Here is a 576,716-nt window from a genome sequence, read left to right on the forward strand (position 1 = left end):
ATGAGACAAAAAGTTCAAGAAAGTGGTCAGCAATTAAAACCCATGGCCTCAAAGCCTCTGTGCAAATATATAAAGTAAAAGTAATAAGCAAGGTGAATTACAGATCATAATGCAAGGTGTAATAAGGGACTATTTTGAATGGTAATTGATAACTACAGATCAGGCTTTCCCAATTTCTCTCTTCCACAAAGGAAGTAATTTAATTTTCACAAGGAATTGAGGAGATAACATAGTTAGTTGGAATATGGCCCAGGAAGGAAATGCCTCATTCAAAAAGTCTTTGCTTAGCTTACTACAATCTGTATGGTGTGAGCACTTTCTCCAGGCATACAGATCACAAACTCTTGTCTTCCTCATGTTCTTGAGTCTATGGCCTCCCATAAGCTCTTCAGAAGGGGTTCATTCATACAATATGCTAGTTGCTTGTCCCTAAATCTCCATACACACAAACACAAATCTTTTGATATTGTATGGATTTCAATGGAGTCCACACACAAACTATCCATTGTACCAACAGATTGTTCTTATCCTTTAAGAGAATAGTGTCAGTTGAGCAATGGGGTCAGAAGCCAGGATAAAGAAAAATAAGGACAAAAAGGGGACCTTTAAAGCTATATTGATTCAGAATGATGAGTTGATGGATTTCTATAAGACCTGGAAAGACCTACATGAACTGATGTGCAGTGAAATGAGCAGAATCAGAAGATCATTATGCACAGAGACTATAACATTGTGGGATGACAGATGATCGATTTTGCTACTAGCAGCAATGCAATGATCTAAGACAACTCTGAGGGACTTATGAGAAAGAATGCTATCCACATCTAAAGAAAGAACTGTGGGAGAAGAAATCCAGAAGAAAACATGTGATTTATCACTTGTTAATATGGGTACCTGATTTAGGGTTTTGATTTTAAAGGATTACTCTTTTACAAGAATGAATAATATGGAAACAGTTTAGTTTTTCCAATTTTTTTTGCCACCATAAAGAGTGCAGCTATGAATACTCTTGTATATATCTTTTTCCTTATTATCTCTTGGGGTATAAACCAGCAGTGCTATGGCTGGATCAAAGGGCAGACAGTCTTTTAGCGCCCTTTGGGTATAGTTCCAAATTGCCTTCCAGAATGGTTGGATCAATTCACAACTCCACCAGCAGTGCATTAATGTCCCAACTTTGCCACATCTGCTCCAACATTCATTATTTTCCTTTGCTGTCATGTTAGCCAATCTGCTAGGTGTGAGGTGATACCTCAGAGTTTTTTTGATTTTCATCTCTCTGATTATAAGAGATTTAGAACACTTTTTCATGTGCTTATTAATAGTTTTTATTTCTTTAACAGAAAATTGCCTATTCATGTCCCTTGCCCATTTATTAATTGGAGAATGGCTTGATTTTTTAAGCAATTGACTTAGCTCTTTACAATTTTGAGTTAATAGACTTTTGTCAGAGGTTTTTGTTATGAAGATTGTTTCTCAATTTATTGCTTCCATTCTAATTTTGGTTGCATTGGTTTTGTTTGCACAAAAACTTTTTAATTTGATGTAATCAAAATTATTTATTTTACATTTTGTGATTTTTCCTAACTCTTGGTGTTAAAGTCTTTCCTTTCTCAAAGATCTGACATGTATACTATTCTGTGTTCATCTAATTTGCTTATAGTTTCCTTCTTTATATTCAGGTCATTCACCCATTCTGAGTTTATCTTGGTGTAGGGTGTGAGGTGTTGATCCAAACCTAATCTCTCCCACACTGTCTTCCAATTTTCCCAGCAGTTTTTATCAAATAGTGGATTTTGGTCCCCAAAGCTGGGATCTTTGGGCTTATCATAGATTGTCTTGCTGAAGTCACTTACCCCAAATCTATTCCACTGATCTTCCTTTCTGTCTCTTAGCCAGTACCATATTGTTTTGATGACCACTGCTTTATAGTATAGTTTGAGATCTGGGACTGCAAATCCTCCTTCCTTTGCATTTTTTTTTTGTGATTCCCTGGATATCCTTGATCTTTTGTTCTTCCAAATGAACTTTGTTATGGTTTTTTCTAATTCAGTAAAAAAGCTTTTTGGTAGTTCAATGGGTATGGCACTAAATAAGTAAATCAATTTGGGTAGGATTGTCATTTTTATTATGTTAGCTTGTCCTACCCATGAGCAATCAATGTTTTTCCAATTGTTTAGATCTAGTTTTAATTGTGTGGAGAGTTTTGTAGTTGTGTTCATATAGTTCCTGTGTTTGTCTCAGCAGATAAATTCCTAAGTATTTCATATTGTCTAGGGTGATTTTAAATGAAATTTCTCTTTCTAATTGTTGCTGCCGAGATTGGTTGGAGATGTATAGAAATGCTGATGACTTATGTGGGTTTATTTTGTATCCTGCAACTTTGATAAAGTTGTTGATTATTTCGATTAGCTTTATAGGATTCTTTATGTAGACCATCATATCATGCACAAAGAGTGACAATTTGGTCTCCTCATTGCCAATTTTAATACCTTCAATTTCTTTTTCGTCTCTAATTGCTACAGCTAGTGTTTCTAGTACAATGTTAAATAATAGAGGTGTTAATGGGAATCCTTCTTTCATTCCTTATCTTATTGGGAAGGCTTCTAGTTTATCCCCATTGCAGATGATGTTTGCTGATGCTTTTAGATATATACTGTTTATGATGTTTAGGAAAGGCCCTTTTATTCCTATGCATTCTAGTGTTTTCAATAGGAATGAATGTTGTATTTTTGTCAAAGACTTTTTCTGCATCTATTGAGATAATCATGTGATTTTTGTTGGTTTGCTTGTTAATTGGAGTCTTTTTTTTAAAGCTATATTGAAGAAGAGAGGCAGATCAAATAAGGAAAAGGACTACTTCTTATGATGGATGGGACTAAAGATAGAGGGAGATAGAAGCACTGTCTGAGAAGATGACATCATGGATATTAATAGGAATAGGGAAGTGCAGAATGGGTAGGGGTTTTGAGGAAAAAGAAATGACCTCTCTGGGGGCATATTGTGGAGTGATTTTCTCTGAGGTATAGATTAGATGGCCTTAGAGATTTCTTCCAATTCGACATATCTCAGATTTAGTAATATCTTCCAGAACTAAAAATGAGGAAGATTTTTTAATGAAAATATAATTAAGATTCCAGATACCAAGGGTAAGGATCTCAGATTCAGCTTAATACAGAAGGAAATAATAAAGGTATCAAGATCAAGATCAATTTTTACTAACTTTTGCAGGCAGATGTAATACACCTTTAGTATCATAGCACAAGAAGAATTTTATGAAAAGCCCCAAACAAAGCAATGTGGCATACAGGTTGCAATGTTAGAGTAGGAAGACACTTCATGTACTGGCCTCCAACTGTGACCTCTGTTCTGTTGCTGCCCAGGGTTCTGGTATGGCAGAAGAGCTTTATTGATCTTCCTTGGTTTCATATCATGTTTAGAGAAGACAGAGTCATCTCTCTTCATGCTATGTCTATCTGTTTTTTTTTTTAACTCTTACCTTCCGTCTTATAATTCCAAGGCAGAAGAGCAGTAAGGGCTAAGTGATAGGGGTTAAGTGACTTGACCAGGGTCACATAGCTGGGAAGTGTCTGAGACCAGATTTGAACCTAGGACCTCCCATCTCTCGGCCTGGCTCTCAATCCACTGAGCTATCCAGCTGTCCCCTATGTCTATCTCTATCATGGAAAAAGAATGAATCTCCCATTAGAAATTTCTCCTAAAAGTCTCTAGAGTTAGTTCTACTTGTCTTGCCTCTGATATATATTAGATATATGACTTTGGGGAAGTTGCCCTTTCTGATCCTTGATTTTCTTATCTGTTAAGTGAGAACAATAGTACCTAAAGATACCGTAAAGTTAGTTGTGAGGTCAGTTTCAGATAATGTATGAAAAGGGCACAAAACAAATTATGCTATCAATATATTATTATCATTAGGTCCTTGAGTTGTACTTTCTGGTGCAGAGTTCTGGTGCCTCGTATTGATTATCCTGATTGTCTTCAACTGATGTCTGGCCTCTACTTTCTATCCTATGGTCTGATTTGCTTTAAGTCCTGACTTCTATCACTTGTGACCTCTGCTTTATTGCTATCCATGGTTCTGGTCTGAGGAGCTTTATTGTTCTTCCTTGTGGTACCTCCTTGGTTTCATCCAGCTTAGCTAATGCATCTCTCTTCCCGTTATGCTCATCTCGATCATGAGAAAAAAATAAACCTCTCATTAGGAATTTCTCCTATATTTCTCTGGCTCTACTTAATTGCATCCCAACATTTCTACTCATCATTTGATTTTGAGGAATGTTCCTTCTTTTCCATGTTGATTTCAAGAAGCTGTGGATTACTCAGGATCCTGACTTTATTGTATCTGTTTATCTCTGTGCCAGTAGAACTGGATGGAGAGTGATCTCCCCTTCCACTTCTCCCAGTGGCTGTAACAGTTTCACCAAAAGGGTCAATCACAAATCAGTCTATTGAATACTTCAGGCAAAAGGTTTGTTGGGAGACGAGGTAATAGGGTCATGGGGTTTACAACTGGAAGCGTAGAAGTCATCTAGGAATTCATGGAATCATAGATCTCGAGAGGGCAAGGTTCTCAAAAGTCCTCTAGCCCAATCCCTTTGGTTTACTAAAGAAGGAAATGAGACCCAGAGAAATGAGGCTGCTTGTTCAAGTTCATATATGCAATGATTAGCAGAGCTTGGGTTTAAACGAAGGCCTATTGACTTAAAATCACAGAATCTCAGATTAGGCCATCTAAGTCCAACTTGTTCTTGACTGAGAAGTATTGTTTTCTTTCCATCATATCATGACGGTTGACACCATGGATAAAAGTATGTTTAGGGGTAAAAAAGTTGGCATAGGATCTTAAGCATTTTTTTCTTTAGTATTTTAAAGTGCAGAAGATATAAATAAGGATCATCTTTAAAATATAGATATGTAGGGGAAAATTCCCAATAGGAGTATTTTAAGGGAATGGGATAGCCTAGAGTGGGAGAAAAGGCAAGAGACCCCCAGTTCTGCTAGGTGGGTGGCAGCTGCCAAAAGGACTGGGTTGTAAGGGACTCTAGCTTTTAGAGAAACCATAGAAAATGGAAGGGAGAAACAGGAAAATATAGCTGGTCACCAGGCCTTGAAAAAAAGCTGAGATGGAGGATGCTGAATTGAATTGATGATGGGTGTGAAGATAGGGGCTGAGGAATAGCCCCACTATCAGGGGTGGGGAACAGAAAGAAGATAAAGAACTTTATTATAAAGCACCAGAAAGACAGAAGTCAGATGGCATCTCAAAGTAGGACTGGAAGGTGTACTCAAAAAAGCATAATTTAAAGGTCACACCCTAGAGGAAAGACCTTCCGACTAATTTTGTTTTTTAAACTTGAGTTATCTATCGTTGGAAGTGATGGCATTTTGTAACTAAATCATATTAAATTGGAGCTCAGGAGTTGATAGCAGATAAAGGATCTTAGATTTTGAGACTGAAGAGACCTTAGAAGCCATCTAGTTTGGCACACTTACTTTACAGAGTAGGAAAATGAGATTCAGAGAGCTTCTGTGATCGTCCCAAAGTCACACAGATGCCAAATCCAGGATTCAAACTTAGGTCTTTTGACTATAAAGTCAGTGCTGTACACTATACTAAAATGTATTTTGTATTTTGAGATTCCCTAAAGCTGAAGTAAAATTTAGCTGTATGTCCAAACTATGTTTTATATTCTTCTTAATAATTTGGCAGAAATATTCCCTTCCTTCCACCTGTGCTTTTCCCATTTATCTTAAAAGTTGTCTGCAGTTAATTGCAATGAAAATCCTTAAGAAACCAAAAAGGATTCTTACTTAAGGGACATTAGGGAATGGGAATGGGGCTAGTTAACCAGAAATTGGTTTAGATACACAAAAGGGGAAGGGGGACAAATGCCTAGTCCAGAGATGACACCAAAAAAAAAAAAAAGAGGGGAAATGGACTCTCCCTTGAAATAAGAATAAATTATAAGGGCTACAGTAATTGGTTAAGGACTAAAGGAGTCCAAGATTGTGCTACTGGAAAGAATGTCCCCAAAGCACTATATTACTTTGCTGCATGATGTAGTGCAAAGACCTTTAGAATTGGGAATCAGAAGACCTTTGATTATAGCTCTACCAACATAATAGTTGTGTGACCTTGGGCAAGTCAGTCTCTTTGAATCCAAGTCTCCTTATCTACACAAGTGGGAATAATTCATGCACTACCTTCCCCCCTTGGTTGTTATAGAGATCAAATGATAGTATCTGCATAAAATGCCTTGAAATACTAAGGTGTCTTATAAAGGTCAGTTATTTCTTATTATTTTGCTGTTTTCATACTGTATTATTAGAATATATACTCAGATGTATATTATATGATGTCACAGATACAGATGTACCATGTGCCACCTCCCTTCCTTTACAAATGCTATTATACTATCATCCAAATGCATTAAATTATTTAAGGACATATTATGGCAAGGTATGGTTGCCCTCCATGATATCCATTTTCAAAAATTAGGGACATGCTCCTAATATCCCTAGACTCATTCATTCTCACTCTCTCTCTCTCTCTCTCTCTCTCTCTCTCTCTCTCTCTCTCTCTCTCTCTCTCTCTCTCACCTTCCATCTTAGAATCAGTACTATGTATTGGTTCCAAAGCAGAAGATTGTGAAGGCTAAGCAATGGGGGTTAAATGACTTGCCCAGGGTCACACAGCTAGAAGTATCTGAGACCAGAAATGAACCCAGGACCTCCTGTCTTTGGTCCTGGCTCTTAATCAACTGAGCCACCTAGTTGCCCCCCACTAGCCTTGCTTAATAATTCAATGTGGACATTAACCATGCTTCCTGAACCTATTTCTGTTTCCAGCCTGGGACACTTAGGAGTATCATGGGGTTAGTAGTCTTACTTGCTGTACATACTGGCAAACCTGCCTTTTTAAAGTTTTAAGGGGTCCCCATCCCTTTCAATTCACATTCATATACTTTAAGCTTTGGTGTGTAAGACATTTACATCCTTTTTGTCTGTTATTCTATACCAGATTGTGCAGCAAACAGGACCTAAAGACATAAGACCAAAATTCAAATCTGGCCTGTCACTTCTTAGTTGTGTGAAACTGAGCAAGTCACTTCACCTCTACTGCCTTGGTTTTCTCAACTGTAAAATGCAGATAATACCTCGCAGAGTTGTCGTGAGGAACAAATGAGATAATATTTGTCAAAAGCATGTAGCATGTTCCTCAGCCCATGAGTATTATATAAATGCTTTTATCCTCTTCTCTTTCCTTCTGTCCCCTCTCAAGCCAAAATTTTGTAAATGAATAAGTTTTACCAAAAGGCAGAGAAAAGTTCCTTCTCAGCCCATAGCCTTGACGCTCAAGGGATTTAACTGAATGAGGAGGGTAGCCCATTTTAGTAGAAGGAATGCTGGTCTGGCCCTGAGGAGACCCAAGTTGGGTTTGCTGTCTTCCTTGGCTTCAGTTTCCTTCTCTTTAAAAAGGGAGTAGATGAACTCTCAGATCCTTTCCAGTGTTAAGATTCTACAAATTGACACAGCCATCAAAAGTGATTATAAAACTCTGTTCGGGTTTAGGATTAGCCCCTGATGAGCCACCAAGCTCTCAGTTGCAGGAACAAAATTGGCTCACCAATCCTCTCCTTTAGAACAGTTCTTTGGCTAGAAAACAATGTCAATACCAATTTGGCCAAGGAAAAAACCAGTCTAATTTCATTTCAAATGCAACAAATTTACTGTCCTGGTTTTCATTAGCTACTGTCAAGGAGTAAGCAGACAGACAAAATAAATTATGAAAAAAATTATTTTTTTTAATGTACAAAAAGAGTTATTTACAAGTTGAGTGTGTCATTTCAATTTGTAGGATGTAGAAAACAGCTAAAAATGTTTCTGAGATATAAATCTGACCCAACATTCACCTACAGGATTTTTAGTAATGGTGTCTTCTATACAGAATATATACAAGTCAGGGATGGTTATCATAATACTATCTCAGTAAATGAGTGAACACCATTAGGAAGCCACAGACTCTTCGGGCCCTTCGGGACATCCAAGATTTGTGCATTTAGAGCTGACCTTTGAAAAGCAACAGAGTTCAGGGTACCGTATTCTAGTGAATCCCAGGACTGAGCATTGGGACCTCTGTCCACTGAACCCCCTCAGCATCAAGAGACATAAAAGGCCTAAGTCATGTGGGATGCTGGGAGAATATCTCCAATCACTGATAACAGCGGAGTAGCGGGTTTGATTTTGACTGCTGCAAACTCCATTACAAAAGGGGGGGGAACCAGAGTTACCCCTTGAAATTCGAGCTCCAAATGCATTCTTCATATTCCAGGTTGGGCCAAAGCTCTCTGAGCAGGAGAATTTAGTGAGAGTCCCTCACGGCTCAGAAGGGCTGGTCCGGCCCAGCCCCTCAGCTGGCATACCATGCAATACTCATCATTCCTTTATGAATGAATGGGAGAAGGGAGGAGGAAGGGGTATCCTGGAGACACTGCAGGTACGGCCCATTTGTAACTCAGCTGAGAGTAACGAGCACTGTCAGAGGACGGGACACTATCGTTCTGCCGGGAAAATAAGTGCCCTTCAGAGACCTGGGGGGAAGGGCTGGGACAGAGCTCTGTAGCATTTTTCATAGCAAAGCAAGAGAATAATGTATTAGAAAACATAGAAGCTTTTGGTAAATGCATATTTCTCTCTTTCCTGACTTCAGACTTTTAAGTAGGCTCCTGCTATTCTGCTTGAGGAGGTGGGCAATCTGAGGAAGGAAAAAGAATGGGTCTCAACCAATGGTGGGTGTCAGTGCCCCTACCTTTGGCAAGTACAGTCTCAATGTTTAGACCAAGCTTGGTCTGTCCTCCATGTAGAGGGTCACCATTGCCCTAGAGGTATATAAAAATGAGCGCTCTTCTTCGGGATGGGGTGCATTTTAAATACAACGTCAACCACACTGTAAACACGATCTGGATACAAGGGGGCCATCATTCTGGACTCTGCCCATGTAGGTGTCGTTCTAAGAACACTGCCATATTTTATTTATTAATGTACACATATCTTACAGAGATTGCAGGCCCTATGTTTTGATGCCTTCCCTGCTGAACACCACAGCACAGTAAGGCACTTTTTGAGTGGCTGGATGGAACTGATGGTTTCTCCTCTGTGGCAGGGTCCTTAGGGTTCTACTACAATATTCTTAAAGAAGGATTGAGGAAGGGAATGGGGAGTGGGGAGGGACTGCTTTCCCTCATTGGCACCATAAGGAAAATATAATCTCATAGGAGCTGTACGTGCATGATGGCTTTCGAATTCAGACCCAAATGCAAGTCCCCTTCCTCCTCCCCAAATTTACTTGGAAAGCAGGTTAGGGAAAAGCTTTTGGCTCATGAGAAGTTTTCATTCGCCAAATGACACAAGGGAGGCAGCCAGAGTATAGTTGTGCTATTTACACGGAAGGCTTGAAACTGCTTGTAGGAGTTTCCCCGCTTTCCCTCCCTCTTCTCTTTTGTAACATTTCTCAGTGCTCTGTAAAATAAGCCAAAAGATGACTAGAGACACACCACAGAGGTACAAAAAAAGATGCCTCTCTAGAGTTCATGAAGTCTGTACAGATAATTTGTTAAAATCCCTTTCATGTATTTAATACTTGTTGGAAAAAAAAAATCTCCATTCTCTAGGAAGTGATTATTTTTTAAAAGCACATTCATCAGATTGCTTGGCAAACAGCCCCTCCCTCCATGCCTCCTTGTGCTTTGTGTTAAGACATCATGTTCAGGAACTTGCTCTCTTCTGCTAATGTCGTTAGCATGGAGCTCATGTCCCCAATAGCCATATTGCTGATCCCTGCTGGGATGGAGGGCAGGGTCAAGGAGTTCCGTGGAGTTGTGAGGCGGGAGGAGTTCTGGGAGAGATTCTGCAGAATGCTGGGGCTCAGGGTTCCCGACATTAGGCTCGAATGGTCACCATCATCCATTATGGCATCAAAATCGATCTGGGGGTGCTCCAGGAGCTGGGAATCCACAGTGCTCGATACCTGATTGGCCCCTGGAGAGGCCATGGCATGTGGCTTGATGCTGTTCAATGGACACTGCTGCTGCTGCTGTTGTTGCTGTTGTTGCTGTTGCTGCTGTTGCTGTTGCTGCTGCTGCTGCTGCTGCTGCTGCATTACCCGGCAGTCCACATGGTTCTCAAAGTTTCCATTCTGTTCATACATGTGGATCTGCCCATAATAGTACATCATGCTGTTATCCCGGGGCCCGTTGGCATTCTGTTGCTGCAGTTGTTGCTGCTGCTGCTGCTGTGGTGAGACCATGTCATTTATTGATTTGGGAATAGCCTCCCCAGTCTCCTGGCCAGCTGTGCCAGTGGCCATAGGGTATGCGGTGGCCCTCATGTAGCCCAGCTGTTGGGAAGAGCGGACCCCACGGTGTCTGCTGGCTGGGCTTGGCTCCGGGGGTGGACGTGGCTGTACCAGGCCCGGTCCAAAGTTCTGTCCCACTGACCCTATCATGTTCTGCTGAGGGTCAACAAAATTGGGTTGGTGGGAAGTGAGAAGAGATGGGGACTGGTGGTAGCCCTCCTGGCTCATGGAGGGTGGCAGGTGATGGTTCTGCTGTGAGTAGTTCTGCGGGGTCACCATGTGCATGGCTGGATTGGGCAGTGGGTGCTCCCTCCGGTTATTTACCATCAGGGAAGGGTCAGAGGCAACATCCATTTGCTGAGGGAGCCCCAGATGGCCTGTCTTGACTCCCAGATTGCTACAGGAGGGGGAAAGCTGGTTCATGTCCCCACCCATTGTGTTTGGGCTCAGCATGGGATGAGGCTGGCTGTATGCTGTGTCAGGGCTTAAGTCCGGGTTCATGTTGGGGCAGGGATTAGCCTGGAGTGGTTGCCGGACCTGCATGTAATTGACCCTTGGCCCAGGAACGATCCCATTTCTTGGAAGGAGGTTGGACTGAGTGCTATCCAGATCATTGGGGCTTGTCTGCATGGCCTGCTGGTTGTAGCTCTGGTATTGCCCAAAGGTCTGCTTCTGTTGTACCACAGCTAAGTTGCCCTGAGGAAATTGTTTGGCCTGCTGGTTGGAAAGAACATCTACGGAGCCTGAGCTTACCTCATTCCACTGTACAGGCATATTGTTTTTGTTCAGGTTCGTGGGGGTACCATAGCCAAGCTGGCAATCAGCCAACATGGGTGCTGGCTGGCTCCCATTAGAGTTGGACGCTGCCATCCTGCGTGGGCCGTGGAGGCCTGGGCTGGGCAGCTTCAGGCTCCCGGGGAAACCTGGGGCTTCTCCATGGTATGCCAGGGAATTACTCTCTTCGGTGGCACCAGTGCTTTGTGATTTGATATACTGTACCACGTCGTCCGGCAGCATGATGTCATCCTCCCCACTGGGGCCATCCCCCTCGACCACCATTGTTTCCATAGCAACATTCTCACTGATGCTTGGAGGGCGGGGAGAATAGACGTGGCGGGCCAAGGTGCCATCTGAGCGGGTGTAATTCTGGAGGCTGAAGTTCCTCCGCTCTGCACAGGGTGGCAGATGGGGTGGGTTCATGCTGTTGGTGCTATTGAACCGTTGTACCCGTGGGAGAGACAAAGGGTCGGCAGCCAGCCTCCTTACGGGGTCACTTGCTCGTCTCGTACCATTGCCCGTTACTTCGTGGGGGAAGGTAGGGGCCACACCGTATCCATATGACGGCCCATCGCTCCCTCGCCTGGGCCCCAGTGGACGCTGGAAAGGGGGCAGCAGAGAGGACTCGGGAGGATCCAGTAGAGACATCTTATTCTTCAGGCTCATCCTTTCCATGTTTGGGAGGGGAGTTGGCGGGGGACCCCCGGTGGCTGCGGCGTACTTGGCCTTCAGGCTGTACTGCTGGGCTGGGGTGAGGTTCAGCAGCCCCGGGGCCCCGCTGCACTGGCTGGCCTCACTGGAGCGGCGGGAGGCGTCGGTGGAGATGGGGTCGTAGGAGTCTGCGGAGCTGACATTGTTGGGGCGGCTCCCGAATGGAGAAGCCTCGCTGGAACGGCGGCTGGAGAAGTACGGGGAGATGCCGGAGGAACGGCGGCTGACGGTGTAGGCAGAGCTGACGGTGCTGGTTGTGCTGTCCCTTCGCTCGTTCAGTTGGTTTAGCATGGTCACCTCATTCACTGACAGCTCCATGATCCGAGGGTTGGGCAGGGGCGCTGTGGGTCCACTGAAGTTTTCCATGATAGAGCCTAGGGGAAGGAGAACATAAAGAATCAACAATCCAGCTGGTAACATCTGCTGTTCAGCACAGTGAATGTGGCAGAAAGAGATCGGGAAAGCAGGGCCCTCGTTTTGATCTGGTTATGAATTTGTTGTGGGATCTTGAGAATGTCACCTGAGCTCTCTTTTCTTTACTTTAATCATCTGTCAGTCTAGGCAATACCTGCCCCACCTGCCTCACAGGCTTTTTTATGAGATTCTGATGAGAAGGAGGTGTCCATCATCAGAAGTCTTCAAACAGAGGCTGGATGATTAGCAATCAGGGATGAGGTAGAGAGTATTTTTATTTGGGTACGAACCACATTAGAACATTTTCTAATTCGGAGGTCCTAGGATAGTAAATTAAAATTTCTCTCAGAAGCTAAGGAATTCTTATATCAGAAGAACCTGACAGTATGAAAGAATTCACGAGAGCTTACGCTCTCCAGAAAGTGAATGGGAGAGGAGGCAGCCGACAGCCTCAATGACTAATGTCAACAAGTTAACTAGCTTTTATTAAGTGTCTACATGTAGCAAGCACTTAGGTGGCAAGTCACGTAACCCCCACTGCCTAGCCCTTAGCGCTCTTCTGCCTTGGAACCAATTCGTAGTATCAATTCTAAGATAGAAGACAAGGATTTCAAAAAATAAAGTGTCTACCAGGGATACAAAGAAAAAAATAGTCTGCTTTCAAGGAGCTCACAGTCTAATGAAGATGGTAATAGGAAAACGGTTACTTAGAAGTAAGAAATATAAAGGATAATTTGGAGGTAACTTCAGAGGGAAGCACTAAAATGAGGGGGCTGAGAGAGGTCTCTCGGGGAAGGTGAGCTTTTTAACTAGAACTCAAAGGCTGCCAGGAGGTAGAGATAAGGAGTGAGAGTGTTCCAGGCATGGAGGTCAGTCAGTGAAAATGGCCAGAGTCAGGGAGATTGAGTATCTGATATAAATAACATCAAAGAGGCCAGTGTCACTGGATTTCAGATTACATGGAAGGGAGTAAGGTAAGCAGAAAGACTGTTGTTGGGCTGTTTCAGTTGTGTCCAGTTTTTCATGACCCAATTTGGAGTTTTCTTGGCAAAGATTCTAGAGTGGCTTGCCATTTCCTTCGCCAGCTCATTTTACAAATAAGCAAACTGAGGCAAATGGGTTTAAGTTATGTGCCCAAGGGTCACACAGCTAGGAAGTGTCTGAGACCAGATTTGAAATAAGGAAGATGAGTCTTCTTGACTCCAGATCCAGTGCTTTATCCATTGTATCACCTAGCTGCTCATAAATAGAAAAGTAGGATGTACATATTAAAGGACCTTAAAGATTATTTGATATAATCTCTCATTTGAGTAATGATGGAGGAATATATGAATCCCCATGAGATGGAAAGCCCAGAGACAGAGCAAGATTGGAACCTTGATTTCCTGACTCCTATTCCTGTGATTGTTTGTCTCTATCATGATGTCCTTTCCTAAGGTACAAGCCATGCTTTGGTTGACAGCTTACCGTTTCCCGGAATAGGAGGCAGCTTGGTGTTTCGGACTTGAGGAGCTGGGTTTGCCCATGAACAGGAATCCTTGACTGTCTTAAGCTTCTCTTTCTTGAGCTGTTCAAGCCTTTGCATGGTTGTCATGTGTTTGCGCAGCTGCAGGCTGACTGCTGATGTGCCAGAGGGGACGGTCGAGTCAGCGACAGGAGCGTTGTCGTCCAATGTCGTCAGGTCTCCCAGGCTACCCCCGCTGTGCATGGTCATCTCTACTCCACTGTCATTGTTGTTGGCGCTGCCGAGGGGTGAGGGCTCGCTGCTGCAGGATGACTGGCCCCCGGGGCTGGACTGATACAACTGAGGGAAAACCGACCAGAAAATTGTGAGCTAGTTAATCAAGGATCAGTCCTGGACTGCTAAAAACCAGAGGTGAACTCTTCTACCAGGATGCCTATTGGCTCACAAGTATACATATGGGCATACTCCCAGGAGCACTTGCTGAAGGCAGAGAGAGCTGTGATCTTTTTCTTCTAAAGCTTATTATCTACATATAATCTAGCTATTGGTTGTACATTTTGTCTTTTATAAGTGTTACATCTCTATTAGTTTTTTGAAATTTAGATTTACCCCGCTAACTCCTTTCCTACCCCCCCCCCCATTAGAGAAGGCATCATTTGACAAAAAGATACAGGTATATACACAACTCTATCTTACTTATTTCCATTTATCAGTTCTTTCTCTGGAGGTGGACATATACAAGTCATTCTTCAAATAAGTTCTCTATTTGTTTTATTCCTCTAACCAACTGGCCACTTGTTATCCTATCAAGTCTAAGTAATGTTTACTAAGAACCTCAGTACGTACTTACTACATATCTCCTTGGCTGACTGGTAGCTGCTATTGATCTCTTGGAACACTAGCTCCCCTCTCTTCCTGACTTCCCTGCTGTGGCACTGATGGATGTTGAATAGAGGGAATGAACTGGCTTGTGGTTTGGGGTCACACTGGACTTTGTTTTTCCTTTCCCTGCTCCTATGGGAGGGATGCTGTGATTACTGAGCTGAAGCTGGCACTCTCTGTGGTAGAAGGCATCCTATACCAGAAAAGCCAGCTCAGCTACATTCTGCACATTTGGCTTCCTATTGCCCACTTCATGCTCCAGAGTGCCTGAACTAAAAGGGCAAGGTCTCTGAGTCCACTGAACAGAGACTACAATAATTAGTGCGGATCAACAGCATCTCTTATGATTGTTTATGAATCAGCAGTTACAGATACAGCTCCTTCCTCTGCTGATCAATCAACTGACAAAAATGCACTATGACGTGTCAGGCAAGGTACTAAAAAGACAAATGCTAAAAATTTTCTGCCCTGAAGGGGTTCATATACTGTTAAGAGAAATAAATAGGCATATTGGAAATATGCTGAAAAAATAGATAGAAGATGATTTTGAAAGGGAGATCAGGAAAGGCGTCAAGGAGAAGAAACTTCTACTTTTTGAGCTAAGTCATAAAGGAGATGAAGGACTCAGAGGCACCAATGAGGAGGATTATGATAGCATGCCTGTGGAGCAGCCAGGGCAAAGGCATGGAGGCAGAGAATGGAGTCTGGTGTATGGGAAACGATGAGAAGGTTGGCATGGAGAGGTGAGGAGGAATAATCCATGTTTTTATGAGGGAAGGGGAAATTCTCTTAAAGGGTTACCCAAATAAAGAGAATAAGAATTTAACTTATGTTCCCCTCTGCTGCCTCTAATTTCAAGGCCTCAAATAGGCTAATAAAATAATCCTTTGAGATACACCCCCCCCACACACACACATACACACATTCTACCAACTTCCAGGACATCACATCTAAGGAACAGACAGCACTCATTCCAGAGCCTAACACAAAGGGATTCTCTGCTCACCTTAGTACCGACTATCCTTAGAGAGGTATAGTAAGGAAAAGAAGAGGAGACAAAGAACAAGTGGTTAGAATTAAGGAGTCACTGTTGGAAGTTAATTATGCAACAAATGGAAAAAGAGCAGATACAAAGCTCCTACAATATTCAAAACAAGAGGGAGGGAGCTATCTCTAGGTGTTTTGGCTCATCTCTCTCTGTTACACCCACATGGTCTTCTCAGGCTACTTGCCTGGCCAGGGAAATATAGCAGTTGGTTTTGCTTGTTTTTGTTTTTTGATTAATTGGGTCCATTGTCCCCGAAAGCGATGATCCATCGGCTTCTTATGGCCCAGGTCTCCATCATCTGGAGATTTGGTGTTGAGACTTCCCAATTGGTTTTATAAGTCAAAGTTGTAAAAAGAGAAGAAATGGGGCTTGTTGGTGAGTGAGGGGATGGATCACAATCTGGAATTAACCTAGAGTGATCTCTGGCAGGTTTTTAACCAAAACTCATAGGTTTCAGACTGGTCTATGATAGCTGAGGACAGAACTTTCCTGAATCATGTTGCTTAGCTTTGTGATCTGGCTAGGCAGAGGGAAAAGCACAGAGGAGCTGAGGATAGTAGGCTGAAAGGACTACGCTGATACTTACCACTGAGTTCTCTGTCTTAATGGCCTTGACATGCAGGCAGTCCTCCACTGCCTGGTTAGTGCTGTTTGCTTCGGTATTTTCCTCCAGCTCCCCTCTGCCCTGTTTGGCACTTGCTTCATTATCGCCATTCTCCTTGAGTGGGGGTGCTCTTGGGTGGACATCATTGCGCTGCTTCTTGGTGACATGGGCGTCGGGACCATGTACTGTCTTCACATGTTTCCTGAGAGAGCTGGGGTCTGTGTATCGCTTTGTACAACCAGGGATCTTGCAGATGTAGGGTTTCTGGGGAGGGGGAGAGGGAAAGGAATCTGCTATTAATGAAACCGGAGATTATTATATTCTAGTGGTGTTTTATTGAGGGTGGACTTTCCTACATGCATGCTTATTCCCAACAATATTGTGGTTGTTTTCCACAAGTGGAATATTCTCCCATCACTTTTCTGGATTCAGGCCATTCTCCATGAGATAATCACTCATGACTCTGTTTCTTGTCCTTTCTGAATGTGTTATAGTACTTAAGGTCTAAACCGCACAACTATGATATATAATGTCTTATATGTTTTCTTGTTTCACATATGTATAACTTGTCATGCCAACTATGGTGTCATTCTTCAACAAGAACAGTATCTTTTGCTTCTTTACTACTGTCCTCTAGTGCCACTGTGTCCCCTCGCCCCCCAGAAAATATTGCAGCTTTGCAAACAAAGAAGACAATGAACAAATAGCTGGATAGAAGAAAAGAGGGAATTTGAATGCTCATGAAGAAATATTCCACATATTCCCCTAATGTACAGATGACCAGGATTACAGCAACAATCATGTAATCAATCAACAAGAATTCCATGTCTATTGTGTCTTAAGTCCTGGGCTGGGAACTGGAGATACAAAGACAAAAATGAAATCATCCTTGTCCTCTACAGACAGTCAAAGCCTAAGCTTCAAACCACCAGGTCTTATAACTTGCCAGATTTGGTCATACTATACCCCCAAAGGCAAAGCATGTATTTCCTCTAATCCTACCAACCTCTTCATTTTACAGATGAGGAAATTTCAGCCAAGTGACTGGTTTGGGATCATACATCAAACGAGTGACAGAACTATGTCTGGGATCCAGCCTAGACCCAGGCGCTAGCCTAGTGAGCTTTTCATTGTTCCAAGGTCTAGACCTGCTACATTTATCCTCTACTACAGCAATACCTTTTCTCTTTCTCAAATTTTTCATGACATTTGATGATTTAGTAGTTTTTGTAAGTAATAATACTATATTTGTTTAGTGGTAGAAATGCTAAAACTCATGAATGGTTCACCCACCAAAATCTGTCAAGTGGTCATTTCTAGGAAAGGTGTCCAAATCATGGCCACAAGTCATCAAACTCTGGAATATGGTCTCAACTAGATTAAAATCTAAGGGAAACATTTAACAAAAATAAGTAAAAACATAATACAACATAGATATGGTTCATTTGTGTTTTTCTAAGTCAATATTAATTTCTTTAAAAAAACCCTTTACCTTCTCTTAGAATTGATATTAAGTATATATTCTAAAGCAGAAGAGTGGTAAGGGGAAAGGAAATTAGGGTTAAGTGACTTGTCCAGGGTCACACAGCTAAGAGGTATCTGAAGCCAGATTTGAACTAAGACTTCCCGTCTCTAGGCGTGGTGCTCTATCCACTGAGCCACCTAGCTACCTCCCAATATTCATTTCTGTTTGACTTTGACCTTACTCTTCTAGGGTACCAACTTATGAAAATTTTAAATTAGAATATAAGCTTTCTGAATGTACAAATGACAAGGTATTTATTAAATACTTTTTAATGTGTCAGGCACAATGTTGTGAATGCACATAGTAAAATAAGAGACCATCTTTACACTTAAGGAATTGACATTCTAATAGGGAAAGCCAACCCTCTAGGGAAGTATGTTTTGTTCTCAGGAAGTAGAAAGCTGGAGTGGGGAACATGAGGGTGGCAATCAGATGGTCAGATGTCCTGGAGGGATGGCTAAATGTGATGTGAAATTAGCTCATGGTCTGCTGTCTAGGACTAGCCAGTTGATAGTGTGGCCTAAGTTGCCCTTGCTTACATGTATTCCCTGAGGGAAGAGACACTTTCATTTTTGCCTCAATAGTACCTGGATCATATTTTCACCTTACCTGAAAGAGTAAGATTTCCTTAAAGAGAATTCCAAATGAGGAGACCAGGTAGTTCAGTATCAAGTTGGCAACTCAGAATTTTAAAGAGTTTGGGATATGGCAAAATTGGGACACTAATACACTGCTGGTGGAATTGTGAATTGACCCAACCATTCTGGAAGGCAATTTGGAATTACACCCAAAGGACTTTAAAAGAATGCATGCCCTTTGATCCAGCAATATCACTTCTAGATTTGTACCTCAAAGAGATAATAAAAAAGGGTTGTACCAAAATATTCATAGCTGCACTCTTTGTGGTGGTAGAAAATTGAAAAATGAAGGGGTGTCCATCGATTGGGGAATGACTGAACAAATTGTGGCATATGATGGTGATGGGATACTATTGTGCAGTAAGGAATGATGAACTGGAAGATTTCTATAAGAACTGGAATGACCTACATGAACTGATGCAGAATGAAATAAGCAGAACCAGGAGAACACTGTACACAGAAAGTGAACCATTGTGGAACGATCAAATGTAATGGACTTTGCTACTAGTAGCAATACAATGATCCAGGACAATTCTGAGGGACCTATGAGAAAGAATGCTATCCACATCTAGAGAAAGAATAATTGGAGAAGAAATGTAGAAGAAAAACATATATCACTTGTTTATATGGGTACATGATTTGGGGTTTTGGTTTCAAAAGATTGCTCTACTACAAAAATGAATATGGAAACAGGTATCAAGTGATAACATTTGTATAACCCAGGAGAATTGATTGTCAGCTCTGGGATGGGGGAGGAAAAAGGGGAAGGAGAGAAAATGAATCATGTAACCATGGAAAAATATTTTTAAAAATAAAATAATAATAAACAAAAAAAGAGCTTGCCTGGGGGCCCTGGAAAATTAAGTGACTTGTTCATGGCCACACAATATGTGCCCTAGGGAAATCTCAACCTAGGTTCTTACTTCTGAGGCCAACTACCACTATTTATTGAAGCACTCTGTGCACATAGTAGGTACTTAATAAATGTTTGCTGAATTGAATGAATTCCTAACCTAGACTTTCCTTGGGGGGAAAAATGACCTTTTAAGCTCTTCCACAATAGGTTTCACATGATCATATCAAATGTTTTTCCTCATTATTTCTTCCAAATATGACTTCTGGGATCCATGAACATAACAGACATAATGAAGTCACAGGTCTTGAAGGATGGGTAGTATTTATGCTATAGAGAGTAAGGGAAAGGGCAGTCTAGGGATAGAGAAGGGCATGATAAAAAAAAGCAAATGTAGGAATGTGCATGGCATATATGGGAAACCATGAACATTTTATAATATTTCTTTCTGCTACAGAACCTCGGCAGATACTCTAGGATGGTTAATGGAGGGAGTAGTTGGAGACTAGGCTGGAAAATTCAGGTTGGAGAGTTAGTCCAATGTACAAGCAAGAAAGCTAAGGTTCTCATTTGACATGAGAAGAAAAAGAGAGAAAGAGGTGTCTGGGGCTTGGTAGATGTCAAGAGCTATTCTTAATACAGTTGGTCTCATAGAAGGCGATCATTCACGTTGGTATTTATGATGTGTGGGTTTTGGTTAATTGAGAAATTCCATTGCTGTTGCCAGATCTTTTCATTAAAAGTAAAAAATTCAGGTAATGAGCACATCGGAACTTCTTAGGGGAGTCATTAAAATATTCCAGGGGAGAAAATGGTGACATGTGGATTCTCTGAAAAGAGGAAACATTTTCAGGACTGATCACTCCTCTGATTTCTAATTCTTGCTAAAGCTTTGGCTCTTTCTGGTAGAGGCTTAATTAACTCAGCCTGCTGGGCATATTCATACAGTAACCTAAGTGTCTTGACATGTTCACAGACAACTGAAAGGAGAGCTTTAGACCTAAAACATGAGCACCCAGGATGAGCTCAGTAACCTAATCCTTGAGAGTAAAGATCTAAACCCAAACAACTATGATATTAATGCCACATGGCCACCTGTGGCTGACATTCTTTGTATCTGTCTGCCAAGTGCTTCCATTTTCTTGGTCCCTTTCTTTTTCTCTTGTAGAAAAATAATAACAATGCTCTGAAGTTGTCTTATCTTTTAATGTTTCCAAATACATTATTTCCTTTGACTTTCACAACAATCTTCTAAAGTAGGCAAGGCAAATATTATTATACTCATTTCATAGATAAGAAAACTCAAACCCAAGGAGAGGAAAGGATTTGCTTTATTTTATCCAAATAATTAGGGTATGGAAAGTTGGCCTCAGAATTGGGAAGATCTAGGTTAAGGATTCCTCCTGACTGATAGAAATGATAATAATGATTACTGACATTAATATTACACTTGTGCCAGGCACTACACTAAGCATTTTATAATTATTAACTCATTTGACCCACACAACAATCCTATAAAATAAGTGCTATTATTATCCCCATTTTACAGATGAGAAAACTGAGGCAAACAGAGGAGTTAAGTGACCCAGGATCATATAATTTCTAAATGTCTGAGCCTGGATTTGAATCCAAGTCTTTCTGAGTTCACATATATTGGATATATGACCTAGGGCAAAAGTAACTCATTAACTCTCAGTGTGTGAGGCAAATCTCTGATCATAAGCCCCCTAAAGGTGCTGATCTGTATTGGTAGAAGGGGATGCTTCACCCTAGGATTGCCTATCCCAATGACATCACAGTCCAGATTCCATTCCCTATAACTGTAAAACACACAAATCAAACCTCTATCACAATTTACAAAAAGCTTTCCCAGCTATTACTGTAATACTTTACCTGAGCCTTCTGGTTCCTAGTCCAGGCCTTCTATCAAAGCATCCTAAGTGGATTTATATTCTACATACATGCCATCTTCCAACTGTGATGCCTCATCCTAGCATGGGAGTCTCAACTGGTAAGCCAGCAGAGGAATACCTATCTACGGTAAGCTCTGCAAACCAGAAAAGGCTTGAAATGGGCCACAATATCTACTGTTTCTAAGGATTAGCTTAGCTAAGGGCAGTAAAGCTTTTCACAACAGGGCTGTCACTCCAGTGAAGAATTCTTTTGCCCATAGCAAGTCGTGAAGGCTTAGTTCTCTTGCCTGACTTATTTAAACTGTGGGCAGAGACCAAGACTCCAAATCTGGAGCCTCTCTCTGCCCCTCTCTGCCCTGCCCTCTCTCTGCCCCCCCTTCTTTCACTTGTTCACCTCATCACCTATGAGGCGTTTACTTATGATTTCTATGAAAATGATTCCCAGATGTGTATATCTGGTCATATTCTTTCTTTTTCACTTTAGTCCAATATAACAAACTGCCTATTGGGCATTTCACACTGGCTATCTCATAGACATCACAAGCTCGATATGTTCAAAACACCTTAGCACTAACTCAGCCTTCTGACTAGCTTCCTTTCCCATTTCAGTGGAGGGCAGCACCATCATTCTAGCCATCTAGGTTTGCAACCTCGGCATTATGAGCCCTTTCCTTCATCGGTTGTCATATCTTGTCCTTTCTACTTCCACATCTCTTGTATCTATCGTCTTTTTTCTACACCACCAGCACTGTCCTTACTCTAAATCAGGCCCTCAACGTACCTCTCCTAGACTACTGGAATAGTCCTCAAATTGTCCTTTCTGCCTCCCCTCCCCTAACTCTAATCCATGCTTCAATCAGCTGATAAAAATAATTTTCCTAAAGAGTAGATCTAATCATGCAATTACCACAAAAAGCAAAACAAAGCCTCAATGCCTCCCAATTGCCTCTCTGATCAAATGTAAATTCTGTCCACCATTGCAAACCTTTTACAACCTGCCCCCAACCTACCTTTCCAATCTAGTATTATACAATACTTCCCTCCCTACATGGGATGTTCCTCATGATCCTTCTCCTAACTCCATGCCTTTGTCCTGGGCATCCCTCACATCAGGGATGTTCTCACTCTTTACCTGTAACACTTAGAATCCTTTGTTTCTTTAAAAACTCAGCTTAAGCCCCCAATTTTTTCACACAAGGCCTTATTTTGTCCTTCCAAACAATAGTATACCCATCCTCTTCCTTTGACCATTACCTTGTATTTAGTTTGCATATTCTCATATATGTACATATTGTCTCCCCCAACAGAATTCTGTTGTTATGTGTCCGATTCTTGGTGAAGATATTGGAGAAGTTTGCCATTTCCTTCTCCAGCTCATTTGACAGATGAAGAAACTGAGACCAACATAGTTAAGTGACTTGCTCAGGGCTCCCCAGCTAGTGTCTGAGGGTAGATTTGGACTCAGGAAGAGAGTTCAAGCCCAATATTCTATCTACTGTGCCATCTAGCTGCCCCACCTTTCCCCCCGGAACATAAACTCCTTATAGGCAAGGAAAGTTTCATTTTTGTGTTGTAACCCTAGGATCTAGCAGAGTGTTCAGTACATAGTAGGTGCTTAATAAATGCTTGTTGATTGATTAACCATCTACTAAGATATGATTGAGTTTGTAATCTCTACTGAAAGAAAGCAGACACAACATTGCTATATACATATCACATACAAGCATCCCACACAAAGCTATGTAGCATCACATTCGTATTAATTTTAATTGCTATAATTTAAGTGGAAATGCTTAAATGATGATTACCTGTTATATATTAGTCATAGCAAATTCTCTAGGTGGCCAAAAATGTTACTAAACTAGGAGATTTTCTTTTCTTTAGTCTGTTAGTCTAATAGCAACATAAAATCCAATCCACAGGTATTAGCTTGTTGCAGCAGACCATCACATGCATTATAATAAAGCCAATTTCCTGGATTCCCCAAGTACTGGTAGTGGGCTTAAATTAGCTGGAATTAATAAAGCATGCACTGTGCTTTCATCAATTTACATCAAAAGGCTAAGGCATGATTTTCTTTGGTAGAGCATCACCACCAGGTGCAGAAAGGTCCCACTGGGAAGTTCAGATTGCCTTCTCCCATGCAAAGTTAAATCATTATGACAATCATTTTCCTATGATGTAACAATTTGGATCACACCTTCACTGGATAAGCTTATGGTAGGTCTGGTGGTACACAGTAGCATACATCTGCAGAGTGTTTTAAAATCCATCTTTACCATGGCCTTGTGAGATAGCTTCTGTGAACCCCATTTTACAGATGAGAAAATTAAGAGTGGAAGTCATTTATTTAAGGCCATACAGGGAGTCAACAGCAACAGGCTAGTAATGATCTGAAGTCCAGGGACTCTAAGCAAAGTATTTTTTTCTGTGATGCCATAACGCTTCACTTCATTAGTCTGTGTTTCTTCTGACACCATCCCTTCCCCTCCTTTTAGGAACAGACAGTGGAATTAACGACTCTTGGCCTTAAAACCTCAGGAATCTATTTGGAGAGGCTGATTTTTTTTTTTATTAAGTGCAACCTCTGTGCTTTCTGTATTCTGACCCTGCCCACCTTCCTAGATACTTTCCCGAACCGGAATTTTAAAAAAGTACCTCATTGGAATGAGTTCGGTTCTGGTGCTTGGCCCTGTCAGAAGCATTGGAGAAAGCTTTATTGCATCCCTCATGCTCACACACGTAAGGTTTTTCACCCGTGTGGGACCTCAGATGTGTCTTTAGGTTCTCCAGACGGGAATAGGCTTTTGAGCATCCTTCAAACTGAAATGAAAAAAAAAAAGAAACGAATGATGAAGAAACCAATTAACCCACAAAATGAAGCTAAGCCTAAAAACGAGGGTCGTGTTTAAAGCGAGGCAGGTAGCAAGCTGTATCTGAAGGAGTTGGAAGTCTTGGGTTTTAGCTCTGACTTCATACTATCAAAAGTGTTCCCTTCTGGGTCTGTTCTTATGTTAAATGAGATTGGATGGACCTGTATGGGTCCTAATAGCACCAATGTTTTAGGGTTCTAACTGAGAATGTTTTCCCTATCCCTTTCCTTAATGCTTCTCTTTTTCAAACCTTTTTTAAGGTTATATTGCATTGCAAGTTGCCTTTGAGGCTCTCTTTTGCCCCCCCCCCCCCCACTGTGAATCCTTGATTCCTTTACTGATAGATCCAGGGAGAATAAATAACTTACCCAAACAGGTCAAGCTAGATAGTTCAGAGTCAAAGCTAAAACAGGGCTTCAAGTCAATTCCAAAGGACTCAGGATAAAAAAAGAAAATGCTATTCATCTCCAAAGAACTGATGAACTCCGAGTGCAAATTGACCTGTAATTCCCACCTCCTTTTTTCTTTCTTCTTCTTTTTTTTAAATATGGCTAATATGGAAACATGTTTTCAGGATGATTTCAATTGCATAATTGATATATTGCTTGTCTTCTCAGTCGAGGCACAGGGAGAGAGAATTTGGAACCCGAAATTTAAATGAAAAGAATATAAAAATAATAATGAAATTAAAATATAACCATTCTTAGAGTGAGAACTCTTGTCACTTAGTAAAACTTCAATGTGAATTATTCTGTGACATACTTTTCCTAATGATACCTAAGAGATCACAGTCCTGAGCAAGTGGAAATTTTGATAGGGAGAAGAGGAAAAATCAATTTGGAATATGAGTCAGTCTCAAGAGAGACAGGTCTTTGGCAGCTAGAGGGGAAGGTGGTGTGATTTCTCTGGACAGCTGGAAGGGCAAGACAGCAGGAGGAGGCTGAGCAAACTGGTGGTAGGGGAAATGTGAGAAAGGGGAAGGGGGCAGAGAGAAGAAGGGTGTCTGGGGCAGACTGACAACTTCATTCTTGCTCAGCTTCAGATCTATCTCTAAGGAGAAGATGTTGGGGCTCTAAGGACTACCTTGAATGTTTGAGAAGAAGGTGACAATCAGGCTAAGATATCTCACACAAGGGCTTAGATTGATAGGCTTTGTTGAAAACTCACCAAATAAGCTGCATAGCTGGTGCTGGTTATTCTGCCTCTTTGAGAAGGTAAAGGGCTATCCAGAGAACCCTAGTTGGGATCTTTCTTTTTTTTCACTTAGAGCAAAAACAATGAAGGGGAAAGAATTTCAGTGGCACAGATAAACCTGTGAAGGAGCACTCCAGCCCTCTCTATCACTAGACAGGAGGGCGGAAGGTGAGCCTTGGGAGGGAATCTTGGGAAGGTGGTTGTGCTACATGATAGTGTGAGACTAATGAACAACATGAAGTGAGTTGTGGGGTTGGGTGATATGGGGGGGGGGGTTTGCTACAAAGAGGAAGCATATCACGCATGCTATCAGTCATTTTCTCTTCCCACCGCCTTCCAACATCATCACTTTGGGGCAAAGCCTTATTTATCCCTCATTAGTTTCAATGGTTGTGCTATGCTGGTAGGGAGGCCTATGGGTTTATAATTATTGTTGATCTAAGGTATAATGTCTCCATATCTTTTGGAACAGAGAATTCCAACTTGGGTGCATTTTTAAAAAATTTGCCTGGTCTATATTTTTCTGAAGGATATCGTGAAGTCCTCTTAAAAAGTGGTACAGCCAGGCCCATCTCATAAGTTGATGATGGCATCAAACAAGCAGCCATCTCCTGGCTGTCCCTTGTGCAATCTGCTTCTTCTTTCCTCATTTTTTTTGATACTAGGCATGCCATGTTTCCAAGAGAATGACACTACTAAATGTAAAATGGGGATAATAATATCATTTACTCTCTAGGGTTGTTATGAGGATCAAATAGTTCTAAGTAATGTAGTAGGCACTTAACAAGTCCTCTTTTCTTCCCTCCCTCATTCTCTCCCTTTCTTTCTTCTTTATTCCCTTCCTTTTTTGATCATTTTTATAAAGATTCTACAGAGAAGATCTTGGCTAGTAGCTGATAGAAGTAGAAGACTCAATATTGGAAAGAATTCATTTTATAGCAGTTGATGGCCTCAATTGTGCTGCTTTCTTTTAAAATGCTACTAATGATTTCTTTTATTAGTAGGTAGTTTCCCCTTCTTTGAGACTGTTTGCAAATTGATCTTTCAATGCTTCCAAAACATATAGGGCATATTTCTTGTATATACTTTTCTCACCCTGATATCATCTCCTTAATCAACATGTCTAGTTCTCATGTAGCACAACAGAGACTGAAAAGTTTCAAGCATTCATTTTTTAAACAAATTTTGAGTTCCAAGTTCTCCATCTCTCTTGGCTCTCTCCCATACACTGACAAGGAAAATAATATGATGAATCTAAATGTGATGGTTTCCCTGGCATAGGCATGGTCACTGGCAAATGTGCTCCATTTTTCATGGATTAGCTGCACTGATACACCATCCATTAGATATCCTTAAGAGATTAGGATGAGTAACAGGTTCAGTGAGTTCATGGATTGTTGAATAGGAGGAACAAGTGGATGATTTGAGCAGTCTCATGGGAAGACTTAACAGAAATGACTCAGTGAGGTGGCAGACAGAATGGGATGATCAGGGAAACTACAATGGACTTCTAAGAAAAAGGTCTGGAAAACAGATTTTTCAAAACATAGAAGCATCCTTCATTTCAGTTAGTTCCATTTTTTTAGAAGCTCAAAATATCTTGTGTAGATAATTTCTAGTGACATATATTTACAATATTCTAGTGGGGTAAGAAGTCTGAATAGTTTAGGACATCTTAGTTCCACTGTATGAGAGCAGAATGAAAAACTTGTCTCCTAGGAAAATCCATTTTCTTACCGTGCATTTGTGGGGCTTCTCCCCGGTGTGTCTACGCATGTGAACCACTAACATGTACTGAGCCTTGAACGGCTTCTGCTCCCGGGTGCAGTCCTGCCAGCGGCAAACAAACTCCTTCTTCTCCCCATGAATGTGGTCATTGTTAATGTGCTGCAAGAAACAAGGAACATGAAAAGATGATTTAAATCCATTCCAATCAAATTTTTTTTTGACAATTTAGAATGATGGGCTGACTAATAAGATGAAATTAAATAGGAATAAATTTAAAGTCCTACACTTGTGTTTAAAACAACTTGTTAAGGTGGCTCAGTGGATTGAAAGCCAGGCCTAGAGATGGGAGGTCCTGGGTTCAAATCTGTCCTTAGATACTTCCTGTGTGACCCTGGGCAAGTCACTTAACCCCCCATTTCCTAGCCCTTACTGCTCTTCTGCCTTAGAACCAATACACAGTGTTGCTTCTAAGACAGAAGGTAAGGATTTAGAAAAAAACAACAACACCTCATTAGTTGCATTTGTTAAACATGTCAGTTCATGGGGAAAAGAGTCAGGTATTTTAAAGCTCTGGAAACTCAAGATGAATCAACTGTGCAATATTGCACCTAAAAAAAGGATAGTAGTATTGATCTCAAACTAAATTAGAAGCAGCACACCCCCAAAACAAAACAACACAAAAAACAAGAGAGTTAAAAGTTTCACTGTCTTCTGCCTTGATGAGGACATATAAGAAGAAGGAAGGGCATTGATAAACTGGCACACATGTGGGAGGAGGTGACTACGACAGCTGGAGCACTTAAGACTGTGTCATACAAAGTTTAATGGAAACGGAGATGTTTATTGCATGAAGAAAAGAAGACTTGGGGAAATGATAGCTATCTTTACCAGTAGATATGTAGCAAAGGGATTTGACTTGTTCTGCTTAGCCCCAAAGGGCAGAACAAAGAGCAGTGAGTAAAAGTTACAGGGAAACAGATTTAGGTTTGATATAAGAGACAATAAAGAATACCCAAAGCGGAATGGACTCCTTCTGTAGGCAATGAGGTCACCATTACTACAGATATTTAAGGGGAAGTTATATTATTACTTATTGAAGATGTCAGGAAGGGGACTCTGAGGTCCCCTTCAACTTGGATATTGTGTGATTCAGAGACAAACATAAAAACTCATTGAATCAATTGATTAAACCTTTACAGTGGTCATGACACCGTTCATGCAGTTATTGGTGTAGCCTTTGTCAATGTCTTTGTAGGGGGAAAAGTTCCCTCTCACTCAGTATCTGGGTTATGGACTAGGAAAATATTTTCACTCCACAAACTCCTATACTTGCTGATCGCTATACATGTCAATTTCAGAGTTTCCTTTCATTGTCTTAAGTCTTTTATCCCTTTTCAAATATTCACTTCACTTCTTTTGGACTCAGTTCCTTCATCTATAAAATGAAGGAGTTAGACTAGAAGATCTCAGATCCAAGCTTTAATGTGTTCAACAGTCATTTCAAAGCCAATTTTATCCTTAGCAGGCAAACCATGAAACACATGAGTATCTACCCATGTTTCTTTGGTTTACTTCCTTTTTTCACTGTGTGTTGAAAGGAAAACTAGACTGGAATCTCATCCCACTTCTGGTCTTCACTCTGTATGAATGGACAAATCACTTAAATTCTCCGAGTCTGAATTTCAAGATCTGTAAAATGAAAGGGTTGGATTTGATTTCCTGAGTTCCCTTTAGCTCTAAACTCTAGATTCTGTCAGCCTTGAGCATCTCTTTTTTTGTCGCCATGTTATTCAACATGTCCCATTATAACATGTGCAAGAGTATCTTGAAGTTGAGGCTCAAGTCTGTCAATGGCAAGGGAGAGAACTAATTGAAGACTGATAACCCTACTGCCTCTACTCTAATGATTTAAGGGGTGGTCACTGTCTTTAAAGCATGGGGTGCTGTTATGGCATTAATGCTTAGGGTGTACTTCCTCAAGTTGAACAGACATGGCTTTTAGAGAACACTGTCTTTCTATACTCGCAATAGCTAAGAAAGATGTTCAATGAATAGGCCATCTTGCTGAGAAAAGATAAGATGTGTATATAACCTATACACAATCCAAATTAAGAGAGTTGCTAAAGGAATCATTCATTCCAATCAGTATTTTGTTCCAAAATTATGTGGTAAGTTAAGTCTGACTTTTAATATGAAACAGAATATGATACTGGAAAGAGCCACAAACATAGTCAGAAGGTTGACTAAAGTTTTGCCTCCAGAGATAACTTGCTCAAGGGCCATGGGAAATTCAATCCACCATTTTTTTTAATCCTTGCCTTCTATCTTAGAATCAATGCAATATTGGTTTCAAGGCAGAAGAGTGGCAATGGGAGTTAAGTGATTTGCCCAGGATCACACAACTAGGAAGTATCTGAGGTCAAATTTGAACCCTGAACCTCCCTTCTGTAGGCCTGGTTCTCAATTTACTGAGTCACCTAGTTGCACCCAATTCAATTCACTTTTATGGACCTGTTTCCTCTTTGTCCAAAAGGGATAATGATGCTTGTCTGCCTTTTAGAATGATAAGGAAACGAAATAAGATGAGATCTGTGAAAGCAATTTTTAAAAAGAAAGAACTATATAAAATGAAGGTATTATTATGGTATCTCTCTTCCTCTCTTCTTCTAGGTGGTATTATTTTAGGGAGGCTTAATCCAAGTCCCCCCCCCCAAAAAAAACCCTTTCCTAATCTTTTGAAATTCTGCCATTCTAGAGTAATTGTTTTCTTTGTTTCCTGATCAAATATAAATCCCATTGGGTGTTCCATTGCCCATGAGTGGTTAGTGTAGATGAGCTTGTGCTTTGATCAGAGCAGGTAGGGTGAAGGATAGAGGAAGGAAAGGAAGAGAGCATGAGGAAGGGCCCTGAAGGCTTGAGTGGGCTACTTTGAGGTGGTGATATAGGGAAGGGTAAGGATGCAGAATAAGGAGCCTGGGACACTGAAGACAGATTCAGCCAGCCTCATAATTTTGCCACAGACTTATGTAATGGAGGAGATGTAAGAAAAGAAGGATGGTTGCTGGCACTGTTGTGCCTCTTTCAACAACATTCAGGGATCACCCTTCCTTGGTGGTAATAGTGGTGACTAATTGCCAAACCACATTCCTTCTGATAACCCTATTCCCACTCAGTCTTCAATCTATACATACCACCAGGAGTTTCACACTGAAAGTTTATCCTCCACAAAATAAATAAGTTTTCCTTATTCTCATTTTGGATTTGGATTAAGAATTCCTTTAACATAGTAATTCTGGCAAGTTTTGGAATTATGCAAATAAAGTGATCTATATCCTTTGATTGGAGATTCTGTTATTAGCAATGAAGCTGGAGGAGGTTGTTGATAAAAAGAAAGCTCTAATATAATAAAATATACAGCATTTATAGCAGCTCTTTGTGTGACTCCCAAAAAGCAGATGCAAACTAATTGGAAATGAATGACTAAACTAAAGTATGCAAATATGATGGCACATTATTATCCTAGAAGTAAGCACAAATATGATGAGTACAGAGAAAGAAGCAAGGAAAGATATGAATACATACAAGGTGAAGTAAGCAGTCAATAAAACGATATACACAAGAACAGCAATGTATATTGAAAGAGCAACAAACACAAGCAGTGAATGTTATGAAATTTCAAAGAATAAGCCGTTGTCCCAAATAAGAAGACCCCAGTCCTTTGCTGAGGCTTGGGGGTGAGGTGGGGGAGGGGGCTGAAGTTCACAGGTGTGGAACACTGCATATATTATCAGATTTTGTGGATGCATTGCCATTTTGTTTTTTATTTTCCCCTTATTTGTATTCAAGGTGGCCCACAAGGAAAGGGGGAAGGTTTGGGGGGAAATTTAGGCAATTTAACAACAAAATACATTTAAAATGGAGTTTTTCTTCACCAAGATGGGGCTTCAGTTGTCTACTAGATAATGTCTGGATGATAATACTAATAGCTAACATTTATATACAGCATTAAGGTTTGCAAAGTGCTTCATATATTATCTAATTATTTTGGCTTGAAATGAAGGAACACTGAATTATTAGCTTTCTCGATTCCCTTCTCTCTCATTCTTCTCTTTCCTGCCTCTTTGCCTTAGTTTCTTCTGCCTGTCCCTGGTATTCCCCTCCCCCTCTTCTTCTCCCTTCCTTTTCTTTCCTCTTTCTGCCTTCCCCCCCTGCAACAACTTCTATAACTTTGCAACCCTAAGGATGAATGGGGACCTACCCACACTCAGAGCTCCATTATTACCCAGCTGAAAGCATAGGCATTGAGAAGTATTATGGCCTCAGTGAAGAGAAGGAAAAAAAAAGCAATGAAAAGCAGCCTTGCTTTCTATGGTATAGGACTGAACTTCATGAATATGAATATGGGCATCCATGGCAAGTGAAACCTACAATGCTTTGAACTATGGCAGATAATCTCATCATATTAGCCCCACTTTCCATTTTTAAAGCCTTTCAAATGATAAAAATGCTTCTTGACAACTTTAAACATTTTTTTCTTACTGGTTTACTTAGAAACAAATTGTTAATAATCTGCCCAGCGCCCACGCCTGTGGGCCATGCTCCCACTCTGAGCTAAATCATCATCTATTTTCGAAGGCAAAGAAAAATGCAGCTTTGCAAATGGGCTACCATGTTAGCATGGGAAGGGCAATCCTTGCCCATTAGGAAGCCCTGGGGACTTCCAGAGGTCTTGTCAACTATCAGGAAAGATAGTTCTCCCTTCCTTCTTTTCTTCCCTGCCATACAAAAGCTCCCTGGGGAAGGATTTCTCATATGGGGAGCTAACCATCTAATTCTGACATCCAGGCTTTCTACTATCTCACACTATCCTACATTTTCATCTTTATCAATTCATCAATAAACATTTATTAAGCACCTACTATGAGCCAGACATTTGGTGAGGCACTGAGATTACATGGAGAAAAGTAATCCCTAGAGGCAAACACTTTCTTGTAGCCATGCTGATTTCTCTCTCTTCTCAATTCACCTGGCATTTTCTCACCACTACACCTTGGCTGTTTGATCACATGGAATTTATATCTGCCTGTCCCTTCTATTTATCCAAATCTGCCCAGCCTTTAAAACTGACTAGAAATGATACCTTTTCCAGAAGGCCCTGCCTACTACTCTAGTCAATAGTCTTTTCTCTTTTCTTCTATTATCTATACTTCTCACTGGGTGCTTATCCTATGCTGTCTTTTACTGCTAATCAACTTCTCAGGTGCTTTATTTCTCCAGCCATATTTTAAGCATCCAGAGGGTTGAGCCAGAATTTTATACTTCTCTGTTTTCCATAGCACCTGATACATTGCCTTATGTGGGGCAGGAGCTCACTAAATATTTGTTGAACTATTAACCAAGTTCATTTTCTATTCTCTCTATAAATGGACCCATTTCTGAAGCATAATTGGTATGTCTATATGGCAATAACACCAAGCTAAGGGGAAAAAATACAACTAAAACATTTTAAAACCTCAAATTATTTCCCACATCCTCCTAGGCCATTTCCTTGGGGGTATGTCCCTCACTTGGATTTGTCTGCTGACTTTAGTAATTTTAAAGATTGCTTATTTCATTATTGTGGATGCTTCTTCCCCCAACGTAGATTGTATCCTTTCCACATTTTAGGAGAGAGTCCTATAGGAATTGCTATGACTCAAAAAAATCATTAGCTAATGGCCTTCAAATTTGGCTAGATTTATCTGTGGATGATAGACATGGCTTATCACTGAGTCTCTCCTCAATTAAATATAACTGTACTGATTAAACACAAAAAAGGCTGTGGTCAGACATGGTGCCTTTAGAAGACCTTTAAGGCTGTATCTCTGAACTTCAAGCCTAGACAGAGGGAGAAGGCAAGCAGGTTCTACAAATCGAGACTGTAAGCTCAAAATTGGGGGCAACCTTAGAGAATGTATTTTAGGCAAAGAATAGGAAATCTTACTTTATATAGTAGATAGGAAATCTATTACTCTAAAGTATGGGATAAACCCAAAATAAATTTTCAAAGGTTTTGATATAATTCTTAGGTGCTCGATCCATAATGAGTTAAACTTTCCTATCTCTCTCAGGAACAAATAAAATGTCTTTACTGAGAATTCCGGTCTTCTTGGCCAAGGTTTTAGGGATGTAAAGAAACTGTAAACAAGCTTAAGAGTTTTCATGAGAAGAGAAAGGATAAAAAGCAAAGAGAATAGATAATCTTATAAAATTAGGAAAAGTTAGCTTTAAATTAAGAGCCAAGAAATTATTAAGTCTTCTGGAAGTGGTCTAGGGAGAAAGAACAGCTGACTTTCTTCTATGAGTTAAAAGACAATTTCTGAGTGAGTATTTCATTAGTAAGGGTCACTTTAGCATAGGGTTCTTCAAAACCACCCTGGTCTGAGATTCCAGGGGTGGACCCAAGATGGAAGAGTAATTAGGGCAGCAGCTCACTGTTTCACCACAAAAATCCTCTCTGATCAAGAGTAAAATATTGCCACAAAACAAATACAGTAGTGAAAGAACCAACAAAGAGACAGAAGGAAACAATCTTCACAAAAAAAAGAAAAACCCAAAAGGCAGGCAGAGATGATCTGGGGAACTGAGGTAAGAGAGGAGTGGAGCTAACAGGAGGCATAGCAACCAATGAATAACAAGCCAAGAGCAAACCACCCCTACCCCCCATCTGCTCTCACAGGTTCTGAACTTAAGTCTAAGCTAAGTTGGATCATGAGATCCCACTGGGCAAAAAGAGGTCCAAGCCAACTAACACCCCTTGAAGTTGCAAACCTGTGGAGAAGTCCAGAGTCCCAGCCCAAGACAGTCTGGGCTGAAGGGGGAATTCCAGTCTGGGTTTGGGGTGAGATCACAGTTTTCAGGGGAAGCCTCCCCATGATCTTTTTGCCTAAAATTAGGGGTGGAGCTAGAGGACAGGGAAATCGAGTGTTCTTGATTATATCAAGAACATCTTGAGACCAAAAAAAAACAAAAAACAAAAAACCAAAGGCCTAAGCCTGGGGCTACAATCAGATCAGCACCTGACCTGATCAAGTTCAGACTGAGATCAAAAGCTTACACCTAAGGCTAGGGAAAGTCTTTAAGTATCAGCATCTCAAGGGTCATTTGAATCAGCAGGGGGAGGGGACTCTCAGAGCTGTCAGCCCTCAGACCATCTGGTAAACAAGTAACAATCCAGAAAATAAGCCAAAAATAACATCAAGGAAGGACTGAAATTTAAGAGGGTATCCCAACTTCCCAGAAAACAGAGCCTAACTATAATTAGATGGGAAAAATGAGCAAACAATCAACAAAAAGCACCTCACTCTAAAGACTTTTTATGGAGGCAAAGAGCAAGGTGCAGACACAGAAAGGGACAGCAAAAGCAAAGGAAATATACCCAAAGTCCAAAAGAAAAATATGGATTGGACCCAGATTCTGGAAGAGCTCAAAAAAGACTTCAAAACCCAATTATTAGAGAAAGAGGAAAAGGGCCCAGAGCTGGGAGTAAATTACTTAGTGCTTAAGTTAGCTATTTTACCCTGTCTTCTTTCTGATTTTCTTACTTCACTCACTCTTTCTACATTTTGTAAATGAATTGTAAATAAATCTCTTTGGAATAAATTAAATTCCTGGCAATGACACTCTTAAATAATCCAGCCCAACCCTTTTAAAAATAACACTCTTTCCCCCCTTACATACCACTCTCTGCAGATGATATGATGGTATACTCAAAGAACCCCAGAAAAATCAACTAAAAGGCTAGTGGCAATAATTAACAGCTTTAGTAAAGTTGCAGGGTACAAAAAATCATCAGCATTTCCATATATTTCCAACAAAACTCAGCAGCAGGAGTTAGAAAGAGAAACTCTATTTAAAATCACTCTAGACAATATAAAATATTTAGGAATCTATCTTCCAAGACAAACACAGGAATTATATGACCACAACTACAAAATACTTTTTACACAATTAAAACTAGATCTAAATTGGAAAAACATTAATTGCTCATGGGTAGGACAAGCTAATATAATAAAAATGACAATCCTACCCAAATTAATCTGCTTACTCAGTGCCATACCTATCAAACTACCAAAAAACTTTTTTATAGAATTAGAAAAAAATTATAACAAAGTTCATCTGGAAGAACAAAAGATCAAGAATATCAAGGGAAATAATGAAATAATGGGACAAAAACTCACTATTTGACAAAAACTGCTGGGAAAATTAGAAAACAGTATGGGGAAAATTAGGTTTAGATCAACATCTGACACCCTAGACCAAGATAAATTCAAAATGGGTAAATATAAATATAAATAAAAAAATATTTATTTATACATATAAATATAAAAATAAATATAAAGAGAGAAATCATAAATAAATTAGGTGAACATAGATTAGTATACCTTTCAGATCTGTGGGAAAGGAAGGAACTTAAGACCAAGCAAGAGAAAGAGAACATTGCAAAATGTAAAATGAATGACTTTGATTATATCAAATTAAAAAAGTTTTGTACAAAACAAAACCAATACACCAAAATTAGAAGGAAAGCAACAAACTGGAAGAACATTTTTAAAACCAACACTCTCTGACAAAGGTTTCATTTCCCAAATATATAAGGAACTAAGTCAAATTTACAAAAAATCAAGCCATTCCCCAATCGAGAAATGGTCAAGGGACATGAACAGGCAGTTTTCACATGATGAAATCAAAACTATCAATAAGCACATGAAAAAGTGTTCTAAATCCCTCCTGATTAGAGAAATGCAAATTAAAGCAACTCTGAGGTATCACCTCACAGTTATCAGATTGGCCAATATGACAGCAAAGGCAAGTGATAAATGGAGGGGATATAGCAAATTGGGACACTAGTACACTGCTAGTGGAGTTGTGAATTGGTCCAACCATTCTGGAGGGCAGTATGGAATTATGTGCAAAGGGCTTTAAATGAATGTCATAACCCCCTGGGCTTATACCCCAAAGGGTTTGTACCCCTAAACCATAACTGCTGGGTTTGTACCCCCAAAGAGATAATAAGGAAAGACTTACACAAAAATATTCATAGCTGCGCTCTTTGTGGTGGCAAAAATTTGGAAAATAAGGGGGTGTCCCTCAAATGGGGAATGGCTGAACAAATTGTGGTATCTGATGGTGATGGAATATTATTGTGCTGCAAGGAATAATGAACTGGAGGAATTTCATGTGAACTGTAAAGACCTTCAGGAATTGATGCAGAGCAAAAGGAATAGAACCAGGAGAACATTGTACACAGAGACTGATACACTGTGGCACAGTTGAATGTAACAGACTTTTCCAGAGGAACTTATGAGAAAGATCGCTATCTACATCCAGACAAAGAACTGTGGAACCAGAAATGCATTAGAAAAATATATGCTTGATCACCTAGTGCGATAGGAATGTGATTAGGGTTTTGATGTTTAAAGATCACTCTACTGCAAATATGAATAATATAGAAATAGGCTTTGAACAATGATACATGTATAACCCAGTGGAACTGCTTGTTGGCTTTGAGAGGGGGGAAGAGAAAGCAGGGGAGGGGGAATTATGAATCGTGTATCCATGGAAAAATATTCTAAATAAAATTTTAAAAAAATTTAAAAAGAAATTAAAAAAATCACCCTGGCCTAATAATGATGGCCACTTTCATTTCAAGAGGAATGGTTATTCAAGAGACTTATTGAGGTATCAGTGGTGGGGGCTAGTATTGCTAAACATGGTGCCAGTTGGACTTCTATTCAGAAGAGCACCATTCCCACAGTATCTCACCAGACTGGAAAATCAGTAAGGAAGGGGAAGACATTTGGGGTCTGATGCCCATCCATCCCCAGAGCACTCCTATGGAGAAGGTCAGACAATCAAACAGGAGGCCAGGTGCTGAATCCTTCCATCATCTCGTGACCTTCCAGGGATGCTCAGCAGTGTCAGGTGACTCAATTTTCTAAAAGCATGTCCTTTCCCAGGGGTAGGGCAGCCCCTCTCCCTGTTCCAATTATTCTGATACAGACATCTGTACATGTGGGTACATGTTCATGAAGGTAGTTCTGGCCCAGCTTGTCACTGAAAAGTGGCTAAGAGCATGAAATATGAATGTATCAATGTCTCCCCTCTGCAGACAAGTTCATCCCTGCTATGTCACACTGCCTCCATGACATAATTCTTTCTCTCTCTTTTTTTTTTTTGCATATTTTGAAGTCCCCGGCCCAGACTGGTGCTCTCTGGAGCCTTCTGACAAAGGGATGGCCGGCTGTGGCCGTGTTGATTTATGCTGAGGGTCTCTCCTTGCCATCACTTACATGGACGAGTTGCTCCTGGGTGTCGTATTCCTTGGCGCAGCCTTCCCAGTGACAGTTGGTCTCATAAATAACCTCAGGCTCTTGTTTGCATTCATCTTTATCCAAGTCCTCTTTGAGGTCTGTCAGATGCTCCTGGGGGAGGAGGAGAAAGAGTGTATAGTGCGCTTGTTTTACCTGGAGACATGAATGGGTTTGGGGAGATGACTTCATCAAGACTAGACAGTCACCCTTGGTCTAGAGCAGGAAAAGGGAGTCTATTTCCCCTTCCCATTTGGTTTGGCATATGAGGGTAAATGAGTGGAAAGATAGGTGATACATTCTAGGGAGTCAGTGACTTACAGAAGAGCCTTTCCACTTTCTTTTCACTGTCTCTGACCCTTACCCCCATTTCCACTTCAGATTAGTTTTATACATTAACACAGAAAGACAAGCAAAACATTAGAGTAGTTAAGTTATGGAGCTGGCCTTGGAGGCAAGAATATCTGGGCTTAAGTCATGTTCTGACCTAAGCTACCTAAGCTGCAGTACGTGGGCTAAATATCCCAATTCCTCAGTGTTCCTGGTCATTGTATTGCAGGAATAATACTGTTACCCCTTATAGGTAAGAAAACCAAACTAAACTAACCCCCCAGGGTCCATAACTTTTTTAAACATTGTTTTGAAATTTCATTTCTTTTTACTTAAACCCTCAGGATCAGTTCCAAAACAGAAGAGCAGCAAGGGGGAGGCAATCAGGGTTAAGTGACTTGCTTAAGGTAACATAGCTAGGAAGTATCTGAGGCCATATTTGAACCCAAGTCCTTCTAGACCTGGAGCTCTATCCATTGTGTTCCCTAGCTGCCTCTGGAATTACATTTTAATATAATTGTTTTCCCTTATAATCCTATGTTTTTAAAAATATTATTCTAGGGGGCAGCTAGATGACTCAGTGGATTGAGAGCCAGACTCAGAGACAGGAGGTCTGGGTTCAAAACTGACCTCAGACACTTCCCAGCTGTGTGACCCTGGGCAAGCCATTAAACCCTCATTGCCTAGCCCTGAAATGATGTTCTGCCTTGGAACCAATACACAGTATTGTCTCTAAGATGAAGGTAAGGGTTTTTAACAGATAAAAATAAAAATATTACTCTTAGAAGAGATCTATATTCTTTACCAGATTGCCAAAAGAGTCCACAACCAAAAAGAAAAATTAAGAACTCCTGATCTAACACTACAAGTTACTTGGTCCAAGTTGCTATAAATTATCATATACATTGGTAGAGGGACTTCCCATATTGGAAGTCTCCAACCCTGATCATGTAACAGGGCTACCCTCCATCAAAGTATTACATACCTACGCAAGCCTCTGTCACACTTATACCTCTCTTCAACTGCAGGTAAATGCCCACCACACACATATTATTCCCAGGGCTCTGGAACATTAAAAAAGATCCAGTATGGTGAGGCTATATACATGTCTGTTCTGGCAAAGGCTCATTTAAATGGGTCAAAAACAAGAGTCACCATAATAGTTTAGCCTGTGGTTAGATGTGTTGTAACTTGATCATTCTTTTTAACCATTTATGAGTTAGGGAATCTGGGGCAAGAAAAAAATGGAGAGATACTGGGCTAACTTCAAATGCTCTTGGCAGGCACAATACCATAGTTTTCTTGGCTTTCCATGCATAACCTTGTAGATTAGATGGAATTGTGGACAGAGCCTGGAGCCTGGAAGTCTGGAAGACAGGAGTTCAAGTTTGACCTCAGACATTTACTAGCTGTGTGAACCCTGGGCAGGTCACTTAACCTCTACCTCAGTTTCTTCACTTATAAAATGGGGATAATAATAGCACCTACCTCTCATGGTTGTGAGAATCAAATGACAAAGTATTTGTGAAGCCTTTAGCAAACCTAAAAGTGCTACTGTTAATCACAGACTGAGAGATGGAAGGAAGGAAGGGTCCTCCAAGGTCTTATGGTCTAACTTCCACATTTTACAGATGAGAAACTATTCACCCATTAAGGTAATGAGCTTATTATGCAGAGTTGTCTAGAGTCTGATTAAATATCAGGCTTCATTTCGCCTTTGTCGGGACAAGTTTGGTCAAGATTAGGGATTCGGCTTTGTTTCCATCTAACTACAGAGGTAAGAAATGTAATGGTTTTGATGGAGTTACCAACTCTTATGTTTGGTTAAGTCCTGTGACTTAAATGGCAGGTACCATACCAATGGTTCTGGATTATGAACAAGCATAGAGAAGCCAAGATGCTTGCCGAAAGCCAGTAAACAAGTTGAAATGAGGAGTTTTTCTCATCATAGAGGACAAATTGGACTTTTCTTGGTAGAAAATGCTAATTATTTAGAAAAGAAGGGGAAGATAAGACTGACAGGGATATAAAGTGGACTATGCTCTTTAAAACTCTTAAAAATGAATGTGTCATCACTAAAATAGAGAAAATAAATTTATATATTTTGAGAAAATATAATGTGAAATATGTTCTACAGAACCTCACAAGTATAATGGATTCCATACATCGCTTACCTTCTCCATGGGTAGGGATGGAACTGGAGCAAGAGAGAGATTTTGGAACTCAACATTTTTTAAGATGAATGTTAAAAATGAATGAATGAATAAAGAAAGAAAAAGCATTGCACATCCTGGGAAAGGAAGGGCCCCATTAAGCCTACTGACCATCTAATGGCCATAAGTCAGACCCCAGGATTATATACTTAAAGGCAGACAAGTGACTCAGTGAAGAATCACTTAGAAGAAACCTTAATTTTTATCTAGTGAGAGTATTAATTTTATAGTTGAGGAAACCGAAGCCCAAAGATGGGAAATAGCTTGCTCAAGGACAAATATAGTCAGTGATTGAAACATCATTCTTCTGGCTCCAGGTGGGCTCTCTTTCTATGCTGGTTCTGCACGATGGTAAGTACGGAATCCTTTTTGTTAACGGAGTTGATAAATACTTCAAATTGATGAATGGTATTTGGGTTTTCTAATTTAGCCAGAGGAGCAAAAGAGCATGGCATAGAGGTGCTGAGAATTTAGACAAGGGTAGGGACAGGCAAGCTTGCTGACATTTTGGAGTCAGTGAAGCTGAGCTGTCCACTGTTCAGTCTTGTGGCCTAAAGCTATATTAGGTTCTAGTCAAGGTAAGGCTACTTCTTGGTGTGTGTATATATATATATATTATATACACACACACACACATGTATATGTATAAGGCCTTGGAGGTCCCTTCCATCTCTAAGTGTGTGATGTTATGATTAAAATTATCCCAAGGGGGCAGCTGAGTGACTCAGTGGATTGAGAGCCAAGCCTAGAGATGGGAGGTCCTGGGTTCAAATTTGGCCTCAGACACTTCCTAGCTGGGTGATCCTGGGCAAGTCACTTAGCCCCCATTGCCTAGCCCTTACCATTCTTCTGCCTTATAACCAATATGTAATATTTATTCTAAGACGGAAGGTAAGGGTTATTTAAAAAAAATATATCTCGAGAGATTTTTGGGTAAGAATATCAGTTTATTAGTTAGGCCAGCATCATAACCAATAAAGTGACATAGGTCTCTCTGGTCCCCTTGAATACCAAAACAAAAAATAAACACTCCCACCCCCCAGTAATTGGTATAGCACTTTCAATTTTGCTAAGTGCTTTATGAATACTATCTCTCACAGTGACCCTGGGAAGTAGATGCTATTATTATCCCTGTTTTATATATGAAGAAATTGAGGCAAACAGAAGTTGTGTTTTACAGGCACCCACTGGGACAACAGGTCTCATATCTAGCTCCTCTGGCAAAGATTAAGAAAAAAGAGAGGAACTAGTAGGTTTCCTATTCTGTGAGAATGATTCACTATCAATTGCAAGACCATCTAAGTCAAGAAAACTTTGAATGTTTGGGGGAACCAAGTAGTCTGAGGGGTAGAGATCATTTTATACAAATTGGGAGTAGGAAATTGGGGTAGCTAGGTGACTCAATGAATAGAGTCAGGTCCAGAGACAAGAGAGACCCTGGGTTCAAATCTTACCTCAGACACTTCCTAATTGTGTGACACTGCTTAACTCCAATTGCCTAGCCCTTACTACTCTTCTCCCTTAGAATTAATATCTAGTATTGATTCCAAGATGGAAGAAAAGGGTTAGGGAAAAAAAGAAAGAAAGAATTAGTCATGACAAATGAAGAACAAACAAAAAATTGTAATGGAATCAAAAGATGGGGGCAGAAAAGGAAATGTGTTCCCTCAGCTTCTCCCGACCCCCAAATTATATTAAACTTGATATTAATATTTCAATATTATAGTCAATTGTGTCTGGACTTGTCACTTCAATTGTATAAGGAAGTTCCAGTAAGGGTACTTCCTCGCCTATTGGAAACTCTCAACTGTTCTGCTATTTACAATCCTGAATGGTTGTTTCGGACACTTAAAGGATAAGTTCTTTGCTCAAGGTCACAAATGCAGGCTATGTCAAAAGTGGGACTTGAGGGTCTGGCTCTTTCAGACTCTTTATTCACTATGCCACACTGCCTCTCCTATAAAAATTAATATTAGCCCCCAGTGACTCGAAGGCTCAAGGTGTTTAAAAAAGACAAGCCGTCTACATCTTCCCCATTCCTACTCCTGCCAAAACTTGGTGAAGTAAATGGACTGGGTTCTGTGATGCAGATACAGAAGAAAAAGTGTTGCTGTTCTTTTTTAGAATGGAGAAAAGGTTGAGATAGAACATTTAATGAAAATTCCTTCACCAGACAAATTTAAATTGGCCGACATACGACAGCTGAAAGACTCTAATAAGCACCGGGTAATAATCGATGAGACAAGAGGTGTCTACTGAGGTGACCCAGGGGTTGGGGGATAGGTCTGCTTCCTCTTATCCTTCTAATTAATGCTATGTGGACTGGGGTCAGGTGGAAGGTTGCAAATAATATGTTAATGAAATCTGCAGATGATGCAACTCTGACTGATGTAGAAAAGGACAGACAAAAGCAATCCTTCTGATCAAGAGGGCAGAGACCCAGACGGGAGAAAAAGGCCCTTAGCAAAGGAGAATCTTTTGGGTGTTGGAACTATGGAAAAGTTCAGTGGAAACAAATCTAAAAGGGATGATGAGAAGCAAATTAAATGCAAAGGTGAAATATGTGTGCACATGGGAGAAATCTAGCAGCCTGCAAAAAGAAATCAATAATTTCCTTCTCCATGGTCTAGGTCTGCTTACTCGTCACTGATAGATAATAGGTTAACCATAAAAGAGCTGTCTGGAAAGAAATGGAAGAGCTGAAGGGAATAAAACAGGCCAAGCCATCCCCAAGCCATATCTCCTGGGAAGGGAGGAAGGGAGGGAGTTTGTTTATTTGTTTTTGATTTTTAAAGCAGAATCCAGGAAGGCCAAATATTACTGAGGAATGGGAGGCAAAGAAGGTAGAAGAGAGATCGTTGGAGAAAGAAGTCAACTGTGGGTTTCAGCATATAACTGTTCACTTTTGCTCAAGCCATCTTTTCCTCCTAAAATGTTATCTCCAACTTGGGTCTTCTAAGGCAAGAACTCCAAGGTCTCATTCGAGTGTCACCTTTTCCATGAAGTCTTCCTTAATCACTCCAGCCCATTGTGATCTCTCCCCTTTCAGACCTCTGTCTGTAGCACTGCATCTGGTATTTAACATATTGCTTTCTACTGCTACTATTCCAAACAGATTAGATAAGCAAGCTCTTCCAGGCCAGAAGCCATGCTTTGCATTTATTCTGCCATCCCCCATAGCAAATACTCACAAGAGCCTCTGGCATAGCAGACACTAAATAAATATTTGGTAATTTAACTTAACACAGACACACAGAGTAATGAATTTGCTTTTTTTCAGTCACAGTAATACTATCTGGCATTGAGGGCTCTAAGCTTTGCAAAAAAACTCTGCATGTATCATTGTGACTATACTTGGGAACAAGCAAGTATCTTTTTGCTACAGATAAAGTATCTTTGTACTCTTTCCCCAAATTCCCCCTTTATCTATATTCCACCCATCCATCCATTCATCCATCATCTATCACTATTCTTTTGCTTTTCTCTCTTTTTTTAAAACCCTCATTTTCCATCTTCGAATCAATATGACATATTGGTTCTAAGGAAGAAGAACAGTAAGGGATAGACAATAGCAGTTGTAACTTGACCAGGATCACACAGATAAGAAGTGTCTGAGGCCAAATTTAAACCTAGGACCCCCTTCTCTAGGCCTAGCTTTCAATCCACTGAGCCATCTTGCTGCCCCTCTCCTTTTTCCACTGATGCATCCTCCCTTTGGGTCAAATTTAAAAGTAAAGACACTGGAAATCCTTTTTGGCAGATCTCCCTTGAGCCATATAGCTGTGACTCCTTTCTAAGAGTCAACTGTAAATCATATATATATCTAATCATGGGACCATCCTGGGACCTACTGCTCCCTTTTAATGTCTAGTTGTTATCATCAAAGCTCTTTTGAAGATGATCTTTGTTCACTTGTTTGAAGAAATAGCTAGTAAGTGAAGAAGGAAGCTATGCCCACTTGACTCTGTGTTTTCTTATATGATACCTGGTTTGAAATGTTATTTTGGATTTATCTGTAGTGCTAAAGTTGTGTTCTGGGACTTCTTGCTGGTCGTGAGGATGCAGAAATGAAGATGATCCTAAACTTCTTCTCTGGTTTCAGAACTGCTACTATGAATGTTGTTATAAGGGCTTTCCCCCAGACAGTCTTTCCCTCACAACACAGGCAGGGTATGCAGTAATATAGGGGTGGGGTGGGGGTAGGGAGTCAAAGGATCTCAGATGTAGAGGGAACTTTGAATCTGTCTTACAACATCCCCAACAAGTGGTCATTCCTACTTTGAGAACCTCTAGTCAAGGCAAGGCGTTGGAGGAACAGAAGGGCAAAAGAGATCTTACAACCGAATGAATTCTCCAGTCTTGTCAAGGCAGTACTCTGACGTCAGTGATTAAAACAGAAGAGGGTACTGCTGGTTACTGGGATCTAAACTAGCCTCTTGCCTCCACTTACTTGAGGCAAGTTACAGAAAGATGTTCAGGACGACAGAGACCGGGTATCTCCTTACCCACAGGAACAGATGTTCTCCCTGTCTTTTAGACTTGTGTGATATTGTATCTTTCTTGGAACCTGCTTCTTAGGGTCTCTGTAGAGAGAACTGTGAGGATTCTTCTGTAGTAGAAGAGAGTAGGGATACTGTGTAGGAGACTTGCTTATTCGTCTCTCTCTGAGAATAGGAAAAATCTAGGGAATCTATTTGTTAGATTAGATGGAGAAGAGTCATCATTGATAAGAATCAGTCTCAATGTTAAAGAAGGTCCTTGTCATCACCTTGTCACATCCTCCCCATCCCAACACATTGACCACTTATTCACTGATGTTTGAAAAATTTTAAGAGGGGACAAAGCCTTCCACATTCATGGAGGAGTTGAATAAGAAAAGAGATCTAGTCCAATTCCTTATTTGGCAGATGAAGTATAGAAAATGGTATATTGGGCTGGGAGTTTAGGAGGTTTGGGTTCTAATCTTGCACTGCCACTACTAATGAGTTAAATCATTACTCCTCTTTGGGTCTTACCCCCTTCTCTGAAAAAAAGATAGGGTTGGCCTAGATTGTGAAAGTTCCTCCTGGTTCTATTGTTCTAAGATATTAATTAGAAAGGAAGCTGAAAATTCAAACACCCCAATACTCTTGGGAGAGTAAACACAGTGACTTAAATGTACACTCATGTGTAATATCAGAACCTCTCCTAGACACATGTTTTGAAGAGGACAAGTGGAAGAGCAGATAAGGCCACTGAGTGGCTAAAAGTGGAGGGAGCAAGGAAAACTCACCAAATGGAGAAAAAAGGCAGTTCTCTGGAGGGCTGGGCCTGCTTTTTTCACTCAAGTGAAGTGTACTAGCTAGTCTCTGTCCGGAGCACAGCACGGAGTTACCTCCTGCTCTCCAGGGACAGATGTTTAAAAAGCTTGCATTAAACTTAAAATCATCTGAAGATGACAACCAGAAAATGTTTTGCTTTTGGAATAGCCCCCTGGGAGAAGTATTTGAGGTTTAAGAGGACAACTCCCAAATGAGATTAAATCCATAACTCCCACTGATTCCACTGGGACTGACATTGGAAGTTGAAGGCAGGATCTGACCACCCAGGATCTTACTTTGCCAGAGTTCATTGGCTCACTTCTAATGTTAAGTTTCTGCCTCCAAGTGGAGAGGATATTGGAATTAGGGTCTCTTAGTGACTGTTGATTTTAAACAGGGGGACAGAGAAAACCAGATCTTCGGAGAAGTATTTTTGCTTAGTTCTCAGAAAACAGCCTGTTTTAATTAATTTATTCTTTCTAACATTATTCTAAAGACAAATGCTGATACATTCCAAAAAACAAAAACAGAATAACTCCCAGGGAAGTACAAAGTAGTGGGGTACTCATATTAAACAGGGTAACTGATGACAGCAGTAAGCTCCAGGATCTTCTTACTTCAAGGTCTCTGGAAATGGGATCAACGCCCATTTATTTAGGATGACTTTAAGTACATGCTGACTGAGACACAGACAAGATGACCTCTCAAAGTCTTCTGCAGACCTAGTCTTATGGCTTTCCAAGAAAATTGCAAATAACTTTAATTACATTTTTAAAAAAATTCTGAATGGATATGAAGCAGTTTACAGATTAAAACATAGTTTCAGGAAAAGATAAAAGTGTCCATTTAAAGAGAGCAGAGGAAAGAGGTCCACTCAGGCACATGAGTTGATTTTTCTTAATGTGTCAGGGTTAAAATTGGCCCATTGTTTGTTTGTTTTTTTTTGCTAGCTAAGAGGGGGGAAAAGGAGAAATTTTTCCTTTACCTCTTTTTTTCTCTTTAAGCAAAAAGAAAACAAATTTGTCTTCAGAAGCAAAAATTTACTTGGAACTGAACTCAGGCAAGAATTTGTCATATGGGTTATTGATAAATGTCTTCAAATTAAAAGTGACCATTCCTTCTGAGTCTCAGTATTTAGGAGGCTCCATGTCAGAGGGTTCGAGCCTCATTTTGATTTTGTTTGCTTGGGAGGGTCTGAGACTGGTAAGGAAAGGTCCTGGGGTAAGGGTGGGTCCCAAATTGGCGGGATGAATTTGTCAGGTTGTATGGTTTCCCGTGTGCCATGAGCCTCTTCCCTCAGGAGATTTGCCTCCTTCCCCTAATCGCGCTGACTCTAGCAGGTTTATCTTTCACTGATACGCTATCTTCATCAATTTTACCAGCCCTTCGATGATGGCCAGCCTCACCGCACCCATGCATCATGCTGAGACCCACTTTAGATTCCATGCGGGAAGAGGAATTTGTCATAAACACCTCTGTTCGTCTGACAATAACACAGCCCAATATTTCATGAAAATGAAGTGCCCAGAGCACGCCTGATAGTTTACAGTTGTGATAAAGGATGGTCCAATGGATGCAATTGGCAGCAGGGCAGCTCTCTGTGGTAAAGCAGGGGAAAGAAAGCAGAGGCCTGAGGGGCCTTCTTGGTGTCAAATGTTGTGTCCTTTCTGCAAAGGATGGTGTGACAAATAATCTCATACTGAGCTGTGAAAGAGCCCTGACTAAGAGCTTGGGACCCATGTTTCCTTTCCTCCATGATCTATGTCTGATCAGAGACACAAGGACTGCTAGCTCTGCAGTCTTGGAAAGTCAAGTCAAGTAGTATAATTTCTGAGGTTACCCACATAAATGTCCCATCCCTCTTCATTCCTGGGCCACACATCAGGCATCCAAATTCCCAAAGAAATAACATTTCACTTAATGGATGGAAGTGGGTAAGAGCCTTTGACCAGCATGCTTGTCTGTTATCCCCGCTGGGAACCCGAGCTCTCTTGAAATCAATCTGAAAACCAACCCACCGAGATGGGAGGGCCATTGTACGTGGGGTGGGGGTGCCTTGTTATCAGCAAAATCTCTATCGTTCTGCTCCGACCTCAGAAATCTCTGTGTGTGGTGGTGGTGGGGAGGTGGGGGAGTCAGGAAAAGGGCATTGTAGCCTGGGAAGAAGGGGTTACCTGTGTCAGTGGGGATGCTGGTCTCAGCCCCTCAGTTTCAGTCTTGACCTTGCTGCGCTTGTTAATTACAGGATTGACCGTGCTGCTCACTGCTGACTCACTGCTTTGCTTGTTCTGGAGAGATCAGAGGAGAACCCATGTCAGGGTCAAGCTCTGGATTGGTTGGCTGCAAGAGGTGACTCTCAGCAGTGGATAGAGGGGGGTGGATGGGAAAAGGGACAAAGTGGGTTTGTGGGCAGAATCAAGTTAATGGTGAGGGAGGCATCATCATCATAGTTTATTTCTGAGTAGGGTTTTCGGGGCTACAATGTACTTTCTGAACAACATCATGTAATAGGAAGTACATATATTATCATCATTCCCATTTTACAGATGAATAAGCTGAAACTCAGACTGACTTGCTCAGGGTCACATAGATCCTAAGTATCAGAGATAAGATTAAAGATAATTCTAAGCCTCTCTGCCATGAAATTGGAGAGAAGGCCCTTTGAACTCATAGGTAAGAGTTTGGGATTGTCCCTTTCATCACTCTGTGTGTGTGTGTGAGTGTGTGTGAGTGTGTGTGTGTGTGTGTGTGTGTGTGCATGTTTGTTCAAGTATGCCCATGAGAGGGGGGAAGTATAGAGGTATCAGGAAATCAGAGGACAGGTGACAAAAAGCCATTTTGTTTTTTGATATACTACATTAGCCTAGAAAGGACCTCAGAGGTCACCTAGACAATCCAGATATGAGCAGAAATCTCTACTACTGACATTCTCAGAAAGGATTATCCAGTGTTTGTTTTAAGATATCTGGTGAGTGGGAACTCATCACCTTTCAAGGCAGCCCACTCAATTTTTGAACCCCTCTGATTATTAAGAATGTGCTTTTTGTTTTTGTTGTTAAATTAAATCAAGAAATAATCTGCCTCAGTAACTTCCACCCACTGCTCTTAGTTCTGCCCTTGGGGGACCAGACTGAACAAAGTGAATCCTTCTTCCATATAGTAGCATTTTAGTATTTGAAGAGTGTGATCAAGTTTTCCCTCATTCTTATCTGCCCAAAGTCAAAGTCCTGGGTTCTTTTAACCAATTCCCATGCCATGGTGTTCCTATATCTCACCATCCTGATTACCTTTCCTCTGATGAACATATTCCACCATTCACATCAGTTTACAGAAGAGAAAATTAAGGTAAATCTCCCCCGTTGTTCCCCTCTTTCTTGCCCCTGACTATGGGCATTAAAATCACTAGTTAATAGATAAGCTGCGGAGGAATGACAGTCAGCATGGCTCTTTGCAGATATCTTAGCAATTTTCAGAGTTTCTGGAGCAATCCTGAAAGCCAGAGAATAGTCCATCCTGGTCTTCTTTACTCACTACTGTCATTTTCTGCAAGAATCATGGCTTTGGCCATGGCAGAGATAGGTTAGTAGGATTGACCATGGGTCCACCTCCTTCTCCTTAGGTGGCATTCTTAATTAGTCAAATCTGGCCTCAGACACTTCCCAGCTGTGTGACCCTGGGCAAGTCACTTAACCCCTATTGCCTAGCCTTTACCACTCTTCTGCCTTGGAACCAATACACAGTATTGATTGCAAGATGGAAGAAAAGGGTTAAAAAAAAAGTCTTAATTAGTCTGGAGTCTGGATTGAGAAGGTGAGCAAAATTTTCCTCACTGATTTGATTTCCCAAAATTTTTAGTGCGATCAGTTATTTTGTTTTTCAGTCATTTCAGTCATGTCTGACTTCTTGATTCCATCTGTGATTTTCTTGGCAAAGGTGTTTTGCCAACTGAGGTATTTTGCCATTCCTTTTCTGCTCATTTTACAAATGAGAAATGGAGGCAAATAGGGTTACCTGACTTTTCTGGGGCCACACAACTAGTAAATGAGGCCAAATTTGAACTCAGAAGATGAGTCTTCCTGAGGTCGGGTTGGATACTTTACACTATGGTGCTCCCTAGCTGCCCCTCAGACTCTATAGGTTCCCATTATCCAAAGGATCCCTCACCAGTCCATTGACAAGCTTCACTAGGTTGATCCTTAGGCCCACAGACAGGATGACAGATTTAGAGTTGAAAAGGACCTTAGAGACTACCAAGTCCAACACTGATTTTATAGAGAAGGAAATGGAGGCTGAGAGAGGGAGAGAATAAGCATATATGAAGCACCTGTGTTGTGCCAGGTGCTCTGCCAAGTGCTTTACAAATATTATTTCTTTTGAGAATGAAGTTAAACGACTTGCACAGGGTCACATAACTAGCAAGTATCTGTGGTGGTATTTGAACTCACATCTTCTTGGCTTCAAGCCCAGCCTCTTATTCAAAGTGCACCTAGCTGCCCTTTCAAAGCCCCTGCCCGCTCACCCCCATGGTTTTCCACCAGTCATTAATTCTACCACCTCATTGACTTAAATATCAGTATTCTCCCACTTCTTCCCTTCCCCACATTGATTTGAACTGTCAAAATATCTTTCCTCCTTTCTTTTCCTTCTCCATAACAGATTTAGAACTGGGAAGGACTTTAGGTGCCATAAAGAAAATAAGATTTAGAGCTGGAAGAGATCTAGAAAGAAACATCATCTTGACCTACTTATTTTTATATTTATTTTCTTTTTTAATTATATCTTAGAATTATATCTTCCTTATTTTTTTAAACCCTTACCTTCCATCTTGGAATCAATACTGTGTATTAGTTCTAAGGCAGAAGAGTGGTAGGGGCTAGGCAATGGGGGTCAAGTGACTTGCCCAGGGTCACACAGCTGGGAAGTGTCTGAGGACAGATTTGAACCTAGGACCTCCCGTCTCTAGGCTTGGCTCTCAATCCACTGAGCTACCCAGTTGCCTCCTTCCTTATTTTTTAAATAAGGAAATGGGGGCTCATAGAGAGGAAGTAAGTTGGTCAAAGCCACACAGCAAAATTAGTGGGAAAGCTGGAATCAGTGTCTCAGCCCTTGACTTTTAGCCTAATGACCTTGATTCTTCATACTGTTGCCAAGCCTTTTGTCCTCCCAAGGATCTTAAGGGGGATCTCAAGGGGGAAAGAGGGAAAGAAAAAGTTTAGCCTCTCCAGGAAAAATCTTGGGGATCCTTCTCAACTCAGTGGGATCTGATTTTCCTGTAGTTCAGGTCCCATGTGGTTAACCACAAAGCTGTGGGCAACCCTTGGTCTGAAATGAAGAAGATGGGCGTAACTGAGCCTAGTGAGTACTACCAGACTCTATGGGAAAGTGGTTCAAGAAAGTGGAGGACTTTTCCCCTTAAGAATGTATCGAAATGGTAACAGTTAGGGGCAGACTGGCTTATACATTGGGGGATACAATTTAGAATATTATAAAAATCCTTTCTAGCTCTCACAAGAATTCCTTACAAATATACAATGTATGCTTTATCCATTCCAAAGTGTTTTCACATCGTAATTTTCTTTCATCCCCACCATCCTATAATGAGTTAGTTAGACGAGGCAGGAATGATTTTTATCACCATTACACAGCTGAGGACACTGAGTCCGTGAGGAAACATGACTTCCCTGGGAGGAGCAGGAGCACAGTTCAGTTCTGATGTTCCTTCCACAGTTTTAGCCTACACAAAGAGCCCATGCCCAGAAATTCTAAACAAGTGGCTCAGAACCAGAAGGCTTGGCTGCACAGCAAGCACTTGGCTCTGTGAGCCTCTTTCTTCTTCAGGTGAAAAGGGACAAAACATCATTTTTGCCTTTTTGCCACCATGTGGCCCTTCCCCCTGCCCAACCACCTACCTGGTTAGAGTCCGCTATGCAGTGGTTGCTGTTGCTCAGCTGTGTTGGGGTGGGGTTGACTGAGATGACCGCCATGTGCTGCCGGGAGGGGAAGGTGGGAGAGGGCTGGATTAAGGGCGGGGTGTGTCCAAAGGCTGAGCTCAGGCCCCTTTGCTGGCTCAGGATCTGCTGGTAGGCCACTGGATTGATGGGATGGGGGAAAGTGAAGGCGGGGCTGCAACAAAAACACAGGAATCAATCAAAGGCTAGTATCCCCAGGTTTTCTTTTTCAAAAAAGGCTAGGAAAATGAACATAAGCAGGACAATAGCTTTGGGGCTAGAAGGGACCTTAGTGGCCACCTAATCCAACCTCTTTATTTTACAGATTAGGAAACTGAGAACTAGATATCAATGACCAAATCCATCATCAAGTATTTACTAAATTCCTACTATAAGCCAGGCATTCTCTGTCCTAGGCGCTGGGGATACAAAATAGGAAACAGTTCTTGCCCTCAAAGAGGGAGACAACATATACATATTTAAGTATATGCCAAATGAACACATAATTCCAAGATAATTTTGGAGGAGAAAAAGACACTATTATTTAGAAACATCCAGAAAGGTCTCACATAAAAGGTGATGCTTAAGCTTGAAAAAATTAGGGACTCTAAGAGGAAGTGGTGAATAGGGAGTGCATGTTGATGAGAAATTACCATTTTGGAAATAAACCTATAGCTGATATCATGGCATCCAGGTTAAGACAGAGACATTTCCCTAATGGGAATAATCCAAGAGGCCTATAAAACACTAAAAACTTGTTTCATTTTCAGATCAAGAACCTGCCATAGCTCCTTATTGCCCATTCAATCAAAGCCCTAGTTCCTTTGCTTGACTTTCAGGGAACTTTACAGTCTGTTGCTCTTCCTTTCAGTTTCCAAAACACACTCCTGGCAACTGGTTTCCACAACGTATCTTGCTTATGCCATTATACCTTTAGTTCTTCTGCTCTCATGTTCCCTCATCTGGAATATCCTATCTCCTACCATCTTCTTTTCTTAAGGCTCAACTCAAGTCTTAACTACTCCATTAAGCCTTCCCCTCTCTACCAGTTTTGTCCATACCAATTCTTTCCTTTCCTAAATCTCATTTTTAAAAGTTCATTGCTTTTTGCTAGCCAATTATTTCCTCAAATGTGGATTTCATCTCCCTACTCTATTATAAATGCCTTGACAACACAGGATCATAGTATCAAAGACTTTGAGCTGGAAAGGACCTTAAAAATGGAGCCTAAACCCCTCATTTTACAGATAAGGACACTGAAGGCCAGAGGGTAAATGACTCGCCCAAAGTTACACAGATCATAAGTTCCATGCTTTACAACCTCTTGGATTATAACACATGCTGGACATATGGTTGAGGATAAATAAATACTTGTCGGGTGGTTGGCTGACTGAAGAAGCAATTAGTCTCCGTATTTATCAGGTAGACACACTGTTGAAATGCCAACCTATAAAAATCACTTTGGAAATAGAGACTTTTATTTGTCCAGGGGTTGAGGGGGTTCTTTTTTTGCATGTATGTATGTGAACTATTACAAGTAACAGAATGATTCCATGTGTTATAGATGGGCATTGAGTTTGATAGAATTATGATATAAAATAAATAAACAAACACAACATTAAAATGATCCTACTCATAAGTGAATCTTTCATCAATGAAGACACATCCCTTGATGTCTTAGAACTATCACTCTGAGCATCTGTTATCTTTGAATGGTATTGTAGAAGTAGAATTGTAGACGAGGAGGCTGAATCTGTATTGACTCTAATACCCCCCAAAAGTGGCTTTTTTATGTGAACCTTTGATATTAGTTTAATTACATGTTATTTGCTTTTTCAGAAAAGTCTAGTACAAAAAACATCACCAGGATAATAGCCTTAGGGCTAGAAGGGACCTTAGTAGCCACCTAATCCAACCTCCTCATTTTACAGATTAGGAAACTGAGACCTAGAAAGATTAAGTGAATTGTATAACATCACATACCTAGTATAAAGCAATTTTAAAAATTCTCAAACATTTGTTTTTGTTTTAATTTTTTAGCTGCTTGGATATCAAATAATATCAGGTAGTTCTTCATGCCTGACTTTATTTCTTTAAAAATATTTTTAAAAATAGAATTTATGTCCAGGTATCTCAGTCCCTCCTTCCTTTTCCAACATCATTGAAGGTATCAGATGACAAACAAATATATAGATCATCTCTTTTGCATTTCCATTTCTTAGTTCATTCTCTGAAGATGAACATTCACAAGTTATTCTTCAAATATTAAATCTATAGCTGTATATAAGGTTCTCTTGGTTCTAATCATTTTATCCTCCATTATCTCATGCAGTTCTTTCCAAGTTTAAAAAACATTAATCTGCTCACACAATCATATACCACAAATTGTATCACTATTCCTCAGCTGATAGACCTCCCCTCAGCCTCTAGTTCTTTGCCACCACAAAGAAAGCTGTTATAAATATTTTGGAATATATAGGTTTTTTTGCTTCCCACTGATCTCCTTGGGACACACAGTTTTATAGCTCTCTGGGAGTAATTCCAAATTGCTTTCCAAAATGGCTGGATCAGTTCATAGTTCTATCAACAGTGTCTTACTTCCCTATTTTTCCACATTCTGGCTTTATTTAAAATTTTTAAAAAATATTTTTCCCAGATTACATATAGACTTTTTTTTTAAACCCTTTCCTTCCCATTTATAATCAATAGTAAGTATTGCCTCCACAGCAGAAGAGTAGTAAGGGCTAGGTATTTGGGGTTAAGTAACTTCCCAAGGTCATAGAGCTAGGAAGAATCTGAGGTCAAATTTGAACCCAGGATCTCCTGTTTCTAGGGCTGGCTCTCTATTCACCGAGCCACCTAGCTTCCTGTAATAATTGTTTTCTGGCATTTTATGATCCATGTTCTCTTCTCCCTCCCCCTATCCCTGCCCAGCTTTAAATTGTTGGTGCCATAGGTGGATGCAAGCATGAAACTTAGCTCACAGTATAATTAAAAAAAATACAAAACCCAAAATGAAACACTGCCCCCCCTTCCCCAACAAACAAATAACAACAAAAAGATCTCTTAATATATTGCAAAATCTGTCTGGCCCCTCCAAACGTCACTTCTTTCTATGGTTTCAGGTCTTCGAGGGAAGGGTGCACAAAGATTTGCTAACTTTTTCTCACAGACTCAAACTTTCGTGGAGCCAAACAACAAAGGAATAAAGAGGGAAGGGAGGACGTATTCATTTAGCCTTCTCTGCCTGGTCTAATAAGCTTCACTGCCTCATTTTCGTCAGGCTCTACCACCTGTTTTCTTTTTTGCCCTGAATCATAGGGTCAGAGCTGGGTTGGAGGACATGAAGATGTGGGAACAGAGGATACCATCTCCCATCAGCTCCTACTTCTGAGCTCTCACTAATCTGAGCCAGTCCCTGCTATATGAAGCTGATGCACCCATTGCTCTTCCGCTTGTAAATCATTAGGTGAGGCCAATAGACATTCTGTGGGGGAGAACAGAAAGAGAGGCTTCCAGCTATTTTAGCCACTACCAGTGAGATTCTCATATTACCAGATGAACATGGTGGATGGAGATTCTGACTTATACTAGCACCGCTGGTACCATTTATGATAGCTGATCTGGGCCCCCAGGAATAACCGGTGATAGCTTACCAACATTTTCATCTTCAGGTCAAAGAGCAGAAGCCCATTTAAAGCTTTGCAGCATGTCTTACTGTCTGGCCGTTCTTCAGGTTATGAAGAATAATTTGTATTTTTTTTTCTGGCTAATACATCACAGAGTCAGATCCTTAAAAAAGAGAATGGCCAAGGACTGCATAGACAGGAAGGGAGGGAAGGAAGGTGGATTCTTCATAGGATTTTGTCAACAGGATTTACACAGGTATTTTGTTATATAATACAATGGGATATTTGTTATTGGGATAGAGAATTCCTTAGTGTAAATGCTGTGGTTACGGTCCAAGAGGCAACCTGGCAGCTTAATGACCCAGTTAATATTTGGTGGCAATTAAAACGCCCACCTGGGGTGTGTCCCTGATTTCATGATTGTATCTCTTGTCAAGGATGGACCTGGCCAATTTCATCATTCACATCGGAAGGGAGGGGTAGAGATTCAAAGGCAGATGTCCCTACCCCCCAAGAAGTCAGAACTGAAGATGAATCCCATAGACGGGAACCCGGCCTCTTTATCATTAGTCTTTAAGAAACACACAGCATTAATGGGAAAAGTTACTTTTATGCTGATCCATAAAAGCATTTGCTGCCCATCTCCACAGATCAAAGAACCAATTAAATACCACACTCCCGAATTCCCCCAGACCAAAGCTTCTGATCTCCCAGGTCTGTACAGCGCTTGGCCTCCCTGAATTAGGCTGGCACCTGAGAACCTGCTGCACTGACACCGAGATTCCCAAGCTCAAGAGGGCCTTGTGGTCAATCCTTACAAAGATCAAGCATGCGCCATTCTTTCTTTTTTACCTGATTGCCCCTGCGGACAGATGCCCGTAGGAACCACTAGCTGCTGAACTGCTTCGGGAGTTATTAATATAAGCCACCAGAGAGTTGGGAGAGGTCCTAATCATTGTCTGAAGATCAATGCTGGCATCTGAAAGCGGGGAGATCGACAGAGCCCGCTTACGGCTTAACCTTGGGGTCACCCGGGGGCTGGAGAATCTGGACACTGTGGGAGAAAGAGCAGAGACAGCTTGTTAGTTTGCAATGTTTTCTGTGGGGATGAAAGAAGGACATTTAAAACAAACTACCCAGGCAATTCACTTAGATTCCACAAACTCTAAGGGCTTGTTCCACGCTGGGCACTGGGTTCAGTGCAGGGGATATAAAGACAAAAGTGAAGGAGCCTTGACCTTAGGGAGATTATCTTTATCCAAGAAGGCATAAGACACCGTCTCTGCCAAGCAGCGTAGACTTGAACGGAAAGAGTTCACGGCAAGAGATTGTTTCTGTCCTGCTTAAAGGTTTGCAAAGCATTTATGAATATTATTTAATTTGAGGCTCACAACAACCCCGGGAGATAGGCGCCATGATTATCCCCATTTTACAAATGAGGAAACTGAAGGGATTTGCCCAGGGTTCCCATACAGCTATTAAGTGTCTGGGGCTGCATTTGAACTTATTTCCCTGCCTCCAACTACCGTGCTTTAGGTATTGCTTCACCTATCTTGAGTGTACTGGAGCCCATACAAGCCTGAAACATACTCATATTTTATTTATTATTTTTCTACAATACATACCAATATATGGTATAATAATTGCTTCTATTTCCCTAATGTTTAAGGTTCACAAACTGCTTTTCTTTCTCACAGCAGCCCTGTGAGGTAGGTACAACCAAATATTTATAGCATCAGTGGCTACTAAGACTTGGTCGCCTTAGTAGAATTTAAGTGCTTTCCTATAGGTCAATCAGGAAATAGCCAACCTCAGATGGCACAGTGGGAAATAGACAGCAATCCTGGGAACTGTTACATATAGAAGAAAAATTTTTTTTGAGACAAATATAGGGGAATTGTAATAGCAAACTACAAACAAAAACGTTAGGCTTTGCATGGAATTAGAAAAAGGGGATATGCTGGGTTCAAATCTGGCCTCAGATACTTCCTAGCTGTGTGACCCTGAATGAGTCACTTGACCCCCATTGCCCAGCCCTTACCACTCTTCTACCTTGGAATTAATATACAGTATTGATTCTAAGATGGAAGGTAAGGGTTTATTTAAAAAGAAAAAGGAGATACAAATAGTAAGAATTTCTCACAGTTAATCCATCACTGCTCTAAAGAGTATATATATGCATATACACACACACACATGCATACATATGGCACATACTGTAGTCCACTGACATATACTGGAAATCTGTTTAGCAGGTCTGCTTAGAGGAAGAGGCAGGCTTACCTAGTCACACTCTTGGTTTGTTTGCCATATTTCTTATCATTATCCAGCTCTCCTGGTTCTGGCTCTGTGGTCCCTAAGCCACCTTCTGATCTCAGTTTACCAAACAGGTTTCTCTCTTTAAACAATGGGCTCATACATACCAAGGTAAATGGAACCTTAGAGATACTCAGGTCCAATTCCCCTCTTCTTCAAAAAGAGGTCATTGAGAGGCTCAATTTAAGTGACTTGTCCAAGGGCACACAGGCTGGATGTGAACCTAGGTCTTCTTACTCCACTGTCTGGTGGCCTCTGGGAATATGGTTGACTGCCTCAAGAATTGTACTGCCCATGATAGCAGCATCATTTTCCCTAATAAGTTAATAAATTGGCATTCTGGGTGACAAATCCAGTTTATGCAAATATTGTTACCATAGATCGATTTCCCAGAGCCTACTTACCCTTAGATGAACTAATAATATTTAGTTTTTAAATCGGCTCTTTACTCATAGTGACCTTACTCATACAATTATTCCAGAAACTCTTCTCCTTTGCTGGCTGTATCCAGTGCCCTTTCTCTCCTCATCTCCTCCTGGCTTTCTTTAAGACTCACTTAAAACCCCACCTTCCATTAAGAGTCTTTCCCGGCCCCCTTTCATATCTTCCCTCCACTTATCTTGCATATAGATCTTATTTTGACATAGTTGTCCACATGTTGTCTCTTCCACTAGAATGTGTGTTCCTTGAGAAGCGGGAAGTTTCTTTTCTTTTTAAACCCTTACCTTCTATCTTGGAATCGATACTAAAAATTGCTTCCAAGATAGAAGAGCATTCAGGGCAACTGGGGGTAAGTGACTTGCTAGGAAGTTTCTGAAGTCAGATTTTCTTTTCTTTCTTTCCTTTGTATCTCCATGGCTTTGCACAGTGTCTGGTATATAGTAGGTATTTAATCAGTGTCTGTTGACTCAATTTGACTTTTTTATCTAATCATATCCTACCAGGGGACTATAATTCTGTATGGTTAGTTAAAATATACTTGTGGGGTAATATGTATCACCATAGGAGCCAAAGCAAATAGGAAACTTGGAGAGCAGGTGGCTGGATCCCCTCATATTACAGATAAAGAAAATTAAGCCCAGAGAGGAAAATTTTACCCAAGGTTAAAAGGGAAGTAAGATTTACAGCTGATATTCAAATTCCAGTTTTAGGACTCAAAACTTACTTCTACTACATGATGTTTCGAGGCCTGTTTCATACCCCACTACTCGATTATAAACTCCCTGAAGGCAGGCATATTTTAATTATCTTTATTTTTGTAATTCCCCCTGGGCACTTAGCAGAATGTTTTGCCCACAAACAGGGGACTTAATAAATTATTCCTTAATGAAGGAATGATCAGGGCCACTTGAGTGCCAAGCTAAGATTATCCTATGAAGAGAGGCTTTTTCCTTAGCTTGTTGCCCCCACCTCCTGAAATAAAAGTGGGGACACAGGGCACTCAGGGACAGCAGATGTCACATGGCTCCTAGCATGGGTTCCATTGTTCAAAGCACCCGCCAACCAAGAGCCTTGGCAGGCCTCCCATTTCAACAGGAGTGAAGATTGGGTGAATGGTTGAGTTTTTATCTCCCAAACACTGCCTGTTCTTTAGTGATGCCCAGAGAACTCAGAAGGACAACAAAAGGCCTTTCCATTGATTGTGAATGAGAGGTTGGGAAGGGAAGGCAGCTTCCCCGCTGCCTTTGGGACTTGCAGAAGGCTTACGCGAGGCCATGTGGGAGGAACAGAAAGGGAAGGAAGTCCTTGCACTGCGCTGAGTAGCCAATTCATGAGAATGATGAGACACTGGGAATTTGGAAGCAAAGGATATTTAAACACACAATCTGACAGCTCAGAGTTCAGGCTCTCGTATCTCACCAGCTGCAGTCTGCGGCTTCAGACCAACAGCTTCACAGTCCAAAGAGGCTGCTGACCCTGCCTGGTTTTTTTCTTTTTCTCCTCTTCCCTTCCCTTGCCTCTGCCGTGCCTCCCATCATGTCACACGTCAGCCCTTTTAACATCTCCTGTGGATCCTGTTCCTGCTACTCTCATTTGGGCAGCTAAGCAACCTTGAAATAATTTGTCAGAATCATTTTGACCTCCCCAAGGTTCTATTTGGCCCACCAGATGGATTGTCTTTGTTGTTCTCCCTTTTCCCCTCTCCACCCACAGCCCTCTTATACCTCTCCTCCCTCCCCCAATTTCCTGTCTACTTTCCACCTCCTTCTGTTTCTCCCATGATTCCCAGGCTCAAAGGAAAAGTGGCTGCCATGCCAATACTGGTACCTCCTACCAAACCCTAAGGATGCACTCCATTACAATTAGAATGAAGTCCTCCACTTCTTCCCACCTTTGTACTATTGATGCACACACACACACACACACAACTCTCGTCTCTGGGATTGTTCCTTAGTGCCTGCCTTCCCAAGTACTCTGTAAATTACCAGATGACATGAACTGTGTTTCTGAGGCAGTTTGGTGGTACAGTGGATAGAGCACTGGGTTTGGAGTGGGAAGATCTGATTTAAAATCTAATGTAAGACTCTTCCTAGCTATATGACCTTGGGCAAGTCATTTCATCCCAGTTGCTAGCCCTTGCTACTCTTCTGTCTTAGAATTGATAATAAGACTAAAAGTAAAGGTTTAAAAACAAACAAACAAAAAACCCAAGTATTTATTGAGCTCTTACTATGTGTCAAGCACAGTATAAGTATAAGCCAGAGAGAAATACAACAAAAGGCAAAACCATTGTTCTTGACCTCAAGGAGGTTGTTGGGGAGACAACACAACCATATGTATTAGATGTATACAATGTATGAATGGAAGGGTTCCTCAGAAAGAAGGCATTTGTAGGAAGTGGGATTTGAACTGTCTTCCTTTTTAAACACTCATCTTCCATCTTAGAATCCATACTAAGTATTGGTTCCAAGGCAATAGAGTAGTAAAGGCTAGGTAATGTGAGTTAAGTGACTTGCCCAGAGTCACACAGCTAGGGAGTGTCTGAGGTCACATTTGAACCCAGGACCTGAGCCTGGCTCTCTATACACTGAGCTACCCAGCTGCCCCCATAGTAGTTTTTTTGTTGTGCCGGAGAATAGGAATCTGAGAAGTTGGTTATCCATCATTTGGGGAATGACTGAATAAGTATTGTGGAATACCGTGGTGCTGTGAGAAATCTTTTAAGGAAGGTTTCAGAAAAAACTAAGAAGACTTGTATGAATTGGTACAAGCTGAAGTGAGCAGAACAAGGAGAATGATTTATACAATAACAGCATCATTGTAAAGACAAGCAAATTTTGAAAGTTTTAGGAACTCTGATTAACACAATGACAAATCATGATTCCAGAGGTGACATGATGAGATATATTAAGCACATCCAGCTAGGGATGTGATGGGCTAAGAGTGCAGACTGGTATAGATATAATCACACATACGTACATACATACGCACAGATAGATAGATATTGATCTAGCCAGTATGAGAATTTATTTAGCTGGATAATACGCGTTTGTAACAGAAGTTTTGTTTTTCTTTCCTTTATTAATGGGTGAGGGAATGTGGAAGGGAGGAGAGATTTTTTTCTTCCTGATTGAGTAATAAAAAAAGCAAATCCTCCCTACATTTATACTATTTTTATACTTTCCTCCTCTCCACATACTCTACTATCTAGTGCCACTGGCCTTTTTGCTACGCCTCACATAAGATACTCTATGACCTACTTCTGTCCCAGATCTTTTCATTGGTTGTCTCACATGCCTTGTATATTCTCTCTCCTCCCGATTATCTCCTGGCTTCCTAGCTTTCAAGATTCAGTTCAAATATCCTTTTATAAAAGAGTCTTTTGCAAGTGCTTTCATTAGTAGCTTAGTGCCTTTCCTCTGAGACGTAACTACTATTTACTATCGTTATCTCTATCTACCTACTTCTATGTATGTATGTATATATGTGTCTCTCCATCCATCTGCCTGTCTATCCATCTACACACATCTGTCTGTCTATCTGTCTGTCTGTCTGTCTGTCTGTCTGTCTGTATCTATCTATCTATCTATCTATCTATCTATCTATCTATCTATCTATCATCTATCAACCTGTCTGCCCATCTATTTATTTTATCTATCTATATCTATCTATTTATCCATCCATTTAGCCACCCTCCTACCCATGCATGCATGCATGCGTGCATCCAGTCATCCATTTATGCAGGTCTCTCCATTTGTCTGTTTCTATCTATTTATCTTGTATATAGGTAGTTGTTTTCAGGCTGTCTCCTCCACTAGATGTGAGCTCCTTGAGAGCTGGGATGGTTTTTATGCCTTTCTTTGTATTACTAGATCTTAACACAGTGCCTGGTGTGTAGTAGTAAATGCTGAATAATTGTTTGCTGATTGACTAACTGCCATTTAGACAGGAAGAAAACAGCAGGGAGGTCAGACATGACAAGGGGCTGGTGCACAACATAGTGGGATAAAACTCGAGGGGTGATGGTAGACCGATATAGGAAATGTTCTGGGGACAATAAATAAACTGTCTTAGCTAGAGTGGGGGCATTCAGTTAAGGTAGCAATAGAAGAGAAGACTGGGCAGATAGGCTGGGTGAGATCAGACTATTTGCTGTTTCATTCATCCGTCCATTCAACAAATATTTGAGTGCCAAACTAAACTACCGTCATTGAGCAATTTCTAAAATTTGAGAAAATGCCCCCCAATAACTTCTATTAACCTTTAATTACCAATTTGCTGAGAGATAATATGGAAAAGGAGAATGACTGGCATGCTCCTGCTCATTCCCCATTCCATGGCTGGGCATATTTAAGAAATAAGCACATTTTAAAATCCAAAGACTATTTAGATTTTGTTCCTTGGTTTGGATCCCCACAGCCTCGTACTCCTTTAACTGGGGGAAACAGGCCAGATCTGACAGTGATATTTATCTCTGTTACTCCCACACCTCAAGGGAAATATGTTTATTAATGTGCCACTTCCCTTGATAAATTACTAAATAGAAAGAAAAGCCTTGTACTCATTTCTCGCTGCTTCTCTCATGATTTATGTCCCCAGGGCTGGCTCAGCCATTGGTCCCTATTAATTTGTGGAGGGAAACCATTCCTAATACCCAGCAGCAGCAGCCTGGGTTTTATTGGCGCAACCTGACAGTTCTTTTTTTCCACTTGGTCCTGGGCTGGAAGAGCCCGGACTCCCTGAAAATACTGAGTAATATGTATTTTAGTAGCACCTTAATTCAAAAGTGGGTTGTCAGCTCACAATTATATACTCTTTAAGGTTTATCAGAGACTTTCCTGAAAGCAATCCTGTGAGATAGGTAGTATATTTTTATTTTACAGTTGGGGAAACTGAGGCTCAGAGAAATTAAGTGACTTGCCCCAGACTTGTATTCTTTTTAAATGGAAAAAAAAAGAGTCCATGAAAACCTCTAGATTCCAAGCTTGTACTTTTAAAAATCACATCACTGTTAAGAATTAAGAAAAAACAAGTTGGGAAGCTAGGAGTTGACCACAAAGTCAATCAATAAACAGTTATGGACCCCATGTTCTGAACCCCTAGATCAGGGGCAGCTAAGTGGCTCCATGAATAGAGAGCCAGACTTAGAATCCAGGAGGTCCTGGGTTTAAATCTGATCTCAGGTACTTCCTAGGCAAGTCTCTTAACACCTATTGCCTGACTCTTATCACTCTTCTCCCCCCCCCCCCTTAAGAAAACAAACTCTTACCTTCCATCTTAGAATCAATACTGTGCATTGGTTCTAAGGCAGAAGAGCAGTAAAGGGTAGGCAGTGGGGGTTAAGTGACTTGCTCAAGGTAATCCAGCTAGAAAGTGTCTGAGACCAGATTTGAACCTAGGACCTTTAGGCCTGGCTCTCATTCCACTGAGCCACCCAGCTGCCCCCCTCTTACCACTCTTCTGTCTTGGAACCACTATTCAGTATTTTACTAAGATGGGAGGTAAGGGTTTAAGAAAAAAGAGACTCCTGGATTAGATGATCCTTAAGATCCTTTAGTCATAAAACAATATAATTCCAAGTTTAAAGAGTTTTTAAAGTGCTAATTAAAGTTCTTTACCATGCCTCTGAGCCAGGTATAATGATTCCCATTTTCCAAATGGAGAATTTGAGTCAGATAGTTTGGTCAGACCTATGAAAGACGAAGCATCAGGATCAGGTATTTAAATGGATGGCTCTACATGAATGCTAGGAGTGAAATCCCCTGGAACCTCATACGCTCTCTCCTGGGCCAAAGTCTGGCCTTCCAGGGAATGGGAACAGATTCCAGCCTGAGACAGACCTCCTGGCAAGAAGATATCCACCCCAGCAGAGCTGCCTTGGAGCCCCGAGGAGTCCTTCCCTACTCACTTGTTAGTTATGCCCACTCTAAATATACGATGCTTCCAGAAATATGTCTTTATTTATTAAATGACCAGAAGAGCAGTTCAGGATGTACACCCAGGATATCCCTTTGGCTAACGCTCTGGGCTCCAACCCAGGTAGTGTCTGTAGGCATTCTGCCAAGCTGGCACCCTGAGCTGCTGTTCAATATAGATCCCAACTTGCTCCCCCCCAAAAAACCCTTACTTTCTGTCTCAGTAACAACTCTAAAACTGTCTAGGCAAATGAAGTTAAGAGATCTGTGCAGAGTCACAAGCCTGGAAATATCTGAGGCACGTTTGGAACCCAGGACCCTCCCCCCCCCATCTCTAGATATGGCTCTCCTCCCACTGTGCCACCTAGCTGCCCCCGACTTACTCTCTTGCTGTTCTCTTTCTCGTCCCCCAAAAGATGGTGACAACTGCCAAATGCTAGTTAACTGAGCATCCTGATTAGCTGGGCTCTGGTTAATCATAGCTGCCTTAAGTCCAGTCATTCAGTGACTACTTATTAGCCACTTGACTACTTTCTAGGAACTGTGCTGGGTTGGGAATTCAAAGAAAGGCAAACATCTGTCCCTGCCCTCAATCACATTCAACTGGGGGGAGCCACGAGCAAATAACGATGTGTAGACAAGTTGCACCCAGAGAGAAGGGAAGGCAATCTCCTGAGGGAGCTCTGACTGCCAGAAGTGAGGGAGGAACCTTTGATCCCATCTAGTGTCACTCTGGCATCTCATCCATGAGGAATCCAAGTCCCTAATCACCTAGTAACTTGCCTAGCACCACAAGGCTAGTCAGCTACAGCAGTTTCATTCTATTGGCCAGTTCGCTTGCCCCCTGTTAAATATTTTCCCAGGCACACACTGCAGACTCACCTGGGCATATAATCTGAAAAATCACTCACTCACCCTCTTTGAATTGGCCCCATCACCACATTTACTATCCCAGGACCTGTCCTATAAATACTCATTCTACCCTATGGTTCTCCATTCAATGGCCTGAGCTAATAAAACACCCCAAAGATACTTAGCATGTTCCATCTGCAGCCAATCTCGATACTGAGGGAAAAGGAAAACAGTGAACGAGGGCACAGAAAAATGAATTTGGATTGAAAGGAGGTGAGTTCACATCCTGCTCTGCTACGGACTACTTATATAACTTTGGACCAATTACCTTTCTCTGCCTCAGTTTCTTTTTCTCTCCAAAGAGACAGATTATGTGATCTTCCTCAAGTCCCTTCAGTTCTAGGTTTCATATTCTCTTCCATATCTACAACCTAGAATCTTTTATTATCTTATCTTATGATTTAGTATCAACTTCTGAGATAGAAGAGCAGCAAGGGCTAAATTAATCAAGGTTATGTGACTTGCCCAGGATTCCTCAGCTAGGAAGTGTCTGAGGCTAGATTTGATCCCAGGTCATGTTGAGAGACCCCAGATCTAGCTCTCTATCCACTGAGTCACCTCATTGCTCCTAGCTATGATCTTAGGCAACTTATTTTTTAACTCTCTGATCCCCTGATTTCCTTTAGATGTGTCTTCGAACGCCAGAGTCATAAAACATTACAGAGAGGAAGAACCTTAGAACTCTTCTGATGCACACTCCTCATTTTCCTACTGAAGATGAAGGAATTCCGGTGACTTGCTGAAGTTATAAAGGGAGCTTAGCTTCCTTTCAGCCAAGGCTAGCTTGATTTACCTGGCTGCAGTGGGGTACCTGGGTAGCCACTTTCTCTGGCTGTGCAATGCCTTTCTCTACAGTGTGATCAATGTAATTGGTTTCTGAAAAATCCCCTGGAACAGCATGCCAAATAAAGAACCATATTAGTATTGATGTGACATCCTGAGTCGAATTAGTGTCAATATGACAATGAAATATATGACTCGGAGGAAATATGGGATGTAAACAGACAACATTTCAAATGGAAACATTTCAATCTTATGGATTGGTGGGGGTGGAGAAGTGCTGCCGTGCTTGTTAAAACACCAATATTCAACAGCATAATATAAGGAAATTCCATTTTAGGGCCCTGATGACAAACTGCAAATACTCTGTTCTCCAGAGAACCACTCGGTGGAATTATCACCTTGGATTACCTGTCTGATTATCTATTACCTTTATAATGTAGCTTTACTCATAGTCTTCTTACCATAAATCATGACCTTTTACCGCATGGAGAACATTTGCCTTATCCAGCTACCGAAAGACTAGAGGTACTAGGAGAAAGGTTAGCTTTCAATGAAATTACTGTAAATAACCTTTATTATTACACAACTAAAAATGGGTATACAACTAAAATCCTGCCTTCCATGCCCTAAGGAAGAATTAGGGGGTTTGCTTATGGAATTTCATGACAGATTTTTCCATTGGTCTCCCCCACCATCCCACCTTCCCTCCACTCTGCTTTCACTATATTATACCTCTGCTCAAGAACATACAGTGACTCTCTACTGCTCATCAGAAAAAAAATCCAAACTCTACAGAATCAAGGCTTTCTATAATTTAGGTCCAGGCATTACATTATTTCTCACTAATAACCGTTTAAAGAAGAAGCCTTTAATAAGCACTCACTCTATGCCAGACATCGAGACTAGAAAGACAGGAAGTAAAAAGACCGTACCCTTAAAGCAGTTTCCATTCTATAGGTTGTCGTTCAATCATTTCAGTCATGTCTGACCCTTTGTAATCCCATTGGAGGTTTTCCTGGCAAAGATACTGGAGTAGTTTGCCATTTTTTCTCCAGTTCATTTCACAGGATGGAAAACTGAGGCAAACAGGGCAAAGTGACTAGCCCAGAGTTTCACAGCTCCAAATTTGAACTCAGGTCTTTTTGACACCAAGCCTGGCACTCTATCCATGAGTCACATCACTGCCCCTAGCTATGATCATAGGCAACTTATTTTTAACTCTCTGATCTTCAGTTCTTTCATCTTTAAAAGGGGAATTACAATCATAGCACTACCTACATTTGAGGATTATCATCACTATGCTACATAAATATGACATTCTTAATATGGTTCTTACAGACTCAGCCTTTGGAGCTAGAAGAGACTTTGAATATCATCTAATCCAGGGTTTTTAACCTTTTCTGTGTCACAGACCCCTTAATGTTTTTAAATACATAAAAGAGAACATATTGGATTGCAAAGTGTGCAGGTGGAAAATCTGCCACACCTGAGCTACATTTGCAGCATCCTTTAAAGTTCCATCCTCATTTTCCATACAGAGGCTTGGGAGATAAATTTGGCTGAGACCTACGTGGGGCTCTTTTGGAGCTTGGGTTTTTTGGTAAAGCATGGCAGGTGTGGGTCTCTGGCTCTGTGCTCTGCTCACTTGGCTGAATTAACCCCTTTCTTACTCACTTTATTATTATTAAATCCTATGTAATAAATATTTTTGAGTATTTATTCATTTTTAATCTCATAAAAGGAAACCAATTATATTGCAATAGTTATTGAAATAATTAAAAAAACCAAGTTCATGGATTCCAGGTTAAGAACTTCTGGTTTAATACAATCACTCTAAGTTATAGATCTGAAGAGTCTGGACCAGAGATGCTTAGTGATTTGTTCAATGTCACACAGCTAGCAAGTGTCAGAGCTGAGGTCTTAATTGCCATCTTCCCTTCTATTAGCTTTTTCTTAAAAAAAAAAAAAAAACCCTTACTTTCTGCTTCAGCATCAAACAAATATCAATTCTAAGGCAAAAGAGCTGTAAAGGTTAGGCAAATGGGGTTAAATGACTTGCTCAGGGCCACACGACTGGGAAGTGTCTGAGGCTAGATTTGAAGTCAGGATGTCCCATCTCTAGACCTTGGTGCGCTATCCACTGAGTCACCTAACTGCCCCCTATTAACTTCTTAAGGTCAGGAACCCCATCTTATAGTTCTCTTAGTGAACAACACAGGTCTGGGCACACAAAGGGTGCTTAAGAAAAATATGTTAAATTTTACTGAACTTGTTTTCTCATTTTATAGCTCTGGGTTTTTCTTAATTCACATTGCTCACCCAAATACTTTTCCATATCATGTCTCTGTGACAGCTTATATTATTTTCACTTTGTAAGGTTTCAGGAAAAATTGACTCAGTGGAAAAAAACAGTTCATTTCCTTTAAGTAAGCAGGAATAAAATTTCCAAGGAGAGAACACCCACAGAGCAGTACAGTTGTGACTAGCAAATAGGACCGAGGAACACAGGACTATAGAACATTAAGAGTTGGATTCTAAATTCTCTAAATCACCTAGACTAAATGCTTCAGTTTAAAGATGAGGAAAATGAGCCCCAGACAGGACAGGTGTTTGAAGGGCTGTCTGAAATCATCTGGGCAGCTCTACAGGACCAAATGGATCCCAATTCATGCTTAGAAGTTACAGGAAGGAAGAGGTAGACTCAAAATAAGCAAGTTCAAAACTCGAGATGTTTATGTTGTCTGTTGATGAATTTCTTGTTGACAGAAATATTCAAGCAAAGTTGCTATAGACGGGATCTCTATTTAGGGTATGAATTTGGAGTCGATGACTTTGGGTTCTTTTTTCCAATTTGAAGATTCTGTGACTAAGACTCCCAGATAAAGTGACTTGTCTAAGGTAACTAGAAGAGGCCTAGAACCAGAATCCAAGTCTCCTTTTTCCCAGGCTCCTGCTTTGTCTCCTCTTCCCTACATATGTCAGTGTCTTAGTTTCAGGTTTTTTTAGTTGTTTTTGCATATATTCATGAATAATATATAAATGTGCAAATAAAACAAAAAAATGTAGCATTTATTTTTTTAAAGCGGAAGAAAATGTCCTGATCACAATTTCAATTGTAAAAATTTATGTTCTCATTAGGACAGATGCCTCTATTGCTTATTTTTCTGACTCAACAACAACTAAAGGAAAAGGTTTTGTTTATGAACAATGAAAGAGTTACAGCCTTTCAATGAAATGGCTAGAAAAAACTAGTCAATTTCTTAATCTTTGCAAATATGCAATAGCCCCACACTGAAATTTAATGAGATTTCATAATACTTCAACGAGTTAATTTAGCAGTGGCATAGAGATGGGGGGTGAGGAAGGGGCATAAGGCTAAAACAAACCAAAGAGCCATTGTAAGGTAACATGGTATAGTGGATAGAGAGATGGACCAGAAGTTAGGAAGACCTGAGTTCAAGTCCTGTCTCTGACCATACTGGCTTTGGGACTATGGACAAGACACTCAGGGATCAAGGAGGGGCCCTCTAAAGTTTTAAATTCCAAAGAAGATTGCCTACATTGCCAGAGGAAATTTCTTCATCTGGGACTTTCCTCTGCCATTGAAAACACAGGTCTAGCTTCTATTCCTGTCCCTTAAATGAGAAAGGAGGGCTGCCCATAATTGGGTAAAAAGGAAGGGAGTAGACATTGTCCTTTCCTGCATCTTCTGTCTTTGAAATAATGGCATTGCCAAAAGCATTTCTACTCTTGCCTAACAGGTCTCTGAATCATTATTAGTCCCATTCTAGACCCATCCCAAGCTGACATCTGCTTTTTTTTTGGCACCATTTTCTTTCTATTTTTCACCATGACAGGGTCTTTTTCTCTTGTGTTGTATGATTCTTATAATAAATCATGTGGCCAGTTTATCATCATCATCATCATCATCATTATAGTTATTATTATCATCTGCAAAATGGGAATAATCATAGCTTTGCCTCCTAGGGTTTTTCTGAGGATCAAATGAGATAATGATTGTAAAGTACTTAGCATAGTACGCTCCATATAAAGTAGTAGTAGCAGTAGTAGCAGCAGCAGTGGTAGTAGTAATAGTAGGTAGTAGTAATAGTAGGTAGTGGTGGTGGTGGTGGTAGTAGTAGTAGTAGTAGTAATAGTGGTAGTAGCAGTGGTAGTAGCAGTGGTAGCAGTAATAATAGTAATACTAGTAGTAGTAGTGGTAGGTAGTGGTAGATAATGGTAGTAGTAGTAGCAGTAGTGGTAGACAGTGGTTGCAGTAGCAGCAGTGGTAGTAATGGTGATAGTAGTAGTAGTAGTAGCAGCAGCAATGGTAGTGGTAGTAGTAGTAACAGTGGTAGTAATAGTGGTGGTAGCAGTGGTAGTTGTAGTAGCAGCAGTAGTGGCAGGATAGTAGTAGTAGTGGCAGTGGTAGTAATGGGAGTGGGAGTGGTAATAGTAGCAGCAGTAGTAGTAGTAGTGGCAGAGGTCGTGTTAACAGTAATAATAGTAGGAGTAATAATATTAGTAGTAGTGGTAGTGGTAGCTGTTGGGATGATCAAAATGAGCTAATGATTATAAAGTACTTTGCACAGTGCCTGGTTCATACTTTCAGAGCCAGTTTATCACCATCACCATCACCATCACCACCACCATCACCATCACCATCACCATCATCATCATCATCATCATCATCATCATCATCATCACTGTTTTTGGCTCTGGGACTGGAGCTACAACCCCCAGACTATGCTTCTCCTCTCCTCTGGATTCAAGGAACACTCCCTAAGTGAGACTTGCCTGGGCTCAGGTCCCACCTCTGAAGGGTCCTGCAGGCCTCTGGGACCTCTGGGGCAATGGTTTGACTCTCTGTGCCCCCGTCAGGTCTTCAGGAGCCAGTGCTGACCATGCCTTGGGGCAGGCTTAGCTGAAGAGCTCCCACTGATGACTGGACAGAAAGAACGTGCTAAAGCCCACGTGAGGGTATAGTTCATCCTGGCATGGAAGCTTGCTGATTTTCCTAGCTGGACACTCATGAGCCGTCCATTGGCTGACTCTCTCCCGGCTATTGCTGTCAGAAACTACAGTGAGCTGGTTGCGCCTGGGTCCTGACCTTAGCAGCTAAGCACCACTGTCTAGGATGGAGAACTTCTAGAAGCTGGGGAGGAATACATGCAATTTGCATAAGCCTGGTTCCTAAGGGCGCTGCAATTGATGGGGAGGCTTAGGGGAGAAGGCACGAGGAGAAAGTTTCATCATAAAACAAGTTTTCCAAAAGGGAAATAGTAAGTTCTTATATAGAACCTACTATGTGCCAGGCCCTGTACTAAGTTATCTCACTTGATCCTCACAAAAGTGCTAGTTTTATCTCTATTTTATAGTTGAAGAAACTGATGCAGATAGAGATCGAACAACTTGCTCAGGATCTCACAGCAAATAGGTGTCTGAGGTTGGATTTAAACTTAACAAAAGTAAAAATGACTGCTTCAGGGAGAAGGGAGGTGGTTCAGTGGATTGACAGTCAGTCAAGGAGACAAGAGGTCCTGAGTTCAAATGTGACCTTGGACACTTCCTAGCTGCGTGATCCTGGACAAGTCACATAACCCCCACTGCCCAGCCCTTACTGCTCTCCCACCTTGGAACCAACACAGAATATTGATTCTAAGACAAAAGGTGAGGGTTAAAAAAGGAAGTGATTATATATTTTATGCTATAATAGAAATGTAATATTATGATGAATTATTAAAGATGTCAGATATGGATTAGGGTAGCTAGGTGGCATAGTAGATAGAGTGCTAAAACTAGAATCAGCAAGACTCCTCTTCTTGAGCTCAGATCTAGCCTCTGAGAAAAGTTGTGTCACACTGGGCAAGTTACTTAACCCTGGTTGCCTCAATTTCCTCATCTACAAAATGAACTAGAAAAGAAAATGGCTAACTATTCTAGTGTCTTTGCCAAGAAAACCCAAATGGGGTAATGAAGAGTCAGACAAGACAGAAAAAATGACAAAACAATAAAAAGGAAAGGATGCATTCTAACCATGGAATAGAATTAGTGATAGATTTTGTGTGTAGAAGACCTGGATTCAGGTTCAAATCCCACCATGGATGGGTCCTTATTGAGGGCTGTTGACCTTAGGGAAAAATTAATCAAGTGCCACAATTGATGTGTCCATTTTTGATAAATGTGTTGCTATGTGAGAGCAATTACAAATCCCTAATTCTTGGGACCTCAGTTTCCTATCTGTTTAACCAAGTGGCTGGACTAGAGAACTTCCAGTCCTAAATCTATGATCATCCCTTATCACTCTACCTTTCAGGGATGCTCCACTGTAATATATTTGTGACACCCACAGATTGAGTAGTCTCAAAGATCAAGTGTTAGGACACTAGAAGCAGGATCCCTGAATTTAGAATCTGTTACTGACTTTGTAACTTTGAGCAAGTAATTTCCATCATTAAGCACCCACTGTGTGCCAGGTGCTGAGTAGGAGCTGCAGATACAAAGATAAAAGTGAGCCAGTCTCTGAATTCTAGAGGGGGATGCATGTTCGATGATGAGTGAACAGGAGATATATTCAAGATAACTGCCAACACGAACACTATATACGGCAACGGAAATATTGTTTGAAGAATGACTTGTGTATGTCTACCTCTAGAGAAAGAACCGATAAATAGAAATAAGTAAGACATAGTTTTATGCAAACATCTAGGGTTTTTTTTTGTTTTGTTGTTGTTGAATGATGCCTTCTCTAATGGGAAAAGGAAAGGGAAGGAGTTACCTGGGTATTTTAATGCAACAAACAACAAATGAATTTAAATTGAAAAGGATAACTGCCAAGTCATTAGGTGGTAGTGGTGATAATAACTACTGGGGAATGAAAGGCTTCTCTGGGTCTCAATTTTCCCATTTCTAAAATGGAAATAATACACTATCTACATCCTAAGGCTACCCAGTATTGGCTCAAAACACTATATAATGTCAATGATGAGATATTATAGAACTGAAAAAATAATACCAAGGACTCCATTTATATAATGCTTGAAGTTTGGCAAAGAGCTTTACATGAATTGCCCATTTTAGTTTTCTGATGCCAATGTGGATAGAGTGTTATATTTATTGAATAAAATTTTATGTTCTATGATCTTAAGTTTAAAAATAGGTGAGTTGAACATTTTATTTGATGGGGAGTATGCACACAAATATATGCTCAGATATAAATATATATATCAAACTGCCTTTTATGTGTAGCACTAATTTTCCCCCAAGGTCTACAGTCCTCAATAAGATAAAGGCTTTTCATTCTTTTACTGAATCTTGAACCCCACACAGATCTTTGGCGACTTGGATTCCTTAGATCCAACTTCTTATTTGACAGATGATGGGCTCATTTGCCTTCCTGGGACCCCAGACAAGTCTCACAAAGCTATAACCTTCAGTGTCACAAAACCAAATGGTAACCGAAAGAGGCTCTTTAATGAATTCTGGTGTCACATGGAGCAACGAAAGGATTTGATTTCTTGGGAATTTGTGCAGAGATTAAGTGCTAAGGAAAATAAATGCTTTGTTGGGTCTGGCCAACACCAGATCTCTCCTCTGAGTGATTTTTATCACTTTCTGTGCGAGATCAGAAACCAGAGCAACATTGCTAATAAGTTTTCTTATTTTCTTCTGGGGAGAATCAAGGCATTTTCATTCTTTAGCATGAGATCAGAGACACAGAAATCTAGTCCAGTTGAAAACAAACCTGGAGGAATCAATGAAGGGGCTGCTGAATACAAATCTCTTTGGCTGATCTGTGAACAATATCCTCCAGGCACGGTAAAAGCAGGCACTGTGTGTGTGAAACCAATTAGGAAGGAAACTTTCAGTAGGTCCTTGTCCAAGCAACTGGAATTCAACTTGTTGATAATAGGATAATTTGTGGGAAAGAACGCATGGATTTATATGACAGAATCTAAAGGCTAGAGAGTCCCTCTAAAGGCCTTGTTGGTCAGGTTCATATCCTGCCTCTGAGCTGGAGGACTATATTTCAACCATTTCATCCCAAGTTCTATCTAATTTATCCTAAGCATCATCAACCTCTTTCAATGGCCTTATTCCAGTGTTTGACTCCTAAGAATCTCTTACAGACATCTAACCTGAACCCTTGATCATTTCTCTATCATTCCAAACTATATCAACTGACTCTATTTCTGTGAAAACAGGGGAGGAGAGGGACATAAAAACACTGGTCTATTAACAGGATTATAGTATCTACATCTCTTTCCCTCATTTTAGAGTTGTTAATGTTTTGGGCTACTAAAATCTGAGGACACTGGCAATTGACAATCAGTCAATCAAAATCTATTTATTAAGCACCTACTATGAGCTGGACGCTGTGCTAAGCACTAGGGAAACAGAGAAATATAAAAGACAGTTCATGTTCATGTTCCTGCTGCGAGGATGAGATGATATATTTTCTGATAATTGAATCCCTGAGATAAAAAAAAGGCCTGACATCCCACTTCCTCATTCACAGTGTGTTATGATCAGTGATTATAAAGCTTTAGCTCAAATCTGATTCCTTCATGGGGAACTCCTTCCACAAGGGATGCTAGTCTCCAATATTTTTCCCTTTTAGAAATTCCTTTAGGTTTTACTGTCTCTCTACTTTTGAATGAATGAATAAATATTATATGAAACAATTAATCAATAAATGCTTATTAAACACCTATGGCTTAATTAATTCAATTATTGCAAAAAGGTGGCTGCCCCCAAGCCTCACCCCTTCATATTAGAATTGCCATTTATAGCTACATTCTTTGTGGTGGCAAAAACTTGGAAAATGAAGGGGTGTCCCTCGATTGGGGAATGGCTGAATAAATTGTGGTATCTGATGATGATGGAATATTATTGTGCTGAAAGGAATAATGAACTGGAGGAATTCCACATTAACTGGAAAGACCTCCAGAAATTGATGCAGAGTGAAAGGAGCAGAACCAGGAGAACATTGTACACAGAGACTGATACACTGTGGCACAATCAAATGTAATGGACTTCTCTACTAGCAGCAATGCAATGACCCAGGACAATCCAAAGGAACTCATGAGAAAGAACATTATCCATGTCGAGAGAAAGAACTGTGGGAGTAGAAATGCAGAAGAAAACCATACAATTGACCACGTGGTTCAAGTGGGATATGATTGGGGTTTTGATGTTAAAGGATTTCTCTACTGCAAATATGAATAACATGGAAATAGGTTTTGAACAATGATACATGTATAAACCCAGTGGAATTGCTTGTCAGCTCCAGGAGTAGGGAGGGAAAAATCATGAATCATGTAACCATGTAAAATATTCTAAATAATTATTTTAATTTAAAAAGAATTGCCAGCTTCCTTTAAGGCTCAGTTTAGATATCACCTCTTACTTGAAGCTTTCTTGATTTCCCCAATTGTTAGTGCTTTCTCCTCCCTCCTGAAATTACCTTGCTTTTTCCTCCAGTAAAATGTGTAAGCTCTGTAGGGGCAGGAAATGATTTATTTTTATCTCTGTATCCCTAGAACCTAGTACATAGTTGTGGAATTGAATCACAATATTCAAATCCGGAAAGGACCTTAGATAATCAAGTCCAAATTATTTATTTTATTGATGAGGAAAATGAAGTTCAGGGAGAAGTGACCTTCTCGAAGTCCCATAATAGTCAACAAATATTTCTTAAATGCCTCCTATGTGCCAGGCACTGTACTGAATGCTTGAGATAAACTACAAAGAAAAACAAGCCCAATCCCTGCTCTCAAGGATACTTATATTCTAGGGCTAATTAAATAAAGCTAATTAGTGGGAAAACAGAACTGAACCAAGGTCCTGACTCCTAATCCATGGTTCTTTCTTCTATGCCACATAATGTACCTTATTAAGACAAATGAAGAAAACCAGCAAATCTTCAAACAATTCTGACCTTGGCCTTTGTTTACAATATGGCTGAGAGGATGGGTCTCAACTCCTATCTTCTGCTTGAAGCTTTTCCTAGTCCCCCCAGTTGCTACAACCTTCCCCTCTAAGTTACTTTCCATCTTTTCAGTATGTTTCATTTATTTGTTTGTAACATTTCAAATATTAAGATACTCAGCTAACTCCCTCCTACTTTCCCCCATTAAAAAAGGCATTATTTGACAAAGGGATATCTACATATATAAAACTATTTCTTACTTATTTCTATTCATCAGTTTTCTATGGAACGTGCAACTTGAATGTAACTATTTGTATATACGTTCCCTCCATTAGAAAGTAAGTTTCAGGAAGGCAGGGACTGCTTTTATCTTTCTTTGCAACTTTTATACTTAGTACGGTGCCTGGCAAATAGGAAGCCCTTAGTAACTCAGAAGTTCTTACCTGAGGGTGTCTATGAACTTGTTTCTGTAATATTTTGATTATTCTATTTCAATATCATTGTTTCCCACAAAATCCCTTGATATTTTATTTTATACATTTAAAAACATAATTCTGAAAAGGAGTCCCTGGGTTTCTCCAGACAGTCACAAGGTCCACGAAACCAGAAAAGCGAAGAATCTCTGCAATACATATTTGCCGAATAATTGATTGCTAATCAGAGAGCATCATGAGACAGTGTACAAGAAAGGAGATTATGTGGTACAGACTCTGAGGGTTACAGAAACATCCGAAACGGAGGACATCAGTGAGAGCTGGAGGGAGAAGGCATTCAGTTTCATAGAAGGACCTGAGAAAAGAATGGAGAGAGGAACAGAAAAGGCATGTGCAAGGGGGCAGTGAGTAGAAGTCTGGCTACCAAAGGGATCACACAAGGCTTCATTGCCCAGAAAGCCGTTGGTCAGGACCTCCTGCCTTGGTCCCTGGCTCTTGACCTGGCCACTGCTCAGAAACATGTGTACAGCACGGAGGAAGCCCAGATTCCCTTGCGAGATTTGTTTCGCTGCCAGTCCCCACATCTGCCCCAGTTGTGGTGCCAAGCAGGGGATCCCGGGGAGCCAAATGTCTTGGGTTTGATGGCAGGCTAGATCTGATAGGGAAAAGCCTGCATTTTGCATTGCCCTTGTCTGTCCTGCATCAGGGAGGCTGCCTGACAGGATTTCAGGCAGCTTCCTCCCTCCTTCTGCTTCTGTGCACCATTTTGCCAACCTGACTGCTAGGGATGTCACCGTTCTAGAGTCTTTAGATAAAGGGGGAGGAAACATTCCACTGCAAGGGCAGAGTGTGCCAAAAAGCATGCTCAACGAAGAAGGCAAAACATTTGGGGTTTAAAACACCAACTTCATTACTCACTGGTGGGGAAGCAGCATTTTTTCAATTCGAAAATATGTGGAATGTAAAAGGAGCCCTAATTTCCTCTTTCAAGACTCTATTGCTGGATGGTTTGAGGGCTCACCTCAACAAGCTGAGAGAATCTCAGATTAACATTATCAGTGCTGTATCACATTTTTATTCATTTGGTTACGCACTTCCCAATTACATTTTAACCTGCTCCCACAGCACTCAGTTTTGCAGGCCCCTAGGGGCTGGTGTTCATTGGGTTTGACACCTCTGCCCTAGACCATCTCAAGGCCCTTCCTTTGCTCTTTTTTAACCCCTTGTTTTCTGTCTTAGTAACAAGTCTAAGACAGAAGGGCAAGAAGGGCAAGGGCCAGGCAAATAGGGTTAAGTGTCTTGCCCAGGGTCATACAGTTAGGAAGTATCTGAGGCCAAATTTGAACTCAGGTCCTCCCAACTCCAGGCCCAGGGCTCTATCTACTGTGCTACCCAGCTTCCCCTACAACCCTCATTTTTTATCCCTATCCACCCCAAGTAGTAGGGTCATTTCTCCTTCCATTTGCAAGATGAGAAAAAACAGCGCCTTTAATTTTTAAGATTCCAAAGCTTACTATGATATTTCAGAAACCCTGATGGCAAATGTGCCCATTCCTAGGATTATTCCTTTAATAAAGTAAATGGTCATCCTTTAACTAATCCATCATATAAAAAAATATTGGGGCAACTAGGTGGTGAAGTGGATAGAGTGCTGGGCCTAGAGCCAGGAAGACTTAGCTTCCCAAGTTAGTTTCCAGCCTTAGACACTTACTAGCTGTGTGACCTTGGGCAAGTCCCTTAGCCTTGTTGGCCTTAATTCCTCATCTGTAAAATGAGCTGGACAAAGAAATGGCAAACTACTCCAATATTTGCAAAGAAAATCCCCAATGGGTTCATAAAAGTTGGACACAGATGAAAAAAGACTGCTAAATCATTAATAAATTGATTCATCAGTAGGTGAGGTGGTGGACAAAACAGGTGACAAGGTTTAGCAATGCCTGAGAATATAGAGTAGTGGTAAACTGAGTAAGGCAGGGCAAAAGCTCATCTTTCAGAGACCAAGGTTCCAGGGGTAGGTGTCTAAGTTCTGGTGGGAGGAAGAGGGTTGGAGTACAGGTGGCATGATGAGGAGATAGCTAGGCAGGGGCTGTCTCCCAAAATAAGGCAGTGCCTTGTAAACAGAAACCACATAATAAATATTTGTGTAATGAATAACTGGATAAATATAAAGTTTAGATCCATTAAATTTTTATGTGACTTTGAACAAATAGCACTTTTTCTCCTCAGTTTCTTTATTTGAAATATGTGGGGTTTGAGCTAGCACTCAGTCACCAGCAAAAGCCATGAGTGAAACCAAAGGAGAGCAAAATTGAGAAAGGCTTAATGAAACAAATAAAAATACAATACAACATAGATAATGTTCAGTTGTGGTTTTCTTAGTTACTATGCTGCCCACAGGGATCTATTTCTATTTGAATTGAGTCTCATTTGATTAGATGATCTCTAACGTTCCTCCCAGCTCTAGTAGTCAGTGGTTTTAGTCTTTTTTTTTTTTAAAGCACCAGCTGTCAGAGCTGGCTACTTCCTTCGCCAAAGGTTAGGTCCCCAAATTATTGCTCATTCACCAGGAGCAGAGGACTTCCAAAACAGGATCAGATGTTTGCCAAAACCACAGAAGCCGCTTTTCCTCATCTGGAATTCTCATGCATGGGAAGTTGAACAAGTTTTTGTCATCATGTTTAAAAAAAGAAGAGGGCCACAGTAGATTTGCCATTCCAAGGAAATGGGTTTTTTCCCTGATACTACTAGAGAGAAGTAGTTGTGGTGATACAGATTTTCAGGCAGAAAGACCGAGTTCAAATTCCACCTCTGCCAGTTATTATGTGGCATTGCTTAAGTAGCCTTAACTCTTGAATTCTCTGTTTTTCTCAATCATAAAATAGGTATTAGAATACTTGCTTTATGTACCTCATGAAATAATATATATACATTATTACACCAAAGTCAGTTATTATTATTAGTCATTGAATGATACAAGTTATCTCAAGAGGATTCTCTCCTACAGAAATAAGAAATTAGGAGAATTTCTGATAACATTTCCATATTTACATGGTTAAATATTTCTTTTGGCTTCTGTTTTATGATTGCTCATCAGTATATTCCATGCATCGCCTAAGTAAACCACAAAGGGAAAGGTGAGATCTCAAAGATCTGAACCCCAGTCTGGAGATCAGAAATTCCCAGGACTAGATCCTTTATTATGGGACAGCTAGGGACACAGTGCATCAAACAGTGGATCTGGAGTCAGGAAGACTTATCTTCCTGAGTTCAAGTCCAGTCTCAGAAACTTTGTAGCTGTGTGACCCTGGGCAAGTCACTTCATCCTCTTTACCTCAGTTTCTTCATCTGTAAAATGAGCTGGAGAAGGAAATGGCAAACCAGTTCATTATCTCTGCCAAGAACATGCCAAGTGGGGGTCACAAAGAGTTAGACACAACTGAAAAATGACTGAACAACAATGATCCTATATCATGTGACCAAAAGAAAGCCCTCCTGTGGTCTCATTTTTTTCATCTGTGAAAAGGAAAGAATGTTCTGAGTCCCTAATCCATGTGATGGGATGATAAAAATGGAAGGATCAGATGTGGTCAATGATTTATGCTCTGCTCCATACTTTGAGATTTAACTGGAGGTACCAAGTCTGATCCAATTAGAAGACATTCAGTAAGATTGCCTTTTATGGATTGTTTACAAGGGGCTTACACAATTTATTAATAGCCTTGATGTTTACATCTCTCCATTGGCTGATCTATTGGGTTCTCTTAACAAGAAGGGAAAAATCCCTTTTTTTCCTTCTAAGGAAAGCCATAAGGGGAACTAAAGGCACAGGAAGCCTTTATGAACACATTCTAAGGAATAATTGGTAACAACTAGCCCAGATTCCTCTCAACACAATTATGTTCAGGGGGCAAAAGAATAAGGCAAGAGACTAAGCTCTCATCTTTAGCTAAAAATTAGTGCAACTCACTTAAAACTCTTTGGGTTTCTGTTTCCTCACCTAAGAAGCAAAGGGACTGAGTTGGAATTCTATATAGGCTGGAGCTGGATAGGACCTTAGAGATCATCTAATCCAATCTCCAAATTTTACAGATGAGGGCAAGGAATCAGGAGATATTAAGTGACTTGCTTTAGGTCCCTTTGCTGGCTGAGGGGAGTCCCCACCAAACGATTCTTTAAAGGTCCTTCCATCTCTAGTATCCAATAATTCTATGGGTCCATAGAATCAACTGGGAATAGATAGTCTCTGAATTAGCACAGAATAGTCCGCATGAAGGAAATTCCAGAATAACTCCAAACTCTCCTAAGGTTCATTTCCAGCTAACCATCATGGTATATACAATAAGGCAACCAGGCTCAAATAGTCAAGAACTCAATGACTGAGGCTCTTCAGGCCTAGAGTCAATGTCAACATTAGGCCAATAACTCTTTCCTAGATAGTTTAGATCTTCCTCTGCCTGGAAGCAGGGGGCTGGACTGGATGACCTCATAGAGGTACTGTCCAACTCCAACATCCTGTGAATGGATCCAGGAGGTCACTAATATGGTTTTTTAAAGTGTGTCCCCAGTACTAAATGGAACTATTCATTGTCAATGGAAGGGTCTCTAAAGATCACGTTCTCTAAACTGAGCTAGGCAAAGGGGGCCAAACTTTGTCAAACATTGTAAATACTGAATTTAGTTTTCCAAGCAAGATAATTCTCTGCATCTTATATTTTCTTCTTCAAAATGGACATCACCAGGTTCCAACTTCATAGAGATGTCATGGGTAAACAACCAAACAGAGCCATCTATAAGTTTTATTTTTTAAAAGCAGATTAGCATGTATTCTTAAAAAATCAACAAAAATAGTGATTATAATTTGAATCAACAATGATAATCATGCTTCAAGCCCTTCTCTGGGATAACCAAAGAAGATATCTTTCCCACCTTTCCCACATCCAGGATATTGTCCTGGACTCAGTACTTACCATCCACTGGATTGAGGTAGTCATGGAGGTGGGGGGCACCTGTGGCTCCTCCGCCTTGCATCAAGAGGTCCCCATAAGGGCCTGGGTGGCTCGCCATGAGTGTCATCTGATGATAATAATCTGAAGGGTTTGCCCCTGGAGGGGGAAGGCCAAAGAGGCCTCTCTCTTTAAGGTGCTCGTGGGCCACTAGGGAAAGGAAGAAAGGAGGAAAGAGAGAAAACCAATCAGAATCTGACACTAATCTTATTTTTTTTCCCTCGAGTAGGGAAAAAAATGTCCACAGGGACTCAGTAGTCTCTATTCATTTCCTCCTCTCCATCCTATGCCTCCCTTTGAACTCTCTCAGCACTGTCCTCCCCCTCTCAAGCATCCAGTTCCCTGCTCTGCTGACGTTCCATATGGGGTGTGTTTCTGTCGATAAAGGAGATGGGGCCTGGGCCTCCACATTCCTCCATTTCCTCAAATTCATAAACAGTCTCTTGTTTGCTCCCTGCTCTCCCCACCCTCAGCCAACCAAGACTCCTGTAGAAACTGGGAGTTAGAGGGCTGTCAACATCAACATCCCAGCTGATTTGATTTTTAAAGAAAAAAGAAGAGGGAAAAAGAAGGCGCCGTGGAAGCCAGACGATTGTAGCCTGGTCAACGATAGCTATGTCTGAAAATGCAAGTAGAGACCTAATGCCGAGCGCTCGTTAAGTTTCTGGCTAGATAAAACCTTTCGCCTGCCAAAACTCATTATGGCCTCCTTCTCCACAGCTGAAGTTTTTCATTCCTGCTTTCCCTAGATCCTACAGTTCCTGGCTGACTAGGGATTGGGAGAAAAGGGCAAAGCCCTGTTTATCACGGCAGAATGATGGAATTTATATTAAAAAATATGGAGCCCAGCCTACCATTCTAACATTCTCTTCTGTGACTCCCCTAAACAACCTTCCACTCTAGCCAAGATTACACCAGATTCATCATTTTCTCCTCTTCTTCCTCATCATCATTATCAATACCATCATCATCAAAAAAGCATTTATTAAACACCAGCTGTGTGCCGAGCATCGTGCTAACCACCAGATAAACAAAGGCGGACAAAAGCATGGTCCTTGCCCTGAAGGAGCTATATTCTGATGGAGCAGGACAACATGCATCAAGTATGTAAACACAAGATACAACCAGATTCATGCAAAGTTGTCTCAGAGAAAAGGTACTAGCAAGGAAGGGCGAATAGGAAAGGCTTCCAGCAGAAGGTGGGATTTCAGTTGAGTGCTGAAGGAGTCTGGGGAACCTGGTGGTGATTGAAAAAGGGAGAGAATTCCAGGGGTGGGAGAAAGCCAGTGAGAATGCTTGGAGTCATGTGGGTGATTGTCTGAGGAATAGCAAGAGGGTCAATGTTGGGGGCTTTCAAGATGTAAGAGGACTCTAAAGATAGTGTTCTTGTTCAGTCAATTTCAGTCATGTCCAACTCTTCCTGATCCCATTTGGAGCTTTCTTGGCAGAGATACTGGAATGGTTTACCATTTCTTTCTCCAGCTCATTTTACAGATGAGGAAACTGAGGCAAAGAGGATGAAGTGACTTGCCCAGGCTCACACAGCTAGTTTGCCATTTTATTTTCTAGCTTATTTTACAGATGAGGAAACTCAGATAAATAGGATGAAGTGTCTTGCCCATTAGCACACCGTGCCTAAGGCCAGCTTTGAACTCAGGAAGAAGAATCTTCCTGACTCTATCTATCCACCAACCTGCTGACCAGTTACTATAAAAGTCTAGAGGAGGAGAGAGGAAAGCATGAATGCGAATGCTGGCACTGTAGGAGTGGAAAGAAAGAGTTGGTTGTGAGAAATTTTGTAGAGACTGAAACTGAAAGATATAGCCACAGACTAAACATAGGCAATGACTATCTAGCCATGTATAGATGGAATAAGGACAAAGACAGGGACTTGTGCTTTCAGTGATGCAGGGCGCTCCCACATTAGGATATTCTGTAGACTCCCACATTAGAATAATCTAATTATGCTAAGGAAAAGGACCCAGAACAGAGCCTTGGATATAACCTTGCACAGGAAGAGGTATGGTATAGATGGAGAACTATCAAAGGGGGCTGAGAAGGATGGACTAGGCAGGTAAGAAGAGAACCAGGAGAGAGAAGTGTCATGAAAGCTCAGGGAAAATATAGAAGGAGTAGGTAGGTGGTTCAGTGGATAGAGAACCAGGCCTAGAGATAGGGGGGACTTGGGTTCAAATCAGGCTTCAGACACTTCCTGGGCAAGTCATTTAAGCCCCCCTGATTAACCCTTACCACTCTTCTGCCTTGAAATCAATATACAGTATTGATTCCAAGACAGAAGGGAAGGGTTTAAAAACAAAAGGGAAGTCATTGGTGAGAGTAGTTTAATCAAATGATGAGACTGGATGACACATTGGAAAAGGCTGAGAAGTGAGTGCGAGGGAAGAAGGTTGAGGCAACAATTACAGCCAGCTTCTTTGAGGAGTCAAAGGAGAAATGATTTGAGGGGATGGCAGGCTATTGGAATAGACAACCATGTACACCAGAAAATGCAGTAGATTTTGGAGTCAGGGAACCTTGGGTGGAATTCCATTGAATCAATCAATCAGTAAGAATTTATTCATTGCCTACTGTGTGCTAGTTCTGGCGCATGCTACCTATGTGATTCTGGGCAAATCAATTAATATTTCAAGGCTTCTGTTTCTATAGCTATAAAATAAAAGAGTTGAAATAAAAAGTCTTAGGCTCTTTCAAGCTATAAATAGAATTAATTTAGAATATTCCTTCATCATAGTCAGAAGAAAAGTCAGTCTAGGTCCTATCTGTGTCTAAACTGACCATGAATTGTGAATTAGGAAGCAAACTGTTCATTGTCAATTGAAAAGGAAAAAAAGTGATTGGGCTACTAATATTCTTCCTACCCCAGAAGGAAATTATGATGATTCTGTTCCTCCCCCCAGAATTTAGCCTCACTACTCACCCTCAGCTGGGCTGAGGCCTCGCGCTGCTGAAATCATAGACAAGGTAGGACTGCTGTGCATGGAGCGGAGGTAGTGTTCCATGTGAGGGTTCACGTATGGGTGAGGGGGGTTGAAAGGCGACTCTCCAGGACCTGCCGGATGCGGTGAAAGCCGGATGAGGGAGATATCAGAGATGACCGGGCTGCCGCTCAGAGTAGGAGGCCTGTAGGAAGACAAGACAAAAAAAGAAAATGTGTAAGAAAGTACTGTCTAGGAATATGGGGGGGCTGAGGAAAGAGATAGGTGTCCCCCCACTATGAGAAGACCTGAGGTAGAGCCATCCAATGTCACAAAACTTGTGGTTCAAAGGCTGATTATTTTCTCTTAAAAAGGATGATGGGATCATTGATTTAGAGTTAGAAGGAACCTTAAAAGTCACTGAGATTCACTTTACAAAGGAGGTAACTGAGGCCCAAAGACACTGATTAACTCACCCAGGGTCAAACAATTAGTAGGTTTCTGATGTAAGGTTCCAGTCTTGGTCTTCCTTACCCCACATCCAGCGGACTATCTACTACTCTAGGCTGCTCTCAGTATATGCCATGATTCTTCCTGGCTCTGAATGTGAGAGGTGAGCAAACGCGAGAGCTGCATCTCTACTTTACAAGGACTTTGCTAAAGGGTTCCAGTAAATAATACTGATGTTTCCCTTCACCTCTGTCCACCATTAGTAGCCCAGGTCCAGTGAGCTGCTTCTCCAGTAGAGGGGATGAGCTTCAATGAGCATCCACATTTATTTGCCAGTTCCTCTTAATGAGAAAACCACCAGGATGAGACATTCCAGACTTTGTCCATTCGAGTTTTGAAGTTGCAATTATTGTATCCTTCATAACAAATGCTAAAAGCTCTCTTAGTGCTTTCAAGTGTTAGCTTATAGATCAAACTAATAGATGTTCCACTGGAAGGTGAAGAAGCTTCAAGTTTCAAATGCTAGGAGCCTTTCTTTACTGAAGACTTTAAGAAATGATTGAGGGTGGCTGGGTAGTACAGTGGATAGAGAGCCAGGCCTGGAGAGGGGAGGTCCTGGGTTCAAATTTGGCCTCAGATACTTTGTAACTGTATGACACTAGGCAACATATGACACAACCCCAATTGTCTAGCCATTGCTGCTCTTCTGTCTTGGAATCGATACTTAGTATCAATTCTAAGATAAGTGGGAAGGAAGGAAGGAAGGAAGGAAGGAAGGAAGGAAGGAAGGAAGGAAGGAAGGAAGGAAGGAAGGAAGGAAGGAAGGAAGGAAGAAAAAATGGAAGGAAGGAAGAAAGGAAGGAAGGAAGGATCTCTGAAGGATCTCTGGAACTCTAATGTGAAGACAATGGAAAGAATTTTTGATTTTGAAAAATTCAACTTGCATATATATCTTTTCTCTAGGAAGCAGTCTAGGTACCATAATTAATAATGATGAAGATGATGATAATGATGATGATAATAATAATAACTAGCCTTTATATCATCCTTTATGGTTTACAAAGTATGAATATTTTATCCCCAAATCACCCCTGGGTAAGTTTGCTATTATTATCTCTATTTTACAGATGAGGAAATTGAAGCAGAGAGGTTAATTCTTTGCCCATGATCACAAAGTCAAGGGACCATTCAAACTTGAACTCAAGTCTTCCTGACTAGGTACCCCTCGCTGCCTCTAATTCATGGCCTTTTATCTCACACATACACATACACACACACACACACACACACACACACACACACACACACACACACACACACACCTTAGTGAAAAGAGTGATGGCTTTAGCCCTGGGTTTGAATACCTGGTTCTGACATTACTAGTTGTGTGGGTCTGTCTGGTCAAGACACTTAAACTCTTTAAGCTTCAAGGATCATCATAGGTAGACTATCTGCTTCCCATGGCTATCTGTGAACTCAACGCAATTGAATGTAAATAGGGGTTATCACTAGTACTCTGTAAGCCTTATATGTCACAGGCACACATGAAAAAAAGTCCTCCCCACAACTTCGTGCTCAATATGGGCTACGTATTTGAAGGTCGAAACATGCCATAGTGAGGGAGGAGGAGGGAAGAACTAGGGACTAGATGAGGATCAGCAGTGATAACAATAACTGGTTTAAGTCATGGCATTTAGCAGTTATTATCTAAATTCAATACTGAACAAACTAGGCTTGTCATTCACTGAAAACCAGTACCCCAGGGAAAGATATGCAGGTGTGAAGTGCTCTGGTTCATCTAAAATTCCTCTCCAAGAATGCAATAATCTGTGGATGGTCTCGGTGACCAGACCACACAGATACGTTCTTTCATAGTATATACAAAGATATTGACCTTTCAAGTAGGCAGAATGACAGGTGACAGGGAAGAGTTGATACCATTAAAATTTGGATTGTAACCTATGGAGGTTCACCATTGGTTATTCATTCCCTTGGATTCTTCTCATATACTTTTTCTCTTATAAAGTGGGGCCAACATATTCCTTGTTTCTTTTTTCTTTTCTTTTTTTTTAAATTTTATTAAAAAAAAAACCCTTACCTTCCTTCTTGGAATCAATACTGTGTATTGGTTCCAAGGTAGAAGAGCGATAAGGGCTAGGCAATGGGGGTCAAGTGACTTGCCCAGGGTCACACAGCTAGGGAGTGTCTGAGGCCAGATTTGAACCCAGGATCTCCCATCTCTAGGCCTGGTTCTCAATCCACTGAGCTACCCAGCTGCCCATATTCCTTGTTTCTCAGGCCACTTCCAAACTATGTTCCACCACTATCACTAAATACTACTCTCTTGCTTCCTATTCCTGTCATTTGCAAACCTTCTCATTTATCTCCCCATTCACTCCTTGATTTTTAACCCTCACTCTCCATCTTAGAAACAACTCTAAAACAGAAGGGCAAGGACTAGGCAAACAGGATTAAGTGACCTGTACAGGGTCACACAGGTAGGACATGTCTGAGGCCAAATCTGAACCCAGGCCCCCTCGATCCACTGTGCCATGTAACTTTTTCCTTGTTTTTATTTTTTGCACTGGGCTTAACATTTTATTTGACAGTCTTTACCCTGCCATTATCCTCAGAGACACCAATACCCAAATAGATGATGCTTCTAATATCACATCATCCTATTGTCTTGAATTCCTCAGCTTCTATGACTTCCACTTCCACTCAGCTTTCAGCTACCAACCAGGAAAGTCCCATCTTAGACCTCTTCTCTTGGAACTTTTCTTTCTCCAAGATCCCCAAACTCTAAATTCCCTTTGATCCCAAGATCTAGTTCATATTTCTAATGGATGAATATTTCTACCTACATGGTAAACTCATAAAACTGTATATGTAAAATTGAACTCATCTTTTCCACTAAACTCACCCCTTCTATGACTATTTTTCTCCCTCTCTTAATCATATCTCTATCATCCCCAGGTTCCAGGCTTATAACCTTGAAGTTCTATTTGACTGGGTACCTGATAAAGAAAAGGAAGGGCATAAAAACGGAAAGAGGAATTGGTGAAAACAAAACGTACTTGATATACTTTTTTTTTTTTGGCTGAAGGTGGCACCCTCTTTCTGGGATTTGCTGAAGAAGATGATATTAACACTTTTCAGTAGCATGTTTATTTTGAGAAAACTTAAAGGAGAAATAATGGCTGCTATCATGTAGAAGGGAAAACAGAATTATTTTGTGTGATTTCTGAAGGCAGAATCACAAAGGCTTGAAGGCAGATCTCAATGGATTAAGGTGGTCTTCAGCTCAATCTAAAAAGGGGGAAAGTAGGAACAGGAAGTGGATCTACACTTTCATTGGAATAAGGAATTCCTGGATGAGAAAATAGTTGTAGAACTAATGTACTGGCATCATATCTTTAATTTATAGTCTTAGAGAGTACCTAAAGCATAAAACACATGGGCTCTACATGGCCCATGACACTCTTAAGTGCAACCAGAACTAGAAAAAATGTATAAGAGATCCTATCTGATTTTAATGTGTTGAGGTATTAATTATAAAAAAGAAGTACATAAACATGTGGTTTTCTAAGTCAATATGTGGTCTTCAGGGATCCTTATGTACAGTTTAGTGGCTCCTCCTTCCTCCTAGCCCCTTTTTATATTTTGAGTTTGACACCACTGACCTAGAGCACTGAAAAGTTAAAGAGATTTGCTCAGGGCCCCAGAGCCAGTGTCAGAGATGGGATCTGAACCCGGGTCCTCCTGGCTTAAAGACCACCACACATCACTATCCTTCTCTTAAGATAACAAATTAGAGATATCAAAAATGAGACTGTTATGGCTCATGAGAAAATAAATTCCCTATCTCTAGAGGTTTTCAAGTAAAGACTAGATGGTCAACTAACTACCAGAGGTGTTATAAAGAAGATTCCTGCAAGGTGTGGGAGTGTGGAGTAGATCACCTTTATTTAAGATCTTCCAACTCTATGGTTCTACGAGTTCTTTCGCCAGTATTGGGAGAGGGTTGGCATTGATCAATTCACAATCTCCTCGTTTTCCTTGTGACCATGGTCCTGTGTTTGTGAGATAGTTGGCTGGGATCTGGGGTGCAATCTGTGGCTATGGAACAGAGCAGAACTAAGTGGGCCACACAAGAATCAAACCCATGAATGTTGGTCTCTTTAGCCCAGGGCTCTAACCAATAGCACTCACCAACCACAGAAGAGCTTTCGCATGACAAGCTGATGATTACATGGTGATTTAAAGCCACCTAACCTCAGTCTGTGTTACTCTAAAGCCCTGGAATTTCATAGATGACTCAGGCCCTTCCCAGATGACCCATTTTAAAATGGGATGGCCTGGAATGGAGTGAAGTGAGTTCATGGCACCACCCTGACTGTAGTGAGGATCCCAGGGATAGAGCCTGCCACTGACAGCACAACCAGAGACCAGACTTCCTGAAGCTGTTTGCCTCTGGGCCTCTGACAAGGCAGTATGGAAAGCCATCAATTCATGAGGCCAAGGGGAAGAGGCAGGGAGGGAGTCAGAGTCTACATTATGGACTGGTTGGGGATTTTGTTTCTCCATCAACACAACTCCATGTGGAAAAAATGAAGTTGGCTCTTTTCTCTTCCTCTTGCCTCCTCTCCAATGCTGTCATTAAGAAAACAGTTAGCTAATTTTTCTCCTAATGAAGACTTTGTAGAAATGCTTTTCTTTCATGGAGCTCCTTAGTCTCAAGCCTGCTTGGTCTAGGAGTCTGTTGTCAGAGCTGGCTTTGTGCCTAGAATCACAAGATCAAAAGATCTCAGAACTGAAGTCATCTAGTCCAGCCCCCTATCCAAAATGTGAATGTGCTGTAATCGAGACATTGAAGATGGGACCTGGAAATTGGGAAGATCTGAGTTTGAATTCCACTTTATCCTTTTACTTGCTCTAGGGTCCCTGAGCAAGTCACTTAAATGTTCTAAGACTCAGTTTCCTTTCTCTGTAAAATAGGGATAATAACAGAACTTGATATGGTTGTTATAAGTTTGAAATGACATAAGATGGCTTTCAAAGTTCCTCGGTTCCTTTATAAGTGCTACATAATGTTAGCTACTGTTATAGCATCCCTAATAAATAGTCATTAACTTGCACAGATAGATAAAATCAGAGATGTCAAACTCATCGTTCTTGGGATACAGCCTTGTAAAACGCCTGAATGCTGCCTTAGCCAGATTAGAATATCACTGGGAACTGTTTAACAAAATAAGTAAGAATAGAATGCAATCTAGATAATGTAAGTTGGGGTTTTCTAAGGCAAACACCACCAATAGGGTATTGTTTAATTTGGAGACAAGCTGTAGGTACATACAAACTATGGAGAGAAAAATGCATTTCCGTGTGTTTCTGAAGATTCTAGTAATAACTAAAATCTATGTGGACACAAGAAATCAGTTTATCTTCATCTCAGAGACACAACCATATGTAGCTTGAGGCGTCACACAATCATAGTGTCAGAAGGGACCTCAGATGTCATCTGGTCTAACTCAGCCCTGAGCAGGAAGTTCAGGGTTGAAGCATCTTTAGCAAGATGGCCCTGCAACTTCCACTTGAATACTTCCAGTAGCAGAATGTTCCCCACTTACCGAGGCAGCCCATTCCTGTGTCTGGTGATTCTGTTAGGGAAGTGTGCCATCGTTTTGGGACCAAATCTGCTTCTCTTACTACCCACTCACTAGCATCCGCTCTGTCCTCTGAGGTCAAGTAGAATAGGTCCAACACACACTAAACAAATATTAGCCATTGTTATTGCCCAAGACCACATGTTTACTCTCCACGTTAATCATGGACTATGAAATGTTATTTGAAAGGAGAGAAGTATGACAAGGAACAAAAAATGAAGGAGAGGGGGGCAGCTGGGTAGCTCAGTGGATTGAGAGCCAGGCCTAGAGACGGGAGGTCCTAGGTTCAAATCTGGCCTCAGACACTTCCCAGCTGTGTGACCTTGGGCAAGTCACTTGACCCCCACTGCCTAGCCCTTACCACTCTTCTGCTTTGGAGCCAATACACAGTATTGACTCCAAGATGGAAGGTAAGGGTTTAAAAAAAAAAAGAAAAAAAAGAAAGGAGATATGAAAAAGTAGAGGGGAATTCTAACTTATTTTAGGAGGTTGAAAATAGGAGAAATGTCACAAGTCAAGGAAGAGAATAAGGAGAAAAGGGCCCCTGGACAATTATAGATAAGTAATGAGTATGAAAGGTGGGTGGATGGCCACTTACTCCCTGTATGACCTTGGATAAATCACTTACATTCTTCAGGCCTCAATTTCTTCACATGTAAAATGAGAAGGGTTGGATATTCTTCCCCTTAAGTTCCTTTAAGCCCTTAATCTATATTTCTATAAAGTATAAAAATTAAAATATATGGTCACACTATACACATCATTGATGGCAAGGAAGGGGAGGTATTACTATTGGCTGGTGTTTCAAAGATACCTTCTTGGAGACATTAGGACTTGAGGTAGTCCTTTAAGATGGATGGATAAGGGGGCAGCTAGGTGAATCAATGAATTGAGAACTAGTTCTAGAGATGGGAGGTCCTGGGTTCAAATATGGTCTCAGACAATTCCCAGCTGTGTGATCTTGGGCAAGTCATTTAAAGCCTATTGTGTAGCCCTTACTTATCTTCTGCCTTAGAACCAATACACAGTATTGATTCTAAGATGGAAGATAAGAATTAAAAAAAAAAGATGGATGGATAGGATTCTTAGCAGGCAGAGAAAAGAGGAAGAAAACAAACTAAGATATGGAACCAGGAATGAACATGGAGGAGGAAGGGAGAGGGAGGAAGGAAGAGACAGACAGACAGACAGACAGACAGACAGAGACAGAGAGAAGGCAGAGTCCCTTTTTGAAGGAAATGCCAATATCAAGTGAAATAACCAGGATGGTGAGATTGAGAGGTAGAATAGAGAAGAGGCAAAGACATTTTTAAAAGTCTATAGAACTCCCAATTTTGCTAACTGGTTGTAGAATACACAAAATGTTGGTTACAGAACATGACGAAGTTCAAGAAGATGTTGCTTTATACCATGAAGGGAGTTTTGGAGATGGAGTTAAGTGGTTATACTTGGGGTTTATGGTTCATTTGCCTAAGATTCCACAGTGATTTAGTGGCAATACTGGAATGAGAATCCAAGGCTAGAGAATCCCAGCCCCAGTGTTTCTCCCAGTGTTTTACAGAACTCTTTTCTCTCCTGAACTCCTAAAACATTGACTATATTATTCATTGGCATATATTTACTGTTTTATATTTTTAGGTTTTTTCTTCTTTTTTAACAGAGATATTTCTGTATCATCTTAACTAGATTATAAGCTCCTCAAGGGCAGGGAATCTGCATTATGTCCCACACTGCACCTATTGGGGTTCTTTAGTTAACTGAAGTCTTTATCTGCGGGATCTAAGAAGGTTAGACAGCTGTGATGGGATACTTAAGGGGATAACAGCCAGGAATCAGGAAAAATGTTGCCCATGGTTCCCATTAGAACTGATGCTAAGTTCTAGGATGCCATAAGATACTTACTTCCCTTTAATTAAGAACCAACAATCAGATCCTCATATGCAGGGTCAAGATTGCCTGAACTAGCTCTAAAAATGGCAGTTGTTATTAATAGTTGTTCACTATTAATCAATCAATCCTTAGATTTAGAGTTTTCAGGGATGTGGAACTAAACATGCATGGATAGGATGAGGCAGAAGAGCACGAACAAAGGCAGAGTTTGGGGATTCAGCATGACAGTCTCAGGTCAGTGAGAAGATCAGTTTAGCTGGAATGGAATTATGCTATTTATAGTTTCATGGAATTTTAGATTTGGAAGGGACCTTACAGATCATCAACTCTGACCTCTAACTGACTTATGCATATAGTTTATTCACATGGAGGAAACTTAATTCTGGGAGACTTTTCTTCAGACACAGACAAGAGGAAGAACAGGATGGCAATGCCATTCTATTAGATGCTTGCTGGAACTGCCTGCCCTTCTATTCTACTTCCCAGAGGAAAACCAATAATGTATTAAAGTTGATTTGCTTCTCAACAGATTCCAGGAGACTCCAGAAAAAATATAACACAGCTGGAATTCCTCTAGCTGGAGCAATCCATACATTTTAGGACAAATGCAGTGATGTTCTCTTTCTCTTCCCTGTGGACTCCTTTGGAATCAGGTGATATTTATGAGATCTCAATTCTTGTACAATTGATCCCTGAGTCAACAGGATTTCCCTGGTCCATAGTTCATGTGGAGCTTTAATGGGGAGAGAGACAATCATTGATCTGAAGTCACTCCCAAAGCTTGAGAAGCCAGTGAAACAAGAAAAACAAGCCTCAAAGAAACTCATGGCACCAACAACCCTTTGTCAATTGTCCTCTTAAAGGTAACATTAAACTATAGTACAATAAGGCACATTAGACTGGGAGTCAGAAAACCAAATTTTTGGCTTGTCCTGGCTCTGCTTCTGACTAGTTATGTGACCTTGGGGAAGATACTTCATTTCCCAAACCCTCAGTTTTCTCATCTGTAAAATGAAGGAGGTGGACAGTATGATCTTTCAGGCCCATTTTAGTTCTATCATTCTATCTCCAATCCTCTAATCTGTCCTGGTACCCAGGGTTGAATATTACTCATCAGCAGACAGCAAGATGGGTCATGGAGCCTAGGCATTATCATAATAATTAGAGAATATCCAAAGTCAGAGAATCCTAGTATAAATGATTTCAGTGGAAATTTGGAGGGTACTAGAAGGGGAGGCAGAGTGGGGAAGGGGGGAAAAGAGAGTCAGGATTAGAGAAAGGAGGTTCTGGGTTCAAATCTGGCCCCAGAAGCTCCTAGCTATGTGCCCCTGGGCAAGTTACTTAACCCCCATTCCCTAGCCCTTACACAATCTTCTGCCTTAGAACCAATACACAGTATTGTTTCTAAGATGGAAGGCAAGAGTTTTAAAGAAGAAAAGAAAAGCTAGTCTTTTTCCTTTGGATCTTCCTTTCTGTGAGGTTCTAGACTGGCTCTCACCAACAGCTCTCAGATTTGTCTCTTCCCACTGCTGCCACTCTAGAACACATCATTATTATCATAGATTTCATTTCCCCATCCTATTTAATTTCTCATGCATGAAACCTAGGGAGTGTTGCTCTCCAGGAATCAACAACTCCTAGGCCACCGTTTCCCAATGACTGTACTCTTGGATGCAGAGTGGTTGTGTTATGAGGCAAGGAATCTTACTGTGGGGAGCCAGAAGAGAGGGGGTTTAAAAGGTGATTGCCAGGCCAAGGATCTGTCAGCAAAGTCAGAGAAAAAAATCAGAGATGAAACTGGAAAGGGGAGTTGGATGAGGATGACAGATCCTTGGCTGAGCCAGGACCAGGAGATCCTGATAGAATCCTGATGATCCCAGAGCACACGAGAAACCCTTCTATAGATTTCTACCTGCCAGGAGCCAGAAACAGAGAATAACTAACCCCCATGAGAGTTCCATATATCTTCAAGAGGCAAAGAGAACTAAAACCATGCTTGTTACGCCAGGCATGAGCCAGAGGTAGCTGTGTCCATCCCTTAACAAGCTGTGGGATTAATGAAGACTAAAGAAAGATCAAGGTATAATTCCTTGGATGATAGATAGAGTTGCAGTCATTTATGAATGAGGTAGGATAAAGAATGACTCAATTCCCAATTATTTCCTCTTGTTATTTACCTCAATTAAATGTTTTAACTACAGGAAATATGGCTCCTGCTTCTTCACGAGTATAACATATAATGGGGTAAGGGTTTGAACTATAAACTGGAGAGTAAAAATTGCTGCAAATGCACTGACACTGGGGTAGCAAGAGTGTTCAGGGTTGAACACTGTCATTACAATTAGCCTATTCCCACTTCTCCAAATTAAGGCAAAGGCCTTATCCCCTTTCTCACATATTCTTTGAACTCATCCCCTTAAATCCTGTGTTTGGTGCTCATTTTAATTTTATAAAAAGAATCATGAAAAAAATTAAATTAAATTAAAAACATCATGCAGAGACACAGAGGTGGAAACAGAGACAAAAAAACCAGAGAGACAGAGACAGAAAGAGACAGATAGACAAAGAGAGAAAGAGAGAGATGGAGAAAACAGAATATAACTTGTTCTGGACTTTGCTATATGCTACAGACGACTCTTGTTTCCTAGCCCCATTAGGTATGGCCCAAATTTTAACTTCTGACCATACAGTTCTAGCTGTAGCTTTCTTGGACTTCCATTCATATAGTCTTCCATGTTTGAAAACTTTTTTGTTATATAAAACTGTTTTTCTTTCTTCTCCCTCTATAACACCCTTTACTACGATTTTCCTTATCTATTAAGATCGCTCCTTAACAGATCTTACCAACTCTGTTGTCTCCCCACTCTTTTCTTCCCCTGCCCTTTATACTGTTACCAAACTCATCATTCCTATACATAGATCTCATATAGCTCCTTTTCTTAAATAATATTTTATTTTCCCCAATTATCCAGAAGAACAATTTTTAACATTTGTTTTCTAACATTTTGAGTTCCAAACTCTCTCCTTCTCTTCTTGAGAAAGTGATTTGATATAAGTTCTACATGTGTGATCATGCAAAACATATTTCCATAGTAGTTTCATTTTCTTGAAAAAAGTTTCAGTGGTTCCTTCTTGCCTATTGGATGAAGTTCAAATATCTCCCTCTCTCTGCCATTCAATTCCAGTGTGACCCTATCTTTTCAAACGTGTTTCAAACTCTTTCCCATCATGCATTCAATGTGCCAGCCAATACATCACTCACTGTCTCCTGATCATAACCTGGGTTTCCTGCTTCCATGCCTTTGCTTCTTGTTTCCTCTGCCACCACTGTCTTCTTCCTTCCTTCTTCTTGGTGAGTTAGTAGACAGACAAAAGGTTTTAAGGTCTAGCTCAGCTGCTATTTTCCTTTCCTAAGTTTTCTCTTGTATTCTGACAGTCCTGACTTTCTCTCTCAGACTTCACATAGCACCTTGTTTCACAACTCTCTAAACTACTTATCTAGTATTATTAATTCTAGTTTTTTAAATGGAATATTTCATGAATTTGTGGGTCATCCTTGTGCAAAGTTCATGCTAATCTATTCTGTATCGTCCCAATTTTAGTGTATGTGTTGCCTAAGCAAGCTCTATCTATTATAAGTTTTTAATGAGTTTCTTGTATGACTATAAGCTTCAAGAGTACAAGTATACATTTCTTATATAAACTTTATATCCTTTCAGCTCCTCCCCAAGTTCATTGGACATAGTGAATTAACACAAGTTTTGGGAATTGAACTATACTGACAAATCACCTTTTTAACCTTTCTTCACCTGATTTGGAAACAAAGGGGAGATAGGGGCAAGGAAACAAGAATTTATTAATGCTTATTAATTAATTATGTGCAATTAGTATGGGGCATCTAGGCGGTATAGTGGATAGAACACCAGAGCTGGAGTCAGAAAGATCTGAGTTCAAATCCAATCTCTAACATTTGGAGCTGTGTGATCCTCAGTGAATCATCTAACCCCTATTTACCTCCATTCCTCATCATAAAATAGGGCCACGCTGGAGTAGGAAATGACAGACCACTCCAGTATCTAACTAAACCCTATATGCTTTACAAATATCATCTCATCAGATCCCAGGGCTGCAAAGACTGGGTCCAGTGAAGACACTGGTGCCATTGCCTCATGGACAGGGCACAACCAGGAGATCTAGGTCAGAGAGGGTAGCATTCTGATTAATTGAGATCTCAAAACTTTTGCTCCCTTGCTCCTATAAAGAATGAGATGTGTCTAGCCAACATGACTGGGCTCTGAGTGTGTGTGTATCTGTGTGTGTGTGTTAATAGACTGATGGCAACCACTCTGGGAAGATGCCCAACTTTCCTAGGAGTTGTTTATCTATGACCTGGGAGCCTGGACGTCAGAGTCTGCAGTCTGTTCTGTCCTGCGTGTAAGGTCTCAGCTCCTTCTGCAGGGGCAGGAGGCAGCGGGAGGTATCAGGAAAATGGGCTCAGTTCAGGGAACCCAGCACCCTCTATTTCTTCTGTTTGCTTCTTTTCAAATGCCTCTGAAGAGGACAGTTCACCAATTCAACCCCAGTGTGCATGGGAGGGTGTCTGTATGGAAGATGAGACCCTAGCTTAGAGGGACCCTCTGAGGCTAAGAGAAGAAGAGTCTAAAACTCATCCAAGAGCAAACAAAGGTTCCCCATCTCTCACATGGAGGCACAGTCACTATTAAATACTATTTAATGGGAATTATTATCTATTCATCTTTGTATCTCTCCCCACCCCCCTCCCTCACCCCCGCCAATGCAGGTACTAAATAATAACTGTTGAATGAAAGATTATCAGAAGAAAGAATTAATTAAGCACTTAGCTGAATATAGAGCTATATTAGACTTTCATGAAAGAAAATTAACCCTAACACAATTCCTGCTTTTTTTTTAAAACCCTTACCTTCTATCTTAGAATCAATACCACGTTTTAGTTCCAAGGCAGTAAAGTGGTAAGTGCTAAGCAACTGGGGGTAAGTGACTTGCCCAAGGTCACACAGCTAGGAAGTATCTGGGGCTAGATTGGAACCCAGGACCTCCCATTTCTAGGTCTGGGTCTATGTACTGGCTGTCCCACAATCTTTGTTTTTTTTAGGAATTCTAACTTAAATACAGAACCACAGATAATCAAATATATGTGTATAGTGAAATAAAAGCAGTCTGCAAATAATAAAGTAAATCCAACATACGCAATATCACAATATCACACAGATATATGTATGTATGCACATGCATATATATATGTATGTACATATATATATATATATATATATATGAGAGAATAAACTTTTACATAGTGCCTATGACATGCCAGGTTCTACACTAAGTACTTTCACAAATATTATCTCATTTGATCCTGACAATAATCGTGAGATAGAAGATACTATTATCTTTATTTTACAGTTGAGGAAACAAGGTAAACTGGTTAAAGGACTTGTCCTGGGTTACACACTAGCGTGTCTGAAGCCATATTTGAACTCAGGTCTTCCTGACTCCAGCTCCAGCGCTCTATCCACCATGCCTCAGCAGGGATAGGCAGTGTGTTATAGTAGAAAGATTTTCAAGCTAAGAGTCTGGGAAGTTAGGTTCAAGTCTTGGCTCAGTCCCTATTAAGCCAATGCTCTCTGTGCCTCAGTTTCCTCTCTTGTAAAATGATCTCCCCAGTCCCTTTCAGCTCAAACATTCTATGATACTAAGTATGTTTTGAGATTTGCTTGGAAAGGTCTAAGGATAACAGCAAAATTGTTGAGGTGAGGTTGGGAAGAAGACTTTGTGAATTCCATATTCAGACAACGTGCTAGAGAAGTTGTGGACTTTATGGAAAAGAGGAGACCTCAGGAACTCATTGATGCGAGCTGGGTTGGTGTTTCTAACCAGGGATATGATAAGAGTTTAAAAGAAGATGGAAAGTGGAAATGTGCAGGAAATACAGAGACGTGTTTGCTAAGGTCCCAAACCCCAGAAGCAGGCACAATGAAGACAAAACTGGGACTTTCCGTACAGTGGTTAAAAGATGAGATGAAAAGAGCTAAGTGACCAGCAAACAACCCAGCAGGGTCCCATTCAGGTGAAATCTAAGCCAAAGAAAGTGTGTTCCCTTTCACTGGGGCTGGGTAACTGACTGCTCCACCTGCTTCTTCTGCTGATTGATGTCATCCTTCTGAAAGCAAGGGATGAAGAGTGGATACTGACAGCCTCTAAATTCCTTAGCATTAAAGATCTCTCAACATACATGGAATTTAGAGCCATCTGTGCAATCCTAGGTGACCTAGATTTTGGCCTGAGACATCAGGTTTATGGAGTGTTCTATAAAAGGCACTGAACTTGGTTTGGAGAGACGTGGGTCATCAACCTGTCACTAACTAGTTGAAGTAACAAGTCATTTCATTTCTTTGTACCCATAACAATGAAAACAGATTTTAAAAAATTAGGAACTTCAGACTATTTGTGGACCACACTCTTTCTTTGGGCTTAGTTTCCTCATTTAAAATCAGAGCATTGAACGATAGAATCTCTACGATCACTTCCATCTCAAACAACACAAGTTATTCTAGATAACCAGTACAGAAAGAATCTGTGGTTTCAGTTTAGAGAACGCCTTCTACCCCCATTAAAGCAAGAGGATAAAGTCTTAGAGAGATGCCTAAAGCATTCTGAGTTTAAGTCACTTGGCATCCCACATAGCTAGTAAGCATTAGATGTGAGCTTTGAACTTCAAGATTCCTGACGCCAAGCCCAGCATTCTAACCACTACACCACACTACCCCTAAGGGCAATGTAAGTCAGTATATGACAAAGCGAAAGGCTTTGTGGGGCAGAATAGAAATGATACCACTGTTCAAAGAAGGGAAGAGATTAGCAGGGGTTTAAACACCCAGGGAAAGTTTCAAGGAGGAAGGGGGTAAGTCTCAATTTCCTGATCTGTAAAATAAGAAGGGCAAACTAGATGGCCTCTAAATGCCCTTCCTATTCTAAAAGCCACAGTACTGAGATCCAATAAATTTGGGTCCTGAAAGATTATTTACATAAATATTACATATAAGATTAGGATTTGTGAGAAGGGGAGGGGAAGGCATTCCATTAAAAGGGATGAGCAAAGCAGAAGAATGAAAAGAATATTTCATGATCCAAGGATCCCTTTTAACCCATTGAAACAAAGGCTAGACTTCAATGAAAATGGATGGAGTCCAAGGTAGATTTTTTTTTTCTCGTGGGTGAAAATATTTGTAGATCTGAAGACTTTTCAAGACTCCCATCCTAACTACTGGAATAACAATTCAAAGTACATGCCCAAGGTACATTGAAGTTGGGTCTGGCAGGTCACCAGATTGTTACACATAAATAAAGGAAGGTACATTATCATTAAGATTTTGTTCTGGGATTTCTTGGGTGGAGGTAAAGGACCTTGAAAGTTCTCACTGATTTTATCTACATCCCTGTGAAAGAAAGGAATAGAAGGAGGGTTTCTTATCCCCAGATGAGTGTTGGTAACTGGTTAACAATTGGCTGAAGGGTAGGGGAGTGAGGGATCATGAACACATGACACCCTTTAATTTTAACTTACATTCACTTTCTTAAGTCTAGATAATCAAGAAACAAATAAATCAAGCCTTGATTGGTAGCATTTGCTTATTTCCAAGGGCAAATACTCACACTGAAATTTTAATTATTGGCTTTTGTGAGCCAGTTTGAGCTGGTTCTAGTACACTCTTGCTTGTGCCCATTTTATAGATGAAGCTCCACAGATTTTTTTAAGTGACCTAACCAATAATATGTTAGAGGACAATAAAAAGGGCTGAAAAAATATTGTATAATCCATGTCTATTAAGTCTGATTCAGCAAGTAGAGTGCCCATTACGTGCAAGATTCTGAGTCAGATCTCCTGGGAAGAAAACTATGACTGTTCTAGGAGACTAAAAGCACACTAAGGATTACAAAGCATTTTCCCTCAATAATCCTGTGAGGTAGGCAGTGTTAAGTATCATTAGCCTCACTTTACAAATAAGAGAATAGAATCATTTATAGTCACACAACTAGTGTCTGGGCTGGGATTTGAACTCTGCCTCCAAGCCTGGCACTCTTTCCACTACACAACGATATACTCAGGTACAGAGAACTTGGGTAACTAAAACCACAAAGCAAAACTCAGGGTGAAACATGAGAGAAAAAAATTTTGTCTTCTACATAGTACATTAAGCAAAGGATCTCTCTTAATTGTGAAACAGAGATGGCAACTTTAAAAATATTATCTCCTTACATCATCAGAGAAAATGGGGAGGACTCCATAAGCAGAAGAAGTTTAGATTAAATAATTAGGAATCATTGTGGAAGCTGCCATGTCACCCTGTTGACTCTGGTCTTGTCTGGATGTCTACCATATGTGTGTTTTGGTTTTGGGATTCAGATAGTATTCTCTCTCTAGATGTCTTTCCAGAAAGTGGATAACTGTCAATATGGGAGGGGATCCCTGTGGATCCATTGAAGGCAGCAGGGAGGATAAAATGATGTTTGATGGTTCCTAGTAGTGTGCTAGCAAAGATAGTTAGATGGTTCAGTGTATAAAATACTACACCTGGAATGAGGAAGATCTGAATTCAAATCTGGCTTCAGACACTAAGTAACAGTGTAAACCAAGGCTAGCCTCCTAACCTCTATTTCCCTTACCCCATTGGAGAAGGAAATGGCAAACCATTCTACAATCTTTGCCAAGTAAACCCTATAGACAGTATGGTCCACGGGGTCACAAAGAGTTGGACATGCATGAACAATAATCTTCCCCCCAAATGTACTCAGGGCACACTCTTAAATTTAATCTGTATTATTACTTTTCCTTTTTTTCTCCTTCACTTTCTCAAGTCAAGACAATCAACAAAACCAAAAAGGAAGCGTTAATTTATAGCATTTGCTGATTTCTGCGGTGTAAAATGTTCACTCTGAACATTTAATAACCAGGACTGTAAGATATTGGGGGAATGTCTTGACTAAATCTTCTAACTTGTCTGATCTGTCCAATTAAGCAAAATGTTCATGGTTACAGGGAAAAATAGTTTGTTGATCCTTCTTCATCTCCTAGCACTCACACATGCACATGTGCTTTCCCACCCACTCCTGGATTACATGGTCCATGACTTTACATAGAATTGAAGCCATGCTATGGATGACGGCTCTGGCTTAAGAATTTCTCCTATCCCAGTGCCAGGAGATTACTTACTAAGGGAGTGTTTTCTCTACCTTCAGGCAAGATGCCTGCCTCCCACAAGGATCACAGGACCTGGAGAATGTTTACTGGGGCAGGTCGTGGGATGGGATATGAGGAGCCAATCACCTGGCATAAACCCAAGTAGAAATTAATTCATCAATCTGAAAATATGATGTTCTTTCTTTTCAAAAATGCTGCCACTGAAGGTCTTACTATCATTGCATTTGAATGGTGGCAATAGGGCTAAAAGTACATGAGAGTAGTAAACCTGGTCTGGTCCCAACTCCATTATTAACTAGCTTTTTGTCATTTGAAACAAGTCACTTGATGGCTCTAGGCCTTGGTTTCCCAATCTGTACTATGGAGCATTTAACAGCATCTATCAAACCTATTTCACAGAGTTATTGGGAGAATGGAAATAGGTAGCATCACAAATAAAACTCATTGCTCTCACCACAGCACAGTTGAGTAGACACTGAACTCATAATGTCTCCTTTTAAGCTTCCTTATTTTTACCAATGGCAAAACTATGTTCCTAGTCATCTCATCTATAACCTTTAGAGTCATCCTTGACTCCATCTCCTCTTGCCTTCATTCTCTATAATTACCCAATGACCCAACACTGTTCATTCTTTATTTGGAACTATCTCTTATATTTGTCCATTATTCACCACTTGGGTATGGCGAGGTTTTGGAAAAGTGACCTGGTCTTAAAATAGAAGTCAACCTGGAGGTACATAATGTTCGGGAAGGATAATGCAGAATCATAAAGCAAGGAAGCAGAATGAGCTGTCTCCAATCAGTGAGAATGGTAGAGATGGGAATGAATCTAGGCAGGTTCTTGGGAGAGTTCAGAAGGGCAAGACAAAGGGTTCTTGGATTAGTGTTGTGCCTACTGCCTTTTACACACCTGCCTATATTAAGATCTTTACTTCTTAAAGTGCCCTGGTGTCATTTTGGCAGCTGGGTACATAAACATTCCCATTGCCACCACTGGTCCAGGTGCTCATCACTGCAAATCTAAATTTCTAAAACAAAAACACAAAAACAACTACTCCTCAGAACGTGAACCATTTGCATCTGAGCCTTCCTGATCTAGCCTACTCTAGACCATCTACTTCCTCAACTACTAGATCCATATCATCACTTTCCTATTCAGATTTTCATTCGATCAGTCAACAAACATTTAACAAGCATGCTTAGGCACTATGCTACGTACTTTACAAATAGTTGAACCTCACAACAACTCTGGGAGATAGGCGCTATTCTTCTTCATTTTATAGGTGAGGAATCTGAGGCAAAAAGAATTAAGTGACTTGCCCAGTCATACAACTAGTAAATATCAAAGGGAGAATTTGAAATCGCATCTTCCTGAGCCCTAGCTGTGTTGTGAGGAAAACATTATGTGAATTAAAAAGTGCAATGAGGATGAGTTACTGTAATTCCTTTCCAACTAATTTATGTGACTCTCTCATCTTATAAACCAGACCCCAGATTTTTTTCTTTTTGGGTACAGAAATTATATCTAGCACAACCCAATGCATATATATTCACAGATTCTCATAGAATGAATTCAAGACAACTTTTTGGCTACCTAAGATTTGGGACCACGGCTGAAATGGTTCGCAGCTTTGTCTTGTAGCCTCATAGATCTCAGAGGCTTCCAAAACCAGTCAAGAATTTGAGGGTGATAAACAAAGGGCCATTTCACTACAAGAGGTTTATTTTTCAGGATCACCAATCTATGATTTGTACATCCAAACCTTGTAGACTTTTATTGTTAAAATGCTTCCAAAAAAGGCATCCAGGCGTGCAAAGATTTATGGGACTTGATTTAAATAAATTCAACATATGGTCACTAATTTTGTAAGAGTTTTCATCATTGTATTTCTTTAAATAGAAAGCTAGGAGGCAGCTGGGTGGCTCAGTGGATTGAGAGCCAGGCCCAGAGACAGGAGGTCCTGGGTTCAAATCAAACACTTCCTAGCTGTGTGACCCTGAGAAAGTCTCTTAACCCCCATTGCCATTACCACTCTTCTGCTTTGGAACTAATTCCCAGTATTGATTCTAAGACAGAAGGGAAGGAAGGAAGGAAGGAAGGAAGGAAGGAAGGAAGGAAGGAAGGAAGGAAGGAAGGAAGGAAGGAAGGAAGGAAGGAAGGAAGGAAGGAAGGAAGGAAGGAAGGAAGGAAGGAAGGAAGGAAGGAAGGAAGGAAGGAAGGAAGGAAGGAAGGAAGGAAGGAAGGAAGGAAGGAAGGAAGGAAGGAAGGAAGGAAGGAAGGAAGGAAGGAAGGAAGGAAGGAAAGAAAGAAAGAAAGAAAGAAAGAAAGAAAGAAAGAAAGAAAGAGCAAGCTACTTAAATGTAGCTTGGCATATTGAATTTTTTGTTCATGACTATCTGATTTTCTTTAAAAACAAAATTAAAACAAAACGGAATAAAATTTTCACACAAAGCACCTAATCTAAAAACTAGACAGGTAGCAAAATCAATTCAATGTATTTGTAGGTCCTAAGCAAATTTAAAACTGTTTACCTTTTGTATAATACGGTCTACAGAAATATTTGAGCCTTCACTAAAATATACATAACTGACTTTTCACAAAACAAATACCTAAGAATGAAATATGGGGGCATTAAGAATATGGAAACTTAAAAGAAAAACAATATCAAAGGGTCTCTCTCATTTCAGTATCCCTGGGATGTTGTTCCCAAGACAGAGGCCTACCTTGTCTGCTCTCACTCTCTGCTCTGATGGAGACATATTTAAGACATAGAGGGAAGATTTAGCAAATTCGGGGTAGAGGTGAAGAAAAATGAAAGGATACATTAGAGGGACTTGATGAGATGCAGTGATTACTAAATTTGGGGGCAACTGAGTACTTAAATGAAATTAGAAATCACAAATGCTGGTCATATGTCGTTGATGCAGGAAGAGGTGGTAACTATTGTTTGGGTTCACAGAGTCCTCTTTTTGTCTTAGAGTGATGGTCAAAATGGTGGCCTCATTGGTGTTCCATGTCTGAGAGAGCTTCCAGGCCATTTCTCTGCCTGCTCACCTCCCCTCTCGAGCCCCCTGCTAGTCAAACAACTCTGGAGCCCCTTTCTCTTATCTAATGTGTCTATTCCTTATGCAGACACATTTTGGTATACAAATCCAATTATACTTGACCCCCAGTTCACCCTGTTTCCATTACAACCCTGTAGACTCAACCAGACTTGCTGTCATTCCCTGCTCAGTGCAGTAATAAAGAAATCACTGTTTTCAGCTGACAAAGAGCAGATTTCTTACTAAGTAAACACTGATGTTTTGGTAGGAAAATTAAGTTATAAAATTGTGCCTACAAAGGAGGCCATACAGATGGACTCTGTTAAACTTCCGCAATATAGTCAACAGTGGTTAATTCAATTGCCCACTACTGATGGGGGGCACAGGAGGGGAGAGGAAAGGGAGGCAAGGATTTACCAAGCTTTGTGCAAATGGGAAACAAAAGAGGGTGCAGAAGTCAAGGTGTCTCTTGATATCCAAGTGAAGCCTTTTTTTGTGGGACACGCGGGAAGCCTGGATTTTAACATCAGATTTTAATCAATTTCTCCCAAGAAGGCTGGAATGTAGAACAGTTTGGTGCAAGTAGTTTTAATGGAATGCTCAGAAGGGCTGAAACCTGCTCCTGATTTTGCTTTTCTGCTGTGACCCTAGTTTAGCTAGTTGACCTTCTCTTGCCTCCGGGGTCCCACCTGTGCAGGCTGCATCACCCCAGTTGCGGTACTCAACTCTTTCCCAAGTATGAATGAGCACGGGTCTGCAGAAGGTGCCAGAGACTTTGAGTGGAAAAGCAATACCCACACAAAGAAAAACATGGCGCGTGTTGTCAAGAACAGGATCATGGGGTGAGGAGGGAAAATGAAGGGAATTGGCATCTTGGGAGATGGGAGAAGCCTGAGAGGAAATGAAATGAATGCAGAATGTTTTTAATATCCTGGTGAAGGATGAATTGCTCTTCTCAAAGTCTGGACTCGACATCTAAAAGGAGTCAACGGTGAGCAAAGATTGCAGAAGGAAGGTGTGTTAGATGTAAGGGAAACATCAACACTGAGGGTTGTGAAATAATAGGAATTGCCAAAGCAGTTTATGGAAACTTGTCTTCCCTAGAAGGCTTTCAAAATCATGGTGCCCATGGAATAGTTTAGAAACAGAATTTCTCACCCTTCCTATTTAGATCTACTTTTTTGTTTGTTTAGTTTTTAGTTTTAAAAGGTGAGGAGGAATCAAAGTATTTTTCCTGATTGTCATTCATCTCTTCCTCGACTCCTTTCTTCCCCATAAAACAAACAACTAACAAAAAAACAAACCCAAATAAACAGAGAAATAGAGACCTTTTACTTAAGATTTAGAAGTATTCCAAAATGAGATGAGACCAGGACCACAGAACTTCCACAACCTATTTGACAGCAATAGACTCCAATTTTCTCAGCTGTCTTATTGTTCCATCCATCCCACCTTTTCAGATATTTTATAATGATGAAAGAATATTTTTGAGCATAACCTTAACCTCAGAACACTGTGTATAAACACCACAGAGGAGGACTACCATACATTGCCCTCAAGTGTCTCTCTCATCCTTAATTTTTAAGGCAGAATGTTTGGCTGAACAAATCCCAGGTCTGAACCACTGAGGCATTTTTGATGTTCTTAACAGGAAGAATAATGACTTATTTGTGTTCATTTCAAAATAACTATATTATATGTTATAGAATTATATAACATCATAGAAATTATATATAATGTCATCTATAATAAATATAAATTATATGTAATGTATGAAAATATAAATAATAATAAATAATTATATAACATAATATAAAATATATATTATATAGTGTTTCACATGCATTATTTCATGAGAGGCAGTATAGTGTGGATTGAGTGCAGAATGTAGGGTTAGGAAGTCCTGAAGTCAAACATGGCTTTATCCATTACTAGTTCTGAGCCCCTGGACAAGCTGCCCGACCTCTGTCTGTCTCAGTTTTCTAACCTGTATAATGGAGCTAATAATAGCACCTTTCTTTCAGGGTTCTTGTGAGAATCAAATGAAATATCTGTTAAATGATTTGGTAAATGGTTGCCAAGTGATCGCTTTTAGAATCTTGGGCAGTAAGCAGTGCAGGTATTTCCTCTTTTAAATATGAGAAAAGTAATCTCGGAGAGGTTAAGTTACTGTCATCTCTTTTTGTGTGGGAGCAATATCTTCCTAACTAGTCTGTCTTCCTATAGACAGTCTCCCGTCCACTCCATTTTTCATGCCACCTGGGCTGGTTCATTAATTTTGTTCCAGTCCACATTTGAACTCAGATCCTCCTTATCCACTGCACCAAGTTGCCTAGTGGTTGATTAATTTTTTTGAATGCACACAATGATCACAGTCTTCCTCTGTTTCAAAACAAAACAAAACAAAACAGTAGTTCTCCATGGTCTGTTGAATAAAACTATAAACTCCCAATCCTGGTATTTCAAAGCCCTCCACATTTAGCTCCAACCTACCATGCTAGAATGATCTCTCATGACTGCTTCTCACATTCTCTGACTATAGATTAGATTCCTCTTAATTCCCCACTCTTCTCCTGTCTTCTCCAGTCTCTTTAGCTTAGTCCATCATCATCAACTCCCATTTCTAGACTGTTTTAGTTCCATGTTTCCTTAAAGTCCCTAAATACTACTATAATATACCAAATACTACTTCCCCCATTAAGTCTTCTTCTTATAAAGTATGAAAATTTAATACCAGCTTGCACCCCATTTTTCTTGGTACCCTAAGATTTGTCTTAGAGTTTTAAAAGGAAAGTTTAATATTGAATTTGAAAACCCATTCTCTGGTGAATTGGGTTTTGGTTCAGCCCCCACCCCTTGAATGGATTAAGAATAAGGTCTGTGGCTTACCTATATATGGGGGGGGGCATGAGCATTCTGGGAAGATGCCAGAAATTTCCCAGTGGCTCCCTGGCACACGGAAGATGCTTGCCCCTTGTCCGGCATAATTCCCAGTGCTTACCATAATGCCTGACCTGTCAAGTGCTTAACAAATGCTTGCTATCTCCCTAGGGGTACAAGTGAGCACTTCTCAAAATTCTCCAAGGACTTTGGCAGGACCTCCCTTTGGCACTTCATTATACTTTAAAGACGTAGCATCCTTATTGGGGCACAGACCTTTCCCTTTGCTGTTAGACTGTACATTCATCAACAGGATGGTCCGTGTGGTACCTTTTTTTCTCCTTGTTATATACCCTTACACACAGAATATTGTGATAATGCCTAGAACTGTGATTTCCCTGGTATAGGGAACTCCCATGTGAGGACACATGGACTCCCAGCGCAAGTTAGTGCCTTCTCTTAGTTGTCTAGAACACTGAGTAACGGGACTTGTCTGGTGGCACATAAGACTACTTATGGCAGAAGAAAGGAAGTAAGCATTAAGTGTATGCCTTTTCATTCATCCATTCATCAGAAATTCAATGTTCTGTTAAGCTACACTTAGACTTAGAGAAAATTTGGACAGATTTTTCAGAAGACACTAAACTCATCATTGGATTTCCCAATGGCTTTCTGAATATCAGGGAGATGTTATTTGTTAGGAACATTTATATAGTAATAGTCATCTTTGCCAATAACTCGTTATTTGGTCCTGGGCAATGCACTTTTTTTTGGTTCTGTTTCTTTATCCGTGCAAGGCCAATACTAATTTATACTGTACTTCCTTCACAAGGTGAAGGTCAGGAACAAACTAAACAATAAATGAAAAATGTTATGCAAAGCTTTAAGTCCTAAATAAAGAACAGTTATTTTTGTTATTATTATTGAGGCTTTCAGGCAGATTTTGGACTTTCATATTTTTAGAACAAGTGTAATGGAAAGAACACTGGATTTGGAGACAGAAAACTTAAGTCAGAATCTTTCAACCCTGCCTCCTTTGCTTATTCTCAAATATATTCTTGGGCAAGCCATTTTCCTTCCTTAGACCTCAGTTTCCTTATCTATAAGATGAAAAAGTGAGACTAGCTAATGCCTCAGATCCATTCCAACTATAAACCCTATGATTCTGGGGTGTCAACTTTATGATCTTAGATGTCATGAACTCTATCAGATTTTTACTCTTCTCCCAATCTAGTCCCCTCTGCATACATGAAAATGTCCAGACAAATTTTCTTTCTTCACGCCTTTATTCTTTCTATTTTTATCCAGATTCCCTTCATATGAAGGCCTAGCCTAGTGCTTCTCTGCTGTTTCTGCCCAGGACCATCATTCAGCAAGAGCTAAGGTGGCCTGCAAAGATCAAAGACTAGATTGTCTTATCAAACATATCCCACATTAAACTTTCAAAGATCCAATTCCATTATAAATGGTGCTCCGGGCTACTGCAGATAAACATGCTATGCTTTCCACACAAGGAGGCTGCTGCCCCATGGCCATTAGCAAGGCATGCACTATATAAACTCGGGATCATGAGATTTGGAATGAGAAAGGACCATAGATATCTGAGGTGATAATGGCAAAGGTCTATTCACTATGTTGACTAGTTATTAAAGGCAGCTGAGTGTCACAGTGGATAGAATGTTGAGCCTAGAGTCAGGAAGACCCAAGTTCAAATCCAACCTTAGGATGCTTACTAGTTGTGTGATCCGGTGCAAATCACTTCATCTCTGCTAACTGTAAAATGGGGAAAATAATTGCACCTACCTTGCAGGGTTGTTGTTAGGATCAAATGAGATAATATTTTAAGTGCCTAATGCTATGCCAGCATGGAAGAGGCTATATAAAGGCTTATTCCATTCCCCTTTTTCTTGGTTCCAAAATTAGAGTGACTGCTTTAGCACACATTCATCCCTTTACCTCAAAAATGTGTACACGTGGTTAGAAATGAGCATAAATGGGTTGGCTATAAAACAAGGTATTTGTATTTTTACAGAAGAGGAAAATAAGTCCTACAGGGATAACATGACTTACCCAAGATCATAGAAAATTAGTGGTAGAGTTATTTGGTTCAATTTAGTGGTTTTGGGCCAGGCTTATGCTAGTCATCTTGTTTAGATCCCATTAGAACCAAGGGCATGCATTTTTTTAAAATTAATCTGGAAATCTTTATTTAATTAATTAATTTAGAATATTTTTCCATGGTTACATGACTCATGTTCTTTCCCTCCCCTTCCCCCACCTCCTCCTGTAGCTGATGTGCAATTCCACTGGGTTTTATGTTTGTCATCAATCAAGACCTATGTCTATATTATTGATATTTGCACTAGGATGATCCTTTAGAGTCTACATTCCCAATCATGTCCCCATCAACCCATGTGATCAAGCAGTTGTTTTTCCTCTGTGTTTCTACTCTCACAGTTCTTCCTCTGGATGTGGATAGTGTTCTTTCTCATAAGGCCCTCAGAATTGTCCTGGGTCTTTGCATTGATGCTAGTAGAGAAGTTCATTACATTCAATTGTACCACAGTGTATTAGTCTCTGTGTACAATGTTTTCCTGCTTCTGCTACTCTCGTTCTGCATCACTTGCTGGAGGTTGTTCCAGTCTCCATGGAATTCCTCCACTTAATTATTCCTTTTAGCACAATAATATTCCATCACCAACATATACCACAATTTATTCAGCCATTCCCCAATTGAAGGGCATCCCCTCATTTTCCAATTTTTGGCCACCACAAAGAGCGCAGCTATGAATATTCTTGTACAAGTCTTTTTCCTTATTATCTCTTTGGGGTACAAACCCAGCAGTGCTATGGCTGGATCAAAGGGCAGACAGTCTTTTATCGCCCTTTGGGCATAGTTCCAAATTGCCCTCCAGAATGGTTGGATCAATTCACAACTCCACCAGCAAAGCATTAATGTCTTAATTTTGCCACATTCCCTCTAACGCTTATTTATTACTTTCCTTTGCTGTCATGTTAGCCAATCTGCTAGGTGTGAGGTGGTTCCTCAGAGTTGTTTTGATTTGCATCTCTCTGATTATAAGAGATTTAGAACACTTTTTCATGTGTTTATTAAAAGTTTTCATTTCTTTATCTGAAAAATTAGGGCATACATTTTTTGAGGTGGTGGATTAGGGCTGAGACTGGGGAAAAAATTCTGTCATTCTAAAACAGAGGGAATCCAAGTAGGCTGTGTGGTGTCCAAACCCTTCACCTTAATCAAATAATCACTAAACTCTAGCCGTTTGGGCTCTTTGGCTCATACTATTACCCTAGGCATAACTGGTTTCTCTCAAGTCTCTTCCCATGAGCATTCATTTTGGCTATTAATTAGGGTGGGATTTTACAGAGCTCAATATAAAACTGAAAACCTAGGTTGAAGCCCATGGAAGGTAACTCAAAGTTGAAATTATCTCCCTTTTGATATCCTCATAATGTGATCTTGGCACCCACTTTTCCCTCAAATAGTCACAGTCTGAAGCTTCTAAAGGCAATGTTGCAAAAAGAACCTTCAGATTTAATTGGGAAATAAATAAGCAAGATGCAAGTCTGTAAGTATTATTGCTATAATCATATTATAAAGTTCCTTGGGATTAGAGTTTATGTCCTTCCATGACTTCTTCATCCTCCTTGATCATTTTTCAGTTTGTGATATTGTGGACCATCCCCTCCTCTCAGATTTCTCTTCCCCTCATTTTTTTCTCTTGATTTCCATGAGGTTACTCACTCCTGGTCCTTCTACTTATCTGACCCCTGACCAATCCCTTTTGCTAGGTCATCATTTATTTACTGCCCTCCTATGAATGAAAAAAAAAATCATTTCTTAGGCCCTTAATATGGGTTGAGTGCTGGCATTACAAAGAGAAAAACAAGGTAGTGCCTGCTCTCAGGAAGCTTATACTCTTTGAATTGAAAGAGACAACGAAGTCCTACAATAGGAAAAATGGAAAGGTCTGCAAGTTCTAAGCTTTATAGCTTCAGTGTCCAGAGGGCATAACAGCAGGTAAATGATAAATTGTTAGTTAATTCTAGGAAACAGTGGTAAGGAAGATGGTATAATCTAATAATCCTCTAGCTTACCAGATGTTATTAGACATGTCCCATATGCCAGGCTAGAGGAACCTAGTCTATAACTATTTGAGGTTCAGTGGCTTGAAGGTCCAAGTGGAGCAGAAATCTTCTTTAGGAAGAGGGATGGAAGGGTTCAATGTCAAGACAAGAGGGAGAAAAAGAAAAAGGGGACTTGCAAGAAGGTTGGGGGAGAAGGGTACCCCTACTGCTCTTGTTCCACAAGACCCCATCTGGTTCCCTGACTGGGTCTGAGCAATCACAGTGAAGGCAGAGAGATTGTTCTCTCTCTCTCTCTCTCTCTCTCTCTCTCTCTCTCTCTCTCTCTCTCTCTCTCTCTCTCTCTCTCTCCCCCCCCATAGGGATTTATTTTAATAGTTTACTGGATGACCCTAAGTGTGTTTATTTCCCCGGTCCTTTCTTTTACTTTCTTTCTCTTGAAAATCTCATCTGCTAGCATGAGTTTAGTTATTGTTGTTTCACCTGTTTTGTTGGTATAACTAACTCAACACATGCAAAATGGAACTTTTTATCATCCTCCCATCTGTAGCTCCTCCAAGTTTTCCCATTTCTATCAAGGACAGCATCCCGGGATTATAGGATCCTAATCAATCAGTTTTAAACCTTAGAGTTTTAAAACTCTAAATTATTGTTATTCAGTTGTCTTTCAGTCACATACAACTCCTAGTGACTCCATTTGTTTTTTGTTTTTGTTTTTTGCAAATATGCTAGAGTGGTTCACCATTTCTTTCTTCAATTCTTTTTAGAGATGAGGAAACTTAGTAAAATAGGTTAACTGACTTGCACAGGGTTGCACAATTAGTAATTGTCTGAGGCTAGATTTGAACTCAGGAAGATCCTGATTCCAGGACCAGCACTCTATCAACTGCACCACCAAGTCTATCTATTAAGATTTTTGACTCCATCTCAACTCTTCCCTCTCCCTCAGCCTCTATCTCTAGTGAGTTGTCAAATTTTGTTGATTCAACCTCCATAATATTTCTTTGGTATGTCTATTTTTCTCTAATCCACAGTTATCATTTCTGTAAAGGCCCTCATCGTCTGGCAGCTAAATTACTGTAAAAGCCTTCCTTGCTTTCATTCTCTTGAGGTCTCCACTCCATACTCCACACAGCTGCCAAAATAGTGGGGCCTTATCACTCTCAAGCACTGGTACCCTACAGGATCATAGATTTAAAGAAGCAGCAGAGATCAGAGACTACAAGGGGCCCCAAAGGTCATCTAGTCCAGCCCCTTCAGTTTACAAATGAGGAAACTGAAGCCATGTATTAAGTGGCCAAGCTAAGATTTGAACCCAAGCCTTCTGATTCCAAATCAATGCTCTTTTCACTGCACCACATACTTCTTCTAGGCTTCCAGGATTAAAAAAACAAAATCCATAGCCTAGTATTTAAAGTCCTCTATTAATCTGGTTCTAGTTTACCTTTCTAACATTATTTCATACCCTAGTCCTTTGTTAATTTTACATATCAGCCAAAATGGACTCTTCACTGTTCCCTGACCTCAGTTTGGCATCTGTCTCTGTGCTTTCACAGAATCCATCGCCCTTCTATGCCTGGAATGCTGCCTCCTCACCTTCACATCTCAGAATTCTTGTCTTCCTTGAAGCTTTAACTCAGTTGCCACTTCCTATGGGAAATCTTTCCATCTTCCCTTCCCCTACCCACTGTTAGTAATATCTCCCAGCTAAAATGTCCTTATACTTATTCATCTCTATTGTTTCCCATCATAGAATTAAGCTCCTTGAGTTGAGGACCGGTTTGTTTTATCACTGTCTTATCGGTGCCTAGCAGTGTTTCAAACACAGCAGATATTAAACAAATGTCCATTGAGGCAGGGGGAAACGGTGCTCAATAGATAATTACTGGTTGCTCTGTTGATTCTTAAATTCTGGATTTTCTGCTTCTCAGAAGTCCTCCTGGATCTGGAGGGTTGATGTGTCTTATTTGGGGCCTTAGGGACTTCAGATGCTGCTTGCATGATAACTGTGATTATAGCTATTATAATTCAGGTATAAATAAAATAGGGGACATTTCTGAAGTTCCTTTCAAGAAAAATACTACATCAAGAACTGGACAAGGTCTCCCCCCCCCCCCAGATAACCAGAAGAGAAAGGGCATTCCAGCTAAGGTGAGTGCATCACCCTAAGCATGGAACCCATCCTGTAAGAAACATGCAGGCTGGTGTGGCATATTGCCTGATAGTAAACAGTCATTTAACCACACTGAGCCTCAGTTTTTTCATCTATTAAGGGGGGATAATAATCCTTGAGCTATTTACCTTGGAGAATTGTTTATAAGTATCAAATAAGATAATATAAAATTATTAACAAGCTTTAAAGCTAAAAATAAACTTTATATTTATTATATAAAATATTACATCATACATATGTATATGTTAATATATGCTACCTATGTGTACATGTTAACACATGCATCATGTTAACAAATATTATATGTTAACGTGATGTTTTCTATAATATATAATAATATATTGTTATATATGTTATATATGTCATCTGGCATCATTGTAATCTTTACTTTTAAATCCTTGCCTTCTGTCATATAATTGATACTAAGTATCGGTTCCAAGGCAGAGGAACAATAAGGGTTAGGCAAATGAAGTTAAATGACTTGTCCAGGGTCATACGGCTAGAAAATCATTATAATTTTTAGAAGCAGCCTTGGAAATTGATTGTAGAACACTGAGGAGCTCAGTGCCCGACCCTGAGTAGGTACTTAGTAAATTCATGTTGATTGATCTGTGCCATGAAACTTGAAGAGTTAGAAGATCACAGTTCAAACCAGCCTCTTCCATCTGTCAAATGATGGGGTTGCATTCGCTGTTCCCTGTGTGTCAGCTCAAATCCCATGACCCTTCCTTCTTTCAGGGCTGAGGCATGGATGACATGAACTCCTGGAGTCAGACCACGGATTCTACTTCTTTATAAAATGCTTGTGTGCTAAAGGAGGGGGAAAAGCTTCAAAAACTTTTTTTTTAATGCAAAAAACAAACAAAACCAATCCCTTAAGAAGAGTCTTGACCCCATGTGCCAGTACCAGGAACAAAACAAAAAAGAAAGAGAAAAGAAAACATCCTAAGTTCTTTCTGCTCTGCGTGCTGATTGGCTCAGGGCAGGGTGGTTAGGAGTAGTGAGAACAATGCTCGTGAATCACGGGCTAAGCATCTTAATATGTTTATTAATCTCACGACTTACTGCTGGAGTCTTTATGGTACACTGACCTTGAAATGAGCTGCTTTCAAATCCCCTCAGACTCAAAAGTTTATGCGCTTAGCCCCGAAAGCTCCGAGAAACTACCTCCTTGAGTTAAGGGACACAAATGTTTGGGGTAAAATGGCTCCATTAATATGCAGCCGGGAAGGCGAGGCAGGAAATCTGGACGTTATTAATAGCTCTCTAAAGGGGAGTCGGGTAATTTGCACACCCTGACAAGGTGCAGAGTACGTGCTGATGATAGCCTAGGTGAGGAGTCCCTTATGTCCACCAGCTGGAGTGCTGACAGCTCTCTTTAAACTACCTGGGCTACTTTTCCATAGATTACATTTATAGCTTAGACCAACAACCATCTGGCCTTAGCAGGAATCCCTTCCCCCAGTGCTATCTCTCACTGTGGGATTGTGGGTGGTAGAGGACAGGTAGAAATAGGGAAGCGATCGATCAGGGAAGTTGATCAGAGGAAGGAAGGGACACTTTGGCCTCTGATTTCCTTAGATGACCCAAGGATTGTCTGATCTCCCATAGACCTGTCCCCAGCCCCTTTGAAGCCTGCCAGTATGAATGAGTTTGGAGAGAAACTAGACAATTACATCTGGTAGAGCCAAGAGAGCACCGGATTTGGAATCAAAGGACATGAGTTCAAATCCTAACTCTTCTTCCTACCTGTGTGATACTCATGGCTTCATTTTTTCCTGTGTTTATTATTATTAATGATATTTAGAGGCTTTTATATTGATATTTATTTATATATAAATATAAATATATACACATATATTTATATGGCACTTGGAAGTTTGCAAAGCACTTTTCAAACTTTTCATTTTCTCTTCACAACAAACCTGAGAAGAAAGTTATATTATTATCTGTTATCTATTATTTGAGGAAACTGAGGTAGCTAAAAGCTAATAGGGACTTGCCCAGGGTTACACAATTGTTAAGTCCCTGAATCTGAATTTGAACTCAGGTCTTCCTGACTCCAGGTCCAACACTCTCTTTACTAGGACATTTACCTACTAAATTAGATCTAAATGCAATGATTTTTGAAGTAAGCAAAACTAGTAAGTTTGGTGAATAATAATGTCACCCTTTGAAGATGATGTTGGGCAAATAAAGGGATTCTGCCACGGACTCACTGTGTAATTTTAGCAAGTCACCTTACCCTAGGGGCCTCAGTTTACTATTCTGAAAATAACTGGGATAGAGCTCAAAATTCCTCTTTAGATCTAAATTCTATGAAGCTGGCTGGACATAGATCAGGAAAAAACAGAAATCCAGAATAGATAGAAAGGAACATCACATATAGAGTATCAGAAAGTGATTAAAAAATTAACTTCTTGCTGTTGGCAGTGTAGGGCAGTGTAGTATATATATATCATACCAAGGTAGCCTGGAGATCCTTGTTACCTGTTGTACCCATTTTATTCTGAAAATCCTTAAACTTCTGTCTTAGTATCAATTTCAATTCAGAAGATCAGTAAGGGGTAGGCAATGGGGGTTAGGTCACTTGCTCAGGGTTATACAGCTAGGAAGTGTCTGAGACCAGATTTGAACCCAGTACCTTCTGATTACAGGCCTGGTACTCCATCCTAGCTGCCTCTATTGTATTCATTTTAGATATGAGGAGGCTCAATGAAGTTGTTGGGTTCATTATCCTTCAGTCAATCAATTGACAGATATGTGTGTGTTAGAGTCTACTGTGTTCAGTACAGTGCTAGATGGTGCTCCTGCATTATCATTACTGCCAATAAAAGAACGTTACCTGAGTAAGAGGCTGTTCTTGAAGAACTAAGACCAAAGGGCAGCGAAATTATGGGAGACCAGATCTGGCTGGACGAGGCAGTAATGGGACAGCGGGTGAAAATAAATGCCACACTTGTGACATCTGTGCCCAATCCCTTCAAAGGTCCTGACCAGTCCACTCTCAGGAAGGGACTGGCTCAAGGCTGTTCCTCTTCTCCTTCCTTCAAAGCAACGTTTTTAGGAGTAGGGAGTATTGGTTGGTCTCATTTATGAGGGAAATTCTCTCTTCTCTTCCTAGATCATCAGCATGTCAAGACTGGGCAACACATTTATTGAAAAAGACAAGGGAAATAAACAAGGCTTGGTAATGACGATTCTAGCTGGCAGCACAGGTATCTCACAGAGACAGAGATAGACAGAGAGACAGAGACAGGGAGGGGGAATGGGAGAGAGACAGAGAGAGGGAAAAGGGGGAGAGAGACAGAGACAGAAGGGGGGAGAGAGAGAGAGAGAGAGAGAGAGAGAGAGAGAGAGAGAGAGAGAGAGAGAGAGAGAGAGAGAGAGAGAGAGAGAGAGAGAGAGAGAGAGAGGGAGAGGGAGAGAGAATAGATATCTGTAAGAGTTTTTAGAGGAGAAGCTCACCCTGGGTTCAAATCTGGTCTCAGACACTTTCTAGATATGTGGCCCTGGGCAAGTCACTTAATCCCATTGCCTGGTCCTTACTACTTTTCTGCCTTGGAACCAATACACCGTATTATTTCTAAGATAGAAGGTGAGGGTTTAAAAAAAGAATTTGGGGGGAGACAGGTCTAATTCCCTAGACCCACTTAGCCTTAGGACTTCTGACACTTAGAAGTAGTTTGTTCACATTATACTGCTGAGAATATAAACCCTCAGCTCTAAAGGAGGATTTGACACTTTGGAGAAATAAGACTCATGCTATTTCCAGGCTTAGGATTGAACAACAAAGCCATGTTTTGTTGGAAATCTTCTCAAGTCCTGCAAACCTGGAAGCAATTCTCTTTCAGAATCTCCAGATGTGTAAGAAGGAAATCTGCAAGTTCCATTATGAGCCGTGGAGTGGAGTGAGAGTGGGCCAAACAGTGCAGACCCTGGTTAGCCACTGTCTTCACTTTTGACGTGTGGAGTACAAAACTAGATTTAGAAACCTATGGCATTGTCAACAGTCATCCTTACCCATCAGTCAATTAATTGGCATGTAATGTGTGTTGGAGTCTGCTGTGTTTAATACTGTATTAGGTGTTTCTATATCATCATTAATGGCAATAAAACCACATATTCTTATTCAGATTCACTCCCAAACTGTTTGCACTGGACCAGAGGCCTCTCTACTCCTTGGATCTCAAAGTCCAGAGAAATATATAAGTGAAAAGGAAAAGTAGACATGTGTAGGATCTGATGCTCCTTTTTCTTATCTGTAGGAGAAATCCTGATCAGCTAGGCAACTCAGTACTTAGAGTGCGGGGCCTAGTTAGGAAGACCTGAGTTCAAATTTGACTTCACTTACTAGTTGTGTGATCATGGAGAGGTCACTTAACTGTTTGCCTCAGTTTCCTCATCTGTAAAATAAGCTGGAAAAGGAAATGGCAAAACACTTAATTTCTTTGCTAAGAAAACCCCAAATGGAGTCATGAAGAGTCAGACACAATTGCAATGACTAAATGATGATGACAACAGGAGAAATCCTACTCCTATAAGAAAGCGATTGAACAGAAGTCTCCTTCTTGATGAGGAAACCCGCAGGGAAGGTCATAGGTGTCCCTCTGGTATGCTGATAATGATTTCAAAACTGAAAAATACCCCCAAAGGTCCAGGGAAGTTTCATTTACTGTGGTCACAATAGATTCCTGCAATGCCATACTCCTTTGGGTCTGAGGAATTTTCTCTCTCTATTCCCAGTATCTGTTCTGAAAGGTTGCTGATCTTGCTTTTAGTGTAAAAAAAAATACTCATTTTAGCTTCATCTTAGACTAAAATCTCTATGAGGGAAGGGGCCATATCTTCTATAGTTTTATGCAATCTTAAATCTCCCTGAACTACCTACTAAGGAGCTCTGAGCCCCATTAATAAATTAGGCAATCAATTCCTGAAGCTTCACCTAGAAACCAATATTGATCAGTGAAGATAAAAGGATACTTATTGAGCATCAAACTGCACAAGGATAAATTGTTCTACCTGATCTTCTATGGGGGTCATATAGATAAAGATCACAAATACAAATTATTAACACATCATTGTTGATGCCCCCCCTCATTCAGTCATTTATTTCATTCATTCTTTCAGACCAAAAAAGAAAAAGTACATTAAATGCCTTTTATTCATTGGTACTGGGGGACACATATAAGCATAAGACATAGGTATCATTGTTCAGTTGTTTCAATTGCCTCTGACTCCTGGTGATTCCTTTTGGGGTTTTCTTGGCAAAGATGTTGGAGTGATTTGTCATTTCCTTCTCCAGCTCTTTTTACAAATGAGGAACTGAAGCCAACAGACTTGCCAGGGTCACAGAGCTAGGAAGTGTCTAAGGCCAGATTTGAACTCAAGAAGATGAATCATCCTAACTCCAGCCCCAGCACTATGCCTCCCAGCAGCCCTGAGATAAATGTTCATTGAATTAAATTGAACTGAGATGGCCAGGTACCCCGTGCCATATCTGTCCACTGACCTCCTGGCTTTCCCTCAATTTTCATCTAAAATCTCACCTTCTTTTTTTTTTTCTAGCCTCTATTCTTTTTTTTTTTTTAATATATTTTATTTGATCATTTCCAAGCATTATTCGTTAAAGACATAGATCATTTTCTTTTCCCCCCCCCCACCCCCCATAGCCGACGCGTAAGTCCACTGGGCATTAGATGTTTTCTTGATTTGAACCCATTGCTTTGTTGATAGTATTTGCATTAGAGTGTTCATTTAGAGTCCATCCTCTGTCATGTCCCCTCAACCTCTGTATTCAGGCAGTTGCTTTTCCTCGGTGTTTCCACTCCCATAGTTTATCCTTTGCTTATGAATGGTGTTTTTTTCTCCTGGATCCCTGCAAGTTGTTCAGGGACATTACACCGCCCCTAATGGAGAAGTCCATTACGTTCGATTATACCACAGTGTATTAGTCTCTGTGTACAATGTTCTCCTGGTTCTGCTCCTCTCGCTCTGCATCACTTCCTGGAGGTTGTTCCAGTCTCCATGGAACTTCTCCACTTTATTATTCCTTTGAGCACAATAGTATTCCATCACCAACATATACCACAGTTTGTTCAGCCATTCCCCAATTGATGGGCATCCCCTCGTTTTCCAGTTTTGGGCCACCACAAAGAGCGCAGCTATGAATATTTTTGTACAAGTCTTTGTGTCCATTATCTCTTTGGGATACAGACCCAGCAGTGCTATGGCTGGGTCAAAGGGTAGATATTCTTTTGTCGCCCTTTGGGCATAGTTCCAAATTGCCCTCCAGAATGGTTGGATCAGTTCACAACTCCACCAGCAATGAATTAATGTCCCTACTTTGCCACATCCCCTCCAGCATTCATTACTTTCCTCTGCTGTTATGTTAGCCAATCTGCTAGGTGTGAGGTGATACCTCAGAGTTGTTTTGATTTGCATCTCTCTGATTATAAGAGATGTGGAACACTTCTTCATGTGCTTGTTAATGGTTTTGATTTCTTTATCTGAGAACTGCCTATCCATTTCCCTTGCCCATTTATCAATTGGAGAATGGCTTGATTTTTTGTACAATTGATTTAGCTCATTATAAATATGAGTAATTAAACCTTTGTCAGAGGTTTCTATGAAGATTTTTTCCCAATTTGTTGTTTCCCTTCTGATTTTAGTTATATTGGTTTTGTTTGTACAAAAGCTTTTTAGTTTGATGTAGTCAAAATTATTTATTTTACATTTTGTGATTCTTTCTATATCTTGCTTGGTTTTAAAGCCTTTCCCCTCCCAAAGGTCTGACATGTATACTATTCTGTGTTTACCCAATTTACTTATGGTTTCCTTCTTTATGTTTAAGTCACTCACCCATTTTGAATTTATCTTGGTGTAGGGTGTGAGGTGTTGATCTATTCCTAGTCTCTCCCACACTGTCTTCCAATTTTCCCAGCAGTTTTTATCGAATAGTGGATTTTTGTCCCAAAAGCTGGGATCTTTGGGTTTATCGTATACTGTCTTGCTGAGGTCGTTTTCCCCCAGTCTATTCCACTGATCTTCCTTTCTGTTTCTTAGCCAGTACCAAATTGTTTTGATGACTGCTGCTTTGTAATATAGTTTGAGGTCTGGGACTGCAAGGCCCCCATCATATGTGTTTTTTTTCATTATTTCCCTGGATATCCTTGATCTTTTGTTCTTCCAAATGAACTTTGTTATGGTTTTTTCTAAATCAGTGAAGAAGTATTTTGGGAGTTCAATGGGTATGGCACTAAATAGATAAATAAGTTTGGGTAGGATGGTCATTTTTATTATATTGGCTCGTCCTATCCATGAGCAGTTAATGTTTTTCCAATTGTTCAAGTCTAGTTTTAGTTGTGTGGCGAGTGTTTTGTAGTTGTGTTCATATAGTTCCTGTGTTTGTCTTGGGAGATAGATTCCTAGGTATTTTATTTTGTCTAAGGTGATTTTGAATGGGATTTCTCTTTCTAGTTCTTGCTGCTGAGCTGTGTTGGAGATATATAGAAAAGCTGATGATTTATGTGGGTTTATTTTGTATCCTGCAACTTTGCTAAAGTTGTTGATTATTTCAATTAGCTTTTTGGTTGAATCTCTAGGATTCTTTAAGTAGACCATCATGTCATCCGCAAAGAGTGATAACTTGGTCTCCTCCTTGCCTATTCTGATGCCTTCAATTTCTTTATCTTCTCTAATTGCTACTGCTAGTGTTTCTAGTACAATGTCAAATAGTAGAGGTGATAATGGGCATCCTTGTTTCACTCCTGATCTTATTGGGAATGCATCTAGTTTATCCCCATTGCAGATGATATTAGCTGTTGGTTTTAGATATATACTGTTTATTATTTTTAGGAATGACCCTTCTATTCCTATGCTTTCTAGTGTTTTTAATAGGAATGGGTGTTGTATTTTATCAAAGGCTTTTTCTGCATCTATTGAGATAATCGTGTGGTTCTTGCTAGTTTGCTTGTTGATGTGGTCAATTATGTGGATGGTTTTCCTAATGTTGAACCAGCCCTGCATCCCTGGTATGAATCCTACTTGATCATGGTGAATGATCCTTCTGATCACTTGCTGGAGTCTTTTTGCTAGTATCCTATTTAAAATTTTTGCATCTATATTCATTAGGGAGATTGGTCTATAGTTTTCTTTCTCTGTTTTTGACCTGCCTGGTTTTGGAATCAGTACCATGTTTGTGTCGTAAAAGGAGTTTGGTAGAACTCCCTCTTTGCTTATTATGTCAAATAGTTTGTATAGTATTGGGGTTAATTGTTCTCTGAATGTTTGATAGAATTCACAGGTGAATCCATCAGGCCCTGGGGATTTTTTCTTAGGAAGTTCTTTGATGGCTTGATGGATTTCAATTTCTGATATGGGATTATTTAAGAATTCTATTTCCTCTTCTGTTAGTCTAGGCAGTTTGTATTTTTGTATATATTCATCCATTTCTCCTAAATTGGTGTATTTATTGCCATATAATTGGGCAAAGTAATTTCTAATGATTGCCTTAATTTCCTCCTCATTGGAGGTGCTGTCCCCCTTTTCATCTTTAATGCTGTGAATTTGCTTTTCTTCCTTCCTTTTTTTAATTAGATTGACCAGTACTTTGTCTATTTTGTTTGTTTTTTCAAAGTACCAGCTTCTTGTCTTATTTATTAAATCAATAGTTCTATCACTTTCGATTTTATTAATTTCTCCCTTAATTTTTAGGATTTCTAATTTGGTTTTCTGCTGGGGGTTTTTAATTTGATCGCTTTCGAGTTTTTTCAATTGCATTTCCAATTGATTGATCTCTGCTCTCCCTTGTTTGTTAATATGAGCTTTCAGGGATATGAATTTGCCTCTGATTACCGCTTTGGCTGCATCCCAAAAGGTTTGAAAGGATGTTTCGCCATTGTCATTTTCCTTGATGAAATTATTAATTGTTTCTATGATTTCTTCTTTAGCTAAACGGTTTTGGAGTATCATATTGTTTAATTTCCAATTGGTTTTAGATTTGGTTTTCCATGTACCATTACTAATCATTATTTTTATTGCCTTGTGATCTGAGAAGGCTGCATTCATTATTTCTGCTTTTTTGCATTTGTGTGCTATGTTTCTGTGACCTAATGTATGGTCAATTTTTGTGAATGTGCCATGTGGTGCTGAGAAGAAGGTGTATTCCTTTTTATCCCTATTTATTTTTCTCCATATGTCTATTAATTCTAATTTTTCTAAGATTTCATTCACTTCTTTTACCTCTTTCTTATTTATTTTTTGATTTGATTTATCTAAATTTGATAATGGTTGGTTTAAGTCTCCCACTAGTATGGTTTTATTGTCTATTTCTTCCTTCAATTCTCCTAGTTTCTCCATTAGAAATTTGGGTGCTATATTATTTGGTGCATACATGTTGATTAATGATATTTCCTCATTGTCTAGAGTCCCTTTTAACAAAATATAATTACCTTCCCTATCCCTTTTGATCAGGTCTATTTTTGCATTGGCTTTATCAGATATCATGATTACCACTCCTGCCTTCTTTCTATCAGTTGAGGCCCAGAAGGTCTTACTCCATCCTTTAATTCTGACCTTGTGGGTGTCAACCCGCCTCATGTGTGTTTCTTGAAGACAACATATGGTAGGGTTTTGGATTCTAATCCATTCAGCTATTCGTCTACGTTTTATGGGTGAGTTCATCCCATTCACGTTCAAAGTTATGATTGTCATTTGTGGACTCCCTGGCATTTTGATTGCCTTCCCTAATTCTAACCTTTTCTTCTTCGGCTCTACCTTTTAGTCCAGTGATTTACTTTGAATCAGTCCCCCTTGTCCCCTCCCTTGATGTTTCCCTTTTTAGTCCCTCCCTTTTTGTTCCCTCCCCCTCCCCCCTTTCTTTCCCTCCCTTTTTGTTCTCCCTCTCCCCCTCCCCCCCTTGGTTTTCCCTTCTCCTTACCCTTGTTGGGTAAGATAGAATTCAAGATCCCAATGGATCTGGATGTTTTTCCCTCTCAGAGTTGATTTCCCTGAGATTGAGGTTTAAGTAACCCCCCCCCCTCTCTTCCTCTCCTTCTTATAGGAGTTTTCTTCCCCTCCCCTTCCCCTGTGAATCTTTGTGTGAGAACCATTATTCTATTTGGTCTTTCTTTACCCCCTATTTATACATTACATTTTCCCCACATATTAGTATACATAGGTTGATATAAATGTAGTCCTTATAGAAGAGAGTTTGAGTAAAAGAAGATAACATTTTTCCCCTTTCCTTAATATTTACCTTTTCAGGTATTCCTTGCTCTTTGATTTTCGGTATCAAACTTTCCACAGAGCTCTGGTCTTTTCTTTGCAAAAAGTTGGAAGTCTTCTATTTTGTTGAATGCCCATACTCTCCCTTGGAAGTATATAGTCAGTTTTGCTGGGTAGCTGATTCTTGGTTGGAGACCCAGCTCTCTTGCCTTTCTGAAGATCATGTTCCATGCCTTACGATCATTCAGCGTAGAACTTGCAAGGTCTTGTGTGATCCTGATTGGCATTCCTTTATATCTAAATTGTCTTTTTCTGGCTTCCTGTAGGATTTTTTCTTTTGTTTGATAGCTTTGGAATTTGGCAATTACATTCCTGGGAGTTGTCTTTTGGGGGTTTAGTGTAGAAGGTGTTCTGTGAGCTCTGTCAGTGGATGTATTGCCCCCTTGTTCTAGAATCTCTGGGCAATTTTCTTTGATTATATCTTGTATCACCATGTCCAGTTTGGTGTTTATTTCTGGCTTTTCTGGGAGTCCAATTATTCTTAAATTTTCTCTTCTCCCCCTGTTTTCCAGATCTATCACCTTGTCGGTGAGATATTTTATGTTCTCTTCTAATTTCTTGGTGTTTTGGCTTTGCTTTATTAGTTCTTGCTTTAAAGCCTGGTTTTCTTTTACAGTTTGGTCAAACTGGTTTTGTAGATGCGTGAATTTCTTTTGCATCATTTCCCACTTTTCCTCCCAGAGGGCTTCCATCTTTTTGGTCCTTTCTGATTCAAATTCTTCATGGGTTTGTGGAGAGTTTCTATTTCCTTTGGAAGATTTTGGAGAATTTTCTTGTATATCTTCTTCTATCTGCTCTGTATTTTGTATTTTGGCTCCATAGAATGTGTCCAGAGTCGCCCCTTTCTTCTTATTTTTCTTGGTATTTTGGGGCTTCTGTGCTTCTGTGGAATTTGTCATCTCTGAACGTGGAGGATTGGCTTTTCTTGTCTTTGTCTGGTGATCAGTGGCTTTAGTCCTGGGCAGATGTTGGTTCTATGAGCGTTCCCTGGGTTAAACTGAATATGCCTCACTGGAACTGGAATGGAAGGGTCGGACCATGAGGCCACACTCTCCCCCTGGCTCGATTTCCGGAAGTTGCCTTCAGAATCCCTGGCCGTGAGGCTGTTTCGTCGGCCTGCGGGGGGATGGGCTGCCGCTTCCCCAAGCTCCGAGAGCACAGACTTTCACTGAGACTTGGATTGCAGGATCCAGCCCGTGAGGCTGTCTTGCCCGCCCTGAGGGTTGCTGTTGTTTTGACCAGCTCTCTGCAGCGGAGGCCCCAGGCAGTAACTTTCACCCGGACCGACCAGCTCTTTGCAGCGGAGGCCCCAGGCAGTAACTTTCACCCGGACCTACCGGCTCTCTGCAGTGGAAGCCCCAGGCAGTAACTTTCACCCGGACTGGGACTTGGGTAGAAGACCCTGAGGGTTGTTGTTCCTCAGACCCTGCTCTCTGAGCCCGGCGCGGCTCCGCTTCCGGGAGCCTTGGACTCTGCGCTCCTACCCCTGAGGTCCGAGGGATCTCGGGTTCTGGCTTTTGAGGGGAGCCGTACCTTTTGAACCGGGTCCAGGTCCAGGAGGAGGGTTCCCAGGGTCTGTGCTGTTGATCGTTTTGAATTTCGGCGCCTTAGGAGCTTCTAGTTTGAGATCGGTCGGGAAGGGTTTTCCGGAGATCTGAACTTCAGCTTTCTCTAAGCCGCCATCTTAACCGGAAGTCCCTCTAAAATCTCACCTTCTACAGGAAGCCTTCCTCAATTCTTCTTAATTTCATTGCCTTCCCTCTGTTAATAATCTCCTCTTCATACTGTATGCAGCTTGCTTTGTATAAATTTGTTTGCAAGTTGTCTCCCCCATTAGACTGTAAGCAATTTGAGGGTAGGAACTTCCTGTTGCCTTTTTTGCAACCCCTGTGCTTAGCACAGACATAGGAGGCACTCAGTAAATATTTGATTATTCCCAACTGGCAGCACACATGCATTAGTAGTGCTCATCTATTCAACCCAAACTTACATTTTCCAAAAACATGCAAGATGGAGAATCATGGAAGCAAGGTGAGAGGAAAATATGCCTGGATAAAAGCTCCAACTGCCTTTCAATAGGAGCAGAGCATCAGTTGGGTTGAAACAGTAAAATTCAGTAACAAGCCCACTGAGCTTCTCTTCACATTCCTTATTTGCTTTGCCCCTCAATATTGATATTCTATCTCTGAAGCAGTGTAGTATAAAGCCATCCATCAGAAGCTGCCAGGGGAAAAAATCCTTTAGAAAAGCAAAGAAGGACACACACACACACTCACACACACACTCACTTATTTAGTATGTCATTTTGGAGACAGAATCTTAATAGGCTTAGTACCCTTTTCCACCTCCAAGATATTTCCAGGACTATATAGTTCTTTTTTCTCTTTAATGTCCCCCAGACATGTGGCATATGTGTTTCTGCTGGACTGACCACACTGAAAACTGGTAAATGGGAGGGTTTACCAATATGGTATGTATTTCTGCTTCTGCACAGACCTCCTCCTCACTTTCTCTCCATCCCATATCTTCTTCTCCTTCAGCATCTCACCCCAGTCTTCCCTTGTCTCTGAAGCTTTCTCAGACTTCCCTAGCCCTTCGGTGACAGAGCTTCCTTCTCTGAACTCCAAGAACATTTATCATTTGTACTATTCATTGACTTTTAGCATAGCTTGGGATCTCTATCTGGAGAGGAATTTAGAGTGTTTAGTTCAACACTCAACTGAGTGTTTCTTCAACAACTGAGGAAAATAAGGCCTAGAGATGAAAATTTCAGAGCTAGGATTTGAGCTGAGGTCTTCTCATTCCATTATGGTTATGGTCTTTTCTCTTTCTATACATACACACACAAACACACACACTCACACAATGTGGAATTGTGAAAATGCTTGTTCCAAACAAAGAAAATTAATCAAGGCTGAAGTGGGGCAGAATTATGTCCAAGATATTTTGTGAAGAGGAAATGAATGAAAACAGTAAATAAACTGAAGCCTGAATATCTGGGACAGCACTGAAAAAGAATGCTATAAGAATCAATCCATAAAAATATTTAATTACCTACTAGGTATCAGGTGTTGTGCTAGGTAAGGCGGAAACAGATAAAAACGAAATCTCTTTCCTCAAGAAGCTTACATTGCAAAAAATAAAACTGGTAGATAGATAGACAGACACAGACAGACAGACAGACATACAGATAGATAGACAGACAGATAGATAGATAGATAGATAGATAGATAGATAGATAGATAGACAGACAGACAGACAGACAGACAGATAGATAGTTGATATGGGGGCAGTAAGGTGGCACAGTGAACCAAACACCAAGTTGAGAGTCAGGAATACTCATCTTCATGAGTTCAAATCTCACCTTGGACACTTATTAGCTGTGTGACCCTGGGCAAGTCCCTTAACCTGGTTTGCCTCTGTTTCCTCATCTGTCAAATGAGCTGTAGAAGAAAATGGCAAACCAGTTCATTATCTTTGCCAAGAAAACCCCAAATGGGATCATGAAAAGTTGGATACATGTAAAAGGACTGAGCAGCAAATAAGCAGATACAAAATGTGTGTTCTAATAAAGGTAATTTGTAAGAACAAGAGAAGTACTGAAAGGAATGACTAACGGAAGAGAGTATATATGTGTTTGGCTGGAAGAGGAGGGGGGTCCTGGAACTGCAATCTCCTAGTAAGTACTATGCAGATCAACAAACAGTCCACAATGCATGAATCTTAGAGTGCACACCTAATATTCAAATGATCTCTGACCTTGTTCATTCAATAGTTCTCTCCACTAATGCAGACTGCAATTCATCCACACCTGCTCATCCTTTGTGATTCTTCTCTGTTCTCTCAAAAATTCGCCATAGGGTGCCTGCTCTCTACACTGGAGGTCTTCCTCTATTCCTCCTGGCATCACAAAGGTATCAGTAGATTACTCTGGCTATATTTCTGACAACATCCTGGCCATCACGAAATAAAGAGAACTAATAATTAAAAATTATACTCTGAAATCCATCAAAATTTCTTGGGTATTGGACTATCAAAATACACTAAAGTCACAGAAGAAGCCAAATGGTACTTTGGAAAGAGAATTGGATTTAAGTCAGATCACTTTACAGGTTTGGATCTTAACTCTGCAACCTATATCCCATAAAGCAGATCATGACCCATCTAAGTCTCAATTATCTTATCTATAAAATGAGATGGACTAGATGATTTTTTATTCAGAGATATTTTATTTTCCTAGCTACATGTAATAACAATTTTCAACATGCATTTTCTGAAATTATAAGATTCAAATTGTCTCCTCCCCTTCCCACCTTCCCCTCTCTTAGAAAATGTAAGCAATTTGATCTGGGTTATACATGTATTATCATGCAAAACATACTTCCCTATTGATCACTATATAAGCGAATATTCATTTAGAACCAAAACCCCCAATAAAATCATAAATAGACTAACGTGAAAGACAGTCTGCTTTGATCTGCATAGACCAGCTGACTTCTAAGCTCCCTTCTGGCTCTAAATCTATGGTCCACATGGTATGAAACCCTATAATTTAAATGCACAAATTTGGACAATACAGCAAATGTGTTTTAAAGTACCATTCATTGATTGACTTTGAAATGCTTCTTGGGAAATTGTCCTTACTATTCATATTCTGAGCTGAACTCCTGGGCAAAGTGTGGTAGGATTAGATGGGGGGTGGAGTGGGGAGGGAATGGATAGCAGTCATTATTAATTTTTGGAAAATGACTTTATTCTCCTTAAAGACTCTAAGTAAAATGTAGCCAATCAGAATCTAGCTAGATGGATGCCCAGGAACAAAATAGTGTAACTCCAAGGACCAAGTTTCAGGCTTGAATTCTAACAGCATTTATCCCAAATGGAGTAATCCCGAGACAGAGAAACTCAATTCTGTGAAATGCTTTGGGTGGACGCCTCCAAAGGGGAACGCTTACATTTGGAGAGCCTTGCCCCATTCGCGGGAGCCCTCTAGATCGCTGGACGTGGAATTGATGCTGATTTCATTCCCATCCGACCTGTCACTTAAATGCCTTCCTTTCCACTCCACCTGCTCTGAGGCCACTGCTGGAGTTTAAAGGCGAGGAGAGGAGACGTGACAGCAGAAACAAGAAAGGGGGGGAAGGAGAGGAAGAGAGAGGGGGCAGGCCCATCTGGCTAAGCTTTTACAAAGCTCTCTTTCTGGGGGCAGCTTCTCTTGGAGAACAGAGCCAGCAGGGCTGAGGGAAAGCAGGTAGGCCTGGCAAGTAGCAGCCTGTCCCTGCCACCGCTCTGGAGGTGACTCAGGGTCAGCAGAGCAAACCACCTCAAAGCCCAGCTTCAGGCTAGAAGCATTCAGGCTGGGGCTGGAGTCAGCCAGGGAAGGGCTACCAGACACCTGGATATTCAAGGGAGGGAAGCAGAGATGCAACAATGGAGCCCACAAGAAGTCGGGACATTTTTTTTCCAGTCCAGGGGAAGAAATAAGAACCCAGATAATGTCAGCATGAAATGGGGCTAAAAACCTGCCAATTAACCCAAAGCCAAGGGCTGATCTGCTCAGAGGGTTCGCTTCAGGAGGCCAGGATTTGCTAACTCTGCCACTGGACAGCAACCTTGCTAGCTCCCTCCTGTCAGCAGCCATGGAGAGGAAAGCACTCTTCCTGTGACACCCCAACAGCACTGAAGAAGAATGTGCGGTCATGTCACTTGGAGCAATCAGGAAAGCAACCTTTGACATGAAGCAGCAGGCAGATAATAAGACTCTGGGGCTGACGACAAATGAGACGGCATTTAATTTGCTGTGCAATGTTCATGTAATTAGATACATTTGGTACAGACAAGGAAGGAGATAGCTAAAATATGGGCTTGATAAATTGGGGCTCCATCAAGCTCTGATCACATTAATCATAAAGCCAAAGCTCACTAACTCCATTTTTTTCTCCTAAGCATTGCCATCATTTCAGGGGAGAAAGGGAGAGAGAGACAGAAACAGAGAGAGACAGAGAGACAAAGACAGACAGACACAGAGACAGACAGAGACAGAGACACAGAGAGAGACAGAGACAAAGAAACAGAGACAGAGAGACAGAGACAGATAGATAGAAAAGAGACAAAGAGACAGACACAGAGAGAGACAGAGACATATAGAGACAGAGAAATAGATGGAGAGACAGAGACAAAGAAACAGAGACAGAGAGAGAAAGGGGGTGAGACAGAGACAGAGACAAACAGGTGGGGGAGAGGAGTGTGAGTTTATGGTATATTTTCTTTTCTTTTTTAAATCCTTACCTTCTGTCTTAGAATTAATAATAAGTATCAGTTCCAAGGGAAAAGACTGGTAAGGGCTAGGCAGTAGGGGTTAAGTGACTTGCCCAGGGTCACACATGATATATTTTCTTTTAACTAAAGAAGGTACCATTGGGGACTGTTAAACATTGGTGTCTCCCTTTGGCAATTGGATATTACAAACTCATTGAGGGAAGGCAAACTGACTTACAGCATGCATTTAGACAGCAATGCAATGATTTGGAGGGAATTTAGGTTTCTTACAAATGGTCTATGTAATATAACAATAACTACAACACCACATTTTTTTAGATGAGAGGTCCATTTAAATTTGGTGTGTTAAATTCCCAGAGTGGAAACTCTTAGCTCCAATATAGATTATTTATAACATATACTTTTAGAGAGCCATCTAGGGCACCAAGAAGTTCATAGGACCATAGATTTAAAGATGGAAGGGCCCTCAGGGCTCATCTAGTTCAACCCATCATTTTTGCATTAAAGGAAACTGAGTCTTAGGAAAATTAAGTGACTTATCCAAGGTCACACAGGAAATAAATGGCAGGAAAGAGATAGTGAATTATAACAGCCATTGTCAACAATACTTTACATGCACGTAGCTGCTGTGTAAAGAAAAAAAAATAGAGATGCTTTCCACATATTGCTTTAAAATCAGTTTCTTAGTGGAGACCTCTAGTCTTTCCTCAGATAAGAAAAATGAGGCCAAGAAAGGCTAAGCAGAGATAGGTGATACCACCCATCTATTAAAAAGGCACCCACCATATTGGGCCCTAAAGACTCCATAAACCAACATCATCCAGCACGTCCTTCCTTTGAAAAGTCAAGGCTCCAGGAGCAAAGTGGTTCTCCTTCTCACGTTGGGGCCTGAATGAGATGGTCTGCATACCTAGTATCTGCCCCAAGCAGGTCTGAGATGGAGCTGCATTTGGGGGGAAGCAGAAAGCATGATACGATTCAATTTGGCAAGAATCTTTCAGCCACCAACCATCTGCAGGTGCTGGGTTAGGCAGTGGGGATATAGAGATGAAAACCAAAAGACACAGATTTACCTTTGAGTACGCTTCCAACCGAACAGGGAGGATAAGTACACACAAATTACTATTTTATTAGGCAAAATGTCACAGAGCATAAGCGAGCTCCAGAAAGAATGCTATGACAGTTCTGAGCAGAAAGATGACTTCCAGCTGGGAGGAAATCAGGGAAGAATTCTCAGAGAAGGGGGCACCGGAGTTGGGCCCTGAAGCAATGGAGAGATTCCAACAGGCTGAAACTCCAGAATCTCAGAATATGGGAGCAAGAAGGCATCTTCTGAATCATTTAGTCAAGGTCTCTCGGGTGACAGAGGCAGAAGCTGAAGAATACAGAAATGACTTTTCCAAGGTCAAAGATCCAAGTGAGTCAGGACTCAAACTCAGATCATTTAAGTACATTTCAGTTTCCATCATATCATTTGGTCTTTCCATATCACATTCCTTATCTCTGGAGAGAGGAACTCTATTTTAGGCATAAGGGAAGTATGATCCAAAGTCAAACAGATGGGAGTAGGAGAGGGGGGCAGGAATAAGAATCAGGGATGTTGAGTAGACTCCATTGGGCTAAATCACAAAGTCATAAAAACTGAAAAGGGGGAAATCAATTCAAACCATTTGTGAACTTGAGCCAGGACTGAGAGTTGATACTTTATTTGGAAGACAATTGGGAGCCACTGATGGTTTTAGAATAAGAGAGAGATGTGATCAGAGCTTTGAATTAGGAAGATTATAGGAGTATTGATGTGAAAAATGGATTAGAGATCTGCTCAGGGGCACTGGAGACGAGTACCATAGAATAGGGTATCACCAATGAAAATAGAAAGGGGGTGAAGGGAAGTGATGCTGTATAGACAGGATCGTAGGGTCATGGTAACTAGAGCAGGAAGATATCACTGAGATTATCTGCCAGAATAATATTCCCAGAAGGCACAGGCTCCTCAATTGAGGTGACTAGGATTTGATCCTGAACATACTTCTCTTTGCTAAGGCATCTTCTTTTGTGGAGTAGCAACTAAACCAATATGTCCTCAGCTGAATCCTTGTTTATAACTTTCTGGGAAATCCTCTCTGGAATTTCAAGCCTTTCACCCCCTCCCCCCAATCTGTGATTCCAGTATCATAAATTATTCCTTTTCATGGACACTGGTTTACCCAAACTGGCTTTATTATTATTCATCTATAATATTCCATTTCCCAACTCCACACCTTTACACCGTCTCTTCCCTCTCCTGGTGATTCACTCCCTCCTCGCTACTGCCTCTTGAGATCTCAAGTTTCATTCATGACTTGGTTCAACCACCACTTACTGCATAAAGCCTTCATTGGATACCTCTCCTGCACCCCCAATCTGCTAACACCTTTCCTTTGAAGCTGTATTTTATGTTTGTATCTTGTGTTTTTCTGGGTTACCCTGTAAATTCCTTGAGATTGTTTTCTTGTTTTTATAACCCAAGCACCCAGCACTGTTCCAGGCACATAGGAGGCATTTAATAAATGCTTGTGAATTAGGGGGCAGTTCACTTAGCACAATGTTGGACTAGGTAGGAGGAAGAAGTGTTCAAATCCAGCCTCAGACACTTAACTGTGTAAGCTGCTTAACATTCCTTAACCTCAGTTTTCTTTTTTGTAAAATGGGGATAAATATCTCCCCCCCCCTTCCAGAGTTGACAAGCCATTCTACTGGCATACCTTTTCTCTTAGAATTGATACTAAGTACAGATTCTAAGGCAGAGAAGCACTAAGGGCTAGGCAACTGGGCTGAAGTGATTTGCCCAGGGTCACACAGAATAGCTATTCTTCTTATTGGTTGATTGATGTGAGTAGTATAATATTTCTAAGGAATAACTAATCGTATACTGAGGAAAACCAATCATCTTATCCCAAATTGTTGTTGTCTTGTAGATTTAGGGGGAAAGAGCAGTGACTGTGAGTGGGACAAAAGGAGGCGACTCTCTCCAAGATCCATATGCATAAAATGAGCCCATCACTCTCTCCCCTGTTCCTCAAGCTCCTCTCCTTGCTTTCACATACTCTTTAGCCTGAATGATGCCTTTTTCTGACTTCTTTTCCTCTTCAAGCATTCCCATGATACTCATTTTCACAAGGTTTCACCAGTCTAAGCCAAGAAAATCTCACTGGGTGCTTATCACTCAGAGAAGATGTAGTTCACTCATATTTAAAAAATGTAGTTCAGGAGCTGCTAGGCAACACAACGGATAAAGTGCCAGAGGAGGAATCAGGATGACCTGGGTTCAAATTTGGCCTCAGACACTTCCTAACTGTGTGACCCTGGGCAAATCACTTCAGCCCAGTTGCCTAGCCCTTAGTGCTCTTCTGCCTTAGGATCTGTACTTAGTATCAATTCTAAGAGAAAAGGTATGCCAGTAGAATGGCTTGTCAACTCTGGGAGGGGGGAGATAAGAGGAGAGGGAGACAACACAAATCATGTAACTTTGGGAAAAAATAAAATTAAGAAAAAAAATGAGAGAAAATTATGTAAGTGCTTTATTTCTATGTCCTGACCAATTAAAGCAGTTAGGCTAATCCCTCTACATTTAGTCCAGAACTTAACCTCTCCTTTTAGGCAAAGGTCAGCCCTAAAGTGCTTCAAATAGTAATCTTTTATGGTCACACTATACTTTTGGATTTCCAAAAGCACTTTCCATAATCTTGTTTGATTCTAGCAACCCCCATCTGAAACAGGCATTAACAGACCTGAGTTTGAATTCAGTCTCAGACTCTTAATAGCTGTGTGACCCTGGGCAAGTCCCTTAATTCGGTTTGTCTCAATTTCCTCATCTATAAAATGAGCTAGAGAAGGAGATGACAAACCACTCTAGTATCTTTGCCAAGAAAATCCCAAGTGGGGTTACGAAGAGTAGGACAACACTGAAAAACTACTGAAGGACAACTTGTAAATGAAGAAGCTTGGCTACAGAAAGGTTAAATGTTTTGTCTAGGAGTACACAGTCAGTTTGCAGGATGTTTGGGATTGGAATTGAGCTCTCCAGATTCTTAGACTTGTGCTCATTCCCCTAGACAATGGTGATGTGAATAACACATATGTTTAAAGTTAAGAATCACTGACACTCTGTTGAACCCGTGGCAAAGTTTGTGCTTTGAATCTAGTGGTTTATTTAATTGAGACTCATTAAAGATGCTTAGCATATCAGAATGGTGGCCACTGAACCAAAGTGATAATTTGTTCTTGATTTTGGTCTGTTGTTTCTGTGGTCCACTGATCAGTTTTGAAAACCATTCATGAAGTACCAGGTTGCCCCCACTGTCAAATGTCAAGCTGGACATTAGCCAATTTCTGGACGTTAGGCAAGCACGACCCACAACGATCTCTACTGTCTCAGAACTCTTAGAGCATAAACACCTATCCTGGCTTCTTAAGCTCTTGGGTGCAGCAAGCCCCTTGTTGCCAATTGCCCACTAAACTCGGAAAATATTGTTTCCATCCATGATAGATTTCCTGGGAGACCTAAAGTTAAGCTTAGGGGACATATCTAGCATCGCCTTCCCAGCTAGAGTAACCAGAGGATTTCTCTAAAGCAAAAGCAAACCAAACACCACCCCCTAAACCCAGATGAGGGCCTCCTGTTACAGCTCTCAGGCTAGAATCCCAATAAACGCAATCTTGCAGAATCCTGCTTGGCTACTATGCCAAATCTGCAGAGATGATCACTTAATTACCATGTCCTTGCAGCTGATAAACCCCAACTGAGCTTTTCAAAACCGTGGGAGCTAAGAAGGGTTTAATAGACTGACTCAAAGGTCCACCCTGAAACAAAATGAATTGAGCTCACTTAACAGTCTGAGATTTTCCAGCTTTCCTGAATTAACAGATCCTGACCAGTACCACTCTTCCTAACCATGAAAATCCTTTAGAGGCTTCCCAGGCAGATGCAAAGTGAAACCTTCACCAAGAAGAGTAACAGGCAGCTTAGGTGGCACAGTGGATAGAATTCTGGATCTGGAGTCAGGAAGGACCTGAGTTCAAATCCAGCCTCAGGCACTTACAAGTTCTAGGACCCTTGGGCAAGTTGCTTAATCTCTGTTTGTCATGGTTTTCCCAACTGTAAATTGGAGATGCTAATAGCCTCTACCTCCTAGGATTGGGTTGTTGTAAGGACAAAAGGAAATAATATTTATAAAATGCTTAGCACAGTATCTGGCACATAGTAGACTCTCTATAAATGCCAGCTAGTAGCTTATACTAGTTTCAAGGTTATATAGCTCTGAATCCCATCCCCAACTGGAGACAAGGTTCCTAGTTCTTGAGCCTGAGACACATTCTCCCCTCCCAGAGCAGGGAGATAAATCCCATTTATCGTTTTAAGAGGAGAAATCAGAAAGCATGCTAATTTATCTAACAGCATCTTACGTTTTCCAACAGGACCTCCACAAAGTATCGGGAGAGATTTAGGCTAACCTGCTCATAAAATGAATGAGTGGCCCTATTGCAACTTTTGGTGGGGAGAAGCCAGACACGATGGGCAGGGAGCTTTCGAACCTCTGAGCTGAGAAAGCCATGGTAGGAGACAGCAGGAATAGGATCTCCAAACTCTAAGCAAGGAGGACAAATGGCCACCGTCAGGGAACTTGCCTAGGACAGCCCTACCCTTTTCCATCTGCGACTATCAAAGCAGAGAAAAATAGCATTGCCGGTATCTAAAACTTTTGCATGGCTCTAATTAGAGTCATCTCATCCATAGACAAGGCATTCCCATTTCACAGATAGGGAGAAACAGCACTGAACCCTCTAGAGCTCAGAAGGAAAAACCCAAAGCAGTTTAGGGGCATTATGAGTGGTTGATTCATAAGAAGGCTGCTTGCTTCTCAAAAACTCAGAATACCCCAAACGCATCCACATATTTATAATACCAATTCAAAAGAGGCCAACAGCAGCTAGAAACAAATAAGTATTTAATACTGTTGACGTTTTTCTCTCAAAGACAGCAAGGAGGGAGGTAGCCAAAGTCTGCTAACCCTGCCTCAGTTCAGGAAACCTTAATGCAGGCATAGAGAGAGATGAAAAGAAGACAGGCAAATTCTGATTGGGGAGGTAGGGGGAAGGGGGGGGTGGCAAGCTGCCCATAGCCAAGATGCAAGACTTACCCATGAATAGCATGGATAGAGTGAGGTTCGTAATGATATCTTCCCTCCTGATGTCGCATGTCAATCGGTAAGGGAGCGTGGAACGCTGGAAGTAGGTGTTGTGGCACTGTGGAGAGGGTGGGGGGGAAGAGGAAAAGAAAAAAAAAGGAACTTCAAAAACTCTTTTTTTCCCCTTCCCTTTTAAAGCAATTTTCAAAGGGACTAAAACTCCTTGAATTTCAGAGCAAGTGCAGTACAGGACAAGGGGGCTTCAGGATCCCGGCGCTATCATATACCAGAGAAGTGGAATAAATAAATAATCAAAGACATCCCGAGAAATCCTACATCTTCAACATAAAAGATCTCCAACCATGTTTCTGACAAAGACAAGCAGCTAAGCGCTCTTTGAACTTGGAGAGATTATAGGAAGTACCATGGAACACTCGACTGGCTACGCAAATCAGAGCTGACAGATTCCCATTTCTGGGGACCTCCAACCCAAGCTGGCCTTGGCTGGGAGCAGCTTCGGCAGCACCCTTCTCCAGCATCCATACACAGTGGAGCGATTAGGCTGGAAATATTTACCTAAGACCATCTGTAATATCAAGCCGCTCGCACATAAATGGCATACCCATTAGCAGCCGCCAAAAAACCGTCTGTGGCTTGGCTTCTAAGAAAGGCTCCTAAATTGCTCCTGCTTGTCAGCATTCGCAGCTCTATTTCTTATTCATCTGAGGAGCTCTCTTCATCTTTGATGGAGAGATAAAGTGGTCTCCAAAGGCCCAGGACACCTACGTTGACTTATTAATTCTGGGAGTTTTAATATTTATTACTGACCCAACATGAGATGTTGGGAACCTGTTGGAGGAAAATGCTAACAGGCTAAGGTGATATTCCAAAGGTTATTCTCTCAAGTATTTATCTTTGCCCTTGTCTTTCCTTCTCATCATAAGGATTATTTGAGAGTACCCTTTGCTAAAGAGAAAAATATCCCCTCTGTGGCCCTTAACATAATTAAAGGTATTTGAAAAATAGAGGGGAAATTTGAGTTCTGTTATTTTAAATAGAGAGGAGTAAGAACTTGGATGGACCTCTGTCTATAGTCAAAATATAATAAAACCTCACTAAAGCTGGGGAAAGACCATTAGATTAGCAAGCTGGAGTAATGTAATTTTTCACTTTTTAGCTAAGGACATCTTAAGGACAAGCCTCAGTTTCCTCAGTGGTAAAAATGACAGAATTAGACAAGATCTGGAATTCTTAACCTGGGGTCAGATTTCGGTGGAGGTCTGTAAACTTGGACGAGGAAAAAATTACATCTGTATACTCACTAACCTCTAATTGAAAGTTAGCATTTCCTTTAATCATAAATTTCAACAACAACAACATTATTCTGGGAAGGGGTCCCATAGGTTTCACCAGACTGGCAGAGATCTGTCTTACACACACACACACACACACACACACACACACACACACACACACACACACACGCTAAGAACTCTTGGATTAGATGGTTTATAAAGTCTCTTCCTTCATTTATGACTGATAAGGCCACACAGGTCTGATGAGTGACATTAATGTTAAATGCCATTTTTATAGAATCAAAAGATTTACATTTGGAAAACATCTTAGAAGCTAGCTGCTCCTGCCTATAACACATAAGGGAAACTGAGGAACCAAGTGTTTAAGTGATTGCTTCAGGGCAGTGAGTCCATGAGTGGCAGGACCAGGTTTTGGGGGATCATTGGGTTTACCAGTGGTTGTCTAGTCCAGTCTCCTCATTTTTTAAGTGAGGAAATTGAGATCGTAAAAAGTTAAATAGTCAAAAGAACTTGGAATTTGGCATCTAGCACACTTTCACACAACCAAAATGCTTTCCTAAGGGGATGGAAAAACTGGCCTCAGACACTTCCTAGCTATGTTATCCTGTGCAAGTCATGTAACCCCCATTGTTTAGCCCTTACCACCCCTCTATCTTAGAATCAATATATAATATTAATTGTAAGGCAGAAGGTAAGGGCTTTAAAAAAATAAGTAGACAAGAATCCTTTACAATTAGCCACATACTTTTTTTTGCAAATATTAAGTGTTGAGAAAGTACATTAAAAATGATTCCAATTGTAACTGGACTTTCCCCCTAAAATATAACTTGCACTAGTTACTTGATTAACATTTGTAGATAATGCAGGTATAAACTTCAGCCTCCCAGTGTTGGATCATTTATTAAAAATCCTGTGTCTGTATTAACAATGAGTCTGACAGTATCTGTAGGTAATTGGCACTAAAATCAGAAGGCAGAAATAAGGGGCAGAAGGCAGCTTCTAGGCATCACCATGGATAGGGAACTGGGCCTAGAGTTGGGAAGACCTGGGTTCAAATCTGACCTCAAGATACTTCATAACTATGTCACCCTTGGCAAATTACTTAATCTCAATTGCCTAGTCCCTTACCATTCTTCTACCTTAGAATCGATACTGAGAGGGGCAGCTGGGTGGCTCAGTGTATTGAGAGTCAGGCCTAGAAACAGGAGGTCCTGAGTTCAAATCTGATCTCAGATTCTTCCTAGTTGTGTGACCCTGGGCAAGTCACTTAACCCCCATTGCCTAGCCCTTACCACTCTTCTGCCTTGGAACCAATACACAGTGTTGATTATAAGTTGGAAGGTAAGGGTTAAAAAAAAAGAATCAATACTTAGTATTATTCTAAGACAGAAGGTAAAGGTGTAAAAAAGGAGGGAGGGATGGGTTTGAACCTCCAAAGTTTGGTTAAAAGAACTGACCAAACCCCACAAATCCCTAGTGCAAACAGCATGAGTGTAGAGTACAAATAGAGGAAATTGTTGGACCTTAGATAAGTCAGTCTACTTTTCTCATCATCAATGGGGTGCCACTCAATGATTTTTAAGATAGTCTTTTCAGTGCCAACATGCCATGAGCCTGGGCCATTGTTTTCCCTCCCAGAGACCGTCCAATCCCTGGTAGTGTTGAAACAAAGCTTGGTAACAGAAGTGTTGGCGTCCACTGTCCTGTTTTCAACTGTCCACAGGACACAAGCCATCAGCTTGAAGGGTTATCCGAGAGGCAGTGCCTTGGGAAGGCTTTTTTTTTTTTTGAGATGGTTTATTCCCTGGGTTTGCTTTTGCTCTGGCTAGAACCCTAATCCTTTATCCCTCATTCCCAGGATCATTAAATTCAAAACAACCAAGTCAATGTAAGAGTTTAGGGACATGCTTCCTATTCCTTCCCTGAAACAAAAGGTGAGTCAGTCAGTTTTTCCACAAATCATCTTTTCACCCCTGGTTTGTCAGCAGCTCCTGTTGACATAACACACACATTTTCCCCTCTTTTCTGTTGCATTTTTACTATAATTGGAGATTTAGAAAAGCTGCGTTTTCAGTTGCAGGAACATCTCCAGCCCTTTGCTAGGACTTGTTCTTAACCACCTGTCCACATTCCACTGGTTGGCAGGCAGGCATCCCAAACAGAAACTACAATCCTTTCAGCCTTTTGCTGTCTGAACAACAAAAAAAGGCTGTTTTTGCTGTCCGCCTTTTGGAGGGACTCTCGGAAGCTCAGGCCATTTCCCCTGGGCAAATCTAGGCTTCTCGAATTCAGTGGATGGGCAAATCTGGACTGGGCTTTTGGCAGTCCTGGCAAGGAAAGATTAGAGAGACTAAAACTCAGCATGGTTCCTTGGCTCTGCTGCTCAGGGGGGAGGCTTTTGGTGAGCTTGGAAGCCTTCTAGGTTCAGTAGCAGCCTGGATCAGAGCTGGCACTCCTTAGTACCTAATGCAATGGGAGAATTTTCTTGCCTACTATTAAATAATAGGACACAGTAGTGGGACTGTTTCATCTCCTAAGGAGGAAGACTTAATAAATAATGGAGTATCATTAGCACATATCCTTTAGGGTGGGTTTTTTTTTTCCTTCTGATGAGAAATGTGTGGCTTTTGTTTAATACTACATGACACCCACTTATTAAAACAAACAAATGAAATGATCAGCCATGACTGTTAAACTATGAGGTCTTCTGTGTCTAAAAGAAAAGAGAACGGAATGATGTCCATTTTATTTACTGTTATAATGTCTTTGCTTTAAAAACTGATTTTTTAAATTTCAGTACTTCATGGGTATCAGGAAAAAAGCAAGGGTCAATACATATATATGTGCATTTCCTGTGGAAATATTCCACGTTTTCATTAGGAAAGGCACACTGCCTACGGATGGTCTTAAGAGAGTGCGATCTAAAGGGCTTCACAAGTCTTGTATCTCTAAGAATTTTACCTCAACTGACCTAATACAGCACCTGAAGAGTTATTGCTTTTGATACCCTATAAAAGGCAAAAAAAAAATTTAAGCCACATCAAGGCATTTGCACAGATTAGTACTCAGTGTCCTGATGCCACATATCATGGTCCCCGGGGTACAGATTCATGTTGGCAAACCTATGGTATACGTGCCAGAGGGGGCTGCTCCCTTGCCCCCTCTGTCAAGCCTGAGGACATTTTTCCCATTACCTATCCCTCTGGCCAGCAGCCCAATGGGAGCACTTCCTCCCTCCCCTGTCTGAGGTAAGGTGGGGAGCTCATATGCAGTGTGAGGGTGCAGTTTGGGCACTTAATCTCTAAAAGGTTCACCATCACTTGTATATATAATTTTGATGGGGAGAAAGAAAAACAAAAAGTTTAGAGTGGGTATTTTTATCCTGTTTTTGTGTCAGGGACCCCATCATCAGCCTAGTAAAGTCTATGGACCACTTCTGAGAATAATGTTTTCAAATACATAAAGCATAAGATTACCAAGGAAATCAATTATGTTGAACTATAGTTACCAAATATATTTTTTAAAATTCACAGACCTCAAGTTAAGAATCCCTGGTCTAGAGCATGAGGTGCTCTCTGGGAGGGCAGCTTTTGATAGGGCACCACAGTGGAAGACCTGGTGCCTGAGGGAGCAAATCAGGGAAAACACAGAAGAAAAAGGACAAAACACCAACTTAACCACCTACACTTCACAGTTGTCCCCCAGGTCAGTACTTACAGAAGCAAATGTTAGCCAACAAAGCAGCATCCATCTGAACTGCAGGAGATCAAAGAAATAAAACATATGATCTGCCATTGGAAAACTCATAACTGAGCAGAGTGGACACAAAAGATGCTCACAGAGCAGCACATGATTCAGTCCACACACACTATTTTGGGGAAAAAACAGCATGGAAACTGGGATCCCTGGAACCCACCCACAGGGATCCCTGGAACTGAAAACTCGAGACATTTTCAAGATCTGCTATTCAAGGTCCTTAGTCTTTCATGAATCTTCTGAGTCCACTTCCTTCTCACTTCAGAGCCCTCACTGTCTGTGCTCCTTTGTCACTTTTAATCCTTGACGCCCTTGTGACAGTTCTCAGAATTTTGTTTAGTTTTTAGCTTTTTAAAGTTTTTTTTAATAGTTCCCATATAACATCCATGGGCTTGCCTCATTTCTCCAATTAAACTGTAAGTTCCTCGAGGGCAGAGATCATGTCTTCTATCTCTCTTCATTCCTCCATAGCACTACAATAGTAATATTCATATAGTAAAAAGTCAATAAATAATAAATCCTTATTGTATAATTTAGGAAAATTTTCCTTTAATTAGCAAACATTCTTGGTCTTTGAGGCAAGGACCCATTTGGCAATCTTGTGAAACCTATGACCCCTTCCCAGAATAAATGGTTAAAAAACAACCCATTTTCCTTCCATCTTAGAATAATACTGTATTGTGTGTATTGGTTAGACAGTGGAGAAATGGGAAGTATCTGAGGTCACATTTGAACCCGGAACCTGCCCTTTCGGGGCCCAGCTCTCAATCCACTGAGTCACCTAGCTGCCCCAGAATAAATACTTTAAAAAATAATGCAAGGAACTGTTAGATTTCATTTAAAGGCTATTACACGTAAATATATATAGAATTTTTCCCCATTCAAGTTCACAAACCTAAAATCTATACACTAATCCAGATCAAGAATTTGCATTCAAAGGGCAGTGAGGTAGCCAGGCCTAGAGATGGGACACCCTAAGTTCAAATCCAACCTTCTACACTTCCTAGCTCTGATATCCTGGGCAAGTCACTAAACCCTGGTTGCCTAGCCCTTACTGCTCTTCTGCCTTAGCACTAATATTTGATATCGATTCCTCAACAGAAAGTAAGGATTTTTAAAATCCCTGTTCTAAACTAGTACCTTTTCTTCAATAAGAACTTCAGAAATTTTTGCTAAATTTAACTGAATTGGATTAATACAAAACCTGCCTCTTTAAAGAACTTAAACAATGAAGCTAAGACAAGCACTCCAAAACCCATTGCAGAGAAAACCCTCCTCCAGAATGGCGTGTTCATTTATCAAATTCATTAAGTTATTATTCACATCTTTACCTAGCCTAAGAAAGCTCAGCTAAAAAAAAAATAAAAAGGCCTGAAAAGGGCTGAGGTCAGGCCTGGGTCAACAGAGCTCAGACTGCTAAAAAAAATAATCGTTACTTGCACAAGACCAAATTCCTGGGGAGAAATTAATAATAATTATTATAATGGCCCTTTGCATCTGTAGAACACACTTCTGAGAATGGTTAGAAGTGCCCTGCAGATATTATGTTATTAACTCTTGCTCCCAACCTGGGAGGGATATAAGAGGGTACATATTAGTCTGCCCATTTCACAGATGAGAAAATAGATTCAGAGACAGGAGGTGAGCTTGTGAGTCAGCACTCAGAACTTGTTTTCTTTGAATTGATATGCCTGGGATGCCAGTCTGAACTGCTATTAATAATAATAATTTAGTAATTAGGTTTTCAAGAGAGAGCACAGCCTCAAGGGTTGTGGGACAGTCTTGTATTCAAAAGACACCTGCCTCTGATACACATTAGCTGTATGACTCTGGCCAAATCATTGAAGCTCTCTGTGCTCAAGGCCATTTTCTAGGTTATAGACAAAGTTACCTACAGAGGTAGGGGGAGTCTACAGACAGGGGTTCCCCACGCTAATGAAATCACAAGTCTGAACATAAAAATTGGTCTTTATAGCAACTTCCATCACATGCTTTAAGATTATAAAACACTTTCCTAGTGTTAATAGCGAGGGGAACTGGAGCGATGATTAGGCTAGGCATTACCATATAGGATCTTCACAACAATTCTTTCAGGTAGGTGGAATAGGCAGCCAGTCAATAAGCATTAATTAAATGCCTACTGTGTACCAAGTTCTGGGCAAATTGCTAAGGATTTCAAGGAAAAAAAAGTCAGTCCGTGATATCAAGGAGCTCAACGCTTATTTTATTTTACACATGAAAAAAATGGAATCTGGAAAAAAGCGAGTCACCCAATATCATAAGGCATAAAAAAAGTGACTGAGCCTTGCCTCAAACCCAGGTCTTTTGGAGGCTGAGCTTGGTGTGGTTGTTTCCTCCCCCACGACTGCCATTACTCAGCAACCTCCTCCAGTTGGAGATTTGCTTCATCGATCTATAGCACTGAATCAAAAGTCTTCTTGTTGTGATGGGCCAGCCTCCAGGTTACTCTCTTCTTTTTTTCTCTGAAAATATTAGAAAGTACCTGGAAAATAGATTTTTCTCCAATCCAGACTTTATCCAAATACTTGGGAAATTCAATAAATATTGTTGCCCCCTTAGCCTGGCCTCCCATTGATTTCCTAATTTTCATGATCTACAACTTAAGTCTCTATAAGCCATCATACATCCCCCTGCTCCATTTAATCCTCTTCTCTGGCAGCTAGGTGGTACAGTGGATAGAGTGCTAGGCCTGGAGTCAGAAAGACTCCTCTTCCTGAGTTCAAATCTGTCCTCAGACACTAATTAGCTGTGTGATCCTGGGCAAATTGCTTAACCCTGTTTGCCTCAGTTTCCTCATATGTAAAATGAGCTGGAGAAGAAAATGGCAAACCACCCCTGTGTCTTTGGTAAGAAAACTCCAAATGGGGTTACAAAGAGTCAGATATGACTAAAAAACAACTGAGCAACAACAACAAAAAATCCTCTCTCTGAATGAAAAGAGACTTTTCTCTTTGCCAAATACCTGTGTGTCTGTGGATAAATTAATTTAGTTCTTCAGAGCCTCAGTTTCCTCTCATGAAAAATATGGGGGTTATATTAAAAAGTCAACTCTTTTCTCTGTACTCCTAACCCCATTCCTAGCCATCTCCTCCAGAAACTTGCCCCATTGATCATTCTCTTTCTTTCATCTTTAATATCTCCCTATCTATTAGTTGGGGCAGCAAAATGGTGCAGTAGAGTGCCAGACCTGGAGTCTGGAAAACTTGACTTAAAATCCAGCCTGAGACACTTCCTAGCTGTGTGACTCTGGGTAAATAACTTAACTCTGTTTTACTCAATTTCCTCATTTATAAAAAGAGCTGGAGCAGGAAATGGCCAACCACTCCAGTATCCCTGCTAAGCCAACTCCAAATGGGATCACCAAGAGTAAGACACAACACAACAGCAAATCGAACTTTTGCTGCTATCTACAAACCTATCTATCCTCACCCTTTTAAAAATCTACCCTTAACTCTTTTCAGATTATCATATTTTTCTCTTCCCTTTCACTGACAAAATTCTAAAAAATTAGTCATCCATATTTGCTTCTGTACTCTGTCTTTAACTTTCCAACTCCTTGCAGTCTGGGTTACCTCTCCCTCCTCCCTTCGACCCCCAATCTCCACTGACCAAAGCCAGCTTCCTCCAAGATTCCCAATGAGCTCAAATGCTAAATGCTTTGCTCTTTCCTCACACCCTCTCCCTCTTCTGCCATATTCAATTAACTGCAAAGCTTTGTCCTCCCCAGAAATTGCCACAGTCACCCCTTTTCTGTATTCACATAGCCACTGCCTGAATGTAGACCTTCCCTATCTTTCTGATACAGCTTATTCCCTTCCTCAAGCTATGATCCACCAAAAGAACATTCCTAAGGTAGGTCCTCAGCCTGATATTGAACATCCTTTACAACTGGCTACCAGGGCTTTCTGACATGTGTCTGACTCCAGACTGGTGGCTTCCTCACTACAGTACACCACCCCAACAGCTCAGCACTTGGATCCAGCAGGATCTATCCCCAAACTAGTACAGTTTGTCTGGGGCCTTCAGTGGAGTCCAATGGAAAGAACACTGGCTCTAATTCAGAGAACCTGCATTCAAATCCTACATTCAAACCTCAGACATGTATGTGTCCTTTTTTTCATATGTTTATTGAGAAGGTTGGACTAGATAACCTTTTTCCAACTCTAAATTTATGACGCCATGATACTTTCTCAAGATTTCTTGAGTATCCCCAATCTTGATGATCCTGTCCATTTCTAATGGTAGCCTCATGGTCCATTCCCACTGGGAAAATCTAGAAGCCAGAAGTTCTGATCTGAAAGGACTTATTCAGGTATTAGCAAATGAAATATCCTCCCTAAATGTATTTGCAGCTGAATCCTGTGGCTCAAAGACTAAAAATCCTTTGTTAACACAAAGAGCTGGATTTGTACCAGTGGCCTCTTGGGTGCTATTAAAAGTATGTGCATGTAGAAGAGGGGACACCTGAGTGACTCCGTGGATAGAAAGACAGGCCTACAGACAGGAGGTCCTGGGTTCAAATCTGACCTGAGACACTTCCTAGGTGTGTGACCCTGAGTAAGTCACTTAATCCTATTTGCTGAGTCTTCAGCCTTGCATCTTGGTCCACAAATCCTGCAAAATCTTTTTCTCTCATGTCTCTATCACGGTGTGTGTCCCTGAGTAAGTCACTTAATCCTGTTTGCCTAGCCCTTTCTTCTCTATCCTAGAGTTGTTATTGGTACAGAAAGTGAGGTTTAAAAAAAGTGTTGGGGGGAGATATGTGGGGTCAGGCTTCAGAGGCCTTCAATTTATGATTTACAAATGACTACTCAGTCTATTCTTTTTTTAAATTAATTTGTTTATTTAGAATATATTTCCATGATTCCATGATTGATCATTTTTCCCACCCCTCTATTTTTGTGCTGCCATTCTGGACACCCCCTTTTCCCCAATTCTTTGCCACTACAAAGAGTGCAGCTATAAATATTTTTGTACAACTATTTTTCCATATTATCTCTTTGGGGTACAAACCCAGCAGTGCTATGGCTGGATCAAAGGGCAGACAGTCTTTTAGTTCCCTTTGCATATAGTTCCAAATTGCCCTCCAGAATGGTTGGATCAGTTCACAACTCCACCAGCAATGAATTAGTGTCCCTACTTTGCCACATCCCCTCCAGCATTCATTACTTTCCATAGCTGTCATGTTAGCCAATCTGCTAGGTGTGAGGTGATACCTCAGAGTTGTTTTGATTTGCATCTCTCTAATCAGGAGGGAGTTAGAACACTTTTTCATGTGATTATTGATAATTTTGACTTCTTTATCTGAGAACTGCTTATCCGCGTCCCTTGACCATTTGTTGATTGGGGAATGGTTTGATTTTTGTAAATTTGTCAGTCTACCTATTCTTAAGGCCATCCCAGTCAGGTCTGACTTCCTATCAATTTGATCTTTCCTCAAACAGAAAAAGAACTTCAGATTCTCTGCCTATATCCTATGAGCCTGTAAACCTACCACTACATTTTCTATGTGTCTGGGATGAAATTGGGGTTGGAACAATCATGGAGAAGGCTTTGAATTTTCCTTTCTCCTTAAATTGATAAGCTGATGTCTCCTGTGAGTGCCATCTCTTCTTCCCACCCTGTTTCCTTCTATCCTAGGAACAGTCAGTTTGGAGCTTTCTTCCCCTACAATCTTCTGAAGGAAGGAGTTTAAGTCTATGGCCTTCAGGGAACTTGACCTAAACTTGGCAGTTCAGGGTGGAGTTCAGATACATGCTTGGAGATGCTAAATCTCTGAGCCAGTACTAACTCTCCAGAGACAGAGGTGCTTAGTTTCAGACCTGCACCTTTAGCAACTGCAGGATTTTAGATAAAGTTCAACTTTAGGAGACTTAGAAGAGGATAATACTACTTCTCCCCCCATCTTACAGATATACAGCAGTAAAATGAGTCATTGATATGAATGTGTTTTGAAATCTGTCAAATGCTATTATGATAGAGCTTTGGGCCTTCTCTAAGCTTTGAAGTGGCAGAGATAATTCTGACTTTCACAGCTAGAGGAGATTTCCTAAACCAAGGAAATCACAAATCCAATGCCTACCTCTGCTACTGTGGTGACCCTGTCATAGTAATGCCATCATGCCCATGGAATGTTTGCTATGAAATGGATAACTTCAAGATTTGGCCTCCTCAAGAATAAAAGGATAGAAGGCAACTGAGTGGATCAGTGGATTGAGAGCCAGGCCTAGAGACAGGGTCCTGGGTTCAAATATGACCTCGGACACTTCCCAACTGTGTGACCCTGGGCAAGTCATTTAACCTCCATTGCCTATCACTTTCTGCTTTTCTGTGTTGGAACCAATACACAGTATTGATCCGAAGACAGAAGGTAAGGGTTAAAAGAAAAAGGATGAAGAGGCAAATATTTCCCTGGTGAAGAGAGTCATCTTAAAGTAGTTCAAACATTCTCGTAATCAGTGCTATCTGAGAATTTTAGGGGTTTCTGCATTATCAGGATTGATATCAATTGCTCCCCAATTTCCCACATAGGCTATGTTCCCATATAGGCTATGTTAATGTATCTGGTCCTGGACCACTGTGATGAATGGGAAAATGGTTTGGCAGTGTTCCAAAAGGAGGCAGGATGTTCCCTTGGATGCCTTTTGCTCCCCCCTGCTGGACTCTCAGCTGCTGTCACCATGTCCTCTGACAACAGAAAAATATGCAAGCAGTTCTTTTTTGCCTCTTCTTCAACTAAATCCCCAAGAGAAGCTTCTAAACATATGTTAGTGATTACTCTGTGGTCCAAATGATTCCTCTTCCCCTGCCCTGGCCCCCTGGTATTTATGGGGTTAGGCTAGTTTGTAAGTAGGTATTGTGACAAAGTTTATAGCACCCTGTCACCCTGCTGAGGCATATAGCTTGTGAAGCAGAAGCTAAGAATATCTACATTCTCAGTGGCATACTCTAGTTCTCTGGGATTGACATATCCTACACAGAATCACAGAATTTCAGAGTGAGAAGGGTTGTCAGTGACCGTCTAGTCCAGCTCATACTCAAGTGGAATCTCTCCCTATTATACACTCAATACTGGTCTCCCCCCAGCTTTGTCTCTAAGACTTCCAGTGAACAGGATCTACTACCCAATTGTTTTTGGTAATCCTTACCTTCTATCTTAGAATCAATACTGTGTATTGGTTCCAAAGCAGAAGAGCAGTAAGGGTTAGGCAATTGGGGTTAAATAACCTGCCCAGAATCACATGGCTAGGAAGTGTCTGGAGTCACATTTGAACCCAGGACCTCCTGTCTCTTAACCTGGCTTTCAATCCACTGAGTCATCTAGCTGCACCAGATTCACTATCTCTTAAGGCAATCAGTTCTACATGTGAGCAGTTCTAATTGTACATTTTTTCTTGACCTAAACCAAAATTTGCTTCTTTTCAATATCAGTGTACTTGGTTCTAACTCCAGGACAAAACAAAGCCAGTCTTTCCCCTCTTTATAAGCCTGTGCTCCGAATACCTGCAGACAGTCGCTCTATATCCCTGGGTCATCTGTTCTCCAGGTTAAACATCCCCAGGTTCCTTCAACCAATTCTCAGAACCAATCACCATCATGATCACCTTTCTTTGGGCACTCATTAGTGTTGTGCCACCTTGAAAGGAACAGAGAAGTCTCTGGGTCTGATTGGACCTGGGTAGCATACAAGAAGGCTATCACGTTATTCATCTTGAGAGCTAATCTAGAATGAAGGAATATTCTCACTCAAGTTTGACTCATTCAGACTATGTCTGAAGTAATATATTAGGTACTTCAGAATTCTATTGTATCAGCCATTTGAATTAGCATGTGCTGGTGGGGCCTGGGGAAGATTTAGTCATCTTAGGTTAGATTTAGAGAACAATCAGTATGCCCATTGCTACAAATTTTAACATGAATTGGGGAGATACATACTGTGGATTCAGGGCTAGGAAGAACTTTCAAGACTAGGCAATCCAAACTTTTAATTCTATAAATGAGGAAATCAAGGTTTAAGGAGACTAACTTACTTGCCCCAGGCAGCATGACATATTAGTCAGACCTCATGCTTTGTTGAAGTCCCCAGGTAATCCATCTCTAAGTGAAATATGAAAAGGCTGAAGGAAAACAATTTAAAAATCCTTGCCAGCACTACAAAGTGAAAATAGAACTCAGAATAAGGCAAAAGTAAGAGAAAATTCTTTTGATTTTGTTTTACTCTTTCTTGATGTCTCATGAAGTCATTAGCTTCTATTTGCCCAATTCTAATTTTTAAAGAATTATTTTCTTCCATGATCTTTTGAACCTCCTTTTCTATATGACCAAGTTTACTTTTTAAACTGTTTTCTTTTCAAGTTACTTTCATTTCTTTCCCCCATATTTTTTATGTCTCTCTTATTTGGTTTTTGAATTTATTTTTGAGCTCTTCCAGAGCCTCAGACCAATTTCCATTTTTCTTTGAAGTTTTGCATGTGACTGCTTTGATCTCACCATCCCCTACTGAGTCTGTGCCTTGCTCTTCTTTGTCTCCATAAAACATTATTTCTATGGTTAGGGTTTTTGTTGTTGTTGTTGTTGCTATTTACTCATTTTTGCAGCTTTTTAAAAACATTTATTTTAAAGATGGGCTCTGTTCTCAGGCTAGAGGGAGGATACTATCTTAAACATTAGATTTTCCTAGCTGCTACCCTCATCTCTAGTTCTGGGTTTCTGAAAGTTTCAGTTTATCCAAAGTGGTATGATGGCTTGTGGGCTGGGAGCATTGGAAGCCACATCCTTTTGCTGATTCAATCTCCTCTAGGGACTGCTGATGGCTTTTCAGGGCTGTGAGCTACCTTGCTTTGGGAGTTAGAGCTTCAGGGAGGGCTTGAACAGGACTCTACCTCCCTTAGGCTGGCACCAGTCAGGAAGGGACTGCCTTGCTCTGGAGTTGGGTCTTTAATGATGGCTTGGAAAGAAACTCTGATGCCAGGTGCTACAGGCTTGTGGCCTCACTTCAGGCTTGTACCAGGGTTTGGGACTTCAAGGGGTGAGCATGGGGTACTCTGCTGTTGGTTTATGCAGGGTCCCAGGGTCTCAAAGTTGCCTTTTCCCAGGTTCAGAACCTGGTGCAGTAGGTGGGGGTTGGGTGGATTGTACTCCTCTGTGTACAGTTTTACTTTCAGCTCCCCTCTCATCCCAGTGAAACAGACCCTCTCTGCCTACCCCTCAAGTTGTTTTCTACAAGAGAGTTATTTCACTCCATCCCCTTGTTAGTTCTATCATTCCTGTATTCTTTTTGAGGCACTATTTTAAGTTTGGTTTGAGAAGATTCTCAGAGCATTTCCAGCTTTCAATACTGCTATTCTACCATCTTGGCTCCACCTCCTGCAGGGGAGTATGTTTATGTCTTTTGGCCTCAAATGTCCATAGTCACTGCTACTTAAACATAAATGAGGAGAGGGTAAGTTGCTTCATTTCTATAAAATTCAGTAAAAAAACAAGATGTCCCATTACTAAAACTTAAAAGAAGTTTCATACAAGCATTACTGGAACCAGTCAATGATGAAAGCAACAGAGCTTTTTATCTGGTACATTTCATTGGATCTTTGGATCATAAATTTGGGACTGGAAGGAACTTGAGAAGTCATCAAATCTAAGTTCATCATTTTAAAGATGAATAAACTAAAGCTTGTCCAAGTCAAAACTAGTAAGCACTGGAAGTGGAATTTGAACCCAGTCTTCCTCACTTTAAATCCTGTGTCCTATATACTATACTGCAGTGACTCTCCAGATGGCTTAAATGAGGGCACCCAAGGGAAGGAAGAGGTCAGATAAGGGATAAAACTAGAATACTTAGAGAGAAAGGGTGTGCAAGGTCTACTCAGTTGTGAAAGTCAATAATTAACCAGAATACAGTGGAGACTTTGGGTGCTAGGAAGGATAGAAAGAGAAAGAGTCTGAGCCCAGGATTTAATGCTACATTACTCCAAAAGTTCTTGCCACTCTGGGCATTACTCCATATATCAGAGTAGCTCAGGGATGCTGAACAGAGAAAAGTGTTTTAAATAGGCTAGCGCAGGATCCCACTGACTGGTTCTTACTTGGAAGGCCACAAGCAGAAAGAAACCAACTTCGAAGGTCAAATGAAAAATGATAGTTTCTAGGCAGATTCCAAAAACAGAAGGGGATATCAGGCCAGAGAAAGAGAATGTTTGGGTAGAGATAGATAACTGAGAGAGATTAGGCTAAAAAACTAGAGATTTTTTCAACTAGAACTCATCAGACAAGTTATAGGTTCAGTAAAGACCAGATATTTTAACAGGACACAGGTCCCTTGACCTCTCTTAGATTCAATTTCGTGGTGTTGTTCAGTCTGACTCAGTTCAGTTGTCTGACTCTTCATAATTCAGTGGACCTTACCTCCTGTGATAGAAGCTGGATTTGTGATAGAGGCTGGCACTAGAGAAAAAGTGCCAGACTGAAGAGTATATGAAATTGATCACTTCGATGGGGGGAGGGGCCCCAGGAGTGAATTTCTGGAGGAGAGAAGACTTTGGCTGGGAGAGCAGTGAGGGTCTCTCTGTCTTCAGACGTCGAAGAGAGAAGGTGGATAAAGACTTTCTCCTGAGAGTCACCCACTTTTCCTGCTGGTGACTGGAAATCTTTCCCCCAAACACTTCCCAATTGAAGGGACTTCTGAAGAGAAACCTGAGCAGACTTTGCCTCAACTCCTGTTGCCCAGGGGTGAGTCAACCTGACTTTCTCTCGGGGGGGAGGTCAGCCTGTCAAGGCCTGAGTTCCCCCCCCAAACTTGAGGAGGGAGGAAAAGGGTTTAGATAGAGACAGGAACCCCCTTTCCCCACTTTCCTTTTCCCAATCTTCCCTGCCCATTATTCCTTTTGTATTATCTGATTGAGTTATCATTAAAGTTATCTGTTTCCCAAGCTGAGTGTGAGTGAACGGATCAAGAGGAGACCTTTCGGTCTCGAGTAGTAGAGGGGGGACAAGAGGGACAAGAGCGAATTGGGGAGAGCAGCTTTAGCTAAGGAGGGAAGGTAGAAGGGGGAAAATCTTCAAACCCCCTCTTCTCTCTCTGAGCCAACTTGTTACATCTGCTATCTTCCCTGAACCCCACTTTGTGAGAAGAGGGGGTTCTCCTTTCTTTCCCCCTCTCTATACCTCAGAGTCCAAGCCTCCTCCCTTGGGGGTACATTCCCTTCCCTTTCTTTTACTTTTTTTTAAAACACTCCCACAAGATTTTCTTGGCAAGGATACAAGAGTGGTTTGCCCTTTCCTTCTCTAGTGGATTAAGGCAAACAGAGGTTAAGTGATTTGCCCAAGGTCACACAGCTAGTATTGAAGGCCAGATTTGAACTCAAATCTTTCTTACTCCTAGCCCAGCACTTGATTATCCACTAAGCTACCTAACTGCCTCCTAGAAAAACAGAGATTAAATGACTTGCCCAGAGTTATGCAGCTACACAAGTATCTGAGGCAGAATTTGAACTTGGGAAGTTGAGTTTCCCTGACTTCATGCCCAGTGCTCTACTTACTGAGTTTACCCAGTATATTAATTAATAAAATGAATAAGTTGAGCTAGATGACCTTTAAAGTCCCCTTAATGTTTAAACCTCATGTTCCTACAGTACATCTCACTGCAGATTATATTAAATTCAAATTATAATGAATGCATTGTAGTTGTTCAGTTGTTCAATTGCCGTCTGGCTCTTTGTGATCCCATGGACCATAGCATGACAATATTGTCCACAGGGTTTTCTTGGCAAAGAAACAAGAATGATTTGCCATTTCCTTCTCCAGTGGATCACCTTTTGTCAGAACCCTGCAACAGGACTTGTCTGTACATAAACACAACGGTAGGTTCGCCGGAGCTCAAGCCTATCTTTAACAAACAAGTGTGTTTGGGGGGGGCGGGGGGAGTCCATTCAACTTTCTGATTTCGGTGTTGATCGTAGAGCAGTCTAGTTCATCAAGGGCAGAGGCAAACATAGCACGTGCAGCCCAGAAGGGAAGGCTGTGGATACCAAGCTCTTAGCAGTTCAGGCAGAGGGGAAGGGCAGGAATAAGAAGTAAAGAGTTGGCTTTTTATGAAATGAGAGTCAAGCTGATCCATTCACACATTGTTTTCATTGTGAGTTTTATGGTTTTTTCCCTCATTTTAAATAAAAAAGAATCCTTACTAAATCATGTGTTTCCAGCAGGAAAGGACACACACACACACACACACACACACACACACACACACACACACACACACAGGGCACCATATGCCATTTCAAAGAAAAATCTTTCTTTTCAAGTTTCTGAGGCAGAAACTCTAAGATGGGAAATTTCAGTGGATAACTAACCATTCTCTTCCTCCCCTCCTCCCACCAAAATATGCACTTTGTTTCATGATCCATCATAGAGAGACAGAGAGACTAAGAAAGAATGAGTGAGACACAAAAGGTGGAACAAAGAATATGGCAGAGTCAATGTCTGCCTTTTCCTTTCTGGGAAAGGGAGTTAGGGTTTGAGGGAATTTCTATATTGTTACCATGTCCACCGTTTAAATGGTGAATTCTCCACTGGAAGGATTTTTTTGAAGGGGTGCATTTGATGGTCTCAGGATAACGATATCATTGTTTAAGTGAGTTGAGATACTAAAAACACATGAGAAAAAATATCTTCCCTGAAAGCAGGGTCCAAGTAATGCACCACTAATATTGGCTATGGTGAATTATTGGTGAAGAGAGTAAGGTTAAGGGTCAGAGAGAGTCTCAGGCAAAGAACCAGGAAAATTGGGTCACCCAAACATGACTGGGCAGATCACATCGGAAGCTTATGGAATTTTCCTTGGATGAAGTCATGTATTATTACAATGAAGAGTACTTACTGCTTTGTAGGTAGAGTAAGTAACTACCAGAACACCAATCTGCGTCACTGTTCTAGAGGCAAATTGGATAGAATGGGGGATGGAATGGAAGAAAGTAAAAAGAAATATTTTATTAATAGCCATGTTCAAACCTGGTAGAATCCTTCAATATATTAATATAAGGTTTCATGTGCTTTTCCCAAGTTTTAGTGAAAAACAGCAAATACATATTTTTAAAAATGTGTTTAAAACTTTACCTTCCATCTGAGAATCAATACTGTGTATTGGTTTCAATGTAGAACAGTAAGTGCTGGGCAATGAGGGTTAAGTGACTTGCCCAGGGTCATTTAACTAGGAAGTATTTGAAGTTACATTTGAACCCAGGATCTCCTCTTTCTAGGCCTGGTTCTCAATCCACTGGGCCACCATACATACTTTTAAATTTTGTTTTGACCTGTGATTCCAAAAGTGTAGAAGACTCTCTGTATATTAGAATGATTTGAACTTATGCAGAATATTAAAGGAATCAAAGCTCTCCAGTAGACTATAAGCTCTTTGAGGGCAAGAACTATTTCATTTTTGTCTTTGTAGCTCCCAGAATCTAGCAGAGTATGTATCACATTGTATGGACTTAATAAATCTTTTAAAAATTGAGGTATTGCATAGGCCTCTACAAAGAACCTGCCATTCCAAAATGTTGAATACATTCAGGGATGGCCTTATACCTAATCTGAAGATAGTTGCTTATGATCTGAGGGAGAGTAAAAGGCGCCCCCGTATATTCCCCTTACTTGAATCCCACAGGAACTAAAATTTTACTAATGGAGATTTGTTTTGGGGGTCCTTCAAAAATGTCAATATTTGGGGAAGAAATGATGAACATTTTTCTTTCTTCAGATTCCAAATTCCACCAATGCTTTCTCTCAGCAGTTAAGGCCATTCTCTAGAAGCTCCCTTATTCTTCCTTCATATTTCAGGAACTCTGTGTGCCTTCACTCATGTTTTCCTCCTTCCTTCAAGTCTTAGAGAAAGAGGTGACTCTTGTATAGCCAAAGCTTGTGCCCTTGATCATACCCATACCCATTTCTTAGTCCTCTGCTCCACTGATCTTTTTCTCCCATCTTAAATCTCTGCTTCCTCATTTTTTAAATTTACTGCCTACAAATATTCCTAGTCTTCTTCATCCTTCAAAAACTTTCCTACCCTTTCCTATAGAACACTATCAAGTTCTCAAGTTCTCCTTGCAGGCATAATTTCCCCAGACTGCCTTACCATCTACTGACTGCATAATCCTGCATCTCTACCACTGGGAAGTTGCTCTCTAAGCTTACCTCTTGGCTGACCTTTACTCATTCCTCATCTTCCTTGTCCTTTCTGTGGCATCTGATTCTATTCGACACATCTCTCTCCCTTTTAAGAATGTCTCCCTTTGCTTCTGTGACACAGCTCTCTCCTAGTTTTCTTATCTAACTCTTCAAATTCAGTCTCTCTCTGTAATTCATCTTCCCCTCTTCCCTTCCTAAACCTTTCCAGTGCTTTTCCCAGCACTCTTCAGTTTGAATTGATAATCTTATCTACTAGATAGCTCCCAGATCTAAATATTAGGGTCCCCCAAATTCAAGCTCTCTCTTTCCAGCCCATGTAGATGGTGCTATTTTAATGTCCTGATGGTACCTCAAATTCACTACATTCCAAACTGAACTCAGTGGCTATCGTCTTCTCTGCCAATTCAACTTCCCTTTTCCTTTTGATGGCAGCATTATCCATTCTACCAGTTGTTCAGGCTTACAATTTAATTCATTCTTGGTTATTACCTCTCCTTTATACCCCATATTCAACCAGTTACTACCATTTCACTCATATCGATTCCCCCTTTTCCACCCCTACTTTCATGACCTCTTGCCTGGCCTATTCTAATAGGATAAGTGTTCAATCGGCATTAAGTTTCTGCCCTCTCCAATATGTTCTTCAGCAGCCACCTAATTAAAGTTCCCAATGCAGAGATCTGACCATGTAAGAAACCTTCACCCTTCAGCCTAGAGAAGAAAATGTAAACACCACTGCCTAGTGTTGCAGGCCCTCCATAATTTTGTCTCCAAACTTTCCAGCCTTATTTCACATTATTCCATCTTAAACATGACATTTTAGCTAAACTGGACAACTGTTAGCATCTTTCTGCCGCTTTCTTTTGCCACAAAGTCATATAATCCATTCTACTTGCTAGGAATATATTCTCTAAATGTTGAAATCAACCTTTTCTATTCTTTTCTCTTATAACATTCTACTACGTATCATATTTACTGATGATAGCAAAAGTAACACATTAAAGTTTGTACAGAACTTTACCATAGTTACCTCATTTGAGCCCCATAACGGTGATTAATAAAATTAAAGACCAAAAAGTTTGAGAACCACTGAAATAGAATCTCTTCAATATAGGGTCACATTAACCACAGAACATTTTATGTTCCCCACCAAATGCAGCCAAAGTAACTAGAGGAGTCCCAAACTGATGATGGATCTCTTATTGGAAGACTTTCCCTCTAAGCTTGATTTCTTTGCTTCCAGATTCCCCAATGTCCAAGCAAGAGAGTAATAGCAACATCAAAAAAAAAAAACACACACACACACAACAGCAATAATCATCCAATCATAATGAATCAGCGAAATTTTCAAAATAAATACATCTTGCACAGAGTGCAAGATGCAAATAATTTCCTCCAAAGAGAATTTTTTCACAACTGATACTTTCCCAAGTTCTTCCATCAAAAAGCACCCCGTACCCTACTTTATTAAGTAAAACACCAGCACTATAAGGAATACTAAAGAAATGCTAATTCAGTGGTTTTCAAATACTTTGGTCTCCAGACTCAGTTTTATTCTTTAAAATTGAGGGGCTCCCCATCTCCACCCCCAAGAACTTTTGCTTGTGTGGATAATGTCTATTAAGATTTACCATATTAAGAATTCAGACATCTTAGTATTTTTTAAAATCCTTACTTTCCATCTTAGAATCAATATTATGTATTGGTTCCAAGGCAGAAGAGCAGTAAGGGCTAGGCAATGGGGGTTAAGTGACTTGTCCAGGGTCACACAGCTAGGAAGGGTCTGAGGCCAGATTTGAACATAGGATCTCCCTCTCTAGACCTGGCTCTCAATCCACTGAGCCACCTAGTTGCCCCCAAATATCTTAGTATTATCATGAAAAGAGTTTTGATTGCACAAATTCCCCTAAAGGGTCTCAGGGATCCTCAAAGGTCCTGGACCATGCTTTGTGAACTACTGTGAACCCTTCATTTTATTTCTCTCAGGCCTAAACCATTGAGATAACTTGGCCAACACTGAGAAACATTTCATGTCAAAATCAAGGCTAGAATATAGTTCTCTTGACCTAAATACCACACTCTGTTCCCTTAAGAATGATCAGAGCCTGGGAATAAACTAAACTAAAAGTTTAGTTCCAAGTCTGACAGTACTGGAGCCAGTCAACAAACTTTTCTGAATCACAGAAAATGAGGGCAATAATCTATGCCCTGACCTTTCTTTGGGATTCCATAAGGCCAAGTTATATCAAATAGGTGGTATCAGGGGCGGCTGGGTAGCTCAATGGATTGAAAGCCAGGTCTAGAGATGGGAAGTCCTAGGTTCAAATCTGACCTCAGACACATCCTAGCTGTGTGACCCTGGGCAAGTCACTTAACCCCCATTGCCTAGCTCTTACCACTCTTCTGCTTTGGAGCCAATACTTAGTATCGATTCTAAGGTAGAAGATAAGGGTTTTTAAAAAAAGAAATCAAATGAAAAAGCTGGGGTTGTTTACGATAAGAGAGATCGAGTAGAGAATATTTGTAGACATGGTAGTTGCCTAAAAGTATTTGTCACTAACCTGCTTCTCTCCTCTACCACTACTGTCATCACAAATATTCCAGTTTACCAACTTGTTCAAAAATTAGCAGCAGAAAGCAATCCACCAAAAGCAACCTTATTGTTAGCCAGTGCCCCCAAACATTGATTTTGAAACAATTATATTTGTTCTGTATTGGTTCATTTAATGAAGCCTAACAGCGTTAGTTCTCTGTCTCTCTCTCTCTGTCTCTCTCTGTCTCTCTCTCTCTCTCTCTCTCTCTCTCTCTCTCTCTCTCTCTCTCTCTCCCTCTCCCTCTCTCCCCCTCTCCCTCTCTCTCCTTCTCTCTCTCCCCGTCTCTCCTTCTCTCTCTCTCCCCGTCTCTCCTTCTCTCTCTCTCTCCCTCTCTCCTTCTCTCTCTCTCTCCCTCTCTCCCTCTCTCCCTCTCTCTCTCTCTTTCTCTCCCTCTCTCTGCCCCCTCTCCCCCCTCCCCCCCATAAGTTGGGCACTAATCAATATACTATATGTTACACCGTTTCAGGGGACATCATGTCTATTTTAGGTAACAGACTAAAGATAATCCTGCCACATCTAACCAGGGAGTCCCTGGTCCATTTCATTTTGATTGGATCTCTATAAAACTTCAGCAATAGGGCAATAAATTGCACATGATTTCACTTTTCAAAGCTCAAGTTGTTTTTGAAATAAAAATTTAGTTTTCTACAAAATTTTCTTTTTTCTTTTTGCTGTATTGGAGAGTGTGAGTTCTGAGAACTCATGCCCAAACACAAATTGCCTTTGGTGCGCATAAAAACAACTTCTGGGGGATGGTAGTTTAAACTGGGTGCTTTTCTATTCTATCTTAATTTGTGACCAAGACTAAGGGATGTAACTGAGAGTTGCCAGGCTCCCCTAAAATCCCAGCTACACAGTGAAATCCCCAGGCACTGACATTTCCCTTTTACTTCGTGCTAAAAGAGCCAAGCTAAATCCGAGAGTTGGGAGAAGGCCCATAAGAAGACACGAGCATGCTTATCCTAGATCCTACCTGAGCTTGACCCGGCTGTGACAGAGAGCTAGCGGCCCCATCTTCAGGCATGCTGATGCTGCAGCAATTGCATTTCCTCTCCCTTTTTCAACACCTCCACAGGCCTGGCACTCTCCTGGCACCTTTAAGACTATTGGTATTAAAATATCACATTGTAAAAATGCCTGTAGCACCGTGACCCAAACAGGCCCCCAGAGCCCCAGCTCTCAAGCCATAAAATTTTAAAGAGCTAGGAAAACTATTGAATAGCCAGGGTGTCAGGCAAACTTGGATTTTAAGTGCAAATGCAAACGCTACAATTATTCCCGAAATAACAAGGCCACAGGCCCAGGCTGCTGAGAGAAACCTTCTACCTTCAGCCCATGTGCTTCAGCCTAACAGGAAGTACTTAATAAGAATAATAATATCCTGAAAGACTAACCCACGGCAGTGTAATTAAAAAAGCTTTTCTGTCTCACTTTGAAAAAAAAAAAAGAGGGGGGTGGGAAATTAAAATCAGACAGGAAATTCCACAACAACAAGCTGGCTTATATCCTAATAACACAGTCCTGTGCCAACTCTTCCAGAAAGTGGAGCACTAACACACACACACACATCTATATACTACCACAGCCCCCCTCTTCCCTCAAAGAGCAGCTTCGAATAAGCTGCAAAGGCAACAGCTCCATCCATCTGACTGAGAGATCAATGCTACAGACACAGAAGAAAGAGGCTTGCTTTTGGAGTTAGGTGTATTTTATAGAAAACAGTTGTTGTATAAAGAGAGGCCACTGGGGCTTTGTCCAGGAAACATCACCCACAAGACTGAGCAGCTCAAAGCAGCAGCCAGACTTTGTGAGGTATTCTCAGCAGCTGCTGTGACACCACTGATAGGAAAGGGGAGAAAAAAGATGCTCTCCCAGGCTTGCTGAGTTTCTGGGCCACATGGCGATGTGGAGAGAGCGGAGAGAACTGAAGGCAATAAGTGAGTGGAAGGGATTCTGCTGCAGGGATACTGAAGGGACAAGCCTTCTTTGATAAGACCATGTGGGCTAGAAACAGCAACACCAGCGAAAACAAGCCAGTGCACTTTAATGGAGGAAGATTAAATGCTGGCATAAACAACAAACAGACTCCTCCACTCCGCTGGCCCTGCTACTTCTGTACTTGAGCTCATGCGAGGCATACGAGCCTATGGAATCTGTTTCTAAGCCCAGACTTTCCAGGAAGTCACTGGGGAAAGGGCAGGAATCTACCATTGGAAATAGATTCTGAACATAGATCACAAGAGGTTAAGAGTTAGAAGGAACATAAAATTTAGAGCTGGAAAGGACTTTTGCAAAAGATGCTATTGGGGCAGCTAGGTGGCTCAATGAATTGAGAGCCAAACCCAGAGATGAAGGTCCTGGGTTCAAATCTAGCCTCAGATACTTCCTAGCGGCGTGATCTTGGGCAAGTCTCTCAACTCCCATTGCCCAGCCCTTACTGTTCTTCTGCCTTGAAACCAATACTTAGTATTCATTCTAAGAGAGAAGGTAAGGGTTTTTAAAAAGAAGTCCTATCTAACCTCTTCATTTTACAGATGAAAAAACTAAAGCCTAAGGGACCTGAACAGCTCTCTTATCTTACAGGTAAGGAAAGCGGGGTGACTTATCACTGGCAGACCTGAGATGAGACTAGGTCTCTGCTTGTTGCTGCCCAGTAACTCCTCTACCAAAACAAGAACAAGAGAAAGAACTTCTTAGTATCAGGTTTTAAAAGGTCAACTGCACATACAGAGTCTAATCCATCACATGGCAATTCTACATTCCTCCTGGATTCACCAAATCAGGAGCCCTGGAGTAAGCTGCTGGTAAAGTTAGTCTGGCTTAGTTTAGCTCCATGAAAGGCAACATAATAGCTCTATCTTGCTGTACTAATGTCTAGTGCTTTCATCAGAAGAGCAGTTCTGGAGAGCATTAGAAATGTTGGATTCAAACTACACTTCAAGACAGCACAAACAGTTTTAAGACACCAAAAGAAAGTCCATCAAGGAAGCCCAACCATTCCTCAGCACTGTAGGAACTCCAGGGTCCCTAGGAGATTTTCTTCCACCCTCCAAAGTCATATAAAATCTCATGTTGAGCGGAGTTGTTGACATTTTTTAAGAAAAGCTATGTCATTACTTCTTGGCCACAGTTTATCTCCAAGAAGGCAACATAAATAGCCCTTCCCTTGATATATTAATAACTAGATCATTCATCAGAAGAGCAGTTCTTTTTTTATAGTATTTTATTTGATCATTTCCATGCATTTTTCATTAAAGACAAAGATCATTTTCTTTTCCTCCCTCCCACCCCCCCCCGTGGCTGACGCGTGATTCCACTGGTATCACATGTGTTCTTGATTCGAACCCATTGCCATGTTGTTAGTATTTGCATTAGAGTGTTTGTTTAGAGTCTCTCCTCTGTCATGTCCCCTCAGCCATTATAGTCAGGCAGTTGCTTTTCCTCGGTGTTTCTACTCCCTCAGTTTGTCCTCTGCTTATAGATAGTGTTTTTTCTCCTTGATCCCTGCAGATTGTTCAGGGACATTACACCGCCACTAATGGAGAAGTCCATTACGTTCGATTATACCACAGTGTGTCAGTCTCTGTGTACAATGTTCTCCTGGTTCTGCTCCTTTCGCTCTGCATTACTTCCTGGAGGTTGTTCCAGTCTCCATGGAACTTCTCCACTTTATTATTCCTTTTAGCACAATAGTATTCCATCACCAACATATACCACAGTTTGTTCAGCCATTCCCCAATTGATGGGCATCCCCTCGTTTTCCAGTTTTTGGCCACCACAAAGAGCGCAGCTATGAATATTCTTGTACAAGTCTTTGTGTCCCTTATCTCAGAAGAGCAGTTCTGAAGAGTATTATTAGCAATGCCATAATTAAGCCGTACTTCAAGATAGAACAAAGTACAAGAAGTGTTACAAGATATAAGAATCTATGTTTAATGTAATACTGTATAGTTAAACTTAATTAATTTGAACTTTGGGTACCTGACTGACACAGTGGATACAGTGTTGGGCCTACAATCAGGAAGACTCAACTTTTTTAGTTCAAATCTAGCCTTAAACATTTATTAGTTGTGTGACCCTGGCCAAGTCCCTTAACCCTGTTTGCCTCAGTTTCTTCATCTGTAAAATGAGCTGGGAAGGAAAGGGCAAACTACAACAGTAGCTCTGCCAAGACTATACCAAATGGGGTCAGAAAGAGTCAGGCATGACTGAAAACAACTGAACAATTGATATTTTTGATAGCTTGTACACTGAAAGATTGGGGAGTCTCTAAGAAAGTAGGTTTTTTGTTCAGTACTTTAAAGAGCTTTGATTTCACTTGTGTGGCTTTCTCCACATCTTTACCTTAGCAGTCTAGTTCCAAAGATAGGTAGTATTCAAACTTGTTTTTGCTCATGGCACATTTTTATTCTTTGTTGTGAGGAACTGCTGCACACGAAACATTTCACTGACTACTCAATTGATAATGCCATGGGAGGATTAACTTGCACATGTGTGCAATAAAATAGCAAGTGTAAATTTCATATAATTTGGACACATAAAGTAAAATATAACAGTGAAACATGACACAATTTTTATGAACAACCAATGCAACAGATGGCATGACCCCAAATTTCCTCACCTGGTGGCCCATCTGCTGCTTCTGAGTCATATTATTTGTGTATATAGATACACACACACACACATATATAAATATATATACGTGCAAAGTATAAAGTATATACTTTACAAAGTGGCTTAGTGAGCCAGTGCATGCACATGCACACACATGTGCACAGACAGGCATACAAACACTCTCCTTGGATAGTCATAGTCATATTTTTTTCACTTAGAAAGATCTATCAGAGGCTACTCCTCAATGCCCAGAATAACTGTGAAAAACTCAGGCACTTCCATACTCTAATGTGAAAAGAACTTTAGTGGAGAAAAACAGTTTGCTAAAGACAACTGAAGACCACAGGAACATGGACTGAGACAGGAAGGGTCTTGATGATCATCTAATCCAGACCCTTCATCGACCTGATGCCTGGAGCTGATTTAAATGACTTTTTCGAAGTCACACAGGTAATGAAACAAACAGGATTTGAACCCAAATCCTCTGACTTCAGAACCAATTCTCTATAGTGCACAACAATAGGGAAAAGAAGCACATTTTTAGAATGAAAAAGCAATCTTTTCGAGCACAACAGAAATGACTTCTTTACTAATGACTGCTAGGCTAACTCTAAGATCATTTTTATCCATTCTTTAAAGTGGTTCTTCACAAGATTCCTATTATCCAGTCCACAAACAAACACGCTGCCTGTATACAGAGCGTTATCCCAAGCCCTGGGAGAGATACAAAGTTTAGATGAGATATGATTCCTAGCTTCACTCTAGTAGGGAGATGAGATTAATCACAGGCAATATAGAATGATAAGTGAATTAGAGATACAAAATAAACTCTTACATGAGGTCTCTAGAGGAAGACTGTTACCAATCAGAGAGATCTTTTGTTAGTCTGTTTCCAATAACTGTATGGAGCCATATCACTATTTCTTTACCCAAATTCCACAATTCAGATCTTTCCCACAGCTCCACCTAATTAAGGGAGCTTGGATTTGGAATTCTCTGCTCTCAGTATGAACTAAGCGCCAGAGGCACACAGAATCCAGCACTAAGAAGAGTCTTCCCCTCATTATTGAATCTCACTTCTTTGGAAACTTTTATGAAGCTTCTACGGTCAATCATTTATTAAATCCTTTATATTGCTGAAGGTCTGATGAAGGATTTAAGAGAAGTCAAAGATGACATTACTACCTATAATAAGAGCTAGAATTTACATGGCACTCTAAGTTTGGCAAAATGCTTTTTAAATATCTCATTTGATCCTCACTACCTTAGAAGGTAGGTACTACCATTTTATGGATGAGGGAAACTCAGCCAGGCAGAAGTTAAGTGACTTGCCCAAGGCCACACACGTTTATACTCAGGCTAGTTTAAACTCAGGTCTTCTGCACACTTCCTACCGTAAGGCCACCTGGCTGCCTCTAGAACTAGTAACAAAACATTTGGTTGGTCTAGAACTAGTAATATATGAAAGAGAATGAATAGATGAAATGGTTGTATGAACTCTATGAAACAATTACAATAATGATAATTCACATTTTTATAACGCTTTATGGTTTCCTCAAAGCAGCTCTGTGAGGTAAGCTGTGCAAAGATTGATATTATTGACATTATATAATTGAGGCAACTGGGACGGGGTCAGCCCTGGCCCTCCAAATATCCAAGGTCAAATTCAAACTTCGGTCTCTTGATTCCAAGACCAGGCCTCTGTCTGCTCCTCCACACTGCATCTCTTAGTCAATTTTAGGTACACAAAGTAAGTCCAAGAAGAATTGAGGCAAAGTCCATCAAAGGATGGAAGAGTAGGGAAAGGCTTCCTGGAGAAGGTGAGACATGAAAGGGGTAATCACACAAAATCAGGCCACTCCAGTTGGGTGGTCCCTCTTCCAGTCTCACAATGGAATTTCCTTTCTATTATGTAAATTGTCATTCAAGGCAACAGATTTTACTGCTCAGAATTTTTGGTGCATAGCTGTTCTCCAGAAGGCAAACTCCAAGAGTTGCCAATGTCTTTATAATGCCCTAAATGCTGGTTTAGATAAATGCTCCTCTGGAACTAACTGATTTCTTGATTCTATGAAATGACTATCCTGGCTCTCCTGTCATCATATCTTCCGGAAATGTCACCCCTCTCCTAATTCCATGAACCATGCTTTATGAAATCAACATAGCAAAATGCACTGTGATTAAGGCAACAGGTCAACTTGCCCTTCTTGCTAAAAGGACACACTGTTCTACTCATTTGGTGACATCTAATGAACACCACGGTCATTTGGTCCTGACATGGTGCTACCTTCACTGTACCAAACAGTACATATATCCAACATGAAGCACCGACTTTGCATATTTTACAGATGGAGAAATCAAGGCATTGAAAAAACTGTTGGCAAGCCTGACCAGAGCACCAACCGGCTCTTGACAACACACAGAATCTTGTTTCTAAGAATAAGATTGTCTATAAAGCAGGGGACTGGGGGGGGGGGGTAGGACTCCAAAGGCTTCCTGGACATCAAAAAAACCCTTGCAAAACAACATTTTGATGAGCTAAGTGTGTGAATTAAAAGCAGATGGATTCTATTTCCTTTAAAATAAACAAGGGAGTTAAAATTAAGGGGGAAACTCCCACACAAAATGTGTTTGGGGTCTGGTGAACATGGAACCACTTAGGAATAGTCGGGGCCATTTTAGTAACCCCACTTCCAGTCTGACCCATTCCTCTTAATTAAATGGTGTCGTCACACAGAGACCTAGCTGCCTTCTCCCCCATATATACCTGGAAGGATGCTAAGCAACCAATGGAGGAAAGACCATATTCATTAATGGTTAGTTTGACTGTTCTTGCCTTCTTATCACTTTACTTCTGCAAATTAGGTCAGGAATGTTGAAGATCATGGATTTGGAATTATGGGTCTGGGAGTGTGCATAGAAGAATCTCTTCTAGACTCAATAAAAAGAAATCAGGCCATATACAGGGGGAAATTCCCTACCTAGAGAGGTCGTACGAACTGAAAATACAAAGAGGTTCTAGGAGGGTTCATAGAGGACAGTTCCATAATAGTTAATAAAAGGAAGATATATTCCAGGCATATCCCTAACCTTTCAGGAGGAAATCATAACACAAAGTACTCATCTGCCCCTTTTGCTCACCTCCCTCAGGCTGACCATTTGCAACTATTCTCTCTTTCAAGGCTGTCCTTGACATTCATTTTAACCTGTTTTCACCTATATAAAATTTTTTTGGCATGAAGCACACAGTGTGGCTTGCCTGAGGGCTCCCTAGATAAGGCAAGGAGGGGGCAAGGATTTCTTACAAATAGGGAAGGATGAGATTAAGTTCCATTTAGATAATTTTCTTCTGGTCTCTCAAAAGTGACTGCAGCCCACAAAGATTTAGAAGGTGCTAGATGTGGCAGTTTTTAAATCCTCTCTACATATTCAGTAAAATCTGAAATAGAGGTGGGGACTGGACTGGGGGGTAGTTATCAGTTTTCCCCAGCTGTGTTTCTGGTGGCTGCTAATAACCCCCATGTATCATCCTGCCCGGCTAGGAAAACGTTCTGACTGGTGTTAAAAATGGGCCCCTGCATAGTTTGTGGCTCATTCCCTTTGTAGCACGTGCAGAAAGCTTGTTGTTAGCATGCTGTTTGTGTAATTAGGGTGGTTAAGATTGTATGGGGTCTACCACAGGTCCCGAAGAGTGATTGCAGTTCAGAAAAATCACCCACCTGGCTTTGCGCTGATTTATGGCCTGCTCGGTTAATAGCCCTGCTTAACACAGGAGTTTGTCGAGATTAAGTAATTGCCTTAAACAAAAAGTTTATTATCTTTAAGACTCTGCTGATGAATGTTGAGGAAATCAGGTGATAGATGGTCTGTGATTTCCAACCCACTCCTCCTTCCACACACATTTAAATAAAATTAAAATATGCTCTTTGATTAGGATATGAAGTGACCACAAAATATTATCTTAAGGACATCGAGAGGGATCAGGGCAAACAAATACTGAGCTATTTGTGTGAACAGTTTGGAATTATCCTACAGAACAAAATGGGCCATCTTTGACTGAAAGATTTGATACCACTTCTCAATACAAATATGGCTCAATTGTTTCTATTGCTTCTTTTTATCCAAAGATGCCATATTTCTTGAGGAATGTGATGTGATGTGAAAAAGAGGGCATTGTGGTAGATTTAAAAAGATGGATTTAGAGAGTGGCAAATGCCTTCTGACTCAACTGGTCAGTCTTCATTATATCTTCTTGAATGAAAATATGAAGGAAACAGAAGGACTGACATTATTATTAGCAACTCCTTTCCAATAAAGTCTAGGTAGAAATAGCAGCTCCACAACAATGTAGGGTTAGTTCTTGCACTGAAGGCTTTCCATAAATTTCCTTATTTCCCTATTTCTACCTCTATACCCATCCAATGAACACATTATTTCTCTGTTCTAAGTAAGGTATTCATTTACAACCTAATTCTGCTGTTCCTACTAATATGCTTTCATATAAGTTGTCCTTGTATGAAAAATTATTTCCATTTCTTCCCTGACATTCCACATGCATGTTTCTTCAAAAATTAGCTCAAATTTATCTCTTAAAAAAGACTTCCTTGACCAATCTTATCCCTATTATTATTTTCTTGCTTTGAATTCCTTTGATCTATATTGAATTTTCATGAATTTGCTTTAGTTCCTGGATTATCCAATACATATCCATTTTGTTTCCCAACTAAACTGAGGTCTTGAGAGGAGATTCTAAGTCTTCTATTACTCTACTTCCTCACAACTCATTCATTCTTCACTCTCTTGAAATCTGGCTTTCATCTCTGCCCTGTAATGAAATTGATTTCTATAAGATCGTATGTGATCCCAATTGTGCAATCTGATGGATCTTTAGTGTTGTTGTTCAATCATGATCCTTATTCAGTGTTGTGGTTCAGTCACGTCTGATTCGTGACCCCATTTGAGATTTCTTGGCAAATATACTGGAATGGTTTGCCCTTTTCTTCTCCAACTAGTGTTAACAGATAAGGAAACCAAGGCAAACAGGGTTGAGTGACTTGTCCAGGGTCATAGCTTATCTGTTAGCTGCCATCCTCTTTGATGCTTTAATATTTAAATTTGCTTCCTCTTCATTCTCTTGTTCCTTTTCTGTTTCTTTCATTCCCCCTTTGATGAATTCACCCAGTATATGACAGAATATGGGAGTTGGAGGATACTTCCAAGACAAGTTAGTCCAAATTATACCCCAAAAGGCATTCCGAAGAGGTGGTTATTCAGTCTCCACTTGAAGAATTCCTCAGAGAAAGTACTTTCTATCTCTTGAGGCAGGCTATTCCACTTTGGGTCAGTTCCAGTTTGGAGACAGTGACTTCTTATTTGCATGTTTGCAACTTCTACTCAGCTCTCAAGTCTTCTTCATTGAAAAGTACCTATTCAGTCCTAGCACAGGCAGTCTGAAAACCAGCTTGTATTTACACAAAAACTTGAAGCCTTTTTTTTTCCAAAAGCATCTTCCCATTTGCTATTTTAAGGAATAATTTCATTTTAAACTAAAAGAATCTCTTATCTAAGGAAGACCAAATTTGCATCATCATTCCCATTTAACAGATGGTGAAAATGAGGTTCAGTTAGGTCACAAAGTAAGTTACTGGCAGTGCCTGAACCTTAGATCTTTGACTCTCAGTCAGATCTAGATCTTTCTGCTCTTTTTTAGATCAATGTTGCCTTCTACACAATTACCCTCAGTTCAGTACAATTCATGTTAACCACTGGGCAAGCAGTCTACTAGACAGCTTTTATTAAGCATAATAATATAGTGGTATAAATGGCTTGTTACTCACTTTATGGGCTGTGATATCCCTTTTTCTCACGATCTAGGACAACTTACCCATGGCTTCAATCACGACTTCCAGAAGATGACCAAATTTTCTAGGCCCAATCTCTTCCCTAAGCTGTAGACCCTAAACTTCAAATGGTTATTAGACATCTATATTTCAAACTCAACATATTTAAAAATAAATACCATCTCGAAGCCTACTCCATCTCTCTTTCCACTATGCCATCCCACCTCTCAAAAACTTTTAATGTCTATACAATAAGATACAAACAGCTTAACTTGATATCAAAGTCCTTCCCAGTCTAGCCTTATTTCTTACTTACCCTATAGTCCAGTTAATCGTAGCTATTCACTGCCTTCTCCCACCTATGTCTGGAAAAGACTCACTGTCTTCTTCTATTGATATCTTTTATCTGTTCCCCAAAGGTGCAACACATTTTCTTCCTTCACAGATTCTTTTTTATGATCCTCCCATCTGGAAATGATCCCTCCTTTCTTAAATCTCTCAAGTCACATGGAGACAGTATGGACCTCTAAGTCAGGGAGACATGGGTTCAAGTCATACTTCTGATATTTCTTTGACTATGTGATCCTGGGTAAGTCACCTAACATCTCTGTGCTCTAGATAAATATGACCAAGTGTCAGAGAAGGTGCCAAGTTCCCTATATGAATGAAATCATTAGTCTAGTTCCTATTTCTCACTTTATAAAAGCACTCCTATGGGTGCTATAATAAATGAGATTATGTGGAAAATTCACTTTATATTACCTTTTTTAATTGGAAAGAATTTTATATTATATATTACATTATAATTTAAATGTTATCCCATTTGATAGTTTGGATATGTGTGTGTATGTGTATCCAGCCCTTAGCAATGATATATATACCATCCAAGCATATTGTCTTTAGTTCTAGAACCCTAGCTTGGGAAGGGAAAAAGCATTATTGTATGGTCTCAGAGCTGTGGTCAGGTATAACTTGCATTAAGGCAGTGGCTATGGGGTAGGTGGTTTGGTTTTGGGAGTTATTTTATTTTTTAAAGAGGAGGGAAAAAAACCACAGAGTTATGAAATACATGATTCTTGGTAGAATGGTTTATAGTTTACAAAAAACAAAATGTAAACAAGAGGGTCAATATCATGGTCACCCTAGGGTCTCTACTTCCTACATGAGCTCCCCTACCTCACCCCAGTCGGGCAGTCAACCCCTCTCCAATTCATGTAAGTGCTTCAACAAGAAGGGCTTCCTGCGAATATAACCACACAGGTGAGTCAATAAGAGGTTTCCCTTGCCTCCTGAATCAGCTAAGTCACCAAAACCCTCATTACTGCAACACTGTTATTATTTAATAACTGCCAGAGATTAAATAAACATACTACTTGTAAGCACACCCTGAGGAGCATCTCTTCGAGAATCTATGGCCTAATTGCAACCATCTTTATACTACCTCTTGTTTAATAAAAATTCAAGTATACCCCCCCCCCCGTGTATAAAAAAATGCTGTCTTCATTCACATCCTACTCTAAGGCCACACGGTGCCGGATAGACTGGGACTAGATTTTTTGAAAGATGTGATGACTGAGAACAAGCTTCAATGGGTTTTGCCAAGTTGAAAAGGTGGTGTTACTCCAAGAATGGAATGTGTGTCTCTAGACCAAGAAAACTAGCTTCGCTATACCCACAGAGGGTCCTCACCAGAAACCTGTCCACCAAGAGATAGGTTGTTTTGGATTTGTTTTTAGTTTTTTTGTTTTTGGACTACAGCAGCTCATTAAAACATTTGCTCTTGGGTGGAGGGAATTGTGATAGACGTCAGTGGAAGATGAAATCATGGATCCTTCAAGATGAAAATTTCCATAGTTGCTCCACTCTCTACAGTGTGAATGGGGGTTGAGTCACATATGCCTGAAAATACACCTTATAATCCCAGAACTTTAGAGCTAGTCCAATCCTTTAACAGGCATGGAAACTAAGGCTCAGAAAAGCTGTAAAGCTAGAGAATGGGGGAGATGCACCTGGAAACTAGGTCTCAGGACTACAAGAGCAGTGATATTTTCAGTGACCTATTCTTCAAGACCATCCCTCTAAAATCTCAATCCAATCTACTTTTGGTGTAGACAATCTTCATAATTTCAGTATTATGACTACCACCATTACTCATGCAAAATTCATCCCAGAAGATTCCTTCTTATGAAAAACACTTTCTCCAAGTTGAAAAACTTACAACAACCCACTCCCAGTTCACAAAACTATCTTTTATCCTTCCTTCTGCTTCTTCATCACTAGGAACAGAGAATCCAATACAAATATCCTGTTGCAAAGAATATGCGTTTAGGAGAACCTAACCAAAAAACAACAAGAGGTGGAATTTAATTTTTGAGGGTCCACTGTCCATTTATATAAAACTGGATTTCTTTTAAAAACAAACAAAACCAGGCACAGATCTAATAGAGGCATGAAGAGTTCAAAAAGGGTACTTTTTAATGAGATCATTATTTTTTATAAATGCATATATTTTACACCAGAAATTATTTATTTTTGGTATCATGCCACATACATAACAATGAAGGCTCAAATTTTCCAATGGCCAGTAAAACACAAGGAGCCCAATTTTTAGCCTTGTCTATGGAGTGCAAATACCTTGTATGTGGGCCCAGAGTCAATATATGTGCATATATATTCATTAATAGAAGTGAAAATTTTACTAAGAATCCATATCTGAAGACCATAAGCCTATACCTTAACATAGAGTAGAAGATGAATTTTCCTCCAGAACAAGAAGTTCTGCCCTTCCACTTGAATAGAATTTCAGAGTTAGAAATTCCCATATCCTTAGAGACCCACAAGCTATGGAATCCCTTCCAGATTCCTGCTTTGCACATACCAAGTGCTCAATCAATATTCATATGCCACCTAGCATAGCTTAAGAACATGCTCATTAAATACTTATAATTTTTGTGAGTCCTAGAAAGATCACTGAATAAGGAATTAGGAAATCCATGTGTCCCAATATCTTATTGTTCCATATTTTGATTTTGATATTAATTCCTTTGGCTTAAGCCTAAGTTTTCCATTAAAATGTAAATAGGAAGGTCACCCCATTAGATCATATCAGTCCCTGATATCCCAGCATGGAATAATTTATCAATCAAAACATATTTGTCAAACACCCGCTTTGTTCCAGGTGCAGAGCTAAATTCTGGGAATAAAACAACAAAGATGAAACCATCTTATCCTTCAGGGGGCTTATATTCTACTGGATCCTTTCCAGGGAACAGGTTTTGGAGAAGGAAAGAGAACAAAAGATAAGTGTAAGGCTAAAAGTAGTGGTGAGGGGGAAAGAAGTATTCAAAAGACAGTTTAGGAGTCACTTGTGCTCTACAATCTTATCAAGGGATGGTCTTCGCTGGTGGGGTGAACTAGTAAGTGACCTAATGCTGCCATTAACAGCAGGCCTTCTGGAAGCATAGCTCCAGCTTGCTGAGGTTGAAAAACAGCACTTATTTCCCCTTTGCACAATATATTTACAATAGCTCTCAAGTAGGAGGGACTTGCCCCCTGGATGTGTAATCTATCAAGAACATCAAAGATGCTAGGATATAATGGAGTCCTACCAGGCCTCCTTATTCTAGCAACTAGAGGAAAACAGATTTTATCAGCGTATGAGGATTTGTTTACTAGAAGCTGCTGCTGCTCTTTAGCTGAATATTATACTCCTGGGCCAACTGCCTCCCTCTCCCCAGCAAGTTCTGGACCAGAGGAGCTGGTCATGGTTTCTACTAAGCAATAAGTGCATAAAAGCTTAGCATTGAGCAAAAGAGAAAAGAATACTGGGTGTGGAGTCAGAGGAGCTGTGGCCTAATGCTGGTTCCACTACTTACTAGCTTTGTGAGTTGACCTAGAAGATTCCCAAAACTTCTCTTAGCCCTTAATGTTGTGGTTTCTGATGTGTCCCACCTGGAAACAGAACCTAATTTGTGTTTCTGGTCTCAGATCTCCAATGTGCCCTTAGGAACCTCTTCATCCTTCAAGATTCCCTCAGTCGTGTATTCATGACCTCATCAGTTACCCTCTGATTCTGAGACCCCTCAGACTGGAGGCTGGGGGTGCAGAGCTCCTCCCCAAACCTCCATTTAAAGAAGGTGCCCAAATCAACCATCTCTTTGTTTCCCACCAGCCTACTCTTTGGAATTCTCCATCCTGCCCTGGAACTGGGCTTCCTTCCCCACTCCATGTCAACCTTCATGTGTGTGTTGTTTCCCCCATTAAATTGTAAGCTCCTTGAGAACAAGGGCTGCTTTTCTTTTGGGCATGTGTATCCCCTGCATCTAGCAGAGTGCCTGGAACATTAGTAGGTCCTTAATAAATGGTACTGACAACCCACCACTAACTGCATTCCTGGGCTGACAAGAAGGGAAAACAACCGTTGGTGTCAGTGCCATAGCTGGGAAAAGGAGGAGAAAGAGAAATACGTATTTGATAGCAGCACCTTAGGGTACATAAAACATTCTACATATGATATTTCATTTAAGCCTCACAACAAACCTGTGAGACAGGTGCTCAGATCCCCATTTTACAGAAGAGGAAACTGAATTTAAGTGGCTTGCCTGGAATGACACAGCTCATAGATGTCTGAGGTCTTGTGGATTCAGTGTTCTGTATATCCACTGTACCACTCAGTGGCCCATTCCATTACCTCTTGCTTCTTTAGGCTTCCACACAGCCAAGAAAAGGTACGACAATTCAAGAGTGGTATTATTTGACTCACTGGAGTATTTAAGGATCATAGGATTTAGATTTGGAAGGTCCAACCCCTTCATCTTTACAGATGCAGTAGAAGATACCTTCCATTGGACTAAAACTCTCAGCAAATACCAACAAGAAGGAAAAAACAAATTTAAAAATCAGCAATGATGCATCTCCCCTGAGCTCAGCTTAGCAAAGGCTCTTTTATTTGGCTGCTGGGTTAGATCATCAGACAGTAGAAGGGGCTGAGGAGGCTGGCTGAGGGGTTAGATCTGCTGGCACTTTAATAAGCAGTCTGACTGGGCTAGCTCCTTACTGGATTGACAAATGATGGCACTTTTCCTGTCAGATAGAAGAGTCATCTTCAAGGCCCAACTGGCATCTCATCTGTGCCTTGGCAGTTGGCTAAATGGTTTTAATTAGCACAACAAAAGAAATGTTCACTAGACAGCAAACAACCCCAAAGGGATCAGCTGTATTTAATAACCATCTTGATGGGAGAGCTTAGACTAGTTGAGCAGGAGATGTGGGAGAGGAATATTGGTTTCTACTGTGAGTTTTTTCAGTGAGTGATTTCCAGCAAAGCTCAGCCAGCCTGTCAGCGATTTATTAAGCACCAACTGTATGCTCCATTCTATGCTCAATGCTAAGAGAAAGTAAAAAAAGACAGAGAGAAAATAGAAATATAGCCACTGCCTTTTAGGAGTTTATAGTCCTTCTGAAGAGTCAAAACATTCAAAGCCAAAATGTCCACTTACAAGTTAACTCTTTAAATCTTCCCTGAAACTTACTGACTCTAATTTTATGCATAATTCTAGCAAAAAAAAATCAATGAGCCATAAGACTAGAAGAAAACTTGGGAAATTATCTAAGCATATACTTCATTTTATAGTTGAAGAACTAGAGGCTAACTGGGTATCATAATAGGAAAAGGTAGAGTAGATAGGGAAAGAGAGGAAAATATAGTAATAGCTTTGATCTTTTGAGTTACAGTGAAGAAGGTCACAGAAAAATGCTAAAAATCAGTTTAAAGAACTCAAAATGAACAGTAACCACTTGCTAATTAGTGTACCTCAAATAGCTCAGCACATTTCAAAATACTCTACAGAATCATTGTATTATAATACAAGATGGTGATTTTAATTCATAACGATTGCCCCAAGACACCTAGGCAAAAAATTATATCAAGTATATTTCGCTTGCCTTTATTAAAGTCCACCTCAGTTGTCTCATCTTGGTAGTAAAGATCCCAGAGTTCTTTAGGCTGGACCCACAATGTACTAGGCCTGACATTCCATCTCTTTTTTTCCAACTTGTTTAAATGTTTTATTTTTCCAATTACAGACAATAACAATTTTCAACTTACACTTTCTAAACTTAAAAGGTCCAAATTGTCTACCTCCCCCCACCCCCTCCGCTCCTATCCTCCTTCCTGGAGATGATAGACAAATCAAGCAAAACATACTTCATATCAGTCTTTTTTGTAAGAGAATATTCATATAAAACCAAAACCCATAAGAAAAATGCAAACTTAAGTGAAAAATAATATGCTTTGATCTGCATTCCAACTCTAACAATTCTTTCTCTGGAAATGCTATCCATTTCCAGATAGCATTCTTTGGCACAAGCCCTTCAAAACTGTCCTGAATCATTGTATTTCTGAGAATGTATTTCACAATTGATCATTCTACAATATTGCTGTTACTATGTACAGTCTTCTCCTGGTTCTGATTATTTCACTCTGCATCAGTTAATGTAGATCTTTCCAGCTTTTTCTTAAATCCTTCATTTCTCATTTCTTACCACAATAATATTCTATTACCATCATATTCAAAAATTTATTCATTCCTCAAGTGATAGAGATCCCCTTCCACCTCTAACTTTTGTGACAGTAGTCAAATAAATTGACATTATTGGGTGTCAGTTTCCAAATCTATAAAATGAGAGGGTTTAACTAAATGACTTTTGAGGTCTCTCCCAACTCTAAATCTATGATTCTAGGTCTAAATAAACTGGAATACAAGTTCATGTCTGAAACCTGAGAAGCAGCTTAGCAAAATGGAAAAATTAATTACCAGAAAATTAGATACCACATAAGAAATATTTTTGGTCTCAAAAACTCAGAAAGGTAGTTGACTAAGGGGTGATTAGTTCTGATCAATGGTAAGAGTGGCTCTATTGATGAAATTATAGAGGTTTTTAATGGGCCCTAAAATAGGCATTCTGTTTGAGAGGGGAAATCAGAAAGATGGTGTACTGGCTAGAGTGGCAGGCCTAGAGTCAGAAGACAAGAGTTCAAATCTGGCCTCAGACACTTAATAACTCTGTGATTCTGGGCAAGTCACTTACCCTATTTCCTCAGTTTCCTCATATGTAAAATGAGCTAGAGAAGGAAATGTCAAACCATTCTAGTATCTTTGGCAAAAAAAATGGGTCATAAAGAGTCAAAGACAACTGAGATGGATGAACAACATTAATATATCAGGGGAGGATTTAGTATATTTTAGAAATATCTCCATCCCAAATTATTAAAATAGGGGAAAAAATCTATCGCTTAAAAGGGACTTTCAGTCAGTTGGCATATTTGTCCTTCCAGAACAATTCATTACATGCATTACATGACAATTCCAGAAAAAAACCCAAGATTTAATGTAATCAAGAGCTAAATTACATGATAGAGACAATGTGTACAATAGAGCATAAGGGATATTACCAGGAAAGTAGGACTCAAGGTGGATCTTGAAGGATGTTTAGAATTCTTAATGATAGAAAAGTGAGAAAGTCATTCTAATCAAGAAAACAGTGCCAGAGAAGTCTCAGAGGTGAGAAGAGCACTTTGTGTGTGTGTGTGTGTGTGTGTGTGTGTGTGTGTGTGTGAGAGAGAGAGAGAGAGAGAGAGAGAGAGAGAGAGAGAGAGAGAGAGAGAGAGAGAGAGAGAGAGAGAGAGAACTTGCTTGGAATGGTGGATTTGTATTAAGGAATAATAAGAGATGAGTAAAAAAAGTTGGATGAGTAAAAAGTTGGATGAGTAAAAAGAGACCAAATTATAGAGGGCCTTGAATATCAGACACAGGCTTGGGCAAGTTTTGTCTTCCTTTTTCCATCTGTCTAAAAGTAAAGAATGGGTGTGTAAGTATTATGGAATCTTTAGTAAAGAATGGGTACATAAATACTACAAAATATCCTTTGGTGGGCATTTCATCTAACCCATGCATGAATAGGAATTCCTTCATTTCTTTTACCTGCTTCTCAAAAATGTCTGTCCACTGATTCTGGTTTGCCTGTCAGAGTCCAAGCAAAACAAGACTCTTCTCCATGAAAGCTTTCCCAAAACTTAAAGACAATGAAGTCCCTCCCTTCATTCTTTTCTTCTCCATTAATATTAATTAGTTTGGACTTCCGGTTAAGATGGCGGCTTAGAGAAAGCTGAAGTTCAGATCTCCGGAAAACCCTTCCCGACCGATCTCAAACTAGAAGCTCCTAAGGCGCCGAAATTCAAAACGATCAACAGCACAGACCCTGGGAACCCTCCTCCTGGACCTGGACCCGGTTCAAAAGGTACGGCTCCCCTTAAAAGCCAGAACCCGAGATCCCTCGGACCTCAGGGGTAGGAGCGCAGAGTCCAAGGCTCCCGGAAGCGGCAGCCGCGCCGGGCTCAGAGAGCAGGGTCTGAGGAACAACAACCCTCAGGGTCTTCTACCCAAGTCCCAGTCCGGGTGAAAGTTACTGCCTGGGGCCTCCGCTGCAAAGAGCTGGTCAAAACAACAGCAACCCTCAGGGCGGGCAAGACAGCCTCACGGGCTGGATCCTGCTATCCAAGTCTCAGTGAAAGTCTGTGCTCTCGGAGCTTGGGGAAGCGGCAGCCCATCCCCCCCGCAGGCCCACGAAACAGCCTCACGGCCAGGGATTCTGAAGGCAACTTCCGGAAATCGAGCCAGGGGGAGAGTGTGGCCTCGTGGTCAGACCCTTCCATTCCAGTTCCAGTGAGGCATATTCAGTTTAACCCAGGGAACGCTCATAGAACCAACATCTGCCCAGGACTAAAGCCTCTGATCACCAGACAAAGACAAGAAAAGCCAATCCTCCACGTTCAGAGATGACAAACTCCACAGAAGCACAGAAGCCCCAAAATACCAAGAAAAATAAGAAGAAAGGGGCGACTCTGGACACATTCTATGGAGCCAAAATACAAAATACAGAGCAGATAGAAGAAGATATACAAGAAAATTCTCCAAAATCTTCCAAAGGAAATAGAAACTCTCCACAAACACATGAAGAATTTGAATCAGAAAGGACCAAAAAGATGGAAGCCCTCTGGGAGGAAAAGTGGGAAATGATGCAAAAGAAATTCACGCATCTACAAAACCAGTTTGACCAAACTGTAAAAGAAAACCAGGCTTTAAAGCAAGAACTAATAAAGCAAAGCCAAAACACCAAGAAATTAGAAGAGAACATAAAATATCTCACCGACAAGGTGATAGATCTGGAAAACAGGGGGAGAAGAGAAAATTTAAGAATAATTGGACTCCCAGAAAAGCCAGAAATAAACACCAAACTGGACATGGTGATACAAGATATAATCAAAGAAAATTGCCCAGAGATTCTAGAACAAGGGGGCAATACAGCCACTGACAGAGCTCACAGAACACCTTCTACACTAAACCCCCAAAAGACAACTCCCAGGAATGTAATTGCCAAATTCCAAAGCTATCAAACAAAAGAAAAAATCCTACAGGAAGCCAGAAAAAGACAATTTAGATATAAAGGAATGCCAATCAGGGTCACACAAGACCTTGCAAGTTCTACTCTGAATGATCGTAAGGCATGGAACATGATCTTCAGAAAGGCAAGAGAGCTGGGTCTCCAACCAAGAATCAGCTACCCAGCAAAACTGACTATATACTTCCAAGGGAAAGTATGGGCATTCAACAAAATAGAAGACTTCCAACTTTTTGCAAAGAAAAGACCAGAGCTCTGTGGAAAGTTTGATACCGAAAATCAAAGAGCAAGGAATACCTGAAAAGGTAAATATTAAGGAAAGGGGAAAAATGTTATCTTCTTTTACTCAAACTCTCTTCTATAAGGACTACATTTATATCAACCTATGTATACTAATATGTGGGGGAAATGTAATGTATAAATAGGGGGTAAAGAAAGACCAAATAGAATAATGGTTCTCACACAAAGATTCACAGGGGAAGGGGAGGGGAAGAAAACTCCTATAAGAAGGAGAGGAAGAGAGGGGGGGGGGTTTACTTAAACCTCAATCTCAGGGAAATCAACTCTGAGAGGGAAAAACATCCAGATCCATTGGGATCTTGAATTCTATCTTACCCAACAAGGGTAAGGAGAAGGGAAAACCAAGGGGGGGAGGGGGAGAGGGAGAACAAAAAGGGAGGGAAAGAGAGGGGGGAGGGGGAGGGAACAAAAAGGGAGGGACTAAAAAGGGAAACATCAAGGGAGGGGACAAGGGGGACTGATTCAAAGTAAATCACTGGACTAAAAGGTAGAGCCGAAGAAGAAAAGGTTAGAATTAGGGAAGGCAATCAAAATGCCAGGGAGTCCACAAATGACAATCATAACTTTGAACGTGAATGGGATGAACTCACCCATAAAACGTAGACAAATAGCTGAATGGATTAGAATCCAAAACCCTACCATATGTTGTCTTCAAGAAACACACATGAGGCGGGTTGACACCCACAAGGTCAGAATTAAAGGATGGAGTAAGACCTTCTGGGCCTCAACTGATAGAAAGAAGGCAGGAGTGGTAATCATGATATCTGATAAAGCCAATGCAAAAATAGACCTGATCAAAAGGGATAGGGAAGGTAATTATATTTTGTTAAAAGGGACTCTAGACAATGAGGAAATATCATTAATCAACATGTATGCACCAAATAATATAGCACCCAAATTTCTAATGGAGAAACTAGGAGAATTGAAGGAAGAAATAGACAATAAAACCATACTAGTGGGAGACTTAAACCAACCATTATCAAATTTAGATAAATCAAATCAAAAAATAAATAAGAAAGAGGTAAAAGAAGTGAATGAAATCTTAGAAAAATTAGAATTAATAGACATATGGAGAAAAATAAATAGGGATAAAAAGGAATACACCTTCTTCTCAGCACCACATGGCACATTCACAAAAATTGACCATACATTAGGTCACAGAAACATAGCACACAAATGCAAAAAAGCAGAAATAATGAATGCAGCCTTCTCAGATCACAAGGCAATAAAAATAATGATTAGTAATGGTACATGGAAAACCAAATCTAAAACCAATTGGAAATTAAACAATATGATACTCCAAAACCGTTTAGCTAAAGAAGAAATCATAGAAACAATTAATAATTTCATCAAGGAAAATGACAATGGCGAAACATCCTTTCAAACCTTTTGGGATGCAGCCAAAGCAGTAATCAGAGGCAAATTCATATCCCTGAAAGCTCATATTAACAAACAAGGGAGAGCAGAGATCAATCAATTGGAAATGCAATTGAAAAAACTCGAAAGCGATCAAATTAAAAACCCCCAGCAGAAAACCAAATTAGAAATCCTAAAAATTAAGGGAGAAATTAATAAAATCGAAAGTGATAGAACTATTGATTTAATAAATAAGACAAGAAGCTGGTACTTTGAAAAAACAAACAAAATAGACAAAGTACTGGTCAATCTAATTAAAAAAAGGAAGGAAGAAAAGCAAATTCACAGCATTAAAGATGAAAAGGGGGACAGCACCTCCAATGAGGAGGAAATTAAGGCAATCATTAGAAATTACTTTGCCCAATTATATGGCAATAAATACACCAATTTAGGAGAAATGGATGAATATATACAAAAATACAAACTGCCTAGACTAACAGAAGAGGAAATAGAATTCTTAAATAATCCCATATCAGAAATTGAAATCCATCAAGCCATCAAAGAACTTCCTAAGAAAAAATCCCCAGGGCCTGATGGATTCACCTGTGAATTCTATCAAACATTCAGAGAACAGTTAACCCCAATACTATACAAACTATTTGACATAATAAGCAAAGAGGGAGTTCTACCAAACTCCTTTTACGACACAAACATGGTACTGATTCCAAAACCAGGCAGGTCAAAAACAGAGAAAGAAAACTATAGGCCAATCTCCCTAATGACTATAGATGCAAAAATCTTAAATAGGATACTAGCAAAAAGACTCCAGCAAGTGATCAGAAGGATCATTCACCATGATCAAGTAGGATTCATACCAGGGATGCAGGGCTGGTTCAACATTAGGAAAACCATCCACATAATTGACCACATCAACAAGCAAACTAGCAAGAACCACACGATTATCTCAATAGATGCAGAAAAAGCCTTTGATAAAATACAACACCCATTCCTATTAAAAACACTAGAAAGCATAGGAATAGAAGGGTCATTCCTAAAAATAATAAACAGTATATATCTAAAACCAACAGCTAATATCATCTGCAATGGGGATAAACTAGATGCATTCCCAATAAGATCAGGAGTGAAACAAGGATGCCCATTATCACCTCTACTATTTGACATTGTACTAGAAACACTAGCAGTAGCAATTAGAGAAGATAAAGAAATTGAAGGCATCAGAATAGGCAAGGAGGAGACCAAGTTATCACTCTTTGCGGATGACATGATGGTCTACTTAAAGAATCCTAGAGATTCAACCAAAAAGCTAATTGAAATAATCAACAACTTTAGCAAAGTTGCAGGATACAAAATAAACCCACATAAATCATCAGCTTTTCTATATATCTCCAACACAGCTCAGCAGCAAGAACTAGAAAGAGAAATCCCATTCAAAATCACCTTAGACAAAATAAAATACCTAGGAATCTATCTCCCGAGACAAACACAGGAACTATATGAACACAACTACAAAACACTCGCCACACAACTAAAACTAGACTTGAACAATTGGAAAAACATTAACTGCTCATGGATAGGACGAGCCAATATAATAAAAATGACCATCCTACCCAAACTTATTTATCTATTTAGTGCCATACCCATTGAACTACCAAAATACTTCTTCACTGATTTAGAAAAAACCATAACAAAGTTCATTTGGAAGAACAAAAGATCAAGGATATCCAGGGAAATAATGAAAAAAAACACATATGATGGGGGCCTTGCAGTCCCAGACCTCAAACTATATTACAAAGCAGCAGTCATCAAAACAATTTGGTACTGGCTAAGAAACAGAAAGGAAGATCAGTGGAATAGACTGGGGGAAAACGACCTCAGCAAGACAGTATACGATAAACCCAAAGATCCCAGCTTTTGGGACAAAAATCCACTATTCGATAAAAACTGCTGGGAAAATTGGAAGACAGTGTGGGAGAGACTAGGAATAGATCAACACCTCACACCCTACACCAAGATAAATTCAAAATGGGTGAGTGACTTAAACATAAAGAAGGAAACCATAAGTAAATTGGGTAAACACAGAATAGTATACATGTCAGACCTTTGGGAGGGGAAAGGCTTTAAAACCAAGCAAGATATAGAAAGAATCACAAAATGTAAAATAAATAATTTTGACTACATCAAACTAAAAAGCTTTTGTACAAACAAAACCAATATAACTAAAATCAGAAGGGAAACAACAAATTGGGAAAAAATCTTCATAGAAACCTCTGACAAAGGTTTAATTACTCATATTTATAATGAGCTAAATCAATTGTACAAAAAATCAAGCCATTCTCCAATTGATAAATGGGCAAGGGAAATGGATAGGCAGTTCTCAGATAAAGAAATCAAAACTATTAACAAGCACATGAAGAAGTGTTCTACATCTCTTATAATCAGAGAAATGCAAATCAAAACAACTCTGAGGTATCACCTCACACCTAGCAGATTGGCTAACATAACAGCAAAGGAAAGTAATGAATGCTGGAGGGGATGTGGCAAAGTTAGGATATTAATTCATTGCTGGTGGAGTTGTGAACTGATCCAACCATTCTGGAGGGCAATTTGGAACTATGCCCAAAGGGCGACAAAAGAATATCTACCCTTTGACCCAGCCATAGCACTGCTGGGTCTGTACCCCAAAGAGATAATGGACACAAAGACTTGTACAAAAATATTCATAGCTGCGCTCTTTGTGGTGGCCCAAAACTGGAAAACGAGGGGATGCCCATCAATTGGGGAATGGCTGAACAAACTGTGGTATATGTTGGTGATGGAATACTATTGTGCTCAAAGGAATAATAAAGTGGAGAAGTTCCATGGAGACTGGAACAACCTCCAGGAAGTGATGCAGAGCGAGAGGAGCAGAACCAGGAGAACATTGTACACAGAGACTAATACACTGTGGTATAATCGAACGTAATGGACTTCTCCATTAGGGGCAGTGTAATGTCCCTGAACAACTTTCAGGGATCCAGGAGAAAAAAAAAACACCATTCATAAGCAAAGGATAAACTATGGGAGTGGAAACACCGAGAAAAAGCAACTGCCTGAATACAGAGGTTGAGGGGACATGACAGAGGATAGACCTTAAATGAACACTCTAATGCAAATACTATCAACAAAGCAATGGGTTCAAATCAAGAAAACATCTAATGCCCAGTGGACTTACGCGTCGGCTATGGGGGGTGGGGGGGAAGGAAAAGAAAATGATCTATGTCTTTAACGAATAATGCTTGGAAATGATCAAATAAAATATATTTTAAAAAAAATTTAATTAGTTTGATTGTTTTTTTCTAATGTTGAGCCATCTATACATTTCTGGTATAAATCTAACTTGGTCACAATGAATGGCTTTTCAGAAAAATCATTCTAATTTGACAGGATTTAAAAATTTTGAAATAATGTTCCAATGATATGGGTCTATAGTTTTCCTTCTGTGTTTTAGCATTCTCTGGTTTAGATATTAGGACTATTATTGTCTTATTAAAAGATCCTGCAAAGGTAATTTCTCTTTTGAAAATAATTTGTGAACTGTGGGTATTAATTTTTCTTTAAAAGTTTGATATTATTCTCCTGTGACTCCAACAGAACCAGATGTTGGATTTTTTCTTTTAGTAATTCCTTTTACATATAAATGTATTTCATTTTTTGAGATAAGGTTATTATCTAATCTTCTGACATTATGTGTGTTAAAAAATTTTAAAGGTACTCATCTATTTCTTGTGTCCTAATTCCAGGCTGTGATGGGCTCTAGTACCCATGGCATGCTCCTGCTTTTGTTTATCTAGTTTCTTTCCAGTTTGCCAATGTATGGTCTAAAATATATTGCTAAGAACTGAAAACATGACTCCAAATGTGGTCTGGCTAAAGTCAGTGACAGAGATGCTATAACTTCTTTTGTTCTGACAACTACAATTCTACTAGTACAACCCAAGATCCTGTAACTTTGCTTTTTTAGCTGCCACATTAAACCACTAATTAAAACTGGTATTTTAGTCTACTAAATTACCCAGATTTTATCAAATAAACTATTGTCTAGTGATACCTTCCTCAGTCTATTCTTTTGCTCCCATTTCTTTGTATTCATGCAAAATTATCACTACTAAATGTTATTTTTATTAGATTGGACTCATTGATTTGATCTATAAAAACCAGCAAGAGCAGCTAGATAGTACACTGGATAGAATCCTGGACCTGGAGTAAGGAAGACTCATCTTCCTGAGTTCTACTATGGCCTCAGAAATTTCCTAATTGTGTGACCCTGGGGAAATCCCCTTACCATATTGGCCTTAGTTTCCTTATCTGTAAAATGAACTGGAGAAGGAAATGGCAAACCACTCTAATATCCTTGCCCAGGAAACTTCAAAATGGGGTCACAAGCTAACATGCATGACTGAAATTAAAATCAGCATATCCTGAATCTGTCATCTAATATGTTAACATTCCCTTCAAAATTCATGTGGTTTAAAAATGTGATGAGCATTGACATACATTCTCTCACACAACAATATCCTATGGCAATCCTCCCAGTTTCATATTGATCATAATGATAATTAAAAATACAAATGAGAAATTTAGGAATAATAGAGGGTCCAACAAAGTATAAGGTGCTTTCATTTTACTTTCATTCAGGGGACACTGGTGCATTTTCAATATATTCTTTTAAAATTTTAATTAATTTTTAATTATCATAAGCATATTGATGATTATCATCACTATTTGGGTCAGATTATCTAACCATTTCCAATCTATACAATCCAGGTCACATGTCTACATCCTATCCACAAGGATATCATGCCAGCCTCTGCCAAATGATCTGCTAAAAGCCAAATATTAAATGCCTAGGAAATAGTCTAAAACTTTGGGATTATCTTCAGAGAAGACAACCATTGTCTCTCACAGCCTGGTGATGCCTTATTCGACCAGGAAATAGAGGAACACTGTGACAGTGATCCAGTATGGCAATTTTAAAGGTTTTATGTACTGAAAAAAAATCCCAGAAAACATCTGTTTAAAGCCTAGACTTGATTCTTTCCTACAATCCCTGGGGGTGCAATATTTTTTTTAAATAATATTTTCTTTGATCATTTCCAAGCATTATTCATTAAAGACAAAGATCATTTTCTTTTCCTCCCCCTCACCCCCCATAGCGGACGCGTGATTCCACTGGGTGTCACATGTGTTCTTCATTCGAACCCATTTCCATGTTGTCAATATTTGCATTAGAGTTTCGTTTAGAGTCTCTCCACTGTCATGTCCCCTCAACCGCTGTATTCAGGCAGTTGCTTTTCCTCGGTGTTTCCACTCCCATAGTTTATCCTTTGCTTATGAATAGTGTATTTTTTCCTCCTAGATCCCTGCAGATTGTTCAGGGACATTACACCACTACTAATGGAGAAGTCCATTACATTCGATTATACCACAGTGTGTTTGTCTCTGTGTACAATGTTCTCCTGGTTCTGCTCCTCTCGCTCTGCATCACTTCCTGGAGGTTGTTCCAGTCTCCATGGAATTCCTCCACTTTATTATTCTTTTGGGGGTGTAATATTAACTCTTCCTTTCAGAGTCTTACATTTCTTATTTGTAAAATAAGGGGGCTGGACTCTCTAGGGTTCCTTCTAGCTTTAAGTTTTAGTGTTTTGTGAGGCTTAGAATCATTGAGTGATTCTTACTATCTTCTTAGTTATCCTGAAATTCAATGTTTTCTTTCTTGCCCCACCCCACTTTACCACAACACATGGATATTCTTAATCTAAAGGTTATTCTCTATGGTAAGGAAAATGGAAGCAAGAAATGAGTACATCATTTTCTATCCAGTGTCCATTATCATCATCCCCAAAACTAGGGTCTTGCTCCTTACATGATCTTTCCCTTCTCCCCATGTCTGGCTCAAAACTATCATGTCTTGGTGAAAAATACAAAACTGACTTGGAGAAAGAAAACCTGAGTTCAAATTCTGGTTCTGCCATTTGAAGACTCTCTGGACAAGTCATAGATTGTTGTGAAGAGCAAATAATAAAATTAGGGACAATAAAGGGTCCAACAAATCATAAGGTACTTCAATAATTTCAGTTAGGGAGCACTGGCATAATTTACAATATGTTCCTAAAAAAAAAAACCCTCATGTTCTATCCTAGTAACAACTCTGAGACAGAAGGGCAAGGGTTAGGCAAACAGGGTTAAATGACTTGCTAAGGGTCGTGCATCTAGGAAGTGTTTGAAGCCAGATTTGAATCCATGTCCTCCCAACTCTAGGCCTGATGCTACAATTTATTCTTATAACATTTACTTTTTCAAGTTAGAATCCTGAAAAGAATTTTCCACATCCAACTCTGTGGTGAACAGCATGTTATCAAATATCTCATTAAATGATGCAACATCTGCCCTCTATCATAGGGCTGAGTAGAGAAAATGAACTTTACCCAGAATGAGACATATCATAGGCTGGGCCAGCTGTGTGGACCATCACAAGTGGGGCTTGAATACGAACAAAAGGAAAAAATGGTCTCTATGGGCATGTTGCCATAGACTGTCACTACCAAGGAGCTCTGAACTGGACTGGTCATGCCCTGGAACCATTCATGGAGTGGTCCCAAAGATGGATAAATGGATAAGTCATTCAACAAATATCTAGCACCTACTTTCTTTTTCTGGACTTTTCACCTATGCTTCAGCTGCCTTCTCCATCCACCTCTGATGCTCCTTTCTTTCACTGGCAAATGGCTCCTAGACCCACCATTTATTTGAATAAGGGCCAAGAGCAGTTAGAATTAATTAGAATCTAAGATCCTTGAGGAGACTGTATTTTCTTTTTATTTGTATTTGTATCTCAGCAGTCCCAAGCCCACATTAAGTGTTCTTGACTTGATGGGACTATAGACTAGACAATAGCCTGAGCATTGTGGTGAATACAAAGAAGTAAAAGATGGAACCCTTGCTTTTAAGAAATTTGCAATCTAGAGATAAGAAATATGCATAGGCTCAAAGGATACAGAGCTTCCAGGTCCTAACCCCTGGGTTAGTAGATAATAGGAGAATGTAGGGAAGGAAAGTATTACACTTGGTAGAAAGAAGACTATAAAAATATAAGAAATTTGAGGACAATGAACAATTAACTCTTATCTAGGTTGATCAGAGAGAGAATGGCAGAGCTGTGACCAAAATCAACCTAGGGTAGGGTCTTAGCTTTTTTGGTATCATGGTACCCTTTGGTAGTCTGATGAAGCTCAAGGTCCTCAGAAAACTTATAAAGGCATAAATTAAATAAATAAATAAAATTTTTAAATGCATAGGATTACAAAGGAAATTAATTACATTGAAATAAAGATATAATTTTTCTCCATCCACATTCACAGACCCTCAGAAATCTATCAACAAATCCTGAGAAGGTATGGGTCATAGATTAACAAACACTACCCTAGAGAACATAGAACTGTCAACACAGATGCCAAAGATTCTTGGGAAGATGAGGACACATATTCCTTCACATAAGATCAGGCCCCATTTAAAAGCCACAGGTCCCTTAATTTCTAAGAGGGCCTACTTCCAGGATGGACCTAACTAAGGACTATGTGAGATAACCAAGATAAAAAGGCAACAGTTGCCCCCAATTCCTTTCCCTGGTACATTTCCCTGGGAGCTCTCCCTGGTGCTTGTCTCAAACTTTACACCAGTCAGCCTAGTCTGGTCCATTCAATCCAAATGTCTACTTACTGAGAAAGCCTTAAGTCTGCTTTATTTTCAGCTTCACTAACCTATGTAACCAAACCAGTCTCAGTCCTCTCAGTAATGTTGTCTAGGCTTTAGACTGAACAATCAGACTTGCTCATTTAAACCCTGCCAGAACGAGGATCTACCTCAACTTCTCTGCTAGTCTGGTTTTCTCTGCTCCAATTCTTGCTATCCCATTTTAGGACCAGAGAACACATTATTCAATCTCTGCCAAGTGATTTGTCTTCTCTAACCTATTAGAACATTACATAATCATTTATATAGATCACAGTTTGTTTTTTTAACCTCTTACTTTCTGCCTTAGTAACAACTCTAAGATGGAAGGGCTGGGCAAATAGGGTTAAGTGACTTGCCAAGGGTCACATGGCTAGGAAGCATATTGAATGCAGATTTGAACCCAGGTCCTTTTGACTTCAAATCTGGAGCTCTATGCATTGTGCCACCTAGATACTCAAGATTATAGTTTCTTAATCTTTTTTTGTATAAATGGATTCATTTGATAGTTTGGTGAAATCTACTGAATTAAGTTTTTTAAGAAATATAAATAAAATGAATTCCAACTTTATTGGAATAGTTTATATATAAAAGTTCATGGACCCTAGGTTAAAGACTTTTGGTCTAGATGATAATTTTATTTATTTTCAAAACCCAGAAAAAATTACGTACTTCTACCAAACACTGTCCCATTTCTATAAATACTAACTGTGTACCATGACAGCAAAATGTATTTTTCTTCCAACTTAAATGGAACATTCAGGGCACATCATCTTGGTATTTCTCCTTGTTTCTAAGTACACTTAGAACTTTTTGAGATTCAGAATACTGAAAGCACATACTGATGATGGTTTTTTAGAATTGGAAGGGGATTTAGAGATCATTTAGTTTAACATCTATAACATTAGCCTAATGTTATAGGAAAAGAGGAAAAGATAATGTAATGTATTGGTCCAAAGTCATAAGTAAATTAGTAGTAGAGCTGAGGTAGAACCCAGGTTTCCTAAGCTGGGTCTGGTTCTTTTGATTATGCCATGCTAGGAGGTATACCAAGAGGTTATAGTATACTTCTATAGGGAGGTCCTTGAAGCTCTGGACTAAAAGACAAAAGAAATTGGTTTAGTCCAGACACAAACATAGACTATGTGAACTTGAGAAAGTTGCTTAGCCTTGAGCTGCAGTTTCCTCAACTATAATACAAATCAGGAAAATGTGGATTTGCATTTTATCTCTGACACTTACTAGTTATGCAACAGAAGCTACACAAGTAAATTACTTTCTCAGTGTCCCATACTATGCTCTAAGACTAAAAGACCCAGATCATGGTGCCATCCACATAGAAGAGAGTTTCCTCATCAGGATTTGTGTGTGTGTACCTATATGTTTAGATCTTACATATATAGATATGTGTATATCTACTCTGACCCATATGGATATATGTGATATTGTCATAAATCTATCTATAGTTAGAGATCAGACTAAAGGATTTATGAGAATCTGGGTCTACCATCTGAGGATTTCTCTACCTTTGCCATCAACAAAATTGGGGTAAGTAGTTTGCTTTAATTAATGGTAGCCTTTCTTTTCCAAGTAGTATTGTATTCTTAGAAAAGCTTTCTCTCTTTCCAGTTCAGGCCCCTAGCACACTTAAGAGATTTCTAACAAAACCAACTCTGAAAAACATCTGATACCAGTCATTTACATCTCAGCATGAATTTAAGCCAGCCCTTCCTCTCTCCCAGGAGTATTTGAATGTTAAACTTCATTCTCCTTTCATTGTAGTAGAAAGGGCTTCCTACCCTAAAGTGTAGGTGGGGTTGGAATTTGGGGGGAAGAGGAGATGGGGTGAAAGATTTCCTGAGATCTGAAATCACCTCACTCGGAAAGTGGTGTTCCCACCCTATCCCTTATCAGTCAACCTAGAAAGCAGATATGGTATCATTAAGCTTAGGAAAGGAGAGGGAGAGAGGGAGAGGGAGGAGAAGGAGAGAGGGGAAGGAAAGGAGGGAAAGGGGAAAAGAGAGAGAGAGTTAGTTAGTGGGTGAGGGGGTATAAATAATTGATATGCAAGGTACTTTTCTTCTGCCCTGAATTCCACATCCAGGAATGGTCCAAAACAAGCCAAACATTGAAAAAAATCCATTGATCTAATACTACTTTCCAAAATCAATTTAGACTCCTATGAATTGCACCAAGAGAACATCCTAATTCAAACCCACACTCCCAAGAATCTCTTTGCATGAGAACTTCCACTTTCCAAAGTTAGAACTTCAAGGGAGTGGAGGAATGTGAGGAAAGACTGAACAAAGGTTGCTGTTATGAAACAATTGGGAAACCCTTCTTTGAACATCTTATAATGTTTCTCCAACTAAAAAATACTCAGGCCTTTTAACTCCCTCCTACTAAGAACTAAAAAAACCCCTTTTATGGGCCCCATCACTAGAGGCCCTGGGGGTAGTGAAAGGTGACATAAATGACTGCTAATACTTCTAGGCACATTTACTGAAACCTTTTGACACAGAGGATATTTTTATTAGATAAGTGCCCTGTGTCGGTATCAACTGGCGAGTTTCATTGCTCACATTTCAGTCTTGCAAAAAGCCTTTTTCAATCACTGTCTTTGGTGGTGATAAACCTTAATGGCTGAGAGAGGGCTCCAAGCAAAGCACTCAAGGTGCCATCAGACTCAGATTTTTACTTCAATAGTAGATATGGTAAAATGCCTTTTTTGCCCAAACCAGCAGAGATGTTTCTTGGGGAGGATGATGGATACAAAGCAAAACTATGAGTTAAAATCATCTATTTTAAAACATCTCCTCCTTACTAAATTATTTTGTCCTCTGCTCCTCCCCAATTCTAAGAACAATTTTCTGTCCCATTTTTAAGGGTTGAGTATTTCTCCTTCAATATTCCAAAGGATTCGGGACAACCACATAAAGTATATGGGAGGATTCAGAGAGGAAGAGAGTAAAGAGGAAGAAGGCTGGCAGAATGTAAGAAAGCCTTTACACAATAATAACAATATTATTATCCCAAATAATAACAATACTATATACTTGTAAAGAGGCAGGTTGGTAAAGTGACTAAAAAGAGTAGGCTGGAAGACCTAGGGGTTCAAATCCCACTTCTGACAGCTAATTACCTATATGATTTTAGGCATGTCACTAACCTTCCATATTCTTCAGATTAAGTCATAAGAAGACTTCATTCTGTGGTGGATCATATGTAGGTAAAATATGCATCTACTTAGTTGTTCCTACAGGCTCTCCTCAAGACTTTATGTTCTTGCACCATAGCCTCCCTTTCCCAGTAGGTCCTCTAGTTTCCACCCTGCTATCGTAAGCTTCTGATGGTTAGTGTTCACTAAAGCCAACCTAAAGTCAAACCCACCACACCACCACATTTGAATGATATTCATGCCAAGCTACATCCATACCTTTTCTATCTCCCTTACTTGTCCTTTTGTTTCCAATGTCCACTTTCCACCTCCAGTGATGAGAGCAGTAATCAAATCAATGCTACCATTCCAAGAAAGGACACCATCGGTCGTGACTATGACTCCACTTACCATCTCTACTTCTTCCGTGACCCAAACAACACTCCTTCTCCCTTGTCACCACCACTGGGTTGTCCTTCTGATTAGAATGTAAGCTCCTACAGGGCAGAAATATTTTTTCGTATTTGTATGCCCGAGGATTAACAAAATGCCTATGATATATAAATATTTTTCATTCATTTGTTCATTCATAAATTACTCTTCCCAACCCTACCTTTCTTGGCCAAATTCTTTTTATCTGTTAAGGTAAATTCTATCTCTTCCAGGAAACCTTTTAATCCAAGTCACCTCAATCCCCTCCTTCTTTTGAAAGTCAATATCTGTTAACATTCATTTTAGTACTTATGCCTATGCTATTAACTATCTTGCCCATGTATACTTTATACGAAGGTACATTTCTTCTGTGAGAAATATAAAATAGTATCTTATATTTCTTTAAATCCTGGTAGTTGCTCAAAGGAATACTTGCTAAATGAACAAACAATAGTCAATAACATGGTGAATTCTCAATGTCCACTCAAATTTCCTACCATGACCCAGTGAATCAACTTTCCTCCCAAATACTTACCAAAGAGACTGTTTGACAGGTCAGGAAAGTGAATAGGTTCTAGGATGCTGGCAATTTTGCTGGTGTCAAAGGATAAAGTCACTATATTTTCACCAATATCCAGACCCAAATGCGAAGGGGCTGGAGGAATTTGAGAGATAAGCAACAAGAGTTCTCTCTGAAAACAAGTCTACTTAATTCAGTGTTTTAGAGAAGTTAGTGAATTGGGGTATTTCTGAGCAACTGTCTAAAATGTGTTTTTACTTGAGTTCTTCCTATTGATTATCTTTTATTCCCTAACTCTGCCTTTTCTTTGTTACAGGAGCCTGGCCTAGGCAAGTTTTCTGCTTTCATCTTCTCTTACATCCCTCTCTTAAAACTTCAAAAATAGTTTTTTTACACATGGTGTTTTGGATCCATCAAATTGACCATCTTTTGCAACCTACAAATATCCACACAAAGTGCTGCTCATCTTCCTTTATCCATCAAGACAAAAAAAAAATCATTTCTCCTTAGGAGATGAAAAGGAGAACTGCATTGGGCATCAATTAAACATTCTCTTTGAAATGCATCTGCATTGTAGATTGCTGAGAATGAACTTCAACCTCTGACAAGATATGAACCAGATGCCAAAACGTTTGATTTGAACAACATCTCCCAATCACGAATGAGCTATCAAGGCAAAATGCCAGAAATCTAATGCAAAGTAACCTGGAACAAGTCTGTCTGACATTGAGATTAGAAGCTCATGGCATTAGCCACAATTTAGTCTTCAACCATTACACACACATGTTATGGATTCTACATTAGACTTGGAGTCCTCATTAGCCCATGAATATACTGCATTGATTTCTGACTCACCCAGCTTTGTTAACAATATCTCCTCTACGCTGGAATGACTTCTCTCCTCATCTCTCCTTTCCATCTACCCAAACTCTATACATTTCTCAAGGCCTATCTTAAATATATAGCCATGTCCAGAAGACCTTCTATGACTATTATTGATTTCTCTCTTCTAGATTCCTTTCAGAATGTATCACATAATGTAGCATGTAATTATATACTTACATTTGCCTGTGTGTTATTCTTCTATGTTTGAGTAAGACCCTTATCTCATACTTATAGATCCCTCATAGTGCTCAGCAAAATCCATAATAAATCAAATAAATAACTGATCTCTTCAGTTCCAAGTGTCTCATCTACAGGAAAATCTTTGAAATAAAATGTCGATTTCTGTACAAATAGTAAAAAGTAAACTCCCTAAAGGCAGGAATGACTTTAATTTTGTCTTTATATCTCCAATACCTAGACACTCAATAAATGCTTGTTGCCCCAACTGATTGGTTTCTTTTCCTTCCAGCTTCCAAATCTACTAATGTAATGTCTCTTCATTGAAACCTGTCTCATCTTAGAACTTTTAGTCCTCCTACACTGGTCTGCCTAGAATCTTCACTCAATCTGACCAGAACTACATAGGTGTTGGTCACTTAAAACAACTGCAGAAACCCCTGGAACATGCTCTTTGTCGGCTACCACCTTTCATCTGTGTCTCAGACTAATAGTTGGCAAAATAAGAGGAAAAAACATAGAAGAACTTTGATCCAGCCTCCCTGGAGAATGTATAACATTATTCTGATCTCATTTTTCTTCATTCCATTTTCATGTTGGGTCAACAGCTTTTTTAAAAAACAGTCAACTTATGATGCATTACAGTTCAATTATAATTCCTCCTTTATGTCTGAAAATTCTCTTTTTTCTCTTTCTCTCTCAGTTCAAATCTGTGATTTCTTCAGTAGAGGGAACTCCTAATATAGAAATTACCTGCACCTCTTGGAGATCTGGCAAATCCTCTATAACTTAGTCATAGAGAGTTTGCAGGATGCAACAAGATATTAAAAGATTCTTCTCTCTAACTAGTTTACATAAGGGGCAGGACTAGGACTAAAGCCTTCCTTATTGGACTAGCCCTCCCATCAGCATGCCCTAACACTTAATTACATTTAAAAGGTAATAGGTGACTTCAGTTAATTTGCATTAGTACAAGGTCAGTAAAATATGAATGACAATAGGTTTTCCTCCTAGAGATTCAACTTCTCATTTAGGTAATGCATATGTGGTTGGCTTTTTTCTTTTTAAGAAAATGCAAATATCAAAGAAATAACAGGTTAAAGGGATTTAGAGTATGGCTATGGGAGATGAAAAAACCCCTGATAAAAGCAAATGATACTTCATTTCTGCAATTCAAAAGCAGTGCAAAAAGGATGTCTTAACTTTTCACCTATAAAAATGTACAATTTCAAACTCTGGAAAAGTCACAGGTCAAAATGAATTGGATGATTCTCTGCTCAGCTCTCTTTATCATTACCTTACCATGGCAATTGTATATAATTTAAGGGAAGAAGACTTAGACAAAAAGTCAAAGGCATTTAGGCCAGGTTTTATCACTGAGTTACTGTGCAATGTTGGGCAAATCACTTAACAACTCTGAGCTTCAACAAGAGAGAGAATTGACATCTTCTATGGGTATGTTGCTGAGATGTTATGAGCAAACAAAATTAAGGTAAGGGGAATGGATTAAGCTCTTTAAAATTAAAATGTCAATAAGGAGCCAAGATTTTAGTATTGTTAGTATGTAAAAAGTGCTCAGTGGAGAGTCTTGGATACAAAAGAACTAGGAATGAAAGGAAATGAGGGAAAGGGAGACGATAAGTAACTGTAGGTTATAAGGGCTAAGGATTATGGTAGTTGAGCAGAGAAATCTCTAGCACCAGGGGGTCAACCCTTATCTAGCACCAGAGGAGCATTTAAAAACTACTAAACAATAATTGACCCAAAATATTTTTAAAAGAAAAAACTGTTTAGACAGTGAAACACTGTAATCATAGCCTCCCTGAGTTGCAAAGGACTTCAGAAATCATCTAGTTCACTCTTCCACTAAAAGAGGATTATGCTCTTCAGTATTCTGAAGAGGTAGTCTGCAGTGATGGGGAACTCACTACCAATGGAGACCGCCTACTCTGCTTTTGGACAGCTCTCATCCTTGTAACGTTTTGTCTTCCTACAGTGCCAAAATCTGCCTCTCTCCTGTGCTTCCCGCCTAGGACCCCATGTGATTTGATTGAAAAGAACACTTACTCCAAGACTACGTTAAGCACGACAGCACTAACAACAACACAATTTGCACCACACTTTTAAGAACTTTTCAACAATTCTTTTCTCAACTATTCCCTCATTTTAGTTTCATAGCAGTCTCTGAGGGAAGCCGAACGGTCCTCCCTCCCACCAACAGATGAGGGAAGTCAGGCAACTTGCCCAAGATACATCAAGAGTTGGTGACAAAGTAGAGAAGAACATGGAAGTCTCCCGTCGTTCCCCATTACTGGACGGTCCTTTCCACCGGTCCTTCCCACAGAATCGCCCTCACTCCAGCATCTACAAGAAGGCATGTTACTGTTTTGTACTGGCAGAGTTGGGGCAATTAACCCTACCGTCACCCACTCCGCGGGACACGACACTTTTTTCTCTAGGCCCAGGAAAAGATAAAACGGAGACCACTTACAAGCCAAAGAACAGTCTTCAAAAGTTGTTTTAATGCTCCCTCGTTGCATCACTCGCCTTCCTTGGGAAATCTCTCTCAGCAGCTGCAGCCATTGCAAGAGTTCAGACGGAATAAGGACTAGTTTGGCCGTGTTTTTGTTTTGTTTCCAAAAAAGGAAAGTGAACGGAAATGAACCCCTCTAGTCAAATATGTGCCCCCTCCCCAACCTTTCCCGGGGTGCTTCTATATCACAGAGATCTGCAAAAACCATTTCCCACCAAGAGACCTGCTTGTAAAACACAAATGAGGACCAGCTGCAGAGATTTGCTCACAATACGCCCGGTCTCTTTAGGCGCCGCGTGGATCTTCAGGAAAGTAGACAGCCTGGCAGGGTGCAGGATGCTTGCCTGTCTGGAGGAGATGCCGGCGGAGTTTCCAGTAAAAGGCAGCAGTGTTTGTCAGAGAGGTGTAAATGTGCGAGCATACGAGCGTCCAGCCACTGGCTCAAGAGGAGAGGAGCTAACGCTTTACCTTCTCAACATGAGATCCTTTCCTTTGCTTTCCCTGCATGGAAACACCACCGATTATACTTGCAGGGAAGACACTACCGCAGCACCCAGGATTTGCTTTGGGGGGGTGGGGGTGGGGATGGAAAATTTGTCCATTGCAACTGCCACGTGTGTTTATTTTATCCTGGTAATAGGCTTGTAAAGAAGGAAGAAAAATGCGGCTACCTAATAAGCAAATATAGGAAATGAACTGGGGAAAGAAAAAAAAGTCCTTGCTTAGTTTTCGTAAGTATTCATTTGAATTCCTTTTGAAGTTTTTTGGTAGATGAACAGCAGAGATGATTCAGATCAATAACGTTCCAGTTTAGACTATCTAGTCCTGCAAAGTTCACCCTTGCCTTGGCACAGAAGAAATCGAGTTCCGAGTCCAAAGGGAAGGAAGGTTACCTAACTATAGATAGTCAGTGAGATCCATGTTTGTGGATGATTTTGTGCTGACCATATTAAACTGAAAGAATGTTGTAAAGACCTCTGAAAGAGATTGTAACTGCTCAAAAGAGTTTGGCCTAAAATTTACACAGGAAAATTCAAGTGGATGAAAAATGCCTTTTGTTCATACTGGTATAAAGTTGAATGGGTCTTCTACTGAACTGGTCTATTAGTATAAATGTATACATGTGTAAATAAATTTAGGCAGTTAGGTGGCACAGTGTATAGATTGCCAGTCCTGGAGCCATGAAGACATGAGTTCAAATCTAATCTAATACTCTTACTAGCTTAGTGACACTAGCCAAGTCACTTAATCTTGTTTGCCTCAGTTCCCTCATCTGTAAAATGAGCTAGAGAAGGAAATGGCAAAATACTTCAGTATTTTTGCCAAGAAAACCCCAAATAAGGTCACAAAGAGTTGAATAGGACCTAAATGACTCAGTAACAAGAAAAAACATAAATCTATATGCTAATAAGTATGGGCATATTTATATATCTATATTGCTATATCTCTATCCCTCTAGCAATAACTATATCAGCTAGGCCCAAAACTGAATCTGAGGGGAAAAAAGGCAAGCTAGATTGCAACATTTTTCAATGACCCCAAGTTTTCCTTGAAATTTAAATTAATCCTTTAAATTTTGCAAATCATAGGATATCATTATTTCTGAAGAATCAAAAGCATGAGTCATTAAAAATGGCAATGGAAAGACACAAGGTAAGTATAAATAGGCTACCATAAATTACTAATAATGAACGGTGTACAAAAATAGTATAAGCTATCAGAGAGATATACAACCAGATATAGAACCAGAAAAGTCAGTGGGCCAATTATATAGAAAGAATTCAAGATAGCAGATGAACGCCACTTGCCTCTACCCAACCCCACTCCCCACTCCAACACCCCTGAGGATTTATGGGAGGACATGAACAAGAGTTTCACAATAGCAGAGGATGAGAGAGTTGGGATGGGCTGCAATCTGTAATACTGTAGGAAGGACCAATATTAATAAGATCACATGTCTACTGATATACAGATGACAGAAAAATAAGGGATTATTACAAATTAAGAATGTTTGAAGCATATGCCCATTCTACTGAGATAATATGATGGAGGATAACTTGCCCTTCCTTTACTCAGTATTTAATGCCTAGCAGAGACAGAATAATACTGAGCTGAAATACTATGGTCTGATCTAGGATAAGTCTTTTATTTGTATATAGAACCCCTACCCTCAACCCACCTATTCCTAAAGAGCTTGAAAGTATGTCACATATATTAAGGAAACAGCCCATAGAAAGTCAAACAACTTCTCCAACATCAGGCTTAGTCACAAGTAGAGATAGAACTAAAAATGAGATCTTCTGGACTTCTCAATAAATCAGGCTGAATAGTTAATTCTCAATTATTCAGGTGATGATTATCCAGCTTGGGGATTATTCCAGTAATCCTTCTTCTATAATCCTACTGCTGTAATCCAGCATCAAAGTCCAGATTCCCGAAGGGAGAAGAGGTGCTATTCAAAGTCAATCACTTTAGCTTCTTGCTGGTAACTTAAAGTTGGGAGGTGCTCGGATAAGGAGAGATGGGAGCAGAGGGGAGGGAATCAAGGAAGAAAGAAAGGAAGCAATGGAATGAGCGAAAGGAAGGATGGAAGGGAGTGGAAGGAGGAGGAGAGGAAAAGCAGGAAGGGAAAGGAGGGAGGTCCCACTTTTGGGCTCTCTAAATATATCATTTACCTGTACTAGAACTTCCTTGGTTAGGACAAATAAGAGTAGTTTTCTGTGTTCTTTTGCCAATAATAATGATTTTTTTAAAATCTTGTGTTTATACAAATCATTACACTTTTAAAGTGGCTACCCTTGCTTCGTCTCATTTGATTTGAACCCCACAAAAATCCTCTGAGATATTAAGACAGTGATTAATAAATTCTTTTTGCTAGTGAGGAAAGAGAATCAGGTCAAATGACTTGAAGGTCACACAAATAATAGTCAAACCACATCTCCTAAATCCTAATCCAGTGTTCTTTCTACTCCAGAGTGTGCCAAAATGGGTGTCAGGGGAGTGGTTGCATCAGCTATAGTATAGAATACATAGGAAGATCAGGGACATAACAATGTTCACATGTGCATAGATCACTCACAGGAACCCCAAGGATCTTTGTTTTTCATGTATAAAAATAAGGGGAATAACAAATAACTCATTTTAGATTTTAAAAGAAATTTAGAAATTACTGGGGTTTGATCTTTCATTTTATAGATGAAGAAGGTAAGGTTCATAGAGTCATAGAAGAGCCATAAAATGTGTTCAGAGTCATCAAGGCACACAGATTGAGAGGGAAGGAAACTTTTAGATTACCTGGTCTAACTCCTCATTTTTCAATAAAGAAATTGAGGATGAGATAGATTAGATGACCTCCTTAAGATCATCCAATGACAGTCCTGATTTGAGCTCAGATGCAGCCATCTTTTCTCTGCCATCATACTACCTCCCAACCCATTGGCTGAGGTGTGATCACTAACCACTTGTTCATCCTTAGGTAGAATTCTCCTAATTATGACAACTGGCTAGTTTGTCAAAAGGCATTGTCGAATAAAAAGCATCCCATTCCATGTTCAGACAGCTTTAATTTTTAAAATTAATTCCTTTAAAAAAAAAACCTTATCTTTTGTCTTCAAATAAATACTAAGCATTGGTTCTAAGGTAGAAGAGAGGTAGGAGCTAAGCAATGTGACTTGCGCAGGGTCACATGAGCTTGGAAATATCTGAGGCTAGAATTTGAACTCAGGCATTCCTATCTTTAGGCCTGGCATTCTACCCACTGAACCATCTAGCTACACCTTTTTGGTTCATTTCAACATTTATTAAATGTCTATTATGTGGAAGCACAGTGTTATGTAAGTTAAGACCTTTCCTGCTTCCCCCCAGATTCTAGTTCCTATTCTCCCAAATTACTTTCAATTTACTTTCTCTGGGTATGAATGTATAAATATGTATACATACATATAAAACATTGTATCTATTTTGGACACACATGTATACATGATGCACCTCCTAATATAATTTAAGCTCCTTAAAATCATGGAACATATATCTTCTTTATTTTGTTCTCTTTGCTTAGCACAGTTAAGTACAGTAGGTACTTAACAAATGCTTCTGAACTGTTTGAATATGCTAGGCACTGGGGAGCAGAAAATGAAACAAGACATGACTCCTATCCTTAAGGAATTTACAATCCAGTAGAATTGAATTGAAAGCTTAGCCCTAAAAGAAGATCCATGACTCACCCAAGGTCACACAGCAAGCTGATGACCTAGTTGGGCCCTGGACCCAGAATTTGTTACATAATCCTTAACTTTGCTCATCAGTCCCCACCCAAACTTGCTTGAAATTATGCCACTAATATAAATGATTTCTCAAGGGAACATTATGGTTAAATGAGAAGGGGAAGGGGCCAAGAATGGAAAGAAGGAGGAGGAGGAGTTTAAAAGGATCAAGAAATTTTAAAAAAAGATGACGAGGAAGAGAATCATCAAATAGAAAAAGGAGGGACAAAAAGAGTGGGACAAATGAGAACAGCTGTTTTTTTAAAAATCTCTTCTAGATTAAACTAGTACAGATAAAGAAATGGTATACTTATCCCCTCCCTTCACCTCCTCAAAAACAAAACAAACAAAAAGAATCCCTCCACCCAAATAAAAATTAAATACCTTCACTTTTTTCCTTTATCATTCCACTTCCTTTCACCTGTTCCTTCTTTTTTTTTTTAATCTAAATTTATTTATTTTTTTCCTCCTGTTTCTTCTTGAAGCTTTCTCTTTAAGAAAAATTTTTATTCCATTTTGGCACTTACTGCATTTTAATTAAATAATTAATTTACTGCAAATTTAATTTTTGTTCCATCATGCTCATTCTTCCCAGTTACAACGAAATAATCCCTAAAATCCACTTTGTTGGGGAAACTGATGAGGTGGCTCTGGATGTGTGTACAAAAATTCTACGGTGATACCTCCACTCCAGAGCCTGCCCTGTTGTCCCTTGGGAGCCAAAATTCAGGTACTACTAGAATGGAGAAGTCTTTGAGGGGCTTAAAGATTGAGACAAAAAGACTCCTATTTAAAAACTTTGCTCCTTTCCCCCCCTAGTTCTTTCCTTTTGAGATGTTTTTGTCCATCCTGAAAAACCAGAAATGCTCCCCTATCTCTACCATTATCAATGGACTAGAAGACTGAGCTATATATGAATACTGATTGCATTCACTTCTTGTAATAGAATACCAGATCCTGGAAGGGGAGATGTGGCTTGAGGGATAGAGGGAGACGGGAGAAGGGGGGGGGGAGTATTGGAGGGGGGGAACGGAGCACAATGGGAGTTTCTGATAATTAGGTGTGCCCTGGATAACTTACTCCCATTTTGTCCAAATGTCTTCAGTCTTGCTGCCAAAATCCACGTTTAGTTGTAGCATCAGGCAGTTGTACCAGCCCTAGCCCTAGGTGGAGAGTCTCCAGAAGGCGAATGTAGTGACTTTCGTCCAAAGGTCCCTTTTTTAAGAACAAATTTTAGTTTTTACAGAGCCCACAAATCTGAAAGGCCAAGTGCTGGGGACAAGCAAGGAACGGAAAGTGACAAATAACAATCGTCATAAAATCCCTACTGGAAAGCAGGATTTTCACTGGAGCGGTAAAGAAAGGGGCAACATGAAACGTGAGTGGCCCGACTCAGCACGGAGCCGCCACAAAGCTGGGGCAGGCCAGGACCACCCCTTTCAAAACTTCTCCCTTCCACAATGGGCCTATTTCAATCTCCTCCGCTTTTCTTTGAGTGATTAACATGCAGGCCAGGCTTAGAAGAATGAGAATTTATTCTTCGGTTAAGGCTCAAAAGGTCAGGTGGCTAATCATTAAATCAAACTGCTGTCATCCCCACACAATTCTTCTCCCTTCAGGCCCCGGGTTATTACTTGGGTTTATGCAAAATAAACAGCTTTGCTAAACATTCCCCCTAAAAAGAGGGTCAACAAAGGCAAGGACTCCGGAGGCAAATTGCACCAGGCACCCTGCAAACTGGTTTTTTTCTCTCCTCTCCATACTGGACTACTTAGTAGACAGTTTGGGAGTGTTTTTTTTCTTCCCGGCCTTTCCTTTTCTTTTTTCTTCTTAAGGATTTTTTTTTCCTTTCCCTGTCATGCCACTCAAGACACTGCCATGAATACTGTTAACTTACTCTTGTCTGGTTCTTGCTAATTCCCGTTCAGTTTCTTTCTTGGGCTACGTAAGACTTACAATTCCAAGTTTTCTATAGGGGAACTCAGCCATGATAAATCTCTTATAAACTTCCCCAGAAAGGAACGAGTTCTCAGAAGATTCTTCGAGACTAGCCCCAAAGTCGGGACTTGCTAGTGTTCGGGAAGAATCTTAATTGTATCAGGCGCCACACACATATACCCTGGGTGGGGTGGGGGCGGGGCTAAGGGGGGGTAGGGTGACTGTGTTTTGAAAACAACTATACCTCCTGCTCGTAGAGGTGCAGGGCAGAAGGATCCCACTGGCTCCTCACTGTCAGCTGATTGGTGGCCATTTTTTTGGTCAGGTCCCCAAACCAGTGCAGGTTCCTTTGACAACCCCTTCTGCTCACAAAGCCCAAACAAACCAAATGGGGGCACATTTCGTCTCTGCCAAACCACCTAACTACTGGAGCCCAAGGCCAGGTAGGGACCAGAAGTAGGAGGATGCTATGTGGCAAAGGAATTAAAACAGTTGACCTGGGCTATTTAAGCATCCTCATTGAAAGAATAGCAGAGGTTTCTTGGGAAATGCCTTAAAGACTAATGACTTCATACTTAGGGGAATCCTAGTTCTTGCTTTTTCAATGAGTGGGGGAGGGGTGGAAGGAGAGAATTTGGAATTGAAGATATTAAAAATTAGCACGAAAATATCTGAAAGGGCTAGCTTCTTAATTTCAAAATGGAAAATTGTTGATATTGGAACATTCTAAAGAGGGAAGTGGAAATGTATCCAAAGGACAGTAAGTCAAGGGAATATTCAATAACAAAACATGAAACTCAATTCTTCTTTTAGAGAATAAGAAGACAACAGAGACCTAGTCTTTTGATTTTTCAAAGAGCTTTCTCAAACACTGTCTCTATTTTTATGACAATCCTGTAAGATATGGAAAGATTTTATTATCCTTATTTTAAAAATTCATTACAGAAAAGATGCCAATCTATGTTGGTAGAGGGAATTTCCTCATCAAGGGGTTCCTTATACTAAAAGAAATCACAACATCCTCTCCCTACTGACCTGCCCACTCCTATGCTCCTATGATAGAACTGAGCAACAGAAAGAAGTCAGGGTTTAATGGCAAAAGAACTGGATTGGAAGTCAGAGGATCTGAGTTCAAATCTATTGTATTTTATTTACTACCATATGGCCTGACCTCAGTTTCTCCATCTGTAAAATAAGAGGACTATAAGGTCAATAGGTAGTAGTAAGATCACAAGTAGTGAAGTGATGTAGCTTGACATTTTGGAAATAGTGATGTCCCTAGAATCATTAGTCTTAGGTTCAAATCCTGACTCAGAAAAGAAAGGCGTATTGTTATTGTTGCTATCATCGTTATTACTGCCTGCACATGGGAAAATTAGTTATGAAACTAGTTTTAAAATGCTTTTCTATTCCTAGTCTAATATTCTTTCTATTAAATGATAGCAGACTGGCCCCAAGATTAGAATTCTGGCCCCTCTGGTTTAGCACTGAGGACTCACTATCATCAACACACACACACACAAACACACACTACCTCTCTGTCTCCGTTTCAATCTCTCTCTCTCTCTCTCTCTCTCTCTCTCTCTCCTCCACCCTGAAACCTGCAATCCTTTTGTCAGCAAAAATTAAAAACAAAAATTGTAAATCTTCAAGATTTTAGCCAAACTATATCACTTTTCCATTTCTTCCTCCTTTTGGGGGAGGGATGTTAAGGTAGTTACTTTCATTTAGTGCTAGTTCAAATGTCAAGCTTGGCATTTTTTACGTGAAATGTCAAATATACAAGCAGTTGAGTAATGTGAGGGCATTCAAATCATTTACATGGCCCAGCTGGAGGTCACAATGTGGGCTTTTGTGCTGGGGCTCCTCCCCCGGCATCCTGGGGCTTCAGATACTGTAACACAACAAAACCCTATCCCCCTCGGGCGCACGTGCAAAGGGGAGGGGGGGTCCGATCCTCCAGCTCGATGATGCTTACGTGGCTTCTTTTCAGAGAGCAGCAAGGCAGCTAGTTCTCTGAACTCGGTCTGGTTGGTCAAAAACCAGCTTTAAAAACACTTCTTTGGCCCTGCTGCTGGAGTTGGGTTGTGATGTGTATTGCTAGGTTGGGGGAGTGGAGAAGGAAGGAGAAAGGAAGGATTCCTTTTCTAGTCACTGACTTTCCTATGAGGGGAGAAAGTGATAGGCTCCAGGCACTGAAAAGTAGTTTTCACCCATGAAAATGTATTACCCCAATATCAGTGTAGAAGAAAATCAAGGGAGGGTGAGGGATCTTTGGGAGAACAGAAATGACAAGCAGAATGAGCCTAACTCCTCCCCCCCCCAAAAAAAAACTGTAACTAACATGGGGGGGTGGGGGGAGGTTCTTCCTTTCACCTTCACTAGCTTCCCAAAGACTGACCCCTGGGACAGGCTGCCTGGGTCACAGTTCCAGGCCCCTTCATGCAAAAAAAAAAAAAAAAAGGGTTTGAAGCATGACAGACAAGTGGATATGGAGGGGAACCCAAACATAAGTTTGATCCTATCCCTGCCCACCATCTTCCAAGTTGAAGTGTCCTGACTTCTCTTTAGGATAGTTCCTAAAGAGGTATGGTTTAAACCAAATTTTAAAAGTTTGACAGAAAAATGAACTAGCAAGCCATTGAACATTCCTCATAATATTTTTAGGTAACACATCTCAAGAACCCCTGAGTCTTTCAGAATAAACTGGCTCTATTATCTAAAGGAAGACAAAGAGGGGTATTCTTATATAAATGGCTCCTGATTCTTTCCCCTCTGGGCAGAGAACAAATGTTTTGATCGTCTCTGGGTTTCTATATTATTGGATCTGAGTTGGGGGAAAGGGTTGGTCTTAATTTTCATTTAGAATATATAAATATTAAATAAATATAATATAATACAAATATAATATAAATATAAAATAAATCCGTTCTGTTCTTTTATAATTTTCTTCTCCCTCCCTTCCCATGACACCAACCTCCAACTATTAGTGAATGATTCAAGCAGTTGAATATTATATACTTTGAATCCTTAGCATAGCACAGGGCCCGGCACACAGTAGGTGCTTAAGGCCTATTTGTCTTCTTTCTAACCATAATCCTCTGGAAGAGAAAGTAAGGGAGTGAATCTTCACTCCTTCAATAAACTTCTGAAGGAATGGCTGCTAATTAACTTGTGAACTCAAAGTAGGGCTGGGCCAAACTCTCAGGCAACTGGAATTGACCCCAAGCTGCTCATTACTCCGAGTCTACTACTAGCTCTTAGAGGCTAGGCTTTGCAGAAATATAAACTGAAGGCACTGACCAACAGCCGCCCTACCAAGAAGGCATCTCTCCAGCCTCTCCTGAGTGTATAAATGCTCCTTGTCTCCTCCGTTTTTCTAGGCTAGCGAGCAGGCCCTCTATTTTAGGGTCATGTCTAATTTATGATCCGCCATTAGTGGCTGGAGCTCAATTAGCAGCACAATCATAATAATGATCGGAAAAAATGCAAAGACGACAACAAGGATGACTGCGATGGTGATGATAATGATGATGACAAATAAGAAGATCATTTAGCAACCTCGGGCTTTTCCCCCTTAACAACCTTAACGAGGGAAATGGAATTAAAAAGCTTTAGCAAATGGCCCAAACCAACCAACAAAAGCAACCCGGTAAAATCACTGCATGGAAAATGCATTCCCCAGAAACTCCAGCAGCTTTTCTTTCCAGTGCCTTGATTAATAAGGCTCCCTCTCCGCCCACTCCCTCCCTCAACTTCCTCTGAAGGCTGTTTTCTCTTCCCGCGTTCAGGAGGGAAGCCTACTGGGGAGGAGAGATCAGAGGCAGGCCATTTAGAAGCTGGATTCTGGGATGGCTGGTCTGAAGGGCCACTCTAAAGCAGACTGGCAAACTTGAACTCGATGGCTAGAGAGGGAGGGCCAGAGCAACTGGTGAGGAGCCCCGGTAGGAAAACAATGGTGCCGCAGCCCTTGAGCAGCTCTCTCTCCCCTTCGCTGCCACCACCTTCAGACTGGCTGGGGAGAATAAGCCAATAAAGAGGGCTTGTGAATGGGAGCGTCCAAAGCTTCTTAGTCAGCTGTCATATTGATCTAGCACCGCCTAAGGAAGTCTCAAAGCACTCAAGGAGTTTGGGCAAATGCTGGTATTAGTGTTCCCTTCCTCTTAAGAGTTTGCTGAGACGCCACTCCACAGCTTCCCAAGTACTGAACCTCCCGACCCTGGCAATCCATCAAGTGTATGCAAATTGGGGACCAGACAAAACCAGGCAAACAGCACCCTGCTTTGGAATAATGTGCTCCGAGGAAGAAGGGCCTTCCACAACAATGATTGCTGTGTACACATTAAAACTAAATACCCAAACTTCTTATTAGGCTCATAATGATTTGTGTTCTCCCTGCCTTTGAAATACTCCAAAGTAAATGGTAGAAGTTGACTCAAGACTAACCTCAAACAGTAGGCTTTCTGAGCTCTGCAAACGGAGAGAGCTTGGCCTATATATAGCTGCTCCCGCTGCTGGTTATTACAAGGTCCTTTTGAAAACCAACACCCAGCCTGGGAAGGAAAGGAGTACTTTCAGATCTTGATAATCACAGGCTATAAGCCCCCACTGGAATTGATCTAATTTGGTGAGTATCAATTCAGGGATCACAGTGGGGGGAAATACTCCCAAATGGCCACCAATCTGTATATTTAGATAGAGAGATTAAAAGCAACAAAATAGGATGTGCCTTCAAATTGGCACTTAGGGCTTTGGAGCACTCTCCTCCCCCCAGCCAGAGCTTCGGGGCTTCATAGCTTGCCATTGGCTTGTACCAATCCATCTCTCCTCCAGTCTGACGGTTCATCATGTCACCAACAACCACAAAACAGAACATGGTGATGTTTTCTTCTCTTTCCATGGAGCCAGAATCATCGGCTACTCCCTGGGAAACCCAGGCACTTGTTCTATAAACTGCCTTCACCAGACAGTAAGCTGCCCAAGCCTTTTCAGGCCACAATGATATGGGTAAATGCTTAAACATAGAATCATATTTGTGTTAGGATCCCAAAATCGTACGTCTAGAGCCAAGAAGGGACCTCAGAGATCATCTAATCACAGAATTTAAGAGCTGGAAGAAACCTCTGAAGACATTCCAAACCATGCCATCTGGCCTCCAGTCATCATCTTCACCCTTCTCCCACAGTAATCTTGGACTCTTCCCCTGGAATCACACAGGGTCAGATTTCATCTTATATTTTCCAGAACCAGGTATCCTCATAACTTTTCAGCCATTTGGAAGTCATGCCAATTGGATGCATATTCCAATGCCATCCCCCCCCCCCACACACACACCCAATTCCCAATTGTCTTCCTCCATTGGAATGTAAGCTCCTTGAGTGCAAGAACTATCTGGCTTTCTTGTATGTTGCTTAGTCAGTTCCTAGTCCATAGTAAACACTTACTAAATGGTTTACCATTAATTAATTCATTTTTTCTTTCATCTGGCCCTTCCTGAAAGAAGTCCCCACTAAAACAAGCCTAACAGGTGGTCATGCAACCTCTGCTTGAAGACCTTCAAGGAGGACAACTGACAATCTCTCTTGGCAGTCCATTTCACTCTTGGACAGATCTAATTGTTAGAAAGCTTTTCCTGACATCGAGCCTAAATTGTCCTTATACAAACTCTTCTGCAGAGTATTAGGCTCAGTGAGCCGTGGGTCTGACACAATATAAACCTATGTTCTTATATTGCATGAGGTTATTTTAAAGGAAGAAATCACATGGTATTTAAAGTAAAACCCCACAGAATATCAACAGAGCTACTGTAGAAAAGAAACTGGACTGAGAATGGGGGAGTATCATCTAGTGAAAAAAAATATGGAAAAATAGTGTCTATAAAGTTAAAGGAACTGGATTCAGATCCTATCTCTAATATTTGTTCTTTATTCTTGCCTTGGGAAAGTCACTTAAAATCTCTGGGGCTAAGTTTTCTCATCTATAAAATCAAGCTATGGGATTCCAGTTGGTGTCTGGGGTCTCTTCTAGCTCTAGATCTATGAACTTAATTAACTACTCCAGGACTTGCCTAGCTGTTTGACTTTGGATAAAGCATTTATCTGTCCTTGGGCTTCCTCCTCTATAAAATCAAAGTAACTAATGGAAGAAGAAAGGGATTTAAGTCATATGACACTGGGAGGGTCATCAAGCCAAGAATAGATTTACTCAGAGTCTACTACCAAAGATCCATGTAAGTGGCATGTATGATCAATTATGGAATAGAGTAGGACCAAAATTTTATCATTGATATAAAAATGGTATGGCCCAGACCAAACCTCCCCAACATAGCCCCCTCAACCCTCAGTCTAGGATATCATCCATCCCCCTCTCTTAAAGATCAACTCAGAAGGTGTCCAACACATCTTGATAGAGCCTCTTCTATTGGATCCCTTATCTGCATAAGTTCAGAGCAAATAATTGTCTGTTTACTTAGGATTTCTAGGCTGAGAGAATTTGTATCAGCTGACTCCTCCGCCTATTTCCCATCTGTTACCAAGTCCAATCAATTCTTCCTTTGGAATGTGTCTTGGATGAGAATCTTTCCTCTCATTTCCCCATATCCTTAAAAAAAATCTAAGCCCCACTCTCTTGAGAACAATAGTCCCTCTCCTTATAGGATCTCTCTATCTCTGTCTCTATCTTTGTTATCTCCCCTGTGTGTCACTGACAAACAAATCTTTCTAAGACTTCTTTTCATGTCACCTTTCTGAATCAGGAACTGATGTCATTTAATGGTTTACATGACCAAACTCCTCCAACTGATGGTCACCGTTTTATAATTTCCTACCTCCACTACCCAAACTTACTTCCTAAGAATCCTATCCCCAATCTATTCCATCACCTTAATCAGACTGTTCTCATTCCTCTCTTTCTCCAGAAGAGGCCATGTTCATTCTTGCCTCTTCCATTCATTGGAAATTCAGCAAAATTTCTAGCTCAAAGTGCTCTCTCCTGGCTTCCACTCCCCAATGTGGATTGGCTTTCCTTTTTAGATTTTGAAGTTCCTTGAAGGTAGAGATTGTCTTTGCTGTTTTTCCTACCTTCTGCCTTTCCAAACTGTCCCTTTAACCGTCCCCCCCCCCAAAGTCTAAATTACTTTATGAAGTTGTCTCCAACTAATTCAACCCAAAGTGTTCTCTCTTCTTCCTGGAAAGACCTGAGAGTGGTATTTCTAGTTCCTATCAGACAATTTAGCACTTAATTACTCTCTGATTGTTTAAGGCATTTTTTTTTTGGTCTTGTGTTGACAACTTGAAAGTAGGGTCCCCAATCTTATCATTCTCTGTAACTTCCCTCCCCCAGTCCAAACATCTACAACAAATCTGGGAACCCTGCAGGTGATTGATCCCTTTGCCTTCGGAGCCAGATAGACCCTGATGGTTTCCCCAATGTCACTTGGATTATGAGTTGGGTCAGGCTGCTGGAACACAGCCCGGGCAGTGCTGAGCCTGATTAAATCCATCGTTTGAACACTGGCCGGTGAGCCGTATATCTCTTGCTTGGTGAGAATGACACCTCACAGCTTGCACACACAGCTTCATTTCAGGAAAGAATGTGTGAGAGAGAGGAGGTCAGAAGACAGGCACAGTCATAAATTTGATGGAAGGTTTAGCTGGAAACTCCATTAAATATACCCACTGCTCTGAGCTGGGCAATGTCCTTACTTTGAGCTTGCTGAAAGGGGCTAGATAGGTGAGGGACTCACTAAGTAATGTCCTCATTTTGGGGTGTCATTATTTAGGGGATGAGAAACCCCATTAACCACAGCAGGGTTAGTAGATTAGCTCCTAGGGCACTGATATTGTCCTTTAAGTTGGGGCTCTACTAGGCCAGAAACTCACACCAGTTCCTAGTTATCACTTGCTTAGATTTTCAGGTTAGAAGTCATAGTATCACATATTAAGAGTAGAAAAGAACATGAAAGGTTGTTCTTTGGTTTTGGTTCTTTTTTTTTTTTAGTTCCAAATTCTTTCCCTCTCCATTCCTCCCCCATCCATTGATAAAATAAGAAATATGATACTTATTACACATATAAAATCACTAAAAAAATCTTTCCACATTAACCATCTTGAAGGAAGGAAGGAAGGAAAGAAGTTTCAGTCTACACATAGAGTCCTTCTGGAAGCAGATAAAAATTTTTATCACCACTTCTTTGAAATATCCCAGATCTTTGTATTGATCAGTGTAGCTAAGTATTTCACAATTGATCATCATTACAAAATTGCTATTACTTTATAAATTGTTTTCCTGGTTCTGCTCACTTCACTTTGTATCAGTGCATAAGATTCTTCACAGGTTTTTTTTGAAACCATTCTATTCTTCTGTTTCTTATAGTATAATAATAATCCAACACATTCATATGCTACAACCAGTTCAGCCATTCCCTATTTAATGGAAATCCTCTGTTTCCAGTTCTTTGCCACCACAAAAAAAATGGCTGCTATAAATATTTTTGTGCATGGGTTTTCCCCCCTTGTTCTTTTATCTCTTTGTAGTGATATTGTTAGGTTAAAGAATAAGCACAGTTTTGTAGCCCTTTGAGAATAGTTCCAAATTGTTCCCCAGAATAGTTGAACTAGCTCACAGCTCCACCAAAAATGCATTAGTATACCAATTTTCCCATATCCCCTTCAGCATTTGTCATTTTTCATTTTTGTCATCATAGCCATTCTGATAGGTGTAAAGTGGTATAGATGTCATTGTGTACAATTCTTTCATTCTTTAGACAAGGAAACTAAGGCAGAAAGAGATCAAGTGCTTTGCCTGAGGTCACACAAGTAGTAAGTAGAAAAGCTAGAACTTAAAACTCAGGTTCTCTGACTTTAGTACTCTCTATACAGTTAGATGTTAAATGGGATACAGTAATGGATGTGGAGTTGGCAAGATCTGAGTCCAAATCCAGCTTAAGACATTACTGGCTCTGTGTGACTCTGGACAAGTCATTAAAAATTCACTGCCTCAATTTCTTCACCTGTAAAAGGAGAATAATAATAGCGCCTACCTTTCCAGGATTGTTGTGAGGATCAAATGAAAAAAATATTTGTAAAGTGTTTTATAAGCCTTAAAGTGCTATATAAAATACTAACTCTTATTACTATGATCAAGGCATTTATGAGACATTTTGCCAATAGCAAAGGCATCAGAATGAGAAAGAATTCTGCGAAGTATCTCTAATCCAACTCACTCCCTATTACATTTTTCTCTGAAAAGACTTGTAATTGGATAGTTTGGTGCTCTAAAGCATTATACCAAAAAGGTTTAAGGCTCTATATTCATGAAGGTCAGGTAGCTTCACTTGGTCCCATGACAATAAATAACAACCCCAATACACAAGTGTGTGTCATTAATCACAAAAAGAATCCACTGGAAAAAATGTGGCTGGATCAGTGCAAATTCATCCTTCCTACTAGAAATGGAACTCTAAATATCACTCCTACTGACAGAGTCAAGAATTTCAACTTTGAAGGGAGAGTTATACAGACTATGTGCTATTGTGAGACTGTCCTTCATGTGTTATCTACATTTGCTTATGGGTTCTAGTGAGTCTTTTGCATTTTATTTGGGGAGGAATAAAGGCCATCTTTTGCTCAATAAATACAATATTACTTCAAGTGTTCTTAAGGGATCTGGGAGACTCTTACCATATAAGCTGAGACATAGGCATGAGCTAGATTTCCCAATGTAAATTTGGGGTAAGGGCAAAATGAATAAAAATTCATTTGGATCCTAATGGATCAGGAGAGGAAGATAATAATCATCTCCTATCTCATCCAACCAACCTCACTCATTTGGCATTCTAGCCAAAATTACCTACAAGAAATGGCCTAAAGAAGGTATAACATCTCTTATCCCCATGCCTATGAGCAGGCTATCTTCCATGCCTGGAATCCTCTCCCTCTTTAACTTACCTCTAGTAATTCTTAACTCCATTCAAAGGTCAGCTCCAGTACCATGAGGTCATTGAAGGTCCTTGAGGTTATTAAATCCCCAAATTCTTTTGTATTCACCCCAGATATAGTTTATATTTACTTATCTCTGGGTATGCATTATTTCTTCCCAGAATTTCTCTCCCGAACTCTTCCCTTACTTATAGCCCTGACTATACTTACTTTTTACTCTGTTGCCCCAGCTACTAGGGGCATCCAGTAGTACAACGGATAGAGTCCTGGTGTTGGAATTAGGAAGACTCAAGTTCATTCTTACTTGCTCAAGACACTTAGTAGCTGTGTGACACTGGATAAGTCACTTACCTCTATTTGCCTCAGTTAACTGTAAAATGGGAGTCAGGATAGTACTCACCTTTTGGAGTTGTTGAATCAAATGATATATTTGTAGAGTTTAGTACCATATAATAAGAACTTAATGTATGCTTCATTCCTCTCTCTCTCCCTTCCTTCTTCCAGCATCTTGCATAGTATCAGACAATAGTAGCTACTTAATAAATGCTTGTTGAATTAAATTGGTGAATTAATCATTCCACCTACAAGAATTTATTAAACACCTACTGTGTGCTAGATAGACACTGAAGAACACAGAAGAAAAATGAAGTTTATGGAATTCTTTTTCAGATATTTAAACTAAGCTTTATTTCTTCTGTCTCTATCACTCACTCAGTCCTCTTACGAAAACATCTTCTGGTGCCATGGTCTTGACAATGATTAAGCTTTCCATTTTTCCTGCTTAGTCCACTTCCTCTATTCAGTCTTTTCCAGTGTCCAATTAATGAGGTCAAGGTTGCCTGACCTGATTTTTCTTTTTCTGGCTTTCTAGATTGCATTTTTTATGTGTTCCAACTAGTTCATATATAAATATTGTCTTCTATTTTCCTAATAGTTTCATTTGTGAAAAATAAACCTTTCCTTTATCTGAATTCTTCTATCTAAAAGTCATAAGATAATTCTTATTATGCATTATCTATGATTTATTTGGCATTTAATTGTTACTACCATGTTTTGTTATCTTTTTTCAGATGTATTTCTTGGCTCTCCAATTGTAATACAAGTTTCTAGAGTGCAGGGTTTGGGTTTTATAATGTCTTCGTCTCCCAGATATACTTAGCACCATGATAGGAACATAGTTATTCAAGGAAGAGTTGTTGAATGAATAAATCAATTTCACCATACAAATCGTGAATTGTTGAGGTACAAAAACCTTGTTTTCTTATGCTGTATGCTCCACAATTCCTAATACAGGGTTGGGTCCTCATTACATATTTGCTAATTATTTGATTGCATTGTGGTACAGTGCAAATCAGAAGACCTGAGTTTGAATCTCAGCTTTCCCTCTTATAAGCTGTTGGATTTGAGGTAAGTTACGAAACTTTTCTGAGTTTCAGTTTTCTTATTTATAAAATCAGGCTGTTAGATGAGATGCTCTCTGAGGTCTAAATCTGTGCTCCTATGATTAAGTTGGTCTCCAAGGTCATGTTAGATAATAATGTTGAACTTAAAATCCTGATGCTACTCATATCAATCTCTGCCCTAAGAATGCCGAGGCTTAAAACAAGAGAAAAGACAGTAGGAATAGGAATCAAGATCTATGTCACAGTTAATACACTAAATCAGTAGTCAGGAGCCAAACTAGGGCTGAGAGTAAATCAAGAGAAGTCAAGGGTATTAAGAAAACTAAAGGAAAACCAAATCAAGTCAATATCAGAAGATGTTATTGATTGACAGTTTGCTATGCTCAATGTGAGCCTATGCACAGGCTCTTTGAAAACCCAGGACTGTCCCCTGTGGCTTCTTAAAGGGATAAGGCTGTCAGTTGCCTGTGCAACACCTGTCTTCTCCAGTCTTTCAAATGAATCCAGTGATATCAGCTTGCCAAACATTTCCACCAGCTTATCCTCAATTCCAGGAGATATATACCATGTGAGATCTGGAAGTATCATTCTTCATTACTCTCTAGGTCTTCCCTAAGCACTCTGCAACACTGGCTTACTACCAAGGAGAGGGCTGCCAAAAGGTGCCCTACAAGAAGGTGAATCCCTGATAGAGCAGCTTGAGGGCTCAGGTCTGGAGAGGGGAGATCCTGGGTTCAAATCTGACCTCAGACACTTCTTAGCTGTGTGATCCTGGGCAAATCACTTAACCCCATTGCCTACCCCTTACTACTCTTCTGCCTTAGAACCAACACCCAATATTGAGACTTAAGATGGAAGGTAAGGGTTTAAATAAAAAGTTAAATTCCCCTTCTAAATTATCTACTTAATCAGAATCCAATGTTTTATGATAGAAAAGTATCTTCCTTCCTACATCTCCCTAAGGAAAAGAACTTCCCAAGAAGAACTGTTTAGCCTATGGAGAAAAAAGAACTAAAGAGTGACAAATGGCCAAATATGAGAAAAGTTTTCATAAAGTGTCAGGAATAATTGTTTTTTGCATCTGTGGAGGATTGAATGAGAAAGAATAGATCACTATAAAAGTTGAATAGATTTCAGTAGGACTTAAAAGTGACCTTCTTGACCAATGAGAAGAAGGTAATAGTGAAATGTGTAATTGAGTCAAGTTGTGAGCCTCCCATCTCTGATGATCTTCAACAGATGACACGCTGACCTCTCTGTCCTAAATGGTTTAGACCTTCATCTCTCCAGAGGAAGTGGGTTCCTGCACCTGAAAACTTTCAAGTTTCCTGCCAGTTGTATGATGTTATGATTTCATTGAAACTTCTACCCTGGTTTTCCCCACAGAACCTGTATTTTCCTGGCCTCCTGCCACTGAAGCTAATTTTCCCTATTAAATGCTATTTCCAACACCTTTCACTCTGAGCAGCTGAGTCAAAACACACTCAGATTCAACAAGCATTTATTAAATGTCCACTGTGAAAGGCACTGTGGTAAGTGCAGAAGTCCCAAAGAGAGATGGCACAAACCCTATTCTTAAGAGGGAATGGAGGAAAATGTCATGTTCTCAGCTAATGATAGGTATAAAGTAGAGGTCCAGCTGGTGCCCAAGGAGGTAGCTTGGTGCAGTGCAAAGGCTATCAGAGGACCTGGGATCAAATTTCATCTCTGCTATTACCCTGGGTAGCCTTGGACAAGTTACTTTACCTTTCTCGACCTCAGTTTCTTCAATTGTAAAATAAGAGGGTAAGACTGGATGGCCTTGAAGGTCCTTTCTACCCCTCAATCTATGACTTTTATGATCCTAAGTCCTCTGATTAATTTGAGGAAACAGGTATTCTCTATTCCACATAAGTGTAGCCTATATGACTGGCCTCTAAAACAAGAGTTTAAAGTCAGTAAGAAGAGCTGTACAAACTGTTTCATATACACCAACATTCTGATACAGTTTGTGTTGTTTCACCCATGTATTCGTACCCTGATTGAACCACTCCCTCACTGGTTTGATCTCTCAAATACCTTGACTTACTTACCGACATCATTCCTGCTCACCTACTTCCTATATCCTATGATGTGAATTGGAATCCATGTCCCCTAATTTCTTCTACTATCATTGCCTCAATCTCTTGATTAAACCTCCCAGTGACCCCTTTAAGAGGGACTTCCAGTTGACCACCATATTGCTTCCTACAGGTTGGGATGTATCTTCCTACTTCCTCTGCTAGAGAAACTTCCTATAGTGTGTTGAGACTGTCTCTCTCAAGTATTTTCTCAAAGACTTCTGGTTGGTGACTTATCTTGCCCCAACTGTCAAGATAACAGAAGTTCATACACAGAATACTGACTTTGGGGATCCATATAAAGAAAGCATGCTTTTATTATCTTAGACAAATGTATCCTTGAAGCCATTCAATATGCTGAACAGAGTATAGCTCCAAGCTCTAAGAATCTGAATCTGCTTTTCCCTTTTTCACCATATGAGGATATGATCATTGGTTTTACAGATAAGGAAATTGAAGCCCCCAAATTGTATTGTGACTTTTCCAGAGTCAGAGAGGTAACAAATGACAGAATTAATAGGATTCAGCATTCAAACTCAGCTCCACTGACTTCAAATTCAACATTCTGTGTACTGTATGCTGCCTTCAGAGTAGCCTTTTGGTTACGTCATTCCTTACTCCAGAAACACTCTCACTACTCATCTTGTGCCCATGAAGATTCTGCTTATCTTGAGTTCAATGCCATCTCAGGTTCTCCATAAAACTTTCCACGATCTCCATTCCCCCCAAATGATTGATCCCTCCTTTGACCCTTCTGACACTTTGTATCTTTCCTATAGTTAGGTCACTTCCTGGTTTGTATTATAAATATCAATGTATACATCTTATCCACTTTCTGGATAATAAATCTCCATAAAGTTGGAAAGGGATCAGCATTATTATCTTTATGTTTCTCTGAGCCTCTGGTAAACGATTTTGTACCTGGTATAGGATAGGTTTTAGAGCTGGAAGTGACTGCAAAGGTTCATCAAGTCAAATGCCTTCATTTTACTGGTAGGGAAACAGAAATTCAATGATTTGTTCAAAGGTCACACAGTTATTAAGTGGTCAAGATGGGATATGAACCCAGATCCTGACTTTGAATACTGTTCTTTCTTCTGAACATATGGCCCATGAACATTCCTTTAACCATTCTCTCTCCCAGATCTGGTGGTGTTCTAGCAATGTAAACCCAGAAACCCCCCTAGAAAACCTTAGACTCGAAGTGGTAAGGTGGTTCTACTCCTTCCCCTGATCCCCATATACATATTGAACTCCTTCTTCATTTCACCATGACATCTGGTGAAGTCAGTATCAATAGCATTGCTACATTTTCTAGCCATTGGTATTCTGGACTTGATGAGGTTTGACAGCTAAATTTTCAGTGTATTTTTCCCCTTTCTAAATTACCTATGCAGCTTTCCCCCCTCTGAGCCCATGTAACTGCAGCTGCAAACTGCCAGTACCTTACAAAAATCCTCAACTCAATCTAGACTTACACACGAACATCAATATCTGGAAATTTTAAATTGAATTTGCAAACACAAATGAAGCAACTATGCCCATTTCACAGAAATAAAAGTGGGACCTTTATATATCAAATGATGCCACAGGCTCACCTTGAGTAGGATATAAAGTCTGATCATTAAAAAATAGTACTGGTGAGGAGGTTTCTGTCAAGTTATTTCTCTTTTACCTAATCTAATCAAGCTAGCAGCTTATGTACAGAGACTCTGGCCACAAAAGATAGTTTCCTGCACTCTAGGTGAATGAAATCCACTAAACTAGGTGGTGCTGTGGATAAAGGGCTGAGACTGGAGTCAGGAAGACGTGAGTTCCAACAGGACTTCAGAAGCTTATTGGGGGTATGATTCAAATACATCACATAATCTTTTTGCCTCAATTTCCTCAAATGAAAAAAACTGAGCATAATAACAGCACCTAATTTGAAAGGCTATTGTGAAGATAGAATGAGATGATATTTGTAAAACACATAGATAGCCCAGTGCCTGGTACATTGTATATATTATATAAATGCTTATTCCCTTCCTTTCCCTTCTCTCTCACTTCTGACCTATGATCAGGATTAGAAGTAATTTCAGGCTAGATCTAGGAAAGATATTTTCTCTTCAAAAGAAACTAAACAGGGGAAGCTAAGTGATTCAGTGGATAGAGAGCAAGAGCTATAGAGGGGAGATCCTGGGTTCAAATCTGGCCTCATACAATTCCTAGCTGCGTGATCCTGGCCAAGTCACTTAACCCCAATTACCACTCTTCCTTCTTGGAACTGACACTGAGTGTCAATCCTTGGACTCAAAGTAAAGGTTAAGGGGGAAAAAAGAAACTAAGTGACCTATAGAGGAATCAAGCTCCACAATCTTGAACTTACTGGCATTGTGAATGAACCAGTTACAGCTAAATCTACAAGCCTAGATGGATACATCTGTTGAGAAGACAAATTAAGTAATTTAGGGTTCAATCTTAAACTTGGCTGGCATGTAAGCAATACAGACCTGAAACTCCAAGCTTGACCCTCTGTTCCAAAAGGGAATCAATCCTAGCCTCCCAACAAGGCTGTTACAAAACTAAGGATTTGGCTATTATAGTGGGAATACGGGGTAGCAAATATTCAGACTAATTTCTTCCCCCCACCCCCAGGAGATCTGATTTTTCACCCATGTAAACATTCTGATAAAATAATCTGTAATCTAATGTTTAAAGTTGGGTTGAAGGCCTTTAAAAAATGTGTTCCTATAAGACTTTCTTAGGAAGATTAAAATGCTTATTCGAAGCTACAAATTAAGCTCAATTTTACCCCCTACCCAGCAAAGCCTTAATTTTCACAACTGGTTCAAATCATGCTTCCCCTTGAGAGCTACATAAATTAGCTATGAGGTACAAATTTGAAATCTCTTCGCTAATATGCAAATATCCTTGCTGTCGGTGTATTTGGAATCTTTCCTGGAATGTGTCAGGGATGCTGCAGAAAGGGTTTTCCTACACTGAGAGGGTAGTTATTCTAAATGATCTCTATGGTCCCTTCCAACTCAAAACAGTCTGGGATTCTAGGCTTCTTAACCCAACCAACAAGTGCTTTCTTTTTTGTTTTCTGTGGATGCTGGGGCAAAAGGGAGGAAAGAAACCCAACTTGAACCTTATATGTGGCAGGGGGAAAAAAAAAGCATGCTTTAAAAAAAGGAAAAGGACCGTTCAAGGAACATAAAATAACTTTATTTTCCTTTCTCTTTGGAAGTACAGGGCTGGATAGAAAGCAGGTATAGAAGGAGGGGAAAGAGAGTACTTGTTTGTGTAGGCATAAGAGCTTAATAAAAGATGCCTAGGGATTGAGATTTAAGACACTGGGCTAAAACCATGAAGATTGGAGCAAGATAAAGGGGCCATGCAAAGACTAGAAAAGACTAGGGAATTAATCAGACCCTTTGCTTTAAACCTGAATGGAAAGTAATTAAGTTCACCCATTCTCTAATTAAAATTCCCACTTGCAAAACCCCAATGGTTCCCACTAGAAATTCATGTAAAACAAAAGTGAGGAAAGTAAGAGAACAGATCACAAACTTAACCCAGGCTAATGGATTAAGTGGACATGTTTCCTGATTGCCATTGAGATGTTTATGGACAAAATCAGATTCTCTTTTTTCACCCTCAGTTTCACTTGGAAAAATGAGGGATTTTTGGACTAATTGATTTCTAAATCAATTAATCTAAATCTAAATAAATTTCAGACCCAATATTCTATGGGTTTATGGCTTTTTAAAGATATATTTTAAGAGTTTTTAAAGACAAGGGAAGGGAAGAGAAATCATAACCCCACACCTAGAACACCCCAAATGTCTGTCTGTTAAGTCACAGAGAAAGAGAGGTTGATACTACATCCCCAAACTTGCACTCTTTTTCAACTCAACCCCCCCCTCCCCCTCATCCCCACCCCACATCCACCCACTGCTTTGGGATCTATAAGAATAAATATTCACACATTCTTTAAAGGAACTTAAAAATCCTAAATCCTGGAATATATCTTACTGTAGAAACACAGCTGGATGCTGAATAAAATTATTGGCTTGATCTGCAGCCTGAGGGTACTGTTTAACATGATATAATGAGCACAGGCATTTATAGGTTAAAACCTTCTCATTAGAATAGACACATACAAACAAAGTTTAACGCACTGAATTGGCATCTAACGGTTTTCGTCCACACAACTCCTAAGTAGTAATTACGGGTTATTGCAGGGTTGACAGCAAGGCAGTTAGTTTACTCTGGGAACGGAATTTGCAGTGAGCACTGCTCTTCATTCTGCAAGCTTAAAATCATCCAGGAATAAAGCCTGGGTGCCAACCAAGAGAAATCAGTCAAAGAAATGTGCACCACTCGTGAGGAGCGCTACTCAACTGCTTTCTGCCTAGCCTAGCGCCCCGACGGGGACAGTCACACACACACACAATGTCAGAGCTCTAAGGAACGCTCCTTTCATTTTGCAAATGAGCAAACAGGCCAGAAACGTGATTCACTTGTGTTCCTATGGCTAGTCAGTGGTAGAGTTGACCCTAGAACCCAGATCTCGGGCTGATTCCGAATACAGAGCTGGCTCCACTCACAAGATTTTTTAAAAGCATAACTACTGTGAAAAAGTCCTATGCCTAGCTTTGTAAGCTTCTTGAGAAGAGGAGGTGGCTTTTGGTTTCTCTTGGTCCCCTTTCAACAGTGCCTTGCACTATGCTCACCATAAACACTTGTTGGAGAGGATTAGATTAGTCAGCTACAAGATTTGCCTCCTGGAGGTGCTATTATTAGTCCTGTTTTACAAATCAAGGAACAAAAAGCTCTAGAGAAGGTGAATGGGCAATTTACCCATAATCGCAGCTAGAGAGTTGTAAAGCTAGGAACTGAACCCAAGTTTCTGGCTCATAGAATAATAGATTCGATTTTCAATTCTCAGGCATATTCATGGTACAGACCCATTCATTTCCATCTTTTCAGTCAATCAATCAACTCATCAATGAATCCTTATTGGTGATATATAATATGTATGTCTATAATATACTGGCTATGTATAATACCAGCGAGGTATTCAGACAGAGATAAAAGAAGTAGGAAAGCAGGATCCCTGTCCTCAAAGGGCTTATAATCTACTTTGGCAGATAAGGGAAAAGCATGAGAAAATAAGTAGTACTAAAGTGAGGGGAGAGGGGAAATAGATTACAGTAATTTAAGAGATATCACAAATGAAAATGAGGGGATGCCCTTCAATTGGGGAATGGCTGAACAAATTGTGGTATATGTTGGTGATGGAATATTATTGTGCTAAAAGGAATAATAAAGTGGAGAATTCCATGGAGACTGGAACAACCTCCAGGAAGTGATGCAGAGCGAAAGGAGCAGAACCAGGAAAACACTGTACACAGAGACTGATACACTGTGGTACAATCAAAGGTCATGGACTTCTCCATTAGGGTCAATGCAATGTCCCAGAACAACTTGCAGGGATCTAAAAAACACTATCCACAAGCAGAGGATAAACTGTGGGAGTAAAAACACCGATGAAAAAGCAACTGCTTGACTACAGGGGCTGAGGGGATATGACTGAGGAGAGACTCTAAATGAACACTCTAGTGCAAATACCAACAACATGGAAATGGGTTCGAATCAAGAACACATGTGAAATCCAGTGGAACCTCATGTTGGCTATGGGGGGGGGGGGAAGAAAATGATCTTTGTCTCTAATGAATAATGCTTGGAAATGATCAAATAAAAAATTATTTAAAAAATTTAAGAGATATCACAAATGATTCAAACAGAACATTAAGGACTTTCAGGAGTTCAGAGGAGATAGATAATCATTCCCAAGACTGGGGAAAGATAAGAAAAGTTACTTGAGGGAGGGACATAAGTCAATTTTTAAATGATGAGCCAAGTCTAGATAAGTGAGGAGGTGAGTGAAAGATTTCCAATATGGCAAATATAAGTATAAGGGGAAAGGGTCATTTGGAAAGAAAAACCTTTATTTTTTAGTATCTGAATATTAATTTTTAAAATTTCTAAATTCTTATGGAAATCCCTTGCTTTCACAAAACTTTCAGTTCTGTATCTTCCTACCACCAACCTTCTTTCCTTTATAGTAAATTGTAAATTAGAAAAAGAACAAAAGCAATTTAACAAACAAGTCTACCTAATCTGATAGTTTGTGTCATGCTCCACATTCATATTTTTTCCACCCCACCCCACCTCCACCTCTGTACAAGGAAAAGAGAAGCATCTTCTCTTCTTGGAGCCAGAGATTGTTTAATCATAACTTGTTACTGTTGCGCTTTTCACATTCGTTGGTGTAGACATTTTATATATTGTTTCCCAGTATTGACTTCTTAACTCTCCATCAGTTCATCTAAGTCATTCCATGATTCTCTTAGTTCTTCATGTTCATTGCTTCTCAAAGCACAGTAATATCCCATTCCATTTGTGTATCACTATTTGTTTAGCTAATCAGTCAGCCAGTGCTGATTTCCAGTTCCTTGCTACTGTAATGAGAGTCTGGCCCATGAGCAAAACCCCTCTGAATGAATGCCCAATTGGGAAAGACTGGAGAGAATCCTGAGAATCATGATGTAGAATGAACTTGGATTGGAAAAATACTGAATAATGACTAGATGTCCAGTCCTCATCTGCTAACTTTGTGATTGGAAGAAGCCTTTTTAAAAAGTTGGGTGACATTGTAGAAACAGAATTAAAGAACTTTATGAGGTCTTAACCTCATAAAGGCATTCTCTTCTTTGGCTGCTCACTTGGCAAATGGTGAGAAACAGGGCTAAAGGAGACAGTCCATGGGTCTCTCACCCTCTAATGCTGATGCATGGCACTGGGAAATGGGTCTCAGGACTTTTGCCTCTGCCTTTGTTCTTTCTGTTTTAGGCAGAGTGCTAATAATTTGTCTCCAACTTTGTGAGTTTTGAAAGATCAGGAGAGCTAACTTCCAGGTGTCCTGGTATCCCATATTTTGGGTTTTGTAGCCAGCTGAGCACTGATGCCTCAAGGAACAAAGGATGACTTTTGGGAGGGACCTTTGAGACAGCCTAGTAGTAGCTGAGAAAAGGACTCCTCTAAAAGCAACCCCCCATTTAAATATGAACTTGGAGAGATGAATTCTCTGTGGGAACTGAGCTAAGCCTGAGTTCATTTTCTCCAAAGAACAAGATGAGATAGGAAAGCAAGTATGCTCCTGAGATATTGGGAGAAATGTTTGCCCTTTTGTTCTTGTTATATATTCTAAGTAAGTAAATATCCTTTTATAAAACCAAACTGTTGTTTAGTGGTTAGAGGTAACTGGGATGCTAGATCCTGGTTTTTAACAGTGGGTAAAGACTGGTGGGGGCTCCAGTCAGTGACAGCCACCCCTAGGAGGTGAAGGAAAGATGTAGTAGCCTGGCTCTGGAAGAATGTGCCAGATAGACTAACTACAGCATAATAAAAAGTACCACCACTAATATTTTTGTGAATATGGGACTTTTATTTTTATTCGTAATCTCCTTAGGGCATGTGTAGTAGGATCTCTGGTTTAGAGTATTGACATTTAATACCTTTTTAAAGCCTAATTCCAAAACTGCTTTCAGAATAGGTAGGACAATTCATCACTCCACCAATAGCATACATGTACTTTTCAGAACCATGAAAATTGCCTATTGTCTTTTTTGTCATCTTGGTCAGTTTGCAAAGTTATTTAAATAGTATAAAGGTAAAATAGGCATCTATTCCATCATTCCCAAAATCTTCCCTTTTTTGTACCTTGCGTCTCCATATCCACCAGTGGCCTTTCTCTACCATTGAAAAATGGCCCTCCAGAAGTTATTTGCTTTTCATTTCCCTTATGTACATGCATGGCTGCTGCTGAACACTAGCATATACATGTGCAGACCAGGATATGGTAGTAAATTCACCAATTAGCACAAAGGGTCACTGCTTCTTTCAGAATGAGTCATTTTAAAAACAATTTCAAAATAGAAATGTAACGTTTTCAAAACCAAGATATACTTAGAAAACTTGAGAGCAAGAGGAGGACGAAGAAATGGAGAGTCCAAGAGACAGACAGTGTCACTTGCTCAGACTCATATGGCCAGGGCTAGAGTCTAGAAACCCTAACTCTTGGTCCAGCCCCCTTTCTACTTTCCTATGGGGCCTCCTCCATTCTTCAGTTTAATCACTTGTTTAAAGGGGATTACTGTTAAAATACGTGTGGAGGGATGGATGACTACATCGGTTGACTTTTACTCAGCTTACATTTCACTGCAAAGACCCAGGGGCAGTCAACATTTTAATTTACTGATATGCTATCAAGCTTTGGATATTGTTTATGTTAACAAGCCATCATCTTCCCTTTCAACAGAACTATAAAGAGCATCCTGATCCATGAGTTTGCTAAATGTTCCCTCCTATCTACAATCATTAGCAGGTACTGGATCTTTACATACTTTAAAATATCGTGCAAAGTAGGAAAGTTTAAAAAAAATGATTAACCCAGAAGAAATTGTTGCATGCTCCCTATATTAGATACACAAGGATCAAAACAAATGATGATCACAGGTTCTAAAACAAATAATATCCATAATCTTTATTACTCACCTGGCAACATCATTAGACATTCTTATCGATGAATTAATCGATCAACATTTACGAAGCAAACGAAAAGAAAATATTCTTACTACATACAAAGCAACGTGAATGGATCAAGAGCAAAATAGTTAAGGCTTAAGGGAATCATATCAAAGTCTTGTTATATCTGGGCATTTTGTTGTTAAACTAAATGATTATCCAATCGTGGGGCTTCTGGACTTTCCTCATAGCTGCTGAGGTTCCAATTGTCTGCTGCTGGTTCCAATAAGACACCAGCATATAGGCAGTCAGTATATTGGAGTTTCCACCTGAGCAGCAGCCTTGGGGTTTGGCCTTCTTTCAAAATCCTCTCCAGGTCCCCCATGCTCCCTCCTTTTCCATGGTCTTCTGCAGCTTGTTGGCTCTCTTTCTCCCTCCTCCCTCAAGCCCTCACACAGCCTGGGCCCTCTGACATACTACCACGGTCTTTCTTCTTCTTTGGCCCAAAACACACAACCACCTCACCCATGACCTCAAACAACTCCACCACTGGGCCCTCATTCATTTTGGGTGCCAGCTCAGACTCTACTTTTCTTGTCCTTAAAAGCCTTCCTGAAACTAGCCTCACAGATGGTTTCCCTCTTTCCCCACCCCTTTCCACTCTCCCATACTGGCGGGCTTCCTTCTAGCCCTTCATACAGTCACACCACTGTTGCTGAAAGGGACCTTTTCTCTCACAGCTTCTACCATCTGGAACGTGTCTCTGCATCTCTCTCTGTCTTGCTACTTTCTCTATCCATCTTTTAAAACTAACTGGAAAATGAAATTCCCCTCCCACCTTGTTTAGACACCTTTTTGCTGTCACTGCTTAATTCATTTTCAATATCAGCATTTCAAATAATATTAAATTATTTCAAAAACTTTTCTTCCAACATAATTTTTGTATCATTTTTTTTAAAAAATCTTAATTAAAAATTTTTTTGAACCCTTGTACAATTTAGTATATTGGTTCCAAGGCAGAAGATCAGTAATTGCTAGGCAATAGTGGTTAAGTGTCTTTCCCAGGGTCATACAACTAGGAAGTGTCTGAAGTCACATTGGAACCCTGGATGTCCCATCTTTAAGGTTGGCTCTGAAACCACTGAGCGACCTACCTGTTCCTGTATCATTTATTTTTAAATACTGAGCATATAAAATGAACTCTGGATGTAAATGACAGAGAATACAGCTGTTATCTATTTAATGATAAATCAATTGGTTTTTCAATTATTGATTTATCAGTACATGACCCCTCTAAAAGTTACCGAGGATTCGACTATTTATTACAAAAAGAGTACTATGTATACATATTATAACTTTTACCTCAAAGTTCATTTGTATAAGACTATTCTCATTGGTGGAGACAGATTATTTGATTCTCCATGTCTAATGATCCATAAGGCTGTGTCTTCTTTTTTGAAGTTGGAAGCCAGAAAACCCTGATCTCTTTTCTTTCCCACACCACCACTGGGGTTGACAGAGGCATGGGGCACGGAATAATCAATCTCCACCAATAAGGAGAAGCTTATACAATGAGATTTTGAGCCATATGGTTGCAATCTATTTCTCTCTCTCTTTCTCTCTCTCTCTCTCTCTCTCTCTCTCTCTCTCTCTCTCTCTCTCTCTCTCTCTCTCTCTCTCTCTCTCTCTCTCTCTCTCTCTCTCTCTCTCTCTCTCTCTCTCTCTCTCTCTTAGAAGGAAGGAAAGCACTTGAGCAGGGTCCTCGAGACTTTACTTCCAAGGTGGAACAAAAATAGTTCTGGTGGCATTTTCTTCTCTAGAACAGTGAGACTTCTAGAGTCATCTTCCAGAACCAAACAAGTCACTAGAGAAACTTCTGGAGGGTACCCTTGGACCTTAAGTTCCCCAAAGTTCCAACTTCTAAGGCAGCCGATTCTTCTCCCAACTCCCTGGATTCTTCCTCCCACCCCCCTTTTTTTTCTTTGCTGGGACAACAGCTGCCAAAGTGCACGGCTGTTGACAAACTAGTCTGAGTGCTACCAAGGCATCTTTCATGAACTGCCTACATTCATCTGAGCAGATAGATACCTCATTAATGTGCTATATTTCAACCCAGAGAAAACAATGCATGCCAAGAGACTATAAACAACAAGTACAAATGATACAGGTCACAGATGATAAATGTAGCCGGCATACACGCAACACAGGCTCTTCTTAAAAAGACAGGAGCACGCCCGATTTCCCTTGTGCATCAGTCTTTTCCCAAATGCTGACACAGTCGACGAGTTGGCATGGCCTGCGTAGCACAAGGGGCCTTTGCTCCTCTGCATATATAGGTTTGCCTTTTCTGCAAAGAGGACAAGAAGTGTTTTTCTTCTTTTCCACTTAACATGCCCAAATCCTGATGAGGGTCCCACTTACAGGTTCCTTTGACTTATTTATTTATTTTCCCCCTCATCCTACTCAAAGCTGGGGGTTTGAGGGAAGAGGGAAGGAAGAAGGTAGTGAATTTTCCCATTTGAAAAATAAAATAAAATATACCTCCCCCCACCACCACCAACACCACCACAGACAAACAAAGAAAAGGACTGGGCAGCTGATGGAACAAACAGGAAAGGCCAAGTCAAACAGGTAACCTTCTGCAGGTTTTGGGAGCTCTCACAAACCAGGGTCTGTTGGCTTTGAGAGGAAGGGGTGCTCTCAAGAAGAGGGAAGGTAGGGGAAAACATTTTCCTTTTGGTTTCCTAATCCTTCACTGTCAGAATAGTTGAGACTGACTGGGTACTGGTCAAGGACTCTGTAATTTCAAATGAAAGACTAGATAACCATAAGCATTCTTCTTAGCTAGATCTTCATCATTAGGAGGGGTTGAACAGTGTGGCATATTCTTTTGAGTTCCAAAGGACCTCTATGAAAGAGTAAGGAAAACACATCCAAGAGCAAACCAAGTGGTTTTCATCTTTGTATCCCCAGGGTCTGGTATGCAATAAGGGCTTAATAAAAGTTCCTTGAACTAAATTGTCAATAGACTGAAGAGATTAACCAGAGCCATTTCACCAAGCACATAGGCCTCTACAGAAGTTCAATAAAGCTACTTGTCATTTTGATGGCATAATATATTCCACCACAATCATATACCATGACTCTTTTGGCATTTCCTAATTGATAGGCATCTCTTCAATTTCCAGTTCTTTGCCACTAAAAGAGAGCTACTACAAATATTTGAGAACATACCATATTGGTTCTTTTCCTTTTTATGTCTTTTTGTCAAATGAGTCTTTTTTCTAATGGGGAGAGGGGAGGGAGGGAGGAAGATAACCAAGTACTTTAACAAATTAACTAATTTAAAAGTTTAGGAGACTTTCAGTTGAGAGTCAGATCTGGGTTCCAGGCCTAACTCTGCCACTTACTTACTATGTGTCCTTGGGCAAGTCACTTCACTCAAGTTTTTTCATCTATCAAAGAAGGCTAATATGAACTATTTTCTTGATATCACCCAAAACTGCTACTCAGGTTAAACGGGTCCATGGATATAAAAATCCTTTGAAAAATACAAATTACTGTATAAAATACAAAAAAAAATAGGATTAGGGAGTTTTACTGGAAGGAAAAGTCTCCTGCTCTGACATGTATCATATATATGACCTTAATCAGGGTGGAAGGTAGGGTGAAACTGTTGCATTGTAGGCTGCTGTACATCTCATTGAATATACGCATTGATTGTAAGTAAGGTCAATATATGATGCTCTGGAATTCAAGTCCATTTATTTCATGGGAGGCTCAATTCTATCACCCACAAGAATCCTTAAGTCAGGGAATACTTAAAGGAGAGCTGAGTAGTTTGCATACAATATAAGCTTAATAAATGCTTACTGAATGAATTACTCAACAAATAAATGAAATCACTGTCCGCTTTCTACTTCCCATTGGCAGATATGAATCTGTTCATCCTTACTATTTATTGTTCCTTCTATAACACTCAATATCTGTACCCCTCGTTTGGTGTTTGGGTAGTACTTTGTAATATGTTATTTCTTATCCTGCTGCTAATTAATTCCCATAATATAATTTTACTTTTCATAGGTGTCTTATATCTTCAAATAGATTATATCCTCCTGAGGGCAGATGTAAAGTGTTAGACTTCCATGTGTCCTTACAGTGCCAAACATGATGCTTGAACTTTTAATAAACATTGAGTTTAATGACATTTGCTAATTGGCCATTAAAGAATTTTCAGTGCCCACCCTAGTAGAGAATAGTGTCAATCAAAGAAGGAGATGGAAAGGCAGTGCCCTGGTGGCTCTATCACTCCTTCAACTCCCAAATATAGCTCTGATTCAAGGCTTTCTGGCCACATCCTTAATTTTAGAATGGATTAGCCAAAGAAGTTACAGTAGAGCAGGCTGTAGGCTTAAGTATTTTAGCCATTTTTGCCAGCAAGCAGTTGCCATGAAGAGAAAGATAAAACTAGTTACTTGTAGTTATTTCTCTAGATGAAGGCTGTCCTACCTTGGTCCCTTTAGCAAAGGTCCCAGAAAGTCAGCACTTTGGACCTCATCACTACCTGCTCATCCTGAAGAGCTCCCAATAAGAGCCTCTACCTTGTAACTTCTCTGTGCACTGTCATTTCTAATGAAGTACCTTGTCCAAAGAAACCTGCATTTCTTTTTCCCCCTTAAAGCCTGTGCAAAGTTACAGAGCAGCTAGGCTCTGAGATTACCTTTACTACTCGCCATGGAAAAGGCCAGAACCACAGCTGATTTTTGAACTGGTATGAATGCTGCAAGAGCCGGGAAACATAATAAATGGGCACAGCTCCATTTGCAGCACCTAATTTGCAATAATATTGAAGTCTCCAACAATAACTCATTTACTCTTATAATAAATATATAAAAAAAGACAAATTGCTACATTGAACATGCATTTTCTTCACCGCAAGTAGCTGCTACCCCAGGGAGAAAGCCCTGTGCTGCTAACTAATAGTAAATCCTTTGGAAAATCATGTGTCATAATGATGGACAACCAGGGAAAGGGTATTAAATAGATTTAGAGGTTAGAGACTCTAACAAGAACAAAAGACGCCCTTTGCAAACCAGTACCTATCAGCTGTAGGATTGAAAGCATGATTAGCACCTACCAGTGTGACGACCCCATCCAAGCAAGAGAAAAGTTTCTGGTATGGGACAAGGTCTGGTCAAGTGTCACCAAAGAGAAACACATCCCTTGCTGAGGGCAAGGGAAGATAGTGGAGGTGAGAAAAGCTGATACTGATAAGGTGCAAGTTAAGGGTAAAACATCAGCAGAATTAATTCCATATCTGGGACTTCCCCACTAACTTGAACATCACTAGATGCTGATAATATTTCTCTTATTACTGGTCTTCTTTCCTTTAACCAAATTTCAAAAATGACACAATTCAGCTATTCCTTATAAACCTGGGTAGGCCTTGAGTGTAATGATAATGATTGCTTCACATTTATATTGGGATTTATGGTTATAAAACTCTTGTATATACATTCCTTTATTTGATTCTTAAAATAACCCTATAAGATAGGTAGCCAGGTATTAGGAACCCATTTTGAAAATGAGAAGACTGAGGCTCAGAAAAATGTAATAGCTTGCCAAAGGTCAGACTGCTTATGCTAAGTGAATGAACCAGGTTTCAAGTGCAGGTCCCAAGTCTATATCCCATCAGTCCTCTTTCTCCCCAAGCATAGATAAACAGTCACCCTTCCCCAGTCTGAAAACAGATGCATATAAGGTAAGGGTTGACAAACTTAGAAACACTATGCCACATCTTAAAGCTCTTACCTCTCAAAATCTGGAGGTAAAGGTGGGATGAGGAAGAACATACAGAAATGTCGTAGTCAATGAGGGTGGGGGTGGGGTACCCATTGACCAGCCAATTGTGAGGCTGGGGTGGGGAACATATGCCAGTTAGTTTGCAGATAGGTATGGGAATTTAACTGCCTACATGCTAAGAGAAAACAGTCCATTTTTCATGAGGTGACAAGGGTTGGCAATTCTTGGAGGGAACACATCTATACCTACATTATCCACCACAATTCCATGACAGGTATCTATGCATATGCATGCAAAACACGAACATGGATATACACACACGAATTCAAATAATCACAGGTATTATAGCTACATTTCAAATAATTTTTAAAAATACTCTTAATTTCTGTCCTATGAACAAATCTAAGAAAGGAGGGCAAGGGCTAGTCAAATGGGGTTAAATGACTTTACCAGGGTCACACAGCCAGGAAGTGTCTAAGTCCATATTTCAAACCAGAACTTATGTCTCTAGTCTGTACCTAGGTGCCCTGTTTCAAACAATTTATTGTTGATTTTTAAGCCCTTATCTTCTGTTTTGGAATCAATACTGTGTATTGGTTCCAAAGCAGAAGAGCAGTAAGGACTAGGCAATGGGGGTTAAATGACTTGCCCAGATTTACATAGCTAGGAAGAGTCGGAGGCAAGATTTGAACCCAGAACCTCCTGTCTCTGGGCTTTGCTCTCAGTCCTCTGAATCACCTAGATGCCCCTGTTCCAAACAATTTAATTTCAATTCTATGGAAGATTGGTCTTCACTTCAGAACCAAGCTAAGAGATATTAAATAGCATTAGATTGTGAGACAGGGACTGTCTTTTGCTTCTTTTGCCTCAATGCCTCAAACATAGGAAACATTTAATAAATGTTTATCAACTGACATCACCAACTTAATATTTTTGTTTAAGAATTGATATAACATGATAAACATTTATTAAGCAGCTACCATGGGCCAGGCACTGAACTAAGTCCTGGGGATTCTAATAAGGAAAAGATAATCCCTGCCCTCAAGGACCTTAGAGTCTAATTGGGGAAGACGACACACAGAAGGAAGCTGAAAAGAGATGACGTGCCAAAGGGACATGACCCTGAAATGCATGAGGATGATGATGGAGGAAAAACCAAGCAGAGCAGCTGGTGGCAAATGAAGAGATGGCTGGGATTTTGAGTAGTCTAGAAAGGCAGGCTCTCAGAGGAAGTTTTTATTCCATCTTCTAGCCCTCCAATCCAAGAGTAAAGAACAACTGAGGACACTAATTGATGTGAATGCCAAAGTGGAAGTAATCTCCATGACGATGAATTTCCTGGGGATGAGTTTATCCTGGGCAGGACATCATGATGATCATGATGATGGTGGCAATGGTGGTGATGGTGATGGAAACCAAACAGAACAGCTGGTGACAAATAGTAATGACCAATTTTGCAAATTTCTCTTTATTATTCCAAAATTACAACTTGACAGACATCTTAGGCTATCATGATAGGCAGCCGTCTCTGTACTGTAAGCCCTAATGAAAAATCCTCCACATGACTGTACTCACTCCTAACATCCTTCACCTTAAAAACACTAGTGAGTCCAATGCATCAAGAAATTGTAAACAAGGTGATGTGAAAACTTCCAAGAAGCAGAATGAGAAGTCAACTTTGAGAGTAATTTTCACCAACTATGGGCTAAATTCCTATCTGTGGCATGAGAGGGAATACCATTTGACCTTTTGGAATAGGTTTGCAATGACATTTCCTGCCTCAGAATTGCTATTTCCTGTGACCTTCTATTTCAGAATATATGTGTGTGTGCATACAAACGCATGCCATGGTTTCCTCATCTTTCTCTTCACATATATGTACCCATACATGAGTATATATGGTATATGTGTATGCATGTGTGTAAAGAAATACATATTTCTTTATCAGCTTCATTGGTGTTTTATGTCTTTGGGATTGCCAAGTTGTTCTTTTATCAGCTTCTAGCTTCTTACTTCTGGAAAGATTTCTATAGTTTAAAGCAATACTGCAAAGTGATTTATGAGTATTTGGCAATTGCTATCAGTTTACTATTTTAACCAATCTATCATAAATCAGGAAGAGGAATGTTAAGGCAAACTTGAGAGTGTAGCTTTCATTCATTACCTGGGAAGATTATAGCCATTTCATAAAATCCATTATCTAGGGAAAGGATCTTATTGGCAAGGGCCAGCAAAATTCATTTCATGCTTCAAAAGTTTGTGATTGGGCCGGCTAGAAAAACTAAATTGTTTGGAAGGTGAAAATCATAATTTGTTTTAAAAAAACCCACAAACGCCCAAGATGGAGTTGTGTCAATTATAGCAAGTGGCACTTTCTACTCAAATGCACTAGGGCCGTCCAAACACTGCCCCTTACTCTCGCATGATTGCTCACAGACTTATCAGTCACGATTGGTTGGGTTGAAGGCATATGCTCAGAAGGTGCTATGACCCACAGTTTGCAAGGCATATTGCATTGATGCGCTAAATTTTAGGATGCTGGGGGAAGGAGAGGGAGGTAGGAAAAAATGACCAAGGGGATACTTGGTTGATTATTATGAGAACTTCTTCAACGTTTAGATCTTTTTTTAAAAATGATCTTTAGACTCTACAAGCACCTCATCTAGAAGGACTAAAGAAGTCCCCCTACAGATATACCCAACCTCCAAGAAGGGATGTTGGCTGTGGATGACTGCCCTGTAGGGAACAATTTTTAACTACAAAGTGAATAGAATTGGGCCAGTAATGAACCCTTCCAATCTGTAAGTGTTAAGAGTTATGGTTCATCTTCCTTCTAAATTTTTCCCAAGTGGAGAGTTTGTCCCTTGTAAGTAAATTCTAGCCCTAATCTGGGTAATTAGTACAGTGAATTGGGAGAAGAGAGAGGGCTAAAAATGTCCAGTCTTAAAGAAGTACAAAATCAGGATAGAATGAACAAATTCCAAACTAGAGGGCTCCGAAGGTCCAAGTAAAACCTCTTATCTGTCATTAATGTTCTAAGTAACCATTTTAAGAAGTCATCTTCTTGCCTCACTTTCATCTTTATCAAATGCTGGAAAATAAATATTGAACCCATAGAGGGACTACGAGGGAAAATCAAGTCACTAGACTAGGCTTCATTGCTAATTTTGATACTAAAAATTAAGTGGCCTTGAGAAAGTCCTCTCCCTTTCTGGGCCTGTGTCTGTATCTGAAAAAAAAAAAAAGCGACAACTAAAGAGAAGAGGTAGATGAATACCCTTGTCTCCAAAGTACTTTCCAGCTCTGAGATTCTCTGATTTTCCTTGGGCGCTGTTGTTATGAAGTACTCTACAAATATTGAACAGAAAAGCTTTTTGGTCAAAATTTCTCATTGACTTTCACAAAGTTTAATTGTTCTCTGCCATGTTTTCCACAAATCTTCATTCTCTTCCCTTCCCACTTTTTCTTTATGACATCCTTTGATACAGGATTTTATTATTATTTTTCTTTTTCTTTTCCCCAATGAGATTCCCCAGCAATACTTCAACTCTTTAGGGCTTATTTCTTTCTGAGAAGGGAGGATTTTTGAAAAAATCTCCTATTCCAGACTCAAGGATAAAACTTGGATGGCAGCTCTGTTGGACTTGGAAGAGAGCCCTCATGTCCCTAAACTCTTCCCCTCACTCTGGCTCTCTTTTGAGCAGCTTGCAAGGTCTTGGGGCCCTGGGGTCCTGTACTCAGTTCTAAAGCTTTGCAAAGAAAGGAGGATGAGGAGGTCCCCTAACTTCCTGGAGCTCCCTATATTTCCCAAATGCCAAAGGGGAAGTGGAGCATTCCTATGCCGTTTGCCCGTGAAACTCCATATTCTGCTTGGTGAAGACTGTTAGGGAACTAAGAGAGGTAGAATTTCAAGGAGATGTTAAAAAGGAGAAAAAAAATGTAAAGGGTAGAAAAATCAAGTGTCTTCTAGATTTTGCCAAACCCTCAGAACGTTGTTTTTTATTTTAAACTTGTTTCATTTGCTGCTAAACTCAACTTTACCCAAATTTGTTCCTCATGTGAAAACAACATTTCCCCCAGGGAAACTTAATTTTAACACACACGTGTTTTTCTAAGTAACTCAGAGCCGGTGGTAGGCAGACAATAAAGATTCTTGTCTTAGAGTCCTCCTTGCTGCTGGGACCACCAGGGGAATAGAATAGCAAGAAACCCCCAGAGGCTCCCAACTCCTGCAAACTCAAGCTTTGGGGCTCCCAGTTCTCTCTTCTGGGCCTATTGCTCCAGAGTTTCAAGGGGATGTGGAAGCAAAGAGCAATGGGAATCACCTCGGGTCCCTGAACCCTTCTCCAAGGGCCAGCACAGTTTAAGGGTCTCGTTCTTTGGGTTTCCCGTCAAGCTCTCCTTCTCCTTTCCTCCTCTCTGATGCACCCCACCAATCCTCTCAGTTATGGGGGGGGCTACCTCAGACTTGAAAAGCCTCCCCCTTTCAAAAAAAAAAAAGGCAGCTGAAAGCTAGTACTGTACAAACAGCGGGTCCTAATTTACACTTGAAGCAGCCGGGAGAGAAGGTTTGGGGGTTTTGTTTGGTATTTTTCCCTTCTACTTACCATTTGTTATGTTGGAATGTGTTGCACCCTGTCACCGTCGCTGGGAGAAGGCTGCTCCACTCCAGGAGACAAGTCGGCAGGCAGAGGCGGCTTCTTGATATATCAATATGGACTGAACATCAAGTGGCCCCCTCGGCTCCAAAGGCGTGGTTACTATGAATCATTTATTACCCGCGCTAGGGCTTTAGGAACAACACTCACTAATGTAAAGGATGACTTGACTTGGGGAATACTGCTGTCACGGTGGCTGAAGATTCCCCCCCCCCCCCCTCCCTCCAGAGGAATAGCTCTCCTTCAGGTTCATGAGTGGTGTTAACCCTTCTTGGGCTCCCCTGGCTCTGTAGCTGCTCCAACGGAACCTTTGGAGGATGAGAGTGACAGGCATGGACCCAGGGATCCCCAGGGTCTTCCTCTCTGCCAGACCACACACAGGAGAGAGAGGGTGAAGGAGATCACTGAATCACAGGCAGAGCATGTGGGCTTGGGAGCAGGGGGAGGCTATACCTACAAGAAGCGTGAATTTAGAGCTGGGAAAGGGAGGGAAGATCACCAAGATTTGGGGAGAGAGCCCTCCTGCCTTCCCAACTGTTCCCCTCACCTTTGGCTCTCTTCTGAGCAGCACTTAAGGCCTTGGGATGCTATACTCTTTCGCTAGAGCTAAAAACCCTTACCTAATTCAGGAGGATGTAAAGAAAAGATTTTTAAGGTATAAGAAAACTGAGGCCCAGAGAGGAACTAACTCACCCAAGGTCACACAGCCAATTATTGCCCCATAAAAAGAGGGAAAAGTAAGTGCATTAGCCAAGCGAACCCCAGTAGAGATGTCAGTAAATGTTATTGCACCCCCCACCCAGATTGTCCTCAAAAACAACTACTATCCTGGCGTGCGAAATTTAAAAAAAAAAAAGTTTCTTCTGCCAAAAAGGTTGAGACATCATCCACCATGGGCAGGGCAGATGGGACACAAGAGAAATACCTAGAGATTGAGGTGTCAAGCATAGGTAAAGGAGATAAAAAGCAGAGGGGAACCCCGCCCCCCAACTTCTCTACAGATTGGCCAACACTGTTTACAAAACTACAAAATAAGAGCATTCCAGAACACAAGTCTATTCACTTTTCAATGACTGGAAGGATTTATTTTTCCCTGAGATTGGTACCCTGAGGAACTAGACAAAAATCTCAGGGCAAAAAGCGCCAGATGGGGAGTCAGTACACTCAAGTTCAAATTCTAGTTCTTCTACATACTCATTTGGGTGACACTGAGCAAGTCATTTAACTTTTCTAGGTCTCCATTTCCCCATTTGTCAAAAATCTCAGCTTAGCAAACACAAGTACAGGACTTGGAGCTTGGGATGTCAGGGTTCAAATTCTGCCAATCACACTTGCCAACTGTGTAACCACAGGCATGTCAAAACCTCTTTTAGTCTCAGTTCCTTCATCTATAAAATAGGGACACCTGGAGCGCCTATTCCCTCAGGGTCATTATGAGACTAGAAAGACATAGATGTTAAAACACAGGAAAAAATGTCTTTGAACAGCCTTGAAAAAACTCCAAGTATGATCAAGATGGCTCTGGAGAAGAGCTAGAAATGGCATCTCCTGCCTTTTGTCAGAAAGGTGGAAGTCGATGGGTGTGGCATATTGTATACTCTGTCAGACGCTGTTAGAAGTGCAGTGAGTGTGTCTGGTGGTTTTGCTGAACTTTAAAATAAAATTTGTTACAAAGAAAAAGTCACTGTGTAGAGGAAGGAATATCTTTAGAGAAGTTAAATACAAACAAACCATCAATAATTCAAAAATAAGATAAAAATAAAATGAGGAAATTGGCCAAGACGGCCTCTGCGCTCCTTTCCAGCTATAAATCTGTGAGCCAATGCTCTATTCACCCACCCCTCATCTTCTCCCATTGAATTTTCTTGCTACTCACAATTTACAAGCAGGATCCGGGGAGAGAGGGGGGTGAAAGGGGAGCAAACTTTTCCACTCCACAATAATCCTAAGAGACTCATTCTGAAACTCTAATAATAGCTCACGTTGATAGAACAGCTTGAGGTTCACAAAGCCCTTTCCTTACAACAATCTGATGAGACAGGTTCTCAGTATAATTAGAATCATGCCTGTTTTGGGGTTGGGGGCCCAGGGCTCAAAAGGCTGAAATCGCTAGCCTATAGGCACAAAGCCAAGGACCGTCAGGACCCCATTTAGGGCTTCTCAATGGAATACCATGAGTTTCGTTTCATCATGCTGCTGCAAAGGGGCTAAGCGAGAGCCTCGGCCCCCCCACCCCACCCCTTTCTTTTCTCTGTCAGGCTCTGGTTACAAAGAGGACTCAGTGCCCCAAACTCAGCAAAGTCTGCTGCTGGACATTTTACACACACTCTTCCCTCCCCATTTGAGCCTGTAAATTCCTAGGCAAATAGAATCACTGATCCGGGCTTGAAAGCTACAGAGATATTCTAACTTATGCCTTTCATTCATTATAGGATGATGTAGAGCATATTGAGAAGTCAGGAGACTCACCCAGGTGATAGATACAGCTAGGCAGCAGCCTAGAGGAGAGCCAAGACTGGGCACCAAATTTCCTAATGGCGACTTCTACTAGACCACACTGCCCCCAATCAATCACCAGCCAGGCAGGACCCCACTCAGATCAATCAGGTGATCGGGAGGGCAGCTGGGGGCGGGGAGAGGGGCTAAGAAGAGAAGACGATGGCCAAACCAGATGATGTTTCAAAGGCTCTCCCCTTGGTGCTGGTGAACTGCAGAGGGGTCAGAGGTTTGGCTCATTGAACCACACAAAAGCCCAGCTGAAATCGATGGGGTCAGCAAAATTAGAGAACAGACCCCCTTCTTGGGTGGCATCGTCAGTCTTCCTGCTCTCAGGCAGGACCACAAAAGCAATGAGGCAGCACAAAAAAAAAGTTAAAAAAAAAAGACAACAAGGGAACTTAACTAAACTTCCCCTAAACCTCAGAAAGAGAGGGAGAAAACACAGGCATATTACATATACGCCCACAAAAGTGAGGCTCGATTTTAGCCAAAGTTTTGCTTTCCTGCATTTGGGATCAGGACTCACAAAATGGTTGTCCTTCCCAGGAATTGTTGCTGTGCCCATTTTAAGAGCTTCATTAAGAGTTAACTTCCCACACCCAGTAATTCCAAATTTGTGATTGTCTGTATCCACATTCGTCCATGTTGTCTATGCCAGTAGAAAGGGTTTGCTAGGAAAAATGAACCACAAAAAGGAAATAAGCTGGGGGTGATGGTGAGGGGTTTAACTCCCTCAGGAGAATAAATGGTACTCAAACAGTTTAAGAGCTTTCATTTACATATAAACAATGTGCTAATTACAAGTGATCCTTATCTAGCCCCTGGCCCAGCTCTGACTGAACCTCAATTTCTCTGCATTTCCTTGGACTGGATGGGGGCAAGAAAGAGATGCTATTCGCCCTTCAAGTTGTTTTTAACTCATTCCCATTCCCTAAAATGGGTAAACCAAACTGGAATAGACCTAGTGCCCTGAGAGCAATATTATAAATGGGAGATAAACATTCCTGGGGCCTGCCTTATCAGAATCAGTCAAGAGAAGGAGCATGGATGACCTTAGACAACTGAACAAACAATGGATGTTACAGGACATTAGGGTGATCCTCTATCCATGAACTATGAAATAGCTTGTGAGGTTATAAGGAGGATGACTGGAAAAGTTGCATTTCTTTCAAAACAGTCTAAAATTCGATCCTAACCATGAATTTATTCAGCCTAACCCCTTTTCTACTAATAGTGACCAGTCAAAACCTCCCTCCATTTTCCTCCCCCACCCCCACCCCTGCCATGGAGAAAACCAAGCTTATTTTAAAGAAAAGGGAGGTAAGGAATCAGAGCAAAGGTGGAATAAAAGAAAAAAAAGAACCTAGTGATCCAAGATGGATGATCAAAGTACCAATCAACAGCCACCCTCAGCCCCACGAAGTGGTGGTCTTCTGGGCTGCCAATAAGCAGTTTTAAGGAGGAAATGGCCAATGATAGGGGAAAGCATCCATATAGCTCAGAGCCCTCTGTGTGAGGGAGGTCAGCCCACAGTCATTAGGAGTTCAGGCACTGTGCTAAGCCCTGGAGGTACAAAAAAAGGCAAAAAGCTGCCCCTGCTCTCAAGGAGCTCACAATCAGGGAACACCAGGTATACATGTCCCTGCATGAAATTTCAGGAGTTCCTGCTTGAATATCAGGAAAATGAGTGTTTCTCTTACTCAAATTTCATCCTACTAAGAAATAAGAGAATTGTCAAATTGATTAAGCCCAGGAGTCTCCACAGAGCTAATAGAGAAAGTACACTTTGTGTTAGAATGTGGCAACTGTTGACCATGGAATAAACTTCAAATAATTTAAGGACTATCTTTATCTGATGAGGCTGGTGGTTCTTTCTTTCTCACTCAGTTTCTCTCCGTCTCTCTGTGTGTCTCTGTTATTCCATCACAGTATGCTCTCTCACCCACTCTCAAGGGTTAAAAAAAATCAATTTGGCAGAGCAACCTTCTTTAAGATTGCTAAATCACCCCTTTAGCTCAATAAAAGGATAAGTAAGTAGGAAATATTAAGCTCACTAAATAAAATCAAAATCAACTTCTTTCTCTCCATCTGAGTCATTGGCTTTGGCAAATGAGGCCCAAAGGCCACAGTATACTTATACAACAAGCCTAGAAGTCACATTCTTGTACTATATGTCACCAATATTCCATAGTTTCCCCACTCCTGTCCCTGGTTTTACTATCTCCCCCATTTAGTCTATCCGATGTGCTACTGTTAGACCAACCTCCCTAGATCATCTCTTTCATTATGTAAACCCTTTACTCAAATTCTTCATATCTACTTGATAGAGTATAAACTATTGTTAGTAGCAATCAAGGTCCACCCCTATCTGGTACTTGTCCAATCTAATCTCCTATTGCTTTGCTATTGCCAAGGATGGCTGGGAACATAGAAGAGATAACAGTAACTGTGACTAAGAATGCGACCTGTCCAGACCCTTGAATTATAGGTGATATAGTGACTAGAGTGGAGTCAAGAATTAAAATCCTATCTCAGATACTTACTAGCTATATAACTCTGGGCAAGTCACTTAACCTCCATCCACCTTAGTTTCTCCTTCTTAGGGAACAAAATAGTCTGCTCTATGGAAACTATTTCTTCAAAATTTATACATTCAGCTCAGGGAACTGGCTTTCTGTTCCCTTTCCCTGCCAAACACAGAGGGAATCGCATAGCTTGATCTCATATAAAAAGAGAAGGGATTAGGATAGAGAAAAAATGGAAAAGGGAAAAGGAGCTGGAGACAATACATTCCCAGTATGCTTACTTAGAATTCACTTAGAGAGGGAAGATCATTTCATCCATTCCTCTGCCTCCACACGCCCATGTTTACTGAGTCATGTGGACCAATGTACAATCATCTAAGTTGTTTCGGTGGGAGGTGGAGGACAAGGGAGGAAGCACATGTGGGGGGGATGGCCCCCTTTTCTGGCATATGCCATGTTTATGCCCCCTCCCTCCTCCTTTCGGGGTGGCTCACCCCTCAGATGTATAATGAATCAGGCACTCTCTCATTAATAAAAAATGACAAGCTATCATCTCATTGAAATCCTGTGTGCTGGAAGTGCCTGCAGACAAAATCCCTGCCTTGCTCTCCAATTCCTCTGTGGTCAGGCAGTAATGAGGCTTTGGGGTGGACGGGACAAAAGTGAGCTGCTGAATAGAGCTTAACTTGCAGGAGGAGGAAGTAACCTTTTCATTACAGTCACAGGACTTTAATTTTAATGACTTTTTCATCTATATTAACAAAAGGACCCAGATCAGGGGCCTGGCTGGGGCTCACCAACAAGGTCACCAAGTTATAAGAATGTCATGGGGTAGGCGAGAACTAATCCGGGCCATAGCAATGAGCTATTCACTGCTTCCAAATTCCCAAGATGGTCTGAAAGCCAACTGATTTGGAAACACGACCCATTTGAATATCTCTCTTCTTTTTTAATAATTTTCTTTAGCAAGTGAGAGAAGGAACAGATAAAAAAAACTGGACAAGAGGGAAGCTAAGAATGGATTTAGGCACTGAGTCTGAAGGTCATTCTGAACTGATGTGGGAGATTAGGAGAGGAAAAGAAATGGAAAAGAGGAAACAAGGCGTTGGCAACAATACATTCCCCTTATGCTTACTTAGAATCCACTTATGGATGGAAGATCATCTCATCTATTCCTCTGCCTCCACACATCCCTCCACTTTTACTGAGCCATGTGGACCAATGTACAATCGTCCAATTTGTTACAATGAGAGCTGGAGGGGTGGGGGCACTGTATTTCCTCTTTGTATTTCCACTGTACAGAGATCAGAGAGGGATGAGGCTAGCTAATAAAATAAATACTCCCAAAAACACCACCAAGAAGACTCCAACAATAAGAGTTCCCCTTTTTCTCCCCCTGCCACCACTATTACCACCTAAGATCTCTATCTTCTGTACAGTCTGTCCTACTAAGTGTCTGTACAATAAATTTTGATAATCCTATTAAATTTGCCATTTGATTATATAGTAATGCAGTTCTCAAATCCTTCCATGACTTTGTCTCCCCAGCAAGTGCCTAAGTTTTCTGAAGGCAGAAAATATCTCAGTGAAACAGTTTCTTAGTTGGTCTCCATCTAGTCTTTCCCCAAATGACCCAATGGACACCACTGTCAGATTGATCTTCAAAACAACACCCATCCCTCCCCTGTTCAAGAAACTTCTCTAGTCCTTTTCTTTCTTCTTTTCTTTTTTATTTTTGCAATGGCAAATTCTCCAAGGTGTGCCAGAATTCCAACAACAAACAAAACAAAACCCTTAGAATTGATTCCAAGTATTAGTTCTGTTATAAGTAAAGTTAAATATGTAGTTCCAAGGCAGAAGAGTGATAAGGGCTAGGTAACTAGAGTTAAGTGACTTGCCCAGGGTCATGCAGCTAGAAAGTGTCTGAGGCCACATTTGAACCCAGGACCTCTCATCATCCAGCTCTGGCTCTCTATCCACTGAACCATCTAGCTGCCTCACTGTGCCAGCATTCCTAACCCATACTCTTTATATACTTATGTTGCCTACAGCATTGAGATTGGACTATTTCAGGGCTCTGGTTTTCTATGACTTCCCAATGTATACTCTCCACTCCAATGAAGAAAGCAAATGCATTATGCTTTTCTCTCTCTCAAAATGAGCATCCTTGTACACACACACACACACACTCCACTGTTTCTCTGATTTGCCCTTGATACTCTCACCTTTCCACCAGCACTCCCTCCCACCATATACACCAGCATTCGTCCAATCTATTCATCCTTCAAATTATAATCCAAATCCCACCCTTCTCCATGAAGTCTTCTTGGGCTTCTTGAGCCCATGCCAATTCATGTCCTCTCAATGCTATGGCATTTAGGGTGGAGAACCACATAGTAGAACACTCAATTGTTCTTGACCTGCTTTTCCAGATTTCATTTTCTTCCAAGTACCTTGAGGGCACTTTACAGTCCTTTTATATCTCCTGTGTCAAGTGTCAAGAACATTGCTAGATTCAGAAGATACTTGATGAAGACTTGCTGAATTCAGTGGAATAACCACACTAGGTGACAAATTTCCTTAGGTCATAGGCTCTTAGACTTAGAACTAATAAAGAGATCTTCTGGAGAAGGAAATAACAAACCACTCTAGTGTCTTTGCTAAGAAAACTCCAAATGGGGTCATACAGTGCCAGACATGATGGAAAAATGACTGAATGAAAAAGAGACCTTAGTGATAATGGAGTCCAGGTGTCCTGTTGATGAGAGCAGTGAGCCAGACCCAGGGAGAAGCGACTTGCCCAATCCCACAGATGCTGATAACTCCACAGACTTCTTATTTTTACCGAAGTCACTTTATCCAAGTTGGGAAAGGAACAATATTTGGGTCAGCCAAACAAGACAGAGCAACATACAAAGGCCAGAATGGGCCAGACATCTGGGTGTAGTTGGAAGAGGAGCTGCCTAGGAATTAGAAGATGAGAATTCCACTTAGTCTGCCACTAATTACCTAGGTGATACTGAGCAATTTGCTCCATTTCTGCAAGGCGTGAGCTCCCAATCCAGGAAGTAGATTGTTTCTCCCCAGCTCTAAAACTCGCATAAAGAGTCCTAAACTTGGGAGTTGGGAAACCTAAGTTTGAATCTTCCCTCTGATACTTGGCTGTGCAACTTTGAGGAAATCACTTAACTTCTCTGAGATGGCAGCTTCTTCATCTATAAAATGGGGATAATAACTTTTATACTCCCTAAGAAGGTTCTGGAAAGCTTATAGTGTTAAGCAAATGTAAGCTGTTATAATTATGATGCCATAATCGATGAGCAGCCAAAGGGAAGTACCCAGTGAAAAGCAAGCTAGTCATTTCTGAGACACACAAGACTCATGAGCCTGCATGGCCACCCACATACAAGATACTTTATAACGGCTATTAAGAGAGCATTTCTAATGAAGTTATTAGCCAGAACATCACCCGGGAAAGGGAAGGCAGCTCTCTCTTTGTGCCTCCCGGTTATGCTGGGCTCATCCAAAATACTCATGTGGAGGCAAAACCAGGCAACGCAGTTCTCATCTTGCCCAAACCTGGAACAGGAAGACACTCTAATTGCAAAATAGATGGGCCCCCAGGGTGGAGTGAGTTCTATATTATGAAGTACTTTTCAAAAGAGATAATTGTTTAATAAGTAAAAATCGAAGGGGGAGAGGAGAATTAAATGCAAGTAGCTCCTAGCACTCCTGTTCCTCTCCCCCAATCCCTGTTTGCCCTCCCCATTTTCCTTCCTCCCACACCATTCAGATCTTGCTCTGGCTTGCCTCATTCAGCTACCCTTTCTCTCCCAGATAGTCAAATATTGATCTTCCATGATTTAAGGGCAAAATCTAGGTTGCTGATTCTTCAGCAACTTTCAGTCATGTCTGACTTTGTGACCTCATTTGGGGTTTTCTTGGAAAAGATAGTGGAGTGGTTTGCCATTTCCTTCTCTAGTTCACTTTACAGATGAGGAAACTGAGGCAAGCCAGGGTTATGTGACTTGCCCAGGGCCACATAGTTAGTGTCCGAGGCTAGATTTGAAATGAGATACATTGATAAAAGCACTGGATCTAAGAGTCAAGATCCCTGGGTTGAAGTCCCAACTCCTGCATTGACTTGCCATGAGGTCTTGGGCAAGTCACTGATTTTCTCTGAGTCTCAATTTTCTCACTTGTTAAAGGAGACCGGTACATATATCCTTCCTTCCTTGCCAGGGTTGTTGTAAAGAAAGCACTTGTGGATTGTGAAGGGCAATAGAAACTCAAGCTTTTATTTTTTTTTTCTTATTTCATACCTTAACCTCTGAGTAGAGAAACCAGAAGTAGCCAAATAATCTATATGTGTCCTGGCCCTTGTCTGGTTTCCTGGCCACTTTGGGGGATGGTCCTAACTGCCAGCATTAAAAGGGTGGAAAGAGGCACAAAGGAGGCAATGCCGAGTAGTTCCAGGACCCTCAAAGGGTTCGTAGATATATTTCAAGGGGTTCATAAACTTGGACAGGAAAAATTACAACTTCATCTCCCTTGTAATCCTATGTATCTTATTTTATGCTTTTAAAAATAGTATTTGGAGGTATTCATGGGCTCTACCAGACTGCAAAAGAGCATCAGGATACAAAAAAGATGAAGAACACTTGTTTTGTCTGGGTAGCCTTCAAGCTTCTCCCCTTGACTTCAGATAGAAATAAACCATCCTGGAAAGACTTTATTAGTCAATCCTGTTCTGCAGGATTCTGAGCCTTCTTGATTAAAACCTATCAATCAGCGAACAGATATTTACTTGGCACTTTATTTACTTTGCTCTTTATTTGGTGCCCATACAAAGTGCCACAAAGAATTCTGGGAAGTCAAAACCATGGTACCTACCTCCCAGGGACGCATAGTCTAGTTGGGAAAGCACAACATGCACACATAAAACAAATAGAGAATATGATGTGACAGCATATAACCAGTCAATCAATAAGCATTTAGTAAGTGATAGGCACTGTATGACGTGATAAAGACAAATATATTTTGAATTATAAGTGCAAAAAAGAAAAAAATTACAAAAGAGGGAAATCAGTAGGCGTCAGAGTGGTCAAAGAAGGCTTCGGACAGGAGGTGGGACTGGAATATTCAGTAGGTTTTGGATTGAAATGTTCAATTCTCAAAATAAGGTTTTTTATATATAATCTCTCTCTCTCTCTCTCTCTCTCTCTCTCTCTCTCTCTCTCTCTCTCTCTCTCTCTCTCTCTCTGTCTCTCTCTCTCACTCATACACACACACACACACACAGTCTCCCATTACAATTTCAGAACATTATATTATTGTTCCTTCCTCTGTTTCTGTCCAAGCCAAGATTCTTGATTTAAAATCCTTCTTGACTTCATAACACCTGGTCACACTCACTAAAATGAATAGAGTGCCCAATAAAGACTCACACTTATTGTGATGAGAATGATTCCTCTCCCAATTTTCTGTCCCACCTCAACACATGTTTTTATTTATTCTGTCTGCTGAGGCAATATCCTACCTTTTAACTGACTCACAAGAACCATAGTCCTCATCCCGCCATGCCACAGGAAGTCTAGGTCCCAGCTCCACCTAGGAAGGGCTGCAACCCTGCTTAAGAGGCAATACACACAAGTGCAGGGCCAAAGTCATAGATTTGTGATATGTTTGTCCAGATTCCATCCCAATTGAGTTTCACCGAAGTTCCCTCAGGGTGGCCCATCAGGAATTCAGTGAGCAGGCCCAGGAAAGGTGGCCAAATGAAACATGAGTGGGAATAAGATTATTTTTAAAAATAGGAAATGGCAGGTAAAATTATAAGACAAATCTGTAATTGCAGGCCACCTGAGCTCCCCTCAGTCCCTGCAGGTTTCAGGCTTTTCTGGGACTTCATCCCCACAGGGGAAGCCATTGGAATGTTGGCACCATTTCTTTGGTCCCACCATTCCCCTAGTCAGAGGAGGCTGGTTTGCGAGGCTGGAAGGCTGTGAACTTATAAAGTAAACAACAATGACTTCAAACTTCTTGCACTGAATGGGGGCTGGTCTTGCTTTAAGCTTTGGATACCAGCGTTACTCCAGGTCCCAACCTGGTCCCTCCTAGACTCTCTGAGTTTTCTTATCCACTTGCGTCTTCAGAGAACTGCTTAGGTCTACTCTGTGCCTGAGGGAAACTCATTTCCAATAGATAAATGACATATAAGAAAGCACAGAATAATATACAACACTGATTCATATGACAATGATTCAGAGTGAAGATATAACAAATTGAATATAACAATCCAAGGTTCTGAACTTTGCCTTTTGGAATGGCCTTCATCAGAGCCTACGTCCCAATATTTCAGTTATTCCAGGATGGCAAATCTTTGTTCTCTAAAAAACTGCCAAGCATTATTTGGAGCTAGCTAGGTCTGAAGAAAAAAATAATTGGCCAAATTGGGTGATACTCATGCTAGTGAAAAAAAAGATATGTTAAGGAGGCTGTTAGGTGATTCAGTGGATTGAGAGCTAAGCCTAGAGATGGAAGGTTCTGAGTTCAAATATGACCTCAGATACTTGCTAGCTTTGTTCCCCTGGGCAAGTCACTTAATCCCCATTGCTTAGCCCTTACTGATCTTCTGCTTTGGAATTAATACACAGTATTGATTCTAAGATGGAAAGTAAGAGTTTAAAATATTTTTAATAAAAAATGTGCATACAAAGAAATTATATCAGTGTATATGTGTGTGTGATATGTGTATCTTTGCTCTAAGCCAATCCGTGGGATGATGCTTTCAAAGCTAAAAGGGACATTAAAGACCATAAAGCCCAACACCTTTATTTCACACAGGATGATACAAAGACCTTCAGGAAGCTAACTGGTCTGACCAAAGTCAGCAAGAGAGGAAACAGTAGCAGATTTTTGAAATGGGCTCCTTTGCCTCCAAATCCATCTCTTTCTACTCCACTTCCCTGTCTCTTTTTCCAAAAAAGAGTTCCAAAAATTATTCAGTCAACAATAATATTGTTAGAACAAGCACATTAGTCTTCAAGGGGCACCATCTTAAGGGGGAAAATACAAATCTGAATGTATACAAGAAGTTCTAGTGTGTGTGTGTTAAAAAGAAGGAATCAGCCTCTATTTCGAGCACATTTTTCTTGTGATATTGGCTATTATCATGTGTGCTCATCTTGTGCTCTCAGACCACCCTGGGAGGTTTGCAGGGCCAGAAGCTGTTCCTTCTTGTAGTCCTCTCAGCACCTAGCAGAGGGTTGCATACATAGGAGGGGCCACATGCATACTTCTTGATTAACTAGGAAGGAGAGGCTGAGGCCGTGACATTACTCCTAATTCCCATCATCTGATTTTCATTGGACCTGCTGCCTGGTTTTCATTAGATCACGTTGCCTTGGCCACAAGAAGCAAGCTCATTTTCCTGCCTAGAGCTCCGGGAAGCATAAGGGGTCAGGGCTCTGCAGCCTAATGTCCACGAGGGGTGGCACGGAGGGCAGCTGGACCCGCAAGCAGCCCCTCTTCTTGGGAGAGATGAGTCACGTTTTCAGGAGTTTTTTCTTGTCTTGACTGGACCAATTTGAGAGGGTGTTCACAGGTTTCAAGAAGAAGAAAACGTGCTGACTGAAGTCAGAGGGGATGGGACTGGATATTCTCTCTTTCATTGGTAAAGAGATTTCCAAATGAAGAAGCTGCTGCTGGTACCAGTGCCAATCAGCACCTTCTCTGGGAATTGAAGAGTATGGCCGAGGCACTGAGAGATTAAATCACTTAGGGTCACTTAGATAGTAGCACTGTCCAAGGTAGTCCTCCAACCGAAATCTTCCTGATCCAACTTTGTCTCTCTCTATCCACTATACAATAATGCCTCCCTGCTGAGTCTCAAGACTTGGATTCTAATCTTGCCCCTTTTACTTACTACCTGGCAAGTCATGGAGTCCCTGGGGATAAGTCCCTGAACCTCAGCTTCTTCATTTGTAAAGTGGGGCTGGACAAGAGTCATAGAAGTCCTTGGTTTTTCTATGAAAATCAGACAGAACAGGAAAACAGTACACACACTGACTAGAACAATGTAAATGAAAAGAACGATAACAAAATTACTTTAAAAAAAACTCAGTGCTCTTCAATTATTGCCTATGCTTCACCCAAAGAAGAGATGTGAGTGAGGATATCACCCATTGTACAGCACATTAGACAAAAAAATAGGTTCTAAATGTTTTCTAGAACTTTTTTTTCTTTCTTCCTTGCTTCATATTTTATTATAAGGGATGGCTCTCTGAAAGGGAATGGGGAAGGAATACAATGAAAAATACAGATGATATAAAAATAAAGTATATCAATAAATGTATTTTTTAAAAAAGAAATAAAAAATTAAGCCAACTTCTACCTACATTTTCTGCACTCTTCCAGAGCATCATGCCGTATGTCTTCTCCCCTCTTGCCTCTCATAACTACCCTTTAGGTGGTAATAATCAATGTCACAGACTGCCTCAGATGTTATTCCACTGTTTGGTGTATACTGGCATCATCTTCTCAATTATAAGATAGAGTCAGCAAGGCAAAAACTACTCATTCTTTACAGCATCTAGCACAGAGCTAGAAACTTAACTGGGCACTCAGTAAATAACTGTTGACCTGAACCAAAAACTGAGTTAATGCCTATAGCAACTTTTTTCAAATGAATAATTGCCTGATTTAGAACTGCCTATGGGTGGCAAAGACTGGCTTTTATTTATCTTTTATATTTCCTCCATTGCTCATCACAGTGCATTACACATAACAGGGCTTGCGTGAATTCTGGTCAAATGAATGAAGAGGCTCTACATGAGAGAACACAAAGTATAAAACATGGTCCCTGCCCTCAGGAAGCCTCAATCTGACTGGGAAGCAAAGATAATTAGTCATGAAACTTTTCCCCCTTTATTTTAATAAATTTCCACAAAAGTTTTCTGACGTCATATGATTCATGTTGTCTCCCTCCCTTCTTCCTTCCTGCCTCCTGGAGTGGACAAGCAATTCAGGCTGGGTTAGACAAATCATGAAGCTCTTAAAGGAAGATATATGAAGGATATATATGTATACATACATATATATGAGGCTTTCCCCAATTTCTTCTTAATTCCAATACCTTCCCTCTGTTAACATTCTTATTTCTCCTGTGCATAATATTTGCTTGTACAAATTTGTTTGTAATCTCCCCCATTAGACTGTGAGCACTTTGAGGGCAGGAGCTGTCTTTTGCCTCTTTTAGCATGGTGCCTAGAACTTAAGTAGGCACCTGACAATGGACTGACACTAAAAATTTCATTTTTGTCCAGCTTTCAGTAGGATTTAGTTCCAGACAGAACTGTTTACCTTGTGAACAGGGACTCAGAGTTTGAGATTTCAGCTTGGAAATGTCCCAGGATTCCCTCACCTCATGAATACTTTGTCATTTCAGATTCCCAGGTCCCTTCTACCACTCACTAACTTCTGGTAGAGTCAACCATGAACTGTTTGGCCTCTTCATCATGGACTGAGTCACATCAAGAACAATGAAAATACCCAACATCCATCGCTAAAGCCAGAAACTCAGAGGGATAAGCAATAAATCATATGGATCAGAGATGAAGAACTTTTGGTTCCCCTTGTGGCCTGTATAGACAATGATGGTACATTTGTTCTGTGGAAAATATGTCTTTTCTTCTCCTTTGGAAGGAAAAAAAAAGACACATTTTCTTTTCTTTCTTTAATATGGAAAATCATGATGATGATGATCTCTTGGGTTTTCTCCTTCCCGTTTCTTTCCCATGATGGCCAACAGCCCAGTGATTTTGAATTCTTACAACAACTATGCCGCTGACACTGCAGATATAGCCCCTATTCCACTGAGACCACAAAAGATATGCTCTTCCATTCTTAAGACCTCTGCCCTGGAGTGGGGATGGATGGCTAATGAGACACAATGCCTATCACTTCTGGCTCCAGAGTGGGAATTCAGCTCAACTCTGTAAAGGCCAATTTGAGCTGCTTTCTAATGATACATAGTGAACCTCCCCCTGCACAAGTTAATGATATTTTCTGCTTACTTCTTAGCAGCAGGGCTGTTCGTAGATGAAATTAAGTAAGGCAAGTAAGATTATGAGCTACTTTTCTCCTTTTATGACTCCTCTCCCCTTCCCAACTCTTTTCCCACTGGAGTCTGATATCTTCCTGCTGTGTCTTGACCACTCAGGACCCTTAGAACCTGGACAGTGTATTATGAATTTGAACTTTTGCCATCCACACCTTCAATCCAAACTGCCCTGATGTTAGCTATTTATGCTACAGGAAAGGATTTGATAACTTATTGCATGCTAAGGTTGATCATAGCTTAATAGGTTATCATTTTCAATACCAGGTACATTTCAACTGAGAACTATGCTTTAATTGAAAAAGAGCAATTTATTTGAAATTAGAGAACCTCAGTTCAAAATCCTTAGATCTTTTTCTCACCATTAGTCAGATGGTATTTCCAAAAGGATTTCGACTCAGGAAGCATGAATTCAAATCTTACTTTACACATCAACCTTGGACAAGTCCTTTAACTTTTCTCAGTCTCAGTTTCTACATCTTTAAGTGAAATAATAAAATCACCTCCCTTCTGGCAATGTGGTGATGCTCAGATGGGAAAAATATATAAAGTGATTTTCCAACATTAAAGTGCTTCTCTAATGTTGGGAAGAGAAAGGAGTAAGTTGGGAATTTCAATGTAACAAATAAATTTTGGGAAAGTGCCTTATAAATGTTAGGGCATTGTGGGGATTTTTTTGCATTATTTATGGAAAACTTCAGCAAGCCACTTAACTTCAAGGGATCTCAGTTTCTATATCTGTTAAGAGGACTGAACTAGATAATTTAAAAGCCACTCCCAATTTTAATGCCATGTTCCTAAAGAATCTCTAAATAATAAGTTTCAGCATAGTCCAATGAAGGAGATATTTCTGGCTAGTCCACAAATCACAAAACAAAAAAAAAAAAGACTAGTGAGAAGAGCATTGGCCTTAGAGTCAGAAAAACTGAGTAATAGTTTCAGTTCTGCCCCAACTACTGGTAGGTGGTTCAGCCATTTTTCAGTTGTCTGACTCTTCCTGACTACATTTAGGCTTTTCTTGGCGAAGGTACTGGAGGAATTTGCCATTTCTCACCAGCTCATTTTACAGATGAGGAAACTGAGGCAGACAGGATGAAATAATCTGTCCAGGGTCACATAGCTAGGAACTTGCTGAAGGCCAGTTTTGAACACAGAAAGATGAGCCTTCCTGACACCAGTCCCATGCTTTATCCACTGCGCCACCTAGCTGCCCTAGCAGTATAGCCTTGAGCAAGTCAATTAACCTTTTGAGATATCTGTAAATTGAAGGGCTTTGATTAGATTGGTAGGCTCTGAGGATGCCAAAGAAAGAAGACCAACTGTTTGTCCAAGCCTTGGGCTACAGAGGCCACACACGCCTATCTTTTATTTGCCGAGACTCTTCAGGGTACCCTCAAGGCTACTAATATTGGTTTTTTTGGAAACTAGCCTAGTGGCGTGATGAAAGGAACTTGCATTTGTGTTGTGCACTCTGGAGTTCATGAATTGGGAAGGAGTGGAAAAAAGGATTCAATAACTACACAAAAAGAATGAGTTGGTGTACAGACTGGAACAAGATGTGACCCTGGAGACTGAAAGGAGGGAGAGAGCAGTGAGAAGATTCAGTGACAATATACAGTGGAGACAGAATGAACGAGCCAGTGGGAAACTGGGTGAACATTAGGGCAATTTCAGCCCTGGCATGCTCTGGCTCTGCAATGAAGCCCTGATCCAAGAAGGGCTCTCTGTGTTTTTCTTATCCACCCTCTCCCCCATCAACTTTTCCGTCCCCCTCCCAAGTAGCAAAGAACAGTGTGAAAGGCTGGTCATCCCATTTGTTCTCCAAGCATTTATCTGAATAGGGCATTTTCTGAGTTTTGCCTAGTCTTCTGAGAGAAGCGTTGTGGAGGGTAGGGAGTACAGGCTGACCTAGAGCAAAGGGAACATGTGACAGTGAGTGATGATTCATGACACTTATGGTGGCTAAAGTCCCATCCAACTCAAAGGTCTAGCCATACTCTGATGCTTTGCCTGTTGTCTAGAGGAATAAAAATCAACATTTCCATATACAATACACTTCTAAAACCAGAAATTAGCTCTGAGCACTTTTCATTGCAGTACAGATGCAGCAAGGGATGTGGGCAATTCATGTAACTGCAACACCGACATTCCCTTGTCTTGTTTTCTACCTGCTTCAGTTATGTGTCTTTTCTCCTCCCCCATCCTCAGATTGTAAATTCTTCAAGGATTCTTTTATGTAAAACTTGTCATAAAGGTAGTACATGACAACTAAAATGGTATAACAAATAGAGTGCTGGGCTTGGAATGAGAAAGATTTATCTTCCTGAGTTCAAATATAGCCGTGGACACTTACTAGCTATGTGACCCTGGACAAGTCACTTAACCCTAAAGCCTCAGTTTCTTCACCTGTAAAATGAACTAGAGAAGAAAATGGCAAATCACTCCAGGATCTTCGCCAAGAAAACCCCAAAAGGAGTCATGAAGTATTGGACATGACTGAATAATGACAACATCACAGAATCACAGAGCTAGGCTCAAAAGAATATCTTCTGTGTAATTAATTCTTATTGCAATGGATATTCCTCAAATGTTTTACTCTTGTATTTATTTAATGTTCTTCTGATGAACAAATGAATGAATGAAAAAGTATTTATTAATAAGTTTTACTCACTAAGCACAAGGAATATGAATGAAAAAAGAACAACAGTCTCTGCTGTCATGGAGCTCACTCTCTAGTTAGAAGAGACAACATAGAAAAGAAAGTTAGCTACAGAAGAGAAGAAATGTTTGAAGGGTCTAAGAGGGTAATGGCAGGGCTAATGGCAAGACCCAGACTGCATAAGGAGGGCATATGGACAGGACAGACAGTAGGCCTATTGGTCTTCCATCTCACTATAAGTATTAGAGAAAGTGACATTCATCTCATCAAAATGTGATAAATATTTTTAAACTCTTTTCAAATGGCTTCCCCTGGGACTGCTCATCAGAAGGAGGAAACAAGGAGAAGGGAAGGCAAGTAGGAGAAAGCTCCCTTGATGATGGTAGATCTTTCTGCCACCTAGAAGTCTCATGGGTTTGTGGATCATGATCCAGAATGAAAATCACCCCTTGTCTTGTTTGTTGTCCTCATTCTACCCATATAGAAATTGACATACAACCGCTAAGCAATTCATAGAATCATAAATTTAGAACCAGATGGGATCTTGGAGGCTGGAACCCAACTCCCTTATTTTACACAAAGAAACTAAAGCATAGAGAGTTTAAGTGACTTGTCCAGGTTCATAAAGCCAGTGGCAAGATTTGAACTGAAGTCTCTACTTGTAAAATGGAGAATCACCAGTTAAGGTGAGTTACTTCATGAGCTTTGGTTTCCTCATTTAGTAAATTCAAATAATCATTTCTGTTCTATCCACCTCTAAGGGTTGCTATGAGTCACACAATCAATATGTGAAAGTGTGTATGAATTAAAAATTATTCTATAGGTACACAATTAACTTCTAATCTATATGGTTTTTCTTTGCCAAATTTGAGGATTTATAGGTCACGAAATAATCTAGCACAATCCTCTCTCTCCTCTTAAGGAATATCTAGTTTAAAAGCTATTTATGCATACATTTACATATGTATATATAAATTATATAGATAGAAATATAGAAGTACTTTTCATTAGCTAACTAATATTAGACATAGTAGCACACTAATACAAGAGTCTGCTAATACTAACAACTAATAGTTAACCAATATTAACTATAGAGGCACTTTTCATTAGTGAATTAGTTTCATTAGTTAATTGATTGTTTCATTTCATTAATTAAATGGTTTGGTTCTCTCTTCCTCTTCAACTTATACCTAGAACAATGATGGTATAGATGACTCATTTGGGCATTTTTGACCCTCAAAGAATATTAATTCAGTTGAATGGCATAGAAAATAGAGTGTTGGGCCAGGAATGGATGGGACCAGGGTTAGAATCCTAGCTCTAACAGTAGCTGTGGGACCATGGGCAAGTTGCTAATCTTTGAGTCTGTTTCCTCATCTGTAAAATCACAATCATAAATTCTGTAATACTTTTCTCATAGGGTTGTTGTGAGGTTCAAATGAGATAAAATGAAGTGCTATACAAACTTTAAAGTCTATACAAAATGTCAGTCATTGCTCCTGAGCTGCTATTATTATTGTTGTTGAGATGTTTCTGTTCCATCCTTGAACATTTCCAAAGAATGAGATTACATAGGCATCCTTGGCACTGTAATCCAATGCCTTCTTTGTTCTTAATGTCAAGTAGTCTTTCCTTTAGTCTAACTTGATAAACTTCCTTTCTTGGTTTCACTTTTACTTTCTGCCTTAGAGCCAGTATTATGTATTGGTTCCAAAGCAGAAGAGTGGTAAGGGCTGCATAATGGGGGTTAAGTCAATATACTTTTGCTAGAACTAATGTCCATTTGGTCTTAAACCAAATAATATCAACATCTCACAGTGTGGAGTAGGAGAAAAGAGAAGCACACACCAATGAATCCTCAATATCTTCTACAAGTGGTCATGCCCACAGTTTTGCTGAGTTTCCAAGATGGCGCTGAGGAACTTCTCTTTGCTCCACTCTGCTCTTCTTCCCTGTTGCCAAGCTGTTCCACAGACTGTGGGTGGGACATGGTGGCCCAAAATTTCATTTTCCCAAAGTTCCCAAACCATCGGTGTGGGTGGTATTCTTTTTTGGAATATTTTTAGTGTCAAAGGATATTTGCCACCATTTCTGGCAGAAAAATTGAAGAGGGCCAAAGAGAATTTTTCTTCCTCCCCCACCCATGGGGTGCTTGTGAAAAAAAAAAAGACATAAACAGAGTGAATAATGGAAAACAGGCCTAAGCAAGTTTGTCTGGGCCCCTGAAACTTGCCCTAAAACTTAAAATAAAGGGATAATTTTAACCCCAAGGATTCAAAGCCCATGTAGATGGTATTGTTCAGAAATGTCTGTCACCATGGAGACGGTCTGGATCCCCCACCTGATTGTAAGACGAACTTGGTCAGATTTCTTTTGTCTGTCTGGGCCTCAGTTTCTTCACTAGTACAGAATGGGTAAGTGGCTAAGGTTCTCCAAAGAGCCTAGGCGCTCTTCTGTGAGACAGTGCCTTGGCAGACCAAGCCGTGAAGCTTATTTACAAGCTTTTCTGTTGCCTCTGCCGTGCCAAAGGCAGTGGCTGTACAAAACCCGGGCACCCATAACTCGCAGCCTTCCGAGGGGGAAAGAATGGCTTTCCGTGCTCAGAGGATGGCAAAATTCAAAGCCCTTTCTTCTGTGAGCTCAACCCAGGCTGGGGTTCTGCTCCACAAGGCCCATCAATATGCAGGCCTGTATTATTCATGCCCCTCTCCTCCTTCCCCCCACGGCTTCTGAGGGAGGCCCGCTGTGGCGGCTGCCGCTGCAAACTTGTAAGCTCTGCTCTGAGAGCTGCCCCCATCTAAGTGTCTGCCATAAATAAAAGATAAACAAGAGACATCGCACAGCTACATCTGCTGCCCCCCCCAACCCCAACCCATGCACGCAGTCTCCTCCCCGCCCCCCCCCTTCCCTTCTTCTCCTCTTTCAAACCACACAAGGCAAAGAGAAAGAGAGGAGGGCTTTGGGAGGCTATGCAGCTGTAAGCCGAGCCACCATGCTGGGTCTTGGCTTCAGCTGCATTAAATAAACTCCCTGGCTCTGAACGGGAACATCCTTCTGAAACACAGCCACTCCAAAGACATCTGAGAACCGAAATTCGGCTGCTGAGCACCAGGAGATCCGCGGTTTACAATGCTCACATTCCTCCGACTATTCATCATACTCATAATCATCATTATATGTTTTGGCAACCGCCAGAAAAAACACGTCCATTGTCCCCTTCCTTCTGCTCTCTTGAAGCACCGCTGACTCGAGCAACGCTGCAGTTTTCCACGTGGCTTCTTGGCCCCTCCCCTGCTCTTCCACCCATCCTCATCTCAAACAACAGGGGAGCAGAGCTCCTTCAGAATGGTGTAGCTCATCACCTTTAAGGCCACGTGGCTCCTCAAGTCTTTATGGAAACGGGGCACACAAAGGGATGAGGTCCACTGAGGTCCTAAGGCTTATTGTCTTTCATTCCTCTGGCTCCTCATACTCTACTACAATCATTCCTAGAAGTCCATAAATAACGACAGATGGTGGGAACTCTGGGCAAGATTCAGGTTTATACTATGATGGAGCTTTTTTTTTTTTTTTGAGGAAGAGATTCTGACTTCAAGGGCTTAGCTTAGGGGACTCCCAGTGTGAAAGTTCCCTCTCCTAATGGCATGCCACCTTTGCCCTATACTTTATGTTCTTGGAGTGGTCCTTGGAGCACTAACGGGCTAGTTTACACAGGATTGCAAAGTCCCTAAGTGGCAAAGGTGTCACTTGAAGCCAGCTCTGGTGCATACCACTATTTAAACAACAGAAGGCTAGAGGACCTATACCTAGGGAACATATTTGCACTTTAACAGGAATCATTTGGAGATACCTTTGTAACTTGGTCCATTAGTGAGTCCAAAGGAGTGAATTTAGGTCACTTAACAGGTCTAAAAGAAAAACCTTGACAGAATGGCACAGGGGAACTTTGCGGGCAATTAGAATCTCGAAGTACTATTTAACTCACAATGTGTAGGTAGCCATCTAGTCTGCATATATGCAAGACCAATCCAAATGAAGCCATCTTCATCCACTCTGCCTGGATATCTCCATTGCCTATACTTCACTCTCCCTTTTATCATGGTTATTGATGTGCATGTTTTCCCCATCTACTCACCCTCCATTAAATAGTAAATTCCTTAAGATCATGCTCTGGGATGGCTATAATTTTGTACCCCCAAAGTTTGGCCATGATTCCCTGAAAACAGTAAGCACTAGATTTTTGTTAAATGGATGAATGACAAAAGCTTGAAGTCCCACATTAAGAGAAATTTCAGCAGGAAGCCAGGTTCATAGAATCCAGAATCACAAAATCTGAAATCAGAAGGGGCCTCAGTGGCCATCTAGCCTGAATGAAAATTCTTACTATCCCAACAAGTCCATTCCATTTTTGTATCACTTTGTTAGGAAAGGGCATCTAGGTGGCACAATGGATAGAGTGCTCAGCCTGGAGTCAGGAAGATTCATCATAATGAGTTTAAATCTGGCCTCAGACACTTATTAGCTGGGTAAGGGGCGAGTCACTTAACCTTCTTTGCCTCAGTTTGCCTCATTTGTAACATTGGCTTGAAAAGGAAATGGCAAACCACTCCTGTATTTCCACCAAGAAAACCCCAAACAGAATCATAAAGAATTGACCATGACTGAAGCAGCTGAACAATTGTTATGAGGTTTTTATGTCAAACATATGCACCTCTAACTTTCATTTATTGTCCTTGTTCTGCCTTTTAAGACTAAATAGAATATATCTAATCCTTCCTCAACATGACAGACTTTTGAATACTTAAACACAGCTATCATGTCTCCCCACAATCTTTTCTTCTCTAGGTTAAAATTGACCAGTTCTTTCAACCAAGAGTGGTATGAAGTGGCCCCTTCACATCCTGATAGTCCTCTTCTGAATACTCTTTTCAACTTATGATCTTAGCAATTTCCTTCTCAATTCCTGGCCCCTAGAACTGAACACAACATTCTACTGCCCTTCTTAATGCATTCGTTGTTTGTTTGTTTGTTTGTTTTTGCCACATCACACTGTTGGCTTGTCCTGACACTGAAGTTCACTAAAACATCTGGCTATTTTTCAGAACATCAGCTTTCTCGCCATGCCTCCCCAACTCAGTAGATTTGTTGTGCCCAAGTACAAGACGTCCCATTTATCTCTACTAAGTTTCATCCTACTGGACTCAGCTTGAGATCATCAATATCTCTTTAGTTCCTGACTCCATCATATGATGTGTTAGCTATCCCTTCCAGTTTTGTGTCAACTGCAAGTTTGATTAGCATGCAATCTATCCTTTATTCAAGTCATTGATAAAAATGTTGAAAGGCACAGAGCCAAGCATAAATCACTGGGGCCCTCCACTGCAGACTTTATTCCATGTTGACATTGAGTCATTAATGACTCCTGTGAGTCAAGTCACCCAACCAGTTCTGAATTCATTAATTATATTGTCTAATCCAGTCCTTCCATCTTCTACAAAACAATAGTGTGAGATACTTTGTAAAAGAAAAGCAACTTGTTAATAATCTAAGTTATATCCCTAGCATTTTCTTTGTTTATTAGTTTATCAATCCTGTCCAAAAAGAACAAACAAACCATGAAGGTAGTGCCATGTGAACTGTTCTCAGTGAAGCCATAGGGATGTTTTACAATCACAACTTCACTTCCTAATTGTTCAACAACCACGTCTTTAATAATCTTTTCTAAAATTTTCCCAAGATCCAAAGTCAAGCTCATTGGTCTATGGTTTGCAAATTTTGTGCTCTTCATTTTTTTGAAAATCTGGACAACATATGCTCTGATCCTATTTTATGGCACTTCTTCTGTGTTCCATGATTTTTCAATTTCCATGATTTTTTTTCAGTTCCCATCCTGCTAATCCCTTTGGCAAAAGGAAACCATAATTTATGTTAGTAACTTGCACTTATGTCATGTGTATTATGTATTTTTCAAAGTATACTATATGATTTGATCTTGACAACAACTTTATAAGAATATCAGGCAGAGATTGTTCTCATTTTAGAGATGGGAAAATTGAGGTTCAGAGAGATTCAATGAAATGCCCAAGGTAATAAAGTTGGTGAGGAATATAACCGGGACAAGGGCTCAAGCCTTTGGGTTCATGAGACTATAGATCTAGAATTGAAGGGGATCCCAGAGGCCATTTAGTTTAACCTCTTCATTTTACAAAGAGAACTATAAGACCCAGGAAGATTAGTGGATTTGCCCAAAGTCAGACAAGTGGAGACAGAATGTGTGGGGCCACACAAGGCTAGGTGGAGTATCTGGGGAAAAGACAAAAGGCATGTCTCCACCTTGCCAACTTGTAGCTTCTACATGCCCAGCACCTGACAGGAAGGTCCACTGGTCCCACTGGAGGATGTTCCCAGTTCTCTGCTGTGGCCAAGTGTATCTGACTTTTTCTCTTTTTCTGAGGGAGATGTCTCTACCCGCTGGGATAGAATGCCAAATGTGCCAGAGTCAGAACAAGTCTAATTGATGGGGCCAGGTCAGGGTCTTACTTCTCAGAAATAATCACTAGAATTTTCACTTCCCACTAGGGAACTCACCACCTCTACCCCCACATTTTCTATCAAACTTCCCATCCAGCTGGTTTTTAAGGCGTTTATGGGGAGAAGGAGGACTGATTTCCCTACCAAAGGGGGAAAAAAGGGTTCTGAAGCTAGACCTTCATTGGGCACAGTTCCTGGAAACAAAGAGTCAAGTTATAAAAACAATAAAACCTTAGAGAGTATATCACATGCATGAGTTCATTAGATCCTCATCAGAATCCTGAGAAGCATAATGTTCTCTAGTCTAAAGAGGCTCAGAGGGTGAAGTTGAACTTGGAAATGTTCACCTAAGCAATTTATTTTAAGAGATGGATAAACTGAGACTCAGAATTAGTGATTTGACCACAATCCAGAAAGGGAGCAAGAATTGAAGATCTGAGTTTTCCTCACTCTTTGGACTTTTCCTGCCACATCACAAGACAGATCTGAGACACACCTAACCTACCATCTGCTCTATTGTTTTTTCAGCCTTTGCCAAGGAACCAGCACCCTAGCAAATCTCTACTGGGTGCTAAGGCCTTGTTTAGTAAATCAAAGTAGTAGGCATACCCAGGATTTCTAGGGGCCAGGGGTTTGAGTTAGTGATTCACCTGGGCTAGAGCAATAAAAGTTTATACCTGAGCAATTGTCCGTGAAAAACAGAGATCATCCATAGAGTTGGAAGGGACCTTAGAAGTCATCTAATAGAGTGGCAGTGAAGTGGCTCAGTGGATTTAGAGACAGGAGGTCCTGGGTTCAAATCTGGCCTCAGACACTTCTGCGCTGTGTGATCCTGGACAAGTCACTTAACCTCCCTTGCTTAACCCTTACTATTTTTCTGCCTTAGAACAAATACACAATGTTGATTCCAAGACAGTAGGTAAGGGTTTTTTTTTTTAATTTAATCATCTCATATAGCCAAGTCATTCTGCACATGTGCAAATTCAGACCCAGAGAGAAGAAAAAACTTGCCTTAAGAAATACACAGTCAGTGGGATGGCCAGACTTCGAACCCAGCTCTTCTGACTCTCAGTTCTCAGATGCTTTCTATTATACCACAGTGCTCTCCCATAGTACATTACTAAACTATCTGGGCAAGAAGAGATGGCCACCCAGGTTGAGCATTTCCTGTCTTTCTCTGTTTCATTACATGCCACACAGACAAGTGAAACAGAGCAGGAAAAGTGCTATTTTGGTACAGTATGGTTGGATACACTTGCCTGGTGTAGACATGGCCCAAATCCATTTTCGGCTTACACACAGGGAAAAAATTCAAAAGCCTAACCATTGAGGAGTATATTTAATTTCAGCATGTGGCAGATTTGGAAGGGGTGGTAGAGGCCTTCTAGTTCAACCCCTTCATTTCACAGATGAGGAAAGCAAGGTGAAGGAAAGTTAAATAACTTTCTGAGTCGCAGACCTGGAACTCAAATGCAGACCTGCCATTTTTCTCAGTCCAGTCTTCTTTCCATGAGAGCATGTTCACCCCAATAAGAAGTAAAAGAACAAAAATCACTGCCAAATTTTAATTTTCCAAGATTTAGTAAACTTTAGCATATTATATTTAAAACCAAATGGGATAATACTTGTAAAGTATTTAAAACAGTACCTGGCACATAGTATATTTGTATGATAGCTATTATTATTATTATTATTATGGCAATGGAATGTAAAGTAGCCCTGAACCCCTGAACCACAAAGTCTAAGTTTTGCTTCCTCAATGAAGGTAGAAGGAAGGAGAGAATTTAGAACTCAATGTTTTGTTTATTAATTTTAAAATAATATTTTATTTTCCCTAATTACATGTACAAACAAATTTTAACATTCATTTTCTTTAAAATTTTCGAGTTCCACTATGCCCAAAGGGCACTAAAAGACTGTCTGCCCTTTGATCCAGCCATAGCACTGCTGGGTTTGTACCCCAAAGAGATAATGGGGAAAAAGAATATTCATATTCATAGCTGCGCTCTTTGTGGTGGCCCAAAATTGGAAAATGAGGGGCTGCCTCCAATTGGGGAATGGCTGAACAAATTGTGGTATATGTTGGTGATGGAATACTATTGTGCTCAAAGGAATAATGAACTCAAGGAATTCCATAGGAACTGGAATGACATCCAGGAATTGATGCTGAGTGAGAGGAGCAGAACCAGGAGAACATTGTACACAGAGACTGATACACTGTGGTACAATCGAATGTAATGGGCTTCTCCATTAGTGGCAATGCAATGTCCCTGAACAACTTGGAGGGATCTATGAGAAAGAACACTATCCACATTCAGAGGAAAAACTATGGGAGTAGAAACACAGAAGAAAAACAACTGCTCTATTACATTGGTTGAAGGGGACTGGGGATGTAGACTCTAAATGATCATCCTAGTGCAAATATTAACAGCATGGAAATAGGTTCTGATCAAGGACACATGTAAAACCCAGTGGAATTGTGCATTGGCTACGGGAAAGGTGGGGGGAAGGGAGGGAGGGAAAGAATATGATTCTTGTAACTAAGGAATACTGTTCTAAATTGACTAAATAAAATTAAAAAAAATTTTTTCCGAGTTCCATATTCTTGCCCTACTTCTTACCCTTATTCCCTTTTACCTTTCCCCCCATCCCTGAGATGGTAAGCAATCTGATATAGATTGTATATGTGTAGTCATATAAAACATTTTCCATATTAGTCATTTGTGGAAGAGATCTCAAGCAAAAAAAAAGACAAAAGAAAGTGAAATATGGCATGTTTCAGTCTCCATCAGTTTTTTCTGAGACAAATAGCATTTTTTGTGATGAGTCTGGAATTATCTTGGACCACTGCATTGCTGAAAATAACTAAGTCACCATTGTTCATCAAAAAATATTGCTCCCACTCTATACAGTGTTTTTTTTTCTGGTTCTCCTCACTCTACTTTGCATCAATTCATGTGTCTTTCCAGATTTTTCTGAAACCATCTTGCTTGTCATTTCTTATAGCACAATAGTATTTCCTCACAATCATATACCACAATCTGTTCAACCATTCCCCAATTAATAGACAACCCCTCAATTTCCAATTCTTTGTCATCACAAAAAAGCTGCTATAAATATTTTTGTACAAATAGGTCATTTTAGTATTTGTTATCACTCTGAGATACAGACCTAGTAGTAATATTACTGGATCAAAGGATATGCCCAATTTTCAAGTCCTTTGGGCATAACATCTCAAAAAAAAATTTTAACTTGTGTCAAAAATTGTTTTTACATGTACTTGGAAAAGATAAAATATTAAACATGTCAAAAGTCCAGGTTTCAAATTCTTACAGGCTTGGACAAGGCACTTAAAATTTTCCCTAAGTCTCAGTTTTCTCTTCAGTAAAATAGGAATAATAATTGTGGCACTTTGGAGGGATTTATGAGGATCAAATGAGATAATGCCTGTTACATATTGTAATCATAAAAGGTTATTCAAATGTAAGCTATCCTAATAATTACTATGGAAGGCATGTCCACGTATGACCCAGGACCTAGGTATGCTCCTTCTCCCTCTAGTATCTCCTTGACAGGGTGAGAACTGTTCTTATCCTCAGTTCTCAATGGCCATAAGGTCTTTGTTCTGGCACAGATTCAAGTAAAGGCTAGTGAGATTCATAAGTTGACATTAGATGAATACATAGGAAAGTGTAGTTATTCACAGATATAGACTCAGGTCCCCAGAAGAAAGAAGGAAGGGAGGGAGAAAGGGAAGGAGGAAAGCATATTTACAGAGAACCAGTGCAGGATGAAGACACAAAGCCGCAAAGTCTCAGCAGTACAGACACATGTGAAGACCTCAAAAGGAGACAGTGAATATTCTTCCTCTAACCAGAAATAAGGAACTATTACCAAATGAAGAGATAGAAGAGAAAGAACCATTTATTGGCAGACAGAATTTAAGGGGGAAAAGGATTGGTAGGGAGCTAAAGTGTGGAAAGACAACTAGGATACCTTTGCTCCCAGTTGGGGTCTTACTGGCACTATACCATATCATAGAGACTTGGGAATTGATCCACTTAAAGAAGAGGACTCTTTAATTTGACTCCTTCCTTTGTACCAAGGCTTCACACGAAGAAGTACTATTAATCTGTAAGATTATATAGGTTCCTCAGGAGACAGAATCACTAGAGTGAAATGTTGCTTGACTCTCTGCCAACCCTCAGTATTTTCCCTCAGGGAAAGCCTGGCAAAAGCCACCCAGGGTAGTACTATAAGTCAGAAGATGATATAGATAGGTCCCTGAGGAAGGTTAAGCTAATAAGATGGGGAAAGTTTTCCCGAGTTTCACAGATTTGAGTTCTTTGAGTGCTAACTCTAGGAGCAAAAGACTTAGCTAGATACCGGTCAAGATCAAAGATAGTCCCTGTTCTCCAAGGAGCTTCCACTAGGCTGGTAAATTACATATGCCAATTCAATTCAGTAAATGGTTAAGTGCCCACTATGTACAAGACACCGTGGTCAGATTGAAGGCTTTGGAGTCTCTACTGGTAAGAAGCTTCCATTGAAAGGGGCTGAGAAGAGGAAGGGATATAATCTTTAACAAAGAGAAGGACAAGATCATTTGGGGGAAGAACTACCAACAATTAAGAGTGATCAGGAAAAGTTTTCCTTAGGCATCCATACTAGAGTAGAGCCTTAAAGAAAGATAAGGACATTCAGAGGAAGCAGTATAAGGAGAGAGTGAATTCCTGAGATTCAGGATAACCTTCTCAGAGGTATAGATGGAAAGGGGAGGAATGCCAACTCTGAGGAAGAGCAACTTGGGCAGGAAGTACATAGCTCTAAAGCAAGAAAGAATATATATGTTCTAACAAAAACAATGATGATTCTTGGAAGGAAAGATCTCTACTTAGAAGGATCAGGAAAGACTTTAGGGGCAGGCAGCATTATGAACTGGGCTTTGAAGGATAGGAAAGTTCTCACTGCTGAAACATGAACAACAAGCAACTACACAAATCTCCCAATCAGATAGAATAAAAGCAGCCAGGGATGTGGTATCTCTAGAGCTAGGATTTGGGGAACTATCCAGGTAATGAGCATTAGGAACAGTCTGAGAATATGCAATAGTGGGTTAAAAATGGATGTGGGGGCCCAGGCAGGAATATGTGAAGCTGTGCCTGAGTTTAGAGAACTACTTGAGGCAGAATCACAGAATCTTAAAACCTCGGGGACATTCAAAATGATCATCCTCAATGTCCTGTGAAAGAGGGGGAGAGAGTAATGCAAATACTAAACCAAGCTTCTTCAGCTATACAGAATCAACCAAACAGGGAACATTTCTAATGGGGTAGATATTTGAAGTTTGGAGGCTTCAGTAACTTCACTCAGAGGACTGTGAAAGGGATAAGAATTGGCTCTCACTTAGGCAATGCCTTATTTATTCCACTTAGCTCAACCAGAAATAATCTGACATTTGCATTTTGAATAGCCCTAAATGACTCTTCAAATTTTGGGCTGTGTGTGTGTATGTGTGTGTGTGTGTGTGTGTGTGTGTGTGTGTGTGTGTGTGTGTAAAACTTAAAGGGAAGGTTGGTAACTATGGTGTAACCTCAGAACCAAAAAGGTGTGCACATGAATGTGGCCTGAGCATCACTGTTCCAAAAGATCCATTGGCTCATGGACCGAGAGTATCTTTAGGTTTTAATGTTTTTATTGTTCAAATAAGAAAACTGAGCCCCCTGAAAATGAGGTCCAGAGTAAACTGAGGTAAAGAGGCTTACTCAAGTTTACATAGATAGATAGAGCCAGAATTTTAAGTCAAACCCAATTCCCAATCCAGCATTCTTTTCTCTATACCATGCTGACATTTCTTGAGGAATCATTTAAGGGTAAAATATATTGTTCAGTAAATGTCAACATTATAGCACCAGCACCAGCCCTTAACATCTTTCTGGGTGGTCCGTTGAGCATGAACTCTCTATATTGTTATCCTAGGTACCGCCACTTAGGGCCCATCTGCCCAATCGGAGGTTTCAAATGGATGCACTATGTACTCCCCATACATTTTTGTCAACAATTTCAAAAAAGGATCCTTCTTTTTCTAACAAAGTTTCTATGCTAAGAATAACTCATTTTTACCTGCCTTGCTGATATGCCTAATATAGGGAAACTGAGTCAATTTTGAATATAAAGGAGATCTCCAAAGAAACAGGCAAACTATCTAGTGAACAAACAATAAGACTCTCTTCTCCCTTCATTCACTCAACTGAGTACTTATCAGACATCTACTATGTATCCAACCCGAGGCTAAGGGCTATATATAAAACATCGTCCCTGATCTCAAGGAGCTTCTAATCCTGTTGGTGAAATAAATATACTTAAATGATGTTATGATAGCAGATAAGCACCAAATGAGTAGCATAAAGACAGGGAAATTTGGCTTAGGTCCACAAAGAAGATAAGAACTGATCTCAGAAATAAAGAAAATAGATGGCATAGTGGATAGAGTGTCAGGCCTGACATTGGAAAGATTCATCTTCCCGAGTTCATCTGGCCTCAGAAACTTATTAGCTGTGTGATCCTGAGCAAGTCATTTAACCCTGGTTCCTTCAGTAAGCTGGGGAAAGCAATGGCAAACAACTCCAGTATTCTTGCCAAGAAAATACTAAATGGGATCAGTAAGAATCAAACATGATTGCAAAATGACTGAACAAGATAACAATAGGAAGAAACCAGTGCAATCAGTGAAGAGATCACAGCATTAGAAAAGACACAAAGATGCAAAAAGATTTGGCATTTAGCAGAACAAAGGAGAGGCAGAGGCAGCCTGGCTTAGGCAACAGTGTGAGACTTAAAGCTAGAAAAACCTCAATTCAAATCATACCACAGATATTTAACAGCTGTGTAACCCTGAGCAAGTTATATAACTACTCTCAGCCTCAGTTTCCTCATCTGTAAAATGGAATAATAACACCAATCTTACAAGATGTCCAAATAAGAAAAATTCCTACATGAAAATCAGTTTATTTTTTTCTGAAAATAACTTTTAGATAAGATTAAAGAGGTATACTAAAACCAACTTATAGAAGGGCTGACATGCTAGGAGAAAGAATTTATACTTCATGTTATGGGGAAAAGGAAGGTCCTGGAAGCTTTCTCCTCTCAGTTAGATCTGAGATACTACCCTCAGACCATTATGATAGAGGGAATCTCGTCAGCAGGATATATATATATATTTATATATATGTATAATATATAGTAGTAAAGAACCACATCAGAACTTTAGATGTGAGCAATTTTATTTTACAAAGCACTATGTTAGGTGCTGGGGAAGAGATAAAATATAGATAAGACTTAGTATCCTCAGGGAGTTTATAGTCTAGTAAAGACTTGATGGTTCAGCTTCTGTCCCAAACATCTACAAATCTGGGTCATTACAGCATTTATTAAGCCTGCCCAACTCTGCCCTCACCCCACTCTTCTATTACTCTTTGTAGGAATGGTGCTTCCCTTAGCAAATAAATACACACATGTCTTCTAATATATGGAATATATACCCACCATACATTTTTGTCAACAATTGAAAAAAATAATTCTCTTGTTTGGAAAAGTTGCCTCCAGAAAAGATGGATGCCTCTGTCTGCCTCAGTTTCCTCAATTTTAAAAGGAAGGATAATAATAGAACCTACTTTCTTTGTTGTGAGGATGAAATGAAATAATATACTAGACACCACATAAGTGTTTATTCCTTCCCTTCCTCCAGAGACGAGGGCCTAGGGGTAAGGAATATTATAGTCACTGTTAGATAGTATTAGTTGGTTTTGCTGAGTTGCTTTTTTTTCTCTTAAAAAAATCTTTGTTGCAAAAGATGGTTCACTGGAGAGGGAAGATGGAAATAGTATATTCAGAATAAAGGTGATATAACAATAGTAAATACCAACTTGCAACATTTAAAGCACTATTTATATAGATTATTGTTGTTTGTTCTTCATTTTAGAAGAGGACTGGTGATATCAAGAGGTGATGTCTTGATATGCCAGTGAATTGGATTAAGTAAGCAGAGTTGCGAAGCCTCACTATTTCTCCCAGAGTCCGAAGAATGCCAGTGGAGAGACAAAAGTCAGAACAACTGAGAGGCAATGGATGATCTTGGCATCTTTGATGCCTAAGCAACCTCTAGGCATTCCACAGAACCTGCTTCTGCCACCTGCATTACAATTGGAGCAAATTGTGCTCATCCACTCATCTATCAGGGGAAGATAGGATAGACAGATAGATGGTTAGAAGGACAGACAGACAGATAGATGGATAGATGGACGTATGGATGGATGGATGGGTGGATGGATGGATGGATGGATGGATGGATGGATGGATGGATGGATGGATAGACAGTCAGAGAGACAGATGGATAGACAGATAGATGGATGGATAGATGGATGGATGGATGGATGGATGGATGGATGGATGGATGGATGGATGGATGGATAAATAGACAGATCAATAGATATGGAATATATTGAAATAGTTAACATATACATATGTGCATATATACACATGGGAAAGTATACAAATACTATGTATATCAACATACCTATATATTCACATATATTTGTTGACTATTTCAATATAATTGATTTCCTTAGTAATCCCTTGTATTTTGTGTCTTATATTTAAAAACATTATTCTGAGAAAGGGCCTCACCAGACTGTCAAAGGAATACAGGACACAGGTCCAAGATTAGGAACACCTGTTCCAATATGAACCACAGCAGATAGAAGAGTATCAGAGCCCTAGAACCCGCAGAATCCCCATCGGTTTACTGTACATTCAGAGGCAGCTGGATGGTGGAATAGTTAGAGGACTGGACATGGAGTCCAGAAGACAAGAATTTAAATCTGGTCTCAGACACTGTATGACCCCTAGGCAAGTCATTTAATCTCTGCTACAGTTTTAAAAAGGAGAATAATAACAGAATCTACCTCCCTGGGTTGTTTTGAAGATGACATGGATAGCACTGTATAATTGTTTATTCTCTATGCCTAATGGTTTATCTACTGTGAATTGTCCTCATCTATGCCAACTTCTCAGCCAATGAATGAAGGCACTGTGGTGTCACAAAAGCCATTCTTTCCTGTGGCAGCATCTTGAAGCTCTTTACACCATTCACTCAATAAATTATTGGCATCAAAAAAGGACAATAAAGGTGATCACTGGAAAAAAAGGAGAGAAACTGGGAGATGGGTGGTGGGTGGGTGGGTATGTGTGTATGTGTGGGTGCATGTCTATATAGAGAAAACTTTTCTAATTCTTGCTTTTGCAATTTGTGGTTTTGAATATTGGCAGTGGACCATGCCAACCCACTCAACCAGGGCAGCAGACAGTCCATAGGCATTTATCTTTCTTGTTAACACCTGGTAGTCTGATTTTTAATTGAGAACTTTTCTCAACCCACAAAAATACATAATAGCTTTCATAGATTCCACTATTCTCAAGGATCTCGGGAACACATCCCATTCAAATATATACAAACCCACATGCCACATAGACATCTCTATGTATATTCATATATATATATACACTCAGATATCTTACTTCACTTCCACTCCATTCAAGACCAAACTTGAGCCTAAGTAGAATAGGTGACGACCAACATCCTGCAGTTTTCAAGGCTTCTGGGAAATGTCTTATTCCCCAAACATATCTATACTGCTTATCTCATAATGATACAACGTCAGAGCCGAAATGAGACCCCTACATCACCTGGGGTGGTTCCCAATACACCAGAGAATTGATCAAGTATCTGGATAGCCAGGCTTAACTATTAACAAACTTTAGTAATGAAGTGTTTTTTTTATCTAATGCTCAGGCCAAAGCTCCATATTCCCTTTGACCCCAAGCCTGAGGAAGCCTGAGAACAATTTAAGGACCCCAAGTGATGTAAAACCATGACTACTGGACTTCTAAAAGTCTACGGCACAGGCAGGAAAAGAGAGGGGGAAGAAAAAAGATGATGGAGTGAGGTTTTATATCCCTAGGAGCCATTGTAAGAGAAGATGCTGCCACATCAGTGCAAATGCAATGGATGATGATAAAGCTGATATATAGTACCAATCCCCAACAACCCTCAAGCATGAAACTTGTTTGGTTTCAATGGGCTGAGACATCAGAAAATAGGGGGACCAAGCCTGCAGACACTGTCCAAGACATTGTAATGGTACTGAAACAAAGAGCAGACCAGTGGAAGCCTGCCACCTCCTATGCAATGACCACCATCAACAAGAATATTTGGGCTGCACTTAGCAGCCTCTTCCAACATACTGAGTTCACAAACAAGTACCAGAAAAATCTTTACATTGTGGACTAGTATCATCTTCCAGAGCCACCAGCTAGTGGGCCAGTGGACATATGCTGAGCCTGGAGTCAGGAAGACCAAGGTTTAAGTCTGGATTCAGATACTTACTATCCACATGACCCTAGGCAAGTCACTTGACCTCTGTCTGCCTCAGCTTCCTCATCTATAAAATGAGGATAATAGCAATACCTTCCTCCCTGCATTGTTAGAAGGACAAAATGAGATAATATTTGTGAAGGTCTTTGTAAACCTTAAAATACTATATAGATGCTAGCTATTATTATTAAGAAGTAAACTCATCCCAGAAAGAGAATCAAAGCACCTCAGTTTTGGTTGATAAAGTCGTTTGCTCCTGGCATAGGGGCAGGGGAAGCAGGGGACCAGAAGAAAAGGAAAAGTCAAGGTGACTATTATAATTAGGCAGAACATGGAATTGCCTAGGTGAGTCATTTGCCCCAAATATTTCCTCTCTGTCTAAAACAATAATTGATTTTATACTATTAGACACTCTTTCCTTTGTATCTTAAAGAATTTTCAGACCTTCAAGAGAATACTATTAAAATCCAAATATTCTTTAAAATGATAAGCATCGATCTGCTAACACTTTATGAGTCATATTTTTCACACCAATATTCGTGACACTGAGAGGCAGAAAAACCTGGTTTCAAATTCTTATCAACACTAGCTAGCTGTGTGATCCAGAACAAGTCACCTAACTGTGCTTTTGACTTTTCAATGGGTTTTTGGTTTCCTTCCATCTCTCAATCTATGATCCCATGATTTTCTTGTGATGCTGCAAGACCATGAATCACAGAAAACCAGTTTCTAAAGAACGGAGCAGGAGGACCAACCAAAAGGCAACGGAGAAACACAGTGAGTATAAGCAGACCACAGTGTACTACTAACTAGGGAGCTACTCAGGAGGAAAGGGATGGTAATGATGCCAAAAGAGAAACATATGACCACATGATATTCCAATAGACTATCAGCTTCTCCTAGAGAATATAAAATCCTTGAGGCATGGGATTATTTTGGTTTTGTCTTTTTTATCCTTGGGGTTTAGCAGAGTACCTGGTTTAAGAAATGTATGCTGATTAATTGACTGGGGGAGAAAAGATGACTGTCACATAGTAACATTGTGCTCTGTTGTCTGTGGGACAACATGAAGAGATATAGAATAAAGATTCTTAATACTTTTGATGACAGGCCCCTCTCACAGTATGGGAAAGATTATAGACCCCTTCTCAAAACCATGATTTAAAATTCATTAACAAAAGGCATAGGATTATAAAGAAAACTACTGATATTCAAATATTGTTATAAGACTATTTAAAAATAAAGTTTACAGTGTACTAATTAAGAAACCCAGATAAATGAAGATCCATATCATGTCCCATGGATTTTGAGTAGCTGATTTTCACGAGGATATGGACCAGAGTTACACAGCAGAGGTAAGTATGGGTGACTTTAATCATCATCAATGGAGCAAATTCACCCATTAAAGAAATCACAGACATCAATATTCTAAAAAGTACAAAAAATTGATCTTCCTGGTCACTGAGGATAAAGCAAAAGGTCATGATGCTTAGCAACCCATAAGTCTGATTCCCTATATTCCTTGCTCTTACTCAAGAACCTCAGTTGGTCTTTCTTCCCTCTATTAGAATAACATACTAACCCCCCACTCCTTTAACAAAAAATACAATAGATTTAGAGCTAGAAGGAATCTCAAAGGTCATCTAGTCTACCTCCCTCATTTTATAGATGAGGAAACTGAGGTAAAGAGATTAAGTAACTTGCTTATGTTCATTTAGGTAATAAGTAGCAAAGCTGGATTTGAACGTGGGTCCTCTGAATCTAAATCTGGACTTTTTAATTATTTTATTATAGTAGTATTATACCATACTACTTCTAAAACATTTCTTTGTTCTACTGCTATTGAATTAGTGCTATAGAATTCAAAGACTTGTCAATTCTTCTTGGAATACCTTAAGAGTTTATGGAATTGCAAATCACCCTTACATTTTTGAGGGCATAACCTTCTGCCATAGTGGCTTGCCAGACTGGGTAATTTTTTCTACTTACTGGAGGATAATAATAAATGGAATTCCCTACCCAAATCTCCAGAGCCTGAAATCTTTGTTCTGAAGGTCTCATTCCTCTTCTACTTCCTCAGTCATCCTATACCCATTAAAACTGGCTGTTACACACTGACTTACACATCCAGGAGGTACTTCATAACTTCATTTCTTTGTTCTTTCCCTGGCCCCATTTTCTTAAAAAACAAAACAAACACAAACACAAGTTCTGGGTTCTTAGAGGAAAATATACTTCTTCCTTGCAACCTTCCTACATTCAGCATTGATATTTTCCAAGGACTTTGTGAGCAAATGTAAAACTTATGAAACTCAGAAAAGCTCTGCTGTCAGATACCTTGCTAGATCAAAGATTTGGCCAGATCAGACATGCCATTTTCAGAGCAAAGCCTTGAAAACAACAAAAAAAAAATCAAGTCCCAAACTATATTGCTTTCCTAAATTGTAAACCTAATTCAAAAATGAATTTTATTTTACTGATAGCATATAAACTCTTTGGAAGAGGAAATATTTTTTTTCTTCTATATTGCCAGAGTTTAGCACATAGTAAGTACTTAATAAATACTACTCATTGGTTGATCAATGAACTCAACCAATATTTTTCTAAGAAACCAATTACACAGTAATGAGGTTTCATGTTTCCAACGCCACCTGAAAGTCTGTGATTCTACTATTCTAGGAATAAGTTTTGACTAAAATGGAAAACAATGAAAAGAAATGTGAATATTTCTAAAAGGCTTTATAGACTTTTCTAAACACTGAAATATATATCATCTTCTTGAACCAGAAAAAAAAGAAATTAGGAACTTAATCATCCAAAAAATTTTAAATATTCAAAGAAGAACCAAAAGGAGGATGTGAATATGAAAATGTGAATCTGTTACATATTTTTTAAAAGTGTATATTAAACTTAACAAGGTTGTAACAGAATTGCAAGTGTGTGTCCTCTTCTGAACTTCTATTTATTTTATGCTGTGAATTTTTAAATGTTTTATTGATTAATGTTTTATTAATTTTCTGAATCCTAACCAATATTTCTTTCAGTTTGTACACCTGGAACTCAGACTTATATAGAGCATCATTCTTTATTAGAGCACAGAAAGTCATAACAGGTATTTTCTTATTCACAACACATCAGCTATATAACAGACTACTACTATCCCTCTTCTCATATGTTTTCCCCACCACCTTCACCTCTGCCAGCCTTCAGGGAGGTCTTATTCTTCCTCAGAGCAAACTCAGAACAGCAGAAAGCTTTGCTCATGAAAAGGGGGAATACCCAATCACACCAAACTCCAAGGAAGCCACAGGGGAAATGACTCAGAATAACTTGAAGCATCTTCTAAACAACATATTTCAACAGACCAAGAGCCTCCACACAAAGAGGACAGTAAGCCAAGATTTCCACCTCTTCTTTGCTACCACCCTACCCTCCAACTATTTCTTTGAGCACATATCACTGTAGAATCTGAGAAGAAACTTCTCAGGTTAGTCTCCTGTGAGAAGAATTGTTTAGACATGGAGCAAATGTATTCACAGACTACACTGAGCCAAATGTTTTCTCTTTTTCTGTTCTGTGACATTAGTATCACCTTGTTTTAAACTTAAGAAGGACTCAGTTTCAAACTCTGCAAAATTGTCAGACTATTCTTAGTATTCTTAGTGTTATTCCCATTTTATAGATGAGGGAAAATAGGTTCTACCTTACCAGTCTGCTTTGAGGATCAGATGTCCAAAAATAAATAAATGAGTGCACATATGGTGCTTTGTATCCAATCATTTTTGTTTTTATTTTATTTGAAGACAGGGTCTCTCTATCTTGCCCAGCTGGAAGCACAGCTGCCGCCAATCCCTCTGCTGGTCAGCATAGAGCTCTGACCTGCTGTTTCTGACCTTCTTCCTCGTCTACCCTCCCTTTCCAAAGGGATAGTGTTATAACTTATCTTTCTTACTCATGTTCAGACAACTCAAGTTGATCAGAAGTAAGCTGAATGTACCTGATTCTAAGGTCACTCTCACTCCACTATGCCATGATGCCTTTTCTATATATGTGTATGTATGGATAGAGATAGATAAATAGTTATCTATATGTTTGTATAGATATCTGTGTGTGTTTATGTATGTATGGCCCAGCATACATCTATCTATAATACTTGTAAAGTGCTCAGCACAGTGCCTGGCACATAATAGTAGGTATTATATAAATGTATATTCCCTAGTTTATCTGCCAGACCTATGGAAAATGGAAGCATTTATGACCAAAGAAGAGAGAGCAAGATGGATAATTTTGACTATATTCAGTTTAAAAGATTTTGCACTAACAAAAACAATGCAACCAATATTGGAAAGAAAGTAGGAAAATTCTTCCAGCATGTGTCTCAGATAAAGGTTTCATTTCTCAAATACATAGTGAAGTGCATCAAATGTATAAGTATATAAGTAATCCCATAATTGATAGTCCAAAGGATATGAACAGGCAGTTTTTAAGAAGAAATCAAAGCTATTTTTAGTCATATGAAAAAATTCCCTAAATCATTAAAAAAAAAAACCCTTACCTTCCATCTTGGAATCAATTGTAAGGACTAGGCAATGGGGGTTAAGTGACTTGCCCAGGGTCACACAGCTGGGAAGTGTCTGAGGTCAGATTTGAACCTAGGACTTCCCATCTCTCAATCCACTAAGATACTCAGTTGCCCCCCTAAATCACTTTTGATTAGAGAAAAGCAAATTAAAACAACTCGGAGGTACCACCTCACTCCTATCAAATTGGCTAATATGATAGAAAAGGAAAATGATAAATATTGAAGGAGGTATAGGGAAATTGGGACATTAATGCACTCTTGGTAGAAGTGTGAACTGATCCAACCATTTTGGAGAGCAATTTTGAACTATGCCCAAAGAGATATGAAACTGTACACGTCCTTTGATCCTGCAATAATACTATAAAGTTGATACCTCAAAAATACCACAAAAAAAGTGGGAGGAAGGCCCTATTTGTACAAAAAATATTCATAAGCTACTTTTTTGTAGTAGCAAGGACTTGAAAAATGAGGGGATGTTCATCAGTTGGGGAATAGCTGAACAAGTATTATATGTGAATGCAATACAATCCTATTGTGCTATAAGAAATAACAAGCAGGATGATTTCAGAAAAACCTGGACTTACATGAACTGATACAAAGGGAAGTGAGCAGAACCAGGAGAACATAGTATATAGTAACAGCAATGTTGTACAATGATCAACTATGAATGACTTAACTATTCTCAGCAATATGATGATCCAAGAAAATCCAAAAGGCTTGCGATGAACAATGCTATCCACCTCCAGAGAAAGAATCGATGGAGTCTGAATGCAGAAATTGGAGCACACCATTTTTCACTTCATTTTCTTTGTGAGTTTTTTATGTCTTCTTCCACAACATGATAACTATACAAATATTTGCATGATCATACTTGTATAATCTATATCAAATTGCTTCTGATCTCTGAGAGGGAGAAGGGCAGGGAGGGAGGAAAAGAATTTAGAACTCAAAATTATAGAAAAATAATGTTTAAATTGTTTTTACATGTAGATGGTAAAATAAAATACTATTAAAAATGTTTATTCCTTCCTTTCCCTAATCTATATATAGTTATCAATATATGTGATATTGATATCTATAGAGAGAGCTATCTGTAGGTCTATAGAGATAAATCTCTACAGAGAAATAAATATCTATGTAAACATCCATCTCTTTTTCAAAATGTTTGAGTGTGTAAATTTATCTCTTACACAAATAATATATATATGTGTGTGTGTGTGTGTGTGTATACATATCAGGAAAGGAAGGAGATAAGCATTTATATAATACTTATGTACTAAACAATATGCTAAGCTCTTTACAAATATTATCCGTTGATCTTCACAGCAGCTGCAGAATATAGGTGCTGTTATTCCCCATTTATAGTTGAAGAAACTGAAGCAAACAGAGTTGAAGTGACTTGTTCAGGGCTAAACAACTAATAAGTATTTGAGGATTGATTTGAACTCAGTGCACTGTTTATCCACTACACCAGAGCTACCTTTAATAGATATCCAAATGTGTTGTCTTTATAGACATCTGTATGTTTATATATATGGATATATACAAGTGTCTTTAACTTTTGGAACTTTGTATATTGAGGGAGGTTGTGGGGAGAGAGACAGACAGACAGAGGGACAGAGACAGAGAAAGAGAGGCAAAGAGAGACACAGAGAGAGAACCTCCTGGGAAGGTACTCAAAGGCCAACTAATTCAACTCTTGTTTAAAGTGGAGGAAACTGAGATCCAAGGATGTTAAATGGTCTTCCCATGGACATTTCTGGAGTAACCATCAGAAGTTGTATTTGAACCCAAGTTCTCTGATTCTAGAACCAGAGCCCTTTCCACTGTGCTCATAAAAAGTGCTCTTTCTGACCAATAAGAGCCTTTCTAAACTGAGACGTAAGGAATTCCACAAAGGAAACCTTACCCATTAGCCTGTGCTGGCAGCTCCATCTGTACCTTCTCTGGTGGCCTTTCAATTTCATAGTAATCCCATGTCCTATTGAAGAGTAAGTTCTGGAAAACAACTGTCAAGTTCAGAGCCAAAGAGCTGAGTTAACTGTGATTAGAAATGCATTTGGAGTGTTCCTATAATGTACACACGTGACAAAATAATAAAATAAATAAGATTGTTCGGCTAACCTATTCTGCAGTAGCTTCATGTATGTGCATGTGTATGTGCAAGCATGCTTGAGTGTACATGTGTGTATTTTGGAAATTGGAATTTATCTCTAGGGACTGAAATCAGATTGTTTTCAGAGAATTCCGAGTTAGCACAGAGACCATGGCCTGTTAGCATCAGGAACTTGATGTAAAAGCCTCTGATTGGGTCTTCTTTTAGTAAGAAGAGAAGAGGAATTATTGGGCAAATTATAGTGTCTGACAAAAAAAAATTCCTTTCATTTTGGTCAGAGGGCTGTTTAAAAACCGCATCTCCACTCCAATTCACTAAATGCTTGTTGAATAGATTCAGCTGTTATTAATACCAGTGTAACTCTCTCTGCATCTCTCTTCTCTCTCCCTCCCCCCTTCTGTTTCTCTTTATCTCTCCTGTCTTTCTCACTCTCCTCCCCTCCCCTCTCCCCATCTCTCCTTCCCTCCTCTTCTCCCCCCTCTTTCTCTCTCTTTCTATACGTCCCTCACCTCTGTAACTCAGTCTCTGTCTTTCTCCCTCTCTTTCAAAAGAAAAAGCGCAATTAGAAAGGGGAAAAAAATCAAATTCCTCGGAGGTGCAGGTTGGTGTGAAGGTTTAATGGCCTTGCAAACCTCCATAAACTCTAGAAGGGCAAAAAGGATTGGGGAAAAAATCTTTAATTGCTATTTCTAGAAATAACCTTCTCCAGCCCATAATGAGCTTATGCTGGAGCATAATTCTTTTTGCAGAGAAGCAAAAACTAGTCTGCTCAAAAAGAGGTGGGGGGGGGGGTAAAGAATAACATTTTTTTCTTGGGTGTAGCTCCCAAAAGTCAGTCTGAAGCCTGGTGGTAAAAATGTGTGCAAGTGGTAGGTAATGTAAGGGAATTGGGGCCATAATTTTCCATGGCTGTGGACAGTGTCCTATTGGTAGACAGAAGAGAACCAAAAGGAAAGGAGGAGCTCCCTGCCAAAACAGTAGGGTTCTGTTGGATAACAATTGCTTTCATAATCATGTGCTGCAGAAGAATGAGCAGCAAACGCCTTAGAAGACCCAAGTTCTAGTCCTAGCTCTGCCACTAAGAAAGCAAACTTCAACAACTTTACTTCTCTGAAGTCTTCATTCCCTCATCTGCAAGGTGAAGGATCTTGGGTCAGGACCCAGGAGACCATGTCCTTTCTGGAACTGAAGGAACATTAGTGACAAAACTCTTCCCAGGAAACATAAGCAAATTTCAGGGATTTTTGTTTATTCTTAAACACTGACCTTCTGTCTTGAAATTGATATTATCGATTCTAAGACAGAAGAGCAGCCAAGGGCTAGGAATTTGGGGTTAAATGGCTCATCCAGGGTCATACAGCTAGGAAGTGTCTTAGGCCAGATTTGAAGCTAGGTCTTCCCTACTCCAGATCTGGTGCTGTATCCACTGAGTTACCTACTTCAGGGTTTTTTAAAGCACATAGTAGGGGTGTAAGCAAGTGCCTGTTGATTGATTGAGATGGATTCATTCTCTGGAGTCCATTCTATCCAGTTCTCCCTATCAAATGACTACCATGTTCATTTGGCCACCAGCATTTAGAAGGTGTTTATCTCTTCCATGATAGTTTCTGAGAGTTTGGACTGTCTGGAATGTAGCTAAAGGGTATCAAAATACACCTTCGACTTCAGTTGTTGGCTTGGTCCACCACCTTCTTGTTGATGAAGGCAACTAATAAAGCTTTTCAAAGGAACATGATTCCATGACAGCTCAGAATAAAGTCTACAGCAGTAGTTCCCAGCCCAAACTATTCTGCAGACCAGAAAGACATATAAATTATTGACCGCAGACTCCTCCACCTTCTACTACCTCAACACTGTGCACTTGTTTACCCAGAGGGTGGAGACAAGGATTCTAGGAGAGGATGGAGCCTGGCCACAACGAGAAGGCAGATGAGAAAATAAAAAGGGTTTTTTTTTAAGGTTTTAAAGTTTAAAGTTTTTGTTTAAGTTTTAAAGTTTACAGCTATTAAGAAGTAATGATTCTTAGCTAGCTAGTTAGAGGCTAGGACACATAGAATGAGTCAGAAAAGCTGGCATGACCGAGTTCAAATCTGGCCTCAGACACTTCTTAGCTAGCTGTGTGACCCTAGACAAGTTGCCTCGCTTTTAGTGCTCTTCTGCTTTTGAACTGACTTAGTATCGGTTTTAAGATAGAAGGTAAAGGTTTTTAAAAACCCAAGAGGAGAGGAGAGTACACTACTTTTGTAACCTTGGGGAAATCATTCAATCCTCTCTACACCTCACTTTCCTCATCTGTAAAATGAAAGGATCAGATTAGCCCGTTGCTGAGGTTCCTTCCAGCTATGACTTCTGATTTCATGATGTTCCAGAGGAGCTAGAATAATAATGATCCTACTCAGCTGGTACTCAATAAATATATGACTAATAGACTGACTGGTGGGGATGCCTTTCTGGCCCCTGGAAAACAGGGACTTCTCTCTTCCAAAATTCTGTCACCTTGAACAGCTGCCTATAGCAGAATCTCTTTTTGCAAAGAAAAATGTTTTTTGGTGGGTTTTTTGTTATTGTTTTTTTGCAAGTTTTTTTGTTTCTTTATCTACTAAACAGCAGTTATTAATATACGCCCTTCTCACTATAGTTGTCATGAGATTTTGATGAGATAATGGATATGAAATTGCTTCGAAAAACTTAGCATAATGTACAAACAAACATAAGGGATGATGGCAATGCCACCAAACGACTATCAGCTTTTTGCTTTCTCAGCAAAAAAAACACAAATTAAGGAACCATTTTTGATTCCCAGTAATGAAATTAGTGGGCATGAGGTCTAGCTGTTCATCTTAAAGTCACCCTATGGCACAGACACAAACTCCTTCTACATTCCCTTCCTTCCTTCGCCACTAATACTGGCTTGGGTATTTTTGCTGCCCTCAACAAATTGGATTGGACCCTGTCGTCCAACTTGGGAATAATATCCAGTTGCTTGTTATTTCGATGCTTTGGGCAGCTTCTTCTCCTGCCGCGGATTTAGGGATTATTCTATGGGCCTCCTCACCTCCCCTGTATCCCAGCAGTCCCCTCTTGGTTCATTTTTGGACCACCAGAGTCAAAGCAGCAGCGCTCAGATCCGACAAAGAAGCATATGCCTGAGAAGAGCATCCGAATTTGATTTTTGAGATTCCCCAGCCCTGATTATACTTTGAAAGCCAGCATCCTCCCAGGCAGGGCTGCAGATGTGGTTTATTTCAATCAGTGGGAGTCAAGTCACAAACCCCAGAAGGCAGGATGTGGGTGAGGAGCCCGGCAACCTCCAGCTGATGCTCAGTAATCTCAGGGTGTGAGCCCTCATGGGCAGAAATGTCACAGAGCTCATGCAAAGCCTTCGAACCGCGGATGGAGAAAGCTGCCTTCAACTGAGAGCAGGGTGTATTTTGGTGGGGATGGGGATGGAGAAGCAGAATTTAATCATTTTTTATGAAGGTCAAATACCATCCTACAGAGAGAATGAAGCTTCTCTTCTCCATTTTTAGTGGTTCTATGTCAAGCCTAGAGAGGAAGAATGGCAGTGTGGCCCCTGGAAGAGCTGTCTTCTACGCACTGATTTGGCTGCCGGAAAGACCTCACCTTCTTCCCACTCACTACTTGGCTCCAGCTGAGGACACTTTCAGTCTATTCATTCCTCCCACTTAATAACACTACACTGGCTCAACTGATAGCATTCCTACCCCCCAGCGATGCTTTTACTATCCATTTACTGCTCACATAGAACCATGTATAACCACGCCAATTAACTATAGGTGCTGGATAAATGGATGGGAAATCGTGGGCAATGGGATTTTCTAATTAATTGAGGATAATTCATAAATACCTTTCTGTTTAATTTCTAAGGAAAAACCATTTTTAAAAACACCGAAGGGTCTGATCTTGCCTCAGTCACAATAGTGTAAGGAATGTAACTGCAAGTCACAAAATTCACTGAATGTGAGAATCAAAAGGGACCTCATACTCTCTAATCCCTTCCAGTATCCACCCTTTCTCTTGATTTACTACTTTTTGCTATAAGTGGAACAAGAAAATATTTCTGATTCATTGAGATTCCTGGATAATTGGGTGGCACCATGGATAAAGTACAAGTTTGGAGACAGGAAGATTCATCTTCCTGATATCCAATCCAGCCTCGGCCACAGACTAGCTGTGTGACCCAGGGCAAGTCATTTAGCTCTGTTTGCCTCAATTTCCTCAACTGTAAAATAAGTTGGAAAAGGAAATGGCAAGCCAATTCAGGACTGTTGCCAAGAAAACTCCAAATGGGGTCATAAAGAGTCAGACACATTCCAGAAGTAGTATTTAAGTCAGGGGTGGAAATACTTTCAAAAGGTAGAGATGTCCACAGGAAATATTCCATACTTTGAGCAATCCCAAGATATTAGCTTCACTCCCTCCACAAAAATCTATATTTGGTCATATCAACATTGTCTCTGTGAAAATACATGATGCCAAATCACAAAACCTTACTATCTCCAAAGAACTGAAATTATGAATAAACTATTGGTTAATGGAGAACTCTATGATGGGAATAAACACAAGACAGCATCATACAAATGACTTGTATCCAAGAAACCGAATAAACAATAGCACCAAGGAAATGTCAGGCTAAAAAAGGAGGTGCACCCAGCATGATGCAAGATAAGGAGATTGCAGATGCAAAGTCCAAGTATGGCCTCAGCCCCATGGAAGGTATTCCATAGAAGCACACCTCCAATATGGCAGGTATTATCCTCTAGGGAAAATATATAAAAGAACTAGATAATTCTCCAGTGAAAGTACCATTGGAGTCAGATGGATGCGGATCAAAGCATGCTACCTTTCACATCAGTGTATTTATAATTTTATTTGGGGGGTTTGGTTTTGTATGAGTGTGCTCTTCCAACAGTGACCAATATGGAAGTATGTTTTACATGATAATGAAAAGGTAATTTAATCTAATTTTAAAAAGAGAAATAAATAGACAATTCACAAGAATCAGAAAAGTCTGGTAAGGAGGTGATGGCACCACTGGAGAGAGTACCGCATCAGTAAGATTATGTACCAATTTCAAGTTTTTATAGCACCCAGCAAGCATGTCATGTAATTTATTAAATTAATAAACAAAAGATAGAATGAGATAGGATGTGGCAACACAGGTACAATCTGTCAATTTGCTGACCATTGATAAATACTATTGAATATGTGCATATAAACTTATGTATTTATATCGCATGTGTTATATTGCAAACACATGCCTCCACAGCCCTGCAAGATTTCCATGTTCTATGGCAAATACTTATTATCTGACTAGATCAGAAGGGCATATTAAATTATGTATTTGTCTTTTTTCATGGGCTAGCTTAGATTACAGCTTTCCTCAGAACTAAAAGTCATTTGGTCAGACTTCAGTATTTATTAGATGAGAAGCATCACTCCTCCTCTCATCCTTTCTTGTTGAGCTCTTGCAAAAATCTACCCAGGAATGGGAGAATAATTTAATGATATGGGATTTTCTCCATCCCCCCATTCCCTTCCCCCAACACTATGGTTTAATTTATAGATTTGGGATTGCTGTAAATTATAATGTAATTATACTGCTTCACTGGAAGCTTCCCATTGGAGAAATTAAAAAGCAATTCAGGTAAATGATCTTTAGCTACCGTGGTGCTTCCCCACAGAACTCATTAAGTCTGGGGATTAAACTGCATACCAAAGACCATGCAGGCCAAACTGAACGTAAAAAACCTCTCCTTGGAACTACACAGGAGTGAGGTGAGAATATAATAGTGTCATTGCTGGGATGCCTGGTACCTCTCTTCACCTTGTATTTTATGACACATATAACATGGGAGTTAAGGTGGCAACTCGCTTTTCATTACAACCCACTGTTTGCACCTGCCCATAACTTTCCCCCCCAAATGTCCTGTCTTACTTTCAGCACAAAGGTCATTTTGTGTAGGGATGGGTTGGGGGATGGAGTGTGTGCTGGAGGTAGATTTTTAAAAGCAGCATGGGAGGAAAAGGCAAAAGATGGCTTTGGAATTTAATTTAAAAATCTGGAGGAAAATTAGCCAATTTTTCCAAAACTTCTCCAAGTTTCTACTTGAGATTTTTTTCCTCCTTTTATCAAGCAATATACACCTATTCCAGTTAATCATTCACTGGCCCCCAGAAATGGCAACCCTAAGCAAAACAACATTACGGGGAGTCAGTTCCTCAGGAACACGTTCAAAAATGGTTGTTTGGTGGAATGATGTTAACACTGAAGGTCCACTACATTACAGAAGAGTTTGATTCTAACATTTTAGCACTGTTTATCTAAAGTTGATGTAGGGGCAATGTTGTGCAAAAAATGCTCTTAACTAACTTATTTGAAGACCATCATCAATTGTTGGCAATCTATTCGAACAACATTTGGACATCAGTTAAGGTAAGGAGAAGACGACCCCTCATAGCCCAAAAGAAAGAGCTTTTGATTTCAAGCTGGGAGATTTCAGCTTTGCCACTTACTACTTTTTTGTGACCTTTGGCCAATCCGCCAGCCTCGGTTTCCTTGTCTATAAAATAAGGTGGCTGAACTTGACTTCTAATGTCATCTCTAGTGCTGGTGTAAGGGTCTTGATTTTTTAAAAATGTATTATAAAATTGGGAGGTTTAAAAATCTAATGCCTCACACCAGTTGTTTAGCACATTGTGCACCCAGGACGATGGGTTATATTCTTGAAGCTTTAGAAGAACATGTGGTTTCCAGTCTTAGCCAGTCATGGTAAAGCAGCCCAGACCGTTTCCCAATATGCCTCGCAAGATTTGATTTTATCCAAATGCCTCCAGACATCTGAACAGCCAGTTCATGGTCATTCAGATAGGACTATTCCTACGGTCCAGAGCTGTAATTCATCATCTGCACAGCCTTACTGAGAGCCTACTATGCATAGGGCATGGTGCCATAAAACAACATTAGAACGGGTCGCAGTCAGACCTGAAGGTTGACTTTCCCCTTAATCCTTCTTTACAGCTACACATCAATGCATGCAAGAGAGCACAGAGCCAATGAGGAAGCAGCCCGCTTTTCAAAAGCCATTTCTAGCCCACAGAATGTAAGTTTGGAGGGCACACAAAATGCAATCCAATTTAACTGGGGATTCAGTCTACAGAGGCAGAAGGGAATAGTAATGTGATTGGATGAATTAAAATGGATAGAGATACAGTCAAGAGAAGTCAGGGGACCAAAAAATCATCTACTTTTTCCTAAGGGGCAAAAATGGGTGAGGTAGTTGGGTAGGGGAACAGTGCCCCAGAGCTCCACTTTCCTTAGAGATATACATCCTGAACACAACATAAATAATAATCAGACCCCGTCTTACCTATCCAACCTTCCTTCTTACCACACTTCCAGCCAAACGGGTGCCCTCAGAGTTCTACAAATGCACCAGGCTCATTCTCAGTTCCAAAATGTTGCTCCCATCCTTTGTAACACCCTCCCCTCCATTTTCTATTCCTACCCACATCCCACCTCCTCTATAAAGCTTTCCCCCAATATTTCAGCCCCTGGCTCCTGCTTTCAGGGAGAGATATCTGTTCCGCCTCTATCCCTTTTACCCCCAACTAATTCCTCCATTACAGTGGACTCTTCCCTTCCTTAAGCTGCTACATTTATTAACCCGACCAAGTAATTTATTGTTCTTTACCAAGTCCTTTATTTCAATCTAACTTCATTTGGCCGTTTTATTAGTATGTCTTTATTACTAAATGGTATTCTTTGTGTAAGCTCCTCGAGGAAAAGAGTAATATCCTCCTTTGTTTTGCCTCCACCACCTACCTCTACTATGGCGAAGTCACACTGGCCAACGGAGGAACTGATTCACCTTGCCTTAGGGTCACCACCCAAGCCTCATTTGCTTGCACACAAGCACTCCAAACGAGTTCACTTTGGGAGGCATTTCACTCCATGTTCCCAATTCTCTCTTCCCACTACGAGTTCCATTTTCTTTCCAGGGCCCCCATCTCTCTCTGCCCCTTGGCCTCCACCTGGCAGGATCCTGGCAAAATCCTGGCTGAGTCACCGGATCTGCTCAGCAGGGCCCATACAGACAATTTCCTAATTCTTCCATCCTGCTGGACAGAACATAGATTTCCAGGTGATTTCCATCACACGCCTATTAAGCCATAAAAGAAGGGGCAAGAAAAGAACGCCAATTCCGCCATGCAAGCTGCTAGAGTCATACCCCTGTTGTTTATAAACCTGTCAGCAGGGTTTGGCTGGCCTACACCAGAGAGAGGCCAAACCCCTTTCAAAAAAGCTGAAATTTCCTTCTCCTTCTCTCATAAATTTCAGTTTTATCTGTGAGTTTCTTTCACCATGGAGGTTCACTCTTTGGGTAACTTTGCTGAAGCATGGACTCATGGCCTAATTTGGCCATTTCTCCCCCCAACCCCCCACTCTGCATGCAGTCAAAATCAGAAAATCTACTGCATAACACGATCTTTTTTCTTCCTATTAAAACACAACCCATTAAGTCCAAGAGCCAATTAAACCCATATTGGAGCATCTTGCCCCCCCCATTCTGTCCCCGATATAAAAGACCCCTCCCTCTCCCCTGATCACAGCCAGCCAGCAGCTTCAGGTTGGCTTACTCCAAGAGATAACGGGTCAGGAAGGAACATGTCATTTCAGCCTAGGCTTTTTGGCCCGAGTACTCACTTTTCAAATTTCCTTAAGGAGAGATCATTTGGTTTTGGCCAAGCATCTGAAATCACTCACAGGCCACACGCAAGTTACCGAGTAAGCAAATGACATCCTCTTTGAAACTCCTGACGGTCACAAACAGCTTTAGCATAAGATATACTTAAGGTACCTAAGCAAATTGTTTCCTCAGGCATTCTGGGTTGTAAGCTGAGGGGCCATCCTGGAAGGAAACCACCTCACCATCTTGCCTGAAGCCAGAAGTTTTCTCTATTTTTTCCTTCCTTCCTTCCTTCCTTCCTTCCTTCCTTCCTTCCTTCCTTCCTTCCTTCCTTCCTTCCTTCCTTTCTCTTTCTTTCTTTCTTTCTTTCTTTCTTTCTTTCTTTCTTTCTTTCTTTCTTTCTTTCTTTCTTTCTTCCTTTCTTTCTTTCTTTCTTTCTTCCTGCAGTACTAAAACTTTTTTAAAGCCAGTTTTATTTTACTTATTGAATTGGGGGGGGCAGCAATAGATAAAAGTGGAAGCCCAAGGAAAAGGCTTTGCCCCCTTTAGTTCCTAAACCCCTAAATGGGGCTGCTTGCCATTTACTAGGTTGTTTCTGGCCATACTCAAGCTAAACTAGAGAGTGGCTTGATCAGGAACTATTTAGTTCCAGCCAGAACAGAAAAGAAGAGCAGAAAATATTTTCTCTCTTTATACAAGGTATCATCCTGGTTTCCTGACCCCCTCCAGCCAGCCTACCTTGGCACTTTCTGTGAAGGAGAGGAGGCCAGAGCCACCAACAGCAGGAGATTAAAGCCGTGAGGCCACCCTGAGGAGATCCTCAGGGCAGCTCCAAACCTTCTCATGCCACAAACCCTTCTCCTTGCCTTATGCATCATGGTGCTGACGTTATCGCCTGGAAAGGGGGGTTGTTAAGGGGGGAACTAATGCTCACCAGCTGGCTCAGTAGTTTAACCCTCTCCAGCTTTCAGGGATCTCTGGTCTCGAACTACAGCAGAAAAGAACTACAGAAAATGCTGTTCCTCAGCATGAGCGGCAGTTTCAGAGAACCAAGGAAGACAAACGATTTTAGACTGGCAAATATAAAGGACTCAGAGATCAGACAGGAAAAACAGTAGGATCCGGACAAGAAAAAAGTAGGAGAGAGTTGGGGAAAGAGAAAGCAAAAATTCTCAAACTCAGCCTATGTCCAAGTTGTCTCCCCACGTTAGACTGTAAACATCCATCAGTCAGTCAAAAGCATTTATTAAGTCCCGAAAATAAAGAAAATAGGTAGTGCAGTAGATAGAGTGTCAGCCTGGAGTCAGGAACACTCATCTTCCTGAGTTCAAATCCAATCTGACACTTATTAGCTGTATGACCTTGGGCAAGTTCCTCAAACCCTGTTTGCCTCAGTTTCCTCATTTGTAAGGAGTTGGAGAAAGAAATGGCAACCCTCTCCAGTATCTCTACCAAAAAAAAAAAAGAATAAGAAAGAAAGAAACCAAATTATGTCATGAAGAGTCAGACAACTGAAAAACAACTGAATAACAATATATGCCAGGCTCCATGGTAAGCTCTGGGAATATAACAGAAAAAAAAAATTCCTGAATTCAAAGATTTCACATTTTATGGAAGAAACAATACATAAATATTTAAATAAATATGTATAATACAATATAATTAATATATACATGTGAATATTGAGCTGCTAGATGACAGAGTGAATAGGGAATTGGCCTTAGAATCAGGAAAACTTGACTTAAAAATCCAGCCTCAGATACTTACTAGCTATGTGACCTTGGACCAATCACTTACCCCTGTTTCCCTCAGTTTCTTCAACTATAAAATGAGCTGGAGAAGGCAATGGCAAATCACTACAGTATCTCTACCAAGAAAATGCCAAAAGGTCACAAAGAGTCAGACATGACTAAAAAACAACTCAACAACAACATCCATGTAAATATATACTATCTACCTTCTTTGATGTACTTTCCTAATTAAATGAATACATAGTAAATGAAGATAATCTCCAAGGGAAAGGCATGGGGAATGAGAAGGGAGGAGGGAAAGCAACCAGGAAATGCCTTCTTTAGAAGATAGCATTTGAGCTGAACCTTGAAGAAAAAGTCAGAGAAAAGTAGAAGTGAGGCAACAGCAGAGCATTTCAGAAAGAGGGGAAATAGCCAACAGAAAGACAAAGAGGGTGATGAAGCACCCCAATGTGAGGACCTGCCTAGAAGTCCCAGGATCTGGATCCCAGGAAGAGGGCAGTAAGGGAGCAGAAGGCTGGGAAGGTAGGAAGGGGCCAGGCTGTGCTTTTTTGTCCTTATATCCCCAGAGCTTCACACACCACCTGGTATGTAGTAGATGCTTAATAAATATCGTTGATTGTTATTCTTTCAACCAGTAGGATTTCTTTCAGGCTATCAGCATCTTTTAGTCATGGGAGCCTGCCTTGTTGATGCTTCTGTTCTGGGGACTCCAAAGTCTGATCCTAACATTTTGTCTCCCTGTGTTCCGTTCTCCAAGGAGCTTCTTCTTAACAAATTCACACTTCATAAGATGTTAGATACTCCTCCCCAGGACACAGACCCAAGGGAATGGATCTCTCTAAGTCTCAGGGGACATTTTTTTAATGACTTTTTCCACCAAAATGTTTCACCAAAACCTACCCCATCACAAAAGAATTTTTCCCCCTATGGCTAAAAATTCTCTCTCTCTCTCTCTCTCTCTCTCTCTCTCTCTCTCTCTCTCTCTCTCTCTCTCTCTCTCTCTCTCTCTCTCTCTCTCTCCACACACACACACACACACACACACACACACACACACACACACATCCCTTTTTAAATGGAAGAATCAAGTCATATTTTTTTCTTTCTTACAGTGAATAGGCACAAATAAAAGGTTATTTACTAAATATATGTGAATAAATATGCAATCTTTTACCCCTGACACATCTCCATCTTTTTCCCCTCAGCAAAAAAAAAAAAGAAAAGAAAGAACACAGAAATGAATCACAGTTATTCTATATCCCATCCATTGGAATTCTATGTTGATTGGCATTTCTGCCCAACTAAGGAACACTAATAATGATACTGAATTTACTAAGAAGTTACAAAGTCATTTCAATATCTAAAATCTATTAGTAATAAAAAACTTTCATAATAATACAAAATATCTGTCAAAAAGTTTATTTGATGGGGTCAGGTAGGTGACTCATGGTTTGAGAGCCAGACTAAGAGATAGGAGATCCTGAGTTCAAATGTGACTTCAGACACTTCCTAGTTATGTGATTCTGGACAGGCCATTTGACCCCAGTTGCTTAGCCCTTACTGCTCTTCTGCCTTGGAACCAATACACAATATTGATTCTAAGATGGAAGGTAAGGGTTAATTTTTTTTTTCACTTGATCAAGTTCATGACCTTTATTCACAGGATTCTTAGCCCTTGATTTCAAAGCTATTTACTCTTATTTTATATTCTAACAAGTTTTTTAATCTGGTCTTTCATATGTAACCATATTAGAAATCACAGATTAGGAAGAGGGAAACTATTACAGACAAGCACAATAATGATGGCGAGAAGTAAAATCACAGCTTGAAAGCAATGGAAAAGACAGAATAATTACAAATAGTAGAAGAACATAATGGTGTGGGGCCATTCAGTGTTAGGGCAAACAGTTCTGCAGAAACTGCAGTTCTAAAAGGTATGATTGTATTACAGCACAATCACTGACATTCATAATGACAAGCCTGAGTCACAAAAAATTTCATTATATTCTGTATTATATGTTGAAGAAGACCACGAAGTTTATGATAAAATGTTGACTTCTTTTTTTTTAATTTTGTATTTAAAAAGTAAGCTTCAATTATTTGGAAAATTCTCTTATTTAGAAATAATTCACCAATGGCATTCAGAAAATTTTATTAAGTTCATACTATGTCTATGCAAAATCACTTTGGAAGAAAGATGATGAAGAAGGCAATGAGAGTATACCATACAGTCCTTGAATGTGATAAAAAGAATGCTGCATTTGGAATCAAAAGACCTGACTTTACCACCTGCACCAGCTATGTGAGCCTGAAAAATCTGGGTTACTTCTTTTACCCTTTGTGTCTTTATCTGCAAACAGAAGCTATATCACTTTCATGCCCAATGGTATACTGGAGCCATCTTGAATTGGCTCACAAGAGGCGATGGTTAAATTTCAGTGTGAGCATGTAAACATACTTTGAAAATCAGCAAAAACTACAGATCAGAGCTTGATTTGTTGTTTAATAGCTTTTCTAGACTCAGGTTTGGAGAAAATTTTCATGATGCAGATTAAATGTAAAAGTGTATTGCTGTAGATACATTCTATCCCTCATCCCAAACTGGTTATTAAACATTTACCAGGACACCTCTGATTATATTATTTTTATAACCCACTCTGTAAAAAAAGAGATAATCATGGCACCTACTTCCCAAAGTTGTAAGGAGGATCCAATGAGATTAGAACCTCAAAGTTCTTCCCACAGTGCCTGGCACATAGTAAGCACAAGATAAATGTTGGCTATTATTGCTACTCACAGAGTGGTCCTGAGGATAAAATGAAGTCATGTATGGCTAACAGGCTATAAAATTATGGTAATTTCTATTCTTATCAATAAACACTGGTCAGACTGGCCTTGGGAAAAAGTATGAAACAGCCCAAGTTTGTCATTAGCACCATCTCCCCTTTCTCCTCCTCTGTCCTGGGAAGCCCAGCTCTGATCCTATCTCTTTTCCTGTCCATTCCATCCCCATTTCACTATTAGATGGTAGGGAGATACTCTTCTCTAGGATACCTGCATGTTGATAGAAGACCATTTAGACTTCAAGACCAAGCAAGGGTGGATCTCTAGTAGTAGAATAATGGGTACAAAGATAGAATGGTAGTGAAGATATTCTAAGAATAGGAGAGACCTGCTACTAGCTACTCTGTCTATGCCCGAGGACATCTCTGTTCACTGATATTTCTCAAAAAGGAAGCCATAGGGAACCTGTATTAATGAAATTCAGAAATAAACACCATGCCTCCTCTGAATTCATAGTTTTAACTCTTTCCACTCACATTCTGATTAGAAATATTGCCAAATGACCTAATTGGCAAAGGGGAGAGGGCAGAAGTTTGAGAGGAAGCACTGAGGATCAGGATACCTAGATTTTTGTTCAAGCTCTTCCTCTGACTAGCAAGCAATTTTATCTCTCTTTCAGAGATCACTTTTTTGCATCTGTGAAATGGAAGGGTTGTATGTAATAATCTCTAAATTTTCCTCCATCTCCAAAAGTCTGTGATTCTATGAAACTGCCTAATTCGAGTTTTATCACTTCTCCCTGTCTTCCTTTTGGAAGAGGTGGATTATTTAAGAAATTAATTAATTGGGGACAGCTAGATGGCTCCTAAGAAGAGGTCTTTTGCCTTTTTCTTGATCTTGAAGGAGCTCCAGCTTGGGATCTCATATTTCTCTTGGATTTTTCCTTTTGAATTATCCTGTGAGTGAGCAAAAAAATGCTGACTCCTTTCCTGGATTTTCTGAAGATTAAGAATCAGGCCTAGAGATGGAAGGTCCTGGGTTCAAATCTGGTCTCAGACACTTCTTAGCTGTGTGACCCTGGGCAAGTCACTTAACCTCTCTTGCCTAGCTCTTACTGCTCTTCTGCCTTGCAACCAATACACAGTATTAATTCTAAGATGGAAGGTAAGGGTTCATTCACCAAAAAAGAAAGAAAAAGAAATGAATTAATCCATTAAGATTAACCATCTCTATATCAGACCTGGTCTTTTGGAACTTAAATCTAGTTGGGAAGATAAGACCAAGACAAACAATTCCCTGAGATACTTTGGTGGGGCCATGATTTCATCAGTGTGATTTTACATTCTCTGGGTTGTGGTGGATAGCAAGTCTTTTCATTCTGGTTGAGGGCTGCCAAAAATCTCCCCAAGGGGGAGCTACCCAAAGCACTGGAGGCTCTCAGCTACCTTTTTAGTATACTATAGATAAAAAGGTAATACTTGTGCAACAATGAACCAGAAAGAACAGAATAAAAAGTGCCAGATTCCCATCAAGAGTTGATACCTAGCCTCTTTTAGGAATAAGGGAGACCCATAAACTTTCCCAGAGCCCATCGCACAAATCTGTAAGCATTTAACCAATTTTTACATCTAACAAGACAAACCTTTTCTGGCCTGGCCTTACTCCAGGCTTTGTCTCCACTAAGTGTCTGAGACATTTGGCCCGGAGCAGAGAGAGACAGACTAGTCCTTGCTAGTCGGAAAGGTCAGCCCAGACCATTCATCATAACCGTTGCTCACATTAGTTCAGAGGGGCAAGCTGAAGAGGCAAACCATATTTTCTTCTTTAAGAAAGAAGTCTTCACCCAAATGGCAACACCAAATGACAGGCTCGAGACTAGGAGGTTGTTTAAATCCAAATGGCTGCTCATAATTTATGGCTGGCGGGCTGACTTCTCTCCTGCCACACATGTGTTCTGGGGGAATTTGCAGAACATCTTTCTTTGCTTCCCAGGCCCACGATCATTGGGCTTCAATTCAATAGCTGCTTGCTTTCTCCCACGCTCAGCAGCAGTAAGTAAGAGAGAAATCACTTTATCCAAGTGCAACTCTGCCTTGTGTGTGTTTGGCTTAACTGCCATATGAATACCTGTATTTTAGAGAAGAGGAAAGCCAGGCAGGGAACTTACACAGAGCTGGCCTCATAGCACAGGCTGATTAAGTCCCTCTGGGGCATCCAGACACCACTGATTTTTACAGTTTTGTCTCATAGCTCATGATTTTTAAAAACATGGTATCAAGCTTATTTTTCAAAATTATGGTACTTTGTAAACAGAAAACAGGCCATTAATTTATTCCAAGTCTTTCTAAAATCTTGATATATTTTAATATGTAAATTGAATATGAAATATAAAAATAAGCTCAATGGTACTTTTAAAGAACAGAAGAAATTTCAAAATTCTAAACGAAAAAGGGGAGTCAGGAAATAATAAAAGAAAAGATTGGAATTTATGTAAAAATGATTATAAGAAAAGGGAAATGAATTTGAGAAAAGTTGGTAATCACTAAATGAAATTTTCATTTTTCACAAAATAGTAAATTTTTTCTCCCGAATAATGAGATCAATAGAGAATTTTGAGTCAGGACTGGGTTCAGGCCCCAGCTCTGCAACTTACTACTTCTGTGACCTGGAGTAAATCACTTAAGACTCTCTGGAACTCAACTACCTCACCTGCAAAATAGTACATTGGAATAGCTGTGTCTTAAGGTTCCTTTCAGCTCTAAATCCTATAATCCAAAAGAAGGGATTGTGCCTAGTGCCAGATGGATTAATCTACCTCTTTGGTAGTTTTCCTGGTGGGATACACAAATAAAAGAGACAAGAAGGTGATCTGACCTATCAAGATGCCAACCTGTGGCCTGCCATTCTGAGAATCCATTTTAGTGTTCCCAATATCCTATTCTAAAAGTTGGGGTTCTTTAGCAAATGCAAACAAGCATAGGACTCCCTGGAGTCACTTTCTCCAAAGGACAGAGTGTACTTACATTTCCCACTTGGTTACACTCCTTTGGAGTTCTCCATTATTGTCCCTCACCTTCCCCTACCCCACCTCCTCATCAGTCACTTCATCATTCTCCAACACCAAATCAACCTTGGTACTCACACCTCATCAGTACCCTCTTCCCTCTGATTGGAGGGCAGAGAGAAGAGCTTCTACCAAAATCTCCATCTGAGAAGGTAAGCCACACCAGCCATCTGTATTTCCCATCAGGTTACACTTCTTTGAATTTTTCTACCATTCCTTGTGCAGGGTAACTTTCCTCCTGACCATTCTCAGCTTTTCAACTTCTTTTTGTGTTTTGTCTTCCCCCATCCATAAACTCCTTAAGGGCAGGGACTGTATTTCCTTTTTATATTTGGTTTCCTAAAGCTTAGAACGGTGCTTGGCATAGAGCAGACATTTAATAAATGTTGATTGATTGACTCCTGCTTAGAGACTAGTTTTGCTAGTTCCTTACATCCAGAAGCAGCAGCATTGGTTTGTCAGGAGACTACTTGCTCAGTAAAGCATATACACAACCCTAAGGGCGATAATGGTTATCTTATTCTCATAGATCACGTTGGCGAACCTATGGCACGTGTGCTAGAGAAGGCTGCTCCCTTTCCCCTCTCCACTGCCCCTGAGGACATCTTCACATGCTCTGTGCTGCAGCCCAATGGGAGTTCTTCCTCCCTCCCCTGTCTGAGCTAAAGGGATGGCTCCCCTGTGGTGTGAGGGTACAGTTTGGGTCTCTAAAAGGTTCGCCATCACTGTCATAGACTGATAACTGGTACTACTTCCACACAGACCTGGAGTTAGTTTTGTGAACCATACAAAATGGATATCTCTTGTTAACTATCTTTTTTTTTTCATCAACCCTTACTTTCTGTTTTTTAATCAATATTGAGTATTGATTCCAAGGCAGCAAGGGCTAGGCAAAGGTAATTAAGTGACTTTCCCGGGGTCACAGAGGTAGGAAGTGTCTGAAGCCAGATTTGAATTTAGGAGTCTCTAGGCCTGGCTCTGAGTCTCTAGGCCTGGCTCTCAATCCACTGAATCACCTAGCCCCCATTACTATCTAATACAAACTCCAACCAGACCATTGTGGACATAGCTCAATCATTCTTACTTCTGGTCTTTGCCCAAGATGTGTTCCATCCATCTGGATCTCAGCATCCATTCACTCAATAAAACCAACTATGTGCAAAATATCCTTCTCTCTTACCCTTTAAAACCCATTTATGTTCCATTTTCTTCATGAAAACTTTCCTTACTCCCCTCGTTGAGTGATTTTTGTCTCTTCTGAATTCCCATAGCATGGATAACTATACCTTGGGCAAGTCTCTTAGCCCCTGTACCTCAGTCACTTCATCCCTAGCATGGAGTTGGGCTTAATGACTTATCTCTATGATCCCTTCCAGGGGAGATCCTAATAACCAACCATTTGATGCTTGGCACCTAATGGCCTCATACTGCTAGTTATTTTTTCCTGAGTATTCATCTTCTCCCTAAAGCCAGACCACAAGTATTTAAGGGAAGAGACTTCCTGTAGTTTCTCTTACATCCCACACAGTGCTTTGCATGGCAGGTATGTCTAACAAATATTTCTTGATCGTTTTATGTAGGCTCTAGACAGTGTGAGGGGCTTGAGCTGAAACAAAAGGGGAGGTGGGTGGGGGGAACCCACACAGGCATTTCCTCCATCAGATGCACTACAGTGCCTCAGTCAGGCTTGTACATCTCATCGCTGGTGATTTGCAGCCCAGGTTAAAGACCCGCCGCAGTCCGTCTGCTGTAAAAGGCAGAAAACCACCCGTCAATGGGGGATGCTTTTCTCCTTCCCATTCTTAATGTGTTTTTTTATGAGTAAACATTTCTAGATAAAGACTTACTGTCTGCAGAGACCCCTTTTATATCCCAAAGGTAAGGGTTTAAGTGATCTTATAACAGCCGTTACTTATCTTTACAATGGTCAGCACACTTGGGTTCCGTGTCTGAGGGTTTCATTTCACTGTATATATTTTTAGTGACTGGTTATAAATCAGTCTCTTCCCAGATACTCGCGATTCTGCCATGGCCTCCACCACCTTGGCCTCCTCCATGGCCCCCTGCTATTAGACCGACCTTTTTTTGCTAGGGCTGAAGCAAAAAAAGTCAAGATCAAAATCCACCCAGCTCAATTAAGCCCCCTTCCATGCAAGGCTTGAGAACCAGGGCTCTGCTTTTAAGAAGCTCATGAGCAACACTAACCTTTTATGCCTCCAGATCATGGGAAGAGAAAGTCTAGCCACTGAATGAATTTTTTAGATAAATGTGATATATTGGATAGAGTGCTTGGCTTCAGAATCAGGAAGGCTTGAGTTCAAATCCTACCTGTCTTTGTGACCCTGAGCAAGTCTCGAATGGCCCAGGCAATTCTCTAAGAATTTGCTAAGTTTCAGAAAAGCCACAGATCTCCATCAATGGAAATGATTTCTTCACCGGGTATTCCATTTACAGCTGAAATCACCAGACAAAAACTGGTGGTGGAGTGGGCTTTCTTTTAATAGTCATAACAATAATGATAGCTAACATTTATATAGTGCTTACTACGGATCAAGCACTATGCTTTATAATATTTGCCTCATTTGATCCTCACAACACTGGGAAGGAGATGCCACTATTATTACCCCCATTTTAAAGTTGAGAAAACTGAGGCAAATAGGATTAAGGGACTTGCCCAGGGTTATGCAATCAGTAAGTGTCTGAGACTAGATTTGAATCCAGGAAGATGAATCTTCCTGGCTTCAGACCTGACATTCCATCCATTGAGCCACGTAGCTGCCCCTAAACAATATCTCTAGTAATAACACTTCAAGCGTTATCTCCTGTGAGTTAAATTCATGGGATTTTTGATAACTATTGATAACTTTGATAATTTGATAACTATTTTCAAGGCTTCTCAAAAGCAGTCTTTTGTGCTGAACCTGCAGGTTTTAATCTGTTGTTTCACCTAACTGAGTTTGCCGGGTAAAGGGCTATAAGTTAAATGATGCGCCATTGTGGAAAAATCATCAAAGCAGTATGCTTTTAAAGAATGCCATCATAAAGGTCCTTGGGAGCAAAGAGTCTCATTAGGAGGTACGGGGTTTGTGTCAGAACACACCTACCCCAACCCTGGATGTCCTTCCACCATTTTGATGAGTGAAGTTGGGTTAAAATAACAATCACCAACATAATAATAGTCCAGAGGCTGGAGTCATTAAAAAGGGAAAAGTCAGCAAAAGAACAGCCAGAAAGGTTCTTGCAGAACTGAGAAAGGACAGTCCTATACTTTACTCTGATGCGGGCACATATTTAGGCTAATTGTATCAGCCCCAAACTAGCTGGTAGAGTTTCCTCTATCCCTCTCATTGACTACCTCCCTAAATCACAGGGAAATTGTCCTAATTCCCCATGTTCTTCCCCAGGGCAATAATGCCATAAACAATGATTTTGTGAAAGCATGGAAAAGAAAATAGAACTGGAAAAGGTTGGATTAGACTGGGTTCTTTTTTTCGTGTTTATAATTTTATTTTTATAACATTTATAGAAATCTTACAACTCTACTTAATAAATTTTAAAATGACTTCCTATTACATAAACCTCCCAAAGTATTAGTATTACAAATAAAACATTAGATTGGGTTCTTAACCTGTGAACTGTGAAGTTTAAAAAATATATTTTGATAACTATATTTCAATATAATCGGTTTCCTTTGTAGTCCTTTGCATTTTATTTTATACATTTAATTTTTTTAAGCCCTTGCCATCTACCTTAGAACCAATCTGGTTCTAAGGCTGAAGAGTGGTAAGGGCTAGGCAATGGGAGTTAAGTGACTTGCCCAGGGTAACACAGCTAGGAAGTGTCTGAGGTCCTATTTTATGCAATTAAAAACATTCTGAGAAGTGGCCCATAGTCCTCAATATCAATGCCAAAGGGGTCCATGACTCAAAAAGAACTTCTTCATTAAATGATCTCTTCAGTCTCTCTCAAACTCTTAATCTATGATCCTACAATCTTAGCAAAATGATATTGTCAGTGAAGTTTATCTTTAGTAATAACTACATGAAAGTGAGTTTTCAATTTCTTTCCTTTGCAGGAAAAACACATCTGGGAAACATCACCTGGAGGAGCACAAATGAGGCCTTGATTAATCCCAAAGAGTTTTCCAAGATGAGCCACTCTAAATGGAATGGGAAGTGAGAGAACGGTTGTTGATAGAATCGAAGCAAGATATAAAGGAGTTTACTTCTTAAAACAAACTGGTAGTGCTTGGGAGAAAAAGATCATAGACAGAGGTTCATTTTGATATTAATAGGCAACAACCATTTCGTAAAAACAATTTGGCGTTATGTAAACAAAGTGACAAATATTCCTTTAGTCATTTTGACCTATCTTTTGAGATTTCTCCATTAGGCACATTTCCTCAAGAGGTCACTGACAGACCTAACAAAAATACTTACAGTAGCACTTTTTATGGTAGCAAAGAAAGAAAAACAAAGTAGATGCCCATCAAGTAGGTGATGGCTAAACAAATTGTGGTAGGTGTATGTAAAGGAATATCACTGTGCTGGAAGAAATAATGCACTGGATAAGTTCAGAGAAGAATGACTTCAAGAAGAAAGACTTGAGAGAAGATTTACATGAACTGATTCAATGTAGCATAAAGAGAATCAAGAAAACAGCATGTACAGTGCTATAATGTTGTCAATGGAAAGAAAAAGAACCACCCCAAACTAGAGTGAATACTGAAAAATTGCAAAGAATAAGACTGGCCTCCCAAAAAGAGACATGAGGACATCTCCCTCACTCCTTTACAGAGGTGGAATAAATTGTTAGATTTTTTTTTTTCAATGCATGGGGTTGATTTTCTGTTTTGTTTTCTTTTCCCTCTTTCTTTTCTTTCTTGTAAGAACTGTTATATGAGATGCCTCTGGGAGGTAATGACTGTGAGATACAGAGGGAAATTTAAGTTATGAAAACCAAAAGATCAAATAAAAATGTATTTTTAAAAAGATTTTCAAAACAACTTATAAATGATCATTTACATTGAGACATCAGGCATTTTTTTGAACAGAAGCAATAGTGGCAACTTGTAGGTATTCTGTTTTTTCTCCTTCATTCTAACAGCTGAGCTGAATAGGATAACAATGTCCCTGATGTTGGCAGCTGGGAAGTCTCGAGGAACAGAATGCTCAAGGACACATATGGACGCCATACACGTGAACAGGATATTCTTTTGTTTATCCTGAACACTCTGCACCAACTTCTCATTAAATGCTTCCATTTATGGAAACCTCAGTAGATTGGGCTTGTAGAGGTCTTGTTGTCCATCATCCAGCCTACAGTAAAAAAAATGAAAGAATCCTTCCCAAAAGAGATGGTATGGCATCAAGACTGCTTTTAAGGGCATCGAGAGATTCTAGAGCTTTCCTTCTCTAGGAGACCACTACAATAACATTTAAAGATCTTCACTGTCAGGAAATTCTTTCAGGGTTGCTGATATTCAGGCTGGGAACCAGATGAGTTTTAATCCATTTCATTCATTTAATGCTTTCTGCCCTTCAAAGTTCTTTTAAATGTATTATCTGTGGGAGGCAGCATGATGTGGTGATGGTGGTGTTGGGGAATTGGATTTAGAGTCAGAGAACCAGAATTCAAGCCCAGCTTTGTGACCTTGAGCAAATGTGTATGTAGGGAGTGGGGAGAAATCCTAAAACTCTCTCTTTCGAGCTTCTTAGGGTGAGAGAGGAAAGTTCTTGTGTCACATAATTCTCTGAGCCTTTATTTTCCTACCCACAAAATGGAGATACATAATGTACCATCTGCCACCAGAGCACTTTTTCCTCTTTTCCTTTTACAGATATCTAGAGGAACAGCATGGCATAGTGAGAGAGCTAGCTTTGAATCCAGGGAGGCCTGGGTTCAGGTTTTATCTCCTTATGCATAGCATTTGTGGAACCATGCCTTTACCCTCTTGGGGTTTGGGGCCAGAGGTGTTAACCATGACCCACAACACTCCAGACAGCAGCCTGCAACAGATTAAAATGTCAGTAGGAAGTATTTAGTAAAGCAAGTAAAAATACAATCAAACACAGAAAACATTACATTTTAAGAGAGTCAAAAATTCAAAAAATGTTTCAAAATGAATGTGAAAAATGTTTACATGTAATTAGGAAAAAATGACATTTTTTAAAATAAAAAAATAAACATGGTGTTGGAAATGAAGTCATTATGTGCCCTTCTGGGATGCTTATTTATGGTTTAGTGGCCCCTGCTTCTGTTTGAGATCCATACCTCTGTTCTAGGCTACTGCCTAAGGCTATGTGTTTCAGATATGTGCTAACCTCCATTGGTAGAGGAAATGTTCCTCACAGGGGAATTCAAAACCAGGGATATCACAAGCCTATCCCTATCCCTGAAGCAAACTAAGCCCAAAGCTAGTACCTTCATCTCCAATTCCTCATCAAATGGTCTTTCCATGATACCCTAGCAAATAGGGGTTATAGAATACATACCAGAAGTGCTTGATTCTTTTGTCTAGGTCTATAATTTATTTTTTAAGCAAATTGGGGACAATGATAGGGTTCCAAGGTATATCTGAAAAGAAGGAAACTCAACCAGAATAGCCACAAAAGACTACTGAAAAGTCAACCAAAAGGCTGAAAATTCAGATTTACTCTGACTGCAGAAGAAAGAGATCCTTTCACAGAGAATGATGAGCAAGACAGAACAAGAGGAAGTAGGTTTACCCAGACAGCATCATGAAGAATTTAGGTTAGTAGCCTGTCATGAATCTGTCATCTCCAAATTGATCAAAACCCCTTTTTGAACTTATTTATGTTTTCTGACTGTATCACCTCTTCAGGGAACACAAATTTATTCCCCGCTATGTGAAGGACTCACCTCCTCCCTTTATGTGTATATGGGGAGTGGGGTAGGGGGAATCCTAAAATTCTCTCTCTCAGGCTTCTTGAATCCTTGTACTAGGGGTTAAGTTTTTAGTCATACTCTTCATTCCTTCATTTTTCCCATCCCCAAAGGACCCAACTTCTTTACTCTTATGCCAAGACTTAATCATTTAAATGGTCCATTTAGGCTAGACCTTTTCCATCTTAGATCAATGAGTAGTGCTGGAGAATAGAGTGAAAATTCAAGTGATACTCTTTGAATAGCTCCCTAGTACACTTAATTCAAATGCTGTTTTATTTCATCACACCAAGGTGTTTGGGGCACGATTTTCACCTCTTGCTACCATAGCTCTCAGAATGCTGCCAGGGGCTCTTTTTGTGGTGGCAAAGAATTGGAAATTGAGGGGATATCTATCAATTGGGGAATGACTGAACAAATTGTGATACATGTTAGTGATGGAATACTCTTGTCCTGTAAGAGATGATAAGCAAGATGATTTCAGAAAAAGCTGGAAAGATCTGCAGGAACTGATACAGAGTGAAATAAACAGAACTGAGAGAACACTGTACACACTAACAGCATATTGGATGGTGATCATTTGTGAAAACTTGGCTGCTCCCACCAATGGGCTGATGTGGGACAATCCTGAAAGACTTATGATGGGGAATGCTATCCACCTCTAGAGAAAGAACTGTGGGAGTCGTCTTTCACATCAGAGTATCTTTAGTTTTATTTGGGGGTTTGGGTTATGTATGAGTTTGCTCTTACAATGGCCAGTATGGAAGTATGTTTCACATGACAATAAAAATATTTTTTAAAAATGCTTCCAGAGGCACCCATCTGAGTTTGCAGGAGGAAACAAGGCAACTAAAATAAAATATTAGCATTATAGCCCCACAGCAGCTCTGTTGTATGAATGCAACATAAAATATTGTCATGTTTTCTATGTCCCACTTATGTTTGGCACAAAAAAAGAGCCCTCCTGGCTTGTGATCCTAAGCAGGGCTTTGATATATCACCAGTCATCACATAAGACCTTCTCCAATCCATCTTGTATAATATTGCCAGAGTAACATTCCTTAAGGCTTCCAGCCCATCTCTATCTCTCCACTGTCTACAAGAAAGAGGAGAAACTGCTCCACCTGCCCTTGGAGACCCTTCAGAGTCTGGCCCCTCCTCTCATCTCTCACTTGTCCTCCTCCAAACCTTCCCTGGAGCCATGCTTCCTCAGCACCACACAGGCATTCCAAGCTCTTCAGCCTTGCATCCCCTGTTCTTTGAGCATAGTCTCCTCCTCTTCACAACTCAAAATCCAATGCTTCTCCTTCAAGGACCAGCTCAAGTGCTACCTCTTCCCTGCAGCCTTCCCTAATTAACCTGACCTCAGTGGTGGCTCCTTTTCTTGGGACCCAACAGCGCCTCTTATTAACTATACCACTTTGATTGTTCCCAGTCTGAGTGGCCTTGTAAATATTAGCTATCTTTTTATGAGTGAGTCCTGTATCCTCAAGAAGCCACCTGTGGACAGGTAGCACATAGAAACAGTAAAGGGAGGAGGTTTGGAATGAATACTACATCCGAGTAAGGAAATGTGGCTTCTCTTGCTGGTTCAGGCTCTAATTTGTTTCATATCCTTGGGGAAGGGTCCTTTTCATTTCTCTGAATCACAGTGTCTTCAACCATAAAACAAGTAGTTTGAACTAGGTGGCTCAGTGCATAAAGTGCCAGGCTTGAAAAGCAGGAAGATCCGAGTTCAACTCCAGCCTCAGACACTTACTAGCTGTATGATCTTGGGCAAGGCATTTAACGCTGTTGGCCTTAGTTTCCTCATCTGTAAAGTGAGCTGGAAAACCACTCCAGTATCTCTGCCAAGAAAATGCCAAATGGGGTCACAAAGAGTGACTGAAACAACTCATCAACCACATCATCGACAACAAAACCCAGTCCCTTTCTCCTCTGAATTTGATGATTCTTCATCTTGCCTGCTTCTCCAGTTCCCCAGTGACTAGCATAACAAGTGCTTAATAAATGTTTGTTGATTCAGTATTTTCTTTCTGATTTAAAGATGGCTTTTTCTATCATCAAAGGCCCTTGAAATCATGTATATATTAACCCTGGATTTATCTTCGAAAGCAAACACTTCTTACGTTTAGTCTGAGAATTGCCTGGTCTGACAATGTTTTGCAGTGAGCATTTAATGCCTATAAATATGAAAAGAATGTCACTTTGCCCTTCCAAAGAGATAAAGAGATAGTATCATGTAATAATAATGTATGTAGTGCTATATAATTTTTCAACTTTTAATTATGATCATATACCACCTTTCTCCACTAAATCCTACTCTGAAAACTTATAGCAGTACAAAAGTGATTCTGGCTTCTCCAAGGAAGAACACAAGCTGTATGAGATGCTCCTAACTTTGAGAGGACAATAATGGCCTGTATGTCTCCTAGTGGGGAACCAGCCTTGTTCAGGTGAGGCAATGCATGGGAAAGGCCAGGATTTATGACTTTGCCACTGACTGCTAGCCTAGTGACTGAACAAACTACTTTATCTATCTGGGTCTCCATTCCTCCTCTGTAAAATGAAGAGTTGGACTAAATGAAGTCCCTCTGGCTCTCAATCTATGATCCTAGAAATGAACAAAGGGAGTCAAAAAGACCTGAGTTCAAATCTAGCCTCAGACACTTACTAGCTGTATGATTCTGGGCGAGTTATTTAATCCTGTGTACCTCAGTTTCCTCATCTATAAAAGGAGCTAAGAAGGGAGGCAGCTGGGTGGCTCAGTGGAAAGAGAGCCTGGTCTAGAGATAGGAGGTCTGTCCTCAGACATTTCCTAGCTATGTGACCCTGGGGAAGTCACTTAATCCCCCTTGTCTAGCACTTACTGCTCTTCTGTCTTGGAACCAATAAACGGTATTGATTCTTAGATGAAGGTACGGGTTAAAAAAAGAAAAAGGAGCTGGAGAAGGAAATGGCAAACCACTCCAGTATCTTTGCCAAGAAAATCCCAGTCCCAAAGAGTTGAATACAACTGAAACAACTTGACAATAATAAAGGTGTAACTCACTTAAGGGTTACGAATTCAAACCAAGGAAGACCTCTAGAAGGTCTATGAGACCATATCCAGCTGGGTCAAGACAGGCCTCGAGTCCTCTTTTACATGGTATTGGAAAACATAGGCACTTCATAAATGTTGAATTGAATAAGATGGGAGAAAAACAGGTCCTTGGGATTGGAGTGGGAAAGCGTGGCTGAAAAGAACTACCATAAACTTTGTTTCATCACAATCATCCTCTGGAATTCTTAGCCAAGGGCCACTGAGACCAAATGGAGCCTTAGTTACCCACTGAAAGACATTGGCCATGACACAGTGGCATGTTGAATGGCTCAAAATCAACCTCATTTAATAACATAATTTTTCAATCTTCTTAAGTCACAAAGATAAGCAGTTTCTGTTTTCATTTTACTAAAACTGGGACAAGCTCTTAGGCCATTTGACAGAAAGAGAAATGGAGGCCCACAGAAGCTATCTATCTCCTTAGGCAAGTAGCAGTGACCTAGAAAAGAACCACATTTTACTAATTTCCAATCATGCCCTCCAAATAGCCAATACTTGAGCTAGTCTTCTAAAATTCAAAATATTCCAAAATATTTCAAAATATCCTGGATCCTGGATGGATGTTTCAATTCAGAATTCAAAGAGTCACCTGCCAGATTCCCAATTCAACTCTCCATAAGAATTACACTTAAATCCCTCCCATAATTCCTCTCTAGACTCATATTATAAACTCCCTCTAGGGTTCAGACTCTAATCTTCTTCCAAAATCCCACTGCAGTGTTCCTCCAGAATCCCACTGCAATCCCCCTCCAGAATCTCACTACAACTCCAACTCTATCACCACTCCCAGAATCCCACTGCAAACAACCCTCTCCAGAGTGTTTAATTTTGTTCATCACAAAATCTAAAAATAAAGGAACAAGTCCCTCAGCACAAAGACAAAGTACACTGCCCTGTACTGATACTAAAGATACTCAAGAAATTTTGTCTGGGGAAGAAAGTCTATTATTGTTGAACTGAATTGAGCTGGTAGCACTTTAGGCTACAACGTGTGTTTCTGCCTAACACATTTCAGGTATTTTGGAAGCATTAGCAGGCTTGGAACTGTCTGAAAAGGCTTTCCAGCCTCAAGGAGGAAAGCAGAGACTTACATTCAAAAAACCATTTCTGAAAACAAATCAAGGAATTCAAGCCAGAACATACTTCTGGAGTTTGGGGAATTTATTACTGTAACTCGATTGGGAGCGAATCAACCTGGAATATAAGACAATCTGAATTTTTTTCAGAATAAAAATCCAGGGTATGTCCTACATCTCTTGTATACAAGTCCTTTTCTCCACGCCCCATACCCATGGAATCTCAAGAAATCCTTCTGGTTAGTTTCCTGGCCCCAAGTCTCTCCCCCTCTCCATTCCATCCTCCCCTCACCTACCAAAGGGATATTTTCCCCCTAAAGCACAGGTTCCATCATGTCAACTTTGCAGTCAGTAAACTTCACTGGCTCCTTATTGCCTCCAAAATAAAACATAAAATCTCTCTTTGGCATCCAAAGCTCTTCACAGCCTGGCCCCGTCTCACCTTTCCAGTTTTCTTTATGCCCTGCTCCCCTCCACATATCCCACCATGCAGCCACACCAGCCTCCTAATTGTTCCTTGTTCCTGATACTCCATCTCCTGTCTCTGTTCCTTTCCTCTGGCACTCCTCTAGCCCTCTAACGTTCTCTCTCCTCACCTCTAATTCCTAGCTTTCTTGGCATCCTTTCAAGAGTGCTCAAATTCCACCTTCTCCCCGAGGTCTTTTCTGGTCCCATCAAGTGCTAGTGACTTCCCTCTGAGATTCCCTTCCATTTATCTCACACACATATGCATAACTCTGTATGTGTGCTTGTGTGTGTATATCTATACATACTTTTGTTGTCACTGTTTTGTTGCTGCAATCATGCCTCACTCTTCATGGGGTTTTCTTGGCAAAGGTATTAGAGTGATTGGCTGTTTCCTTCCCCAGCTCATTTTACAGATAAGGAAACCGAGGCAAACAAGGCTAAGGGACTTGCCCAGGATTATGCAGCTAGTAAATGTCTAAGGCTGGACTTGAATATGGGTCCTCCTGTCTCCAGGGTCAGCATTCTATTCACTGCACCACTGAGCTGCCCCTATAAGAATACATACATATACATATACATATACATATACATATACATATATATATATATACATATACATATACATACATGCTTACAAACACATGTAGAAGAAAACCCCAAACGCGGTCACAAAAGTCAGATGCAACTAAAACAAATTGCAAAGCATACAAAGTTTATCTATTTTATTCCCACAACAACCCTGAAAAGTATTATTAAACTCATTTTTTAGATGAAGAAACTGAGACAGACAGGTTAAGTGAATTGCCTAGAGTCACACAGTCAGTAAGTGCCTCAGGAAACATTTGAACTCAGAGCTTTCTTGATTCCTGGTCCTATGTCTTTTCCACCAAGTGGTAGCTTCTTCATTTGCATCAAGATTAAAGCCCTTGCAGATTGGGATTATGTATTCATTCCATGCTTTTTTCTATCTCCAGCACCTCAGGCATAGGAGATGTTAAAATATGCACTGATTGATGGAAGATAAATTTTCCAGCTTGCCAGTGTTACTGGGGTTCTGCTTCTTAGCCTTCCATTATCGAGTAAGGGGAAAGGAGACAAAGCTTCTCTAACCTTCAGCAGTTGTTCTCATGACAGCTGAGATTTCCCAGCCCCCTTCCATCCTGCTTGATTCCTGATTCTATCCACAGACTATCCACAGACTCATAGAATATGTCACAGGCATCAATAGTCAAGTGACACCATGTACCATGACATGAAGAAAAGAGCAGTGGACCAAAATCCTGAGCTCTGACAGAAGTAAAATCCAGACTCAGACATTTACTAGCATTGTGACCTTGAACAAGTTACTTAACTGCTGTCTGCCTCAGTTTCCTCAACTGTAAAATGGGGATAATAATAGCACCTCCCTCCCAGGGTTGTTGTAAGAATCAAATGAGATAATCTTGGTCAAGTGCTTACTACATTGCCTAATACTTAGCAGGTACTTAATAAATGTTTGCATCCTTTTTTTCTTTCCAATAAAAGTGGCAACTACTAGAGTCTTAGTCTTTGAACCAGAAGATCTGGGTTTAAGCTCTGCCACTGTAGTCCTACTCCATTTCTCTAACCTTCAATTTCCTCAACCTTAAAATGAAGATGAGGGCAACACCTACCTGAAAAGAGTTCTTAGGATATATACGTAGTGTGTTATTCAATCATTTCCTTGGGTCTGACTCTTTGGACCCCATTTACTATTTTCTTAGCAAAGATACTGGAATGGTCTGCCATTTCCTTCTCCAGCTCATTTTATAGATGAGGAAATGGAGTCAAATGGGGTAAAGTGGCTTGCCCAGGGACACACAGCTAGTAAGTGTCTGAGATCAGATTTAAACTCACGAAGACGAATCTTTCTGATTTCAAGCCCAGTACCCTCTGTACCACCTACTGCCCCAGACAGTAAGTAGTAGGACCATAGCTTTGGAAGGAACTTTGGAGGTCAAATCCAAATGAGATCATGTATGTAAAACCTACTACAAATTCTAGAAGCTCTGTGCAAATGTCAGCTATGAAAATGACCACTGAAGCTGAGTGCTAGAAGAGTCTTTGAGATTTTCTAGTCTAATCCTTTCATTTTACAGATGAAAACACTGAGGCTTATAGGGGTTAAGTGATTTGCCCCTCTGGCAGAGATTTGAACTCACATCCATCACTTTAAACTTAGCATTCTTTCTACTGAACCACTATGATGTTGAGGGTGGCAATGAGAATGATGAAGAATTTTCCATTTCTCTCCCCCACCCCCAAGACTCTTTTGACAATGATCTTCATGCTTCTAGCTTTGTCAACTCAGAAATCAACCTGGATTTTCTTGATTTATAAAAAACAAAATGAAACCTTCCAAAAAGCAGAAAATTATTTTCTACTGCCCAGAAAATTGGATTCCCCATAAAAGAGGGCTCCCAGATTTCATCTTGGCTGCTCTGATATTTTAATTCCTATCTCTCAGTGGCTGGGACCCAGGCTTGGGTGAAGGCATTGGCATTCAAGGCCATCCACCTTCCACCTGCCTGACCTGGAGAGGAGTCCCAGGGCTTTGGCCAAATGCAGCTGCAAAGCATTCAGCCAGGCCCAATCAATTATTTAGTGTCAAAAAGAAGGCTTAATCTATGTGATAAAAGACTAGATGTTACCAGAGGCTTGTTCTCTTTTAAAGTGATTTACACAATTTGCCTCCTGTACTTGCTTCCCTTAATGTAACTATTTACTTTTTCAGTAATGGCCTTCTACTTGGGCTATTTTTAGGAGCCTTCTGGAACCTGCACAATTGTCTGGTTTGGATTTTCACAAGGGGAGGGGAGAAGGTAGCTCCCAGTTCCTGGCTTCTCCAAAAGAGTATTGACACTCTCTTTTCAGTTTTCCAAAGGATGGGTGGCCAGCAAGGGTTTCTGGGAAACTAGAAAAAGGAATGGGTTTGGCTGGTCCACCTGCTAGGAAGCAAGAACACAAGAGTCCTGTCCTTATATAGTCAAACCAAAGTTAGAAAAAAAAAAGACAATAGATCTGGCCAGCTGAGAATCGTCTGTACTGTTGTGGTTTGGTGGGAGGCACTACTATTGTCTGGCTGCCCCTGAGAACACAAACTGATGGCACATTCACTCCCAGGAGGTCTTGGGTACACACCAGAAGAAAACTTTCAGGCTTGTTGGTATATGCACATGAGTACAGTGTGGCATGAAGTTTTAGACCTGGAGTGGACCTTTAGGATCAACTGCTTCAACTCTCAAATGCTGCAGATGAGAAAAATAAAAATTAAACTAATTAAAAAAAAAACCCAGAAAAATCCCTTTCATGTATTTTTCAATCCAGTGACCCTGGCTTTCCTGTTCTTCCTTGAACAACACTCCTCCTTCTGACTCCAAGCATTCTTTCCTCTCCTTCTTTCTTTCTGGGTTTTGGAGCAAGGCAGAGGTTGGTACACTTGGCCCAACTATTTTCTTACTAAGGCCAGCCTATGGCAAAGTTGTAAAACAGATACAAGTTTGTCTTTGGTCATCTCTGTCACTCCTCTAGGAAGAGGAGAAATGTCTCCCTAAGGGACCTTTCCCATCTTTTCAGAACATCCTTCTTTTCAAGAGCATTTGCATTTTTCAAGAAAGAACTTGAAAAAGTCCACTCTTAAAGCAAAGGAATTATTGTCCAAAAGTGTCGGGGTAGGTCCTTGAGTAAGGGAGCCATTTTGAGGCATGGTAGGTTTTCTGGATCCTGTTAGATCATACCATCATAGGAGTTGGAAGGGACCTCACAGTTTAAAGTCAAACCCCATTTTTCCTTCCCTTCCTTTCCTTCTCTCTCCCTCTCTCTCTCTCTCTCTCTCTCTCTCTCTCTCTCTCTCTCTCTCTCTCTCTCTCTCTCTCTCTCTCTCTCTCTCTCTCTCTCTCTCTCCCTTTCTTCAAATGAAGAAATTAAGGTTCAGAGAGAAAAAATTTCTCCAAGGTGACAAATTTGCCAAAGTAAGGAGATGAGTTGGAATTCTCATGCAAGTATTCTGACTCCAGATTCAATGCATTCTGCAGCCTACTTTATTGGTATAAGTTCAGATCCTGGGTCCTCCTGGATTACTTGAGAAACTCAAGGGTCTGTAAGCAGTCATCTTCTATGTTAAAAGTTCTTAGCCTAGAGTATAAAGATCTCCAAAGGTACACAGATAGATTTCAGGGACAAAGGGTCTATGAATTTGAATAGGAAAAAATTAGATCTTCATTTCAATATAATTGGTTCCTTTTGTGATCTTTTATATTTTTTTTAATTTGAAAAAATATTATTCTGAGAAGGGATCCACAGGCTTCACTAGAGTGCCAAAGGAGTTCTGGACATACAAAAAAGTTTAAGAACCTCCTTTCCAGATGACCTTTCTTTCTCAAGACAAGATCATGCTTAAGTATTTCCCAAAGTACCTCTGTTCTGAGGATATGGGGGGGAGGGGGGGAATAAAGCATTGCAAATGACTCTCTCATTTGATCTAGGAGCTTCAGCCACCTTGTGTGGTTTGAAATTTCCAGATTATTCATAAACACAGAGTTAGAGAGGCTCAGCACTGACAGTAAGCAGTGGCAAAACCCCAGTTATGTCTGATTAATGCAAGACTCCAAGAGCCAACTGCTTAGTTTCCAAGATAAAAATCCTTTCCCACAAGCCATTTTGGCAACACTCTCCTTCCTGTCCCAACCATGTCCATCCCACCCAGAAGGAAAAGGCAAACTCCTCCTAAGCTGTTGTATTGCTGCAAAGGGGGAAAACCCAATAAACCAGACAGGGAAATAAGTAAGACAGGGAAGCAGAGAACCTAAACAGAATGAGTACCTATGCTTGGAGACTCCTTCCCAGGAAGAAATCTTCCCTCCTCAGGACACTGGTGGAACCTTCCCCTTTTCCTTTCCTCTGGCCCTAATCAAGTCAAATTCTAAAAAAATTATTAAACTCCTACTATGTGCCAAGTACTATACTAATCTCTAGAGATCCAAGGAAAAGTAAAACAAAGCAAAGAAGCACAAAGGAAAAAAAATCCCACTTAAGGAGCTCTTAAGGAGCTCACAATCTAACAGGGAGACAATACACAAACAACTATGTACCAAGAGGAAAATATAGGCTAAATTAGAGATCATCTCAGAGGGAGGGAATAGACCTTTTACACACTGATCTGGTCATGTCACTCCTCTGCTCACCAATTGCCTAATCAGTAAGGTTCAGACTTCTTTGCCTAGCATTCAAGGTTTTTCTTTTTAAAAAAAAGTCTTGCCTTTTATCTTAGAATCCATTGGTTCCAAGGCAGAAGAGCAATAAGAGCTGGGCAACTGAGGTTAAGTGATTTGTCTAGGATTGATCACACAGCTAGGAAGTGTCTGAGACCAAATTTGAACCCAAGACCTCCGTACTGCAGGGCTGACTTTCAATCCACAGAGCCATCTAGCTGCTCTGCATTCAAGGTCTTATGCCATGTGCAACCACATGACCTTTGCATTTTTATTTCATATTGGTTCTTTCCAAACATTCTATGCTGTAGTCAAATTGGACTACTCTCTCATCTAAAGATGATCTCAACTTTTTAACCTCCATTCCTTTGCATCCATTGTTCCCTAAGCCTAGAAATATCTTACCACTCCTTCTTTATGTAATAAATGAATTCTAACACAACTTTATTTTTTTTTTAATTTTTTTTCATAATAACCCTCACCTTCCGTCTTGGAATCAATACTGTGTATTGGTTCCAAGGCAGAAGAGTGGTAAGGGCTAGGCAATGGGGGTTAAGTGACTTGCCCAGGGTCATACAGCTGGGAAGTGTCTGAGGTTACATTTGAACCTAGGACCTCCTGTCTCTAGGCCTGACTCTCAATCCACTGAGTTACCCAGCTGCCCCCTCCAAAGCATCTTTAAAAGCTCAATAGATCTGCCATGTTATCTAGGAAGCCCAAGCTAACCCCCTAGGGAAGGCCAATAATGAACTTTCCCCCCAGGATCTCACATTTCATATTTATTTGCACTTCACTAACTCACTTAGATGTTTTTTTAAATTATTACCAAATTTATCTTTATAAACATTCTATCATCCTACCAAATTATATCCTCTAAGAGGGCAAAGATTATGGTTTATTGAAATATTATGCCTTCCCTTCCCCTTTAACTCATTCTTTGCATACAGCAATGCTAAAAAAGTATTCAAAACCAAACTGAATTGAATCCCAGGGTAAGAATTGAGATTGGGGGATCATCTAGTCCATTCATTACTCTCCTTCCTTCAGCAAGAATAGTCATAACATTATAGATTTAGGGTTTGAAAGGACATTAGACATCAAATAATGTCTAAATTTTGTATCTGACAGTTGAGGAAACTGAGGTCTAGACAGGTTAATTATCTTTCCTAAATGCCTAACACACCCAGGTTCCCATCTCTGTCCCTTGGCTTGCATGATTACCCTCCCCTCTGATGCTCTCTGCTCTCCTATCCAACCTTCAAAGTTGGTTCATCATATGTGAGGCCTTGGGTAAATTGCTTAACAACTCTAGGCTTAGTTCCTCCCCTGCAACATTAAGGGAATTGCTCTAGATGGCTTCCAGGGTATCTTTCAGCTCTAAACATATGATCCTGGGGCCCTTATCTCAAACCCTATCTCAGTTATCAAATTTTTTCCCATCACCCATCTCACCCTTTCCCCATCTCTCCTTCCTAACATGCAGTAAGGATTTCTGGACTGAGCAATTTCCCATGCTCTCCAACACTTCAAAAGGAACTTGCAAAGTCTTCACCAAAGTGAATTCCAATAGGAGTAGATGGTGTCTGCTGAGCCACGCTTATCCCATTTATGCCTTCTCTGGCCTCACCCCATCTCCCAGGGTCTGCCTCCCAAGGAAATGCTAAGCTAAATCATGCTTTAAGCTAAGTCATTCAGATTTTCTATTGCCTCTGGCCAAAGGAGCCCCTTGGCACCGACTCTTGACCCCGACAGGATGCCCTAGAAGTTGAAGTTTAGTGCCTCTCATAAAGCCCACCCATTTATGCAGAACCCATGCACTAGCCTTAGAATTCCTCTTGGCCTACCTCAGGACTTCCCGCGTTCACACCAAGTGACTTGTTTGACTTCATTATATACAAAGTATTTCCATAGATCAGAGGCAGTGAGACCTGGGCCACTAACATAAAATAAATTACCACCCCATGATAAATGGTTCTATTAGCAATCCAGATTGTTAAACTCCGATATAACAGAACGGAGGGAGCTGGGCCCCATCTATTCTCCCTCCAGCGCATACTGAGTTGTAAATAGGTTATTTTGTGTGTAAATAACACATTAAAACACAGCATTAGCTGTGTCTTTTGATAGAGAGGAAATTGTTACAAATAAATAATTCCGGACAGGAATGTAAAATAAGCCAGATTTAATAGTGCATGCCTGGTGTAGCCGTGTTAAACATGACTAAAATGATAAACCCCAGAATATACTAATAGTAAACTATGTTCTGACATCAAAGTAATGAGGCTGTATTTTTACCAAGCTTTAGAAATGCTAAAATTAGTTTTGACAGAGCCAGACGTCAGAAAAATGTTTCCAACATAAACACCATCAATTTGAGAAGTTGGTGTTTGGGTTGGGAAGGGTGTCAATGTAGGGGAGCATGCTATGTCCTACTCCCCATGGGCAGTGACCATGGCTTGGGGGTAGTAGAAAAAAGCAATGGCTAGGAGGGAGGTGACCTAGGCTTGTACTCTTAATAATAAACTATTTGGCTTTGGACAAAGTGATTTCACTTATCCAGGCCTCAGTTTCTTTATCTGTATAAAAACAGTATTAGTCTACATGATATTTATGGTTAATGGTGGTTCAAGGAGTCATTGTTTTCCTTAGACTTTTAAAGCCATTGGAATCTTTGTGTTTGAGAGAGATACCTTTAAATCTTGCAACTCTTTCCATATTCTCAATCTATCACAAAATACGTATTTGAATAACTTGTGAAGGAGGGTGGCCAAAATAGTGAGAGGACTGAAAAGCAGGCCATCTGAGAATCAGTTTATCCTAGAAAAGAGAAAATGTAAGGGAAAACATAATAATATTAATAATATTATAATAACCATTATAATATTATATATTATTATATATGATAATTATATAATATAATAGTATAATGTAAATATAATATATTATTATATAATTATAGTTATTATAATATGAATAACAGTCATAATAATAATAGCTAGCATTCACATAGCATTTTGAAGTTTGCAAAGCACTTTACAGATACCTCCTTTATCCTCAAACAATCCTGGAAGGTTAGTGCTATTATCCCAGGCTAGAGGGGTAAGGAATTCCAGATGGAAGGTAAAATTTGGGCTGTATTTTGAAGGATGGCTAAGTATCATTTTGGATCTGAAAGGAGAGGCATCCCAGGATTTGGGAGAGAAGGCATGAGGAACCCTGAAGAGATCAGTCTGGTCAGAGTAGATGGTAGAAGTCCTGATGAGTAGAAGGACATAAGGTGGGATCAGTCAGTTTGGGCCAGACCATGAAGTAACTTTGAAGACCAGGAAAGGAGTTTGGAGTTGATAAACTGGGAAATATCCGTTTGGAAACCTCAAATTACCCTCTGAGCTTGTAATCACCCCGGACACCAGAGCCTACATAGAATTTCCAACCCCAGTGCCCCTTGGAGACCCAATTCATGAGGCAAGTACTTGGAAAATGTTCTGAAGGAAAAGCAGAGCTTTTTGAAGGACCAGCCCCAAGCTTATCAACATGTAGAACAGGAATGGGTCATTTGCCAAACAGGATTTTAAAATCTTAGGGGGGGAAATAGCTACAAGAATAAGTCCAAGGAGAATAATTTCCCCACCTAATAAAGCCTGAACAAAAGTGTATTTACAATCAAGAAACAGTAAAGAAAGTCTTGAAACCCAGGACGATCTGGGGAAAAGCAAACAACAAAGCAAGTTTTGGACACCCTGGTGGGACATCTTATGGAACAAAGACTTTGTGCATAATTTGGCATCAACTTCAACCCATTGTCATGAGCTCACCAGGCGAGTTCCACAGTGACAAATAAGTGATGACTGTAGTGTACTTGGACCAAGAAGCAGAGGCCATTATGAGAACAGTATCAGGTTCATTTGAGTTCTAAGTACAAATAGCAGACACACTTCTTGACTCAAACCAAAGCAACTTCTCATGCAACTGCACTGCTGAATAACAGGCCCACAAGCATGAAAATAGCTTCAATTTGTACCTTACCACCGACTGCCCAGTGTAAACAACGCTGTTCCAGTGGATGAGTAACAATTTTCAAGCTCGCAGACTCGGCTTCCACCTGATCAGCATCCTCTAGGCCTGGGCACCCAGGAGAATATTTCTCCCTATCAATTATCCTCACGAGGAGGGCCTATCTGAGATCGGGAGGTGTGCTGTCCAAAATGTCATTGAGGCTGGGATTTAACTCCCATCTCTACGTGGAGATGCTTAATCACAGGGCAAAGGGAGTGCAGTCTTCATGTTGCCAAGACTCCACCCCCAAATTCACAGCCTCAGCATTTTCAATCATCCTGAATCCTGGGAGTTTGGAACTGGAAAGTCTCCCTTTCCCAGCTGAGGGACATAGAATTCAGTTTTTTTTTTTAAAAGGAGCGAGAGTTTCCAAAATCGCTTTGGCAAGAATAGACCCTTTTTGGGGGGGCGGGACGGGGAGAAGCACGACAGCATTTGGATGGTTTCTATATGAACGAATGAGAAACATCTGAATTAAATTGCCTTTAAAATTACAGAGTTTTTAAAATTAAAGGGGGGAAAGATCCTTGGGCCAAAATGTGTTTTTAAGGATTTATGGAATCCAGAGTGTTGGACCAGCAGCTAAGGAGGTCTGGGGAAATACTTACCATGGATGGCTTTGCCCAGCTTTCCTCTCATAAGCTGCTTTTAGAAGACACTTAAATCTAACTTTAGGATGTGTGTGCTTACGAGTGTTTCAAGTTCTACACACAATAGTCCTTTTTCTTTTGGCATTTCTTTGCTTTGCTAGGGGAAATGAGTTCTAGTGTGTATATCTGGCACTTTCCAGTGTGCTGGGAACCATAATAACCAGGTGGGGAAACCCAAGGCCTGGAAGAATTAGGTTCTCCCCTTGGTGCAGCCACAACCTCATTGGCTATGAAACCTTGGGCAAGTCACTTTACCTCAGGTCTTGGACCTCAGTTTCCTCATTGGCATGTGACACTGTGGGGAATCCAATGAGATAATAAATATGACGCCATTTTCAAAAGTAAAAAAAAATGCAAGGAAGCATTGCAATATTTTAAGGGCCATTCTATGTGAAAAGAACATATATTACTATATTTTAAGAAAACTCAGTTACTTAGACTTTGGGTCACAAAGTCTACCTATACATAGGAAAATAGCTCCTGGCTAAGGATCATGAGTTAATAATGGCAGAATCAATGACTGCAATGAAATTCACCATAGAGAAGTCATCTAGTCTTCCTCTTTACATCAATTAGGTTAATCTCATTTTTAAAATAACCTTTACCTTCCATATTAGAATCAATACTATGTATTGATTATATTGGTTCCAAGGCAGAAGAGTGGTAAGGGCTAGGCAATGGGGGTTAAGTGACTTGCCCAGGGTCACACAGCTAGGATGTGTCTGAGGCCAGGTTTGAAGACAGGAGCTCCCATCTCTGGACCTGACTCTCTCAAAAAAGGTAAACTAATACATATTAACTTAATTTTTCCTATAACACAATCCACTGAGCTACCTAGCTGCCCCCTAGATCAATTTCATTTTTACTGGGCATCCCAACCCAGCTCACCTGAACGAATAACTTCCATGGTTGCTTTTGCCATAAACCCAACCCTCATCCAAAGGATCACGCTAAACTATTCATTCCTCTCTGGTCACATCAACCCCTGCCAGGGGGTGTCTTTGGTTTAGTAGAGAAATCTGGTAAGGGAGAAAGTTTCTGGGTGCCAAAAGAAGGAAGGGTGGAAGGTTGGGCTCAGTGACACATTGGGGGGGGGTATTTGGGGGCAGGGGGCCTTTAATCCATGTCATCATGTAGAGAGCCACCTACATATAAGGTCTACCCTGGGTCTGGGGCTGACTGTACCGTGGGGTATTTTAAAGGAGTTTATTAACACATCTCTCCTGCCCGAGTTGTAGGATTTGCTCTTTATATCTCATTACATAATACTTTCATCACACCTCTCCTGACATCTTCAAACACTCCCTTCCCGACTTCTAGACTTAGTTGGTAATAAGACAAGAAATGTTAGGCTTGTAAATCATTCATTCTAAAGCAGACAGCCTGATGCAAATGCAAGAGACAACGTCGTACACTTTGAAGGAATCACTGATGTTATGAAGCAGAAAGCAGAAGGTTTGCAAATCATAGAAAAATTGGACCAAAGGGACACTAAAAGGTTAACAGGGAAATCGTGGAAATTGACTGGTCTGAGTCTTTGCCCCCAGGCAAGCATCACCCACACTTTTCAGAGAGGTGGGTAATTACTATATCTTGTTCTGAAATGTCTGAATCCTGGGCTCTAAACAAACTGATCTACTCATTATTTCCCAAACAAAATTGGCATCTCTCCACTTCGCTGCCTTTGCTCAAAAGGTCTCATCGATGTTGTTTTGTCATTTTCAACTCTTCATGACATAGTTTGAAGTGTTCTTGGCAGAGATACTGGAGTGGTCTGCCATTTCCTTCTCCAACTCAGTTTACAGATGAGAAAACAGAGGCAAACAGGGTTAAGGACCTTGACCAGGGTCACATAACTAGTAAGTGTCTGAGGCTGGATTTGAACTCAGGTCTTCCTAACTCCAGTCTCAGTTCTCTATTCACAGCACCACATGGCTGCTTGAAGAAGTCCCATCCATCTCGAGTACACTCCTTGCCCTATCACTGTGCATATTAAAATCTTTTTCTTCTTTCATAATCTAACTCAAGAACTACGTCTTGGAAAAGAGAATCAAGGAGTGGGAAGGAACTTCAAAGACCCTCTTAAGCCAATGCATCTCTGAACTAGAGTCTTCCTTAAAACATTCCCCACATGTCATCATCCAATCTCTCCTTGAAAGTCAAGAGGAGAGAACACCCAACATCCAAAGACAGCCCAGACCATTCCTTTGCGGGTCAACTTTCATTGTTAGGAAAATTGTCCTAACACAAAATCCAAAATCTGCTTCTTAATTTCCACTTTCTGCCTCCAGTTCTTGCCCACCAGACCAAGCAGAATAAATCTAATCCATTTTCCTCCTAACAAATCTAATTCTTGAAGAAAGACATCATATTCCCCCCAAAGTCTTCTTTGAGTTAAACATCTACATTTCCTTCCATCAGTCCTCAGATGCCACATCCTCAAGTGCTCTCACCTTCCTGGTTATCTCTTCTGGACTAACTCCAGCTTGTGTATATCCCTGCTGAAGTAGAATGATGACTTCCTTTGTTCTGGACACTGTGCCTCTCTCAGAGCAGGCTAGGATTACGTTATCTTGCTTGACTGCTGGAGTGACACTGTCGGCTCTAATCAGAGCTTGTGAAGTCCCTAGACCTTTTTCCTGCTCATCACTATCTAGCTAGTACTGGAGTCTATGAGTACATGTGAGTGTGAAACTACAGGATCTAGTTCCTGTTCATGTGAAGCCATTCTTTTGCATGCAAGTTCCATAGAATTTTGCATTTTTCCCAGTTAAAATTCATTTCACTCAGTTGAATGCAGTATTCTTTTCTTTCTATTTTTAAAAAATCCCCCTTGCCTTCAGCCTTAGAATCGACATTAGAGGGCCAGGATTTAGTAGATTTATTAGGATTTACATCTATCATTTTTTAAAAACTTGAGTCCATTCAGTTATGTAGAAATAAGTAAGCAAAAACAACAACAACAACAACAACAACAACAAGAACCAAAACATTTGGAAAGATTTCAAATTGGTAAATCAGTTGAAACTTGGTATGATTCAGTGGCTGGAACCTTATGCTCTGGTGTCTAAGTAATCCTTGACTTCAGTGGGGATGCCTCTTTGGAAACTGACCTCATTGTGGATGCAAATTTACCAATTCTAAGGCAAAAGAGTAGCTAGCAATGGCTAGACAACTGGGGTTGCTCAAGATCGCACACCTAGAAAGAATCTGAAGCCAAATTTGAACCCAGGTCTTCTTGACTCCAGGCCTGTGTTCTGTCCACCTAGCCACATAACTGCCCCTTAATGTAGTATTCTGGGATCTTTTTGGAGCCTCTGTCATTCAACATGGCAGTTATCCTCACCATCGTTGTATCCTCTCCAAACCTGAGAAGCTCGCCTTCTACACCCTCATTTAAAGTCCCTGAGAACAATATTGTCATGAAGATTTTCTGGATCAACCCTAGAAACTGACAAAAGAGGTGTTTCCTTCCTGTGGCCCTTGTAATAGCATTTTGCCCAATTAAGATGATGGTTGGAACAATACCCTGCCTCCTTGCAGCTACGTGTTCACACAGGTTTATCTAGCCTCACTGATGTGTGTGATGGGGTAGATGCATGCACACAGGGATAGCCAGATGTGTGTGTGTGAATGTATATGTGTCCCTACCAAACTATAACTTCCTCAGGGCCAGGGCCACAGAGTGCCTGGCACACAACAAGTACTCAATATATCTTCTATTACACATATGAGTATTCCACTGTATAACCACGGCCAGAGCCACTGTCGCCTCTGTGGATTTTCAGAAAGCCTCGCTACTCTGGTCAGTGGTTTGACTCTCATAGATTTCCTTTGTATATTTTCTGTTTCCATTCTTATGTTTTATTTTTAAAACTCACTAAATCTTTAGAAGATTTAGAGGAGGGCCAGATAGAGGGCTGGGCAGATTGAGAGTCAGGACTAGAGATGGGAGGTCCTGGGTTCAAATGTGGTCTCAGACACTTCCTAGCTATGTGACCCTGGGCAAGTCACCCCATTTCCTAGCCCTTACCACTCTTCTGCCTTGGAACCTATATACAGTGTTGATTTTAAGATAGAAGGAAAAAAATTTAATTTAATTTTTATATTTATATGTATTTATATTATGTATTATCATATAACATAATTATATTAATATTATTATATCCTAGTCCTATATTAATATTTTACATATAATAAAATTTTAAGGTTTTTAAAAGAGGAAGGGGAGAGAATAAACTAGTGTTATGTACAGTTATGTACATAACTATATTATAAAAGAATACATTTATAAATAAATATATAAAAATAAAAATTTAAATATATATAACAGCATTATGTACAGTTCCATTCTCTTAATTCATAACATTTCTCATATGATTCAGAATGTATGTTTACTTCCAACACGCTTGACCTAGGAGTTGATAGTTGAAAACTATTTCCTCTTTTTTTAATTTATAAATATACTCTATTAGAACCTGCTTAGGAAAAAATGAGCCTATCTGCTAAATTAGATGTCAACTCTCTAAACACTTTTTGTCCCAATTCCTTCTGCCACATGACAGGACTGTAGCTAACCATTGAGCAACAAATAGCCTCAGTATCTAAGGACAGGGACTAGATAAGAAGGGGCTCTGTTAGCAGAAGAGAAGAGAGTGCCTGCTTTTTATCAGATTACTTCATCCCCAATAAGCAGACTATAGTTAAAGAGGGGGTTGAATATTTATTTCAGTTTCAACAATAATAACATCCTAAACATGCATACACTCCTGACTCAGACTCCCTACACAGGGCTGTGACAACAATACAGTATCTGCTACCAAAGATACTCCCCCACCCCTCACCCCCCTCCCCTCCAAAAAACAGTCTTTTCCTTGAATAGCCTGAATGGAGCCTCAAGGTCTCATGTATAATGTGACTTGACACTTAAAGGGAGACTCAGCCCTGGCAGGCATCCTCCAGTCCAGAGTTTGAAATAAGCAAGGGACCCCAGTAGATGATGTTCTAACCTAATGAGGGAAAGTATCCGCTCCTCGGTGCCTTTACTGGTTTCTTTGGAACTCCAGCACTAGAGAAGGGTCCTTCACCTTGTATAATGTAAATAAGCCAGATCCAGGTCACAAATGGGGGGGCAAGAACAGGTAAGACGTGAAGACAGGAGTTTTGAGAGTCTCCGCACTATGCTGCATGAAAGGGCATTTCAGATGCTAGGGATGCAGTGGTTTTGAAAGAACCCTTTGAGAAGTCTTTTCTCATGGGTTTAGACATTTTAATTTATCCCCCTACTCTTGGGTCACTGATGGCCATCACTTACCCTCTTTTTGGCATGAAATATTTATCCCAGCTTTCTCTCTCCTTTTTATTTTGGAAGATGGGAGCAGGGTTGTAAGCTCAAGCTCATCTAGGGAACTCCCAGGACGGAAATGTCCTTTATTAGTGCAGAATGGGCAGCTTGGTGACACAGTGGATATAGAGTGCTGGGAATCAAATCTGCCTTCCGATGCTTACCAGTGACTCTGTGCAAGTCACTTAACCCCATTTGCCTCAATATGCTCACCTGTAAAATGAGTTGGAGAAGGGAAGGAAATGGCCACCCACTCCAGTATCTTTGCCAAGAAAACCCCAAATGGGGTCACCAAGAGTCAGATACTACCGAAAAATGACAACAAAAATATGTGAACTCCAGAATGACATCTACTTTGTGGTCTCAGCTGCTGGGAAACAAGAAGTTAAATGACTGGCTCGGGGTCGCTTATGATATTAGGTGTCAATAGCAGAGCCTGAACCCAGGTCCTCCTGCCTCCAAGATTTCTTTTCTCCTGATCATTTTAAAATATATACTCCAACAACAATGCTATTTTGACTCAGAGCCTCTGTGGGCTTTTCCTTCACAGAAGCTTCATACATCGCCACTTCAACTTGCTGTTCCCCCAACCAAATGTCAGGAAGTGGGAGTGAGTGAGTGGGGAAAGGAGGACCTGCCTAGACCTGCTTCACTTTAAAGTTTGCAACCTAAGCCAAGTGGCCACTATTTGTCTGGTCACTTTAAAGCAGTTTTATTCCTGCATCTCTCCTGTCTCCGCATGACTAAATGAATGGGAGAGTGGAAGCAATCTGGGTCTTTCCATTCCTGACAGAACAGAAATAGTTTTGTGGCTTCCAGATGGACTACCCAGAAACAAGGGGAGGTCTCCGAACTGCCGCCAAACTTTCCCAAAGGGATATTGGCACCGACAAGTGGAAACCATAGAGTATTTCTCTTTTAGACAGTAAAATAAGAGGCTGCGGTTCTTCGAGCCCTTCTGTTATAATTAGCTTGGCCTGAAATTCACCTAAGGATACCCAATCCCATACCTGACCCTTTAATTACAGCCTGGAGAACCAGGAGACAATTGCTTTCCAAAACAGCCGAGGGGTGGCCAGCAAGCAGATCTCCCTAAACAGCTCCTCTGTCAAAAGTATGAGAATCGTGCCCAGATATCCCAAAGCCCCACTGGGAAGTGTCCCATTGGGACAGCCCAGTTCTCTTAGATCGCAGATGGCCTCCTATGAGTGGGAAAAAATTCTCAGACTGTCAGTCAGGGTGCTTGGGAATCCCCCAGAGCAGAGCCCTCCTTCTCTCTTTCCCTCCATAAAATCAGCATGCTGGCCTGATGACATCTGCCACCATTCTAATTAAATTCTAACAGGCTAATGAAAAACACCCCTGCTGCTCTCAAAGTGTGCAAAGGATAAAGTACCTCCTTGGGCAGTTGCTGCCGCCACCGCCTCAGCCACGTTTAAGGGAGAGGCCTTCTTTCCTGTGTCAGTAAAACCATTCCCCTCCAGAATTGTACTTTTGGCTTCTTTCTTCTCAGCAGCAGTGGTTGAGGTGGAAGTTTCCATCTTAGACATTCATATTCCTCCTCGTCAGGACTGCAGAAAAAAAAAGGTAATGATTAGCAACGTTGCCACCCAAACTCCCTCCATGAAACCCTGACCCAGATTGACAGCCTCACCGTTTCTAAAGTAACCCATTTCATTATTCCATTGCTATTGGGATGATGGCATTTGTTGTTTGGTCATTTTTTCAGTTGTGTCTGACTGACTCTCTATGACCTGATTTGGTGGTTTCTTGGCAAAGATACTGGAGTGGTTAGCAATTTCCTCCTCTAGTTATTTTACAGATGAGGAAACTGAGGCAAATAGGATTAAGTGACTGGCCCAGGGCCACACATTTAGTAAGTGCCTGAGGCTGAGTTTGAACTCACAAAGATGAATCTTCCTCATTTCCAAGTCTAGTGCTCCATTCTGCTATCCACTGCACTGCCTGGCAGCCTCATGATGTGGTTAATTAATCAGAATTATAATTATTTCTCAGATCCATGTGGCCTTGAAGAGCAACCCCAGCAACCCTGGCTGGACATAACCATCATTTTTAGCTAAAGTTATAGGGCCCATCCACCAAGTTCCCGAGCCTATGATAGATACCATACGGAACCACCTTCTGAACTGGGTATAAAGAATAATATATTCAAAGAACCATAAAGTGGATCTTAGGACTAAAAGAGACCAATGCCCCGACTTCACAGATGAAGAAGCAGCTGAGGCCATAGATGATGGAGTCAGCATGGCAGAGAAGAAAGAATAGTGAACTTCGATGGCAGCAAATCATCGATTGAGATGTGGAAGGGAACTTGGGTATCCAGAGACCAAATGTTCTCAAAATGTTGGGTCTCAAGACCGCGTTATGCTCTTAAAAAAGAACACCCCCATCCCCTAATTTATGTGAGTTAGTACCCCCATATTAGAAATGAAAACATCTTATTGTTACGAAAATGGTTAGGGCAGGGCAGGGGGTCCCCAGGCTAGGCTTTGAGAACCACTGAGCTGGACCCATCTCCTTGATTTTAAAATGAGAGAAATGAAACTCAGAGAAGTCGAGATTATTCTTTATATCCCAAATGCCTAGCAATGTGCAACACAAATGGGGGGCTTAATAAATGTTTGTTGATCAATGGGTTGATCTACCACACAGGCATACCATGGGTAAGTGGCAGATGTGGGATCTGAAACCAGACACCTATGGATAGCCGATATTTTTTCCACTAAACTCCAAGATTCCTTTTGGGATTGGCCAATTACTAGCTATGTGATCTTGGTGAAGACACTTCACCTCTTGGTCTCCATTTCCCTATCTGTGAAATAGAACTGGCCTGTTTGAACGCTAAAATTCCTTCAACTCTAAAGCCTATATAAACCAATAAATTCCTTTCTCAAGGTCACAAAACTGATTGACAGAAGGATCAGATGTAGGAGCCAGGTCCCCTACCTCCCAGCCCAAGGTTCTTCTATTACAAGTTTCGTCAGTTATCTGAAGAATATATTTGGGGGGGCAGCTGGGAGGCTCAGTGGATTGAGAGCCAGGCCCAGAGATGGGAGGTCCTGGGTTCAAATCTGACTTCAGACATTTCCCAGCTGTGTGACCCTGGGCAAGTCATCTAACCCCTATTGCCTAGCCCTTACCACGCTTCTGCCTTGGAACCAATATACAGTGGTGATTCTAAGATGGAAGGTAAAGTTTTTTTAAAAAAAGAATATATTTGTAGTTATTCTCAGTTATGGAGATAAAAATTATTATGTATATTGAATTTTTATTATTATTATATTATGTCAAGGTGATAGTTACTATCCAAAAGTCTTATCATTGTATTACAGGGATAGATCAAACTTCAAGAAGTCATTTAGTTCATTTCTCTGCCCTAGAATAGTCAAAACAGTTTTTAAAAAATTCTTCAAGGACCTCCAAAGGAAAAAAAAATGAAGAGATATCACAGCCTCCCACAGGCACTCGTTCCAATGTTAAAAAGTCCTAATGGTCAGGAAATTCTTTCCTATATCTAACCAAAATGTAAGCCAGTTTCCTCTTTTTTCCCCCTTTGGGAGAGAAAGAAAACAGCTGGTCTCTTTCAGTCAGGAAGTCTTCCCTCAACCATCTCCTCTCCCTGCAAAACAATCCCTTGACCCCAATTACCAAGCAAAGCAAAGTCAATGGGATAGACTGATTCTATTTCCAAGGGAGGAGTTTTATAGATTCACGACATAGAATAACAGAAGTTTAGAGCTTGAATATCAAATTCCTAATTTAATATATAAGGAAATTGAGCCCAAGTGGGATGAAATGAATTTAAGGTCCCCCCACCAGATAGATATAGAAATCCATGGTTGTGACTCACTAGTCCATTGTTGTGAATGAGGAAAACTCAATGTGTGTATGTGAGTGAGAGACAGAGAGAGAGAGAGAGAGAGAGAGAGAGAGAGAGAGAGAGAGAGAGAGAGAGAGAGAGAGAGAGAGAGAGAGAGAGAGAGAGAAATCATTCTGCTCCCATTCATGGGGGTAGTAAATCCAGAAATCGCTGGTAGCCTCCAGAATTCAGTGTTTTCAAGTTCCCACTATAGGCTCTGCAATTTTTAGTCCTAACCTTAGAGGTTCAAACAAGGAATTGGAGCAAATAGCAAATTAGACTCAAGTGACTAATAAAGATATCCTATTATTTCAGATTTCCAAACACATTATATATACACCTCTTGGTTTTTTTTTTTAGTTGTTACATATTTTTCACTTTGCATTAAACTACCCTGTCTCCATAAACATTTAAAGTTTCTTGTCTAAAAAAAATGAAAAATTCAAACAAATCAATAAAGTCTGAACTCTTGTGGGAATCTTTAGTGAGTTTCTCTAACCCTTAAGGAATCTCTGTCTCTATCTCCTCTTGTTTCTGCCTATCCCCCCCTCTCTCTGTCTCTCTGTCTCTGTCTGTCTCTGTCTGTCTCTGTCTCTCTGTCTCTCTCTCTCCCTCTCTCTCCCCCCCTCTCTCTGTCTCTCTGTCTCTGTCTCTCTCTGTCTCTCTGTCTCTCTATCTGTCTGTCTGTCTGTCTGTCTGTCTGTCTGTCTCTGTCTGTCTCTCTCTGTCTCTCTTTCTCACTGTCTCTTTCTTTGCCTCTGACTCTTTCTTTTGCCCTTTTTCAAAAGTACTTTTACATCTATCTATTTCTGGGGATTTCCTAGAAGAGCTACTTGCTGTGGAAATCAAGGGTTTGTAAAACTGAAATAAAGCTTTTGTTAGTAAAGCTTTTTGTGAGTAGTTTCAAGAACATATCTTAGAGGCCAAACTAGCCCAACATTGTCATTTTACAAATGAATAAACTGAGGCTGATTGAGGCAAAACTAAAATTGGGGCCATAATTAGGAATTCTAGGACTGGAGGAAATTAAACTGGGAGAGGGTTGTGCAGGGAAAAGTGTACCTCAATAAGTGCAATCATATTGGGCAACTATCTGGATGCTGAAAGGATGCTGAAGGACATAGTAGCGGTAGCTAAAGAACCAGGCCCTTCATGATGTAACACCTAGCTGGCCCTGGAAGAGGGGTGGGATCCTCATTGGGCTATAGGACAAGGGACCAGCAAAGGCCCTTAAGATTGAGCCCAGTGGATTAGAAGAAAACTGTTGGGACCTGGTGCTCTATTGGTTCACCCCATTTACAGATCCGATCAGATGGGCCCCATTTTAAAGAAAATCCAGATCTTCAAAGAATTTAATTGAAAGGATGATTATTTGTGGTACAAAGGGATTGTACAGTCTAGCCAAATATCCTATATTCTCTGGTACATTTAAGTATTTTTCTTATATTATCCCTCCCAGCATGGCCAGTATTCTCTTGAGTGCTATATGAGAGGAACACAAAATATGGTCTCTACAGAGAACAATAAAAACAAAGGGGGAAGAAACTTTATGTGGGAGGACAGGCCAGGTAGGAGCAGAGAGTACAAGTTCTGAAAGAGGTGGGATGCTTTGGAGAGGTAAGGTAGTCGACAAGAATTTAGAGAATTATTCTTTTCTGGGCCCCTCCTATATGCTTCACATAATATTCTTTGCCTTACTGAAAACTCAAAGGAGGGGCAGCTACATGGCACAATGAACAGAGCACTAACTCTGGAGTTGGAAGGACCTGGGTTCAAATCTCACCTCAGATTCTTTCCAGTTCTTTACCCCTCCCTGGGCAAGTCACATAACCCCTTCTGCCTGGCCCTTGCCATAATTAGTTATAATTGGTTATTAATAATAACTAATAATTAATAATACAATAATTAGTTATTACTGAGACAGAAACTAAGGGTTTAATAAAAGAAATAAAATCCAAAGGAAATGGAAAAGTATAGTTGTACAAACTAAAATTGATTTGGAGTTAGAAGACTTGAATACGAATCTCAGTAAGTCATTTAATATCTCTGGCCTCAGTTTTTTCATCTGTAAAAAAGAGAGCATTTAGCCAGATGACATATATCCTTCCGTGCATTTAACAACTTTATATTTATTCAATTTATACTTAGGCCATATGCACATTTTATGTACTTGTGTGTCCCTTTGGAAGGTAAGCTCTTGGAGAGTAAGAATGATTTTATTCTTTATATTTGTATCTCTAGACCTAGTTTAATATCTATCACATAGTAGGCACTTCCATCAATGTTCAATATATCAATTACTAGAAAACAATTCCAACTCAACCTTATGAGCAAGTATGGTAAAACATCAGGACTAACTCTGACTACTGAAGTAGCCTTATAAAACTAGATTCCAGAGCATCTAGACCTTCCAACCGTGCTTCATGCTTTTTTTCAACAGAAAAACTAAACTAAACCTTTCTGTTACACTGTTACAGGCATTTCTGCTCCCTGATGAAAAATCATCAATCAAAACTTTCAGAACAGTCAAGTGACTTGCCCACCGTGATACAGAGGAAGCAATACATTCAGCATCTGAAGCTCGGTCATCTGGCTCCAAAGCCCATCTTTACACTACAACATGCTGCCCTTGCCTTGTGCAAAGTTGATACTGAATACACTTAAGAAAAAATAATTGCATGAATCTCTTCTGAGCCATCCTTCCATTGGATGATGCTCTAGAAAGGATACTGGAATGGAGTTCAGGGCTTTATCGACTGTCAGCTGTGTGTCCTTAAACATGAAGTGACTTTGCTTCTCTCCACTGCATCTTCTTTTGACTCTAAAATGTTGTTTTCCTTTAACCTCTAAAGCAGAGGTGTCAAACTCAGTGCTCACAAGGAGAAAGGCAGCCCATTATGCAACCAGAACTAGATTAAAATGCATTTGGGAAGTCATTAACAAAATAATTAAAAATACAATACAACACAGATAATGTTAATCTGTGGTTTTCTAAATCAATAAATACCCCCAGGAATCCATTTCTATTGGAATTTGACACCACAGTTAAAGCACTTGACTGCCTCAGGGCTAAACTCTGAGACTTACACAGAGGCTAATGGAAAGTATGTTAGCCAGACTGATCCCTAAACCTCTCACTTTCTCCCTTCCTACCCTTCCCTTTGATTCAACAATTCTTTCAAATCCCAGGGAGGTGAGAAGTGGCTGGAGGGAAAGACAATTTAAATTGCGGAATTAAGGGGATTAACGCAATTTCTGGGTAAACAGGGAAGAAGTTCAGGGCCACTTTCACTAGCTGAAGCTCCTTTGATTTGAATTCCTCTGTCCCATAGTAAACAGGGATCTCCCTGGGGCTATTAAGAAGCTATTTGGAGAAGGGTTGAGAAAGGGAGATATTCATCTGGATCCCTTCAGGGGACACTGGACAGCCCAGACCTTTGATGTTAAATCTGGTTCCCTCCAGGGGACACTGGACAACCCAGACCTTTAGATTTCTTGAATGGTGACCCAGGTGTGAGTTTCTTGTATTTTCATTTCTCACAGGTCCTGCAGATAAGCTTCAAAGGAAGAGAGAGGTTTTTGGATATGGGCTGATAATCAGCAGAAAGTGACAAAAGTAAATCAACTCCCCCCCCCCCCCCCCCCACTGGCAAAATCACTTTACTGTTACTTTTTTTTTTTTTTTAATTCACAAACTGGGAGAAAACTAGCTCACCTTCTTTGGATGGTAATAAGGGAAGAGAAGGAAAAAAATATGTGAGAAGGGCAACAAGTCACCAAGGAAAGAGAATATGGAAGAAAAAAAAAAGCCACCAGGAAAGAGAGGACCTACTCTGGCTAGGTGTCACAAGTCCAAATTCTAGCCGTGGAGATTTCACCAGAGTCCAGTGACCTTGGGTGCATTCCAGAAACTCATTAGACCTCAAGAGTTCTTCATTGTCAGACGAAAGGGTGGGAAGAGCTTGGGGATTTCTCAGATGCCCCTTCCAGCTCTAAAAGTCTATGGTTACAGTTAAAAGAAAGAAATAAAGAACTACTAAGTGTGATAAGAATGATCATGGAACTTAAAGTTCCAGACAGCCAACTATTCTGAATTAATTCAACGAGGGAGTCAAAGAATGAACACACCACTCCCCAGCTGGCTCTGTCTTTTTAGATAAGGTATCAGCCCTCTTCTTGTCTGGATTCAGTTCTTGGAGGTCCATCATTCTGACATTTCCTCTCTTCTTCTCTAGCCTGGCCTTGCCCACTTGACATGCTTACACTCTCTTCCTCTGTCTCTGTTTTCTCTGCATGGGTGTCTCTTTCTCCTCTCCCTGTCTCTCTCTTCTGCTTGTCTCAGCCTCCATCTCTCTGTCTCTGTCCATCTCTCACTTTCATATACACATGCAAAGGCACAATCACATACCAACACACATTTAATATTTCATCTGTTTGCAAGAGAAGCTCATAGTTGAGTCCTTGAACAATTTTATGTGAAAAGTATATAATGTAATGGAGAAGGAAATAGCGAGCCACTCCAGGATCTTTGCCAAGAAAGCTCCAAATGGGGTCAAGAAGAGTTGGACATGACTGAACAATAAATATATATTGTAAATCAAATCTGACTTTGAAAGTAGTAGAGGCGCAGTTATTTAAAAGAAGTCCTTTAGGAAAGAACACATTTATAAAGCAGATTTTCAGTGTCTGGCAGTTGAACAGTTCTGGATATAAAGTCCGAGGTCTGGGTTCAATTCTTAGGCTTAATCATTCACTACCTATGTGACCTTAAGCAAGTAAGGACCTCTCTCTCTGGGTCTCATCTTCTACAACTATAAAATGAGGAGCTGGAATAGGTAGCTTTTAAGATCCCTTCCAGCTCCACATCTGTGGTCCTATCTAACTGTATAATCCAATCTTCGAATTTCTGGTTGGTTTAATGTCAGTTACAAATATATGGCAGAGGGTGGATTGAGAGTCTTGGGTTCCAATTTGACCTCAGACACTTCCTAGCTGCGTGACCCTAAGCAAAGTCACTTGACCCCCATTGCCTAGCCCTTACCACTCTTCTTCTGCCTTGGAACCAACACACAGTATAAATTCTAAGCTGGAAGGTAAGGGTTTAAAAAATGGGGGTGGGGGAATCTGGTAGAGTGGAAAGATTAGGCCTGGAAATCAAGAGACTTGGGTTCTCGTCTTGAATCTCCTACTAAATGTGGCTTTGGGCCAATCACTTCCATTCCTATGATCAGCCAATCCTACGATTCTAAGACCTAGGATTCAATTATTCTTCTAGTGGCTTCCCCTCTCCCTCCAATTGTGTGAAGGGCAATTAGGTGGTGAGAAGCATAGAGCACCAGGCCTGGAATCAGGAATACTCATCTTCATGAGTTCAAATCTGGCCCCAGACACATATAGCTGTGTGACCTTGGACAAAGCACTTAACCCTACCTGCCTCAGTTTCCTCGTCTATAAAATAAGCTGAAGAAAGAAATGGCCAACTACACCAATATCTGCCAAGAAAACTCCAGATGGGGGTCACAAGAGTCAGATATAACTGATCAAAAACAATAACAAACCCCCTGCAAGTTACTGGCAAGTGACTAAGTAGCTAGTGCCCTCATTTGTAAAAATGAATATGGCAACATCTAGTATAAAATGAAGTTCACAGAAATGCTATGAAAATCAACTCAGAAAGAACTCGGATCCATGCCAATGACCACAAGCAATTCTAGAGGATCAATGATAAAGTTTGCTTCCTTCCTCTTCAAGAAGAAGTTATGGACTCAGGAAAGAGAAGGACACATGCACTTTTGGACACAGCCAACACAGGGATTTATTTTACTGGATTCTGTGTATTTAGTCAACCAGCGTCAAAAGTCGTGAGTTTTAATTCTGCCTCTTATATTTCCTAGCTGTGTGATGCTAGAGTTACTTAGATCCACTTTCCTCATCTGCAAATAAGGATAATAATTGTAGATGCTATTATTACTCCCTCCCCCAATAGGGCTGTTGTGAGGATCAAATGAGATAGCATCTGTAAAAGTACTCTGCAAACCTTAGAACTCTATAAAAATGCTAGCTATTGTTATTACTATTTGTTAGATGGATTTTGTTTTTCTCTTCCTTTTTCCTCAGAGATGGGGGAGGGACAATGTGTGCAGGAAAAAAAATAAATGCTTGTTTAAGATGCTTTTCTCAATGGAAGAAAATCAAATGAGATGATGAATGTAAAAATTCTTGGTATGTAAAGTACTTTGTAAATGCAACATATTATAACAATAATTATAACCTATACTATAATTACAATTAAAGCCAAGGTCTGAGCGCTCAAGACCTGCAGTCTTGTCTCGTCTCCTTATTTTGTGGCCTGGAGTCAACTGATTCACCTCTTGGCGCCTCAGTTTCTTCATTTGTAAGAAGGGGGAGTCTAAAATGTGTTTCCAGCCAATCTGCGAGTCTTTTAACAAAGTTTTTATCTCCTAATACAGTATTTTGCATGGAGGAGTTATTTAATAAATTTTTTAATTGAATTGAACCGATTGGGATTTTGTGATGATATGCGATTAAGCCTATGAAACGTTTAGCATCAAAACTTCTGTCTTCTTTAAGTGTCGACCATTCAGAACAAAGAAAGCTACTTACAATTTTGAACCCCATCTGCCCCACTCTGCACTCACTCTAAAATCAGAAAACCTGACTTCAAATGCTGATTTTGATGCTAACTACCCATGTGCCTTGGATAAATCACTTAATCTCTCCAATAGCCTTGGTTTCCTCATCTGAGGCTATTGGAGAGATTAAGTGAATTTAGATTACGAAAGAGGTTGATCAAAAGAAGAAAGTCCCTCCAAAAAAAGAATTGCCAAAATTCTTCATCTAACAGCAGGGGCTTTTGTTTACCCCACAAACAAGCCTTGGAGACTAAATTACTAGTCTTTTAAGCTGTGTCTTATTTCCTTCCCAAACACCCCTGAAGAGAGAGACACAGAGAGACAGAGACAGACAGACAGACAGAAACAGAGAGAGAGAAAGAGACAGAGCCAGAGAAAGAGAGACAGAGATAGAGAGGGATAGAAACAGAAAGAGAGACAGAGACAGACAGAAAGAGAGAAAGAGACAGAGACAGAGAAAGAGACAGAGATAAAGAGAGACAGAGATAGAGAGACAGAAACAGAGAAAGAGACAGACAGAGACAGACAGACATACAGACAGACATACAGACAGACAGAGAATTAGTTTACTTGGGCATGGGGGTAGTGGTGTGGATGACCTATTAAAGGGAGAAAGAAAAAAGCCCTGAGCTTGATCCTGTCTTGCGAGGCTTTGGTGTGAACAAGGAAAAAGTCACCTAGCCTACTTTCCAAGGTAGTATATAGTATGTGTGTCACTTCATGCCCCCGTGCCCCCCACCCTCCTCTCTCCTGGGACCTTTCTATTTGGATTGACTCCCTCATGCATGAGCTCTGCCAGCTCTTCCCAAAGTCCCCTGGCCCTCCTCCTCCACGCTACCGTGTAGTTAACAACCTTGTGACTTTGGAGGCAGCATCTTAGGATGGAAAGACCCTGGGGAGTCGTGAGCCTGGATGGAAATTTCTTCCTACTCCCCCACTGACTTTCCTGTGGTACAGTAAACCTCTGTTTTCCTTATCTGCTAAATAGGTGTGATACACACCTGACTTATCTACCTGACAGGGTTATACAATGAAAAGAATGGCTTTGAAAGGACTTGAAAAACACATTATGTAGTGCAGGCTGCCTGATTATTTTCTTTCTCTAAGGATTCCTAGTTCCTTTGCTGGGCTACATCCCCCATTTCCCCCAGCACATCCTCCTTTCCCCATATCACTGGCCGCTGATCCAGAAGTTTGAAAGTCATTTGTTGGAGGCAGTTGGGTAGTTCAATGGATGGAGAGCCAGGCCTGGAGGTGGAAGGTCCTGAGTTCCAATTTGAGCTCAGACCCTGGGCAAGTCATTTAATCTCCATTGCCTAACCATTACTGCTCTTTTGCCTTAGAACCAATACATAGTATTGATTCTAAGACAGAAGGTAAAGGTTGAAAAAAAGAAACAAACAAAAAGTCATTTGTTCCCAATTTGCTAGTACTTAAATAACTAGCATCATCTAATTTCTCCACTCTCACTCTGGAGGCTGCCAAAATATGGTTTAGGCCTGGGGAAGATAAGGTCTAGATAAAACAGGGTCTTTGCCCCGGTGGTGCTTACAGTCTCCTACAGAGAGATATGACATATATACAAATGACTGTGCTAACAAATAATAGATGAGGTCCCTGCGTATCACTAAAGAAAATTGTGACATGGAAATAATTTCATCCACTATAAATGTATGGAGTATAACTTTATAATTTCAGCTGAGCCCTCAGTTTACAATCCTCCTAGCCTACTCCCATTTTTTCTTTTTTGTTTCTTCTTTCCACAAGTCTCCAACTACATCCCCATCCCAATATCCACTATTAACACAAATGTCAGTTACCTACAGCCTCCTAACTCACTGAGAAGACTGAAGCTATCTGACCATAGACCTTCTCTTCTACTCAGAAAAATAAAAATCAAGATTCATTTCCAATTCCTTACATAGGCTAATCTCTTCACTTATGCCCTTCCTCCTATACCCACTTATTTCTTACAAGACCTCATTCTAGCAATAATTCCTTTAAAAAATGTTTTTTTGCTTCTTCCCCCCCCCTCTTTAAATCCATGCCTTCCATCTTAGAATCTATACTATGTATTGGTTCCAAGGCAGAACAGTGGTAAGGGCAATAAGAGTTAAGTGATTTGCCCAGGGTCACACAGCTAGGAAGTGTCTGAGGCCAGATTCCTGCCCTCCTTCTGAATCCTCTCCTTCCTTGACCTCTGAGAAACCACATACATACTCAATACTCCTAGTTCTCCTCCTCCTTTTCTAGCCCCTCATTTTCTGTTCTTTGAATTAGTTCTTCATCTGCTTTTGGATGGTTTGGAGTGGCTATTCAAGATCCATTCTTTTTTTAAATAAATTTTTTATTTTTCCTATATCCAATGTCAATATAATTTTTAAAATAATACCTTTCTGATATTTTGAAGTCTATGCCATCTCTCCATCTCACATTCCTTCCCCCTCCACAAGAAGACAGGCAAATGCTATAGAGTGTACTATATTATCATACAATATTTACTTCCAAGTTCATCAAATTGCAAAAGAAGATACACATCGCCTACACTAGAGAAAAGTTTATGGAGGAAATAAAGAATGGTTTGTTTCAGTTTGCTTTTGGACTCTGTCTGCTCCTTCTATAGCAGTGGATGCCCTTTTTTTTTTGTCTGGAGTTTCTTACAGTTGTCCTGGAACCTTGCCTTGTTGATAATAGTTAAGTCATTCATAGTTGATCAAAATCCATTCTTTGATTCCTCTCTCTACACTGTCCTTTGACAATCTCTTAACTATATATTATCATAAGTTTGATGATCCCTGAATCTCTAGCTCCACTTCTGTCTTCCCTCTCAGGCTCCAGACCAACTAAAGCTCCCTTTGGAGCTACTACTCTTCAGTTGCCTAAAAGACATTTCATCTTTGGTCCTGTTTGTAGCTGAAACTCAATGTTTATGAAAATGTCACTACTACAAAACCTACTCTCTTTCCTTTGGCAACATTTTTGTGATACCACTTTTCTCTACCAATATCTATCTGACTTTCCCCCTTCAGCTCATATGCAAATGGCAAGTCAATTCCATTTCTTAGTATCTCTTCCTCCCCTTCATCCCTACCTATGTATTTTCACTGCTACCTTCTTAGTTCTTTCATTAATACCTGGACTATTACACTGGTGAGCTAGCTGGTTTCCCCCTTAAATATATCTTTTACATTAATCCAAAAATCACCTTCCTCATTCATGGATTTTGCCATATCACCCTTCTGCTCAAATATTTGATGATTTCCTATTGCCTAATATGTAAACTTCAAATTCCTTAGCCTCACTTTTAAGGTACTCTACAATCATCATACCCAAAAGCCTACAGGTCCCTGAAGGTTCTTTCTCTGTTCTTCCTATTCACCCTCCCTAAGGATTCAAAAGCACTCAATGATCCTTTCTATGCAAATAACCCCTCAATCTTAACTCCTGACCTCCAGTCTCAAATGTCCAACTTTCTGCTAGTCATCTTCACCTGGATATCCTACATACACCTCAAAATCAATATATCCCGAAATACAATCATTGTTTTTCTCCTCAAAGTGTCCTTTCCTGTGTCTGTTGATTTTCTTCCCATCCTTTATCTTTGAATTTAAAATTTCTAACCAACATTTCATGATCTCATTTGCCCAGGTTTCCTTCTCCACTCATGCTGCTACCACCTTAGTTCAAGATCTCATTTTTTATTTTATTTTCTTTATTTTTTACTTTATTTTTATTTATTTGTTGTTTTTATTTGTTGGTTTTGTTATTATTTATTTGTTTACTTTTTTACTATTTACTTTTTAAACTTACTATTCACTTTATTGTTTTTCTTTTTTTTTTTTTTTTGAATGATGATCTTTACATGTATAATCATTTTCCATTAATAGCGGTGACAACAGACATCCTTACTTTACCTCAATTTTATTGGAAAGCCTTCAATCATTTCTCTATTACAAGTCATAATAATCATTCATGGTTTGTTTTTTAAGGGGCATGACCAATTCATTGATCTGTTCTTAACTCTTTTACTAACGATATTGTTTAGAGATACACATTTCCCCTAAAGGATTGCTTTGACTGTACTGCAGAAGTTTGGGAAAGATAATGGAATGAGATTTGTGATGCATAGTGTGACCGAACATGTCTGCTCATTCTGTGGTACTCACTCTTTCCCAATGAAAAAAACAAAACAAACAAACAAACAAAAAACTAAAAGTATGTATATACATTGAGGGATACATCTAATTCTCAGACTCACTGCCTCAGAGAACTGCAGTGCTTTGGAGCAGCCACACAATGAGATGAGGACCAGAGTGTGGGATGGTTGATAGAGAACACAGCTACTACCTAGGGATATCTAGGTAATAAATGTCCTAAGGGAAGAGGTAGTGTATTTGTGTTTTAGATGAGCATACAGTTGGCTATTGCAGGAGGATGGAATGTGTGTGCCATCCATCTTTCCACTCTCAGATTGATCAAGCACCTCTTAAAGTCGAGTCACAGCCTACACTTTAGAAACTGACGGTCTAAGGCACAAAATCCACACTCTTAAGTCTAGTACTTGAGGCTCTCCATGATCTGGTTCTGATTACCTCTTCAGCATTATCTCTATTTTCCTTCATATGATTTATGTTCCAGCCAAATTCAGTTATTAACTGTTCTTTCATACAGCCTCTGCATGTTCACACAAGCCATTCTCTATTCCAGGAGTGTACTGTCTCCATATTCCTGCCTACAGAAATCTTTCTCTTTCTTCCAGTCTTAGTTGAGGTGCCAACTTTTCCAGGAGGCCTTCCCCTGCCAAAAGTACTCCTTCCATCTTAAAATTTTCCTCCAGTACTTTGTGTGGACTTCTCTTTTGTCCATAGCCACTCTTCTTTATGTTCTACTTAGTCTTTGTTATTACTAGTATGCTATAAGATCTTCAAGGGTAGATATAATGCCATATTTCATCTTAGCATCCCCAGGTGCAAGCACTAGTAATGCTTTATAATATATTTGATAAATGATCATTTGCTGAATTGAATGTCACCGTACCTTTCCAAGCTTGGCTCATAACCATCCTCTCTATATATGTTCTATTCTCAAGCCAATCTGGGATACCAGCTATCTTCCCCAGATCTCTACATTTGCCCACTATGTACCTGTTTTTGTTCCCTATGCCTGAAGTTTTTTCCAACACTTCCACTTAATGAATTACCAACCATCTACAAGAACCCAGTTAAAATGCCATTTCCTCCATGAATCCTCCCCTGTTTCCCTTCTCCTTGTATCTCTGCTTGGACTTCTGGGATTATAAGATAGAAGAAACCTTCGAGATCATAATATCATCTCTTATTTGTTATCACATTCATTTGCAAATATGTCACATACACCTACTAGATTGTAAGTTACATGAAGGCGGGAACCATGACAGCTAGATTTTATGCCTTCCCCAACATGAATAATGGTGTTCTAGTGTGGATTCAGGTCTTAATAAAGGTTTGTTTAATTAAAATGAATTCTTCACACTCTCCTTTCAGTTTACTCTTACAGGTTACACTTGCAGAAGGGACTACCTTCTTTCCAAAGGGAAGATGTGAAAATGTTGTTCTGTGAGCTATTAGGAAAGAATTAAGTTCCCACAGCTGAAGGTAAAAAAAGAAAGCCTCTAAATCCTGAAAAGGCCAAACAAATTAGAAAACCAGGTCCTTGATTGGTAAAGTCACCTCTATATCATTTATTTTTATTGTTTTTCACTGTCAAAAACACACTAATTCATCAGAACCTCTAGGCTTCAAGGCATAAAAGAACAAGGAACAGATTAACTCTAATTCACTGCCTGCTTGGGACAGAGCAACCCAAGTAAGAGCCTTATGGGAAAATAATTTCCTGCGTATCGTCCCACCCCCAACTCCACAATCCCACTCAGTCTCATGCAAGCCCACACAATTATCAAGACTACCTATTATAGTGTTTTTATGGTTGAAGGGGAAAGTACTTGCGCCATTTTAAAAATTAAAATGTTGATCATGACTTGTAACTTTCATTGTTTATGTCTTGGTTTGTTCCCTAAAGGCTCATCACCAGGATGTTGGGATTCTTTAGAAAATCTGGTTCATTTAAGCAGTTTGCTACACCTATAAAAATTTGCCTCCAGTAGACCACTGTCAAACCTCAAGAAAGAGGAGCCGAAAACCAGGGGAAATTAAGGCAATGAGATCAAATGGGATAATATTTGTAAAAAGGCTTAGCACAATACCTGGCACATAGTAGGCACTATATCAATGCTTATTCAATAACCTGTATCCCAGAATCAAGGCACTCTTATGTTTCAAGTGTTCTTTGTTCATATATTTCAGTAGCAGCTAGTAATTCCCCCAACCTCACCCTCACAGTCAACTCTGTGGCATGATAGATAACATGCCAGTCTTGGAGTCAGGAAGACCTGATGTTGAATCCTTCCCAGATATTTACTACCTAATGTGATCCTAAGCAAGTCATTTAATCGCTTCACTTAGTTTCTTCATCTGTAAAATGGGGATAATTCCTACTGCACAGGTTTATTATAAGTATCAAATGAGACAACATATGCTACCTACTTTGAAGACCTCAAAGCATATATATATATATATATATATATATATATATATATATATATATATATGTGGCCTCAGACACTTCCTAGCTGTGGTACCTGGGCAAGTCCCTCAACCCGGATTGCCCTCTTCCAAAAGTACTACATAAATGCTAGTAATTATTTATTATAATTACATGTTGTTTCTTCTCCATAGAATAAAAACTCCATCAAAGCAGGAACTGTTTCATTTTTACAAACAAAAAGACTAGAAGAATTTTTGGAATATAGCATAAATAAAGGCTTGTTGTATAATTATTTCTTCTCGTGCAACATGAACTCCTGTTACCCAGTCGATTTGTCTGTGTCTCCCTGGCTATTGCTGTCTAGGCTCTCTGAACCTGAGTTCTGACCCCAGTTACTAAGTCTCTCTGTGTCTGGATCCTTGACCCTGTTTCCCCCTTCAGACTCCCAGCCCAGATTGCTGCCTGAGCTGGGACTCTTACACTGTCTGCTCACTTGGACTTGTGTGTACCGACTTCCCCAGTCCATGAGCATGTGTTAGGTCCTTGGGTTAGAACTGTTGGCTTGAACTTTCTGTCATCTGCTTGCTCTTCCTTGACAGTGTGGAATTCTTAGGCTGCATATCTTACTGGAAATGCAGTTTGTTGGCTCCCTGCCTTCTTCCTGGATGTACTGGATCTCTCTCTAGACTGGAAACCCATTGTCCCAACTGGACTGAAATAGTCGCCAGACTATACTAAATAGCAGGTTGACTTTTGATGCCTTGCTACTCAGACCTGTGGCCCCCCAGACTTCTCTAGCCTAGGTTGTCTGGCCTGCTTTATCCTGTTGTCACTCAAGACCCTGCCCAACTGAGGGCAAAATCTCCTTTCTTTCCCTCTTCTTTCTTCGAAATTCTATACTGCTCTGATTACCTTGGGGACATAATATGTAAGACATGAGATTTAGAGCACAGAAAGATAACATACTCTCTGCTGAATCTGGGACACAGCTCATTAATGCCCAGACCCCCAGTGGTGTAACCTGTGTCCAGGCTCAATTACACAATCTCAGCATCACAGAGATAAACCAAGAGACAAGCCCACACCTCCTGCTCCAAGTTGTCTCTCTCTCACCAACAGCACAAACTTAGAGACAAGGAAGAAAATTCAGGATTTCCTGGTCTCTACCTTAGTGCCACAGGTCTTTCTTGGCCTTAGCTCCTGCATTCCTCTCTCTCTCTCTCTCTCTCTCTCTCTCTCTCTCTCTCTCTCTCTCTCTCTCTCTCTCTCTCTCTCTCTCTCTCTCTCTCTCTTTCTCTCTCTCTCCCCTTCTCTCTCTCCCCTTCTCTCTCTCTGTCTCTCTCCTTCTCTCTGTCTCTCACCTCTCTCTGTCTCTTTGTCGTTGCCAGCTATTAATTTGAAATGTCATCGACCAGTGGCTCTTCCCAGTGTTTCATCTCTTATTTTCTTAAGCCCTTCTCTTCTGTCTTAGAATCAATACTGTTTTGGTTCTAAGGCAGAAGAGTGGTAAGGGCTGGGAAATGGGAGTGAAGTGACTTTCCCAGGGTCACACAGCTAGAAAATGTCTGAAGTCAAACTTGAACCCAGGACCTCCCATCTCTAAGCCTGGCTCTCAATCCACTGAGCCACCTTGCTGTACCTCCCACCCACCCAGTGTTTCTTCTTAAATAATCTTCCTGCCTTAGCCCATAGGCAGAAAGTTCTGGTGTCATCTCTGGAGTTTAGTGTTACTACAGTCCTTCCTTACATAGCCCATCTCAACTACATCTGGATTGGTGAAAATAATAAATCCTCTGAAGTGGTTGCACATTATTTTATTTGCACAATTCAAAGATATAATTATGTAAAATATGGTCATCAATTATAGTTCAACAGAAATATTCGGTGCAAGTTCAAATAATGCAACAAAAAATGCAAGTTCAAAAAATTCCCATTTCAGGAGGAAATTACTTATTCATATTAAGTGGGATCTCTGAGCTCTTACACCACTACCAACCCCAGTGTAGAGATAATGTGGTATATCCTCTCTACTCTAGGACTTCCGGAGCATCCTACTGCACTGAGTGACTGACATGATCTCCATGAAAGTCGGTCTTCAATCAGTCAAATTTCCAACCAGACATCAGTCTTTCTGTCCCCATCTCTATGAATCTTTCAATGAGGGTGTTGGACAAAATGATATCTAACTTTCTTTCCAGATCTAAATCCTATGATCCTAGACTAGACTAGTCTCCAACAAAACTGGGGGAGGGGAGATGTCATTCCCTTCATCACTCCCCTTTTAATCCATTCTGGTGCCTAGATATGCTCATGCTACCCACAGCTGTGTAGGACGTGCTCCCTGAGCCTGACTTTCCTACACAGAGTCCTGAGCTCTGAGGCTTATTTTCCCTCTCTCCTAGACTGCTATGAAGGTCTATTGCCCAGCTCAAGGAGCTGACAAATCAGTTCATTTTAAGGTGTCAATAGCTGATATAAGTTTAATGAGGAATATTTGCCTTTTAACCGAGATGGGACCAGTGCCATAACCCTAAGGAATAAGCTATGTAAGCTAGAAATCTCCCTGTAAAGGGGAAAAGTTTAGGAATCCATTTAGGAATTGAAGATTTAGGAATCACTCCAGCACCCCTCTAATCACATCACACAGGCAACCTCCTACCCTGCCTAAACATAAGACCAACACAAATATGAGTGACCGACAGGACCACCTTTATATATTAGGAAACATCCAAAGAAAGGTAGGCTCCATAGAGTCAAACTTAACTATTAGAACAATCTGTTCACCTTCTTCTTTCTCCACCTCTCAGCTCCACCTGCTGCTCAGGGTGACCCCAAAAGTATAAATTTCCCATCTTAAGCCTAGCAGAATGTCATGTGTGAAAAGAGAATTTTTTTTTCCTCTGTGGTATTAAAGACTCTTGCCCTTTCCTCACTTCAAACACATCCAATCACTTACCAAGCCTTTCAGATTCCAGGACTTCAACATCTAGAAAGCTATTAGAAGAGGCCTTCATTACCCCTACCTGGACTAATCACATAAATTATTTAATTGATTAATCACCTCCAAACAGGTCTTTCTTCCCATTATTACTCCCTCCCCCTAAAAACTTTTTTTGTGATACTGCCAGAGTAAACTTTCTGTGCACAAATGTGGTCCATATCAATATTGGCAGGAAAAAATCTTTAGGGGTTCTCTATGACCTTCTGAATAATGTTCAGATTTTCTTGAGCAGTATTCAGAACCTTCCATAAGCTCATGCCTTGCAACCATATCTTATACCACTAACCTCTAATTCATTCTCCTCACCAGTGTTGGTAAACCTTTTAGAGATGGGGTGCCAGACCCTACCTCCACCCCCCCTTAACTGGGTGCCAAGCTGACCCCCCACCAGAGACTGAATGCCATGTCCTGCCCCCTCAGAGATCGAGTGCCACACCCCACACCTGGGAGGGAGGAAGCATTCCCATTGGGCTGCTAGACAGAGGTGGGTAACAAGAGGCACAGATATGGCCCCAGCACTCTGCTCCCCTCCAGCTCTGCCCCCTGTGAGCCAGCCACCTTATCCCCTGGGAGCTCCCACTAGGCTGCTGGGCAGAAGGAGGAGGATGGGGAAAATTTTCATTAGGCACAGAGGAGAGGAGTAAGGGAGCACCTCCCCCTGAGTTGCTCTGTGTTTCTAGTAACTAACTCTGGGAAAGGGGTGGAGGGCAGCTGCATGTCCACAGAGAGCACTCTGAGTGCCATCTTTGGTACCCAGGCCATAGGTTTGCCATCACTACTCTAAGCCTTTCATTATCCATCAGGGCTCTGCAAAGTTTCCATTTCAGGCACATGAGCCTCTCTCAAGATGAGCTCATCCCCAGAAATCTCGACATCCTGCAGATGAACTCAACTTTGATATTCAACACCTTCTCCACACCCGGAGTTGCCCCTGCCCTTTGACTGGAGGGCAGAGCAACAAATTCTTGCCGAGGCTCAGAACTTTTCAGATAACTTTTTCCATCCAATTATGCTTCGTTTTCACTCTCCCTTCCTGCTTCTCAGCTTCCTGTTGTGTATCTCCTTTCCAAGTTACCTTATAAACTCATTGATGGCAAAAATGGTCTGTCTTTTTCTTCCAGGCATCCCTAGTTCTTAGCAGAGTGCCTGCACATACTAGGCATTTAAGAAATGTTTATTGACTATTGATCTACTGGCTCTAATCACAGTAGCCTAGCCTCTGCGCCCATGTCTGCCTCTCAAAGGATCCACAGCCTTTGCCCGTCATACAGTTCAAGTACTGCCCCGAAATTTGGCGCTGTCAGAAGAAGCACCCGAGTCCCAAGCAGGTCGTTGCGCTTTGGCTAGACGCGTTTCCCAGCTCCAGGAACGAAGGAGGGATTAGGTAACCGCCTCTGACACTCACACTCAGCCCCGGCCCAAGGAAGGCTGCAATCAAATGTGGCCGCAGCACTCCAAGGCAGCCGTCTGCTAGAGGAACAAGGAGCCAGCTATGCGGCCTGCCCCCGCCAGACCCTAGATATTTTAACAGCTGCATTGTATATTAAAGAGGGGGGCTCCCCCCGCCCCCTGAGCTAGAGGAAAAACAACAGTCGCCTTTGCCTCGGGGAGGGAAAACAGCCTGCCCTGTGGCTGGGCGCTCAAGTCAAACAATCCCTCCCGCTAAGCGTGAGAGGGGAGGGCACTAATGTGGTCCCCAGGGTGTGTGTGTGCCTGGGCTGCTGCCAGACCTAGCGTGGGCACACACAGGCGGCTGCTAGCTGTCTACTAGGGAAATAACGGCAGGGCACAAAGAGGGAGGAGGGAGGCCGGCGGGAGGGGGCAGATCTAAGGGAGGGGGAGTGACAAAAAGGCAGGGCAGGCACTTTTTACTTCTCTGGCTTCCATTCCAGTCTCCTTCTCCTGAATGGGTGCCAGTAGCTGCACGTTCTTCCCTTTCTTCTCCTTCCCTCCAAGGTGGAGGTGACTAGCATGGCAGGAGGTTTCAGTTCCTTCCCCCTCTCTCCGAATGAGGTTCTAGTCCCCTTCTCTACCAATCTCACCGTCACCTTGGCTGCGAAGGAAGCTGTTTACGAAGAGCCCCTAGAACGATGTGGAATAAAAACCATCTTCCAATTCAAAAGAGCAATTGAGGAATTTGAGTCACATTCACAGAAGGAGTCTTATTTCTGTTAGGCTGATCATTCCTAGAACTTAAGAACTTCATCTAAGAATTGTACTTAAACTATCTGTCTCTTTTCCAAGGATTTTGTGACCTAGGAAAAACCCTCAAACTCCAGAGAAGTCAGTCATCTACTTCTTATCCTATTGAATTAAAAAAACAAAACAAAACAATTTCCTTCTTCAGCTTATTTTACAGATGAGGAAACTGAGGCAAACAAGTGACTTGCCCAGGGTCACACAACTAAGTGTCTGAGACCAAATTTGAATTCCAGGCCTGGTGTTTTATCCATTGCACCATTTACTCCATCACAACAGATCCCATTCCTGCACATCTAAACACACCATTTCTTGTGCTTGGAACATCAGCCTCCATATAGGTACCTGGTGATACAAACTTAGTCATCCTTCAGTAACACAAACACGCACACACACAAACATGTATGCCACCTCTTCAATGAAACCTTCTCTGAGTTCAGCCAGAAATGACCTTTTCTGACCTGTGAACCCTCTGAGAATTTTATTTCTGCCAGCCAGTAACATTTGTTAAGTGCCTACTATGTGCTAGGCACTGCACTAAGGCCAGGGAATCTCTGCTCCTAAAAAGCTTACTGTCTCAGGAAAGAGACGACACGCAAACACCGTACAAAGAAGCACTATAAAGAATAAATTGGAAATAATCAACAGAGGAGAGGCACTTTTAGCCAACTGACACACTTAAATTTCACCTCCATTTGTTAAGTATGTTCTCTCTCCCACTAAATTCTGAGACAATCTTAAAAACTTCTTGTTATTGTATCAGTTCAGCCTTATATTCAATAGATGCTGCCTAAATGAATGAATAAATGAACAAAACCTTAGAATGTGACTCTGAGTATAAAAAGAAGGAATAACTAAGTGAGATTTCCCTGGATCTTCTGTATTCCTTAAATCCAAGTAGGTTGTACTCAGATAAACACGTCAAACTATGTTTGTGTAGAAGCCTAGTATTTTACAAACACCTCCTTTTCTACTGAAACAGCCCAATGGTTGGCAAGAAATGCTGATTTCAATTAACTGACAGGCTATCATTGAGGATGCATGGAAAACAACATACAATTACTGGGTGTCTTGAGAAGGGGTATAGGCTGGTAAAGATTTGAACTGGCCTGGCAGGCTTTTTAAAAGTCTAAGATACTCCGGGAGAAGACGGAGAGTGGCTCATTTAAATTGTTTGACTGTTTACATACTCTTTGCCTTGCTCTGGGCTGGCTCCTTCCCTGACACTCCCCTAGCCTCCCAGGTGTTATTCACATTTATCACCTCTTTAGTCTGTACCTCTGTGGTGGGTTCTGCTGCCTGCCAGCTCGACACCCAAGCCTGGGGCTTCCTTTGGCAAACCATAAGGAGTTGGCTTTCCTGAGACTCTTCCAGAATCCAGAACCTCCCAGTAAGTGAGAATTCTACCTCTTCTACCTGCTGCTGTTTCTTATGAAGCCACATGAAACAGCTCATTCCTCTCTCCTCCCACCTACACCATCTTTAGGAAACTCTACCTGTTGCATAGGTAGGTTCTCCCAGAAGAGTCCTGAACTCATTGAGCAAGGACATGAAGGGGAGTCACACACACACACACACACATAGAGCCTATGCCCTCACCGAGTAATAGTATGTACAGTCTTATGCAGCTCTGGAATTCTGCAAGCCTGGACCTGCGTTCAAGAACAGTTAGAGGCAGGTGGGAGAGCACATACCCTCATGGCCCTTGCTGTTTTTCCATTCCACAATCCATTTCAGCATTTTTTGTAACTATCTACCTCGACCCCAATTTACTAGCCTGCTTTACTTGCCACTCTCATCCTTTCATCTCCAATGGAGGTGCCAACAGGGAAGGGGACTAATGGTAGGGCTGCATGTTCAGTTAAGGAAGAAAGATCTGGCTGGCAGGAGAGATCTAGACCAGCAACTGATAAAGAAAATTCAGGTAAGCTATGGCTAGAAGACAAGCAAAGCAAGTCCAAGGAAAAAGGCAAATGGAATTTGCAGTCCAAGTATTAAGAGGTTAACAAAATTGGCACTTATATGTATAACCAAAATCAAATTGCTTACATCTCAGGGAGGGGGTAGAAGGAGGGAGACAGGATACAGAATTCAAAATGTTGGAAAACAAATGTCAACATTTTTTACATGTAATTGGGAACAAGTAAAACATTATTGAAAAGGAAAAAAATAACAACCACCAAGACTAGCTGGCATTAGCAAGCAGGGGGAAACCAATCTTTTTTTGTACTTCATTCTGGGTACAAATGGCCCTACAGGTTTTTGATTATGATCAAGAAGGAGTCAGAAACCTGTAGGTGAAATGCCTCCCCAAATGAAGCAGGGATAGAGATACTGGGATACAGGGATAGGGAACTGCTTCAAAGAGTAGTGGAATGAAGTCCAGCCTCTCATTCTGGGATAAGTGAGAATATCACTCTAGAGCTGGAAGGGCCTTATACAGATGGAGAAATTGAGGTCTAAGAAAGTTAGGGGACTTGCTCAGTCACAAATGTGTTGGAAGGGGGATTTGAACCCATATCTTCATGACTCCAGAGCTTGTGTTCTTTTCATGTATTTCTTAGTCTGACTCTTCATACTTCTCCATTTCACTGGGGACTAATCATAGCCAAAGTTTACACAGGTAAAATGGACCATCAATACCGTGATATTGTTTAAAGAGAAGTGAGCAGGTCTACCGTCTTTCCAGGAAAAACAAAAACAACCCTCCCAACAAATTCCACCATGATACCTAAATTTCCTCCAACAGAGAGTCATTTCTTTAGATCATTTAGGTTTTTTTTTTTGTTTTCAAGTGTACCTAATTAAAAAGAAATTTCCCCAAGAGGGGTCCTACTTTAAGTCATTGACTTATTAGAAATTACTTTGTGAGCATCCCCATGGAATTGGAACATGGGATAGGAATAGTAGAAGCAACCAGGAATGGGGAAAGGCAATTCAGGTGGGTGAGAGACAAACCTCACCTAATTCACAATTTCATTGAGGGATGACTCTGGATCTGACTTCCAACCCACACTCCCTGGATAAAATGGAATACTTTAGCTAACAACTTCTTCCTACACAAAAATACTCAGCAACACATACATACAAATTTAGATGATGATGATGGTGTGTGTGTGTGTGTGTGTGTGTGTGTGTGTGAGAGAGAGAGAGAGAGAGCTTTTTCCTTTCCCTGTTCCCCTCAATAAAACTCTCTTATGAGGGCTCAATCAGCCACCTTTTGTTTGCTTGGTCTTTTGAAGGCTTCTGGAGAGAGAATAAAAGTGTTCTTTAAACCCAAGCCTACACAGAGCTTCGTAAATCAAAGTCTTCTTTCAAACCATCATAGTCAGTCTGGGTTAATGAATTAGGGTGTCGCAGATGGAAGATGTTTTCGGGCCCATCCACTGATCAAAAGTGTCACTTAGAATATCTTTAAGGTGACAGACAACCCATGTGAGGAGGACAAGATGACACTCTTGGAAAGTTGGGGTGGGGGAGGACCCATAGAATACATTGCCACTCTGTCACTTCCTGGGGTATGGCCCCAGCTTATACATGTCTTCTCCCAAAGCCTGAATTGAGAGATCAAAACAAAATTGATAAGGGGCAGATATAGGAGACCAGAGTGGGGTTGTTTCCATCTTTGGGAATACTTTATAATGGAATAATCAATCACAATCACCAGGAGGTATCAGGGGGTTTGACCAATTCATATCCAGAGAGAATATACTCAATTAATTGGATGGCATTCCCCTAACATTGGAGTCCTGGTTTTTATTTGGTATATATATATGTATATATATATATATATATATATATGGGATTATGCCTTGTCTTTTTCTAGACTTTAAACTTATGACTCTTCAGAGGTCAACAAAAGGAGTCAGATAACACAGGTGCTAGTCTCAACCCTGGGAGTCACATAGCTATGACATTGGACAAATTATTTAACTTCTCTGGGTAAATGAGTGTTAGACTAAAGATCTAAATCTCTTTCCGACCCTAAAGTTCTATGATTCTAATATATGTAGGTAATTACATAGAAAATTCCTGATACAAAAATATCTCCTAATTCTTCTTACCACTTTAACGGCCAAAGGGATAGACATGGTTCTTATTTGGGAAAGTTCCCAATCTGATGTAAGAGACACAACTCTAACCTACAAGAGGTTCTCATCCGATACAGGAAAAACAATCCCTTCTAAGACTAATGGGAATGACACAGAATCCTATAATCTTGGACATGGGAGAGAACAAGAAGCTATCTAGTACAACTCGATACTTAATAATTAGGAATCATTTCTATAGGGTTCCTGACAGATACCACAGACCTTAGCCTTACCTTAGGTCAATCTGCCTTTATTTGCATGCAGAGCATGATGCCCATGAAACTGAGACAAGTGACCTAAGAAAGATGCATCCCAATTCTGACTCTGCCTAGCTATGTGATCTTTGGCAATTTAATATGACAGGCTCCACTTAAATACTTCAGAGAAGGACAGATCACTACTTCAGAGAGGACTACAGATCAAAGAATTTGTTCAGAGGCCAAATATGGTAGTGATGAGATGACGTGATTTATCTAGCTCTCTGCTAACTCTATTCATCATAAAACATCTGAAAAAATGTTGACTGGCTTCATTGATAATTTCATCTCCTTGGGAAGTCAGGAAAGAAACTAACTTAATTCTGGACTCAAGTTTAACCTATAAAGAAGATACTAGTTGGGGAAAGAGCAATGGACAGAAACACTGGAGGTAAAATGACCTTAAGATCTGGAGTTTGGGATCACAAAGAAATTACTTAGAAACATTTGTTTCTTTTCCCCCAAGCTATTTTGTAATTGGTGGGTACCCACTTTGATTCTAGTTCTTTGCTACCTAGTGTTAGTTACTGTCAGTATTTGGCATATTTTGGACCATTGTATCTGTCTGACTTTCTTGGGGTTATCATGTACATGGCAATGAAATTTCTGAGTCAAAGGGAATGGACAGGTTAGGCCAAACAGAATTAGTTGTACTGGGTCAATTTATAGCTCCATTAACAGTGTATTAATAGACATAGTGTGTCAGTGGGTCTTCCTTCTTACAGACCCTCCTACATTAACTGAATGTTCATTGGACTTCAAGAGATCTGATCTCCCAAAGTACAGAGGATAGGAAAGAGCCCCCAGCTAGAGAGAATTCAAATAAGATATATATTAAGGAATATGAGAAATGTCTGCAAGCCAAACCAATTCTCTCTCTCTTATTCTTATTCCACTTTCTGTTCCCTTTAGATTCTCTTCAGCATGCATTGGGGGCTGGGGGTTGGAGGCGAGCCAGTTACTCAACTGCCTCTACTTTGGGTTTCTAAGGGCTGCATCTTTAGAAGGGTTTCCTGCCACTTGTGCTGAGTCTATATATGCATGCATGCATGTATGTATGTATACATATTCTAGAATTCCAGGTTTCTAGACTGCCTTAGGCTGTATAGAAGGATTTGCCAATTCTTTTATCATGGCAGCAAGGAAAAATCCTCCTATATTCTAGGTCTGGGTCTAGCTTCACCTGCTTTTTCTTCTCATAACTGACCTCTTTCTGATTCTTCTGAGTATTCTCATCCATTCTATACCTTTCTTCTCTACCAACCAATAGCTAAACAAAGCATTTAAGCAGTGCGAAACAGCTTGTTTGTCTTTCCCCTCCAAAAAGGAATGATTCCTTCTGGATAAGATTCCCCAAGTGGAAAGAAGAATGTGAAGTTGAAGGATTCATCTCACATCCTGCACACTGGCAAAGAGGGAAAAAATAAGCTAGTAATAGTCAATGTGGGAAGGTCTGGAAAAAGGAAGGCACACTGACACACTATGTACACTCATTCACTGTTAATGGAGCTATAAACTGAACTGATAAAACCAATTCTGATGACATTCCTAACCCATCTATTCACTTTGCCTCAGAATTCCACTGCTGGGAACATGATAACCCCAAGAAAGTCAAAGTAAGAGAAGCCCAACATATAGCAAATACTGATAGTAATTAACACTATTTAACAAAGAGCTGGGAACAAAGTGGGTACCCACCATTTATGGACTGGCTAGAAGAAAAAAAACATGCTACAGAAATATGATGAAATATATTGAGCACTTAAAAAGAATAGAGGAGGTTAAAGAAATGTAGAAAGATCTGTATGACTTGATGCAGAATGAAATAAACAGAATCAAAAGGACGACAATAGTGTAAATGAAAAGACCATTGAAAGAGCTTGTCCTAGAGGCATATAATGAAACACCTTCTCCCTCCTCCAGCAGAAAGGTAGACCACTAAAATAGAATGTCATATAGTGACCAGATATACCAGGATATTATGTTGGATATTTGTACTTGGTTATTATCATTACTTCTTGTCAAAAAGGAAGATTTAACAACAATGGCCAATATGGAAACATGTTTTGCATGATCAAATGTATAAAACCCAGGTGAAATTGTTTACATCTCTGAGAGGGAAGAGGGAAGGGAGGAAGGGAGACAATTTGGATCTTATAATTTTAGAAAATGTATGTTGAAAATTGTTATTACATGCAACTGGGAAAATAAAGTATTTTTAAAAACAAAGGAAGATTTAATCTGAAGGTGTAGAAGGGTTCTCTCTACCCCACTCCCAAATGACTACAGTACAAAGAAAAAAATGTCAATAAAAATTCATTGGTAAAATGAAAGAGGTAAGAGAGCTTTAACAATTATACAATTGCGTTAGAGAACAGGAGTTGACACTAAGACTAAAAGGCAACATCCTATTAGGAGATGGGGCCAGGATGAGGCATACATAAGTGGGACAGGTACAGGTCTTGCCTATCTCTTCCAAAGTACCCTTTACTCTTATAAAGGAAAAGGGGAGTAGAAGGGGTCTGGTGGAGGGAAAAATAGAATTTAGGCTTCCTTTTTCTGACTAACAAGTGAATAAAGAGAAGAGAAGGGGGGAAACCATGATATAGCACCTACTATGTGCCAGACACTATGCTAAATGCTTTTACAATATTATCTCATTTGATCTTCACAACAACTCTATGAAGTAGATGCTGTTATACTTTTTAAAATCCCTACTTTCTGTCTTAGTAACAGCTCTAAGACAGAAGGGCTAGGGCTAAGGAAATGGAGTTAGTGATTTACCTAGGGTCACACTGCTAGGAAGTATCTGAGGTCAAATTTGAACCCAGGGCCTCCTGACTCCAGGCCTGGCACTCTATCCACTCCACCAACTAGCTGCCCATTAGATGCTATTATCCCCATATTACAACTGAAGAAACTGAGGCAAACAGAAGTGACTTGTCATGGATCACACAGTTAGTAAGTGCCTGAGACAAGACATAAATTCAGGTCTTCCTGACTTCAGGTCCTGTGCCCATTGCACCACCAGCTGAATGGAGCCTTTACCCCTTTAAACAAAGTGAGTTAGCATACCTGATCTAGAAATATTCTACCATGTCCGAACTCTAACAGGAAAAACAATAGGAGAATGTTATAGAAGGCGCTTATGTATCACTGGAGTAGGTAGGTACCTAAATGGCATGATTTGAAGAGGGAAGCTCATCTGCCCTTTAAATATCTCTCCCACTGATCTCTGAAATTCCACCATTAAAGTTTCATTCCGGGTTAAGTCTCAGAACCTCCAAGGGTCTTTTGTTCAAATGCAAATGCCAAGAATTAAAAAATGAATTCAAATTTTTTCTCCTCACATACTTAATAAAAGAAGAATACATTTCCAAGAGGAAGAAGGCAGCATGCTATAATAATAGCTAGCATTTATATAGCACTTTAAAGTTTGCAAAGCACTTCATAAATATCTCATTCTATCCTCATAACAACTCAGAAGTAGGTGCAATTATTAGCCTTGTTTTAAAATAAGCAAACTGAAGCAGATGGATGGCAAATGACTTACCCAGTGTTATATAGACAGTTTTGAACCTAAGTTCAAATACCTGAACTCAAACCCCTCTTCTCTTTGAATCAAATCTTCCTGACTCTAAAGTCAATCCTCTATGCACTGTGCCACCTCAATGTGATAGATAGAGTCACTCTCAACGTGAAAAAGACACGGATGGGTTCAAGGCTTACATCTAACACATACCATGTAATACTGGGCCAGTGACTTAAGCTCTCAATGCCTCAGGCACCTCTCTAAGACTTTAAAAGAGAGAGACAAAAGCAATCTGTCTTGGTAGAAGAGGGTCCTCAGCAGGAGCTTCCAATACTGTAGAAATCACCATTCCCAGAAAGAAAAATAAAGGGAAGAGGTAATGCACCTAATGCAACAGGATGATCTAACTACACCTGTGGAAGGGAGATGCTTGGGTAGCCAAGAGGCAACATGATGGGGAAAGTACCACAATTATAACTGAGAGTAGCAAGGGCTGTTTCACTAGTGTTTTTGTATCTCCAGCACTCACTACAGTATCTCTGGCACATAGTAATCACTTAGTAAATGCTGCTACTTGTTATCATTGTTGGTAACTTCTCAGTTTTGCCAAGAGCATCATCCTGATTTTAGTTGATGGGGAAAGGAAGGCCTAGAGGACATTCCTTGCCATGCAACATTACCTTGAAATTATATTTCAGGGGATTCAGAATGATACTGTGAAAACACTAAGCTAGGAGTCAAGACATGAGTTACAGCTCTGACCCTACCATCAACTGCTTGTATGACCTTGGGCAAGTCATTGCTGTTCTTTGACCTCCATTTCTTCACCAAAATATAGAATACTACCTGTTTCATAGGCAGTTTGATGGCTGTAAAGAACAGAAAAAGTATTTTTGCAGATAAAAAATAAATAAACTTGGGGGAAATGGTACTGTCTGTTTCATGTGTGAACAGCTTAGTGGTTGAAAGGGTCAGAAAGTAAGTTGTATTTAATTTTAAAATGCTAAATCTATATATACAGAAAGAGTTTTCAGATAAGATATGAGCATTTGGTTACCAAAAGAAGTAGAAAATGAACTTCTGCATAAATAAAAGGGATTAAATCACCTTGTAAAAGATGAAAGATGTCTCTTTTGAATCTGAAGTATTTGGTGACTGAAAGGAGCAGAAAAATAGCTTTTATCTAATAAAAACTGTGCAAGTATAAAGAAAAATGGTTTTCAGAGATATGGAAAGTTAAAAGGACTAAGAAAGGTCTAGGGCAGTGGGCACTGGGGTCTTTCAGATTATTCTCATGTAACTTTTTATGGCTTGAGAAGTTAACTCACAAAATGATGAATCTGTTTTGAAACCCTGTAATGATTAAATGAAGATTGCTGGTTCTATAACCAACAGAAATGAAGCAATAGGGGAAAGGGGCACACAGGGTGTCAGACATCTTTACTGTTAAAGGAAAGGTGAGTCATTGAGTACGAGGAACCCTGAATGTTTCATTTGAAAGACTGAAAGCAGTGCTGAAGCTGGTAAGTCATGAACATCAGGGAAAGAGAGAACTTAGTGTAGAACAGAAAAGCCAACTCTGATGGATCAGTATGAGCAGACTGGTCACAAGAGGTCAGCCGTGTAACCCACAAGAAGGGAAGCAGCTTAGGTAGAATGGTGGATTGAGTGTTGAACTTGAGTCAAGAAGACCAGAGTTCAAATTCTGTCTTATACACATAACTAGCTGTATCATCCTGGGTAAATCACCTTCTCTCACAATTATTAACACCACATCCTTCACAGTGTTATAAGGATCAAATGAGATCATGTAAATAATAACATGCTTTTCAAACATTAAAGTGCCTCCAATAAATGCTAGCTATTATTACTCTTCATTATCAGTGGCTTCTTCCTAATTGGCTGGATAAGGACTTGGAATTTCATTGGGAAACAATGGAATGGTTCTCTAGAACCATCTACAATTCCAGACAGTTGAATCCTCTCAGAGGCATCTCTTGCTCTATGCTGCCCTGTCTGGTTTGTGAGGGGATACAGAGGAAAGAAATAAAGGCTTTCCAGTGGATGGTTAAATCAGGTGGTTGACAGCAATTGGACCATACAGAACCCTGGTAGTGAAGAGTTGTCTGAGCTTGTTCAAATTATAAGAAGGAGATACCTTGATGAGATGAAAGGAAACTACTTGCCATAAAATAGCATACACTTTCTCAGCCTCCTCTTAAGGACAATTCTGAATGAAGAGATGGTCACTGCTTCATTAATTTGAGGGGAGAACTAAAAAGTACTTGCCCATCAGCAAATTTGCCAATCCTAATACAGAACAGAAGGCAAGCAGAGAAGGACCTTCTTGTGGCCCAGATGTTCCTGAATGGACCAATGAAAGCATTTTCTTATTCTCCTGCCTTCCTGACAGATATTTTACAAGTATGTGCTCATTATCCTTCACATATCCTGAGTACATGTGGGTAAACATGACCCAAGATTAGCCATGAACTGTGATTATCACAATCATTTCTGAATTTGCTTTGGTTTGCTTTCTAAATATTTTTCTATAAATTTCTAAATCTATAATATATGTATGATTCTTTCTTTTGCCTTAATAAATAAATGGTTAGGCTTAAGACCTAATGGTCCCTATATATGACTGGTTTTATGTAAATGGAAATCATACCAGTAAGGGCTTAAGAGCTATGATGGTAAGGGAGGTAAGTAATCCCCCTCTTCAATGCCGGCCCCTCCTAACAAGCACAACATAGTTATTCTAAGGGTTCTGAGAAAATTTGAGTGTAGCAATGTAGTAGTGGTCCTTCCATCGGGAGACATGAGCCAGCCCAGAACGTGAGTACGGGGGTCCACATCAGCAAGAATGTCCCATGCTAAGAGCTGTACCACAAATGAAAGGAGGTCATTGGGCCAAAGTCTGTCCAAGGACCCTTCCACTTCTGAAATTCTATTTTTCTCTCCTAAGCCTCTCTTTCCCATTGAGGAACACTATTTTGGAAACAGAAAGAGAACCAATAAGTTGCATAAAAGCTCTTTTTAAAAATCCTTACCTTGGAGGGATCTATGAGAAAGAACACTATCCACATTCAGAGGAAAAACTGTGGGAGTAGAAACACAGAAGAAAAACAACTGCTTGATCGCATGGGTCGAGGGGATATGATTGGGGATGTAGACTCTAAGAGAACATCCTAGTGCAAACATCAACAGCATGGAAATAGGTTCTGATCAAGGACACATGTAACACCCAGTGAAATTGTGTGTCAACTATAGGAAGGTGTGGGGGTAGGGGAGGGAGGGAAAAATATGATTCTTGTTACCAAGAAATAATGTTATAAATTGACTAAATAAAGTAATTTAAATTTAACAAAACAAAAACAACCAAAAAAAAGAACCTCAAAAAATAAATGAAAAAATAAAAACCCTTACCTTCTGCCTTAACAACTTTAAGACAGAAGAATGACAAAAGCTAGGCAAATGGCATAAAGTGACTTGCCCAGGATCACACAGCTAGGAAACATCCAGGGCCAGTTTTGAACCAAGGTCTTTGCAATGCCAGGTCCGGCACTCTGGCCACTGGGTTACCTAGCGACCCCAGGTCCCATAAAAACTTAACTCATCAGTCAGGAAATCATCTGTAATTATAGCCAGACTAGATATTCATCAGAAAGGGAACTCAAGGCCATCACTGAGGCTATTCTACCAGCCTAAACCAACTCTATACATTACTTAAGCTTGGAGCAATGATGGAAATGAATACAAGCAGAAGAGAACTCAATCAGAACTTCTCTGACATCAATCAATAATCATTTATTAAATGACCTCTATTAGGCACACTGTACCTTCTATTAGCTCACCCTGTTAATTACTGGTATACAAAGAAGCACCCCTCCCAAAAAAACCCTTCCCCTGCCCTCAAGGATCTCACCATTTAATGAGGGTGATAACGAGCAAACAAATATGTTTAAATAGGATATATACAGGATAAATGGGAAATGATTTTAAAAGGGAAGGTGCTAGAATTATTAAGGACTGGGAAAGGTTTCCAGGAAAAGATAAGATATTAGATGGAACTAAAAGGAGGTCAAAGGAAACTTTCCATAAATTCTTCTTCCCAAATAGTTTGGGACACTTTATATGAAGTCTGGTCCTCTGCTTGTGCGTGTGTGTTTCCAAATCGCTCTGAGGAGCCCTGACTACCTTTATAAAAGGGGCTCTAGCTCTGTCTTACAGATGGCTACAGACAGGGTTAGTGAGCTCTGAAAGACTTGTGAAGGAAGGAAAGTTGGCCTTAATTGCTCCCATCCCACTTTCCTATGTCATATACAACCCTTCTGCCACAATTTCTGCGTCTATTCATGTGGCATAGGTTTCTCCTATCTGGAATAGAAATTGAATAAAGTCAGAGATACTAAGGGTATTATTAGGGACTGAATATTATCTCTCTAGGGAGCATTTGCATTTAAGAAAAAGGCTATGCTATCATAGCCAGAGGAATTAATCCCTAAGGTAATAATGTTAGACATTGCTAGAGGAGACATTCCAAAGTGAGTTGCTTTTCTGACTGCCCTTAACTATTAGCACGTAAGTTATCCTATTTGCCCTCTTCTTGAGCAGGGGTTAGGCATCGCCTCTATGGAGACTAATTTTTCAACATTTTCCTGCCTTATAAATAATGAAAATAGAAGGATTTTGAGTTTCTCTAGCTCAGGCACCTTGTTTCCCATGAGAATACTGGGGCTAGAGTTAAAGTGATTTCCCAGAGAAACATGGTAGTAAGTGTTGGAGCTTGGATTCAAATCCACATCTCCAAGTCCAGCTCTTTTCATTACATGTTCCTCTCCCATACCCCCAAACTACCAAACTGGACAGACTTTCATGAAGGCTACTTTCAGTTATTCTAAAATATATACATGGTAGGTCCTGGGTTCAAATCTGACCTCAGACACTTCCTAGTGGTGTGACCCTGGGCAAGTTGCTTAACTCCCATTGTCCAACCATTACCATTCTTCTGCCTTATTGATTCTAAGATGGAAGGGTTTAAAAAATTACACACACACACACACACACACACACACACACATACACACATATACACATACCAGAATAAATGTCATGATTGGTTAATAAAAGGTGTTTGGTGAGGCATGTGGAATAAAGGTGTTTGTCTCCTACTTCTATTAATAAGGGAAAAAAGAAAAGTCTAATGTATTCTCTCACTAGGCTAACCTCCAAAGCTCTGTACTTAGAGCCCTTTAGACCCAGCAGGTCTGCCTCTGATACTTTCCAATTGCTAAAGCATAGTTGTGTGGACAGGCTTGCATTTTTTCCTTTCAAATGAAAACAGCTAAGTCTATCCCGAGTAATAAATATAACTCTAATGCCTCTGATAAATCCAAAGGTATTTATGCACAGAGACAGAAACAGGGTAGAAAGAAGAGGGAAAGGGGAGAATAAGAGGGAGACAGGGAGGCAGAAGGGGAAAGAGAAAGAGATGTTTTGTTGAGTACACATTCCTTCACCATGTAGTGATGTCTACTGTTCGGGAAGAAGTGTGGTTTGTTTTTGTTGGTGTTTTTCTTCTTAGCCCAAAGAAGGGTGCTCCTTCCCCTTCCTCCAACCCCCAGTCCCCCCCCAAGACCTTCTGGGGGCCAAAGAGACACAAATGACATTCTGACTTATTATCATCAGAGTTGGAACTATCTTGTTGTCCCTACCAAGTTTAGAAGGATGGCCTGAGGATGAATGAATGAACAATCACCCGATGAACTGCCCTGGTTAGGAGGCGGGTAGGTGGGGTGGGTTCTTCTTGGGGCAGAGCCATGTCTAGCACTGAGGAAGCAAACAGCCCTATCATGGCCTTTGTTCTTTTTAAATGTTTACCGAGTGCCCATAGCAGCAAGCCAAGTATGAGGCAGAATACAACATTCACAGAATGTGCCCGATGTCTGCTTCACTAGAGAGGCAGAAGGACATAAAGGAAATAGCACTAAATTTGGAGTCAAAGGTTCTGGGTTTGAATCCTGGTTCTGCTCCTCACTTTCTGTGTTACCTTGGGCAAGTTCATGAACCTCTCTGGATCTCCATTTCCTTATGGGTAAAAATGAGCTAGACTTGACAGTCTTTAAGATCCTTGGCAGCTCTAAAACCCATGATCCTATAAACAAAGTGGGCTACAATCACAGACTTTTTCATTAGTGTAATGGAATGTACAATGGGGACCTGAATTTTAAAAATAGAACTGGGGCTCAAACCCTGTTTCTGCTACTTACTGCCTGTTACCACCTTTAAACAATTTATTTTTGTGAAGCTCAAAACAAGTGAGACTAGATTTCAGAAGTCTTTTTTAAGCATTAAACCTTGCAATGTACTGTACCAAACAACCAGTTTGGCTAATTGTTTTTAAATGGGATTAAGCAGTTCCTTTGGCAGCTCTATGAAGAGTTTCAGCTTCAGCCAAGGGTGGATATTTTGTCAGAGAATAATACAATTATCCAGAAAATTTGGCCCATAGAGACAGCCACTCACATCCGTCCAAGCTTGAACTCCTTGTTCTTTCTTCAGCAGCAAGTTTTGATTTTTTTTTCCTGAATTGCCCAGATAATGTTCTTGGCTTTGTTGAGATATTCTTGGTGTTCGGGCCAAACATGAAATTGAGCCCAGGGGTGATGTCTCCTTTTCTTTTGGGGCTAAGGAGGCATCATCCCTGTTAAAGCCAAGCATATTCTTGACAAAGAATCTGGTGTTCCCAACCAGGTTTTCATGGGATCTCTGACAACGCTTCAAAGAACAAGCCAAGTTTTTGCTCAGTAGAAGCCCTTGGGTCTGTGCACAATGTACCAGAATCTCACTCTGCCTACTGAGAAAGAACCTCTGGTTTAAATATGTGCACCCCGAACACCTCGCCATCCACCTCCTTTTCACACTGGTAAGTGCTTGATCACATTTTGTTCACTTGTTGCATCACGCTCACAGAACGCACACGGGTGATTAACCAAAACCTTCCATTTCTTATGTTTGGTCATAGTTATCTACATGTTGTCCCTTCCATTAAGCTGTGGCATCCCTGAGAGCTGGAACTGCCTTCTGCCTTTCTTTGTACCTCTACAGCTTAGCACAGTGCCTTGTACATAGGAGGTGCCTAATAAATGCTTATTCATTGATTAGCTGAGTATCAAAAGCTTCGAGTCAGACGGTGCGTTATTCTACAAACAAATATACTTATGCACCCGGTCATATATCTAGAGAACATGGATGGTTCTCTGCCCCCCCCCGCCACCCCCACACACAGCCCTAATTATTTTCTTCTGACTGTGTGGGCTGCTCTTATGAATTGTAGAGATTAAATCAGGTTTCGAACAGGAACATTTGGAGTCACTGGAGAAGAATGATGCTTTAATGTGATAACCAGCAGCTCAGAGATGCCACAAGGGGCAGGGGGAGCCTCACACTGTTGCCAGGAGAGATGGGCTGATGAACTAGTTTAACGAAGTGAGCAGAAGCCACCCAGATCAAGGGGAAAATGAACATCAATTAATAGGCAGTCACTCAGGCTTTGATGATAATCGATGTGATTTTTTTTATTCAACGGTAGGAAAGTCCTCCTCACTGAAGCCTGGGGGGAAAGAATCCATCAGTTACAAATATGCTGAGTTGGGGCATTTGTAATGTTTATGGTTCGAGTTTGTGCCATCATTCCCTCCCTCTGGGATGCGTGTTCAACAGGAGCCTATGGTACAGACACGTCTCATCTTGCTCCCTCTTGCAATCTCTCAAAGCCAAACAGACATCTCACTACAGATTACCCATTCGTTTCCTGGAGCTGCATGCAACACTAGGCACCTCTTCCCCATGGAGCATTCCAGATCTGTCCTGTACAAACATGGACACTAGCATTCCTACTTCAGGGGATCCTTCAGAATTGTGAGCAAGTTCCTTGAGATCAGAGATGATTTTATTCGTTGTCCCCCCAGTGCCTAGTGCAGCCTGGCACATTCTAGGCTTTTAAAGCAGTGCTTATTGGTTGTCTGAACTGATAATAGAATTATATACCTAAAAGAAAAAAAATCTTACCTTCCATCACAGAATCAATCCTATGTATTGGTTTCAAGGCAGAAGAGCACTGAGGACTAGGTAATAGGGGGTAAGTGACTTGCCCAGGGTCACACAGCTAGGAATCAAAGTCTAGAATCAAAGACTTTAAGAGATAAAAGAAATCTCAAGAAATCATCTAAACGCTCTTTGCTTTGCTTTACAAATGAGGAAACAAGTAATCAGGGAGATGAAGTTCAATTCATTTCACAAATAGTATGAAACACTTTATTCTCTGCCAGCACCAGGGATATGAAGATGAAGAGCAAAAAAATCTTATAATGTTCTGGGGAGAACAATGCACAGAAACATACACACACTGGTACAGGTTACTAGAAGGAAAGGAGAAAACCATACACAGGACTCTGGGAAAAATGGAAGATGGAAAAAACACTTGAAGGTGGGAGAATCAGGGAAGGTGTCAAGGCACAAATCCCAGAAGGAAGAAAAGTGACTTGTCCAAAAAGAGAACCCCATTTCTGACTCCCAGTTCAGTGCTCCCTCCGCTGAAGATGGTTAAATTCTTAGCCAACGAGTTGCAATGTCTGTAGATAGCCCTGCCTTCGTCCTCCTGACAGTTAGACTAGACCATTCCGTCTTTTAAAGCCTCTTGAATCCATCACTCTCCTCCATGGTCTCCATAGTGCTCTCTGTCTCATAGGTCCCACAAGCAAAAATAGCAACCCATCAGGCCTTCTTCTTCAGTTAACAAAAACATGGCAATACTTTAGGGGATGTTTACCTGGAAGTCTGGCATTTTGCTCATGCCATTGCTTATTCCCTCACATCTCTTATTTCCCTCCTCATCTCCCTTTCCATTACCACCACGCTGTGCTCAAAGATGCCTGTTTTTCACCTCACTTGGCATTAAAAACAAGCCAGTTTGTGTTCCTCCCTACTCAAGAACTGTCAGCATTTTTCATCACAAACCCACATTTTTGGAAATTTACCACCCAGCCCAGAAGAATGCAGCTTGCTGCCCTCGTTCCACCTTTCTAAGGGACAGAGGTGCAAGATGAGGAGCACTTTAAGGCTCTCCTCAACTCTAAGAACCCTTAGCCATCATGCAGCCCTCCATCAGAGCAATAGATGAAAGACTGCTTGAGTCCTCCAAATGGGGACCATTGTAAGGGCAATGTCTAAACTCCCCATTGGGCTCCATTTCCAGATAGAGTGCTACTTAGCTGAGAAGAAAGGAGCCTCCTCTGTGCTTAGATAAGATTAAGGAGCATATCCCTTTCAGAACTGGCCATGAAAGTTTCTAGCCCCTGCCTCGTCATCCCACTCCATTTCCAAAGTCTGGCCCTCAATTTCCTCATAAAGTAGCCCTGGGAAGCTTGGATTCTTCCAACCTGTTGCAGCACAACTGGAACACCAGGCACATTCTTTAAATTGAATTTCAGCCCATCCAGCTCTCCTCCCCACCCCCACCCCTTGGGAAGAAGGACTGCCAAGATTCTCCCACCACTATGCTTCTTCACCTCTTCTCTCACAGATCCCCTCCCCAGACCATTCCACTGTCAACAATCCCCTCCCCGTCTCCACATTGCAGCATCTATCTTCCCCTCCCACGGAAGCGGGTTGGACATGGCTCCCAGTGGAGTGTGATGATAAATCACGAGGCTGGGCCTGGCCTTCTTTCCTCCCTCAGCCCCCACCCACACAACCCCAAAGCCTCCGCCAGGGCCATCCTGTGTGGCCTCGGTGCTTCTAGTCCCAGGGATGCTTCAGAGACTCAAATTTGGTCCCCAAAGCTGAGGTAGTCCTTCCCCCTGTGACAATCGCATCTGCAGCTGGGGAGAAAGCCTAGTGTTTGTGAAGTGCAGAAAAATCCTGCTGGGAACCACAGAAGGCAGTGAAAACCAGCTCATTCCCTGCCTCCCCCAAACTCTAAACATTGCTCAGGAATGTAGGAGACCATGATTACACCACACTCTTCTCCTGCCTGCCTACCTAAGGAAAATCAACTCACAGACAGGATGTCCAGTTAAATACCTGGAATTTTTTCTTACAAATAATCTTCTTGAAACATTACTTTCATCCTGCCACACCCCGAATCTTCCATTTTTGATGGCTCCCTATTGCTTAACCCAGGAAGTCTATGTCCTTGGATAAGAACCTCCCAAATCTAGCCCAATCCTGATTTCTCCCACTGATGGATGCCCTGAGCCTAACCCTAGACTCCCATCAAGCTAGAGTCCTACCTGAGGCTTATGCAAACATTTCTAGTCACACTGACTTCTCCGAAGCAGATTTGGCATTTTCCCTCTTTATGATGTAAAATTTTCCGTGTGTGTGTGTGTGTGTGTGTGTGTGTGTGTGTGTGTGTATTCTCACTTTAGCTCTCCAATGAGATGACAAACTCTTCTTAAATGAAGCCTTCTGGTTAAATTCTATTCAATGCCTACCACAGGGATAATAGTTACTGAATAAATAATATCGAATCAACAACTCATGTAACTTTGCCATCAGTGGACAGAAACTGTGTTCTAGATCTTGATTGGTTTTGGATTGCAAAGTATATTAACCAAGCTTCTGGGCAGGGAGAGGGATGCATGCTTCAATGGCAACAAGCTTTCCCCTGTCCCATTACCGAACCAACAGAAAGGTGGTTGAGGAACGCCATTCATCACTTAAGAAGAAGGATATTCTGGGGGGCAGCTGGGTGATTCAGTGGATTGAGAGCCAGGCCCAGAGATGGTAGGTCCAAATCTGGCCTCAGATACTTCCCAGCTGTGTGACCCTGGGCAAGTCACTTAACCCCCATTGTTGAGCCCTTACTGCTCTTCTACCTTGGAGCCAATACACAGTATTGATTCTATGATGGAAGGTAAGGGTTTAAAAAAAAAAGAAGGATATTCTGGATCAGGGATCCTTAGTCTTTGTTGTGTCAGAGACCCCTCTAGCAGTATGGTGACACCTATGACCCTCCTCATGAATAATTAAAGCAGGACACCGCCAAAGCTGCTATGCTCTGCCATATGGAGGAAGTTTAAAATGTAATGCAATGTTTTTTAAAAATCAAAGGAAATGATAAATTTCAGGTAGACATTAGTGAAAATAGATATGGGTTTTCTCCCAATCCAAAGATCATGGACCTCGTGAAATCCATACACAGATTCCCCTCTGCCAAGGGGTTTATGGGCTCCACATTAAGAACTTCTGTTGCAGGTTATAACAATAGTAATGTCATGTCCTGCTTTAGAAAGACACAGGAGAAGGCCCAAATGAAGCCGCCAAATGAGCAAGATGGGGAAGTGATCCAAGGGGTTTGAACTGTGAGAGGAAAGGACCCTGTGAGATCATCATGGTCAGCCCACCCTTTCATCCTACAGATGAGAAAACCGAGACCCCAAGAGGTTATGTGTCTTGCCTGTACCTTGCACATAGGTGATGCTTTTTTTTTTTTGCAAGGTCCCATGACTGCCTCAATAGTGCCTAATGGTGGATATTACGCAGTTGTGAAAAGATTCATCTATTTAGGGATGGATTCATGAAATGACTTTTTCCTTTAAACAGGCACTAAAATGTTGGTTCTGGTTTTCAAAAGCATTTCATGTACCCTCGGTTTTCCAGGAGCTGACCCAATAGAGAATCTGAAGCAATCTTGCCCTTTAATTAGGAACTTCTGCCATTCTCCAGCTAACCAGTCCAACAGAAGATCAGAGAGGACAGCTCAGCTGAGAGCAGGACACCGTCAGAGCTGCCATACTCTGCCATATGGGGAGAGTTCCAAATGTAACCCTTTATAGGGGGGAAAATGGTCATCTCTCTCCAAGGCACTACGATCTTGATTAGCATGGAAATAAAAACTAGGAAGATGCACCTTCGCTCCTAATTCTTGTTCATTTCCTATGAGCGAAAAGGACCTAATACCTAGATGCTCAGCACTGCACCTAGCATCATTTGAATAGGTGCAGAAGCTCCTTTGTGCCCCTAAATACCTCCTCCAATTGCAACCTTTGTGTTCATGTTGGTTAAAGAATTATACAGCTGTGATTTGTCCTTACCAGCAAGGATTGATTCATCAGATTATCTATTGGGATCCTGGTGGGGTAGGGCATAGAATACATAACTCTAGATTTTTAAAACTGGAGTGGGTGGGGCAGGGAATTCATTAGTAGTTAAATACAGAACACATTTGGAAGCACTGGAAGGGCAAGGACCATATCTTGTTTATCTTTGTGTCTTCTCCAGCACCAGCATGGAGCACTGCTAATCAGAAGATCACCAATTTATTGCTAGAAGGGACATTGAGGGCCAACTGGTCCTCTTCTCTCATTTTACAGAGTCAGAAAGCCAAGCCACAGAGAGATCCAGTGACTTTCCCAGGGTCAAACAGCTGGTAAGTATCTGGGGCAGTATTTGAAATCAGATCATCTTGACTTCAAGTCCAACACTCTATCTATTTAGCCACCTCAGTGCTCATAAATAACAAAAGGTCACATTCGTAAAGGCGTTAAATTGCTTTATATAACTCATTTTATTTAATCTTCACAACCTTTTGTAGTAAGTATTGAAGATATTCTTATCCCTATATTTGACTAAATGACTTGCCCAAGGTCAAACAACCAGGTAGTAGCAAAGATAGAACTTGAACTTAGATCCAAAACTAGGTTCAGTGTTCTTTCTACTATATTATACCATCTCTGGGTTTGGTGCACATAGATCTTGGGTTTTTTTTCCTTTTTTTTTTTTGGCTCTAGACCAGTGGGGGGGGGGGAGGGGGAAGATGGGAGAAATGTCCAGGGGGACAGGCCAGGGCGAAGGGAGAAGCCCAGCCCCATGCCCCTTTGGCTTTCTAGTAACAAACTCTGGTGAACTCTGTGCTGGGGCGATGGTGTAAGTGCCCACAGAGAGGGGCTCTGAGTGCCCCTTCTGGCACAGATGCCATAGGTTCACCACTACAGCTCTAGGCATATGACTTCATTGGTACAGTTGTAAATTTCTTCTCCATGAGGGCAGATGAGTAGTACAGTGGATAGAACACTGGTACTGGAGTCAGAAAAACCTGAATTTAAATCCAGCCTGAGATACTTACAAGCTGTAGGACTCAAGAAAAGGTAATAAACTCATGTCTTTCCCAGTGTCCTCAACTCTGAAATGGGAATAATCATAACACCTCCCTCCCAGGTCTGTTGTGAAGATCAAATGAGGCAATATTTGTGAAGTGTTATCCCAGTCCTTGGCACTTAGTAGGTACTTAATAAATGTTTGCTTCCTTCCTTCTTTCTTTGCCTATTTCCTCATCTGTAAAAGAATGTTAACAGTACCTACCACATAAGGTTGTTGGGAGGATCAAATGATTTAACATATATGTAAAGTGCAAACTTTACAAATGATTTAACATATATGTAAAGTGCAAACTTTAAAGCCCTATTAAATGTTAGCTATAATAATAATTATTATTATTAGGAAACTTGTTACCAAAGCAGGTCTGCCCATGCTCTGCAAGTTAGGAGTCATAAAGGATTGCCTGGGGCACTGAGAGGTTCGATGATCTGTCCAAAGTCACACAACCAGCACATGGGCATTTAACAAGTGTCTGATGAATGAATGAATGAATGAATGAATGAATGAATGAATGAATGAATGAATGAATGAGACACTGAACAGTTTTAGCCAGAAGTCAGTGTATGAGCATTCTAGGTAGGTGTGTAAAAGAAAAAGAATTACAGAGAAAATGGGCATATACAAAAATGGGGAAAAAAAAGGCATTCATTTTGCCCAGGGCTAGTTATAAACAAGCAATGAGCAGATCAAACTAGCCATTTCCAAATCTCTTAGACCCCAAAATATAGAGCTTAGGCTAATAAGCTCCTCCTTTTTACATAGGAAGCTTCCCTTCTGATCTCACCCTTTCCTTTTCCTCCCTTCTACATAAGATCATTTAATGTCACCATAGTCTTCAGGCTTTCTTGAGGAAAGCTGTGTATCTAACAACCAAAATCTAGACATTATGGAAGAGACCTAAATCCCCACCTTGGCCATTTTAATTAGACCAAGTACCAGAAAGAATTTCATCTTAAGATTCACTGGGCTCAGAGGCCAGGGGACAGCGAGGTGGCTCAGCAGAAAGTCAGACCTGGAGAGGGGAGGTCCTAGGTTCAAATCTGGCCTCAGATACTTGCTAGTTGTGTGATCCTGGACAACTCACTTAATTGTCTAGCTCTAAGCACTCTTCTGCTTTAGAAAAAAATACATTGTATTGATTCTAAGAGGGAAGGTAAAGGTGTGTTTGTCTTTTAATAGAAAGTTCACTGAGACAATCTCCTTGAAGTTCAAGGTCCTTAATGCAAGTCATATATTTATTCACTAGTGTATGATAACAGCTTTCTTATCCTCATGGGAAAGAAGAGGATGAAATAGTTATTGTTTTTCCCTTCTTTACAGATGAAGCAGCTCTTCTCCAGAAAGGTAAAACATCAGCTCCATAGCTCCAATTCCAAACCTGGGTCCAACTGGTGAAGACTTTTGCAATAGATTTCTACAGTTACTGCATCATCCATACCCCAGGGTGAGGGAGAGCCCATTTCTAACAAAAAGCTGAAAAGGAGGAGTTTAAAGAGACCAGCATGGAAACCAAGATCAAACAACTGACACAGATATGGAAGCAAGTTTTTAGCATAGAGAAATTGGGACTAGAGAGACCTAAGTTCAAATCTAGTCTCAGATTCTTACTGGCTTTGTGACTCTCTTCAAGTCATTTAACCCCTGTCTGCTGTTCCCTTCTTTGTGAAATGGTAGCACTTACTTCACTGGGTTGTGGTGATATGAAATCAGGTAACATATATCAAGTGCTCTGCAAACCTTAAAATACTAAGTCTTCATTCCTCTCCAGGGCACAGCTCTGACTAATCTCCACAGGACTTTGGATACCATGCCATAGACCAGTGATGGTGAATCTATGGCACGTGTGCCAAAGATGACATGCAGATGAGTTAACTGAGTTTTGGACAGGTGAAGTGCCTTTGCTCAGAGTGCCCATTTGCACCAGTTCAAGATCTTATGGGATGCCAAGGTCCTGATCTACCCAGCAGTTAAACTCCTTCATTCAGATGTCTGCTCTTCCCCAGATACACCTATAATACTCTTACTAACTTACTAAGCATAAATGTCCAGTCCACTTTTGAAGCTAATCACAGTTGCCATGCATGAGAACACAGCCAACTACATCTGTAGTGGAAGTGCCTTAAGGAAAAAAAAGTTAAGACTATATAAATAACACTAGCAACATGCAGTATAATTATTAAATGTTGTCATTTTGGAAGAAAATTAATTAGCAATAGCTGTAGCTGTCTTGTGTCTGCTTAGGCAGTGTGCATCTCAATTAAAATTTAATTGCAACAGCTTCCGACGCAGCAGGTTAAAACCGCTGCAAATGAAGAGCTGGCTGATCACTCTACAAGACTTAAATTGGTGTCTAACGAAGGAGCTGTTGGAGAAATTGAGGGGGGCATGTAGAGGGAACTGAAGGGGAAAAAGAGTGGCTTCCAGCATACTGATGTAGCTTGTGTCCACTGTGATAAAGACATTCTTGGTTCAAAAGGCAGTCCTTCCATACTTACGTTTTCCCAACTGCAGTCGTTTTAGATTTGGGACTGTGTTCTCCCTTGGGAAAATGACTTCTACTGGTCAATTTCTTCAACATGAGATCTCAGAGGATTTCCAATCCTATCTTTGGGCATAAAGGATCAAGAAATGACCCCTTGCCAGCATAAGAGAGAAGTGGATGGAGTACATTCCAGTCTCCCCTTCTTAGGGAATGGGTCCAGAGATCTCAGCCATGAGACAATAGTGACAACAAAAAAATTCTTCAGAAGTTGGCTCCCTTTCTCTCCAAAGGGTTTCCTTTTCTAGAGTTCTTGGAATTCTTCTGATTAGATTTGGGAGATAGCCTCTTTGCAGTGCTGATTAAGCTTCAAGGTTTCTCTTTTAACACCTTCTAATCTCCCTTTATAGGAGAAATTAAGTCTGCATCCAGCAGCAGGAGCAGGAGCAGCCATAGATAGGAGAGAGAATTGGGCAGGCTGGGCCTGGGATAGCCCAGGGAGCAGAAGGCAGCTGGGATCTTTCCAAACTGAATCCCAGGAATCTGAAGGGTTTTCATGCCTCTTTTATCTGATGCTCAGAGCCCAGCCCAGACCTGTCATAGGGCACAGGCTCTATGTGCCCCACACCATACAGATACACTTTTAAGTTTGCCAAAGCACACCTGGCCTTCCCTTGATAGTAGCAGACTAGAAAGACTTTTCTTTCTTTTCTTTTTCCTTTGGAAAGGCCAACAAACAAACAAAAACAAAACAAAAACTCACCTCATAATGACACCCCAATTTGTAATTTATTTGCTGTTTGAACAATGTAAATTATTTTCTAGTTTGCCTCTGCTATGGAGGATCCCAATAAAATCTCCATCACCCCTGCCTCCAAGCACGTTGGAGAGATCCTCATCCTCCTTGCTCTCCACCCGAAAGTCCGGCCCATTCAACAGATTAGGCACTTTCCCACTAACCAACCCTCGCTTTAGCTATGGGGTGTTTCTTTAAAGAAAACTACTCTAATGTCAAAACCTGATACATTGACTCCCCCACTTTGCCCCAGGATTTCAGAATTAATTATTCTTTTTCTGTGGGTATAAAATGACAGCAAAATAACTGAAATCCAAGGCCATCTTTAACCTTATAAACAAGGCCATCATAGGCACAGAGCATGGAGAGCTCCTCTGCTGTAGGTGGCTATGAAGTCATCTGCTTGAGGGAAAGATGAAAGTGGGAAGATACAACCTTGGCTGCAAGTCTTGGCAAGCAGGGGAGGGAGGAGCAGACGTCCAACTATTTGGTTACAGAAGAATACAAGCTCAAGTAATCTCTGGCCTATTCTACCTTTGCAGATTCTCCTGAATTGTGACCCCAACTGACAAAGTCCAGAATTACCTACTCTTAAAAGACAATGAATGGAAGAGAGCTGGGAGACTCAGTGGATTGAGAGCTCGGTCCAGAGATGAGAAGGTCCTGGGTTCAAATTTGGCCACAGGCATGTGCTAGTTGTGTGTCCCTGGACAAGTCACTTAACACCCATTGCCTAGCTTCAATCACTCTTCTTCTTTGGAACCAATACACATTATTGATTCTAAATTGGATTTTTTTAAAATAGATTTTTTAAAAAATTGGATAATGAATGACTATTCTACCTCCCAGAAGTTAAATCTGCTTCCTTGTAAGTCTTGGTAATAATATTGACTTGGACATTCCCATCAGGTCTCTTGAAGACTGAGTGGAACAAGTCATCTAAGAGACAATGGGAAACAGATTCATTCAGCCTAGTTTTGGGAAAACAGCCCAGGACACCAGTACTAAAGAACTCATAAATACATTCCTTACAGTCTGTAGCATATAATCTAACACAACTTTTTCTACCTTTCTCCATTAAAGTCCCATTCCAATGTTTCACTTTATTCTAAAAGGATCATAGGATCTATGAGCTGGGAGGCACAAAAATCTATTTGGAAGAGTAGGGAATTTTAATGCAAGAGAATGAAGTCCCTTGTCCAAGGTCAAACTGGTAATATTTTTTTTAAAGACAGGATTTGATTCAAGTCCTTAGACTCTGGAGTCAAGCCTCTTTCCACTAAGACTCAAACTCAGTGAGACAGAAGCCACTAAGTTGGAAAAGCTTTGAATGGGACCATCCTGGGTTAGTTTGGATAGTCTTAGCAGCAAAAGATTGACTATTTTATGTTAAAATACAGCCACGGTCACTTATTTAAAAAAAAAAAAAACAGCCACAAAGGCATGGAGGGGCTATGGATTAGAAATTAGAACATGGCCTAGAGTCAGAGGAGCTGGGTTCAAATCCCACCTCTGACACTTTTTGCATAATGTTGGGCAAATCATTTAACCTTACTGCATCTCATTTACTCATCTGTAAAAATAAAGAGGACTGAGCTAAATCATCAGAGGAATCCCTCTGACTGTATAATTACACAGACAAAATCACAACCTAGTCTGCCTGATATTGAGTATGTGTCCCTTGTCTTTCTAAGGAGACTTCCTTGAGATGATGATGAAGATGAAGAAGAAGTCTGTGGCTTCTTCTCTTTCCTCACTTTGCCTAATGCAGACTTCAACACAGTAATGGGTGCTCCATCTATCTGTGGTGATGATGCCAATAATGATGCCAATCGACCAAGGTCATAGCAGCTCCCTCTGCACTATCTCTTTCTTTGTGTAAAATTATATGAAGACTTAAAGTTACACAAAGAGCAAAAAAAGTGAGCAAGCCAAGTACATTTAGCTAAGCAACTCTTTCCATATGTTAGAAATTAATTGTTGGGTTTTTTTTTTAATCTAGGCAGTGTGAAATAATAGGGAAAGGGCTAGAGGTGAATTTGGATTCTGCCTTTGCCCCTTAGAGCTTTATTATCCTGGTCAAATGACTTAATTTCTCAAAGCCTCAGTTTCCTTATGTGCAAAATGGAGGTAACAATATTTACACAATCTAACTCGGACTTTTGGAATTGGGGAAAAACTCTGAGGAACCTAACGCTTGATATGATTGTGAGTTATTTTTATAAATAATAGGAGCTACTGGGAGCTACTGTTTCTCTCCCATTGCACTATAAATTTTTTGTTTGTTTGTTTTGTTTGTTAAGAGAGTCCCTGAATGGAATTTAGGAGAAAGAACACTATCCACATCCAGAGGAAAAACTGTGGGAGTAGAAACCCAGAAGAAAAACAACTGCTTGATTACATGGGTCAAGGGGACATGATTCGGAATGTTGACTCGAAATGAACATAATAATACAAACACCAACAACATGGAAATAGGTTCTGATCAAGGACACATGTAATACCCAATGAAATTGCATGTCAGTTACAGGAAGGGGTGGGGAAGGGGAGGGAGGGAAAGAATATGATTCTTGTTCATTATTGATCCTTATTCAAAGAATAATGTTCTAAATTGACTAATTAAATAAAATTTTCAAAAAAAAAGAGTCCCTGAATATGAAGGAGACACTCTTGATTTGGTGACAATTAGTATTAAGGTGAGCTCTAACTTCTTTTGGGCAGTGAATAGAGGGCAGGGCCTGGAGTCAGGGAGCCTGGAGTTTAAATCCAGCCTCAGTCACTTACTATGTGACCCTGGGCAAGTCCCTTAATCTTGTTTGTCTCTGTTTCCTCTTCAGTAAAGTGAGCTAGAGAAGGAAATGGTAAACAAATTCAGCATCTTTGCCTAGAAAATTCCAAATGAGGTCACAAAGAATCAATAAGACTGAAAAGTGACTAAATAACAAAACTGTTACAGTGTTGGGAAGAGAGACATGAAGGGGAAGAAGGGGAGCAATTAATTTTATCAGCAGTGTCTATATCTCGAAAGAAGCCTACCCAGTCTAGAAACACCAGAGATGGAACGCCCATTGCATGCAACGGTTCTAACAAAACTTTGCAGCCTGGTTGCACATTACTTCTTTCCTGCCGATTTCCCACCTTTCTTGCAATTTACCCTATATGCTTCTCCTAATACACAACAAGCCACCTCCTGTATCAGTCAAAGAAAGCCTTTTCTCAGTACAACACTCTTGCTAGAATGTACTTTCTCCTCCCCTCTACCCCTTAAGATCTCCAGATTCCTTCATCTGTCCTGTAAAATGAAGAGCTGGACTGAATGGTCTTGAAGGATGATTCCAACTCTGCATCTATGATTCTTTCATTTCAAGAACCACCTCCTACGTGAAGCCTCTCATGATCCTCCAGCAGTTACTGATTACTTTGTACATAGTTTTCACAGATTTTGAATTTACTTATATGTGTATACAATTCCCTCCCACTCTTTCTCATAGTCTGTAAGTTCCTTAAGGGCAAGAATTGTTTTCATTTTTCATTTTTGTATACCTAACGCCTGGAACATAACAGGCACTTAATAAATGCTGATTAATTCCAAGTTCAGCACTTTATTGTTGTTGCTGTTGATCTTCAGTCATTTTTAGCTCTGAGTGACTCTTTGTAATTCCATTTGGGGTTTTCTTGGCAGAGATACTGGAATAGTTTGCCATTTCCTTCTCCAGCTCATTTTACAGATGAGGAAACTGAGGCAAACTAGTGCTTTGCCTAGGGTCACACAGCCAATATGTGTCTGAGGTCAGATTTGAACTCAGGAAGATGAGTCTTCCTGACTCCAGGTCCAGCACTCTATCCACCACGCCACCCAGCAGCCCCCAAGTCTAGCACTAAATTACCTCTGTACCAAGGGAAGTAGAAAACACAGTCGCCACTTTTTGAATAATAGTTCTTTATAATTCTGTATTTATTCTATCTAGTCTATAATTAGGCAACACCTTCCAGTTAATTCCTGAAAACGGAAGCTTCCAAACATGGAATTGGAGATAAGGGGTCTGTGATGATAGCTAGATGAGCTAGAGTGACACAGATTCACATATTTCGGGGTTTAAACATATAGGTGTTTGTGTGTGGATTTCGGGGACAGAGGAGGGTTTGGGAATCTGGCATTTGGTGACAGCTGTCTCGGGAGTATGGGAGATTTGGGGATGGGGGGATAGGAGTAGGGAGTGTTAAGGATTTCAGTATATGGGAGCCTGGGCATATGGAAGTTTAGGGGGAGAGGTTTGAAGATGACAAGAGGTTGTCCTGAGACTATGTGATTGAAGGGGATTTTTTAGAGTGCTTTGCTCCCCTCTTGGCCAACCTCAAGGTTCACCATTTGATTGAAGAGCCAGCAGCTCTCTGGGCTGCTCAGGATGTGGCCTCAGCTTCAGTCACTGTGACAAGAGCTCTCCCTGCTCCACACTCCTGATGGGAGGATTTTGAACCAGGACCTTTCAACATTTCTGCCCTTCCACAAAGACCTCCCCTAGTGGGAGTGATTCTATGAGCTGGATATGCTTTTGCAAGAGGAAGAAGCAGGCTGTCATAGTCCCTTGCCTGGATCAAATATCAAAAGGACTCTAGGCACAGAGGCATTCCCAGACATACCTCACCAAAATAAAGGTCTCTCCAAGGCTTTCAAGACCCAGAATCCACACACACAAAACCCCACCACTTCTCCTGGCCACTAATCGGATTTATGTGGGCCACTCCTTCATTCAGGGCTGCCTGGGCAGGAAATATCCATCCAGATACTTGGGACACAAAACCTTGCACCACACATACATACACACACATACAAATCATCTGTAGTTGTCTAATGCAACTCAAGAAAATTAGATTTCCTGGACCTGAGCACTAGCTCCAAGAATCCAAAAAGATGTTTACATTTGTTTTTCAGCAAAACCTAGGACTTAAACTGAATCAACTAGGGCTGATCCCCATGTGCCATGCCATCTGCTGAGGATACCCTGGTTTGGCTTTTGATCCTTGGGAGGCACGGGGGCCAGTCTCCTGAATTCCCCATTGGAAAATCAATCTTCCCAATAGCAAAATGGAGAGATTATCACTTGGTACCAAATTGCTCTCCTAGTTCAAACTAAGCCTGAATGAAGTCAGGCCACACAGCCGAAAAGTGTTCAAAAGTTAGAGCTAGGAAGGGGCCTCAGGGGTCTTTTAGCTGAGTCCTTTCTCCTTTTATAGCAGAAATCAGAAGTGGACAGGTGACTTATCTAAAGTCACACAGTCAGCAAATAATCAAATCCAAGTCCTCAGACTACAAAATAAATGCTCTCTCCATAATCTCTACACCGTGAAGCCAATTTCCAAAATCAGTTATTCATTGAAGAGAGGGACTAATGCCGGAGTGGCACACAGACCCAATTTACCTTTCACTTTATTTCTGTGTATACTGGAGGGAATGGAGTAGGGAGTTCTCTGTCACCTGGAAACCCATATCTGAAAGGGGCCTCTGTTGACCCTGACCATGACATCATCCGGATAAATGTGTAAGTTACAGGCCTGAGCAAGAGGAAGAGCTGGACTAGGTGGGTGGGGATGAGCTCATTCAACCACACAAGCTTCTCTGAATTCAAGGGGGGAGGGGGGCAGATGCAGCAGGCACTGAGACTCAATAAATAGATATGTTGTCTATTTATGCCTCCTTTTCCAGCCTCTAGTGACCCAGTTTCTGAAAACACCAAGGACGAGAAAATATATATATTACAACTCTTACATCTCTCACTGGCTTTTCTACATAACATCCAGCATTTATATGGTGTTCTAAGATCTGCAAAGTGCTTTAAGTTCTACTTCATTTGATGCTCCCAATAACCCTGGGAGGGAGATGCTATTATTATCCCTAATTTCACAAATCAGGAAACTGAAGCACAGAGAGATTAAGTGACTGGCCTATGGTCACACAGGTAGGATTTGAACTCATTTTTTACTGACCCCAAGTCTGGGGGTCTAACCATCTAGATGCCTCATTATTTTTTGTTTTGGGAGGGAAATTTTATTTAATTAGTTAATTTAGAATACTTTTCCATGGTTACAAAATTCATGTTCTTTCCCTCCCCTCCCCAAACCCCTCCTGTAACTAATGCACAATTCCACTAGGTTTTACATGTGTCATTGATCAAGACCTATTTCCATATTATTGATATTTGCACCAGGGTGATCCTTTAGAGTCTACATCCCCAATCATATCCCCACTGAACCATATGATCAAACAATTGTTTTTCTTCTGTGTTTCTACTCCCATAGTTTTTCCTCTGAATGTGGATAGTGTTCTTTCTTGTAGATCCCTCCAAGTTGTTCAGGATGACTGCATTGCCACCAATAGAGAAGTCCATTATATTCGATTATACCACAGTGTATTAGTTTCTGTGTACAATGTTCTCCTGGTTCTGCTCCTCTCGCTCTGCATCACTTCGTGGAGGTCATTCCAGTCTCCATGGAACTCCTCCACTTTATTATTCCTTTTAGCACAATAGTATTCTATCACCAACATATACCACAATTTGTTCAGCCATTCCCCAATTGACGGACATCCCCTCATTTTCCAATTTTTTGCCACCACAAAGAGTACAGCTATGAATATTCTTGTACAGGTCTTTTCACTTATTATCTCTTTGGGGTACAAACCCAGCAGTGCTATGGCTGGATCAAAGGGTTCGCTGCCTTATTATTAATCATAATGTCACCGGTTAGTTCAGTGGGTTAGAGAACAGAGCTAATTAGGTCAAAGGGGTTGTTCTGATCTCCATCTCCAGCTAGAACAGTTAGCTTAAGGAACTCTCTCTCTCTCTCTCTCTCTCTCTCTCTCTCTCTCTCTCTCTCTCTCTCTCTCTCTCTCTCTCTCTTCCTCCTTCCCACTCTTGCTCTCTCTCTTCTCTCCCTCCTTCCTCCTTTTCTCCTTCCTCTCTCTCATTCTCTCCTCCCTTTCTCTCTCTCATTCTTTCTCTTCTCTCTCTCTCTCCCTCTCTCCACCTCCTTCCTTCTCTCCTTCCTCTCTTTCTGTCTCAGTCTCTTTCTTTTCTAAACCTTCTGTCTTAGTATCATTTCTAGGATAGAAGAGCAGCAAGACCTAGGCAATCAAGGTTAATTGACTTGTCCAGGGTCACACAGGTAGGAAGTTTCTGAGGCCAGATTTGAACCCAGACTTGGCCTTCTATCCACTGAGCTGCCTAGCTGCCCCACATGAACATTTTACAAAAGCCCCCACTGAATTTGGAGAAACTGGAGAAGGCAACTTCCAGATAAGTCTCTTTTGGCCCCTTTGTCCTCTGTAAACACTTGGCAGATTCTGAGCCTGGTGCTCTAGCCATTGTGCTACTTAGCTGGCCCCATCATACTTTTTAAAAAATGTGTGCCTTTGGTCACAAGACTAAGAAGAGACTAATTCACTTATAAACAAATATCTATCCCTACTTTGTGTCTAATTGATCAAAAAGCATGTATTTAATCACTTGCAATGTGCAAGGCATTTTGCTAGAGCTGGAACTGGGCTAAAAAGAGAAGATATGAATAAATATGATGCATAGTGCCTGCCCTAAAGAAGTCTGCAGTCTAGTTGAGACAGAGGATAAGCACACATTCAAAGATAAACAAAAGTAGGAGTTCTTTCCTGGCTTATCTGGTCAAGGTAAATCATCAGTGTGTGAACAGTGAGTGTTATGAGTTTCAAAGGGAATGATAAGGAAGCCTAGATAAAGGGTGAGGGGTGGGGGAAGTGGGTCAGATCAAGGAAGGCCTGGCCTCAATGTGGCCTAGAATGGTTCATGGAGAAGGCAGACTTGAGCTGTCCTTTAAAGGATAATATAACATTTGGAGAGTTGGATAGTAGGGATAAGATGATAACGAAATGCGAGAAGGTGGGTCATAATTTCTAAAAATATAGGGAGGTGATTGTTCCATTGTCCTTGGCAAGTCTCATCTGGAGGGCTATCTTCAGTTCTGGTTTGAGATGCACATTGATAAACTGGAGAACATCCAAAGAGGGTCACATCGGATGGTCCATGCCACATACGGATTTACTGAAGGGACCAGGCATGATTAACATGGAGAAAAGAAGACTGAATGGGTGGCAGGGAGAGGCAGGAAGAGATAAAAACTATCATTGGTTATCTGATAGATTGTTATGTGGCTGAGAATTAGATTTTTGGCCCAGAGAGCAGAACAAGGAGCAAGGTGTTAAAGCTGCAAGTAGGAAAATTTAGGCCTGAAGAAAAGAACAATATAAGCTGTCCACAAGTTAAATGGGCTGCATCATGAAGGGCAAGTTCTGTCTCCTTAGAAGTCTCCAAGCAGAGGCTGGATGACCACTCAATGGATATGTTCTAGTAGAGATTCCTTTGGAGTACATATTGCATGAAATGATCTCTAAAGTCCATTTCAGGTCTCAAATTCAATTTGTAATTGGGAGAGGAGGAAGGGATTTCCCAGAAGGGGAAGTCAAAGAGCCAAAGTAGGAATATGTAGGCATGGTGAAGACCCAACTGGAGAGGTCAATATGAATCATGGAGCAGAAGAAGACATGGCAGGTCAGATAGGGCAGAGTTGGACCCAGGAGAACTTTGCATGCCCATTGTTCATCTCAATCCAAGAAGGAACAGACATGGCAAGTGTGGAGGAGGGGAAAAGCAATCCATTGTTTCCCCTGCCCCCACACCAATTTGGTGAGAGTATTAAAAAGTTTAATTTCAATTACCTCTTTCTTGAAAATTACTAATAAAGCTTTGACGGAGATGTTATTTAATTTCCCAATTGGCTAGGAAACGAAGGGAACTGTAATTGTTTGACCTCTCTCACCAGGCAGCCAGACATGGGGAAAGGGGGGTTTGCTCATCTGAGTACAAAGAAGGGTTATCGTGTTCCCTAGTGAGTTTTTTTTCTCCCCAATCATTTTATTTCACTACAAAGTGAAATAAAAACTCTTCTCCGTTTTCCGCTCTGTGGCTAACAACCACCAGCAAGCTTTGCCCTCTTGGTAGGTTCTCTTTGGTAGTTTCAGGAAGATCTCAACATGGCTACACCTTCTCTTGTAGTTATCACTTAGGCACTTTGTAGACAACTTTCTCCCTGCCTCTTACAGAGAGGTTAAAGACCAGCACACAGCTGGACTGAAGGCTACAAGTTCACTAGGGGTTACTGGGCTCCAGACATGCTTTTGAACAACAAGAATAACTCATCAAAACCCCCTTTCTATCCATGCTGTGAAATTCTGAACTCTCCACATTGTGATGCAAAGAAAAATTAACCAGTAGCCTCCTGATTGGTCTTCCTGCCTCAGGTCTCCAATCCATTTTCCTTACAACCATCAATTCATATTCCTAAAGCACAGATCTGGTCATGTCACACTCCCCTGCTTAATAAAGTCAAGTGGCTCCCTCTAGGAATAGTCAGTCAGTAAGTAAGGCAGTCAATAAACATTATTCTTTTTAACTACTGTGCAGCTGGTACTTTGCTAAACATGGGGGATCTATTGGGGAAAGAGGATGTTAAATAAGGCAAAAGCTAGTCTCCTACCTTTAGGGAGCTCACAGTCTGATGTAGGAGACAAACAAATACATCTAATGAGTTATACACAGGATAATAGGACATAACTAAGAGAGGGAGGACACTAGAATTAAGAGGGATTGGCAAGATCTTCCTGTAGAAGATGGGAGTTTAGTTGGGTCTTCAATGAAGTCAATAGATGGAGTTGAGAAGGGAGAATATTCCAGGCATGGGGGACAGAGAAAATTCCTGGTGCCTTGAGATATTTGTTGAAGATCAAGGAGACCAATGTCATTAGATCTAAGAGTACATAGTGGGCAATGAGGTGTAAGATGACTTTGGATCTAGGTAGAAGGGCTTTGAATGCCAAACTGAGGATTTTGTATTTGACAGAGAGGATTGCATACATTTAAAGCATTTACCAACCTCCCTTCAACCTACTTTTTTCCAGGAACATCATACTTTACACCTCTATATACACTAAAATGGACTTCCTGCTTTTCTCTACACCCAACATCCCATCTCCCATCTCCAAAGTCTTTGCATAGGTTATGCCTCATTTCTGGAATACCCTCCTACCCATACACCCTCTTAGAATTCCTTTAAAACTTAGCTCTGGTCTTTTATGACTTAACTGCTAGTGACTCTCTACCAATATTGCCTTAATTTATTTTGGATGTATCTTGACAGGCAGGATGGCATAGTAGATAGAGCATTGGCTTCTGAATCAAGAAGACTGGTTCAAATCCTACCTCTGATACAAACTGGGCATGTAAACTCCAGGCAAATTACTTCATTTCTCCTCACCGCCTGGACCATTTCAGATGTCCTACGGGGACCCCTCTCGACTGTTCAGGCTTTCTTGAAGTGAAGCCACTATGGAGACACAAATTCTACTGCAGCCAGATTAGCAGAGAGCATGGCTTCAGAGCGACCTTGAAGTCTTTCCTCTGCCTAGGAGAGGATTAGCTCACTGGCTAGGTCTTTCTAAAAGGGCTGCAGGTGGACCTGCTCATTAGGCATTCCAGACTGTATTGAAGAGGGAGGCCTATGCCCTGGGGACAGCCAAGAAGCCCGATGACTCAAGCCCATAGTACTCTCTGTTTCCTGGTTTTATAGAGGCTAAAGCCCCACAGCTGGACTGAAGGCTACAAGTTCACTGGGGCTGACTGGGCTCCAGACATGCCTTAGAACAACAAGAATAACTCATCAAAAACCCCTTTCCATCCACGCTGTGAACTTCTGAACTCTCCACACTGTGATGCAAAGAAATATTAACCAATTAAGGAAGAGAAAAGTCCGGTACGATACCGAACTTTATATACTTATGACCTTATCTGCATAGGACTTTTGTTTTGAAAATACAGTAAAAATGGGAGTAACTGTACTCAGGATTACTGAAAAGAGAGTTTTCCAGAATTGTTGCTTAAAATCTCAATTTGCTTTTTGGAAAAACCTTTTTCGGTATCAGTTTTTAATTCTTCTCTTTCTCCAATAGAACAGTGACCTAAAAGAAAGCTAGTCATTCCTAAAGGAAATCTAGCAATGAGTATCAAAATCAGGGAGAGAATGATTTTCATTTAAAAAAAAAGTAATAGGCTTTTTATCTCCTTTGTAGTACACTAAATTTTCATTGCAAGGGAGGATAAGGGGCAGGATTGGAAGAGAGGATGGGAGCACTCAAGAGTGTGCTTGTTGCCAGTCTAATCCATTCAATAAAAACAACAATAATAAGATTTTAAAGTTAATAAAACACTTTATAAACATCGTATCATCCTCACAAAAACCTAGGAAAGCAGATGAAATTATTATCCCCATTTTATAGATGAAGAAACTATAATAAAGTAGGGTCCCACAGCTAGTGTCTGGGGCCATATTTGAACTCGGGTCTTCTCCACATCCACTGTCCCACTCTGACTCAGTAAATATTAATTGTGCCTGTTCTGTGCAAAGCTGTATAATTAAGCATTGTAATTGTAAACATAAATGATACACAGTCACCACCCTTGAAGAAGCCAGCCAGTAGCTAGTGTCAGAGAGGATAGAACATCAGGTTTGGACTTAGGAAGACTCATCTTCATTAGTTTGAGTCTGAGGACAGACACTAGCTGTGTGACCCTGAACAAGTCAATTACCCTGTTTGCCTCAGTTTCTTCATTTTTAAAATGAGCTGGAGAAGGAAATGGCAAACCACTCTAGTATCTTTTCCAAGAAAACCCCAAATGGGGCTACAGAAAGACAAGTACAACCGAAAAGAAGCAACAAAGCCTCAAAGGGGCTTCTAGGACTGAGCAAGGGAAATCTAATCTCTCTTCAGTATGTCCTGAAGACAACCATCACATACTCTCCTATGGCATGGGCTCCAAGAACCTTCCTAAAATGTGGAGCCCAGAACTGAACACAATCTTCTCTAAAATTGGTCTGTCCAGAACAGAAAACCACGGGAGATTATTATGGAATTATTATTCCATTAGAAGGACTATCATCCTTCATTTTGTATATTAAACTTTTATTTCTGCTACCTAAGAAACCAGGAGCTTTTTTGGCCGCCATGACATGGACTTGAGCTTGCAGTCCACTGAGACCTTCTAGGCTTTATCATTGGGTCAGCTATGTAGCCCTACTCTATTCCTCCCTTTTCATTTAGAATTTAGTTGTTCAGAAGCTGTTTAAGTAGAAGTCTGCCAAGTCTTTCTGTTGCTGTTTCACTTTCTGTGTGAACCAGTTATCTCTGTTCAGGTCTTCTTCTCAGTATGTCCCTAATAGCTACCAGTGGTCACAAAGAGCATGGAGAAGAAAAGTAGGAACTGTACAAAACCTTCACCACTAGTAGCAAGCAATGCATATCACCGCTCCTATTGAGAGAGTGAGACATCAGAGTTATCTTCCATGAAAAGAAGAGTTCTCCTTTCCCCAACCAAAAAAAAACCAAAGTAGTAGAAAAAAATCTCAGAACATTTCATCTTCCATGTCATGTAAGCACTTTGTGAAAGAATGCATAATAGATACCAAGTCAGTAAGTCATTGCTATTAAGCAATTAAAAAGTTCCACCAATCCTCACTAACATAGCCCTTATTAACATAAATGTATCAACATTTTGCTGTAACTGCAATAAATTAAAAGAATTTGTATGCTCCGCGGGTTTGATTTTACATGTATTAATATACATCAAAGTAATATTTATATAGAATTATATATATATAATTTATATAGAATTATTAACATATATATGGAAAGAATAGAATGGAACCTTCCCACTAGAGAAGCTGGTGATTGGCAGGAAGTACCGTTCTCTCTAGCCAAGCAGGAAATTAAGAATTCTGATCCTTTCCGAGTTCCACATGTTGGCTCATTAGGCAAGTTCTCAAGTCTTGTTTTAGAATCAGTCTTTCACAGCCTTAGAGCTGAAAGGTATCTTGGAGATCCTAGGGTCATGGACTTGCTCATGTCTCTCACTGCAATGTCTTGCTTGTGGTTGTCTCTTCTGCACTTAAAAGAGTACCCAGCCTGTTGCTGTTGGTTCTTCAGTTTCAGAGGAGTTTCTGTCTGGGCTTCTTCCATGTCTGACCAAGCTCTAGGTAAGTGCTCTATACATCCTGCTTCAGCCAAGGTAGGAACAAATCATTCTCATCTGCCTATTCTGCTACGGAAAGTTGTCACATGTTTGGGGGAGACATTCCCCCAACTCACCAACAGCTTTGAGGCTGTTCAGTGCTCTCAAATTGGGTTAGCCCCTCTGCCAGGATGATTTTATCAGTATGTGGCTGCTGTGCATGCTATAGCTTCTTGGAACCATAGATGAGAGTGGGGTAACAGATGAACACCAAAAAGTAGATGAGCACCTCTGAAAAGGGTTTTGCAAACTCTCATACCAGATGTGTTAGTTGTTCCTGAACACTCCATCATTCATTATTCATTCATTAAAATTACTTAAAAAAAAAAAAGAAATCAAGGCATTACTTCAACTACAATGTTCTATGGTCCTATTAAAAGCAGAGAAGAAGAGAACTGAATTAAAAGCTGTTAAAAGAAAAATCAGAATGCTTCTCGATCCTAAGCACAGAACTAGAGAATTTTGAGAAAAGAATCCAATTCTGAAATCACTGACTCATAGAATGAGAGAAATAGAAGAAATATTTGAGATCATCTAGTCTAATGGGGCCAAATTCAAATAGAACAGATTCTGGCAGGCTGCATACTGACTTAGAGACCCTCAATTTAACATTATTTATACTGGATCATATTTTTATTTATTTTGTTAAACATTTCCCCCCCATTAAGATTAACATTTTGAGCTGGTTCAGGCTACATTCAGGAGTTTAGTAGACTGGCCCTATCAACCAAGAAATTTTACACTTGTGAAGCCTATTCTATAATTTCCCTAACTAATTGCCAGAGAACACTGTAGGAATTTAAATAATTTGCCCAAACCCAGAAATCTGGAGTTTTTGGAAAGGGCAATTTTAGATTAGATTAAATTAAAAAAGGTTCAAAGAAATTAAAGCCCAAATGGAGAAATTAACCCTATATCATGATAAAATCTTTATGTATACCAAAATATTTTAGATATGGACCTATTTTCACTTTGAATAATTGAAAGGTTAAAATATTGGAACATGGAATATTTTTTTTCTCCACAAAATCCTTAATCACACTATACAGAATCAAAATTTCCCCCAAATGGTTTAGGAAATGGCTGAGCTAGTCCAATCCCTTCCTTTTACAAACAAAGAAACTGAGAGCTAGAGAAGAGAAATAGCTTTGGGCAAGGTCCATAGATGGAAGCAGGTTTGGGATGATATAACCCATATTATTATGTATTTATTTTGTACATATTTTGTGTGTATATGTACATACACACATACATATATATGTGCCTATATATCTCCTCAATCTCCTCAAATATCTCCTATATTTCTTCCTCAATAGGATGGAAAACTTGTTGAAGGCAGGGATTATTTCTTTCTTGTCTTTGCATCCCCATCAGAGTGCCTAGCACTTAGTAGGCATTTGATAAATGCTGGCCAACTGATAACTTCTCAGTCTGCTGCTTAAATGGAGACAGATTGCCCAGTTTCCACAAGACTAAGAGAAAGATCTTGAGATCCTCATCATGCCCAGTCTGGTGTTCTGGCCTCTCACCCCACCACTGGAATAGATCAGGCTTCATCTAGGGTTGTGTGTGAGCGTGTTTAAGAACAACCCAACCAAATACAAAGCACTAGTCCATTGGATTCAAAGTTCTGCCTCAAGTACTATGGCTGGATGGTGAGTCAACTTGGCCTGGGAATGCCCATTTGAATGGCACCCACATTAGCTTCCCATCATAAAAGTCAACTTCAATCTGGGCTGCCTCTTCTGGTCTAGAAGCTTCCCTTGCAGGCAGTTTTCAAGCAAACTGGAATCCCCAGCATAGGGCATTGTTTGCCTCCACTGCCTCTTGGTGAAGGGGATGAAAGGTAGCTTTCATTGTTCTAGACCCAAAAGGGTTCTTTGCTTTTTAATCAAAAATCACTCTGGCCACAGACTGGCAAACACCATAAAAACCAAAGTGTAAACTAGACTTGCAATTAGGTTTGGCCCTGCACATGGGGGAAGTGAGTGGCTGCCTAAACAGGGATCTGAGGGAAACCACAAGGTACCTTCTGCCCAGAAATATCTCCCCTGCTTCCCCACCATGGGACTACCTGGCCTCTCCCTCTCCCTTCTCCCCCCAATTAGTCACTAATGACTAAAGCTAGTGCTAATGACTAGGGTTAGAGTAAGCTATGGCTTCCAGTGGGAAGGCTTCAGTTTAAAGGCACAGACTTCCTTCTCCTGACAGGGCACACAGTCTCCAATTAATAAGGTTGGCCTCATCCAAAGACTTGCCATTGCCTTGAGGATCTGAGACACAATGCAGAGAAGTTTCAAGGGGGTTCGGAGAGAAGAATGGGCCATGCTAGACAGAATCAGAGGGCAGAAGAAAGGTTGTGATGAGCTAAGGATGTGGAGAGATTACTCAAAGGAGAGAAGAAGCTCTAAATTGGAAATTCTCTAAAGACAAACTTCATCTGATATTTGACCCTGCTTACAATGAAAGACAGACATTTTATCAATCCTCCTGTTCCCAGGAGGCGCGAAGTAGAAAATAAAAAGAAAGCCCAAATCTCTTTTAAAAATTAATTGAGGATAAATATTACTTTGACTATACTACACAGTTAAATTCTTTATGATACACTGCATCATGTATACACACACATATATAAAAATATATATACACATGCTATATATATCACATATCCTATATATATTTGATTTAGGTCTGTTATTTCATGTAAAGAATATGAAAAGGAGGAAAATATACCTAATAAAGATGGACAACTTATATTATACCGGCTTAGGGCACTGAGCAATTAAGTGACCTGTCCAGGGTCACAGAACCAGAAAATAGCAGGGGCAGAACTTGACCTTGAGCCTTATTGTCTCCACATTGTCTCACACCTGCTTTTTGAAGAAGCCCAGGTATAGAGCAGAGAGGGACCTCAGAGTTCATCTCCCAAACTCTCATTTTACTAGTAAGGAAACTGAGCTCCAGTAAGGTCAAAGATAGGATTTGAACTCAAGTTCCAAGTTCCAACTCACAATTCCAAGTTCGCTGGAAAATTCAGTTACTCTGTGGGCATGTATACTCACTCACATACAAATAATCTTTTCTAAACCACCTTTAATTAGGCTGTTATCCATTTCACAAATGTGGGTTTTTTTTTTCCCCTAATTAAATTCTAAACCTTCCAACATGGGAGTCTTTCTTTCTTTTTCTTCCCTCCTCACTATGCCTAGCATAGGGATAGGGACCCAGTAAGTGTTCAATGGATACTTGATGTTTATACTAAGCAAACCTGCAGAGCCCAATAGATTGCCCCCAGAAAAAGCCCTGAAACACTACAGGTTTATAGGAAGACTTGGAGTTTTTCCTGGGAAAGTGATTTAAGTGCCAAGATATTATCATGAAGATAAACTCTTATCTCACCTGACAAAACAGACAGAGGTATGAAAAAGCCAGGGCTGGCCAGACCCGCTGGGAGTCTTGAAATTCGTAAAAAGCATTTTTGTTGACAGAATCCACCTCTTGGAGTAAGACCTGCCGAAAAGAGCCTCTTAAAAAAAATTTTTTTTTGGCCTAGACTTGTCTTTTCTCAGCTCCGCCCTACAGACACTTTATTAATAAGCCAAATCTCTGTTCCAACTAACCATAAGCAGCACCAAAAGCATCTGAAGTTCATCAAAACTTCCTCCCAGGTACCAAGGTGGCACATGTGTTCTCAAGCTTCCAGGTTGTGAGTTTGGGGGTTAGTTTTGTTTTGTTTTGTTTTGTTTGGTTTGGTCATTTTGACTGGAAAGGCTATAATTAGAAACCCATACTCTGTCTCCAGGACAGTTTGCACACATAGTGTCAAAAGGGGTAAATTCTTGAACTTATATGTTGGTTTTTTTCCCCCCTGAAATATATGGAGAATAAAAAATATAGAATTTCATCAGAATGGCATATAAATAAATCCAGGAAGATGTAAAACTTGTGCCCAGTCCTTTACAAGGTTGCAGATCTTGAACAGGGGTTCTTAATTTTTTTTATGGGTCATGGACCCCTCTCTGGTAGCCTGATGAAGCCTGTGAACTTCAAAGAATATTTTTTTTAATTCAAAATTGCAGAAAACCTAAATTTCAGTTAGAAGTTGGTGAAAATTAAGAGAGACTATTTTTTCCTACTCAAGTTTCACAGATTTCTTGATATCCATTCACAAACACTTTGGTGTCCATGGACCAAAAGTTAAGAACCTGGTGCTCTTTATTCTGGCTCAGACCTCACCTACCGAATTGTTTTCAGTAATGGATGTCACAGTTTAAGAACTAGTAATGCCAACACCAATGCTACCACATCTCCATAATCCACTTGAGGAAGTTCCAAACCCACTTCAAATGCACCCTGTGATTCTTAAGATTCCCCCTACTTTTCAGCTCTCTTTATGTGCTATTAGAATGTAAGCTCCTTGAGGATCAGGGACTGCTTTTTTATTGCATATGTATTCTCAATGTAGCCCAGTGCTGGCACTTAGTAATAAATGCTGTACCTTTGTCTAAGAAGGATACTGAAAATCTGGAGCCAGTCCTGGGGAGAGCACTCCCATCACATGAGGATCAGTTGGAGTAGAGGTTCTGAACAGTTTTTTGTGTCATGTACTCTTTTCATAGTTTAAAGGCTATGGGCTCCTTCTCAGAATAGTTTTTAAACATAGAAATAAAAAACTTTGTAAGATTATAAGGGAAATACATTATATTAACATAATTATAAAAATATTTTTAAAAACTTAAAAAAAATAAAGTGACACAGCTGGGTGGCTCAGTGAATTGAGAACCATGCCTACAGACTGAAGGTCCGGGGTTCAAATTTGACCTCAGACACTTCCCAGCCATGTGACCCTGGGCAAGTCATTTAATCTCCATTGCCTAGTTTTTACCATATATGGAACCAATGTACAGTGTTGATTTTAAGATGGAAGGTAAGGGTTTTAAAAAACAAAAAGTAAAGTACATGGACTCTAGGTTAAGAATGTTTGTGCTGATACTAAGAACGTTTAGCCTGGAGAAAAGAATTAAGAGGACATAAAATAGTTGTGCTGAAGGATTTCTAAAGGGTTGTCAGATGGAAGAGAAATTAGAATTGTTCTGTTTGTCCCCCAAAGGTTAGAAAAGAGTGGAAAATGCAAAAAGACTACTTGAGATTTAGTTTCGTGAAAAGCAACAGGGCTGCTCGAGAGGTGATGGAATATTTGAAGTTGTTCAAGCAGAAGGTGGATGACCATTCGTCAGGAATGTATAATGGGGTTTTCTTTCATGTTCAGGCTTGCCTGGGAGGATGAGATCCTTTAAAACTCATATTCTGTGATTCTCTAAAATACATCCCTGCCTCCTCCCAAAGTCAATCAACAAGAACTTATTAAGCAGGGACAGCATATTAGATAGAATACCAGGTTTGGAATCGGGAGGACCTGGGTTCAAACATGACCTCAGATACTTCCTAGCTGTGTGACCCCCGGCACACACAGCTCTAATTGCTTACTGCTCTATGGCGTTGGAATCAATTCTCGTATCATTCCTATGTCAGAAGGTAAGAGATTGGGGGGGGGGGGTGGTATTAAGCACCTACTATGTTCTAGACACTATTCTAGGTTCTGAGGAGGGAAAAAAAAGACTTTGATCATTGTGTTTTCCTTTAAGGCTTACTTTGTCTGCCATGGTCTGAGTCTGCGTAGCACTTTGGAGTTCCTAAGCTAAGGCATGCTTTCATTGTATTCCCGCAGTAGAATGTAAGCACCCTGAGGCTAAAGATGATAATCTTTTTTGCCTCCCGAATCTAGCCTCAACACCTAGTCAGGAGCAGTCAAGACTAATCAGTACTTGATGTATATTCCTTGCTGAACTTGTCTAAGACTAGCTGCCGTCTCATCCTTGAGAGAAAGCTTCCCGGGAAAGGAGCCCCTCCGAGTGCCCAAACGAGGCTGGGGCTCAGTGGGGAAAGTCAACCACTCAGCCTGCCTTGGGGAAGGGAAGCCCGTAGCGGGGTGATATACGTGGGCTCCTTAAGGCCTATTACACCAGATGGCTTTAGCTATTCCATCTCATTTGTGCTCCAGCGCAAAGTGACAGCTTGGAGTTTGCCGCCCTCCATCACCCCCATCCGCCGAATTACCCGAACATGTTAAGTGCCACGCCGGCATCAGGCTCCTCTAATTACATGAATCTTTGCCATCCTCTGCAGAGCGGAAGATAAACTGCTGCTTTACTCAAGACACTGGGCCTTGATTTACACTGCTATTTTGCCTAATTTTCTAATTTGCCCCTTCAAGATAAAGGAAACAAGCACTTTCTAGGAGCAGTTCTCTTTGGCTGGTAAAGAAATCATCTTCTGAGGATGGAGACTCTGGATGCAGCAAACATTCTATCTCTGCCCCAACCTTCCTCCTCGGGAGCTATCACACCATGTCCCACCCCCATCCCTACCCCTTCAAACAGCCAACACAGACAGGCACAAAGAAGCATCCCTTTAGGTCGGAATTTTCATTTGCAGGAAACTACGGAATAGAGGAAAGGGCCCTTTCTAAGAAACGCCCCCTACTTTCTAAAATGCATCCCTCTCCTCTCTGTGAAACTAGGAGGTAGGTTCTCCGGCCCTACCGTGGATCAGGATGAGTCCGCGCACAACTCTGATGTAACAAAATCTAGACATTGCCTGTAAACATAAAGACCCTCTTGATGGGATTGGTGGATGGGAAGGGGAAGAGAGAGAGAGCAGGTGTCCCGTCCCCTGCCCAAACGCCCACCTCCCTGCCCTTGACCCAAACTGCAGCTTCAGCTTGGAGGTCTTTGCATCTAAGTGGTCAAAATTACACCTTTCATTGACAACCCCAACTCCCTGGAAGCAGGATGGTAATGTGAGTGGAACTCTACCATGTAACACCCACAACTTTCTCTCTACTTTCCCCCTTACAAAACATATTTTTCCATTGGTAAAACTGATGATTCCAATAACAAGGATTTACCCATACTCGATACCAAAGCCTAGTCCTTCTTTGGACCCCAGGCCTTTCCCTTTCTCTATTCTAATCACTCTCCTTCCTTCCTCACCAATATTCACCTTCATACTTGACAAAGTGAAGTCCTGATTTCATGTTATCTTATACTTTCCATTTCTGAGGGCTAGTTTGCTATTAAGTTCTATGCATTTTTCTTGACTGGATGACCATACATTAAGCCATGCCAGTCTTTGTTCTCTGATTGCCTGCCTTTCTAACACTGGAGTTCCCAATTCCAAGGGCACTGATCTTGCTACCTTCATAGTTCATACCTCAAGCAATTTTATTCCTCTCTATATCTCAAGTTTGGTTATTGTATTAGTAGTACATATCTTACACAATAAGAGTTTAGTTAAATGTCAGTGCTTTCTATTATTTTTTTAATCTAAGGGTTTTTTTCCCCATTTAATTCTCTGAATGCTACCTAACTTTGTCTTTAAGCTCCAAGAGTAAGAACTATAGCTGGTTAAAAGATGTTTTCAGGTGTCAAGGCAGGCATAAGAACCTAGGTATGGGAAGGCACACTAAAAACCGAGAGCAAGAAGATACCCAGAACTAGGAGAACAGATAGTATGTGTAGAGCATCACACAAGCAAGATCAGAACAAGTCAATCAAAAACTAAATGGTGGGCAGTGGGATGGGGTGGGGTGAGGGTGGGGTTAGCTAGGTGGCTCAGTGGATTGAGATCCAAGTCTAGAAACAGGAGGTCCTGGGTTCAAGTCTGGCCTCAGACACTCCCTAGTTGTATGTCCCTGGGTAAGTCACTTAACCCCTATTGCCTGGCCCTTACCACTCTTCTGCCTTGGAATCAAAACACAATATTGCTCCTAAAATGGAAGGGTTTTTTTGTTGGTTTTTTTTTTTTTAAGAAGTCTATGGTGAAAGACTTCTTAAAGAAGAGTCCAGGATCTAGGTTCATAGTAATCATGAGATTATTAGCCATAGGAGAGGCAGGTCAGAAACAAATGTTGAGTCATATACATCATATCAGGACTAAGTAAACTGAGGCAGTTTACTGTCCCACCTACAGATACTTTTCTTCCCCTCCCATGTCCATGGGGACTAGTCCAAAAGCCTACTCAGTGCTTTATAAGAGAACAGAACAGTTATGATCCAAAAAATTTAGTTCTCTTTTCCCTGGGTAAGCCATATTCCACAAGGTCTAGAAGTGACAGACTTTTAAAGTCAAGAAGCATAGTATATGAGTAGGAATTAAAGATCCCAGCAGAACCTGATCATTATCTGTCTGTCTGTCTGTCTCTCACACACACACCTACACAAATACCTCCTCCAATCTTTTTTCCTCCCACCTAATTTTTTTTTTATCTTTCTCTCTCTTTAGGAAGAAGTAGAGAATAAAAAAAGAACAGAGGAAAAATGTTCAGGACAAAGTTTGAGACATTGTCAAGCTTCAGTGTCCCTGTGTTGCTATGAAATTCTATAAGACCACTAACAAAGAGCGTGAACAGGGCAGGAGTATAAGAATTAAGAAATAATCTTCCCACCTTCCTTGGCACTGATCAAGGCTTTAATCTGTTTCTGGAGAGGAATTCCACAGCTTCAGAGAGCTGTGTAGAACTTGGATACGGTCCTGAGGAGAGCAATAGAAATAATGATGGGGTTAGAAAAGAACACCTAAGGGGAAAGGTTAAAGAAATTCAGATAATTGTCAAAAGACTTGACATTACCTCATATAACCTCAGGACAATTCTCTGTAAATCAGGCTTCAGGAAGAAAAAAGTGTCCTCTTGTAAAATAACCTATCAGGTCCAGGAAGAATAAATTCCACTCTGTTCTCAGATGCTATGAAAGCCACAGCTATGGGATCACAGCCACCCTTCTACAGACTAGGACTATTAAGGGTTTTCAGATATTCGTGCCCTAGCTCACAGGTTAGTTATTCCTTTTTCAAGTAGGCCAAGAGGGAACTGCTTCTTGGACTTGCTTCCTTGGTAACAGAATATGGAAGCTCTCTGATGTCCTGCCCATTGGAATAAATGTTTGTTTGAATTAAATTTCATTGAACTGAATTGGCTTGGCATACTGGGATCTGACCAACCTACCAGGCAGAGGCATTCTGACCCTCCCCTTAAGATGTTCAAAACAACATTCCTGGTTATAAAAAGGAAGTTAAAGCCTACCCTCTCTATGTGTGTGTGTATATACATTTATATATACATATATGGAAAGAGAAAGTGAGAGAAAGAGAGAGTGAGAAAAAGAGAGAGAGAGAACTAGATCAAACTACCTTTTTTTCCCAAGAGTATCAGTCTGAACACCCTCCTTCAGAATCCAACCAATGATACCAAGAATACTAAAACATACGTTGTCAGGTCCCCTTTTTTTCCTTAACCCCCTAATCTTTCTGCCTCTAGTTTCTCTTGTGTCTAATCCTTATTGCTTATTACTGTTTGGCCATTCTCTTCAAATATGTCCCTCAACTTCCAGAACTTATAATGACTCTCTATTATATAACACAACACAGATAGATTTTTCAGTCTGATCTTTAGGGATATCCATAAACTCTCCTTCTCTTACCTTTTTACATTATTACCCACTTCTTCCCAACTGTTTCCAGAACATACAATGCTCATTCTACTTTTTCCCATGTTTCTCCTCACCTAGAATGTCTCTCCCTCTTTACACCCTACTGAAATTTTTTAAAATTAAATTTATTTACTTATTTTTTGGTTACATTAAACTACCCAGGTAACTCCCTCCCTTCCCTCCCTCATTAGAGAAGGCATCGTTTGACAAAAATATAGATGTATATACAAAACTATGCCTTACTTATTTTTATTTATCAGTTCTTTGTCTGGAGGTGGACATACACAAGTCATTCTTCAAAAAATATTTCAAATCTAACATATTCTTCAAGGCTCAGTCTAGTCCTACTTTCACATAGGCTTCCTTTGTTACTCAAGCCAACCCAATTCTCTCCCTTAACTGAACTTCCATAAAATAAATTGTCCAAATCACAAATTTGGGTGTTTGGTTATAGGAAGTCTATTATCAATTTATAATTGTTTCATGTGCTTAGATCTCATCATTCCAGCAAGATTAAAAGCTTTTAAAATGAAGAAGTGATATCTTCTTTATTTCTCATCTTGGTTTATTATCTTGTACTTAAGATTTCTGTTATCATTTTGTAATAAACAGAACTGTCCTTCAAATCTCCAAAATATCACATGCACATATGTGTCCATATGTATATTACATGTGTGTTGTATGCAATACACATATATGCATGCATACAAACCTAAACACATAATATGCGTATTATGTGTATATGTGGTCACAAATTATACTGACATCTTATATGATATTGAAAAGCTACCAATATAAGGATGGAGCAGTGCTTAGCAGCTGGCAGATAAAAGTTCTTTTTGTTGTTAAACCCTTACCTTCCATCTTAGAATCTATATTATGTATTGGTTCTGAGGCTGAAGAGTGGTAAGGGCTAGGCAATGGGAGTTAGTGACTTGCCCAGGGTCACACATCTAGGAAGTATGACAGATTTGAACCCTTCCTCCAAAATCCAATCCATGATACCAAGAATACTAAAACACAGGCTCTCATACCCACCTCTCTGTGCTTGGCTCTCTCTCCACTGAACCACCTAGCTGTCCCACAAAGTAAGTTCTTAGTAAACAATTATTGACATGCAGCACATTTGTCATTGAAAAGCCATTGACTTTTTACATGGTGCTGAAGAGCTCACATGGCACTGCAAGACCGTCATGTTCTGTAAGGTTCTCACAGCTGAAAGACTGCTTGTCTTTCAGATGGTCCCTGGCTAGGATTCCTTTGAAGGTACTTAAAATTGCAGTGTGTCTGTCTGGGCATGTAGTCAGCTTCACATCAGGGGAGTCTCAAGGGTTCAAGTCTCCAGATGAACAATTTCTCTAGATCATTGTGGAGTTCAGTTCTTATGGGGGCAGTGAGGTGTACTAGACCTGGAGTGAGGAAGAAGGGAGTTCAAATCCAGCCTCTGACATTTACCACATGTGTGATCTTGAGTAAATTACTTAATCTCTGGTTACCTCGATTTTCTCACCCGTAGAATGGGGATAAACATTAATTACTTTTATCACAATCTGCCTGGATACCAGGGCAATGACTGATTAGCCCCTTCAGATATGGTACTTTCCCCAGCTGTTAACACAGTTTGTGTCTTGCTTGTGGAATAATCTTATTAGGGCACTCCCAGCTATAGGCTGAGTGAACTCCTGGCGACAGACCCCAGGCACTCTTTGGGAGGGTCTGGGTAGAACTTCCCCATTGGCCAAATGGAATATTTGAATGCCATAAGCACAGAGGCGGCAGCTGAATGTATGTGATGAGAAATATGCCAAACTGGCTTGTTCGTCTGTCTAATACATTCCCATAGCACCTAGCACAGAGATGGGCTCAATAAATATTTGTTGAATTAAATTGAACTGAATGTGAAGCCTATAAAAAAGATTTAAAAAAAAGTCTCTGCTTTTCCCAACCCAGAAACTTACCCAGAGCTATCTAGCCACTAAGTGTTAAAAAAATATACATTAGGAGTCCATACATTTACCAAGGATCTGTGATTTCATCACTATGGGGATTCCGTCTATGGGTACAAATAGCAATTCATCTAAAGCAGATCATACTGAGGAGAGGTGCCTGAGACTCATAAAGATTAAGTAATTTGTCCATGGATGCACAACTATTCTGGGCCTGGAGCTCAGGGCTCCCAGGCTCCAACTCAACATACACCATGGCATCCTGTCACCAAGTGTTAAATGCAAGAGAAAAAAAGATCTAATCTATAATCAATCATCAACTATCGACTGATCACTTTTTATTGGAGTAAAGATAGGAGAAGTTTTAGCTATATGGTCCGGGCTCCCAAATGTTTATAATCTAGCTAGGGACATATTGGCAAGAAGACAATGGTAGATCTTTATAGCATCCCTTCCGAAAGTGCATTTTGGTCCTGTCTTCTTTCTCTCTCCTCCTCTCCTCACACTCTTTATTCATCTTTTCCCTAGTGGAAAGAGAATTGGATTTCATCAAGAGACCTGGTTTGGTGTGTTTGGTTTTTTTCCAAGGCAGTAATAATTTGCCAGGTGATTTGGGCAAAGAAGTTCACCTCTGTCTATACTTCACTTTCCCCAGCCATAAAATAAAATTGAAATAATGATCTCTCAAGTCCTTTAGAACCACCAAAAAGTAAAAAAAGTTAAAAAAAGAGTCCCATGATTCCAAATCCTTCCTTTCTCTTCCTCTTAAGATTCTTCTTGGATCTCCTCCTTCTTCTTCCCTCCACTCAAACCTCTTGACTTCTTTCCTCCTTTCTTCTCCTGCTCTCTCCTCCCTTCCGGTCTTTTATTCCCTTGCCCTCCTCCCCCTCACTTTTCGGAGTTTCTCTCCTAAAGCAGTGTTAATGCAGGCCCCACCCAGCCTCTGGAAGGATGGGCCTCTAGAGAACTCCGTCTGCATGCTTTGTGTGCTCTTGGCCCTCCCCCACCACTGGGGAGGTCAAGGCCCTGCACAGATTCGGATGCGCAGGCTCTGGGGCTGCAAATGATTTATAATATCCTGGACCCCAATCCTCCCAAGAGCATTTGTCCAGCAGATGTTTTCCACCAGAACAAAAGAATTCAGAATTTTTAAAAGGGTAATAATGCTGGGTAAGAAGCTGACTAGCTCTGGGGCTTCAGGCCAGTTCCCTCTCTACTCCTCTTTCTCCTAAGTCAGGGTCCTCCTCCCCAAATCCCTCCCATCCTGTCCCACCTAGTTTGGCATCTGTTGAGCACTAAAGGAGTCTAACTTAGGAAGGCTGTATGGACCACAATCCCTCCAAGACAGTGGTGCCCCGACCCATCCTTTTTAGGGGAGGGGGCCTGAGTTTGGGCTTCCTGTAGATCCAAGAAATAAGATTTGGACAAGTCTTTTCTTTCCTTTTTTTTTTTGCCTCTCATGACAATTTCTTGAACAACTACTTCCCAGAAAAGATGGGGAGCCCACTGAGTAATTCTCTTTCTTCTTTAATAATTGCTCCCACAGTCTGCTACACTGGTTGGGGACATTTTTTTCCCCATTATTAGAGTCAAGAACCAAGCTAAGGCAGTAGAGAGAGGCCCATTTCAAGTGAGGATATGGGGGCTCAAAAACCCTGGACAAGTTTATTAACCTTATTTACACCATCTACCTCTATAGGATTGTTGAGAAAAAAAAGTGCTTTAAAAACTTTGAAGAGTCATATAAATTGGAATTGTTATTATTACTGTAGGAAAAAAAAAAACATTTTACCAATCTGTACACAAACTTTACCCATCCCACTGGAGGCCTAAAAAATGTCCCTGGATTTGGCAATCATTGATGTCCTTCATTTCAAAGAGAACCAAAGACACCACAGGATGATATTCCACCACCACCCCCTCCCCGCCTTTTATCTTCTGACAATATCAACTCTAGAATAAAGAGTAGTAAGGGCTAGGTGACTGAGGTTAAGTGACTTGCTCAAGGTCACACAGCTAGGAAGTATCTGAGGCCAGATTTTAATCTAGAACCTCCCAATTCTGGGCCAGCCCCTTGCCCTCTATCAGCAGCAATGTCCTCCCTTATCTGTGAAACAGGCATCACAATAACATAACTGCTCGGCGTTGTCATGAGGATAAAGTGAGATACTATTTGTAAAATGTGACTAGCATCTCTCTCTAACCACTATGCCATATGGAGTAGAGTTTCAGCAGCATAACAACAAAGTCAGCCAAACTAGGTTAGAGCTGAGAGATGGCTGGGTGGTGAGACAGGTAAATTACTCTTTACAAAAGGCTGACAGGGGAGAAGAAGAAAGCTATTTCTCTGGGTGGTTCAGGGCTGTTGCAGCCTCATGGAAAAGTGTGGGAGCAGGGAAGATTAGAGTGTGGTTCTCTGGGTGGGGGGAGATGAGAGGGTAAGTCATGAGCCCAGTGTAGAATATGCAAAAGAGAATGACTGAAGGCTTAGGGTGTTGGAAGGAGATGAGGAGATGAGATCCGCTTCACAGGTGGAATGGCAAGCTTTAGGAAGAAGAGTGACTTCTTATCTGGACAGGAAAGGAGAAGGGAAAAGATGGAGACATTTTGAGAAGGTGAAGAGGAGGAAACTCTCCTTGGGTCAGGTTAATTTCATTAGCAGTGAAAATATAAGAATCCCTGACGGTTTAGGGGTGAAGGAACAGGGAAAGGCTAGACATTCAAGAGACTCATTTCCTTTGTGATACTAGTGATTGAACGTGTTACTAACTATCCCCACTGCCCCTACTTCCCCACACCATGCTATTTGTATTTTTAAAAATTATATACTCATTCATTTGTTTGTTGAATTAAAATTCCCAGGCATCCCCTTCCTTCCTTCCGTCCCCTCCTCCAATCAGAGAAGGCATCATGACAAAAAGATGTATGTGTATGTAAAACCATGCCTTGGTTATTTCTATTATTCAGTTCTGTTTCTGGAGGTAGATATGATCAAGTCATTCTTCAAACAATATTTCTATGAATTATTTTAATTTTAAAAGAATCATTCAGAAAAGTTTATTCTTAACCCCAAGGAACTCCAGTCCTGAACAAAGGAATTTGGACCAGTGGATTATGGAGGTATGGAGGAGGAAGGGTATATTTTAGGATACGATAGACATCCTGGATTGCTCAAATCATATAGCATTTTGTGATGGACTATTCTGGCTTCGGGGATGGTGAGATCTATGGCTATCTGTGCCTTGCTATCACCGGAGTTTTGGAATTTTAGCTATCAAATGGACCTTGATGATTTCCTGGACCAACAATATTATTTTATAGAGACTCTGTTGCAAATAGCAATAATATGGAAATAGGTTTTAAACAATGATACATGTAAAACCCAGTGGAATTGCTCATTGGCTCCAGGAGAGGGGAGGGAAAGAATATGAATCATTAACCCTGGAAAAATATTCTAAATAAAATAAATTAATTAATTAAAAAAACAAAAAATATTATTTTACAGAGGAGCATCCTGAGGCCCAGTGAAGTAATGATTTATTTTCACATAGCTTATAAGTAGCAGCTAAGAATTGAACCTAGCTCTTCTTTCTTTGAAACCACAATCTTCTTACTTCATTGTGACATACAAATGCCATTTTCTATTCAGTAAGAAAGAAAGAAAAAAGTTTACTTTTCCTGTGCCATATCCCATAGATGAGAGAAGTTTAAAGCTAGAGAGAACTTTAAAGATGACCTAATCCAAAGTCCTCACGTAATGACTTCTCTAAAGGCAAAAGGAAAGTCAAAGGCAGTGCAAGAAGGGGCAACTAGGTGGCTCAGTGGATTAAGAGCCAGATCTAGGGAGATCCTAGGTTCAAATCTGATCTCAGACACTTCCTAGCTGTATGACCCTGGGCAAGTCACTTAACCCCCATTTCCTATCCTTGATCACTCTTCTGCCTCGGAACCAATACCCAGTATTGATTCCAAGACGGGAGGTAAGGGTCTTAAAAACCAAATAAATAAATAAATAAATAACAATGTCTGGTCCTGACTACATCAAGTCAAGGAGGAAGAAAAATTGAAGGTCTTGGGTTCAAATGTCACCTCAGATACTTCTTAATTCTGTGACCCTTGGCAAGTCACTTAACTCCCACTGACTAGCCTTTACTTTCTTCTGCCTTCTGGAACCAATACATAATATTGATTCTAAAACAGAAGTAAGAGGTTTTTTTTTTTTAAAAGAGAGAAATAATTGTGAACTAAAGCAAATCAAAGTTGGAAAGTATATTGAAGGACTATAAATATTACCACCACAACTAGACTTTGGCTGAATACTGTAATTAAATCCTCTTACGATTAGCTGGATGGTGTTTATAATATAACGTGTCAGGAAAGTTCCTTGCATAGGGCCAGGCCAGCCGCCCATAGCCCTGCCCAGCTAATCTCTATATTAGCCACAGTCCGTTAGCTCTGACAGTGATGCTCCTCCTCTGCCATCCAGAAAGTTGCGTTACTTACAGAGAAGATGCACTCGCTGGGTGCCAACCCAGCCTCCCTCTCCCCTGGTTTCCCTTGTGATCCACAACAAGTATGTGCAGGATCGTCGGCAGGAGGGGACTCCTCTGCGACCCTGGAATAGAGGGGAGCTAATTGGCCACACAGGACTAAATGGGGACTTTGGCTTCAATAGCAAAGGTTTTAACAACAGAGTTAGCCAGCGCTGGACATAGGCATACAGGTGTGTGTGTGTGTGTGTGTGTGTGTGTGTGTGTGTGTGTGTGTGCAGGCACACACAACCATCCTGCCTCTCTCCAACTCCATCCTACACAGAACCAATTAAAAACTAGGTAAAGAGGAAGACACCTAGGAGACAGAATGAAAGACTCATGTCAATAAACATTTAATATATTCTGGACAACTGTACTAAGTTCTAGGAATACAAAGAAAGGCAAAAAGTATTTAATTTAGAATTCTTGTGCTTTTGCTTTCCAGTTGTGTCTGACTCTTCATGACCCCATTGGGGATTTTCTTAGCAAAGACACTGGAATGGTTCCCTATTTCTTTCTCCAGCTCATTTTTACAGATGAGAAAACAGAGGCAAACAGGGTTAAGTGACTTGCCCAGGATCACACAGCGAGGAAGTGGCTGGGGCCAAATTTGAACTCAGATCTTCCTGACTTCAAGTCTGGTGCTCTATTCACTATAACATTTAACTGTCCAAGTAGCTAGATTCCAACTTTGTGATAGATAGGTGGCACAGTGGATAGAAGGCTAGACCTGGAGGCAAGATGACTTTGAGTTCCAATTCAGGCTCAAATATTAACTAGCTGTGTGACCCTGGACAAGTCAATTAATCTCTGCCTCAATTTCCTTAACCATTAAATGGAAACAATAACAGTGTCTACCATTGAGGGTTGTTGTGAGGATAAAATGCGTATTTGTAAAGAGTTATATAAATGCTAGCTTTTATTCATATTATCATGGACCTACCACTTACTACAGGTGTGACCCTGAGCAAGTTGCCTCTCTGGACATCAGTTTCCTCATTTCTAAAAAGAAAATAAAAAAAGTGGGGAGGCTGTCAGACTAGATGACTTCAAAATCCCTTCTAGCTTTAAGTCTGATCCTAAGATGCTAGCTATTGTGCTGATGTAGCATCTCTCAGTAATAAAAACATTTTACATTTATTTATGAGGCGGCATGGTAGGTAGACTTAGCTTCAATGTCAGGAAGACTGCTTCTGATCTCTTATTGCCGTCTGATCCTGAGGAAGTTATTTTCCTAAGTGCTTCCATGCTTCTTGGCTGGGAAAATAGAAACTGGGGACACTCGACCATACATGCACATTGCTTTAGAAAACCACAGATTAACTATCTATTGCATTTCTGTTTATTTTATTATTTCCCAATTACATTTTTAGGTTAAATAGCAGCACTCCAAAGATTTGTAGGCATGGACACAGACTGTCCTCTGGCCGCAGGTGGCACACCTCTGCCCTAGGTAGTTCTCTAAGGTTCAGAGAGGCTGCCAATGCTTTTTGGAAGAAGTTTCCTCAGCCAGGAATTCCTTCTACAAATTAAATCACAAACCCAGTCCTTTCTTCTTATCTCATTTATTTATCTGGTCCTCTAAAGAACACTATCACAATATGACTTAAATTGCTCCTCACAAAAGTCTCATGAGACAAATCAGACAGTTATTCTTGCCATTTTAAAAATTAAAATGAAAAAACAAAAAACTAGAATTTGTAGTCAGTAAGCCACAGAACTGGGACTAGAATCCAGGTCTTCTGACTCCAAATTTTCTGCTCTCTCTTCCATACTAAACTATGCATTTTTGTTTCCATGCCCGGGATAAAACATAGTGACCTAACAGTTGGCATCACTCATCTTTCCAACAGGAATATCAGCCATCCTTTCTCTCTCTCTCTCTGCCTCTTCCTTCCTCCCCCACTCAACACACACAGGTAGACCCAAAAAGCCAGCTGGGACTTCCCAATTCTGTACAATCTTTGGATTCTGGCCAAGCGCCACTGCCTTCACCACCCATGCCCTGATCTCTGATCCAGCCACGTGGAGAAGAGTGGGAGGCATGGGAAGGAAGCAGCCATGGAGAACGACCCCATCTACCTCTTCATGTACCTAATGTGTTAGGCAGACAGGATAGCCTGAGGCTGGAGTTATGACTCCATGCATGACTAAAGGGCCTGGAGTCTCATTTCACATTAGCCTTGAAAAGGCATATCAACCCCCATCATGTAAGCCTAAGGAAAAAGAGCCTCTGATACCCTAAAAGTCCAAAGGTAAAAAAATGATATTTTTTAAATTTGAAAGAATCGTACTAATATGCAAAATATCCAACCTTTCTTACCTTGCTATAAACTTTATAAAAGCCGGAGCAGTTATCTCACGCCTCTCTCTGTCTCTGACAATGATGGGCATAATTGCTCAATAAAGGTTTGCTGAATGAATGGATGAGTGGCACAGGAATCCATGTAAAAACATTCTCCCAAGAGTCATCCCTATTTGCTAATCATTCTCCTTATTTTTTTTCCTGCCTAGAGAGGCAGGCAGATAAGCTTCTCTCTGTGTTCAATCAAGTGGAGAAAGTGTTTTCTAGCTTTTCAACAAAATGCTTTGCCAGAAACTCATAAAAAGAATCATCATAAAATGGGTTTTATTGGCCCATAGGAACAATGTTCTAAATGTAGGTTATGTTCCTGACCAACTACTTGATATCAAATAAATCAGAGATGACCAGCAATATGTAATATAAACAAAGATGCAATAACCACTGATCTCAGTATTTTTAAATTATAAAATCACAGTTCCAAGTTGGAGAACTTTAAAGTTGGAAGACCTGAGAAATCAATCCAAACTTCTCATTTTTACAAATATGGAAAGTGAGGCCCAGAGAGATTAAAAGACTTGCCCGGGGGCCCGCAGCTAGTTATCAACAAAGCTGGGACTCTGGACCACATCTCTTGATCCCAAGTCCCTCTCCCTCATCACATCATACTCCTTCCCTTACTAAAGTTCAAAATGGAATACAAATGCATTCTACATACCAGCTATATAAGGAACACCACCACTACACTTTAAAATATAAATATAATATATAAAAATCCAGATGGCATATCAAACTTGGCATCTGGAAAACTAATATGCTAGCCACATCTCCCTACTTCTCAGACATAGAACACAAAGGAGCTCTCATTTGACAGATAGGAAAATGGAAACCTTGAGAAGTTAAGTAATTCAACAAAGATCACCATCACCCAGGAAATAAGTAGAACAGATGCAAATATTCTTGGCTTTAAATCCAGTACTTTTGCCACCATACTGTTTTTTATCAAAATGGACTCTCCTTTTCCCCAGCCCAGGTTTCCACCCTCTCAATCTAACAGAAAATTCTTTATGTGATTTGGTGTGGTCAACAGAACCAATGGCCTAGTAGCTAACTTTTCTGATGGGGTGGATCTCTCAGAACTTATGGAGGCTCATCCTCAGATTCAGCACCTTTCCAGACTGGCAGGAACTGTCAAAGCTTGCTGCACTATTGGCATAATCTTTGAGAATTCAAGACCATCTTCATACCAAGATGAAACATCAAAGGAGGACTTTTCCTGGATATGAAGGACATTAAAATGGTTTAAAAGGGGGGGGGGGCAGCTGGGTGGCTCAGTGGATAGAGAATCCGGTCTAGAGACAGGAGGTCCTGGGTTAAAATGTGGCCTCAGACTTCCTAGCTGGGTGACCCTGGGCAAGTCACTTAAACCCCACTGCTTATCCCTTAATGCTCTTCTGCCTTGGAGCTAATAACAGTATTGATTCTAAGATGGAAGGGAAGGGTTTAAAATGTTTATAAAGTAAATTAATTGAATATTTAAATGATTTTGATTGCCTTCTGAGAAATTATTTTTATTTGTTTATTTTTTAAACTGGATCTCTCTATTTCACTGAAGCTAGAAATTCAATAGCCACTCAAGGGCCCAATCCCACTGCTGATTGGCACAAAAGCTTTTACTGTCTCGTAGGAACAATGTTATTAGCTGAGGTTATGTTCCCGATCAACAACTTGGTATCAAGTAAATCATAGAGATGACCAGCAATATAATATGATCAAAGATGCAATAACTATAAATCTCATTAATTGTTTCCAACCTGGGCAGATTTGACTCCTCCTAAGAAAACTTTATATATATATATATGGCTTTGGGAGCTAAGACTAAACCCAATTTGCCAGAAGGAAAAAAAAAATGAAAGTCACACTATCACTTCTTTTTTTTTTTTTTGCACATCAGGAGTCCAAATGTCCCTGGTTGACCTTGATTATGTGCTTTTTTTGGTTTATTTTTTGTGACCTCACAGTAAATCACTCATTATTTGCAAACTGTCCTAACCCAGAAAGCCAGCTAGCTTTCCCTTTCCAAAGGTTTTCCATTCTCATTGCTTCCCAATCTAGCTCCCACCCACTTTCCTAGTCAGAATGCATCCTCTTTCTCCCTCTTGCAATTTGTTTGTATTACTTCGTATATACTGTTGTATCCACACTCCTCAAGAGCAGAAACTGCCTAGGATATAGTAAGTGATTAATAAATAAATTTCTGATGAATAAACTGAATTTCTATGAAAAGTCCCATTCCACCATTTTACATATACCCTCCGCTTAGTTCTTTCTCTGTCTCTGTCTCTGTCTCTGTCTCTCTCTCTCAAAGTGAGCCTTCTCTATCCCATCTGTATTTTCGTCCTCAAAGCACACTGCTCTATACCTCAGCCTCTCAAAATTCAATTCTTTTGCAGTTAGAATCAAAGAAATTTCTTAGGAGATGAAGGTGACCTTTTCCTCCTTAGTTTACAGGAAACCCAAGTCTGAGATGTTAAGTCCCTTGAACCAATCTCAAATGGTGAGATTAGTGGTCCACTCAGTCAATTAACAAGAATTTATTAAGTACCTATTAAGTACCACAAGTCCTGGGCTAGGACTTGGGGATACAAAGATGAAAATGAGGCAGACCCACACTCAGGGAGCTCACATACTATCCAAATGTTAAAACTGGGATCAGAATCCAGTACCTAGCAAGGTGCCATATATTGTATAAATGTATACATATATATGTATATCCCTCAGAATGTATCCAAAAGTTGCTTTAAGGATAAAAAATTTAAAAGGATAAAAAATAAGGATAAAGTCCTATATACATGTTAAATATGATGATGTAAAATCAATTAAAGTGAACTTGATATGATTCCTAGATCAAGTGGTCTTCATCCAATAATGCTGTTGCTCTTTCTAACTAAGACTTCCATGCTGTGAGGTTTTAATGAATCCTCAGCAAGAGAGAAGGAGGAAGTTGTTCAGGGAAGTGTTGTGAGGGGCAGCTAGGGGGCTCAGTGGCTTAAGAGCCAGGCCTCTTCAAATGAATTCAAATGTGGCTTCAGATACATCCTAACTGTGTGACCCTTGGCAAGTCACTTAATTGCCAATTACCTAGCCCTTACTGATCTTCTGTTTTGAAACCAGTACATAGTATTGATTCTTTCTAAGATGGAAGGTAAGGATTTCTTTTTAATGTTGTACAAACTTTTATTAGTAATATAGAGCTTAAAGGAAACACAAATCAGAGCTTTGAAGCTGGAAGGGCCATTAGAAATAGCCTTGTCCGGATTCCCTCTTTTCACAGTGGTTACACAGGCAGGAAGTGGCAGGGTTAGGATTTGAACTCAGTCTCTCTGACTCTCGAACTTCTTTTTATTACATGGCATTCCTAGTAATTTACCGAAGTTTGCATATTGCACAGGTAGGGGAAATCTATAGAAATTCAACTTCCAAGGAGACGTGACTAATATCACAAGGAGCTATTCCGAGATCTATGATTTAGTCAGGTATTTCTCTCCTAATTGTTTTCTATCTTCCGTTTCACAGGTATAAGAGTGTGAGCTTCTGGTGGTCAAGGACCACGTTCTCCTAATACCAACTCTTTTCACCTCCTGCCTCCTGTTTCCTGCTCTCGAGTCCTCACTGTCCAATGCACCAAAGTGCCTAACAGCTCGGTTGACCATTCAGTAAGGGCTCAGGAAACACTCCCTGATTAACTGATTGATTGAAGGAAGAGGCCAAAGTCAAAAGGATGATTCCCCAAGGTGGCCTTCTCATTAATAGACTAACAGGGAGGTTTTCTACCATGCCAAATTGTCATTTATTCACACTAAGGTTTCAGTTTCAGTAGAGAGAAACTCCTTCTTACCCAAATCATTATGGATTGGAAACCTACCTGTCAGCCACAGACCAGTGGGAGCTGAAGCGTAATTACATTTTAGATATGCTAATATTTATCCACATAAGATAATGATATCTGTGAAATGCAGATGTGTCCTTCCCAGCTACACAGACTAGTGATGTCGGGGAAGCTCAGAACTTTGAAAAACAAAAATAAAAACTTGGCCATTTTTAAAGAATCTGTGGTTTTAGCAGAGATGTTGATGGTCTAGATAGAAAAGGTCTAGATTTGGAATGACAAAGTCTGAGAAGCATCATGACATTGGGCAAGTCACAACTCTCTGAACCTCTGTTTCGTCATCTAAAAAATGAGAATACCTTTTTCACAATATCATTGTAGAGATCAAATGGACAAATGGGTACAAAGGACTCTACAAATATAAGGATTATTAGTAAATCTCAAAAGGCAGGAACCACTCAAAGAAGCTGAAATCTTTTCCCTCATCCCTTTTCATCCTCTCTTCCTGCTCAGCATCACTCCCTACCCTGGACCCAGTACTCAATGAATGAACTAAGTTCTCTTTTTCTGAATAGCAACAACTCACACAGTGAATGGAGTTGCATTCTGGCTGTAGGTAACTACTTCACTGCCTGGTAGAGAGGAAAGGCTTCTTATCCTTTTTTGTCCTTTATTCTGGACCCCTTGGGCCATCTGGTGAAGCCAGAGGTCCTCTTCTCTGATTAAGATGTTTAAATGAATAAAAGAAAAGACAGAGGATAATGACGGAATCTAACTCCAGTGAAATACAGTTGCCAAGATATTTTTTAGGAAGATCGTACATTAAGAACCCCTGCTTAGAGTGGGGCACCTGGGTGGCACAGTGAATAGAGCACCAAGTCTAGAGTCAGAAGGACCTGGTTTAAAATCTGTCTTTAGATTAATCCCAATTGTATGATTCTGAGCAAGTCACTTAGCTCCGTTTGCCTTGCCCTTGACTATCTATCTTAGATTTTTATAAGATGATTTATCCTCAGAGTTGTTATTAAGAGTGAAAGTAAAGGTTTAAAAAACAAGCAATCTGTTTTGAGAGAATCTGGTTCAGCTCCCTCATTTTGCAGAGGAGGAAAATGAGGTCTGAAGAAGGGGAGTAACTTGTCCAAGGCCAGGGGGCCTGTCATTAGGAATCACCTCACTCCTAACTGGGGGAATGAATGAACCATGAAGCAAAGTCAGCTGGTAAATAATACAGGGGCTGTATCTCTTGGGCCATACTCTAGACTTCTCCAGCACGGAGTTAACATGAATAGTCAGAGCCTTACACTATAATCTGGAGTCATGCTGGCCAATTGATAAGCTGCAAAAAGGAAACTCCATCCAAGCTATTTAGGAAGACTTAAGTATGATTGCACAAGGGATCTATTTTGGAAGTCTTGTTGGATTTCAGGTCATTCTGCTCTTTATGACCAAGTTAGTAAGGTCTGGTAGGTAATAATCTTTCAATACTTTCATTCTAAATTCACAGCAGACATTCAATAAATAATTACCGACTGACTAAATAAACAAATGCAGCATTTCTCATTATATTTGGAAGCTAAGGACCTGAGTTCAAATCCCCTTTAATCTTAGACAGGTGACTCAAACTTTTTAGGCCTCAGTTTCCTCACCTGTATAATAAGGGAGTTGAATTTCAAAGTCTCCAAGTCAGATCTACAGCTATGACTCCAAGATCCTATTAATGGTGGCTGTTCCCAATATTTATTACTTAAGATAAAGAAAAGAAAAATAAAGATTTTGGGGGATGAAAAAGGAATGTGAAACACTACTATGTGTTGCTCCATTCCTCTACCTCTCTAACATTCCCCAATACACACCCTCTAATTGAGCAATAAATAGGTAAGCATTTATTAAAATCTCACTATGACTTTTTCTAAACAGACATCATATGAAGCCATAGGTTTACAAAGAAAATTCAAAAATAGGCTCTGACCTCAAGGACCTTTATTTTAACCCCATCTATATCTTTCTTTGTTCCTCAAAAGAAAAGGCCAAATCCCTATCAATCTTTTGTTCATGCAGTTGGCACTTGCCCACAAACCTTGCCCCCCTCATCTACCTATCCAAAAATCTGTCTATCCTTTAAGACAAAGATGTCAAATTCAGCACTGAAGCCCCCAACATTCCAGCTTACAGCCAAACTACATCCAAATATAACTTGGAAATATTTCACAAAATAAAAAACACAATAGATCATAGATAATATTACTATGTGGTTTTCTAAGTTTAGCAAGTACCTGCAGGGACACTTATGTGCTCTTCAGTAGCTTCTGTTTCTCTTTGAGATTGGCACCACTGCTCTAATGAAGAACTTAATTTTCTGGGCTCCCACATATACCCTTGGAAACCTTCTCCAACTACTCAAGCACACAGATCTCCCCTTCTCTGAATGGTCACTATATTTGGTCCTTCAGTCATTTTTCATTCATGTCCAACTCTTTGGGATACCATTTGAGTTTTGTTTTTTTTTTTGACAAAGATAACAGAGTAATTTGACATTTATTTCCTTCTCCAGTCCATTTTATTGATGAGGAAACTGAGGCAAATGGGGTGAAGTGACTTGCCCAGGGTCACACAACTAGTAGGTGTCTGAGGGCAGATTTGAACTCAGGAAGAAGAGTCTGACTCTAGGCCCAGTGCTCTATCTGTTACCTAGCTGCCCACTTACTTATATACTTATAGTCATCCCTATGATCATGGATCATGGAATCACAGAAGTCCAAAATTAGAAGACATCCTGAATAGGAGTCCATTATAGAACATATCTAGATGCCAAGTTGTGGCCTAAACTTTATTTGCAGCTCTCCAGTGATGGGAATCTTACTACCACCTGAGGTAATCCATTTCACTTTTGGACAGCTCTAGTTTTTAGGAGTAGAAATCTGCCTCTTAAGCCAAGCAGAAGTCTGTATTCTTCACCCTCAACATTCAACAGCTCCTAATTCTGTTCTCTAGGGAAGGTCGAATAGAAAAAAAAAATCTAGATGACACTTTCCAATATTTAAAGACAGCTCCTATGTCCCTTCCTATGGTAACGTCTCAAGTCTCTTCACCATTGAGGTTATTCTCCTCCAGACACTCCAGCCCAAATCTGAGCACGATTCTCTAACCCTGCCTTATTCAGGGATATGGTGGAGCTATGAGATTCCCCACTCTGAAACTGCTTCCAGTGAATGATTCCAAAGACCTAAAAAGGAGGCAGCCAGATGGCACAGTGGATAGAGCACTGGATCTGGAATCAGAAAAACTCATCTTCCCAAGTTCAAATCCAGCCTCAGTCATTTACTAGTTGTAAATAAGGCATTTCGCCTTATTTGCCTCAGTTTCCTCATCTGTAAAATGAGCTGGAAAATGAAATGGCAAACAACTCTGATGTCTGCCAAGAAAATCCCAAATGAGGGCATAGAGAGTCAGATGGCTAAAAAAAATGACTGAATGAAAACAACTGAAAGACCTAAAGTTTGGGAAGTAGAGTGGCTCTCTGGCCACTGAAGTCTTTGAAAAACTCCCTGGTCCTTATCACAGAAATTGCTGCCTAGAGTCCCCCTTTTCTCCCCCTTTGATATACTGTGAAGTTAACATTTAATTGTCCTCTAATTGTTTTGGATTTATACATAGGCTCTCCATTTAAACTGCTACGATTTCCAGGGTAAGAAGAGTATATCTACATTGGGCGCTAGTGCTAGAAGGGGCCCTGGAATTCCTGCCCCAGCACAGCGTCTAGTACATAGTAGCCATTTAATAAATGCCTGTTGATTAACAAATACTTGTTACATCATTTAGCCTCACTCTTTTACTTTAGCAAAGACAAAATTACGACCAGGAGCAATAAAATATCTTCCCTAAAGACACATAGCTAATTTGTATCAAATGCAGGACTACCATAGCAAGTCTCCTCATTCCCAGACCAGGGCTCTTTCTACTTTGTCTTTGTATTCCCAGTGATCAGTAGAATTGGCACATAGTAGGTGTTTAATTAATGTTTATTCACTCATCCTACTATCTGCCTCTCCCAATCGCAGGATCATAGATCATGGAGTTGAAAGAGATCTCAGTGATCATCCAATTGGACCCCTTCATTTTCTAGATGAGGAAATGGAGTCCTAGGGAAATTTGATAACTGGCCCAAGATAGTACAGGTATTAATTGTTAAATATGAGATTGGAACCCAAATCTTCATTGATTGAAGCCAAAAATTCATTCCTACTATGTTGCCTTTCCCCAGAAGCCAAGGATACTTCTCAGGAGTCAAAGCCCATTTGAGATCCTGTTGCCCTTTCCCTCAGATCGCTGGGGGAAAGTCTAAGAGTTGGGAGTCAGAATCAATCTGAATTTTGTTTTCAGGGAAAAAAAATGGAAATCCATTCCCACCCCCAACAAGAACACATCAATGGACCAAGAGATTGGACACGGGTAGAATGCAGAATCCCTTCCTCTATCCCGCCATGTCACAGGAGCCAAATGAAATAAGTTTATTGCATTAAAGCTAATCAGCCTGATTGGCTGAGTGAGAGATGCTGGATCTGTGGGGAGGGGAGCAGCGGCTGAAGGGTACCACATGGTACATGTTTGGGCTGTTCCAGGGCCTGGGAGGCCCGTCTTTGAGTCTCGCTTATTAGGAGTCTGTGGTCTGGCAATGATGCAAGGGTTCTGTTTTTCATTTCTGAAATCATTACAAGCATGTGAACTCTAAACCCACACACTATTTAGGGGGCATAAGGAAGGGAAGGGGCACAGACCAACAAGGAATCTGAGTTTCTATGCCATATCCCAAGCAAGCCATTGTTCTCATCAGCTTTCATGCCCACCCCAGCTAAGTTTCTCTATTTTAATTCAAACAAGGCCAGTGTTTTTGGGGACACAATCCTGCACAGAAGGCAGCAAAAGAGAAGGGCTGGCACCTGAGGCATGGGCCTGGATTCCCTTCTTAATAAGAAAATTAGAAGCATGGCCTTGGTATCTGGGCACCAATAGGGACCCCCTATGGAGGAAGGCTGTCACTTATCACCTGCTGCCAGAGAAGATGCCCATCACAAAGGGGCTGATGTAAGCGAAGGCTCTGCAGGAGTGAGCATAAACGTTGGGAAAGAAAGGGGGCAGAAAGGGCAGGGACACCGGGTGAATTTTTTCTTGGGAGTTTAGAACCAAGAATTAGGGGGTGAAGACAGGGGATTAACATGCCACTCACATGTCCACTATCTTTACTTCCTACAAAATAAATATTAAGAAGCAATATGGTGTAGTAGAAAGAGTACTGAATTTGAAATCAACACTGAATTTGGGGGAGTTCAAATCCTAACTCTGTTATTTACTACCTATATGGCCTTGGGAAAGTATTCTTTTTTTAAAATTCTTACCTTCTGTCTTAGAATCAATTCTGTAGTATTGGTTCCAAGGCAGAAGAGTTTCAAGGGCCAGATAATGGGGGCTAAGTGACTTGCCCAGGGTCAACTACCTAGGAATTGTCTGAGGTCAAATTTGAACCCAGGACCTCCTATCTCTTGGCCAGGCTATTTATTAATCCTCTTAGGTACTTGCTGTCCCCTGGGGAAAGTATTTATTCTCTCTAAATCTCATTTTCTTCATCTATAAAATGAAAAGTTTGGATTAGATGGTGTGCAAAATCTCCTTGGGCTCCAAAGTCTATGATCTTGTGATCATATGATCTTGGGGCTTAAAAGGCTGATCAATACTTTTACTTGTCTCCTAGCAGGCTGATAAGAAAGGGATCTAAAGGAAAAACATCACCACTGCCTCTAGCAGTAAGCAATTAGGTGACCAAGAGGAGATAGTGCCAGGCCTGGAATCAGGAAAACTCATCTTCTTGAGTTCAAATCTGGCTTCAGACAATTACTAGCTATGTGACTCTCAGCAAATCACTTCATCCTGTCTCAGTTTCCTCATCTGTAAAATGGGCTTAAGAAGGAGATAGTAAATAACTCTAGAATTTTTTCCCAATAAAACCCCAAATGGGGTCATCAAGCGTCAATTATAACTGAAAAACAACTGAATAACAGCGACCACCATCTGCAGGAAAAGGTAGAAAACTTCCATTTTGATAAGGCTATACCAATGTTGACTTAGCATGCACGATTGGGGGTGGTTAAATCTTCATCTTAAATAATATATGGAATTCCACAGGCCCTTGGGTAGATAATCAAAGCTACTCCAAAGCTAATAAGATAAGGAGCTTTTCCTTATGGGAGATGAGGATGGGGAGGAAAAATGCTTAGCACCTTGCTACTCCATCCTTTGAATTCAATAAATGAGACGCTGTGATCTCAGCTCCTCTGTCTGTCATCAATCAATATGCAATCAATATGCAGCTTTACACTCCTCCTCTCTCTTTCTCTCTCTCTCTTTCCTTCCCTTTCTTTTTCCTCTTCTTTTTCTCTCTCACCCTCTCTTTTCTCTCTCCCTCTTTCTCCCTCCCTTTCTCTCTCTCCTTTTCTTCCCCATCCCTCTTTCTTTCTCTCTTTCTCCCCCTCTCTCTCCCCTTCCCTCTGTCTCTTTTCCCTTCATTCTCTCTCTTTCTCCCTCCCCCTTCCCACTCGCCCCTCTCTGTCTATGTATGTATGCATTGTAAGTATACACACACACATACATACATATTTGTTGTCCAGTCACATTTGACTCTTTGTAATCCCATGGACACACACATATCTAGATGTGTATATACATGTGTATACATATGTATGTATATACATAGACGTGTATGTATTCTCTCTACATATACACTGTATATCTGTGTGAAACATACATATTTGATGTTCAGTCATGTCTGACTAATTGTGACCCTATGGACTTGTCTGCGGGGTTTTCTTGACAAAAATACTAGTAGTTTACAATTTCCTTCTCCAGTGTCCCTATTTTACAGGCGAGGAACTGAACCAAATAGGGATTAAGTGACTTGCCCAGGGTCACACAGCCGGTAAGTGTCAGAGGCTGGATTCCTAGCCCATTTACTTTTCTGTGCCCCAAGTGACAAGATCTTCACCAGCAAAGATTTTTTCCTCATACAGGAATTCTCTATTCCAATAAAATGAAAAGTTGAGTTCTTATTACCCTATCCTTAGCTGTAAACATGGTATCTTGCGTGAAGGCATCACTAAATAAATGTCGAATTAAAAATATCTCTAAGGCACCTTCCAAGTCAAAATTTTCTGGGTCTATGGTAACACTTTTAAATTTGTCACTTAAGACCGGCCACCATCTGGTTCTAACGTTATTGTCTTCAATAATCCATTGATCAATCAACAAATGTGTATTAAGCATCTCCTATGTTGCAGGCACACCCTTGTCCTACCTTCCAGGGAAACACTGCTAACTACTTGTCCCCCAGTCTTATTCCACTCTCTGTCTGCCCTCTCTGGCTATTCACATAGACAGTGCCCTTCATCTCTACTGAAGCACTCCTTTTCTTCCTTCAGGGCTCTATTCAGGTGCTTCATCTTCTACTGGGTTTTACTTAAGCTCCCCCCACTGAAAATAATTTCCTCCCCCTGTTTCCTTGGAGCTCTCTATAGGAATCTCTCCTTTGTTCCTATTCCAATTCCTTTGTGCATTTCATTACCTTCACCTATGTATGTAGCACTCTTTATTTACTCAACACACGTAAGGTGCTCCAAAAGTCTTTGTGCAACTTTATGCTTTAGTAATCCCAGAAACAGAAATGCTACCCATTTCTTAAAATGAATTACTAAATTCTTTAAAATTAATATTATTTAAAATTTTTAAATATTAATGTTTCTTATTAAGATTTAACATAAGTACTGTCTTGCTATACCCATCACTCTAGTCCACTTCAAACTTTACAATTCATCAGCTGCTTCTCAGTGACAGAATTTGTAATTCTAGCCTTAACATCCAAAGAACAAGGTTCAGAGGCATACACCTCAGTTCTGAAATGGCCCCACAAGAAATAATCAAATGGGAGCAATGAGGTGGCTGAGAGCCAGAGCTAGAGATGGAAGGCCTTGGGTTCAAATCTGGCCTCAGACATTTCCTCACTGCAATGACCCTGAGCAAATCACTTAACCCTAAGGGTCTAGCCTTCACTCTTCTGAACTTGATACTGATTCTAAGAGAGAAGATAACAGTTTTAAAATAAAAAAGAAAGCATCTAATGCAGATAGATTAAGTGACTGTAGCAGACAAGGAGGAGGACCTCCTCTACCAATCCTTGAATCTAAATTCTCATGCTAGGCATGAGTTGGTGGTTGGCATTTAGTTGCTGGAATATAAAGGTGGGCCTGAGCTTACCGAGAGGGCTTTTGGATTTAGCATTTAGAAGGCTTTTTGGTTTGGGGGTTTGGGGCTTTTGGCTTGGGCTGTTAAGTTTTTTGTCTTTCTTGAATTTTTTGGAAGGTGGTTGGTCTTCGTTGACAGATCTAATTGGGATTAGATTAAATACTGGTTGGGTTTGTTTTGATTAGGCTGGATTGGGTTGGAACTTTGTGGGGTGGTTGTTATTTAGTGGTAGTTATAGGCAGTTATAGGTAGATATAGGCAGTTTTAGGTACTAATTATAGGTAGTTATAGGGAAGCTATTTAGGCATTAGGCAATTTTCTTTACTTCTTTCCTATATTTCTCTCCTTTACTATATTCATTTTACTATATTCTTTTACTATCTCTATTTTAATTAAACTAAACTGTTAATTGATAAAAGCTGCTCTCTTATTTTGTCAAAACTCCTAATTTAACCCTTACAATGCTGTTCTTCTCACTAACCATTTTTGGGAAATGGTTATTTTTCATTTTAAAACACTCTTCACAAGCTAACATGTAAGTAGGTTTATTATTGTTTTAAAGTGACTTAAAATTTTATCACTTTTCATTTCTAATGTGTTTTAGTCATAATCCACATAAACAAAAGTTTTTTGGGATCCTCAATAACTTATAAGAGTATAAAGGGATCTAGAGGCCCAAAGGTTATAAATGTTTCCTTTATATCACACTCTCTGAAGAAACACACAGCTGGGTGGCGCAGTGGGTAGTGTATAAGGTTTGGAGTCAAGGAGATTCTTCTTCCTGTTACTGGCCTCAGACATTTACTGTATGACTCTGCTCAAGTCTCTTATCCTGTTTGCCTCAGTTTCCTCATCTGTAAAATGAGCTGGAGAGAAGTCAATAGCAAACCACTTCAGTATCTTTGCCAAGAAAACTCCAAATGGATTCATAAGAGTCAAACATGACTAAAAATATGACTAAACAACCACAAAGCATTTAAAGAAAATTTATAGATAACAATAATAGATGACACTGTGCTTTACAGTTATACAAACTACTCTAGGAGATCCACAAAGGAAAATGATATCCTCCATGTTGGATTGTGAGTGAAAAATGAGTCATTTTTCATCATTATATCCCTGGCCTAATATAATGACATTTAATACTTGTCTGTATCTGAAGTACCTGGCACAGTGCCTGGCACAAATGAGACCCTTAATAAGTGCTTGTTTGTTGTTTGGCACTTGATATATGTTTGTTAACTGAACTTAACTGACTTAGTCATAAAGTTTTGGAGCTAAAGGGACCTTGAAAATCACTTAGACCAAGCGTCCCCAAATCTTTTCCTTATGAAGGAACTATTTTTTAAAAAATCTTTACTTTGTCTTAGCATCATTTTACCTTGTCTTAGTAGTGGCAAGGACTATGCAATTGGGGTTAAGTGATTTGCCCTAGGAAGTATCTGAGGCCAGATTTGAACCCAGGACCTCCTGACTCGAGACTTGGCACTCTGTCTGCTGTGTCATCCTGAAAGAACTCCCTTTTGATAGCAAGAACTTTAGAAAAGGGAGAGACACAATAAACCCATGGGCAAGAGAAAAGTCTAAGCAAGCTTCATAGAGGATTCCTTCACTTTCCACTTCTTTCAAGTTCCAGATGGCTGCAGGGATTATCACTATTTTTTTTTTAAAGAGAAGAAATGAGGAGGATGAAGACCTAAAACTTTATATTAGGACACAGAGAGCCCGGGATTCTCCATATCCTCCAATTATTGGTAAGACTCAATCACATCTAGAGATATACAATAAGGAATGAAGCCTGAATCAGTGATTCCAAGCTAACCAGCAAAGGAAGCTAAGGGCTGCTATTAGAACCCTGGCCCCGCAGTACCAAATGGCACCAGTTAACATTGAACTCTGCACGAACTTCTACAATGATGTTCTGGCATTTTAATGGGAATGAAAGTTGCAAGTCTGCTGTCTCTCAGAGGATGGCTATTACCCCACCTCCCACCCTCCCCTAAGCCATCTCCTAAACCTGGGAGCCATGTCATTTGGTTAGTACACCAAAGGGAGTGGGTGTTGAACAAAGAGAAGCCCTGGAGGCTTCAGGCTACTGACCTGTGAGTTGAAGGAAAATAATAATACTTTACCTTTGAATGGTGTTTTAATTTTTCCAAAGTACTTTCAAACCTATTATCTCATCTAACCCTCAAAACATCCCCTGTGGGCTAAGCTGGAGAGATCTTAGGATCCTCAGTTGGCAGATAGGGAAACTAAGGCACAATGCGATGAAAACAACTCACCTCAAACCACGGAGCAGTTAAGGGAGGAGCAGGAACCAAGGCAAGGCTGGAATAGTGCAAAGATTACTAGTCTGGAATCCGAGGTCTCGAGGCCTCAATTTCCTTGTTTCAGATGTGAGAGTTAAGTTAAATGATATCTAATGTCTCTTCCAACTCTCATGATTCTATAGCTAGATGACAGGTCTCCCAATCCCCAGGCGCTGCTCCCTCCAGGGGCCATAACCAACCTGAACACCGAATCCCCGAGATTCCTGCAAATGATGCACTCTGTGGGCACTCATCTCTTCTCTTACTCATTTGGTATTCTCATCCCACCAGACTTCCTTTGGGTGCTAGGGGTCGGGGTAGGGGGGATGCAAATGAACCGATTTTCCACCTCTTTCACATGCTATTTTTGTGATGAATTGGTGGAGAGGTAAAGCTGAAAAGGCCCTTCAAAGGCCATAAAGTCCAATGTGCTTATTGTATAGATGAAGAAACACAGAGAGGTAAAGTGACTTAGCCAGTCACACAGCTAGATATCTGAGGTAGGACATGAAATCCTGTCTGACCACGAGCATCTCCACATTGTTTCTGGATGCACGACTAGCCTATGTCTCCATGAGGCTAAAACCAATCTGATGCTCGGATTGTTAGAGAAATGTATCACACTTTCCATTATCCAGAATGGTGAGGAAAAGGGACACTGATTGTAGGAGAAATGTCATGTATAACTGTCATGGATTATGAGTTTTCAGATTCCACCAAGTCCTACTTTGTTGCTTCACCATGGCGTGGAAATCTCCCAAGAGGGTACAGTGGGTTGAACGACACAGAAAGACCTGGGTTGGAATCCTGCCTCTGACCTTACTTGCTTTGCGTCCCTGGGTGAGGCATTTAAGGTCTCTGGGGCTCAGTTTCCACATATGGAAAATGAGAGGATCTCAAAGGTCTCTGAGCTCTAAATGTTTATTCTGTGACCTGATAATGCACTGTTACACACTGAGCACAAATCTTGTCTACAGAGAGACTGTTTGAGCATAAGTCTAGCTAAATCTGGTTTCACCAAACTGAGGATGATGGGAGGGCACATTCATTAAATGCCTACTATATACCAGGCACTGGGCCAAACACTTTACAAATATGCTCTCATTTGGCCACACAGTGAGGAATTTTCCAGCCACAACAGTTCTGAAAGCCTCTTTTTTATTTTATTTTTTAAATTCTAAGACAGAAAGTCAAGAGCCAGGAAAACAGGATCAAGTGACTTTCTTAGGGTCACATAGCTAGGAAGTGTCCGAGGCAAGATTTGAACCAAGTCCTCCACATTGGCGTTCTACCTACTGTGCCACCTAGCTGTCCCCTTCTCTTAAGTCTTAAGGGAGTTGTGATGTAAAGTAGCGATGAGAAAACCCATGACAATACAATCAGAGATGATTAGATGTGGAATTGAATTTGGCAGAAATGCAAACATATTGGACAGGACGAGTTTCCTTTGAAACCCCCAAAAGGGCTTTGAAGGCAAGGACCTCACAATCATAATTATGGACACTCATTTTCATTGTTTTGCTCACCCAGAAGACTGAGGATGTACGATAAAGTCTAAAAATATCATTGACTTGGATCTGGAAGGGACTTCAGAGGGGGGGCCAGGCCAATTCCTTCCTATTAAAGAGAAATAAATAGCACCTTGTCCCCCTATTTCAGTGCTATGATCATTTAAAACAGGTGGGGAGGACACCTGAGTTCAAGTACTCAGGCACAACCATGGTACCCAGTTTCAGAACCTGACGTAATGTTATATAGGAAGACAAAAGCATGAATATAGAGTTCCCCTAGATTCTATCGGCTATATTGAAAATACCCCTGGTTGACTGCCATATGGGAAGATGTCCAGAGCACAAAGCACCGAAAGAAAGAAGCCAAGTGGGAACTCACCCTAGAGGTGAACTGACTCCTCCGGAGAGCTTCCCTGAGAGGGCAAGGTTGAAATTCTGGTGCTAGAGAACAGATGAGAAAATATACTTTCCTCTTTTTTAATGAAGAAGGCTTCTTTTAGGTGTTGCAGTGGTTAGAGCTCTGGACTTGTAGTAAGAAGACCCTGAATTCAAACATAACCACCGACCTTTAGCAGCTGTGTGACCCTGGGCAAGTCACTTAGCCTTTGTTTGCCTTAGTTTCCTCATATGTAAAATGAGGGTGATAATAACAGTATCTACCTTCACAGAGTTATTATAAGAATAAAATGGAGTAATATTTGCAATGGGCTTTGCAAGCCTTAGCACACTGTATAAGTTCTAGCTATCATTATTATTTGTAATACTAGTTTTATATATACTATACTAGTTTTAAATAGGTCACTATATGTAGAAATATAATTATTGTTCTTATTAGAGAAGTAGGGAGCCAGAGGTACACAACATTACGAAAGTTGTCAGGTATGGTTGTTTTGTCCATTGGTTTTGCTTAACTGTTTTTCCATGTTTTCAGAGGTCAGGAGAGAGGAAGAGTGGGAATGAAGAGGGGATGAGAGGGGAAAATTGGGAAATGTCTGCAGTGTAAAACATAGTGCAGCCACAGCCTGTTTAAAAAAAGAGAATATGGAATCAATTCTCACCTTCACTCCCCCCAAGTGTCATCCTCTGTAAATATAGAGGTCTTGCAACCATTAAGAGTAAAAAAATGAAGATTCTGTTTTTTAAATAAAAATAAGAATTGCTTTATAAGACTTCATACAAAATCTCCAAGTCAATGGATAGGAGCTAGTAGTCAGCAACCTTTGCTAGTAACTACTCTCACTTCTTAACTAGGGGCAGCTTCATGCCCCTCAGACTCTACCACTTTCTAAGCCTCATTTGAAGCCAAGTATTCTCTTTCAAAAAAAAAAAAAAGCATTAGTCTTGTAATTAGGACCCTAAGGTCCTGATTTTGATGTATAATATTTGTACGGGTATGGGGAGGTCATTTCCCTTTTGTGAGGTTGTTCCTCCTCTGTAAAAATGTGGGAGTGACTAAATGATTTGTAAAAGTCTTTCAGTTCTAAGTTAATAATCCTAGTGGCCTATTCTGGTTTTTTTGTCAAAGCTAAATTCAAAAGGAACCACACTAAATTTTTTTATTCTGGATCAAATCAAAGATCAAAGACAACCAGATTTCTAGAAATTTCATCTGTCTAGAACATAGATATCACCTCCAAAAAAAAAATACTTGTTAACAACAAAGAAAATAGTTGTTGTGCAATCAATGTACTTTATAGCAAAGAAAATGTCATCCTCAAATCCTCATGCTAGAATCTGTTGACTGTGTATTCCATGTAAAATGAAGGTTCTGATTTAACAAGCTTGTTATATACTTTCCTCTGGCAAACTTCAATCTGACCCAGGATAGAGCAGTCAACAAATGTGAAATAGCAGAGAAGGCTGTTTCAGTGACAACAGCAAGAAGTGACATCTGAGAGAGAAGAGACAAAAAATGCCAACTCAAACAACGCCACAGTTTAGGGCAAATGAATGTAAGTGAAATATCTCTTATACATCTGAGAGCATCACTGTCTTGTAAAAATTACAATCGTTGTTGTTCTTAATAATAATTTACCTAAATTTTAAAGTTTATAAAAGACGTTCCCACTTCAACAACTCTATGAGAACAACATATCACAAGGATCATTCACTATGACCAGGTGGAATCTAGATCAGGAAAGCAAGACTGTATTAATATTAAGAAAACTACCAGCATAATTGAGTATATCAATAATAAAAATTGGCAGAAATCACACGTTTATCACAGTAGATGCAGAAAAAGTCTTCAACAAAAGACAACACCCATTCCTATGAAACACTAGAAAGCACAGGAATAGAAGGGCCTTTCTTTGAAATAAGTAGTACCTGTCTAAAGCCATCAGCAAGTATCATCTGCAATGGGGATAAGGTAGAAGCCTTTCCAGTGAGATCAAGGGTGAAGCAAGGATGCCCAGTATCACCTCTATTATTTAACATTGTTCCATAAATGTTAGTTTTAACAGTAAGAGAAAAAAAGAAATGGAAGGAATTAAAGTAGTCAATGAGGAAACTAAACTATCACTCTTCAGATATGATGGTATCCTTAGAAATCTTAAAAAATCAACTAAAAAATAGTTAAAATAATGAATAACTATAACAAAGTTGCAGGATACAAAATAAACCCACATAAATCATCAGCATTTCTATGTATTTCCCAACAAAAGTCGGTAGGAAGAGACTGAAAGGGAAATTCCATTTAGATATAACAAGCAAGGATAAATTTCCATTTAAATTTAAATTCCATTTAAAATAACTAGATAACATAAATACCTGGGAATATACTTGCCAAGACGAATAGGAAATATATGAGCACAATTACAAAACACTTTTCACACAAACAACTCTGTGATAACAGAACTATAAGGGATCTGCCCACACAGCCACATAGCTACTAAGTAGAGGTAGGATTTGAATATGACTCTCTTAGCTATGTCAAGGAAATTTTACACTACTTCTCCTGACCAGATGCATCAAGGAAAATTTGAATAAGATTAGTGTTTTCTGTGTACAAATATAGTAAAGTTTCTAATTCATTTGAAAGATTCCCATCAAAAACAGGCTTTGTTGGTTCTTTCTTTGTTTTTTAAAGAATATAGTTCTCAAGAGGCATAGACTTTAGCTATCTAGAAAATTGAACTTTTCCAAAATAGTTATATTATCTGATGATGCCAGATAATATTCTATAACTTTTAAATCAAATTCAATTTTTAAAAATAATTCTGTGATCATTTAAATCGTAATGAGTATGTGTATATTTAAATAAAACTAAGACAATAGAATCTTCTCTGAACCACATCTAATTACTGCATATTTGCACATTACATTATTAAATAAACTTTAGACAACTAGGTGGTGTAGTAGGTGAGAGCAGTCAGGAAGATCTGAGTTCAAATATTGCCTTAGTTACTTATTAGCAGTATGAACCTGGCAGGTCACCTTTAGCCTTTTTCCTGATCTATAAAATTCTTTTTCTTTCTTTTTTTTCCTTTTTTAAAATTTAGACTATTTCCCCATGGTTACATGATTCATGATTTCCCCCTCCTTTCCTTCCCTCTCCCAGAGCTGACAAACAATGCATTATACATGTATAATTGTTCAAAACCTATTTCTGTATTGTTTATATTTGCAATAGAGTGATCCTTTAACATTAAAACCCCAATCATATCCCCATCCATCCATGTGATCAAATATCAAGCAGTTGTTTTTCTTCTGTGTTTCTGCTCCCACAGTTCTTTCCCTGAATGTGGATAGGGTTTTTTCTCATATATCCCTCCAAATAGTTCTGAATCACTGCATTGCCACTAATGGAGAAGTCCATTACATTCGATTGTACCACAGTGTATCAGTCTCTGTGTACAATATTCTCCTGCTTCTGCTCCTCTCACTCTGCATCAGTTCCTAGAGGTTGTTCTAGTTCTAATAACACTAACCTCACAGGATTATTGCCAGGATCCAATGAGACGACATCTGTACAGAATACTGCCAACCTTAAAGTGCTATGTAAAAGCCACCCATTATTATTATTATACTTATTAAAATTTACTACCTGCCAAACACAATGCTAAGCCCCATGTATACAAAAACAAAAGCAAAAACCATTCCTAATCTCAAGGTGCTTCTGTTCAAATAAGGGGAGACAATATAACAGGGAAGTGGTGAATAGAGACCAGAATTTGGGTGTGAAGTTACTGAGGGGAGGAAATGAGTGTTGTAGATTGACATATTCCTTCCAAGGACAGTGGCACAGTTGATTTGACCATATTTCCATAACTGGAAGACAAGTGGCAAGGAAGCTATAAGGAGGTTCTAGGTTGAGGGAGTATGGAGTAAAGTGAAATCTGGGCTGTAATCTGCCTGAAATACTGAGACAGATGCCATTCAGGACGTCAGAGCTCTAGGGCAGAAGTTCTGGAGATGAAATCTCATTCTACTGGCTGCTTGTTATTAAAAAGATTAGGAGTAGAAAGAAGAAAGGAACAAGAAGAGAATAAGCATTTTGATCCTCAATACAATCTTTATTTTACACTTAAGGAGAAATTAAAGCAAACAGGAATTGACCCTAGTCACACAGGTAGTAAATGCTGAGGTCAGATTTGAACTCAGGTCTTTCCCAACTCCATGCCCAACACTATCTCCTGTGACATGTACTTTGCTTGACACTGCTCAGTGTCTCTGTCTGTCTGAAGGTACTGCATATCTCTGGACAAGTAATTTGTTACATATTCCAAATTGCACAAGTATGCAATCTCTACAGATATATGTATATATGTGTGTGTATATATACACATATCAATGTGGATACATGAATGTTTGTCCTAAGGGCATGTTTGCTAAATGAATGAATGAATGAATGAATGAATGAATGAATGAATGAAGTGGGCACAGGCATGCAACTGAATCTAAATGTCTGTGGGTCAAGATGAATGAGAAGGAATATGGGTAAATGTAAGAAAAAGAAGAGGAAAGATAACAAAGAGAAAGGAAGAACTAAAGAGAAAGAAGAGAAACTGTACATGTATGTGTATTCACATGTACACAGAGATACATTTTTCTGTGTGTGTATTCAACTTTACCTGTGCTGGGTTATGTCTCTTTCTCTAACATTTCTTAAACTCAACATCAGGTGGCCAGACCTCTCAGTCCCTGCTCTCCCACAACTGTGTTTACCACTGATTCCATATGAGTGGCTCTGTCTAGGGAGTCTGCTCACTACTATTTCCCCTCACCCTCTTCTTTCTCATCTCCACCCCAACACCCTCCTCCACCCCCTCAATTTTTTTTCTCCTCTTACGGGCTTCTCCCTAGCAATATCTGAAAGAGGCAGCAGCCATTGGTTTATAAGGAATCTGGAAGCCAATAAAATATCAGCTCAGAGATTATTCTGAAATCACTTGGAATCTTGTGTTTCTCAGGGAGACAAATTACCATATTACAGAAATAATGTATAGATGTCCTTTAAGTGCAAAAGAGCAAGATACATTTACATGTTCAAGGTTATACCAATTCTAAGCAATGTGACTAGTATGAGAATATGCACACCCCCAAGGCCAGTGAAGCACACCATGCCCAGAACAGACAATATATCATGGATATATATATATATATATATATATATATATATATATATATATATATATATTTGTCTATCTATCCATCTATCTTTTGTTGTTGCTATTCAGTTATGTCCAACTCTTTGTGACACTATTTGAGTTTTTCTTGGCAAAGATACTGGAGTAGTTTGTTCTTTCTTTCTCCAGATCATTTTATAGATGTGGAAACTGAGGCAAACAGGGTTAATTTGCCCATGGTCACACAGCTAGTATATGTCTGAGAGGAGATCTGAATTCAGAGGATGAGTCTTCCTGACTTTGGGACTGGCACCCTATCCACTGTACCATGTAGTTGTCTTGCATCCACCCACTCATCCATCTACCCAACCATCCATCCGTCCATCAGTCTGTCCATCCATCCATCCACCTATCCACCCATCCATCTATCTATTCAAAAAGAAAACCGACAACAATCAAACCTGGATAAGCCAGAATGCTCAAAGAATTGGTTAACTGAAATTTCTGGGTATCTGAGGGCCAACCCCAAATCCTTATTTGTTTCAGCCCCTGTAACTGACAAGCTTTTTAAGATCTCTAGAGCTATTTTCCTGAATTAATCCTGTTAATGAACATGAATTGCTTTTTTTTTTTTCTGATACAGATCTCCTAGAGCAACATTGGTGTGTGCAGAGCTGCTCCATTCTTCCTCTTCCCAGCGCCTGAAGACATTTTTTTGCATGCCCCACCCCTCTGTCCAGCTGCCCAAAGCAAGTACTTCCTCCCTTAGCTCTCTCGGTTAAATTGGGGGCTCATAGACAGCTAGACTTTGCCCTCTGGGTACTCAAACTCAGAAAAGGTTCACCAACCTTGCCCTAGACCCTCAAAGCCTTCTTTCCAAATAACAGTTCTCACTTCCCTCCCTTGTTTGTGTAGAGATAGAAGGCACCTATCAGATCCTGGTCTAACTATCTGAAAGCCATACCCTCAACGTTGTTTAGAAAGAGGATGGGAGAAGCTGAGGAACTAAATTCCCAATCTTGAACTTTTTTCCTCGGGCCTTATAATTTTCTTCTAAAAGTACAAAGAAAATGAAATCCTATTTCATGGGGTGACTTGGGTTGATTAAGGTTCCACTAAACACATATAAGCTACTCTGAAAAGCATAAAGACTAATCAAAAATGGTTTTCAAGAATTAAGTTAAAGCTGAGCCATGTTTCATCATTAATATTCCCATTGGTTAATTTTCCATTGGAAAATTCCCGATTCCTATTACTTTAGATTCCTCCCCACCCCCCCCACCCCCCATTTTAATAATAGGCTCCATACATAACACTTGGTCAGTGAAGAACAGACATTTAACCACACCTTGACCCCTGGAGTCAGAAATTGCCAAACCTAAATATACTGTCACTGGCTGGACACACACAATGTATCAAACAAGAGCAACTCACATCTATTTGTTGGAAAAATTTGACTGATGTGCCTTCAACCTGTCATCAAACCGCAGTGACCTCAATTTTTTGAGAAATAAAGTCAAAATCCATTCTTATCTTCTGAGATGCAAGACTTATTTATGTGTCAGCCTTCCCCCTCGATTGTCCTTAGCCTTTGGGAAGCAGTCTCAAAACCCAATCACACAGCGAAGGCCTTCAGTCCATACCCACTTTTGACCAGGCTCCTTAAATCTCTCCCAACCCAGGACCTTCCAATTAGTTTGTGAAAGTTACATATGCTGCAGTTGGCTGGGCTACTTCTGAGCCCTGGGAAGGAGAGAAGGGGACAGGGAGCTTTGTAACAATAAGCCTTCACTGCCCTAACCATTAAAGTAGAAACCAAGGAAGAAGGAATAAAGGGCGTAAACATTAGGGCACTGGGATCAAACCCTGCAGGGAAAAACCACTGACAATGATACCCAAGAATGTTTTACAGGGGACATGAACATAGTTTAACATAATTTTGTAACCAGAAGGCCTCTAGGAGTCCATCCAGTCTAACTTTCCATTTCACTGACAAGAAAACTGAGGCATGGAGTGGTGAAGTAAGGCCCCACAGCTAGTGAGAGGAAAAGTCACTGTCCTTGATTTCATGCTTGAAGACTGGGGATGTTCCCCTAGTTTCCATGAATGAATAAAAGAAAAGGCATTTCTTAAGCACTTACAATTCACATTTATTATGAATCTTTAATAAATCATTCATCATGGAATTTTCCATCCATGAGTTTATCTAAACTTTTTCTTGAAACCTACTCATATCCTGTGCCTCCAAATACCACCCCAGCTCAAGTCGTTCCATCACCCAAAGAATAGATGTCTAAACTCTCCATGGTCCTTTTCTACTTCCCTAGGCAAAAGTTAAGTATATGATGATAGCCTTACCATCTTAGGTTGCCAGATAGCCAAAGAGAAGCTGGGAGGTGAAAGAGGATAGAGAGAAAGATGGGAGAAATGGATGAGGTCCTCAGAGTTCTGCGCGCTGTTTTCTAGGCATCAAGGTTTGCTTACACAGCAAACACAACCACAGCAATCTCCCATTCCCAGCTTAAAAATATGGACTTGTTTTTTAACTTCTAACATAATGAATGAGCTTAAATATTAGAAACTTGAAATTATTAAGTAAATCATTGCACCTGCAAAGCTTCTATTTGCATAACATTAATTCATGATGGCAGCTAAAACAAATTCATCACATTCACTATATTAGAGGCTGATTTATGTAGGAATTGAAAAAAATCATGAGCTTAAAATTATGTTGACATGATGTACGTGCTCCATGGCGAAAGGTTTTTGTAGGGTTTTTTTTAAATCATCTAAACAACTGAATTATGGGGAGAAGGAAAAAGGTTGGGGGGAGGAAGACGGAAAAGAGGAAGGGGGCGGTAAAGGAATGGCATCTTCAAAAATGAGTAATGCTACTGCTTCACGCGCATGTACTCACACACACACTCCAGTTATTAATGTCAAGTATGCCAAAGATACGCTGGAAAATCATTACCATTCATAGCCACTAACAGCCATTAAATTTCAATCAATTCAACTTAACACAAGTGTACTTCAGCGGCCCTTACAGTTCCTTATAAATGTGGCTCAAAAGTCGGCCTGACTTATTGCATTGTCCACTACACAAAGAGGCATTGCTAAGGATCTCTCTGAAAAGAGACCATCTTGGGTCTTCAGAACGGATGCTCTTTTAACATCCCAGCCATCAACAGATCTTTCTTTTCTGAGGGAGCCGAGAGAGGGCCCTAATAGCACCCTCCAGGTCAGCATAAACGGGGGAAATGTGCCTTTTTTAAAAAGCTGAAATCCTTCCCTTTGTGCCTTTGAGGTGGAAGAAGGGCAGAAAAGTGGGTGTCCTCTGCAAGAAACTTAACAACTTGTGCCCAAAGGAGAAAGTTTCAGACTCCATCAAAAGTTCCGTATTGCTTTACCGCTGTAGCTCACCCAACCCACTTGAAATTTGTCATTTAATATGCCTCCTTTAAGCTCTTTGAAAACTAACATTTAATTCCCTTCTCAGTGAAGGGGCCTTAGGGCAGGTCAATTAGAAAGGAGGAAAGACTAGAAGAATACAGCCCAACTCCAGGCAGCAATCGCCCGCGTTAGAAAACCCGCCTTTTCAAAGGCTAATAGGCTTGCAGCCTGGTTTCTTTGGAACAGAGACTCTTCCAGCCTGGGATGGAGAAGTAGCTGAGTTATGATTTTTCCCCCCTTCGAGGCTGGGATTCCAAGCTGAATGGATCTCGGAATCCCGCTTACACATAGTTTCACAACACCAAGGTAACAAAGACAAGTTGGGCTGAATAGATTTTGATCTGGTTGTCTATTCTTTAGTTTCCATGAAACAGGTTTGAGCCATTCCTGCAACTTGCTTAAGGTTGCTGGTGGGCAGCCCATTCTGAAAGCTGCAACAATGCGCGCATTGTTTAGAATACTGTAAAAACAATCTGGGTGTGCAAGTCCCCGTATAACAAGAGGGGAACTCGATGTGTTGCAAATCAGGAGGAATGTTGGCACCGCGTGGCTTTACGTCCTGGCTGTTAACCCATGGGCTCACCGGCATTTCAGTCCGACGATTAAGTAATGAAATCTTCTATGGAAGGCAATAGATGGGAGAGAAATCTTTGGAGCACATGCTCTCCCTTGACTTTCTCTTCCTAGCTATCTCCAATCTCAAGACCGCGATGGGGTGCCTCCCAGCAGCTGAAATGGAAAACCGAGTGGGGGTTGGGGGCTGGAGGGGGCGGGGGATGGGAGACGGTGTGTGGAGAAAAGGAGACCGAGCAATGCGCTAACTACATACAATAGGATTGTACTCCAGATTGTACTCCAGACTCGGGCACAATGCTCCCAGCATCAAAAGCGCAAGAGTTCAACTGATTTCATAAAGGTAAATTGCTCTAAACACCGCAATGTCAGCAAAACTTAATCACGCCAGGAGCTTTGCTTAATTACAGCTTTTAAAGCACAGTTTAGAGAAAGGGAGATACTTAAATGTGTCACCTGGAAAGGTCCAGACACTCAAACTATTTGTAAGTTAGAGGAACACAAATATTTGTAACCCCCTCCCCAAAATAAATCCTACCAGACCCTCTGTGGCAGCACAGAGAACCAATCAATCCTGTGAGAAGTGGAAGGGGGGGGGGGGGGCAACCAAACATATTTACATTGTAAATACAAACTACTAGGCAGTAATCATTGAGATCTGTCTTTAATTACCAACCTGTAAAAAAGTTTCATTTCAGCAGGAGGTGTTATCTCTTAAAACAGTTTCCCCAGCTAAGATCACCAAGATCACCATGCTTAACCCTTTCCCCGCCAATAGAACCCTCAAACTCCAGTTCCCCTATCCCGAAATTGATCCCTAGCAAAATTGAAGTGAATATACTGTAAGGACTAGTGTAATGGTACACACTCTCCACCTTTCCCTACACACATGTAAAGTACACACACACATACACTCATACACATGCATACATACACAGGGGAGGTAAGGGGCCCTCTGAAAAAAAGGGGGGGAAAATCAATCTAGTGCTAATGAATAAAAAGTTCCTTTTATTCCACTGTTGTTTTTGGTTCATTAAATTTTCCACAGATTTGCAGAGAAGAAAACGTGATCAATAAACCTTGACAAAAGTGAACGTGTGAAAAAGGCCAGAGAATGGAACAGGAAGATAAAAGTGATATCCCGATCACAGATTTCAGGGGCAGATGACCAGAGCTCTGGACTGCTGAATAATCTGAATAGACCATCATTTCTTTGCAGCCTTTCACATTCTTTTGCCTGACTGTTGAAACTCTTCATTCAATACAATAGTAAATGCACTAAAACTTTTTTTCTTATGCTAATGGTGAAATCGGGTACTCAGAGTTAAAACACACTTCCCAGTAACTTGTTTTCTTTAAGGGAAAAATACACACACCACACACACAATATATTAACTTATTCAAGTTAAACCAAAATGTCAAAAATGGCCTGCAAAAACATTTGATCATCACCACCACAAAAAGTTGTCTTCCTTCTCCTTTCTCTGACAAAAGAGGATTAAAAAAAAAAGTGAGAGTATCTGCAGTAATTCATGATACTTTCGTATCTGAAGAATACTTGGAAAAAGTTCTTTCTCTTTATTTGCAATTTTCTAAGTTTTAAATACAGCGACTGGAAATGCTACTTAAACCACTACTACTTTACCAATTTTAGCATAAAGAACTTACAAAAGACAAGATCCAATGACCACTCTAAAGAGTTTCAGTATTCTACAGTAATGACAGAATGCATTAAGCTTTGGTATTTTTTTGGTACTTTTTTGGTATTTTGGTATTTTGGTACTATTATTATTGAATAGGAGAGTATTCTTTTTTTTTTTTGCACAGGAAGTATTAATCTGAAATCCACAGATGTTAATTTTTGCTTTTAAAAAGTAATATATTTTACAACAAATGATTTTTCCTTGATTCTTTAAACTAGGCAATCTGTTTGTAACAACTGAAATATTTTTCCATATGATTTTACTAACATTTTTCTCAGAAGTTTCCATATTTTGTCCATATTCTAATCATTGCTTTCAAGTATGCATTCATTCTTTCTTTCCTTCCAGGTATTTTCTGGAATCCCAAACTATGATTTTCCCATTTGGAAAATTTCCACATGACTATGATACAAAGTCAAAATGCCCCCCAAAAAAAAAAAAGACCCCCCCAATCCCTCTATAGCTGGTTTCCTAGGAGCTGTGGGTCAGTCCCCAGGGCTATAGTCTGAGTGTGTCCCAACTGTTTGTGTAGGAGTACAGTAATTTGAACTGAAGTTGAAAATCCATCAACATGCTATACTTCTACAAAAATCCTTCTGTCCCATCTCCTTAAAGTGAAACACAGATGCAAGACTGTGCGGCCCAAGATCAAACTTTTGCCCAGTAAAGGCCAGGTGTTGCCATCCCTTGCTGCATAAAATTCCAAGACTTTGGTTTTGAGCATTAACAAGCCATACGGGTATGTTCAGGTTGCACTTTTTAAAAGTATGTATCATGACTTTTTGGACCCATTTAAAGGAAATCGCTTATGTCCATTCGGTGGAGATTTCCCTGGGAAGAAACACTGGAAAGGTGTTTATTAGGCAAATATCCAGTTTTGTCTGCCTGCCTTTTGAATCCATTGGTTTCACTAATCCAGCACTGGGTGACTTCACTGTGTACAGGGCACTTGTGGGAATACAAAAAGCATGAAGTATTTGTGTATCTTTCAGTCTGCAGTGCAAACAACCCAGCTACAGTACCCAAGCCACCAACTATCTGAAGAGCCAATCAATAAGCAACTGACCCACAGACCCTTCAGGTTCACTCCTTCCCCTGGGCCCTGAAAAGGATTCTCTTGCCTAAAATGGGACTTGAGAATACATAAAGAAGTCCATGGAGTGGCATTCCATTGCACAAGAAAATCCACCTTGGAATGAAGCAGTTTCTCCTAACTTCATGCCCAGTTTGGATAAACCAAACATTGTACACGGAGAGCATTTTCAGCTTTAGTGTGATCCAGAGAGGAAAGCTAAAATGACGTTGGACTAAGAAGATTCCAGTCACTTTTCAAGTCTCAACCACATCAAGTGGGTTTTATAATCAAATTTATCCCTCTTATGAAAAATAAACTACAGGTTCCAAAATTTAGTTCTGAGAAGCACAGACATGTCTAAACTAACTTCACTTTTAAAAAAATGGAGGCTTCAGCATAATTGCTTTTAAATTCTTCCTCTAGAAGAAGATATTGTCGTTCCCCATTTGTAACCATTCCCCACTGACCTACTTTGAAAAAACACCAAACTAGATGTAAATCATCATCTTTGGGGTGAGGGATTCCAAGAGGAGCATTAGCCCAGAACCTGGTCACTTCTAAACTACATTGTTGATTGCCCTGATATGGAGTATGTGAAATGAGTGGAGTAAAATACCACTTACTTTAGGAGTAATCTCTTTGGTAGGAATGCATGTCACAACAGACAAGGCATGAATCATGACCCAGGGGGAGTAGCATGCTTTAAAAAAAAAAGAAAAGAAAAGAAAGACTACTGAATTACTAGGTAATTTTCTGAAATTACCTATTTTTCAATTGAGGGGGAAAAAAAACCCAACCCCTTTCCTCCCCAAAGAAACTGCTCTCCATAACATTCCCAAATGGGTGACATTTGGAAATCAAGTGGTGGTATCTGGATGTAATTAAAACTCTGAGGATAACATATAACATATAATATATATCTCACACATATGAATTCTTATTACTATATGCAAATTGATGAAATAAAAGGCAGAGGAAAAGGAAGGCAGAAGAAGGAATGGATGAAAGAATGAAGAGGAGAGGGAAATTTGTGTATGGTTGAGAATAATTTGTCCAACCATCCAGGCATCTGGAAACCTTGAAATCCATACACTCAAAACTAAAGGGCAGTTTCACCTAAACACAAGTCCCCCAGTTCTTCTTGCTATATGATACATTTCTCCCCAATGAAATAATTGCACTAACCTTGCCTACAGAGGGATTCTGTCCTAAATCAAAATGCATAGAGTAGAAGGAAACCCCCAGCAAAGCTAAGTAAATTAGTGCTAGTCAAGGGGGAGGGGGGAAGAAGAAGAAAAACCCTTTTATGTTAGGTAGCTAGAACAAACAGATCAAATCAGTGAGACTTATGACAAATCAGCCTATTCCACTGCCTTTCACTGCTGTATATTTTGGATTTCACGGTTTATTTACTTTACTTTTTTGGCACCAAGCCCCCAGAGCATGCCAATACAATATTTGTTTAAACACTATTTTATGCAGCGAGCGAGGGAAACGTTTACTTTCAAATTCTTGCACACCCCCAAGAGCCTCATCGGCAAACAGTATATGAACGTTTTACAACTGTTCCCTTTATCTGAAGCTGTCAGGATTAAAACTTCACAAACTCAACAAGGGGGAGGGGGGCTCTTTTGCATAGAACTGGAGTTAGGTTTTTCAAAATCCTTCAGCAGTCAGCATATACACTAGCTGAAGCAGAGAGTGGGGAAGGAGGTGGGTGCATGTACAAATATATGCCATATTTAGGTCAATTGTATAGACAGGATTCCTGAAAGCCTTAGGGACTTCATCTGACTGCACACTCCCTGCTCTTCCAGCTAATGCTGGTTTCTATGAAAAGAAGAAAAAAATCTTTCGTAAATCTAGGGCTCTGAGAACACTGACTTGAATTTCAGGCAAGAGTTCTCCTATCTGCACCTCTAAGCATAGAGAGGTGGAGTGGAGAGTATAGAGAGTAAGGAGATTCACCCTAATCTCTCGCTGTAAAGTCAGGTTTCCTAGGAAATGACAGCAATTACTCGAAGTAAAAAAAAAAAAGAAAAAAGAAAGAAAGAAAAAGAAAAAGGCGCCCAATTGGGCTGGCTTTCCTAGCATTTCTTCTCCTCCCACCTTCTTCCTCTCTTCCTCTCCTCCCCCTTCTTTCCCTCCCCATACATATAACCCGCCACACACGCCCCCAACAACCACACCACACATACACTTATACACACTTACACCCACTCACACACAAACTCACAGTCACACTTTCCGTTCCCCACAATTGTCTTAAAGCCACAAGGTTCAGGGAAAACTCAACTCTCTAAATCCTTAATAGGATTGGCGCCCAGCGCTCTCCAAGCCTCTCCCCATCACACAGAGATCAAGTTGCAGTAGTGGATTTTTCAAATTCCTCAGCAAATATACTTGTTGAAAGATTGCCCCTCCCGGGGGTGGGAAAGGTGGAAGGAGAATGGGGGCAAAAGGAAGGAAAGTGTGGATGGGGCGGGGGGGGGGGGGGGAGGAGGGAGGCTGCAAGGGTAGTAGGGAATGGGATTGAGAGGCCAGGTCCATCCAGATTCCTTTGGGAAAGGAAAGCAGTCTTAAAGAGAAAGAAAGCAATAGAGACAAGCAGGGAGAGAGGGAGGGGAAGGTCTAGGGGCTGGTCAAACGGGAAGAAGTTTCTACTAAAAGTCGACTAAAAAGTACAAGTCGCTTGCTCCAGATCTTCCATATCACCCCAGCCTCACAAGCTCCAAGTTTCTCGGCCCCCCTCTTCTCTCCTCTCGTCCTCCACGACTGCATCACCTTAGGAAGTAATCGGGAGGAGGAGAGGGAGATATTTTCCAAAACCCTCAATCCCACCTCCTTTTCCCGGATAAAACCCCTACCCAGACACAACAACGGGGTTTAGGGCTTAATCGGCGGAGGGCTTGGTCTGGGGGTATCTTCCAGAGGGAGTTGTAGTTTGAGGAAAAGGGACTGATGATAAATGAAAGCTTCCCTACCCCGTTTTTCTCATCTCTTAAGGGAGGGGTAAAATGTGGGAGGAGGGGAACTGGCCCACCCCGAAGAGAGAGATAGAGCACCCCTAGCACCCCAATATACAAAGTCCGAGAATTTCAATCCGAGCCCCCCTCCCCCTCTCTATTTTTCAGTTCTCCCCTGCCCAACGCTAGCCCTAGCCCTAAATACTCCGGAGCCCCTAAAGAAAACAGAACAAAGTTTCCCCCCAAGCAATCCCAAACCCCTTCCTACCCGCCACTCCAGACCCTTATTGCCCTATACCTGCACGAGCGGAGCGGGTGAGGAGGGCTCAGAGGGCCGGGGCCGCCTAGCCCGAGCGCCCTTTGGGGAAATGCAGCATCCCTTCCATGCGCTCTTCTGCCCCAGTCTCGCCCGGACACTGCCGGGGAAACAGAATCAAAGGCTTTTTTTCTTTTTTTCTTTAAAGAAAGAAAAAGGCAATGTAACTTTACCAAGGCAGAGAAAAGTTTGCTCTATAATGCAGGTGTCTGTTCTGGCGCAGGGCTGCAGCTCCTGCCCCCCATCCCAACTTTGCAGTGCGATCCGAGGCAGGCTGGCTGGCTGGGTGGCTAGAGGGCGGGGGTAGTACTGGGGCGGGGGGTGGGGAAGGAGGGGACAGGGGAGGAGGGGGGCGGGCGTGGAAGATCCTACTGTCTTCCCTTCGACTTCTCGCCAAAGCTGCCGCGCGACTCCTTCCCTCTCCTCCTCCTCCTCCTCCTTCTCCTCCTCCTCCAACTCCTCTTCCTCTTCCTCCTCCTCCACCTCCTCCTCCTCGTCTACCTCCCCCGCCTCCCCGAAGTCTCATTGATGGGAGGTTTTTTTTTTTTTTTTTAAGTCCGGGGCTTTGCTGGTTCATTCCTGCACTTCTGCTATCCATCATCTACATCTAAGATATCCTCCCTGCTCCCTCCCTTCCTCCTCTCTCTCTCTCTCTCTCTCTCTCTCTCTCTCTCTCTCTCTCTCTCTCTCTCTCTCTCTCTCTCTCTCTCTCTCTCTCACACACACACACACATACACACACACCATACATATACACGCACACACTACTCAGGCACGCACACACACAGACAAACACACTTCCTCACACAGACACACTGGCTGAAGTTTAGGAGGCCCAACAGGGCAGGGATGGGAGGTGGAGGAGGGGTGGAGAAGTGAAGAAGCTTTTTCCTTCCCAGCAGAGAAAAAATAAAGGGGGTGGTGTAACAGAGATGAAAAAGTTAAAGGAGAGAGGAAGAAAACAAAAAAGGAAAGAAAGTGTTCTCCCTCACTTTTTTAAGGGGGGGAGGGGTTATAGCTAACTCAAGTCAGATGATCTCCAGAGCAGAAATCCACCAACTGATCTGTTTTCAATCTAATCCTTCTCTTTCTCCTCCTCCTTCCCTCACCCCCACCCCTCAGTTGCACCATTTGCTATTCCAGATGGGCCCAACTCTTTTTTTATACATAGGAATGGAGAAGCAGAAATGGACAGCTCTGGGTCATGTAGCCCTCTCCCAACCTTCACCAAGTTGTTGATTTCCTTAGAACCTTGGGGAGGAGACACAAGGAGAATGAATGATACAGGTGCCTGGAAGTTTATTTATTCTCACCTTTAGAGTTCAGAGCTTCTAATTTCCCTCATCTCCCCTCCCCCATTTGCCAGCTTCCTCTATCAGTATCTTTGACATATTGTCATCTGAAATCTGTTGTGAAGAGAAAGCCTTCAAGATTTTGTTTTGTGTCTTTTTAAAAAAGATATTATACTCTCTAGTTCTAGTTATGCCAACCAGATGGAAATAATCAGAAAACAACAACAGAAGAAAAACAGAAAAAGAAAAATCTGACTGATTAATATGTTTAAAATGGGGGTGGGAGGCAGTAGAGGAGGGGGACATTCTCTACCAAACTTTGTGATTTGATTTGTTCTGGTGAATCCTCATTACACATAATTTGAAGCAGAGATATGATGATCATTTTTTGAAAAACAGGACACAAATGTCCCACTTGGAGATTCAGGTCACAAAACTACCTAAAAGTTTGTATGACTGTGGAAAATTCTCATTCCCCTCCAAGTATGCCACCAATCTTTCTCATTGCCTCTCACACTTACTTTTCTAATTTCATGAATTTGAGTTTATTGATGACTCCAATATAGTGGCAGAAGAAACGTGGTCCAGATAAATAAAACATATCATTTCTTTGTTGCTGGAAAACCTTTTCAGAATGGATTGGTTGGTGACTTTCTGTTTATCCTTTCAGCCTTTCTGCAATTGTATGCTGTTTTTGAATGAAGATATAATATAATAAACTCTAACAAATCCAACTTTCTCAACCATAGGTGTGACCTTATATGCACTTTTAAATGATCTAATTGCCTTTTTTGTAAATAACTTTCTACATCTGATCTCTGTATCTGTCTCTGTCCTTCTGTCCCTCTTGCTTCCTCCCTCTCTGCCTGCCTGTCTATCTGTCTGTTTGTCTGTCTCTCTCTCTCTCACACACACACACTCACACACACACTTTATTTTAAAAGGAAAACATTTTTAATGACTCCAACTCATAAGAACATAAGAAGAAAACAATAGATTGGAATAGCTTCCCTAAACCTAAGAGAAAATGTGTTGTATAGTTTTAGAATTAGATACTAATTTAATTTCCCTCAAACAGACCATCTACTGTAGTCTTCTAGAACAAAATGAGAAATATGGGCAGGAGGATGGTTTCTTATTTGTATTAGATGTTTGTATGTGTATGGGTGGAAACTGAAGAAAGGCAATGCATTTATGAAAATAAGTTTTGAGAAATAGTTTTAAAAATACATATGATCAAACTCACCACTCCTCAGTGTATTTATTTAAATTCCTGCTGGGCTTTTAGAATACAGACTTCAAGGAGACAGAAAAAGTAAACTGAACCTTCCTTTTCTGTCCATTATGTTTTTCAGTGACCTGTTTCATACTTATTCATGCATATTCCTCATTGTTGGAATATTAGAGGCAGATTGATTGTTCCAATTAGTTTTCTCTTTACTTCTTTTGCTTATAGAGTTTGTGAAGAGGTTAAAAAAAAAAACCCAACCAAATATCACTTGTGAATGTCACCTGTTTTTCTCCTATAGCTAATGGAATTAAACTCTTAATGGGATATTGCCACTCAGATAACTTTTTCTAGCCTTTGGTGAAGATGGATATGGGAATATTCCCTTTTGTGATTCAGCTATTATTGAAGAGTTAATTTTAAGATGGTTAAAGGTTTATTTTTGAAAAGTATATAGAATTTAGGATGAATAAAGTCATAGTACAATAGAGAGAGGAATCATCTAAGAGGTAGGAATTCTAAGTTCTATTCCCATATTCTATAGTGTTTGGCTCAAATTCCATTTCTGACCTTTAGCAAATCTTTTAACCTCACCTGCTTCAGTTTTCTTCTTTATAAAATAAAGATGATATATTCTCTGTAGAATTATGAGGATAAAATGAGATGTGTGTGAAGATAAAGCAATTTGAATAGTACAAAGTTTTATACAAGCACAAGTGAATATCATTTATTTAATAAAATCACAAATTCAGTTTAATATCTTCTTTTCCTTTTGGCAAACTTCATATTCATAACTGATTTCCTTGGTTATTGAAAACTCATCAGACATTAAAGAAAGATTCAATTAAGTTGCTTTGGTGGCACCAGTCAATATGCAGAAAATATTTTACTAGTCCAAAAAGCTTTACCAAAAGTCTTTATATTAAACAAGAAAAAATTGTCAAAAATTTTACTATATGTAATAAAAACTATAAAAAATTTTAAAGCTAACATCTTCTGTTTTAGCCTTCCATACCTGGTTCTCTCTTCCAAGTTTCCAGAGTCATTCCTTGAGCCCCAACGGCACTGAGTCATATATCACTAGAAAATTTAGACTTTTGTCTCATCTACACTATAGGTGGATCTGGGACACCCAGTACTAGGCTACTTGTTATTACCACAAAGTAGGCTTAGATGTTGTTGAAAGTGAGCAGTAAAGATTGCAGAGGGGAAGGATTATTGATGAGAAATTCTGTCACCAATAGATATATTCAATGTGTTGATTTTGCTGGATTGCTTTCCCCCTGCTTTCTTTTTACAATCTTTAATGTATAAGTTGGTTCAATGGGTAGAAAATGGGGGAAGAATATATTCAAAAATAATGGATGGAGGGGGCAGTTGGGTGGCTAAGTGGATAGAGATCCAGGCCTAGAGATGGGAGGTCCTAGGTTCAAATCTGACCTCAGACACTTTCTAGCTGTGTGACCCTGGGCAAGTCACTTAACCCCTCTTGCCTATCCCTTACCACTCTTCTGCTTTGGAACTAATGCACAGTATTGATTCTAAGATGGAAAGTAAGGGTTTTTAAAAAATTAATGGATATAAAATCAGAAAGTACCAGGAAAAAGAAGAAAGGGCTTTAGTTATTGACCCCCCAATTACTCAAAAATTTCTATTAACCAGAACATGCCATTCTCAAGCAGTCATGTTAATCAAGATTTGAGTCATAACCATTTTCCTTTTTGTAAACAGCTGCACCTTTCATCTCAGGATCAAAAAGCACTTTTGTGAACAATGGTTTCTCACCTTTCTCAGTTGAGCTTTCTCAAGCCAGCATGGAACAAGGTGTTCCAGCATGGAGCTCAGGCTTGAAGGAAAGAGGTAGTTTTAGCCAGTTCTCTGTCTACCTCAATGATTCTTCCAGGAAGGTGGTTAGTTGAGGTGGGGAGGGAAGGGTTGGAGAGGAGCTAGCTACAGCATTCCCATTACAGGGATAGAGAAATCAAGGGGCTTAAATGTAAGCTGACCAAAATAAACAACAGTTTGGAACTTTCTGCCTGCATAAAAGCAAATGATCAGTCTTTTTTTTCCCCTCCTAAATTGACAATTTGAGTGCACTTAGCAAATCAGCTAGCTGTTTTGGTTTTATGTGCCACCAATCTTAGTATTACTTTGGCATTAAGTAAATGGCAGAAATGAATTGGGTTGGATATTAGAAGCAAAGCAATACAATAATCTGACCTTTAAAATCATAGACAACCTGCCTAAATGAAGTCCTTGCATTTTCATGTGAGCTGGAAGGCAGACAGTCAGTCAGCCACTATTCTGTTTAGGCAGGGTCTATATGATAGCAGAGTAGCCAGTTGAAAAGTGAAAATTCTGTCAAAATAGTTCTTCAGTATCACATAGGCCAGAGGACTTCTGTTCTTTTACTGAATTTCCTTGAGTTTTGGTTTTGATCTTGTGCTTTGCTTTGTTGTTGTTTGGAATTAAATTCAGTGTTGCATACACTCTGATCTGTTGGGCTTTGCTTAGTTGTTTTTGTGGTGGAGAAGGTAGAGGTAATCCAGAAATAATTGATGTACAAACAAAAGGCATCTATGAAAAATTCAACAAATAAGTAAATGGTCTCTTAAAAGTAAGTTAATTCAAGCCTATAAACTCATGGAATAATGGACTAGAAGGTAAAATCACTTAGCCTAATCTCTCATTTTTGAGAGGAAGAAATAAAGAGAAAAGTGACTTACACAAGGACACTCATCCTGGCTTTCTGTCAGCCCAACACCCTTTCCACTTTACTGTGTTGCAGTCCTGAACCAGGAAGGAAAAGAAAAAATATATAGAAGGATGCTATCTTTACTCTTAAGAAATTTATACTTCACTTAGGAGACATGAATGCTGTAGTAGAAACAGCAATCAGTGAATACAAACTGGCTACTCAGTGCTGAGGGAACAGAGTGCTACAGAAGACAGAAGATAGAATGAAGTACAGGTCAAGGCCATATCTATGTAAAACATAATAAACAAACATCTAATCTGAATATACTCAACTCTAGTTATTAGAAGTCTTTAGATTGATGTTAATAAAATAGCAACATACATTTTATTAAAAAAAAGTCATACACAAGGGAGTAGTCAGGCCAGGAAGGGCCATCTTGAAGAATAAGTTAGTAGGCTGTCAGTGGCCACTTCTATGTGTGATTCAGGAGTGCCAGGAATGATTATGCCCTACACACACACACACACACACACACACACACACACACACACACACACACACACACACACACAGTCTTCCCAACTGATGTCTAAAATTCCATAGAGTCTTTCTTTTGGCTTAAGGCTTCTTCTTCTATTAAAATGTAAATACCCTTGGGAAGAGTAAAACATTAAACTTTATCTTTATGCAAAAGCTTATCATTATTAATGAGTCTATCAGATCCTTTTCTGGTTGCTGATTTTGATGGGAAACCAGAGAGAGGAGCATGAAGACACAGAGAAGAGAGATTGGGTCAAGGGATGGAAAAAAATGTCTTCAGGCATGGTGGAGAGGGCAAAGGGAGCAGCTCAGTCAAGTTCCCCTGACTTTCTAATAATGAACTCTGGCATGTGTGCCTACAGAGAGTGCTCTGTGTGCCCTCTCTGGCATTGGTGCCATAGGTTTGCCACCATGCATCTAAAGCATACTCTGTTTAACTGGAAAGAGAAAGGTAAGCTCAGGGTAATAGAACAATGTTGGTCTCATTGTAATTTTGCCCCTTTTCATTCTTGATCATTTAGGAGCTTTTAGACCAAACAAAATTAACGAAGCCTGTACTATACACCAGGGCAACTAGGTGTTGCACTGGATAATGCTGGGCCTGGATTCAGGAAGTCTCATCTTCATGAGTTCAAATCTGGCCTCGGGCACTTATTAGTTCTATGGCCCTGGCAAGTCACTTAACCCTGTTTGTCTCAGTTTCTTCATCTGTAAAATGAGCTGGAGGAGGAAATAGCAAACCACTCCAGTATTTTCACCAAGAAAATTCCAAATGGGGCCACAAGGAGTCAGACCCAGTTGAAAAAAAAAGTACCTAACTATGCTCAGAAGTAAGAATACAGAAATGAAAGTGCCTTTAATTTCAAGAACCTTACCCAAACATATTGCATTTTTTTACATGAAAAAACAATTTTAACCATTTATTTACATTTGAGTCAAGTCCTCCCCTTCCTTATTCCTCATATTGCATTTTCTTAGCAAAATGAAAAGGGTAAGAATACCACTAGACTACAGACTCAGCACAGTTCCTTGCCTGTCTATCTCTTTCTTTTATATTTTTCATTGCAGGTTAGACCTAACACTCACATAGGCAAACAGTTGATACTTATTTGTAAATGTGTCAAAAGTTACACATCTACCTTTATATTGTATCTTTTCATCTCAAGAGTAGATCCCAGCATCAAATGAAGAGGAATGTAGATTGGGACAAGTTCAGATAAGTATTCTCTGTCTCTTGCCTTTGTTACAAATTATCTTTCTTGAACATCCCACCTTCTATCTCTCTCCCCCAATCCTGTTTCCTTTAGTGATTGCATAGGAAGGAATGGAAGAGGGATCATATTATTTCAGTTTGGCCCTAAAGGGAAGAACCAGAAGCAATGGGTCAAAATTGCCAAGAAGAAAATTCAGGCTTGATGTCAGGAAAAACTTCCAGAGTTGTCCCAAAGTAGAATGGGTTGCTTCAGAAAGTAGTGAATTCCCCTTCATTGCAGGTCTTCCAAAGAAAACCTGCCTAGATTGGTGATGGCAAATCTTTTAGAGGTGGAGTGCCATGCCCACCTCCTCCCCACAGAGACCATGTGTCATGTCCCTCCCCCCTTACTCCACACAGATGAGGGAGAAAGCACACCCATTGGACTGCTATATGGAGGGGTGGGTAAAGTGAGGAATGTCTTTAGTGAATGTAGTGAGGGGGAGGGGAGTGGCACAAGTGCTCCACTCCCCTCCAGCTCTGCTGCCTGTGAGCTGCCTACCATAACCCCTGTGTGCTCCCTTTGGGCTGTGTTAGGCAGAGGGGCAGGTGATGTGAAAAAATGTCATCAGGCACTGTGGAGAGAGGGAGGGTAATAGCTCCAATTGAGTCCCTCTGCCTTTCTAGTAATGAACTGGGGGTAGGGGCAGCTGAGTACCCACAGATAGCACTCTGTATGCCATCTTTGGCACTTGTGCCATAGGTTTGCCATCACTGGCCTAGACCTTTTGTTAAGCACATTGTAGAAGGGAATCCTTTCATTTATGTGTTGGACACTGAAGTTCCTTTTAATTCTAAAATTCTATGTATTCATTTTATGATATATGCTTGAAGCTTAGCTCTGTTTTATATTTTCCCAGATCATATAATTAAATGTAACAAGTTAAAGAACAACATATTTGCCTCATCTTTTGTTTCTAAGACAAATTAAGATAAATTTCCAAAACTTCTAATTTTTCTTACCATACTTGTTTCATTTAAATATTGTCAAACATATTTTAGGAGAAAATATATACATCTTACACATGAGTACAACTTAATACCATACAAATACATAGCAGCATGAGATAAGGGAGAAAATGCTAGACTTGGATTTGGAAAAAAAATCTGGATTAAAATACAAACTCTGATATTGACTGTGTAATTTCTTTGAGCTTCAAGCAATTCTCTAAGACTTTTCAATTATAGTCTGGTTGTAATCTCCCTGTGCAGAAGGAATTCCCACATTAGAAGAGCCACTTATAACCACCTAACAAATCACAACTTATATGTATATATACATATGTGTGTGTGTTGATGTCAATATTTAAAGAATCTAGAATTCCATTTGTGTGGATAATCCTCTCGCTGATGCAACTCTCAACTATTCCATGCCTTAGTCTATGGTCCTTATCCATTGCTATCACTAAAAAACATTGCCATGTAGAGGTCAATCCTGAGGTGATGAGCCTAGGTTGGTTCCTTCAACATCAGTTACTCATTTATTTTCCAGATTCATACTTTAAACCTGTTTAGTTTGGAAGGTCCTGACAGACTTCATTGTTATAGCACTAGAACATAAAGGAAATTATCTCCATATCATGATGAGTTATCAAGAGCCAGACTCTGTCAGAGCTATATAGAGTGCTGAAGAAAACTTAAGAGACTTAATATTTCTGAAACAATATGAAATAATAATGGGGAGACTAGATATCCTTGCTTCACTATTATATTTATTGAGAAAGGGTCTAGTATATTCCCATTGCTTGCTTTTAAGATACTTTTCATTATATTAAAAAATGTTCCTTGGCCAAAGAAATTTTTTTTAAAAAAGGAAAAAGGGCCCATTTAGACACAATTATTTACAGTAGCTCTTTTTTGTGGTAGCAAAGAATTGGAAATTGGAGGGATGCTTATCAATTGGGAAATGGCTAAATAAATTGTGGCATATGATTGTGCTGGGATATTATTGTGCTACAAGAAATCACAATTGGAGGGTAGCTAGGTGTCTCAGTGGATAGATCATAAGACCTGGAGACAGAGGGTCTTTGGTTCAAATCTGGCCTCAAACACTTCATAGCTGTGTGACCCTAGATAAGTCACTTAATCTCCATTACCTAGTCCTTACCACATTTCTGCATTGGAAGTGATGAAAGAGAGAGAGAGATAGACTGACAAAGAGAAAGAGAAAGGAAGGAAGGAAGAAAGAGAAAGGAAGAAAGAACAAGCAGGATGATCTCAGAAAAATCTTAAACATGAATTGATTCAAAGTAAAGTGAGCAGAACCAGGAAAACATTGCACCCAGTAATAGCAATATTGTTTAATGAACAACTGTGAATCACTTAGCTATTCTCAGCAATACAGTGATCCAAGATAATCACAAAGACTCATGATGAAAAATGTCATTTACCTCCAGAGAAAGAATGGATGGAATCTGAATTCAGACAGAAACATACTATATTTCACTTTCTTTCTTTCTTCTTTTTGTTGTTTGAGGTTTCTTCCACAAAATGACTGATATTGAAAAATATTTTATGTGATTACACATATAAAATCTATATCTTTATCTGTGTTGGGGGTGGGGAGGAGAATAGGGAGGGTGGGAGGGAGAGAGAATTTAGAACTCAAAATTTTAAAAATGAATGTTAAAATTTGTTTTTACATGTAATTGGGGAATAATAAAATATTAATTTTTAAAGGTCTCTCTACACCTACACTTTGTAGGGTTTTTAGCACAAATGGATGTTGTACTTTGTCAAAGGTTTTTTCCTGTATCTATTGAGATAATTATTCAGTTTTTAATGTTTTTGTTTTTAATATCATTAGCTGTGTTGATTATTTTCTTAATGTGGAATCATCTTTGCATCCCTGATATAACTATAACTTGGTCATGATAAATTAATTTTTGGGTTGATCACTAGTTTATTTGATTGGTGTGTATTTAAAATTTTTGAATTACTATTTATTAATGATATTGCTTTATAGTTCTATTGTGCTTTGTGTAACCCTTATTTAGGTATTAGGACTATTTTTGCTTCATAAAAATGAATCTGGTAAAATGCTTTCATTACTCATTTTTTGAGAACAGTTTATTAATTATTGATACTAATTCTTTAAAAGTTTGATAGAATTGTCCCATGAATTCATCAGAACTAGGAATTTTTGTTCCTGTACAGCTAATTCTATTTCCTTTTCTTGAGACTGCATTATTTAAGATTTCTATTTGGTGTTCTGTTAGTTTGAGTGTTTTATGTTTGTGAAGATGGTCCTCTATTTTTTTTTGTTCTCTGTGTTTTTATCCTAAAACTTTATAGTAGGTTCTAATAATTCTTTTTTTTAATTCCTTCTTGTTTTGATTTCACCTTGCTCATTTGCTCTTTTGCTGATTTGATTTTCCTGTCTTCTTATTTTTAATTAAATAACCTAAAGTTTTATTAATTTTATTGGTCTTTTTAAAGAACCAGTTTTTAGTTGCATTTATCATTTCTATATATTTTTCCAGTTTATCTGTTTCTACTCTAATTTTAATATAATTTCTTCTTGGCTTAATTTTGGTTTATTTATTTGTTGCCTTCCTGATTTTTCAAACATATATTCGATTCATTAATCACTTCTTTTTATATTTTGTTTAAAAGTATTTGTCCATGTTTACATATTTCATTTTCTTTCCTTCCCCTCTTCCCTCCTCCCTCCCAGATTCAATAAGCACTTCCCCTGGGTTATACAAATGTTATCACTTATACCTATCTCCATTATTCCTCCATATTATTCCTTTTTCTATTTTATTAATGTATGTTTGTTGTCTAAATTTTCTCCTGAGGACTGCTTTAGTCAGATCCCAGAAATTTTGGTATGTTTTCATTATGATAATATTCCTTCTCCCCTGAACACTTTTAAGCTCATCAATGTTTCCCCTACACTATGGCTCACTTAACTGTATATAGTACTTGCAGGCTTGGTAAAAACTTTTTTGCTTTTTTTTTTTGTAAGAGTTGACTCTGACTCAGCTCTGTGGGTAGGTATTTCTCATTCTCTTCCTTTCATGCACCTCTTCCATTATCCATTATTTCATTAACCTTTCAGCTTGTCTTTTTAAATGTTAGGTGTCAGAGGTTTGTTTTGTGCCTGGGTTACATGGTAAGCCTCATTCCGACTTAGGTCAATTAGGGGAGAGACAATGTCTCAATACAGTTGAATTAATCAGAGGAAAAAAGAGGCAGGGAGTTCAGCATCATCCCTCAGAAGGGTGTGCTGAGAATGCAGAGGAACAAATCCCAAAGAAAGTAGTTGGGAGAGGGACTGTTCACTTACTCAAAGAAGACCCCTGTTGATGGCAGAAGTAGTGATTGAGAATTCATCTTTCAAGAGCATAGTGGAGTAGCAAAAACACTGCTCAATTTTTTAAAAAATGTAATTGTATTTGAAGAGCAGCTTCCAACTGCTTAGTATATATGAGACTGGAGACAAGCTTTGAGGTGAGAAAATGAGGACACAGAAATGAATCCCTAAACACATCAACCCTAATCAGGCCACTTCAGCACTGACCACACTCCATCTATTCGTCAGGCAGGAAGAGAGGACAGAGAAAAAGATGTAAAGTCAAAGGAGAGGGAGAGATGGGAGATGCAGGAAGAAGAGGCATTCTGCTTTCTTTTGGAAACAAAAGGGTGAAATCAGAAATAATTGGCATGTGTATCTCACTTTAAAACCACAAATAGGGGACAGTTAGGTGGCTTCATGGATAGAGAGCCAGACCCAGAGATGGGAGATCTTAAGTTCAGATCTGGCATTAGACACTTCCATAGCTATGTGGTCCTGGGCAAGTCATTTAACTCCCATTGCCTAGCCTTTATCTCTAGTCTGCTATGGAATTGATACATAATATTGATTCTAAGATGGAAAGTAAGAGTAGAAAAAAAAGAATTGATACAATTATAGAAGGTAAGGGTTTAAAAAAAGAATGGATTCTAAGGTGAAATGTAAAGGTTTTTAAAAAAGAACCAATTCTAAGATGGAAGGTAAGGGTTAAAAAAAAAAAAAGACTATATACATCATCTCGTTTGAGCCTCATCACAACCTTGTGAGGAAGATGTTGCTATATGGCTTAATGGATAGAGTGCTGGGCCTGGAGTCAGGAAGACTTGAGTTCAAGTTTATCCTTAGCTACTGACTCACTTAACCTTCCTCCATCTCAGTTTTCACATCTGTAAAATGGGGATAACAATAGCATCTACCTCCTACGGTTACTGTTAGTATCAAATGAGATAATAATTGTAAAGTGTTTAGCACAGTGCCTGGCACAAAGAAGAGCTAATATCCCCATTTTATAGATGGGGAAAGAGGTTCAGAGATGTTATTAACTAGGCAGTGTCAGTAACAATATTTAAACCCAAGTCTTCCTAACTCCCCATCCAGCACTCTAGTCCCTTTACAAGAACTTCTACCTTCTTCTCATCCCTTTCCCACATTTTAATAGTTTTGTCTCACTGATCTTCTCTGAGATTCCATCAGGCTATACCAGTATGGATTGAATAGATTCATAGGACAAAAAACAACATTGACATCCTGAGATCCACTTCTGAGGTGTTCTGTAAAAATTTGGGAGATTTTGCTCAGTTTCTTAGAAATGTTCTTGTCTATTTAAAGGAGAAGATCCTTTTCACTGAGGAGCTTCATGTTTGATGGGGTGAGCAAAAGTTGCAGGTTGCTGAGTGTTGCTAGGGCAACTTAACTAGAGGGCTTATTAATGAAGTGAATAAGTATTATATGCAAATTAACTCAAGCAGCTCCAAAAGTGAAAAAAGAAATTAGGGAGACAATTTCACTCACCTTCTTTAAAAGGGGAAAACAGAAAGTTACTTCTGTCTTTGCGGGGGTGGGGTGGCAGGGGTGTAACTTAGTCAGGATGCTTTTATTCTCATAGCATATAGGGTCCCTAGGTTACTCACTGCTTTCAAAGAAGAAAAGACTGAAAAGAAATGACCAAAGACTTGTCCAAGGTGACACAGTTACTGGCTTGGCAGGGACTAGAATCTAGACCTGTGATTCTATTTTTCCTGTATTTCTTATCCCATTTTGGTCAACTCTTTCTGTCCTCCCTCCCTCCTTCCCTTCTCACCATTTCTTCTTTAGGTAAATTTCAGGGGAAAAAAAAAAAAACCTTGGAAATACTCTCTCTGCCAAACTACCTAGAATCCCAGGGAGTCCCCACAAATTCATTTCTGACAAAGTAGTTTGGATTAGAAAGGGAAGTTCTAAATATGTTACAAAAAGAAGGTTAGAATAAGCTCAGTTTCTAAACTTTTTTTTGTAAGGAAGGCAAATCGAGGGCAGCCAGGTGAAACAGTGGATAGAGCACCAGTCAGGAGGACAGGGTTCAAATATTGCCTCAGACTCACTTCCTAGCTGTGTGACCCTGGACAAGTCACTTAACCCTGTTCTCCTAACCCTTCTGTTTTAGAATTATTACCAAGACAGAAAATAAGGGTTAAAAAAGCTGAAGTGTACCTTAATGTATTGTTTTAAAAGTTCTAAAGAAGCATCAGTAAAATTATTTAATTTCATAAAAGTTTATGTTTTGATTATCATGGGCAGTTTTTTTCCAATCTTGGCTCTACCACTTCCTCATTAAGAGTTGTTTCCTTTCAGTGAGTTAATCACATAGCATTATTAAGTGCCTACTAAGTACTGTGGATACAGATGTGTTAAATCAACAGTCCCTGCTCTCAAGGAACTTAAAATCGAATGGAATTTAAAACAGTTTGCAAACAATTATGTACAAACAAGATATAGCAGGATAAATTGGGAATAGTCTGGGAGGAAAGATACTAAGTTCAAAGAGGACTGGGAAAAGTTTCTTGCAGAAGATGGGATGTTAGCTGAGATATGAAGGAAGTTAGGAAAGTGAGGAGGCAGAGATAAGGAGGGAGAGAGTTCCAGGCAAGGGGGGCAGTGAGTGAAATGAGGAGGCTGTAATAATCTGCACCTTTATGGTCCTCACTTTTAAAAGGAGGAAAATTGGTTTATTGTTGTCTTAATCATATTCTTTAGTGCATTTATTTTTAATTCATTTTAAGCTATCCATCCCCCAAAGAATGATTAAGACTAATATTATAAGCAAAATACTAAAATTTTTGATGATTTGGAATTGACCTGCAACTGCTATCCTTGTGAGTGGGTGCATGAGGGGGAGGCAGGTTAGGAATAGTTGCCCAAACGGTTTTTTAGATAAATCTTGAAAGCAGTTAGGTGGCACAATGGGTAGTGCACTGGGTCTAGAACAGCATTGGCAAAGATGTAGCACTAGTGCAGAGCCCTCATTTGGGGAGCTGCTCAGTTTTCCCTCTTCTCAGAACCCAAGGACATTTTTTTGCATGTCCCACCCCTCTTCCCAGGGACCCAAAACCAAGCACTTCTGCCCTCAGCTCTCCCAGTAATTCAGGGGCTTATGCACAAACTTGAATTTGCCCTCTGGGCATTTGAAGTCCAAAAAGATTTGCTTGTCTAGAGTCATAAAGACTTGAGTTGAAAACAAGTTTCAGACACTTTTTCACTGTGTGATCTTGGATAAATCACTTAACTTTTACTGGTCTAAATTTCTTCAATCTCAAAATAAGAATAATAGTAATAGTATCTACCTCCTAGAGTTGCAATAAAGATGAACTGAGGTAGTATTTGTAAAATGCTTAGCACAGTACCTGGAATATAGTAATAATAAATTCTTGTTTCCTTTCTTTCCTTGCTCTTATGGGAAATCATATTAATACAAACCAGAGCTTGAAAAGGTAGACCTTGGAGATCATCTAATCCAATACCCTCATCTGACAGAAGAAGAAACTGAGGTGCAAAGATGTGATGTAATTTGATGAACATCATGTTTGAAGTAATTAGCAGGGTCAGATTTTGAACCCTTATTTTCACAGGATCTTATTTTTTTAGAGCATCATTTGGCATTCCAACATCTTACTGCTCCAAATAGCCTTCCTCTTTAATACAGAAATACACTTAAACCTAGATACCAACTCTGTGCATCTGGCAATAACACCTATCTATGAAGAGGAGGGGGGTGTATTTCATCAAAGGACTTCTGGAATCAAGATCTATTGAACTTACTTTTCCTGACTCTTGACACAGAACTTCTTTCTATTAGCTCTATGTTAATTTATGCAATATTAAAATTGTAGAGCTACAAAACCACTATAAAAATGAAGAATTCTATGTGTAAAATTCATTGCTCATGCCCAATGGTTTTGCCATAAAAGGAAAGTTTAAGCGAAACATTCCCATCCTATTTTTTTCCTCCCTCGTTCACATAGAACAGGACATAAATTAATTTAAAGAGCATGAAATTTACATTCAGTCACATCTTGGGGATGGAGGTGGAGAAGGATGATGGGACTTACCTCACTTTCTTCTTTCCTAAACAATTCAAGGACTCATGCAGAATTGAGTTTACCTAGCTAGTGAATCATTCCTGCTCTGTACTCATTTCCATATTACCCAAGAGGTAGAAGAATGAATGGCAAATTATTTATATTGTTGAGGCAGCTAAGTGATGTATTTGATACAGTGCTGGACTCAGAGTGAGGAAGACATCAATTTAAAGCCAACTTCAGGTACTTAATAGCTGTGTGAACTTGGGCTAGTCACTTAACCTCTCCCTACCTCAGTTTCTTCATCCACAGAGGGGGATAATAGTATCTATCTCACAAGAATTTGAGAATAAAAGATAAAATGACGTACTTGTAAAGCACTTTGCAACCCCTAATGTGCTATAAATGCTATCTATTATTGTTTTTGACATAGTATTCTTCTACCCCTCTACCTTTTAAGCTAATCCATAGGTATTAAAAATATCTTAATATCTGAACTCTTGACTTTTACTGGGAATATATGATTGAAAACTCTGACGAAGAGCATTATCTAGTCACATCTTCTTACTGTGTTGTACGACATCATGGAAGCTACATACCATGCCACAGTTACATCATAGATGTGATATTTACTGTGCCACAGTCACAGAGAGAGGGCTCAAAACCAAATCCTATGATTCCAGAATAAGTGTTCATTCCATCATATCATACATACTAGAAATCTTTTTTTTTTAACCCTTACCTTCTGTAGCATGTAGTAAGTATTGATTCTAAGATAGAAGAATGGTAAGAGGGGTCAAGTGACTTGCCCAAAGTCATACAGGTAGGAAGTGTCTGAGTGTAGGACCTCTCATCTCCAGACCTGGCACTCTATCCACTGTGCTACCTCGCTGTCCCTCACCATTGGGCTTCATTTAAACCTTTAGAAGAGAATGAAATAAGAAAAGCTGAATAGAATAACACCTCTTTTTAAAAAAAAAAAAACAATCTGACTCCTTGCACAGTGCAGATACTAGCCCATCTAAGTCTTCTCATTTGATTGGATTCTTTTTCCATCTCCCAGAAAGGAGCTACAGTATTGAAACTGTCCATCTGTTATCACTTGCTCTTGTGACCCAACTGGCTAACCTCCTTTATCTACCCAAAAGTCCTGCTCCGAAGCCTCATTACAATATAGAGGTGACTTTGGGTTCTTGAAGGGTGCATCAGCAGAATTCAACCTCATGCAAGTCTTGTGAATCAAAACGACTATTGAGAATAGACCCAGAAAGAGAATTCATTTGGTCTCCAAGCACTAACCTAGCTAAATATGGAGGAATTTGTCACTCACTGATAAGTTATTTGGCCATGGAATTCCATCAGATTTGCTCATCAACACCTAAATCTAATTATTGGAAGTCATTGACAATATTGTTAGATTTTATTTTTTCAAGATCTTATTTTCTATTTCAACTACTTAAAGATCAGTAAGCACTACCAATATCTACTGAACAGCTACAGTATTGAGGACACTGTGCTAATTGTAAGGGTCACAAAGGGGTATAACATGTAGTCTCAATGGTAGCACAATGGGGAAGGCAGTGAAACCAAGATTCAAAGATAGGGAGGACATGGGTGTGTGATAATACCACTAACACAAAATGGTTATTTATAACCTTAGGTGGGCTGGTACAGAAAGTACAGAAGTTGGGAGACCTACTGAAGGAATCTCAGGGATTAATCATAAAAATTATGGCACAGCAGGAAAGGCCCACATAAGTGATGGGCACGGTTTTGTCCATGCCTCCAGCTGTGTTGACATTGTTACTACTCAGACTTGTTTCCAGTCTTCATTTCCACATTGGCTAAGCAGTAGCATCAATTTTGACCTTTCTGTTTTAGGGTGAGTCAGTGCTCACAAATTTTTAAATGGACTGACTAGTCTAGCATTACTTACATTTTTGAGAATTTGTGTGGTGAGAAGGTCACTCCTGTATCAGAGAATTTTAATGGAAAAAGGAAGCCATCTATTGGAAAACTATGAGCGATCCCAAGCAGAAGTTCTAGTTTTGAGCTATAACCTAGAGCAGATGGTATTTCTGTATTGGGTATATGATAGTGAGGACATTGTCTCACGAAACATATGGGGAGGGAGAGGCAAAGGGCACAAGCATTTATTAAGTGCCCACTATATGCCAGGTACTTTATAAATGTTATTTCATTTGATGTTGGTGTATGCTATCTTATTAAAGCCTCCTTAAGATGAAAGGATGAAGTCAAAGGTCATAAGATTTTAGAGTTGGAAGACACCCTAAGTATTATGTAGTCCAGCCCTTTATTTTGCTGTTGAGGAAATTGTGATCCCCTGAAGTTAAATAACTTGTCAGAAGATCACAGGATAATAGATCTGGAGCTTGAAGGGACCCATCCTGTGGCCCTTCAGTCCAACTCCCTTATTTTCACAGATGAATATTTTAAGATCCAAGAAAATGAAATTACTTTTAACAAGGTCACACAGGATGTTAAATATCAGAGGCAGGATTGGAATCCAGTTCTTTTTAATTTAGAGTGAGTGCTTTTTTCACTGTGCCATAGTCACAGAGAAAGGAGTCAAACTCAGGTCCTCTGATTCCAAAACCCTTGCTCATCCCTTTGTATCATACCACTGGTCTCCATTTACATCTTTAGAAGAGGGTTAAATAAGAAAAGATGATTAGAAGAGTACTCCTTTTTGTATAACTTAGTGGGACTAATTAATGACCATTAAGTTCTCTTCCAGTTATGAATTTATGATCCTATGAACATTTTAATATAACTGGATGACTACTTGGATGAGAGGTCAGACTTTGAAGTGGAAAGAAGAGTGAAGAGGGACTCAGGGAAAGAGCTATTTGGGGGTGGCAGGAGGGTTTCCAGCTCCAGTTGTGAGCTTCAGTGTTTCAGCATGTGACAGTCCCAGGTACATTATAATTTCTAGATGTATCAGTGTGTCTTCCTGGATCATTTCACCCATAAAGTGCAGACAAAATTATGAGAAGAGAATAATAATCATGGTACTTATTAGGTCCAGTAGTGCTGATAATATTCAAGAGACCACTGGGCTTAGAATCAGGAAGATTTCTGTTCAAATATTGCCTGAGACATTAGCTATATGACCCTGAGCAAGTCATCACCTCCATGTGCCATGTGCCTTATTTTGTGTTTCTCTATCTGTAAAAGGAGGAAAGTGGGTTAGATGGACTCCAAAGTCCTTTCCAACTATAAATCGGTGAGCTTATGAACTAATCAAGGGAGGAAAATCCACCAAAGAAATGAGATATGCCACTGGGGCAGGGGGGAGGGGGGAGAGGAGAAGCTAGGTGGCTCAGTGGATAGAGAGCCAGGCCTGGAGACAGGAAGACCTGGATTCAAATCTGCTACTTCCTAGCTGTGTGACCCTGGCCAAGTCCCTTAACCTCAATTACTAAGCTCTTACCACAGTTCTTTAGAACAGGTATTTAGTACTGATTCTAAGACAGAAAGGAAGGGTTAAACACACACACACACACACAATACTCACTATAGGATTGGTGAATGACTTACTCTTGGACCTCCAATAACTAGCAGTACTGGGATGTGAATGCAGTTAATCTAACTCCTTATCTATTGCTTTTCCCCTTCATACTTTACTATCGCTTGTTCAATATGTTTGAATAGTTATGGTATTTGAGGTACAGTCTGCACCTTTCTATATTGTAATTCAGGCTTTTGTATCTTCCCTAAACATGACTCAGAATATGCAAATATCCCCCCTCCTTCCATGCTCCAAGACTCCAAAGTGGCCAAAAAACCTACTGGGAGGGTTCATAGAGTGCTGGGATCTAGGAGGAAGCCATATGTAAGACTGGAGTCAACCAGATCCTCCAACAACGTCTATTCCTAAGGCAAAAAGCAGCTTATAGATGGTAGATTTTGTAATTGTTGTTTTTAAGTTAAAGGCAAAACACTGTATGGGGAGAGGAGAAGAGAGGAAGGGAGAGGTGAAGAAAAAAGGAGAGGGAAGTAGGGGAAAGGAGAAGGGAAGGAAAGGGGCAGAAGAGAGGAGGGGAAGAGAAGAAAATAGGAGAGAAGAGGAGACAGATGGAGAGAGAGGAGGGAAGAAGAGATAGATAGGAAGAGAGAATGAGGGGAAGGATGAAGAGAAAAAAGAGGAGGAAAAGAGGGATAATGAGAGAGAGAGAGAAGAGAAACAAAGGATTTGTGATTTTTGTGAGTTCAGAGAATTCTTGGTCTGAAAGCTCACTCCACCAACACAAATTCAATGTCTTTTATGTTGGAGTACCATGTCACTTAGTTGATTCAATAAGAGGAATATTGGGGGTGTAGCTAGATGGTTCAGTGGATTGAGAGCCAGGCCTTGAGATGGATTCAAATTTGGTCTCAGACATTTCCTAATTGTGTGACCCTGGACAAGTCACTTAACCCCCATTGCCTATCCCTTACTGCTCTTATGCCTTGGAACCAATACATAGTATTGGATCCAAGATAGAAGGTAAGAGTCTTTATTTTATTTTAAAAAGGGATATTGGTGGGGACTTGTAAGTGTAAGTGATTGTGTATAGTAGAAATTGACTCAAAATAAGCTAGGATAGCTTTCAGGACAGTCCACATATGAGAGGTCCTCTAGTTTTACAGAAACACCACTGGTTTAGAAATCAAGAGATCTGGTTTTAGTCATTAATTGTTATTATTTAGTCTCTTTTATTAAGCAATTGTAAAAATCTGAAGTTTACTTAATCTTTCTGAGTTTTCATTTGCTCTATTGGAATATGATGGCTAGTTGATCTTTCCATTCCCTCCTACATCTGTCATCCTTTCTTGTTTTATACATGTACTTTCTTTGATAGAAATTTGGAAGTAGAATGTTCTCATCTCAACAAGCTTCCTAATAATCTAATTTTAATTGGATGAAGTTTGTAATGGGGACCAGGGTAAGAGACATTTGGCCTACAGAGTCCACTCTATGATTGATCTTTCTCAGTTCCAAGATCCAAGGAAATTCTTGATTAAATTTCTAACACAAATGTCTTCCTGGTGGTAACAGCTTAGGGTTTGAATTCATCAATTCATCTCCAGCTACACAGTTCAGTTGGCTGCCAGAGACTTTGGATTCAAGGAATAAGTATAGACTTGGGGTGGGCTGCTTTTCACTTGGCAATTATATCTCATCAAAGAGGGGGCTTAATTACCTCATCAATGTCATACCCCTGTCCTTCCACCCAGATTCCATAGCTTTGCCTTGGATGGCAGTAGAAGAGAAAAGACAAGTGTGAGGTGGGGTTTCTTTGCTAGGAAATTTTGCTTGATTCTCAACCCCCTAAACAAAGACAGCCCCTCCACTCTATAGCTCCAAATTTGGCATCCACCCATCCCCATTTTCTTTTATCCTGTTGCAGGCTGCTGACATGCCCTCTGGTTTTCCCTGTCTGTTCCTGTAAGGATCCTCAAGCCAAAGCTGAGTGTGGGAGGCCAACTTTTTCAGGTTCCCCCGCTCTACTCCGCTGGAATGAAAGGGAAAAGATGCACAAGACTGCCTAGGTTTGCAATGGGAGCTCAATCCCTTATCTCAGGAGGCTTCTGTCAGAACCCAAGGATTCTCAACAATGCCTGCTCTCATATTGGAAACATGAGTATCCTGGGGGATTTCACACAGCCATCTCTCCCTTATCAACCATCCTAAGGGACTGGGGAAAGCTAGATGAATGAGAATTCACAAGTCATTCAGAAATCTTAGCTTAGTTTCAGCTTCCCTCCTGGGAACTACCTTGTACCACAACTGCCAAATAACAGCAGAAACAGAAGCAAAAACAACAACAAACACAACAAATTAGCCAAAACAATATCAGAGCTGGACTGCTGAGGCTATTTAGTCCAATGCCTTCTTTTTGCTTTTTTAAACCTTTGCCTTCTGTCTTAGAATCAATACTGTGGATTAGTTCCAAGGCAGAAGAGTGGTGAGGAATAGGCAATGGGGGTTAAGTAACTTATCCAGAGTCACACAACTAGGAAGTACCTGAGGCCACATTTGAACCCAGGACTTCTCATTCCCATGCCTGGCTCTCAATCTTCTGATCAACCTAGTTGCCCTGCTATCTTTTTATGGTTGAATAAACTAAGACCCAGAGAGGTGAAGGTGGCTCAATTAAGATCATATAGCTAGTTAGGAGAAGAGCTTGAACAGCAAAGATTTCTTGCCTCAACCTTGATTTCCCTTTGGAGGAAGCTTCTCCTCAATCTTGGAACATTCATAGACTAAAAGAAGAAATAGTCACAAGTGAAAGGGTGACTAGTTAAAGGAGGAGACTTGGAAGGAATGAGGGAGGTTAGCTTCAGTAGAACAGGGGTAATTTGTTAGATGTTTAAGGGGCACGTGGAAGTCAAATGATTGGTTTTTGACAAAGAAAAGACTAGAAGCCATTTCCTGACTTCTAGTTACTTAGTGCCTCTGTACTTGGGGTGTAAGAGGGTAGTCAATTTTTTATTGGGTACAAGCATTAAAAAGAGTACAGTGGTACCCCACCTAGTTTGTTCTTCAAAGATCTGGTGTAAGATGAAAAAATGTTAATGCACAGTCAACAAGATGGTGACCCCTTTCTAATGTTCATATAAGTTGATATTGAAGTTTAAAGGTTAGCCCAGATAAACTAAGACCAGCTAAGTTTCATCTCAAGCAATCATTCATGATATTCAAATGCCATTTGAGGATTATAGTAGGGTTTTATTATAAAGTGGCAAAACAACTTTAGTCCAATGAGAAAGGAAATAAGTATTTATTAAAGTGCCCACTATGTGTCTGGCAAAGCATAGCAGCACATACTGTCTGAAAAAAATGTATGCTTCATTCTGACTTCTAGTCCATTCCCTCTCTACTGAGAGGTAGAAAGCATCTTTCATCATCAGTCTTCTAATTGGTTAGAATTTTGAAGTGTTTCAGTCTTTTTCTCCTTGAAATTATTGTGGTCGTCATAGAAATTTTTCTCCTAGATCTTATTTCACTCCATATCAGTTCATACATGGCTTCTGAAGTTTCTCTGAATTCTTCATAATTCCTTATAGCAAATAATATTTCATTAAATGCATATACCACCATTTGTTCATCAATTTCCCAATCAGTAAGGTACTTTCTCAAAGTAACCTTTGTGAACTCAGTCTTCAAATTCCCAAGTCATGCACCAGAAGAACAAAGGCCACTGGTGATGTTATACCTTGAAAGCTGGCAGCAGGTAAGATTGCTATTGTATCCCACAGAAGCCAGGTTTCATGTTGATATTTGAGGCAAATGGCTAGTAAACCACCATAATTATCTGGTACCTGGAATGGATTAACTTCAGAGCATGGACCATGGCACAGCCCAGGCTGATTTTGCCATTGGCAAAATGTGTCCTAGAACAACACATTTGACTTCTGTAGGTTTTAGTTTTCATATCTCCAAAATGGACCTAGAGATTTAGGGGTTAAACTGGTTGGAAGTTTGAAGTCACCGCTGATGAATTAGATGAGAAAATGCTGTGAATCTCTACTTGGTTTCTTAAATCACAGACACATTAGTCTGTCAGATGTTAGTGATCATCTCCAGTTTGGACATCATTGCCCTCAGAACATGACTTTCATTCTATGTATCCTTTCTCCTGAGAATTCTATGTAGTTCTGAACTAGAAGGGCAGTGGGAGTGGGGAGTGTGGGGGGGTAATGTACTAATGAAAGAGATTGGACACATCAGTCTGCCACATCTGTTCCATCTCTGAATTGGTAGGTGCTGATCAGACATAACAACTTCTAACCACCTCTTGGTGCTGGAGGCAGAGGAGTAATTCTTGGTGGTTTAGGGTGTAACTTGAAATTCTGCCAGTGTGATTTCTTTCTTATCATTATCTGAAAGAAATCAGAAAAGAGTGAGCTCATTCTAACAGAAGCTATTACAATTTTTAATTTTCCTATCATTTCAATCCCGTACCTTTCTCTCACTTTAATATTATCCCCAGAAAGCCCTTCTTAATAACCTTTTTGGGTAAGGTGCTGGGTTAGACTATTCAGTGCAAATTAGGTCAGTTAATAAGTATTTTATTGAGAGGACTCTCACTGTGTTCAGTCATTGTCCAAAGTACAAGAGCCTCTTGAGAAGTTTATGATCTAGCTGAGGAGGCAAGACTAACTGATATGAGAAGGCTATAGAACAAAAAAAAAATAGTATTTAATGTACATTAAAGAGAAATGCCATTGGAGTTCCAAGAAGGGAGCAACTAGAGAAGACTGAAGCTATCAAGAAGATTTGGGGAGTGATGTGAGACTGGAGCCAATTCTCAAAAGGAGAACTAGAGAGGAGTAGAGAAGATACTTGATGAGAGAGTGAAACAGGGAAACAAGGCATTGGAGGGAAGCAATGAACAACTGAATCATCAAGGGTCCTTTTGGGCATCAGCAAGAGAGCTTTCCAGAAGTGAACTGGGATCAGATAGGCAAAGTCTTTGAATGGCAATAATGAGGAGTTATTGAAGGCTTTTGAGATGGGGAATAATATGATCAGAGCGGTGATTGGTGAAAAATTAATATGGTGGCAGTATATCAGATGGATTAGAGAGACGCACTGAAAGCAAGATTAGTTAAGAAGCAATTGCCATACTCCATCCAGACTGAGGTGATGAAAGCCTGAGCTAGGTTAGTCTGTGAATGGAAAGAAAGAGACAGATATGAGAATCAGAGTAAGCCCTCTGAGAATTTACAATTTAAAAACTGTCTCATGTGGACAGGATAAACAAACCTTTGATTCTTCAAATCAAAATGCTTAGTTTTTTTCATCTATAGCATTTTGAAGAATCTATTCTCAATTGTCATTCTTCCTCTCAAAATTATGTAGGGCCTGAAGCTTTTGCTCCTAATGAGCCCTCATACATCTTGAATTCCAACTAGGCTCATCACCCATCTTCTGTTTCTTAATATTTTGAAATTATTCTAGTTTACATGTACTTAAAGTTACCAGAGATCACTTAATTGGCAAATCTGGTAACCTTTTCTCTCCTTATCCTTCTTGACCTCTCCATAGCTTTTTTGACTCTGGTGGTCACCTGTTTCTTCTTGATGCTGTCTTCTCTCTAGATTTTCATGCCACTGCTCTCTCCTGGTTCTCCCTTTACCTATCTGACTATTCCTTCCTAGTCTGCTTTCTGGTTCTTCATTCACTTCATGATCACTATGTACTTCCCTCAAACTTCTGTTCTCACCCTTTTCTCTTTTTGCTCTATACTTTCACACTCGGTGATCTTGTCAGCTCCCATAGGTTCAATTATCATCTCTTTGTTGCTACTTTCCAGATCTATATATTGTGCAAATTTAAATATGCCCTCTTATTCCAATTGGAAACCCATTAGTCTCATCATTTGATGGACAGCACATGCCTCCTTTTATGCAGGAAAGACTTCTGTGACTGACCATGAAAGTATGGCATCCTGGGGCTGGCGGAAGTCCCCAGGTGATTGGTGATGTGTCCAGATATCAGAACTCAGACCCAGACTGAGGTTAAAGCCTGTCTAATCAGAGACTCCCAGGAAGAGTGACTAATGTTGGCTTTATATGTGACCAAGGGGAAGAGGGAGGGCTCTCTCACTTCCAGGACCTCAATGTGCACTCTTGCTTCTCTGGAGTGTTTAATGTTTGGCAGGCACCGGCCTTATCTCACTGGACTATGTTGGCCATTGTGGCTTGAGCTCCTGGGAGCTGCTGGCTGCTGGAGCTCAGCATGGACATCTTGAAAGAGGTTTTTAGTTAGGCAGTCTGGTGTTCTCTCTCTCTCTTTCTCTCTCTTTCATTCATTTTTACTAATAAATAATTATAAATAAATATAGTCTCAATAAATTTATCATTACAATGTTCAACTCCAGTCTCACTGCTGAATTATTCCCTAACTATTCCCCCTTCTAATTTCCCTTTTATTTTGGGGAGCCCTCTCTTCCTCCCAGCCACTCACTTTTGCCATTTTGGTGTCATCTTCAACCCTTTGTTTGCACTGACCCCATATGGCCAATCCATTATGAAATATATTCACCATAAAGATATTCATCATCTCTCTTTTATATACAGTATATCCTTTTCTCTCCATTCATACAGCCACAACCCAGTTCAGGCCCTTATCATAGCTATTTAAATGGCCTCTGTGCCTCAGGTGTTTGTAAGAGAAGAACTGCCAAAATGATTTTTCTAAAATATAGATCTGACCACTGTCACACCCGCTCTTACTCCCACTCAATGAACTCCAAGATCAAATATAAACCACTGTGTTTGACACTTAAAGTTCTCCTTACCCTACTCCCTTGCTACCATCAGTTTTCTCATGCTTTCTCATACTTCTGTCCCCTCTACACATTCTGTGATCCAACTATGTGTCTTTTTCTGTGTGCTCCATGATTGGAATGATCTTCCTTCCCACTTCTGCCTCTATAGTTTTTCTAGCTTCCTTCAAGACTTAACTCAAAGTTAACTTTCTTTGAGAAGATTTTTTTGGTTCCTCCAGCTGCCAATGCTTCTTCTATCCAGTTATCTTCCATTTACTCTGTATATATACATACACATAGATATTATGCACTGACTTATTTGCATGTTGTCTCTTTCATTAGAATATGAATTACACGAGGACAGAGATTTGTATCCCACCTCTTTAGCCAGTGCTTGGAATATAGTGAGAAAATTAATAAATGAATTTTATTATTCTTTGTTGACTGGAAGTTCCTTTTCTTTAGGTGACTTAGAGCTCCAATTCCTGTGGCAGTAGAACAAGGATACCAAGTCTTCAATTCCTCCAGGTAGAAAATGTTGTATTATAGACTGAATCAAATCAAAGACTGAATGTATTATAACTGACTATTGTATTATAGACTGAATAAATCAAAGAACATTTATTAAGCACCTACTATGTATCAGGTATTATGCTAAACATTGGAATATATGTCAACTTGCAACGCCATTGAAAGGTAGTTCATTTCGGAGGCATTTTGGGTGGGAGGAGGATATTTCTGAAAAAATTTCCTGGGAGAAGGTGAAGAGAATGCTAGAGACCATCTTTACTTTATATCTGAAATCCATCCCTTACAAACCTGTGCATGGTGAGTACTTGTATATTGAGCCACATTTTCCCATTTGAATTCATAATCATTTCAGAGAGAGAACTGCTTTACATAATAAAAGAAAAATCTAATTTCAGAATCATAAACATTCTTTTCAAGGACCTCCATCTGAGTAGAGAATAGGTGAACTGAATTCCTCCACTTAATCCCTTTGTGATCCCTTTTATCTAAGTATTCAGTAAAGCTTGTTTATTGTTAGGGACATGTCTGAAAAGTTAAAAGAGAACCCAGAGATTATTTAGTTCAAGCTGTACTTGAATGGGATTCTCGTGGGGAACATTCCCATGTAGTTATCAGCCATCCTTTACTTGAAGAATTCCAGTAATGGGAACCCTAACCCTAACCCTAACTTCCTTCCAAAATATATTTTATTTTTGAATGAGGTTTTTCCTTATATGGAACCAGAATCCTTTCTGAAACCTCTACCAGTTTTTCTACGTCTGTTCTAGGGGGTAAAACAGACCAGTCTAATCCCTCTTCTGGCTGATGGACCTCCAGATATGTGAAGACCTTTACCCTATCTCCTGTGGTCTTCTCTTCTCCCAACTAAACATTCACAGTTCCTTCAACTGACCCTAATATGGCAGAGCTTCTGATATACTTACCATCCTGGTCACTCTTCAAGACACACTCCAGTTTATCAACATTCCTCCTAAAATGTGCTGGGCAGAACGACACCCAACACTCCACATATAGTTTGACCTAGGCAGAGTACATTGGGATGATCACCTATGGATAATATGCCTCTCAGTTCATTTTAGGATAAAATAGCTTTTTGTTTTTGGTGATCAGTTCACATTTCAGCACACAATTCATTAAAACTCCTTGATGATTTTCAGAAGAATTTTTGTCTAATAACCTTATGATTATTAAGTCAATTTTTAAATACTCAATTTGTTCTGAGCCAGGACTGATTCAGGACTCAAATCTAGTACTTTACAGTTTGGGATAAGAATGAAATGATACACCAGTAGAAAGCATAACATTTAAAAGAAGAACAACAATAGGATGAAAGGCATTATGAGCAAAGTTATGGCATTGGTTCAAGTGGGCACAGCTCCCCTCACATCTGGATTTACCTGTTTCATCTGGTCAGAAGGGAGTATTGACTCACTGGGCTATGGGAAGTCCATCCAACTTGAGGAATCTCTGCTTCTCATGCACCAGATTTAGGTAGTCAGGAAGTTAAGTCATTGGTTTGAACCTTAGTCCCTAGAGCCATTAAGTCTTAAAGAGAGTTTCATTGCCTTTTGGGGTTGGGAAAACTTAGCTTATGTGGAATAGACCTTCCAGCATTAGTAAAATATTCCTCCTACCACACAAGTGTAAAGCTTTACATTTATCCCTGAGGACTGTTATCTTATTAGATTTGGTCCAGCATCACAGACTGTCAAGACCTTGTTGGGTTCTGAATGTCATTATCCATGTTAGAGACTTTGTGTAATATACAAATTCGATAGTCATGTCATCCATGCTTTCATCTAAATCACTGATAAAAATATTGAACACCATAACGATGAGAACAGATCCCTGGGATATTTTGCTAGTAACCTCCCTCCCCAGGTTGACTCAATCCATTATTGATTTATTCTTTGGATCCTGTCATTTAACCAGTTCTAAATTCCCTGAACTATTGTCATCTATCTCAAATCAATCTATTCCCCTCCCCTCCCCTAAAGATAGCAGGAAGGACTTTGTCAAATGCTTTTCCTGGTTTAGTATATCTGTGGTATTCCCTTGATCTACCAGTCTGGTATCCCTATCAAAAAGGAAATGAGGTTGGCCTGTTCTTGGTGAGACATGCAGGCCTGTAATGATTACCTGCTTTTTGCTTCCCTCCCAAATGCTCACAAACCACACTTTTAACAATAGGTCCTAAATGAGGAATAATAACAGGGATTGTTGGTATATAGTTTTCGGGGTCCATTCTTTATTTTTTTTAAATTGGGGCATCTAGTCCATTCATTTTGTAGCAACTCTCCTGTTCTTCATAAACTTTAAGAGATGACTGATGGTAGTTCTGCAAAGAGACCTTAGGCAATATACAGACTATCTATGACTTTTATTCAGTAAACAAATTTACTTCCTTTGAAAGGCAAGCCCAAAGAATTCCTGCATTGGTATTGCTTAGTAAATATTAGCTGACTTACTGATGGACATAACAAACAAAAAGGACCAACAATGTGTCTGAGGACTGATCTCAAAAAAGTTATGTGGAGATTTTAAATGCAGTTTTAGTTTTATTTTGGGTTCTTTCTGGGACATCTTTTGCCTAATAGGAGTCTAAATAGATACAAATGTGAAACATTGAGATGTAAGCAGAATCACTGCTGTTATTTATTAAAGTTCTACCTTGGGTAAGTCATTTAACATCTGTGGACCTCAGTTTTCTCATCTATGAAAGTAAATTAGGAGGTAAAAGGGTAACTCAGTGAATTGAGAGTCAGGCCTAGAGATGGGAGATCCTGGATTCAAATCTTGCCTCAGACACTTCCCAGCTGTGTGACCCTGAGCAAGTCACTTAACTTCCCTCTGTTGCCTAGTTCTTACTGCTTTTCTGCCTTAGAACCTATACATACTATTGATTCTAAGGCAGAAGGTAAGGGTTAAAAAAAAAGTAAGTAATCTAGCTATATTTAATGTTATTTAAGGTCATTTTCAGCTCTAAATGTTATGGTTCTATTATCCTAAAGGGAGCTAAATGAATATGTGCAAAGTAATGTAGACTTGCATTCCTTTGAAGGAACAATGAGAAGAAAGAAAAACTATCTTAGCCTAGCATTATTTCAGATCTTCAGGCATTCAGACCCTATAAATGCCCTCATTCTACTCACTTCACTGTGTATCAGTTCATAAAGGGAAAAGACTCATGAACTATAATGCAAATAATATTTTAAACTGACGGATCCTGAACAGTTTTAGGGTTATATTGCCCATTGGGAAAATCGAGACTATTAACTATATACTCTCCCTCTTCTCTGCTTCTCTTTGGTTGAAAGCCCCTAGATATCACCTCCTACTTTCTCCTCCCAAATCTCTGATGAGGTGATCCTTCTCCTTGCTGAGACCAAACAATCTTGATCTCGTTCCATCTTCTCCAGTAGATTTTCTTCTCAATTATCTTCATCCTCTACTCTTTAGCCTCCTCCTACATGCTGGTCCCCTCTCTACTATCTTCAAACATTCTCAAAGCTCCTATCCTTAAAAAAGAAATGTTACCACCATCACCTCAACCTATTATTCCATAACTTTCCTCCCTTTCTCAGCCAAACTGAGACCTACTGAGAAGCTAAGATTTTTCCCTTTTTCCTCTACCCCACAGAAATCTAAGGGGTTCATTTGCTTATAATTATCATACCATTAGTGGGAGATAATATATAAATGGAAAAATTCTGACTGGGGAAGAAAACATAGACTGGCATACATGTAGTGAGAATGTATGGCCAGTGCATTTCAGAAATCTGAATCTGTGGAGCCACTGATGTTCTCTTATCACTAAATTAACTGCCCTCTCCACTGAGTTGGGATCCCCTTCTGATCTCTTCTCCCTGCTCTTACTATTCTTTTCTGGGCATATCTGTTCAGCTGCTTGCTCTCTATAGGACATCCTTCTAGCTGCAACTGCTCTCTGCTACCATCTGCTGGTTTTTATCCATTATGTGACCTCGTTCTTATAGGGAAAGGGTCTATCATTTCTTTAATGGTTAGATAGCTACAAGAATCATCATTAGCCCTTTCATGATTCAGACCCTTTCCATTCACATATAGTCAGCTAGCTTTCCTGCTGCTGCTCAGGGTTTAAAATTTTATTTACATGATAGTCTGAAATTCCATATGATTTCCATTAGGTTTTATTATTATTATATTATAGTATTATATTGATATAGTATTACATTATATATATATATAGTTTGAAGCAATAAAGTATATATAATATTATATATATATGCATATATATATATGTAGTATTATAGGAGTGATTAGGAGAAATCCATGATCTCTTGGACTGAGGTACTTCCTATATGTGGGCATGTAAACTTTGGTTACATGCAGTGGTTACTAGATTTAGCAAATCTAGAGGTTTTCCTGAATATTCCATTCTATTTATCTATTGAATCATTTGTTTAGCTAGATTCAAAGAAGCTGTATGGAGCTAAGGTGATAAGGTTCTTTTCAACCCTTGAAATGATCACTATGACACAACGATAATGAGTTTTAGTACTACAGTGGGATATAATCAAAACCCACACTGTAGGGACCTCTCATACCTTTACCTAGTCACATTGACACCCATCTCTCACTGGACTGGCTTGCCTATTCCAATCTGACAGATCTAGATTTCCTGAAAGGGTTTTAATGCAAACTTGGGACAAAACTGGGGGAACCAAATGGTATTATAGAGTTGGAAGATTTCACCCTCATTCCTTTGTTCTACATTGCTATTCTTTTTTATTTCTATTGGCAACAAAACTTCTTTTCTCCCTGCAAGGGGAGAGACAGACAGAAAGAGACAGAAAGAAAGAGACAGAGAAGATGAAGGAAGGAGTAAAAAGGGGAGAATAGAGAGAAGAAAGGACAAAAAGAAAGGAAAAGAAAGCAAAAACAAGGGAGGAAAATGGATAAGAAAAAGGAAAAGGGACTTCAGATCTTTCCCCTTTCTGAATTCCTATTGAATTTGGTTTAGCATTGGAATGCTATCTAATGAGAAGATTGGGTTTAGCTATCTCCTGATTATAACAATGAAGATACTTAGCTCTTCCTTTTTTGTGAAGATAAAATTATAATCTCCTGATTGTAACAATGAAGGTACTTAGCTCTTCCTTTATAGTGAAGCTAGAATTGTAATCCCCAATCTATTTTTAGATTTTAATCTACAAAAAGATGATAACTTAGTATTTGAAGTACATCTATCCATTTTTAACCACAAAAATGTGTTAAGTAACTTCAAAAGGTGAACTTACCAGAAAAGGTGTTAAGTAACCCAAAAAGATATAATCTAACCAAAGAAGGCAAGAACTAAAAAGTGGGTAGTCCATCTACATTGGTAGATGTGAAAATTTAGGGGAGGTGACACAAGAGAAAAAGATCTTTAAGAGGACCAAAAGGGCAGAAGAAAGGTCATTTGGAGATATATTTGATTCAAGTTTCAAGTTGAACTCGGAGGAGCTACTAGAAGACAGACCCTTGAGGAGCAACTAGAAGACAGACACCCAGACTTCTTCCCATTTAGACTGTCACTGTTGGTGAATAAAAAGGCTGACTTAGTGACCCTGCACCTCCGAGAAAGGCCCATCATCTTGAGACTCTCTTCCCCTGGCTGGGGCTTAGAAATTCTAACTGATATCGGAAGAAATCAGAGTTTTTTTCTCTCTTTCTCATTCCTTAATATCTTCCTTCTATTGTAAATATTGTAAATAAACTACCATAAATTCCATTTACTTTAGTAATCCATTTTGGGATTTAGAAATTAAATCCCTGGTGACCACCTAATTAATATGTAAATATTCAGAGTCCAACCACAAATAATTTTAACACTAATAATTAATTAATAATCATTTATTAAGTGCCTACCATGTAACTATCCTAGGTCCTGGACATATAAAGAAAAAAGTTAAACAGTTTGCCCTAACCAAAGAACTTAGATTCTATTGAGAGAGATGAGATAAGCATATATAAATACATATAAAATACCAACAAAATAAATGCAAGCTAACTAGGGAAGAGGGAGGCTAGGAGAAATCAGGGAAAGTTTCATACAAGCAGTGATATTTGAACTGAAGGTCAGCTAGGTGATCCAATGGACAAAGTGGTAGTTGTGGAATTAGGAAGAACTGGGTTCAAATCCAAACTCAGTTACTTAATAGCTGTGCTCTTGGGCAAGATCCTTAACCCTATTTGCCCCAGTTTCCTCATCTGTAAAATAGATGGAAAAAATAGATGTAAAAGAGAAGGAAATGACAAAGCAGCCCAAGATCATTGCCAAGAAAATCCCAAAAGGAATCATGAAGTCATTACTGAAATGATTGAACAAAGACTATAACATTTGAGCTGGGATTTGAATGAAACAGGATTTCCAAGAGGTGGAGATGAGGAAGGATTCCAGAAAAGGAAGACAGTTTATGCAAAGATCCAGAGAGGGGAGATAGACTTTCATATGAGAAATAACAAGATTGGTTTGGTTGGATCTTGTGTGAAGGGGAGTTGAATATACAAGTGTAATAAACCTGTAAAGGTAAGTCAGGGCCAGGTTGTGAAGAGTTTTTAATGTGCCAAAGAGGAATTTGTATTTCATCCTCAAAATAACAGGAAGCCCTTGGATTCTGAGCAGGAGCATAGATGAGCTCTGGGAATATGATTTCTACTTTGGAAGCTATATGGAGGATAGATTAAAGTAAGGAGAGAATTGAGGCACAGAGACTAATTGCAATATTCTAGGTGAGGATGTGACAAGAGTCTGAGCTAGGATGGCAGTTATGTGAGTGGAGAGAAGGGGATGGATATAAGAGATGTTATGTAAGTAGCATTCCCCAGAAACGACAACTCATTGGATCATTGTTTCAAATATGTGAATTTTATATCACTATGTTAGTGAGCATGATAGGTATTCATTAAAGACAAATCAATTAAAGAGTGGAGAAATGACAAGAAAGAAAAGGGGCAGAGAAATGAAGGAAAGAAAAGAGAAGGAAAAGAAAGAAGATAATAGGAAAAAAAGTATAGAACAAACATTCAACAAACATGTACTAAGTGCATACTATGTGCAAGATTCTGTGTTATCCAATGTAGATACAAGAATAAAGAATACAAGAGCTTTACATCACAAGAGGAGAGCCAACAAGGACTTAAAAGAATATATAAAAAATAAATAAAAGAGAATAGATGTAAATTAAAGGTAGTAGGGGACAGAGTGGGGGGAAGCAGTTAGAAGAAATAGAAAAAGTTCTTAATGGAAGGTGGTACTTTAGTTGTAACTTGGAGGAAGTGAGGGATTTGGGATTCTTTTAGATAGGGCAAAGAAGGAGTACATTAAAGGCACAAGAGACAACAGTCAGGACAAAGGAATAGAAATTGAAGATGGAGAAAGGGACAGAGAAGAGATGAGATTGAAATATGGATTTCTGGTCAGAGGGTAAGGATCAGAGAAAAGATCATATTGAACTATGGATACTGGGATTGAAATATGCAAAAAGTGAGTAATATTCAAAGAGCCTGGAAAGACAGGTTGGGGCCAAGCTGGGAAGGACATTGTAAGCTAAAGTGAATGGTTTATACAGGATTTTCCAAGAATTTCAATGCCATCTTAAGTCTCAATACCTTAATGCTACACTAAGGCTTTTGGGTTACTCTGTATCTGATGACAGAATTAATAGAAAGCTATTAGAATGTATAAAGTAGATCTCTGCTTATCAAAAATCAGTAGAAATATGGAGGACTAGGGTAGGGAAATATTTGAAGGGAGACCACCACAATAACTTAGGTAACATGTGATGAGGGCTTGGAATAAGACAGTGATTGTATAAATAGAAAGTGGAGGATAGAGCCAAGATGGTAGAGTAGAGGCGGCACCCCAGTGAAATTCTCCCAACATTCCCCTCCAAACAACTTTAAAATCACTCTTTAAATCAAATTTTCAAGTGGAAGAGAATGAAAGATCAGAATGAGACATTTTCCCTGCCTAAGACAACTTACAAGGCCAATAGGAGAGGTCTATGACACTGGGGTAGGGGTTGGCTTGGAGCATGGGGCAGCAACACCTCCAACTTCAGGAGCTGTCAGCCCAGAGAGAATAAGGAGGTTGGGCAACAGGCCAGAAAGAGTTAACAGGGGACTCTTTGCTGGCACTGGGTGCAGCTAGTGCTGACTGACCACTCGCCTCATATGAAGTCCTGGGTTGTGGTTCCAAGGCAGAGAGAAATGCTTATGGTCAGTCATATGGGGGCAGGAGCCTTGGTCACAGTTCCAAGGAGCATTAGCACTTTCAAATTCAGGAAAGCAGAAGACCTAGGCACAGTTCCAGGGCAGAGAGGAGCATCAGCACTTGTAGCAGTAGGGCAGAAGAGGCCCTTCCTGGGTAAAGACCATAGCAGACCAGGAAAGCAGTAACCACACTTCTTCTTGGATCACACCATCTTGGAAGCACTGAAAATTGTAGATCTCCAAAAGTTCTGAACAGTGCAAACAGTGCAATAAACCCTTAACTGAGTCACATTTAGAAAAATAAGAGCCATGCCTCAATTGATAGTCAAAGAATACAAACAAGTGGTATTCAGAAGAAGTAAAAGCTATCCATAGTCCCCCAATGCAGTGCTTGCCATATTAAGGATTTATCTTGTTTGCTTATTGATTAATTAGTCCTTGATACCTCTTCTTTGGGACTTGTTAGAAGCTATCAATGAAATAAGGTGCCACATCCCTTCTTTCCCTGCTTCAAAGGAATCAGAATGATCTCATTCACCAAAAAGGAAAGGAGGTATGATGATACAGACCTTAACAATAACTAGCTATATGACCTTGGGCAACTCATTTTCTTTCTCCAGCACTCAGTGCTCTCTTCTATAAAATGGAGAAGTTGGATGAGATAAAATTTTTGTTGCCTTCCAGCTCTGATGCTCTATGACTTTCTGACTTCAAGTCCACCTTCTGTACTGGCTGCCAACTTCCTATCCACATCAAGTGCCTAAATGACAGAAGAAACATGGAAATACCCTGATTTTGTGGTCAAACTGAGCCCTATAGACCCCATCTAAGTCTAAACCTGGGCAACCAGTAATATTCCCCATCTGATCGCAGATATTTCAGCTGGATATAGTGCTTATAGATTGCTTGTGTCAAAGTGTGTGAATTCTCCAGGGTTCAGGGAGATTTATACATTTCTCGACTGTGCCGAGCTGGCTCTTATTTGCTGTTACCTGCAAAAATATATCTCTTGGACCCAATTCACAGTGGAGCAATGTTAGGTCATTACTCCTTGAATTGTTAGGCTGTAAAGAAGTAATTTCTCACTAACCTGTGACATAGGAAATAGTAATTCGGTTTTCAGGTCATTTCAGTAGTTCCTTTTATGACAATATGTTTTGGTATCAGTGAATGACATTTCTGTATTTTCAGAAAGTGGACACTTTGGTATTATTTGTGGGTGCACATTAAATATTTTTCTTCTGCCTCTGGTTTCCCCTTAGTGCTTTCAATTCTAATATATCATGCAATGGATAACTAAATATGGTTGATGAAAGGGTGTAAGTGTGGGAGATGGGAGCTAGGACTGGCATTAAGTGCTTTTCTAAAAATTGGAGCTTCTTGGCTTGATGTTTCTTTCATGATGAAGAAAAAGAATGATGCATGAACAGGTTCCTTTCTGGCAAATTCTTTTTTTCTGTACAAGTGCAACATGCTATCTGTCATTCATGGTTGGCATACCAGTGGGACTCCTAACTGGCCTTGCCCTAGGCAAAGCCAGAAGGTCGATGATATGGTTTTTTTCCTCCACACAACTGAATTCAATTCAACAAATATTTTCTATGTGTCTTTCCCATATGCCATTAAACTTTTGAATCTAGGATTGGAAATAGTATGAAGCTGTTTCCTTCTTGTCTCTGTATTCCTAGTGCCTAGAAAAATGCTTGCCACATAATAGGTGCTTCCTAATGCTTGTTGATTCAATGGTTGTAGATCCCTGGAATGGAAGGATAGGCTTAGTGTTGAGAAATGAACTCTCCAGGTAACTCCTAGGTACAAGATTTGCTATATCCAACTTCTTCTTACAGTTGGTTCTGGAAAATTATGAAGTTGATGAACTTTGTCTCCCTTTCCTTGTCTTACCATTCTGGACCTCAGTAATGTACTGCCTTCTTTCTTGCTTCAGATACCAAATTGATTTATTGTTTTTTCTCTAAAGATGGATTCTTTTACCTAATGATGAAATAGAAAGCAGCATGTATTCGACTCTTAAGATGGATCTGGAATGAGAGAATCAAACTTTATCTTTGAAGAAGCTGGTGTCTCATGATTAAAGCATCCTCTTTTCTCAATCTCTTTCTTTCCATTTTTCCACTCATCTATATTTTGTATTTCTATTCTTCAGTAATGAGATTCATACATCTTGTTGCCTATAATTCTCAAGAAGGAAGACCTGAATAGGACTAGACTCTAGCGAGAAGAAATACAACTGGTAAAAAGATGATCTTACTTGGTCAGAAATAGTAAGTAGAACTTTCTCTCTCTCTCTCTCTCTCTCTCTCTCTCTCTCTCTCTCTCTCTCTCTCTCTCTCTCTCTCTCTCTCTCTCTCCCTCCCTCCCTCCCTCTCTCTCTCTCTCTCTCTCTCTCTCTCTCTCTCTCTCTCTCTCTCTCTCTCTCTCTCTCTCTCTCTCTCTCTCTCTGTCTTTATCTCTCTTTCTGACTCTCTCTCCTTTCTCTTCAGAGATCAATATGATGATTTCTTGGAGGAAGAGGAGTGATCAGATATCTTTTCTCTGCTAGTAGTTGGGAAGTCCATTTGGCCTTAAGAAATTGGTACAATGAATATATCCTTACTTTCTGCCATTCAGAAATAAATAAATGCTTCATATTTTTGAGAATTTTAAATCCATCATACAGTGCTGGGAGCTATCAGGCCATGATGCCTTGACAATGTTACTCATGGTAGCTAAGGAGGCCACAGAGTTGCCCTTAGCAAGATGTGATTGCCCACTCAATCCCCTTTGCATAACTTCTCTCATTAACATCCCTTACCTATGGAATTTACATGATTATTTACATGATTATTATGTAACCATGGTCAAATTACAACCCTCATTGCTTAGCCTTTACCACTGTTCTGCTTTGAACCAATGCAAAGAATTGATTCTAAGATGGAGAGTAAATGTTTTAAAAAAATAAAATAAATGGAGAACTTTGTAAAAAAATATAAGAATATGAGCCAATCCAAAAGATATGAACAGACAGTTTTTGGGTAAAGAAATCTAATCTATGTATAACTATAAGAAATCATTAGTGATTAGAGAAATGAAAACCAAACCAACACTGAGATATCTTGCATCTATCAGATTGGCTAAAATAGTAAAAGGGCAAAATGACAAATATTGGAGGGGATGTGGAAAAATGGGGACACTAATATACTGTTGGTGTATCTGTGAACTGATTATCCATTTTGGAAAGCAATCTGGAATTATGCTCAAAAAGCTAAAATTATTTATTCCTCTTGACCCAACACTACCACTATTAGGTACATTTCTTAAAGCAATCAAGAAAAAAGAAAATAATCTATATGTTCTAAAATATTTATAGGAGTTCTCTTTGTGGTGACAAAGACTTGGAAATTAAAAAGATATACATTAATTGGGGAATGGCTAAATAAGACAAATGATTGTGATGGAATATTACTGTACTATAAATAATGAGGAACAGGTTAATTTTGGAGGAACTTGGAAAGACATACATGAAATTATGAAGAATCAAATGAGCAGAACTAAGAGAACATGAAAAACAAATATTTTTTGAAGAAAGACTTGTGTATATCTGCTTTCAGAGAATAGAAATAAGTTATGCATAGCTTCATATATATGTGTATCTTTTTGTCAAATGATGCCTTCTCTAATGGGGGGAAAGGAGGGAGAGAGTTAACTGGATATTTTTTTCCATTTGAATTAGTTTATTTAGTCAATTTAGAATATTATTCTTTGGTTAAAATAATTACATTATTTCCCTCCCTCCCCTCCACCCACCCTTCCCACAGCCAACGTGCAATTTCATTGGGTATTACTTGTATCATTGATCAGAATCTATTTCCATGTTGTTGTTTGCATTAGGATGTTCATTTAGAGTCTACATTCCCAGCCATATCCCCATCGACCCATGTAATCAAGCATTTGTTTTTCTTTGGTGTTTTTACTCCCACAGTGTTTCTTCTGGATGTGGATAGTGGTTTTTCTCATAGATTCCTCCTAGTTGTTCGGGATCACTGCATTAACCCTAATGGAGAAGTCCATTACCTTCGGTTGTACCACAGTGTATCAGTCTCTGTGTACAATGTTTTCCTGGTTCTGCTCCTTTTGCTCTGCATCACTTCCTGGAGGTTGTTCCAGTCTCTATGGAATTCCTCCACTTTATTATTCCTTTTAGCACAATAGTATTCCATCACCAACATATACCACAATTTGTTCAGCCATTCCCCAATTGAAGGGCATCCCCTCATTTTCCAATTTTTTGCCACCACAAAGAACGCAGCTATAAATATTTTTGTACATGTCTTTTTCCTTATTATCTCTTTGGGGTACAAATTAACTGGATATTTTTATGTAACAAACAAACAAATACATTTTTTAAACAGCTGATCTCAGGAGTATGAATTTTCTTGGCCTTGGACATCACAAAGACCACAAATTTCCTTTGTTAGAGAAAGTATTTGGCTCTTAAAGTGGCAAAGTTAAAAGAAGAGAGTTATCACTTCATTGTATTTCAAGTGTAACTTTTCCTCGAGGCGGGAGAATACAAAAAAAGTTTTTTCTAGTAGCCTTCCAACTTTTGGATTCTATGTTCTTCCATTTTCCTGTTCTGAAAATATTAACAAGCATTTATTTGAGTATTTACTATATGCCAAACATTGTGCCAATTTCTGGGGATAGAAATACAATGTATAGTTAGTCCTTGTCCTCATAGAGATTATATTTGAACAGGAGGAAAGAACATGGAGTTGTGGTTTAGGAGGGATATTTTGGGTTGGAAAGTCATAGAAATGGGGAATGGAGTTATGGGTAGGTATGCATCCTTTCTTATAACAGCAGCTAACAGCAGCAGTATTGATTTTATCATGGGTCTAGAGTTAGAAGATTTGGGGAGGAAAATGGTGGTGACAAAAAATATGTATGTGGTGGCAAGCAAGATAATTTCTGGGCTATAAAAGGGAAACATGAGGTATACAGAATGGACTGCATAAGACATTAATCATTAGAGACCCAGGGCAGGAGCTCCAAAGCAGAAGGTGTTAAGTCACACACTGCTCTCCCACCCCCAACTGCTCTCTGTTCTTGTGCATCAGGGAGGAAGGAAGAGTTTGGATGGGGCATCTTAGAACCAGGGATACAGAACTTGAAGGGATTTAACATGTCATCCAGCCTAAACCCCTCATTTTGCAGATGAGGAAATGTAGAATTAGAGGTAAACAAAGGACTTGCCAGAGGTCACATAGGTAATAATCATCAGAGGAGGAATTTGAACTCAGTTCTGTGATTTCAGAGCCAATGCTCTGTCCACTGTGCTGTGGTGACCTTCTTGTTCTTCTTTTTAACCATTACCTTCTGTCTTAACATCTATTCTAAGACCAAAGGACAAGGGCTGGATAAATGGAGTTAAGTGACTTGTCCCTGGGTCACACAGCTAGGAAGTGGCTAAGGCTAGATTTCAACCCCAATTCTCCTGACTCCAGACCTGGTGCTCTACCCACTTTGCCACCTTGCCTTCTTGTTCTAAGTATCTTTTGGTTATAGAACAAAGACAACATTGAAAGATATAGGATAGTGCAAAGTAATCAGTTCCATTGGAATTGTATCCATTGTGGCCTCAGAATAGTTGGGTTTAAGAAGCTAAGGACAGATTGCTAGCTACTCAAGAGTGCAAACTAAATTATGTAATCCATAGCTAGATTATAATAACATCTACAAAACTAAAAATCCTGACAATAAAAAATAAGCACCTCCAGGGGGCAGCTGGGTGGTTCAGTAGATTGAGAGCCAGGAGGTCCTGGGTTCAAATTTGGCCTCAGTCACATCCCAGCTGTGTGACCCTGGACAAGTCACTTAACCCCCATTGCTTAGCCCTTATCGCTCTTCTGCCTTGGAACCAATATACTGTATTGATTCTAAGACAGAAGGTAAGAGTTTTAAAAGAAAAAAAAATTACGTATCTTCATTCGGGGGAAATAATCACCTTTCATCCTCACTAAAAGAAAGGAGGAAGTGAAGTATCCTCTTGATCACATTAATTAGAAAGAGAGTCATAAAAAGTCCAGTATAATTGAATGCCTTCTCTGGCCTCTGCTACAATATAGATTTTAAACTCATTTTATTATGAACTTAATAACTATCAACTAAACAAATAATCAAATAAATATGCAAAGTAAAAAGGAAATACATAAATTCTTAATATATTGTAATGAATTTCTTCTCTGTTTCATTTAAAAAAACTTTATTGATGACTTTAATTTTTAGATCATAATTATTTCCTTTCCCCTTTCCCCTAAATGCTTCCCTTGTGGTAGAAACACCTTTAAACAATACCCTCCAACATTATTAGGCAACATCTTCACTTCACTTTTCTACGAAAGGAGGGGAGTATTTTTTCATCTCTTCTCTTGGTGTGAGATTGGTCACACTCATTACTCAGCATTTGGCTTCTCTTTAGTGGTTAGTGTTTAGCAAGCAGACAGGTGATGCAGTAGCTAAGAGTGTGGGACATGGAATCAGCAAGTCCTGACTTCAAATTCTGCCTCTGATACCTACCAGCTGAGTGACCCTGGGCAAGACACGTAACCTCGTGCAACTTGTTTCCATGTCTGTGAAATGGGGGTAATTATAGCACCTTCCTCACAAGGCTGTTGTCACAAGACAACATATACAGTGTTTGTCAACCTTAAGATCTTGTTTAATGGTTAACTGTGAACTATTGTTCACATTTCTGTAGACATTGTATATATTTTTCCTCTGGTTTGCTCTAAATCAGTTCATACAAGTTATTCCATGTCTCTTTGAATTCTTCATTTTACATTTTAACAATGGAGAGCCAAATTAAAAAAAAACAAACAATTTCCTAAAATGGTGTTCAATTTTCATCATTTTCTTAGTTTTTCTGTTCCCTTACCTTCTTTTATATATATGTTTTCATGTCAACGTGTTCCATTACGTACATACACATACATTTCCCTTTTTTAAAAAAAATATTTGTTACATTAAAGCTCCCTGGTATCTCCTACCCTTCCCCTCCCTGAACTACAGAAGGTATCATTTGACTACATAAAAATATGATGTAAAATATATATACATTATATATATTATATATACTATGACTTTTGTGTTACTGTTAATCAGTTCTTTCTTGGGAGATAGACACACAAGTCATTCTTCAAACAATATTTGTGTTGCTGTATATAATGTTCTCTTGTTCTGTTTGCTTCACTCTTCATTTCACATCGGTCTTTCCGCATTAAAAAAAATTAACCTGTTTGTCATTTCTTATGTCATGGTAGTCCTCCATCACAATCATACACTATAACTTGTTCAACCATTCCCCAAATGATCCCCTCAATTTCCAGTTTTTTGCCACCACAAAGAGAGCTGTTATAAATATTTGAAAACATATCAGTTCTTTTCCTTTTCTCTTGATTTCCTTGGGAAACAGACCCAACTGGTCCTGCTTGGTCTAAGGGTATATACAGTTTTATAATTCTTTGGGCATAATTCCAGATTGTTTTCCAGAATGGTTGGATACATTCACAGTTCCACCAATAATGTATTAGTGTCTCCATTTTTCCACACCCCTTCCAACATGTCACACACACACACACACAAACACACACATGTATATCTCAATGTGCAGATAATTTGTTTCTACTGACTTCAAATCATGCCTCTGATACCTACTAGCTGGGTGACCCTGGGCAAGACACTTACCCTCTTACAACTTCAGTTTCCTTGTCTATGAAATGGGGGGTAATTATAGCACCTACATCATGAGGTTGTTGTGAGGATCAGTGTTTTGCATCATTCAATACTAAATACTAAAAAAAGATTTCTAATTATAGTGTATATATATATGCAAGCATGAGGATGGGGGAATGCATATACCATAATATAAGAAGACTTAAATCATCTTCAGGGGTCCCCTATTGCCTCTAGAATAAAATATAAAATCTTCAGCCTGCCATTCAAAGCCCTCTTCAATTTGGATTTTGCTTGCCTTTCCAGTTTTACTTCATTAAACCCTTTCAAATACTGTTCATTGTTGCTAGTCAAAGACATTCTGTCTTCTACCTTTATCCTCAGCATCCTTACAGGTCCAGCTCAGGTGTCACCTCTGAAGCAAAACCTTTCCTGATCTCACCTTTCTTGCCCCAATATTTCTTCTGGGCTACTTTTCCCTCCCCATCCCATAGACTACAATGTCCTTGAGGACAAGGATTGTTTTATCCTTTTTCTTGTATTTCTAGAACTTGATCCACTTCCTTGCACATAGCAGGTATTTAAATATTTTTGGTGAATTTGAATGTGAAAAAAAATTTAGGCACTAGAGCAGTAATGGACTTCCTTCTTTCTGAGAGGACTGAGATCAGATTGGTGATGGAGTCCTTGAAGATGAACTATTGTGGCAGATGAGAGCCTGTTGGACATTCTGAGGTGGGTCAAGAAATGTTTCAAAGAAATTGGAAGTATGTGTATTGCTAAAATGCTACTCAGTGCTTTATTTTGACCTGACTCCGAATCTGTGTTCTTAAGAGGCTGTGTGGGTAAACCAAAATTCAAAAGCAAGAAAGCATTTATCAAATACCTACTTAGTGTCAGGCACTATATTAAGTTCTGGCGATACGAAAGTATAATTTCTACCCTTAAGGACCTCACATTCTAATGGAGGAGACAACACGAAAACAGCCAGATGCTTTTGGCAGCTGGGTAGCGTAGTTGCTTATATTCAAATCCTATCTCAAACATTTTGCTAGCTGTGTGACTCTGGACAAGTCCCTTAATCTCTTTCAGCCTTAATTTCTTTGCCTGTAAAATGTGATTAATAATAGCATCTACCTTGGAAGGTTTATTGTGAGGATAAAATGAGATAATATTTGCAAACTATCTTGTAAATCTTAATAAGTATAAAATGCTTTTATTTTATTTTTATTATATTTAAAATTTATTATATTTCATATGTAATACATATAGTTATTATCAAGATCTAAGTATAAAATGAGATCATATTTGTAAACTATCTTGAAAATCTTAAAGAACAATGTCAATGCTAGTTATTACACATTATATATGTGTATATATATATATGAGTATGTGCATCAGCTAGATAGGGTGGTGGATAGAGTGGTGGGTCTGGAGTCCGGAAGACTATTTTCCTGAGTTAAAATCTGACTTTGGACTCTTACTAGCTGTGTAATTCTGGGCAAGTCACTTAACCCTGTTTGTCTCAGTTTCCTCATCTGTAAAATGAGCTGGAGAAGGAAATGGCAAACCACTTCTGCATCTTTCCCAAGAAAACCCTACATGAGGTCACAAAGAGTCCATCATGTCTGAAAAGTGACTGAATTAATATATATGTAAATATGTATGTGTATATACACAGTTAGATGGAAGGTAATCTCAGGGGAAAGGTAAATAACAATAGACTTGTAGTCAGGAGATATGTTTTAAATCCTGCTTTAGACTCTAATTCTGTGGCCAGGGCCAAGTTAGAAAACCTTTCTGAGTTTCAGGTTCTTCATTTCTGAAAGAGGAAGAATAATAGCCCCAGGAATTACTCCACATGAGGTTATGGGAATGTAATGAGATAATGTATATGGCACTTTGAAAATGTGTGCTATTATTAATCTTGAAGGTTTTGCCAACTGAGTATAAGCTCTGGCCACCCTTAGTCAGCTAGAAGACTGAAGGTAGGGCCTGGGACAGTAGAAAGAAAAGTGCCTTTGGTATCAGAGAATTTAGGTTTAGGCTTCTGGTCTACCACTTGTTACTATTTCATTGTGGGCCAATCACTCAAATGTTTGGGTCCTCAGTTTCTTCATCTATTAAAGAAAGAGATTAGACTAGATGGCATCTAATGTTTCTTGCAGCCTTCCATTTATAATTTTTGGTGTGATGATTTTTGCTTTACAAAAATTATTTTCTGCCTTAAAAAGTTTCATTAACATTTTTTTTTTATCCTCATGATTTCCCCATTTCTTTCCCTCTTCCTGAGAGTCATCTCATATAACAAATAAGGGGAAAATGAGCACAACTGACTCATTGAAGAAGTCTGAAAATATGTGCATTGCATGTAGACTTTCCATCTCCAGGAAGGACTTGGTTGGGAGTGTCCTTTCTTATTTCAAATCATACTTGATTTTTATTATTTTGCTACTTTTTAAAACTGATTCTCTGCATTTTGAAAGAATTCACCAAAGATTCCTATAAGTAGGCAGCTCCTTGGGTGATAAGTAATTAACTACTTGTCAAAGAATCACAAAAGCATAGACCAAAAGTTCTAAGTGACTGCAGAGGTCATCTTAAATAACCCTTATCCAAATCATTAATCCTGTATGTAGCACCTCAAACAAGTAATCATTGAGCTTTTTCTTGATAACCTCCAGTGATGGGGAACTTTCCACCCAACTGTAAAACTTACATTTCTCCCAATTAAATTTCATATTATTTGATTCAGTTCAATGTTCTAGCCTGTCAAGATCCTTTTGAATTTTGACTCTGCTATGCTTTCCTTCTCAGTTTTGGGACATTTGAAAATTTGAAAAGCATGACATCTTTACCTTTATCTAAGTCAATAAAAATGCTCAACAGCATAGGACCAAATGTAGTTCCCAAGTGGATTACACTGGAAGCTTTTCAAGTTGACATCAAACCATTAATGATTATTCCCTGGATCCTGTTATTCACTCTGTTATAAATCCACCTATTGTCTAGTTCAGGGATCAGTGAACCTCAGTCCTCCAGTCAAATCTAGTTTACTTTCTATTTCTCTGTGGCCTTCAAGCTAGGAAGGCATCTATGGCTCAGGGGATGAAGTACTGGGTCTGAAGTTAGGAAGATATAAGTATAAATCCAATCTCAGAGACTTCTTAGCTGGGTGACCCTAGGTAGGTCACTTAACCTCTGATTGCTGGATCTACTGGAGAAGGAGATGTCAAACTACTTCAGAGTCCTTGCCAAGAAATACCCATGTATAACTACATGGTCCATTGAGTCATGAAGAGTTGGATATGACTGAAAGACTAGGAGGTGGAGTCAAGATGGTGGCGTAGAAGCAGCAAAAGTTCAGACCTCTGAAAACCCTTCCTTACTGATCACAAACTAAATGCTCCCAGGGGACTGAAAATCAAACCTAACAACAACACAGAGCCAAGGAACCCTTCTTCTGGACTCAATTCAAAAGGTATGCCCCTCAAAAGCCAGAATTTGAGAACTCTCAGGTTTAAGGGAAAGGCAGAAGGAAGGTACCAGAACCCCTCCCCCTCCCCACCTAGAGTGCTAAGCCTCCAGAGACAACAGGAACATCTGGGTGGGCAAAGGCGCTGGTCTGGAGGGTGTACCTTGCAGGCAGGACTGTGCCAGGCTCAGAGCGTCGAACACAGGTGGTGAGGAAGGAGCTGGAGAGGGAGCGCAGAGCAGGCAGTCTGGTCACAGTGGTGGAGACCCTCCATATTGCTCCAGCCTTCCAGAAGGTTTTGGCCTTACAGCACATCCAGCCCAACCTGGCTGAACTTAATCCAATCAAAAGTCTTCAGAGGACAGGGAAGCTTAAACTACAATACCCCTCCTCCACAGACTTATGGAGAGATCTCCAGACAAAGCTCCAAGAGGGGAGACTGACAGAAAACCCCAAAACCAAAAAAATGAGAGGAGCAAGATCACCAACAAACATGGGGAGTAAGAAGGGGTAAATATGAACAAAAAAACAGAAAAAGAAAAAAGAAGTTACAATCGACAGCTTTTATTCAGGCAATGAACAAAGAGCAAATGGAACGGAGGAGGGATCATCAAACAATAAATCAGAAATCCCATTGAATTGGATACAGACTTTGGAAGAACTCAAAATGCAATTCAAAACACAATTAAGAGAGGCTGAAGACAATTGGGAAAAGAACTTAAAAACTAACATAAGTCATCTGGAAACAGAAAATAGTGTCTTGAAAGCCAAAATCAACCAGCTTGAAAATGAGGCAAAGGAGATGAAAGATGAAGCAAAGGAGATGAGGGATGAGGTAAAGAGAATGAAATATGACCTCCAAAGAAAATCAGACCAGAATGAGAAGGATGACCAACAAGTCAGGGATGAAATCCAGTCTTTAAGAACCAGAATACAACAACTAGAATTAAGTGATCTCACAAGGCAGCAGGACACTATAAAACAAAGCCAAACGAATGAAAAAATTGAGGAAAATATGAAACATCTCATTCACAAAACAGAAGATTTAGAAAATCATTTGAGGAGAGACAATTTAAGAATCATTGGTCTACCAGAAGACCATGACAAAAGAAAAAGCCTGGACATAACACTACAGGAAATTATCTAAGAAAACTGCCCCAATATTCAAGAACAAGAGGGCAAAGTGAAAGAGTCCACAGATCACCTCCTGCACTTAATCCCCAACTGACAACACCCAGGAATGTTATAGCCAAATTCAAGAACTATCAGACCAAAGAAAAGACATTAGAAGCTGCCAAGAAGAAGTCATTCAGATACCATGGAACCGCAGTGAGGATAACACAGGATCTGGCTGCATCTACACTGAAGGACCGAAAGGCATGGAATATGATATCCTGGAAAGCAAGGGAACTAGGTCTGCAACTAAGAATCAACTACCCAACAAAACTGACAATATTCTTACAGGGGAAAATATGGTCATTCAATACAACAGAAGAATTCCATGAATCCATTAAGAAAAGACCAGACATGAACAGAAAATTTGATGCCCAAGCACAGAACTCAAGAGAATAATCATCAAAAAGGTAATTAAAAAAGAGGGAAAAAAGAAAAACAAAACAAAACAAAATAAAAAACAACAACTTTTTTTAAAGAGACTCAATAAGTTAAAATGATATGTACCCCTATAAGAAAAGAGGTCATTGGTAACTCTTAAAAATTGTTATTATCACCTGGGCAGGTAGAAGAATTACAATGAGAGGGAACAGTGACAAACTGTATAGGATAAAATGACAAGACACAAATAGGTATATAGAAATATGTATGCATAAATACATATACGTGTGTGTGTATATATATATATATATATACATATATATATATATATATATATATATATAACTAGAGATAAAAAAGAGGTTAATACTAAAAAAACTGGGAAAAGAAACAAATGGGGGTAAATTTATATTTCACAAAGAAGCTCATGGCGGGAGGGGGGAGAACATCAATACACTGGAAGGGTAAAGAGGTTGGAGATAGGAAATACTCAACTCTTATGTGCATTGAAATTGACCCAAAGAGGGAAGAACAATCCAATCCATTGGGGCAGAGAATAGATTTGCACCCTGTAGGGGAGTAGAAGAGTAGAAGTGGTGGGGAGGGAAGCAGTACAAGGGAGGGAGAGGGTGGGGGGTAGTTTAAAAAGACTGTAAAGAAAATAAGAGGGGAATAAGAAGGGAGGGCAGGTAGAAAGGGAAGTAAAATGAGGGTGGGAACTAGGGGGACTGATTAAAAACAAACATTTATGTAGAAGGAAATAGTGAAAGAAGAAAAGTCAGGACTAGGAGTAGAAATCAAAAGGCTGGGAAATACACAGCTGGTATTCATAACTCTGAATGTGAATCGGATGAACTCACCCACAAAATGCAAACAAATAGCAGAGTGGATTAGAATCCAAAACTCTACCATATGCTGTCTACAAGAAACACACATGAGGAAGATATGCATAGGGTGAAAGTAAGAGGATGGAGCCAAATCTATTGGGCATCAACTGATAGAAAGAAGGCAGGAGTTGCAATCATGATATCTGACAAAGCCAAAGTAAAAATAAATCTAGTTAAAAGAGATAGGGGAAGTAATTACATACTGATAAAAGGCAGTATAGACAATGAGGAAATATCAGTACTCAACATGTATGCACCAAATGGCATAGCATCCAAATTTCTAAAGGAGAAACTAGCGGAGCTCAAGGGTGAAATAGATAGAAAATCTATACTAGTGGGAGACCTGAACCTTCCTCTATCAGAACTAGATAAATCAAACCAAAAAATAAATAAGAAAGAGGTAAGAGAAGTGAATGAAATCTTAGAAAAGTTAGAGTTAGTAGACATGTGGAGAAAAATAAATAGGGACAAAAAGGAATACACCTTTTTAGCAGCACATGGTACATTCACAAAAATTGACCATGTATTAGGGCATAAAAATATTGCAAACAAGTGCAAAAGAGTAGAAATAATAAATGCAACCTTTTCAGATCACAATGCAATGAAAATAATAATTAGTAAGGGTACATGGAGTGGTAAATAAAAATTAATTGGAAATTAAACAATATGATTCTCAAAAACCTGTTAGTTAAAGAACAAATCATAGAAACAATGAATAATTTCATTGAAGAAAATGACAATGATGAGATATCCTTTCAAAACCTATGGGATGCAGCCAAAGGAGTACTTGGGGAAAATTTATATCCTTGAGTTCATATATTAACAAATTAGAGATGGCAGAGGTCAATAAATTGGGCATGCAAATTAAAAAAACTCAAAAGTGAACAAATTAAAAATCCTCAGATGAAGACTAAATTAGAGATTCTAAAAATCAAAGGAGAAATTAATAAAATTGAAAGTCAAAGAACTATTTATTTAATAAATAAGACTAGAGGCTGGTACTTTGAAAAAACAAATAAAATAGACAAAGTATTGGTCAGTCTAATTAAAAAAAGGAAAGAAGAAAACCAAATTGACAGTATCCAAGATGAAAAGGGAAATCTCACCTCTAATAAAGAGGAAATTAAGGCAATCATTAAAAACTATTATGCCCAATTATATGGCAACAAATATGGCAATCTAGGTGATATGGATGAATACTTACAAAAATATAAATTGCCTAGACTAACAGAGGAAGAAATGGATTACCTAAACAACCCCATATCAGAAAAAGAAATTGAATAAGCCATCAAAAATCTCCCTAAGAAAAAATCCCCAGGTCAATGGATTCACAAATGAGTGCTATCAAACATTCAAAGAATGTTTTTTTTTTTTGACAGAATAAGCAAAGAAGGAGTTATACCAAATTCATTTTACGACACAAGTATGGTATTGATCCCTAAGCCAGGCAGGTCAAAAACAGAGAAAGAAAACTATATACCAATCTCCTTAATGAATATAGATACAAAAATCTTAAATAGGATACTAGGAAAAAGACTCCAGCAAGTCATCACAAGGATTATTCACTATGATCAAGTAGCATTCATACCAGGAATGCAAGGATGGTTCAATATTAGGAAAACCATCCACATAATTGACCATATTAACAAGCAAACTGACAAAAATCACATGATTATCTCAATAGATGCAGAAAAGCCTTTGATAAAATATAACACCCATTCCTATTGAAAACACTAGAAAGTATAGGAATAGAAGGTCCTTTCCTAAAAATAATAAACAGTATATATCTAAAAGCATCAGCAAACATCATCTGCAATTGGGATAAAATAGAAGCCTTCTCAATAAGATCAGGAGTGAAACAATGATGCCCATTATCACCTCTATCATTTAACATTGTACTAGAAACACTAGCAATAGCAATTAGAGAAGAAAAGGAAATTGATGATATTAAAATTGGCAATGAGGACACCAAAGTATCACTCTTTGCAGATGATATGATGGTCTGCTTAAAGAATCCTAGAGAATCAACCAAAAAGCTAGTTGAAATATTCAACAATTTTAGCAAAGTTGCAGGATACAAAATAAACCCACATAAGTCATTAGCATTTCTATGTATCTCCAACACATCTCAGCAAGAATTAGAAAGAGAAATTCCATTTAAAATAACCCTAGACAATATAAAATACTTAGGAATCTATCTGCTGAGACAAACACAGGAACTATATGAACACAACTATAAAACACTCTCCACACAATTAAAACTAGATCTAAACAATTGGAAAAGCATTGATTGCTCATGGGTAGGACAAGCTAACATAATAAAAATGATAATCCTGACCAAATTTATTTACCTATTTAGTGCCATACCCATGGAGCTACCAAAGAACTTTTTTACTGAATTAGAAAAAACCATAACAAAGTTCATTTGGAAGAACAAAAGATCAAGGACATCCAGGAAAATTATTAAAAAAATGTAAAGGAAGGAAGACTTGTAGTGCTAGATCTCAAACTATACTATAAAGCAGCAGTCATCAAAACAATCTTGTACTGGCTAAGAGACAGAAAGGAGGATCAGCGGAATAGACTTGGGGTAAATGACCTCAGCAAGACAGTCTATAATAAGCCCAAAGATCCTAGTTTTGGGGACCAAAACCCACTATTTGATAAAAACTGCTAGGAAAATTGGAAGACAGTGGAAGACATGGGAGAGATTGGGTTTGGATTAACATCTCACACCCTACACCAAGATAAACTCAGAATGAGTGAATGACCTGAATTTAAAGAAGGACTCTTTAAGCAAATTAGGTGAACACAGAATAGTATACTTGTCAGATCTTTGGGAAAGGAAAGACTTTAAGACAAAGCAAGAGCTAGAAAAAAATCACAAAATGCAAGATCAGTAATTTTGATTATGTCAAATAAAAATGTTTTTGTACAAACAAAACGAATGCATCCAGAATTAGAAGGGAAGCAACAAATTGGGAAACAATCTTCATTACAAAAACCTCTGACAAAGGTCTAATGTCTCAAATTTATAAAGAGCTAAATCAATTGTACAAAAAATCAAGCCATTCTCCAACTGATAAATGGGCAAGGGACATGAATAGGCAGTTTTCAGTTCAAGAAATCAAAACTATTAACAAGCACATGAAAAAGTGTTTTAAATCTCTTATAATCAGAGAAATGCAAATCAAAACAACTCTGAGGTATCACCTCACACCTAGCAGATTGGCTAACATGACAGCTATGCAAAGTAATGAATACTGGAGGGGATGTGGCAAAGTAGGGACATTAATTCATTGCTGGTGGAGTTGTGAATTGATCCAACCATTCTGGAGGGCAATTTGGATCTATGCCCAAAGGATGATAAAAGACTGTCTGCCCTTTGATCCAGCTATAGCACTGCTGGGTTTGTCCCCCAAAGAGATAATAAGGAAAAAGACTTGTACAAGAATATTCATAGCTATACTCTTTGTGGTGGCCAAAAATTGGAAAATGAGGGGATGCCCATCAATTGGGGAATGGCTGAACAAATTGTGGTATATATTGGTGATGGAATACTATTGTGCTCAAAGGAATAATAAAGTGGAGGAATTCCATGGGTACTGGAACAACCTTCAGGAAGTGATGCAGAGTGAAAGAAGCAGAACCAGGAGAACATTGTACACAGAGACTGATACACTGTGGTACAATCGCATGTAATGGACTTCTCCATTAGTGGCACTGCAGTGATCCTGAACAACTGGGAGGGATCTACGAGAAAAACCACTATCCACATTCAGAGGATACACTGTGGGAGTAAAAACACCGAAGAAAAACAACTGCTTAATTACAGGGGTCAAGGGGAAATGACTGGGAATGTAGACTCTAAATGAACATCCTAGTGCAAACATCAACAGCATGGAAATAGGTTCTGATCAAGGACACATGTAACACCCAATGAAATTGCGCGTCGGCTGTGGGAAGGGTTGGTGGAGGGGAGGGAGGGAAATAATGTTATTATTGTAACCAAGGAATAATGTTCTAAATTGACTAAATAAACCAATTCAAATGGAAAAAAAGAATGTACATTCAGTTCCAGCTGAGCAGATAATCAAAAGCTGATATTTCTTTATCACATGGTTAAGAAATAAGAAATGGTCATACTTGTGCATGCTTCAAAGCAGAAAGCAGGGCCCTTCCATTACATATTCTGGCAAGGAAGCATACCCAACCTCAATGTGCAAATTGCAGATGCTTGAAGGATGGGCCCCACATTGTCCAGTGTTGGCTCCCTATCCCATTACTTTTTCTTAAATACATTTTCATATGTTTGTGCAATCTATTAAAAATTTAAATTTCTTGAATAGAAAAAATGACTGAAAGACTAAACAATAGCAAGAAATTTAGAATGATTTTGCTCATGTATTATACAAAAACAGATGATGGGCCAGATCTTGTCTGAAGACTGCAGTTTGTCAACCCCAGGAGCATAGCTTTCTATCTTTTCTATAGGAATATTATGAAAAACTTTGTCAAATGCTTCGATAAAATCGAAGTTAAACTATAAATATAACATTTCCCTAATTTATTAGTTAAGAAAAGTAGCTTTTAAAAAAAGGCAATTTGGTTAGTTTGACATGACCTGTTGTTTTTTTAGAAAACTCAAAGATATTTTATCTTCCCAATTACATATAATAACAGTTTTCAATGTAAGATTTCTGAAATCATGAGATCTCAATTGTCTCCCTTCCTTCCCTCTGACATTTTGGATATGGAAAGCAATTTGATTTGCATTTTACATGTATTATCATGCAAAACATATTGATCACTGTTATAAGAGAATACTCATATAAAACCCAACCCCCCAAATAAAACCATAAATAAACAAATGTTGAAAGATAGTACTTTGATCTGCATCTGACTGCAACAATTTTTTCCTCTGGATGTGGATAGCATTCTTTGTCATAAGTCCTTCAGAATTGTACCAGATCATCGTAATGATGAGAGGAGCTAAATCTTTTACAGCTGATCATTGTACAATAATGCTATTAACTGTGTACAATGTTCTCCTGGTCCTGTTTTTTCTGCTCTCAATCAGTTCATGACATGTCCTTTTCTTGATGAACCTATGCTGGCTCTTTGTGATAGATGCTATATGTTTTTTGGACATTTACAAACCATCCCTTTGGTAATATGTTCTAGAATTTTGCCAGGAACCAAAAGCAAGCTAACTAGATTATTATTTTCCAATACCATTCTCCTTTTAAAACTTTTTTTTGAAAACTTGACTTTCTCCAATCCTAGGATATCTTTCCTGTTTTCCTAAAAACTTTCAAAGATCATTGACCATGACATTAGCTCAACTATGATGTCTTATTGTTCTTCAAGCAGTAGGCTATCCTGCAGTTCATTTATATCTCCAGTTCCTTAGTTACTTTTTATATAGCAAGAAAGAGGAAATAGTAAATTGTAAGAATTTCCCATTTGGTAAAGATTAATCAAAAGTAAAAAGAATATGTATCTAGAATGATTGTTTCTGGGAGATCATGATTTGATTCATTTTACCAACCATCATTTAAGAGATATATTTATTGCAACAATGGAATCTACTAATATCCTTTATTTGTATTTTTTCCAGTTTTCCCAGAGAATATTTTGAATATTACATCCTTTACTCCATGTTTTTATTTGTTTTATTTTTTTAATTCAGTTCCTCCCTCCTCTCCACATACCAAAGAAGGCACCATCCAGCAATGATTATGTATTTTGTGTTTCTATTTTTCAGTTTATTCTCTGGAGGTAGAAAAGTTATTCTTCAAATATTAAATCTGTACTTGTATGTAATGTTCTCTTGGTTCTACTCATTTTACTCTTAGCTATCTTAGGTCATTCTTTCCAAGATTTTTTCAAATTAATCTGCTCATCTTTTCAGTGCTGTAGTATAGCAAATACTATTATTTCTGAGTCTAAGGATATAAACAGTTCTCTAGCAGAGAGGGCATAATTCCAAAACTACTCCCCCAAAACAGTTGGATCAGTTCACAGTTCCACCAATATTGTTTACATTTTTGTATCACATTTTTCTACATCCCCTCCATCATTTGTCATTTTTCCCCTGTCATTTTACTGATGTTCTTCAAATACTGTCTTAGTGAACGTTTCAGGAAGAGAGGACTTCTATAATCTTTCTTATTATGGTATCATTCTCAGAGTATCACTTTCTGATTCCTTCTTCCATGGGGTTGGGTGGGGATGAGAAGCTAAGTGAATAAGGAGAGAAAAATGCTTATAGGCGTATCCAATTTCTGAATCTATTTATGCCAAGTTTAAGGACAGAGGAAGAGTAAATGGGATTTGAATCATATCATTGGTGACCAGTTTAAAATAAGAGAATAGCGGATTACATGGACTCCAACAGCCATCTAAAGATTTTGCCTGAATTTTTGGGAAGGCTGCCATGTGTCTATTCTTTTGCTGGTTTCTTCTGAATAGTCATAGATCTATTCTCCTCATTAACTTTCTTCATCCTTTCTTTCTCTTGCCCTTATGTCTCAGTACTCAACAAATGCAGAAAGTTCCACTCTTTTCTGGAAATTAAGGGCTTCTATTTGTTTTGGAGATTAGTAAATACTTAGCTTTGGTGATAGCTGGGGTGGGGACTGTGGGGATATCAAGGATCAGATAGATAAGTGACTGTACAGTTTGGAAGTGGGGGCTAGTCTGGGCTTGGGAAGAGAGAAATAGAGTTATGGGAACAATTCTATAGCAAATCCTAGACATTCATTTCCTTACCCACTCTTTCTATCCAAATATTTTTCTGGAGATTGGATTGTCTAAAAAAAGAGGTGAAGAGTTTCTGGCAAAACAGAAAGGTCAACCCCTATTTGTCTTCATATCCCTAAAATTTCACACCAAGTAATAGATCTGAAAAATGATGGAACATCAGGAGTTGTGGAGTGAGTGTGTAGTAGGTTTCTTTGGGAAAAAACATGGATTCATATACTTCACTTGCAAATAATCATTATTATATATACTCTTGATTGTTTGGGGTCTATTTATTTCTTCACTTTTTTTTGTTGTTGCTTATTCGTGGATATGTCGAGATCCTGAGAAAGAATCAGATGAAATTTGGGTGGGTTCATGTGACTCTGAAAAATCTCTTTGGCATAGGAAACTAGGAAATCATGGAACCAGGTACCAGATGAGGAGAATGAAGAGCATGTCACATTTGCCATCATTCTGGCAAAAGAGAATCAATGTTCTCAGTCATATTTCATTTTCCTACAAATTGGAGGTAGTTTTAGGACAAATAATGAAAAGACCAATGTACTATAGTGGAAATAGAGTAGGATCTGGAGAACTGGTGTAATCCTAGTTGAGTTCCTCTTACTGTTTATTTGGATAACCTGGGTCAAGTTGCTTAAACTTCTCTTCAATTCATCCTCATCTAAAGTGGTGATGGTGAGGAGCTGTCATAGACAATTTTTGAGAGGCCTCCAAGTCCTACGATCCTATGAAATCCTCCTTCACGCTCCAGGAAATCAACTCACCCCACTCGCCTATCCCTCAGGGAAACTGAAAATGCAAATAACTTTAATAAAGGTATGGCTAAAGTCATGGCTTGTGTCAAAGGTGATTTGTTAGTTTGAGGAGGAATATTCCAGCTAGACAGCACAGTGGATAGAGTGCTGAGCTTGAAGTCAGGAAGACTTATCTTCCTGGATTCAGATCTGGATTCAGATACTTTCTATCTCTGTGACTCTGAGGCAAACCACTTAATCCTGTTGGCCTCAGTTCCTCATCTGTAAGAGGAGCTAGAAAAGAAAATGGCAAAGCACTTTTGCATGTTTGCCAAGAAAACGCCCACATAAGCTCACAAAGAGTTAGATGCGACTGAAATGACTGAACAGCAATATCCCTCCTCTAAGAACTCTAAACATATTTTTTATAAGAACTATAGAAAATCTCCAGCCCCACTCTATCAGGCCACTCTCTTGGAACAGATATAGCACCAGTTGAATTTTTAGCAAGTGAAAAAGGAAATTCCCCTCTCTCACTTGGCAACAATAGTGGTTACCACTTGGGCACACAGCAGAGAGAATGTGTGCTTGTTGAGGTAAGCCTGAAAATGGATCTTAGATTGGTCACTGTCTCCTCCCTCTCTCTCTCTTTTTTTACCCTGAGCTCAGGTCACTGGAAAAGTCCTGAGAAATGGATATTTCTAGACCTTTTGGCTAATGTATAAGCTCAAGAACTTGAGAATTCCTTAGTGTGTACTGATTGCATAGGAGGAGGAATTTCTTGCACTTTGTCATTTTTCAGAGGGAAGTGGACCACTGGCAGAATCCTTGTAAACTTGAAGATAGCATAGAACTATGTTGGGTTGGTCATAAGAACAGGATTTTGTGAGTTATTTAGCCAGCATAGATTTAAGGGGACTTTAAAATATCTGTTCAGCAGTCTTACAAAGTTGTTTACAAAGTCTCTAAGGAGAATAGAAGTATGATATGAAAAGTGTTATTTTATGCTTTAAGTATTTGGGTGCTCAGGGAGGAGTAACATCTTTGGTATGGAGGACTTGTTGTGTCCTCTTAGGGCAGCTCTCCAGCCTCTGACCCCCACCTGACACCCAGCTCTCACTTGTGGCTCCCAGTAGCTGCTAGTATGCGGCAGTGGCTAGACCCCGGGCAACGGCTTCGACAGGCCGGCTAAACCTTGTGAGGGTAGCCATCGGGTCGTCGACTCCTGGTGAACCAGGGCTTTGCTCACCCAGCATGTGAAGACTGCTTCGGTGGAACCGGCAGAAGAAACCAATAAGAAGGTTCAATGGCTGAGAGGGCGATGCAGCAAGGCACTGTGGAGTGCTCAGGGCATGTTGGAGCACAAAAGACAACATGGCCATCCAATGCAGCTGAGGAAGTCTCCAGGTGTAACGACTTTTCGTGCCATTGGACCCAGGCTTCCAACGCCGAGAGAGTGGGACTGTCTCTGTGCATTGACTTTTCCACTTAAATCTCCTTCACGCACAAGTGTCTTTGTGCACAAAAACGCACAAAGACAATCGTCATCCTCGGTTACCGAGAGACTACTACTACTAATGCAAACTTAGTAGTCATTGAAGGTTTAGGAATTTTTTTCTTTTTTAGTGAAGGAGCATGAATGACTGTCTAATATCTGACAAGAATTTTTAAATTTTGGGAATCTTTCCTTGGGGAGATCTTAAATGGGAGTCATAGCTAAATTTTGTTTTTGCAATCCTCTCCAGAGCTCTACAGTGGTATAAGGATATACAATTCAGAGAGTATGAGGAAAAGTGTGACACCTCCTTGGGTTCAGGCTACTTTCAGAATAAATCTAGATTTGACTGAGTCTAGAACTAGATTACATTTTGGGAGAGATCTTACAGCCCTGGTCTATTTGTCAAGAGAAAGCTGGTGTCAATTTTATCCTGACAGAGATGGGTAAAAAGATATCCAAAAGAGAGAGAGGGCAAGCACTTTCTATCACTCATTACTTAGAAAGGGGGATAGTCCTTTCAACTTCATGACCACTCATCCTCCACATAACCCCCCAGTTATGGAGACATGTGAAGACCAATCAGGAGTTGCTGCATCATCTCAGCCAAGTGATGCTCCTATCCCACAGCTTGAGGCCAGGGACCTGTCCATTCCCAAGGATCCAGCACATATTACATGACATCATTACTGATATAAGTAGAGCACAGAGTAATCTGAGGTGGGAGAGAACATTAATAACTTTGGGCAGGTGAGGTAAAGAGAAGTTTCATCAAAGGAGAAAGTATGTGAACTGAGTCATATGAATTGTGAGAGGTCAAGGTGAGGAAGGAATGAACCCCAGGGAAGGAAGTTGCCTGGTGGATAGTTTCAAATCTGCTCTTTCTCAAAAGATCTACTTCATACTGACCTTGATCACAGGGTTTTAATGAGTGGATAAAATTAACCCAGTAGTACCACTTATCTCTTGGCTTTAGAGCAAGCTTTCTTAGAATTATAAGATTCTAGTTGGAAAAGACCATATTTTTCAGGGGATCACAGATTTGAAATCCAAAGCAATCTCAGAGGTCATCTAACCCAATCTCCTCATTTTGCAGATGAAGAAATTGAGGTCCATAAATGTTGTGTCTTATCCAAGATCACTCATTTATAGGGGCAGAACCAGGATTTGAATTGAGGTCCTTTGACTTAAAAACTAACATTCTCCCCTGTGAACTCTGTTATCTTCTCTTATGACTCCAGGAAGTATTGTATTTTTATCTTGGATAAATCTGTAATCCCAATTGCCAAAGACCACCAGGGAAGAAGTCTTTGCTTATTTTTATTCCTGTGACTCAGTTTTCTAATCTTTAAATAGCAATATTGTGGGGCAGCAAGGTGGCTCAGTGGATTGAAAGCCATGCCTAGAGATGTGAGGTCCTGAGTTCAAATCTGACTTCAGATACTTCCTAGCTGCACAACCCTGGGTAGGTTACTTAACCCCCATTGCCTAGCCATTGACACTCTGCTGCCTTGGAACCAACACACAGTATTTATGCTAAGATGGAAGGTAAGAGTTTAAAAAAAATAGATGTATATAAAAATATAGAAATAGAAATGAAGATTTCCTAGGACTTTGGTAGACTGTCTCTTAGGGCTCAGTCCTTTATATGAGTCCTTTGGCTCTTCCAGAAATCTTGAGGTATATAAAGCTATAGGCTTTAGGGAAATGGAACTGAACTGTGGGTTAATGAGTTGCTACTGGTCCTTGAATCTTGCTGGATTCTTGAAAGCATTAAGACATCAGTGAGGTTGATAAAGAGTAGGGAGGGGACAGTAGAGGATATTTGGGAATAAGTGATCATATTCCATATACTGTTTGAATTTGCTAAATACTGGGTTCAAGGCTGAAGAATTGGCATAAGAGAGAGCCATTTTGTTTCATCTTAGAAAGTTAGGGGTTGCTAGAGTTGTGAGAACTGGGCAGAATCAGAAAGGAGATTCTAGAGCCAGAGTAATGATCATTTAAGTGACATTAGAAGGATCAGTTATGAAATTCCCTGAAAATAGAAGTAAAATTACAGAGAGGATGAAAGAAAGGAAAATAGAGAAGAGAGGAAGGAGGAGATAAACAGAGACTGAGACAGAGAAAGGAGGAAAAAAGGAGAAGAAAATGAGGATTAAAGATTAAGGGAAATGAGATAGTGAAGAAAGGAAACAATCATATAATGTTAGAGCAAGAAGGTACTTTAGAAATCATTTACTCCAATTCCCTCATTTTACAGATAAAGAGGTTAGGTGGCACAATGAACTGTTCTTAGAATCAGGAAGATTCATTTTCAAGCATTCAAATCTGGCCTCAGACACTTCCTAGCTGTGTGACCCTGGGCAAGTCACTTAACCCTATTTGCCTCAGTTTCCTTATCTGTAAAATGAGCTGGAGAAGGTAATGGCAAACCACTCCAGTATCTTTGCCAAGAAAATCCCAAATGGGGTCACAAAAAATAGACATGACAGAAACCACTGAACTGATAAGGAAAGGAAAGCTAAGAGAGATGGAATGATTTGCTGAAAGTCAAATAGCTAATAAGAGCTGGGGTTTGAAAGGAAGTTTACCTGACTACTTTTTCAGTAGAATTACCATTTAAGTGAGGAAATAAAAGGATTGGTGAGGTCCCTTCTTTGAGAAGCATTGTTAAGAAGAGTTGGAAATCAAGTGTTATCCTGAATGTGCATTTTCCCTCAGTCTTGATTCCTATTTGAATTTGGACCCACACATTTGTAGCTCTTCTTTCCTACAATTCAGGGCCCACAGAACTGTTTCCTTTCCTGTTCCTTCCTGGTCCACTTTATGAGGGGATAATAAAGAGACAGGAGAAAAATTGAAGGCTTAGGGTTAGAGAAAGGAAGGTAGTAAATTTCAATGAATTCAGTTCATTAAACACATTGAATTTGAAAGTTCCTGGTGATGCAAAGACAAAAGAAAAAGGTCCCTGTCCTCAGGGAGCTTACATTTTACTAGATGAGTGCATAGACATAATATGTAGACTTCTAAGTAAACACAAATTAATTTAAGGAAGGGGCGAGTCCTACCAAGTGAGGGAATGCAGGAATGTTTTATATAGGAGGTAGTACTTGAAAATGAAGGATTTGAGGCTATTTTTGTTGTTGTTGTTGTTATGGAAGACTACCCAGGCAAAGGCATGGAGAAGGGAAATAGTTTTCAGAGTTCAGAGAACAGCTTAAGATGGTCATTTTAGTTGAGATATATTTTATTCCTCAGGGAATATGGAGCTACTGAAAATCTTTGAGCTGAGTGTCATGGGAAGTGATAGATCATAGGACCAAAGCCCCCTTTCCCCTTCCCATAATCTATCCGCAAGACCTGTGAAAGGCTTTGTTTCATACCTGTTTCAAAGAATCAATTAAAATTCCCCCTCTCCCTGCTTATTTACACCTTGGAAATCAGCAAATGCTACAAAAAGTTAAATTATTGCTCTGTTGATTATCAAGACTTCAGAAAGTTATGGTGAAAATGTTAATAATGCAGATCAAACTTTAAAGTGCATCATGCGTACATTTCCCCACCCTGGAAAGCCCGTTGTTAAACACTCCTGTACCTATACCTTAGGAAGATTAGTTGGGCAGCTGTATGAAGGATGGATTACAAAAGTGAAAGACTAGAGTCAGGGCTACCAGTTAGAAGTCTGTTACAGCATTCCACGTGAAAGATGCTGAGGATATGAACGAGGGATGTTACCACATGAGCAGAGAGAAGGGAACGGAGGGAGAGATTCTCCAATAGGTGGAACAGTATCACCTTTGACAAGTCATTTCACCACTCTCTGGGCCTTAGTTTCTTCCTCACTTGTAAACCAAGGAGTATGGATCAGTTGACCTCTAAATTTCTGCTTGTACCTTCTTAGAAGATTTATGTTCTTAATACAATTTCATCAGCATTTACTAAACACCTTCTGGGTGTCAGGCACTGTGCTAAGTAAGCTCTGTGGATACAAATAAAAAAAAAAGACAATTTTTGGTCTCTCAGGGAGCTTACAATCTAATGTGGGAAGACAGTGTGCAAAAGAAAGTTTTTCAAAAGGGAGGAAGTGGGAGAGTTCTGGAAGAAGATCCCTGGCATGGGGGCAGAGTGATGGTGCAAAGGATTCCAGAGTGCAGCTAATGGAAATGAAGTGTTCACTGAGCGTCTTATGGAGACGTTGAAAGTTTTTTGCTCTGTTCTCTAGTTCTCAAATCAGAGGCAAAGACTACTGAGAGTTACCATGAGGTGTGAGTCCCAAAGCTGATGTCATCTTTATGATGATGAGTTTCCTGGTGATGAGCTTTTCCTGGAGACAGGGAGTGTGTGTGTGTGTATGTGTGTGTGGGGTGAAGAAAGGAGGATGTTGATAGTGGAATGAAATCTAATTAAAAAGGAGAAATGAAGGAAAGTTTGAAAACCCAACTGGAGAAAAAATTAGGGAACAAAATCTTCTCTTGTTTGTAAAAGTCAAAAACAATGAAACTGGGTCACTATTAAGAGAAGAGAACCAGGTAACCAAGATGGATGGATTGTAGAGGAAAGAGGGGAAAGGGAAAGAGTTGATGCTTTCTTTTTGGATAAGCCAATGCTGCCACCTAACGGCTCCCTAAAAACATTCCTGCAGGTCCATTATAATTTGAGAGAGTAAGATCATAGATTTAGAGCTACAAAGGAGCTTGAAAGTCAACTAATAGGATCCTCCTCCCCACAATCCCCCAATAAGAAAGATATATAAATGGAGAAATGAAGTGACTTTTTAACAGTTACACTGTATAGAAGTAGCAGAGCTAGAATTCAAACCCATATCCTTTCACTCCTGCTGCCATGGGCTTTCCCAAGCACCATATTGCACCAGCACCATTCAGAAATGTCACAAACAGACCAATTTATTAACATAAAGGTCCAATTAGGGATAGCATACACTTTTAGAGTTTTTATTCATTTTTTAAAACATTCTTATCTTCTCTCTTAGGAAATGGCAAACCATTCCAATATCTTTTACAAGAAAATCCCAAATGGGGTCAAGGTAAGTTGGGCAAAACTGAAAATGACTAAACATATCAGACAAGTAAAAGCAGAATTGAGAAAGACTGGAATGATAGAAAGAACATTAAGAATTAGGGATTCTGGATTCAAATCCTGTTTCAGTCAGGAATACCTTGAGGGAATCTCTTCAACTCTTTGTATCTCAGTTTTTTCACCTGCAAAATTATATCGTTTCTAAAGTCCCTTACAGCTTTAATGTACAGATTAAGTGCTGAAGGGACTCAGAATAAACAATTAAAGCTCCCAGAGGAAGGGGCCGAAATCTGGGAGAGCCTAACTTGAGAAGACTTCAGAGGGGAGGAAAGGCCCAATGAACATAGATTGAGAGAAAATAGAAAGGATTTTCAGGGAAGGACATGAACAAATATTTCAAGGTTCTATTAACTATGTTCTTGTAACTCAACAAGGAGGTGGAGGAGAAAAGAAAAGAAGCAAAAGACCTGGAAATGCTGAAATAACAGAGTTGAACACATTAACTGGTTGCTTGAAGTCCATCCTAGGACTGTCTAGCAGGGGCTCTATCTGCTACCTAAATATCGATGTTCAGAGCTATTGCTCTGTCCAACAAGAGATCAGGAGCAAAAAGAAGGCTATTTGTATGCAAAGACTCTTCTACTAATGTTCTAGAACAGCTGGGAGAGCATCTGCCCAGGGCCAGTCCTGCCCAGAAGGGCAGAGACTGAGCATCATGTCTGCTATGACATGTGACAGGACGGTGTCACAGGACAGAGAGTTATCAGGAGAGTCAGACCTCGACAATGTGTCTTTTGTCTCTGAATCAAGGCTAGCTCCCTAGGTAAGGCACCTCTCTGAGCTGTCTGTAAGTCTACGAGACCTGCCGCCTTAGAATGACAGAATGATTTCCCCACGTCACCTCATGATGGAATTGCAAAGCTAAAAGTCATTAAGGTCTGCCTTTTACTTCTGACAAATATAAATGAACTATCTGAGACTGTAGTTCAACTAAAACACACAAATAAACAAAAACATACGGCCAGTAACTGAAAGGATTCTGGCTTTCTTCACAAAAGTTCTCTAGGAAGAGTATAATAGATTTAAATCTGGAAGATACTCATCTATTACAACTACTTTATTTTGTAAATGGGGAAACTGAGGCTTAGAGATGTTAAGTGATTTGTTTAATGTAATATATATGTGTATATATATATAGTAAAAGAGCAGAGTCAGTCATGATGAAAAATGAGATCTGTAGCCAAAGAAAGAACTGCTGGAATCTGATTGCAGATCAAAGCATGTCATCTTCCACTTTATTTCCTTCATGAATTTTTTTATTCGATGTATGATATGTGTCTTCTGTGATAGCATGAGCAATATGGAAATATTTGTTGCATGAGAGCACTAGTATAATCTATATCAGACTATACCACTGGTGGTGGGGTGAAGGGGGAGAAAGAGAATCTGAATTGTGAAGTGTTAGAAAACAATTGTCAAAAATTGTTTCTGCACATAATTGAAAAAAAAATTAAAAAGTTAATGAATTTTTAGGGGGCAGCTGGGTAGCTCAGTGGATTGAGAGCCAGGCCTAGAGACGGGAGGTCCTGGGTTAAAATCTGACCTCAGATACTTCCCAGCTGTGTGACCCTGGGCAAGTCACTTAACCCCCATTGCCTAGCCCTTGCCACTCTTCTGCCTTGGAGTCAATACACAGTATTGACTCCAAGATGGAAGGTAGGGGTTTAAAAAAAATTAAAGAATTTTTAAAAGAGGGCAGAATCAGGAATTGAATTCAGATCCTCCAACTTGAGAAAATAGCATACTCTAGGAGAGATAGGAGTTTTAGGGACAGGAATAAGTATGATGTGGTGGGAAGGATGTTAGATCTGGAGCCGAAAGATTTCGTTTCAAATTCTAGTTCTGTTACTGAACGTTTTTGTGATCACAGACAAGTAATTTTATTCTTTCTGAGCCTCAGTTTCTTCTTATGTAAAATGGGGAAGGGAGAGGAGAAATGTTAGTAATTCTTGCATTACCTACTTCCCAAGGCTATACTATATAAACCTGAATTTTAAAATTAGATTCCAATTCTAGTTCAGACACTAATAAGACTGACTGTACAATTCATTTAACTTTTTTCTGTTCTGTATATGCTTGAAAGCATAGGTTTATCCTTTTAGGAGTGGGAGGCTAATGAAATAAATACATTAGAGTACTTTGAAAAACAAAGCAAAAATAACCTTTCTCTGATACATACATATTATACTTATGGGGTGCCATTTTATCATCATTATTGCTATTGTTAGAAGTTCTTCCTTATAGCCAACCTCAGTGCATCCTGTTGCAATGTTGACCAATTCCCTATGGAAAGTTCCCCAGGATACTTTTTAAACCTGTGGCCCCTAAAGAGTAAGAGGGTATAGTGGCTTCCAGAGTATAAGCTGATTTTAGTACTAAATCATAGAAACATAACTGGAAGGGACCTCAGAAATCATCCACTATTGTCTAGCCCCTATAGCTCTTATTTTATAGTCAGAGCCACTGAATTTTGGATAGACAGAAAATGACTTGCTCAAGCTATTTGATGCCAAAGCCAAGGCTAAAATATCCAAGGTTTCCTAGCTCACAATTAAGTGAGTGTGTGTGTGTGTGTGTGTGTGTGAGCGAGTAAATAAGCTTCCCTCAATTGATTTAACTTTTTACTTTTGACATTTTCTTTTTATTTAACAAGATTCTTTCCTAACAAATACTCAAGCCAACCTTTTTATAATTTTACATTCCTATGAATGTATTTCTAGGATTCGTAGGGTCTGAGGCATTTAGACCAATTGTAGCATTAACACTTCAATAGAATTCCAAACAAGCACCAAGTATTCCCTTCTTTGAAATGACTTTGATTTAACTTTGAATATATTTTGTGCGTATTTACGTGGGTACATGTTATCCCCACATCAATCAAATTTACATTTACTGAAGTAAGAGACAACTTCAGTTTTGTCTTTGTGCCCCCATCACTGGACACTATGCTGGGAACATAGAAAGCACTTAAATATGCTGAATGTTAGGAGGATCTGGGTTCAAATCTGGCCTCAGATATTTCCTAGCTGTGTGGCCTTGAGCAGGTCACTTAACCCCAAATGCCTAGCCCTTGTTGCTTTTTGAACTGATACTAAGAGGAAGGTAAGGAAGTTTAAAAATAAATAAATAAAAATAAATAAATAAACATTTTTAAATATTGAATGAGTGTATATTCACAGAGTCCATTGGTAGGGGTTAGAATTGACACAATTATTAGTAGAAGAGACTAATGTCCTTTAACTTAGTCTGCATCATACTAAGATTGATCGTTGTAGTTGAGAAGACATTTTGTTCTATTTCTATTGCATTTCCATGATGACATTCATGATATATATATTCTTTATACATATATGTAACATATATGTACATATCCTTAAAGGCACTGCTTTCTTGACTATGAATTACTTCCTACAAAAATTCCTAAATATCTCGGAATCCTTCCAATTTACCCTTCTTAGCAAAGAATATGCAGTAACTGTGATATTCCACTGCTTTCACATGCCATAATTTGTTCAGACATCGCATGATCTTTGGACTTATATTATGTTGCTTGCCTTTTGTTTTCCCAAGTAACAAATACTTTTACATTTTATCATCTGCTGGATACATCTAGGCATTTTCTGATTATGGAAAAAAGCAAAGAAAACATCTAACATGTTGCAAAAACTTGAAAAATTCCCTTAAACATGGTGCCTGAGATTACTTGTGCAAGAATTCCAGTGAGATCTATTTTTGCTGAGATTCTTGCTTCTGTCAAATTGCTAATTTAGAAACTTTTCAACATTTCAATTTCTAATTCTATCCTGCCACCTTGTGGTGGAGAAAACCAAAGCCATCACACAATCTAGCAGAGATCTTGGGGGAAATTTTAGTAAGCTCAGCATAAATTCCAGTAGCTGGAAGGTGGTTTGGTGGAGAGAGTGCCAGGACTGGAGATGGGAAGTTGTGGGATCAAATCTGACCCTAGATACTTCTTAACTGTGTGAGCCTGGGCAAGTCACTTGACCCCAACTACATTCTTCTGCCTTGGACCAATAGTACCAATTCTAAGATGGAAGGTACGGGTTAAAAAAAAATAGTAGCATACATGCACCAAACTCTCCTCCAGTTATCGCCCCCCTTACTTCCCTCACAAAATAAACACACACATGCACATAAACTGGAATCCTAAAATCACAGCATCATAGCATCTAGGCTGGGGAAACCTTAGAAACCATTTTGTCCTAGTCCTTTATTTAACCAATGGGGAAATTGAAGCCCAGAAATGTCATGCCATTGGTAGCAGAATTAATATTTGAATGTAGGTTTTCAGTATCCAGTCAGAATGCTTCCAGGTTCTTTGTATCATTTCTTTGGAATTATTTTACATGCTATCAAGATGTTGAACAAGGAGCTGACATAAAAATAATAGATGTGTCTTGATCTTTAAGTTAGTCCAAGAGTTAGTGCTAAAAAGGGCAAGACCAGGAGTTTGATACCCATCCGGAATGAGTTGGCTCTTCAGTGGATTAAAGTTTCCTGATAGAATAGAAGATTGGATCAATAGCCAAGGCTGGCTTCTTCACAGATCTCTGCCATTGATTATCAAGAACACTAAACAATAGCGTTACACGGTTCATCCAAACCAACTCAAAGATTGCATTCTTTATTTTGAAAGTGATCAAATGGTTAATGTTCCAAACAGGGGTATGCTGGAGCCAACCTGTACCTGCTTCCCTGATCCAATCCCTTACTCTTCAGAAATAATTGCTACAAATCAGGTCTTGAGTTTTGTTTTTCTTAGTTGTCTAAATTTAAGAAAGTGATGGAGAAAATGTAAATCATACAGATTAAACTTAAAAGCGTGTCATTCCAGGGGTAGCTAGATGGTCCAGTGGATTGAGCAGAGCCAGGCTTAGAGATGGGAGGTCCTGGGTTCAAATCTGATTTCAGACACTGCCTAGGGGGTGATCTTAGGCAGATCACTTAACCCCCCATTGCATACCCCATACTGCTCTTCTGCCCTGGAACCAATACACAGTATTGATTCTAAGGCAGAAGGTAAAGGGTTTTTTTGTTTGTTTGTTTGTTTTGTTTGTTTTTTAAAGTGTGTCATACCTACATTTTGGGGGGAGAACTAAATGTTAAGCATTTACCAGAACACTCTTAGTTATAAACTAATGTAGATAACTGGAGCTTCATTATTCATGTTCTAGATTATTCCATGATCTGATGTAACTTTAAGAATATTGGACTTTGAATAAGAAATTATTAGTTCAAATACTGTTTTTCAGTTTTTATCTTTATAACTATTGGCAAGTCACTTATTATCTCTAGGACTCAGTTTTCTCATCCATAGAATAAGAGTAATAAAATATTTATTATGTATTCATAGGACTATTGTAAAAGAAAACTGTTAAGCTTAGAATGCTATATAAATATGAATTAAAATATTTCCTCTTCTCTGTCTTTGACCAATTTTCTGCTAAGAGACTTATTTATCTAGTTCCACCCCTTGAATGATGCATGAATCCTTCTCTGTTAAACCAGTTATAGGATCATTCATCTCCTCCTTGGACCTCTCCAGTGGCAGGAAATGCATTATTACATGAAAAAGCCTTTTCCACTCTTGTTCTTAATTAGAAGGTTTTCCTGGTGTTTAGTCAAAGGCTTCTGTTCTATAACTTTCAACCATTGGTCCTATTTCTTCTTTCTGGAGTAAAAAAGAATAAGTTTAAACCCTCTCATTTATTTTTAAAAATTAATATGTACTTGCCATTCATTTAACAGACACAAGAATTATATTAATACTCTATGGAAATTGGAGGAAGATTAATTGCTCATGTGTGGACCAATACAATATTAAAAGAGCAACAATTCTATCAAAATTTACTTATTCAGGGACATACCCATCAAAATGTAACCTTTTAAGATATCCATTTGGAGCTTATCTTGGCATAACACATGAGGCGTTTTCAATCTAATATATCAAAATGCTTTCTAATTTTCTGAGCAGTTTTTGTCAATGATAATTTCTTAATCTGATAAATGGTGCCTTTGAATTTCCTTTAAATTAAATTAAATTAAAAATTCTTTAAAATCTCTCTTCATAATTCATTTTTTAAAGTTAGAAGGGTTCTTTTTTGTGAACTTAATAAATCCCTCCATGAACTTATCCTCCCTTTTATTTCCTCTCTCAATTCTCCCCATTCCCTCCATTTTCCCTATTGAGTTGAATATAATTTCTACACCCAAATGACGTGTGTGTGTGTGTGTGTGTGTGTGTGTGTGTGCTTACTCTTTTTGACTGGTTCAGATTAAAGTGAGGATCAAATGACACTCCTCCTGACTCCTTCCCTCTTTTTTGTATATTCTTTTACTTCTGCATTTTAATTATGTGAAACAAATTCCCCTTTCTTTCCTAGTGTATTGCTTTGTCCTTACTTTCCTTTTTTTCTTAGGATCATGAAAACATAATAAAACTACTCCTAGTCTCTCAGTTTTACCTACCTTCCTCTGGGGCCTCTGATGATATTAAGGTTCTGAGGAGAAACCTGTATCTTCTCTTCCTATTTTAACATAAATACTTCATCCTTGTATAACCTCTTCTGATTGATCTCTTGTATTTGCTCATTTATCTATCTTTCTTCTTTCTTTCTTTCTTTCTTTCTTTCTTTCTTTCTTTCTTTCTTTCTTTCTTTCTTTCTTTCTTTCTTTCTTTCTTTCTTTCTTTCTTTCTTTCTTTCTTTCTTTCTTTCTTTCTTTCTTTCTTTCTTTCTTTCTTTCTTTCTTTCTTTCTTTCTTTCTTTCTTTCTTTCTTTCTTTCTTTCTTTCTCTCTCTCTCTCTCTATCTATCCATCCATCTATCCATCTATCTATCCATCCATCCATCTATCCATCTATCTATTTATCTATCTATCTATCTATCTATCTATCTATCTATCTATCTATCTATCTATCGTTTCTCTTAGCCTCTATGTTTTATTTCAAAGTTTCTATTGTCCCTGAATTTTAGGTAATTTGTTGAATATAATGGTTCAAACCATTATTATTCACATTCAAATGCCACAATACATACATTATGTTATGAGTTTCTTTCTATTTTGGTTCTGTTTCCCAAGCAAAAACAATTAGAGATATGTATAGATTGGTAAATACTTTAAAATGAAAGGGATATTGCTACTAGGGGAAGAAAAACTCTAGGTATGTATGAATTAAAGACCAATAAACTGCTTAAAATATTGTAAACAAGAATAACACTAACTTCAGTCATTATAAATGCTCTAGAATACTAAAAGTTGAATGGATTCCTGTACTTTATGCAATGAAGGCTAAATTTATGCGGCCACAGCCAAAAATCCTTCCCATGACAATATGTTTGAATATGGACTGTTGGCATTTTGGAATAGAAATCACATTTCTAATGACCAAATCATATGATACTACTTTTCAAGTGCATCATCATTTCAAAGAACAAATCTGCTTTTGTAACCCTGGAAAAAATAAAGTAAATTACTAACCTCAGGTATTTCCTCTAAAGCTCTTCTTGAAAAGTGATGAGTGGATGTCTTTACTTACTTACTGATAGGTACAGCTGACACAGCAAGGCCAGTTGTAACAAGTTCGGTTAGCTCCCAGAGAAGCCAGCCCAGGAGCTGCTTCCTGTCTTCTACCAATGTTAGGCTATACAGTTTCAAATGGAAATGTTCAAGTACTATCACAATTGATATATAACAAAGAATTAGACATACATGTAAGGTAGCATACACAGAAGGACCTTGGGCTGAATAAAAGGTTAATTTTTAAAACTAGAAAAATAGCATATTTGAAAACAAGTGTGGCAGTTTGTCTTACTTTTTTTGTAAATTGATGGAATTTTAAAATTTATTTTGATTGTTCTGAAATGATTGTTAACTCAATAGAAAGCTTTACTCAGTTTTTTTCCTTCAACAAGCCATTTCTTAATTAATAAGTGAGATGGTAAAACCTTAGTTAAAAGGGGTGTTTTTTAGAGGCAATATAACAGTAGAAAGGTCTGAAATTGGAGCCAGAAGACTTGAGTTCAAATTTAAGTTCTGCTACTTGATCTTAAGCAAGATTCTTCTCCTTTATGAGCTTCAGTTTCCTCATGTGTAAAATGAGAGGGTTGGATTCCATGATTTTAAATATTTCTTCCAAAATTCTCATAATGTTCTCTAAATATTCTTGCACATGAGTCTTGTCAATTAGTCAAGAAATATTTCCCAAGTGTCCACTATAACCTCAGAAGAATGCTAGGTTACTGAGATGAAGACACCTATGCAGTATCTACTCCCAAGGAACTTAAAACCGAATGGAAAAATGACACATACAAAAATGATTAGAAAACAATATAGGAGAAAGAGTGCTGGATGTATACTGGGAGAATTAAGTTGGTCACTTTTTACAAATGTGAATTTAGGCAAATCACTCACTCAATTTTTTCATCTGTTTTGGTTACTGAGTGGATATGGAGTGCCCAGAAAATGAATTCAATTCACTAAGCACTTATTAAATGTTTACTGTTTTCCAGGCACTGTGCTGAGCACTGGGAATACACAAGAAGGCAAAAAGGGTTCTCTACCTTCAAGGAGCTCACAATATAATGGAGGAGACAGCATATAAACAACTATGCACAAAGAACAGATGTGTATATTATATATAAAGTACACATACAGATTTCCCTAGCTATATCTATCTAATTGATGATAATCTCAGAAGTAAGGAGAACTGGGCAAAAGATGGGATTTTGACTGAGAATTAAAGGAAGTCAGAGAAGCCAACAGGTAGAGATGAGGAAGAAGATCCGAGGCATGAGAGAAAGTCAGTGAAAATGTAAAGAGTTGGGAAATGGCCTGTGTTGGGCAAGGAACACAAGGAGGTCGAAGCCCACTAGATAGTAGAGTAGGTGGAGGCCAGGCTGGTGTAAGGAGCTGGAAAGGTAGTGAAGGGCTTTAAAAACCAAACAGAATTTTATATTTGGACCTGGAAACAATAGGGACCCACTGGAATTTTTTAATAGGGAATGATATCATCAGACTTGTGTTTTAGGAAGGTCACTTTGATAGCTGAGTGAAAGATGGACTGGAGTGGGGGCAAGAAGGTCAGCCACGAGGCTTTTGCAATAGCCCAAGCATGAGATGATGAGAGCCTGCATCAGGGTGGTGGCATTCTTAGGGGAGAGAGGAAGGTATATATGAGAAAGTCACAAAGTAGAATAGATAGGATGTAGCAATAGATTGGATATGGATGGAGAGAGAGAGTGAGATAGTCAAGAATCCAAGATGACTTGTAGGTAGCAAGACTGTATAACTGGCAGGATGATGCCTTTGATACTAACAGGGAAATTAGAATTTGGGAGGATTTGGATTTGGTTACAGTCAACTACAGTCCAAAAGGCAGTTAGAAATGGTAGAGATTCCTTACCTGTTAAGTCCTAGGAATGAACAAAACAGAATTGGTAATCTGGACCCCATTAACACAGAATTCCCTGTACTGTATTGCTTGAGAGGAAGCTTTGAGGATTTCCAAAGGTCAAAATCACCTGATACGTTAAGAAAGGAAATATTATGAGGAGCCTAGGAAAAGTCTCCTCAAAATGAAGCAGATAGTAACCGGCCACAAAAGAGATGTCAGAAAACCATTCTTTCTTGAGAGTAGATAGAATCCATAGCAGGGATTATGATAGAAATTTAAATTAAAAAACTTTGGGGGCTTGAATTATAATTAGACTCTTTGAAGCACCATAATTCACTCTCTTCCATCAGCTGAAAATCTTTTGTGGGATAGACAGCAATATGATAGAGAATTCAAAGGCAGTTCAAAAAGAAGGATGTCATATAAAAAAAGATTTGAATCCTTGGATTCAAATGCTCAGCTTGGTACTTGTTACCTGTGTGACCTTGGACAAATGGCTTTATCTTCTGGACCTCGGTTTCCTCTTTTGTCAGATTAGGGGGTTGGACTAAAGGACCTTTTAGATCCCTTTGAACTATAAATCTTAATGCTCAGCTCAAAGCCTGGGAATTCTATTTAAATTTGGTTTTTGTAATTAGAAGGAAAGGATCAGATGCCCAGAGATATTATTCTAATAGAGAAGAGAAAACAAGTAGAGGAGGTGACAAGTAATGAAGTTAACTTATTTTTGCAAACCAAGGAAACCTGGGCATCATCTTGCATTTGGAATAATTGGAAATTCTCTTCTAGTGGGGAAACTAAGTGGTACAGTGGATAGAGGGCTCTGCCTGGAATCAGGAAGACTTTTTCTGAGTTCAGATCTGACATCTGACATATATATATATATATGTATATGTAGATATATACATAGCACATAATATATATATTATAAAATGCCTGATTTATCTGTGTATGAATGTAAAGAGATCATCGTCCCCCATCCTCCTCAAAGTAGTCCTGAATTTTTTTTTTTTGAAAAATGCTATTGAAATCTGAACTGAGAAAGACTATTAGAACTAGCCCTGAGGGGGCAGTTAGATGGCTCAGTGGATTGAGAACCAGCCCTAGAGACAGGAGATCCTGGGTTCAAATTTGGCCTCAGATGCATCAGGTCACATCCTCTATGACCTAGGTAAGTCATTTAACCATCATTGCCTAGCTCTTAACACTTTTCTGTCTTGTTACCAATACATAGCATCGATTCAAAGACAGAAGGTAAGGGTGAGAATAAAAAACAAAAGATCCCTTCTTGCTGGTAGACTGAGGCAAAGGAAACATCTAATACTGAGTAGCTGTGCTCTTAACTCCCTTTCCTGTTCAAGCTTATACGCTCCTAATCAGGAGGGCTCACTTAGTTCCCAGGTTTAGCTCAGGCCTGACCACCAGTCCCTTTTCCAGGCCCATCCCAGGCTTCAGACATGCCTTAGCCTGAGCAATTGCCCAGTGGCCTGATGTCTTGAGCAACGTCCATGTGAGCCCAAAAGGAAAAGAGTCAGAAAGAGAATAATGTATCCCGAAATGTAAATTTATTTGTTCATTCATTTACCCTGCAAGCATGAATTAAGCACTTACTGTATGTAGAATGCTGTGCTAGATATGGAGAGATATATAAATATAAGGTGAAACTTAATATAAAATGATCTTGTCCTCATGAAGCTTATGGTCTAGCAGCTTGGGCACAGGCAAGGAGTCAAGAGGGCTAAGGCTGTGTTCAGAGTTTGAGCTTTACTTGGGATACTATACTGACTGACTGAAGATTTTTTTGAGCAGAGGCCTGACATAAAGAAAGATGAGTCTGGGGGGCAGTGAGGTGGCTCAGTGGATTGAGAACCACGCCTAGAGATGTGATGTCCAGGGTTCAAATCAAGCCTTAGACATTTCCTAGCATTTTAACCCCACTTGCCTATCCCTTATCCCTCTTCTGCTTTGGAACCAATGCCCAGTATTGATTCTCAGAAGGATGGTGAGGGTTTAAAAAAAGAAAAAAGAAAGATGAGTCCGCTAGCATGGTATGAAGGATGGACTGGAGAGGAAGGGAGTGGAGGCAGAAAAACCTGTTAGGTACCTATTGTCATGTAAATATAGCTGGAGAGGTTTAGTAGAATCAAAGATTGAGAAAGAATATTGTGAATAGAGGAAAAATTTGGGGTAAAGGACAAAGCTTAGACCTCAGCCATTGGACAAGAAATTCACTCTTTTGTCCCCAGGTGATGGTGGTATTGAATTAGGAAATTAGGTCTACCAGGGAAAAGATATGGATTTGGAGCCAGGAAGACCTGGGTTCAAATTTTATCTCAAATGAAATGAAAGTATATTTGCAAAGCACTTAGCTCAGTTCCTGGCACACAGTAAGCTCTTGCTAAATACTTTCCTTCTCCAGCACCCTTACTCCTTACTGTGTAACCCTATGTGACTCTACCTCTCTGGGCCTTTGTTTCCTCATCTGTAGAATGAGGCAGCAAGGCAAAAATTTTGAAGGTTCCTTCTAGCATTTTATTATCCTGTGTCTAGACCATTTTATCACCTATAGATGTTGTAATATTTTCCATTTTTATTTCACCTAATGTTATTACCCCTACTAACAATAAGTTCCTCAAGGGCACATTTCCTGTCCTGTCCCTGATCTTAAAAAAAGTTACAATTAGAACTGTAGAATTTGCAGACTTTGAAGCCTATGTAAATATTAGTTATTGCTGTTATTATTATTATTATTATTTATTTATTTTCTACCAAGCCTAGAGCAAAGCTAAGTATAGAGTAGGGTTCACTGAATTCTTGTTGAATTTAATCAGAACTTTTAATTTTTCTCTGTAAGGCTAGCACAATCTCGTCCAGGTAAGCTAGAAAATAGAGAAATCGAAAATCCTCTAAACAAGACATTTAAAATTGGGACTCATAGTTGCTCTCCACACTATTCCTCTTACTTGGATGATAGTTCCTAACTGCTCTCTGAGGGCAGGAATTTAGAAATCAAGAAATCTTCAATGAAAAAGAAACCCCCAATCTTTTAAATGTTCTTTGAAACTAGAACACAGTACGAGACCATAACAGAATTAGCTTGAAAATGTTCACAGCAATACGTTTTTTAGTAGCAAACTTTAGGCAAAGTGGATGCCCACTGCTTGAGGAAAGGCAAAACCAATGGCGCTAGAGTGATGGAATGGCCTATCAAAGTGCAGCAGGAAATGGTGATTTTGGAGAAATGTGATCTGCTGTAGAGGGAAGTAAGAAGAACCATGAAAACAATGTATACAAGAACTTTAACAAAGAAAAATGAAGAGAACGCCACAGCTAAGGGGAATACCTAGTGTCCTGGGTCTCCACTTTGATTTTCCCTCTGAAACAAACTCCCACTTATACCACAGGGATCTTGTCTATACATACTTGTTTGCATGTTACTGTTGCCCCCAGTAGAATGTAAATTCCTTGAGGGTACAGATCAGTTTTGTCCTTTTTAGTATCTTCAGCTCTTGGTACACAGAAAGGGCTTAATAAATGTTTGTTGATTAACTGATTAACTGTAATGATAGATGGTGCAGTGGATAGAGCACTGGACCTGGGGTCAGAAAGACCTGAGTTTAAATCTGAAATTAGATACTTACCAGCTGTGTGACCCTGGACAAGTCACTTAACCTTCTTTGACTCAGTTTCTCATCTGTTAGATGAGCTGGAGAAGGAAATGGCAAACCATTTTGATGTTTTTGCCAAGAAAATCCCAAATGGGGTCATGAAGAGTGGAACACAACTGAAATGACTGGGCAATAGCGACAACAACTGTCACAATAAATTCTGGAACTGCAGAAGAGATTGGAACAAAAGAATCATTTCTCCCTAGAAGAGATGAGGATCCCTCTCCCTCCCTCCTTTCAGGAGGCATGCTTTCTGACACAGTCCCTATGACATTTGGTTTTACTGAATTCTTTTCCTCATTACAAAGGAGGGCTTGCCAATTGGATCCGTCAGCAGCCATTTCTTGAATACCTACTGTGTGCCAGGGACTATGCTAAGTGCTGGGGCTACAAAAAGAGGTATAAGACAGTCCCTCCCCAGAAGGAGCTCACAAGCTGTTAGAGGGAGATAACATGCAAGCAAATACATGCAGAATAAGCTATATACGGGATAGATAAGAAATAATTAACAGAAAGGAGGCTCTAGAATTGAGAGAAGTTGGGGAGGGCTTCCTCTAGAAGGTAGGATTTTAGTTGGAACACAGATCCCATTTCCCCCAATCCCTCATTTCCTGCTGCACACTAATATTCCATTACATTTGTCTGCTGCCATTTGTTTTGCGGTTCCTCAATCAGCTGAATGGAGGAAGCCAGTGAGGTCAGTAGCTGGAACCAAAGAGGGAGAGCTTTCCAGGCATGAGGGACAGACAGCTAGAGAAAATGCTAGAGTTCAAGAGATGCAGTGTCTTGTTTGTGGAATAGCCAGGAGGCCGGTGTCACTGTATTGAGGAATATGTGACAGAGGCAGCTCTGTGGATTGAGAGTCAGACCTAGAGAGGAGAGGTCCTGGGTTCAGGTTTGGTCTCAGACACTTCCTAGCTGTGTGACCCTGGGCAAGTCACTTAATCCTCATTGCCAGCCCTTACCACTAGCTAAAGGGAGGATGGAGAGGCATTCTGTATCTGGAAATGACTGTGAGGCAAAACCAAAAAGCATCAACAAAACTTCTGTATGAAAATGGGCTAGCTTTGCCTTTTTGGTTCCTGGATTGGAACCCATTCAATCATTACTGTGTGATCTTGAAAATCTTTCTATCCTGGAGAATATCCCAAATTAACAGGAGATGGTGTAGCTGCTCCATAAGGAGAAACTAAAATGCGTAGGGCAGCTCAGTTTGGGACCATATAGGGTGGGGGAAGGAGAAAGTGTTTAAACTTGGGTCAGAACTGGGAAGTGGGAACCCAGGGACTTATTCAGTGAACTGCAGGGTATTCATAGGATCCCTCCTCCAGCCTGGAAGAGATAGTCTGGGGGCGGAAAAAGATATCAGAACAGATCATTGCACCAGCACATCTTCACTCCAGAAAACAGATGGTATGCAATGGAAAGTGTGATGGATTTGGAGTCAGAGGATCTGGTTTCAAATCCTGGCTCTGTGACCTTGGGAAAATACCTCAGTGTCCTCAATTTAAAATAAGGAGGTGGGATTTGGTGACCTCTGAGCTCCCTCCTAGTTCTAAAGTCTCTCAGTGCTCGGTTAAGAGGCAGAAAAGACCAGAGACATTTGCCATCTGCTAACCTTAGGCAAGTCTTTTAACCTTTCAGCCTCAGCTGTGGCAATAAAAACAAAGTACCCATGAAACACTTTAAGCTTAATCTGCTTAGTTATTAACATTTTCGCCATCACTTTCTCAAGTCTAGACAGTCAACAAAACAATAAATCAAGCTGATTTGTGGCATTTGCCAATTCTGAGGCACAAATGCTCACACTGAAAATTAAACAAGTTGGAGCAGGCTCCAGCATAGGTCAGTTTCCTCATCTGTATAATAGAGATAATAATAGTACTCATCTCACAGGCTTGTTGTGAAGATCAGCTGAGATAATAAATGTAAAGTGCTCTGTAAACCCTAAAGCACCAGATAGATGCTGGTTATTATTATTCCTATTATTGTTGTTGTTATTGTTAGATGAGGAAGAAGAAGAGGAGGAAGAGAAGAAGGAAGGGGGAAAGGATTAGAAAGGGAAGGAAAAGAAGAGGAAGAGAGAACTGACTTACTTAAGCCAATGAAAACTGATCACATCTACTCCAGATTTGCCTGGCCAGCGCAAAGTTCAGGAGGATCCATATTTCTATTTTCTAAGCTGAGATTATCTAGGCAGTTAGAGCCACCCAGCATCTATGAAGCATTCCTTTGATACATTGAAATTGGATGGAAAATATCGAAATCTTTTTCTTCAGGTGATTTTCTGAGAGGCAAATACTCCTCTTTCTTGATTAATCACAGAGTCATGCAATAATAAAATCTAAAGTCTATCTCTGGGATGGTTCCTAGAGATTATCTAGTCCAACCTATACATGAATACCCTCAATAATATTTTTTTTCATGGTCTTAGACACGCCCTAGCTGTGTGACCCTGGGCAAGTCACTTAACCCTCATTGCCTTGCACAGTGATGGCAAACCTATGGCATGGGTGCTAAAGATGACACTTAGAGTGCCATGGGCACAAGTGCCTCCCTGCTCCTCCTCACAAGTTCATTTCTAAAAAGACAGAGGGATTCAGGGGAAGCCATTCCCTTCCCCCTCTCCTTCACTCCTCTGCTCAATGGAAGCTCACAGGTGGCAGAATTGGAAGGGAGAAGAGCATTCAGGCAACTCCCTTCCCCCTCTTTACACTCACTGAGGACATCCCTTACTTCACCTGCCCCTCCATCCAGCAGCCCAATGATAGGGCTTTCTCCCTCTCCTGTGTGGGGTAAGGGAGGGGGGGACAGGGCATGGCACATGATCTCTAAAAGGTTCACCATCACTGGTCTAGCCCTTACCATTCTTCTGCCTTAAAACCAATACATAGTATTGATTCTAAGACAGAAGGTAAGGGTTTAAAAAGTATTTTTTTTTCAGAAGATTTATATGAACTGGTCAAAACAATTTATGTAATGACTACCACCAGGTAAATGGAAAGCACAATAGCAAACTGATCAAAACAATGCTGTAAAATTATAATGATGATGTTGGTTCCAGAGAAGACACATGGCGAGGAGCCCTCCATGCTTCTTTTCAGAAGTGAATGATTATGGATGTGGAACATTGTACATGCCAAGTTTTATTTATCTTGGCATACTCCGGTGCTTACTATAGTTATTTTTTTTTAGATAAGCTAATTTCATTGAAAATTTTGTTTTCCTCTTTCCTCTTTTTTAATTCTTTGTAATAAAAAGTTGCTGTCTGTTTTGGGAAGGAGAAAAACTTCCCTGGGAAATAAATGTAAGTGAAGCAAAATAAACAATCATAATGACAATTTATGTAAAGACAACTTCCTGACAAGCAGTGACCAAGCTTCATCTGGGGATCTCACTACATTGTGAGGCAGCACTTTCACTTAGACACATCTTTAAATAGCAAGAAGTTTTATTGATCTGAAATCTGCCCTTTTCCAACCCACTCATTGCTCCAATAAGCCTATCTCTCCTCCATAGGAAAACATTTCATATATTTGAAGAGATGAGGTAGCTAACTATGTGAGACAGTGGATAGACTATAGAGCCTAGGGGGCAGCTGGGTGCTCAGTGAATGGAAAGCCAGGTCTAGAGACAGGAGGCCCTGTGTTCCAACCTGGCCTCAAACGCTTCCTAGCTGTGCCACTTGACCTCCATTGCCTAGCCCTTACTGCTTTTCTGCCTTGGAACCAAAAAAGTATTGATTCTAAGATGGAAGGCAAGGGTTAAAAAAAAAAAAGAATGTAGAGCCCATAGTGAGTAGATCTGAATTCAAATCTAGCCTCAGAAACTTACAAGCTGACTCCAGGAAAGTCACTTAACTTTTTGTCTGCCTCCATTTTCTCTGTGAAATGGGAATAAAAATAGTACCCACCTCCCAAGATTGTCATGAGGACAAAATAAGGACAAAGCACTTTGCAAACTTTAAAAAAGTTATTATTAAGGGGAAGCTAGATGGCTCATTGAATGGAAAGCCAGACCTAGAGACAGGAGGTTCTGGGTTCAAATCTGACGTCAGACCCTTCCTAGCTGGGTGATCCTGGGCATGTCACAACCCCCATTGCTTAGCTCTTACCATTCTTCTGCCTTGGAGCCAATACTCAGTACTGATTCCAAGATGGAAGTTAAGGGTTAAAAAAAAGTTATTATTACCTATCAACCTCCTCCACCCTGCAGCAAGCCTTCTCTTTTCCAGGCTAAATGTCTCCATTATCTTTTACTCTCTATATGGTGTGATTTTTCTAGTTCTCCCATGATTCTGGCTGCCCAAGGCTGGAAATGCTCATTGTCAAAGGTGTGACACTGAGACTCTAGATGTGCTGTGCTGGGGAGAAACTAGAGTGAGACCACTCTTTATGGCTGTTCTCTGTGCTTCCGTTAATGACGTGTCAGATTGCATTATAAGTACTGATAGAAGAGCTTAATAGGCTGTCCAATGGCATGTCTTACCTTGGGCAATAGCCTTTCTTCCTTCATTTGGAGATTCTCCCGCAGATTACTGGGCTAATCTCTCTGGCTGTGGTATGCCTGCCTACATAATGACAGTCATTATACAAAATGATGTCTGGTGTTGCCTCTATCAAAAAATCTTGTATCACCTTAACAACTATATAAAGGATATTGTGTTGGAGCCTTTGAGGCTGTATTTTATTCTATGAAGTCAAATGCTTTTTGAATAGCAACAAGCAATCGACACAGTGAGACCTTGTATTTCTTTCGAGGTCTGGATTACCTGTGACTGTGAAGAGGCAGGGCAACACTCCGTGAATTCCTCACAATAGCTGCCTACCGTAGATTTGGGGGGGGGGGTGCATACTCTTGCTTTCATCAGGCACTGGGTCATTTTCCACCTTATCAACACTGTCAAATTTGGTCCCCTTCACAAAGTAGGTACTCAATGAACGTCTAAGAGATTGAATACAAAAAAATGGAAAACATGGCCACTGAATACGGAAAAAGTGGTGGTCATGACATCTACCCGACCGGTTGAGTTTAGTGGGGGAAGCGAGACGTGGGATCATGGGATTTGGAGCGATAAGGAACCAGAGGAGTCATCTCTACAACGCTCCCATTTGTAGAGCTTGGAGAGGCGGAATGCTTGCTCACTTCCACACGGGCGTTAAAGTTGTCTGCACAGCTCCAGGCTGCTGACTCCCAATCCAGCGGGATTTCCTCTCTACAACACAGAGAAAGACAACGAATGTTAGGTGGTTAAGACCAAAATGAGTGGCAGGTAGAGACAGAGATTAGATTCTTCTGGAGAGGAATCCATCATGGAGGATCGGTGCTTGGGGGAGCTTGGAAGGGGCTTCCTTGATGGAAAGTGAGCATTTGATGAGCATTACGTAATTCAAAGACAAAGTCAGTTTGGGGACACACACATTTACATGGATTGGCGCACAAGTAGCTCTGATTTAGACAAGACATTATGGCAGCACTATGCAAGGGAACCAGCAGATGGCACCATGATGTAACATTTGGTAATCCAAGGATCCCACTGGAAGCCTTGGTGTGTGCCTAATGTCTGGAGCAGTTACTAGGTGGGAATGGGAACGAATTCATTTGATTGAGGTCCTGGCAGCTCTTTTCAGGATTTATCTTCCATAGATAAACCCAGATTTTGGATGGGGGAGCAAGAATTGAACTATCACTCAGGGCTAGACACAAAAGAAGTGTTTGATAAACCCAACCCTGTGATGGAATGGAAATACCGCAGGATTTGGAATCTGCCACATGCCCCATTGTGACCTTGGAAGGGGTGCTTAATCTCTCTCTGGGCCTTAATGTTCTCACCTGCAAAATGACATATTTGGACTAGATGATTTCTGAGGCCCCATCTAACCCTAAATCTATGATGCATTCCAGGAATGTCAATAAGTTTTAAAAAAACATTAAATGCTTATTATGTGCCAGGTACCAAGTAAAAACAAAGACAGTTTCTGCCTTCAAAGAATTAAGTATATATATATATATATATATATATATATATATATATATATATATATATATATATATATAAACATATATATATATATATATATATTTAAATTTATTTATGGCACCCTTTCTTTCCATCTTGGAATTGATCCAGAGTATTGGTTCCAAGGCAGAAGAGCAGTAAGGGCTAGGCACTGGGGGCTAAGTGACTTGCCCAGGATCACACAGCTAGGAAGTGTCTGAGGCCAGGTTGGAACTCAGGACCTCCCATCTCTAGGTCTGGCTGTCAATCCACTGGGTCACCCACCAACCCCCGTGGATGAAAACTCTTGGAGCAAGTAGAAACGTCATACATTCAGGCATGGTTTTTAATCCACAGAGCTACCTAGCTGCCCTGAGTTTACATTCTAATGTGGGAATTGAGTACATAGCTGGGGGGGGGGGTACCTTATGAGACATGGGGGAGAAAGAAGTTTAGAAAATGAGGAATGAAGCCCAGAGAGGAATGAAGGAGTAAATATTGCTGGCTTGGGAACTTTACTTGAAATGGGGGTCCAGGGAGAAACTGATCAATCAGGGGAAAGGACCATAAGGATGGAATGATTTTCCAGGATCAAAAGGCAGCTGGGTTAAATGACTAAAGAAGTCCATAAAGTCAAGAGAGACCATGTGGACCAAGAGGCTTTATTATTTTAAGATACTGTCACCTGAGTGTCCAACCCTTTCAAATTATAGACCTCTCAGGTAACTTATCAGAAATCTAGATATAGAAGGGGCCTTAAAAGTCATCATATCTTTTTTTTTAAACCCTTACCTTCCACTTTAGAATCCCCAAGTATTGGTTCCAAGGCAGAAGAGTGGTAAGGGTAAGGCAATTGGGGTCAAGTGACTTACCCAGGGTCATACAGCTAGGAAATGTCTGAAGCCAGAGTTGAACCAGGGACTTCCCATCACTAGGACCCTCTCATGTTTTTGATGAGGAAACTGAGGACCATAGAGGATTAAGAGCTGAGGGTCATAGAGGTATTAAATAGAAAAGCTGGGATTTGAACTCTTTCCACCACTTTGCCACACTACCCTCATGGCTCTGAAAGCAAGTTCTCTATTTGTGGCTATTCTCTGTCACCTCTGAACCCAGAATTGTTGAAGACAAACAGGTTAGAAAATATACATTCAGTTCCTACTGTACTCTGCCCTGGTCAAATTGAACTGGTGTAGATATAATCAGTTCCTCACATTTAAGGAAGGATATTAAGAAATTGGAGAATGTTGAGAGGAGAGTGACTAGGAAGGCACCAGAATGCCTCAGAGAAGATCACAACAGCAGAATGATGTATTCATTCAGTTCATCAGTCAAGTTACTGGGTTTACTATGTGCCAGGTACTGTGCTAAGAACTAGGGATGCAGGGAAGGGGAAAAACAGGGTTCCTGCCATCAAGGGGCTGTCTTCCTAAAGGGAGAAAGAACAAACAATTGTACTTATCTACGATATTATATAAATGATAAATTACAAAAGATATATACAACTTTCATGGAAGGTGATCTCAAAGGGAAGGCACTGGTGGAAGCAGATGGCAGGATGGAGAGGGAAGGCCTCCTAAAGAAATAGGGATTTGAGCTAAGTATTAAAGAGGGGAAGAACATCAAGACCAATGTTGTTGGATAGCAGAGTATGTGAAGGGAATGAGAAGACAGAAAAGGTCAAAAGGGACCAGACTATGAGGAGCTTTATGTACAAGCAGAGAATTTTTTATTTGATGTTTGTGGTAATAGGGAGCCATTGACATTCATCAAGGAGGGGAGTGATGTGAGCAGAGCTGTGCTTTAGGAAAATAATTTTGGCAGCTGAATGGAAAATAGGTTGGAATGAGATGAGATTTGAGAAAAAGAGCAAGTAGAAGGCTATTAAAATCGTTTAGGCATGAAGTAAGGAAGGTCTGCATCAGAATAATGGCTGCTAATGGGGAGAAAGAATCATGTTGAAGAGATATGAAAGTAGACATGAGAAGATTTGGTGAGGAATTCTACATGTGGTATAAATGAGAATCAGAAGTTAGGGATTACACTACAATTGTGATCCTGGATGACAAGGAGCATGGTGGTGTCCAATAAATAATAGGAAAGTCTAAAAGAGGAGAAGGTTTGAAAGGGAACCTGATAAGTTATCTTTGGGTCATGTTGAGTCGGAGATGCTCTGGGATATCTAGTTTGAGATGTTCTTGAAGCCATTTGGGATATGAGCCTGCAGCTCAGAAGAGAAACTGGGGCTAGATCCTTAGATATGGGAATCATCTGAATGGGGAGGATAGGCAAACTCATGGGAACTGATGAGACACCAATGATCTAATAGAGAGAGAGAACAGAAGAGGGTACAGGCTATTGCCTTAAGGGATGCTCATGATTAGTGGGTATGATCTAGTTGAAGTACAAGCAAAGGATACTGAGAAATGGGGCCAGAGGTTCGAAAGGTAAGAGGAGAACAAGGAATGAGTAGAGGGAACTCTTGATGAATGGTCTCATTATCATCATCATCATCATCATCATCATCATCATCTTCATCATCATGAAGTATGAGATGAGATCCCCAGCTGAGAAGGTAGGGGAAAGTACATCATGGTGAAATTTGAGGGAAAATGAAAAGGTGCAGAATACTTTTTGTGGTGAGTATAATAGTGAATAGATTAGGGATGTATAAAAGGATTGTTTTGCTAAGGTAAAGGTCCAGTTGAGAATATGCAACATAAATTTGTAGTAGACCCAGTAAACGTGATTTCATGATTGTTCTCCAGCTCCATTCAACAGCACATACATGATAATAAAGAAGAGGTATGGTGGGGAGGAATCCAAAGATGGGAATTATTAAGGCTTAATTGGCAATAGGACAAGAGGGAAAGGGATTCAAGTGTGGAAGAATTCTTAGAAAAATTGATTCAATAGGGGGAAGCGAGGTATCTCAATGGATAGAGAACCAGGCCTGGATATGGGAGGTTCCAGGTTCAAATCTGGCCTCCAATACTTTCTTGCCTTGTGACCCTGGGCAAATCACTTGGTTTCCATTGTTTAGCCCTTACTTTTCTCCTGCCTTCAAACCAATACATAATATTGTTTCTAAGATGGAAGGTAAGGATTTTTAAAAAAAAGGAATGGATTCAATAAAGCATCAAATTAGGGAAGGGGAAAAGGTGTAGTCAATGCAGGATTGATAATCTATCCGAGATCTGTGGGGTGGAGGGATTTGGCTATCACTGGAGAAGGAACAGATTTTGAGGTTGTAAGGCATAAGGAAAGAAGATGATAAAACATTATTGGATAAAAGAATTCTTGAGGTTATAAACATGAAAGTGGAACACTAATGGGTCCACAACATTATCTCTGTATAGCTAAGCCCGAGTGGAGGAGGAAGTCATTGGATTTGAGTAGATTAAGGAATTAGGAAGTTAGACAGAGTTGTTGACAAACATCAACATGTATGCTGAAATCCACTTTCATGAGAGTTGAGCTAAAGAAATAGACTGCAATATTGCTTGCTTTCTCCAAGAGTAGGAGAGAGGACTACAGGTATGGAGAGAATTTGGAACCCCAAATGTTCACAAAATGAATGTTAAGGGCAGCTAGGTGGATAGAGCACTAGGCTTGGTGTTAGGACCTGGATTCCAATCTGGCCTCAGAAAAGTCCCAGCTGTATGACTCTGGGCAAGTCATTTAACTCTGATTGCCCTTGCTGCTCTTCTGCCTTAGAATTGATACTAAGACAAATGGTAAAGTTAAAAAAAAAGTTAAAAAATAAAAAGAGTGAGTGTGGCTGTGAGTGTGGCAATGAACTCACTAAGGAAGGAAAGAGAATGTCCTAGAAGTCAGTAGATAACTGCTATTAGAATCTTGATTGGGTGATAAATTATGGATTAAATGACTATCAAAAAATGAGAGATTACTCAATGAGTGTGGTAGAGTGAGAGTCTGGAAATAACAATGGAAATCAAGGAAAAGTCCAGCTTCCCTCTAATGACCAGTGAGTCAGAGGACATTAGGGAAATAATAACTGGTACTGGAAGAGATGGCCATGGAGGCAGCATCAACAGGAGATCTCAGCGAGAGCCAGAAACCCTTACCTTCCATCTTAGAATCAATACTGTGTATTGATTAGTTCCAAGGCAGAAGAGCAGTAAGGGCGAGGCAATGGAAGTTAAGTGACTTGCCCAGGGTCACACAGCTGGGAAGTGTCTGAGGCCAGATTTGAATCTAGGACCTCCTGTCTCTACATCTGACTCTCAATCTACTGAGCTACTCAGCTTGCCCCCAAGACAAAAGTTTTGAGAAAGGAAAAGTTTCAAATGACAGTGTTTACTAATTATGGACCTAGTATTTCAGAGAGCACAATCATAGTTCCTCAACTAGTAGACCTGCAATGGATAAAGTACTAGATCAGAATTAAAGGGTTCATGTTCAAATCCTTGTTATGCCACTTAATACCTAGGTGACTTTAAGTAAGTCATTTAAGGTCTCAGAACAGCTGTTTCTTTATTCATAAGATGGCGGCATTAAAACTTGCTCTACCTGACTCCCAGAGCTTCTGTGAGGAAAATGCTAGATAAACCTTTAGGCACTGTATAAATGCAAACTGTCATTATTACAGTAATCCTTTGCATTCATAGTATACTTCATACTATTCAAGGAGCTTTCATACATATATACATTATCCCATTTAATCATCTTAGTAATCCTGTGAGGCAGGCAAGAATAGGCAATATTATGTTCCTTTGACAGATGGGGAAACAGAGTTTCGGAGAGGCTGCATGATTTGCCAAAAACCACACAACAATTTAGAAGTGAACTAACATCTGGCTGGACTTATTCCTTTTTGAATGGTCTATCTATCGCATTATGCTGTGTAAGACGTATTCATTCATTCATTCATTCATTGTTCATTCAAGAAGTACTCAGTGAGGGGCAGCTAGATAGTGGATAGAGTGACATACCTGGAGTTGGAAGGACCTAGGTTCAAATCTGGCTTCAGATACTTCCTAGCTATGTGACCTTGGGCAAGTCACTTAACCCCACTTGCCTAGCCCTTGCTGCTTTTTTAGCTTAGAATTTATATTAAGACATAAAGTAAGTATTAAAAAAGAAATACAGATATCTCTTCCACACCTTGGGGATTCCACATCCCTGTGATCTGGAAAATCTTTGTAGAACTTTTGGGTCTTTTGAATGAAAGAAGTCTCAATTTTTTCTTTTTCTTTTATGGGGCACTTACAGTAAAAAAGAAATTATGTATACTTATAGTATTAAAGATAAATATGCTGATATTATATAATACTACACATATATTCATGCATTTCTGAGTTTCTAAACATTTTCCGCAGCTTTCACAAAATTGCCCCCAAATTCCCATTTAATTTTTCATGTTGACCCTGAAATATTAAAACCATGTTGGGGAAAGTCATGATGTGGATGGGATCCCTGTACTCAGTGAGTGCATTTTAGGTGCACAGCTCAGTGCTAGGTACTCTGCGAAATACCAGGAATTGTCTTCCATGAGCTTTCAATCTAGTTAGAGAGAATGCTATAAATATGGGTAATGGTGAAAGGAGATATATGAGGTGAGTAATACTGTAGGAGATAATAACTAACAATTATATGATGCTTTATGGTTCAAGCTCTACCAACAATCTGCTGTGTGATTTTAAGCAGGTTATTTTACCTTTCTATATCTCTGTCTTATCACCTGTAAAATAAGGAGTTTGAACTATATCTTAAATGTCCCTTCCAATTTGAGGCCATATTTCCTGTGATTAGTTACTTTGTACCTCAGTTTCTACATCTGTAGAAATGAAGCATTTGAGGAAATGACCCTGGTTCTTCTATCTCTAACATGTTCATTGCTCTGAGTCTGTAAGGGAAACATTGGTGTGGGCTAGAAGAGAAGGTGAAGGCTTGCTACATGGAGCACTTGAGCTATACCAGGAAGGGTGCAAAATATTTGAATAAACAAAAGGGAAAGAGTCATTCTCTAAGCCTGTCTAATGACACAGTTTGTACCAGCCCAACTTTGTGTCCCTGAGCATTTCCCGTCATTCCTTCTCCTCCCTTGCAGTCACCCTCACCCTTCAGTTCAAGCCGGACTGACCTCACACATCTGATTTCCAAAGGTCGGATTTGGGGGTGGGGTAAGGGAGGGAATGAATCAGCCAGGCTCAAGGAGAGAAATCTTGAGCTCATAAGCTACATAGTACTCATTGGAGATAGAACCTCTTGAACTGCAGAATTTCACAAGCCTTTCTAGAGCTCCAGGGCAAGAATTTAAAATCTTGCTTTACATGGATCATCAATGACTTGAAACTCCATGAAATCTAAGAATAAGCATCGCCCAGACTATGTGCCAACTGTGCTGCATGGCAGGCCAGGGAATAGCTGCTGAGAAACAAGGAATATCCATTAGGGTGGAGAGGAAGGCATTAGGGAGATCAAGCCTGGGAGAGCTCATGAAATCCTATTTTATGCGAACCTGAAAGGATTTTAATCCTCCTGTGCTCAATTCTTCCTTAATCTTCCATTCTTCCACTTCTCTCTTTGCATCCCTTGCCTCTCTGTTGATAATATAATTGAGTAGATTCAGCATTGATTGAAGAACTGGAGCCAAAGAACATTGATTAATGGATCGCTGTCAACTTGGAGGGAGGTCTCCAGTGGAGTGTTACAGAGATCTACCCTTAACCCAGGACTATTCAACTTCCCCCCCAAAATCAATCACTCAAGTAAAAGCACAAATGACATACTTATCAAAGGTGCAGATGAAGCTAACATGCTGGACAATGGAATTAGCATTCAAAAAAATCTCCACATGACTTTGAGTAATATGTTGAATCTAAAGAGAAAAAATAGGAATAAATATGAAATTATGCATTTGTGGATTTTAAAGATATCAATGGCACTTGACAGCACTTGGTATAAACTACATCAGATTAATCGTCGCTTTTTGAGGGGAAAGGAAAGGGAGAATGACTGTGAATCACAAAAGATCAGATAACAATTGTCGAAAATTGTTTCTACATATAATTGAAAAAAACTTAAAAGTTAAAAAAATCAAATACACATGTAGGAAAGGCAGTTTATGATGGAAAAGAACCGGGGAATTTAGCTTACTGTAAACTCAATACCAGTAAATACAATGACATGGAAGTCAAAACATCTGACACTACCTTGGTTGCACTAGTTGAAGCATCTTCTCTAGATTGAGGGATATTACCATATAGATACTGCAGTTCTATGGCCTTCTGCACAGCTAGAATATTATGTTCAGTTCTGGTCTCCACATTTAAGAAAGGAGATTGACAAACTGGAGTTACTCTCTCTTCTTCTGGATGGGTGTCTGTACCTTTTGGGCTTCTCTAAGACCAAGGTATTACTCCAATAGGTTCCGAGTTGCTTCTGTTGACTCATATCCCCAGACTCAGTTTCTGGACTAGGGCACTAATACTCTTCAGATGGTGTGGGCAAACCCTACTTGATCCTGGGTTCTGTGGCTAAGATTATGCCCTGTCTTCAGTAGGTGTTGTCTTGCCCTACCTCTGCAATAAGATCTGGATACTTTATACTTTATCTTCCAGGTCCTCTGGCTTGCCTGTGCTCAGGACTTCTTCAGAATTCTAGAAGTTTATAGTGCAATCCTGAACTGAATGGAACTTAGAGCTAATTGTCTTTGCTTTCTTTTGCTTTTTTGTTATTCCTTCTGGTTCATTTTTAGAGGTGTGTGGGGGGAATAAGCATTTCTATAGTGCCTACCACAAGCTAAATACTGTGCTAGAGTTTTCCGAGGATGTTTTTAGGCTCCTCAAAGTCCTAAAACTTCCATCTTCACACAATCCTCTTAATTCTGAGGTCTTTTCTGAGATTTTTGTGAACATTCAATCAACCAATCAATTAATAAGCATAAGAGTGACTGCTAAGTGCCATTAGAGCTACAAAGAAATACTGTGATAATGGATAATTATGGTTTAGACCAAAGTAGAAGAGGTAGAGACTTTGGAGACTATTTGGCTTAATCCCTTTATTTTACAGTAAATATCAAATATCAAATGAGATAACTGGGCTAGGATGAACTCTGACTGTGTAATGTGCTTTGCACATGCAAGGTGATGCTGTTACAAAAAATCAAAAACAAAAAACATGTTCATGGCTGGCTGAACATTTCACAGATGTTAACATCTATGCTATTGAGTCCCAAATGCTGGTGAAACTTTTGCATTATAATTCAGTATCATTGAAGAATTCAGATAATCCATCATTCAATTATTCTCCTAAATCCCCAAAGGAATCAGTACCCCCACCCACATTTAGCAATGTCTAATACTTATATTTATAACTCCCTTTTTTAAAAACAGATTCTGAGGATAGTGATAGGATGGAGACTCCTTGAAGGCAAAGATGATGATGATGATGATGATGATGATGATGATGATGATGATGATGATGATTTTTTGCCTTTGTGCTCTCAGCAAAGTGGCATGATGGATAAAGTGCCAGTCCTGGAGTCAGAAAGACTCACCTTCCTGAGTTCAAATCTGACCTCTGCTGGGTAAGTCACTTAACCTAGTTTGCCTCAATTTCCTCATCTGTAAAATGAGCTAGGGAAAGAAATGGCAAACTATGTCAGTATCACTGTCAATAAAATCTCCCAAATGGAGTCACAAAGAGTCAGACACAGTTGAAATGACTGAACAACATCAACAACAATCCTTAGCACTCAGCATAGTGCCTGGCAAATGGTAGGGGTTGAATAAATTAATCCTTCCAGTCACCCTGACTTATAGCTTTGGTGTCATCCTCTCTTCACCAATCTACTGCTCAGTCTTGTCATTTCTACCTTCAAGATATCTCTGATATCATTCTTTCTGTCTACTCCCAGCCACAACTTTAGTTCAGTGCTTCATGACCTGTATCCTGGATTATAGCAATTGCCTTCTAATTGGTCTTCCTGCATCAAATTTCTCTCTACTCCAATCCATCTTCCACTAAGTTGCCAGGATGATTTTTTTTTTTAAGTATAGGTCAGACAACATCAACCCTTGTTCAATGAGCTCCGGTGGCTTCCTTCAGGGTCAGAGATAAACGCCTCCTTTTGACATTTAAAGCCCTTCATTGCTTGGCCCTTCCAACCTTTCCACTCTCATTGCACTTTAATTGCCTCAAGGCATTCTATGATACAGTTACACTGACCGACTTGCACTTCCTCAAAAATGACATTCTATCTCCCACCTCCATTCTCTACCCCATTCACATCTGATTCTTATTTCCTCTGGCTTTCTTCAAGTCAGCTCAAATCTCACTTTTTGAAGGAGGCCTTTCCTAGATCTTCCAACTGCTAATGCTGTCTGTCTCCTCTTAGAATGTCTTCCATCTATCTCATATATGTTTTGTGTACATAGTTATTTACATACTCTCTCCCTCTTTAGAATTTATGCTGGGGCTTTCTTTGTATCCCCAGCATTGAACATAATGTCTTACACATAGTAGGTGCTTAATTGATTGTAGGACTTATTGACTGAATGGCCATAGAGCTTGTTGATCAGTTGATTGTTAGAAATCAGGCTCAGCCTGCCACCACTCATACATGGATGTTCCCATTGGTCCAAGATAGCAATCATCTGGAAGTCCTCCAATGGGTCTTAATTGGAATATCTAGCCTGGACAGCCAAGATAGTGGTTTCTTTGAAGTACTTAATGAGGACATACAAGAGAGATATGGTTAAGGGATAGAAGATGTAGTGGTATTAGGAGAAATGTTTTTGTGACTGAGATCTTGAGTCTAAAGGAGAACTGATCAGAAACAATGTCAACAAGTTGGTCAGAGTTCCAGAGAGAGCAGAGAACACAGAGTGACCTGGTTTAGCAACCTTGAGTGAAGCAACATGCCAGTGCATTTCAGAATGGATGGTTTGGGCTGCTCATCTTGACTAGCTGTAGCCTTAGATGGGTCTGCGCTGTATGGGTCAGCTCTTCATATCATGGATCAACCAGATCTGCCCCTTTTGTAGCAGCATGGATACATAGCTGTGCATACTATTCCCTAGAATTTCCCCATAATCATATTCCTCTAAGATCCATGAAATTAGAGAGCTGATTTCCAATTTCAGCTGCCAAATCTTTTCTATCTCGGCAACATTTCTTACATTCTCCCTTTCTCCTCACTCACATGACTACTGCCCTAGTTCAGGCTCTTAACATCTTTCACCTGGACTGCTATAATGGCCTCCTAATTGGTCTCCCAGCTTGTGCTTTCTCCTTACTCCAATTCATGCTCCATTTAGCAACCAAAGTGGTTTTCCTAAAATTCAGGTCAGACTATGTCACCCTCTTCTCCATAAACTTCAGTGGTTCACCTGAAGCCTATAGGATAAAGGATAAGCTCCTTTGGCCTTTGGTATTTAAAGTTCAAGACATGGCTTCCCTTTACCTCTCCAGCCTTATTATATACATCAATTCTCCATGCGCTCTATGGCTGAGACAAATTACACTTCCAATCTCCATGCCTTTCATCTCCATGCTTTCAGAGATGCTCCTCCTCCTCCACTCTCCCTCACGAAACACTGGATTTCTTCAAGATTTGACTCAAGCTACATACTGCTCAAGCCCTTTCCTGGTGCTCTTGGCTGCTAGTGTCTGCCCCCAATGATCCAGGTTATTCTATATCATTTAAAAATACATTATACATTTTATTTTTAACCTGGGCACAAAATTGTGCACAAGTCCCTCCAAACTAGTGGAGAGAATGATGGTTTGGCACTACATGCCCGGGTAAAGGTTGAAATTGATGAGAAGGCTTGGAGAGATATTTTGCTTCATTTCTGCTCTGAGAAATCTAATTATGGATCCAGACTCTCTTTTGGAAGAGACCCTGGAGAGAGAAAGAAAAGATTTTGGGATGCAGCAGGCATGTAGAAGAGCTGGGTCCTCAAAATAACCCTGGTTCCCAGTTTGACATTGGGAAATTTCCTTCTGAGTGAGCTCAGAGCCTCTCTCTGTTTGGCTAAGATATTTTACACCTGGTGGCAGAGCTCCTCATTCTGGGAGTTTCCTAGTGTATTCTAATCTGCAATAACTTCTCAAATTTATGTTTGCTATCTTCTTGAACAAACAGGATTATACATTATTCACTATATGAGATGGTATTTACTCTGACTAGCATTTGGCTCTATAGAGCCAAGCCAGCAGGTTCAAGTGTTTCGGGATACTTTACCCTTTAAGGGATAGTGACTAGGTAAGCTAGTGACTTTGTTGCTTTTGAATTGAAAAGTCAATCCCCTGGACCTACGATATTTGGGAGGAGCTGATAAATATATTTCTAGTCTGCTTTTCAGAGAAGAGCAAAGAGCCTTCTCTCCAGGCAGTGATAAAAGAAAGTCCTTCTTGAAGAGGAATGGGCAAGATTCCAAAGACCTTTAACCATGTTTCCCAGTAAGGTACATTTAGGTAAGACATGTGCACAGATATATCTGACTAGAGTGGTACCCACACCATTTTGCATCTATATATACACCTAGATCTACATATATTGCTTCCTCTGTTAGAGAGTGTAAGATCCTTATGGGCAAAGGCAATTTTGTTTTTATATCCCCAGAGCCTCACATAGTATCTAGCATACGGTAGGCCCTTAATAAGTGCTAAGTGATTGCATCAATCCTAAACACATTGAATTTACTTAGTACTAATTTATATTATTAGACTAAGTGGTTACTATATATTTGTATTACTATAAAATATTTACAAAATGGCCTTTCATCAGAACTACCTTGTAAGCTAGGAAATGTGAAGTTTTCTTACCCTGATTTTATAAAGGAAAATAAACTTCTATGAGATTAAGTGACTCGCCAAAGATTACATAACTAATGAGTGGAGAAGCTAGGACTTGAACCCCAGTCTCCTGGCTGATAAATAGGTTATCTTCCTATTATATATAATGCTGCCTCTCATTTACTACTGAAAACTACAGAGAAGCTCCCTTATCTTTTCTGTAGTGGCACCAAATTACCTTATCATGTCCATATTACATATACAGGCGATCCCCAAAAGTCTTCATTTAGATTTAAACTATGTTAAATTTATATACCCAGTGTGGTTTGAAGAGGGTCAGTTAAGGCCACCTGCCCTCGAACAGCATCAAGATCACCTGTTGTCTTACCTTATGTTCTACTATAGCCCTGGTTTCAATGGATTCTCACCCTGATGGAAGCAAAAGAGTCAAATAAATAGTATACCAGAGTTCACAAGTTGGTGATTCCTTTGGAATTCAAATTTTTAGGACTTTGTTTTTTGAGAGAGAAAAGTCAGAAGCTAGAATGACCAGCCTCACTTCTTCCTCATCACGTGGGAATAAAGCAGGAAAGGCTGAGCAGGGTGCCCATTCTCTGATTGCTGGCTCTTCTGTTCCTGCCTCCACAACCCAAAAATCTTAGACTTCAGACAATGGTAAAAGCAAGCTTTACCCCTCATCCAAGAACTGATGATTTGTGCCTGGTGAGGCTGTAAAGGGGCCAGAAGGAATTTGTATTTCTCCCAACTTGCCTGTTAAAATAGAACAAACTGAAAGTTCATATCTTTATTTGATTCCCTCTTTGAGAGAACGCTAAGTTCAGGAAGAGAAACTGATTCTGCCCTGGTAGCCTGTGGTGTGAATTGTAAGCTTCTTCCTAGCTACTTTGATCATTATTCTTTCATTGAAGCTATTTTATTCCTTATTTTATAGAAAATAAAATTCAATGGCCATTAGATCCTTGATTAGCACTGGCTTCCTCTGGTTGTTCTATATAATCTCACCATGCAATGTTCATATCTATCTATCTATCTATCTATCTATCTATCTATCTATCTATCTATCTAATCTATCAGTCTATTATTTATCATCTATCTACCCATCTATTTTTCTGTCAATCTGTCTATTATTTATTACCTATCATCTGTCTATTATTGATTTTCTATCTGTTATTTATCTATCAATCGATCTGTGTTTATTATTTATCATCTATCTCTATCTGTCTATTATTTATTTTCTATCTATCTGTTATGTATCTATTTTATCTATCAATCTGTCTGTTTATTACTTATCATCTGTTTATTATCTATTTTATATTTGTCTATTATCTATCTAAGTATATATTGATATGTATATATAGATACATACATTTATACACACATATATACACACAGTTATCCCTTCCCCATTGCAGATGTCAGGAGTATAGCGCCCCCATGATCTAGAAAATCCATGTAAAATTTGTCCTTCCCTTCAAACTAGAGAAGTGGAATTTTTTCTTTTTCTTTTATATGTTGTTTACAGTACTTCATTGTCAAATTTGGGTGAAGCATGCATTTCTGAGTCTCTAAACTTTTTCTGAATCATCTGTTGGCCTTTGTGTGTCATCTGTGGCTTCCACAAAACTCCCCCAAAGATTGCCATTTTGTTTTTTACGGTGACCCACAACTGTGATGAGAAAGTTGCAGTGTGGAAGGGATACCTGTATAAACACACACACACACACACACACATACAGACATTTATACCCAGGTCTGGTGGAGCTTAATGCATCTGAATGACTTATGGGGTACTCAACCACTAAACTTCCTGCTGCAAAGAATACATTCCTTAAATTTCTCAGATGCCTTGCAGGTGAGTGAGGGGGGTCCCCCCCCATGCTGGGAGTAGTAGTTCTGACATCCACTTTGCTTGTGTCCACCAACCTTCTCCTCCAGATTCTTTCTGATGTACACCCTGATAGACCACAAGTGGGCACCAATAATCTGTTCGTGTCAACCTTATGCATAGGAGCCCACCCTCTCTTCAATGTTATATGGTCATTAGAGTTTTTATTACCATTTAGAATCTTCAAGAGTCCCCCATTTAAATGTAAATGGGTAACATCCTACTAGAGACTAGTTTAGAGACTGGAGCTGGTGGTGGAGATGGTATAAAAAATAACTGGGAGAGGAAGATGAAAGTAGAGGCAGAAGTGCCAGAAAATAGATTGATCTAGGCACAATTCTGCTGTCTCATTCTTGCGTCTGCTAACACTAGCTCATGTACATATATGTAGAAAATATCAGTTCTAAGAAAGCATCTTGCTAATATTGGCATTATAAGGCGATGCCCACTGGAGGGCAGGAGAGACTTTCATCAGGTTTTACTTGGTCAGTTCTGGTCTCACTGTTAGAACTGGAAAGGAGCTCTGAGATCATTTGGCTTAAGCTTATCATTTTATAGATTTTATAGATAAAGGAAACTGTATAAGGTCACACGGTCAATCAGGGCAGAGCTGGGACTGGAACCAGTGACATCTCCTGAAGTCATCAGAACAACACGATATACTGGAAAGATTATTGAATTAAGTCCTTGGTTTCCAGGCCTCAGTTTCCTCACTGGTAAAATAAAATGGTTAGGTTAGATGAATAGTTTTCTAATTGTGGTCTGTACACTCCTAGGGATTCCTAAGGCCATTAAAATGGGGTCTGTCAGATCGAAACTATTTTTATAATGTTACTAAGACATTTTCATTTCTAAAATGGTAAATATCAATAGGCACAACCCACATAAATTGGTTTTAAGCTGTGGGGATGTGCTGAAGAGAGCTCAGACTGACGCTGGATTGGTACATTTCCAGTGTGATGGGTTACACTTCAAAAATTAGCCATCGATGCAAATCAGGGCTTGATTTACTTTTTGTTGATTGTCTAGAATTAGAAAGTGATGGATAAAATGCTAATAATTCAGATTAAACTTAAAAAAGTGTAATATGGGTACGGTTTTTTCAGTGTCAGTTGTTAGATATTCTGCCAGCATAACACTGGGTATAGAGTTCCTAAGACCAAAAAGTTTGAGACCTAGTGGGCCAGATGAGGTCCAAGTCCCCTTCCAACTCTAACATGCCAAGATTTCCCAAGAATAACTGAAGAACAATAAGAGTTTGAAAATAATTAGGTGCCAAAAGGAAGTACAGATTGGTAAGTGCTTAAGTGGATTGTTAAGTGTTAAGAGGAAAGAGGGAGCGATGTGGGCAAGTGCCTTAGGAAAAGCTACATGGAGGACTTGGGCATGGGACTGGGTCCTGAAGGATGGGCAGGATGTGAATGGTGCAAGGGAATTTCTAGTGGAGGGGGAAACGTATGAAGCTGATATATGTGAGGGATATAGTAGGGCATCTAGGTGGTACAGGGGTCAGAGTGCCAGGCCTGGAATCAGAAAGACTAATCTTTTTTGAGTTCAAATATGGCTCAGACACTTATTATTATTATTTTTTAAACCCTTATCTTCCCTTCCATCTTAGATCAGTACTGTGTATTGGTTCCATGGCAGAACAACAGCAAGGGCTAGGCGAATGTGTGACCTTAGGCAAGTCATTTATCCCTGTTTGTCTCATTTCCTCACTGTAAAATGATGCAGAGAAGGAAATGGCAAACCAGTTCAACATCTTCGCCAAGAAAACCTCAAATGGGGTTGAGAAGAGTTGGACACAGCTGAAATGACTGAGCAATGACACAGATTAAGCAGATAATACAATGTTCTTTCTCTTAGATTTAATGCTAGTTATAATGATCATGGTGAGAGGCATAGTGAATTGAGAGCTTGCCTGTAAATCAGGAAAACATGGGTTTAAGTCCCACTTTTGACATTACTGACTGTATAGCCTGGGGCAAGTCAAACAACCTCTTAGTGGCAAATCTCTAAGACTATACATTGCAAAAAGGTGTGGATCTCTTTGCCAGGTGTTTATTATGCAAAATCTCAGGTTTGGGGCCAATTGATAATTACTGACATTTTTGCAGTGCTTTAAGGGTTTGCAAAGTAATTTCATATGCATCGTTTCATTTGAGCCTCACGAATGAAGGAAATTGTATTGCAGTATGTATTGTAATAATTATAACCCATATTTTACAAACAATGAAACTGAAGTTCAAAGATTTTCCACAATCATGCAGCTAGAATCAGAGGTAGGATATGAACCCTGGTTTTCTTTATTTCAGGTCCTACACATTATCACTTAGTCATAAGAAATACAAGATTCCAATTCTGACCAGAGGCAACATTGGAAAGCAAGTGAAGTTCATTTGGGGGACTCCCACTGAGCCCTGCACATGTACAATAAACACTCATGATGGGTCCAGACCCTACCTAGGAGTGACAGGGGAAGAGAAGGAGATGGAAGACAGAGACCCAACCTTCAAGAGACTTTAAATCTAGGTAAGGTACATTTGTACTGTAGGTGATCTAGACAGGCTTCATGGAGGAGATGGGAAGTGAGATTGATCTTGAAGGAATAGATAAGTGGCAGAATGGGTGAGAAGATGGGCGTAGCATCCTTGACTTATAATCTCTACTGCTGCCAGTAGATCACTTGGGTTCAGGAGTTCTGAGTTGAAGTTGGACTAAATTGGGTGCTCAAACTAAGTCTGGCATCAATATTGTGAACTCTTCCACACCCCAACCCTCACCCCATCCAGGGGGAAGCTACCAGGCTGGCTCACATTGGAAATGGAGCAGATCAAAGCTTCTGTACCAATCAGAATTGGGGTTGGGTTGTGTGTAGCTCCTGGCTTCCATCCTAGGCATAATGAAATCCAATCTCAAGGGAGACAGAGACAGAGTCAGAAACAGATAAAGACACCAAAACAGAGAGACACACAGATAGAGACAGAGACATGATAGAGAGAGAGAGAGAGGAGAGGCAGAGGCAGAGGCAGAAAGGAGAGAAGAGACAAGATAAAAGAGAGACAGAGAAGAGGAAGAAAGAGTAGAGACAGAGACAGAGAACAAAGGACTATTTCATTATGTTTCTGACTTTAGTGGGTCTGATTCTGGGCATTCAGTGTCTTCAGGTTGCCTTCTAGCTGCCCAGATCTCTTCCTCTGTGCCATAGCTCACAAAGTTTGTCCTGCCTGGCTGTGCTTCTAGACCTTCCCTGTCTTCTCCCTTCAGAATTTCTTTTTCCTCCATTCACTTCCCCCAATAATGATGGCCAACACAGAGGGTACTTTAAGGGTTGCAAAGTGCTGCACACAGGTAGCTGTGTTTGAGCTCTTGAATCATTAGGAAGCTTTTCATTTCAAGCCAGCATCTACCTCTCAGTAGCTTAGGTATTCCCAGAGTAATATGAATTTGTTTTTCTTGTGTCTACTTACTTCTTGAAAAGGAAAGCCTTTCATGTGTGATGGGGAGAATGGGAATGCAATGATAGTGATGCAACTTCCCTTCCTTAACCACCCCCTCCAAAAAAAAAACAAAGAAAAGAGCAAGAAAATGTATATTTCATTCTACACTTACAGCCTATCATCTCTCCACCAAACAGCAGAGAGCCTGCTTGATCATTAGATGTGTCATCATAATTGGTTACTTCATTGATCAGAATGGTTCTTAAGCTTTTCAAAATTGTTTTCCCTTACTAGCATTTAACTTGTTTTCCTGATTCTTACAGCTTCATTCCATTTCAGTTCATACACATAACCTCAGGTTTCTCTGCATTCATCTCTTTTGTTTTGTTGTTTTTCTTGTAGCATAATAATACTTCTTTACACATTACATTCAAATATCATGATTAGTTCAACCAGTCCCCAGTTGACAGGTGTTACTTTGTTTCTTATTCTTTGCTACAAAAATAGCAAAAAAATGCTACTATCAATATTTTTATACATATGAGTCCTTTCCCTTCATCTTTGGTCTTCTGGCTTTATATCCCTGAATATCCCAGATACCACTGGGGAAAAGAATATGCATAGCTTAATGACTTTTTGGTTCAAATAGTTCAAACAATTTTAGACAAATAGTTCAAAATTGCTTTCCAGAATGAAAATTGGACCACTTCACAGGTCTATCAACAGTGAATTTGTGTGTTCTCTCCCCATAGCCCCTCCAACAATTGATTTTTAAAAAATCAGCCTTGCCAAACTTATGGGAGAGAGAGAGAGGTAGAACCTCAGAATTGTTTAAATTTTGAATTTATCTTATTATTAGTGATTTGGTATATTTTATATGGTTATCAATTATTTAGTTTTTTTGCTCTTTCTCTGGCCAATCATATGACATTGCATAAATGTTAACATTTATCCTAATTTTAAAAATATGTGCATTTGTAAAAAGTACTAGCAAAACTTGTACCTCCACATGATTGCATGTTGAGTCCTGGACAGTTGCTCAACATGCTCTGCTGGGCTCTCAAATGTAGTATGAAGAAAAAGGAATCAAGCAAACTAAGCTAGGGAGAATATGCTAAGGGAGCCAATTTTCAAGACCCAGTTGAAGTCCTACTTCTTCTATAAAACCTTTCCCGAAGAAACATGGATTTTTGAATCTCACCTCTAATAATTCCAAGCAGTGGAACCACAGGTGAGTTGCTTAACTTCTCCCAAGTCTCTGGGTTTTCATCTGTAAAATGGGTATCATAAATACATGGAGTACACACGACTGTTGTAATAGTCAAATGGGATAATTTATTTAAATCACTTTTCTTCAGCTTGAAGTGCTATATACAGGCGATTCCATTAAAGTCTCTAGTTTTTAAAAACTGTAGTAAGACTTTTGGGATAACCCATATAAATGATAGGCTAATATTGGTTATTATAGAAGCAACATGGCATAGCAGATAGAATACAGGACCTGGAGTCAAGAAGATGAGGGACCAAATCTTGCTGATGACACTTATTAGCTGTACAACCTTGAATAAGTCACTTAATCTCTGTGTGTCTGGGCAGCTCCCTAGAATTTTTCTACCCAGTCATCTCTGGGTTGCCATCTGTGCTGTTGGAGTGAGTTAAAATGTTAGGAGTTCCCAGGCTCACAAAATGATCAACACTTTAAGTGTCTCTGTTTCTTAATTATGACAGCCCAAGACCTTTCCCTCTTTGGAGAGCCTTGTTTCCTCGAATTCTTTGTCCTTTAAGCATAAATTGCCTTTTATTATAGGATCATATAATATAATAAAAATATAGAAATATATTACATCATTATAATCATATAATATATCATCATATATTAGTCCTGATACTATTATTTATTATGCAACATGTTATTATATATTTAATTACATATTATAAATAATACATTGCATAGACTATTTGGAACATTATATGCTATAGTACTATTATATGATATAAAGATAATATTATATAAGATCTTATATATTATAATAATAACTGAGCTTTTCATTTATGATGGTATTATTCCTCTAGATAGAGATAAAGCTTTGAGTTTGGAAATCAGAGTACTGAGGTTCTAAACCTGTGAAGTTGCTAACTACCTATGTGACCTTGGGCAAATTGATCTCTCCTAGCTTCCCTTTTCTTCTCTGCCAAACAAAGGATTTGGATTACATTTTTAAAGTCCTTTCATTTCTAGATTCTTTGATTCTACAAGTTCTTTGTCCAGCCAGGAGAACCTTAGAGCCAACTCATTGGAGAGCAGGTTACTAAATTCTCAGTGTAAGCATTTACATTTCTGAAATCTACAGATGCTACAAATCAGGGTTTGATTGATTTTGTTTTGTTATCATGCAAAAGTGATTGATAAAATGCTAATAATGCAGATTAAATTTTGAAGTCTATTTGTATCCATCTCCTCTACCTAGGGCTAATGGTTAAATATTTACTATCACACCATTGTTCGTACCCTACACATCATGATGCCTTGAACAAAGAAGGCCCTCAGTTAGCATTCGTCCCATAAATATAGTACTTCTGCCCATCCCTCTCTTTCTGAGCTTTTTTCCCTAAACTTTAAAAATAGTTCTTGTCCTATCACCCAAGAACCATCTTGTCTTAGGGTTTGATTAGATAAATTTGTTCATATTAATATGATGAGAAACTATGTGTTGTTTCTTTTCCAAAGTCATTTCAATTAATCAACTAGCTTTTACTAAATATCGGCTATGTTCTAGGCACTACAAAATGCTAGAAAATGAATATGCAAACACAAAAATAAGGTGACATCATGAACTTATTATATTCTTCCAACATATACAAATATAACGAAACATAATAAATATTCAAAATAAATAGAAGATGACTTTGCTGGGAAGGTTTGAGCATATGGTGGTGGGTAGAGAGAATCAGGAAAGGCTTTATAAAGAAGATGACTCTTAAACTGAGCTTGGATGGACTCTAAGAGTTGGAGGAAAGGAAAGATTACTTTCCAGGTATGGGAAATTGCCAGCACAAAGGTATGGTGATAGGAGATAGAGTGTTAAAAAACAATTTTCCAAATTACAGTGCTTAATCTAAAGAAATGAATCCTGAATGGCTATATTTCAGGTATCAGCGATAGGCTGGAGAGACTTCAATTCCTCCAGATCACTATTTTTCATCTAGAAAATTGCTTATCCTGCCTATGCAAAATGTCCACCTGACTCCCAACTTCCTTTTGTTATTCTCCATCTGGTTTTGACGCTCTTGGTCTAAGCCAACAAAATAATTTACTATGAGCCAGCTTGCTGTTCATTCATCCATCCATTAAATCCTTTCCATTCATTCAGTAAACATATCTGGAACACTTCACATATGCACAGGGTTACCCCAGGCTCCCTTAGGGATGCAAGTATGAACCATTGAGTTTTCTTCATAGTTTACAATCCAAAATTTTTTCCCCTTACTTTCTTCTCCACCTGGATGAATAGAATGATTCTATTAGCTATTCAGTATATTTTCTCATTCAGCTGAGTGAAGGGAAAATAGGTGGGCACCTAGATGGAATGATATGAATCCCTTCTAGCCAAAAATCTTTTTCCCTCTTGGCCTTTAGACCAGTGCCTGAAATTTACCACCATTGGTTTATTTCATTGTCATTTAGTACTAGTAAGTATCTGAAGTCACATTTGAACTGAAGATTCCAAGCAGAGTGCTCTATCCATTGCGCCACTTGGCTGCCCTTTCCATGAGTTATTCTTTTACCTTAAATCATTATCTATAGGAGTTCCCAGTTAATGGCAACTCCTTGAAGTCATTATCAGTTGCATCTTAATAGCACCTTCCTTACAGGATTGTTGGGAGGATCAAATGAAATGATATTTGTAAATCACTTTGCACAGTGCCTGTCTCAGAGTAGGTACTAAATAAATGTTTATCCCCTTCCTTTGCCTTCCCTTCCTGCTCAAACTTGACCTCATGTCTTCTGACTCCTCAGCCAGTACCTTTCCCCACTTTAGCCTGAGGTCTCTCTACAGTCAGAGAGCACCAACATTTGTCTGAAGCTCAGTGCTCCCAAGTAGAAATGCTTTCACCCAATAACCAATGAGTACAAGGAGTCTGAAAAGAGATGCTGGATGCATACAAAATATTATTGTCTTGCCACCTGACTTTTTCATAGAGAATATCATCAAGGAGACAGATGGGCCAGGGGAGGAGGTTCTCCCCCTTCAGAGACTATCTCTCTTGAACTTTTGTTGAAATAAGGCTCTGGATGAATCCTGAGTGACACAGACCTTTGCTAATTCTTTCTAATTCCAAGACTTTTGTATTTATTGCTAAAGCAGACCACAGAACTAAGCAGCACATGTTTTGCTCTTGGAGAGAAAGAAAAACTATTCTAGTCTTTCTCTTGGACCCAGGGTGTCTGATAGAGAGCATGTCTATAGGATGTGACCTTTAGGGAACCCCTTTGACTGAATAGACTAAAAGGCATTTATTAAATGCTTGCAATGTGCCAAGTACTGTGCTAAGCTCTAGAGAGAAAATAAACAGAGGAATAATGAATGAATGAATTAAAAAACATTTATTACTATATACCACGTATTGTGCTAAGTGCTAGAAGTACAAATAAAAAAATCAAGACAGCCTCTGCTCTCAAAGAGCTCACATTCAAATTGTGGATGGAAACAGGTTTCAGCTATAAGTCAGATGGAAGATCCCATGGTCTTTAGGGAAAGCTTTTAGATGTTGATCAATGCATCTTCATTAATATAATTTCCATTGGTAATACGATATCTATTTCTAACACTGAATCAATTGATGAGAGTCAAGGACTTTTGTGGTAAGAACTTTCTTTTCCAAGTCTTGAATAATTGTGACAGATGAGGAGGCGAGGACCACAGCACCCAGAAAGATCAGTGCCAGGCCATGTCTCCAAAAGGGCTATTGCCCTTGATGATAGCTTGCTTAGTGGAAGGGGTACAGGCTGGAAGAAGAACCAGGGAGTAGCTTGAGGGGCATTGTTGTTTTGGGCACTCTTAGGCTTTGAATCCTGGGCAATTTCCACTAGAGCCTTTGGGGAAGTGGTGGTTAAAGAGAGCTTTTTGACTCACCTGACATATGCTGCCTCCTGTATCTTCTGCAGGGTGCCTTGTTTCAGTTAGGCTAACTTGTTTGCCCATTCATTGGCAGTAGGTCACCAAATGATATATTCTGGGAGCTGTTTTAGGATGGCAGCAGTGTATTGGAAGATTAGGGGAGGATGAAAACAAAAGAAATGAACCCAACTAGAGACCCAGGCTATGAGGTCAAGAGGGCCTCAGTTGAGGTGGTGGTGGGAATGTTTAGGAAAGGATAGGCTCAAGGAGCTCAACAAGACAGAATTCATAGGATTTTAGCCTGACCCTCAACTTGTATGCATTTGGAAACTGAAGTCTTAAGAGATAACATGACTTGCCCAAGAGCAAATGGCAAGGACAATAGATTCATTCACTGATATCACTAATTAGACATGAAAAGTAGGCTCAAACAGACACTACTCGAACAATCATGGAATAAGACCATTAAAAAAAACAAACTACAACCCAGTATGAAAAGATGAAAGATGACACAGTTGAAATCAGTGAGCTTATGAAACAGATGGAGAAGGGGAACATCAATTAATCAATATTTATTAAGTGCCTTCTATATGATAGACACTATTTTAGGTGCTGGGAAAAAAGGAGGCAAAAGCATTTTCTCTCCTCAAAGAGCTTACAATATAATTGAAGAGACAACATGCAAGCAAATATATAGAAAGCAAACTATGTAAAGAATAACTCAAAAATAATTTTAAAAGGGAAAGCACTTGAATTAAGAGGGGTTGAGAAAAGCTTGAATTTTAGTTATGATTTAAAGCCTGAATAGAGGAGGGAAAACATTTCAGGCATAAGGGATAGTATAGACTTGAATTGGTTCACCAGGGAACTGATGGGGAGAAGAGTAGAGTGGTTAGTATGGTAGAGATGGCATGGAAGAGAACTGAGGGGTCAAGGGATGGGAGCTCATGGGGAAGATAAAGAGTAGGGTTAAGTAAGGGAAGGGAAAGGGAGAGGGGAAAGTCAATAGATTACAGTTCAGAGAAGAGCATTTAAGAATTCTTGAACATGGAGGCAGAACATTTGTGGATGATGGCAAGACTAAGGGTATGGCCAGCTCTGTGTTGGTGACTGAGGTGGAGTAGAGGAGTAGCTCATGGAAGTTAAATAGGTTGAGGAACTGAGTTGTTATGGTATTTGAAGGAGAATCAAAATGTATGTTGGTGTGAGGGCAGGAGTTGGGAGGAGAGAAAAATTGTAAGTCGGGTATTAAATGAGATTGAGGAAGGAAGGGAAGTGGCCTGGGGGATCTGTCGAAAATAGCTATTGGGATTTTGATCGTATGGTAGAGATGAATAGCATGAACCTCAAAGGAAGAGAAGTTATTGAGTGATGGAGAAAGGAGAACCTGAAAGTGGCAAAGGGGAGCAAGGAATATTACAATTCCCTTTCCTTACCCAATGAGACAGAAGAGTGAGTGAAAAGGACTAGGGAGAGTGGCCAGAGGCTCTGAAGCCAGGTTCCATTAAGAATTAGTAGCTAGAAGGAGTGGGAGAGGAATAGATTTGAGATTAAGGAAACTTTGCTGCCTATAGAATAGATATTCTAGAGGACACAGTAGAAGAGCTGAGTGTATACTTAATCTGATAATAATAAGAAGAATAACTCCTTTCGTCCTACCACCAGAACTTATTGAAAATATTTTTGACATATGCTGAAGTGTGGGTTCCTAGAATAATATAGCATGGGTACCTGGGAGGGCAGAGGGGGACAAGTACCTGAGACAATGTAAAGGCATCGACTCCTACAGTTTCAGGGCCATTGGTTGGAAGGAAAGGGCAGAGTGGAGCTGAAGGAGAAGCCAAAGTGAGCTCTGTATGACTAAAAAAAGGGTGATGGATGAGTCATGGAGATGGACACCCTACTTTAAAAGAGATTTTAAAAAATGACAACTTGTTAGGATGGAAAGATCAAAGTAGAGAGATAATGTAGTAGAAGTCTCTGAGCTCATGAAAATAATGAGAGATGTGGACCTAACTGTTCACTTAATCTCAAAATAATAAGAATAATAACTTCTCTCTTCCTATCTCCTAGAGTTTAAAGGAAATATTTACAAGGATTCTTAACCTGGATTCTAACCTTGCCTTAATTATACAAACACACGCATATACATACATATGTCTATATGAATAAATATATGTATGTGATTATATACCTATGTGTATATAAATTATTTTACTATTATTGGTTTCTTTTATAATCGTATATATTTTATTTTATACATTTAAAAGACATTAAGGGAAAGGGTTTGTGGGATTCACCCAACTGCCAATGGGATCTATGGCACTAAAAGATTATTCAGTCATGTCAGTCATGCCTAACTCTTCATGATGCCATTTGGGATTTTCTTGGCAAAGATGCTGAAGTGGTTTGCCATTTCCTTCTCCAGCTCATTTTTTACAGATGATAAATTGAAGCAAACTGGAGTAAGTGACTTGCCTAGGATCAAATAAGGATTTGAGGCCAAATTTGAAGTTAGGAAGAGTCTTAATTTTGTTTTTTACAATTTTTCACTGTATTTGAAATTAGGTTTTGGGGTTTCAGTTTTATAAGATTACTCACAGAAATGAGCAATATAGAAAAAATAAATTAAATTAATTAAAATATATATATATATAACTTGGTTGAGTTTTTTTTTTTTCTGTTCAGCCACGCTGGTCTCTTTAGAGAGTTTTCCTTTTCCTCCATTGTCAAACTTATTTGTGTGGATTTCATTAGAAATATGGTTCTTGAAATCATGCTCTCCCTTGTGGGTCAACTTCCCTTGCAGGTAGTTAAACCATTGGATTCTGCCTACCCTTTCCCTGAACTCTGAAACCTTCTCTTTTCATATTTAAGTTACATAACCACTATACCTACATTCTTTTCCTTCTCTGCTCTTTTTCCTCCTCCTTCCCCATTCAGGAAGAGTCTTCTTGACTTCAGATTCAGCCCTCTATCCATTGTACTACCTGGCTGCTCACTAAAAGGTTAAGAACCCATGTTTTAGGATGTATGCTATAATGTAGATACTTGGAACAATCTGGCAATAATTAAGGACAATAAATGGACAGTTTAAGTGGTTCAATGCTACTGCTGAATTAGGAAAACCACTAGAAGACCTCTAGTGTTTTGGATAAGTCTTTTATGGAAGACTTATGGAAAAGCATGGATAATAATTGCACATGATGAGAAGGTGTGGAGAGGTCACACTTTACACTGGTGGAGGGAGAACCCACCTTGAGGAAATCATGGATCCAATAAAGTGTCATGGAGGAAAAAGAAGTCCTACTTTAACCAGCTAATGGTAAACTTATGGAACTCATTACCCCCCCCCCCCATACAGGCTGAAAATACAGATAGCTTCAGGAAGGGTTTAAATAAATTCATGTGTGACAGTTCCATAGCAGGTTATTTAGGGAAGTTAAAGATGTTTGGGGCCCATCCCTAACCTCTGAGGTTATTCACATGGTGACTGCAGGGAAGGAGCTATAAAGTAGAATCATGGTGAGAACACATCTCAGATGATTTATTACACCTGGAGTAAGTGAATAATTTCATTCCAGACTTTGGCTATAATTGAATATCCACTTTAAATATCTATTTTAGCTGATGCACATAATAGTGATTTATGCATTATTTAAGCAATAGTTGCCTGAGATTCTTTTTGGAAATATGAGAGGCATAAATCCTGACTAAATAAATAAAACATTTTAAGTGTTCAAGGCTTTTCTCTAGTTGGCTTATTCCTCATAGGCAGTCCAAGCTACCTATAAGAAGACTTCCATCATGTCATAGAATGTAGGACTGGAAGAAACTCCAAAGATCATCTCCTCCAATACTTTTTTTTAGTCACTGGAAACAGAAGAGGAAATGGAAAATGACTTGCTTTGGGCAAGTCTCAGATTCTAAACCTAGAGCTCTTTCCACTTAGAGTTTAGTGGGTGCATTTGACACCTACCACAAAAAAGGGGTGTTGAAGAGGCAGAAGTTGTAACCCTCAAGTTTGGAGTTGTACTCCATGGCTCCCAGAGTCTATCTATTTACCCCCTTCACATCTCTCTGAGCTAGGCTGTGCTTCTTAGACAATGTCTTTCATTCTGTTTTTACCCTTAGGTCACCTTCAATCTTTACTCATGTGCTAGAACCTCTTCCCCACTTTTCTAGATCCTAACTTTGAAACTGCCCTTTCTTGTTAGTCTTCTCTGTGAAACTCTCTTCCTCCAGTGAGAATGTCATCTGACAAAGCTCAGACAGAATAGATGGTAGGTTTGCCTATGCTACTTGCAGTTCACCTAGTATTTCTTGTTTGGGATACGTAGACTGGGGAATGGGAAATACTTGTTGGAAGATGTTATTCTTCTAGAAACGAGTATTCAGCAGGATGTCATAGATGGTGCTATTTCTAAGTAATGTCAGAGATGGGGGGCCAGCAAACCTAATAATCTTGATGGTGAGTACTAAACAGTGTGCAATTGGTTTTATTGGATGCTATCACAGTCATCAGAATGCTAAAGACATTAGATTTCAATCAAATACTTGCATGAATTTTTTTTAAATCAAAATTGGGATTTAAAGAGAGAATCCTGGCCTGAAATTATCTGACTGGGAAGATCATAAAAGAATAATCTGTCCCTGATGAATATTCAAACATCTGGGGGTATCATAGGGACTCTTCAATTTATGTGAACTGGCCATTTAAAAATATATGTTATTTATGACTTTTGTCTTTATATCGCAGTATAAAGAACAGAAGCTTTGGTTTATTATTTATCCTTGGAAATGGAAGAAATGGGCTCTTTTTGTGAGTTCATTGATGACTCAAAAGCAGGCATGGGAGGGCTGACATGAAAGATGGATGATATAATAACAGCAATATTATATACAATGATCAACTGTGAATGAATAAACCATTATCAGCATTGCAAGTTTCCAAGATATTCACACGGGTCATGATGAAAAATGCTTGTCATGGTCAAAGAAGGAATTAAGAGTCTGATTGCAGATCAAAGCGTGCCATCTTTATTTCCTTCATGAGTTTTTTCATCGTATATATGATGTGTCTTCTCTCATAATATGAGCAATATGGAAATATGTATTGCATGAAAACATAAGATAGCCTATATCAGACTATTTACTGCTTTGGGGAGGGGGAGAAAGAAGGGAGAAAATCTGAATCCTGACATGTCCAAAAGCAATTGTCAAAAATTATTTCTACATGTAACTGAAAAAATGATTATTTTAAAAATAGGTGGGGTTAAAAATCAAAATTGAAATGAGTTCATGGGGGCTGGCAAAGGTTCAGGGAATCTTTAGGTTTCCCAGTGTGGTTCTTGGCTTGGACAAATAACTGAGTCGTCTCCACTTGCTATGAAGTATCCTGCTCATAATCTTAGGTCATGAAGAATAAGGTTTCTACTAGGGTGAAGTGGCCAAAATACAGCATGTCATGGCTTAGTAGTAGAACCTGATTACAGGTGATAGGATACAGAGAAGGTAATGTAGATGGATGCCAGTTAAATAGCCTGGGTGGAAATGCCAAAGGGAATTTAGGCCACTGCCTTGGCTTGATAGTCAGCTATAGATAGAAATGGTCCCTCTCATTCTGTGGCTTAACAGAGAGGATTCACAGTTCTCTATACCATTTTTTATGCCTAAACTGTTATACTTGCTACTCTTCCCCCAAAATCAGCCTCTAGAGATAAAGGAGAAACTAAACTTCTTTTAGGATATTTTCTCAAACTTCAAACAGCGATAGTTGTATTCTAGCCCAGTTGTGTTGGAGCAGAACATTCATACAAGAGATCAGTATGAGATAAAGCTTGTTGTTCAGTCATATCCAGTTCTTTGTGGCCCCATTTGGAGTTTTCTTGGCAGAGATACTGGAGTTGTTTGCCATTTACTTGTCCAGCTCATTTTTCACAAATGAGAAACAGAGGCAAACAGGGTTAAGTAACTTTCCCAGGGTCATACAACAAGTTATTGTCTGAGGACAGATTTGAACTCAGAAAAAGGAATCTTCCTGACTCCAGGCCAAGCATTCTAACGTGACTTCCCAGGATAAAGTTAAGTTTCAGATTATATTATGGAGGGCATCAAATGCCAAGCTTTGAAGTGTTGCCTTTAACTATAGGGACTGGGGGACCCCTACAGGGTTTGGAGTAACGGATGCCATGTTGAAAGCTCAGCTTTGGGAAGATTAACATAGGAGCATTCTGTTGGAAGAGTTGGTGGGTAGTCCTTCGCTCTGATGGAGGGGACTCTGCTTGCCAAAGTTAAGCCAACCCTACTTTTTGTGACTTGATTCCATCCCATCACCTCTCATTACAGATACCTTTCTCCAGTTATCATTCCTTTTCTTTCTTATTCCCAATGTCTACCTTTACTGGCTGCATCCATTCTGAGATATACTCTATGATGAAAAACTATTTCCCCTTGAATCTTCTTGTAATAATGATGATAGAGGGAATGGGCACAAGGAGCCCAATAAAGGACTCATCAAGAAATACAGGTATGAAGAAAAGTAAGGCCTGGACTAGGATGACATTAGAGACATATAAAGATAGATCAACAAGGAATTTCACAAAAGAAGATTTGTGGGAGGTGGAAAGGGAGTGGGAAGAGTCCAATGTCTCTGAGGCTTCAAGCCTGAGGTGTCTGGGGAAATAATAGTGTCATTGACAAAGACAGCGATAAACATACCTGTTCCATGTGTTTCAAAGGATTGTTGTAAATGTCTAATGATATAAAAGTGGAAGTACTTTGAAAAATTTGAAAGTCCTTACAAGTGAGGGATGAGTATCAGTAATAATGAGGCCATTAGCTCAATCCTAAATCTTTTTAACCTGATCCACCCTTTCCTTCATCATGTTTTTTCTATGAGAACTTTGTAGATGTAACCATTGGCCCAAACCCCAATGGTGACAAAGAGAGTACTTTTTTGTGTGTGGCTGGCCCACTCGAGCTATAAACATACTCATTCCTTCTGACCTCCTCTCCACCCCTTTTTATTCTTCCTCATTCTCAGAGGTCAACATTAGCCAAAACTGAGCCTCTTAGGATATAAGCTGGGTCTAATCATCTAGTCAGGGGGTCAGGGAATTCTTGGACACCTGAATTCTTTAGGCCCCATGCCTGTGGCTGTAATTGCTTCATTAAATGACGAAAGGTTGTAACCAAGCCATGAAGCATGATCCTAGGCTACTGAGGCCAATAAAAATAATGGTTGGACTGGATCACCTCCATATAGTTTCCTTCATTTGGAAAGCACTCAGCAGGTATGTAGCATGGATATGGCTGGGGAAAAATTAATACTATTTTCCCACCTCTTTTATTGATTCAAGTGGTCCCTATGCAGATGGGGCCATATTGGAACATCATGAAGCCCTCCAAAATGAATATTCTCATCTGTCCTCCTCTAGGTCTGGGAACTTCTTTATACCAGTCCTCCTGTCCTTCCTTCTGGAGGAGGGGACCCTCCTTGACAAAGTGAAACTAATCCTGTTTCTTATGTTCTTGATTCTATACAATCATCCCTCATTACATATACCCTATGCTAATTATCATTCCTTCTCTTTATTACCCTCAGTGTCTACCTTTACTGGCTCCAAGCATTCTGAGGGGTACCCTAGGATAAAAATATTTTCTCTTGAATCTTGTTATAATATTATCACTATCAAGGTTGCCCTGACACTCCTCTCAAGATCTACCCAATTGAGATGGTTAGACTGTTCCCCTGAGAGGCATCATAACTGTTTCTGGTACTTGATTGACCCAGAAAGCTAAAGCTAAAACCTTTCCTTCATTAATATGGCTTCTTAGTAGCCTCTGGCCATAAGGAAGGAAGAGGGGCTATAAGTTCTATAGTATCCTTTTGAGCATCCTTTTTATGCCAAGGGCTAAGTAAATCTCCGTTTGTTAGCTGTGGAATCACCCATGAATGTCTCATTTTGTTTCAGTAGTAAACCAATATTCTAGGCAAATCTCTGAATATAAGGCAGCTTCTCTGAATGACAGGGAAGGTGCTATCCTACATTGGTAGAGTTTGCTCATTTAAGAGTTTCCTAAACCAATGGTATCACCAGTTCTCTTTTCATCCCTTGGGATAAAAACGAGGTGTCCAAGAGATTAGAGAAGGAATGTACACACTATGGTTTTTTAAAAAATGGAGTAATTTTTATGCCACTAGAAATGACAACTATGAAGGATTCCAAGAAACATGAGAAGATAAATGAAATGGTGCAGAATTATGAAAACAGAATTAAAAGAACAATGTGTGCTTTTATTAAAACCATGGAGACAAAGTTAATAAAAACAAACAAATATGGAATACACATAATTATTCAATGATTTCAGAAGAGACCACAGGACAAAGAGGACAATCTCTCACTTGCCATATCAAAAATCAATTTACATGTTTTATTAATAATTAGTAAATAATGAATGTTTATGATTTTTGCAATCATTGCATTTATAATTCTGATTTTAAAATAAACTTAATAATAAAACAACAAACAATAACATATAGAATAATGGGCAAAATCTTATACAGGTTCCCCAGCTTTTAATAAAACAGGCCAAAAGCAAAAAAACGAAACCAAAAATACAAATAAAAATGAACAAAAGGAAGCTATTTTCAGTGTCCCTTTAAGTCATTAAAAAAAGCACCTCCTCCACATTTCCTTCATTTTTCTTAATTTTCTTCCTTCTCTTCTAAAAAAAAACAAAAAATATTCAAACAAACAAAAAAGGAGAGTTGTCAGCCCCTGTGTGTGTAATTTTGGTTTTGTATATTTCATTTGCAACATGTCATAGCATTCCATATTTTTATATATTATATATTTATTTTAATGGCACCACAATAATACGTTATGCTGTGGTAGCAATTTATTTAGCAATTTGGGGACATAAAATTTGTTTACTTTTCTTGTTATTACAAATAAGGTAACTATTTATATTTGTATACATAATGATCCTTTTTTCTTTTATTATAATCTGTAAATAGAGTCCTAACAATAAACAAAATGATTGGCTCAATCAGTCAAGCATTATTTTAACACTTATCTTCTGTCTTAGAATCTATAAGTATTGGTTTCAAGACAGAAGGTTGGTAAAAGTTAAGAAAAAGGAGTTAAGTGACTTGCCCAGAGTTATACAACTAGAAAATATCTACGGTCATATTTGAACCCAGGACTGCTTGTCTCCAGATCCGGTGTTCTTACCTGCCTCTAGGTAAGCATTTATTAAGCACTTAGTATATTTGCCAGGATCTGTGCTAGATTCCAAAGATACAGAGAAAAGCAAAAACAGTCTCTGCCCACAAGGAGCTCTCAGAAAAGGAGATATTTGGAAGGTGCTTGGCAAACCTTAGAGTTCTAAATAAATGCTAGTTACAATAGTAATTGAAGTGTGTGTGTGTGGAGGGGAAGCGAGGTGGCTTAGTGGATTGAGAGCCAGGTCGAGAGATGGTAAAATTACTTCCTAGCTGTGTAACCCTGGGCCAATCATTGAACCCCTTACCCTTATTTAATCCATTTAACCCCTAACCCTTTATTGCCTAACCCTTACTGCTCTTCTGCCTTGGAAACAAAATATAGTATTGATTCTAAGATGGCGGGTGGGTTTAAAAAAATAGTAGTAGTAATAATTATTATAATCTTTACAATTATTATTGAGAAGAAATTATTCTTATTATTACTGCTAATATTAGAAAGACTATATCCAAAATGATCTGAGGCTGGCAGCAAATGCTAAAGACAAATGAAACTTTGGTCTTGCTTTTGCTTTTGTTTCCTTTCCATACGGGCAAGAGGAGAATCACAATATGGCCAGATTCATGAGGATAGATCACATAAAATATGTTTTGCTTCAGTTTTTCAGTCCCAAAGAGAATGATCTTTTGGACTGGGAGGGATACACACCCACGTATATATACACACATACACATGTAAATAAACACATATGAATATGCATGGCCATATAAAAATATGTACAGATGTGCTGCACAGCATCTTGGCTCACAATAGCCCTGTTTGGGGTTGTGGAGGTGTGGGGTTTATTTCAGCTAGGGTCATGATCCATAGCAAAGTCCAAAGGTTGACAAAGGCAAACATGGGGAAAAGCCTTAATGATTGCAACAGGGCTATATCAATGATCCAAAATTTGACATTAATGGAAGGGAAGGAAAAAGTCTCAGTCTGTAAACTGTGGTGGTATGAAATATGCATCTAGGATCTCTTTGGCTCTGTGAATATTCCTTTTCTCACATTCCTTTTGTTTTTATTTTGAGCCTGGCTCTTCCTGGCTCACCCAGGTTGATAGTGTTGTGACCACTTATGGGCCAGACCCCACTGCTGACCAGCACATAAACTTTAACTCAGTTAAAGTGGTTAGTTTCCCATCTGAACTTGATGATTCGTCCTTAGACAGCCTGGTGGCCCCCTCACTCCAGGGGCTCACCATATTTATATCAGACAGTGCAGATGCCCAATGGGACTTTGAGATACAAAATGCCAGAGCTCAAGTTATCCACCTGCCCCAGCATCCTCAATGGAAGAAAATATAAGCACATGCCACCATGTGTCTACTTTCCTCTTCTTCCTTCTGTCATCAGCCTTTGCATTTAGCATCATTATTGTTGTTGGTGGTCAGGCATTTCAATAGTGTCTGACTCTTCATGATCCCATTTGGAGTTTTCTTGGCATTCCCTTCTCCAGCTTATTATGTAGGTGAGGAAACTGAGACAAACATAGTGAAGTAATTTGTCCAGGGTAACACAACTAGTAAATGTTTGAGGTCAGATTTGAACTTGGGTCTTCCTGACTCCAGACCTGGTGCTCTATCCACGTCACGTCCCTCTTAACATTAGCAGATCATAGAATTAGAACTGGATAGGATTTTAGTTGCCATCTACTCTTATCTTCCTCATTTTTATGATAAGGAACTAAGGCCAAAAGAGGTTAAGTGATTTATCTCATTCAGGATCTCAGACACAGAGCCAGTGTCTGAGAAGGATTTGAACTTAGGTCTTCCTGACTTCAAGGCCTGCCCTTTGTCCAATATTTCATGTTGTTTCTCTAGTCCCTTGTCTCTGTATTTTTCCAGGTGATGTCTCCTACATATTCATACAGAATTCTAGAGGATATAGTTCTCAAAGGAACATAGAATTATTGTAAGGTATGGAGTCAGTAATATCCCTTGTAGAGAGACCAAATATGGTTAATAGAGAGATGAAAATGAAGATAATTTAAGAGATTGTATGATCTTAGGTAGAAATGCATGTAAGTTCAAATTATTAGGCTCACTGAACTACATAGTATACTGGAAAACAAATCCCAACTGGTTGAGATCCTATTGGTGATCTTTGAAATATCATAGAGAATAGAAAAAGCCTGTTCCAGAATTTGTACCAGGAATATAAGGATGGTTTAATATAATGAAAACTATTAACATAATCACTCATGCTAATAACAAAAATAATAAAAATCATATGATTATATCAGTGATACAGAAAAAGCTTTTGACAAAAAACAGTATTCATCCCTATTTAAAACACGTGCAAACATAGGGATAAATGGACTTTCCCTTAAAGTGATATGAAACATTTACCTAGAACCATCAGCAAGCATCATTTGTAATGGGTATAAGCTAGAAGTCTTTCCAATAAGATCAAGAGTGAAATAAGGATACTCATCATTCAACATTGTACTAGAAGTGCTAGCAATCACAATAGGAAAAAAATATATCAAAGGAATTAGAATGGGCAATGTGGAAATAAAACAATTTCCTTCTGTAGGCATTATGATGGTATACTTGGAAAATCCTAGAGATTCAACTAAAAATTCTATAGAAATAACAATTTTAGCAAAGTAACAGGATATAAAATAAACTCACATAAATCATCAGCATTTCTATATATCACTCACAAAGCCCTGCAAGAAGAGACGGCAAGAAATACTTCAAGGAAACTAATCATTTATAGAATAAAATACTTGGGAGTATACCTGCCAAAACAAGTCCATAGTAATAATAACTATCATTATCATTATTATTATTACAAAACACTTCATAAAATAGTCATATTTAAATAATGGGAGAAATATTCATTGTTCATGGATGGGCAGAGCCATCATAATAAAAAGAGAGTTCTACCTAAATTAATCTACTTATTCATTGCTATCCCAAATTCCCCCCAAAATTATTTTATTGAGCTAGGAAAAATAATAACAAAATTCATTTGGAAGAAGAAAAGATCAAGAATATCTGTCTACCTTTTGGGTTTTTCTTTTCTTGAAAATTGTTTCACTTTGTCTCTTTGTTGATTCTTTCATTCCTGTATTCATTTTGTGGTGATATTTTAATCTTGGTTGGAGAGAATTCTCATGGTGATACAGAGCTGCTCTGAATTACTCTGCCATTATGGCTCTATACTCAGAAGTCTCCAAAAGATAAAGAATATTAAAGGAATTAGTTTTTCAAAAGTAAAGGTAGGAGGTCTAGCAGCACTAGATTTTTTCCCCTGATTATCTCATTTTATTGCACTTTATTGCACTTCACAGATAATGCATTTGTAAATGTTTTTTCTTTTCTTTGGTCAATTTTAAACATTATTCCTTGGTTACAAAAATCATATTCTATTTGTCCCTCCCCTAGCCCCACCCTTACTGTTGTTGACATGCAATTCCACTGAGTATTACATGTTTCTGTGATCAGAACCTATTTCCATGCTGTTGATGTTTGCACTAGGATGTTCCTTTAGGGTCTATATGCATAATCATATCCCCCTCAACCCATATAATCAAGCAGTTATTTTTCTGCAGTGTTTTTACTCTCCCACAGTTTTTCCTCTGAATGTGGATAGCATTCTTTCTCATAGATCCTTCTGGGTTGTTCATGATCACTGCATTGCTACTAATGGAGATGTCCATTACATTTGATTGTACCACAATGTATCAGTCTCTGTGTATATCATTCTTATGGCTCTGCTCCTTTCCCTCTGCATCAATTCCTGGAGATTGTTCCAGTTCCCATGGAATTCTTCCACTTTGTTATTCCTTTGAGCACAATAGTATTCCATCAGCAACATATATCACAATTTGTTCAGCCATTCCCCAATTGAAGGGCATCCCCTCATTTTCCAAATTTTTTTTTGCTACCACAAAGAGTGCAGCTATGAATATTCTTGTACTGGTCTTTTTTACTTATTATCTCTTTGGGGTACAAACCCAGCAGTGCTATGGCTGGATCAAAAGGCAGACAGTCTTTTAGAGCCCTTTAGGCATAGTTCCAAATTGCCCTCCAGAGTGATTGGATCAATTCACAACTCCAGCAGCAATGAATTAATGTCCCAACTTTGCCACATCCCCTCCAGCATTCATTACTTTTCGCTGCTGTCCTGTTAGCCAATCTGCTAGGTGTGAGGTGATACCTCAGAGTTATTTTGATTTGCATCTCTCTGATTATAAGAGATGTAGAACCCTTTTTCATGTGCTTGTTAATGGTTTTGATTTCTTTAACTGAAAATTGCCTATTGATGTCCCTTGCCCATTTATCAATTGGGGATTGGCTTGATTTTTTGTACAATTGATTTAACTCTTTGTAAATTTGAGTAATTAAATTGTCAGAGGGTTTTGTTATGAAGATTGTTTCCCAATTTGTTGCTTCCCTTCTGATTTTGGTTACATTGATTTTGTTTGTATAAAACCTTTTTAATCTGATGTAATCAAAATTATTTATTTTACATTTTGTGACTCTTTCTAAGTCTTGCTTGGTTTTAAAATCCTTCCCTTCCCAAAGGTCTGACATGTATACTATTCTGTGTTCAACTAATTTACTTGTTTCCTTCTTTACATTCAAGTCATTCACCCATTCTGAGTTTATTTTGGTGTAGGGTGTGAGGTGTTGATCCAAACCTAATCTCTCCCACACTGTCTTCCAATTTCCCCAGCAGTTTTTTATCAAATAGTAGGCTTTTGTTCCAAAAGCTTGGATCTTTGGGCTTGTCATAGACTGTCTTGCTGAGGTCACTTACCCCAAGTCTATTCCACTCATCCTCCTTTCTGTCTCTTAGCCAGTACCAAATTGTTTTGTTGACCACTGCTTTATAATATAGTTTGAGATGAAGGACTGCAAGGCCACCTTCCTTTGCATTTTTTCATTATTTCCCTGAATATCCTTGATCTTTTGTTCTTCCAAATGAACTTTGTTATGGTTTTTTCTAATTCAGTAAAAAAAGTTTTTTGGAAGTATGATGGGTATGGCACTAAATAGATAGATAAGTTTGGGTACGATGGTCATTTTTATTGTGTTAGCTCATCCTACCCATGAGCAATTAATGTTTTTCCAATTGTTCAGATCTAGTTTTAGTTGTGTGTAAAGTGTTTTGTAGTTGTATTCATATAGTTCCTGTGTTTGTCTCAGCAGATAGATTGATTCCTAAGTATTTTATATTGTGTAAGGTGGTTTTGAATGGAATTTCTCTTTCTAATTCCTGCTGCTGAGATGTGTTGGAGATATATAGAAATGCTGATGACTTATGTGGGTTTATTTTAACTCTAATTTTTCTAAGATTTCATTCATAGCTTTAACCTCTTTCTTATTTAATTTTTGATTTGATTTATCTAAATTTGATAGTGGTAGGTTCAGGTCTCCCACTAGTATAGTTTTACTATTTCCTCCTTCAATTCCACTAGTTTCTCCTTCAGAAATTTGGATGCTATACCATTTGGTGCATATATGTTGATTACTGATATTTCCTCATTGCCTATACTCCCTTTTATCAGGATGTATTTACCTTCCCTATCCCTTTTTATCAGATCTATTTTTACTTTGGCTTTGTCAGATATCATGATTGTGACTCCTGTCTTCTTTCTATCAATTGGGACCCAATAGGATTTGCTCCAACCTTTAATTCTAACCTTGTGAGTATCTACCTGCCTCAGGTGTGTTTCTTGTAGATAACATATGGTAAAATTTTGGATTCTAATCCATTCTCCTATTTGTTTTCATTTTATGGGTGAGTTCATCCCATTCACATTCAAAGTTATGATTGTCATTTGTGTATTCCCCAGCATTTTGATATCCTCTCCTAGTTCTGTCTTTCCTTCTTTTGCTATATTCCTTTAAACCAGTGGTTTACTTTTAATCAATCCCCCTAATCCCCTCCCTTAATATGCTTCCCTTTCTGGCCCTTCCCTTTTTGTTCTCTTTTTTTTTAGGGTCTGTTAAATTCCCTTCCCCCTCTCTTTCCCTCACTTTTTGTACTCCCTTCCTGCTAACCCCCTTAGTTTTCCCTTATCACTTTCCCTGTAGGATAATATAGTATTCAAGACCCCAATGGATCTAGATGCTCTTCCTCTAAGAATTGATTTCACTGAGAGTAAGGTTTAAGTATTACCTATTAGCACTCTCTTCCTCTCCTTCTTATAAGAGTAATCTTTCCCTCCCCTTCCCATGCATATCTTTGTGTGATAAAGATTATCCTATTTATTTTATTTCTTCAAGTATCTCTTGGTGCCATCTTCGATTCCCCCCTCCCTTTTTTTTGCATGTCATCTTATAGCACTTAATACCCCAATCTCTTCCTGTGAATGATTCTTTTAATTACTACAATTTTGAATATAATTTTTGAGTTACAAATAACATTCCCCCATATATATATATATATATATATATATATACATATATATATATATATATATATATATATATATATATATATAATTTGATCTATTTGTAGCCCGTAAAGAAGAGAGTTTGAATAAAAAATATTTTCCCTTTTTCCCTCTCTTTCTTATTTACCTTTTCATGTTTCTCTTGATCTTTGTGTTTGGAAATCAAACTTTCCACTTAGTTCTGGTCTTTTCTTTACAAATACTTAGAAATCTTCTATTTTGTTGAATGCCCATACTTTTCCCTGGAAGTATATAGTCAGTTTTGATGGATAGGTGGTCCTTGGTAGAAGACCCAATTATCTTGCCTTTCTGAATATCATTTTCCAAGCCTTGAAGTCCTTTAGTGTGGAAGCTGCCAGGTCTTATGTGATCCTGATTGATGCTCCTTGGTATCTGAATTATCTCTTTTTGGCTTCTTGCAGAATTTTCTCCTTACCTTGAAAGCTCTTGAATTTGACAATTACATTCCTGGGAGTTGACTTTTGAGAATTTAGTGAAGAGGGTGTTCTATGAATTCTTTCAATGAACTCTTTCAACTCTTTCTATGAATCCTTGTTCAAGAACATCAGGGCAGTTTTCTTGGATTATTTCTTGTAGTATGATGTCAAGATTTCTGTTTATTTCTGTCTTTTCACATAGACCAATGATTCTCAAATTGTCTCTCCTTGCTCTGTTTTCCTGGTCTGTCATCTTCTCAGTGAGATATTTTGTCTTCTATTTTGTCAGTATTTTGACTTTGTTTTATTACTTCTTGCTGTTTTGCAAGATCATTGACTTCTAGTTGCCTAATTCTGGTCTTTACAGACTGGCTGTCCTTTTCAGTTTGGTCTATACTGATTTTCATGGTTTCCAGCTATTTCTCCAATTGGAAGTTCTTGTCCTTTAAACTGTTATTTTTCTCTTTGAACTATTTCCCCCTTTTCTTGCCAGAAGGCTTCCATCTGTTTGATAAGCTCCAATTTAACTCCTTCAAGAGCTTGTGGACAATTTCCATTTTTTGGGAAGGTTTTGGGTTTATTTGAATTTCCTCCTCTATTTCCTCTGTAGCCTGGGTTTTTTCCTCCATAAAAATTTTCGAGGGTCAATCCCTTTTTCCTATTTTTCTTGGAGGGAGGTTGTTTCTCCTGGGCACAATTTGCCATCACTGTGGAGGTTTTTCCTTCCCTTTTTAGTCAGAAATCTTTTTTTAAACCCTTACCTTCTGTCTTGGATACTGTGTATTTGCTCCAAGGTAGAAGAGTGGTAAGGGCTAGGCAATGGGGATCAAGTGACTTGCCCAGGGTCACACAGCTGGGAAGGGTCTGAGGCCAGATTTGAACCTAGGACCTCCTGTCTCTAGGCCTGGCTCTCAATCCACTGAGATACCCAGGTGCCCCTTTAGTCAGAAATCTGAGTGAGATGGGCAGGCTCTCTGTGTATGCAGTTAAGGAGCAAGGATTTTGCCTGAGGCAAGCTTTCAAATATCTGCAGTTTCTGCTGTTTGCTGCCCTTCTCTGTGCTATCTGCTATATCTGTGCAAGCACCCACAGTCTGAGCTCTTCAGCCTGCTAGGGTTTCAGGTGTAGCTGCTCTTAGGGGCAGGTCTTTGGTGGTCTTAGTCAGCTCCCAAAGACCTAGAGGTGCCCCTTACTCACTCTAGAGGTGCCCCTCACTCACTCACTGATTCTGGGAGTGTTGACTCTGACATTGGCTCCGTAGGTGGGGGGGAGGGTAGATCATCTCATGTTTTGATGGGAGCTTTTTCACCCCCTTATAGTGTGGAAATGCCCAAATCCCACGTACTTTCAGTGCTGCATCTTATTGTAGAGTCTCTTTGTTCTTATGAACTTTTTTTTGGTCTTTTGAGGTAGTCTATATAGGTGGGTGCTGAGGAGAGAATGAGTCTTGCTTCTAGACTGCTGCCATGTTTACCCAGACATCAGCAGTAGATTTTAAAATGTATTATAAGGCAACAATTATCAAAGCTATCTGGTACTAGTTAAGAAATAAAATGTGGCATATGATTGAGATAAAATAATACTGGGTAGTAAGAAATCATTAGCAGGTTATTTTTTTAAAAATATATGCAAAGACCTTTATTAAATTCTGAACAGTAAAATGAGCAGAACCAAGATATGTACAATAACAGCAATGTTGTTTGAAGAATAACTGTGAATGTCCACTTCCAGAGAAAGAACTGATAAACAGAAGTCTACACAACATGGATTTATATAGACATAGATATTGTTTTGTTTGATTTCTCTAGTGAGGAGTGGGGAGGGAGGGAGAGAGATATTTTAGAACTTTAATACATGCACAGAGAAATTTTTAAAGAGAAAAAGATTCTTCTTACAGTTTCAGGACAGGAGATGGGCAAATGCCATATTGATTTTTTTAAGAAGTGAAGATGCTAGATCATGCAAACCATAAGTCAGTGAGCTTGATTTCTATTTCTGGCAAAATTTTAGAACAAATTATTGGAGGGAGAGCTTATGAGCATTTAGAAAGGGAAATAATGATTGCTAAGAGCCAGCACTGTTTGATCATGAATGAATCATGGCAGACAAACTTCATTTCTCTTTTTGGCAATGTGAACCACTCCATCACTAATCTGGTAGAATATGAGAATTTTGTCCATATAGTATGTTCAGATTTCAACAAAGTGATAGACAAAGATTTTCTTCCTTGTTGACAAACAAGGGATTTGGAATAGGTGATAGTATAGTTGATGGTTATAGAGCTGATTGAATGACCAATCACTAATGGGTCCATGCCAACTTAGAGGAAGGTTTTTAGTGAAATGTTCTATTTATCTGTCCTTATTCCTATGATATTTAACATTATAATCAACTATATGAATGAAATTTTAAAAAAGTTGATTGCTATGTTTCCAGATGACATGAAGCTGGAGAGGATAATTAGTCTAATGGGAGATTGAATCAGGATCCAAAAAGATCTTGATGGCATGGAATGATGGGCCAAATATAACATTATGAAACTTAGGCAGTGAAGTGGCATAGTGCATAGGGTGTTGGATCAGCCTCAGACACTTAGAGAATTCCTTGACTTTTGTCTGCTTCAGTTTCTTTATTGGTAAAATGGGGATAATAATGGCAGTTGTGGTGATTTCTAAAAAAGGTGGTGAGGCAAGGGGCAAGATACTTGTCCTTATGTATTTTAAATGTAGACTATATGGTGTAAGGATTAGAATTCAGCTGCTTGACCCACAAAGGCAGAAGTGATGCAGAGAACTTGTAATGAGGCAAATTTTGGTTTAATATGAACATTTTTTCCCCTAATATTCAAAACTGTCTCCAAAGAGAATGTGTTCCTTACATATGTGGTAGATTTCTCCATAGGGGGATTCTTCTTCAGGCACAAGTAGGACTAGGTAGCCATTTGACTTCTTTTCAGCTCAAAAGCTGGGGTCTTTGGGTTTGTCATAGACTGTCTTGCTGAGGTCACTTACCCCAAATCTATTCCACTCATCCTCCTTTCTGTCTCTTAGCCAGTATCAAATTGTTTTGTTGACCACTGCTTTATAATATAGTTTGAGATGAAGGACTGCAAGGCCACCTTCCTTTGTATTTTTTTTTCCATTATTTCTCTGGATATCCTTGATCTTTTGTTCTTCCAAATGAACTTTGTTATGGTTTTTTTCCAATTCAGTAAAAACGTTTTTTGGAAGTTCAATTGGGTATGGCGCTAAACAGATAGATAAGTTTGGGTACGATGGTCATTTTTATTATGTTAGCTCATCCTACCCATGAGCAATTAATGTTTTTCCAATTGCTCAAATCTAGTTTTAGTTGTGTGGAAAGTGTTTTGTAGTTGTGTTCATATAGTTCCTGTATTTGTCTCAGCAGATAGATTCCTAGATATTTTATATTGTCTAAGATGATATTGAATGGAATTTCTCTTTCTAATTCCTGCTGCTGAGATATATTGGAGATGCATAGAAATGCTAATGACTTATGTGGGTTTATTTTGTATCCTGCAACTTTGCTAAAGTTGTTGATTATTTCTACTAGCTTTTTAGTTGATTCTCTAGGATTATTTAAGTAGACCATCTTGTCATCTGCAAAGAGTGATAGCTTGGTCTCCTCACTGCCAATTTTAATACCTTCAATTTCTTTTTCTTCTCTAATTGCTACTGCCAGTGTTTCTAGTACAATGTTGAATAATAAAGATGATAATGGGCATCCTTGTTTCACTCCTGATCTTATTGGGAATGCATCTAGTTTATCCCCATTGCAGATGATGTTGGCTGGTGTTTTTAGATAGATATTGTTTATTATTTTTAGGAAAGACCCTTCTTTTCCTACACTTTCTGGTGTTTTCAATAGGAATGAGTGTTGTATTTTGTCAAAAGCTTTTTCTGCATCTATTGAGATAATCATGTGATTTTTGTTGGTTCATATCTCATGTTTTAATGATTCAATGATTCAAAATCCATGTAAGAACAAATTGCAGAATGATGAGTTTCTTAGGTACCTGAGGAGAATCCTAGGTTTTCTATCTCTTAGATAAGGACCACTAATTCCAAAATTTCAGGATCCTTTCTAGAACAAACAGCTGGCCACATACAAATGGGCTTTAAGTAGTAGAGGGGAAGGCAATGGGCTTAGACTTCTGACCACCTGCATTTAAATTCTGTTTTGGCTACTAACTATGTGTCTTTGGCCAAGTCACTTTATTTCATCTGTAAAATGAGGATAATAGCATGTTTCTTATTTTTGTGTAAGTAGTAGAGTAACAGATATGAAAATGTTTTGAAATGGATAAATATAAAGCAAATGGTTTGTTATATGTGAGTCCTTATCGTAAAGAAGTTATATAATTTGTTTGTTTTTTGGTAGTCTGTAAATATAATCATTGAAAATTCACAATTTTTTTTTGCAAATTTTGCAAAACAAAGAGCCACCCTCTTTCTTGCAGGGATCTTGATGGTCATATCTTTGTTTTGCTTAAAGCAGAGTCCACTTGTAGTATTAAAAACATTGACTTTGGGGCAGAGGAAGTGCCACACACCAAGAAGTCAAATGAAAGAACAGTAAATCCCTGAGGCACCAAACTGCCCCAGTACTACATGTTCCTTTTCATAAGACCAGGAAGATCACTTGTACATTCAGACCTAGGCATAACTTCTGGGATCCTGAAATCTACACCACAGCTTTTGTGGGACTCTTCTCCATTGGACTGGCAAGCTTAGTAACAACTCTTCAAAGATGAAGGTTTTTCCCTTAGGTTATTGCCTTAGAGTTGGGCTATCACCTGCTTCCTTCCCTCCCCCTTCCCTTGATGGAGCACTGACTAGCTTTGTAACATTGGGGAAGTTATTAGCTTCTCTGGGTTTTGTTTTCTTATGTGTCTGGTGTAAAGGAAAGTACCCCAGACTGAATCTGAAGTTCTGAGTTTAAATTTCCGCTTAGTCATTTGTAAACTGTATAACAGGCCATTTAACCTGTCTGAGCTCTAACTTCCTTACTGGTAAACAAAACTATGGATACTTATAATCTTCACAGGGGTGTAAGTGAGAAAATATCTGGTAAAACTTAAAAGTGATCAGGAAATGAGTAATTGTTATTATTTTCTGTCCTCCATTTTTCCTTGCCTTTTTGTGAGAGATGAAGTGGAAAGGGAATCATTACCTGTGATGTCTTTGGCATTAAGAACTCCTCTCATGGAAACTCCCTCCACAGATAATTATCTAGTTCACCACCACCCCTCATTTTTACACGGGAAAACTTTTATCTTTAGAAAGTTGTGGTCAAGATAGTGGTGTAACACAGAAAGCTAGAATCGCTCTGGGAATCCTCTCAAACCAACCTTAAAATAATGCCTCAAAAAAAAAATAACAAGAGGATGGAAATAACCCTTCTCTAGATAAAAACTTGTGAGTTAGAAAGAGAGTATCTATTTCACTGGGATGAGAGGGAAAGCAACCAGAATCTACCAGAAGCAATGTTGTGCGCCATGGAATGCAAGCTGCCTACCCTCCACCAACTGATACAGGTTCTGAATCTGAGTCCAAGTTAACTTCAAGACCCTGAGACCTTGCCTAAGTCAACAGCAGAGCACCCCATGCCCAATCATTGAAATTCTGGGCCCGAGCACTAGCATGTGTAAATCTTGAAATCTCTCAGACTTGTGAATGTTAAAAATTTCCACATTGAGGAATCCCCCACTGGAACAAATTCCCTGCTGGAAACATTCCCCATTTTGATGTGAGAACTCGCCAGGATCAGAAATGGGAGGACCTCTACTCCACCTGTACTTAAGACTGCTTTAGGGGAGAAAACTCCTTGCTAAACAATGAAAGTACTTGGACCCATGCTTATAATAAGGCAAGGAGTTCTTTGAGCCATGCCTGTTTTTTAGAATTGATACAATGGGGGGTAATCATGGCTGCAATCTAGAGGCCACATGCTTCCTCTCCCTGGCACCGAATGAAACAGACTACATCAAAGGAGCATAAAAATCACCTTTGGCGGAACAGGACTCCCCAGTATCCCACAGAGGTGAAGGTACGTGGGGCTTGAACATTTCTACACTATAATAAGAAGGAGGAAAAGCTTGCACAGAAAAGTGAACTGAGCCTCTCTTCCCCCACCCCACCTCCCCCACCAAACCAGAGTGAGCTACCTGAGCGCTCACCGGGACAGCGAATGAGTGGGGAACGTCTCTGTCGGGGGGGGGGAACTCCAGGGTCCTTGGGATCTGGGGACTGCCAGGAAAAAACATCTCAGGGTGGTTTCACTGGAGAACCCTGCACTGAGCATGGGGGTCAGCAGAGCTTTACTTGGGGCAGCTGCTCTGAACATCTCCGCGGAGCTAAACACCAGGAGCAGACCACACGCTAATTATCTGGGCGGAGCTGAACAGCTGAGTGTGGCTGTGATCAGGGACCCAGCGCTCTAAGAAACCTCGGAGGCTGGGAAGAACTAGTCTGGAGCAACTTAAATTCACAGAAAAACCGCCCATATCACCCAGACCCCAGACCAAAAAGGAAAGGGGAATAAAACCACCAAAGGGATGGCTCACATGGCCCAAAATCAAGCCTCCAGGAAGAAAGGGAAAAAAGTGACTATTGAAAACTTTTATGGTGGAAGTACTCAAGGAAAAGAGGAGAATGAGGAGGAAACCCCCCAAAAAACCAGAACATGCCTCCCAAAATGGAAACTATCAACAAGCTCTGGAAGATCTCAAACTGGAACTTATCCAAAAGATGGAAACCTGGAAAGAAAAATGGGAGAATGAGATCAGCAGTCTGACAGATAAGACTGCTCAATTGGAAAAAGAGCTCAAAGCATCCAATAGAAGGGCAGACAAAGCTGAAAAGCAAAAACAGTCCCTAACGACCAGAATCAAGCAACTCGAAGAAAGTGAGATGATAAAACAGCAAGAATTAATAAAGCAAACCGAAAAAAATTAATGAATTAGAAGAAAACATAAAATATCTCACTGAGAAGGTCACTGATCTGGAAAACAGAGGGAGAAGAGAAAACCTCCGAATTATTGGTCTCCCAGAAAAACCAGAGATAAACAATAAACTTGATATTATTCTACAGGAGATTATAAAAGAAAATTGCCCCCACATTCTGGAGCAAGGGGGCAAAATAGAAATAGAAAGGATTCATAGATCACCCTCTATACTAAATCCCCAAAAGACAACCCCTAGGAATGTAATTGCCAAATTCAAGAGCTTCCAAGAAAAGGAGAAAATTCTACAAGAAGCCAAGAAGAGGAGCTTCAGATATAAGGGAGCTCCCATAAGGATCACACAGGACTTAGCGGCTAACACACTAAGAGACCGCAAAGCATGGAACACGATATTTAGAAAGGCAAGAGAGCTGCGTCTCCAACCAAGAATCAACTACCCAGAAACACTGACTATATACTTCCAGGGGAAAGTATGGGCATTCAACAAAATAGAAGATTTCCAAGCATTTGCTAAGAAAAGACCAGAACTTAGTGGAAAATTTGATATCCAAGCACAGGAAGCAAGAGAAACATGAAAAAGTAAATATGAAAGAAAGGGAAAAGGAGATAAATTTTATCTTTTTCTTTAAGTCAAACTCTCTTCTATAAGGTCTACATTTACATCAAATGATATATATTAATATGTGGGGAAAATGTTTTGTGTAACTCTCATAAATTGTAGCATCATAAGAGTAGTTAGAAGAAACATGCATAGGGAAAGATTGGGGCATTAAAAAGATTTGGGGAAAGTGGGGGCAAAGACAGGAAAAGGGAGGGGGGAACCATTGATAATACTAAGATTTACTTCAAGAAATAGGGGGGACTTAATAGAATAATCTTTCCCATATAAAGATACACATGGGAAGGGGAGGGGAAGAACTCTCATATGAGAAGGAGAGGAAGAGAGTGTGAAGTGGAATTACTTAAACCTTACTCTCAGTGAAATCAACTCTGAGAGGGAAGAACATCTAGATCCAGTGGGATCCTGAATTCTATCTTATCCATTAGGGCAAGAAAGAAAGGAAAATTAAGAAGGGGAAGGGGCGAGGGAGTATAAAAAGGGAGGGGCTAGAAAGGGAAGCATCTCAAAGGAGGGGACTAGGGGGACTGACCTAAAGTAAATCACTGGTTCAAAAGGAAATAGCTAAAGAAGAAGGTCAGAATTAGGGGAAGATATCAAAATGCCAGCGAATCCACAAATGACAATCATAACTTTGAACGTGAATGGGATGAGCTCACTCATAAAAAGTAGACACATAGCAGAGTGAATTAGAACCCCAAACCCTACCATATGTTGTCTTCAAGAAACACATTTGAGGTGGGTTGATACTCATAAGGTTAGAATTAAAGGTTGGAGTAAGACGTTTTGGGCCTCAACTGATAGAAAGAAGGCAGGAGTCGCAATCATGATATCTGACAAAGCCATAGCACAAATAGACCTGATCAAAAGGGATAGGGAAGGTAAATATATTCTGCTAAAAGGGAGTATAGACAATGAGGAAATATCACTAAGCAACATGTATGCACCAAATGGTATAGCATCCAAATTTCTGAAGGAGAAACTAGGAGAATTGAAGGAGGAAATAGACAGTAAAACCATATTAGTGGGAGACTTGAACCAACCACTATCAAATTTAGATAAATCAAACCAAAAAATAAACAAGAAAGAGGTAAAAGAGGTGAATGGAATCTTAGAAAAATTAGAGTTAATAGACATATGGAGAAAAATAAATAGGGACAAAAAGGAATACACCTTCTTTTCAGCACCACATGGCACATTCACAAAAATAGATCAAACACTAGGTCATAGAAACATGGCACTCAAATGCAGAAAGGCAGAAATAATAACTGCAGCCTCTTCAGATCACAAGGCAATAAAAATATTGATCGGCTAGGGTACATGGAGAGCCAAATCAAAAATTAATAGGAAATTAAATAATATGATACTCCAAAATCAGATAGTTAGAGAAGAAATCATAGAAACAATTAATAATTTCATTGAAGAAAATGACAACGGCGAAACATCTTTTCAAACCTTATGGGATGCAGCCAAGGCAGTACTTAGAGGAAAATTCATATCCCTGAGTGCATATATTAACAAATTAGGGAAGACAGAGATCAAGGAATTGGAAATGCAAATCAAAAAACTTGAGAACGAACAAATTAAAAACCCCCAGAAGAAAACCATACTAGAGATCCTAAAAATTATGGGAGAAATTAATAAAATTGAAAATGACAGAACTATCGAGCTAATAAACAAGACTAGAAGCTGGTACTTTGAAAAAACAGACAAAATAGACAAAGTACTGGTTTAATCTAATTAAAAAAAGGAAAGAAGAAAGGCAAATTAACAGCATCAAGGATGAAAAGGGGGATCTCACCTCCAATGAAGAGGAAATTAAGGCAATCATTAAAAACTACTTTGCCCAACTATATGGCAATAAATATACCAACCTAGGTGATATGGATGAATATTTACAAAAATATAAATTGCCTAGACTAACAGAAGAAGAAATAGTTTTCTTAAATAATCCCATATCAGAAAAAGAAATCCAACAGGCCATCAAAGAACTTCCTAAGAAAAAATCCCCAGGGCCTGACGGATTCACCAGTGAATTCTATCAAACATTCAGAGAACAGTTAATCCCAATACTATACAAACTATTTGACATAATAAGCAAAGAGGGAGTTCTACCAAACTCCTTTTATGACACAAACATGGTAATAATTCCAAAGCCAGGTACACCAAAAACAGAGAAAGAAAATGATAGACCAATCTCCCTAATGAATATAGATGCAAAAATATTAAATAGGATACTAGCAAAAAGACTCCAGCAAGTGATCAGAAGGGTCATCCACCATGATCAAGTAGGATTTATACCAGGGATGCAGGGCTGGTTCAACATTAGGAAAACTATCCACATAATTGACCACATCAACAAGCAAACCAACAAGAACCACATGATTATCTCAATAGATGCAGAAAAAGCCTTTGATAAAATACAACACCCATTCCTACCAAAAACACTAGAAAGCATAGGAATAGAAGGGTCATTCCTAAAAATAATAAACAGTATATATCTAAAACCATCAACTAATATCATCTGCAATGGGGATAAACTAAATCCATTCCCATTAAGATCAGGAGTGAAACAAGGATGCCCATTATCACCTCTATTATTTGACATTGTATTAGAAACACTAGCAGTAGCAATTAGAGAAGAAAAAGAAATTGAAGGCATTAAAATAGGCAAGGAGGAGACCAAATTATCACTCTTTGCAGATGACATGATGGTCTACTTAAAGAATCCTAGAGATTCAACCAAAAAGCTAATTGAAATAATCAACAACTTTATCAAAGTTGCAGGATACAAAATAAACCCACATAAGTCATCAGCATTTCTATATAATTCCAACACAGCTCAGCAGCAAGAACTAGAAAGAGAAATCCCATTCAAAATTACCTTAGACAAAATAAAATACGTAGGAATCTATCTCCCGAGACAAACATAGGATCTATATGAACACAACTACAAAACACTTTCCACACAACTAAAACTAGACTTGAACAATTGGAAGAACATTAACTGCTCATGGATAGGACGAGCCAATATAATAAAAATGACCATCCTACCCAAACTCATGTATCTATTTAGTGCCATACCCATGGAACTTCCAAAATTTTTTTTTACTGATCTAGAAAAAACCATAACAAAGTTTATTTGGAAGAACAAAAGATCAAGGATATCCAGGGAAATCATGAAAAAAAATACAAAGGAAGGGGGTCTTGCAGTCCCAGATCTCAGACTATATTATAAAGCAGAGGTCATCAAAACAATTTGGTATTGGCTAAGAGACAGAAAGGAGGATCAGTCGAATAGACCAGGGGCAAGCAACCTCAGCAAGACAGTATATGACAAACCCAAAGATCCCAGCTTTTGGGACAAAAATCCACTATTTCATAAAAACTGCTGGGAAAATTGGAGGACAGTGTGGGAAAGATTAGGTTTAGATCAACACCTCACACCCTACACCAAGATAAATTCAAAATGGATGAATGACTTGAACATAAAGAAGGAAACTATAAGAAAATTAGGCGAACACAGAATAGTATACATGTCAGACCTTTGGGAAGGGAAAGACTTCAAAACCAAGCAAGAATTAGAAAGAGTTACAAAATGCAAAATAAATAATCTGGATTACATCAAATTAAAAAGTTTTTGCACAAACAAAACCAATGTAACCAAAATCAGAAGGGAAGCAACAAATTGGGAAACAATGTTCATAACAAAAACCTCTGACAAAGATCTAATTACTCAAATTTATAAAGAGCTAAATCAATTGTACAAAAAATAAAGCCATTCTCCAATTCACAAATGGGCAAGGGACATGAATAGGCAGTTCGCAGCCAAAGAAATCAGCAAATGAAAACGTGCTCTACATCTCTTATAATCAGAGAGATGCAAATCAAAACAACTCTGAGGTATCACCTCACACCTAGCAGATTGGCTAACATGACAGCTATGGAAAGTAATGAATGCTGGAAGGGATGTGGCAAAGTGGGGACACTAATTCATTGCTGGTGGAGTTGTGAATTGATCCAACCATTCTGGAGGGCAATTTGAAACTATGCCCAAAGGGTGATAAAAGACTGTTTGCCCTTTGATCCAGTTATAGCACTGCTGGGTTTGTACCCCAAAGGGATAATAAGGAAAAAAAAACTTGTACAAGAATATAGCTGCACTCTTTGTGGTGGCAAAAAATTGGAAAACGAGGGGATGCCCATCAATTGGGGAATGGCTGAACAAATTGTGGTATATGTTGCTGATAGAATACTATTGTGCTAAAAGGAATAATAAAGTAGAGGAATTCCATGGAGACTGGAATGACCTCCAGGAAGTGATGCAGAGCGAAAGGAGCAGAACCAAAAAAACATTTTACAGAGAGACTGATACATTGTGGTACAATCGAAGGTGATGGACTTCTCCATTAGTGTCAATGCAATGTCCCTGAACAATCTGCAGGGATCTAAAAAACACTATCCACAAGCAGAGGATAAACTGTGGGAGTAAAAACACCGATGAAAAGCAACTGCTTGACTACAGGGTTGGAGGGGATATGACTGAGTAGAGTCTCTAAATGAACACTATAATGCAAATTCCAACAACAGGGAAATGGGTTCGAGTCAAGAACACATGTGATAACCAGTGTAATCATTCGTCGGCTATTTGAGAGGGAAAGGTGGTGGGAGGGGGGGAGGGGAGGAAAAGAAAATGATCTTTGTTTCCAGTGAATAATGTATGGAAATGACCAAATAAAATAATGTTTAAAATTTAAAAAAAAATCATACAATGGGATGCTAGGTACCTAAAAGGGTAGAGCAAGTTTTCTCTTAATGAGATTAGTCGACTCAGCTGTGTTTTCTCTGGTTCAGATTTACTGAGGGGATTAGTCGACACAGCAGCATTTTCTCTGGTTCAGACTTACTGAGGAGATTAGTCGACTTAGCAGGAATTCAGATGGGCAGTCCTTTGGAAAATGTCTACAGTGATTGGTAGATGTGAGGACTTAGGGGAGGTGATATAGGAGAAAAACCCCTATATAAGAAAAAGCAGAATCTCTTGAGGGGGAGATCCTTTTGGAGAAAGCTCTTATGAGGATAGCTTGGGAAGAATCTCTTGAGAGAGGCTCTGGAGAAGGGAAGCTCTTGGAGGACAATCTCTAAGGAGGTCTCACTGGAGCTCCTCTGAGGGGACTCTGTCCCTCTGGAGGCTCTGGAGAGAGGCCCTTTGAAACAGTCTCTGGCTGGATCTCTCTTTGAGGAGTACTCTGGCTGGAACTCTCTCTGGTGAAATCAGCTGAGATGGAGCTGGCCTGGTGTCTCTAGAATCCTTGCTTAGACAGACCTTGTGGTGAGTGATAAAAGACTAACTGACTGATCTCTCTCTTAAGACTCAGGTCTAGGCCATGTTGGCTTAAGGCCCTTCATACTTATTTCCTTTTTTTCTCTCTCTTTCTTTGATTACTCATTGTATTATTAATTAAATTCTCTATAAAACCCAGTTGACTTGGGCATATTGAATAATTGGGAATATTTCCCTGGTGACCACTTATATTTGATTTAAAAACCAAGACACTGTAGTGAAACATATTTTCTGTGGTCACAATTTACTCACCCTCTTTATATCTAGCATAATTTGTATCTTCCACCATTTTAACTCACTACAGTTTATCCCTCACCAATTTTAAATATAACACATGCAATGAGTCCCCAAGCCTTAGCTCAAGGAAGTCCACAGTGCCTGGACAGTTCAAGTCTAAGAAGAGGCCCAAAACCCCTGCCCAAGTCTGTAGTAAGGACCCAAGTTCCATCACAGGGCAATCCACAGTCACAGTGCATTGGATTGATGTAAGCCCAGAGTGAGGCCCTGAGCCTCTACTCAAGGCTGCAGTGATGACCAGAGCCCAGCTCAAGCCCACTGTGAAGCCCCAAGGCAATGCGATATGTATTAATCCTGACCAGTGAAAGCCAAGAGTGAGGTCCCAGAGCCCTGCCCAGGCTTGAGGTGAGATTCTGAGCCCAAGCACAAGGCATCTCATAGTGCTCTGAGCTCTGCAAGTCAACAACAGTCCCTGGAGGAGGTTGAATCATCAATGAGGGGTGGCTTTCAGAGTGCCCAGTTCATAGGCCAATATACCACCTTTGAAGAACTGAAACTTGAAGAAACCCAAAACTAGAGATGAGAATAGCATCTAGGAAAAACTGAAGTTTAAGAGAGTTCCCTCTATACCCTGAGAACACCTTTAAGATAAAGTAAGTTTAAAAAAAACCTGGGAAAATGATCAAACAGCAATAAAAAACCAGAACTTCCAACCATAGAAAATTATTATGGAGACAAATAAGAGCAAGGCACAGATTCAGAAGGGAACAGTGAAACCAAAGCAGCCACACACAAAACTTAAACAAAAATTGGGAATTTGTCTCAGGTTCTGAAGAGCTCCAAAAGGAATTAAAAAATCACATAAGAGAGGTAGAGGAAAATAGGAAAGAGAAATGAAAGTAATGCAAAAAGAAAATAACAGCTTAAAGGAAAGAAATGGCCAAATGGAAAAAGGAGGTTCAAAAGCTCCTGGAAGAAACTAATTTCCTAAAAATCAGAATTGGACAAATAGAAGTTATGACTTCACAAGACATCACGAAACAACAAAATAAAATCAAAAGAATGAAAAAAGAAAATATAAGCACCTCATTGAAAAAACAATTGACCTCAAAAATAGATCTGAAAGTAAATCAAAGAATTATTGGACTGCCTGAAATCATGATGTTTTAAAAAGACTATTATATGAATTTTTAATTCATATAATAATTCATATATTTAATTAATATAATAATTAAAAAGACTATTATATGAAATATTATATGAAATTATATATATATATATCTAAAACCTGAACCTGCCTTAGTATTCTTGAACAAGAGGATAAAATAGAAATTGAAAGAATTTACTGACTACCTCTGGAAATAAATTCCCAAATGAAAACTTCCAGGAATATTATAGCCAAATCCAAGTGTTCCAAGGTCAAGGAGAAAATACTGAAAGCAGCCAGAAAGACACAACTCAAATATCATGGATCCAGAGACAGAAATACACAGAACTTAGTAGCTTCTACATTAAGTGGTCAGAAGGCTTAGAATATGCTCTTCCAGATGGTAAAGGAACTAGTTTACAATCTAGAATCACCTACCTAGAAAAACTGAGTATATTCTTTTGAGGAGTGAAGGGTGGGAATGGTCATTTACTAAAATAGAAGATTTCCAAACATTTCTCATGAAAAGACAAGTCCTAAAGAGAAAATCTGATATCAAAATAGAAGACTCAAGAGAAGCATGAAAAGGTAAATAAGAAAGAAAAAAAATTAAGGATTCAATAAAGTCAAACTGTTTATATTCCTGAATGGAAAGATTATATTTGTAACTCATAAATTTTTACCATTATTAGAGTTGTTAGAAGGAGTATACATACACAGAGGTTGTGGGAATAAGCTATTTAGGATAACATGCCAAAAAAAATCAAGGAGTGAAAAAAGAGGATTATACTGAGAGAAAAGGGAAGAGAGAAGTAAAACGAGGCAAATGCTACCCCTTAAATAAATTAAAAAACTATTATACTGGAGGGGAGGATGAGGGTAGTGATGGACAATGCATAAATTTCACTTTCATTAAAATTGGCTCAGAGAAGGAAAATATACTCATTGATATATAGAATACTATCTTGCTGTATAGAGAAACAGGAGAAGAATAATATGTGGGGGGTGAAGGGGAAGGGGGAAATATGAGAGAGGAGGAATTGGGGAATTGATTAAAAGCAAAATACTTGTGAGAAGGGACAGAGTAAAAGGAAAGAGAAAAAGCAGGATTAAAAGGGAAAAATAAGATGAAAAAGAATACACAGATGGTAATCATAACTGTGAATGTGAATGGGATGAACTCATCTATAAAATGGAAGCAGTAACAAAGTAGATTAAAAACCAGAATTCTACAATATTCTACAAATTGTTTACAAGAAACACATTTGAGGCAGATAGAAACACATAGAGTAGCAATTATAATCTCACACAAAGCTGAAAAAGGTATAATAGACAATGAAGCAATATCAACATAACATATATGCACCAAATGGTATAGTTTCCAGATTTTTAAAGGAGAAATTAAATGAACTTCAGGAGGAAATAAATGGTAAAACTATACTAATGGGATGTCTCAATCTTCCCCAATCAGATCTTGATAAATATAAACAAAAAATAAATGAGAAAGAAGTAAAGAAAGTGAATGGAATTTTAGACAGGTTATGTTTAATAGATCTCTGGAGAAAATGATGAAACAACATATCAAAATTTATGGGATACATTCAAATCAGTACTTAGAAGAAAATGTATATCTCTAAGCACTTATGTCAATAAAATAGAGAAAAAACAGAACAATGAATTGAGCATACAACAAAAAACCTAGAAAAAGAATAAATTAAAAATTCCCAACTAAAGATTAAATAGAAATTTCTAAAAATCAAAGGAGAAATTAATACAATTAAAGTAAGAGAACTAATAAACAATAAATAAGACCAGGATTTGGTTTTATGGGGAAAAATAAAAATGATAGAGCATCATTGACTCGATTAAAAATAGAAAAGAAGAAAGTCAAATTACCAGTATCAAAAATGAAAATGGTGAATTCACCACCAATGAAGAAGAAATTAAAACAATCATTAGGAGCTATTTTGCCCAAGTATACAACAATAAATCTGACAACCTAGGTGAAATGGATGAATATTTATAAAAATATAAATTGTCCAGATTAATGAAAGAGGAATAGAATTCTTAAATAATCCCATCTCAGAAAAAGAAATTGAATAAGCTATCAATGAACATCCTAAGAAAAAATCCCCAGCACCAGATGGATTCACAAGTGAATTCTATCAAACATCTAAAGAATAATTAACCCCAATACTATATAAACTATTTGGTAGAATAAGCAAAGAAGGAGTCCTATAAAATTCTTTTTATGACACAAATATGGTGCTGATCCCTAAGCTAGGAAGAGTAAAAATAGGGAAAGGAAATTACAGACCAATTTCTTTAATGAATATCTATGTAAAAATCCTAAATAAAATACTAGCAAAGAAACTACAGCAATATAACACAAAAATCATTTGTTATGATTAGGTGGGATTTATACCAGGAATACAAGACTGGTTTAATATTATGAAAATTCTAGCATAATTTACCATATCAATGACAAAACTTTCAGAAATCACATGTTTATCTCAAAAAGTGCAGAAAAAGCCTTTAATAAAATACAACACCCCTTCCTATGGGAACCTGCCCCCCCCCAAAAAAAACCACTAGATAGCATTGAAATAAGTGAGGTTTTTTTCTTAAAATGATAAATAATACCTATCTAAAACCAGCAACAAGTACCATTTGTAATGGGTTTAGATAGGGACCTTCCCAATAAGATCAAGATGAAGCAAGGATGCTCATTATTACCACTATTATTTAATATTGTACTAGAAATGCTAGCTTTAGCAATAAGAGAAGAAAAATAATTTAAAAAGTTAAAGTAAGCAATGAGGAAACCGAACTCTCCCTCTTTGCAGATGATATGATGATATATTTAAGGAATTCTAGAAAATCAACTAAGAAACTAGTTGAAATAATTAATAACTTTAGCAAAGTTGCAAGATACAAAATAAACTCACATAAATCATCAACATTTTTATTTATTACCAACAAAGTCCAATAGCAAGAGATAGAAAGAGAAATTCCTTTTAAAATAACTCAGACAATATAAAATACTTGTGAATCTATTTGCCAAGACAAACACAGGAATTATATGAACAAAATTAAAAAAAAAACTTTCCATGCAAATAAAGTCAGATATAAATAATTAGAAAAACATGCTCATGGGTAGGTTGAGCCAATATAATAAAAATGACGATTCTACCTAAATTTATTTACTTATTCAGTACCAATAAAACTACCAAAAATTATGTTATAGGACTAGAAAAAATGATAGCAAAACTCATCTGGAAAAACAAAAGCTCAAGAATATCAAGGAAATTAATGAAAAAAAAAAGATGTCAAGGGTGGTGGCCTAGAGTACCAGATCTCAAATTATACTATAAAGTAGTAATCAAAACAATCTGATACTGGCTAAGAAATAGATTAGTGGATCAATGGAATATATTGGGGAAAAAGTAATCCAGTTTTTGGAATAAACTCAATATTTGACAAAAACTACTGGGAAGACTGGAAAACAAAATGGCAGAAATTAGATATAGACCAGTATCTTACACCCTATACCGAAATAAGGCCAAAATGGATGTATAATTTAGACATAAAAGGTAATACCATCAGTAAATTAGGGGAATATAGACTAGTTTTTCTGTCAGATCTATGGAGAAGAAGAAATTTATGACCAAACAAGAGATATAGATTGTTATAAGATGTAAAATGAATAATTTTGACTATATAAAAGTTTTTGTACAAACAAAACCAATATAATCAAGATTCAAATGGAAACAATAAACCGGGAGAAATTTTTTATACAAAATTTCTCTGATGAAGGCCTCATTTCTCAAATATATAAGTAACTAAGCCAAATTTTTGAGAGCCCAAGTCATTCCCCAATTCATAAATGGTCAAAGGATATGAAGCGGCAGTTTTCAGATAAAGAAATCAAAGCTATCAATAACCAAATGAAAAAATGTTCTGACTCACTCTTGATTAGAGAAATGTGAATTAAAACAACTCTGAGGTACCACCTCATATCTATCAGATTGGCCAATATGACAGTAAAGGAAAAAGATAAATGTTGGAGGGGCAAGGGCAAAATTGGAATTGCTGTTGGAGTTATAAACTGATGCAACTATTCTGGAGGGCAGTTTGGAATTAACCCATAGGGCTTTAAAAGAATGCATACCCTTTGATCCAGCAATACCATTACTAGGTCTGTATACCAAAGAGAAAAAAAGGGGAAAGGACCTATTGATGCAAAAACACTTATAGTAGCAAAGATTTGGAAATTAAGGGGTAAAGGGAGGGATGGAGAAAATTTGGATTATATCACTTCAGAAAACTTATGTGGAAAATTGTGATTAAATGCAATTGATAAAATAAAATAGCTTTACAAAAAAAATGAAAGTTGCCTCTGGGAACATCCCATGATCCCAAAGCCAATATTAGCCAGAATAAGGATTTGAACCCAGATTTTCCATCTTTAAGACTAAAACTTTATTATTATTTGCGCTCTCTCTCTTTCTCTCTCTCTCTCTCTCTCTCTCTCTCTCTCTCTCTCTCTCTCTCTCTCTCTCTCTCTCTCTCCCTCCCCCCTCTTTGTTTTTGTTTGCTTGTTTTTGTTTTCCCCTTGCTTGCCTGGCCAAAACAGAACTATCATTTGTGTGAAATTGGTTGCATTTATTGAATAGCTATTTCTTATTTTAACTGGGAGAGACAGTATAGTATACTGGAAAGATCCCTAGCCTTGGAATAAGAGGATTTGAGTTCAAATCCTTCTGATATTTATAACTTATGTGACTTCAGGAAAATCACTTAATTTCTCTGGAACTCAGTTTTGTTATTTTAAAAATGAAGAGGTTGAACTAAATGGCTCTCTAAGGTTCCTTCCATCTTGGCATCTGATTCTATGATCTCATGATGTATGGGCCCAGGGACAGATTAGATGCCTGTCATCTGAAGACTAGCCTAACAGACTCACTAGGTCAGCTACAAAGAGATGAATTTTTTTTTTTTTGTCACAGCAACTCAGACTGTAGAGGAGCTGCTGTCTGTTTTGGGTGGAAGGAATCTGAATACCAGGGAAATCACAGGTTGAAATATTGAAGAAACTTAGTCATTTAGCATTGAGCAATTTACAAAACAACTATTATCTTTTTTAAAAATTAATTTATTTAGTCAATTTAGAACATTATTCCTTGGTTACAAGAATCATATTATTTCCCTCCCTCTCCTCCCTCCACCCCTTCCTATAGCTGACATGCAATTTCACTGGGTTTTAGATGTGTTCTTGATCGAAACCTATTTCCATGTTGTTGTTTGCACAAGGATGTTCAGTTAGAGTCTTCATCCCCAACCATATACCTTCGATCCATGTATTCAAGCAGTTGTTTTTCTTCTGTGTTTCTACTTCCACAGTTTTTCCTCTGAATGTGGATAGTGTTCTTTCTCATAGATTCCTCCAAGTTGTTCAGGATCACTGCATTGCCACTAATGGAGAAGTCCATTACATTCCTTTGTACTACAGTGTATCAGTCTCTGTGTAAAATGTTCTGGTTCTGCTCCTTTCACTCTGAATCAGTTCCTGGGCATTGTTCCAGAATCTCTCCACTTTATTATTCCTTTGAGCACAATAGTATTCCATTACCAACATATACCACAATTTGTTCAGCCATTCCCCAATTGAAGGGCATCCCCTCATTTTCCAGTTTTTTGCCACCACAAAGAGCGCAGCTATGAATATTTTTGTACAAGTCTTTTTCCTTATTATCTCTTTGGGGTACAAACCCAGCAGTGCTTTGGCTGGGTCAAAGGGCAGAAAGTCTTTTAGCACCCTTTGGGCATGGTTCCAAATTGCCCTCCAGAATGGTTGCATCAGTTCACAACTCCATCAGCAATGCATTAATGTCCCGACTTTGACTCTGCCACATCCCCTCCAGCATTCATTACTTTCCATTAAAACAGCCATTATCTTAATTGATCTTCCACTTCAAGGAATAATAGAATAGATATGATTATTATTCCTCTTTTATAGTTAAGAAAACTAAGACTCAGATAGGTAGAAGTAATTTGGCTTGGGTCACACAGTCTATTGAAGACTCAAAGGCAAAATGTAGCTCTTCCTCTGACTTCAGTGCTCTTTCCACCACGCTATGAAACTGGTGCCTTGCTTCTCCATCTCTATAGTTTTCTCTTCCCTGGTCTGACTTTATCTCAAATTCTATCAATCCATAATTTATAATACCATGTTAGCATCTTTGCCAGAATTTGGGATGATGGCATAATTGATCTGGGAGAGGATAACATTGAAGGGGATCCTTACTGTGTCCTTGGCATTATATGAAGTTGAATAGAGGCTAATTTGAAGGATGTGGATTTTAGAGTTTAGCAAGAGAGTTTGGGGTCAGAAGATTTCCTGGATTGGGAATTGTAAGAGATGAGCTCCCTATCTAAGTGCTGAAAACTTGGAATCTTACCCCAAGGGAAGCTGCTGAAAAACTCTTATGCATTTTAGTAAAAACATCTGTTTACTTTCAGGTACTTACAGTTAGTCCTGTCTGGAAACAGAACAGTCTACTGGATCCACTATGAAAATAAGCAACTGTCTATTTGTGGAAAGCCTAAATGAAATCAGGCAGTGATTTAAGAGATTTAGGTAGTATATACCTTAAGGAAATGATTATTACTCCTGTGGTGGGGTGAGGAGATGGAAAAAAGGGAAGATGTTTCAGGAATTCTTGACTATAGGAGGGGTCCTGTTATACTGTTTAGTTTGGGGACCTGGAATTCACATTTGTATATTGCAAGAATCTCCCCATTCTACTACTATACAGTATTGCCCATTGCTATATGAACAATTTGGTTGCAGAAAGAGACAGAAAAAGAACATTTGCATAAATCTGAGAAAAATTGACTTGTGAAAAAACATAGCCTGTTCTGAAGACTAGAGAGATCACTGTCCCTTAAAGGAATATACTGGAAGGACCTGTTTGTTAGGTAGCCAGGAATTCTGTTTTGAATATATACAGTAGTAATCAAATTCTGATGGCTTCCAGAGACAAGAAGACAGATTTCAAATGTCCACTAGGGATTTTACTAGTTTGAGCATAATCTTTAAGGTATCCCTTGAGAACCTGCTACTTTTTCATACCTAATGGAGAATGTAGTTGCTGACATGAACTACCTGGAAGTGTTTGTGTGTCTGCATGATATAGTTGTATTTGAAAGAAAAATTAGAACATGAGGAAAGTGTTACATAGGTTAGAGGAAACTAGATGAGAACAATTTGTTCCAACTGCCATGGAGGTGGTTGAAGCAGCCTCTGTAGAGTGCCTAGAGTTTGGTTAGACATCAAAGATGCCAAGTTTATCCACTGCTTCCCAGACCATCACCAGTCTTTTCTGACTTTTGTCTTGCCACTGGTGACTGGATGATGATGCCACTTGATGACTGGAAGAGAGTGAGGTTGATGACTTTTGTGACTTCGCCTTACTTAAATCCAATTGATTAGCAAGTCAGGTCATCACTCTGTGATGTCATTGGTCCTCTGAAAATGAAGGATAAACAACAACAACTCCCATGGGTATTTTCATATTTTGAAAGAAGACAATTGGTAGGCCCTCTTCTCTTCTCCCTCTATACTATCTCTTTTGTGGTCTTTAGATCCCATGAGTTCAGTGATCATCTCAAGGCAAATGATTTCTAGATCTATATATTCACCTCTAGTTTCTACCTTGCGCTAATGTTCTAAATCACCAAGATCTTTAGATATCTCTGACTGGATATTATGTAGGCATCTCAAACTTGACATGTACAAAATATAATTCATTGTTCTTTCCCCAAACTCTCACCTCTTCCCAAATTCTTCATTCCTATCAAAGATACCATCATTCTCCCAGTTGCTCTGGTTCATAATTTAGCATCATCTTTAATTTTTGCCCCATATTTCCAAACTATGACCAAGTCCAGACACTTTGCCTTCACATCTGTCAGGTCTCTTATTTTTTCTTTGACAGACCCACATAACTTGTCTTGTTCAGACCCTCATAATTTCATACCTAGATATGCAGTAGCTTTTTAGTTGGTCTCCTTGTCTCAAGTCTCTTTCTTCTCTAATCTGTCCTTCATTCAATTACCAAATGATTTATAAAAAATATTTTATTTGTCCCCAATTATATGTAAGAATACTTTTAACATTTAAAAATAATTTTGAGTCCCCAATTTTTTCCCAATTATTTTCTTCAGTGATTTTTTGTGCCTCCTTTTCCATTTGGCCAATTCTATTTTTTAAGAAATTCTTTTCTTCAGTGAATGTTTGTACCACTTTTTTCTATTTGTCCAACTCTGCTTTTAAAAAAGTTCTTCTCTTCAGTGAATTTTTGTACCTTTCTTATCATTTGGTCTATTCCATTTTTAAAGTATTATTTTCTTTAATATTTTGTGTGTGTATCCTTTACCAATCTGTCAATTCCTTTTCTCATTATTTCTTATGTCACTATCATTTCTTTCTCCAATTTCCCTCTACTTTTCTTTTTTAATTTTTAAAACTTTTTTTGAGCTCTTTCAGAAATTCTTTTGGGGTCTAAGACCAATTCACATTTTTCTTTGAGGCTTTGAATGCAGCAGTTTTGACTTTGTTGTCTTTTTGAGTTTGTGTTTTGGTCTTCCCTGTCTCCATAACTTTATATGATGAGGTTTTTTTGGGTTTGCTCATTTTTCCAGTCTTTTTCTTGACTTTTAACTTAAACAACTGCTAAAATTGGGCTCTGTTCCTGTGATATATAGGGCACTGTCCCAAACTTTAGTTTTTTGGAGGATCTTAATGTAACCACACTCAGAGTTAGTTCTAGAGTTTTCAATTCTTCCAAGGTGGTATAATCTAAGAAGATCTTCTGACCTGTACTCTCTTCTCTGTGTAACCGCAATCACTTCTTTCAGCCCTAAAACTGTGACCAGGATCCCAGATCCCCTTTGGACATGAGCACAATTGTGTTAGTGCTCCTCCTTGCCGTGGGACTATAATCTATGACTGAGACTTTAATCTTTATATGGGCAATGGATTAGTTTTGCACCCATGACCAGCAAAGGAACCCTTATAATTGTCTTCTGATCAGCAGTCCCACCAGGCTTACTGTCTGTGGGCTGACAACTCTGGAAGTCAAATCCATTGTTGCTGATTCAGCCACCCACTAGGGCCTCCCTTTGTGTGCTGATTTGTACTCCACTCCTACCCAGTGCAGTAGACTTTTCCTGTCAACTTTCTAAGTTGTCTTGAGTTGGAAAATTGTGTTGCCCTGTCCTTTGGTTGGTTCTATCACCCCAGAATTCATTTTTAGACACTAATTTAAAGTTGTTTAGAAAGGAATTTGTTAGCAATCAGGTGGGTTTCTGACTTTCCTCTACCATCTTGGCTCCAAAATGATTTTTAAAGTGAAAATCTGACATATCAATCCTTTTATCCCTCCCCTTCAATTCAGTAAACTCCAGTAGTTTCCTGTTGTGTTTCTGATCCAGTATAAAATCCTCTGTGTGGCGCTAAAAGGGCTGGCCCCATTGTGCTTTTCTATTCTTCTTGTATGGGACTATATGTACTCTATGATATGGCTACATTAATGAGGTAGATTCTTGAATTCTCAATATTCCTCATACACTGTATGCATGACCCATTAGTGTCTCCCATGTGGCTCTCCCTCTTCATTCTTAGCTTCCCTGACCTCCTTTAAGATTCAGTTCCTCCCTTTGTGCAGGTAGCCTTTCCCATTTCCCCCATTGACAATACCTATCCTCTTCCATTCATACTGTCTCTATCTAGTATGTACATAGTTATTTGTATGCTGTCTCCATTGTTAGCTTGCTTGAGAGCAGAGAGTTTTTTATTTCCTTTTTATCTCTGATGTTTAACATAGTTCCTGGCACACAAGAAGGCTCAATAAATGTTTGGTAACTCACTGACTGCTTAACTCAAAGAAATGAACAGCAAGTGGTGGGATTTCAAGCTGGGATAGAAATATTTTAGGGGAATGACTTTTCCAGGACTCCTCAAATCACAAGTGTAAGGGCAGTCCTGATCTTGGCCCTTAAAGTATTTACAGGCTAAAATGTTTAGTGGAAGTTTTGGTTTTACTCAGGTTACAAACACTGCCTCTTCCTTTTGTTCCCTCTTCCAAACTCCCATCCCCCTTTCAATTGCTCATATTTTTTCCAGGAACACGGGAGGCCGGCAATCAAAGAGATCCCTCTGTGGCCTGACCACCTGTTTCTCTGCCAGAGAAAAATGAAGTGGAAAAGAACTGTGGGCCGGATTCCCGCGGGAGGGCATTTTCCCAAACCTGTGTTCTTGACAATCATGTTCGTTTCACTTAATGAGGAGCGTATGCTGGCCCATGGCTCCCAGGAGGGAGGCCTCACCTGCAATCTGGAATTCTGGTTTTCATTCCAAGATTCCAGAGGAGCTGTGGTCCTAATCCAAGGGCCACTTCTTAGGCTCTATTAGGTGGGACCGATGCAGTAATCCCGAGGCAGGCTGAGTTCTCAGACCAAGTATTCCTGCAGGGGCTCTCCTCCATCTACAGATAGCAACAAGGCATCTATATGGTGGGATTAAACTGAGGATCAAGGTTTGTCCAAAGCCCATAAAAAATATCCCCAGCCACTGGGGCGTGTCATAGGGCTTAAAGTACTCACCATTGTCAATGTTGTGAACTTTGAAAGCCAAGAGATGTGCTGCTAAATGTTTGATGACCAGCCCTCTGGAAAATGTATGCACCACATGCCTTCAAATAATTTAATCGGTATTATTAACCTTTTCTTCATTGCTGTCTTAAATCCAGGCAATAAACAAAGCCATGAATCAAGTGCTGATTTGCAGTGTTTGCCTCTTTCCAAGATGTAAATACTCATGCTGGAAATTTAACAACTAGCTCTTTCTAAGTAGTTAAAACTTACTCCAGTATATTTCTTGGAAGCGCCTGTTCACAAGGTAGCTAAGGGGGGAACAGAGGAAGCAGGAACAATTAGTTTAAGTTTAGGTTATTAAGAAATATTAACTCCAGGGCAGCAAGGTGGCAACTGCCTAGCGTGCAAAACAGAGATCATCCATAGAGTTGGGAGAAATATTAGAAATCATCTAATAGGGGAACAACTAGGTGGCTCAGTGGATAGACAGCCAGGCCAAGAAACAGGAGGATCTGGATTTAAATTTGGTCTCAGATACTTCCTAGGTGTGTGATTCTGGGCAAGTCACTTAAGTCCAATTGCCTAGTTCTTACTGCTCATCTGCCTTGGAACTGGTATTTAGTATTGATTTTAAGACAGTAAGGGTTAAAAAAAGAGAATCTTTAACATCATTTTTGAAAATGGGCAATGTGTGATTTTGTTTCTTTTTTCCATGGATATGGGAGTGGAGAGGGTCAGGGGGAAGACAGGAGAGAGAGAAAATCAATGCTGCTTGTATGGGGAAATTAAGTCATTAACCTTCAGCATCAATTAGTTTGTTAGGTTATCAGAGGATGGCCCTGAATGAGAAGAACAGGAAGAACAATGGTTAAAGAGGGGGCATCAGGAATGACAAATAAGATGGTCACCAAAAAGCCTAGAAAGAAAGACTTAAATGAAGAGAACATTGTACAAAGTAACAGCAATAAAGCACAATGATCAACTGAGCAATTTAACTATCATCAGCAAGGCAAGGATCCAAGACAACTCCAATTGACTCTTGAAGAAAATGATTTCCCACTGCCATGGAAGGAGCTGATGGAGTTCAAATGCAGATTGATGCAGACCATTCTTCATTTTAGTTCCTCCATCTATTTTTCTCTATTGTAAGCAAGGTGTGTCTTGTTTCACATGACAAACAGAGAAATATGTATTGTATGATAATATATGTTGTAATGGAGAAATGGTTTGGGGTTGGTAAAAGGAAACAGGATCTAGGAGAGACAGCTGATGTTTAGGGTTGGCTCAGAGAGGGGGTTTGAAGATTCTCCCCTTTCAGCTTTCCCTCCTTAGCTGTGGCTGCTCTCCCAGATTTGCTTTTGTCCCTCTTGTCCCTCCCTCCTCCACTACTATAGACTAAAGGGTTTCTTCTTGGGAAGATGTCTCTCCCCTTGCTTGATCTGTTCACTCACACTTGATTCACAGCTTGGGGAAAGATAACTGCTTTAATCTCAATTGACTCAATCAGGGTAATAGAAAAGAATAACTGACAGGGAAGAGAATGGGAAAGGATAGTTGGGGGAAAGGGTCACTTTCTCAAGCTAAACCCCTTTTCCTTCCCTCCTCAAGTTTGGGGGGAAGTCAGGCTTTGGCAGCGTGAGCCCCCTGAGAGATGGTCAGGTTGACTGACCCTGGGTTTGACCCCTTGGCCACAGTTCAGACCCAGGGCACCAGGAGCTGAGGTAAAGTCTGACAGAGATTCAAAATACCTTTTCTCAGGTTTCTCTGCAATAGTCTTTTCAACTGGGAAGTGTTGGGGGGAAGGATTTCTAGTCACAAGCAGGAAAATGGGTGGGTAACCCTCAGGAGAAAATCTTATCTGGCCTTCCCTCTTCAGCTTCTCCAAACTGAGAGACCAACTGCTCTTCAGAAGGGAACCTTCTGCTCCTCAAGATTCCAGTCTCCTGGGGCCACTCCCCCATGGAGGTAATCAGATCTACACACTCTTCATCCTGGCACTTTTCCCCTAGTGCCAGCCTCTGTCACAATGTGCAGCCTATATCATATTGCCTGCCTCTTGCGGGGTGGAAGGAGATTAAGAACCTGGAGTGTAAAATGTCAAAAAGTGAACATTAAAATTTTTATTGATGCATAATCTCAAAAATATAAGAATTAAAAAAGAGAAAAAAGAAAAGTAAACCCTTACATTGGAGACATCCAAAGGAGGTGGCATTAGGAAGACACTGGGTATATCTTTTTTTTAAACATTATTTTATTTGGTCATTTCCAAACATTATTCATTGGACACAAAGATCATTTTCTTTTCCTCCCCTCCCCCCCTCCCACCACCTCTCCCATAGCCAACACGCAATTCCACTGGGTATCACATGTGTTCTTGATTCGAACCATTTCCCTGTTGTTGGTATTTGCATTAGAGTGTTCATTTAGAGTCTCTCCTCAGTCATATCCCCTCAACCCCTGTAGTCAAGCAGTTGCTTTTCATCGGTGTTTTTACTCCCACAGTTTATCCTCTGCTTGTGGATAGTGTTTTTTAGATCCCTGCAGATTGTTCAGGGACATTGGATTGCCACTAATGGAGAAGTCCATTACCTTGGATTGTACCAGTGTATCAGTCTCTGTGTACAATGTTTTCCTGGTTCTGCTCCTCTCACTCTGCATCACTTCCTGGAGGTTGTTCCAGTCTCCATGGAACTCCTCCACTTTATTATTCCTTTGAGCACAATAGTATTCCATCACCAACAGATACCAAAATTTGTTCAGCCATTCCCCAATTGAAGGGCATCCCCTCATTTTCCAATTTTGGGCCACCTCAAAGGGCACTGGGTATATCTTAAGAGAACAGAGGAAGATGGCAGAAAAGGTATGGAAGACAAATTTTGCCAGGAGGCAACATGGTGTCAAGGAAAGTTATCTGGATCTAGAGCCAGGAATTAGGTTCAACTACCACTTCTCCTATTTAGTACTTGAGACCTTAAGTAAGTATGCTGATAAATGTTTGAAAACTAGCTTGTGTGTGTGATACACAATTTGTTTAGGTGTTTTTCAGTTGTGTTTGACTCTTTTTGACCCCATTTGGGGTTTTCTTGGCAGAGATACTGGAGTGGTTTGCCATTTCCTTCTCCAACTCATTTTACAGATGAGGGAACTGAGGCAAACTGGGTTAAGTGACTTGCCCAGGGTAACATAGCTAGTAAGTGTCTGAGGACAGATTTGAAGTTAGGTCTTTCTAACTTCAGTTCTGGTATTCTATCCATTGTGCCAACTATCTGCTCACCTATAAATATGTTTGTGGTTTTATGTGTATATATTTATATACACACATATGTATATACATATTTATATATACATACAAATATATACACATGTATGTGATATATTTTTGTTTATATTTGCATTATTAGAAATTTCTCTATGATTTTGAGTCTAGACAATCAACCAAATCATAAATCAAGTCAAGCCCTGGGCTGCAGATTTCCTAGGTGTAAATGTTCACAGTAAAATTTAACAGTTGACAGGCTCCAGCATGCCTCTGGGACGAGATCACCTCTGAGGTCATCTTCTTCCCTAAATCTATAATACAATAGCTTCACAGTTTTTGCCAAAGGTCAGTCCCATTCCTACCTTAGGGCTATTTGATTTAATAACCTCACAGTCTGTTGTCCCTAGCCAGAAAAAATATATATTTATTGCTTATGTTAAATTAAAACTTGTGGCTTGTAAATTTTGTGAAGCCGCTGGAAAACCTGGATTTTGAGTTCCTGCCCAACCAGCTCCTCTACATAAGGCGCCTCAGCATATTCTCTGGTGTCCTTCATTCATTCATCCAGTGCCTGCTCCGTAAGAAGGAATGTCGCCAGGAGGAGATGCAAAGTAAGACATGCTCTCGGCTCTCTCAGAGCGTAGGCTCTGCCAGGGGGATACAAAGCATTGTTAAAAGAAAGAGAATTTGATTTCCAGTTGGACGATCTTGGTCTGAACCTTGGTTCTGCCTTTTCTGTGTAAACTTGGGCAAATTGCTTACCTTCCCGGAGCCCTAATTTTCTCATCTGTGAAATGGGAGATAATATCTCCAGTACTCACCTCTCCAAATTGTCATAAAGCTCATATGATAAGGTATGTAAAATACTTAGCAAAATTAAAGTTTAATCAGGAAGGTCTGCTTATGGAGAAAAATGCATACATATAAATATATAATTCTTGGCATTCACACACACATATGCCAGGAATAAGGCCTTGACAAAGTATTGCTCAATCTTTTAAGGCAAGAAGCTCAAAATAAGAGTTCTTTACTCAGACTTAGGAGGAAAGAAGCAACAAATTTCTTGGCAGACACCCCCTCTACTCTTTCTGTTCCCCCACTGCCTCTTGAGTCCCCTCAGTATCAAGAGATCACCTCTCTGATTCAGCTGTGAAGTTTTATAGATCAAATTTCTCCTTCCTCCCTTTTTTTTCCAATCTCTGTGATACAATATAGGATGGGATTTCCTTCAAAAAGATGCCAAGGGGATTTCAGGCTGCCACAACCAAGCTGACATTTG

General features: G+C 39.8%; 1 protein-coding gene, 1 long non-coding RNA gene and 1 other non-coding gene across 7 annotated transcripts; all 3 read right to left on the reverse strand.

Annotated features, from left to right (window-relative positions):
* Nucleotides 1-7,805: 7,805 nt before the first annotated feature.
* Nucleotides 7,806-427,899, reverse strand: GLI2 (GLI family zinc finger 2). 5 transcript variants are annotated; one of them, XM_007494044.3, is made up of 14 exons: nucleotides 427,765-427,899; nucleotides 319,230-319,404; nucleotides 135,635-135,740; nucleotides 83,443-83,645; nucleotides 80,469-80,654; nucleotides 55,622-55,823; nucleotides 51,102-51,315; nucleotides 47,367-47,480; nucleotides 37,332-37,463; nucleotides 27,010-27,159; nucleotides 23,864-24,028; nucleotides 16,259-16,540; nucleotides 13,745-14,081; nucleotides 7,806-12,237 (listed from the first exon to the last, which is right to left on the reverse strand). In XM_007494044.3, the coding sequence occupies exons 2-14, from the start codon at nucleotides 319,381-319,383 to the stop codon at nucleotides 9,773-9,775; spliced, it is 4,710 nt and encodes a 1,569-aa protein (XP_007494106.2). In that variant the 5' UTR covers nucleotides 319,384-319,404; nucleotides 427,765-427,899; the 3' UTR covers nucleotides 7,806-9,772. The 5 variants fall into 5 exon arrangements, with proteins under 5 accessions (XP_007494106.2, XP_007494105.2, XP_056649723.1 ...); XM_007494043.3 differs by having other exon boundaries at nucleotides 427,574-427,898; XM_056793745.1 differs by lacking the exon at nucleotides 135,635-135,740 and having other exon boundaries at nucleotides 427,574-427,898.
* LOC130454132 (U6 spliceosomal RNA) lies at nucleotides 94,966-95,070 on the reverse strand. Its single transcript, XR_008911816.1, has one exon. It is a non-coding gene; the product is annotated as a U6 spliceosomal RNA (small nuclear RNA).
* On the reverse strand, nucleotides 286,119-306,377 carry LOC130453680 (uncharacterized). The gene is made up of 2 exons (XR_008911162.1): nucleotides 300,961-306,377; nucleotides 286,119-292,749 (listed from the first exon to the last, which is right to left on the reverse strand). It is a non-coding gene; the product is annotated as an uncharacterized LOC130453680 (long non-coding RNA).
* Nucleotides 427,900-576,716: the final 148,817 nt, after the last annotated feature.

Source organism: Monodelphis domestica, chromosome 4, assembly GCF_027887165.1.
Source record: "Monodelphis domestica isolate mMonDom1 chromosome 4, mMonDom1.pri, whole genome shotgun sequence".
NCBI lineage: Eukaryota > Metazoa > Chordata > Mammalia > Didelphimorphia > Didelphidae > Monodelphis > Monodelphis domestica.

What these genes read in the sequence shown, in the direction of transcription:
- GLI2 (XM_007494044.3), bottom strand. Translation starts at nt 319,383, where the DNA reads ATGTCTAAGATGGAAACTTCCACCTCAACCACTGCTGCTGAGAAGAAA. An exon ending in CCCAGGAGCAACTCGTCCAT is followed by an intron (nt 27,160 to 37,331) that starts GTAAGTGATGGC and finishes TGTTTCTTGCAG; the next exon opens with CACATTAACAATGACCACAT. An exon ending in ACCGAACTCATTCCAATGAG is followed by an intron (nt 16,541 to 23,863) that starts GTACTTTTTTAA and finishes CCCCCTCCCCAG; the next exon opens with AAACCCTACATCTGCAAGAT.